This window comes from Manis pentadactyla, chromosome 2 (assembly GCF_030020395.1).
Source record: "Manis pentadactyla isolate mManPen7 chromosome 2, mManPen7.hap1, whole genome shotgun sequence".
Classification (NCBI taxonomy): domain Eukaryota; kingdom Metazoa; phylum Chordata; class Mammalia; order Pholidota; family Manidae; genus Manis; species Manis pentadactyla.
Window position 1 is genome coordinate 93,530,162 of NC_080020.1, and position 576,716 is coordinate 94,106,877.

Consider the following 576,716-nt stretch of genomic DNA (forward strand, 5'->3'; position numbering starts at 1 on the left):
TCACCCACACCTCACCGTAACCCAGAACCTCAATCTTGCCATTGTCCTCACCTCAGAGACAGACACAAACTGAAACTGTAAACATATCCTCCCCATAAACATTACAGAACACCTAACCCTAACCCTATCCCTGGCAGCTGGACATTAACACTCACCATCACCATCGATATGACACACACCTCACCATAACCCTGAACCTCAATTTCACCCTCCTGCTCACATCACAGATAGTACCAAACCTACTCATAACCCTATCCTCCCCATACACAATACTGAACACTTTACCATTACACAAGCCCTGACCCTGGAAATGACTGCTGACCATCAACTCCATCATCACCCATGCTGAAACCATAACCCTGAACCTCAGTCTCAGGCTTGCCCTCACATCAGAGCTGGGCCCAATCTCTAACCTTAACGATATACTCACCATACACCTTACCAAACACAAAAACCTAACCCTAGTTGTGGCCTCTGTCCCTGATGCAAAACCATAATCATTGACGTCACCCACCCATCACGGGAACCTTGAACCTCAATCTCACACTTGCCCACACATCAGAGCAGGACCTGATCTATAACCTTAAACATATCTTCCCCATTCACCTTACAGAACACATAACACAAACCCTAGCCTGGGCCCCTGGACCTAACACCTCACTGTCACCATTGACTTCACCCACGCCTCACCAAAACCCAGAACCTCAATCTGGCCCTTGTAATCACATCAGAGATGGACCCTAATACTAAACACAACCCTATACTCCCCGTACAACTTACAGAATACCTAACCCTAAACCTAGCACTGAACCCTGGACTTGACTTTCCACCATCACCATTGACGTCACCTATGCCTCACCATTACCCTGAAACTCTATCTCGCCGACCCCTCACATCAGGGCAAGACCCTAATTCTAACCATAACCCTATCCTCCCTGTAATCCTTACACAACACCTAACACAAACCCTAGCCCTAGCCCTGGACCTGACACCTCACTGCCAGTATCAACATCACCCCTCACTCACCATAATCATGAACCTCAATCTCAAACTTGCCCTAATATCAGAGGTGGACCCTATCTATGACAATAATCCTATCCTTCCCTTACACCCTACTGAACACCTAACCCTAACCCTAGCCTTGGCCCCTGGACATGACCCCTTACTGTCATCATCAATGTCACCCACGTCTCACTTCTAACTTGAACCACAATCTCTTTTCCAACCTCACATAAGAGCCGGACCCTAACTACAACTGTAACCTGATCTTCCCTGTACTCCTTACAGAACACCTAACCATAAATTAAGCCCTGCCTCTGGACCTGAGACCTCACATTCAGCATCGACATAACCCCAGCCTCACGATAAACCTGAACCTGAATCTCACCCTCACATCAGAGGTCGATCCTAACTATGACCATAAGCATATCCTCCCTGTACACCTTACAGAAAACCTAATCCTAACCCTAGCACTGGTCCCTGGAAATGACCCCTCACCATCACCTGCGATGTCACCCACTCTTCATGATTAACTTGAAGTTCAAACTCACCCATGCCCTCACATCTGAGACAGACCCCAAATCTAATCATAATACTATCCACCATGAACATTACCAAACACATATTCCTAACCCTATCCTTTGCCACTGGACCTGACCCCTCACCATTATAATCAATGTCAACCACGCCTCACCATAACACTGAAGTGCAATCTCGCATTGGCCCTCACATCAGAGATGGACACTAACTCTAACCGTAAACCTAACTTCCCCATACACCTTAACAAACACCTAACTCTAACCCTAGCCATGGCCCCAGTACCTGACCCCTCATGGTCTCCATCAACATCACCCCCACCTCATTGTAACCGTGAAACTCAGTATCACCATCGCTCTCACATTAGAACTGAACAATAACCCAAACCATAACCCTATCCTACTCGTACACCTTAAGGAACATATAACCCTAACACTAGCCCAGGTACAAGGACCTGACCCCTCACAGTCTCCATCAATATCACCCTGGCCTCACCATAACCGTGAAACTCAATCTCGCCATCGCTCTCTCATTAGAGCCGAACCCTAACTCAAACTGTAACCCTATCCTCCCCGTACATCTTATCGAACATGGAACCTTATCCTTAGCCCTGGCCCCTGGACCTGAACCCTCATTGTCACCATCAACCTCACCCAAGCTTCACTGAAAACCTGACATTCAAACTGACCCTCACCCTCATATCACAGCTAGTCCCTAACTCTAACCATAACCTGAACCTCCCCATACACCATACAGAACACGTAACCCTAACCCTAGCCCTGGCCCCTGGACTTGAATCCTCACCATCACCGATGCTTCACCATAACCCTGATAATCAGTCTCGCAACTGTTCTCATATCAGAGCTGGATCCAAACACTAACCATAAAAATATCATCATCATACACTTACAGAACACATAAGTCTAATGCACGACCTGGCCCTTGGGCCTGACCAGTCACCATCACCATTGACATCACCCATGCTTCACAATAAACCTGAAGTTCAAATTCGCCCATGCCCTTACATCAGAGCTAAATCCTAAATCTAAACACAATCACATCCACACGTGAACATTACTGAACACCTAACCCTAACCATATCCTTGGCCACTGGACCTGACCTCTCACCATTATAATCGACATGTCCTATGCCGCACCATGACACTGAAGCACAATCTCGCCTTGGCCATCACATTGGAGATGGACACTAACTCTAACCGTAAATCAAACCTCCCCATACATCTTAACAAACTCGTAACCCTAACCCTAGTCCTGGCCCCAGGATGAGACCCCTCACGGTCTCCATCAACATCACTACCACCTCACCATAACCATGAAACTCAATCTTGCCATCGCACTCACATTAGAGCCAAAACTGAACTCTAACTGTAACCCTATCCTCCCTGTACACCTTAACGAACATGTAACCCTAACCCTAGCCATGGCACCTGGACCTGAACCCTCATTATCACCATCAACCTCACCCAAGCTTCACCATATACCTGACGTTGAAACTCATACACACCCTCACATCACAGCTGGTCCCTAACTTTAACCATAAACAGAAACCTCATACACATTACAGAATACATAACCCTAACCCAAGCGCTGGACCCTGGACTTGAACCCCCACCATCATTCACGCTTCACCATAACCCTGAAATTCAAACTCACAACTGCCCTCACATCACAGGTGGACCCTAACACTAACCCTAACCCTATCCTCAACATACACTTTACAGAACACATAAGTCTAAACCTAGGCCAGGCCAATAGGCTTGAACCATCACCGTCACCATCAAAGTCACCCACACTTCACAATAAACCTGAATTTCAAATTCGCCCATGCCCTCACATCAGAGCTGGATCCAAAATCTAATCATAATCCTATCCACTCGTGAATATTACAGAACACCTAACCCAAACCCTTTCCTTGGCCACTGGACATGATTCCTCACCATTATAATCAATGTCATGCACACCTCACCATAACACTGAAAGACAATCTCGCCATAGGCCTCACATCAGAGACAAACACTAACTCTAACAGTAAACCTAACCTCACCACACACCTTAACAAACACCTAACCCTAACTCTAGACCTGGCCCCAGAAGCTGACCCTGATCAGTCTCCATATACATTACCCCTGCCTAACTGTACCTGTGAAACTCAATCTCCCCATTGCCCTCACATTGGAGCTGAACCCTAACTCTAACATAACCTTATCTTCCCGTACACCTTACCAAACATGTAACCTTAACCATAGCCTGGATCCTGGACTTGAACCTTCACCATCATCCCCAATTCACCATAACCCTGAAATTCAATCTCACAACTGCCCTCACATGAGAGCTGTTCCCTAACTCTTACTGTAAACCTATCCTAACCATACACCTTGAAACCTGGGCCTGACCAGTCACCATCACCATCGATGTCACCCACTCTTCACAATAAACATGAAGTTCAAACTCGCCCAAGCCCTCACATCAGAGCCAGATCATAAATCTAATCATAATCCTATCCACCCATGAACATTACCAGACGTCTAACCCTAACCGTTTCCTTGGCCCCTGGACCTGACCTCTCATCGATATAATCGACATCACCCATGCCTCACCATAAAACTGCAGCGCACTCTCACCTTGGTCTTCACATCAGAGAAGGACACTAACTCTAACCATAAACCTAACCTCCCCATTCACCTTAATAAACACTTAACCATAACCCTAGCCATGTCCCAAGGTCCTGACCCCTCACAGTATCCAGCGGCATCACCCCCACCTCACCGTAATCGTGAAACTCAATCTCACCATCGCCTTCACATTGAGCCAAATCATAAAACTAAACATAACCCTATCCTCTCCGTACATCATTCACATTCAAACATACACTGGCCCTCACATCACAGCCAGTCCATAACTCTAACCATAACTGGAACCTCCCCATACACCTTACAGATCTTCAAACCCTAACCCTAGCCCGGTCCCTAGGATGAGACTCTTCATGGTATCCATCGACATCACCCCCACCTCATTGTAACATTGAAACTCAATTACGCCATCGCACTCACATTAGAGTGGAACCCTTATTTTAACCTTAACCCAATTTGTCCCAAACACCATGCAGAACATGTAACCCTTACCCAAGCCCTGGTCTCTGGACCTGAACCCTCTTAGTCACCATCAAACTCACCCAAGCTTCACCATAAATCTGACTTGAAAACTCAAGCTCTCCCTTACATCACAGCAGGTCCCTAACTCTAACCATAACCTGAACTTCCCTGTACAACTTTGAGATCTCGTAACCCTAACCCAAGCCCTGGCCCTTGGACTTGAACCCTCACCGTGATCCACGCTTCACAATAAACCAGAAATTCAATCTCGCAACTGCCATCACATCAGTGCTGGACTCTAACTCCAACTGTAATCCTATCCTCACCATACACCTTACAGAACACATATCTCTAACCCTAGTCCTGCCCCTGGGCCTGACCTGTCACCGTCAACATCGATGTCACCCACACTTCACAATAAACCTGAGAGTTCAAACTCGTGTATGGCCCCACATCAGAGCCATATCCTAATTCTAATCATCATCATATCCACACATGAACATTGCAGAAGACCTAAACCTTACCCTATTCTTGGCCACTGGACCTGACCCCTCACCAATATAATCAATGTCACCCATGCCTCATCATAACACTGAAGTGCATCTCGCCTTGGCCCTCATATCAGAGGACACTGACTCTAACCATAAATCTAAACTCCCAATATACCTTAACAAACAGCTAAACCTAACCCTTGCCCTGGCCCCAGGACGTGAACCCTCACCGTCTCCATAAACATCACCCTCAATTCATCGTAACTGTGAAATTCAATCTCGCCATAGCCCACACATTAGAGCCGAACACTAACTCTAACCGTAGTACAATCCATCCACAAACCTTGCTGAACATGTATCACCTACCCTAACCTTGGTCCCTTGACCTGAACCCTCAAAGTCACCATCAACCTCAAGCAAGCTTCAGCATAAACTTGACGTTGAAACTCACAATCAACCTTACATCACAGCAGGTCCCTAACTATAACTGTAACCTGAAACTCCCCGTACAGTTTAAGGAACTTGTAACCCTAACCCCAGCCCTGGCCCCTGGACTAGAAACCTCACCATCATCCACGATTAACCGTAACCCTGAAATTCAATCCCGCAACCACAGTCACATCAGAGCTTGACCCAAACACAAACCATAATCCTATACTCACAATACAACTTAAAGAACACCTAACTCTAACCCTAGACTTGGCCCCTGGGACTGACCCTTCACCATCACAATCAAAGTCAGCTAAGCTTCACTGTAAACCTGAAGTACAAACTCACATACACCCGCACATCAGAGTCAGATCCTAAATCTAATCTTAATCCTATCCACTCATGAGCATTACCGAACACCTAACCCTAACCATTTTCTTGGCCCCTGGATGCAACCCCTCACCAATATAATCAATCTCACCCACACTTCACCATAACACTGAAGTGCAATCTGGTTATTGCCCTCACATCAGACAAGGACACTGACTCTAACCGTAAACCTAACCCATAAATACACCTTAACAAACACCTGAACTTAATGCCAGGCATGGCCCAAGGATGTGACCCCGCATGGTCTCCATCAGCATCACCCCCAATACATCGTAACCATGAAATTCAAGGTCGCCATCACCCTCACATTAGAGCCATACCCTAAATCTAACCATAACCCTATCCTCGTGGTACACCTTACAGAATATGTAACCCTAACCCTAGTCCTGGCCCCAAGATCTTAACCCTCATCATCACAAACAATCTCAACCAAGCTTCAACATAAACCTGATGTTCAAACTCACTGTTGCTCTCACATCACAGCCAGTCCCTAACTCTAACCGTAACCTGAACCTCCCCGTACACCTTACACATCTCGTAAACCTAACCCTAGCAATGGACCCGGTACTTGAACCCTCACTATGATGCAAGCTTCACCATAACTCTGAAATTCAATCTTGCAACTGCCCTCACTTCGGAGCTGGACCCTAACTCTAACTGTAACCCTATACTCAACATACATCTTACAAAACACATAACTCTAACCCTAGTCCTGGCCCCTAGGCCTGATGCATCACCATCACCATCGACGTCACCCACACTTCACAATAAAACAGTAGTTCAAATTAGTCCATGCCCTCCCATAAGATCCATATCCTAATTCTAATCATCATCCTATCCACCCATGAACATTACAGAACACCTAACATAACCCTATCCTTGGCCACTGGACCTGACCCTTCAGCAATATAATCGACGTCACCCACGCCACACCATAATACTAATGCACAATCTTGCCTTGGCCCTCAGATCAGAGAAGGACACTAACTCTAACCATAAACCTAATCTCTCCATACACCTTAATGAACACCTAACCCTAACCCTAGCTAAGGCCCCAGGGCTTGACCCCTCATGGTATCCATCGACATCACCCCCACCTCACCATAACCATGAAACTCAATCTCACCATCACCAGCACATTAGAACTGAACCATTACTCTAACCATAACCCTCTCCTCCCCATACACCTTGCTGAACATGTAACACTTACCCTAGCACTGTTCCCTTGACCTGAAACCTCATAGTCACCATCAACCTTACCCAAGCTTCACTGTAAACCTGACGTTAAAACTCATCCTCGCCCTTACATCACAGCAGGTCCCTAACTCTAACCATAACTTGAAATTCCCCATACACCTTACAGAACATGCAACCCAAACCTTAGCCCTGGCCCTGGACTTGAACCCTCACCAACATCCACGATTCACAGTAACCCTTAAATTCAATCTCGCAACCGACCTCACATCAGAGCTTGACCCTAAATCTAACCATAAACCTATCTTCACCATACACCTTAAAGAACACATAATTCTAACCCTAGGCCAACCCTGGGCCTTAACCTTCACTGCCACCATCGATATCACACACACTTCACAATAAACCTGAAGATCTAACTCATCCACGCCCCCACATCAGAGCCTTATCCTAACTCTAATCATCATCCTACCCACCTGTGAACATTACAGAACACCTAACCCTAACCCTATTCTGGGCCACTGGACCTGAAAACTCACCATTATAATCGACATCATACATGCCTCCTCATAACACTGAAGCAAAATCTCATCTTGGCTCCCACATCAGAGATAGACACTAACTCTAACTGTAAACCTAAACTACCCATACACCTTAACAAACACCTAACCATAACCCTAGACATGGCTCCAGGGCCTGACCCCTAACAGTATCCACTTACATCACCCCATCTCACCGTAACCATGAAACTCAATCTCACCATTGCCCTCACGTTAGAGCCGAACCCTAACTCTAACCATAACCCTATCCTCCCCGTACACCTTAAGGAACATGTATACCTAACTCCAGCTCTGGCCACTGGACATGAACCCTCATTGTCACCATCAACCTCACCCAAGCTTCACCATAAACCTGATGCTCAAACACACACTCGCCCTCACATCATAGCCAGTCCCTAACTCTAACTGAAACCTGAACTTCCCCATACACCTTACAGATCTCATAACCCTAAACCAAGCCCTAGCCCCAGTATGAGACCCCTCATGGGCTGCATCAACATCACCCCCACCTCATCGTTACCAAGAAACTCAATCTCTTCATCACCCTAACATTAGAGCAGCACCCAAACTCTAATCATAACACAAATTTTCCAGTATACCTTGAAGAACATGTAACCCTATACCTAGCCCTGGTCCATGTACCTGAATACTCATCATCACCATCAACCTCACGCAAGCTTCACTGCATACCTGTCATTCAAACACACACTCACCCTCACATCACAAACTGTCCCTAACTTTAACCATAACCTGTACCTACCCATACACATTACAGATCTCCTATCCCTAACCCTAGCCCTGGCCTCAGGACAAGGCCCCTCATGGTCTATGTCGACATCACCCCCACCTCATTGTAACCATGAAACACAATCTCACCATTGCCCTCACATTAGAGTGGAACCGTTACTCTAACCATAACCAAATTTGTCCTATACACCTTGGAGAACATGTAACCCTAAACCTAGCCATGGTCCATGTAACAGAAACCTCATGATCACCATCAACCTCACCCAAGAGTCACTGTAAACCTGAAGTGAAAACTCACCCAGGACCTTACATCACAGCAGGTACCTAACTCTAAGCATACCCTGAACCTCTGCATACACCTTACAGATCTTGTAACCCTAAGCAAGGCCTGGCCCCTGTACTTGAACCCTCACCATCATCCATGCTTCACCATAACCATGAAATTCAATCTCGCAACTGCCCACACATCAGAGCTGGACACTAACTCTAACTGTAAACCTAACTTCCCAATACACCATAACAAACACATAACCCTAACCCTATCCCTGGCACCAGGACAAGACCCCTCACAATCCCCATTGACATCAGCTGCACTGCATCATAACCTTGAAACTCAACCTCACAATCGCCCTCACATTAGAGAGGAACCCTTACTCTAACTGTAACCCAGTAAGCACTGTACACCTTGTCAAACATGTAACCCTATCCCTTGCCATGGTTCTGGACCTGAACTCTCATCATCACCATCAACCTCACCCAAGCTTCACTATAAACCTGAGGTTCAAACACACACTCACCCTCACATCACAGCAAGTCCCTAACTCTAACCAGAACTGGAACCTCCCCATACACCTTACAGATCTCGTAACCCTAACCCTAGCCCTGGCCCCAGTACAAGACTCCTCACGGACTCCATCGAAATCAGTCCCACCGCATCACAATCAAGAAACTCAATATCGCCATTGCCCTAACATTAGAGCAGAACCCTTACTATAATCATAACCAAATTTGTCCCGTACACCTTGTAGAACATGTAACCCTAACCTTAGCCCTGGACCCTGTACATGAACCCTCATAGTCACCATCAATTTCATCCATGTTTCACTGTAAACCTGACATGAAAACTCACACTCACCCTTACATCACAGCAGGTCTCTAAATCTAACCATAACCTGAACCCCCTGTAACATTTACAGATCTTATAACCCTAAACCTAGCCCTGGCCCCTGTACTTGAAACCTCACCATGATCCATGCTTCACCATAACCCTGAAATTCAATTTTGCAATCGCCCTCACATCAGAGCTGGACCCTAACTTTAACCATAACCCTATCCTCACCATAAACCTTAAAGAACACATAAATCTAACCCCAGACTTGGCATCTGGGCCTGATACTTCACTGTAATCATCGACATCAACCACTCTTCACAGTAAACCTGAATTTCAAATTCGCTTATGCCCTCACATCAGAGCAGATCCTAAATCTTATCATAATCCTATCCATTCATGAACATTAAAGAACACCTAACCCTAACCCTTTCCTTGGCCCCTGGACCTGCCCCCTCACCAATATAATCAACGTCACCCATCTCTCACCGTAACACCATAGAGCACTATCGCCTTGTCCCTCACATCAGAGGAGGACACCAACTCTAACCATAAACCTTACCTCTCAATACACCTAAGGATACACCTAAACCAAGCCCTGGCCCCAGGAAGAGAACCCTCACGGTCACCATTGTCATCAACCCGACCTCATCATAAACATGAATCTCAATATCACCATCATCCTTATATTTGAGCCGAACCCTAACTCTAACCATAACCCAATCCACCCCAAAAAATTTGCCGAACATGTATCCCTAACCCTAGCCATGGTCCCTGGACCTGAAAACTCATAGTCTCAATCAACCTCACCCAAATCTTCAACGAAAACCTGACGTTGAAACTCACCCTCACCCTTACATCACAGCAGGTCCCTAACTCTAACCGCAACCTGAAACTCCTCATACAACTCACAGAACGTGAAACCCTAACCCTAGCCCTGGTCCCTGGACCTGAACCCTCATAGTCCCCAACAACCTCACTTAAGCTTCAACACAAACCTGACATGAAAACTCACACTCACCCTTACATCACAGCACATCCCTAAATCCAACAATAATCTTAATGCCCCCGTACCACTTACAGATCTTGTAACCCTAACCCTAGCACTGGCCCCTGTACTTAAACCCTCACCATGATCTACACTTCACTGTAACCCTGAAATTTAATCTTGCAACCACCCTCACATCAGAGCTGGACCCTAACTTTAACTGTAACCCTATCCTCACCATACACCTTAAAGAACACATAACTCCAGCCCTACACTTGGCGGCTGGGCCTGACCCATAACCGTCACCATCGATGTCAACCATGCTTCAGAGTAAACCTGAAGTTCAAACTGGCTCTCATCCTCACATTAGAGCAGATCCTAAATCTTAACATAATCCTATCCATTCATGAACATTAAAGAACAACTAACAGATACCCTTTCCATGGCCCATGGACCTGACCCCTAACCGATATAATTGTCACCCACACCTCACCATAACACTGTAGCAAAATCTCGCCTTGGCCCTCACATCACAGAAGGACACTAACTCTAACCGAAAACCTTACCTCCCAATACACCTAACCCTAAACCTAGCCCTAGCCACTGGTCTTGAACCCTCAACATCATCCACAATTTACCATAAATCTGAAATTTAATATTGCAACTGCCCTCACATCACAGCTTGACCCTAACTCTAACTGTAACCGTTTCCTCAACATACACCTCAAAGAACACATAAATCTAACCCTAGACTTGGTCCATGGGCCTGACCTGTCACCATCACCATCGACATCACCCACACTTCACGATAAACCTGTAGTTCAAATTAGTCCATGCCCTCCCATAAGATCCATATCTTAATTCTACTCATTATTCTATCCACCCATGAACATTACAGTACACCTATCACTAACCCTTTCCTTGGCCGCTGAACCTGACACTTCACTGATATAATCGATGTCACCCATGCCTCACCATAACACTAATGCGCAATCTCGCCATGTCCCTCTGATCAGAGAAGGACACTAACTCTATCCTTAAACATAACCTCTCCATACACTTTAATGAACACCTAACCCTAACCCTAGCTATGGCCCCAGGGCCTGACACTTCACGGTACCCATTGGCATCACCCCTGCCCCACTGTAAACATAAAACTCAATCTCACCATCACACTCACGTTAGAGTCGAATCCTAAATCTAACTGTAACCATATCCTCCCCATTCACCTTACCGTATATGTAACACTAACCCTAGCCCTTGCCCCTGGACCTGTACCTTCATCGTCACCATTTACCTCACCCAAGCTTCACCAGAAACCTGATGTTCAAGCACACATTCGCCCTCACATCACAGCCCATCCTTAACTCTAACCATAACCTGAACCACCTCATACACCTTAGAGATCTCATAATCCTAACCCTAGCCCTGGCCCCAGTACGAGACCTCTCATGGTCTCCATCGACATCACCCCCACCTCATCATAATCAAGAAACTCAATCTCACCATCACCCTCACATTAGAGCAGAACCCATACTCTAACTGTAACCCAATTTGTCCGGTACACCTTGCAGAACATGTAAACCTAACCCTAGCCCTGGTCCCTGGACATGAAACCTCATAGTCACCATCAACCTCACCTAAGCTTCACCATAAACCTGACGTGAAAACTCACACTCACTCTTACATCACAGTAAGTTCCAAAATATAACCATAACCCGAATCCCCCCATACAACTTACATATCTCGTAATCCCATCCCTAGCCTTGGCCCCTGTACTTGAACCCTCACCATGATCTACGCCTCACCATAATCCTGAAATTCCATCTGACAACCGCCCTCACATCAGAGCTGGACCTGAACTTTAACTGTAACCCTATCCTCACCATACACCTTAAAGAACACATACCTCTAACCCTAGACTTGGCATCTGGGCCTGACCCATCACTCTCACCATCAACGTCAACCTTGCTTCCCAGTAAACCTGAAGTTCAAATTCGCTCACACCTTCACATCAGAGCAGATCCTAAATCTTATCATTAACCTATCCATTCATGAACATTAAAGAACACTGAACCCATACCTTTTCCTTGGCCCCTGGAACTGAAATGTAACCGATATAACCAACGTCACCCATGCCTCACCATAACACCGTAACGCAATCTCGCATTGCCCCTCACATCACAGAAGGACACTAACTCTAACCATAAACCTTACCTCCCAATACACCTAAGGATAGACCTAACCCTAACCCTAGCCCTGGCCCCAGGACGGGAACCCTCACGGACACCATCGACATCACCCTGAACTCATCATAATCATGAATCTCAAAATCGCCATCATACTTACATTTGAGCTGAAACCTAACTCTAATCATAACCCAGTCAGCCCCATACAACTTGCCGAATATGTATCCCTAATCATAGCCCTGGTCCCTGGACCTGAACACTCATAGTCTCAATCAACCTCACCCTAAACTTCAACGTAAACCTGACATTGAAACTCATCCTCACCCTTACATCACAGCAGGTCCCTAACTCTAACCATAACCTGAAACTCCTCATACAACTCACAGAACATGTAACCATAACCCTAGCCCTGGTCCCTGGTCCCTGGACCTGAATCCTCATAGTCTCCATCAACCTCACTTAAGCTTCAACATAAACCTGACATGAAAACTCACACTCACCCTTACATCATAGCATGTCCCTAAATCTAACCATAACCTGAATGCCCCCGTACCACTTACAGATCTTGTAACCCTAACCCTAGCACTGGCCCCTGTACTTAAAATCTCACTGTGATCCACGCTTCACCATAACCCTGAAATTTAATCTTCTAACCGTATTCACATCAGAACTGGACCCTAATTTTACCTGTAACCCTATCATCACCATACACCTTAAAGAACACATAACTCTAACCCTACACTTGGTGTCTGGGCCTGACTCATCACCGTCACGATCGATGTCAACCACACTTAACAGTAAACCTGAAGTTCAAATTGGCTCACATCCTCACATCAGAGCAGATCCTAAATCTTATCATAAACTTATCCATTCATGAACATTAAAGAAGTCCTAACCCTAACCCTTTCCTTGGCCCCTGGACCTGACCCCTCACCAATATAATCAACCTCACCCATGCCTCACCATAACACTGTACTACAATCTCACTTTACCCTCACATCAGAGAAGGTCACTAAATCTAACCATAAACCTTTCCTCCCAGTACACCTAAGGAAACACCTAAAGCTATCCCTAGCCACGGCCCCAGGATAGGAATGCTCACGGTCTCCATCGACATCACCCTGAACTCATCATAACCATGAATCTCAATATCACCATCGCCCTCACATTAGAGCGGAACCCTTACTCTAATCGTAACCTAATCAACCCCGTACAACTTGCCTGAACATGTATCCCTTACCCTAGACCTGGTCCCCTGACCTGAATGCTCATAGTCTCCATCATCCTCACCATAAACCTGACATTGAATCTCACCCTCACCCTTATATCACAGCAGGTTCCTAACTCTAACAGTAACCTGAAACTCCTTGTATAATTTACAGAACATGTAACTCTAATCCTAGCACTCGCCCCTGGACTTGAACCCTCACCATCATCCACAATTCACCATAAACCTGATATTCAATCTTGCAACTGCCCTCACATCAGAGCTGGACCCTAACGCTAACTTTAACCCTTTCTGCACCATACATCTTACAGAAATCATAACACTAACTCTAGTCCTGGCCTCAGGGCCTGACCCGTCCCCTTCACCATCAACATCATCCACACTTCACGATAAAATTGTAATTCTAATTAGTCCATGCCCTCGCATAAGATCCATATCCCAACTCTAATCATCTACCTATACACCCATGAAAATTACAGAACACTTAACACAAACACTATACTTGGCCACTGGACCTGACCCTTCAACGATATAATAGACATCTCCCATGCCTCACCATAACACTAATGCACAATCTTGCCTTGGCCCTCAGATCAGAGAAGGACACTAACTCTACCAGTAAACCTAACCTCTCCATACACCTTAATGAATATGTTACCCTAACCCTAGCTAAGGTCCAAGGGCCTGACACCTCACGGTATCCGGCAGTATCACCCATGCCTCACCGTAAACATTAAACCCAATCTCACTATCAAACACACATCAGACTCTAATGCTAAATCTAAACATAAACCTATCCACCCCATTCACCTTAACAAACATGCAACCCTAACCCTAGCCTTGGCCCCTGGACCTGAACCCTCATCATCACCATCAACCTCAACCAGGCTTCACCATAAACCTGATGTTCAAACAAACTCACCCTTACCTCACAGCCAGTCCCTAACTCTAACCATAACCTGAACCTCCCTGTACACCTTACAGATCTTGTAACCCTAACTCTAGCCCTGGCCCCAGTATGAGATGCCTCACGGTCTGCATCAACTCACTCCCACCTCATCGAAATCAAGAAATTCAATCTCACTGTTGCCCTCACATTAGAGTGGAAACCTTACTCTAATCATAACCCAATTTGTCCCATACACCTTGCGGAACATGTAACCCTAACCCTAGCCCTGGTCTCTGGACATGAACTCTCATAGTCTCCACAACCTCACTTAAGCTTCACTGTAAACCTGATGTGAAAACTCACACTCACCCTTACATCACAGCATATCCTAAATCTAACCATTACCTGAACGCCAGGGTACAACTTACAGATCTTGCAACATTAACCCTAGCCCTGCCCTTGTACTTGAACCCTCACAGTGATCCACACTTCAATAACCCTGAAGTTCAACCTCACAACTGCCCTCACAACAGAGCTGGACCTTAACTTTAACTGTAACCCTATCCTCACCATACACCTTAAAAAACACATAACTCTAACCCTAGACTTGGCATATGGGCCTGATCCATCACCGTTATCATTGATGTCAACCATGCTTCACACTAAACCTGAAGATCAAATTCTCTTGCACCTCCACATTAGAGCAGATCCTAAGTCTTATCATAATCCTATCCATTCGTGAACATTAAAGAACACCTAACACTAACCCTATCCTTGGCCACAGAACCTGACCCTTCACTGATTTAATCAACATCACCCACACCTCACCATAACACTAATGCGCAATCTCGCCTTGGCCCTCAGATCAGAGAAGGACACTAATTCTATCTGTAAACCTTACCTCTCCATACACCTTAATGAACACCTAACCCTAATCCTAGCTATGGCCCCTGGGCCTGACACTTCATGGTATCCATCGGCATCACCCCTGCCTCACCATAAACATAAAACTCAATCTCACCATTACAATCACGTTATAGTTGAATCCTAAATCAAACCGTAACCATATCCTACCCATTCACCTTACTGAACATGTAACCCTAACCCTAGCTCTTGTCCCTGGACCTGAACTTTCATCGTCACCATCAACCTCACCCAAGCTTCACCATAAATCTGACGTTCAAACATGCACTCGACCTCCCATCACAGCCTGTCCCTAACTCTAACCATAACCTGAACGTCCCTGTACACCTTACAGATCTCGTAACCCAATCCCTAGCCCTGGACACAGTACAAGACCCCTCACAGTCTCCATCGACATCAGCTCCAACTCATCGTAATCAAGAAATTCAATCTCGCAATCACCCTCATATTAGAGCGGAACCCTTACACTAAACATGACCCAGTTTGTCCTGTACACCTTGCAAAACATGTAACCCTAACCCTAGCCCTGGTCACTGGACCTGAATCCTCATAGTCACCAACAACCACATCCAAGCTTCACCGAAAATCTGACGTGAAAACTCACACTTGCTCCTAATTCACAGCAGATTCCAAAATCTAAGCAAAGCCTGTACCTCCCCATACCACTTACAGATCTTGTGATCATATCCCTAGCCATGGCCCCTGTACTTGAAACCACACCGTGATCCACACTTCACCATAACCCTGAAATTCAATCTCACAACCGACCTCACATTGGAGCTGGACCCAAACTTTAACTGTAACCCTATCCTCACCATACACCTTAAACAACACATAACTCTAACCGTAGACTTGGAGTCTGGGCCTGACCCATCACCATCACCATCACCATCAACGTCAACCACACTTCACTGTAAACCTGACGTTCAAATTCACTCACGCCCTCACTTCAGAGCAGATCCTAAATCTTATCATAAACCTATCCATTCATGAACATTAAAGAACACCTAACCCTAACCCTTTCCTTGGACCCTGGAGCTGACCCCTAACCGATATAATCAACATCACCCACGCCTCACCATAACACAGTAGTGCAATCTCGCCTGAACAATCACATCAGGGAAGGACACCAACTCTAACCATAAACCTTGCCTTCCAATAGACCTTAGGAAACACCTTACCCTAACCCTAGCCCTGGAGCCAGGACGAGAACCCTCACGGTCTCCATCGACATTACCCCAAAATCATCATAAACATGAATCTCAATATCACCATCGCTCTCACATTAGAGCCGAACCCTAACTCTAACAGTAACTCAATCTGTCCCGTACAATTTGCCGAACATGTAACCTTAACACTAGCCCTAAACCTGATGCTGAAACTCAAACTCATGCATACATCACAGCAGGTCCATAACTCTAACCGTAACCTGAAATACCTCGTACAACTTACAGAACATGTAACCCTAATCCTAGCCCTGGCGCCTTGACTTGAACCCTCACCATCATTCACAATTCACCATAAACCTGAAATTCAATTTTTCAACCTCCCTCACATCAGAGCTTGATCCTAACTCTAACTGTAACCGTTTCCTCACCATACAACTTAATGAACACATAACTCTAACCCTAGTCCTGGCCCCTGGGCCTGACCATTCACCATCACCATCGACGTCACCCACACTTCACAATAAAACTGTAGTTCAATTTAGTCCATGCCCTCCCATAAGATTAATATCCTAATTCTAATCATCATCCTATCCACCATGAAAATTACAGAACACCTAACACAAACCCTATCTTTGACCATTGCACCTGAACCTACACAGATATAATCGACATCACCCACGCCTCACCATAACACTAATGCACAATCTCTCCTTGGCCCTCAGATCAGAGAAGGACCCTAACTCTATCCATAAACCTAACCTCTCCATACATCTTAACGAATACGTAACCCTAACCCTAGCTAAGGTCTAAGGACCTAACACCTCAAGGTATCCATTGGCATCACCCCCACCTCATCGTAATCAAGAAACTCAATCTCACCATCACCCTCACATTAGAGCAGAACCCTTACTCTAATCACAACCCAATTTGTCCCGTTCACCTTGTAGAACATGTAACCCTAACCCTAGCCCTGGTCCCTGGATCTGAACTCTCATAGTCTCCATCAACCTCACTTAGGCTACACTGTAAACCTGATGAGAAAACTCACACTCGCCCTTACATCACAGCACGTCCATAAATCTAAACAGAACCTGAACACCCCCGTACTACTTACAGATCTTGTAACCCTAACCCTAGCCCTGGCCCCTGTACTTGAACCCTCACTGTGATCTACGCTTCACCATAACCCTGAAATTCAATCTTGCAACTGCCCTCACATCAGAGCTGTACCCTAACTTTAACCATAACCCTATCCTTTCCATACACCTTAAAGAACACATATCTCTAACCCAGACTTGGCATCTGGGCCTGACCTGTCACCATCACCATCGACTTTAACCACACTTCACAGTAAACCTGAAGTTAAAATTCACTCACACCCTCACATCAGAGAACATCCTAAATCTTATCATAATCCTATCCATTCGTGAACATTAAAGAACACGTAACCCATACCCATTCCTTGGCCCCTGGACCTGACCCCTAACCGATATAATCAACGTCACACATGCCTCAACATAACGCCATAGCCCAATCTCACCTTGTCCCTCACATCAGAGAAGGACACTAACTAACCGTAAAGCTTACCTCGCAATACACCTAAGGATACACCTAACCCTAACCCTAGCCCTGGCCCCAGGATGAGAACCCTCACGGTCACCATCAACATCACCCCGAACTCATCACAAACATAAATCTCAATATAGCCATCACCCTTACATTTGAGCTGAACCCTACCTAGAACCGTAACCCAATCTGCCCCATACAACGTGCCAAACATGTATCCCTAACCCTAGCACTCGTCCTTGGACCTGAACACTCATAGTCTACATAAACCTCACCCAAAACTTCAACATAAACCTGACGTTGAAACTCACCCTCACCCTTACATCACAGCAGGTCCCTAACTCTAACAATAACATGAAACTCCTCGTACAACTCACAGAACATGTAACCCTAACCCTAGCCCTGGTCCCTGGACCTGAAACCTCACCATCATCCACAATTCACCATAAACCTGAAATTCAGTCTTGCAACCGCCCTCACATCAGAGCTTGACCCTAACTATAACTGTAACCCTTTCCTCACCATACACCTTATAGAACATATAAGGTGTGTTCTGGCCCCTGGGCCTGACCCGTCAGCATCACCATCGACATCACCCACACTTCACGCTAAAACTGTAGTTCAAATTAGTCCATGCCCTCCCATAAGATCCATATCCTAATTCTAATCAACATCCTAACCACCCATGAACATTACACAACACTTAACACTAACCCTATCCTTGACCACTGGACATGAACCTTCACCGATATAATCAACGTCACCCATGCCTCACCATAACACTAATGCACAATATCACTTTGGCCATCAGATCAGAGAAGGACAATAAATCTATCCATAAAAGTAACCTCTCAATACAGCTTTACGAATATGTAACCCTAACCCTGGCTAAGGCCCAAGGAGCTGACACATCACATTATCCATTGGCATTACCCCCTCCTCACTGTAAACATTAAACTCAATCTCACTATCACACTCACATTAGAGTCAAATCCTAAATCTAATCGTAACCCTATCCTCCCCATTCACCTTACCGAACATGTAACCCTAAACCTAGCCCTGGCCCCTGGACCTGAACCCTCATTATCACCTGCAGCCTCACCCAGGCTTCACCATAAACCAGACATTGAAAGACACACTTGCCCTCACATCAAAGCCAGTCCCTACCTCTAACAGCAACCTGAACCTCCACATACACCTTACAGATCTCATATCCCTAACCCAAGCCCTGGCCCCAGTATGAGACCCCTCACATTCTCCATTGACATAACCCCCAACTCATCGTAATCAAGAAACTCAATCTCACCATTGCCCTCATATTAGAGCAGACCTTTACTCTAATTGTAACCCAATTGGTCCCAATCACTTTGCAGAACATGTAACCCTAATCCTAGCCATGGTTCCTGGACCTGAACCCTCATAGTCACCAACAACCTCACCTAAGCTTCACCGTAAACTTGACGTGAAAACTCACACTCACCCTTACATCACAGCACATCCCTAAATCTAACCATAACCTGAACTGCACCATACCACTTACATATCTTATAACCAAAACCCTAGCACTGGCCCCTGTACTTGAACCCTCACCGTTATACACGCTTCACCATAACTCTGAAACTCAAACTCACAACCACCCTCACACCAGAGCTGGACCCTATCTTTGACCATAACCCTATCCTCACCATACACCTAAAAGAGCACATAACTCTCACCACAGACTTGGCGTCTGGGTCTGACCCGTCACCATCAACATCGAAGTCAACCACACTTCACAGTAAACCTGAAGTTCAAATTCGCTCATGCCCTCACATCAGAGCAGATCCTAAATCTTACCATAATCCTATCCATTCGTGAACATTAAAGAACACCTAACCCTAACCCTTTCCTTGGTCCCTGGACCTGACCCTTCACCGATATAATCGACATCATCCATGCCTCACCATAACACTAATGCTCAATCTCACCTTGGCCCTCAGATCAGAGAAGGATACTAACTCTATCAGTAAACCTTACCTCTCCATACACCTTAACGAACACCTAACCCTAACCCTAGCTATGTCCCCAGGGCCTGACACCTCACGGTATCCATCGGCATCACCTCTGCCTCACCGTAATCATAAAATTCAATCTCATCATCAACTCACATTAGAGTCAAATCCTAAATCTAATCGTAACCCTCTCCTCCCCATTCACCTTACGGAACATGTAACCCTAATCCTAGCCCTTGCCCCTGGACCTGAACCCTCATCGTCACCATCAACCTCACCCAAGTTTCACCATAAACCTGACGTTCAAACACACACTTGCCTTCACATCACAGCCAGTCCCTAACTCTAATCATAACCTGAACCTCACCATACACCTTACAGTTCTCCTAACCCTAACCCTAGGACGGGCCCCAGTACGAGACCCCTCACGGTCTCCATCGACATCACTCCCACCTCATCATAATCAAGAAAATCAATCTCACCATCACCCTCACATTAGAGCAGAACCCTTACTCTAATCATAACCCAATTTGTCCCATACACCTTATGGATCATGTAACCTTAACCTTAGCCCTGGTCTCTGGACCTGAACTCTCATAGTCACCATCAACCTCACCCAAGCTTCACCGTAAACCTGTCGTGAAAACTCACACTTGCCCTTCCATCACAGCAAGTCCCAAAATCTAATCATAACCTGAACCCCCATACCACTTACAGATTTCGTTTCACTAACCCTAGTCTTGGCCACTGTACTTGAACCTTATCTGTGATCCGTGCTTCACTATAACCCTGAAATTCAATCTCGCAACCGCCCTCACATCAGAGCTGGACCCGAACTTTAAATGTAACCCTATCCTCACCATACACCTTAAAGAACACATAACTCTAACCGTAGACTTGGCATCTGGGCCTGACCTGTCACCGTCACCATCAACATCAACCACGCTTCACAGTAAACCTGAAGTTCAAATTCACTCATGCCCTCACATCAGAGCAGATCCTTAATCTTGTCGCAATCCTATCCATTCATGAACATTAAAGAATACCTAACCCTAACCCTTTCCTTGGTCTCTGGACATGAGCCCTCACAAATATAATCAATGTCACCCACGCCTCACCATAACACTGTAGCGCCATCTCGTCTTATCCCTCACATCAGAGAAGGACACTAACTCTAACCATAAACCTTACCTCCCAATACACCTTTAGAAAACCTAACCCTAACCCTATCCCTGGCCCCAGGATGAGACCCCTCACAGTCTCCTTCGACATCTCCCCCAACTCTTCATAACCGTGAATCTCAATATCACCATCACCCTCAATTATAGCCAGACCCTAACTCTAACCATAAACCAACCCACCCCGTACAACTCGCCGAACATGTATCCCTAACCCTAGCTCTGGTCCTTTGACCTGAACCCTCATAGTCACCATCAACCTCACCCAAAACTTCACCATAAACCTGATGTTGAAACTCACCAGGCAGGTACATAGCCTGAGCTTCCAGCACAGCCAAGAGGGCCTAGAGAATATAAACTCACTCTCTGGAGACTTACCTGCTGAAACTGCTAGAGTGACTGGCAGTGCAATCACCAAAATAGAAGCTGGACTTTCAACCCATTCTCTGAAACTCTAAAGTAATAGAGAGTAAAAGTCCATTCAGAATGGACCACTCCATGGCTGTGCATTGTGGGGCTTCCTGTTACCCAACCTTGCTTTACTGTCATCATAAGTGACTCTCTTCTCTATCTACCTTCTGGTCATGCTTTACTCAGTGGTGAGAGATGAAGGAAGGGTCATGGAGACCTACACCCAATTACAAAGTGCAGGCCACCATGCAGCTTCCTGGTTAAAGGTGTTGACTCCATGTAGGGGACTGAGCTGTCCTGAGGAGGGCCACCTTGGCAAGTACATAACTGATGGATAACGTGATGGCATAAATTCACATTTCTCTGCACAATATGTCAGAAAATAAAATATGAGGAAAAGAAAAATCTCTTTCCACATCAAGGCTAAGCTGCTCAATGTTGACTGAGAGGTCTTTGCCATCAGCTGCCATTTGTATTATCTTCAATCATTCAATCTGGAATTCCTTTCATAATCACCAACAGATAAAACCCCAAATGCATGGACATTATCTCTAGAAGGCCCAAAATAAACTATATATATATATGTCTTAAGATTGCTTCTATTCCGCTAGAATAGTATGAGCTAAATAAGTCTGTATATTGAGTAGATGGATGGTTGAATGAATGAACTGAAGAACAAAGAGATAAACAAAGAATATACATATTCAAATCAGGGCAAACCTAGAGCAAGGCTGTGTTGGGTGGGGGTGGGGTCCAAGGGAGCGGAAAAAGGGAAAAGACACCATCAGGAAAAGAGATCTAGAAGCAAAATTTACATCATAATTTTGCCCAGAATGATGTTATTAGTAATTATGTAATTATTGAAGCACAGTTAGGTGTTATCCCTTTAAACTGAGTACATTTCAACAGTCTCTTTGCTTAATGATCCAAAGTTTAAATAGTCCTGGTTTAGCCTTGAAAGGTGACCTAGACTTGATCTTCCTATTTAAAACTGTCAGGCATTTTTTTCCTCAGTCTACAGCTGGCAAATTGCAGAGTTTCAATATTTCAACCAGACATGAATGACTTTACACATAATGAAATTTCAACTAAGCAAGTTCTCTGAATTCAAAGATTTCTCACAAATTAGGCATATCCTATGAATCCACTTTTGGTAAAGTTAATGTTGAGTTGCCTTAGACAGCCAAGCTTGTGCATTTGAGGGTTTTGACAATGCTGAATGCTAAATTTTCTATTTTAAATATGAGTTCTTGTTAAGAAAACAAATCCTACCATTTGCAATAACATGGATGGAGCTAGAGAGTATTATGCTCAGTGGAATAAGCCAGGCAGAGAAAGACAAGTATCAAATGATTTCATTCATCTGTGGAGTATAAGAACAAAGCAAAAACTGAAGGAACAAAACAGCAGTAGACTCACAGAACCCAAGAACGGACTGACAGTTACCAAAGGGAAAGGGACTGGGGAAGATGGGTTGAAAGGGAGGTATAAAGGGGAAAAGGGGCATTACAATTAGCACACATAATGTAGGTGACAGTGGGGGACACAGGGAAGTCAGTATATTTCAGAGAAGACAAGTAGTGATTCTATAGCATCTTACTATGCTGATGGACAGTGACTGTAATGGGGTATGTGGTGGGGACTTGACATAGGGGGAGTCTAGTAACCATATGTTGCAAAAAAATATGAGTTCTGGATATTTTAAGCTGTTGATGTCTCCTTGATGGCACTGTAGTGAAAATCTCTTTAAGGTGTTTGTATTCTTTCATTAAGTATTTCTAGTAAACAACAGCAACATAAATAACTCATTTTATTTGTAGAAATTTTCCGTTACTCACTAAATGTATCCATCCTCCAAAAAGGGTCTGTTAATAAGAGTATTCATGATACATACAGAGTGAAAGTCAACTATCCCACTTACATCCTCATTCATCAAAAGCTAGGTTTTCCAGTTTCCCAAGAAATCAACATACAATTCATCTGTTGCTGGATGCATGGCCACAAACCATTATCATCATACTCATGAATTTCTGTGATCAGGTAAGATGCCATCAATGGGAAAGGCCATTCTAACTGGGTGTCTGCAGGTACTGGGGTCCTAGCTGGATGACTTAAATAGCTCCCCCAAAAGCCAAGATCTCAAAATATGTACTTTGCTAGTTTGAAATACTACATTCAAGCCATTCCTTTGGATTAAGTTAAAGCTTTGAAAACAAAGAGAATTGGAATCTACACTGTTGGAAATTTTCCCCCAGTGCTCATAAGGAGGGATTTCCTTAAAATGATACACCTATTTCACCCCTGACTCTAATTAGCTCCTCGCAATGGGAGAGTTTGGAAGAAGGAACAGGCCTTACCACTCTCTCCTACCCTTGTCTACTTGCATTTCAGCAATTAACCCTCTGAATGATAGACATAGACCACCATGAACCCTAATTATATTTTTTACATCATTTAAGTAAAATTTTTTAGAGCATAACATATTCAGAAGAGTACACAGGAATACAGTTCCATGAATTTGCATTGAGTAAACAAACTCATGAAACCAACACCCAGATCAAGAAATTAAACATTACAAACTCCCCCCAAAAATCTGTGTCCTCTTCTCAGTCATCTTCCCAAAAGTGACTTTAAAAACCAAAGATTAATTTTGCCTGTTATTAAACTTTAAATAGTCTGCATCTAGTTTCTCTTGCTTTGCATGATGTCTGTGAGAGGATGCAAGTTGTTGCTTGTCTTTATTTAGTCTCTGCTTTGTAAGATTCCCTTGTGTGAATATACCATAACTCATCTATCAGACTGTAGAAGAAGGTTTGAGATGTTTTGAGTTTGAGGCTATCACAAATAATGCTACTATGAATGTGCATGTACATGTTTTTGTGCACATACACACTAATTTCTGTTGGCTGTATACCTGGTTGCATTTTGACTACTGTAAAGATGAATCAATGGAGTTCCCTGTCGGAGGACTGTTTATTTGTTTAGCTCATTCTACTGAATGATACACTGCAGCATCTTTTATTCCTATTGATTAGCTCCAGAGTGGAATGAGAAGACATTACTGCTCACAGAGAACTTGATCATAACTGGGCTCAGCTAGAAAAAGAATGACATGGCCATCTCTAGAGGCTCATTTAGCTAAGTGGCATTTTGTAAAAGAGAACAGCACCTATTATAAATAGGAATGCGCTGTATAATGAGGCTAGATTTGATGGAAGAGACCAGACATTTCCAAGGTACACCTACAGCGTGAAAGTGTGGGTCCCACCTGCTATTTGCCCAGCTAAACAAAGAACCTGGGGACTAGGGTAAAATGCCAGAAGCTTACATAAGACAGAAACACTGGTCATACTGTTTCGTATTGTTGTGTTGTGTTGTTTCACTGCTGAACTTTTGGTTTCAATGACCAGTGTGAAAGGGGGACACTACCTCAAGATGTGCCAAGGGACACAGGGTCACTCTCTGCAAGAACTGCCTGCAGAGTTGTCAAGGAGCCACCCCACACAGGAGGCTGGATTGAGGACAGACTACCACAGCAGAAGGCCTTGTGTGGGTGTCAACGGCAGGTCACAGTGACACAGGAAACTTGCAGGAGAGAAAACAGAGGTCCTCCCTTCCATTTAAATATTCTCCCATGGGACCACTTCACTGTGCGTCCACTTTTGACAAGGAGGAGATACTAGTGCCGACTTTCTTTCACAGGCCCCTTGGCAGGACTCTGACCCACTTCCTCTGAACTGACTCAGTTCCTGCTGCAAACATCAAACTCACTACTGCAGCTGGCCATGAACTTTTCTAAGGATTACACTGTGAATAACTTAAAACAACAAAATTAATAATTCTGAAGTATTTATGAAAATGGTTTTCAAGGTTAGATGGAGAATTACCATTTATAAAGTAAGAGTGTATAGACACACATACACACCCCAACTATACCACCAAAATGGGGCCCAGTGCCTTCTCACAAACTGAGAAACCAGTCCTGATTCCTGGGTCCAGATGAGGCCTAAACTCCAGATACTTTCAAACACAGATTCATTCTAACATATATACTGAGCACCTAATACATGCCAAGCAATTATGAGATTACAAATAACAGAGAAGCAATTTATCAGATTAAAGTTTTCTCCTCTGCATAACTGAACTGAACCTCACTTCTCAGAGAGTATCCTAGAATTCTTGTCCTTCAAGGTATTCTATGAAAATTGGTTATGGGGTCAAGAATGTTTTGGGAACCCTGCCTATTGTGTCCGTTCTTGGAGAATCACAATGTATGTTAATTATTAAAGGTTCTGAAAATTTCTGCAACAAAATAAACTAGTTTGATTTTAACTAAACATTTGCCAGACTGATTTGATCTTAGAATCCTTTTTCATATAACACTGTATTCCTGGACCACAATTAGAGAAATGATGTTATGAACAGCCATTCATTAATAAGACTATATTAGCTCATCCATGTGGCTTGTATTGTACTGTCTTCACTACAACTAAATAAATGAAACAGAGGCTTAGGTTGGGAGTTATTTCCAAGGACTCATTGGGCAGTCTTTGCCTCATTTGTACATAAGCAAGTATGTTCCATAAAACTCATCCCAACTGGTGCAGTTACTATCTGTCAACATAGGAAGATGTTACAGAATCATTGTCTATATTCTCCACTTTTTGCCTCATCTGTAAATAAGCAAGGTATGTTCCATAAAACTCTGTTCATCTGTAAGATGTAGAGTACACTATACCTAATGTGAAGAGTCATTGCATTAGAGAATATATGCTAAGTCCCTAAAATAAATTCTCTCTCTCACACACACACACACACACACACACTGAATGACATCAGTATTACCAAATTTACATAACTGTAATCTCCCTTCATAAGAACTAATCCTCTAGAATGAAAGTCCATCATAATGACATCTGTCTACTAGCAAGTGAAAGAGATCTTGTGCTGGAAGGTAGAACTAGATTCTTGGAAAGAATCATGTTCCATTCAGCAATGTCCTCCTCACTTTCTAGGTGGGCAGTGTTCAACAAAACTTTATGCAACAATGGATATTTGGCTACTGGAATCTATATGGAACAGTGTAGTTCTAGATACTTCCCGCTGCCATAAAATCTTTCTTCCTTCCCAAACTTGGGTCCTCCAGAGATCACACAAAGTCCTGGCTCACCCATACCATGCATGTCAATTTGAAAGGCTGCTTTGTAATTAGGGTTGATGTTAAGCTTTGGTGAAGGAGAAAGTTGTCTGTTCAGTTGATCTGAAGAGTGCTGAGGTTATCATGAAGGTAAAACCCTTGTACAGTCATAGTGCCCCATTTTCTCATCGTTATTAACTTTTTTGGATTTATCCCTGAAGGCAGCTGCTAAAATGTAAATATGTTATGGATGAGATGATACAGTAAGACATTATCAGTGAAGCTTTCATTTCATTTCACTAATTCATCAACTGCATGGCAGAGAAAGGGTCATAAGGTAATGAGACATAAAATAGAATCATATTTTCATGGGTATCGGGAATTTATTATGCAGAGAGAATGGCTGTGCAGCTAGTCAAGGACAGAGGTGCTGAAGGCTTAGTCTGAAGCTATTTGGAAAACAAAATACTGAGAGGAGATAAAAGGTTCTGGGGACACTTTTGAGCCACTTTTTGTGTGTGTGACAGGATATATATTTTTGTTTTATATATAAGTAGAGAGGTCCACTAAATAAGCCCTTGAGTTTGGGAAATCTCATTATTCTGTTTCTCTTTATTCTTTCATCCAAAACCCTTAGTGTAGGACACTACTTCCTGTCAAACAGAAGGCCATTAAGTTAAGACATTCCCAGAAGGCTTCTGAGTTAACATCCTCTGTATCAGGTGAGAACATAACTTTTCAGCAAAAGAAGATAGTTTCAACTTGCTTAAAATTTTGTGCAGTTCCAAATTAAAACCACCATGAGATATGACCTCACACTGGTTAGAATGGTGACTATCCAAAAGATAAGAAACAACAAATGTTAGCAAAGATATGGAGAACCCTCCTACACTGTTGGTGAGAATGTAAATTGGTGCAACTGCTCTGAAAAGCAGAATGGAGGTTCCTCAGAAAGCTAAAACTAGAAATACCATTTGACCCAGTAATTCCACTCCTGGAAATTTACCTGAAGAAAACAAAATCTCTGACTCGAATAGATATAGACACCCCTATGTTTATCACTACATTGTTTGCAATAGCCAAGATACAGAAGCAACCTAAGTGTCCATCAGTAGATGAATGGATAAAGAAGATGTGGTACATATACACAATGGAATATTATTCAGCCATAAAAAGAAAAGAAATCCTCTCATTTGCAACAACATAGCTGGAACTAGAGGATATTATGCTCAGTGAACTTTTCAGGTGGAGAAAGACAAAGACCAAATGAGAGTCAATGTTAAGTAATAGCTGCATCTCAAGCCCTCCAGTCAGCCAGCTCTGTGTTGGGTCTCTGTTCCTTTTCACTGTGTAGATTTATTAGAAGCAGGCTCCCAAGACATAGAAGCTTGACATTCCTTTTGACCCCCTCAACTTGCACCTGTAATTTTTTTTCAAAGTTTTCTTTAATCAAAGTATCACTGATACACAATCTTATATTGGTTTGAAGTATACAAGCAATTCAACTGTGACCTACATTACTAAATCCTCACCCCAACTGGTGCAGTTACTTTCAACATAGGAAGATATAATAGAATCATTGTTTATATTTCCATGCTGTACCATCCCTGTTACCAATTTATGATTGAGAAATTTTTATCCCACTCACCATCCCCACCCATCCACCCCAACCCTTCTGCCATGGTAAACACTAGTTACTTCTCAGTGTCTGTGAGTCTACTGCTATTTTGTTCATTTTGCTTAGTTTTGTTTTTAGATTCCACAAATAAGGGAAATCATACAGTATTTGTCTTTCTCCACCTGGCTTATTTCATTGAGCATAATACCCTCTAGATCTATCCAAGTTGTTGCAAATGGCAGGATTTGTTTGCTTTTTCAATGGCTAAATGATAGTCCATTGTGTATGTGTACCACATATTCTTTATCCACTCATCTATTAATGGAACCTTAGGTTGCTTCCATATCTTGGCTAATGTAAATAATGAGGCAATAAGCATATGGGTGCATATATCTTTTCAAATCAGGGATTTTGTTTTCTTTGGGAAAATTCCTAAAAGTGGAATTATTGGGTCAAATGATATTCCTATTTTTTTGTTTATTGAGGAAACTCCATACTGCTTTCCACAGCAGTTGTACCAATTTACATGCCCACCAACAGTGTAGGAGTGTTCCTCTTTCTCCACATTTTTGCCAGCACTTGTTATTTCCTGTCTTTTGGAAAATAGCCATTCTAACTGGTGTGAGGTGTGATGGATCACTTTTATACTAAACAGCTGAAAAATAAAAGTCAATATATGCCAATTAATAGCACTTTAGAAAGAATCCTGGTTTCTCAACTTTGTTTGACTTCAAAAGTACATTTTTAGGCCATAAGAAAATTTCCCAAGTAGAAAGACTAATAATGTAGAAGCTAAATTTCCACTGAACCAAAGTCACTGCCAACTGGTCTTACCTCAAAGCAGAGTGATCCAGGTATTCCCCTGGAGTTCTGTGTCTTCTAATTCAACATAATGAAGTTCCTGAGGAAGGGCAGCCAGAGTGCGTGACCCACCCTACAACAATGCTCATGGCTGAAAGAAATTTGCAACTCAAATCATATGGTCTCTGCCCCTCCACCTATTTTATTCCTGTTGTGGGATATGCCAGGGGGCATTTGGATCCAAGGAGCACCTTGGGAGGGAGTCCCATGTTGTTCTGATTTGAAGGGCATGGCTAGCAGATGGCCTGACCAGAAACATCCTCTCCTGACTCTAACCATCACAGAGATGGAAACTCCCCATTTTGAGCCCTTTATTGAGATAAGTCCTAGAAAACTTCTTTTTGAAAACAGGAAGTAGGAATTGTATGATATATACTATTAGCAGATATTGACAAATAGCAGGGCCACATAAATCAGGTTAGCTGTCTCTGTACCTAAGAGCATCCCTCAAGGGAAGGATAAAGTTTGACATGGGGAGGGGAGCAGGAAGTTAAGACAGTAAAGTCCCAAAGCAAAAAACAGTTCACCTTGGAGCACCCCTGCATTCATCTTCTGGGAATGACAATCCAGAATTAAGCTTTACCTTTGAGCTCTCATGACAGCCACTGCCTCCTGACCAATTCTCCCTAGGCATTAGGCTACACAGGAAGGGTAGGAAAATGACAAGTCTTTATTATGTAATTATGTTATGACAAGTTCTTATCAACGCTGCTAAACATCCAGAGGGAAACATTGTTTATAAAAGTTAAGATCCATGCTATCTCTATAGGCATCAATGGTAAAAACCATTTCGCTTAAGTATAAGCCAAGGAATCTATTCCCATCCTTAAAACTTTTTCTAGAGCTACAAAGATACTCCTAGTTCTAACCTATGATAGCCTAGGTTCTCACATTTGTGTAGTTATTTGGCCCACTAATAACTCTGCCTAAACTTGGATAGAGTTGTCTGTCACATTGAAAAGGTAAAAAGAAATAAGATTAATTTTAATAACATATTTTATTTAGCCAAATATATCCAGACATCAACATGTAATCAAGATAAGAAAATTATTGAGATATTTTATATTATTCCATTAACTCTTTGGAATACAGCATATATTTCATATTTACACATATCTCAATTTGGATGCTTATATTTTCATTTGAAGTATTTGATCTGTATCTAGGTTGCATGAATTTGTAGCGGAAAAGTAGATTCACGCAAGCTGTTCCGAAGACTTGAGTTTTCCAATAACTAAGTCAATATCCACTTTTAAATTTAACTGAAAGTTAAAAATTCAGTTCTATCTGTAGCCATCCTAATGAGAGTTTGCTCCTTTTCCTATGCTCCATGTAAATTCAGAATCAAGTGGTAGGGTTGCATTTCTCTTTGTCCATCAGTGCACTTCCCCACACACTTATAAAATACCCTTCCTGCCATCTCCATGTCATCATCCCCTACTGAGCTCCTCATTGTTCCCCGACAACCAGGAGACTCTGGCATCTGGGTCCCTCTCTTCTTCTCCACCTCAAGCCCTCTGTCTCTGGATAATCCCAGTGCCGCATGATGTCCCGGCCAACACCAGGCCTCAGAGTTTGCCAGTCCTTGAATTTTAGAGGCCTTCAATTCATCTCCATTTTAGCTATACACATCCATGACTACCTTCTAGATTTTGCCATAACACCAAACTGCTGAAATCAAGCGCTCCAAATGAAGTAGGGCAGGGACATGGGACAAACATCATGAGTAATTTTTCCTGCCTATGATGAAAAATGCCAACATAAAAACAGTATAGTAAGAAAAGGAGAGACTCTATCTTAAGGCTAAGATTCCATTTTAAAAACCAGAGAGTTAGGGGAGAGATACAAGATGGTGGCATGAGAGGTGAGACAGAGAATTCCTCCCCAAACCACATATAGTGTGACAATATACTTATTACAACTAGCCCTAAAATAGCAACAGGAAAGAAGGCTGCACCAGACTGTGTACAGACCTCACAAATAGAGCAGACCTCACGAAACAGGGTAATGTATGAAAGCCCTGATCCAGCGGAACCCAAGCCCTTCTCAGACCTCAGGTCACTGGCAGGAGAAAGAGAAATGGAGTAGGGAGGGGGTGGAAGCCTAAGACTGCTGAACACCCAGCCCTGGAGGTCTGTTTTGGAGTACAAACCTATACTGTGTGGTACTCTGGAGGTTGGTGGGGTTGGGGAGCTGGGACAGGTGGAGTGCTGGAGAGACTGAGATTCTGGCCATTTGTAGAGGATGGGGATCCACATCCAGCCGCTCTGGGACAAAAGAAAGGCAGGCAGTCGGAAAGGCTTCCAAGCAGTGAGAGGGCTGCTGAAGGGGCAGGGTTTTTATGGAGCTTCCTACGCAGGAGAAGGGATAGGTGGACAAGGTTGTCTGGGTGTGCTCTGCCCAGCAGGTTGGGAACTTTGATGAGCTTCAGGTATTCCATACCCCTGGCTGCCAAATCAGCTCCAAAGCCCCCACTGTGACACACAGCATGCTGCACTTTCCTCCTGGCCTGCCAGAACCTACTCACAAACCTGCAGCCACTGTGCTGGTGTCAGGCCAGAGGGAGGCCCTGCCTACAACAGCTAGAGATGCCAAGCACAGAGGTTTACACCTCTGTGCTCAGCCCACTGGCTCTGATACTGGAGACAGGCACTGCAGCCAGGAATCAGGAAAGAGCTCTTTCCTCCCCCCAGGCACCAGCGTCATGCCACTACAATCGCCAACCTCATTCTAGGGGCTAAGAAGCTCCAGAGACTAGACCTTCTGGGCACTAGAGGGCACCACAAATAATTATGAAACATCAAAGGAACCTGGTTCAGACCAAAATCTCACAAACCCCAGGAAAAGGATCAAATGAAACTGAACTCACCAATTTTCCAGAATGAGAGTTTAAAATAAAAATTATAAACATGCTCATGTAGGTACACAAAAATATTCAAGAACTCAGGGACGAATTAATCATGAAGAAATTTCATATCTGAAATGAAACATACAATGGAGGGATTTAAAAGCAGATTAGATGTAGTACAAGAGATGGTAAATGGAATATAAATTAGAGAAGAGGAATACAAAGAAACTGAGGCACAGAGAGAAAAAAGGATCTCTAAGAATGAATGAATATTGAGAGAACTGTGTGACCAATCCAAATCGAACAATATCTGCATTACAAGGGTACCAAAAGAAGAGAGAGAAAAGGGGATAGAAAGTGTTATTGAGGAGGTAATTGCTGAAAACTTCCCCAATCTGGGGAAGGAGATCGTCTCTCAAGCCATGGATGTGCACAGATCTCCGAACACAAGGAACCCAAGGAAGACAACATCAAGACATATAATAATTAAAAGGGCAAAGATCAAGGATAAATACAGACTTTTTTAAAACTTTTTTTTGGTATCATTAATGTACAATTACTTGAACAACATTATGGTTTCAAGACTCCCCCTATTGTCAACTCCCCACCACATACCCCATTACAGTCACTGACCATCAGCATAGTAAGATTCTATAGACTCATTACTTGTCTTTTCTGTGTGATACTGCCTTTCTCTTGTAAACACAGACTTTTAAAAGCAGCTATACAGTGAAAAAAGATCACATACAAAGGAAAACCCATCAGGCTATCATCAGATTTCTCAACAGAAACCTTACAAGCCAGAAGGGAGGGGAATGATATATTTAATGCAATGAAGCAGAACAGCCTCAAACCAAGAATACTCTACCCAGCAAGGTTGTCATTTAAATTTGAAGGAAGGATTAGACAATTTTCAGATAAGCAAAAGCCAAGAGAATTTACCTCCCACAAACCACCTTTACAGGGCATTTTGGATGGACTGCTAAAGATAGTGGTATTCCTAAGGCTAAATAGATGTCACCAGGAGAAATACAACCATAGCAAAGTAGAAAAATTAATTACTAAGCAGATACAAAACCAAATCAACTACCCCCAAAGTCAATCAAGGGATAGACAAAGAGTGCAGAATATGATACCAAACATATAAAGCATGGAGGAGGAAGAAAAAGAAGGAAAAAAATAACCTTTAGGTTGTGTTTGTAATAGCACATGAAGTGAGTTTAATTAGACTATTAGATAGTAAGGGAATTACCCTTGAACCTGTGGTAACCACGAATCTAAAGCCTGCAATGGCAAAAAAGTACATACCTATCAATAATCGCCCTAAATATAAATAGTATGAATGCACCAACAAAAAGACATAGAGTCACTAAATGGATAAGAAAACAAGACCCAACTATATGCTGCCTACAAGAAACTCACTTCAAACCCAAAGACATACACAGACTGAAAGTAAAGTGATGGAAAAAGATACTTCATGCAACTAATAGGGAGAAAAAAGCAGGAGTTGCAGTACTTATATCAGACAAATTAGACTTTAAAACAAAGAAAGTCACAAGAGACAAAGAAGGACATTACATAATAATAAAGGAGTCAGTCCAAAAAGAGAATATAACTATTATAAATACCATGAACCCAACACTGGAGCACCTACATATGTGAAACAAATACTAACAGAATTAAAGGGGGAGATAGAATGCAATGCATTCATTCTCAGAGACTTCAACACATCACTCATTCCAAAAGACAGATCAACCAGACAGAAAATAACAAAGAGGCAGAGGCACTGAACAACTTATTAGAACAGATGGACCTAATGGACATCTACAGAACACTTCATCCAAAAGCAGCAGGATACACATTCTTCTCAAGTGCACATGGAACATTTTCAAGAATAGATCATATAGAAGTGGAGCCAAGATGGCGGGGTGAGTAGAGCAGCAGAAAAATCCCCCCAAAACCATATATATTTTTGAAAATACAACAAATACAACTCTTCCTAAAAGAGAGACCAGAAGACACAGGACAACAGCCAGACTACATCCACACCTGCAAGAACCCAGCGCCTCATGAAGGGGGTAAGATACAAGCTGCGGCCCCGCAGGACCTGAGTGCCCTTCAGTCCATCGCCTGATGGGAGGAGAGGAGTCAGAGAGGGGAAGAGGAGGGAGAGGGAGCCCAGGACTGTTAAACAGCCAGCCCTAGCCTTCCACACCAGAGCACACACACACAATGCATGGTGTACTGAATACTAGGGAAACTGGGCAGTAAGACCTGTGAGTGGGTCCCTGCAGCCAGCACCCCTGGGACAAAGAGAAGCGAGTGCTTTTTGAAAGTCTTAAAGGGACAGGGACCCCACAGCTGGACTGAAGCATCCCAGGGCACTTAGCCCAGGAGCTGAGAATCCTGGGGTACTCAGGGCACCCTAACCCCAAGGGCAGCAGTGCAGCTTGGAGGCCCCTCACAGAGATAAACAGCCTCCTGGCCGTTTCCCCTCCAATGCGGCTCCGCCATATTGGAGCAGCAGCCTGAGGCAGGCCACACCCACAGCAATAACGGAGATAAACTCCATAGCGGCTGAGCAAGAATCAGAGGCCCTGTCTGCACACAGCTGCCCAGTACAAGCCACTAGAGGTCGCTGTTCTCCCAGGAGAGGAAGGCCACAAACCAGCAAGAAGGGACATTCTCCCAGCTGACATATGTGCGAGCTCCGCACAACTATCTCTATCACCATGAAAAGGCAGAAGAATTTGACAGAGACCAAAATCACAGAGTCAACCCCTGAGAAGGAGATAGACCTAATCAATCTTCCTGAAAAAAATAATTCAAAATAAAGGTCATAACCATGTTGACGGACCTTCAGACAAATATGCAAGAGCTAAGGGATGACGTCCAGAGAGAGATTACAGAAATGAAACAATCTTGGGAAGGATTTATAAGCAGAATGGATAAGACGCAAGAGGCCATTGATGGAATAAAAATCAGAGAACAGGAACGCATAGAAGCTGACACAGAGAGAGATAAAAGGATCTCCAAAAATGAAACAATATTAAGAGAACTGTGTGACCAATCCAAAAGGAACAATATCCACATTATAGGGGTACCAGAAGAAGAAGAGAGAGAAAAAGGGATATAAAGTGTCTTTGAAGAAATAATTGCTGAAAACTTCCCCAAACTGGGGGGAGGAAATAATCGATCAGACCACGGAAATACACAGAACCCCCAACAGAAGGGACCCAAGGAGGACAACACCAAGACACATAATAATTAAAATGGCAAAGATCAAGGAAAAGGACAGAGTTTTAAAGGCAACTAGAGAGAGAAAAAAGGTCACCTACAAAGGAAAACCCTTCAGGCTATGATCAGACTTCTCAACAGAAACCTTACAGGCCAGAAGAGAATGGCATGATATACTTAATGCAATGAAACAGAAGGGCCTTGAACCAAGAATAGTGTATCCAGCACGATTATCATTTAAATATGAAGGAGGGATTAAATAATTCCCAGACAAGCAAAAGTTGAGGAATTTGCCTCCCACAAACCACCTCTACAGGGTATTTTACAGGGACAGCTCTAGATGGGAGCACTCCTAAGACTAAATAGATGTCACCAGAGAAAATAAAATCACAGCAAAGAAAGCAGACCAACCAAATACTAACTAAAGGCAAAAAATAAAATCAACTACCCACAAAATCATTTAAAGGAAACACAAAAGAGCACAGAAAAAAACAACCAACATATAAAGAATGGAGGAGGAGGAATGAGAAGGGACAGAAATAAAGAATCACTAGACAGTGTTTATAAAAGCTCAATAAGCAAGTTAAGTTAGACAGTAAAATACTAAAGAAGCTAACCTTGAACCTTTGGTAACCACTAATCTAAAGCCTGCAATGGCAATAAGTACATATATTTCAATATTCACCCTAAATGTAAATGGACTCAATGCACCAATCAAAAGACACAGAGTAATAGAATGGATAAAAAAGCAACACCCAGGATTAAAGATGGTGGCGTGAGAGGAGAGACAGAGGCTTCCTCCTAAAACTGGAAATAATTAGAAAATTTAATTGGCGCAACTAATCCTGAGAGAGCAACAGGAAAGAGGACGGCATCAGACTGCAAACACCTGGAGAAAACAGCAGACCTCACTGAACGGAGTAACATACCAGAGCTGTGGCTCTGGGGCACCCGAGCCCCTCCTCCACACCAGCTCACTGGCAGGAGGAAGACAAACGGAGCAGGGAGGGAGTGGAAGGCCTGGGACTGCTGAATACCTAGCTCCGGAGATCTGCACTGGGAGCACAAACCTACATTTCATGGTGCTTTCATGAGACACGCATGACTACCAGGTTGGAAAGTTAATATAGGCAGAGTTCCTGGGGAGACTGGGATTCCAGCTGCTTGTGGAAAGCAGGGATCCATATCTGGCTGCTCTGGGGCAAAAACTTACACCTGTGTGACCAGCCCACTGGCTCAGGCAGTGGAGACAGGCACAGCAGCCAGGAGGCAGGAAACAGCTCTTTCCTACCCCCAGGCACCAGTACCACTCCCTTGCGACCCCCAACATTGCTTCAGGGGCTCAGCAGCTCCAGAATAGAGGTTCTGGACACTAGAGGGTGCCATATACAAACATGAAACGCCAAAGGAATCTTGTCCAGAGAAAAATTGTTAATACAACTCCCGAGAAAGATTTAAATGATATGGACCTCATGACTCTTCCTGAAAGGGAGTTCAAAATAAAAATCATCAACATCCTAATGGAGATATGGAAAGACATCCAAGAACACAGGAATGAATTCAGGTCAAAGATACAATCATTAAAGAACACGATGGAGGGTATTAAAACCAGGTTAGATACGGTAGAGGAGACAATAAATGAAATGGAAACTAGAGAAGAGGAATACAAAGAAACTGAGGCACAGAGAGAAAAAAGGATCTCTAAAAATGAAAGAATATTGAGAGAACTGTGTGACCAATCCAAGTGGAACAATATTCACATTATAGGGATACCAGAAGAAGAAGAAGAAGAGAGAGAAAGAGATAGAAAGTGTCCTTGAGGAGGTAGTTGCTGAAAACTTCCCCAATCTGGGGAAGGAGATAGTCTCTCAGGCCATGGAGATCCACAGATCCCCCTACACAAGGGACCCAAGGAAGACAACAGCAAGACACATAGTAATTAAAATGGGAAAGATCAAGGATAAGGACAGACTGTTAAAATCAGCCAGAGGCAGAAATAAGATCACATAAAAAGGAAAGCCCATCAGACTAACATCACACTTCTCAGCAGAAACCTTACAGGACAGAAGGGAGTGGCATGATGTATTTAATGCAAGGAAGCAGAAGGGCCTGGAATCAAGATTACTTTATCCAGCAAGATTATCATTTAAATTTGAAGGAGGGATTAAACTATTTCCAGATAAGCAAAAGCTGAGAGAGTTTACCTCCCACAAACCATCTCTGCAGTCTATTTTGGAGGGACTGCTATAGATGCAAGTGTTCCTAGGGTTGGATAGCTGTCACCAGAGGTAGTAAAATCATGGTAGGGAGGGTGGAGCAGCTGAAGCAGCTGATTGCGAGGCAAATGCAAAATTAAATTGACTATCCCCAAAGTCAACCAAGGGACAGACAAAAAGTACAGAATATGATACCTAATATATAAAGAATGAAGGAGGAAGAAAAAGGAGGAGAGATAGAAAAGAACCTTTAGAATGTGTTTGTAACAGCATTCTAAGTGAGTTAAGTTAGACTCTTTGAGAGTAAGGAAAGTAACCTGGAACCTTCGGTAACCACGAATCTAAAGCCTGAAATGGCAATAAGTACATACCTATTGATAATCACCCTAAATGTAAATGGGCTGAATGCACCAATCAAAAGACAATAAAGTCACTGAATGGATAAAAAAAACAAGACCCATCTATATGCTGCTTACAACAGACTCAACTCAAACCCAAAGACATGCACAGACTAAAAGTCAAGGGATGGAAAAAGATATTTCATGCAAACAATAGAGAGAAAAAAGCAGGTGTTGCAGTACTAGTATCAGACAAAATAGACTTCAAAACAAAGAAAGTAACAAGAGATAAAGGACATTACATAATGATAAAGGGCTCAGTCCAACAAGAGGATATAACCATTATAAATATATATGCACCCAATACAGGAGCACCAGCATATGTGAAACAAATCCTAACAGAACTAAAGGAGGAAATAGACTGCAATGCATTCATTTTAGGAGACTTCAAAACACTGTTCACTCCAAAGGACAGATCCACCAGACACAAAATAAGTAAGGACACAGAGGCACTGAACAACACACTAGAACAGATGGACCTAATAGACATCTATAGAACTCTACACCCAAAAGCAACAGGATACACATTCTTCTCAAGTGCACATGGAACATTCTCCAGAATAGACCACATACTAGGCCACAAAAAGAGCCTCAGTAAATTAAAAAAGATTGAAATCCTACCAATCAACTTTTCAGACCACAAACGTATAAAACTAGAAATAAATTGTACCAAGAAATCAAAAAGGCTCACAAACATATGGAGGCTTAACAACACACTTCTAAACAGTCAACAGATCAACGACCAAATTAAAATGGAGATCCAGCAATATATGGAAATAAATGAAAACAACAACACAAAGCCCCAACTTCTGTGGGACGCAGCGAAAGCAGTCTTAAGAGGAAAGTATATAGCAATCCAGGCATATTTAAAGAAGGAAGAACAAACCCAAATGAATAGTCTAATGTCACAATTATCAAAATTGGGAAAAGAAGAACAAATGAGGCCTAAAGTCAGTAGAAGGAGGGACATAATAAAGATCAGAGAAGAAATAAACAAAATTGAGAAGAATAAAACAATAGAAAAAATCAATGAAACCAAGAGCTGGTTCTTTGAGAAAATAAACAAAATAGACAAGCCTCTAGCCAGACTTATTAAGAGAAAAAGAGAATCAACATACATCAACAGAATTAGAAATGAGAAAGGAAACATCAGAACGGACCCAAGAGAAATACAAAGAATTATTAGAGACTACTATGAAAACCTATATGCTAAGAAGCTGGAAAACTTAGAAGAAATGGACAACTTCCTAGAAAAATACAACCTTCCAAAACCGACCAAGGAAGAAACACAAAATCTAAACAAACCAATTACCAGCAAAGAAATTGAAGCAGTAATCAAAAAACTACCCAAGAAAAAAACACCCGGGCCAGATGGATTTACCTTGGAATTTTATCAGAAATACAGAGAAGATAAAATACCAACTCTCCTTAAAATTTTCCAAAAAAACAGAAGAGGAGGGAATACTCCCAAATTCATTCTATGAAGCCAACATCACCCTAATACCAAAACCAGGCAAGCACCCCACCAAAAAAGAAAATTACAGACCAATATAACTGATGAATGTAGATACAAAAATACTCAATAAAATATTAGCAAACTGAATTCAAAAATATATCAAAAGGATCATACACCACGACCAAGTGGGATTCATCCCAGGGATGCAAGGATGGTACAACATTCAAAAATCCATCCATATCATCCACCACATAAACAAAAAGAAGGACAAAAACCACATGATCATCTCCATAGATGCTGAAAAAGCATTTGACAAAATTCAACATCCATTCATGATAAAAACTCTCAGCAAAATGGGCACAGAGGGCAAGTAACTCAACATAATAAAGGCCATATATGATAAACCCACAGCCAACATTATATTGAACATCGAGAAGCTGAAAGCTTTTCTTCTGAGATCAGGAACAAGACAGGGATGCCCACTCTCCCCACTGTTATTTAACATAGTACTGGAGGTCCTACCCACGGCAATTAGACAAAACCAAGAAATACAAGGAATCCAGATTGGTAAAGAAGAAGTTAAACTGTCACTATTTGCAGACGACATGATATTGTACATAAAAAACTGTAAAGACTCCAATCCAATACTACTAGAACTGATATTGGAATACAGTAAAGTTGCAGAATACAAAATTAATACACAGAAATCTGTGGCTTTCCTTTACACTAAAAATGAGCCAATAGAAAGAGAAATAAGGAAAACAATTCCATTCACAATAGCATCAAAAAGAATAAAATACTTAGGAATAAACCTAACCAAAGAAGTGAAAGACCTATACACTGAAAACTATAAGACACACTTAAGAGAAATTAAAGAGGACACTAACAAATGGAAACTCATCCCATGCTCTTGGCTAGGAAGAATTAATATTGTCAAAATGGCCATCCTGCCCAAAGCAATACACAGATTTGATGCAATCCCTATCAAATTACCAACAACATTCTTCAATGAACTGGAACAAATAGTTCAAAAATTCATATGGAAATGCCAAAGATCCTGAATAGCCAAAGCAATCCTGAGAAGGAAGAATAAAGTGGGGGGAGATCTCATTCCCCAACTTCAAGCTCTACTACAAACCCATAGTAATCAAGACAATTTGATACTGGCACAAGAACAGACCCACAGACCAGTGGAACAGAATAGAGACTCCAGATATTAACCCAAACATATATGGTCAATTAATATATGATAAAGGAGCCATGGACATACAATGGGGAAATGACAGCCTCTTCAACAGATGGTGCTGGCAAAACTGGACAACTACATGTAAGAGAATGAAACTGGATCACTGTTTAATCCCATACACAAAAGTAAATTCTAAATGGATCAAAGACCTGAATGTAAGTCATGAAACCATAAAACTCTTAGAAAAAAATATAGGCAAAAATCTCTTGGACATAAACATGAGTGACTTCTTCATGAATATATCTCCCTGGGCAAGGAAAACAAAAGCAAAAATGAACAAGTGGGACTATATCAAGCTGAAAATCTTCTGTACAGCAAAGGACACCAGCAATAGAACAAAAAGGTATCCTACAGTATGGGAGAATATATTCGTAAATGACAGATCCAATAAAGGCTTGACATCCAAAATATATAAAGAGCTCACACACCTCAACAAACAAAAAGCATATAATCCAATTAAAAAATGGGCAGAGGAGCTGAACAGACAGTTCTCCAAAGAAGAAATTCAGATGGCCAACAGACACATGAAAAGATGCTCCACATCGCTAGTTATCAGAGAAATGCAAATTAAAACCACAATGAGATATCACCTCACACCAGTAAGGATGGCTACCATCCAAAAGACAAACAACAAGAAATGTTGGCAAGGTTGTGGAGAAAGGGGAACCCTCCTACACTGCTGGTGGGAATGTAAATTGGTTCAACCATTGTGGAAAGCAATATGGAGGTTCCTCAAAATGCTCAAAATAGATTTACCATTTGACCCAGGAATTCCACTTCTAGGAATTTACCCTAAGGATGCAGCACTCCAATTTGAAAAAGACAGATGCGCCCCTATGTTTATCGCAGCACTATTTACAATAGCCAAGAAATGGAAGCAACCTAAGTGTCCATCAGTAGATGAATGGATAAAGAAGAGGTGGTACATATACACAATGGAATATTATTCAGCCATAAGAATAAAACAAATCCTACCATTTGCAACAACATGGATGGAGCTAGAGGGTATTATGCTCAGTGAAATAAGCCAAGCAGAGAAAGACAAATACCAAATGATTTCACTCATCTGTGGAGTATAAGAACAAAAGAAAAACGGTAGGAACAAAACAGCAGCAGAATCACAGAACCCAAGAATGGACTAACAGTTATCAAAGAGAAAGAGACTGGGGAGAATGGGAGTGTAGGGAGGGATAATGGCAGGGAAGAAGAAAGGAGGTATTATGATTAGCATGTATAATGTGGTGGGTGGGGGAAAGGGGAGGGCTTTGCAACACAGAGAAGACAAGTAGTGATTCTACAACATCTTACTATGCTGATGGACAGTGACTGTGTGATTTTAATAGGGTTTGTGGGGGGGGACTTGGGGTAGGGGAGAGCCTAGTAAACATAATGTTCTTCATGTAATTGTAGATTAATGATAACAAAATTAAGAAAATAAAAGTGGATAAAAAAAGCAACACCCATCTATATGCTGCTTACAAGAAACTCACCTCAAACCCAAAGACATGCACAGACTAAAAGTCAAAGGATGGAAAAAGGTATTTCATGCAACAACAGTGAGACAAAAGCAGGTGTTGCAGTACTAGTATCAGACAAAATAGACTTCAAAACAAAGAAAGTAACAAGAGATAAAGAAGGACATTACATAATGATAAAGGGCTCAGTCCAACAAGAGGATATAACCATTATAAATATATATGCACCCAACACAGAAGCACCAGCATATGTGAAACAAATACTAACAAAACTAAAGGATGAAATAGACTGCAATGCATTCATTCTAGGAGACTTCAACATGCCACTCACTCCAAAGGATAGATCCACCAGACAGAAAATAAGTAAGGACACAGAGGCACTGAACAACACACTAGAACAGATGGACCTAATAGACATCTATAGAATTCTACACCCAAAAGCAACAGGATACACATTCTTCTCAAGTGCACATGGAACATTCCCCAGAATAGATCACATACTAGGCCACAAAAAGAGCCTCAGTAAATTCAAAAAGATTGAAATCCTACCAACCAACTTTTCAGACCACAAAGGTATAAAACTGGAAATAAATTGTACAAGGAAAACAAAAAGGCTCACAAACACATGGAGGCTTAACAACAATCAATGGATCAATGAACAAATTAAAATAGAGATCAAGGAATATATGGAAACAATCCTAAATAATCAATGGATCAATGAACAAATTAAAATAGAGATCAAGGCATATATGGAAACAAATGACAACAACAACACACTGACCCAACTTCTGTGGGATGCAGTGAAAGCAGTCTTAAGAGGAAAGTATATAGCAATCCAAGCATACTTAAAGAAGGAAGAACAGTCCCAAATGAATAGCCTAACATCACAATTATCGAAACTGGAAAAAGAAGAACAAAAGAGACCTAAAGTCAGCAGAAGGAGGGACATAATAAAGATTAGAGAAGAAATACACAAAATGGAGAACAATAAAACAATTGAAAAAAATCAATGAAACCAAGAGCTGGTTCTTTGAGAAAATAAACAAAATACATAAGCATCTAGCCAAACTTATTTAGAGAAAAAGAATCAACACACATCAACAGAATCAGAAACGAGAATTGAAAAATCATGACAGACTCCACAGAAATACAAAGAATTATTAAAAACTACTATAAAAACCTATATGCTAACAAGCTGGAAAACCTAGAAGAAATGGACAACTTCCTAGAAAAATACAACCTTCCAAGATTGACCCAGAAAGAAACAGAAAAGTTAAACAAACCAATTACGAGCAAAGAAATTGAAGTGGTAATCAAAAAACTACCCATGAACAAAACCCTGGGGACAGATGGATTTACCTCGAAATTTTATCAGACATACAGAGAAGACATAATACCCATTCTCCTTAAAGTTTTCCAAAAAATAGAAGAGGAGGGGATACTCCCAAACTCATTCTATGAAGCTAACATCACCCTAATACCAAAACCAGGCAAAGATCCCATCAAAAAAGAAAATTACAGACCAATATAACTGATGAACGTAGATGCAAAAATACTCAATAAAATATTAGCAAACTGAATTCAAAAATATATCAAAAGGATCATACACCACGACCAAGTGGGATTCATCCCAGGAATACAAGGATGGTACATTTGAAAATCCATCAACATCATCCACCACATAAACAAAAAGGACAAAAACCACATGATTATCTCCATAGATGCTGAAAAAGCATTCGACAAAATTCAACAGCCATTCATGATAAAAACTCTCAGCAAAATGGGTATAGAGGGCAAGTACTTCAACATAATAAAGGCCATATATGATAAACCCACAGCCAACATCATACTGAACAGTGAGAAGCTGAAAGCTTTTCCTCTGAGACCAGGAACAAGACAGGGATGCCCACTCTCCCCACTGTTATTTAACATAGTACTGGAAGTCCTACCCACGGCAATTAGACAAAACCAAGAAATACAAGGAATCCAGATTGGTAAAGAAGAAGTTAAACTGTCACTATTTGCAGATGACATGATATTGTACATAAAAAACCCTAAAGACTCCTCTCCAAAACTACTAGAACTGATATCGGAATACAGCAAAGTTGCAGAATACAAAATTAACACACAGAAATCTGTGGCTTTCCTATACACTAAAAATGAACCAATAGAAAGAGAAATCAGGAAAACAATTCCATTCACAACTGCATCAAAAAGAATAAAATACTTAGGAATAAACCCAACCAAAGAAGTGAAAGACTTATTCCCTGAAAACTATCCAACACTCTTAAGAGAAATTAAAGAGGACACTAACAAATGGAAACTCATCCCATGCTCTTGGCTAGGAAGAATTAATATTGTCAAAATGGCCATCCTGCCCAAAGCAATATACAGATTTGATGCAATCCCTATCAAATTACCAACAACATTCTTCAATGAACTGGAACAAATAGTTCAAAAATTCATATGGAAATACCAAAGACCCCAAATAGCCAAAGCAATCCTAAGAAAGAAGAATAAAGTGGGGGGAGATCTCATTCCCCAACTTCAAGCTCTACTACAAAGCCATAGTAATCAAGACAATTTGGTACTGGCACAAGAGCAGAGCCACAGACCAATGGAACAGACTAGAGAATCCAGACATTAACCCAGACATATATGGTCAATTAATATTTGATAAAGGAGCCATGGACATACAATGGGGAATGACAGTCTCTTCAACAGATGGTGCTGGCAAATCTGGACAGCTACATGTAAGAGAATGAAACTGGATCACTGTCTAACCCCATACACAAAAGTAAATTTAAAATGGATCAAAGACCTGAATGTAAGTCATGAATCCATAAAACTCATAGAAAAAACTTAGGCAAAAATCTCTTGAACATAAACATTAGTGACTTCTTCATGAACATATCTCCCTGGGCAAGGAAAACAAAAGCTAAAATGAACAAGTGGGACTGCATCAAGCTGAAGGGATAAGGGCAGTGAAGAATAAAGGGGGTATTATGATTAGCATGTATAATGTGGGGGGTGGGGTAAAGGGTAGGGGTGTGCAACACAGAGAAGACAAGTAGTGATTCTACATCTTGCTACACTGATGGACAGTGAATGTAATGGGGTTTGTGGGGGGTACTTGGTGAAGGGGAGAGCCTAGTAAACATAATGTTCTTCATGTAATTGTAGATTAATGATAACATAAAAAAAGAATAGATCATATACTAGGCCACAAAAAGAGCCTCAGTAAATTTTAAAAGATTGCAATTGTACCAATCAGCTTCCCAGATCACAAAGGTATAAAAGAAGAAATAAATTACACAAAGAAAATGAAAAAGCCCACAAATACATGGAGTCCTAATAACATGCTCCTAAATAATCAATGGATCAATTACCAAATATAAACAGAGATCAAGCAATATATGGAGACAAATGACAACAATGATTCAACACTGCAAAATCTGTGGGATACAGGGAAGGCTAAGAGGGAAGTGTATTGCAATACAGGCCTATTCCCGGAAAGAGGAACAATCCCAAATGAACAGTCTAAACTCACATTTAACAAAACTAGAAAAGGAACAACAAATGTGGCCCAAAGTCACTGGAAGGAGGGACATAATAAAGATTAAAGCAGAAATAAATAAAATCGAAAAGAATAAAATAGAAAGGATCAATGAAAGCAGGAGCTGGTTCTTTGAGAAAATAAACAAATAGATAAACCCCTAGCCAGACTTATCAAGAAAAAAAAGAGTCTACACACATAAACAGAATCAGAAATGAGAAAGGAGAAATCACTATGGACACCACAGAAATACAAATAATTATGAGAGAATACTATGAAAAAGTATATGGTAACAAACTGGATAACCTAGAAGAAATGGACAACTTTCTAGAAAAATACAACCTTCCAAGTCTGACCCAGGAAGAAAAAGAAAATCTGAATAGAACAATTACCAACAAGAAAATTGAATTGGTAATCAAAAAGCTACCTAAGAACAAAAGTCCTGGACCAGGTGGTCTCACTGCTGAGTTTTATCAAGCATTTACTTAAGACCTAATACCCATCCTGCTTAAAGTTTTCCAAAAAAAGAAGAGGAGGGAATACTCCCAAACTCATTCTACGAGGCCAACTTCACTTTAATACTAAACTAGGCAAGGACAGAACACAAAAAGAAAATTAGAGACCAATATCCCTGATGAGCATAGATGCAAATATACTCAACAAAATATTAGCAAACCGAATTCAGAAATACATCAAAAAGATCATCCATCATGATAAAGTGGGATTCATCCCACAGATGCAATGGTACAACATTCAAAAATCCATCATCATTGTCCACCACATCAAAAAAAAGGACAAAAACCACGATTATCTACATAGATGCTGAAAAAGCATTTGAAAAATTCAACATCTGTTATTGATTAAAATGCTTAACAAAATGGGTATAAAAGGCAAGTACAATAAAGGCCATATATGACAAACCCACAGCCAATATTATACTTAACAGCGAGAAGCTGAAAGCTTTTCCTTTAAGTTCCAGAACAAGACAAGGATGCCCACTCTCCCCACTTTTATTCAACATCATTCTGGAGGTCCTAGCCACAGCAATCAGACAACACAAAGAAGTAAAAGGCATCCAGATTGGTAAGGAAGAAGTCAAACTGTCCCTGTTTGCAGATGACATGATACTGTTCATAAAAAGCCCTAAAGTATCCCTGGTAAGGAAGAAGTCAAACTGTCCCTGTTTGCAGATGACATGATACTGTTCATAAAAAGCTCCAAAACTACTAGATCTAATATCTGAATTCAGCAATGTTGCAGAATACAAAATGAATACACAGAAATCTGTTGTATTCCTATACACTAACAATGAACTGGCAGAAAGAGAAATCAGGAAAACAACTGCATCAAAAAGAATAATATACCTAGGAACAAAACCTAACCAAGGAAGTGAAAGACCTATACTCTGATAACTACAAGACACTCAAGAGAGAAATTAAAGAAGATACCAATAAATGGAAACACATCCTGTGCTCATGTATAGGAAGAATTAATATTGTCAAAATGGCCATCCTGCCTAAAGCAATATACAGGTTCAATGTAAATCTCTATCAAAATACCAACAGCATTCTTCAACGAACTAGAGAAAAGAGTTCTAAAATTCATATGGAACCACAAAAGACCCCAAATAGCCAAAGCAATCTGGAGAAGGAAGAATAAAGCAGGGGGAATTATTCTCATTGACTTCAAGCTCTACTACAAAGCCACAGTAATCAAGACAATTTGGTACTGGCACAAGAGCAGACCCATAGACCAATGGAACAGATTAAAGAGCTAAGATATAAACCCAAGCATATATGACCAATTAATATACAATAAAGGAGCCATGGATATACAATGGGGAAATGACAGCCTCTTTAACAGCTGGTGTTGGCAAAACTGGACAGTTACATATAAGAGAATGAAACTGGATTATTGTCTAACCCCATACACAAAAGTAAACTCAAAATGGATCTAAGACCTGAATGTAAGTCATGAAACTATAAAACTTTTAGAAAAAAAACATAGGCAAAAATCTCTTGGACATAAACATGAGCAACTTTTTCATGAACGTATCTCCCTGGGCAAGGGAAACAAAAGCAAAAATGAACAAGTGGGACTGTATCAAATGAAAAAGCTTCTGCACAGCAAAGGACACCATCAGTAGAACAAAAAGGCATCCTACAGCATGGGAGAATATATTCATAAATGACATTTGATAAGGGGTTGACATCCAAATTATATAAAGAGCTCATGCACCTCAACAAACAAAAAGCAGATAAACCAATTAAAAAATGGGCAGAGGAACTGAACAGACACTTCTCCAAAGAAGAAATTCTGATGACCAACAGGCACATGAAAAGATGCTCCACATTGCTAATCATCAGAGAAATGCAAATTAAAACTACAATGAGATATCTCCTCACACCAGTTAGGATGGTCACCATCCAAAAGACAAACAACAACAAATGCTGGTGAGGATGTGGAGAAAGGGGAACCCTCCTACACTGCTGGTTGGAATGTAAACTAGTTCAACCATTGTGGAAAGCAGTATGGAGGTTCCTCATAAAACTAAATAGAAATACCATTTGACTCAGGAATTCCACTCCTAGGAATTTACCCTAAGAATGCAGGAGCCCAGTTTTAAAAAGATATATGCACCTCTATGTTTATCACAGCACTATTTACAATAGCCCAGTAATGGAAGCAACCTAAATGTCCATCAGTAGATGAATGGATAAAGAAGAGGTGGTACATATACACAATGGAATATTATTCAGCCATAAGAAGAAAACAAATCCTACCATTTGCAACAACATGGATGGAGCTAGAGGGTATTATGCTCAGTGAAATAAAGCCAGGCAGAGAAAGACAAGTATCAAATGATTTCACTCATCTGTGGAGTATAACAACAAAGGAAAAACTGAAGGAACAAAACATCAGCAGACTCACAGAACCCAAGAATGGACTAACAGTTACCAAAGGGAAAGGGATTAGGGAGGATGGATGGGAAGGGAGGGATAAGGGGGAGAAAGGGGCATTACTTTTAGCACATATGATGTAGGTGGGGTAGGTATACGTGGAAGGTGGTATAACAGAGAAGACAAGCAGTGACTGTAATGGGGTATGTGGTGGGGACTTGATAATAGGGGGAGTCTAGTAACCATAATGTTGTTCATGTAATTGTACATTAATGATAGCAAAATTTTTTAAAAAGACAAGAACCAGGGATTTAAGAGGTAATATTCCTAACATATTCTTTGGTCATCAGCCAACAACCTATCTTAAGGCTGGGCAAGCTGCCCTAACTGATAAGTTCCCCATGCTTGAGGGTAACCACTATTTTGGAGAACAGGATCAATACCTTCCTTATGTTAAGTTTATCTTACAAAATATTTAGAGGACTGACTGTGGACATTTTGAGACCACATGTCATGCTTACGTCCCCACCCCTTTGTCCCATTCCTGAAAGCCTTACAAGATAGAATCCACCAACACTCACCCGCTCCGTGTCCAACCTCCTCTCTGAGGTTGCCTGCACTTCCCTTTCTTTGAATGTGTACTTTTTGCCTTAAATAAAGACTTCTCACTGCTCAACTTAATGCATTTTGTCTCTACACTGTTAAATGTGCCTTTTTTGCTATTTCATTCTATTTTCTAGACTTAAGCACAAGTCTTCATTCTCTCTGTCCTGCTTCAGAGGGCTACTAGGAGCTCTGATTTGGACTTGTGAGTTCCTGTTACCTAGGTGACCTGGGCAGGGTTGCATCTGTAAGATCATTTTGGTAGCCCACTGGAAAATTGCCTTTCATTGCCTTTGGGAAGTTCCCAGAACATAATCTCATGCCATCCAGTACTCTATGGCATTCCCAAGTCCTAGGGTTGTAGGGGCTTAGTTCCCACACTGTGCAGATTCAAACCGATACTGGATGCCAGGTTATCCTGCTTTAGGAGTTGGCAAGGGATCTGCCCTATGCTGAGCAGGAGTTCAATGAGCTTCCCTTCCTCCCTCTGGTCTTCCTTACTCTCTGCTGCCTACAAAGCAGCTGCCATTCACTGCTACTCTAGCTTTAATGAATTCCTTCCTTACCTACACTTGTCCAACCTATTCAAGAATTCTTTCTCATCCAGAATCAAGAACCCTCCCACATAAACCTACTGCTTCACCTAGTGCACAGGGAAAGACCTCCCCAGACACAGCTGTCCAGCAGCACCAACACTCACCCCACTCCGTGTCTACTCTCCCCTAACCTCTTGGTCCTTTCATTCCACTGACTTTATGAAAACACTCAGCCCCAGAGACTTCCCCTCCCTCCCAATCTGCCTCCCTAACTTCTGTTCTCAAAGCACAGTGAGAAGCTCCTGAAACCAGAATCCCTCAGGCTGTACCTAGCCTCTGCCACTTACAAAGGGCATATTATTCAACCTCTATGCGCTTCACTTTCCCCCTACCTACAACAAGGTTAACAACCTCATCAAGTAGTTCTATGAGAATATTAAACAGTACCGTGTCATCATTATATAAATTTGTTAAATAAAGTTTTCTTTGTCTTTTTGCCCCACCCACTAGGCACAACCATACCCAGGTCAATGCTGCTGTCTGCCTTCTTATTATCTATACCCAGGCATTAAGTCCTACTGAAGAAAATGACAGAATCATGCAGATTGGTGCTACCACAAATGCTAAGTCTCCCACGTCAGCATTCCTGCAGAAGCAATTTACTTGTCTTCAGTCAGCTCTTTCTCCCATTCCCCACACCTAATAGCCTTTCCCCAGTCAGGACTGAAGGCTATAAAGGCCAGGGTAAGCACTAGAAAATCTCTAATGAGAAATTTTTGGAGAAAAGAATACTATGATATCAAACTAATGGGTTTTTTTTCCTTTTGCTTGACTTCAAACTGTGGTAACTGTGATGTTGTAGAAAAACATAAATGGCCTCTGCCCAGCCTAACCCATCTCTAGGAGGTCAGTTTGCCCACAGACTCAAGGAGCAGTGGGAGAGCAAAAGCAAATTAAAGACATGGAAATGAAGCTGAAGGAAGAAACAAATTCTCTTAAGAAAGTGAGGCAGTTAGAAGCCAGACTATGCAAACTCAAAAGAGATGTGCTATTCCTGCTTTTCAACATTGGTTTAAAAGGCTGACTGATAGCCCCCAAAGGTGTCCAGATCCAGAGCCCAAGAACCTGACTATTACCTTAGAAGACAAAAGAGAATTCACAGCTGTGATTAAATCAAGGACACTGAGATGGGGAGAATATCCTGCACTGTCTGGTGGGCCTCAAACATAATCACAAGGGACAGTATAAGAGGGAGGCAGAGGAAGAGCTGACACTGAACTAGGAGTTATCACCACAGAAACGAGAGATTAGAATGATGTGAGAAAGGAGTTGTGGGCCAGAGAATATCAAGGCAGCCTCCAGAAGCTAGGGAAGGCAAGGAAACAGATTCTTCCCCAGGGCCTATAGAAAGAACAAGCCCTGCCCTACCTTGGCTTTAGCTCAGGGTAACTAATTTTGGACTTCTGAGCTGCAGAACTACTGAGAATGAATTTCTGTTGTTTCAAGCCATCAAGTTGTGGTAATTTGTTACAACAGCAGTAAGAAGCTAATACATACACACAGGGGTAGTGTAGAAAAGCTCAAGTGCTATAGAAACATTTCAAGGTGACAGAACTGGCCTGAGCCATGAGGGAACATGCTGAGATTTGGTTATTAGGGCCTCAGCCCTGATGCTGAGATGAGTCCACAAAGAAGAGTCATCAGGACAGCCCTGGATCAGTGCAGGCCTGGAATCAACATTGCTCTAACAGATGGCACCTTCTGGAGGGAAACAGCCTGCTCAGAGTGGGTAGTGAATAGGATTTTTTTAAAAACAGAAGTTTCAAGTGCTCCCATAATTAAATAACTTACATATATTTTAACTATCGGGACTTCACAGGACTGAATTGGATGGAGTATGGTAGGAAAAACCATCTACAAAGATCTGTTATGCACTGAAGTGTGTTTTCCTCCAATTCATGTTGTACTCCAATTCATGAAGTACTAATGCCCAGTACTTCAGAATGTGACGTTGTTTGGAAATAAAGTTGTTGCAGACATAATCAGTCAAGATGAGATCTTACTGGAGTAGGTAAACACCTAGTATCCAGTAAACACCAATATAACCAGTGTCCCCATAAAAATTTAGGGAAATTTGGATATGGACACAAATGAAAACATCAGCAAAGACTGGAGTTACACTGTCATAAGCCAAGGAACTACCGGAAGCCAGAAGAGAGGCCTGGAGGAGATCCTTGCCCAGTGCCTTCTCAGGGAGTATGGTCCTGCCTACACCTTGATCTTAGACTTGGAGCTCCAGAACTGTGAGACAACAAATTGCTGTTGTTTAAGCCACTCAGTTTGTAGTGCTTTGCTTATGGTATCCCCAGCACACTAATACAAAACCCTGAAAGGAAGGAAAAACAAACAAAACCCCCCTGATTCAAGAGACAGCCCTGACCTGGTGCAGGGTGAAGAAAGAACAGGCCCAAAGGGAGGAGCTAGACAGAAGTGCTACAGCTCAGCTGGGTCTGCTCCAGAGGGAGGAGAGGAGAGAGAAAAATGCAACCCTGTCTGCACCACCCCAGCCACAGATAGAAACTGGCAGAAGGGGTGTTTCTGCTGCCTGATGAAGCCAGGTACCCAGGTTTGAAAGTATCAGCAGCTAAGAAAGTCTGGGGATCATGGGGTGCTCACCAGATCCTGGAGCACAAGCTGTCAAAGTACCCACCTGAGCTTCAATTCAGGAAAATGAGGGTGATTCTCTGGCTCAAGCAACTGTGGGCACACAGCAGCTCACGCGTCCAAGGCTGACAAGGCTGGAGGCACGCTTTGGGACATGCGCTTTTCCCTCCCATCTCGCTGGGGACAGGGGCCACAGCTAAGAACATCTTGGGGGGGGTCTCCAGGATAAAGACATCTAGAAAGGCTGGGCCAGTGGAGACTGTGAGGAAATCATTCACATCTTCACTTTATTGATAAATTCCTTGCAAAACACCTCACTTCCTATCACAGCATATCCAGTTTTTGCCCACCTCTGCTGAGAAACTGCTTTTATAAATTGCAGGAAACTTGTTTCTGTAAATTAATTGTAGGTTTACAACCATATCTCTAACAAAGGTGGGGTGGAGGAGGAGGAGTTTATATTGAGAATTAGAAAATAATTTTATCTGAATGAAAAGAATGCTGACTTGCCAGTCAGATTAGAGGCACCTTGAAGGAGGGATAGGCTTCAACATGTGGAACCTCCCCTGCGGCACTGGGATTTCACCCCAAGTCCCTTCTAGTAGTGTGGACAGACGCCTGTGGACTGCTGAGGCCCTGCCATCTCTGCTTATGGCCATGCCCTCCTATGCTCACAGGCTCATGGACAGGAGTCTGGTCCCCACAGATTCCCCATTACTTAGGAACACAATTAGGAATGTAAGCTATACCAACTTGCAATCTTTAGCCCAGAGCTACCAGTCTTTAGAGGGCCAGATACAAGCAATAACCCTGATTACTGTCAACTCAGATCAAGGCTGTGGCTTCCACCCAAAGGCATTATTAATCCAGTCCCTGATGGATGCAGGTGATGGAAATCAGGGAAATGGACGTTTGGTCCCTTTTTCTTAAAAAGAGACTATTTTAATACTCTGGCTTTGTTTTGGTCATTGTTTAATTCACAGGCCAGAAGACATTATCCTGTCCATTGATATTTAAAACATTAATTCAGGTCCTCTCTCCCACACATCCCCCACCCTCCAAGGGGCTGCATGCCCAAGGTCATCACCAACCCTCGAGTTTTGTTCCCTGGAGACTCTCACCTAGTACAGGCCTTTCTCTCATGGCTGTTTTCCTGAAAATTAGTTGTTTTCCCTTGAATTTCCCAGCAATTTTGACACTGCCACCACCAAAACCAAAATGAACAAAGAACACTGCCCATCCCAGTCATTAGCACACGTGCCAAAGGTCGCAGGGGTTCAGAGGGTTTTGCATCTGGCAAAGCAAACAACAGATAATTTTAAAGTGAAATTAAAAACCCCTTTTCCTTAAAAGGCATGCTCACTCCTCCACTGGGAAAACTGCTTGGTCCAGCCCTTCCCAGGCTCCAGGCTCTGCCACACACCCTACACTCACACACAAGTAGGTGTGTCCTATGAAGAGACGACTTCCGCCAGTCCACACCACCAGGCGCCTCTTTCCTTCCCTAAGTGGCTTGCAAAGGTTTTCCTAAGTTAAGACAATGCCCTCCCTAAGATATTTCTAGTACCAATTACGAGGCTGACAAGTTTTCCATCCCAATATTCAGATCTGGTTTAAACTGGCTCATTAGATTTCTTTTTTTTAATTCTGCCTGTTTCTCCTTATTTTTCAAAACCAATTAAAGTGATTTGTTCCATTTTTTTTTAGTTTACTGCTGCATTTGGTTCAAGTTCCTGCTTATAAATAAACCTACTCTGCTTCACCTGCTGGATGCATTTTTACTTTATATGTTTTGACAAATTCTGACAGTGAAAGGAATATGAAGCAACCAACTGCCTCCACTGCAAACTTATCTTAAGAAGTTAGATTTTTTCTAACTAATAACAACCCAGGAAAGGAGTACTTAAAATTTTTTTTAATCTTTTTTTTCTAAATACAATATTTTCACTTCTATTCAAAAGTAAGTATACTAACGAAGTACAAGTAGAGGTTATATTGAGTTATGAAATTAGTAACAAATTTTTCTTTTAATCCAGAAATAACATTGGTAACTATAAATGGTTTCACATATACTTAGACTCACACTGTGCCTTTAAAGATATTTCATCTCATGGATAATTTAAAAAAGCAAGGGAGGAAAGAGGAAATAAGTTCTTGCTAATGGTAGACAGATTGGCAACCCTATGTGTTCTGGAAATTCTGAAGTTGGTTCATTTTTTTAAACTCTTTCCTGCTCCCTCACCTCCCTCAAAGGAGACCAAAGTTATTTGTACTCTAATCATCTCCTTAAAGAGTGAATTCTATTTGAGTGAAGGTAACAGATTTCATGAAAAGAACATGAATGCATGGGTATTTCAATTCTGAGATACGCCATTTGTAGTCAAATAACTCTGCATAAAACTTTCCTTCTTTGAGACTCAATTTCCCTATTCATAGCTTGGAGCTATTAGAAAATCTATCCAAAATTTTGAAATAGGCAAAAAGGATTACTGAATGTTCTTTCAGTGTAGGACTGATTGGCCTTTCTATTGTCTGGGACATTTTTCTGCTCTGTAATGACAGAGTTTAACTTGCAAACTTTTGTTCAGTAGGAATTTATGGGGTTCTGGACATGCTAGCCCAAAATATGGCACTTTGGCACATTGAACAGCTTAAGGCAAAGTAATCTGAGAAAAACAGCAAAAGCAGGAAGTTCACTGTGCCCTCCTCTCTGCACCCCTTCTTCCCTGAGACTGGTCATAAAACCTGGCATTACCACCAGAGAAAAGGAATTAAAGCCTGGGAAATCTGTATAAACAAACCTTGTTTAACTAACACTTATCTTTCTGGTTACTTCTGTCATGTCAACTCTTATCAACCCCTTTGTCTTATCAATTCTTCACAAATTTATTGTTTGTCTAAAATGTATCAAAGCTTTCTGCTCTGGTCCTTCTTTGCATTTTCATTCCCTTGGGAAGCTCCCAGGTACATGTAAAAATTCCACAAAATTGTAAAATTTTCTCCTGTTAATTTGTCTTTGTCAATTTAATTTTCAGATCCAGCCAGGCACTCCAATAAGGCCAAGGAAAACTTTTTCTTCCTCTCCAGGATGCAAATAATTTCTGTCCAATGGAAGATATAACAGCGAAGAGTACAGATTTTGGCCCTGTTGGATTATTCAGTTTTGTATCTTATCCTAACATTGCCTACAGAATACACAGCTTCTCAACTGCTCTTTGAACTAGTTTTAACATCTTACTGCTTCTTCCATTATTTAATGGGCTAAATAAAATTTTTAATAAAATTTGTTCTATTTATGTTTACGTGAGAGTCATGATTTTATTCATGTGAAATTATGCCTTAACAGAGGTAAATAGTTCTCTCTCTTAGGGTTATAAGACATATAATGAAGTGGAATTAATAACAATAGTAATGAGTTTATATTTTATTGATCATTTATTCTGCACCAGTTCTGTCCCTAAACACATACTTTACATGTACTAACCCATTTAATCCTCACCACCCTGTAAGTAAATATAATCCCATTTTATAGACAAATCTGTGGCATAAAATGGTTGAGTTACCCAAATCACAGGGCTAGTAAGTGTCAGAGCTGGTGTACACACCCTTTAGGAAAAGTAGGGGCCCTAAGTGCCTACTACAGTGTAGAAGACTTTTCTTCCTTTTCTACAACCTCAGAAGCACCAGGACTCAGCCGTCCTTAACACATGGCCTATGAAGACAAGTGGTGGACAATAATTTCTTGCCAGACAAGCATTTACTAAGGAGTCAGATTATCTGAGCAGAGCCACCTTCCCTCTAGCTATCCTTACAGCCTGGCTATCCCCTTATCCATCCATCCTTTATGCTCAACTCCAGATCACCTGTTCCAGGTTTTACCCCAGTCTCTAGGGATGCTCTTTCCTCTGAATTCTTAGACTAGTCTTTAAGAAGTTAAGTAGACTGATGTAAATGAGCAACTATTTTGGCCAGTACCATGATTACCCCTGAAACAGTCTTGTTCTTTGGGGACTGCATGTAACTTAAAAGATGACAAAAGGTCGATTAAGAGAGTAAAGATGGCGGCATAAGAAGTGAGACAGAGACCTCCTCCTAAAACCATATACAATATAAAAATATAATTAAAACAACTAATCCTGAAAGAGCAACAGGAAAGAAGGCTGAGCCTAATAGCATACACAGGGAGAAAAGAACAGACCTCAGGGAACAGGGTAATGTACCAAAGCCATGACCCAGCAGAACTCAAGCCCTTCCCCAACCCCAGCTCACAGGCAGGAGGAAGAGAAATGGAGTGGGAAGGGAGTGGAGGCCTGGAACTGCTGAACACCTAGCTCTGGAGATCTGCTATGGGAGCATGAACCTTCATTGCATGGTGCTTTGGTGATTAGTGGGGTTGGAAAGCTAAAACAGGTGGAATACCTGGAGAGACTGAGATTCCAGCTGTTTGTGGAAAATAGGGATCCATATCTGGCTGTTCTGGATGGGCAGTCTGAGAGACTTCCTAACAGTGAGAGGACTGCTAAAGAGGCAAAGATTGCACAGAGCTTACTGCTCAGGAGAAAGGACAGGTAGACAAAATTGGGAGCACTCTGCCCAACAGGTTGGGAACTTTCATGAGCTTCAGGCACTCCATCCTCCTGGCTGGCTATGCAGCTCCAAGGCCCCCCACTGTGATATGCAGCCTGCTGCACCTTCCTCCCAGGTACCCTGCTCCTGGCTCGCAAACCAGCAACCCCTGCCCTGGCGTCGGGTGAGCCAGAGGAGAGCCCCGCCTACAGCAGCTACAAATGCAAATCATAGGGGCCTACAGCAGCTACAAACGCAAAGCATAGAGGCTTACAACTGTGGTTTCTGCCCACTGGTTCTGGCAGTGGAGACAGGCATAGCATCCAGGAAGCAGGAAACAGCTCTTGCCTCCCCCCAGGCACCAGCACAACTCCCCTGTGACTCCGACATTGCTCCAGGGGCTGAGCAGCTCCAGAGAGTAGAGCTTCTGGACACTAGAGGACGCCACATAGAAATATGAAAGGTCAAAGGAACCTGGTATAAACAGAATCTCAATACCAGAGGAAGGACTGAGTGACACTGAATTAATAAATCTTCCAGAAAGAGATTTCAAAATGAAAATCATAAACATGTTCATGGAGGTACAGAAAAATATTCAAGAACACAGAAACAAATTTAGGATGGAGATCCAATCACTGAAGGGCACAATGGAGGGTATTAAAAGCAGATTAGATATGGTGGAGGAGATGATAAATCAAATGGAAATTAGGGAAGAGGAATACAAAGAAGCTGAGGCACAAAGAGAAAAAAGGATCTCTAGGACTGAAAGAATACTGAGAGAACTGTGTGACCAATCCAAATGCAACAATATTTGTATTATAGGGGTACCAGAAGTAGAAGAGAGAGACAAAGGGATAGAAAGTGTATTTGAAGAATAATTGCTGAAAATGTCCCCAATCTGGGGAAGGAAATAGTCTCTCAGGCCATGGTGGTGTACAGATCTCCCAACACAAGGGACCCAAGGAGGACAACACCAAGACATATAATAATTAAAATGGCAAAGATCAAGGATAAGGACAGACTATTAAAAGCAGCCAGAGAGAAAAATAAGATCACATACAAAGGAAAACCCATCAGGCTGTCGTCGGACTTCTCACTAGAAACCTTACAGGCCAGAAGGGAGTGGCATGATATACTTAATGCAATGAGACAGAAGGGCCTCAAACCAACAATACTGTATGTGGCAAGACTATCATTTAAATTTGAAGGAGGGAGTAAACAATTTTCAGATAAGCAAAAGCTGAGAGAATTTACTTCCCACAAACCGTCTCTACAGTGTATTTTGCAGGGACTGCTAAGATGGAAGTGTTCCTAAGGTTGAATAGCTGTCACCAGAGGTAATAAAACCACAGTAAAGAAAGTAGAACAGTTAATTACTATGCTAATGCAAAATTAAATCAACTACACCCAAAGTCAGTCAAGTGATACACAGAGAAGCCAGAATATGATACCTAATATATAAAGAATGGAAGAGGAAGAAAAAAGAGGAGGGAAAAAAAGAAACTTTAGATTGCATTTGTAATAGCATACTAAGTGAGTTAAGTTAGATTCTTATATAGTAAGGAATTTACCATTGAACACTTGGTAACCATAAATGTAAAGCCTGCAATGGCCATAAGTACATACTTATCAATAATCACACTAAATGTAAATGGTCTGAATGCACCAATCAAAAGACAGAGAACTGCTGAACACCTAGCCCTGGAGATTTTTATTGTGGATAAAAAAAAAAACAAGACCCAACTATATGCTGCCTACAATAGACTCACTTCAAACCCAAAGACATACATAGACTAAAAGTAAAGGGATGTTAAAAGATATTTCACACAACTAATAGGAAGAGAAAAGCAGGAGTTGCAGTACTTATATCAGACAAAATAAACTTCAAAACAAAGAAAGTCACAAGAGACAAAGAAGGACATTACGAAATGATAAAGGGGTCAATCCAACAAGAGGATATAACTATTATAAATATCTATGAACCCAACACAGGAGCACCTACATATGTAAAACAAATACTAAATGAATTAAAAGGGAAAACAGAATGCAATGCATTCATTCTCAGAGACTTCAACACTCCACTCCAAAGGACAGACCAACCAGACACAAAATAAGTAAGGACACAAAGGCATTGAACAACACATTAGAACAGATGAACCTAACAGACATCTACAGAACTCTCTACCCAAAAGCAGCAGGATACACATTCTTCTCAAGTGCACATGGAACATTTTCAAGAATAGATCATATACTAGGCCACAAAAAGAGTCTCAGTAAATTCAAAAAGATTGAAATTGTACCAATCAACTTCTCAGACCACAAAGGTATGAAACAAGAAATAAAATATGCAAAGAAAATGAAAAAGCCCACAAACACATGGAGGCTTCACAACATGCTCCTAAATAACAAATGGATCAATGACCAAATAAAAACAGAGATCAAGCAATATATAGAGACAAATAACAACAATGATTCAACACCACAAAATCTGTGGGACACAGGGAAGGCCATGTTAAGAGGGAAGTGTATTGCAATACAGGCCTACCTCAGCAAAGAAGAACAATCCCAAATGAACAGTCGAAACTCACAATTAACAAAACAAGGAAAAGATGAACAAATGAGGCCCAAAGACAGTAGAATGAGGGACATAATAAAGATTAGAGCAGAAATAAATAAAATTGAGAAGAATAAAACAATAAAAAGAATCAATGAAAGCAGGAGCTGGTTCTTTGAGAAAATAAACAAAATAGATAAACCCCTGGCCTGACTTATCAAGAAAAAAAGAGAGTCTACTCATATAAACAGAAACAGAAATGAGAAAGGAAAATCACCACAGACACCACAGAAATACAAAGAATTATGAGAGAATACTACAAAAAATTATATGGTAACAAACTTGATAACCTAGAAGAAATGGACAGCTTCCTAGAAAAATACAACCTTCCAAGTCTGACCCAGGAAGAAACAGAAAATCTGAATAGAACAATTATCAGCAAGGAAATCTAATTGGTAATGAAAAAACTACCTAAGAACAAAACTCCTGGACCAGATGGCTTCACTGCTGAATTTTTTCAAAAACTTAGTGAAGACCTGATTCCCATGTTCCTTAAAGTTTCCCAAAAGGTGGAAGAGGAGGGAATACTTCCAAACTCATTCTATGAGGCCAGCATCACCCTAATATCAAAACCAGGCAAAGACAACACAAAAAAGAAAATTCCACAAAAATATCCCTGATGAACATAGATGCAAAAATACTCAACAAAATATTAGCAAACCAAATTCAAAAATACATAAAAAAGATCATCCATCATGATCAAGGAGGATTTATTCCAGGGATGCAGGGAAGGTACAATATTAGAAAATCCATCATCATCATCATCCACTACATCAACAAAAAGGACAAAAACCACATGATCATCCCCATAGATGTCAAAAAAGCATTCAACAAAATTCAACATCCATTCATAATAAAAACTCTCAACAAAATGGGTATAGAGGGCAAGTACCTCAATATAATAAAGGCCATATATGACAAACCCACAGCCAACATCATACCTAACAGAGAGAAGCTGAAAGCCTTTCCTTTATGATTGGGAACAAGACAAGGATGCCTACTCTCCCCACTTTCATTCAGCATAGTTCTGGCCTCACAATGGCAATCAGACAACACAAAGAAATAAAAGGCATCCGGATTGGTAAAGTAGTACTTAAACTGTCACTGTTTGCAGATGACATGATATTGTACATAAAAAACTCTAAAGAATCCACTCAAAAACTACTAGATCTAATGTCTGAATTCAGCAATGTTGTGGGATACAAAATTAATAAAGAGAAATCTGTTGCATTCCTATACACTAATGATGAACTAGCAGAAAGAGAAATCAGGAAAACAATTCCATTCACAACTGCATCAAAAAGAATAAAATACCCAGGAATAAACCTAACCAAGGAAGTGAAAGACCTATACTCTGAAAACTACAAGATACCAATGAGAGAAATTAAAGAAGACACCAATAAATGAAACATATCCTGCGCTCGTGGATAGGAAGAATTAATATTGTCAAAATGGCCATCCTGCCTGAAGCAATATACAAATTCAATGCAATCCCTATCAAAATACCAGCAGCATTTGTCAATGAACTAAAGCAAATACTTCTAAAATTCATATGGAACCACAGAAGACCTCAAATAGCTTAAAGCATTCCTGAGAAGGAAGAATAAATCCTGGGAGATTATGCTCCCCAACTTCAAGCTCTACTACAAAGCCACAGTAATCAAGATAATTTGGTACTGGCACAAGAACAGACCCATAGACCAATAGAGCAGACGAGAGAGCCCAGATATAAACCCAAGCATATATGGTTAATTAATATACAATAAAGGAGCCATGGACATACAATGGAGAAATGACAGCCTCTTCAGCAACTGGTGTTGGCAAAACTGGACAGGTATCTGCAAGAGAATGAAACTGGATTATTGTCTAACTCCATACACAAAAGTAAACTTGAAATGGATCAAAGACCTGAATGTAAGTTATGAAATGATAAAACTCTTAGAAGACAACATAGGCAAAAATCTCTGAATATAAACATGAGCAACTTTTTTCTGAATGCATCTCCTTGAGCCAGGGAAACAAAAGCAAAAATGAACTCATGGGACTACATCAAACTAAAAAGCTTCTGTACAGCAAAGGACACCATCAACAGAACAAAAAGGCATCCTACAGTATGGGAGAATATATTCATAAATGAAATATCTGACAAGGAGTTAACATCCAAAATATATAAAGAACTCACACACCTCAACAACCAAAAAGGAAATAACCCGATTAAAAAATCGATGGAGGATACACTGCTGGTGGGAATGTAAATTAGTTCAACCATTGTGGAAAGCAGTATGGAGGTTCCTCAAAAAACTCAAAATAGAAATACCATTTGACCCAGGTATTTCACTCCTAGGAATTTACCCAGCATCAAAAGGCCTGAGAGACAACCATGATTATAACGTTTTTGCATGCCATCTGAGGGAGAGCAAACATGCCAAGTCAAGGGTTTTCAAAGTATAGCCCAGAACCTCCAGAGCTCTTTGCGACCCTGTCAGGTGGCCCTTGAGGCTAAAATTGTTTTTGTAATAATATTAAGACATCATTTGCCTTCTTCACTGTTTCTGACATTTGCAAAAGCAATGCTGGGTAAAACTGCTGGCATTTTACCAGAAATCAACACAGTGGCACCAAACTGTACTAGTGCTTATTGTATTCTTCACCAGCATGCACTCCCACTTAAGAAAAAAATGTCAGTTTCACTTAAAAATCTCCTGAGTCAGTTAAAAAAAGCAATTTTATTAAATCTCAACCGAGTACATGTATTTTTCATAAGTGTGTCAAAATAGGAAGTGTGCACCAAGTCCTTCTCCAATCTGCAGGTTGTCTCAAGGACAAGCATTTGTATGCCTGAGTATGACTACAGTATGAGTCTATAGCTGAACTAGTTGCTTTCTTCATGCAACACCACCTTTACGTGAGTGACTGACAAACTAGCTCACAGATATTTTCTTAACAGCAGATCAAGCAAATGTGTCATTTCAAGGAACACTGACAGTATATGTTACCAACAATGAAAATTGGAGCTTTCAAGCAAAAATTAGAATTTTGGACAACTTCAATCCACCACAAAGATGCTGACAACTTTACAATACCTAAAGACTTTCCTGATGGGATAGAAGGTGATGTATCAACAATTGTGATTTTTTGATGTTATACAATAAACTGTTTCAACATTTGAAAGAGCTATATAATTTAGTTCCCTAGTATTTTCAGATGATCAATGAATGATACTGCAAAATTATGCATGGATAAAAGATCCATTCGAAGAGCAAGATAGACCAATGGATTTTAAATACAGAGGACAAAAATTCATTGATGTGTTCTTAGAGTCGAAATTGCAACTTTAAGAAACTACCTCTTGTTCAATTATGGCTTAGTATCAAAGAAGAATATTCACTATTATCTAAAAAGACTAATGAAATAGCTGTCCCTTTCCAGCTAGATATCTGGTTGAGCTGAGATTTCTTCATATGCTTCAGGCAACATAACAGGTTGCAACAGATTGAGTACAGAAGCAGAAAAATCCAGTTACCTTCTTTAAGCCAGATGTTAGAGATTTGCAAAAATGTAAAACAATGCCACTCTCACTAAATATTTTGTTTAGATATTATCGCAATTTTTCATAAAATGTTATTTATGTTAATATGAGTTTATTATTGTTATTCTTACATATGAATATTTATAAATGTCTGTTTTAATTTCTAATATGGTAAAGACTGACAGGTAAAAGCTCTTTGAAATCTGCAATATTTAATAGTACATAAGGGAATGAGACCAAAAAAGCATGAGAACTGTTCTCTGCATAGAGGGGTTAGGTTATGAACCGATGGCTTTAATATGTAAGGAAGGACCAAAGGTTAGAAGACTACTACAGGCATATTCTGGAACCTGCCTATCTGCTGGCCTTTGTCCTTAAGGGCGGGAATTAAAATACTTCCCATTCCTATCAGAAACTGCCCTCACGCAATGCCTTTACATATCTACATCATGTCCTTTCCTGCAATGAAGCATAAGCATCCTTGTGAATAAGAACCATAATTTCTATTCTTTACCTTACAAATGGTAAATATATTATAGATTGATTTTCATCAAGAAACTGTTATCTCCCAAGAAGCTATGTTCTCCTGAAGGTGGATTCAATTTGTTTTCACAGTAGCACTTACACCGCCTGGGATGAACTACACTCTGCCTCGTTTGGTAAGGATCTTTCTCTAAAACCAAAGAGTATGAGGAAAGGAGAAGATTCCTAACTAGTCAGCCAGACCAACCCAACTTGAAGATTGAAAAACCAGATCCCCGACATCCTGAGGGCAATTAGTTGTCAGTCCACAGCACAGGGAAACAAATTAATACATGCATAGCAAATAGGGAGGAAGCAATTGGGTTTTAATAACCTCTCTCTGAATTCTCACAACACTACTGTGAGAGTGGCCATTAGTACTTACCATTAACCAATGAGCAAACCGGCAAAGAGAGAAGAAATCACCCCCTGAAGTCCATAAAACAGCTTGGGGCACAAAGCCAGGTATCTGAGGCCCACAGGCTCCTGGCACAGTGCAAGTTTCCTCTTCCCTGTGGGAAATCTTGGCTCTTGCTGGCATTTTGGTTTTGAAAAGAGGAAGAAGGCAGCCAGCAGCCATCTTTGTTCTCACATTCATTATTTCTTGGGGGCTCTAATTCTTTGATTAAGATGCAAGAATACTTCATTTTTAAATAAACTGCAACCACACTTGTAACATTTTCATCTTAAGAAATCTCCAATATGTCTGTGAGATTCCTTATTAACACTCCCCTAAATCACAGCTCAAAACAACTTGGCCAGGAATGAGTACAATTTGCTCTGTGGAATAGTAATTACCTGCTTTCTTTCTTATGTCTTGCCCAGTACTATGTGTCAAAGTGCTAAAGTTGTAACATACAGACACATATAAATTCTGGAGCACATTTTCCCCTATTTCCAAATGGTTAGATACAGAGCAAGTCTGGAGAGCTCTTTTGAAAAATACTCGGCTGTTAGAAAAGCCAAAAAAGAGAAAACCAAAATACCCTGGAATTTCAGAGCTTTCGGGTTCATATCACTGTTTCAGGTATCTAGAATAACAGCTGGGGGAAGAAAAGATGAGTACTATAGAACACAGGTAGAAAGCCATATTAGGTTCTAAGAATAAGACCAGTATTTATACACAGCTCACTTGTTTTTACTCTCAGGCTATAACTACACAGGGTATCTTTTAAAGAAATCACAGTCTGAATGCAAATTTTCAAAGATATCATGGATTTTAAGTAGGCTCAGATTTGTACTCAGATCCAACAGGATACTCTCATGTATGAGATATTCAAGTTATGACTATTTTACCTCCGCCCATGTCAAGCCATGGGGAGCAGAGTTTGCAGAATGCACTCACCTGACATCAGCTCGCATTTCAGACCTCAGGCCTTCCAGAGCCACGCACCTAGAAGAGGTCCTCCAACATTTGTGATTCAGTCACTCCCTGAGTATTAATAAAACAAGGAAGGCTGGACTTGCGTGGATGCCCGTCAGATCCCAAGGAGACCAGAGTTCAAGGTGATCTATGGGGGCGATCCCTTGTATTCTTCACCCCTTATTTCTTCCCCCTGCTGTCGGTTTTCTCTTCTGCCAAGGCTGCAGATCCATGAGGGCCTTCAATGATGCGGAGGCCGGGCACAGCCCACCACCCCGAGCTCCCCTCATTAGTGACTCTCAGCTCAGACGCTGATAGGCCTGAGGGGGCCACACCCTAATCACGCAGCTGATTCTATTCCACTTCCCAGCTGTTAGAAGCAGAGGCCTGCTTGTAAAGTCCTCTTAAAGTTTTCCCGGTGGCTTTTAGATGCCCATGCTAAACTTTGCCAGAGTATGTGTGTTCTGAGACTAGACTTTTGGCGTCAGACAGGTCAGGTTCAAATCGCAACTATATTCTCTATCGGACCCTTGAGCAAACTACTTAACTCCTCTGAGCCTCAGCTTTTTCATCTGTAAATGGGGGACAAAAAATATCCAACTGTAAAGATTAAGAAAGGTATGTTATGTACAGATCCCAGAACAAAGCATAGTACATAAATGCAGTTCTTTGCCTTCCAGACCTTATCAAAAATAAGGAGAGAAAGTCCAGTCAGTCAATACAGAAGAGCAATAGCTCTTTTTAACCCTGTGTCGTGTCCTTTTGCTATGGGCACACACATTACATTCACTTACCCAGCAGAAGCTAGTACACAGGGCCTCCTGAGAATTAAGCAGTATAGCCCAAGTACACCCCTTTCCTTGGGAAGGGGGAGGACACCAACAGAAATATGGAAAGATTAGGTCTCCCAACCACAGGTTGAACCAGTGGCTCTCAGGCTAGCTGCACAATGGAATCACCTGGAGAGCAATGGGAAAATATCAAGGTGGCTCCTAACACCAGAGATTCTGATTTTTTTGGTAGAGGGCAAGGCCTGGCCAGCTGTATTTTATTTATTTTTATTTTTATTTATTTTTTCCAGCTGTATTTTAAAGGCTCCACAGTGACTAAAGTGTGCAGAGGTCTGAGGGCCACTGGGTTCGGGTTGAAAGCACCTAGGTTACCCCAGAGGGAACTTTGACTTTCATCCCTTCTCCGTGGATGCCCGTCAGATGTTGATTCATGACATTAATGTGTTTGTTTCCTTGGGTAGCAATAACCCTAGCTAGAAATTATTAGAGGGAAAGTTTTCTCTAGTCACTTACATTTTGAATTTTAAATTCAGCACCCAAAGCCTCAACCACTTTGTGATCTTGTGTTAAGCAAATACAGCTTCCTCTCTGTGGGTGTCAGACGGATGCAGGGATACATCTGACTCTTGCTGTTATGCTTCTCTTGGGATATTTTGTGTTTCTAATACGTGTTCCTAGTTCTATGTATAATTTATTTTAGAGGTACCTATACCTATCATTACTGATTCCAAACAACCCAACAACAATATCAGTTAAACTCAAAACATTCATGCAAAGAAAGCATCTTTTATACTCCTCTCCAGTAAGAATTAGGTTGCATAAGAAAGTATAAAGAATCTCCCATTTTATTCTCTAGACGTGTGTTCAGGGATCCAAGCCATGCAAATAGGGAGAAGGGGTAGAAGGGGGCTTGGAGGAACCTAAAGGAGTAGAGCTCATTAGGGAAGAGTTTTCAGACAGGCATGGTCTACAGTTATGCTACCAAAGCCCTGGTGGGAACACCAACCTCTGAGCAAGAAGTGAGGAAGTGCCAGTCAGGAGACTGTCCTGGCTTCTTCCAGACTTTCCTCAAGGGACCCTAGTTATATGAAAATAGCTGGTGGCTGTGAGTTCTCATGTGTGCTGTCACCTTCACACATTTATTTCACCCCCACCTCACTCCTTTGTAGAGCAGATATCACAATCTAATTTATTGATGAGGAAACAGCCTCTGAGAAGCAAGTCACTCAACTTTAAGACAGGTCAGGCTGAAATCCAGGTCTTCCGAGTCCACTGTCTTTTCCAGGACCTCACACATGATTAAGATTATGATTTTTTTTTTCTTGAAAGCACAAACCTCACTCACAGTAGGATCACACAAAAGTAAATTAAAATGGCTGCTCTGAAACCACAGTAGAGGGCTGGCCCAGCATCCTTGGCTAGATTTCCAGGTCACACTGAGTTCTCTGAGTAACTGACAGTCTAGCTAATCTGACTGAGCTTTAATCAACTTCCAACCTCAGTGAAAAAGAGTCATTGTTTGTTCTCAGATACAGTTGATGGAGCCCTGCTGCATGGGCTTTCTCCTTCAGGCCCAGCTCAAATCTCTTACCCTCAGATTAAACATCTTGCCAGGTGGGTCTGGCGGCACCTAGGCCGCTCTTCACAGTTTGTCCTTTTTTCTCCTTCAACTGGCTTGCCCCACTTCTCTGCTTCTGACAGCCGGCAATGCTATGTCTCCTCCTGACAGAGGTGAGAAGCACGCCCACTTCTCCCCACACCCTCTGTCAGATGTTCCTGGTCTAAACATTAAATTATACAAAATATTGGCCCTTAATCTTCTTCAAGAGAAATACAAATTTAAAATATATAAGTGAAATCATGTCCTTTGTACATACAGCTCTTTAGAGAAGGGACTCTAAAAACTTGACAATTATTCTCCTCCAAAGATATCAGAAATGGCTCTCCATGATAGTTGACTCTGAGAGATACTAAAGCAAGTCTCTGAAATTTTTCTGAAGTTTTTCTATGAGCCTCAAAATCACTAGAACCTTGTTTTCTATTTGTATAAAATGAAAAGCTCTAGCCATTGAAAGGGTTGGAGCAATTTCAGAGGTGGAAGTCAATAACTTTTTTTTCTAACCATTTCATATAGGTGTCAGTGAGCTAGTCTTCACTGAGCACCTACTATATACATATGGTGTTTCTCTTTACCCACAATTCAGCACTTAGCTCATATTATCTCCCAGATAAGATTAAATTCTTTGAGAAGACCTGTTTTTCTTATATTTCTTTCTGACTTTCCAAAGCTCAATAGTCATATGATATGTGTTCATGTATTGAGTCCTTTCCAAGCATTAAAATAAAAAGCACTGATTTCCCAACTGATAATTCACCCACAAGATAGCAAGACCAGAGGATATTAATCATATATACCTGCACATATCATTAAAACATCTCTGGGAGTCTGACTTTCAGTCAAATTAGACAAAACCTTGGTAAAGTAAGTCAGGAGAAGCTGAATGATGTGATCCCCCCAGTGGTTATATTTCAAATCAGTTATCACCCACTAGGACCTGCTAGATGCCAAGTACACAGCTTGAGGTCTGAAGTGAGAAATATAAGAAATAATTTTAAAACACTGTAGAAAGGGCTATTAAAGTAGTCTGTGCAAGGGCTAGAAGAGGCCAAAAGAGAGAGACTCAGGGATCCTGAAAGAGCTGAGGCTTCATAGAGGAGCTCACATCCAAGCTGGGTGTTGGAATGCAACACTTACCAGGGAAGATGCAAGTGAGGGGGACACATATGTCAGCGAGAGGAGTGTGGGGCTCCTCCAGGCATGTAAGATGTTCCCAGCAACTGGAGTAGGGAGTGTGGTGAGAATGAGGCCTTCCTACATTTGGAATGCATCCTACAGGCAGCAGGGGAGGGAGCCTATGAAGCTTTAAGACAATGTATCTGATAATAAGATTTGGTACCTAGAAAGATCTGGCAGAAGTGTGGAGAATGAATGGAAGAGGGAACAAATGTGAAGAAAAGGGGCAGGCACAGCTCTCTTCCTTCCTTCCTCAGAAGATGTGCAAATCATTCCCATAGGTGTCACAGTGTTACCAGGAAGCAGCACTGATGCAGGCTGGGAAAGACGGATCCCACTTCTAAAGTCTGCACTTCAACACCCACCACATGGAACTTGATTTAGGACAACTGTTACTGCAGAGGCATTTGTCCCATTTCCATACTAGACATTATTTGTGCCCCAGATATTTTCAAACAAAATGGGATGGTTCTGTTGGCGATTAGAACCATTGAATTTTCCAGTTTATCAACACCTGAAGTTCCAATATCTCCCTTGATTATTTTAAAGTGACAATTTCTGTGGCAGCTATTCTCATACTGTCTGACAAGTTAAGAATTCAACTTATGGGATAAACATCATGATTAACTTTTCCTGTCTATGATGAAAAATGTTGAGATATAAACAGTATCATAAGAAGAGGAGGGACCCCACCTTAAGGTGCCATTTTAAAAAAGAAAGACTTAAAAAAACTACAGATCAATATCCCTGATGAACACAGATGCAAAAATACTCAACAAAATATTAGCAAAATGAATTCAAAAATACATAACAACGATCATCCATCATGATCAAGTAGGATTCATCCCAGGGATGAAAGGATGGTGCAACATTTGAAAATCCATCAACATCGTCCACTACATCAACAAAAAGAAGGACAAAAACCACATGATCATCTCCATATATGCTGAAAAAGCATTCGACAAAATTCAACATCCATTCATGATAAAAACTCTCAACAAAATGGGTATAGAGGGCAAGTACCTCAACATAATACAGGCCATATATGACAAACCCACAGCCAACATTATACTTAACAGCGAGAAGCTGAAAGCTTTTCCTTTAAGTTCCAGAACAAGACAAGGATGCCCACTCACCCCACTTTTATTCAAATAGTCCTGAAAGTTCTAGCCATGGCAATCACACAACACAAAGAAATAAAACGCATCCAGATTGGTAAGGAAGAAGTTAAACTGTCCCTGTTTGCAGATGACATGATACTGTACATAAAAAAACCCTAAAGAATCCACTCCCAAACTACTAGATCTAATATCTGAATTCAGCAAAGTTGCAGAATACAAAATTAATACACAGAAATCTGTCGCATTCCTATACACTAATGATGAACTAGCAGAAAGAGAAATCAGGAAAATTCCGATCACAATTGTATCAAAAAGAATAAAATACCTAGAAATAAACCTGACCAAGGAAGTGAAAGACCTATACGCTGAAAACTACAAGACACTTATGAGAGAAATTAAAGAAGATACCAATAAATGGAAACACAACCCGTGCTCACAGATAGGAAGAATTGATATTGTCAAAATGGCCATTCTGCCTAAAGCAGTCTATAGATTCAATGCAATCTCTATCAAAATACCAACAGCATTCTTCAATGAACTAGAGAAAATAGTTCTAAAATTCATATAGAACCACAAAAGACCCCGAATAGCCAAAGCAATCCTGAGAAGGAAGAATAAAGTGGGAGAATTACTCTCCCTGACTTCAAGCTCTACTACAAAGCCACAGTAATTAAGACAATTTGGTACTGGCACAAGAACAGGCTCATAGACCAATGGAACAGACTAGAGAGCCCAGATATAAACGCAAGTATATATGGTTAATTAATATACAATAAAGGAGCCATGGATATACAATGGGGAAATGAAAGCCTCTTCAACAGCTGGTGTTGGCAAAACTGGACAGCTACATATAAGAGAATGAAACTGGATTATTGTCTAACCCCATACACAAAAGTAAACTCAAAATGGATCAAAGACCTGAATGTAAGTCATGAAACCATAAAACTCTTAGGAAAAAACTTAGGCAAAAATCTCATGGACATAAACATGAGCAACTTCTTCATGAACATATGTCCCAGGGCAAGGGAAACAAAAGCAAAAATGAACAAACTAAAAAGCTTCTGTACAGCAAAGGATACCATCAGTAGAACAAAAAGACATCCTACAGCATGGGAGAATATATTCATAAATGACATATCTGATAAGGGGTTAACATCCAAATTATATAAAGAGCTCATGCACCTCAACAAACAAAAAGCAAATAAGCCATTTAAAAAAATGGGCAGAGGAGCAGACACTTCCAAAGAAGAAATTCAGATGGCCAACAGGCACATGAAAAGATGCTGCACATTGCTAATCATCAGAGAAATGTAAATTAAAACCACAATGAGATATCACCTCACACCAGTTAGGATGGCCACCATCCAAAAGACAAACAACAGCAAATGTTGGTGAGGATGTGAAGAAAGAGGAACCCTCCTACACTGCTGGTGGGAATGTAAATTAGTTCAACCATTGTGGAAAGCAGTATGTAGGTTCCTCAAAAAACTAAAGATAGAAATACCATTTGACCCAGCAATTCCACTCCTAGGAATTTACCTTAAGAATGCAGGAGCCCAGTTTTAAAAAGACATATGTACCCCTATGTTTATCACATCACTCTTTACACTAGTCAAGAAATGGAAGCAACTTAAGTGTCCATCAGTAGATGAATGGATAAAGAAGAGGTGGTACATATACACAATGGAATATTATTCAGCCATAAGAATAAAACAAATCCTACCATTTGCAACAACATGGATGGAGCTAGAGGGTATTATGCTCAGTGAAATAAGCCAGGCAGAGAAAGAACATAAAAAAACTGAAGGAACAAAACAGCAGCAGACTCACAGAACCCAAGAATGGACTAACAGTTACCAAAGGGAAAGGGACTGGGGAGGATGGATGGGAAGGGAGGGCTAAGGGGGAAAAGGGGGCATTAGGATTAGCACACATAATGTAGCAGGGGGTGGGGATACGGGAAAGGCAGTATAACACAGAGAAGACAAGTAATTACTCTACTGCATCTTACTATGCTGATGGGCAGTGACTGCAATGGGGTATGTGGTGGGAACTTGATAATAGGGGGAGTCTAGTAACCATAATGTTGTTCAAGTAATTGTACATAAACGATACCAAAATTTAAAAAAATAAAAAAGAAAGAAAGAGTTGATGTCTTGCCAATGGGTTTCAGCCCCAGGCAAGTTTGCTATGGATTCAGTGTGACCACAGAAAATGATAGTGGAATGTTCTTGCGGCAAAGGGTTTATTACCTGGCTTGTTCTCCCGGCAGTAGGTCGAACATCTGCAACCAACAGTGTACAGGTCTGTAATCCTCCATCATCTCTGCGTCTGCCTAGGGTACTGGGCCTAACTATTTATATAGTGACTCAGTCAGTAATAGCTTATTGTCTACAGGTGTGGAAGAAGTAGCCTAGCAACAGGCCAGTTACATCATAAAGCAGTTTAGGTTCAGTGAGGATCCTGGCCATAGGAACCCCAACTTTCCCCACAGTTGAGAAGTAAGATTCCTAACACTCTTCAGTAATCAGCCAACAGCCTACCTTAAGGCAGGGCAGGCAGTCTTAACTGATACGTCTCCACTCTGAGGGTAACCACTATCTTGGAAAAGAACAGGATAAATAAATTTCTTGTGTTGGGTTTACTTAGCAGAATCAGCTGGAGGATAAAGGAGAGAAGACATGGTGTCTCTTACCAGAGATAAGCAGCTTGAGACCACAAGTCAAGTCTGTACTCAACAACCCTCCCTCTGCCTTTTGCCCCTTTCTTGAAAGTCTAAAAAGACAGAATCCCCAACCTTTCAGTGCACCTCCTCTCTGAGGACACCCACACTTTCCTCTAAGTGCGTATTTTCAAATAAAGCTTTCTCACTATTGCTCAAATTATTGTGGTTTGTCTCTTTGCTATCTCATTTTATTTCCAAGTCTTCACTCTGTCTCCACTTTACTCCTAATTAGTAGGAAGGGGCTGATAAGAACTCAGATTTGGGCCTGCATGTTTCTGTCGCCTGGGTGACCTGGAGGAAACTGCAGCTGTGCCATCTGCTCTTAGTAGCCTACGTGAAAATCTCCTTTCTTTGGGAAGTTCTCAGAATATAACCTTATTCCATCCTGTGCTCCATGGGTCCCCCAAATCCTGGAGTGGTGGGGTCTAGTCCCCACACCGTGCAGATCCAAGCGGACACAGGATGCCAGGTGACCCTGGCTTCAGGAGTTGGCAAGGGAATCTGCCCTAGGCCAAGAACTTTTCCTCTGCACTTTCCTGTTCTTTCCTGCCTGCAAATCTACCGCCATTCCCTGCTGCTCTTGCCTTAATGAATTCCCTCCTTACCTAACACTCAACTGACCTATTTGAGAATTCTTTCTCTTCCAGAGTCAAGAATCCTCCCCTGTCCAGGTTGAGGTTTCTCCTCATATTTCACCTGGTACACAGGGAGAGACCTCCCAAGACACAGATACCTGGCAACACAATGACAGAAAACACATCTGAAAGCATTTGTCTCTGATCCTATAAAATGTGGCCATAGAGTTTTGGGTTCAATTTTTGAAGCTCTGGGCATCAAGCCCACGTTGGACCGAGATGAAATACAGTGACCAAAGCGGTTCCTTTGAAGTGAATTTCAGAAGAGTTAGAACTCTGCCCCATTCCTTTCTGGGAAATTGTTTCTTTATCTTTTCTTTTTCCTCTCTTTTTTTTCCAAGAAGAATGATTGAATTGATCTGCAGTTTCTCCTTACTCCCTCCAGAAAGACCAATTGCTCTGAAGGCATTCTGAAACCTTTCCTATTTTAAATGATATCTCCCTGTAAAGCCAAAATGGACCCATCTGGTCTTTCAATTTAACCCCATAGGTAGGGAAACAAATGAATCATTATCAAACCTTTTGGAGAAAGGACTGCTAAGTTTTCTATTGATACATGCTGGAAAAGAAGAGATGATCTCCTGCCAGACAATGAGAACACATCCAAGAAAGCAGAGTGTCCCTTAATTACACAGCAATGGGAGCCTCTGTGCTGGGGGCTGGCTCCTCATGGACCCATCAGGCCTGCTGTCATCACCGGTTTTCTTGTCTGTCTTTCCCTCTACATCTCAAGCAGAGTCTGAGTCTTGCTCATGTCTGCATTGGCACTGCCTGTCACACTGGATGGCACTCTAGCATAAGGATAACTTCAATTAAATGGGAGCCTACTCCACACTGTGCCACTGTGCCAGCTGCTTCAGATAAACATGACATTGCTTAATCTAATCAATAACCCAATTTTACATATGGAAAGGTTATGATCCCCAATTTATGTATGGAAAACTGAATCTCACAAGGTTCATTCAACTTACTCAAAGTTACATATCTAGGAAGAGTCAACAGAGATTTGATCTCAGTCCTCATGACCCCAAACCCAAATCCTTTCCACTCACTGCACTACCTCGAAAGGGGAGAAGTGGACTAAGCAAGGGCTTCAGCTCTGGAGCTAATTCTATAAAGTCCAAGTAGTGTGTGTGGACTGCAACTGCATTGCAAAGCAAATGTCCAAAAGCAAATTCAAATTTCCATTTAACCTGTACCATAAAATGACATATATATATATATATATATATATATATATATATATATATATATATATGTACCATAAAATAACATATATATATGTACTTTTTCATACAACAAATACAAGACTCCTAGACCATGTTACCCAAAGGATGGTGCACAGACCAGCAGCAGCAGAAGCAGCTGGGAGTTTTTTAAAACTGCCGAATCTTAAACCTCACCCTATTGGATGAGAATCTGCATTTTAATAAAATCAGGTGATTCATATGCACATTACAGTTTGAGAAGCACTGCTCTAGGCTTTTTAAACCTTGATAGTATGTACCCCAGTTGTCCCCGATGTTGTTTATCTTACCATCTCACCTGCTTACCTAGACTCCAGGCAGTGTTTCTATGCACAGGATTTCATAACTTCACCCTCTCCATTGGTGTGGATAGATTACATGGTGCCATGCCTGTGGTAGGTCTCCCTAAACATGATTGACAGAACAAACACTATAACCAAGCTCAGAGCCATGATGAACTTCACTAAATTGGTTTCCACAATTGAATCAATAATTTATCCAGTAGTTCTAAACCCTGCATGCACATTAGAGCCACCTGGGGAACACTTAGAAAATGTTGATACCCAGATTCAACCTAGCCCAATTGAATCAGATCTAATGTGCAAGAGTTGAGGGCATGGCCTAGCCTATCAATTGTAGTGTCTTGTGCATAGTAGATGCTCAGTAAGTGTTTGTTAAAATAATGAATGGTGAAAAAAAGAATTCAGGGTGACCAATCTGAATTTCTTTAAGGTCAATTTAATGGTAAATTTGAATTCCCATTATTTACTTACAGTGACATTTAATCTCACTGAGAATCCAGGGTTTTCATTCAAGTCACTTATCCAACTGGAATTTTGTTCTCCTAACTTAATCATAAAATAAATCCTCTTGTCTCTTACTGCAATACTGTGCATCTAAGTAAGCAAATATGGACTGCCAGGCATCCTACATACAAGCAACTCATGACAGTGTCTAACCTACAACAGCAGTAGGAACTGGAAACAGACAAGAGACCAGGATGGGGGGCTCTCAGATTGGATTCTAGTAGTGACTGCATTTGTGGTTTGAACGCCTCCGTGCTCCCTATCACTCTGTAACACAATGTGGCAGGAAAAGAGTTTCTGTTTGGGGAATATAGTAAGTTGATTGCATTGATGGTCCAATTAATGCTCGCTGAGTCTCCATGCTCTTTGCAATGTGACTTTATAGCTCCTCCCATGAAGAGATAAGAGTTTCTTTCCTACTTTTTACATCTGAGCTCTGACTCATATAATGCAATATATGCAATGGTTCACTAGGTGTTCCATGCCTAGCCTTGGAAGCTTTGTACATTCCCACCCTTTTCTTTTGGAATCCTCCATAACCATGTGAACAGATTTGGGCTGGCCTGCTGGAGGATGGGGGGGCCACATAGAGGAGACACTAGCTGTTCCAACAAAGCCTCTGGGTGACCAGCCTGAATCAGCAGAGCTGCACATCTAACACACAGCTGACTGACATCACATCAGTCAGCCAAGCTAAGACCAGGTGAATCAGCCAGTTGATGTGTAGACCCACAAGCAATAAGAAATGCTTATTGTTTTAAGCTGAATTTTAGGGTAGTTTGTTATGCAATAGCCAACTGAGGCAAAGCAAATGACTGATGGGCCAATTTCTTTAAGGTCAAAATGGTTTGACTTGGTGATAGAGGCTAAGTGTCATCTTTCTGGTTCTACTCCAGGAGAACATCCAGCTCTATAAAAACTAGCACTTCCTTCTTCCCATTTGTGAGATGTATGGACCTTGAGGGCATTATGCTAATTAAATGAGTCAGACAGAGAAAGACAAATACCATATGATCTCACTTATATGTGGAATCTAAAACAAAACAAAAACAACCAAATCCATAGATGCAGAGAAAAGATTAGTGGTTGCCAGAGGTAGGGGAGGGTGGGTGTGTATGAAATGGTTGAAGGGGATCAAAAGGTACAAACTTCCAGTTATAAATAAGTAAATCATGAAGATATAATGTACAGCATGTTGACTATAGTTAATAATACTGTGCTGCATATTCGAAAGTTGCTAAGAGAATAAATCTTAAAAGTTATCACAAGAAAGATACTTTCTATAACTTTGGTAATGGATGTTAACTAGACTTATTGTGGTGATCATTTCACAATACAAATATCAAAACTTTATGTTGCACACTTGAAACTAATAAAAATGTGTGATACACACACAGATATATATAAAATATGTACATATATATATAATTAGTTTTTTATTTATTCTCCCAAGAAACACTAGTACTATGAATGAATAAATGGGTAAATGCATTGTTTACAGTTAATATATGTTTTTTTTTCCTCATTACCCTGCCAGTTGAGCACAAAGCAATGAACAGCCAGTCTGTCTTGTTACTAACCACATGTCATATTAACTACTGAGTTGAATTAACAGTGTTCTGATCACTTTTCAGCCTGCCTGACATACCAAACTCAAAAACTCTATCAACAGCATCTTCATGGTGCTTTTCAAATATATGCAAAGAAGCCAGTTCTTCCCAACTGATATGCAAGTACTGAGAAGAATTTCACTGGCTAGGCAAAGGCCATCAGCCCCAGATCGTCCCTCAGTTCAAGAACTAGATATTTCCATTCTAGCTCTGAGCAAAATCCTAGAGGATCTTCACTGGAACACTTTGTAGATCCCCACGAGATTAAGTACACATAGCACACAGCAGCTCTTTGATCTTTTTTGGTAAAGACTCTTGTTTTTTGAGTTAACATTATTTGCCATTTATTTAATTTCAACAATGTGCTGAGCACATTCAGGGAGCAAGGGCTGGGCACAAATTCTGACAAGAGAGCTGGTCATATTACTAAGGCAAGCTTTTGAGAAATGTTACTTTACCAAGAACTCAGAAGGAATAGAACAGAACTCCCTTTGCAGTTAAGTAATGGCCCTAGCACTTGCTCCCTCTGGTAGCAGAGACACAAGATGTGATACAGAAGTTTTGACTAAAGCACCAGAACTAAAAATGCCACATTTGAAAGCAGGTATGAGACTATTATGATATAGGATTTATATTAGAGTTGATTGAAATCCATTGTGACTCGTACCCTTGAACCCCTCTCATATCTCGTACCCAGCCTTCTCTCACATGAAAAGATGAGGGTTAGAGTTAGAAGAACCATTTATGAGGGACCTCTTGGTATGCTGAGTCCAGATACCCCTTCCCGTCTCTCATTTAAAGCCTAAAGAAAGGGGCCACAACAAGAACACTTGGAAAGCCTGATATATGTTTTCTGGCTTGGGGGACATTGTGACCCCACATGGAAAATCTGGCTGGCTGCTTCAGTGGCAGAGCAAAGGATGAGGGCTTGTTAGGCTACTGCAAGGGTGCCTGAGCACATCCTTATGGACTACATGCAGGTCACTCATGTGAAGGAGACAAAGGGAGTCCTGCCCAGAGGCATATAGAGTCCTGCACAGAAAGATGCCAGACGTACCACCAGAGGAAGCGGCCATAGCAGGAGCTTCACCCTAATGAAGAAAAACTGCAGGTGAGAGATCAACAGCCACTGGGATGAATGGAGGCCTGTAGGGGAGAGAAGGTCTCTAAAGAACCTTCAAAAGTGCAGGTAGGGAAACACCTGCCAGACTCAAGCACAAAATGCCAGCTCCTGCCTCTGTGAGTCCTGTTTCCTGGCCTTTTCTCTTCTATCCCCTGCTGCCCTGGAGGGTCAGACCTTGAGGTTAGAGAGATGGAGGCGAGGCTGGGAAGAGTGAAAGGGTTACCCAAAGAAGTAACTAGGCTTCGGTGGGTCTTAGGAGGAAAATAACCAAAATTTATTCTGTCACAGTTGTGGAGGTCAAAAGTCCGAAATCTGTTTCACTGCACTGAAAGGCAGGGGTCGGCAAGGCCCTGCTCCCTCTGGAGGATCAGGAGAGAGGCTGCTCCTCCCTCTTCCCGCTTCTAGGGGCTGTTGGTGCTCCCTGTCTGTGGCCGCCTCCCTCCAGCGTCCACCTCCCTGGTCACACGGCCCTCTCTTCTTCTGTCTGTGTAATAAAACCTCCCTCTGATTCCCTCTTATAAGGATACATGTGATCAATTTAGGGCCCACCCTGATTGTGCAACATAATCTCCACAATCCTTCATTTTAATCACATCTTTTACCCTATAAGGAAATTCATCCTTTTGCCACATAAGGCAGTATTCAGTTTCCAAGGATTAGGCCATCTTCCGAGGGATATTATTCAGCCTATCATGGAGCGCTGAGGAAATTAAATAATGTGTGTAAGGTGCAGTTAACACCTAATGAATAATCTAAGGCATGGAGAGGTCAACTAAATTTAAGGTCACACAGCTAAATGGTGGATAAGTCAGGTCTTGAAGAAGCTAAGCCTCTTGACTTCTAGTAAAAAGCTTTGTCTTCTGCTATACACAGTGACAAATGGCACCGGCATCCTTTACAAGCTATAGATGCTTTCAAGTTTTATTCCAGGGTCCTATAATAGTTTCCTCAAAAAAAATTTCCATTTGGAGGCTTTTAGGAAAATATGAAAGGAGAGTCTATCAAATTCAGCCACTGAAGTTCTCCCCATTTCTACTCCAGCACTGTTTACAGATCTCACAGGCCAAAAAAATAAAACATGAGATTTCTGGGAGGAAAAGAGCTGGGGATACAATGAACCACCACCAAACAATGGCTGTGGAGTCTGACTGTTCCAGAAAAGCTTGATGAATGCCTGTTTTGAGCAGAACTACATCCAACCACTTAACATGAAATTACAGAGTAGATGGGTCAGCAGACACTTGCTTCTAACCTTCTTTACTACTAAAATGTAGACAAGACAGTGCTTACTATGGGTCCTTATACCTTGGACATGTGAGTCATAGTTTGGACTGAAAGAAGCAGGAGGGACTTTCCCAGAGCTAGTGGATAAGGGCAATCATCAATCTTTGGAGAAGTCCCCAAAAAACTCCTTCAACAAAACCTCTACTGGGCAGAAAGTCACCATCTATGTATCTCCACAAGCCCTGTGTTGACATTAGCCATGCTGCCAGGGAGCCATCTATAATACAGCGATCCAACAGTAACACAGGAATCCAAGAGCCCAAGAAAAGAGAATGTAAGAATCAGGTAGTTATTGTTGACAGAGGGACAGAGAGAGGAAGATGGGAAGAGACAAGTGGGGCCACAGGGAGCCACAAGGTGAGGGATGGCCCCTGCTGGGCCACCTCTCTGGAGACCAGGTGACAGTGTGGGAAAATAGATGACCTGGGCTGGAATGAGATTCACAGAATGTTGCAGGGATTTGTGCATGAGATGAGTGGAAAGCTTAATTTCCTTACAGTTTTTCATAGAGTAGCCCTAAGGAAAAGCCAAAGCCTGTTTATATAACTATGAAAGCTCTTGTCTTAGACATCATGAAACCAGTGGGCTTTGCAATCTGTACTTTTTTTAAATTCAGTGGCTGTCAACACACTAAGTGCTAAAAATAAGTCCATTTCCCCTTCTCCATTTTATAGACCTGAAAATATTGAAGTTCTAAGGGTGTTTCCACCTTTGCCACCCACTTAGTGTCAATTCAAAGGTGAAACTGTTAAAATTAGTCCTTTTCATATGATGCTGACTTTCTTCTGTCGTCTTCCAAAGTCAGGAATACAAAATCTGTTGAAGGGGAACTTGCCTCTCTCCGAAAATCTCGTCAGCTAATTATATCCTTGAGTTGAGCAGATCTTGGTTGCTTTCTTCTGGAAATAAGAAAAAACCACTCCTTGCCTTCCCAGGGTGCAGATGGAGGTAATCACTCTTCCTGGTTTTCCACTCCAACCTGACCTCTGAGGTCTCCAGACTGACTCTCTAACAAAAAAGGGGAACTTTTGCTTTTATTGATTTTGTTATGGTCTCAGCCCAGCGCTGAAAGCAGACACAAAGGGTCTGACCTATGCACATGAGCAACATGTGTGTCTGGCACTAGCAGTAGAAGATGTCTAAGCTGACTCGGACCAGCGACAGCTCTCACCTCAGGCCTGCACACACTCCTTTTATAGCTGCAAGGTACTGCTCATTAGGTCCCCTGGCTCCTTTGCTGACCTCTCGCATATTATCCTATGTCCCATGTCAGTTTAAAGTGTTTAGATAACTACCAAAGGTCAGAATGTTACCTTTTAACAGCCACACTGGGACTTCAATGAAGACACTTCAGGCAGAAGACAAGGCCTGCTTAGCTTTTTAGTCCAATCTCTGGATCATAAATGGCAAGGTTCTCCAATCTTGCCAACAGTTATAGAAATGATGTTTTGTAGAGCCCTGCTAGGGGTGGATTCTGAGGCTACAAACTAGCTCAATGGAAAAAAATGTCATAATCAGTTAGCAAGGGCCTGGCAGCATCCGAGGCCATATTTTCCAATCCCATCCAGGATCCATCCTAAAGTCAGTATCACCTGATCACGTGTATGTTGGCCTGGTGTGCCGACTTCTAGATGCTCATCCCAGATCTGTGCTTGACCTCAGAAATTTCAGACAATTTCTCCTTGCTTCACTTCCTCTTGTAGGAAAACATTCTGTTGACAGTAATCCCTCTCAGGGATGCTTGAAAATAAATGGGTTAATTTAAAAGCACTTAGGGCTCTTTGAAGGAAAAGCACTACATAAATCCCCAGTAGTACTACCGTTATTGTCTGGATTCCCTATATAAAGAAATAGTCTCTTAGGTCATTAGATTTCTTTGACTGGGTTTTAGTCTCTGTGAGGTATAGATTGCTATCACATGCAGCTAAGACAAATTGACCGATGAGAACACTATATAGGGTGAATCGGTAATCAAAGAGTTTGACAAGCTCTGTTAACATCACCCAGTCTAATCGCTGGTATGCTGACAAACAGAACACAGTCATGGTAGATGTGATCCTTGAAAGCTCAGACAAGAGACAGCCTCTTACTGCCATGCTATGAGGTGAGTGGAGCCGGGAGCTCCACCACATGCACCGACATTCCTGTGGCCATCGTTGTTTCCAGACACCTGAATCAGCCCAGCATCCAATGAACAGGGTAAATGGCTCACCAAAAAAGTAATCCCAGGTCTCAGAATTAGCCTCAAAGCAGCAGCAGATATAGGAACTTATGCAGCTGGCACTCTGGTCAGGAACCAAATACCTGCAGTGGCCGAACACATGTATGGATAACAGGCTTAAGGGATGATAAGGACTAAGAACAAACCTGTCACAAAATGCTGTGTTATTTAACACAGTGACAATGGAAAGAAAATATATACAATGTAGCACTGGCTGGCTAATGATTGTAGATCCTGGAACTGGAGAGAGGAGACCAGGTTGTTGTTCTTGCTCTGCTCCGTACCGGCGAGGCAGCCTGGAATGCATCACTTTACCTCTCCATTTCCTCATTTGTACAGCAAGAAATTTAAACTAGTTGGTCTATAAGGTTCTTTCAGTTCTAACTTTCTGTGAATCCATGATTCTAGTTTTAGGACTAGGCAAGGTGGTAAGCCCCATAAGCACAACCTTGTGCTTTCTGAAATCCATAATACCTTCCCACCCTGAAAGTATTCAGCCACAGTAGTTGGGCATTTTTGGGGCAGGGCCACCTGGGAAAAAAGCATCAGTGTAGCTCCTTCAGAAGGCAGGGGTCTTCTCTGTCCTTGCTGTCAGCACTGCGACCAGTAAAGCAGGAGGGCAAACCCATTCAGATACTGTCAAGGATAAGGGTAAACAAATGGGTCAACCTTTGTACCTTCCGATGGCACTATGAACCGAAGAGGCCAAGACACCAAGAGATTTACAAACATGTAAGAAATTTTGGGACTAAGTATACTAGAGCTGCTTAGAAGTGAGAGGGCCCTCTATATACATCTTCTGTTAGTCAAAATGAATTAAATAGCAGAGTTTCCCTGACCACTCCTCCAATGGACTTCTGCTCACAAGGCCTGGAGCTTCAGGAGGAGGAGGGCAACCTCTCTAAGTGGGCAGAGGGATGCCGGAAGGGTACGAAGAGACACCAGAGAAGACTTCTTTCTGAGGCAAGTATCCCCTTATGCAACTTTTGGGGTTAGGACACCAGGCCTGGAACACAGCACTAGATTTGGCCTTGCACAGGTTAAGCTTCTGATAAAAGGCAGTTTAAATAAATTGTAATATAACTTCCTGAAGCCTCTGTGTAGCACTCACATGAGTGGCCTCCAAAAAGTGAAGCCACTATTATATAAAACCCTCTAATGAAAGCCTTGAGTCAGCTGACCTACTTCAAAGTGTAGAGAATTGGAGTGGCTCTTTGCCATTCTTTGTTATTCTGAAGAGCTCTCCTGAACTTTGTTTTCAAGAACTGAAGCCCTTTCTCACTGCTTCAGCATTTAGATTTTTTAAAGTACATTTTTAAGTGTTTTCACATTCGATTTTGGAAAAAACCCTTCCCCATGGTCTTCCAAAGGACTTTCACCTAATAACATGGCTGCACAGGGATGTGGACACTCTCTCCCATTATCCCAGGTTATAAATGCAGCTCCCTCTGTGAGAGTGGGTGGCCTGACCCAGCCCCCTGAATCTTATTTTGCTCTAAGGTTACTGTCTTGATAATGGGTTTCAGCCCAGGCAAGTTCGCTATGGATTCAGTGTGACCAAAGAAATTGACTACAAAATGCTCTTTGGGGTGAAAGGGTCTTACAAAACTGCCATCCGGCCCATCTCTCTCTCCTGCTCAAGCAGCAACAACACCGGCCCTCCCCCTCACCTCTCAGGTACAGATAAGCCCTCTGTTGCCCAGGTAATCACCCATTGATATGGAGATGAACTTCTCCACCCCTGAGGAATGATGCAAATGCACTAAAGTCATACTTCTTTCCACCTCTGAATACCTATTGATATGCAGATGAGCTAAAGCCAGGTGAGATATTCTGGAAATGTTACAATTTTACCCACAATCCACCCTTCCAGAAATCTCACCTTACAATTTACTCAATCCCCCTCTTCCGACCAATCTAGTAACATGCAATAGCAACAGCAATAAAGTCTTGATAATCCTCAAACCAGAGGATTCAGCCTATGCAGATTAAGTAAACGTACTTTACAGCACAATCTCTCACTAAGCACAAAACCTTTCTGCACTTGTTTACTCACTCCTAACAATCATGCTATATTGCTCACAAAACTTTCACCAAACATTAGACAAAGTCAAGCCTCTCTTTAAACATTATTTTCTTGACAACAGCAACACAATTATAATTCTCAAACCAGAGGATTCAGCTAGGTTCAAAGTCCCATGCAGATTAAGCCCAAAGCTCGTCCATTCCAGTCATCAAGCAGCAGCTGCAGCCAGGGGGGAGCATCCAAGACACAAAGACCGTAGAAGCAAATAACCATGATTGTCGGGGGCCAATTTGCTGTAATTACAGGAATACACAGAAGGCCAGCCTACAGGCCTTTTCCCCAAGGTGCCAGAAGAGCCAGCCATTTCTGATCCATGTGTTGAAATGTCCAGGGCCACATCCATTTTACTCCTAATTGCTGCACCCATCCTTGCAACACATGTCCAATAAAGTGGGCACCTCGATCGCTCTCAGTAACCGGTGACCAACCATAGGCTACAGAGACATGCTCTAGGCCCCTCTTGGTGGTTTACTGATCTGCACAATGTGCAGGGCACTCCTTCTGGGCTCGGCTGACTTCTTCAAAGGTGAAAGACAAGCCACACTGATGGGCCCACATTGTCTTTTGAGGTGTCTGTGCCATGCCACTCTGTGGCCTTTGGGCCCAGTCTCGCACCCACTCCGCGATGGGATAGGAGGTTATTACCTTGGTCAGAGCTGTTCAGTGATGGGCTCTTTAGCCAGCAAGGTGTGGTACACAACAGCCAGTTGCTTCTCTACCAAGGTGACCTGGACCTCTGATCCTTTCCATGGTTGTGGCCAGGCTCCAGCCGGCAGCAAGAGCAGCAGCCATGGCAGAGGCAGTAGCCTTAGGCTCAGGCCATGGGCTGGGTTGGCATGGCCAGCAGTGGTGGTGGCGCCTCCATGACCACACGAGTGTAGGGACCGGGGTCAGTGTGGCCAGCAGCGGTGGTGTCGCCTCCATGACCACGTGAGTGTAGACACATGTCCCTCGGCATGAGCGCCGCTTCTCCCCATCATTTCTAGGAGTGGTCCTCCCAAAGGTCGCACCCATTATGACAGATTTCGGGTTCAGAGGAACCCTGCCGACTGCGCCAATTGTTAGTCTGGGGAGAGGAAATCTCGGACGGAGCAAAACACTTCTAAAAACCAAAATCAGTCAAAGGGAGAAATAAAGTTTAAAACGCGTTTATTGTTTACAAAACTTCCATCCGGCCCATCTCTCTCTCCTGCTCAAGAAGCAACAACACCGGCTCTCCCCATCACATCTCAGGTACAGATAAGCCCTCTGTTGCCCACGTAATCATCCATTGATATGGAGATGAACTTCTTCACCCCTGAGGAGAGATGCAAATGCACTAAAGCCATACTTCTCTCCACGTCTGAACACCTATTGATATGCAGATATACTAAAGCCAGGCAAGATATTTTGGAAATGTTACAATTTTACCCACAGTTACCTTTGCAGGACTTCCATCTTCTTCCAGTCACCTGAGGAAATCCTGGGATGGCTTTGCCAAAAAGTCTCATACCAGCATTTATTATACTTATTTCTGGGAGTTACAGATGGAGAAGGAAGAGCTGCATTTACATCAATTTCCTTTTTGAAATTTGAATAAACCTGATACAAGCTCATGATAATAACATGGACTTGACTGGCTAAACACATTACTGTAACTGTTTTCTGAAGAAGGATGGAGAAAAAGCACAAGTTAGCAGAACCTCTTGAAACTTCTGTTTTGTGGGTTGGTTAGGCCAGCTCTCAACCAACCTGCCAGCATCAATGCCCCTAACCAGTCTTCTGTCTCATAACTCTCATCCCTCCCCTCCTGCCCACTGAGGCCTATTTTGAACTCTCTTTCAGGAAGATTGGTGAGTTCAGTTTCATTTGGCCCTTTTTCTGAGGTTTGTGAGATTTTGGTCTGCACCAGGTTCCTGCTGGGCAGAGCACACCCAGACAACCTTGTCTACCTCTCCCTTCTCCCGCACAGCAAGCTCCATGCAAACCCCACCCCTTCAGCAGCCCTCTAGCTAATAGGAAGCCTCTCAGACCACCCACCTTTCCTTTGTCCCAGAGCTCCCCCCTATTTCACCACAATCCGAAAAGGAACTGCAAAAATCTGCTGGTGTGAACATGTTGCTTACCTTCTTACCTCTCCTGAGTGTGTTTTATAGTTAAACTTATTTCTAATATTGAGTGAAAGGAGGACATTTTCTGTTGTTAAAAAATTATAGGCATTGGAAAGAGCTGGAGTATTTGGAGGGGTCAGAAAAAGGGACAAAGAAGCTTCCCAGGACCCATGAAGTGATTCTTGTCTAAGATATGTGTCCCAATGCACACATTCTGCCTCGGTCCCAAAGTTGAATGGGAGTCCAGGTTGGGGTGATACCCAAAAAGAACAATATGAAGTCATCCCAGTTACTAAGATTACTGACTTTAGTGTTCCATTCTTCAAATTTTGCCTTGTCAAGGATTTCTTGATGTGTAAAAGCACAAGTCTGAGTATGTGTATGTGTGGGTACATGTGTGCATTGGAGAAGTAGACCTTTGCAATGGGTAAAACTTCAGCTAAATTATTGCTGGGAACAATAATCACTCACAGGTGAAGACACTGAGAGGCAAGGAGGGCAAAGTGGCATGGTTAAACCTTGAGAACAGGGCCTTGTGAAATGAGGTGGGTCACCAATCCAGAGCCCCCAGTGCCTGTTTGCACTCCATCCACTCCTGGCATCTGCCCTTTAAGCTCAGTGTTTCTCCGAGTTTCACCAGTACACTTTAATCTTTTTCACAGTTGTGGCGCATTATTATTCTATTGTAGATTGATAGACTAGCAAATCATTAAGTTTGCTCAGTTGTGTTGCTTTTCATCAGTATCTAAGGAAGAACCAAAGAAAACATTCAGACCTTGTGAGGACTTGCTCAGGCTCCTTTTCCATCCTAGACCTCATTGCAGGCCCAGTGTGATACTTTTTTGATGTGTCAACTTGACTGGGTTACAGTCCCAGTTATTCAACCAAACATTAATCTAGATGTATTAGATATAACTGAAGTCTCTAATCAATTGACTTTCAGTAAGGGAGATTATGCTGAAGAATGTGGGTGGGTCTGATCAACCAGCTGAAAGGCCTTCAAAGCAAGGCTGGGACTTCCCCAAAAAGAGAAGAAAGCTTCCTGTGTACACCAGCCTCAGCCCTTTAGATTTCAGACTTGCTTTGCCATCCCCCATTACACAGTCCAGTTACTTGTAGTAAATCAGTGAGTGGCAGTCTCTGCGATCTGGCAGATAAAGAGATGGACGACTGAGGGTCCCTGCCTCCTTGCACCACCCTTCCCATTGCAACTCCGACTCTACGGCCCTCCTGTCACATGCTGTCAGGGCAAGAGTCTGGTTTATATCTTCGTGGTTCTCCCTCTCCATTCCCATAAAGAGGACCAAATCCACTCTGCTGGAAGTCATTCAGCTAACAGATTTTTCCTGACACTCTATTCAGGCACTACTCTAGCTGCTGAAGATAAGCCATTATCTTTGTGGTTGGAGAAACATTTTTTTTTACTTTTACATTTTTTACTTTGCTTCCTTTTTTTATTTAACATACAAATAAGGAAGAAAGGAAATCATTTCAGAATCTAGTTAAGGATTATAACAAAAACAACTGGATCATGGGGTGGAAGTGATGACAGGAGGCAAGAAGCACAGGCTGGACTCTGAGGAGCAAAGACCTGGAGGGTCAACTGGAAGGAGCTGAGCACAGATCTGGTGTGTGAAAGATTAGAAACTAGCCACAGAGCTGTCCCTTCCTCAAGAGGTGGAGTTTATCTCCCCACCCTTGAGTCTGGCCATACCATCCGTTTTTGCCAGTGGTGCATGTTAGCAGACGTGATGCAGAGACTCTAAAAGCGCACACACATGAGGCTTCCTCCTCTTGCTGCTTCCGGGAACCCTGTGACTGCATGTGAAGACGCCTGGGCCAGCATGCTGGATGACAGGAGACGCTTAGCCAGTGGCCCCTCCTGTCCTGGTTGGCAGTCTGACAACCACCAGAACCAGGAGCACATGCGTGCATGAGCCCAGCTCAGACTTGAACCAGCCAGGCCCAGGAGAGCCACTCAGCCCATCCACAGACTCAGGAGCTAAACACCGGTTATTGCTTTAAACCATTAAGTTGTGGAGTGTTTGTGGTGAAGGGATACTCACTGATGCATGGAGGAACTGGGTACAGACTTGTTACATCTGAGGGAGTCTAGGGAACTTCATAAAGCCCCCCTACTTCCCTCAGCACTCTATTTTGCTGAGCCCCCACGAGCCTTCCACATCAGTCCTCACTCGCGTCGGCTGGTGGTTCTCTACAGGTGGCTCGTGTTCCTCTGTGTCTTGCAAACAGAGGCACTGACTTGTTCCGGAGTACGTTTCCAAAGATTTTTGTTTAGTGAATAGCCCTGAAAGATAAGAGTGTGGCCCTTCAGAGCACAGGGTAAGCGTGCTTAGTGCCCACTGAGAAAGCTCCGAGGTCCTCTCCTTAACATATGCTACTGCACCCTGGGAGAACTGGAGCTTGGTGAATGGAGACAAGAAACGGCTGACATTCTGGCCACTGCTAATGCTGTGAGTTCTAAAGTCTGTCTCTCACTCAAGAGCCTCAAGTCTTCTGCCAGCATCCATGAAACCGTGGCCAGCCAACTTGTTTAACTGCAAGAGGGTAAAACTGCTGGCCTCTCACAGTTCTTGACACCAATTAATCAAAACTCCTGTATTTAAAGCTATCAGCCAAGCTCACACAGGGAATGCTTAGTTAGTGTCTGAAAAGGTCCATTCTCTGCAAATTACCCTGGAAAAGCACATTATGTACCTGCTCCCAGGAACTCCAGGGCAGACACATCTGTACACATCCTTTTTTTTTCTTTTAAAAGACACAGGATAAATGCCTGAGGCCAAATCCATTTTGTATATTATTAAAGAAAAAGGAAATGGTAGGCTAGATATACTGAGAACACAGAGCTTTAAAAGGAAAATAAAAATATGGCTGGTCTATCCTCTTCTTGCTTTCTCTCCCCTCTCCACCAGCCCACCAGGTACTCAGTGGAATGGAAACTGACCTGAACAGTCTTATGCACAAACTCCATCATAGGACACAGAGATACAGAAATCAGTGAAGCCGGAAAACTTGAAGTTTTTATTACAACAGCTCAAGAAAAACATAGTTCTTGCTCCATTGACTATATACAGAACTTCTCAGGCATCCTAGCATTTTAATACAATTCAAAACTCCATTTTCAGGGCAAGAGAGACTTACATATTTGTTCCTAACCCCAGTGTCTTCATCATTTCCACCTGAAAGCTGTGTATATGCACTTAACTCATTCTCAGGTTTGTCAGACAAGCTGTTGCTCTTACTAGAACATTCCGTGGAGAAAGCTGAGGCAGAAAGAGGTTGAGGATCCCAGAGCAATTCCTTCAGGCATCAGTTAAATGTCTGCTTAGATGTCCTACACATGAGCAGTTACTTACCAAGAGCACCTTAGCAAAGCTGAGCCTCTGAGCTGAGCTTCTAGAAAATGTCCTTGCGTTCTGTTTCTGGGGCCAGTATCTTTTTCCCACAAGTCCCAGATTCTGTAGGACATGACCCACCAGCATGCTCCATCAGCTATATGGTACCAGTTCCTCCAGGTATATGCAAAATGGGGGTTCTCAGCCCTGGCTGCTCAGTAGAAACTCCTAAGGACCTTTTTGAAAAAAAATACTCAATTCTATAGGCCCACACCAGACCAATTAATTTAGAATCTCAGGAGAGGACAAGAAGGGAAACCTTGTTAGCATGTAACATTAAACTACAGCTCTCAGCACATAAACATCAAAGCAAATGGCTTTGCTCCCAAATCCACTCCATTCTACAGAGGGGATTAAGGTGAGTTTTGATATATTCATTTACTTGCCCTGAATTGAAGATCAGAACTCTAATTCATTCTTTCATTCATTTAATAAATATTTGTTGATCACCTGGCAAATGTCAGGCTCTACCCTCAAAGAGTCAAAGACAAACAAGGCAATAGGCAACTTTAATGCCCTGGACAGGGAAGTGCAGAATTTTCTAAGAACACAGCAGAGGGACACCGAACCTTCATTTTGAGAACTCAGTTCAGCCTCATACCTGCACCCCAATCATGAAGCACTTGTGCCTCCAGGGTCTGGATCCTAAGGGTCCTTCATCATTTGCAATAGTTTACCAAAGCCAGATGGTGCTTTTAATAAATCTTGTGAGCACCTGAATAGCTTTTTCCTCTCTTATTTAAAACAAAGACTTCCAGAATGAACAGGAAAAAACAACTGACATTCCTAAACCCAAGGTTACATGGGAATTCGGAAGTGACAGCTTCTGAGTGGGTTTCAAGCTAGAAAACAGGCTGACGAAACAGGCCCCTGGCGTCATCTACACGGAGCAGCAAGGACCACAACAGAGCCTCCCATGGAAAAATCTCTGCCCGAGCAGAGCTGTCAAAGAGCACATGTAAAAATTTGCACTACAAAATGTGGGGGGATGTGTTTCTTGTTGCTAGGAGATGGGTAGCAACTTTTGTTGGATACATTATGAGAGAGCATAATTTGCCTTGTTTTTTCTTGTGCTAACATCTGCAAAATAAGCCAGACAGACAGACATCTCTTCTGGGAATGCTGGATCCTATAGTGTACCTTTTTTGATTTTCTGGAACAAACATTGCTTATTTTTGCCCTTCATCCTGTGCTGTGACTAAGAGAGGAAAACTGGACTTATAATAGCTCCATGACCTGAGAGCTGGATGATTTTAGGAAAGTCATTTAACTGCTCTGGAAACTTACCTCCCCAGCCTGTAAACTGGAGCTGATGATCACAGTATTGTTGCAGAGATTGAACGAAACAATACAATTAAAGATTCTAGTTGAATGTCTGGCACACAGTAGGTATTCAGAAAGAGGAGCCACAGTATTTCCACAATCCAAACCCACACTTGGAAAGAAGGGGATATAATATAGCAACTTTGATTTCCTGGCTTCCTGCAGCTGTGCCATATGTGTTTCTCCTTATCTAATAAATGAAAAAGAAAAAGTCCTGCATTTAATAAACAGTATCTCCCAGATCAGCCTGTGTGGCTGGTCCTGAGCAGATATGGGACAGTATCAGGAAGCTGACACATTGAAACCCAGCTCTCTAACACATTGGCAAAGTGTAAAATGTCTGTAATATCCTGTTGCTGCATATCTATTTAGATTCTTCAACATTATCACTTTTAAGCCAAGTTTTCAGAAAACTCTGGTAGAAAAGTAGGAAAAAATGTGACTTTCTCTCAAGTTAGACAGTGTTCTTGTATTTCACATCCATTTTCCACCCACGTCAGGTCCACTCAGGTGAGCTGAGGGAAATAAGCAGGGACATGACATGATGCAGCTAAGGATTCTTTAAGAAACATCAAAGATGAAGAGAAGAAGGTTGGACGCACCTGAATGAGCCCATCTGGGGCCTGAGTATACAGTGCTAAGGCGACAAGTCAAGGAGAGCTGCCTCAAACTGTGGGTGTTTTACACAGCACGCACTCACCTCCAGGGCCATATCCATTTCCTCAAATCTTCAGAACGGCTCTTCTTGGTGCACAAGGACCAACTTGGGCCATTACTGAGAGCAGCTCCGATAGGGCCCCGCAGCGGTTCACTGTGTTGCCAGAAATCCTGTCCTCACTTCCCAAGAAAAATGCACTCATTTCAACTTGCGTAGCAGGCATCGTGCAGCAGCAAAACTGTGCATGGGAAGCACCTTCTCACCATCTTTAATCTTAACCTTTTCTTCTTTCAGCACTGACTAGCGAGTGGGTAGATGTAGATACTACTTTTTTTGTGACTTATCCTAGTCAGTTGGCCACATCTCAAGCATCAAGCTAACCATATTTTCTTTTGAAATCAGGAGGCTACATCAGAAATGTATGTCCCTTCAAGATGACATATAGGCACTCAACCAATCTGCCATATTCTTGATACTTCAAAAATGAAAACAAAAGGGAAAGTATTATAGAGAGATACTGGAGAATCAAGAGAAAGAAACCAAGTCCTCACGTCTCTCATAAGCAGGGCCATTGTAACTGGCCAGTTCATTTTAGGAAATCAAGGCTATAAGTCAGGAAAACAGATACATCCCACAATAAACATGTTATTTTGACTTAAAATACAGAAATGCACATCAACTCACCAAGGCCTTCTCATTGGGTGTTGGTATATGAATTCAAGCTTCCCATTGGCCTTCTTGCAAAAAACATACTTAGGACGCATGGCTCTGGTGGAGACAGTTGGCTTTTCATGCAAATCCACCCTGTTCTTCACTATAATAAAAGGATGGCAGCTCAGCGTGTTTCTGCCCCCATACCATACTTTTTATTGTCTCTTTTGCAGTGATCCACAATCATGTGAGGGACTTTTTGTCAATAGAGTATTTGCAGAAGTGATGGTTTTGCAACGGAGCATTTGCAAAGGGCACCTGGGCTGATGCCTTAAGAAGGGTTATGCCTTCTCGTGCTCACTTTCCTTTTCTGATTCCAGACCCTGTAACAGGCTTTCAACCATTTAGATAACAGGCTGTAAGGGTCCACAGGTCCAAATGATGAAAAGGCCTGGATTCCTGAATAATTGCACAGACTTCCCTCTGGCCTGGAATGCTAGAATGCTCACCAAGGATTACTAGAGAAAAACAAACAAGCAATTAAAATTTGTTCCTCTTTAAGCCATCAAATTATTGTGCAGCCCCTTTGTTCAGCAGCCTTAGTTTTCTTCTTACAACCCAATCACCCATGATGTTCAGTTTCAATCCATTAGAATGGACTAAAAATTTAAGATATAAATATATATGCAACATCCTGAGGGTAGACTGTCACATTTTTATGACTTTCCCTCTTTTTTTTATAGATTCTCACCACCTTCTTTGAAATTTTAAAAGGTAGTTTCTTCTAACAAGTCTTTACAAGCAATTTAGTTTTCATAGAAATAATTTTATTCCTTTTCACACTCACATTTCATCTTTTTTTTTTTAAGGCCCCATATTGTATGATTATATTAGTATAAAATATGAAGTGCAGGCAACTCCATAGACAGAAAGCAGATTGGTGGTTTCCAAGGGCTGAGGGACAGGGGAATGGGGAGTGACTGCTTAATGGCTACAGGGTTTCCTGTTGGGATGATAAAAATGTTCTGGAATTAGATAGTGGTGATGGTTGCACAATCTTGTGAGTGTTCTTTTTTGTTTGTTTGTTTGTTTTGTTTTTGTTTTTTTTGAGGTGATATGATCTGACTTACATTTTATTTTATTTAATTTTTTTTTTGAGGGCATCTCTCATATTTATTGATCAAATGGTTGTTAACAACAATGAGATTCTGTATAGGGGGGTCAATGCTCAATGCACAACCATTAATCCACCCCAAGCCTAATTTTCGTCAGTCTCCAATCTTCTGAAGCATAACGAACAAGTTCTTACATGGAGTACAAATTCTTACATAGTGAATAAGTTACACGGTGAACATTACAAGGGCAGTCATCACAGAACCTTTCGGTTTTGCTCATGCATTATGAACCATAAACAGTCAGTTCAAATATGAATATTCATTTGATTTTTATACTTGATTTATATGTGGATACCACATTTCTCTCTTTATTATTATTATTTTTAATAAAATGCTGAAGTGGTAGGTAGATAAGAGATAAAGGTAGAAAACATAGTTTAGTGTTGTAAGAGAGCAAATGTAGTTGATCAGGTGTGTGCCTGTAGACTATGTGTTAATCCAAGGTAGACCAGGGCAATAAAACATCCACGGATGCAGAAGATTTCTCTCAGAACGGGGGGGTGAGGTTCTAAGCCTCACCTCTGTTGATCCCCAATTTCTCACCTGATGGCCCCCCTGCGACTGTGCCTGTCTTAGGTTGTTCCTCCCTTGAGGAATCTTACCTGTCTCTGGCTAACCAGTCATCTTCCGGGGCCATACAGGGAAATGTTAAGTTGGTAAGTGAGAGAGAAGCCTTATTGTTTGAAAAGGTTAGCTTTTTACTTCTTTGCATATTTATACCCTGTGGCTTCTATGCCCAGCATTTGTCTTGAGGTGTCTTTACCACTTGGAAGAATTATGGTACTCAGTAAATTCGATATGTGGCACGAATTCTATTTAAGGGTTGTAATTAGGTAGGAAGAAGAAAAGCTATAGAAGTAGCAGGCAGAAGAAAACCTGGGATGATTGATTATTCCTTTGACATATCTTCTTGTAGAGTAACTTCAGCATGTATAGGTTTTATACTACTAATTAAATTGTGCACACATATTAACATAATAGGAGTACAGTTATGTAACCAAAGCATACCTGTAATTACCAGCCATCTCCAGTGAAACCAAGAAAACCAGTTAGGCACCTTAGGCATTTGTGAAAACTTATCTATGATATGGTGGATATTGTCCAACTGAACTTGAACAGTCTGAGAGAATTCAGATAAATTAAAACAACCCATTCCTGGGGACTGTTCACATCCCATATGTTCTTTTAACAGTAAATAGTCTGTAGTTGTAAGATTTTGGAGTGCTACAATTTGCACTTCTCCTAATTCTTGATTGAGTTCCAACAGTATAGATCCAGTCAAATTTGTTGTTTTACTGTATGCACAGGCCAGCTTAGATAACTCCTCCTTCATTCCCATGGCAAGTCCAGGAACTGGTGGGATGAGTGCATCTACACCTGTAGCAGTGCGTGGATCTTTGTTGGGGTTTTTTTGATGATCATCTTCTGGCATGAGTCTTCCCGAGAGTGCTGATGATGGAAGTTCTTTTTCATATCGTATCTTAGTTCATTTTCAGGGTAGCCAAATTAGGCTTTGATCCTCTGTATAAACACAAACAGACCCTTTGCCTATACTTTTATATGCCCTTTATATCATTGTGTTGAACTCATTGGAGGTCACCACACAGGTACTGCTTTTTTTTAAAATTTTTATCATTAATCTACACTTACATGATGAATACCTTGTTTACTAGGCTCACCCCTATACCAGGTCCCCCCTATATACCCCTTTACAGTCACTGTTCATCAGCGCAGCAAAATGTTGTAGATTCACTACTTGTCTTCTCTGTGTTGTACAGCCCTCCCCTTTCTCCCACCCTCCTATGGATGCTAATATTAATACCCCCCTTTTTCTCCACCCCACTTATCCCTCCCTACCCACCCATCCTCCCCAGTCCCTTTCCCTTTGGTACCTGTTAGTCCATTCTTGAGTTCTGTGATTCTGCTGCTGTTTTGTTCCTTCAGTTTTTCCTTTGTTCTTATAGTCCACAGATTAGTGAAATCATTTGGTATTTCTCTTTCTCCGCTTGGCTTGTTTCACTGAGCATAATACCCTCCAGCTCCATCCATGTTGCTGCAAATGGTAGGATTTGCCCTTTTCTTATGGCTGAGTAGTATTCCATTGTGTATATGTATCACATCTTCTTTATCCATTCATCTATCGATGGACATTTAGGTTGCTTCCAATTCTTGGCTATTGTAAATAGTGCTGCAATAAACATAGGGGTGCATTGGTCTTCCTCATACTTGATTGCTGCATTCTTAGGGTAAATTTCTAGGAGTGCAATTCCTGGGTCAAATGGCATGTCTGTTTTGAGCATTTTGATGTATCTCCATACTGCTTTCCACAATGGTTGAACTAATTTACATTCCTAGCAGCAGTGTAGAAGTGTTCCCCTTTCTCCACAGCCTCGCCAACATTTGTTGTTGTTTGTCTTTTGGATGGCAGCCATCCTTACTGGTGTGAGGTGATACCTCATTGTAGTTTTAATTTGCATTTCTCTGATAATTAGCGACGTGGAGCATCTTTTCATGTGTCTGTTGGCCATCTGTATTTCTTTTTTGGAGAACTGTCTGTTCAGTTCCTCTGCCCATTTTTTAATTGGGTTATTTGTTTTTTGTTTGTTGAGGCGTGTGAGCTCTTTATATATTCTGGACGTCAAGCCTTTATCGGATGTGTCATTTTCAAATATATTCTCCCATACTGTAGGGTTCCTTTTTGTTCTATTGATGGTGTCTTTTGCTGTACAGAAGCTTTTCAGCTTAATATAGTCCCACTTGTTCATTTTTGCTGTTGTTTTCCTTGCCCGGGGAGATATGTTCAAGAAGAGGTCACTCATGTTTATGTCTAAGAGGTTTTTGCCTATGTTTTTTTCCAAGAGTTTAATGGTTTTGTGACTTACATTCAGGTCTTTGATCCATTTTGAGTTTACTTTGGTATATGGGGTTAGACAATGGTCCAGTTTCATTCTCCTACATGTAGCTGTCCAGTTTTGCCAGCACCATCTGCTGAAGAGACTGTCATTTCACCATTGTATGGCCATGGCTCCTTTATCAAATATTAATTGACCATATATGTCTGCGTTAATGTCTGGATTATCTAGTCTGTTCCATTGGTCTGTGGCTCTGCTCTTGTGCCAGTACCAAATTGTCTTGATTACTATGGCTTTATAGTAGAGCTTGAAGTTGGGGAGTGAGATCCCCCCTACTTTATTCTTCTTTCTCAGGATTGCTTTGGCTATTCGGGGTCTTTGGTGGTTCCATATGAATTTTAGAAATATTTGTTCCAGTTCATTGAAGAATGTTGCTGGTAGTTTCATAGGGATTGCATCAAATATGTATATTGCTTTGGGCAGGATGTCCATTTTGACAATATTAATTCTTCCTAGCCATGAGCATGGGATGAGTTTCCATCTGTTAGTGTCCCCTTTAATTTCTCTTAAGAGTGACTTGTAGTTTTCAGAGTATAAGTCTTTCACTTCCTTGGTTAGGTGTATTCCTAGGTATTTTATTTTTTTTGATGCAATTGTAAGTGGAGTTGTTTTCCTGATTTCTCTTTCTTCTGGTTCATTGTTAGTGTATAGGGAAGCCACAGATTTCTGTGTGTTGATTTTGTATCCTGCAACTTTGCTGTATTCCAATATCAGTTCTAGTAGTTTTGGGGTGGAGTCTTTAGGGTTTTTTATGTACAGTATCATGTCATCTGCAAATAGTGACAGTTTAACTTCTTCTTTACCAATCTGGATTCCTTGTATTTTTTTGTTTTGTCTGATTGCCGTGGCTAGGAAATCCAGTACTATGTTAAATAACAGTGGGGAGAGTGGGCATCCCGATCTAGTTTCCAATCTCAGAGGAAAAGCTTTCAACTTCTCGCTGTTCAATATAATGTTGGCTGTGGGTTTTTCATAGATGGCCTTTATTATGTTGAGGTACTTGCCCTCTATTCCCATTTTGCTGAGAGTTTTTATCATGAATGGATGTTGAACTTTGTCAAATGCTTTTTCAGCATCTATGGAGATGATCATGTGGTTTTTGTCTTTCTTTTTGTTGATGTGGTGGATGATGTTGATGGACTTTCGAATGTTGTGCCATCCTTGCATCCCTGGGATGAATCCCACTTGGTCACAGTGTACAATCCTTTTGATGTATTTCTGAATTAGGTTTGCTAATATTTTGTTGAGTATTTTTGCATCTACGTTCATCAGGGATATTGGTCTGTAGTTTTCTTTTTTGGTGGGGTCTTTGCCTGGTTTTGGTATTAGGGTGATGTTAGCTTCATAGAATGAGTTTGGGATATCCCCTCCTCTTCTATTTTTTGGAAAACTTTAAGGAGAATGGGTATTATGTCTTTCCTGTATGTCTGATAAAATTCTGAGGTAAATCCATCTGGCCCGGGGGTTTTGTTCTATGGTAGTTTTTTGATTACCGCTTCAATTTCGTTGCTGGTAATTGGTCTGTTTAGATTTTCTGTTTCTTTCTGGGTCAGACTTGGAAGGTTGTATTTTTCTAGGAAGTTGTCCATTTCTCCTAGGTTTCCCAGCTTGTTAGCATATCCGTTTTCATAGTATTCTCTAATAATTCTTTGTATTTCTATGGGTTCCGTCGTGATTTTTCCTTTCTCGTTTCTGATACTGTTGATTTGTGTTGACTCTCTTTTCTTCTTAATAAGTCTGGCTAGAGGCTTATCTATTTTGTTTGTTTTCTCAAAGAACCAGCTCTTGGTTTCATTGATTTTTGCTATTGTTTTATTCTTCTCAATTTTATTTATTTCTTCTCTGATCTTTATTATGTCCCTCCTTCTGCTGACTTTGGCCTCATTTGTTCTTCTTTTTCCAATTTCAATAATTGTGACATTAGACCATTCATTTGGGATTGCTCTTACTTTTTAAAATATGCTTGGATTGCTATATACTTTCCTCTTAAGACTGCTTTTGCTGTGTCCCACAGAAGTTGGGGCTTAGTGTTGTTGTTGTCATTTGTTTCCATATATTGCTGGATCTCCATTTTGATTTGGTCATTGATCCATTGATTATTTAGGAGCGTGTTGTTAAGCCTCCATGTGTTTGTGAGCCTTTTTGCTTTCTTTGATCAGTTTATTTCTAGTTTAATGCCTTTGTGGTCTGAAAAGTTGGTTGGTAGGATTTCAATCTTTTGGAATTTACTGAGGCTCTTTTTGTGGCCTAGTATGTGGTCTATTCTGGAGAATGTTCCATGCGCACTTGAGAAGAATGTGTATCCTGTTGCTTTTGGATGTAGAGTTCTGTAGATGTCTATTAGGTCCATCTGTTCTAGTGTGTTGTTCAGTGCCTCTGTGTCCTTACTTATTTTCTGTCTGGTGGATCTGTCCTTTGGAGTGAGTGGTGTGTTGAAGTCTCCTAGAATGAATGCATTGCATTCTATTTTCTCCTTTAGTTCTGTTAATATTTGTTTCAGGTATGTTGGTGCTCCTGTATTGGGTGCATGTATATTTATAATGGTTATATCCTCTTGATGGACTGAGCCCTTTATCATTATGTAATGTCCTTCTTTGTCTTTTGTTACTTTCTTTATTTTGAAGTCTGTTTTGTCTGATACCAGAATTGCAACACCTGCTTTCTTCTCTCTGTTGTTTGCATGATATATCTTTTTCCATCCTTTGATTTTAAATCTGTGCATGTCTTTGGGTTTGATGTGAGTCTCTTCTAAGCAGTATATGGATGGATCTTGCTTTTTTATCCATTCTATTACTCTGTATCTTTTGATTGGTTCATTCAGTCCATTTACATTTAGGGTGATTATTGAAAGGTATGAATTTATTGCCATTGCAGGCTCTAAGTTTTTGGTTACCAAAGGTTCAAGGTTAGCTTCTTTACTATCTTACTAACTTCACTCGCTTGCTGAGCTATTCTAAATGCGGTCTGATGATTCTTTATTTCTCTCTCTTCTTATTCCTCCTCCTCCCTTCTTCATATGTTGGGTGTTTTGTTCTGTGCTCTTTTTAGGAGTGCTCCCATCTAGAGCAGTCCCTGTAGGATGCCCTGAAGAGGTAGTTTGCGGGAGGCAAATTCCCTCAACTTTTGTTTGTCTGGGAATTATTTAATCCCTCCTTCATATTTAAATGATATTCGTGCTGGATACAGTAGTCTTGGTTCGAGGCCCTTCTGTTTCATTGCATTAAGTATATCATGCCATTCTCTTCTGGCCTGTAGGGTTTCTGTTGAGAAGTCTGATGATCGCCTGATGGGTTTTCCTTTGTAGGTAACCTTTTTTTTCTCTCTGGCTGCCTTTAATACTTTGTCCTAGTCTTTGATCTTTGCCATTTTAATTATTATGTGTCTTGGTGTTGCCCTCCTTGGATCCCTTGTCATGGGACTTCTGTGTACCTCTGTGGTCTGAGAGGCCATTTCTTCCCCTAGTTTGGGGAAGTTTTCGGCAATTATTTCTTCAAAGACCCTTTCTATCCCTTTTTCTGTCTCTTCTCCTTCTGGTATTCCTATAATGCGTATATTATTCCTTTTTGATTGGTGACTCAGCTCTCTTAAAATTCTTTCATTCCTGGAGATCCTTTTATCTCTCTCTGCATCAGCTTCTCTGCGTTCCTGTTCTCTGTTTTCTAGTCCATTAATGGTCTCTTGCATCTCGTCCATTCTGTTTTGAAGTCCTTCCAGAGCTTGTTTTATTTCTGTATTCTCCTTCCTTAGTTCTTGCATATTTCTCTGCAAGTCCATCAGCATGGTTATGACTTTTGTTTTGAATTCTTTTTCAGGAAGACTGGCTAAATCTATCTCTCCAGGTTCCTTCTCAGGGAAGATGTAGCAGATGCCGAAGCTGTCTGGGTTAGTCTTGTCTGGATCATAATTTTTTGCCTTTTCATGTCGACAGGTGCTATTGACTGTCAGCTGGGAGGGCCAACCTTTTCACTTGCTACTGGCCTTTCTTTACTGGGACAACTGCGACCCCTAGTGGCTTGTGTTGGGTAATTGCGTGTAGAGTGGGTCTTTGTGTCTTGCCTGGCCGGAATGGAGGAATTTCCCTTTCTGTGGGCGTGGTCTGCTTTAGGCTGCTTCTCTGCTTTCGCAGCGCCCGGAGGGGTAATGGACGGGGCGGCTGTTTGGCTGTTTACCTCCGTGAGGGGTCTCAGAGCTGTTGCCCAGGGGGTTAGTGTGCCCGGTTTTCCCTGTAATTTCCAGCTGCTGGACTGTGACCTATGTTGTTTCCATCTAGCTGTTAAGTCACTGTCCCTTTAAGACTTTCAAAAAGCCCCCGCTTTTCTTTGTCACAGGGGCATCAGCTTCGGAACCCGCTCAGAGGTCTTGCTGTCCTGTTTCCCTAGTATCCAGGGCCCCCTGCGCACGCACTGTGTCTGCGTTCTGGTGTGGGTGGCTGGGGCTGGGTGTTCAGCAGTCTTGGGCTCCGTCTCCCTCCCGCTCTGCCTATTCTTCTCCCGCTGGGAGCTGGGGGGAGGGGTGCTCGGGTCCCGCCGGGCAGGGGCTTGTATCTTACCCCTTTCAGCAGGCGCTGGGTTCTCGCTGGTGTAGTAGTCTGGCTGTTGTCCTGTATCTTCTGGTCTCTCTTTTAGGATTAGTTTTATTTGTTGTATTTTCAAAAATATATATGTTTTTGGGAGGAGATTCCCACTGTCCTACTCATGCCGCCATGTTGGCTCCGCCTCCACATTTCATCTTTTTAAAGTAGTATTTAATCAGATTCTTCACTGCAAAACAATGAGCTTGGCAAAAACACATGGTGGAACACCCTGACCCCTGGTGTATCAGTTCAAGCCATTACTTGAACTCACAGTTCTGTCCAACAGCAGTTTAAGGTGGGCTCTGCGGAGCAACTTCCTGTGTCAGCTGCAGGTCAGCTGGACAGCTCTGCTTCTGGGGGTTGGCACAGTGTTGCTTGAGGCAAAGGGGACAACGGGGCCGTCATTCATCAGGCTACCCAGGCTTGTTCAGGGAGTAAGCCACAGCTTTCAAAGTCCCTTGAGGGCACCTGTCACTTCGGCCACATTCTCTGGTTCAAAGCAAGTCCTAAGGTCAGCCAAAGTCCAAGGGTAGGAGAATGGACTCCACCTCGATGGGAGAAGCTGCAAACTCACATTGCAGGTCACAGTTCTGAGGAGAGCCTCCGGAAGGCTGGCTGCTCATGAGTGCAAGCGGGCTCTACTCCTTGGGTTGCCTTTTTGTCTCTGTAGGGGGTGAGGATGAGCATCATTTCATTACCACAATAATCAGAATTGGAAAAAGCAGCAGATAAATGTGTCTGTCCTTATTGTGTCACAATAATACAGCAATTGCAAGGATTCTGAAACACTCTTTTAGAAACATTGAAAAGTCCCCCCAGGTTTGCGCTTCTTTCTCCAACAAGACATCACTTAGGATGGCATCCCTCTAAAGCTGTAATGTGCCCCCAGCCTGGTAAATCTGGTGAAAATGGTGAAAGGATCAACTATAATGTACATCAGTTAACAGAGCTCTGCAATGCAAGGAAGGGAAATAGTTGAGGAGGCTTGGGTTGGCTCAGAGGGGTAAGCAGAGAAGATAAAAACAACTGAAGAGATGATACAGATGATCCAGTTCTCATCCACTGAGATTCTGCAGTCTGCAATCTTTCTACACCTGCACTTTCCTTAGATTACAAGACAGGCCAGTGTCCCTTTTTTCCAGGGATAATAATCAAGATATCTGAGACAGCCTGTGGTGAACAAGCACAAGCAAAGATCAACAAGGCACAGACATGGACCAGTCTGAAGGCACATGAGCCTCAAACCTCCAGGCAGCCCCCGGGGGGGCTGCTTTCCTCCACACACCTGGGCTCCACACTGGTGGCCCTGTACTGCCTCACCCAGTTCAAGCACACTCATTTTTCAAAAATTTGGTTTCACCCCACTAAAGAAGGAAATATCAAAACCATCTTCTAAATTAAGAGGGAAATAACCAGGTATGTTGTTTAACATTTTGCATGCCTTCTGGCATGTACAGCTCCCTGGAGTACGTGGATTGCTGACAGAAGCCATAAGGGCTTGGAGAGCACTGAGGATCCCGGGAAGCTGGGACAGTGTCACATATAGGTCCACATCCTTCCCATTCTTCATGATGTGGTCGTGATGCCACTTATGTAGCATCTTCTCAATGGAAGAAACCTCCCAGAGAACCTCCTCTGAAGCTTTCCTGTGGCATTTATCACATTCCGCCTTCTACAGGTGCCTCTCTCTCCTCTCAGACTTCAAACCCCGGGAAAGCAGGGCTCACACACGTTTAATTTCTGGGTCCTCCATGATGCTGAGGTTAGTGCCGTACACCTGACCAATCTGTGCAGGCAGTGAGCACAAGTCCAGCCCGCGGGAAAGGCGGGGGACTAGAGGGGAAGCCGAGGGAGGAGTGATGCAGGGGTGGAGGCAGAGAGGGGAAGACAAGGAGGTTCAGGAGGGGTCAGGAGTAGACGTGGACAGACTCAGTAATGCCTAAGGCACCAGGAAAGGGGACTGTGACCCTGACTTTGGGGAGATGCCCCTCATTTCCCCTACTCATAAATCCGACAGTGTCTCCTTCACATTTTCCCACCTCTCCACCTCCCTGGGATACACGGATATAATGAGTCAAAAGAATACACATTCAGTCATTCATATAACCAAATATATATTTCCCAGGTGTATTTGGTCTTCATCCACAGTTCCTGAAAACACTGCAGAGTCTTAAAGGTGAAATGCATGTTTTGTCATGTTAATGAGAGACTTTTAGACTTCCGTCCAAGGGCAGGGGCTGGAGGCTGAATCAACCAGTGGCCAATAATTTAGTCAATCATGACTATGCAGTGAAGCCCCCGCAAAAAGCCCGGGAATATGCTTGTTGCTCTCTGCTCTCTTGGATCCTGCTTCTCAGTTGGAGAGAGCGAGAGCTTCTATGCTTGGGGAAACAGAACACCTCCAGGTGCTACCAAGCCAGGCCCCAGGCTCCACAAGGATAGAAGCTCCTTTATTTGGGACCTTGCCCTATATATGTCTTCATCTGGCTGTTAGCTTGTGTCCTTTACGGTATCCTTTATTAAACTGGTAAGCATAAGTGTCTTCTTGAGTTCTGTGAACGGCTCTAGCAAATTAATCGAACCTCAGGGGGAGGTTGTAGGAATCTCCAACCTAAAGCCAGTAGGTCAGAAGCTCAGGGAGCTGCCAGGGGCTTAAGACCAGCATCTGCAGTGCGGGTTGGAGCCCTTAACCTGGGTAATATGGCACTGTCTCCAGGCCGATAGCATCAGAATTGAGTTGAGTTCTTGGACACCCTGCTGGTGTTCAAGAATTGCTTGGTGTTAGTATGTGTGGGAAGACCCCCCTACACATGCTTACATACATGGGATTCAGGTCCGGGAACCACTGTTACTGCTGTGTATAATATTGTTATTGTTATATTGTAACTCCAGGGAAAAATCCCAGAATCAGTCTTTGAAACCAAAATCAGTCAAAGGGAGAAATAAAGTTTAAGAAACCCATTTATTTCTTACAAGCAGTCGTCCCGTCTCTCTCTTGACGGGGCTGCAGCAGAAGAGCGAGCTCCACCCACCCTCTCCGGTCTAGATAAGCCCTCCTTACCCATGTAATTACCTATTAACATGGAGATGGACTACTTCTCTCCATGCCTTAGAAACACCTACTGATATGGAGATGTACTAAAGCAGGTGAGAGATTCTGGAAATATTACAATTTTACCCATATATATATGTAGGAAAACACACCCTAGCACTACCCCTTTTACTTTCCTCTTCCCTACTGTGCAGCACCATGGTAACTGCATGATATGACTTGTAGAGGCAAGCATCTTATAAGACATAACATTAAATCAGTAGGTTTCTGGATACCAACAATTTCAGACACTATTATGGAACTAAAAGTCATGGAGCTTATAGATTTTACTAATTGAGTGTGAAACAGGGAAATTTTCCAACCTGGAAAACATCAAATTCAATCCACATGACAGAGATAACTAGTCATCACTTCAATGAACATTTTCCTGGTACAAATGCATGTTTTTGTGAGTAAAAAATGTTAGATGTTCAGTGTTGATAAGAGGAAGATGAAGGTGGTATGCCATACACTGTGGATGGCATTCTCACTGGAAAAAATACCCTGCAATATATCTTTTGGCTATAAAAATATTCATACATTTGACCACAAAATCCCAATCCTGAGACTATGCCTTTTGGCAATTAAGTCAACAGAAAAAATATATCTATATTATAGAACTATATTCAATGCCCTAAAATGGAAGCAACCCAAATATCAGTAATAGAGAAATTATTTTATGGCTTTGTGATTAGTTTCATTATAATGTATTAGATATCCAGAATAATGGAAATTTGTGGATACATAAAACAAATAATGTTAGATGAGAAAAGCAGACTTTAAATTTTTATGAATACTATGGATATAACTGTGCAAAAATTATGTGCCTATGGACAAGAACAGAAAGAGAATACTCAAAGACAAAACTAGACATGTTAGGGTAGTGGGACATTTTTAACTTAATGCAATTAAAACAGGAGTGCTATTTGGCCCCATTCCACAGGCATGGAAGGAGAGAAGTGAGAAAGTAAATGAGAGACTAAAGTGGGAAGACTTTATTGGCCCAAGACAAAATTCACCACCAACACAGTTCACATGTTTAGAGCTGCAATTTATGTTTAGCTTTGAGTATTTTCAATAAGGAAAATGATTTGAGGATTTGCAATATGAAAGCATCCTAATGAATGGAATCTATTTATTCAGAAAGAGGGTTATTCATGAATTCTTTCCTCTTACCAAATTATATGCATGCTTATCTATATTAGATAGTTATGAAGAGGAAAATAGAATTTCAAGTTAATGTAACAAACTGTGTTTGGAATAAGTGCTCTGACTGAGGCCCTGCCATAAACCTGAGCAAATGACCAAGGCCCCCTAGGTCTTAGTTTCTCTGTGTATAAAATGAAAGGACTGAATTGCAGCTCTGAGGATCTCTCAGCTGGAACAGCTCATGAAACTAGGACATCTTATCCTGACTCAGGGAACTTGAGGCAGTGCACAGGTACAGCTCTGCATTCAGTTTAGCAATGACCAGAGACTCCTGAGAGGAAGCATAGAGGACCAGCCTTTGGGGGTCTTGACCTCATTTGGTTACAGATTATCACCACTCACAGTTACTTACCAAATTACACCTACACACCTGTTAAGAACTATTGACTTAATTCATTTAATCTGCATAACCACCCCAGGATGTAAGAAATATTATGTACTTATTGTACAGATAAAGAAGCTGAGGTGCTGAGAGGCTAATAATTTCCCAAGGTCATTCAGCTGGTAAATGACAGTCAGGACTCAATTCCAAGCAGTCTGTACCAAAGTTCATGCTCTTAACCATGATGGGATTGGTTGGGCTGCTGTTCGGTTAATCTGACACACACATCCTCCTTATACCCACAACTCCATAGCCAGGAGTTTACAATTACATAGGAGGGAAGAAAGGCTCAAATACAGAACTGCCAAGAGCATCCTGCCTACGGAATGGCTCAGATAATGCCAACCTTTATCATTAACCTTGGTGTTAGAAAAGCCCTGATGGATCCTTGTGGATTAACTAGATTTACCACTGCCTTCTGTAATTCCAGCATTAAGAGTAGATCTCATGGATTTGGAAGACAAGGAAAGGGCAGATAAGGAAGATCAAGGGCCTTCCAGTGTGGGCCACCTCAGATCACATGCTCCAATAGGTAAATCCTCCCCAGCATCCGAGAGCCAGCCCTGATCCCGGCAAGGTCCCAGAGTTTCCCCTATCATTCGTAGTCCTCGGTAATGATTCCCCCCTCAGAACCCAGAGGGAGGGGTTCAGCAAACATTTGTAATAATAATAAGAACCACAGAACAACAGATTCTATGAAGACTAAATTTGGTAAAGTATCTGTTTAGCTGGTTTTACTCAATCTAGGCAACAGAATCTTCTTGAAAAATAATCTTTCCTTTTCTAATTATAATAGCAATACATGTTCATTATAGATATTTTAAATGATACAAGAAAGTATATAAAGAAGAATATAAACACCCTCAATAGAACTACTCACTGTTAACTTTATGGTGTTATCTGCTGATCTTTTTTCTATGCATCTTTGGGTATTTTTAATACCAAATTGGGATGTTATTCAATAGCCTTTTAACAATATAGCATCAGGCTTACTGGTTGTATGGAATTTGTACATGGAGAGCAGGAAGGAAAAATAAATATATAAAAAACAAAACTGGAAGTGGGTGTTTTTGCCTTCTAAGTATGGGGGACTACATAATTTCTGTAAGTGGAGGAAACTGTATACTGTGTTATGCCATTTGCAGAGAGTGGTTGGACAGTAGTCAAATCTAACCCTCCCAATCTTTACACATTAACAAAGAGCATGAACTGAGAGGAGACAAGAGACAATTCCTTTGTGAGTTTTTGGACCTACAAGCAGAAGGCTAACGTCATGCAGAGGGAGAGAAGTAGAACAACATGGTGGGGCCTGCAGTAAGTAAAAGAAGTTTTCAGGAGCCTACAATTTCTGCTAACATAGCAGTAACACCCATTCCTAACCTTCAGCACAGGCTGCTGTCTATCCAGATACCTCATGAGAGTGATTTGAGCAAATTCCAGGAGAACCAGCAACGAATCTAGGCCGCCTTGAAGCCTGGGAAATGGACGGTCGACAGAGCCACAACTCAGCACTGAAAAGGCCCATAAGAACTCAGCCCCTGGAAATTCACAAAAGTCCTAGGGAGGATATTAAATTCTCCGTAGACTATCAGATTGAGAGCTTGAGCCAATTTCATTTCGATCTCAGTGGATAGGGAAGCTCGAATGACATGTAGGTTATACTAATGTCATATTATTTATTTATCCAATCTCCAACTTAGCTGGCACTGCATTAATAGCCTATCTTAACCAGACAAACATCTTTAACATAAATGCTTGCATACCTATCAGATATTAGGATAGTCACTAATTCATGTTCAAGTTTGGAACATTTTAAGGAATTTGATAAAATACTGCCAAACTAAACCCAGAATTTTGACTCTCATAACCATTTGAGGTCTATTCAATTCCCATAACTATAAAACAATGTATAAAATGGTTCTTCAACTTACCCCTTTACAGAGAAATAAAAGTATTTGTTAAGAATGACTGGACCCTCCCTCTGTACTGAGCATGCCACACAATTTACTACATACATTTAACCAAGAGACTGACATATACTATTAGCTTTAATTTCTCCTCATTAGCAACCACTTGGCAGCCCTAATCCATGTGGCACATGCTCACCCTCTTGTGCCCATCTCACTTTGTTCTAACCCAGCACCATCCTGTCTGACCTGGAATGCCTGCTCCTGGCTTCAGATCCCTTGTTATTCAGACACAATTTCTGTATAATTGTTTATTTCAAGTGATTTTTTTTAAGTACTTTTAAGTATTATTTGTATAGGAACTGCATTACAGAAAAAGGATGTTTTGTGGAGTCTTATATGCACATGGGTCGTTAGGTTCTAAAACCAACCCTTAAAAGCAAAATCTGCATATGTTCCTATCCTCAGAAATCTTATTAGCCACCTACAAAGGAAAATGTAAGACTTGGCATATTCAATCCTTACAGAATGTGTATGTAAAAATGTATATTGTACACAAAAACATATGGCATATGAGGACTATGTAAGTAACATGTAATTTTCTCAATTTTTGTTATTTTTCACTTCTTTTATGCAGAGTTAGGGGTTTATTTTTCTAAGACTGATCCTCTGAAGGTGACCTCCCAGAAACAGAGTTGCTCTTCTGTAAGGCTCCAAGGAAACTGGTGAAGGCCCACTGCTTGCAGCAATGTATCCTGGTCAAGCACAAGGTTTAGACTTCAGTTCCCCACCTTGCCAAGATGGAGCTGAGGTGGTAATACTGCTATTAGCTGGACATGAACATTCCAAGGGCTGGGCCTTCATCCTCCTTCCCTACTGCATCATGAGAAGAGCCACTGATTCCCTAGTCACACCTAAAAGCCCCACAGTCCACTGGTGCCTATCTGGAGTCTGGTGCCTGGTCCTGCCCAATCACAGGCCTAACTAGATGGTCAGGAGACAACAGACACACCTTCACTGCTCCTACCTCGGTGGTTTCTCCCTAGTGACCACTGCTCTGCATGTGCCGCTTGGTCATTTGCCTGGGTTCGAGTGGAAAACATGCCCTTGAATTTTTCTAAGCTATGGCTCTACTGTCCTTGATTTCCTTTCTCACCTCTGCTCCAAGTTTGTTAATGGAGTGAATGACATTAATCAATGTGCTAGTGCCCAACCATCTTTGCATTGTGAGATAAATCAAACCAGAGCATTAAAGCTCTAACTATAAAAATGGGTATGTACATCATACATTGCTTGATTTTTATTTCTATCTTACTTTTCTAGCTTGGATCCTAGGATTATATTACCTTTATAAGACACATCAAAGAACATATACTCTTTTATGTTCTCTTGAAGAATCAGTTCAAAATAAGAATTATGTTCCATGAATATTTGGTAGAATTTACCTATGATGTAAGTTATTTGGGAGGATTGTAGATCTGTCACTATGGATTCTTTCTTTTAAGTGTGTAGCTATTTCCAGGGCACTCCAGGAAGCCTTGGGACAGGGGATAGTTTCTGTTCTCATCATTACCTGCTACTACTTGCTGCCCTAACATAACGTGAGCTCCACAGGGGAAGCCACTGATGGTCACACTGACCACTGTGTTTCCACCTCATAGTACCAGCTTTAATTAATTTGTTATTTAATTATATTTATTGAGTGAATGCATTGTTAAATAAAACATCAAGAGGATCTACTTAAAAGCTATCAGAAACGCTTAAAATATTTAATAATTATAATAAGGAAGCCAGTTACAAAATAATAATGTAAAGCCCTCCTAAATATCAGTACTAGTTTGAAAATATACTGGAGTCAAAATTTCCATTAATATTAGCAACAACAACAAAGGGCCTAACACAAAATTAAGAAGAAATATATAGAAATCATAAGAAAAACTAAAAGCATAGTTGAAGGACACAAAATATTTGAGGAAATGAGGAGATGCATATATTCTCCATTTCTTGTAAAGAGGTCAATGCTCTACAAATTAATCGACATGTTCAATTTAATTTCAAGTAAAATATTATAAAGAAAAGGAGACAAATTATAAAGCTTTATGAGCTAAAATAGTATAACATCATAAGATTAAGTAAATGGATAAACGCAAAAAAAGAGAAAGCTCAATATATATACAATGGTGACAAGAGCAGTCAGAGCTAATTCTTATATTGCACTTACTATATACAAGACACCATTCTACATGTGTATATACTTTAGCCTTAAAACAACATTGAAAGGTAAAGTACTATTATTATTTTATCCCCATTTTTACAGATAGAAAAACTAAGGCCAAGAGACTAGAATGGAGGAAGAGGCCAGGGTCAGCATGCAGAATTACATATAATCTCTGTTTTTATACATTATGCCCATAATTTCAATTCAGCCTAATACCTCAAGACAGCAGCCTCTTTGATATCAAACCTCTCATCATCTGGCAAGGGTGGCCACCTGGGGCGACTGGGCGGTCTGGCTTCTTACACAGACTCCCTCTCAAGCAGCCCTGCTCTCACTCCCCACACACTTTGAGGATATGTGGTAACTTCAATTCCTAAACCTTTCAGGGTTTCTAGGGCTGATTGGCCTCCCCTTCTGTAGGCTCCCTGGATTTCAATGTTCTTCTCTTTGGTCTATTAACATTTATCTTAACATTTTTTAATCTTCTAAAATTTTATGAAAGTCTCATCCACTACTATTTCTAGGATGAAGTTTGTAGATTTTTGACTTTGCTGATTTCTTCACATTTTTTTAGTGACTTTTGAGAAATAACTCAGAAAAACACATATTTTCATCTTTAACCAGAAGTTCACATATGAATTTACCCTAGGAAAATTTTCAACAAAGAACACAAAGATTTATGCTAAAGAATCTTTACTGCTTCATAATTTATAATGGCAAGGAATAAGAATGGTCAAAATAGCTAGCAGTAAAAGATGAATGAAATAACTATGGTACCTCTGTGGAGACCAGGGAGCTGTGCCATTCATATCTCCTTCAACAGAACCTTCCATAGGGGGAGTGTAGTGGACTGGAGCCTCCAGCTGTCACCACTTTGGATCCACATCGGTGTTCATGTTGAGGCCATGCTTCCTCCCTGCTCTCCCCAACCACTGACTAAGCATGGTGGGGGTGCTAGAGCTAGGCCTCTCTTGTCCTATAGGAACTACCCCAGGAACAAGCTCCGAGCAGGGACTGACTCCCACCAGCCAAGGCAGGCCGCCCTTCCTACCCATTCCTTCCCACTACTGTCCTCTCACAGGTGTCAGACCTGCATCGTCCCAGTGACCTAGTCCTGCTCCCTCTCCCTTTGTCCTTCACAGGAATTTCTCCTGATATGTTTCTTATTCAGTTAATCCTTTCTTAGTACCTGCTTCTTGGAGAACCTGAACTGACAGAACACCAAATATCAAGTCAGTTTTCAAATATGGTATTCACAAGAAATACATAAGGATAGAAAAAACAGGATATAAAGCTATCAAAAATGCTAGTATTCTAAATACATATACAACAGAATCCTCATTTTGTTTTGTTTAAAAGGCATAGAGTAACAAATGTGTGTGTGTGTGTGTGCATACATATAAACCCTTCACACATACACATCACAATGTTACTAGTGATCATTTCTCAATGAATGGATTATAAGTGTTGCTGCTTCTTTACCATTTTCTCCAATTTCCAATGTCTCAGTAATGAACATCACTACCTTTATAATCAGAAACAAATTAAGTGCACATACACAGACAAAGCTCCATAAGGACCCTGAAGTCCCTCTGAGGCTGGGTGCTGTCTGAATGGAGCGTACTGGAGGCCTCCTCTTCTGAGGCTGATGTATGGTAGGCAGGCACAGCTAAGCAACAAGAAATACAGGTTATAAGGTCAATGCTCAACAGCTTCAAGAATGTGCTTGGCTGAGGGGGAGAAAGACAAGTACCAAATGATTTCCCTCATTTGTGGAGTATAACAATGTAGCAAAACTGAAGGAGCAAAACAGAAACAGACTCACAGACTTCAAGGGACTAGCAGTTATCAAAGGGGAGGGATGGGGGAGGGCGGGAGGGAGAAGGGGATTGAGAGGTATTGATTGGCACTCATGGTGTGTGGGGGGGTCACGGGGAAGACAGTGTAGCACAGAGAAGGCAAATAGTGACTACACTGATGGGTAGTTACTGCACTGGGGTATGGGGGGGGTCCCGATAATATGGATGAATGTAATAACCACATTTTTTCATATGAAACTTTTGTAAGAGTGTATATCAATAATACCTTAATAAGAAAAAAAAAAAAAAAAGAATGTGCTTGGCTGATTCCAGATGTTTTCAAAATCCAAACTGCATTTAGGAATCTTTATGGAGCACCAGAAGGGAACAAAGTAGATGGAGTGCCAACCCTTCTGAGCATTGTTTGTTTTAGTTTCATAGTTTTAAAAGAAATTTCTAACAAGTCAGTATTTACCCACACTACTTTATTTCTCATTTTGTCACTTACCTGATAAAGAAGAATGGTGTTCACTCCTTCTCTTAAAGGACAGATTACTTTCCCAAGTCTGCCAAAAGGATGTCAGTGGACACTAAGCCAGCATGTACTTCTACCTAGCCACCATCAAACCTGCCCTTTGTCCCTCCACCACGGTGCTGCCTCCGTACCTGCTATTCTTGAGGAATTCTCCTGAATCAGAATGTCAGAACAATGTAATACCAACAACAACACAATTGTAAGAACTAACATTTATCGGATGACTGCACTGTGCCAAGCAATGTTCTAAAAACTTTCCACTTATTAAATGACTTGTAATCTCCACAAGAATCCTATAAGGGAAGTACTCACAGCATCCTGTGCAACAGAGGAGGACACAGAAGAGTAGAGAAGTAAAACGACTTTGCCAGAAGTGCATGGCCAGCACTGGGGGAGGCGGAGTGTGAACACGGAAAGAACCAAAGAACAAAGATGGAGAACAAAATGCCCTGTCAGCTCAGGTACACAGTGGCTGTCCTGGGCAGGCAGGCACGTCGGACAATGCCGGGTAAGCAGCAGGGGAAGTGCGGGGTCATTGGGAGCACCTTGGTCAAAGCCGGCAAGATAAAGACTTAGAAATCAAGGGAGGAAGTCAAATAAAGGCCACTAAATACACACAAACAGGGAGTGATGCAGACGTGCATGAGGTGACGGTGCTGGGGACAGAGTTGAACAAGTCGAGAAGCCACTTCATGGCTAAAGCGTCATGGGAGGAAGGGCAGTAACCCTGTGATGATCGGAGATAAAGGATGTGAAATAAACAGAGAGATCAGTGACAGAGAGAAGGGCCTGTCAGACAAGAGGAAGGGATGGAAATGCAGAGAAGGGCCTGTCAGACAAGAGGAAGGGATGGAAATGCAGGGGTAGAGATAGCTCCTCTCTGAAAAAAAACAGAGGTAAGGAAGGGGAAGCAACCAATTTGAGAGGGAATTGTATCATTTCCTTTTCACTGTTATTTTAACCCTTGCAGGATGTTGTCCTCAGCTAGTGAGCCAAACAAACTGAGAAAAGTACACTCCTCCCTTAGGACATCACATTTCATAGAATGAATGTCAACAAGCCAGCTTCCACTGTCCCACGGGCACTAAGTTAGTTTGGATAGTTGGATTTCTGTGTGTCCTCTGTGTTTTTAGGGGTTCTTGCCAAGAATGAGAGGTGATTTCAGGTAAGTAGATACCACTTGAAAAGGGAATCCTCCTCTTGGATAATTACTGTGGTCATGAAATAAGATCACGTGTGTAAAGGACATATGTACAGAGCTTGACACTTAGTATGTGCTCAATGAATGGTAGCCATGAGGAGGAGGGTGTTTCTCTCCTAATCAAAAATATTCGATGGCTCCACCACTGTCAACAGGACCCTGGCCTAGCACTGAAAGCCCTCCGCTAGCTAGCCCCCTACTTGTATTTCTATAACTTTAGTCACAGAATTGATTCACTACATTTAGATCTTGGCAATGTCAGTCCTACTCAATAAAATGCCTATGTGAGAGGACTTAAAAATTAAATGACATGGGTCCCCTTCATCACAGAGCTCAGTCATGGATCACAGAAGACTCTCAGGTCCAGGTGGTGAAGTGAGGAAACATTAGAAGCTGCATCCTGAAATACTGGCCATGTTTGGATGAGGTGAGATGACAGTGCTGGGCCACTGGAGAATGGCTTTCTGTTCAGGCAAGAGGCAGAATGGGAGGCAGACCCTGGTGAATTCAAGATCCAAGGAACAAGAAAGGAGAGCAATAGTCATATAATTTCAATTGTAAAAATGAAGCTGGAATAATGTGTTTTAAGATAGATGGCCACAAGTGGTCAGGCTTAAAAATAAGCAAACCATATGTGTATAGGGCCCACTTGGCAAAGTCTAAGGTAATCCTAGAGCAAAGAAGAATAAAGCCACAGCAGACATTGCTCTCCAGCATACCTAAGACTAAAAGTTACTTGGGTCTATACTCCAGACACACAAATCTCATTTTTACTAGTCACTCTGTTGGCTCAGTGCAAAGAGCTATTTTTACTTTATTTTGTTGTTACTGTCATTGATGTTTTTTTGCCCTTCTCATGGCAGTTTCCTTCCCTGTGCTCAGTCCACATCCTTATGATCTTATCCCAAGTTCCAGACATAGGCATGTGACTCAGAACTGCCATCAGAACATCATGTTCTTTTGGCCACAGTGATTGGTTCAGAGTTGGGTCTCTGGCCCAAAAGAACTGAGATGCCATAAGACTTTGTTGGGGCAGCAGGGGAGAAGGAACTTACTTTTTTGTACTGAAAATAAGTGAGATGACATATACCTGGAGCTACCCAGGAAGCCAACACTCTGGAATACAGCCAAAAAATGGGAAAAGAAACTGGGTCCTCACAGCACTGTTGGAGCACCTGGATCAGACTGCACTTGAAGTCTATGTCTCTAAAGTCAATTGAGCAAGCCATTAAATTCCCATTTTTTGTTCAGCCAGGATGAATTGGTTCTGTCCTCATGACTGAGTCACAACTAATGGAGAAATGGAAGCTGAGGCTAAGTGAAATAAACTCCTGTCTGTCAGAGGGGTGGGATGGTCCCTGAACCAGATGTGCTCTTCTGCACGGCCCCTGCCCAGCATGCAAGAGCCCCGGTCAGACGCTGCGCCACACTGGAGCGTGTGCTGAGGCAGACTCCCTATGCTATGAAAATATCCGTACCTGCATGGGTACAGAGAGGCTCAGGCAACCCGAGGGAAAGTCAGCTGCAGGAGGCCCTCTATAGGGTTTCTGCCCCATGATCTTTGCCTCTGCAGTTCCTCTAGCCCCGTCCTCCCACGCAGTCTGTGCCCCCCAGCGGAGCTGTGTTTGCGCCTGCCCCCTCACCACACCAGCGTCCTCCTGACTCCACGTGTTGGCTCCTCCCCACCCGGCTTCCGCTGCCGCCTACTCTTTGCCCATCCACTTTGCACATATTCCATGACCTGGCTCAACTCTTTCCAATTTTCTCTGGCCACAACAACCCACATTTGAACTCAGTTTCCTTATATCCATATAGTAGGGCAATAACCTGTTAGGGAGTTCACTCCTGAAACATCGGTAATCATTATAATCATAACAGCCAACAATTAGGCATTTTTCTGTATGTCAGGCACTACTTTAAGCACCCTACATGTGTTACCTCATAACCGCCACACCCTGCGACAGAGGCATTGCTCTAACAGAGAAGCTGAGTAACTTGGCCAACGGCATACACCTAACAGGTGCCAGAGGCATATTTCAAACCAAGCAGTTTGGGGCCAGAGTTTTCATGATCTTCAGGGCCACCCACCACTGCTCTGAGTGGTGTCAGGATGGTGTTAGAGCACGGGACGTGGGTGTGTCAGAGCCCTGCCCCAACCACTTCTGTCCCACACTGTCAGTCCCCTCGGAGAAGTGACAATGGCAAGATGTCTCTTTTCCAAATTACTACTTTGTTACTTGATACCTAGGTGTGAAGCCAAAGTCTCTTCTTCCCTCTAACCCAAATATAGTCCAGTCATCAGCAAGCTGCCCACGCCTGGAGCACTGATAAGTGTGCCCAGGGGCACTTCTGAGGAAAGAAGTAGTAGAATTAGAATCATTTATCACTCAAACCAGGAGCTGAACTAAGATAACCAACATTCCAATTTGCCCTGACACTCCTGGTTCTGACAATAACTTACATATTAATATCTGGATAGATATTAATCATTCTAATAACTAACAACTTTGGTTTGAGCTATAAATTGGCCGGTCATCCTAGGCTTACCTATATGCCAACTAAGGGGGAAGAATACCAGACATTTTTTTCTTTTTCCACCTATGACTACCTGTCTGATTCATGTTACTGCTTCATGTACTTTCCTGAAACTGGGGAGATGGCATCCCAATCTGTGGGGACAGCTTCTTGAGCTTATATCAGAAGTTCTGAAATGGGTAAGGGCAGACATTAACTCAACAAGACAAAAATCAAACTATATTAGTGAGCCCAGGCTGCTGGGACAGAATATCAGAGACCAGAGGGGTTCAGCAACAGACATTTAGTTCTCTGTCTGGAAGCTGTGAAGTCCTAGATCAAAGGGCCGGCTTGTTTAATCTGGTTCCTGGAGAGTGACTACTTTCTGCCTTGCAGACAGGTGCCTTCTTGCTGGGTCCCCATACAACAGAGAGAAAAACAAAGGACTCCAGTGTCTCTTTTTTTGTTTGTTTGTTATTGTTAATGCACAATTACTTGAACATTATGGTTACTAGACTCCCCCTATTATCGAGTCCCCACCACATACCCCATTACAGTCACTGTCCATCAGCATTAGTAAGATGCTATAGAATCACTACTTGCATTCTCTGTGTTATACTGCCTTCCCCAGGTCCCCACCCCCTACATTATACATGCTAATCATAATGTCCCCTATTCCCCCTTATCTCTCCCTTCCCATCCATCCTCCCCAATCCCTTTCCCTTTCGTAACTGTTAGTCCATTCTTGGGTTCTGTGAGTCTGCTGCTGTTTTGTTCCTTCAGTTTTTGCTTGGTTCTTATACTCCACATATGAGTGAAATCATATGATACTTGTCTTTCCCCACCTGGCTTATTTCACTGAGCATAATACCCTCTAATTCCATGCATGTTGTTGCAAATGGTATAACGTGTTTTCTTCCTATGGCTGAATAATATTCCATTGTGTATATGTACCACATCTTCTTTATCCATTCATCTACTGATGGACACTTAGGTTGCTTCCATTTCTTGGCTATTGTAAATAGTGCTGCGATAAACATAGGGGTGCATACGTCTTTTTCAAACTGGGCTCCTGCATTCTTATGGTAAATTCCTAGGAGTGGAATTCCTGGGTCAAATGGTATTTCTATTTTGAGTTTTTTGAGGAACCTCCATACTGCTTTCCACAATGGTTGAACTAATTTACATTCCCACTAGCAGTGTAGGAGGGTTCCCCTTTCTCCACATTCTCGCCAACATTTGTTGTTGTTTGTCTTTTGGATGTTGGGCATCCTAACTGCTGTGAGGTGATATCTCATTGTGGTTTTAATTTACATTTCTCTGATGATTAGGGATGTGGAGCATCTTTTCATGTGCCTGTTGGCCATCTGAATTTCTTCTTTGGAGAAGTGTCTGTTCAGCTCCTCTGCCCATTTTTTAAATTGGCTTATTTGCTTTTTGTTTGTTGAGGTGCATGAGCTCTTTATATAATTTGGATGTCAACCCCTTATCAGATATGTCATTTATTAATATATTCTCCCATACTGTAGGATGTCTTTTTGTTCTACTGATGGTATCCTTTGCTGTACAGAAGCTTTTTAGTTTGACATAGTCCTACTTGTTCATTTTTGTTTTTGTTTTTCTTCCTATGGCTGAATAATATTCCATTTGAATATGTACCACCTCTTCTTTATCCATTCATCTACTGATGGACACTTAAGTTGCTTCCATTTCTTGGCTATTGTAAATAGTGCTGCGATAAACATAGGGGTGCATACGTCTTTTTCAAACTGGGCTCCTGCATTCTTATGTTCTGGAGGTCTAAGCCAGATATGTTCATGAAGAAGTTGCTCATGTTTATGTCCAAGAGATTTTTGCCTAGGTTTTTTTCTAAGAGTTTTATAGTTTCATGACTTACATTCAGGTCTTTGATCCATTTTGAGTTTACTTTGCTGTATGGGGTTAGACAGTGATCCAGTTTCATTCTCTTACATGTAGCTGTCCAGTTTTGCCAATACCAGCTCTTGAAGTGGCTGACATTTCCCCTTTGTATATCCATAGCTCCTTTATTGTATATTAATTGACAATTAAATTGGGTTAAATTTGGGCTCTCTAGTCTGTTCCATTGGTCTATGGATCTGTTCTTGTGCCAGTACCACACAAGATTGTGTGTACTGTGATTACTGTGTCTTTGTAGTAGAACTTGAAGTCAGGGAGAGTAATTCCCCCCACTTTATTCTTCCTTCTCCAGACTGCTTTGGCTATTCAGGGTCTTTTCTGGTTACATATGAACATTAGAACTATTTGCTCTAGTTCATTGAAGAATGCTGTTGGAATTTTGATAGGGATTGCATTGAATCTGTAGATTGCTTTAGGCAGGGTGGCCATTTTGACAATATTAATTCTTTCTATCCATGAGCACAGGATGTGTTTCCATTTATTGGTGTCTTCTTTAATTTCTCTCATACTCATGAGACTTGTAGTTCTCAAACTCTTGTAGTTTTCAGCATATAGGTCTTTCACTCTCTTGGTTAGGTTTATTCCTAGGTGTTTTATTCTTTTGGATGCAATAGTGACTGGAATTGTTTTCCTGATTTTTCTTTCTACTTTTTCATCATTAGTGTATAGCAATGCAACAGATTTCTGTGCTTTAAGTTTCGTATCCCGCAACTTTGCTGAATTCAGATATTAGATCTAGTAGTTTGGGAGTGGATTCTTTAGGTTTTTTTTATGTACAGTATCATGTCATTTGCAAGGAGTGACAGTTTAACTTCTTCCTACCAATCTGGATGCCTTTTATTTCTTTGTGTTGTCTAATTGCCATGGCTTAGACCTCCAGAACTATGTTGAATAAAAGTGGGGAGAGTGGGCATCTCTGTCTTTTTCCTGATCTTAAAGAAAAAGCTTTCAGCTTCTCGCTGTTAAGTATCATGTTGGCTGTGGGTTTGTCATATATGGCCTTTATTATGTAAAGGTACTTGCCCTCTATACCCATTTTGTTGAGAGTTTTTATCATGAATGGTTGTTGAATTTTTTCAAATGCTTTTTCTGCATCTATGGAGATGATTGTGTGGTTTTTCTCCTTCTTTTTGTTGATGTAGTAGATGATGTTGATGGATTTTCGAATGTTGTACCATCCTTGCATGGCTGGGATGAATCCTACTTGATCATGATGGATGATCTGTTTGATGTATTTTTGAATTCAGTTTGCTAATATTTTGTTGAGTATTTTTGCATCAATGTTCATCAGGGATATTGTTCTGTAATTTTCTTTTTTTGTGGTGTCTTTGCCTGGTTTTGGTATTAGGGTTATGTTGGCCTCATAGAATGAGTTTGGGAGTAGTCCTTCCTCTTCCACTGTTTGGAAAACTCAACTGATGATGGGTATTAGGTCTTCACTAAATGTTTGATAAAATTCAGCAGTGAAACCATCTGGTCCAGGAATTTTGTTCTTAGGTGGTTTTTTGATTACCAATTCAATTTCTTTGCTGGTAATTGGTCTATTTAGATTTTCTGTTTCTTCCTGGGTCAGCCTTGGAAGGTTGTATTTTTCTAGAAAGTTGTCTATTTCTTCTAGGTTATCCAGTTTGTTACCATATAATTTTTCATAGTATTCTCTCATAATTCCTTGTATTTCTGTGGTGTCCTTAGTGATTTTTCCTTTCTCATTTCTGATTCTGTTTGTGTGTAGACTGTCTTTTTTTCTTGATAAGTTTAGCTAGGGGTTTATCTATTTGTTTATTTCCTCAAAGAACTATAGGTCCTGCTCTCATTGATTCTTTCTATTGTTTTATTCTTCTCAGTTTTATTTCTGCTCTAATCTTTATAATGTCCCTCCTTCTACTGTCCCTGGGTCTCATTTGTTCTTCCTTTTATAGTTTCGTTAATTGTGCATTTAGACTGTTCATTTGGGATTGTTCTTTTTTCCTGAGGTAGACCTGTATTGCAAATATATTTTTCTCTTAGCACTGCCTTCGCTGCATCCAAAAGATTTTGCGGTGTTGAATTATTATTGTCATGTGTCTCCATATATTGCTTGATCTCTGTTTTTATTTGGTCATTGTTCCATTGATTATTTAGGAGCATGTTATTAAGCCTCCATGTTTTCTTTGTGTAAATTATTTCTACTTTCATACGTTTGTGATCTGAGAAGCTATTTGGTACATTTTCAATCTTTTTGAGTTTACTGAGGTTCTTTTTGTGGCCTAGTATATGATCTATTCTTGAAAATGATCCATGTACATTGGACAAGAATGTGTATCCTGTTCTTTTGGATTGTTTGTAGATGTCCATTAGGTCCATCTGTTCTAATACATTGTTCAGTGCCTCTGTCTCTTTCCTTATTTTCTGTCTGTTTGATCTGTCCTTTGGAGTGGTGTGTTGAAGTCTCCTAAAATGAATGCATTGCATTCTATTTCCCCCTTAAATTTTGTTAGTATTTGTTTCACATATGTAGGTGATTGTGTGTTGGGTGCATAGATATATATAATGGTTATATCCTCTTGTTGGACTGACCCCTTTATCATTATGTAATGTTCTTTGCTGTCTCTTTTTACTCTCTTTGTTTTGAAGTCTATTTTGTCTGATACAAGTACTGGAACTCCTGATTTTTCTCCCTATTAGTTGCATGAAATATCTTTTTCCATCCCTTTACTTTCAGTCTGTGTATGTCTTTGGGTTCAAAGTGGGTCTCTTGTAGGCAGCATATAGACGGGTCTGTTTTTTTATCCATTCAGTGACTCTATGTCTTGACTGGTGAATTCAGACATTTACATTTAGGGTGATTATCAATAGGTATATACTTATTGCCATTGTAGGCTTTAGATTCGTGGCTACTAAAGATTCAAGGATAATTCCCTATCTAACAGTCTAATTTAACTCACTTCATTTGCTATCACAAATAAAACCTAAAGGTTCTTTTTCTTTTTCCCTAATTTTCTTTCTCCTCCATTCTTTGTATGTTATGAATCATATTCTATACTCTTTGTCTATCCCTTGGGTGACATCTATTTAGCTTTAGGAATATTTCCATCTATAGGAGTCCTTCCAAAATGTACTACAGAGGTGGTTTGTGGGAGGTAAATTCTCTCAGCTTTTGCTTATCTGAAAATTGTTTAATCCCTCCTTCAAATTTAAATGATAACTTTGCCGGGTAGAGTTTTCTTGGTTTGAGGCCCTTCTGCTTCATTGCATTAGTATCATGCCCCTCCCTTCTGGCCTGTAAGGTTTCTGTTGAGAAATCTGATGATCACCTGTTGGGTTTTTCTTTGTATATGATCCTTTTTCTCTCTTTTGCTGCTTTTAAAAGTCTGTCTTTATCCTTGATCTTTGTCATTTTAATCATTATATGTGTTGAAGTTGTCTTCCTTGGGTCTCTTGTGTTGGGAGATCTGTGGATCTCCATGGCCTGAGAGACTATCTCCTTCCCCAGTTTTCAGCAATTACCTTGTCAATGACACTTTCTTTCCCTTTTTCTCTCTTCTTCTTCTGGTACCACTATAATGCCAATATTGTTCCATTTCAATGTGGTCACACAGTTCTCTTAATATTCTTTCATTCTTAGAAATCCTTTGTTCCCTCTGTGCCTCAGCTTCTTTGTATTCCTCTTCTCTAATTTCTATGCCATTTACCATCTCTTCTATTCAATCTAATCTGCTTTTAAATCCCTCCATTGTATGTTTCATTTCAGATACAGAGTTTCTTAATTATTGAATCTACGTCTTAAATTCGTTCCTGAGTTCTTGAATATTTTTCTGTACCTCCATAAGCATGTTTATGATTTTTATTTTGAACTCTCTTTCAGGAAGATTGGTAAGTTCAGTTTCATTTGGCCCTTTTTCTGGGTTTTGTGAGATTTTGGTCTGAACCAGGTTCTTTCGACGTTTCATATTTCTATGTGGTGCCTGGTAGTGCTCAGAAGCTCTAGTCTCTGGAGCTGCTCAACCCCTGGGTGAGGTTGGGGATTGTAGGGGAGCAGCGCTGGTGCCTTGGGGGAGGAAAGAGCTGTTTTCTGCTTTCTGGCTGCAGTGCCTGTCTCTAGTGTCAGAGCCAGTGGGCTGAGCACACAGGTGTAAGCCTCTGTGCTTTGTGTCTCTAGCTGTTGTAGGCGGGTCCTCCCTCTGACTGGCCTGACACCAGCGCAGTGACAGCCGGTTTGTGAGCCAGTGCCAGCAGGCTAGGAGGTAGGCGCTGCAGGCTGCATATCACAGTGGGGGACCTCGGAGATGAGTAGCCAGCCAGGGGGATGGAGCTCCTGAAGCTCCTCAAAGTTCCCAACCTGCTGGGCAGAGCATGCCCAGACAACCTTGTCCAGCTCTCCCTTCTCCCCTGCAGCAAGCTCCATGGGAACCCCACCCCTTCAAAAGTCCCCTCACTGCTAGGAAGCCTCTCTGACCGCCTGCCTTTCCTCTGTCCCAGAGTGGCTGGATGTGGATCCCGTCCTTCACAAACAGCCAGAATCTCAGTCCCTCAAGCACTCCACCTGTCCCAGCTCCCCAACCTCCAGAGCATCACACAGTGTAGGTTTCTGCTCGCAAAGCAGATCTCCAGGGGTAGGTGTTCAGCAGTCTTAGGCTTCCACCCCCTCCCCACTCCATTTCTCTTCCTCCCGCCAGTGAGCTGGGGTAGGGGAAGGGCTTGGGTCCTGCCTATCAAGGCATTCATACATTACCCTGTTCTGTGAGGTCTGTTCTGTTCATGAGGTCTGTATGCAGTCCGGTGCAGCCTTTCCTCCTGTTGCTATTTTAGGGTTAGTTGTATTAACTGTATTTTCATACTCTGTGTGGTTTTGGGAGGAGTTCTCTGTCTCACCTGTCATGCCGCCATCTTAAATCTCTCAGTCAGTATCCACCTGTGTCTCCTGGGCTTCTGGGAAAATTTCTTTAGTCCTGGCCCAGGTGGGTGGTGAGGGTCCCTCCTAGACACTCGATCTCTGCTCTCCAGGAAGGCTCACTTCTCCATCCTGCTCATGGCCAGCAGGGCTGCAGCAGGAAGGGACTGTGAGCTAGCCACAAGCTGGGCCAGCTTCTTGGGTCTGCTCGGTTGTTTCATCCACTCCCACCCAACGGGCAGGGTGCCTCCCATCATGACGTATGGGGCAGGGGTGGTCTTTGTTCTCTGTGATCCACAGGGGCTGGTCATGAAGGAAGGAGAGCACACTGCACACTCTTTCTCAAGTATGGCCACAAGAAAAGACTTTCTATCCAGCTCCATTCCCCACCCATAAGTGCTCCATAACACACAAAGTTCCCCATGCCTGTGAATGATTGTTGGTGCCTGGTTCCAATCATTCTCCTGCCTTATCTTAATAATATTTTAATCTGGAGTGTTTAATCTTGAACTCTGCAGAGATGACAAAGCAGGAAGCATATGCATCCTGATTTTATCTGGATCTGGACGGATGGTGTTGCTGGAAGCCCAGCTTCAAAGCTTTGCTGTGCCACTTGCTCACCATGTGACCTTGAGCAGATCTACCCTGGCATATCTCAATGTCTTCTCTTTAAAGAGGGTAATAGTGTGAAAAGCAAATAAGTCACTACATGTAAAGCACTTTAGTATCATTCCCAACACTACAGTAAATGCTCAGTGAACAAAGCTAGTCTCTGAGGTCAGGGCTGCTGCTGTGTCCACAGTGGGTTCAGATGATTCAGCTGATGTGCCTCTCATCCTCCTTGCCTCTGCTGTGGGCTGTTCCTGTGTGCTCAAGTGGGATGACATTAGTGGCCTTTGGCAGGCCAGGAGCCCAGTGATCTCAGAAGAGACCATTTGATTCAGGTCCTGGGATGCTGGCAAAGATGATTTTTAAAAATTTGGCTTTGCAATTTTTTACTGTTTCGTCTTGGTTTTTCTGGTCCAAAGAACAGAGTCTCCTGCCCTCATACCCCTCCTGAGAGCAGTCCTCTGCCTTGACAAGAAAAGGCGCTCCTTCTCTCTGGGGGTTTCTCTTTATATATGAACATCTGCTTCCAACACCACAGGCAGGTCATTTGCATAAATCATGAAGACCTGGAAATTGCAAAGGAGGATTGAACAGGATTCTTTACATGTTTAAAGGAAGCAAAATTCTTTTCGGCTTTTGCCTAGATAGTGGTGAGGTGCAGAGAATCTCCATGAACAGACACAAGCTGGGCAGCCTTCCAGAGCCCAGGCCCCTCTGGCAGCGTGCACACTGCTCAGCGTGGGCATACGCAATGGCAGATGGCCTGATCAGCCGGAGGAAGAAGCACCTCTCTTTGTAGCAGGAAGTTTTGGCTTGACCCATGATACAGCCTCTGATAGGTCTTATTTTCTTTCAGACAATCTGCGATCATGCAAATCCCTAAGAGAACCTGTGCACATGTGTGCAGGGATGTGTGTAGGGTTAGGGCACCCTGGGAGAGGCAGGGCATGCATGGGAAGGCTGGTTGAAAGCCAGAGCAGGGCAGAGTCTGGGAAGGATACATGGCAGAGGGAGGGAAGGAGGGATAGTGGCCTGGTGGCTATGAGTCCCAGGTGGGGAAGGAAGATGGTGTATGGATGGCAAGGGGGCCATGCAGTGAAGTGATGAGGAGCACAACCTGATGTCAGGCAGCCCAGGGAACACCAGTGACCTGACATATGACCCAGGGATGACTACCTGGCCTTTCTAAGCCTATTTTCATATCTAGAAAATAGAGTAAATATTATGAGGATATTGCAGGCATATTTGACTCACATTTTTTATTTTAAATAGTGCCAGCACCATAATTATTTTTGTCATTACCATTTGCTAGGTTATAATTATGGGTGGAGTGAAGAAAGGTATTCTTTGAGGAACAGGACCATTCAGTGAGTGGTGTTCAAACTTAAGACTCTTTTATATGATTTCCAATGAAAGTCAAGTGCCAATATATTAGTATAAAAGGAGAAATACAACTTCAGAGGAGACCAGACCCTTGGGATCCACCAACACACAACTGTCCCTGAAGGTGTCTAGGGTTCTGGAAGCCCAGGAGAGCTGGCCCAAGGCTCTCTCTCCCTGGATTCTACACCACAGACAACCCCCACGGCTGGGGAGTCTGATGTTTTGGAATGGCATGTTGGAATCACACTGGAAATTACAGAGTGCTGGGGTATAATTTGCTATGAATTAATGGTGTTAGGCACCAGTGGTTTGGGACTCTGTGTGAGAGAATGAGAAGACAGGGGAAAGTAAAGCAGGAGGGAGGGACAAGGAAAAGGAGAGAGAGGAGTAAGAAAAATACCCAACACCTAGTCACCAGCTTAAGGCACTAGTGTTAAGCCAGTCAGGTAGCAGAGGATAAAATTCAGTCAAGTGTCCTGCAGCATCTGTGGAAAACCAGATTATACCTATTTTACACCATCTGGGGTTTGCCTAATGTCATTTTAAGTGGTTTATTGTGGCAGAGGGAAACCTTAATGAAAGAATAGCTTTCATATTCCTATTTCAGGGCTCTGAAGAAGTGTAGGAGGAGGTATGTCTTGTTATTTTTTTCTAACAATGGAAAATTGCAATTTCTGATAATAAAAAGTTTGTCAGCAGACTCACAGACTCCAAGGGACTAGCAGCTACTAAAGGGGAGGGGTGGGAGAGGGTGGGTGGGGAGGGAGGGAGAAGGGGATTGAGGGATACTATGATTAGTACACATGGTGTATGTGGACAGTTCACAGGGAAGAGACAGTGTAGCACAAAGAAGACAAATAGTGACTCTGTGGCATCTTACTACACTGATGGACAGTGACTGCAATGGGGTATGGGGGGGGATCTTGATAATATGGGTGAATGTAGTAACCACAATGTTTTTCATGTGAAACCTTCCTAAGAGTGTGTATCAATGATACCTTAATAAAAAAATAAACAACAACAACAACAAAAGTTTGTTAAAGGGTTTTATGTTCACTGAGGTGGACAGCCTAGAATGGCCAGCCCAGGCCTGTATTTCTAGACCCTAGAGAAGATGCTTGCCTGTGGGCACAGCCGTTAGGCACTAAGTCAATGAGCTGGGCTTGGTGGGACCTCAGGGGACCATTTCTACAGCTAAGAGAGCCTGGAGAGAGTGTGGTTGCCAGTGGCCCTTCTCGGAATGCCGAGCCCTCACTGTCTCTAACAGAAAGTTTTCCCTAGACGCCTCTTGGTTGGGCCTAGGTCCCAGTTCACTCTGCTCTTCATAGCAGAAGCTTTGAGGATAGTGTTCATCTCCATCCTTCCCTTCAAGGCAGACCAGTGCACCTGTTTCACGTCCTTGCTGCAGAATAAAGAAGAGCCACAGGTTCCTTCAAAGCTGGTTGTGGCAACTGTCCAGGAGCTGTAACACGAACCTGCTGCCCTTCTGCCCTGGCATGTGCTCAGCAACTCGCTCTCGATTTTGGCTCCTGTCTATAGCCCTTATCCAGCTGTTTGGGCTTCTTGTTCCTGTTAAGAGTCTGAATCTGAGCACTCTCCCAGACTCTGGATCTTCTGCTCTGCACATGCTGGAGAGAAGTCATGTTAGTTTTAATTCTTGGAATTCAACTCTGGGTCATGGCCCAGAGGAAGTGTGTGGGCTGCCCTAATTAAAATCGTTGAGCCCTCTCTTAATGCTTCTATCTGTAGAGGAAGGGATGTGGTACTTCTAGGGCAGGGAAGACTTTCCAGAAACTCGTCTTCTGAAAATTGTAATAAGCAATTAGATCTCTCCTGCTAAAGAGAAAAGAGGAGCTTTGAATGCCAATGTTCCACAGCACCGCGCTATGCATGAAGTAACTGCTTCTTAGTGAAGCAAAGCTGGCCGTGTCTCATGAAGAAGTTTCATCAAGAACAAATGACAAACCAGAATAGGAATCACAACAGTGAAGAACCAGTGAGAAAGTGTCTCTGCTGTTCCTTGATGTTTATTCCTTCATGTACCTTTCTAAATGTAGCACTTAGTAATACTTACATAGCAAAGCTGTTTTCCTTAGATAAAAAGGTATTAATTGAAAATTGCACAATTCTGATTTGAATGTCATAAAGTGAATTTCTAAGTGTTTATTCTAGTGTTTTTAATCCTCTGTGCATTAGAAATAACTGGGAAGCACATTAAAAATACAGTTGTTGAGCCCCACTGTCTTGCCAATGGATTTCAGCCCCAGGCAAGTTTGTTATGGATTCAGTGTGACCAAAGAAAATGACAGCAGAATGCTCTTTGGGGTGAAAGAGTTATACCCAACTTTATTTCCAGGTGGCAGGTCAGTCACTAGAATCCCATTCACTCAGAGCGAGTCTGTATGTAGCAAGCTACTCTCTGCCTCTGGGCCCCTATGTCTGCACAGCTAGACCCTGGGCTTTCCTGCACAGCTGTCCTCTGGGCCTCTCTGCACAGTTGTCCCACACAGCCATCCTCTGGGCCTGTCCTCAGCCCTGCCACCACTCCAGCCTCTGCTCTGCTCTCCTGCAGCCTTGCAGCCCTGCCACTGTGTCGCGTGCAGAGCACTGGGTGGAGCTCTTTCATATATAGAATCAAATTGCCCATAGGTGTGCAGTGAGCTAGTCAACCAGGACCAGGTGAGAATTCTGGCCACAGGAACTCTCATTTTATCCACACCCACACTCATGAATTCTAGGCCCAGGTATATGTTCTGTTAGCGTCTATGATATTAGAGAACCACAAGTCTAGTGTCTCTCAAATTTTAAAGTGTATATGAATCACCTAGGGATCTTGTTAAAAATTACAGATTCTGGGGGTAAAAAACAGGATTCTCTGAGTATCCTACTCAGTGGATCAGAGATGAGGTCTGAGGTTTGGTGATTCTAACAAGCTCCCTGGGAGGCTGATGCTGCTGGTCCACATGTCACACTTTGAACAGGAGGAATGGACCACAGAACTAGATGCAACCACTCAGCTAATGGCAGCTGTGCCCAAACTGGAGGTTAGCACCTGGGAGGAAAGAATCAGTCTCTTCAGGACTGGACTCCGGATACTAAGTCATGAAGTGATTACAATGGATTGTACATACGCCATCTCAGTAAATCATAAACTACACAAGATCAGCATTTTATATTATTTTTTATGAATGAGAAAACCAAGACTCAGAAAGTCATATAGCTAGTAAGTGGGTACATTGGTTTTCCCATTGCTGCTCTACGAATGACCACAAACTCAGTGGCTTAAAACATGACTTTATTATCTGTCAGTTCTAGAGGTCAAAAGTCCTGATATCAAGGCATTGGCAGGGCTGTATTCCTTGGAGAATCTAAGACAGAATCTATTTTCTTTCTTTGGAGCTTCCAGAGGCCACCCTCATTCCTTGGCCCATGGTCCATCTTCAAAGTCAACAATATATCCAGCCCCTTTTCCTTCATTACATCTCCAACCACAGCTGGGAAAGCAGCTCTGTTTTTAAGGACTCATGTAATTAGATAGGGCCCATCTGAACAATACGGCACATTCTCCCATCTCAAGGTCTGTACCTTAATTAAATCTGCAAAGTTCCTTTGTCATGTGAGGTAACATATTCACAGTTTCCAGAGATTATTGTATAGACATCTTTGGGGGAGGCCATTACTTTGCCTACCATGGTGGAAAAACCAACATTTGGAGTCTAGAATCAAATTCATATCTGATTTCAGAGCCAATACTCCTTCAGCTAAATTGAATGTTGCTGTTATTGTTGTGTTTCCTGGAGGCCAAAAAGAGTGAAGTGTAAGTTTGGTGCAGCTGTAGACAGCCTGAATCCATTATCATTTTTAATTGAACTAAAGTCGAGTTTTGTTTATTGCAATTCACTTTGCATTCTCCTAACACTCAGCAAAATGCAGCCCTTCTGTGCAACTGCAACACCTTGTAAATAATGCACGAGTATCTGATTGTGCTTCCTGGTAGATATTTAACTTAACTAAAAAATAAGATGGAAGCCAAGGAATATCTCTAAGATTTGGCAATGAATTACTTACACTTTCAAGAAATCATTTTGAAGCAAGACTAGCAAATGAGCCTTAACCTGTTCACCAAATCCCTCAGACTCCCACCACCACAGTAGCCAGGTGCTCCTGTCTGTAGAGACTTAGTCCTTAAACCAAGGCAAAACTCATCCCACACTTTATGAGTGCATTTAGAACTAGGTTTTACTTTTAGAGTAGCAATTCTATCCACAGAATGGGGATTACAGCTGTTAGATACATTTTCATCAGGACAATGTGAACAGAGAAATATTTAGCATGGATTCTTTTAAACCCATTGTTATGGGCTGAACTGTGTACCCTTAAAAAAGAATTGTTGGGAACCCTCCTACACTGCTGGTGGGAATGTAAACTAGTTCAACCATTGTGGAAAGCAGTATGGAGGTTCCTCAAAAAAAACTCAAAATATAAATACCATTTGACCCAGGAATTCCACTCCTAGGAATTTACCCTAAGAATGCAGGAGCCCAGTTTGAAAAAGACATATGTACCCCTATGTTTATCGCAGCACTATTTACAATAGCCAAGAAACAGAAGCAACCTAAGTGTCCATCATTAGATGAATGGATAAAGAAGAGGTGGTACATATACACAATGAAATATTATTCAGCCATAAGCAGAAAACAAATCCTACTTTTTGCAACAACATGAATGGAGCTAGAGGGTATTATGCTCAGCGAAATAAGCCAGGTGGAGAAAGACAAGTATCAAATGATTTCATTCATCTGCGGAGCATAAGAACAAAGCAAAAACTGAAGGAACAAAATAGCAGCAGATTCACAGAACCCAAGAATGGACTAACAGTTACCAAAGGGAAAGGGACTGGGGAGGATGGGTGGGGAGGGAGGGATAAGGGGGAAAACGGGGCATTACGATTAGCACACATAATGTAGTGGGGGTTGGGGGGAACATGGGAAAGGCAGTATATACAGAGAAGACAAGTAATGACTCTATAGCATCTTACTACGCTGATGGACAGTGACTGTAATGGGGTATGTGGGGAGGACTTGATAATAGGGGGAGTCTAGTGACCATAATGTTCAAGTAATTATACATTAATGACATTGAAATAAACAAATCAACAAACAAATAAATAAATTTTTAAAAAATTGTTGAAGTTCTAATCCCCAGTACCTCAGAATACGGCCTTATTTGGAAATGAAGTCACTGCAGATGTACTTAGTTAAGATGACTGGTGTCTTCATAAAACGAAAGATGCACTTGGGGAGAAGCTGCCCATGTACAACAGAGGCAGAGGTTGGAGCAATACATCTTCAATCCAAAAGAATGCTAAGGAATGCAGCAAACAATAGAAGGGAGAGAGGCAAGGAATGATTCTCACAGGTTTTGGAAGGAACCCTGACAAGACCTCCGTTTTGGACTTCTAGCCTAGATAACTGTGAGAGAATAAATTTCTGTTGTTTTAAGCTACCTAGTTTGCAGTGCTTTGCTACGGCAACCTTAGCACACAGATGTATCATCTTTAAGGATGCTGTTGTAACTCACACTTCTCATATGGATGTATTTCTGAAAAAGGTGGATAAAAAGAGACCCAATAATGTGAATATGACTTAAATACCAAGGATGTACTTTCAGAGAATGATTTTTGATTATATTACTTAACCTATACAACAGAAATCTTGCCAAAACACTCTGAATTTGATTCCTACTTGTACTACCTCTTAAATATTTCTCAAAGTACTTATTTCTTTCCATTTTGACTATTACCACTGTTAAAAATGACTTTTAAGGAAAATTTAGGAGACAAACTTTGTTTAACATGAAGCATTAAAGTTCATGAAGTAGTCATTCTCCATTCCTGAGGGTCCAGAGACTTCAAAATGGCACAAAAGGCAGGAAACTTTCATAGGATAAAGAGTAAAGAACAAGCATGAGAAAATAAGAGGAAGTAAGGATAAAGCCCCAAGTTGTTTTGGTGTCTGGGGATTAGCAGAGTGGATAGAGTGCATTTCTGGTCAAGTGGAACATTTACAGGGACAAGAAAGTTATCAAAGACATGACATTCCAGACAGGAGCAGCTCCATCTTGAGTCTAAAACTTTATTTCAACTCCACTTTAATCCAAGCGACCATCATCTCTGTCCTAGACATTTAATAGCTTCTGCAGGCTGGCCCACAGTCACTGCTGTCTCCCTCCCAGCCCACCCTCCCCACCATGATGCATTCTGACTGCATTCAGGATTGACTTTAAGATGCAAATCTGTTCCTGTTACCCTTCCACTCACCTCCACTTCCTGTTGTTCTTTGGATAATGCCTAAAACTTAACTTGGCCAACAAGACTCTATGATTGGCAGAGACCATGAGTGCTACCCAACTCTTCCCACTCCAGCCCTCTCTGCCTCTCAGGGATTCTCTATGTGCCATGGAGCTGTTCTGTCATGTTGCTCCTTCTGATGAGAGTACTAACCATCCTCCCCTCCACACCCAGTCACCTCCTCATTCTTCACATATCCCCTCCATCATCACCTCCATGGAGCCACCTAGTTTTCTCTAACCCTGAGGTCTGATCTGCCTATCAGATGCTCTCAGAGCTCAAGGCCACCGTTTCATTTTTACACTTATTTGAGCACTTATTTGTGGACGTCTTTCCTGGTCAATGGAAAGCTCAAAACAGAACAAAACAGTCTTGTGTGCCTTTGTTTATCATTGTATCCTTAGCACCCAGCACAATGCCTGTCATTCACAGGCAAGCAAATTAATTTGTTCAATGAAAGTTGAATGAACATTTAATTTTCACAACCACCTGGAAAGGAAGTGACTGTTTCCATTTTACAAATGAAGAAAATGAAGAAGCTCAGTTAAGTTCAATTATGTAAATGGCAGATAATCAGAGGTTTACGCAGAGTGAGTCTGGGTCTGATTATAAAGGTCACATTCCTTCCAGTGTAGTCTATTTTTCATAATATGGTACTCAAATGTCACAAAATTTTCTGTGCAAACACTACAAAAGGTGGGGTCATAAGTAGCATCCCTGTGGTAAATGCCAATGAGAGGAAGTTGAATCTGTGGGATGCCTTCAGATAGCACCTCATGCACCTCTACTAAGAAAACCTTCCCTACCTCCAAAAAAACTGTCCAGTATCAAACGCATAAGAATATCAGTATCTTCTCAGTATTATATGAATAACTCTTCACCCACTGATTGCTTCTGGTAATTTTAAGGAAATTTTAAGAGATGTACACAAGAGTTTGTGAACAAGGATGTTCACCACAGTAACACAAACAGGTAACAGTTAAATTATGACGTTGTAATGAATTTTTAATGTAGATACTAAATACATATTTTCAAACAATATTTAAATGACATGAGAAACTGGTTAAATATAACACTCAGTGAATTAAAGGGGCAGTAGAGTAACAAAAAAGTCTAGTATGATCCCAATTTTGGTGGCATGTGTTTCTATCTATACACAGAGAAGAAAATGAAAAAGCAGCAAAATATCAACTGTTACCTCTGAGGAGTAAGATTATGGGCAATTTATATTTCCTTCCACATACCTAATTGTATGTTTACCATGAACATACATTGCTTTTGTAATGAGAAAAGGTTATTAAAAAGCATCTGACCACGTTAATTTGCTCAAAAGGTTTTTCTTGTGTTTTATCAGTTTTTCAGCTGCCATTTCTAAATTACGTCAGAAACAAAATTCTTAAGTCTTTTGAGGAATGTTCCTTCGCCTAATACTCATCCTTTAGAGTAATTATATGATGGAAGGCCATATATAGAACTCATTGGGCTAATTGCTCTGGCTCTAAAATACAGAGCTTGGAAGTAGTCACTCCAATCCTTAAAGGAAAAAAATGTACAAACTGAAAACCAATGATTTTTCTCAGACTCATCAAAGAATTGAGTTTGCAGGGCAAATCCAGTGACAGCCAAGATCTACTTACCTGGAACAGAACTGCTAGCCATAAACTGGTGGGATCACTAGCAGGGACCAGAGTCTTAGGGTCTTAGGGCTCTTCTGCTCTGGTGAGCACTACCTCCAGGCAACCCACCAATTTTTCATGGTGAAGACCAGAGAGATTCCCCCATAGCTCTGGCGGCTGCAGGGGAAGATTAATGCTTGTGAAAATATGCCCAGAGCTTTCTCTTAACAGAGGCCTACTCCCCAGGGGGAAGACTTTACTAGAGCCTTTTCCTAAAACCATGGGAGAAGGCCATTCCTCATTCCAGCCCCTTCTACATCTCCCTTCCTCACACGAGAGGGATGGGAACGCTATCCAAGAAGAAACACGTGACTCAAGCCCACTAGGAGAGTGCTCCCCCTCACACTTGCACCTCACCAGCAGGGCTCCAGAATTAACAGTGGATAGCCGAAAGAGCTACAAGACGCAGGCTCTGTCTGAGGAAGGAGTACTTAAGGAAGCTCAAAGAGGGGAAATAAAACAAAGACCCTAGAAGAATTTGAAACCTCTGTCACCAATAGCCACAACAAACATTAAACACAGTCTAACTCCTAGCCAGGTTAGCAAAAATGCTCACACTAGAAAACTGTTTATCTTAGTTTCATTGCCCAGAGGAGGGATGTTCACCTTTCGACAAAAAATCACAAGGCATGGAAAAAGGCAAGAGAAACACACAGATCAAGATTCGTGATCAAAAAAGAAATCAGAAATCTCAAGCAAGCATCAGAATGAGACTTATATATGATACAGATGTTAGAATTATCAAGACAGGGAATTTGAAAGATCATTAAAATGTCAAGGACTCTAATAATGGAAAAAGTGGATAATATGCAAGAACAGATGGGTAATATAAGCAGAGAGATGGAAATCCTAAGAATCAAAGGTAAACATTAGAAATCAAAAACACTGTAACAAAAATAAAACAAAAAACAATTCCTGGGTATATCATATATGACCTGCAGAAAAACAAAAACAAAGAGAAGATCTTGGAAGAAGTTAGAGGAGGGATGGAAAACCATTTTACTTATAGAGGAATAAGGATAAGAAAAATAGTGGGCTTCTCTTTAGAAACCATGCAAGTGAAATGAAATATTTAAAGTGTTGAAAGAATAAAGACTACTAACCTAGAATTCTATATCCAGAAAAAGTATCCTTCAAAAGTGAAGGGTAAATAAAGACATTCACAAACAAAAAGTGAGGGAATTAATTACCAGAAGACCTGTCCTGCAAAGAAATGTTAAAAGGAAAATTACTTAGGTCAGAAATTTGGAACTACATAAAGTGATGACAAATGGAGAAAAGAAAAATTAAAGAAAAGAAAAAAACATTAAATCTTTGATTTTTTAAATTAATTGATGTAAAGGTAACTTTAAAATAATAGTAATAATGTACTGGGTTATTAAAGCATCTGGATGAAATGAGTGCAACATCATAAGGGATGGGACAGAGGGATTGGGAATACTCTGTTACAAAGTACCTACACTACAAATGAAGACTAGCGTTACTTGAAGGTGTATTTAGATTTACTTAAAATGTATATTGTAGATCTAGGCAACCAATAACACTTTTAAAAGAGAAATATAATTGAAAGTGCATTGGAGAAAGTACCAGGGATCCAAGACTGTAGACCTTCCCTTTCTGGGCCCCATTTCCTCATCTGTGAAATGGTAAGGTTAGAATAGATCATTTCTCTCTGGTTCCCTTCCTGCTCCGAAATTTCATGACTAAAAAAATTATAATAAAATAAAAAAATAAGAAGCCTACCTCTTCCTTTAAATATGTCTTCAAGGAGTGATATCTATAAGGAGGAACCTTTTGAAAGGAATAAGGAGCCTTTAAAAATAACTAATTCCCTAATCTATTACTTTAGTCAGTCTGTGTTTCCTTATTTCCACACTGTGAGCTGCCTTTGGCAGGTTTATTCAGTAAATCTAATAAAATACTAGATTTGCTCACCTGGTTCACTGTTTCTCAATGCATTGTGCTGTGGGTAAAGAACATACAGGCTGGACGGAAAAGGCCATTTCACAGTACTGATCTCAGTACCAGAAACAGCACAAGAAATGTGCCTTCCAATCCAAAATAAAAAGAAACCGAGCTGCCTTCCTTGCCTAAATAGAGCTCATAATCAGTTTGTGATTAACTCCAGATCTGTCAATAGACTTTCCTTCCCTGGCTGGCTGTCAATACACTTGTGAGCTCAGTGTACACATTTATGGGCTACAACTGCCCTGTCAATCAGAAACTGTTGCTCTTCTAGATTACTGTGTAAGTTGCAGTGCTCATTTAAAAAGAAAATACAAAAACTTTGAGGCTAGCCTAGAGAGCACTGTGGAAATGACCTGCACCTTTTGGAATGAGATACTGATCTTGCTTCAGGTAAAAGCTACTGAGAAAAACAAAAAGCTCACTTGCAAGTGGACTCATGGTCTCATCTCTAGACTTCTTCGCTTTAACCCCTTGCAATAAAAATCCCCAACAAGCAGAATTCTAGTCATAAGGCCAATTTCCTACTTTAAAACCACTGGCCCAGTGGCAGACAGATATAAATGCTTTTAGGCCTCAGGGAACTCATACCTGTTCAGTTATGTGAATTCTATTTCTGCCCTACTGAGAAATTAAAGTGGCATGAAAATTAATGTTTCACTTGAAGCGAGAAAGGGTTGGATGCCCAGACAGTGATACATTCCTTCCTGGATTAGACAGTTGTTCAAAACACAGTCAGCTAAATAAATGCCAACGTGCCCAAATGAACTGGCTGTGGGCATTGGCTGGGACAAGAAGCAAATCTTGCTTGCTAAGATCTTTGGCTAATCAGAGATCTCCCCTTGTTATAGTTAGAAAGAATTCAAGAGAAAATATAATGAGTCTCAGTTCTGAATTTTATCCAAGTCCTTCAGACAATAAGGAGTCCCTCAGGCCAGGAGTTCAACGGCCTTTTCAGGGCATTAGGGTATTCACCCCAAGAGCTCTAAAACTTTGACTTCACACAATAGCCTGAGGTTAAAGAAAAAGTTCAAGCTCTACAGTAGCCAGATGGATTGGTGTGCACCACTTCATGGGACATCATATAATGTGGATGTGTTTGGGACAGAATGCAGCTCCTTCTTAAGGGAAAAAAATGTAACTCTTCTGCTTCAGATGTCATACTATAGTAATACCAAGATCAAAGCTGCACATTTAAGGAGAGGATTTTTCTTTTTCCCACTTTGCCAGCTGATAACATAGCACCTTCTCATCCTAAACCATACTAAAAACTAAAAACTAAAGCCTCGCACAATTCTGCCTTTTAAGCTCTACCCAAAAGTGATAAAGTATCTGTAAACAAAACACATATTGCTGCACATTTGCCTCTTGGCCGAGTTACAAACCCAAGTGGTGTTCGGGAAATGAAAGCTGAAGAAAGCAGTGCCTGCCTTCATTTCTTCATTTTCAGTGGTGTGAGCGTGCAGGTTGAATTGTTTTTCACAGACAGCTGCATACCTGTTAGAAATTCGAGCGGGTGATGAGAGAAAGAAGGAAAGAGAAATGATCTTGGCTAAGAGGTGTGCCACAACCATAATGGATTGTCAAAATTAAAAAGGTTGATGAAACCAGCACCAGGTTCAACATACCTTTTCCACAGCTCAGTCACATGACCTTTCTAAGTTAAAACTGAAGTACTTTTTGTAAATGCAAAGGTGAGTTAGTAATGGTTAAGCGATCTAAGGTAAAAAAAAAAAAAAACAGAAACACCACTGGAAATGTCTACAATCATAAGGGTCTTTGAAAACTTATCCTTCTAATGGAGAGGTCTGGCTATCATGACCTGACCCACAGGCGCCATCAGCAGGGAGGCAGCCTGCCACTGCGTGCTTCCTGCCATGTTACCACAGCAGGTATACCACAGCAGGTATACAACATCAGCAGCGGCACCCTGTTGCCAGAAATGTGAGCCTGCATCCAGTCATGAGGAAACAATTAGAACACTGCACACCGGACAACTGTCTTGGATTCTTCAAAGAAAAGCCAATGACATGAGAAAAGGACATTATAAATTTAAAAATTGAGCAGGCAAATGCAGTGTATAAACATTCAATGGGTTCTGGATCATAAAACAAGTGGGTGTCATATAAAAGACATCTTTGAGGCATTTGAGAACTGCTCATTAGATATTATTGCATTAATATTAATTTTCCTAGGTATATAATGGTATTAGTAGGTATGTAAAGAAATATCATTCTTAGAGGTATGCTGAAGTACTTGGGGGTGAGTTACTTTCATGATTTAGCAAAAGTACATATATACTATATATATATGTATTTTTGTATGTATGTATGTGTGTATATATGTATGAAAAGAATAAATGTGGCAAATGAAACAATTAGGTGAATCCAGACAAAGGGCATACTGGTGTTCATTATGTTACTTTTTCAATGCTTCTGTAGATTAAACATTTTTTCCCAAAGTTGGGGAGGAAAAGTATTCTTATTATTCAGAACATGCATCTTGTCTTCCTTTAATCAGCTCACAGACAACTTTTAAACATCCACTCATCTGGTATTTATAAGTTTTTTAGATGTAGAACAGAAGATCACTACCCTTACTAGGTGAGACCTATGTTTTAAATTCATGGAATTAGGAATTAGTTGTGTGGCTAGACTGCTAATATTTTCAAATTCTCACTTTTGTATGTCAGAGTAAAACCAGACAGCTCTGAGTCTGGAATCATAGAGAGCTGCCCAGTTCCAGCAGCATGTCATTTACTTTTAAACAACCTCACCAAACTATGATGACTGAGAGCAGTTTTTAAATGGGTATCAAATTATAGGGCACCTTTTGTACTCAAACTCCTTCCCCTGCACACCCACTGCTCCTGCACATACACTTCCATTAGAACCACTATTTTCTCATATCTTGTTGCAAGTGTGTGTTTCCACTGAATTGTAAAACTTCAGGAGTTACCCCACTCTAGGCCCAGATTTTAGCATAGCACTAAGGCACAAAATGGGAACTCAACAAATACTAGAGGAATAAAAGAACAGGTAAAATAAAGATCTAAGGTGAAGTTTTCAAGTGAAACTATAAACCTGAGTATTTTAACATGTAATGATATGGCTGGCCTCTCTAATACGAGAATAGGAGAAAGAGGGAGGAGAGACTCTTGAAAATAAAAACTTTAAAGTGTTACTGTTGGCCACATGTTGGCATTTGTCAAGGGTTGGAAGAAGTCTCTGGAATATAAAATAAACAGGAGTATGTGTATGCAATAGAAATTATCATTATCTTGTACTGGGGCCTCAGTTCAACCAGAGGTCTGAGTTCTTTGTCCAAAACTTAGTATGTTTGCTATAAGACTGAATTAATGAACAAAATTCTGTAAATCAATAATTACATTTTATGTCTTATTTTAACACTTAAAATTTGAAGTAACATGAACTTTTTCTTCTAAACTATTTACAAATTAACCTTTGAGTTTAGAAAAGTGAACCCAACTCTTGCCCTGAGATAAATTTTTTACTTTTTTAAATAAGGTAGCCATTTTAGTAATATTTGCTATAACACTATAATGAAATATGTCAGGAATTGGAAAGATGAGTATTTTACTATAACTGAGAAACTAGAACATGTTTGAGAATTGCTGATAAGACCAATGGGAATAATGCCTCAAATGAAAGTAATTAAGTCAACAAAAGAAATTATTCTTTTTAGATCAGTCTTGAGGACTGGGTAATAATGATAAAGAAGTAACATACTAAAGAAACTTTAAGTCTTGTAAATGAAAAGAGAAACTGAAAGGGCAACTAGGATTTGCTCCGTGCAACACTGCCATCTACTAGGACACAGCTAACAGCAGAGTATGACAGGAACATTTCCTTTAAGTCACTGGGCAATTTTTATTAACTCACTTTTTGTGGAGCAGGACAAATAATCAGACAAATCAAAGGTGAGGTATCTTTGGAAAATTTAATTTGGACCATATTTTCTCTCTCTTACTGAAAAAGTCTAATATTTCCATACAGTTGAGGTTCCACAGCTCACAAAGGGGCAGTGGGTTTACTGCAATTATATACTGTACCCAACTTTCTAGAGAAAGATCAGACATTTTCCAACCTTGCTTTCCATTTCTTTAAAAATGCTTTAAAGGTTCCTTACAATAAATGGCAAGTAAAACAAAGTAAGGCTTATATTCTCCTTTTCCCCCTTTTCTGGTACTGCATGTTGGAGGAATAAGGAAGGAAGACTTGTCACATCAGTGTTGGTACTCAGGGGATCGCTACTGAGTCCTCCAAGGTCCCCGCATCATCGAGGCTCTGATGCACCCCTGCACAGAGGCACCTGACTTCCTCGGGAAAATGCCAAACAGCCTGTCACAGACTGTCACAGCACAGTGGGTCTGTGGGCTGCCTAGTTCTCCGTGCTCACAGGGCTCCTGGCCTTTTGGGGGTAACAAAGGAAGAAGGACCAAATCATGACCAGAGGTCTCCACCTGATACTGCAGTACCACAGGTTCACTTCTGCAGGCCTTACAATATGCTCTTAAATACTAACTGCAATTACTGAAAGAAAAATGAGAAAAAAATCCCTTTACTAATTCCCATATCAGATGACTAGAATGAAAATAAAAGCATGTATCTGATAAAGCAGGTTTTCCAAGTCAGATGAAAGCAACTCCCTTGTACTGAGAGCACCTCAGTAATGTGTATCTATCACTATTTATGTCTTTGCTCTAGGCACTAATTTCTTTAATTGCATCATCTGAGCATCTCCATCATTTTTCAAGCTTGCAGTTTTGTTAGCTTAAAAAAGGGATACGGCAACCAAATTGAACTAATTTTGGTTGCAGAAAAACATCTCAGATATTAACCTTCGTCTTCTCAAGTGTTAAGAGCACACGATTAAAAGGTTATCAAACAGTTTCTTAACAGGAAACTAAGCAGCTATTGTCATAAAGTCTATCTCTAGTAAACACAGGGCCCCTCATAAATATAAAATTAAATTCTTTTCAGGAATAGGATTGTGATTTTAGTTATGCAGGATTTACATTTATTTGAATTCTGTAGTAAAAAAATGTGTGGTCTTTGCTTCTTTATACTCATACACAGAGATTTATTTCTTCATCATCTCAGCAGGCTCTCACACACAGATGGCAGGCTGGGTCCTTGGTCTGCTTCTGAAAGGGAAGGCAGCCACATGGCATGTGTTCTCAGAATCCCTGCAGAAACTCCTGTAGCTGGGTGACAATCTCTGTGTCCACCGTTTCCATGAGGGACTGGAAGCCCTGCTCTCCCAGTAGCTCCTGCTGTACCTTGAGCTTCTCATAGATGAACTGCTGCAGTGACACTGTGTGCACCGGGTCCTTCAGGGCCAGCTGGGGACAGAGAGGAGCCACACTGTGTCAGAGAGGCAAAGGAAGCCCATCTTACCTGTGACTGACAAAAATGATTTGTAATCTCTTCTGTAGTGACAAAACTGCCTCTGCATCCCTTATGAGGGATTCTAAAAGAGCCTCATTGTGGGAAGTCTGTTAAACAAAATTTCATGCACTTACTCTACCCTCAGTTCCCTAGGCCTCTGATTAGTCCAGTTTCTCAACAGCTGTGTCCATCCATGTTAAGAATCAAAACCAGATAAAACTATTGGGAAAGGAACAGAACATTGAAAAGACCAGTTAAGCAAAATTGTCTGGGGTCCCTCTTAAGAAGCTCGAGTACTCTACTGTAGCAGCTTAGTGAGGCCCTCGGGACTGACAGAGCAAGCACTGCCCTGCCCTGACTGCTAGGCTATTCAGGTGCATGTATATGCTTCTGGTTTAAAAAAAAAAGAGGAAGAAAAATAATGAATAAACAGAGATTAAAAAAAACAAACAAATGCTCCTCCATTCAAACTGGAATATTTGGAAAATGAAAGAAATACAGTTAAATTAAAAATAACCTATCACACAGTGATTGCAATGGGGTTGGGGCAGGGGGACTTGATAATATGGGCGAATGTTGAAACCACAATGTTGCTCATGTGAAATCTTCATAAGATTGTATATTAAGGATACCTTAGTTAAAAAAAAAACATCATTCCACTTCCTAAAGATAACAATCACCACAGAAACCACTCTGACCTCTGTCTGTACTGTGTCTGTGGCATGCACATACATACACATACATAAATACACAATTAGTAGCGCTCTTTGCATTTATATTAACACATAAAAAATTCTACTCTATCACATTCTAAGAATTCTTAATCTATTAATGTCATAATTTTCTTTTGTTACAGTATGTTGAAGTAATCATGGTATAGTTTAAGTACCTTTAACTATGTGCTGAATAATCTATCACAAGCACTGTTCCATGTTACCACATACACAGCTCTTCCTCCACATTTCAGATTATCTCCAAACCATATCTATCTCTATCTAGAAGAATTAACAGATTAAAGGGCATAGACAACGTTATGAGTCCTACACATACTATCAAGTTGTTTTCCCTACAGCTTGTATGAACTGAAAAGGTATAGGAGTTTTCAGCTCAAGACACTGTTTTTACCACAGGTATTACCATTACTTAAATTCCTTATAATTTAAGAATTGAAAAGTAACACACCATTGCTTGAAATTGTACATTTCTCTCATTATCAATAAAGCTGAAGGTCTTAAGTAAAGTGCATGCCTTTTTGTGCCCAATATGGCTGAGGAGAAATTCTTCTCTTTTCTTACTGATACTCAATGTTATTCTAGGTGGTGAAAGAGCTGCATCTGCTGTTTGGGCAATGTAAACAGATTTTAAAATAATGACCACAAATTGAAAATATAACTGAGAGGCAGACACACAGGTGGCATTAATTTGAGATTAAACCCCCCATGTGACCATCCAGAGTTTCATGGTAAGTCCAAGGCAAGGGCAGTTTTAACACTCATTTTCCTGTTGGTCAGACAGGAGAAGAAACACCAGGAAGTCGTGCATTCACAGCCTGAAGGTGTCATGCTACAGAAGGTACAGAACTGGAGACCAACATTTAAAAATACTTATTCTTTTTAGCAACATGCAGTAATGTTCAATATTATTTTGATTACTAAGAAACACATCTCTTGCTAAACAAGATGTGGACTTTGCTAAAATATGAAATATCTGTAAGAACTGTCTGCTACAATACGAGTAAAAAGCAGCTGAGCTTGAAATTCATGTTCAACACATCACTCCAATTACTGAAATAAAGCTAAGGAGTGTGGTTTTAAATGCTGTTTTTCAAGAAACTGTAACCAGTTAACTTCTCACATCTCTACACTTTATTTTCCAACAGATTAATAAAAAGGAACACTATCACCATGCTAAAACCTACCAGATGACATAACACTATATATGTACAACATTTTTTGAAGTGTATTGGTCAAAGATTAAAAGCACTAAACTCTTTTGGAAGGAGAGTTATAGTGGGAAAAGGAAGAAAAAAAGGCATATACAGAATCTTCAACTACATAACTTAAAAGAAATTAAAAAATTTTTTTAATTGAAACCAACATAAGATTGTATATCAATGATACTTCAATAAAAAAATTGTTTTAGTTAAAAAAAACATGTTAGCAAATAAACATCTATTTTGGCTTGTGGTAGGCATTCATTAATTATAGTTATTCTTTCTTTTGAAGAAATATCATATAAAATAGATTGATAAAATGATTCTCTAGAGAAATCATTGCTGTACATCCACTAAAACTCCAGATATTTCTTTGAATGAAGTAGTGCATTTTCAAAACTATTTTTATTTTTTTTACAAATAATGCCCACCTAACAAAATGAACTTAATTATCTGATTTAATGTTAAAAAATACAGAATGCCTACCATGTTTATCAAGTGTGTGTTGAGAAAATAATTCATTTTCTAATGTAGTAAGTAAATTATAATCAGGAAGATAAACCTGCTATTGGAAAAACTATACTGCAAAAGTAGATGTGACATAGCCTTCTACTTCCAAAATAATAAAATACTCTAATTCTTCCAATAAGTAGTAAAACCCTGGACATTATATATAAAAAAAACATGAGACGACTTTAAAAGATGGAGAGAAGGCAGCCTGAGCGGGGCCCCTGTCCCCAAGGAACACCGTGGTGGTGAGTGCCCTGGCTTTATTTCTGCCTCCTGTATCCCAGCTTTGGGGCTGAAGAAGCTGGCAACCTGGGAACAACGATGACCACAGACAACAGAACCTCCAACAAAAAGCTGCTCTCTAGCCAAAGACCAGTAAAGGGACCACACAGCTAGACAGAAAACTTTTAGAGAGTAACTGGTTGTGATATAATGAGTTATAAGAAATACATATTTGGTCATTCATATGACCAAATATGTATTTCCCAGGTATATTTTGTCTTCCACAGTTCCTGAAAACACTGCAGTCTTAAAGGTGAAAGAGGTGTTTTGTCATGTTAATGAGACTTTTGGACCCCATCCAAGAGCAGGAGCTGGAGGTTGGATCAGCCAACGGCCAGTGGTTTAGTCAATGGTCATCTCTGCGCTCTCTCTCTGCTCTGCTCTGCTCGGTTGGATCTTGCTTCTTGGTCCGAGAGCTTCTATGCTTGGGGAAACCGGAACGCCTCCACGAGCCATCAAGCCAGTTCCACCAGGACAGAAGCTCCTTTATTTGGGACCTTGCCCTGATGTCTCTCTTCATCTGGCTGTTAACTTGTATCCTTTACGTATCCTTTACTAAACTGGTAAGTAAGTGCTTTCCTGAGTTCTGTGAGCCGCTCTAGCAAATTACTTGAATCTAAGGTCTTGGGAACCTCCAATCTGTAGGCGGTAGGTCAGAAGCACAGGGAACTGCCTGGGGCTTGAAAACCGTGTCTGGAGTTGGGGGTGGAGAGCAGTCTTGGAGGACTGAGCCCTTAACCTGAGAATCTGGTGCTGTTTCAGGGGAGACAGCATCAGAATTGAGTTCTCTAACACCCTGCTGGTGTTAGAGAATTGCCTGGTGTAAATATGTGTGGGAAGAGCCCCCTCCCACATATTCACACACTGAAATCAGGTTCAGGAACCCAAATGGAGCTACCCTACTATTACTGCTGTGTATGATATTGTTACTGTCATACATATATGTAAGGAAAAAATAGACCATCTCACTGGTCTACTTTAGCTAAATACCACAGAATAAACTGTGGCCTCACCCCCACTCATGCCAGGGTGTCTTGCCAGGGTGTTATTCGACCAACCCATCCCCCAACAGTGTCTGTGGAAACCCCTGGGGAGCCTGGACTATCCCCCCTTCCTCACCCTACTGTCAGGAACAGAGTGACACACCCAATTCTCCTGCCAGGGCAGTGTCAAAAGAAGCTGGCTAAAAGGTTTCAGTAAGATTCAGAGTCTCATAACATGACACCAAAACTGCCCAGGTTTCAATAGAAAATCACTCATAATAACAAAAGGAAGGGGCAGGGCAGGAGGAAAGTGTGTCTAATTTTAAAAGGACAACAGGGGTCTTTGTGGTGATGGGAATGTTCTGTGTCTTGATTCTGGTTGTGTTGTTACAATTCTGCAAGATGTTTTCATTGGTAAACACCAACACTGGGTGGCAAGGAATCATCTCCCAAAGGTGAATGATCAAGAGTCTGCACCTATATGCCAGAATTCAAACAAAGTATTCAGAGCAGAATCTTACAAAGTCAGAAATTGTTTATTCTTCTTTTCCACACATTTCTAACAAGTATGATGATCTTTGTTTAGATGGAAATTTGCTTAAATGCACTAACCTGAGGATATAAAAACCTGCTAAAAGTAGAAACAAATAGCAATATGGAGGCTCAGTTGACAATATGGGAAAAATACTGGGAGTAATGGGAAGACACAGAAAACAATTAAAAATGGATCTATGTGAAATGCAATGTAAGGTTTTCTGGACTGAACCCTGCAACTAACAGAATTAGTGAAAAACTGATGAAATCTAAATAAAGTCTGGAGCTTAGTTAGTAGTAATATACCAATGTTGCTTTCTCAGCTTTGCTAAATGTACTATGGTAGTATAAGATGTCAATATTAGGGGAAACTGGGTGAGGAGCACAGGAAAATGTTATGTTAGCTACCTTTCTTTAAACCTAAAATTCTTAAAACCTTAACAATATTAAGTCTCCCAATCCATGAACACAGTATTTTTCTATTTGTTTGGACTGTTTTGTATCCTGCAAGTTTATTGTATTCCTTTATTAGTTTCAGCAGTATTTTTAAATAGGGTCTTTAGAATTTTTTATATATAAGATGTCATCTGCAAACAGGGACAATTTTATTTCTTTCTCATTCAGATGACTTTGTATTTCTTTTTCGGCCTAAATGCTGTTGCTAGGATTTCCAGTACTATGCTAAATATATACAGCAACAAAACAGAAAAGAACCCCAAAATAAATCCACACATAGAGTCAAGTAATCTTCAGCAGAGGTGCCAAGAATAAACAATGGAGAAAGGGAAGTCTCTTCAACAAATGGTGCTGAGAAAACTAGATATCCACATGCAAAAGAATGAAATCCCTATCTTAAGCTACAAACAAAAATCAACTAAAATTGAATTAGAGTTAAACATAACACATTAGACTATAAAAGACTTACAAGAAAACAGGGAGGAAAACTTTATGACATTGGCCTTGGTAATAATTTCATATGACACCAAAATAAAAGCAACCAAAGCAAAAATAGACAAGAGAGACAGTATCAAACATAATTGCAAAAGCTATTTAAAAACATGGATGCAGAAACCACCACATTCCTCTAAGGCAACTTGGTGTGGGGACAAGCAGTTCTAGACACCTCAGTTAGCTTATATAAATGTTCAATTACAGAACATCTAAATACCGATGCTGGCAGGTTCATTTCTGAAATGAGAAAAACTATGCCTAGGCTTTGAGTGGCATCCAAGGCTGACTTTCCTCAAGTTAATGATAAAGAGATGGTCTATTTTTTCCTTACATATATGTATGACAGTAACAATATCATACACAGCAGTAATAGTAGGATAGCTCCATTTGGGTTCCTGAACCTGATTTCAGTGTGTGAATATGTGGGAGGGGGCTCTTCCCACACATATTTACACCAGAACTAGAGGTTAAAACAGAACTAGAGTAAAAGCAGAACTAGAACATAAACTTCCAAATCTTGGTTTTGCTCTTTCACTGAATTCCACATGCCTAACTCCCATTCTCACTCCCTGAGGAAGTACACAATCATTTAAGAAATATTTCCATTAAATTGTTAAACTAAAATTAACAAACTTATAATAGGTTTCAGTTATTACCAGAATACAATTACCAAGAATTCCTGACTCCAGGACAATGTCAGATAACTTAAGTGGTAATAGCTTGACTCACTTCAAAAGTAGAAAACTGGATTTATTATTCTTTTACTTATTTATTTACTTTTATTTTGGTATCATTAACATACACTTACATGAACATTATGGTTACTAGACTCCCCCTATTATCAAGTCCCCACCACATACCCCATTACAGTCACTGTCCATCAGTGTAGTAAGATGCAACAGAATCACTACTTGTCCTCACTGTGTTATACTGCCTTCCGTGTGTCCCCCCTCCTACATTATACGTGCTAATCGTAATGCCCCGTTTTCCCCCTTATCCCTCCCTTCCCACCCATCCTCCCCAGTCCCTTTCCCTTTGGTAACTGTTAGTCCATTCTTGGGTTCTGTGAGTCTGCTGATGTTTTGCTCCATCAGTTTTTGCTTTGTTCTTATGCTCCACAGATGAGTGAAATCATTTGATACTTGTCTTTCTCCACCTGGCTTATTTCACTGAGCATAATGCCCCCTAGCTCCAACCATGTTGTTGCAAATGACAGGATTTGTTTTCTCCTTATGGCTGAATAATATTCCATTGTGTATATGTACCACATCTTCTTTATCCATTCATCTACTGATGAACACTTAAGTTGCTTCCATTTCTTGGCTATTGTAAACAGTGCTGCAATAAACATAGGGGTGCATATGTCTTTTTCAAACTGGGCTCCTGCATTCTTAGGGTAAATTCCTGAGTGGAATTCCTGGGTCAAATGGTATTTCTATTTTTAGTTTTTTGAGGAACCTCCATACTGCTTTACACAATGGTTGAACTAATTTACATTCCCACCAGCAATGTAGGAGGGTTCCCCTTTCTCCACATCGTTGCCAACACTTGCTGTTGTTTGTCTTTTGGATGGTGGCCATCCTAACTGGTGTGAGGTGATATCTCACTGTGGTTTTAATTTGCATTTCTCTGATGATTAGGGATGTGGAACATCTTTTCATGTGCCTGTTGGCCATCTGAATTTCTTCTTTGGAGAAGTGTCTGCTCCTCTGCCCATTTTTTAATTGGCTTATTTGCTTTTTGTTTGTTGAGATGTGTGAGCTCTTCATATAATTTGGATGTCAACCCCTTATCAGATATGTCATTTATGAATATATTCTCCCATACTGTAGGATGTCTTTTTGTTCTACTGATGGTGTCCTTTGCTGTACAGAAGCTTTGTCATTTGATATAGTCCCACTTATTCATTTTTGCTTTTGTTTCCCTTGCCCAGGGAGATGCGTTCATGAAAAAGTTGCTCATGTTTATGTCCAAGAGATTTTTGCCTAAGTTTTTGTCTAAGAGTTTTATGGTTTCATGACTTACATTCAGGTCTTTGATCCATTTTGAGTTTACTTTTGTGTATGGGGTTAGACAATAATCCAGTTTCATTCTCTTACATGTAGCTGTCCAGTTTGCCAACACCAGCTGTTGAATAGTCTTTCATTTCCCCATTGTATAATCCATGGCTCCTTTATCATATATTAATTGACCATATTTGCTTGGGTTTATATGTGGGCTTTCTAGTCTGTTCCATTGGTCTATGGGTCTGTTCTTGTGCCAGTACCAAACTGTCTGGATTACTGTGGCTTTGTATCAGAGCTTGAAGTCAGGGAGCATAATTCCTCCCGCTTTATTCTTCCTTCTTAGGATTGCTTTGGCTATTCAGGGTCTTTTGTGGTTCCATATGAATTTTAGAATGATTTGCTCTAGTTCATTGAAGAATGCTGTTGGAATTTTGATAGGGATTGCACTGAATCTGTAGTTTGCATTAGGCAGGATGGCCATTTTGACAATATTAATTCTTGCTATCCATAAGCACGGGATGTGTTTCCATTTGTTGGTATCTTCTTTAATTTCTCTCATGAGTATCTAGTAGTTTTCCAAGTATAAGTCTTTCACTTCCTTGGTTAAGTTTATTCCTAGGTATTTTATTCTTTTTGGTGCAATTGTGAATGGAATTGTCTTCCTTATTTCTCTTTCAGCTAGTTCATTGTTAGTGTATAGGAATGCAACAGATTTCTGTGTATTAATTTTGTATCCCACAAATTTGCTGAATTCAGTTATTAGATCTAGTAGTTTTGGAGTGGATTATGTAGGGCTTTTTATATACAATATCATGTCATCTGCAAACAGGGACAGTTTAACTTCTTCCTTGCCAATCTGGATGCCTTTTATTTCTTTATGTTGTCTAATAGCCATAGCTAGGACCTCAAGAATTATGTTGAATAAAAGTGGGGAGAGTGGGCATCCCTGTCTTGTTCCCGATCGCAGAGGAAAAGCTTTCAGCTTCTCACTGTTAAGTATGATGTTGCCTGTGGGTTTGTCATATATGGCCTTTATTATGTTGAGGTACTTGCCCTCTATACCCATTTTGTTGAGAGTTTTCATCATGAATGGATGTTGAATTTTGTCGAATGCTTTTTCCGCTTCTATGGAGATGATTGTGTGGTTTTTTTCCTTCTTTTTGTTGATGTGGTTGATGCATTTTCGAATGTTGTACCATCCTTGCATCTCTGGGATGAATCCCACTTGTCATGATGGATGATCTTTTTGATGTAGTTTTGAATTTGGTTTGCTAATACTCTGTTGAGTATTTTTGCATCTATGTTCATCAGGGATACTGGTCTGTAATTTTCTTTTTTTGTGGTATCTTTGCCTGGTCTTGGTATTAGAGTGATGCTGGCCTTGTCAAATGTGTTTGGGAGTACTGCCTCCTCTTCTACTTTTTAGAAAACTTTGAGGATGGGTATTAGGTCTTCACTAAATGTTTGACAATATGCAGCAGTGAAAACATCTGGTCCAGGGGTTCTGTTCTTAGGCAGTTTTTGATTATCAATTCAATTTCCTTGCTGGTAACTGGTCTATTCAGATTTCCTGTTTCTTCCTGGGTAAGCCTTGGAAGGTTGTATTTTTCTAGAAAGCTGTCCATTTCTTCTAGGTTATCCAGTTTGTTAGCATATAGTTTTTCATAGTATTCCCTCATAATTCTTTGTATTTCTGTGGTGTCTGTAGTGATTGTAGACTCTCTTTTTTTCTTGATAAGTCTATCTAGGGCCAAAACTGGATTTTAATAAGCAAGTAGTTCAGTATTTCTTGGCTTTCAAATTATTGCTCTAAAACAGAATATTTCTGGTTGAACTGTGTATCAGGTCCTTCTGTTGGTAAGTATAGCCTTCTGATATGCTTTGACATATAATGTGGTTAGTCTTTAAAGCTGGTACAAGATTTTAGCTCCTCTGGTGCTACTTACTGGATGTGTATATTTGTTCTTTGAGATTTTTATTCCTTAAAACCAAAAAATATTTTAGTACATTAATCAGCAATTCCACCCAACATGGATTTGGTTGAAGCTGAATCTTTCATTTTTCTTAGGTCATATGGTGTATCATATCATCTTTTATTTTTTAAGCCTCCATATACCTTGTGATAATTTTTTAGAAATTATTGACTGTAAAATTATTTCAGATATAGTTTTGCTAGAGAGAAAAAGTTCCATACCTAGAAAACTACAGATCTTTTTAAGAATAATAGTATACTTTCCATGAAACTGAGATTATACATAAACACATTAGCTATGCAACAGACCAAAAATCTTAAAGGAAAACTTACCTACAACAATGTATTTAACCATGTGGTCTTCAAAAATTCCTTAGTTTGGAATTCTCCTCCAAATACGTTTGGTTTAAAATTCCCTTCTTTTTCACCTGTAGTTGTTTCACTGCAGGTAACTGCCAAGTTCTAAAATATATCTAAAACAACTAAATTTCTAAAATCAGTTGGATATAAATTCTCCTCACTTGGTGGCTTCAGAAAGTGTTTGAGTCCTGTAGATGCTAAGCAGAACCCACCTCATCACTAGTGCTTGGCAATGCAGATTCAGTCACAAATTACACCCAGTGTGAAACTCAAACTCCAAGACAGCCACCTGAGATTTTTATCATCACTATTGCTTTGTAGCTGTGCTGTGAGGAATTTAGACTATGGTTTCTATCTGTCAAGCCTGTAAGTAGAACTATTTTACACTGTTATGTCTAGAAAGACTGGGACTCAAGACCCAGACCTCATGACGTAAAAATGACAGCACATACATGTCTCGGTGACAAAACCTGAAATTTCAATTTAGCAATTAGCTTGTAACCTAGGTTTTCTGACATAACTAATCTTTCCCTCCATCAGTGCCAGACCATTACTGCTTGGATATTTTTACTCTACTTTCAGTTTTATTGTGGTTATGCCTTTCACTAAGGTGCTTTGCAAAGTAAACTGGAGAGAAATGCATAATTTAAGCAATGAGCCAGAGTAATTATTTCAAGCCCAGATCTGAGCAAAAGAACATCTTCTTATGTCTTCATACTTATTTCACTGTGGAATGTTCTTTATCAGAACAATTAAATAGGAATCAAAATATTATATCTACATTTACTAAATTCCAACCAAAAGCACAGGCTAGGCTCTTCACATATATTATTTCATTTAAAACTCACAATAAGAAATCCTAAGGAGGACAGGGAACTCTCAGCAATATAAAAACAAGTCCTTACAGATGGTTCTCACCCTTGGTGGCACACTGGGAACTGTCTGAAGAATTTTTTAAAATGTTGATATCTAAGTCCTACTTGTAGAGATTCTGATTTAACTGGTTTCAGGAACCAGGATTTTTTTAAAGCTCCCCAAGTGATCCAAAAGTGAGAACTGCTACAGTAAAATTTGGAAAAACCACTTTTGAGGGCTAAGATCTCAAGTAAACCCAACAAAAATTTCTATAGATATTTCCAAATTCATTGATAGTAAACTTAAAACAAAAATCCTTTAGCTAGTAATTCTAAGACCTATAATTTAATTCCCACTTACCACCACCTACTTGTAGAAACTCTTCAGGAATTCCTTTCTCCTTTAGTTTCAGTGGGGCATTTGTGAGTTCCTTTTCACTTTACTATATGCATACTAGGCAATGATAGTCCTTTTTTCTTCATTGACTCTTCCACCATGTAAAAGTTTAAAGCCCTTTTGATTTTGGTTTTTGACTCTAAAATGCCAGAAGATTCCCCAAATCACAGGGTAAATAAAATCCAAATCTGTATAGGACCTTTATTTTTGCCTGCTTTTTTAAGTGGTTATTACTGATACATAACAGCAGCCTTTGTCATTTAATTGGTCACCTTTCTTCATAGTTGATTTTCTTGGACTTTTCTGGTTTAAATGATCATTTCAACAACTAATGACTTTAGTCTCTTCACTGACAATTCTTAAGCTTGCACTCACTAGCTGGCATTCTTCTGTCTTCTCAACACACTGCTAGAAAGTCCATGTGACAGACCATCACCAAACTTCTGCTTCGTAGTACACAGACAGGCTGCATTGCCCAGACAATGGAATGTGAGCAGGAATGATATGTGACATTACCCAGTCTGATTCATGAATCACTACTTCTCATTCTCACCCTGCTCCACCTTCCAGCCAGATAGATACCAAGAAGGCAGCATCTAAAAATACATCTGGATCATCCCTGAATGGCCATGTGAATTATGCACTCACTTATAAAAAATATATACACACTTAATCCTCTCCTTTTTGTGCTTTTCCTGAGTAAGAAACAAACTATTACATTAGCTGATATCCAGGATCTGTTATAGCAAATGGCATTCTCTGGTGTTTAGACCATTCACTACCCAGTGGCATGTTTTTGCTTTGTTTCAAATAGCTTTTTTCAAAATAATGTTAAAGGTGTATCATTCCATTCTTATTTCAGTAAGAAATCCATGAATAAATGGTGACTTTAATGCTGGATTAAATTTGCTAATGGTAATTTATATTTTCTGCATCTACTTTTACAAATTAAAAAGTTTACTATCTGCTTTTTTTCTATTTTATTCTTTTTCTTACAATTCTCACAGTTTTCTAGGTTTTGGAATAGCTGAACTAGCATACCATTATCTATTCCATAAAATTCGATAGAACAAAAGAAAGGAAAGGAGAAGTGAAGGAAAAGCAAAAAAAAAAAAGGGAAAGGGAGAGATGGAGAGAAGACAAGTTGCTGCCAAAGTATGTCAGTTTTAGAATCCTAAAAAATTATGCTGCCTTTTGAAATGACTCTTTGTGTTATGAAAGCATTTTTACTATGAAACAATTTTAGCAGTAATTAAGGACTATCTCGATTCAACTGCCAGCAATGGAGTTCTCTCTCTACAGTAAAAAAAAAAAATCAACTCTCATACGTAACTAATTAATAAATAATAGAAAGTAGTTTTCCTTACATTCATCTTATCATCATCAAAGTAAAATGACTACATAACAAAGTATAGCAGAATATTTATTTAGGGATATGCTATCAGTGTTGTTAAATTAGAAAACAATGGCCTACTAGATATTTAAACATGTTAATACCCAGCAGTACCTCTGATTCTTCTACCTTCTTTTCAGAAATATTATTAATATTCAGGTTTGTCCATTTTGTGAGAAAATACTATAAAACCAAATAAGTCCCATAATACACTTATTCCATTATTTGTAGTTTCCAGGTGATATAGAAAATGGCAAGAAGATAAAGAGGAACAATGAGGGAAAATCAGATCAGATGTCATCTTTGGCTGTGTTATCTAAGCTTTCTGAATAGCAATTATTTCTGCCTATAACCTTTTTAAGGGGAGAGAGAAATATGAACATCCCAAGTGTAAGCCATCTACAGGAAACACCTGCTTCTTTATATCTCCTTATTACTCCCATTGTCTCTGTGGCTCAATGAAGTGAGCTCACAGACCAAATCTTACGAGAATCTTAAGGTTTTTGATAAAATGGTTCATAAGGTCAAGCTATCAGGTGAAGGAATGAAAAGTAAATGCTATAAATAGGAAATGCCCAGAGAGAACCCATAAAGGCAAGAAAGTTTAATAATAATTCAATCAGTGCCCTTAATCTCTTTCAAAAACTGGGATTATCATTTCATCAGATTGTAAACCATCAGTAATTTATAAAAGTGAAAAAATATGAAGGGAATGAAAACATTGCATCTTGACCATCTGCTGACAGAGCAAAACTGTTAAAGAAATTGTAATATTTCAGAACTTGCATTAATGGACTACTTCTGGGAAGGAATATACTATTCTATGGTTGTTTAACTTAAATTTGCTGCAGTATTTGAAACAATCTCATGCACTATATAAATTACATTATATATTTATTTTAGTCATCAGGTTTGGCACAAAACAAAGGAACAACTCTAGAGCAGTCACTCCTGAATTATAAGTGGAAGTCAAATGGAAAACTCTCAAAAAATAATAGCACTGTGGTTAAAAAAGATGTAACACCATGACAAGTATTTAGAAAACAACACAATTCAAGTTATTTCAAAATATCTGTCCCACTATATACCTTTTAATGTTGGCGTTTTCTTAAGTCTTGGAGAACCAAGTCTATCAACATTTAGTTCACATAAAAATGCAGTAAACACAATCTGAATACATACAATACTCTTGGGATTTAAGACCATAAATGCATTTGTACCAATCTCTGAGAATTACACTTGTTTTTTGTTCAAGGAATGAATTCATAGTGAAATGAGAACAAGCACAGTTTTAGAACCAATTATAGAGTGTTAGTCAACAAACACTCAGTTACCAAAGTCCAGGTATTTCCTGAACAAAGGTCACCCAAATTTCCAGTAGATAACTCCTGTTGACTGCTGATTGTGGATTTAACAAATTTGTTGCCACCAACATCGAATTCACTGGGAAGTTATTGAGAACCCACTTTGTACTCTTCTAAGTGCAGGGATTCAAAGATAAATCATGGCCTTTGTAAGATAAAATCCTTTTTTAAATGGGGTGGGGTTAAGGTAAGGTAACATAAAAATTAGTGATGTAGTAAAATTTTTTATATTAATCGGTAAAAAGCTGCTGTATCAAATGCTCTTTGGAATGAAGCAGACTTGTGTGGGTGTATGTGGTAAGTGGAGGAGATAAAAGGAGAACACAGAGGGAGAAGATAGGGGAAAGTAAAAGGGGGGATAGGACAGACAACAAACAGAAGATGTTTCTCTCAGTTACTCAAGTCTGAGGAATGCTACATGGATGTATGGACATACCTAATGAATCAGTATTCACTTCATGTAAGCAGTTACTCTGCAGTTAAGAGAATGGTTAAGTGGAAGGGGTTAGGATCTTGCAGTAGGAAAATGTTAAGAGGTTCACTCACATAGCAGTCATTAGCAATATGGAAAGCTCTTTCCCCACCACAGGCAGTATGAGCTAAACACAATCTCAAACTTTTTCTTGTCAAAAGTTTTCTGTTCTATTTTTCCATTTATTGAGGAATTTGTTAAAAAGCAATCAAACAGAAAACTTTTTAAATATATATACATCTGGTCTACAATGAAAATGAATGAGAACAGAATTTCCATTAGAAAAAATGGCTTTATAACCATAATTAGTTAGAATGTAGTTATTCTACAAAGTAACGAATAACTGATTTTTTTCTAAAACACAGCAAAAGAGGAAAAAGGCTTAAAGATGGCAGCATGAGAAGTGAGAAAGAAACCTCTTCCCAAAATTACATATAATACAAAACTACAGCAAATACAATAAATCCTGAAAGAGTGACCAGAAAGAAGACTGCAACAGACTGCCTACATCTGGGGAAAAGAAGAGACATCACAGAAAAGGGTAAAGTAGCAAAGCCACAATCCACCAGGACGCAAGACCTCTCCCTACCCCAGCTCACGAGCAGGAGGTAGAGAAACAGAACAGAAAGGTGGTAGAAGCCTAGGACTGCTGAACACCCAGCGCTGGAGATCTGCTCAGGGGGCACGAACTTACATTACATGGTGCTCAGGAGATTACTGGGACTGGAAAGCAAAGAAAGTTGGAATACTCAGACTGAGATTCCAGCTGCTTTTGGAGAACAGGTACCCACAACTGGCTGCTCCAGGACAAAAGATAGGCAGGCACATTGGAAGACTTCCCAAAAGTGAGAGGGCTGCTAAAGGGGCAAGGATTACACAGAGCTTGCTGCTCAGGAGAAAGGACAGGTGGACAAAATCATCCCAGTACACCCAGCACAGCAGGTTGGAAACTTTCAGAAGCTTCAGGAGCTCCACCTCCCTGGCTGGTGACACGTGATACCTCACTGCAATACACAGCCTGCCGCTCCTTCCTCTCAGCCAGCACCAGTTTGCAAACCTGCTGCCCTGGCAACTGCACTAGGCCAGCCAAGGGTGGCCCCGTCTATGGCAGATACAGGAGCATAATGCATAGGCTTCTCCCTGGGTGCTCCACCCAAAAGACCTGGCAGAGGAGGCAGGCACTGAGACCGGGAAGCAGGAAAGAGCTCTTTCCTCATGGAAGGCACCGGTGCTGCTCCCCTGCAACCCACCTCAATGCTCCAGGGGCTGGGCAGCTCGAGAGAGCACAGTTTCTGGGCACTAGAGGGAGCTGCCTACACAAAGTTATTGTTCCATATTATTCATTACAAATATGAAATGGCAAAAGAACCTGGTACAAACCAAAATTCTCACAAACACCACAAAGAGGGCTGAGTGAAACTGAAATCACTAATCTTCTTGATAAAGATTTCAAAATAAAAATCATAAACATACTCATGGAGCTACAGAAAAATATCCAAGACCTCTCGGGGAGGACTTCAAGAAAGAGACTGAAACTTGAAAAATACAGTATCTGAAATGGAACATATACTGGAGGAATTTAAAAGCAGATTAGATGAGGTAGGGGAGATGGTAAATGAAACAGAAATTAGAAAACAGAAGCTGAGGCAAAGAGAGAAAAAAGAATTTCTAGGAATGAAAGAATATTGAGAGAACTGGGTGACCAAACCAAAGGGAACAATATTTGCATTATAGAGGTACCAGAAAAAGAAGAAGAGAAAAAAAGGGAAAGTCCCTTTGAGAAAAATAATTGCTGAGAACTTCCCCAGTATGGGAAAGAGTCTCTCAAGCTATGCAAGTGCACAGATCTCCCAACACAAGGGACCAAAGGAAGACAAAACCAAGATATATAATAATTAAAATGGCAAAGATCAAGAACAAGGACAGAGAATTAGAAGCACCCAGAGAGAGAGAAAAGATCACATGCAAAGGAAAATCCATTAGGCTATCATTAGACTTCTCAGCAGAAACCTTACAGGCCAGAAGGGAGTGGCATGATATATTTAATGCAATGAAACAGAAGGACTCAAAACAAGAATACTCAAACTGGCAAGATTATCATTTAAATCTGAAGCAAGGATTAAATAATTTCCAGATAAGTAAAAGTTGAGGGAATTAACCTCTCAAAAACTGTCTCTACAGTGTATTTTGGAGGGACTGCTATAGATGGAAGTGCTCTAAAAGGCTAAATAGCTGTCACCAGAGAAAATAACAGTAAAGGAAGTACAACAAGTAATTACTAAGCAAATATAAAATTAAATTAACTACCCACAAACTCAGTCAAGAGATACACAAAGAAAACAGAATATAACAACTAATATATAAAGAGTGGAGGAGGAAGAAAAATAAGGGAGGAAGAAAAAAAGAACCATTAGATTGTGTTAGAAATCGCATACTAAGTGAGTTAAGTTAGACTCTTAGATAGTAAAGAAATTACCCTTGAACCTTTGGTAACCACAAATCTAAAGCCTACAATGGCAGTAAGTACATATCTAACAATAATCACCATAAACATAAATGGACTGAAAGCACCAATCAAAAGACACAGAGTTACAGAATGGATAAAAAAACAAGACTTATCTACATGCTGCCGACAAGAGACTCACTTCAAACCCAAAGACATACACAAACTTAAAGTGAAGGGATGGAAAAACATATTTCATGCAAATAATAGGGAGAAAAAGCAGGAGTTGAAGTATTTATATCAGACAAAATAGACTTTAAAACAAAGACAGTAATAAGAGACAAAGAAGGACATTACATAATGATAAAGAATAAAGAGGTCTGTCCAACAAGAGGATATAACCATTATAAATATCTATGCATACAACATTGGAGCACCTATATAAATGAAATAAAGACTAACAGAATTAAGGGGGGAAATAGAAGGCAATGCATTCATTTTAGGAGACTTCAACACACCATTCACTCCAAAGGACAAATCAACCAGACAGAAAATAAGTAAGGACACAGAGGCACTGAACAACACACTAGAACAGATGGACCTAACAGACAACTACAGAACACTCCACCAGAAAACAAAAGGATATACACTCTTTTCAAGCATACATGGAACATCTTCCAGAATAGATCACATACTAGGCCACAAAAAGAACCTCAATAAATTCAGACAGACTGAAATTCTGCCACCCAGCTTCTCAGACCACAAAGTTATGAAAGTAGAAATAATTTATGCAAAGAAAACAAAAAAGCCCCCCCACACACACACATGGAGACTTAACAACATGCTTCTAAATAATCAATGGATCAATGACCAAATAAAAACAGAGATCAAGCAATATATGGAGACAAATGACAACAACAACTCAACTCCCCAACTTCTGTGGGATGCAGGAAAGGCAGTTCTAAGAAGAAAGTATATAGCAATACAGGCTTACCTCGAGAAACAAGAACAATCCCAAATGAACAGTCTAAACTCACAATTAATGAAACTAGAGAAAGAAGAACAAATGAGGCCAAAGTCAGTAGAAGGTGGGACTGAATAAAGATTAAAGCAGAAATAAATAAAATTGAGAATAAAACAATAGAAAGAATCAATGAACCAGGAGCTGGTTCTTTGAGAAAATAAACAAAATAGATAAACTCTTGGCCAGACTTATAAAGAAAAAAGAGACTCTACACACATAAAGAGAATCAGTAATGAGAATGGAAAAATCACTACTGACACCAAAGAAATACAAAGAATTATCAAAGAATATTATGAAAAAATACATGCTAACAAATTGGATAACCTGGAAGAAATGGACAACTTTCTAGAAAAATATAACCTTCCAAGACTCACCCAGGAAGAAACAGAAAACATGAACAGACCAACTACCAGCAATGAAATTAAATTTGTAATCAAAGAACTACCTAAAAACAAAAGTACTGTTCCAGATGGCTTCACTGCTGAAATTTATCAAACATTTAGTGAAGACCTAATACCCATCCTCCTTAAAGTTTTCCAAAAATACAAGAGGAGGGAATACTTCCAAAGTCATTCTATGAGGCCAGCATCACTCTAATACCAAAACTAGGCAAAGACACCACAAAAAAAGAAATTACAGACCAATATCCCTGATGAACATAGACGCAGAAATACTGAATAAAATGTTAGCAAACCAAATTCAAAAACACATAAAAAATATCATCCATCCTGATCAAGCAGAATTTATTCCAGGGATGCAAGGATGGTACAATATTCAAAAATCTATTAACATCTTACATAACATCAACAAAAAGAAGGACAAAAACCACACATCATCTCCATAGATGCTGAAAAAGCATTCAACAAAATTCAACATCCATTCACGATAAAAACTCTCAACAAAATGGGTGTAGAGGGCAAGTACTGCAACATAATAAAAGCTGTATATGACAAACCCACACCCAACACCATACTTAACAGTGAGAAGCTGAAAGCTTTTCCTCTAAGATTGGGAATGAGACAAGTATGCCCACTCTCCCCACTTTTATTCAACATAGTTCTGGAGGTCATAGCTGCGGCAATCAGACAACACAAAGGAATAAAAGGCACCCAGATTGGTACGAAAGAACTTAAACTGTCGCCGTTTAAAGATGACTGTTGCACATAAAAAACCCTGAAAAATCTACTCCAAAACTACTAGTTCTAATATCTGAATTCAGAAAAGTTGCAGGATAAAAAATTAATACACAGAAATCTGTTGCATTCCTATATAGTAATGATGAATTAGCAGAAAGAAAAATCAGGAAAACAATTCCATTTACAATAGCATCAAAAAGAATAAAATACCTAGGAATAAACCTAACAAAAGACGTGAAAAACCTATACCCTGAAAATTAAAGACACTCATGAGATAAATTAAAGAAGATACCAATAAATGGAAACACATCCCATGCTCATGGATAGGAAGAATATTGTTAAAATCATCATCCCACGTAAAGGAATCTACAGATTCAATGCAATCCCTACCAAAATACCAACAGCATTCTTACACAAAATAGAACAAATAGTTCTAAAATTCATATGGAACCACAAAAGACCCCAAATGGCCAAAGCAATCCTGAGAAGGAAGAATAAAGCTGAGGGAATTTGCTCCAACTTCAAGCTCTACTACAAAGCCACAGTAATCAAGACAATTTGTCACTGGCATGAGAACAGACCCATAGATCAATGAAATATAATAGAAAGCCCAGATATAAACCCAAGCATATATGGTGAATTAATATACTATAAAGGTGGCATGGAAATACAATGGGGATATGACAGTCTCTTCAACAACTGGTGTTGGCAAAACTTGTAAGAGAATGAAACTGAATCATTGTCTAACTCTGTATACAAAAGTAAACTCAAAATTGATAAAAAAAAAAAAAACCCTGAATGTTTCAGTCATGAAACCATAAAACTCATAGAAGAAAATATAGGCAAAAATCTCTTGAATATAAGCACAAGCAACCTTTTTTCGGAACACATTCCCTTGGGTAAGAGAAACAAAAGCAAAAATGAACAAATGAGACTACATCAAATTAAAAAGCTTCTGTACAACAAAGGACACCATCAGCAGAACAAAAAGGCATCTACAGTATGGGAGAATATATTTGTAATCGACATATCCAACAAGCATTTAACATCCAAAATATATAAAGAACTCACATGCCTCAACACCCAAACAGCAAATAACCAGATTAAAAAATGGGTGGAGGATCTGAACAGATGCTTCTCCAAAGAAGAAATTCAGATGGCCAACAGGCACATGAAAAGATGCTCCACATCACTAATCATCAGGGAAATGTAAATTAAATACAAATATTACCTCACACCAGTTAGGATGGCCAATATCCAAAAGACAAGGAATAAGAAATGCTGGTGAGGATGCAGAGAAAGGGGAACCCTCCTACACGACTGGTGGAAATGTAAGCTAGTTCAACCATCGTGGAAAACAGTATGGAGGTTCCTCAAAAAACTAAAAATAGAAATACCATTTGACCCAGGAATTCCACTCCTAGGAATTTACCTGAAGAAAAGAAGATCCCAGATTCAAAAAGACATATGTACCCCTATGTTTATCGCAGCACTATTTATAATAGTCAAGATATGGAAGCAACCTAAGTGTCCATCAGTAAATGAATGGATAAAGAAGATATGATACATATACACAATGGAATATTATTCAGCCATAAGAAGAAAACAAATTTTACCATTTGGAACATAGATGGAGCTAGAGGGTATTATACTCAGTGAAATAAGCCCTGTGGAGAAAGGCAAGTACCAAATGATTTCCCTCATTTGTGGAGTATAACAACAAAGCAAAACTGAAGGAACAAAACAGCAGCAGACTCACAGACTCCAAGAAGAGACCAGAGGTTACCAAAGGGGAGGGATAGGAGAGGGTGTGGCGGGAGGGAGGGAGAATTGGATTGAGGGGCATTAAGATTAGTACACATGGTGTATGTGTGGGGTCACTGGGAAGACAGTGCATCACAGAGAAGATAAGTAGTGACTGTGGCGTCTTGCTACACTGATGGACAGTGACTGTGGTGGCGTGTGTGGGGACTTGATAATATGAGTGAATGTAGTAACCACAATGTTGCTCATGTGAAACCTTCAATAAGATTGTATATCAATGATAACTTAATAAAAACAAAAACATAACAAAAGAAATGATAAAGTGAAAAAATTTCGCTTTAGGTAGAGAAACTCTCACAGGATACATTACATTTTTTTTTAAGGGAACATAGTTTTGTCGCAAATGAGAAAACAATTTATAACATGCATCTATAGCTTTTTACTTAAAAAGAAAATCTGTGGAGATTTTTCATGTACTGGGACCCACAGGACAGCCTGTCAGGGATGATAAACTCTAAGGACTAATGAAGAGGCTTCATGGTTTTCCACATACAGAGGAAAGAAGAGAGCCTACACTGTAACAATCAGTTGCATTACATAATAGCTATTTTCTTAAAGAGAAAAAGAATCGACATCTATAAAATTCATATGTAAAGTATGGTAAGGAATTTTTAACAAAGAGCTATATAGATAACTATTTTGAAGGAAAAAGAAGAATGTTGTTTAGTAAACAAAAGACTTCTACCCATGAAATGTGGATATAACTATGAAAATGTAGATGGACATAATAATTCTGGAATTTATATAAAATTCAGTTTCAAATGGTACCTGAAGATTTATGTTCTATTGTCATTTATACAATCATAGCAGATGTTTAAGCAAATCTATGGTAGAATATGGATGTCAACAATCTTTCAGTAACAAAAATCTGACCATATCACTCCTGTGATGACAACTTTTTGATGGCTCCCTATTCCTACCAAATAAAATCCACATTCCTAGCTTTCTATTGCAGCTGTAACTACCACAAATTTTTCATCTTACAGTTATATAGATCAGAAGTCTAAAACAGTCTCACTGGGATAAAATCAAGGAAGAGTCTAGGGAATAATCAGTTTTCTTACCTTTTCCATCTTCCTCCATCTTCAAAGCAACCATAGTTGAGTCCTCCTGACATTGTATCATTCTGACCCTCTTTTCTGCCTCTCTCATCCATCTTAAGGTCTTTTGTGATTAATGTGGCCTACCTGGATAATCTCCCTTATAACCAGCTGATTAGTGACCTTAATTCCACCTTGCCATGTAACAAAACATATTCATAAGATTCAGGGACTGGATATGAACATCTTTGGGGGGGTGAAAGGGATTACTCTGCTAACCACACTTAACATATGGCATATCAGGCCCTATACAACCTGGCTATTTTGGCACACGGCAGGCACCTAAATGTTTCTAGAGAGTCATTCTTGCAACTACCTTTTGTTCAGTGAAATAAAACAAACAACTATTTGCCCTGAGTACTGTAGTATGTTTAGCAGCATCCGTGGCTCCTGCAACCAAATGCCAGAAGTACTTCTCAGCCTTGTGACAAAGAACAATGTCTTCAGGCAATGCTGTAAGCCTCAGGCAGGGCAAAATAACATTCAGTTGAGAGCTACTATTAAACAAGGATCTATTGTTTGTATGTAAAAGTAAATGTAAATCTACTTAATTCACACAATGACATAAAGCCATTTTGACTAGGATTAAAAAACTCATCAGTTTCTTCACTGTGGTTTCTTTCAGCTCAGTAAGGAAGTGGAGGAGAAAAAACTAATTCTGCTTTAAGCTGAACAAAAGTTATGAATAACACCCAGATAGTTTCTATAACAAAAGCTTTCCTCTTTTATATCCATTTTAAAGTACATTATGTCAGAGGGGTAGTTCCAGAAAAATAAGATGACTTATTACTATGATTTCCACACATACTACCATCACATGAGATAGAAAATAAGTATAAAACTGCAAAATTCTTATAAAAATACAATTAGTGTTACTAGTAGTTTATCAGGAAGAGTTTAGTAACTTAGCCACTGTTCACTTGGAAACTTTGGCAACGTGGTCACAACTCAAGCACAAAAGTACTTCTCAAGACAACCAGCAGAGCATACTCCCATTTGACACAAAAATTATTTAAAAGGTATGTACTCAAGAGTGGAGATTTAATAAAATTGATAATTTGTAGTACTTCATTAAGGACATTCTTAAATGAAACTGGCTTTAAAATCAAAACATTGAATGTGTGGTAGTGAAGCCTATGAGGACTGCTAGTAGAGTTCGCTGCCCTTGCCTCAACTGATGCTCACATGCCAGCAGCTGAACCCACAGTTGGTACCAAACACCACGTACCACCAGTGCAAAATGCTCAGACAATATAAAGGGAAATAATATCTTAAGATTAATATAAATAATAATCCTTTTGAAAGGGTTTCACGAACCTCCAGTTATTTGCAGACTACATTAAGAACTGCTGCTCAAGAGATACATGGGATGGAAATCGGTTCAATGGAATGTTATCAAATACAACTATTAAAAGAAATGATGTAAATCTAAATTTATGCACATGGAAATATGCTCATATATTTATCACATATAAGAAAAAACAAGCAGTAAAACAATGTACACTATTTCTAATTTGTGAACCATATGTAGACATTTATTTATGTAAAGAAGATGTTTGCAAAGATTATATATATATATATATATATATATCTACATCTATATCATAATGTTAATAAAGGCTACATTGGTGAAAGGGTATTTCATATCATACAATTAATTTTGTGGCTTTTAAATTACTACAGGTTACTCTTATACTTAAAAAAAATATCTTCAAGATAGGAATTTTCTTAGGTAGTGTAATTCCTTGGAAGACTCCCTAATTTCCCCTCCCTGAAAAGATAGACTCCTTATAAAAATACAATTAGTGTTCCTGGTAGTTTATTGAGAAAAAGAAGCAGAAGAGAAAGGCTGGAATTAAAGTTGGAAAAATTGCTAAGAAAACTCGAATGCTCTGGAATGCTATTACCTAAATTACTGAAAATTATGGTCTTCCAAACTAGGCCATATTCTTCCTCTATATATGAAGTTTTTACACTGAGTCAATACCACATTGCCAAAGTTTCCAAGTGAACAATGGCAAAGTTACTAAACTCTTCCTGATTAAAGCTTTTGGTAACAATTTTAGTAAATTCAATTCAAGAAATAATGAGGTTGCTCAAGAACAATCCTGATGTCTGCAGGCAATTAATCTGAAACTCAACTAAAAACAAATACTCAGAAGCCATCACTTTATTTAGTACCAAGGGCATTTTCAACAGAATTTTCTTTTCCAATGTCTTTTGATTACTATTATGCAGCCTACTGTGAAAGATCTTAACTTCTGGATCTCAAACAATTTTTTGATTAACATTTTAGCTCTATCACAGGAAGAACTGCTATCTCAGGAGGATGCCTGCTTATCAATTTGTGTCTTTATTACATCTCAGTTGGACTATTTCATTATTTCCTATCCCTTGTTTTAATGTCACTTGCAACTCTGCAGTTTATAAATGCTGAATTAACCATTGCAACAGTCTATTTACAAGATTTTGGCTAAATTTAACGTTGATTTTGAGGGTCTCACAACTTTGAAATATGTACTATTTTTTATATAGCTAGATTAAGTAGTTATGTGTCCTAGAACAGCCTTTTGTTACATTTCAGCAGCATCACTTGGAAATGAATATAAGGATGTTTTAGTAGCAGTATAATAGTCAGCTGAACTTAGAGAAGGCAGCGGAATCTGAGCAAAGCACAGATAAAAAAGAAGTAAATCTTCCCATTTAAGAAACTGGCTTTATAATAAGGCAATGGTATTGAATATTTTTAAAGAATATGTTGTATTACTGACCAACAATGCTCCACAAAATAGGTTATGTGGGTATACATATACTCCAGCAGAGAAATAATGGTTATAAAGATCACTGCTTTGAATATGGTAAGCATTCAAAAATGTGAAAAGAAAAATTCGTTTTGAAGATGCTACTCTACTGCCATAACTTAGAGGTCAAGAGAAGCAGTCATGTAACCACACAGGTAGGAATCTGGTACTTGACTAAGAGTAAACAGAGAACTGCTTACGAGAAGGGAAGAGTATGAGGATTTGCACACATTTTAAATAAACTGGCCCTTAACATCGTCAGATTTGGCTGAAAATATGTAAATGACAACCAACATATAAGTAACAGCAAATAAATGATATGGTTAAAAATTACTTTATCAGCACAATTGCTTTCTTTGCAAAATGAGAAGCAATAATTTATAATCACTATTCGCCAAACTGTTACTTAATATTAAAGTTTAAAAATTAAGTTTTAAAGATTTCTAGGAGGCAGAAGAACAAAGACAAAGTCCATCTATTTGTAATGGTTTTATCAGACATCAACAAAACATTCATAATGAACAACTAGGATCTACCTGATTTTCTTGTTAAAAAACCAGCTTCTGAATAGGCTGCCTTTTCCCTATTATCTATCTACAAACTTTAAAAATCACTGTGTATCAAAGGCTGAAGAAAAAAATGAAATCTCAGCAATTTTGAAGGGGGAAAAAAAAGAATCAGATGGCAAGATATAAAGTAACAACTGTTGAGTACTTTCTATGTTAATGATTGTAAAGTATTCAAACCTACACTTTTGTAGTTTCATTCAAGCAGTAACATAAAAAATATCTAGTAATATTTTAAGTAAGATAAATGTGATAGTGTAATAGATTTCCAGAGGTCATCTATGATAGTTATGGGTTATGGGAATACTCTGTAAATATTTCACATTGTTGTTAAGTAAAGAAAAATCAGAAAACAGGATATCTTCTACTGACATCAAAGAAAATTTGAAAACTTATAAAGCAAGGATTAAATTTCTTTTTAATTTATTTCGATATTAAAATTTTATTCCAAAAGATTATTTTAGTAATGTGAAAATAAGATAAACAGGTTTTTTCTTTCAATACCTTAAGATGCTGCTCTGTCAGCTTGCCTGCATTGTTTCTGACGGCAAGTTTGTTACCATTCTTACCTCTTTTCTTCTCTATATGATGCCTCATTTTTTCCCCTGCTGACTGCTTTTAAGCTTTTCTCTTTAACACTAGATTTAAGTATCAATTTTATTATGATGTGCCTTGATGTAGTTGTTTACTGTGTTTGGGGTTCTCCAAACTTCTTGGAGCTGTGAGTTCACAGTTTTCATTAAATCTAAAAAAATCTTCACCATTACTTCTCCAAATATTTCTTCTGTCCTCACTTTTCTCAACTGGGGACTTCAACTACTTAGCAGGCTGCCTAAAGATACCCTACAGTTCATTCTTCCCCCAGGCTCTTTTTCTGTTTCACTGTGGATGGTTCCTATTGCTGGGTCTTGAAGTTCACTAATCTTTACTTCACAATACCTACTCTATATTAATCCCACGAGATACTGTAGTTTTCAATCCCTAGAAACTTCAGTCTTTGTAAAAGTATCTTCCATGTTTCTACTTAACATGATCAATCTTTAGTTTCTTAACATAGAGAACACAGTTTAAAGAACTCTTTTAATGACCTTTTCTACCAAGTCCACCGTATATATCTTTTCTTGGATAGTTTCAATTAATTGATTTCTTTCCCCTTCAGCATGGCTCATATTATCCTGCTTCTTTGCATACCTGTAGTATTTTATTAGATACCAAGCACTGTAAATTTTGCCTTGTTGGGTATTGGAAATCTTTGCATTTCCATAGTTGTTTGTTCTAGAATATGGTATGTTGCTTAGAAACAGTTTGACTGATCCTAAGTGACCCTTGGGCCCTAGGCCCAATTTTACCATTTCTCTCTATATCCTACATTTCATTTGGTTGGTGGCACTGAACCACTGTCTATGTATATAATCAATTGGCCAGACTTAGAGGTTTGGCTATAAGGTTTTCAATGTTCACTCACTATACGTAACACTGATGGGCCAAATAAAACCAAATGAACGAAAATTAGTAAGGAGGAGGAGGCAGTAGATAGTGGGTGTGTGAAAAATCAAAGATATACATCTAACTCCTCCGGGAGAAAGTCAAGAGAATAGTCAAGGGACTACTTTGAATTAATCTTTAGTGAACCCTTAAAAAACCTCCTAAGAAGGATATACAACCTCTTCTCCAAAAATGTACATCTTACCCCCAAATCTGCATACAGCCTCAACGTGTTTATAAACCTTCCTCAGATGTCAATGAATCCCAGATTAATAATTTCTGCCTAAATAAATGCAACGCTAATTTAATGCTTCTGAAATTAGGGTCGTTGGATGTCCCCAAGCCAAATATACACTTCACATTTTCTCAAGTCTTCATTTACACATTGTTATTAAGTAGAAACTTGTTTTTAGGCAGGCACTGATACTTTTTACATGAAACTTTCTTTTTTAGAATAGATATGATATAAATATACCTAATGTCTTAAACATCTCTAGTTTCTATGCAGCATGTAATTTTTAGCAGGCTTATACTAATTACTTAACCTAATTAATGCTACATACTGCCATTCACTCAAAATATTGTTTAAAGATTTAAGGTAAACTTTTACAAAAAAGATGTACTATAGGCTGCATTGTTAAAACAAGAAGTCTGGAAACAAACTGAACTCCACATATAACTTCACTTAATTCTCAGGTGAATGGTAACCATCTTGAGTGTTTCCTTGATTTTTACATAAAGACCACCAACATAACTGACAATGAGAAGCAGGATAGTCCCTGCCAAGACTAATCCACTACAAAGTCAGTAAGGCAAATTATGGCTGTGTGGTGCCATTTCTACTTCCCCACTGGTACTATAAAGCTTCAAGATGAGGAAAGACATAGTGGGTTGTAGATCCTGATTTGAGGATGAAAACAGGAAAGAACTCTGTCACCTTAGTGCAGAGAACAGATCTAACACATCACAGTTGTACCTCCTGGAGTGAAACTCCAATTGAAAACAAAGAAGAAATGTTCAGTTTGTCTGCTTACATCTACTACTGGCTAACAAACTTTATAAGGGTGCCTCAAAATTTATAAATGAAAGAGAATATCCATATTTAAAGAAACATTAATATAATAAATTTTTATTCAACAAAATACTGAGTCCTACTCACATATCATTGTCTGAAGCTCTATTTAGCTACATACACAAAGATAAATGAGACATGGCTCCTAATCTCAAAGAGATTGCAGTAGATTTGAGTTGTTAGGTTACATAAAATAGAAGGTGATATAAGCAGTTCATAAAACACACAAAGATTCTACCTAAGTCCAGAAGAGGAAGAGATGACTGCTGTAACTGGGCATGGATGGGAAGGGTGATCAAGTGACGGAAGAGGACACCGCATGAGGAAAATGGCAAATGAGGTAGTTGAGAGGAAAGGAGGACGATGAAGAACTTACTCCACACAGAAGCCTAATAGGAGCTCCATAACAGAGGTAAAAAATATATACGTTTAGAGACAAGTTGTTTGCTTTAGGAGACAGAGTGGGGAAAAATCAGATGGCAGAAGTTTGTAAAAGATTGTCAAGTTTAATATTTACTGCAGTAGTCTCAACCCTGGCTGTACACCAAAATAATACATATTTAAGAAATATGTATGTCTGATTCCCAGGACCAGAAACTTAGTAGGTTTGACATGGGGAGGCAAAGGCTATGGTTTGTCCAAAGGGAAAAACAACAGAAAAACAAGAAAATCTATATTAAAAGATGGAAAAGCAATTGTGAAAATACGCACAAATTACGGGGCTCCAGATGAAAGTATGAAATGGATTTACCAGGGGAAAAGGAATGGTGAATAGGGAAAAAGAAGAGGTTGTGATGAGGAAGAAATATTAAGAGTTCAGCATTTTGGGTGAGAATGAGTCAAGACACAGCATGAGGGTAGTAGTGAAAAATGTAAGGGAACTGGGCAAGTTGAGAAAAAAACAAAAAGAAAGCTCTCTAAACTCATAATTAGTGTGACACTGCACACAAGTTGAATACTAGAATACTAGCAACGATTCTGTAATTCACCTTGATTACTGAATGCAATATGGCAAGGATTCTCGAAACCACTATTAAGATGATGCGTTAATCTCATATTATTATTTGTAAAATAAAAATGCCTTCAATGCATGAATTACAGAAGTATTGATATTTAAGAAAAACAGAGCAATTTAAAACAAACTGCAATTCTGTCTTTCTACTAGTCTTAGTTTTTCTGAAGGCAAATGGAAGCAGGCAAAAGAATCATTCTGCTGGTGCTCAGTGATCAGAATCATTCAAAAAGAGTTTATAACCTCCCACCCCAAACCACTGCCAACTAGGTGCCCTACTGACATTACATTTGAACTAAAAATTTACAGAACAACATTATGGAATATTTTCAACTGATAGTAAGATAACTTTTCCTCTGACAATGTATTCTAAACTCTACTAAGTAAAAGTATGAGAAAAAACATGTGTTGGCAGGATGTGGAGAAAAGGGAACTGTCCTACACTAGGAATGTGAATTGGTCCAGTCACTATGGAAAACAATATGGAGGCTCCTCAAAAAACCAAAAATAAAAATACCTATATGACCCAACAATGCCACTTCTGGGAATTTACCTGAAGAAAACAAAAATCACTAATTCAAAAAGATACACGCACACCTATGTTCACTGCAGTATTACTTAAAAGAGCAAAGATAGGGAAGCAACCCAAGTGCCTATCAATAGATGAATGAATAAAGAAGATGTAGTGTATATATATATATATATATATATATATATACACACACACACACACAAGGGAATATTACTCATTCATTAAAAAGAAAATCTTGCCATTTGAGACAAAATGGATGGATCTAGTGGGTATTATGCTAAGTGAAATAAACCAGGCAGAGAAAGACAAATACTGTGTTATTTTACTTATATGTGGAACCTAAAAAACAAAAGAAAACAAAAAAAAAGAGACACACAAATATAGACAAAAAGCTACTGGTTACCATAGGGAAGGACTGGGAAGGATGGAGAAATAAGTGAAAGGGATACAAAGGTACAAACTACAAACTGTAAAATAAGTTAGACATAGGAATGGAAGTACAACATAGAGAATATAACCAATAATATTGTAGTATCTTGGTATGATAATATCTTGCAACTACACTTATTGTGGCAAGCATCTAGTAATGTATATAATTATCAAGTTACTATGTTGTACATCTGAGAACAATCCTCTATATCAACTTCATTCCAATTTTTAAAAAACAAAATAAATTTATTTAAAAAATAAATAAAAGTTTGAGGAAGACTGCTGCATTTAATAGGTAAACAGAAGTTGATGAGAGGAGGGAATGTGAGATGGGGAGGAGGGAGGCAGAGACAGAGATGCTCTGTCTGCCCTCAGAAAGGGAAGATATTAGCTATCTATAGGTTCTGATTTTCAGACAATTCCATTCCAGTACTTCCAGTACAGAACTTCTGTCCCTCCCTGACCCAGTGCTTTATTTAGAAAGAGCAGCACAAGAGACAAAGTCACTGTAAGGCAATATGTAACGTGTACTCAGGATTTACTGTATTTGCCATGAGACTTAGGATCTGGTTGTGAATTTATCAAAAAAAATGACACCCAATCTAACATACAACCAATTTGCTTATAGATGTGCTACAGCCAAAGCAGGAGACTGTGATGCCCATTTTACCAGTGCCACAGCCTATGCATTCTTGGTAGCATTCAAAATCTAGCTCAGTTAGGCTGCAGATTCTGTTTGCCCTATGTAAAGTACAAAATGTAAAACTCTGATAGCCATATAAATATTTGAGCCAATCAAAAGCTGAAAACTTATTACAAACCAGTGAAAATTCACCTGCAGAGCTCATTTGGCAAACAGCAACTTAAAAATAAAATACAACATGTTAAAATGATATTTTCATTGGTTTGCAATATGTTTTCTACTCTAACGTACCTCTTGAGATAGACGTTGAAAAAACATTAGTTCATATTCTTGAACCAGATGTAACACGATAGTTCTAAATTTTTCTTTAAAAATACATTAAGATATATAGGTGGAAAACTGATCAAATTCATTCCAAGTACAGACAATCTTGTGAAAACTATTTGTTAAAAATAGTTTCCAAAGTGATATTTCTACTGAAAAAAAAATAAATCAAATTCAAGGCTTACAAAGATGTTTAACATAGAAAAAGAGGAAAAACAAAGTTACCACCAATGAATTGGGAGGGAGAAAACTTCAGCTATATTCTTTAATTGATTTCTTAAATGCAATAAAAGGTATTTCTAGGAAAACTATATATAAAAACTTGCAAATTTCATGAATATGCTACAATCTTAGAAAACTATTGTGATGTTTATTACATCATCTCAATCTTCATAAATCTGACATTGTTATATATAAGTGTATCATTTCCTTATACTGTGAGCTTCATTACAACAAGACTTTATCTGTCTTGTTTACTCCCATATCCTCAGTACTAAGAATGGTGTCTGGCAGGTAGCAGGTACTCAGTAAATAATAAAATAGTTAAAATAATACTTAAATATAATAAATACTCAATGTTATTCACCAGAGGATTACCATCTTTGTGAATTATCATTAACTAATGTTCTCCCTGGAATTGATCTCTCCCTGTCATTGAACATTCTTGAAAGTCATTTCTCTCCAGATTTCAGTTATAGTTTGTTCCATAACTTTAAATACTAAGGTAAAGCAAACACATAAATTAATAAGCTACCTGTTTCCTAGCCATGCCTATCACAAGAACATGACAAACTACACTTCCTCTGCTGATCTAATTCCAATTACACTGACCTTGTGGTAGCTGAGTTGCATGTTAAGCTGGTTTGAGTTTCCACCAAAACATGTAGTTCCATACATTCTGCAGTTTCAGCAAAATAGTGTATGACATTCCTCAAAACACTTTAGAGAAGCTACAGGAATTTTAGAAATTAAAATTGTAGAGAGTCCATCAGGCTAGACAGAAGTGAAAAAAGCACAGCTCTTATCTTGGCCTTTACCTAAATCTGTAACTAAGCTACCACAAGAGGTACCTTCTCTGTGCCTTGGTTTCCCCCTCTGTATCTGACCATAAAACTGTTATGGGGTAAGTAAGATAAGACCCTAAAAAATGTTTTCGAAAAGAGGCCAATGCTATATAGATATAATATTACTATTATTTCAAAGGCCCATAGGTTTACATAGACCGTTATTTGTGCTGTTGCTCTACCAGTACAGCGAATGTGGTTTTAATCATGTTCAGACTTATTTATACTGACATTATCAATTAAAATATCTGGTAAGTATACACAAAACTAGATTACTATTTACAGAAGTAGATTATCAAAATATTTCTGGGGCTTAAAATGTGGAATACAAAACAAAAAAAAATGATCAGAAATACCTCATTAACAGAGCTTTACTTAATACATCAAGTGTTTCATTAGTAATGGTTTTTTAGCAGGTACCCTAAAATTGCCAGAAAGCATCAGTATGCTCAAAAACTTTTATTTAGGGAGAGGAGCCAAGATGGTAGCATGAGTAGGGCAGCGGAAATCTCCTCCCAAAACCATATATATTTTTGAAAATACAACAAATACAACTATTCCTAAAAGAGAGGCCAGAAGATACAGTACAACGGTCAGGCTACATCTACATCTGCGAGAACTCAGCGCCTCACGAAGGGGATAAGATACAAGCCGCGGCCTGGCGGGACCCAAGCGTGCCCCCGACCCCAGCACCCTAGCAGATGGAGACGAGTTGGAGCGGGGAGGGAGTGGGAATCCAGGACTGCTAAATACCCAGCCCTAGTCATCCACACCGGGAGCACAGGCACACAGTGCACAGTGTGCTGGATATTAAGGAAACGGAACAGTAAAACGTGCAAGCGGGTCCCCGCAGCCAGCGGCCCTGGGACAAAAGGAAAGCGAGTGCTCTTTGAAAGTCTTAAAGGGACAGGGACCCCAAAGCTAGACGGAATGGTCCTGGCACACTCAGCCCAGCAGCTGGGAATCCCAGGAAATTTCAGGCGCCCTAACCTCCTGGGTGGCAGCGCAGCTCTGAAGCCCCTCACAGCGATAAAGAGCCTCCAGTCTATTCCCCCTCCCATGCGGCCCCACTACAGGAGGGGAGTAGCCTGAGAGAAGTGGAGCAAACAGCAGCCACCCAGACCCTCCTCTGCAGCCACCCGGGCCAGACTCAAAGGACCCACCAGCACATGGCAGCCCAGCACAGAGGAAGCCAGGACAAGGTCGCCAAGAAGGGTCACCATTCTCTCAGGAGAGCACACCTGGTGCTCCTGCCTCTCCCCGCAGTGCACTGGGCTGCTCTGACGGCTGCCCCGCCCCCGGCAGCTAAGAAAATAAAACCGGAAGCTGCTCCCAGTGTGTGCATAAGCGGCACAGGCAGCTGAGAAGGGCAAGGTGCAAGAAGGGACATTGTTCCCCCAGCTGACACATGCGCCAACTACCTACGACTACCTCTATCACCATGAAAAGGCAGAAGAATTTGATCCAGTCCAGAATTACCCAGACAAACCCTGAGAGGGAGCCTTGGAGATAGATTTAACCAATCTTCCTGAAAAAGAACTCAAAATAAAGGTCAAAACCATGATGATGGACATGCAGAGAAATATGCAAGAGGTAAAGGATCAAGTTAGGAGGGAGAATAGAGAAATAAAAGAATCTCTGGAAGGATTTAAGAGCAGACTGGATGAGGTGCAAGAGGCCGTTAATGGAATAGAGATCAGAAAACAGGAACACAGAGAAGATGAAGCAGAGAGAGATAAAAGGATCTCTAGGAATGAAAGAATATTAAGAGAACTGTGTGACCAATCCAAAAGGAAGAGTATCTGCATCATAGGGGTACCAGAAGAAGAAGAGAGAGAAAAAGGGATAGAAAGTGTCTTTGAAAAAATAATTGCTGAAAACTTCCCCAAACTGGGGGAGGAAATAGTCTCTCAGACCACGGAAGTACACAGAACTCCCAACACAAGGGACCCAAGGAGGTCAACACCAAGACACATAATAATTAAAATGGCAAATATCAAAGACAAGGACACAGTATTAAAGGCAGCCAGAGAGAGAAAAAAGGTCACCTACAAAGGAAAATCCATCAACTATCATCAGACTTCTCAACAGAAACCCTACAGGCCAGAAGAGAATGGTATGATATATTTAATGCAATGAAACAGAAGGGCCTTGAACCAAGAATACTGCATCCAGCATGATTATCATTTAAATTTGAAAGAGGGAATAAACAATTCCCAGACAAGCAAAAGTTGAGGGAATTTGCCTCCCACAAACCACCTCTATACGATATTTTAAAGGAACTGCTATAGATGGAAGCACTCCTAAGGCTAAATAAATGTCACCACAGAAAATAAAATCACAGCAAAGAAAGCAGAACAATCAAATAATAAATAAAGGCTAAAAATAAAATCAACTACTCACAAAAGCAGTCAAAAGAAACACAAAAGAGTACAGAATAAAACACTTAACATATAAAGAATGGAGCAGGAGGAATAAGAAGGGAGAGAAATAAAGAATCATCAGACTGTGTTCATAATAGCATAATAAGTAGTTAAGTTAGACAGTTAGATATTAAAGAAGCTACCCTTGAATCTTTGGTAACCACGAATCTAAAGCCTGCAATGGCAATAAGTACATATCTTTCAATAATCACTCTAAATGTAAATGGGCTGAATGCACCAATCAAAAGACACAGAGTAATAGAATGGATAAAAAAGCAAGATGCAACTATATGCTGCTTACAAGAGGCGACCTCAAAAACAAAGACATACACAAATTAAAAGTCAAGGGAGGAAAAAGATATTTCATGCAAACAATAGGAAGGAAAAAGCAGATGTTGCAGTACTTGTAGCGACAATACAGATTTCAAAACAAAGAAAGTAACAAGAGACAAAGAAGGACATTACATAATGATAAAGGGGTCAGACGAACAAGAGGATATAACCATTATAAATATATATGCACCCAATACAGGAGCACCAACATATGTGAAACAAATACTAACAGAATTAAAGGAGGAAATAGAATTGCAATGCATTCATTTTAGGAGACTTCAACACACCAGTCACTCCAAAGGACAGATCCACCAAACAGAAAATAAGTAAGGATACAGAGGCACTGAACAACAGAGTAGAAAAGATGGACATAACAGACATCTACAGAACTCTACACCCAAAAGCAGCAGAATACACATTCTCCTCAAGTGCACATGGAACATTTTCAAGAACAGATCATATACTAGGCCACAGAAAGAGCCTCAGTAATTTCAAAAAGATTGAAATTCTACCAACCAACTTCTCAGACCACAAAGGTATAAAACTAGAAATAAATCGTACAAAGAAAACAAAAAGGTTCACAAACACATGGAAGCATAACAACACGCTCTAAATAATCAATGGATCAATGACTAAATTAAAAGAGATCAAGCAGTATATGGAGACAAATGACAACAATAGCACAAAGCACTAACTTCTGTGGGACACAGCGAAGGCAGTTCTGAGAGGAAAGTATATAGCAATCCAGGCATATTTAAAGAAGGAAGAACAATCCCAAATGAATAGTCAAAAGTCACAATTATAGAAATGGGAAAAAGAAGAAAAATGAGGTCCAAAGTCAGCAGTAGGAGGGACAGAATAAAGATCAGAGAAGAAATCAATAAAATTGAGAAGAATAAAACAATAGAAAAAAGTCAATGAAACCAAGAGCTGGTTCTTTGAGAAAATAAACAAAACAGATAAGCCCCTACCCAGATTAATTAAGAGAAAAAGAGAATCAACACACATCAACAGAATCAGAAACGAGAAAGGAAAAATCACGATGGACCCCACATAAATACAAAGAATCATTAGAGAATACTATGAGAATCTATATGCTAAAAAGCTGGAAAACCTAGGAGAAATGGACAACTTCCTAGAAAAATACAACCTTCCAAGACTGACCAAGAAGAAACAGAAAATCTGAACAGACCAAGTGCCACCAACGGAATTGAAGCGGTAATCAAAAAATTACCCAAGAGCAAAACTCCCGGGCGAGATGGATTTACCGTGGAGTTTTATCAGACATACAGAGAAGACATAATAACCATTCTCCTTAAAGTTTTCCAAAAAACAGAAGAGGAGGAAATACTTCCAAACTCACTGTATGAAGCCAGCATCATTCTAATACCAAACCAGGCAAAGACACCACAAAAAAAGAAAATTATAGACCAATATCCCTGATGAACATAGACGCAAAAATACTCAACAAAATATTAGCAAACTGAATTCAAAAATACATCAAGAGGATCATACACCATGACCAAATGGGATTCATCGCAGGGCTGCAAGGATGGTACAACATTTGAAAATCCATCAACATCATCCACCACATAAACAAAAAGAAGGACAAAAACCACATGATCATCTCCAAAGATCTCGAAAAAGCATTCGACAAAATTCAACATCCATTCATGATAAAAACTCTCAACAAAATGGGTATAGAGGGCAAGTACCTCAACATAATAAAGGTAATATATGAAAAACCCACAGCCAACATCATACTGAACAGCAAGAAGCTGAAAGCTTTTCCTTTAAGATCAGGAACAAGACAGGGATGCCCACTCTCCGCACTGTTATTCAACATAGTACTGGAGATCCTAGCCCCGGCAATCAGACGAAACAATGAAATACAAAGCATCTAGATTGGTAAAGAAGAAGTCAAACTGTCACTATTTACAGATGACATGATACTGCACATAAAAAACCCTAAAGACTCCACCCCAAAACTACTAGAACTGATATCGGAATACAGCAAAGTTGCAGGATACAAAATCAACACACAGAAATCTGTGGCTTTCCTATACACTAACAATGAACCAACAGAAAGAGAAATCAGGAAAACAACTCCATTCACAATTGCATCAAAAAGAACAAAATACCTAGGAATAAACCTAGCCAAGGAAGTGAAAGACCTATACCCTGAAAACTTTAAAAGATACTCTTAAGAGAAATTAAAGAGGACACTAACAAATGGAAACTCATCCCATGCTTTTGGCTAGGAAGAATTAATATTGTCAAAATGGCCATCCTGACTAAAGCAATCTACAAATTCAATGCAATCCCTATCAAAATACCAAGAGCATTCTTCAACGAACTGGAACAAATAGTTCTAAAATTCATATGAAACTACGAAATACCCCAAAGAGCCAAAGCGATCCTGAGAAGGAAGAATAAAGTTGGGGGGGATCTCGCTTCCCAACTTCAAGCTCTACTACAAAGCCACAGTAATCAAGACAATTTGGTACTGGCACAAGAACAGACCCATAGACCACTGGAACAGGATAGAGAGTCCAGATATTAACCCAAACATATATGGTCAATTAATATAAGATAAAGGAGCCATGGACATACAATGGGGAAATGACAGTCTCTTCAACAGATGGTGCTGGCAAAACTGGACAGCTACATGTAAGAGAATGAAACTGGATTATTGTCTAGCCCCATACACAAAAGTAAACTCCAAATGGATCAAAGACCTGAATGTAAGTCATGAAACCATAAAACTCTTAGGAAAAAACATAGGCAAAAATCTCTTGGACACAAACATGAGCAACTTCTTCATGAACATATCTCCCCAGGCAAGGGAAACAAAAGCAAAAATGAACAAGTGGGACTATATCAAGCTGAAAAGCTTCTGTACAGCAAAGCACACTACCAACAGAACAAAAAGGTATCCTACAGTATGGGAGAATATGTTCATAAATGAAAGATCCGATAAAGGGTTGACATTCAAAATATATAAAGAGCTCACACACCTCAACGAAGAAAAAGCAAATAATCCAATTAAAAAATGGGCAGATGTGCTGAACAGACAGTTCTCCAAAGAAGAAATTCAGATGGCCAACAGACACATGAAAAGATGCTCCACATCGCTAATCATCAGAGAAATGCAAATTAAAACCACAGTGAGTTATCACCTCACACCAGTAAGGACAGCCACCATCCAAAAAACAAACAACAACAAATGCTGGTGAGGTTGTGTAGAAAGGGGAACCCTCCTACACTGCTGGTGGGAATGTAAACTAGTTCAACCATTGTGGAAAGCTGTACGGAGGTTCCTCAAAAAGCTCAAAATAGAAATACCGTTTGACCCAGGAATTCCACTTCTAGAAATTTACCTTAAGAATGCAGCAGCCCAGTTTGAAAAAGACATATGCACCCCTATGTTTATCACAGCACTATTTACAATAGCCAAGAGATGGAAGCAACCTAAGTGTCCATCAGCAGATGAATGGATAAAGAAGAGGTGGTACATATACACAATGGAATATTATTCCGCCATAAGAAGAAAACAAATCCTACCATTTGCAACAACATGGATGGAGCTAGAGGGTACTATGCTCAGTGAATAAGCCAGGTGGAGAAAGACAAGTACCAAATGATTTCACTCATATGTGGAGTATAAGAACAAAGAAAAAAGTGAAGGAACAAAACAGCAGCAGACTCACAGAACCCAAGAATGGACTAACAGTTACCAAAAGGAAAGGGACTGTGGAGGATGGGTAGGAAGGGAGGGATAAGGGAGGGAAGGAAAGTAAGGGAGCATTATGATTAGCATGTATAAAGTGGAGGGGGGCACGGGGAGGGCTGTGCAATACAGAGAAGAGAAGTAGTGATTCTACAGCATCTTACTATGCTGATGGACAGTGACTGTAATGGAGTTTGTCGGGGAGGGCTTGGTGATGGGGGGAGTCTAGTAAACATAATGTTCCTCATCTAATTGTAGATTAATGATACCAAAAGAAAAAAGAAAAAAAACACTTTTATTTAGGAAGTGCAAATTTTAAATTACTAGCAAGTCACATGCCACAAAAAAAAAATGATAAGCAACCTAAAATGTTAATGTATTAGCTTAATTCTTTACAGAAGAGGTCATGAAATTATTGTTCTACTAATGCAGTATACTGGACAGAAAAAGAACTTAGAAATAAAATGAAATGTTTGAGCTGCATTTGGTCTTCTAAGTATTAGTACTCCCAAAACGGACAGTAGAGAGAGAAGCTGGATAAAAGGGAACAAGATCAAATTCTGGACAGCTTAATGACTTTCCTGAAAGGAAACTTCATCCTTATTTAAGACACTATAATATAGAGAATTTTCATAAATGTATGGAAATTCATTCGGCATGTGATAGAATATTAATCATCCCTATTCCTGAATTGCAGTTGCTACTGCTATCCTCTCTACCAGAGCAGTGGCTGAAATGCAGACACCACATTTTAAGGACTTTCAGACAACTTGATAATAAATCAGTCAAACTTTCAGTTAGGTAATCTTGGAACCAAGCAGCTATACTTTTTCTTCCTAGTAAATAAACAATTTTATTATAAAATGAAAAACCCTTCTGATGCTAGAATCGTTTTTCTTTTAAATATTGATTCATAATCATTTACCAGCAAACACTTCCCTTTAAAATTACAATCAAGACATATGTAAATAGTTCTTGAAAAACTTCTAATGTTAAAGACATCACAGTATAAGAGTGATGATAAAATTACTGAAATATATAATTTATACTTGTAACTCCGAAGATCCAGTAAAACTAATTTTGTTTGTTATTGCAAAGTTATTGAAAAATAAGCATGGTGCTCATAATTAGATTTTTTCAAGGCTGAGACACATAATCCCAGCCTTAATCTTAAATACTGTGGTATCCTCAGCATAAGACCAAGACTCAAGTCTATGGCATTAGATATCCTAATAGAAATGATAATATAAATCTACACCAAATAGCTATTGTGATGACTAACTTCAAATAAAATCAGCTGCTTTAAAAAATAATGGTTGTTCTACAAATCAATATTACCTGTAATTAAAACAATAATGATAAAATAACCAGCTCTCAAAATTTAGGATCACGAACTGAATCAAGGAATTTTAAGTGTTATTTCTAAAACTATGTTCTTACACACCTCTTTGAAACAGTATTTCACTTACCTTCAAGACAAGTTAGAATTATAATTACTATATATGATGTTATTGAAAATTTTATACAGAATGAAAAACCAATTTAGGTAGATTAATTTGCTAAGTATAGATCAATTATTTTAAAAAGTTTAAGTAAGCACATACATGTTAATAAATGTGTGCAAAATTTAATGACTGAATAGAAACAGAACGCTTATTATTCATTTACAAGTCCAAAATCTTATGGAGAAAAATGTTATCATATTTTTCTGTAACACCAATGATACATTCAATACTTAAAAAAAGTAGAGTTGACAGAGCAGCAAAGACAAACTGTTCAGTTATACCAAAAGGCTATCATTACTCTAGGTGAAGAAAATACATCTTCAGTGTATTTAGGATACAAACTAGCAGTCTCATTTCACAGAAGAAATACTTCCAGAGGCATAATCACAATTGAATACCTCACTAGAACACTGTATGATGGGGGAAGAAGAATGGTATTAAGAGTTAAAAAAAAAAATTGAATCATTTTTTAGCTCACAGGCCCTGGGAATCTGCTAATTTCCCAAATGAGGAAACAGTTCTTCAAGAAACAAGGCAACTTGCTTAAAATCACAGTTAACAGCATAAACAGGACTAGAATTCAGGTCTTATGAATTCTTGTATATTGTCCTTTCCTCTATAAAAACTGCTAAGGAGATGATGTCTCACATAAAAGCAAAGTAAAATGGATTAAACTCAACAGTTTTATAAAGGCTGTCGGAGCAGTGCAGTGTTAGCTGTATGCTGTGGATGAAGCCCTTGAGGGTTAATGTGGGATGATCCAAGGAGGGAGTATCAGGAGCAGACTAAAATAGTGATAGCTAACACATACACAGTAGTAATTACTAGTTGTTCAGCATTATCTGGTGGACCATTTTATATATTAATTTATTCATTCTACTTTTGAAGTAGATATTATTGTTCTCATTTGAAAATGAGGGAAGAAGGGACAATGAAATTAATTAACCGGTACGGTCAGGAGACTAGAAGAGATTCCAAGAGAAAAATGGGAAAATGTTTATGTATGTACCTACTTAATATTCATGTGTCAAAGTCTACATATTTAAAAATTCAAGACCATAAATAATTTTAAAGGCAAGATATTCTAGATGCTTTCTATTTATTGTTCCTTTTTCTTATCATATTCCTTGTGAGAATGAATATTTTCAAAATATTTCCAGTTTTCAAAACAATTTCCAGTTATTTTAAAGGCATTTTTATAAAGGCCTGTGATGTATCTCAGAAAAAAGTTCATTACAAAGATCCATGAAATAACAAGGAGTGAAACAATTTTAGTAAATCTCAAAACAGAAGAATTAGCATTACAGCTTAAGTAAGGTTTGAGGATCACATGCTTCCTACATGTAAAAGAATAAACCCTCTGGTCTGTTAAGACAAGAAACGATTATTTCAGATGAAGAGTTAAATTCAGCCTCCTGTACTAGGAACACAATTCATCTGTTTTAGGAGTATACTCCAAATTTCCAAATTCAGCTTACATTAATTCTACTATAAGGAATGGATGGATGGATGGATGGATGGATGGATGGATGGATGGACGGACCAACTGGTATTTTCTAACCTACAGAATATAATGATGATATGGTTCTCCCAAATTTTTAGAAGCTGTGTTTGTAACACTTACCATCTTTTTCCTTTTATCCTGTTCTGTGGGTGGTTCTTCATCTTCTGTTACTTTTGGTTCTTCAAGATGAGTCATCAACATACAGCTACAGTTAAAAAAAAGTTTAAAAAAAATGTAACAACACTAAAAACAAACCTTCAAAATCGCTGGAACATTAATTCTTCTATGTACCAAAATGTGAGAAATAACTAGATAAATCAAATTTTTAATTTTTAAAACTTTTTTTAATTATGAAAAGATATCTCACTTTAAAAAGGGCCACACCAAAAAATGTTGGAGCATTTTACTTGAGCAAAGTAGTAAATTACAAGAAACCTATTTATAGGCAACATTTTTTTTCTATTAAACTATCATCAATGGTGAATATTTACTACAAAGCTCAGTTTTGTCTTTATAGCTGACAAAAGACTCTAAGGGCAATAATAGTGAATGTGAGGAAGATGAATATTTAGTGTCCATGTTCGCATATGTTGGTGACAAATGAACACTTTTAACCTTTAGGTACTTCAGATACTCACTGGCATTGACACAAATGTAAACATGATCCTAATGCTTATGTAGTGCCCAAATACAAGATGATCATCTAGACAAATGTTAAATTGCTTATGTTATTCACATAATGATCTTGAGATGGGAACTAGTGTTATGCCCATTCTACAGATGCAGAAATTGAGAAGTTAAATGACTGCCCTAGATCACACAGCCAGTTAAGTGGTGGAGCCAGTATTCAGGCTCTAGACATCTCACTAGTAGCAGTGTTCTTAATCATTGGAAGAGACAACTGAGAAAACAGTAATGTCAACATAACTACATTCATTAGTTGCTTAGATACACATGGTTATTTTTACTGGCAACTTTTGAGCCATATATCACTTGACAGAGTAAGGTATACCCTAAAGGGCAGATATATCTCTAGAAAGATATAAATATCTTTATAACCAATGATACTTTTCAACTTAAAATTAATACTTCTTTTACCATATATCTTCATATGTCCATAGATTATTATACATGTTTCATAACAACAGTAATAATTTAAACAGCAGCATCATCAAAACACTATTATATAACTATCTACTTTCTGCTGCAAATGACTTGCTATGAGGAACTTGTCCCTGATGGCACTTGTACCTGCAGGACAGTTATAAATCATTTTATTTTGATTATGTGCACCACTGCTCTTCACCTTTAGTAGAGAAAATAGAATAGTTTCCTATTCAGTCAATACCAGTTTCAGGGATATATGAATATTGTTTAGTGAATCAAGTTGATGGAATAAACTTACTGTTTCTTAATTTAGAACAGCACAATTCAGTAATTTATTAGAGTCATAGGTTCCTAACCAATAAACTGGCAAAAAACACTTGCCTTCTCTTACGTTTTGTAGCAAGTACAGGGGAAGGACAATTCCTGACTCAGCTGTCTGTGTAAATGACTTTTAATTCAGGGTGAAGGACAGGTACTGATGCCAGAAATGTGATTAGGCTCACTCTTGCAGGAGACATGAGTGTCCTTTTTCCCTATTTGCCACTCAAAAAAACAATTTTTGAAACAACTGCTTCTGACCCAGTCAATGCACACTGGTGAGATCAAACAGTAAGAACCTTAAACTGGAAATCAGAAACCCTGAGAAACAGCAAGAGCTCAATTCCACACTCACTGCATGGTTTTAACTTCTTGGAGTTGAAATGCTTTCATCCACCTGATATAATATGGTGTAGCACAGTTATTTGGCCAAGGGACTCTGGCACAAAGTAAGAAAATTATGACATTACTATCTCAACCCAAAAGCTATTTAATACAGAGAAATGTCTAGACAAAGTCTAGATTCCAGTTTGTATTTTACAACTGAATAATAAGATGGGGTTCCTTCCACTAGCAATGTTATGCCTACTACAGATCTGAATTCTAAATGTAATGAATCTGGCTCTCTATAGAAGTATGCTTTATACTGCTTCAAATTCTTTTACTGCCTTCCAAATTCTTTTTGGAAGTTACTTTTTGGAACTTACTTCTATATAGTAAAAGTTTTCTGTTCTCCTTTCTGTAAGTTAAAAGATTTATCACATTAATAAAGGAGTATATTCTGAATATAAATATACATGTACACATATATATTTTTCCAGTGACCAAAAATTATCCAGAGGGCAAAATATTTCTGCTTTGCAACTCAGCAGATTGCATTCACTTGGATCTCTGAAAGATGAAAAATGAGGGGAATAAAATTGAATTGAAAAACCCAAAGCTGAAATTCTGTCCTATAGGAAAACCTCCAATTAAAAGTCATATCTTATTCTGTTAACAAATATTAAAGATAGGCAATCACATTCTGCATAAAAGGGAAGGTGAGAATGAACAGATTTCTAATAAGCTAAAATGTGTGGGTTATGAATGTAATAATAGTAATAGTAATAAAACAGTAATGACAACAGTTTAAAATACAGACAACTAACAACCTATATATGAGCACAAGCAGCCACCCCTCACATCCTACACTCCCACTGAAGAGCCCCAGCCACTCAAGCCTGCTAAATCAAAATCTTTCCCAACAAGAAACCTGAACCAGCCAAACACAACCTACAGAGTCAACATGCAACATGAAACCTTTACAATGACTCCTGTTTTAAAAGGTACTTCCTGTAATACCTTTCATTAGTCTAAACAAACACACTTCTGACATAATAATAAACGTAGAACTGACAACATTACTCAGGTGGTCTCTGTAGCGGGCACTTTGATTGCCTATTATTCATCCTCCTTCCTAACAGAACCCAGAGTGTCTAGTTAATCCTCCTCTTTCATGAACTGCATGCTTCAGAAAAAGCTGATTCCAGCCCCAGGCCAGTGGCTCACATAAGCAGTCCTGGCAACCCTACTTCCCTGATCATGACTGCTTCCAACAGGAGCATGTTTAGGAAATTCTAGCCAATTAGACATGAAGGTTTCAGTCTGATGAAATGATTTCTAGGAAAGGTTTCCTTAGATGTTAAAAAAGTCCTAAGATGACTTGTCTGGTGCATGGTTAGCCTAGCACTACTCTGTGACAATGAGGGAAAGAAGGCTGCAAATAAAGTGACTGTGCTGAGGCGATGGAGCAGAAAGAGCCCTGCCTGGGTCTCGGAAGATGTGAGGTTGCAAACAGCTAATGCTGGAGTCACTTACCTATGATTTTTTTGTTGTTAGGGATAACTCTTTATTGTTAAACTAGTTGACGAAGGGTTTCTCTTACTTGCAGCTGAAAATACTTGTATAGTATCTTGTGTAAATACCTTAACAAAAATTCATTTCTGGGCTCAAGCCAAGAAACAGTTTCCCTTTCCTGATTAACCCACTTTCTTCTACTTGAAATAGGATCTAAGTAATTCCTAGTGTTTCTCTTTTTGCCTGGTAGTTAATAAGCTCAGACCTAAGTTTTACATCCAGATGTCACAGGTTTCCCCAATCAAGGTTTCTTATTTAAATTCCTTCAGTGCTGTGTTGATAATTTTCAGTCATAAAGAGCTCGTGCTTTTCTTTGACACTGCATCAAATCATCTCATGGACAGTAGATTGAATATAAGCAACTAACTAAATGTTGTATATTAGCAGTACAAAAAAGATTCCATGAAAGAACAGAGAAGAATGCAATGATTTTTTCCTCAGAGTCTGGAAAGGAACTCTTAGAGTAAGGTAACGTCAAGCAGGGCAGGCTGAGAGCATGACATGCTGAGAAGACATGTTACGAGTCAAGCTATGTACATAAAAGGGAATGGCTTATTTGGGCAATGATGAGGGACCCAGGGAGGCAGGAAAAAAGGTCAGTAATGTAAATTGAGGGTAAGCATAGAATAGTGCCCATTTCTTTATTCTGTAAGAAACTGGGCTTTTAAGAAGTGGGATAGAATGGATCAGAAGGGGGCAATTGGAGAAAGTGGGGCCCCCAAGGAGGTCAGTGGGACCTACATACATGAGTGTGATATACAGGTAATAATGTCAGAATCAGGGACCAAGGTTTCTTCTGGTATTCTCTATTCCAATCTGAAGAGCCATCTAGTGGGTCAATGTATCAGATGAAGGAGAAAAAAATCCATAAAAAAGCCAAAATTTTACTTTTGTTTTAAATGAAGTTACTTCCTTTACTGTTATGTTTTACACTCTCCGGCTATAAAAGCCACAATTTATGAGTCTTTTTCTAAAAAATCTTAGTGCCTCTAAGCTTCCTAAAATGCTGGCTAAATTCTTTACTTCCCACACTTTGTGGCAGAGGGTTGTCAATCTCATTCCCCAATATGTACACATAAAATATTAAGGAAAAAATGGGAAACCATACTAATCAAAGACAAGCAGAGGCAAACTTCATGTCAAATTAATATATTTTCCTTGTTTAATGAAATAAAACCCCTAACTAAAATACAAAAATAAAAACAAAAGAATGAAACTAGACTGCCATCTTAGACCATATGCAAAAATTAACTCAAAACGGATTAAATACTTGAACGTAAGCCCTACCTGAAACCATAACACTCCAAGAAGAAAACAAACACAGTGCACACAGTAAATTCCCTGATATTGGTCTGCACAATGAATTTTTGGATCTGACTCTAAAAGTAAAGGCAACAAAAGCAAAAATAAACAAGTGGGACTACATTAAACTGAAAAACTCTGCACAGCAAAGGAAATCATCCACAAAATAAAGAGGTAACTACTGAATGGGAGAAAATTTCTGCAAATAAAGTATCTGATAAGGTGTTAATAATAGAAAAATATAAAGGACTCAAAAACAAAAAAAAAACACAAACAATCCTATTAAAACACAGGCAGAAGATGTGAATCGACATTTTTTTCCAAAGAAAACATACAGATAGCTAACAGGTACACAAAAAGATGCTCAACATCACTAATCAGCAGAATTTCCACTTAGAACACAAAATAGTCCAAAATCCTCTGCGATTTCACCAAATTATTAGCTGACTCCAATCCACTACATATTTTCAGTAGTTGTTCTCAGTTTCCCCAGAATCCTTCCTCTCCTGTGGCTGGTAGTGCTCCACTGATCTCAATTTCCCCTGCTAGGTTGTGAGCTCTTTTGGAACAAAGCCTCAGCTGCTTCCTCAGGCAGCACAATGCCTGGCATAAACAAGTCTGTTATTTAAGTCTCTTAACAAAGATGACTTGTCAACAAGGCTGTCTTATTGTGGTTAACTGTGTCACCTTAGATGGTCCATACATTTGGTTAAATACTATTCTGGATGTTTCTGTGAGGTTACTGGTGGATGAGATTAACATCTGAACCCCCACAATGAATAAAGAAGATTGCCCTCCCCATTGTGAGTGGGCCTCAATTAGTTGAATGCCCGAATAGAGTAAGAAATCTAAGTAAAGGTGAATTCACTCTCTCTGCTTGACTGTCTTCCAGCTGGAACACTGTCTTCTCCCACCTTCTGACTCAGCTGGAACTTACACCACCAGCTCTCCTACTTTTCAGGCCTCTCTGGATTTGGACTGGAATTACACGATTAGCTTTCCTAGGTCTCAAGCTTGCCTCCTTTAGATCTTGGGACTTTTCAGCTTCCATAATCACATTAGCCAATTCTTTACAATAAATCATGTGTATATACATATATATATGTCCTATTGGCTCTGTTTCTCTAAAAAACCCTGACTAATACACTACTTACATAAGTGATAAAAACAGGGTTTTCTTCCTTCGTCTTAATTCATTCTATACTGAGAATACAATAGGAATTCAACAAAACTGCAAAGATCAATTTTGAATAAACTGTTTCAACAAACCAGAAGGGGAAGTTAGAGGCTGTCAGCTACATTAAGTATTTTATGTTTATGATGTGGACTTTTCTGAAAGTCTATTATATTCTATAGTCTCACTAATTTACAGAACTCTACGTAAATCATAGAATTACAGAATAGGAAGATGTGTGAGACATCTAGGCTAACCCCTCTCAGAAACTGGGACTCAGAAAAAGGTAAATCGTTTCTCCACCTTGCCAAACACTACGCTAGGGCAAAAAGCAATTACCAAACAATTTTGGAAAAGAAAACAGTGGTCGTATGTTCCAGTAGCCATGCACCCTAACCCTCAAGTCAGGGCCTTTCTAGTCTAGATCTCTATAATGGTCTGTCTCCTAGTCAGTTTGTTTTCCTTACATTTCCAACATTTTCTTCTTCCAAAACAAACTTTCTTCATAGCTAAGGTTGGCATATTAAGCTAGAAGACCATGGTTCTAAGTCTTGATCTTCTACTAACTTGCTGTGTCACTGCACTTTTCTAAGCCTTTGTACCCTGGTCTTTAAAATAATCTTTAAAATAATAAAACTACCAAACAACTTTACGACTCTTGTCCCTTCCAGTTAAACCATGCTATAATTACGTTCTTCCTTCTACATCCTAATTCTTATCCCTCTCTGAAGACTGTAACACACAGTTATAGTCCCTGTTAAAGCACAATGTGGAATTCAACTATTTTGTGCGCTTCCATGACTCATTACTAGTGTTTTTGTTGAGCTATTAGACATATATTAGCTATTATGTCTAATACGACAACTAAATCATATACTCTAAAGACAAGGAACATAAGACTATATCTAAATATTTCACAAATAGTTGTAAATTGTCACATATTATGTACAAAAAATCACAATATTTACAGTCATGTGCCACAAAACCCATGTTAACTTTTTAAAAATTGCCTGCATGCATGAATGGCTTCTTATTTTTGATTTGTAATCACCGGAGTTTGAGGTTTCTACTTCATCTGAACTCCTATGTTCTCGATAGCTAAGTTACATGCCAAACACATTTTCCCTACATATGTTTAATAAAGTTCAACAACATATATATATATCTGCTTTCCATATTTTCCAACAAAATATGATTTGAATGGCAATCTTTCCCGTTTGCTATAATGGTTTTATAAAGAAGCAAAGAAAACAAGCTCAACATATTATTGAGAAGTCAAACAATCTGCAATCTCATGAAGCCTTGCTTATATGAAGCATGTCCTTTATTAATAGTAATAAAAGGAAATGTGTGGCAATTCCACTAACTACAAAGAGACACAATGATTAAAAAAAGAAAATTTCACGTTAATATTTAAAGTAATTTGAGATTATCAGCATTTCTAATAAGATTTTAACTACTCTTCTCAAGAATGTAATTTTAACTATTCTCTTTTGGAATTTGTTGAGTACCACATGACCCTCCAATATTTTAAAGGTGCCAGTGATGCTTCAACCAGGCAAATACAAACACAGGATGATGCACTACTTGGCTGCAGGACAAGGGAACTTTGTTTAAAGATAAAAAGAACATACTGAAAACATCTTTAAGAAGGAATTTCTTTTTAACTGTGCTAAACAGCTGTATCTTTTTTTTATTAAAGTATCATTGATATACAATCTTATGTTGGGTTCAAATAAACAACACAGTGATTCAACAGTTGCCCATATTATTAAGTCCTCACCCCCTCTAGTGAGGTTACTATCTATCAACACAGTAAGATGTTACAGAATCATTAACTGTATTCTCCATGCTGTAATACCAAACCTGGGACTAACTTACATTGTGATTTTGAATTACTCTGTCCCTTTACCCGCCTCACCCTCTGCTGCCTACTAGGACAATCCCCAACCCCTTGGTGTCCTTCTCAGTGTCTGTGGGTAAAATTGTAACATGTCCAGAATATCTCATCTGGCTTTAGCATGTCTGCTTATCAATAAGCATTCAGTGGTGGAAAGAAGTATGGCTTTAGTTCATTTGCATCTTTCCTCAGGGGTGGAGAGAAGTTCATCTCCATATCAATGGATAATTTACCTGGGCAATGGAGCGTTTATCTGTACCTGAGAGGTGAGGGGGAGGGCCGGCTTTTGGCTTCTGCTGGAGCAGGAAGGAGAGAAAGGGTCCCAGACTGCAGCTTGTGAGCAATAAACGGATCTTAAACTTTATCTCTCCCTTTGACTGATTTTGGTTTTTAGAGGTATTTTGCCCCAGGATTTCCTCTCCCCAGACTTATAGCTGGCGCACTTGGCAGGGTTCCTCTGAACGTGAAATCTGTTATAACGGGTGAGCCCTTTGGGAGGGCCACCCCTAGAAATGATGGGGAGAAGTGGTGCTCGCGCCGAGGGACATGTGCCTACACTAGTGTGGTTTTGGAGGTACCATCACCACTGCTGGTCACACCGACCCCAGCCCATGGCCCGAGCCTAAGGTTACTGCTTCTATGACTGCTGCTGTTTCTGCTTTTGGCTGAAGCCTGGTCACAACTATAGGAAGGTACAGAGGTCGGTACATCTTAATAGAGAAGCAACTGGCTGGTGTGTACCATGCCTTGCTGGCTACAGAGCCCATCGCCAGGAAAGTTCTGACCAAGGTAATAACCACCTATCCCATCGGGGGGTGGGTGAGAGACCGGAACCAAAGGCCATGGAATGGTGTGGCACAGACATCTACTGTATATTATGTGACTGGCCATTTGCCTTTGGCATCACAGGGAATAATGAAGCAGACACATTGGCCCAGGTGCGCTGGCTAAAAGGAAAGCCTGCCTCTGATGTGGCCCAATGGCTATATCAGCATTTGGTGCACGCAGGGCAAAAGACAATGTGGGCTGTAGCCAGTCAGTGGGGCTTGCCACTGATCTTTGAAGAAGTCAGCCGAGCCTGGAAGGAGTTCCCTGCACATTGTGCACATCAGCAAACCACCAAGAGGGGCACAGAGAATCTCTTTGCAGCCTATGGCCAGTCACCAGTGATTGAGAGCGATCAAGGTACCCACTTGACTGGACACGTGTTGCAAGGATGGATGCAGCAATTAGGAGTAAAATGGACATGGTCTGGACATTTCAACACATGGATAGGCAATGGCTAGCTCTTCTGTCACCTTGGGGGAAAGGCCTGGGACTGGCCTCCTGTTATTCCTGTAATAACAGCAAAGTGGCCCCCCACAATCACGATTACTTGCCTGTGTCCTGGATGTGCCCCTTGGCTGCAGCTGCCATGTGATGATGGCTGGAATTGACAAGCTTTGGACTTAAAGCTGCCTGGGACTTTGAACCTAGCTGAATCCTCTGACTTGAGAATTACCATGATTGTGTTGCTGTTGTCAAGAAAAAAATGCTTAAAGAGAGGCTTGACTTTGTCTAATGTTTGGTAAAAGTTTTATGAGCAATCTAGCATAGTTGTTAGGAATAAATAAACAAGTATAGAAACATATTTTGTGCATAGTGAGAGATTGTGCTGTAAAGTATATTTGTAATCTGTATAGGCTGAATCCTCTGGCTTGAGGATTATCAAGATTTTATTGCTGTTGCTATTGTATGTTATTAGATAGGTTGGAAGAAGGGGAATGAGTAAATTTTAAGGCAAGATTTCTGGAGGAGTGGCCTGTGGGTAAAATTGTAACATTTCCAGAATATCTCGCCTGGCTTTAGCACATCTGCTTATCATTAGGCATTAAGTGGTGGAAAGAAGTGTGGCTTTAGTGGATTTGCATCATTCTTCAGGGGTGGAGAGAAGTTCATCTCCATATCAATGGGTAATTACCTGGGCAATGGAGGGCTTATCTGTACCTGAGAGGTGAGAGGGAGGGCCAGTTTTTGGCTTCTGCTGGAGCAGGAAGGAGAGAAACAGCCCCAGACTGCAGCTTGTGGGCAATAAACAGATCTTAAACTTTATCTCTCCCTTTGACTGATTTTGGTTTTTAGAGGTATTTTGCCCCAGGATTTCCTCTCCCCTGACTTACAGTGTCTTATAAGTCTACTACTATTTTGTTCCTTCTGTTTTGCTTTGTTTAAAAAAGGAATTTATATGCTAACATACATTTGGATTTATTTTATTTTTTTACAAACCTAATGTCAAATCATAAAATGATGATTAGACCAAAGAAGCCCAATTCAGAATTTCACTACAACATGAGGCTGACCTCAAGATCAATAGTCAATACTATATGCAAAACAAACAAACAAACAAAATTTATAGAAGATAAAATTAAAAAGTTGCCACACAGTGCTTAGATGGTAACAGTGAACAACAATCATGGAAAATATAATTAATTAACCCGAAGTCCAAGTGCAATTAATTAAATGACCGACTTACTCCTTGTAAGTTCCTGTTTCAGGATCTTCTGTCATGACATCATGTAGGCCCTCCACTGAGATGTTTATAATCCCACAGAATTTATCTTGGATAACACTAGGGTAAAAGAGCAAAACGGGTCAAACTAGAGCATTTCAGCAGGTAATCCTCTTGTTGCCGTTGTTGCTGTTTTTCTAATAACCCTCTTGGACATGAAATGTTAGTTCTAAAATACAGAAGAAACTTTCTAAATATATTCTTAAAGGATAAATTTTATCTTTCCATATAACATTAAAATTTTCTCTTTCACGAGATTATTAGTGTGTTTAAACACTGAAAGGTACATTATTCTTTATCATAATAGTCTTACATTACTTTTATAACTAAAAAGATAAAGATACAAAAATGTTACAAATTTAAAATCTCTACTCTTCTAAAGATACTGTCAAGAAAAAGAAAAGACAAGCCAGAAACTGTGAGGAAAGAGACATACATCTTTCAAAGACCATTATCTTTTGATAAGGGACTTGGATTCAGAGACTATATAAAGGACTGAAAACTCAGTAAGACAAGTAACTTAAAATGGGTAAAAATTTGGACAAGATGCTTAATACCATTGCTCATGAGAGAAATGCAAATTAACACCACAATGCGATTGTAATTAAAAGTAAAATTAAGAAGATTGACAATATTCCATACTGGCAACAATGAGAAACAATAGGACTTCTCATACATTGTTGGTAAGAATAAAAAATGGTACATCCATACTGGAAAACATATTGGCAGTTTTTACAAGGTAGAATACACTCCACACAGTTAAGCAATCCTATTCCTTGGTATTCACCCAAGACCAAAACAAGTACCCTTGGATCTGTATGTGAATATTTATGTTAGCTTCATTCATAATACTCCAAAACTGCAAATGACCCTAAATGCAAATGAAACTAAAATACCTATTAACTAGCGTTAAGATAAAACTATAGGACATTTATTCAATGAAAGGGAATGAACCACAAACACATGTAACTAGGATTGATCTTAAAACAGCATGCTTAGAGGAATAGAACACATTAAATAGGCTCCATTTGTGTGCCTTTCTAGAAAGGCAGAATTATTTGGTAAGTGGTTACAGGTTACTTGATTAAGCAAAGGGAAACAATGGAACATTCGGGGGTGACGTAGATGTTCTATATCTTGAGTGTGGTAGTGGTTACACACTGTGTACATTTGCCAAAACTTTATGCTTAAAAGAAGTTTTACAGTATGTAAGCTATACCTTAATAAACCTCACTTTAAAAACATGGAGGTATGTAACTATCTACTGGCACAATGTATTACGCTACTTGAATTTAAAACTAACTGAATAAATGATAACTTGTCTCCAGAGAACTTACAATGTCATTTCTACAAAGGACACACTCTGTTTCTCATACTGTGCTAATATGCATACTAATTTTGTAAATGTTCAGTAGGGTAAGTAGTTCCTAGGTCTGCACACTTTGGTCATGTCACATTCCCACCTCTGTAAAGTCAAAACCTTTTGTCTGTACATTCAAATGTGATCAGATTTTAGAGAACTAAATCACAAGATGGGCAAAATAATAACTGGTCAATATCATTCTGATGTATGTTAATCTGCATCTAACACCCTATTTCAGGAGAATATATTTTTTATGTCATTATGTTTCCTTAATATTTGAACTAAAAAAGTCTCTAAGGAAAGAAACACAAATTGTCTATGTGGCTCAGTGAAAAATACCCTAGAAACAAGAATGGGAAAACCAAGATGTTGTACTAATAGTTCAGGCACTCCCTGTGCTAGCCATGCTAGCTGACTGAAATTCATTCATTTCTCTAGATGTTGGTCTCCTTGTCTGTAAAATAAAGTTTGTACTCTGGAACAGCAGATGCATGGGTGAATATAGTCCTATATAGCCAGAATACTTACTGCAGAGTAATTCACCACTAATCATCACAGCATTCTAAGGCAGGCAGGACCTGAGATTCCTTTTTAACATAGCAGCATTCTAGACAGCTATCAACTGATTTGAATTAGCTGAAAAAGACAAAAAATAAAACCCCTACACTTCAAAGGCTCTTTACCAGGCCTTTATGCCAATATTATTTAGGGACCACACTGCCTCCAAGTAACAATCCCACTCTGTGTAGGAAAACCTGAAATTTCAAAAGAAATCATTGGAATTTCTCAGTACTGTGCATTTTCTCAAGACTGATTATGAATTTTCCTAACTGATATCTGGCAACCTGATTGTGACCATGTTTTACTACATGGATGAATGTTTTACAAGGAAGTACAGAAGAGAGATGAAAATGCCATAATTGGACAACCAGCTCATTTGATTATTGGTTTTACTTCAAATTATCACACTGGTCAATGTTGGTGCTACCAGCACAGGCACATGTCTCTGAAAAGAAGGTAAAAAGTTATACTTCTGTCATAACTGGAAAAAATGAACAATATGCCAAATAAATGATACAGTTCTAGAGCATCGGCCTCCATTCAGGAAGCACACTCATCAGACTGAGCCTCCCAGGCTGAGAGAGATTTTGATAATCAAACTGCAGCATGGATAGGATAAACTTTTGACTGCACAAATCTTGCCGAAAGCAGCAAGTTCATCCCTTTCTCATAAATGATGAGATCGTTTCAATGACACTTCTGGAAGCAGAATAAACATTTGAAAAGTCCTGAGAAAAATATAATGAGCTCAGGAACCCAAGATACATAGAAAGCCAAAAGATAAAATTAGTGAGTGATTGACAAAAAGAAGTGTTTTTAAAAATTACAATAAAGAGTGCCTAATGATATTCACAGAGGCAGACTGGACCCAGGCCAGAGGCTATAGGTCCAACATCTGCTCAGCCTGTGTCTGCTATTTAGGAAGAGAGACTTCTGACTGGCCCATGCTTATTCAGGCCTGGAGAAGTCAGTCATGTCATCAGTGGAGGTCACCCTCCCCTGTCTCTGCCCGGCCACCAGCTGGATTTCTAGCTTTACCAACGGAAAGGCTTGGACAGAGGACTATCTAGTAGAGACAAAATAACGGAGGGGAGGCAACCTCAGTCAGTTGGTCAGTCATTTTTTTCATTGGACCATGATCCATGCTGCACAGAAAAAAGGGCTCAAGAGGCAGAAATTTACTTGTGTGAGGCAGAGGGGGAGATATTCCAGCAAACATAGAAAACTATGCTTACCCTAGAGTACCTACTCAGTGTCAGAGGAGTGAGGTACAGACTTCAAGATCAGAAAAGGGGAAAATGACTATGGCTCAGAATAGAAAATTATGCAACCTGCCTTTGAAGGGGAAGAAGCGACTCATGAAAAGGACTGAAGAAAAAAAAAAAGTGAAGAGAGATTATCCATGCCACATTCTGGAATCAGTTAAAGAAGTTATATAATAATTATCTTAAAAGTATTCAAGTTCAAGGGATTCAAGATGGTGGCGTGAGAGGTTAGACAGAGAACTCCTCCCCAAACTACAAATAGTATGAAAATATAGTTAATACAACTAACCCTAGGGCAGCAACAGGAAAGAAGGCTGCACCAGACTGAATACAGACCTCAGGAACAGAGCAGATCTCTAGAAACAGGGTAACGTACCAAAGCCTTGATCCGGTGGGACCCAAGCCCTTCCCCCACCCCAGCTCACCGGCAAGAGGAGGAGAACGGAGCCGGGAGTGGGTGGAAGCCTGGGACTGCTGAACACCTAGCTCTGGAGATCTGCTTTGCCAGCGGAAACTTGCACTGTGTGGTGTTCTGGAGGTTGTGGAGCTGGGATGGGCAGAGTGCTTGAGAGACTGAGACTCTGGCCATTTGTGGAGGATGGAGATCCACACCCAGTGGCTCTGGGACAAAGGAAAGGCGGGCAGTCTGAGAAGCTTCCTAGCAGCGAGAAGGCTGCTGAAGGGGTGGGGTTTGCATGGAGCTTGCTGTGCGGGGGAAGGGAGAGACAACAAGGTTGTCTGGGCACGCTCTGCCCAGCAGGTTGGGAGCTTCATGAGCCCAAAATTCCTGGCTGGCTGCTCAGCTCTATGGCCCCCACTATAATACACAGCCTTCAGAGCCTTCCTCCTGGCCTGATGGCACTGGCTCGCAAACCGGTAGTCACTGCGCTGGCGTCAGGCCAGCCAGAGGGAGGCCCCGCCTAAAACACCTAGAGACGCAAAGCACAGAGGCTTACACCTGTGTGCTTGGCCCACTGGCTCTGATAATGCAGACAGGCATGGCAGACAGGAATCAGGAAACACATCTTTCCTCCCCGCAGGCACAGCTCCACTTCCCTACAACCCCCAACCTCACACTAGGGGTTAGCAGCTAAAGAGAGTGGAGCTTCTGGGCACTAGAGGGCACCACATAAAAATATGAAACAATAAAAGAAGCTGGTTCAGACTAAAATCTCACATACCCCAGAAAAAGGGCCAAATGAAATGGATTTCACTAATCTTCCTGAAAGAGAGTTCAAAATAAAAATCATAAACATGCTTATGGAGGTACAGAAAAATATTCAAGAACTCAGGAACGAATTTAAGATGGAGATTCAATCATTAAGAAATTCCATATCTGAAATGAAACACACAATGGAGAGATTTAAGATTAGATGTAGTAGAAGAGACAGTAAATGGAACAGAAATTAAAGAGGAATACGAAGAAGTTAAGGCACAAAGAGAAAAAAGGACCTCTAAGAATGAAACAATATTGAGAGAACTGGGTGACCAATCAAAATGGAACAATATCCGCATTATAGGGGTACCAGAAGAAGAGAGAGAAAAAGGGATAGAAAGTGTCACTGAGGAGGTAATTGCTGAAAACTTCCCCAATCTGAGGAAGGAGGTAAGTCTCTCAGGCCATAGAGGTACACAGATCTCCCAACACAAGGGACCCAAGGTAGACAACATCAATAATATAATAATTTAAATGGCAAAGATCAAGGATAAAGACAGACTTTTAAAAGCACCCAGAGAGAGAAATCAGATCACATACAAAGGAAAACCAATCAGGCTATCATCAGATTTCTCAACAGAAACCTTACAGGCCAGAAGGGAGAGGCATGACATATTTAATGCAATGAAGCAGAAGGGCCTTGAAGCAAGAATACTCTACGCGGCAAGGTTACCATTTAAATTTGAAGGAGGGATTAAACAATTTTCAGATAAGCAAAAACTGAATTTACCTCTCACAAGCCACCTCTACAGTGCATTTTGGAGGGACAACTACAGATGGAAGTATTCATAAGGCTAAATAGATGTCACCAGGGGAAATAAAACCACAGCAAAGTCGAACAATTGATTACTAAGCAGATACAAAATCAAATCTACTACACCCAAAGTCAATTAAGGGAAAGACCAAGAGTAAAGAATATGATACTTAACATATAAAGAATGGAGGAGGAAGAAAAAAAAAAGAACTTTTAGGTTGTGTTTGCAATAGCATGCAAAGTGAGTTAAATTAGACTGTTAGATAGCAAGGGAATTACTCTTGAACCTTTGTAACCACGAATCTAAAGCCTGCAATGGCAATAAGTACATACCTATTGATAATCACCCTAAAAGCAAACGGTCTGAATGCACCAATCAAAAGACACAGAGTCACTGAATGGATAAAAAAAAAAGACCCATGTATATGCTGCCTAGAAGAGACTTACTTCAAACCCAAAAAGACATACACAGACTGAAAGTAAAGGGACGGAAAAAGATATTCCATGCAATGAATAGGAAGACAAAAGCAGGAGTTGCAGTATTTACTCGGACAAATTAGACTTCAAAACAAAGAAAGTAACAAGGGTCAAAGAAGGACATTAAATAATGATAAAGGGATAGTCCAACAAGAGGATATAACTATTATAAATGTCAGTGCAATGCACCCAACACAGGATCACCTACATATGTGAAACAAAATCCTAACAGAATTAAAGGGGGAAATAGAATGTTATGCATTCATTCTAGGACATTTCAACACACCACTCACTCCAAAGGACAGATGAACCAGACAGAAAATAAGTAAACAGACAGAGGCACTGAACAACATATTAGAACAGATGGACCTAACAGACATCTACAGAACATTGCATCCAAAAGCAACAGAATACATATTCTTCTCTTCTAAGTGCACATGGAACATTTTCAAGAATAGATCATATAATAGTCCATAAAAAGAGCCTCAGTAAATTCAAAAGGATTCAAATTGTACCAACCAGCTTCTCAGATCACAAACGTATGAAACTAGATATAAATTACACAAAGAAAATGAAAAAGACTGCAAACACATGGAGGTTTAATAACATGCTCCTAAATAATAAAAGAGTCAATGACCAAATAAAAACAAAGATCAAACAAAATATGGAGACAAATGAGAACAATAATTCAACACTGCAAAAATCTGTGGGACGCAGTGAAGACCATGTTTAGAGGGAAGTATATTGTAATACAGGCCTACCTCAGGAAAGAAGAACAATCCCAAATGAACAGTCTAAACTCAAAATTAATGAAACTAGAACAGGAAGAAGAAATGAGGCCCAAAGTCAGTAGAAGGACAGACATAATAAAGATGAGAGCAGAAATAAATAAAATTGAGAAGAATAAAACAATAGCAAAAATCAATGAAAGCAGAACCTGGTTTTTTGAGAAAATAAACAAAATAGATAAACCCCTAGCCAGACTTATCAAGAGAAAAAGAGAGTCTACCCATATAAACAGAATCTAAAATGAGAAAGGAAAATCACTACGGACACCACAGAAATACAAAGAATTATGAGAGAATATAATGAAAAATTATACGCTAACAAACTGGATAACCTAGAAGAAATGGACAACTTCCTAGAAAAAATACAACCATTCAAGGCAGACCAAGGAAGAAACAGAAAATCTGAATAAACCAATTACCAGGAAAGAAATTGAATTGGTAATCAAAAAAACACCTAAGAACAAAATCCCTGGCAGACAGTTTCACGGCTGAATTTTATCAAACGTTTAGTGAAGACCTAATACCCATCCTCCTTAAAGTTTTCCAAAAAGTAGAAGAGGCGGCAATACTCCCAAACTCATTCGACGAGGCCAACAAAAACTCTAATACCAAAACCAAGCAAAGACCCCACAAAAACAGAAAATTACAGACCAATATCCCTGATGAACATAGACGCAAAAATACTCAAAATATTAGCAAACCAAATTCAAAAATACATCAAAAAGATCATCCATTATGATCAAGTAGGATTTATTCCAGGGATGCAAGAATGGTACAACATTTGAAAATCCATCAACATCATCCACCACATCTACAAAAAGAATGACAAAAACCACATGATCATCGCCATAGATGCCGAAAACACAGTCGACAAAATTCAACATCCATTGATGATAAAAATTCTCAACAAAAAGGGTATAGAGAGCAAGTACCTCAACATAATAAAGGCCATATATGAGAAACAGCCAACATTATATTTAACAGCGAGAAGCTGAAAGCTTTTCCTCTAAGATCAGGAACAAGACAGGGATGCCCACTCTGCCCACTTTTATTCAACATAGTTTTGGTGGTACTACCCACAGCAATCAGACAACACAAAGAAATAAAAGACATCCAGATTGGCAAGGAAGAAGTCAAACTGTCCATTTGCAGATGACATGATATTGTACATAAAAAACCCTGAAGAATCCACCCCAAAACTACTAGATCTAATATCTTGAATTCAGCAAAGCTGCAGGATACAAAATTAATACATAGAAATCTCTTGCATTCTTATATACTAACGACGAACTAGCAGAAAGAGAAATCATGAAAACAATTAATTTCACAATTCCATCAAAAAGAATAAAATACTTAGGAATAAACCTAACCAAGGAAGTAAAAGACCTATACTCTGAAAACTAGAAGATACTCATGAGAGAAATTAGAGAAGATACCAATAAATGGAGACACATCCCGTGTTCATGGACAGGAAGAATTAATAGTGTCAAAATGGCCATCCTGCCTAAAGCAATCTACAGATTCAATGCAGTCCCTATCAAATACCAACAGCATTCTTTAACGAACTAGAAAAACTAGTTCTAAAATTCATATGGAACCACAAAAGACTCCAAATAGCCAAAGCAGTCCTGTGAAGGAAGCATGAAGCTCCTCGACTTCAAGCTCTATACAAAGCCACAGTAATCAGGAAAATTTGGTACTGGCACAAAAACAGACCTATAGACCAATGGAACAGACTGGAGAGCCAAGATATAAACCTAAGCATACATGGTTAATTAATATATGATAAAGGAGCCATGGATATACAATAGGGAAATGACAGCCTCTTCAACAACTAGTGTTGGCAAAACTGGACAGCTACATGCAAGAGAATGAAACTGGATTATTGTCTAAGTCCACACACAAAAGTCAACTCAAAATAGATCAAAGACCTGAATGTACATCATAAAACCATAAAACTCTTAGAAGAAAACACAGGCAAAATCTCTTGGATATAAACATGAACAACTTTTTCCTGAATGCATCTCCTTGGGCTAGGGAAACAAAGTAAGAAATGAGCAAATGGGACTACATCAAATTAAAAAGCTTCTGTACAGCAAAGGACACCATCAGCAGAAAAAGGCATCCTATAGTATGGGAGAATATATTTGTAAATGACATATCCAACAAGGGGTTAACATCCAAAATATATAAAGAACTCCCATGCCTCAGCACCCAAAAAGCAAATAACCCAATTAAAAAATGGGTGTAGGTTATGAACAGACACTTCTCCAAAGAAGAAGTTCAGATGGCCAACAGGCCCATGAAAAGATCCTCCACATGGCTAATTATCAGGGAAATACAAATTAAAACCACAATGAGATATCATCTCATGCCAGTTAGGATGGCCAACATTGAAAAGACTAGGAACAACAAATGCTGGTGAGGATGAGGAGTAAGGGGAACCCTTCTCCACTGCTGGTGGGAATGTAAACTAGTTGAAGCACTGTGGAAAGCAATATGGAGGTTCCTCAAAAAATTAAAAATAGAAATACCATTTGACCTGGGAACTCTAATTCTAAGAATTTACCCAAAGAAAAAAACTTCTCAGATTCAAAAAGACTTATGCACTCTTATGTTTATCGCAGCACTATTTACAATAGTCAAGATATGGAAGCAATCTAAATTTCCATCAGTAGATGAATGGATAAAGAAGAGGTGGTACATATACACAATGGAATACTATTCAACCATAAGAAAGAAACAAATCCTACCATTTGCAACAACATGGATGGAGCTAGAGGATATTATACTCAGTGAAATACGTCAGGCAGAGAAAGAGAAATACCAAATGATTTCCCTCATTTGTGGAGTATAACAATGAAGCAAAACTGAAGGAACAAAACAGCAGCAGACTCAGAGACTCCAAGAAGGGACTAGCAGTTACCAAAGGGGAGGAGGGGTGGGGGAGGGCAGATGGGGAGGGAGGGAGAAGGGGGTTGTGGGGTATCATGATTGGTGCACATGGTATGTGTGGGGTCATGGGGAAGACAGTATAGCTCACAGAAGACAAATAGGGACTCAGTGGCATCTTACTACACTGACGGACAGTGACTACAATGCGGTATCAGGGGGACTCGATAATAAGGGTGTATGTAATAACCACATTGTTTTTCTTGTGAAACCTTAACAAAAGAAAATTCATATGAAAAAAAATCTTATGGGAATATTTGCCCTAGAAATAAAGACTATATGATTACATCTTTGAAAAAAAAAAGATGATCAATCATCAGTACAGAACTGTTTAGAAAAGAGATTAGACTGAAAAAAACCATCAATGCTTGTTTTGGATGCCTACAGGAGTTATTTGACAGATTGGTTCATGTTTTTTAAAAAGGGATATAAAAAAATTTAATAGGGATTTGGTAATTGTGGGGTTGAGGGTTTGACCTCACCATTGTAAATGTTGGACATTGTTAATACAAAGCTATACAATAAACAATTACAAAGTAATGATGAATACATACTTTCAGGACAAATGAAGAGTCAACTGTTCTAATGTTATTCAAGTTAAATGAAAAAGTACTTGTAATTTGGAGTTAAATTCCTGGGGAAGTGCTGAATATCACACAGTTGAGACCAAAATGAAGACAATGTGCTCCAAAAAACATGATTTACATGACCAAAAGGGGACTTTTATTAACAGAAAATAAATAAAGTAGTAGGATCCTAACTTCTGTAGGCTTTTTCTCCCATTTTTACAATACTTAAAAGCAAAGACAAAGGATAGACTTTACTGGTATTGTCGTGGTACAGATAAAAGAATTGAGTAAAAATACCCAATTACATGGGGATCTTCCTCCACCTCATAGCTTTGACACTTGAGTGTTTATATAATTCTTAAGTTTAAGAAATGTCTACATATACATGTTACACATTCGAATGTTCTATTTCTTGACCTGAGTGGTAGTTATGCAGGCGTGTCCACTGCTGTATGTGGTTTATATGATCAGTGAACATTTTTAAAGATATGTGTGTATAGTCCAAGGGCAAATATTTGTTATGTATTAACATTAGTACAGGTGAGATTTGATTTGACTCTACCACTGCTTGGAGGATCCCTAAAATACAAGGCAACTGGAAGGAATACACTACTTCCCACTGTTGCTTACTTCAGACACAGGTGGCCATGAGGCAGAGTGAATCAACAAATGCTGAAACTCTATGCATGAGGAAGTCAAGAGCTCCCCTCAGAGTAAAAAGAAGTTGATGGAAAACAAAGAGGTATCCAGAGATCCTCTTTCCTTGCTTCTTACAGGTTCTATACAATTCCTTCACTCTCCCCCAAGGCCCATCACATGTGACCTTCTATTTCCTGCTCACTCCTGTTGAAGTCTCTATCCAATACCACAGAAGCCCTCCCCCAAAATCTGATACCAAATGTCTCAATTCCATTGCTGGAAGAGGATTAAGAGTAAGTTTCCAGTTATCCCAGATATGAGATACCTGTTTCTGAAATTCCACGTTGGAATTCTCAATGTATCTAAAAGTTTTGATGTTATAAATAAATGGTGGTTGAGTTCCAGACTTCTCATTTGTTATAGAAAGTAGTGGGGATGGGGGTGGGGGCTTTTTTGGTAGCCCTGGAACCTTAACCACCTTTAATAAAATATAATGGAAAAAAATGGGATGTGTATCTAAAACTATCCTCTGAAACACAACCATTTAAGGGTGGAGTCTATGTTGAGTGTTCTAACCAAGAACTTTTACTAAACGGTAGAGAAATACAGAAATCTTAATTAGAGTAAACTTCTTTAGCTATATTAACTTATGAAATAAGTTAATAAAGAAATACAGAAATTTTAGCCAGAAACATCTATTCACATATCACTTCAAATTGGTTTTACCTTAAGTACTTAAAACTGTACAAATGTCAAACAACAGTAAAATGTGAATTTGGTAACATTTTTCAAAGGAACAGCTGATAAAAGCTGGAATGAACACTTAATTTCACTGTGTTCAACCACAGTTACATATAAAAATTGATATTAATAAGATTAGTTTTCTAGTTGAGCCTGATTTCAATTAGAAACTAGATATAAAAAAACTGATAGAATTTCTAAATTACCTTCTATGAATGGGGAAAATTTTAATATCAAGATACTCTGTTAAATGGAATTTTCCTAACTTTAAAAAGTCACTTATGCTGCTCCTAGATACCTTTAAGAGGACGGAGTTTAGGTGCTGGGGAATGGTGACATGGAGGGGTTTTTACCTTTAAATATTTTAGTTATTGCTTGAATTCTTTTTTCCAGTGAATATGTACTTTCAATAATTAAAAACTTAATTGGAGTTGCAGGAGTTGGGAAGAAACAGTAAAAAAAGAAGTGTTATTATTAAAAATATCTTTTCAGGTGAAACAAATACAACATAGTTTTCCACAATGAAATAAGTAATTTATGTAAGAACAAACTTATTTAAAATATACTCGTGTTTTCTGCTAAAATCACAATCAAGGACAAAGCTAGGTTGGGAAAAGGAATACACTGAAAAATCTTAGGGGCAGGGGTGGGTAAACTGCAGCTTTAATTTCTCTGCAATTTCTAGTATATCCCAAAAGCACTTCTCAGCTCCTTTCTGCTTTTCTCTCAAATCAAATATCTTAAGGCAGTGGTTCTCAAAGCATGATCCCCAGACCAGCAGCATCAGCCAGCTTGTTAAACTGCAAACTCACAAGCCCCACTCCAGACCTGGTGAATCTGGAACTCTGGGAGGGGTAGGGAGCAGTACCCTGTGTTTTAACAAGACTTTCCAGTGATTCTGAGTTTGAGAAGCACTGTCTTAAGTTTTAATGGACAACATAGAACACCTGTTTATAATTATTTTGGTTTCACAGTGCAAATTCAATAATTACCAATTGACTTAGAGACTACCAGACTGTTTCAAGCTAATTTCATATATGGATACTATTAACTCTAAGTAATAAAAATAGAAATTTGGGACAAGAGGAAGAATAGCATAAACATGAAATATATAATGCTTAGGAGGAAATTTTTAATATGTATATATGGCTCGAGTCACTGTTAACAGATTGGGCATGGGCACTTACTATATATATGCCTAATATTCTGCAGAGTGCTATACCAATATAAATATATGCTAATGGGAAAAACATCACATCACTTTCATGACTTCAATTACCATCTGTCTATATTAAAGATTTTCAGTCAAGGCTACTAACATCTCTTGGTGGGGCTCTTTCATCTTATTCACTTAATTGTCTACCAAAATCATGGCCCAAATGGTTGTTTTCACTGTTAAGAATGTATCATATACTTCTAGTGTACTTGACAGATGAAAGGTTAAAAATTACTGACATTTACTAGGTAAGACCTCTTTCCTAATCATCTGCTTGCTGGGTATTTCCACTTGGAGATCTGATATGAACCTCAATTTCAATATATCTAAAATTGAACACATAATTTTGCCCCACCCATATCTCCACTCCTTTAGCTTCCTTTGCACAGTGAATGAAGCACAAAGTTGCCTAAGCCAAAAACCTAACATCTTTAACTTCTCCCTCACCCACCACCCCTTGGCCAGTCACCAAGGCAGTTCATCTTACTTCCAAAGTAGCTCTAGAATCTACCTATGCTCTCTGCTTCATTGGACTGTGGCCCAGGCCTCCGTCATCTCTGCCTGGATTAGTCATTCAGATTCCTACCCAAATGATCCTGCCCCTAGTCTTCCTGCTCCTTCCAGAAAGAGTGTACTTTTTAAAGAGTAAATCTGATTATGTCACCCATTGTTTAAAATCCTTCCATGGCTCCTTGTTGCCCTGGGGAAAAAAAATGAAATTATAATATCCTTCTTCATCTGATAGTTCCCTTTAGCTACAAATCTCACAATACCACCTACAACTCCAGTTGTAATGAAATTTTAGCACCTAAAAAGTAGTATTCTTTCTCCTTTCTTCAACCCTTCTGATAAGATGTTACCACCACCTATTTTTCAGTTCTTCACTGGGCTAATTTCTATATACCCTTCATGACCCAGTGTCACTGTCACCTTTTCCATTCAGCCATCTCTCAACCCCACATACAACAGATAGTGGTACTCCAATAGTGGTACTTACCATACTGTACAAAAGCCATGTGTCTCCTCCTCTAGATTTCAAGCTCTACTGAGATTAGGAACTGTGTCCATGTTGTTCACGATTATAACACTAGCAAGTAGTTAGCAGAGTAGTGTGAAATTAAAAGCATGGGCTCTGGAGTCAGATAGACCTAAAAAGTATCCCAAATTGAGAATATGGGACAGTTCTCAAATTCACTCTGCCTAGATTTCCTTAAAATGTAAATAGTACAACTTTACAAGGCTTTTTAAAGATTAAATATATGTGAAGTGTTTAGAATAGTACTTGGTACACAGAAATGTTAACTATTATTACTACTTAACATAGTACCTATCAAAAAAAATATCCACTGAATGAATACAGTATTCACAAGTTATTAAAAATATATTTATTAAGGCTAAGCTCATATAATTCATATTTCAAAAAAAAGTTCATAATTCTATAAGGAGCTTTAATTTTATTCACGTCAATGGCACTCAAGTTTCCTTACAGTCAGTATCTAGAATTATAAAGCAGAATGTTCAAAGAGAATGACCTGTGCCTCACTTTCAGGAACAATTTGTTTATGAAGTCTAATCTGCTCCAAACCAGGGCTTCCTAGAGAATTTGGGGAAGTGTTACAAATTGAGGCAGTTACATTATACCTTGCTGACTCATAAAAGCTGTAGTATTCAAGTCTATTTTCCCCTGAGTTTTCTGGTGCCTTCAGTTTTTGTTTAAATTGAACAACTTTGTAGATCAAAAAAATGATTAAAACACAAGCTAAAATGAAAAAAGCCAGCAAAATGTCAAAAGCCTCATTCAACTTTTCAACTTCTTGTGTACAAATTAGAGCTGTTTTCCCTGATACTGAAGCAGCATCAATAGGTAAAGCACTGTTTTCTTCCAAGTTCAAGTTAGTGGAAGAAGTAAACTGCATTTGCACAGGTAACACTGCAGTAGTCTCTAGTGGATTAGCAAAGGTATTCTCTTGAAAAAATCTACTGGCAGGAGAAGTTCGAATTCGTTCCCAGAAAGTAACGCTTTCGGTATTTTCCAAATGTTTCCCGTTTGTGGTTACTTTATGCCAGGCCATCATTAATGCAGTGGTCTTGTGATGAATATGAAGAGATTTTATAGCCCAAGCGCTGGATACATTTGTAGAAGATGTAATACAATTTGTAAAGTCAGTCCACTTAATATAATGCAGTGCTCTGCCACGCATGGATGGGGGATTCTGACAATAGGTGTTTAGGGTAATGGCGGAAGATGCTAGTCGCGAAGGCCCAATAGTTTGCAGTTACATTCCCAAGGATTAGAATTTGCCTGAAGATGAGTCAGTGAAGACAATGGCTTAAGGACCCTTGGATGTACATCTGTAAGATTATTAAATGACAGATTAAGGATCTTCAAAGATGCTCCCATGTTTTCAAATGTATCATTATCAATGCTGATAATTCTGTTTCTCTCTAACTTAAGGTAAATAAATTCTTTAACAAGCTAAATGTGTCAGAATTTAAATTTTCTAAATCATTATGATTTAAGATCAAATGCTTTAAATTATTAGTTCCAGGAAACCCATCCCTAGTAACATTTTTAATTCTAGAATTTTTCAGGAAGAGATACTCCAAGTTTTCAACTCCTTTAAATGCAAAGGGCTGTATTGCTTCCATATGGTTATAAGACAAAGTCTCTTAATACTCTTAAGTACTTCAAAAGCATTTGATGGTACTTTTGTTAAATTATTACCTTCTAGATACAAACAATCCAGGTTTCCAAGATGTTGAAAGCCTGAGTCTGTTATCCTCAAAATGTTATTGTTTGATAAATCAAGTATCCGAAGAGCAGTCATACCAACAAAGGCACCACTCCCGAGGACAGTCAGGCGATTCCCTTGCAGATTTAAGTAGTGAACTGAAACTAGATCATTAAATACTCCTCTTGGAACAAAAGATACTTGATTAGACTGTAAATATAAATTACAAAGATTGGAAAGTCCTTCAAATATTCCAGGATCCAAGCGTTTTATAAAATTATTATTTAGATACAGAAAATATAGATGCCTCAACTGAACAAAGGCTTTTGGATATACATACACAATGCTAGAATTATCCAAATACAAGGCTACAGGAGAATGAAGTCCTGTTAACTCATTTTCATTTATATGAGATACATTATTTCCAGTCAGATATAGAAAAACTGTACTTTCAGGAAAATTCTTAGGAATACTTGAAAGGTCTAAATTACAGCATTTAATTTGTCTCCCAGTGCACAGCTGGCAAACAGATGAACATCCAAGTATCTTTTTATGGAATAATAATACAAGATAACAGATAACAAGTAGAAACAGTCGAAGGCAAGGCAGAGAAAAACATAATCCACACATAGCCCTTGGTTTTTCTGTTCATATCAGAATTGGCTATAAAAAAAGAAGGTAAAACTTTAAATCATCAAAATGTCTTAAAATGAAACATTTTATAATACTAGAAATCCTGCGTCCTATTTTTTTTTTTGTTAGGATCAACCAGTAACACTAAATAAATCATAATTATGGTGATAGCATAAAATGATGAATTTGGAATATGCTCTAGAATTATCAACATCTCCAGATCATTAACCTGTTTGACAAAATGACAATTCAAATTTAACGAACTGCAAAATAAATAATTTGCTAAGTTAACTTAAAATATTGTACCTGACTATAATAAAAGTGACAAATGATGGTGTAAGGATGACAGTCTGTGGATATAATGTATCCCTGTATCTTAAAGTCTAATATCAATTAAAAAACATTACAATACATGAAAATACAAATCCATTAACAGAACCAAACTCTATTTTAACTACAGTTTTTCACAAAACCAAAGCTTTCTTTGTTTCAGCTATAAGTTCACATTTAAATAAATAATCTTACCAAGAACAGGAAATTCACATTATTAACACTCGGCTGATTCAAGTAAAGGTTTTCTTTCTAAGTCTGAAGAGCGACATTTCTAAACTCCATTTCTTTCTGTGCCACTGTTGACCTCTACCCCTCCACCTTCTTTTCTTTCTTTTTTTTTTAAGTCACAGTTTGCTCAGGAAACACCACTCTTCACATTGGTTCCTCCACAGTCAGTGTATAAAACAGGGGTTACCATGGATACAGGAAACTGAGAGACAGGAAGTAATTTTATCTGTGTTTTCAAAGGTATTGTTAAAGGAAATATCAGGAACTTACTTTTTCAGAATGCAGTAAATTTGAGTTTTCCTCATGCGCATGCCTAAATATCTCATAATTTTATAAGTAACTATTTTTTTAAAAAAAGAAACCGGAAAATTTAAAATATTCGAACTAACAATATGCCTCAACAACAGATAGTTATGGAGTGGAAAAAGCAAGCTGAAATAAGATATAAGTAGAGTAATATAGTTTTTTGTGAATTATTTAAATGAAAAAGATATTTATATTGTTTTGAATACATATTAGAGAGTTCAACTTTTATTCCTTAAAAAAATAGGTAGCAAAAATAAGCAATTTAGAATGGTGAACACTATCTTCTGTGTTTTCTATTAATTTTTCAAAATAAATTCTGAGGATATAATATTAAATACTAGCAATTAGTACGTTAGTATATTAAGATACATGCCTTGGGTTGTATGCAGTTGCATAACAAATTACTGACAAATGCTATCTTTGGCAAAAAAAAGTTGGAGAGAGTGAAAGGGTCCTGCAGTGACTTTTCACTATACAACTGAATTATTTTTGATCTTTTAGAATAAAAAGTATCTGTGTATAATGTAACATTTTAAGGTAAGTATTTATAAAGAATTGACTACAAATTGTTACATCTTATTTAACCATTAATTTTTCAAAAAACTGATTGCTTAGGCTAATTCTGACTTTCATTAATATAATTCTCTTGACAGTACACTTAAAATATCAGTAGCATTATGTACATAATTGTATACTATAACTCCCTTTTGATATTAAAACACCTTTATTTCCTGAGAATTTCAAGAGAATCAAAATTTGAACTGAGGCATACAATGGAAAATAGCCCAATAACAATAAAAAACATTTTGCTTAATATAGGCAGAAATTTTAATGAGGAGCAGTTTCTCAATATAGTTTGCTTATTGGTTGCAAGGAAAAAAAGGGAAACCAGTGGAGACAACACCTCGACCAGAACGAACATGGTTAATGAAATGCAGCATGACCCCACATGCTGCTGGATGTAGTATTTCTAGGACACAACATCATTTATGTGTTCCATTACATGCTCAATCTGACCATGCTGACCATCTAATCATGATCAGACAAACTCCAAACGAGGAACAATCTATTCTGTTGAAAGAGAGGGAAAGAGGGGGTGAGAGAGAAAAGTACTATATTCCTCAAAAATGTCAGTGAGAGAAAGACTAGGGAAATGTCAATACAGAGTGAAAGAGACTATAAAGATATGACAACTAAATGCAATACCTGATCCTAGACTAAAGGAGTAAAAGGCCATGATTTACCCAACTTACATGCAAATGGTTCTGAAAATTAAGTACCATGTGTATGTAATGTATGTGCATGATGTATTGAGTGAAGAAAGAGAGACGGGAACACATGCAAAAAAATTCCAGGCTCTGACGTTCATGGAACTAGATATTAGTGGGGGGGGGGGGAGTCATTTAAAAAATACTGGACACCCAAATGCCCTTTGATGGTTGAAGGTGATACATCCACGCAATGGAATACTACTCAGCAATAACCAAACAACATTCTAATGACACATGCAACAGCTTGGACGAATTTAAAAGACATAATGCTACATGAGAAAGCTGATCTCAAATGGCAATCATCCTCTGATCTGTAGGCCTCACCATATGTGAATAAAAACAAAATTTACATTTCAAAGCACTCACAGCCCACTACTGAGGTGTGCATATTTAATAATGTTCTACTGAACAAATAAATGAGGAAATTAGTAAAGAATGAATGCTGGCAGCAAACAAGCAAACACTAGATAAAAAATTAATTAAAAGATATGAATCCTAGCATGTTCCCTATGTGACAACCTGGGCACCAGAAAAATGGATTTTAAAAATTTCCACAGAAAGAAATGAGTAAAATGATCTGTAACAGTTTTGTTAAGATAGAAACTAGTAATTGCATAATTCATCTCAGAGAATAAAACCAACCATTCCTTGAAGGCTCTGCCTTCCAAGGATCTATGCTCTATTCTGGGCCCAGCTTTCCATCTTTATTGCCCTCACTCCACTTGCCCTAATGGCTGCCACACTGGCCTTCTCGCAGTTTCCCAAAGGTGCCCTGACCCCTCCAGCCACAAAGCCTTTGCCCAGGTTGTTCCATCTTCTCGGATACTGACCTGCTTTCAACATGTTCACCAGAGTTAATTTCTCCCCTTCAGATCTCAGTTATTTCCTCAGGCACCCCCAAATCAGCACAGAGTTATCAGTCAACTAATAGTCAAAAGCCTTTGTGTCAAGTGAGCTTCCCAAAGGTGAGCAATGCAGAGAAGAACCATTTAAAAGACACTCTACCCCACCTGAAACCGGGCAGATAACCCTCTCCTCAAAGCCCTGTTCACTATGGGCTGACCTGAGCCCTCCTAGCCAGAATGTGGGAATTGGACTCACAGTTAAGGATGATTAGGGCAATGGATACATGCAGGAGGAGAGGATAAGAAAGTCAAGCAGGTGAAATAATAGCTTAGCCTTGATGTAAACCATTGTCATAGGACTTCAGTTCTATGATAATTCAGAGATAATGTCTTGACGTATGTCCTTGAGTTGGCTTACAGGAGCTGAGACCCCCACAGGATGGACCCCACGCTCACTATAACCACAAAGACCCTAGAAAGTTGGAGCCAGAAGACTGATGATTAAGATTCCCAAAACATCTCCTGCTGACCTAATCCTCAACCACTCAGAAGTTGTCTGTGAGCTAAGCTAATCGTGCATCCTGAGACCCTCACATATAACTTTGTCTTTAAAAATCCTTGCTTGTCAACCTAAGTGTCCATCAGTAGATGAATGGATAAAGATGTGGTACATACACAACGGAATATTATTCAGCCACAGGAAGAAAACAAACCCTACCATTTGCAACAACATGGATGGAGCTAGAGGGTATTATGCTCAGTGAAATAAGCCAGGCAGAGAAAGACAAGTACCAAATGATTTCCCTCATTTGGGTAGTATAACAAGAAAGCAAAACTGAAGAAACAGAACAGCAGCAGACTCACAGACTCCAAGAAGGAACTAGCGGTTAACAAAGGGAAGGGGCTGGGGAGGGTGGTTGGAGAGGCAGGGAGATGGGGATCAAGGGGCATTATAATCAGCACTTACAATATAGGTAGGTCATGGGGAAGGCAGTATAGCATGGAGAAGACAAGTAGTGACCCGGTAGCATCTTACTACGCTGATGGACGGTGATTGCAGTGGGGTGGCAGGGGGACTTGATAATATGGGTGAATGTAGTAACTACAATGTTGCTCATGTGAAAGCTTCATAAGATTGTATATCAATGATACCTTAATTTTTTTTTAAAGTCCTTGCTTGTAAGCCAACTGGGAGTTTGGGACTTTGAGCATTAGCTACCATTCTCCTTGGTCAGTGCCTTTTAGTACACACCTATTTGCATTCACTACACAGTGGTGTCAGTGTTAGGCTTGCTGCAAGTTGGGTCAGTAGAACTAGGTTTGAATGGTTCTGTAACACAATGAGATACCACTTCATGCCCAACTAGCATGGCTGTAATCAAAAAGATACAGGTGTTGCTAAGGATGTGAAGAAACTGTATGGAACCCTCATACACTGCTGGAAGGAATGTAAAATGGTATAGCTACTTTGAAAATAGTCTGGCAGTTCCTCAAAAGGTTAATCACGGAGTCACTGAATGACCCAGCCATACTCAACAGAAATGAAAACACCTATCTACACACAACCTTGTACATGAGTGATAGCAGCATCATTAAGAACAGCCACCTCCCACTCCCCCCAAAAAAATCAAAAACTAGAAATAGTTTAAATGTCATCATCTGTTGAATGTATAAACAAAATGTGGTATATCCATACAATAGGATATTATTCAGTAATAATACAAAATAAAATACTGATATATGCTACAATATGGGTCAACCTTGAAAACATGCTAATTTTAAAAAGCCAGCCACAAATGATCACATATCATCTACTTCTATTTATCAGAAATGTTTGGAATAGGCAAATCTATAGAGCAGAAAGTAGATAAGTGACTGCCATGGGCTAAGGAATGATGAGACAATAAGGATGTTAAAGAGAGCAAGATTTCTTTTGGGGATGAGGAAAACATTCTAAAATTGACTGCACAACTCTGTGGATATAATAAAAGCTACTGAATTGTACACTTTAAATGGGTACTTCCATGGTCTGCTTTAAAGGATGAAAATAAAATCCTACCATGTTAAATACTCACTTAGGAACAGATGTTTAAACCAAGTATAATTCAGGTAAAACAACCTGTCCACAACTTAAAAATTGTAACTGCCTTTTATTTAACTATATTTAAACTATACCAAAATACTGCTCTTTGGAACCTACCTTGATTTTACTAGTCTGATGTTTTAAAAGTTGTAAAGTGACTCAGAAAATTATCTGAGAAAATTCTTAAATAATAGTAAATTTCCAAATGCTGGTATATATATTATTCTTGAGATAAATGAGAATTATGGAGACATTTAGTAAATCTTACACCCTGAGGACTTTATTATAGGCTATTTCTCCTAAAAAGCAAACCTTCATACCTAAAAACCCACTGTTTTATCAATCACTTTCAATTGTTCAACTAGTTCATGTTAAATAGTCCCCACTGGTATATTCCTTAAATCTAACAAAAAAAAGAAGTGAAATTCAAAATTCTTAAAACACTTGATCTCAAAGAACTCATCTAAAATTCTTGGAACTACATCATAAAAATGGGTCTTTGAAATTGGAGGATGAACTATTTTAAACAACAGAGTCAAAGGAAAATTTGATTATTCTCATTGTCATCTACAAGTAATAGTTTTTGTTTAATCTGTGCCTTTGGAAAAAAACTCTTTGGATAACATTAAAAGAGGTAGATGTAAATGCTATTTTCAAATAAACATTAGCTGAAAAAACATTACTCTCTCTATGTATAAATTATAGATCCAATGAGAGAAAATATAAACGGATATAAACTTGGAATTATACCAGCTAAAGAAATAATAAAACAAAAAGGACACAAAACAGTGGTAGCACACAATTAAAAAAAAAAATCACTTTATGTTCATAAGGTTACCAAGAAGATACACCAAGAATGTAGAGAGCAGACAGAAACAGTATCATGTATCCATAAGTTGATGATGATGTAGACTACTACAGAAGAACTTCAAGCAGGTGACATTCCTTAGAACATATGTGGTTAACACATCTTTTTAATGAACAATATACAGATACTCGGTATACCTGAATATGTACTGAATTAAAAACAAATGCATGTACACACAAAGACTTAGCTTTTAGAACTTTGTACTACAGTAAATGGATGGATGAAGAAAGGGTGGAAATAAAAACAACTAGCGTCACCTATCCAGACAGTCTGACCTTGCATACATAAACTTATTGAATCTATACAATACTTTCATGAGGAAGATACTATTAACATCCCAATTTTAAAAACCAGAAAACAAAGGCACAGGGAAGTTAAATAACTTGGCCATGGTCATTAGCAAGTGACTGGTGGCGTTCACTGAATTTGAGTGTAGGTCTAAAGTCTATAGTCTTTACCAAATTAATCAGAAGTAGTGGATTAGGGTAAAAGAGTTTAACAGTTTTCCAAATGATCACCCTAAAGATAGTGATTCTAAACTGAAGGTGGGAGGTTCTACTGGCACCCAGTGGGTAGAGGCTGGGGATGTTGCTAAATAGCCTACAATACAAAGGAGAAACCCCATGACAAATAGTCATCTGGCCACACATGTCACTAGTACTATGGTTGAGAAATCCTACTTTAGAAGAGCATAGTTCTGCATTTGAAAATCCATTATAATGAAAGGAGAAGAAAATAACATTTACCAATTTAACCTGTTTCAAAAAATCATTATCAACATTATTCTTAAGACCTGTTTATTTCAGGCAAGAGAAATGTTATACCACAAAGTCTAAAACAAATGTAGGAACAGGACATTACTTTATATGGAAGATTAACCAGGAAATATCACTGGGGATTCAGAAGGGGAGGAAATTTCTTCAAACTCCAACAACTTTGTAGTTGTAAGTAGAAGAAAGGTTAAAATGGGAAGCGATAAAACTGCTGACTTAATACATCAACATTCTTCCACTAGGGTACGTGAAAACAAATCTTTCTAAATTATGTCATTGGCCAATAAACTATGTCCCAAATTTCTACAGCAATTAAGTTTTTTGTTTGGTTTTCAGATCATTACATTTTCTGTATCACTGTTTCTTTAGTCAGTAATCCATTATGAGGTCACATCATTACTCTTTAAAATTCTATTACCACATTAGTCAAGAGTTTCTTGGTACCCTTAAAATGACATGAATTCACTACTGTCCAATGGATTTTTCAATACGTACTTAATTTTAAAAACAAAAATCTTACCTCCTTATCAAAAAGCTATCTCCTCACAACTTCCAAATTTGAAATTTTTATGTTTAAGAGAATTTTAACTCTTAATAAAGTTATGTCCTTTAATTTATATATAGACTGACATGGCACCCAGCCTAAGAATTCCTTAAACTTACAGAAGCTTTGTATTTTCCTAAGAGATGCCAACTATTTCCACAACTTATATATCAACAATATTTCTGAGCCATGCACTCATATAAAATTAAATATTGAAGCAAATAAATAGTATTCTGATTTTTAAAAATGTAAAACAAATATGCTTTGGATATAATTATCTATCTTTCTACACCTAACCTATGTCATTTCTAGTTTCTCCTCAATAATCTCAGTATTTCACGTTCAAGAAAACATAATGACTTCATCTACATAAGGAGAAAAAAACAACTTGCAAACTTCTTTAGATAATTCAAATAATAAAATTATATAACATATTTTTTAATTACTAGAAGGATAATATATTTTATGAAGTGCCACTGACACTGAAATATTATTTATTTAATATATCTATGCATAAAGAAAGAACCTAAAATAAGTCTAATAAAATCTTTTATTTAAAAAACTGGAAAATCAGACAGGAATAAAATTAACTGGTGAAATGAATATGACCAAGTTGAACTGCAGTGTTCTCCACTCCCATTCATACCTTTTAAGATCTAGACCAACACTGGCCATGTCATTATCTACTAACAAAATTAGCATATGTATGTTTAAAACAACACTGCCCCACAACACACAGCAGTAACAATGACCAAAAACAGTGCTGATACTTTGATTTTTAAAGAAATAAACTTTAAGAAAACATTTCCTCACCTATTATCAGATGGCAGAAGAGAAAGCAAAGCCAAAGCTGAAAGTTTCCTTCTTTCAGGCTGGGTAATGTTGTCCATGCGATCAACCCACATTTCAATCATGTTTCCCAAAAGCTGGTCCATCTGAAAAAAGACCAGGAGGCGTCTCAAAATATTTGAAATGTTTACTTGTGTGTAAGTGTTGATAAAGGCTAAGACCTCATAAGGCACGGGCAAGCCTTGAGCTGGAAAGGAATAATTTGAGCAAAGCCAGAAAATTACTCCAATTAATCTTCAGAGCCAACTAATTCTGAGAGCTAAACAGATATGCTCAAAACCAGTATGCAGCCAGTAAACGCTTTTAGTAATTTCACCTAATAAATCCCCAATCCAATACACTCCTCCTGGAACACTAAAAAAGTAAGTATGTTTTTCAGAACTGTCAACGTGTACTTAGGCTACAGTGGTTTTCCCAGGATTAGCGCTCGGTGTTGACGATTTGCTGGCCAGGTCTGTTGCCGCTTTCTGGGTAAAGGACAGGTCACAACCTCAACTTGCATAATTTCAAAGGAAAACAAGTCATTTCCCATGACATTTATATGCTACATTAAAAGTAAATCTACACAACACAGAATTGGTTAGTCTGACAATTAATTTAACCCACCAGCTCAGGCAGGCTAAGGTGTCCAGCTACTCTGGTGGCTAAGATGGTCAGCTGCCTGGCTCCTGGCCTAGATGCTGCAGATGTGACGCACAAGTGTAATGTGCTAACTTCAAGTAAAGGAGATTATTCTAGATATTTCAGTTCGGCTTTGATCAGTTGAAAGCCTTAAGAGCAAAACGAGTTCCCCAGAAAAGAAATTTTGCCTCAAGATTGTGACATAGAAATCCTGCCTTAGTTTTCAGCCTCCCCTCCAAAATTAGAACTTACCCGTCCTTACAATCATGTGAGACAATTCTTTAAAATCTCACCTCCCTTCTCTCTCTTTGACATGAGTATACACATTCTCTCTTTTGAGCTCTCTGCCTCTCTACACATGCATGCGCGCGCACACACACACACACACACACACACACACACACACACACACTCACACTTCTACTTTCCTGGAGATCTCTGCCTGATTCAGTTACAATCTGTAAAGTAAGACATCAACCAACTGTAACTGATCATGTAGACTGAAAGTGGATCTCAGGGTTTACTTATAAACACTTATCCACTTCTCGTGTCTTTTTAAAAATGCATTTAATGTCAAAATCTCTACCTCATGGATTTTTGTAACATAAAATCAACCTTAAGTTCTCATGCTTTTTTTACTTTCATGCTTCTACATTTTTTCCAAGAAATGCTTGAACACATTTAAAAAAAAGTTAAGACAATCATTCATATCTGAGTTCTCCAAACTGTGTACTGCATCCTAACATGTCACAGTGAATTCACAGAATGCTTAAAATTACTGAGAAAAACAGAGACATTTCTCAGATGCTGTTAAAAACTATCAGCTCAAGGTATTTCCCAGTTTCAACATTATACTCCTTTGATGACTTCATATCTTTACAAAGTACTATCCCAAAATGAAGGTAGAACAGAAAATGAAGGTGGAGGTGTCCAATCTGATTCCAGTTTGAAAATCTGGGTAGTGTCCAATAGACATACATATACTCTTAGTCAGTAATTGTGGTAATGAAATGAAAATTTTATTCTTTCTTTAAATTTTTGTGTTTTTCAATAGCTACTATGTTATTAGCACATAAATAGACACTAAGTTGACTGGACCTAACCACTGAATAATAGGAATTGTTAGACATTTCTATTTCTTTCGGCCTACGAGCACTGTGAAAATCTTATTCGCACATCAAGGGCACCATAAACCAAGACAGAGTGGTAACTTCTAATTTATACCATGGTGTCTTCAATTCATATTTTATTTGGAAACAAATGGTATAGATGCTCTACAGATTTATTGCAATTAATACCTAGTGAGCAAGACTTTAAAAGGTCACAAAATACAAACAGGACAACTTTAATATATGTTGATGACCACTGATAGTAAATCATAAAGCAGCAAAAGAAATTAACCATATTTTCGGAGAACTAATTTCTAAAATCAAAATACTTCTTAAGCAATATAATAAAGTAAAAGATGAGAATTCTCTACTTTGATAATGTTTGACAAGCTCTAGCCTCACAAATGCAGATATAAACTAATCTGTTGATGATTATCACTTAAATAAATCTCTATTGCAGGAAAAAAGACCTCTATTTCCGAATGGTTCCATAGTTTTAACCTTTTAGAATGTAAGCTATAAATAAATCTTTAGAAAAAGGAATTGCGAGGGGGCGGAAGATGGCGGTGTGAGTAGAGCAGCGGAAACCTCCTCCCAAAACCACATATATCTATGAAAATATAACAAAGACAACCTTTTCTAGAATAAAGACCAGAGGACACAGGACAATATCCAGACCACGTCCGCACCTGAGAGAACCCAGCGCCTCGAGATACGGGTAAGATACAAGTCCCAGCCTGGTGGGAGCCGAGCGCCCATCCCCCCAACTCCTGGAGGGAGAAGAATAGGCAGAGCGGGAGGGAGATGGAGCCCAGGAATGCCGAACACCCAGCCCCAGCCATCCGGGACAGAGTGCAGGGCCCTGGATACTAGGAAAACAGGGCAGCAAGAACAGTGAGCGGGCACTGGTGGCCAGGCGCTGGAAGACACCAGAAAAGCGGGCGCACATTTTTTTTTCTTTTTTTCTGTTTTGTTTTGGCAAGCACTTTTTGGAAGCCTTAAAGGGATAGGGACCCCAATACTAGGGAAACAGGGCAGCAAGAACAGTGAGCGGGCACCAGACGCCTGGCACCACAGGACACCAGAAAACGAGCTGTTTTGTTTTGGCGAGCGTTTTTTGGAAGTCTTAAAGGGATAGGGGCCCCAATACTAGGGAAACAGGGCAGCAAGACTGGTGAGCAGAAGCCTGAGGCTGGCGCCGGAGAATAAAGAAAAATGAGCGACCACTTTTTTTTTTTTTTTTTTTTTTTTTTGGAGGTCGTCGTTTTGTTTTGGCGGGTGTTTTTTGGAAGTCTTAAAGGGGCAGGGCGGGACACTTAATACAGAGGTAGGGAATTCGGGGATCTCTGGGCACCCTAACCCCTGGGCTGCAGGGAGCAGGGAGGCCCCTTACGGAGATAAATAGCCTCCCAGCTGCTCCCGCTACAAAGCGACTCCACCACTTTGGAGTAGCTGCCCGAGCCAGGCCACGCCCACAGCAACAGCGGAGATAAACTCCATATCAGCCGGGCAGGAACCAGAACCCTGTCTGCGTGCAGCTGCGCAGCACAAGCCACTAGAGGTCGCTGTTCTCCCAGGAGAGGAGGGCCACAAACCAACAGGAAAGGAAGTTCTTCCAGCCGTCACTCATCCCAGATCTGCAAACTATTCCTACCACCATGAAAAGGCAAAGCTACAGGCAGACAAAGATCACAGAGACAACACCAGAGAAGGAGACAGACCTAACCAGTCTTCCTGAAAAAGAATTCAAAATAAAAATCATAAACATGCTGAAAGAGATGCAGAGAAATACGCAAGAGAAATGGGATGAAGTCCGCAGGGAGATCACAGATGCCAGAAAGGAGATCGCAGAACTGAAACAAACTCTGGAAGGGTATATAAGCAGAATGGATAGAATGCAAGAGGCCATTGATGGAATTGAAATCAGAGAAAAGGAACGCATAGAAGCTGACATAGAAAGAGACAAAAGGATCTCCAGGAATGAAACAATATTAAGAGAACTGTGTGACCAATCCAAAAGGAACAATATCCGTATTATAGTGGTCGCAGAAGAAGAAGAGAGAGGAAAAGAGATGGAAAGTATCTTAGAAGAAATAATTGCTGAAAACTTCCCCAAACTGAGGGAGGAAATAATCGAACAGACCACGGAAATACACAGAACCCCCAACAGAAAGGATCCAAGGAGGACAACACCAAGACACACAATACTTAAAATGGCAGAGATCAAAGACAAGGAAAGAGTTTTAAAGGTACCTAGAGAGAAAAAGGTCACCTATAAAGGAAAACCCATAAGGCTAACATCACATTTCTCAACAGAAACCCTACAGGCCAGAAGATAATGGCATGAAATATTTAATACAATGAAACAGAAGGGCCTTGAACCAAGGATACTGTATCCAGCACGACTATCATTCAAATATGACAGTGGGATTAAACAATTCCCAGACAAACAAAAGCTGAGGGAATTTGCTTCCCACAAACCACCTACCTCTACAGGGCATCTTACAGGGACTGCTCAAGATGGGAGCACTCCTAGAAAGAGCACAGCACAAAACACCCAACATATGAAGAATCGAGGAGGAGGAATAAGAAGGGAGAGAAGAAAAGAATCTCCAGACAGTGTATATAACAGCTCAATAAGTGAGCTAACTTAGGCAGTAAGATACTAAAGAGGCTAACCTTGAACCTTTGGTAACCATGAATTTAAAGCCTGAAATGGCAATAACTACATATCTTTCAATAGTCACCCTAAATGTTAATGGGCTGAATGCACCAATCAAAAGACACACAGTAATAGAATGGATAAAAAAGCAAGACCCATCTATATGCTGCTTACAAGAAACTCACCTCAAACCAAAAGATATGTACAGACTAAAAGTCAAGGGATGGAAAAACATATTTCAAGCAAACAGCAGCGAGAAGAAAGCAGGGGTTGCAGTACTAATATCAGACAAAATAGACTTCAAAACAAAGAAACTAACAAGAGATAAAGAAGGACACTACAAAATGATAAAGGGCTCAGTCCAACAAGAGGATATAACCATTCTAAATATATATGCACCCAACACAGGAGCACCAGAATATGTGAAACAAATACTAACAGAACTAAAGGGGGAAATAGACTGCAATGCATTCATTCTAGGAGACTTCAACACACCACTCACCCCAAAAGACAGATTCAACGGGCAGAAAATAAGTAAGGACACGGAAGCACTGAACAACAGAGTAGAGCAGATGGACCTAATAGACATCTATAGAACTCTACATCCAAAAGCAACAGGATATACATTTTTCTCAAGTGCACATGGAACATTCACCAGAATAGACCACATACTAGGCCACAAAAAGAGCCTCAGAAAATTCCAAAAGATTGAAATCCTACCAACCAACTTTTCAAACCATAAAGGCATAAAACTAGAAATAAACTGTACAAAGAAAGCAAAGAGGCTCACAAACACATGGAGGCTTAACAACACGCTCCTAAATAATCAATGGATCAATGACCAAATCAAAATGGACATCCAGCAATATATGGAAACAAATGACAACAACAACACTAAGCCCCAACTTCTGTGGGATGCAGCAAAAACAGTCTTAAGAGGAAAGTATATAGCAATCCAAGCATATTTAAAAAAGGAAGACCAAGCCCAAATGAATGGTCTAATGTCACAATTATTGAAATTGGAAAAAGAAGAACAAATGAGGCCTAAGGTCAGCAGAAGGAGGGATATTAAAAAAGAGCAGAGAAGAAATAAATAAAATTGAGAAGAATAAAACAATAGCAAAAATCAATGAAACCAAGAGTTGGTTCTTTGAGAAAATAAACAAAATAGATAAGCCTCAGGCCAGACTTATCAAGAGGAAAAGAGAGTCAACACAAATCAACAGTATCAGAAACGAGAAAGGAAAAATCACGAAGGACCCCACAGAAATACAAAGAATTATTAGAGAATACTATGAAAACCTATATGCGAACAAGCTGGAAAACCTAGGAGAAATGGACAACTTCCTTGAAAAATACCTTACATGATTGATCCAGAAAGCAACAAAAAATCTAAACAGACCAATTACCAGCAACGAAATTGAAGCGGTAATCAAAAAACTACCAAAGAACAAAACCCCCGGGCCAGATGGATTTACCTCGGAATTTTATCAGACATACAGAGAAGACATAATACCCATTCTCCTTAGAGTTTTCCAAAAAATAGAAGAGGAGGGGATACTCCCAAACTCATTCTAAGAAGTTAACATCACCCTAATACCAAAACCGGGCAAAGAACCCACCAAAAAAGAAAACTACAGACCAATATCCCTGATGAACGTAGATGCAAAAATACTCAACAAAATATTAGCAAACCGAATTCAAAAATACATCAAAAGGATCATACACCATGACCAAGTGGGATTCATCCCAGGGATGCAAGGATGGTACAACATTCGAAAGTCCATCAACATCATCCACCACATCAACAAAAAGAAAGACAAAAACCACATGATCATCTCCATAGATGCTGAAAAAGCATTTGACAAAGTTCAACATCCATTCATGATAAAACTCTCAGCAAAATGGGAATAGAGGGCAAGTACCTCAACAGAATAAAGGCCATCTATGATAAACCCACAGCCAATATTATATTGAACAGCGAGAAGCTGAAAGCATTTCCTCTGAGATTGGGAACTAGACAGGGATGCCCACTCTCCCCACTGTTATTTAACATAGTACTGGATTTCCTAGCCACGGCAATCAGACAAAACAAAAAAATACAAGGAATCCAGATTGGTAAAGAAGAAGTTAAACTGTCACTATTTGCAGATGACATGATACTGTACATAAAAAACCCTAAAGACTCCACCCCAAAACTACTAGAACTGATATCGTAATACAGCAAAGTTGCAGGATACAAAATCAACACACAGAAATCTGTGGCTTTCCTATATACTAACAATGAACCAACAGAAAGAGGAATCAGGAAAACAACTCCACTTACAATTGCATCAAAAAAATTAAATACCTAGGAATAAACCTAACCAAAGAAGTGAAAGACTTATACTCTGAAAACTACAAGTCACTCTTAAGAGAAATTAAAGGGGACACTAACAGATGGAAACTCATCCCATGCTCGTGGCTAGGAAGAATTAATATCGTCAAAATGGCCATCCTGCCCAAAGCAATATACAGAATTGATGCAATCCCTATCAAACTACCAGCAACATTCTTCAATGAACTGGAACAAATAATTCAAAAATTCATATGGAACCACCAAAGACCCCGAATAGCCAAAGCAATCCTGAGAAAGAAGAATAAAGCAGGGGGGAACTCACTCCCCAACTTCCAGCTCTACTATGAAGCCATAGTAATCAAGACAATTTGGTACTGGCACAAGAGCAGAGCCACAGACCAATGGAACAGACTAGAGAATCCAGACATTAACCCAGACATATATGGTCAATTAATATTTGATAAAGGAGCCATGGACATACAATGGTGAAATGACAGTCTCTTCAACAGATGGTGCTGGCAAAACTGGACAGCTACATGTAGGAGAATGAAACTGGACCATTGTCTAACCCCATATACAAAAGTAAACTCAAAATGGATCAAAGACCTGAATGTAAGTCATGAAACCATTAAACTCTTGGAAGAAAACATAGGCAAAAACCTCTTAGACATAAACATGAGGGACCTCTTCTTGAACATATCTCCCCGGGCAAGGAAAACAACAGCAAAAATGAACAAGTGGGACTATATTAAGCTGAAAAGCTTCTGTACAGCAAAAGACACCATCAACAGAACAAAAAGGAACCCTACAGTATGGGAGAATATCTTTGAAAATGACACATCCGATAAAGGCTTGACGTCCAGAATATATAAAGAGCTCACACGTCTCAACAAACAAAAAACAAATAACCCAATTAAAAAATGGGCAGAGGAACTGAACAGACAGTTCTCCAAAAAAGAAATACAGATGGCCAACAGACACATGAAAAGATGCTCCACATCGCTAATTATCAGAGAAATGCAAATTTAAACTACAATGAGGTATCACCTCACACCAGTAAGGATGGCTGCCATCCAAAAGACAGAGAACAACAAATGTTGGCGAGGCTGTGGAGAAAGGGGAACCCTCCTACACTGCTGGTGGGAATGTAAGTTAGTTCAACCATTGTGGAAAGCAGTATGGAGGTACATCAAAATGTTCAAAACAGACCTACCATTTGACCCAGGAATTGCACTCCTAGGAATTTACCCTAAGAATGCAGCAATCAAGTATGAGAAAGATCAGTGCACCCCTGTGTTTATCGCAGCACTATTTACAATAGCCAAGAATTGGAAGCAACCTAAATGTCCATCGATAGATGAATGGATAAAGAAGATGTGGTACATATACACAATGGAATACTACTCAGCCATAACAAAAGGGCAAATCCTACCATTTGCAGCAACATGGATGGAGCTGGAGGGTATTATGCTCAGTGAAACAAGCCAAGCGGAGAAAGAGAAATACCAAATGATTTCACTTATCTGTGGAATATAAGAACAAAGGAAAAACTGAAGGAACAAAACAGCAGCAGAATCACAGAACTCAAGAATGGACTAACAGGTACCAAAGAGAAAGGGACTGGGGAGGATGGGTGGGTAGGGAGGGATAAGGGCGGGGAGAAGTAGGGGGATATTAAGATTAGCATGCATGGGGGGGTAGGAGAAAAGGGAGGGCTGTACAACACAGAGAAGGCAAGTAGGGATTCTACAACATTTTGCTATGCTGATGGACAGTGACTGTAAAGGGGTCTATAGGGGGGACCTGGTATAGGGGAGAGTCTAGTAAACATAATATTCGTCATGTAAGTGTAGATTAGTGATACCAAAAAAAAAAAGAAAAGGGCAGTTCCTGTGTGGTAACCTCCAATGAGTTCTACACAAGGGTATAAAGGGCATATAAAAGTGTAGGCAAAGGGTCTGTTTCCGTTTATACAGAAGATCAAAGCTTAATTGGGCTACCCCGAAAATGAACTAAGATACGATATGAAGAAGAACTTCCAACATCAGCACTCTCTGGAAGACTCATGCCAGAAGATGATCATCAAAAAACCCCAACAAAGATCCACGCACTCCTACAGGTGTAGATGCACTCATCCCACCAGTTCCTGGTCTTGTCATGGGAATGAAGAAGGAGATATCTAAGCTGGCCTGTTCATACAGTAAAACAACAAATTTGACTGGATCTATACTGTTGGAACTCAACCAAGAATTAGGAGAAGTGCAAATTGTAGCACTCCAAAATCTTACAACTACAGACTATTTACTGCTAAAAGAATACATGGGATGTGAACAGTCCCCAGGAATGTGTTGTTTTAATTTCTCTGATTTCTCTCAGACTGTTCAAGTTCAGTTGGACAATATCCACCATATCATAGATAAGTTTTCACAAATGCCTAAGGTGCCTAACTGGTTTTCTTGGTTTCAATGGAGATGGCTCGTAATTACAGGTATGCTTTGGTTACGTAACTGTACTCCAATTATGTTAATGTGTATGCGCAATTTAATTAGTAGTTTGAAACCTATACACGCTGAAGTTACTCAACAAGAAGATATGTCAAAGAAATAATCAATCTTCCCATGTTTTCTTCCGCCTGCTACTTCTATAGCTTTTCTTCTTCCTACCTAATTACAACCCTTGAATAGAATTCATGCCACAGGTCGAATTTACCAAGTATCATAATTCTTCCAAGTGGTAAAGACACCTCAAGACAAATGCTGGGCATAGAAGCCACAGGGCATAAATATGCAAAGAAGTAAAAAGCTAACCTTTTCAAACGATAAGGTTTCTCTCTCACTTACCAACTTAACATTTCCCTGTATGGCCCGGAAGATGACTGGTTAGCCAGAGACGGGTAAGATTCCTCAAGGGAGGAACAACCTAAGACAGGCACAGTCGCAGGGGGGCCATCTGGTGAGAAAATGGGGAGCAGCAGAGGTGAGGCTTAGAACCTCCCCCCTCATGTTCTGAGAGAAATCTTCTGCATACATGGATGTTTATTGCCCTCGTCTAGCGCGGATTAACACATAGTCTACAGGCACACACCTGATCATCTACATTTGCTCTCTTACAACACTCAACTCTGTTTTCTACCTTTATCTCGTATCTACCTACCACTTCAGCATTTTATTAAAAATAATAATAATAGAGAAATGTGGTTTCCACATATAAATCAGGTTTAAAAATCAAATGAATATTCATATTTGAACTGACTGTGTATAGTTCATAATGCATTAACAAAACCGAAAGCTTCTGTGATGACTGCCCTTTTACTGTTCACCATGTAACTTATTCACTATGTAAGTATTTGTACTCCATGTAAGAATTTGTTCGTTATGCATCAGAAGATTGGAGACTGACGAAAATTGGGCTTGGGGTGGATTAATGATTGTGCATTGAGTATTGACCCCCCTATACAGAGATTTGTTGTGGTTAACAACTATTTGAAATATGAGAGATGCCCTCACAATATATATATGTATATATATATATAAACACACTTCCAATTATAAAATAAATAAGTAACCGGGATGCAATGTATAGCATAAGGAATATAGTCAAAATATTGTAACAACTTGGTATGGTGATACCTGGTACCTAGAAATATCATGTATATAAATGTTGAGTCGCTGTGTTGTACACCTGAAACTAATGTAATGCAATGCTGTTGTCAACTACCCTTCAATAAAAAAAATAATAAAAAAAAAAAAAAAAAATAAGACTTCTCTCTCACTTACCAACTTTACATTTCCCTGTATGGCCCCGGAAGATGACTGGTTAGCCAGAGACGGGTAAGATTCCTCAAGGGAGGAACAACCTAAGACAGGCACAGTCGCAGGGGGGCCATCAGGTGAGAATTTGGGGATCAACAGAGGTGAGGCTTAGAACCTCACCCCCCCTGTTCTGAGAGAAATCTTCTGCATACGTGGATGTTTTATTGCCCTTGTCTAGCTTGGATTAACACATAGTCTACAGGCACACACCTGATCATCTACATTTGCTCTCTTACAACACTAAAGTATGTTTTCTACCTTAATCTTGTATCTACCTACCACTTCAGCATTTTATTAAAAATAATAATAATAAAGAGAGAAATGTGGTATCCGCATATAAATCAAGTATAAAAATCAAATGAGTATTCATATTTGAACTGACTGTTTATAGTTCATAATGCATGAGCAAAACCAAAAGTTTCTGTGATGACTACCCTTGTACTGCTCACCATGTAACTTATTCAATATGTAAGAATTTGTTCTCCATGTAAGAACTTGTTTGTTATGCTTCAGAAGATTGGAGACTGACGAAAATTAGGCTTGGGGTGGATTAATGATTGTGCATTGAGCATTGACTCCCCTATACAGAATTTTATTGTTGCTAACAACCATTTGATCAATAAATATGAGAGATGCCCTCAGAACAACAACAACAACAAAAAAAAAAAAAGTACACACTTCCAATTGTAAAATAAATAAGTAACCGGGATATAATGTATAGCATAAGGAATATAGTCAAAATATGGTAACAACTTGGTATGGTGATAGCTGGTACCCAGAATTATCATGTATATAAATGTTGAATCACTGTGTTGTACACCTGAAACTAATGTAATATAATACTGTGTGTCAACTACCCTTCAATAAAAAATAATTATCTACAAAAAAAATGATAAATACTGTATGATTCCACTTAAATTAGGTCCCTGGAGTAGTCAAAATCATAGACTATGTACAATATTATGAATGTATTTAATACGACTAACCCATACACTTAAAAATGATTATGATAGTAAATTCTGTTATGTGTACTTTAATATAATAAGATAAATTAGGGGAAAAATTTTAAACATAAAAGATAGCTTTTCTTTCTCTTCCCACAGCACACTGTTCATATCTCTAATGTAGATTTTATAATACAATTATAAAATTATAAAAATACTCTCTCCTTAAAAGAGTATTTATAAACTTGTCTAATTGTCTCCAATGTCTAGTGGAGAAGTACCTGTTCTGGCATGGGTAGGAAGCAGCAGAATGTCTCCATAAGAGGCAGGCTCTGAAGTCAGGTTGCGGAGGTTTGTATACCAACTCCATCCATCATTTACTAGCTGTGCAAACTTGCAAATTCACTAAATCTTTCTAAGCCCCCGATTTCTCAAATGTGAGATAGAAATAAAAATACTATTATCTCACTGGGTTGCTGTGACAATTTAAATAGTACACTAAATTTGTTATTATGAAATATATTGTTATTAAAATAGCTCAACAAATTTTGCTAGACTCAACTCAATAAACTCTTGTAACTATTTAACATTATGCCATCACAATTAAATTTAATGAAGCTAATGAAAAGTCTCTCCTACCTACTCATCCAAACAAAGATTAGGATCTCTACTTTAGTCTAATTCTAGAAAAACTACATACATTCTAAAATTTGCACTTCCTTACTTTGGATTTCCATGAAGTGTTAATAGGTATATTTATTTCCAACACAAACAAAAGATTTTGCAACCTGCCTCCATTCTAAAGATATCAGTCAAATACATTTCACCTTCTACATTTTATAATTCTTAACAGATTAATGACTTAAAACATAAAAACCACCTTTTAATATAATACATACAGTCTCAAGTAACCAACTCATTTAAGAAACTATTCCGTACTCCAATGGCTGGTTTCAGTTACTGTAGTTTATTGATAAGTCTTTACTGAAAAGATTACAAAATAATTATGATGGAAACTCATTGCATGGCATTAAGAACAAGTTCATTAAAGGAATGAAACAAAGACAGCAAGTGATTATATGGAAAGTACTCCTGTTTCACTTTATGTATGAGTAAATGAAAACTGCAACCATAAACAAATCAAAATTTTATCCTATGCTATCCTATAGCCAAACAGAATAAATCATTTTGAGAGAACAAATTCCATCCAGATTCCTTTCTTTTTCTTCTCCAAATTACAGGTACAGGTACATCTAAGTTATTAAAGATTTAAAATATTAAAGTTAAAATATTACAAGACTTCTATTGACTTATTATTTTACCAAATTATTTCCAATGTTAATTTGGATAAAGATTTCTTCAATTTAAGAGAACTGATTCTTACCTCCTGATTAAATTTATGTGCCATCTCATTAAGAAGTGAAGAAAAGAAACTAGTGTTTTGTAGCAAGACTCGACCCATAACTCCAAGATATGTTGACATCACTACAGGATACCTCTGTACAATTAAAATACAGCACATGTAAAATTATTTTAAGGTACAAGTATAAATAATTACAACCACTCACTGATACAGTAACAAACAACAGGGACATGAAATAACAACATTCTCTTTCATTTTGCTTCTTTAGAATGAACTGCCAATATTGCCTGAATGCTAACTAATACATATATCATATTGGGTGATATGTATTAAATATATATTTACATGGATTACATATGAACATATATAATAATGAGAGAAGAACAGAGAAAGAGTATTTCCGTTAGCATATTTATCTATTTGTGTTACTTTAAATATTCCTAACATGCGTAGTTACCTGGATCTATCTATATATAAGCCTGACAGAAAATAACTGGTATTTTCATATCTTCAGTATGTAACAAAAGTAACACTACTTTTTTTCCGTTCCTGTTTCAAATCTTTGTGTGTGAATGCACATGCACAAGAGTGACAGAGATGAGACATCAAAGAAAATCTGTATTTTGCTATGTGGAAAAAGAAAAGGCAAAGCTGTACAACTACACTGAAATTTAACTAAATTTACTTCAGAATGATCCAATATTAAGCTACCTAACAATATAGAAAAAATGTTCCAACCAAGAAGGAAAATAATTAAAACTAGAACCCTAGAGTCCAATTACTACCCTTAGAAGCTTAAGAAAAATCTTACCTCCCCTTCTATAATACCTCTGAAAACACAGGGTAGTATCGGTTGAAACATCTGTGGGCCTAATACTGGGTTCACTTTAAGGGCATTTTCCACAACCTAAAAACCAGAAAGAAATATTGGTAATACTTAATAACGCAACTAATTTCTTCATGCACAGATGCACAACACAGGTAAAGATAACAATGTATTAAATATCACACACTAAATTTGAGAATACATAAAATACATGAGGTATTCAATATTCTGGCATTAGACACTCTTGCATAAGATAATCCATTAAAAACTGTAATTTGATGTAAAGTGTATATTTAGACAGTTATACATCCTGAATAGAAGTATAATTAAGCACATTCTTGTAACATAGCTATCGTGTTACTATAATTATTATATTTGCATTTTAAACAAATAACCCTTCCAAATGTTTCACTAATAGAGGCAACAAAAGGCATTTAAAGTGTTGACTTTTAATAGTGAAAAGAGACATTGGTTAACAACTATATTCATTGTCCAAAAATAAATCTACATTTAACTGTATCAATAAATTAAACAGAAAAGGGTGTGTTGCACATTTACTGCACGCTTATTAAATGAGAAATCATTTCACTTATAATTATACAGATTATCAATCATGAGTACTGATTGTTATGAGTAAAATATTAAAATATAAATTACTTTTAATTGAGTGAAATGGGTTCCCTCTACAAAAATAGGTATAACATGAAATTTCAAGTGAGGTGAGATATTTAATTTTTGTTTTACTTTTTCGGGAGAGACAAAGGCAGTGGTCAGGAGGCAGCATTGTGATCAAGGAGGACTCTTCACAGGTCCAGCCCCACTAGCTGAGAGACAGGAATGAAAACAGATGCCATTTGAGAGGGCTATGGGCAAAGACCTATCTTGAGGCACTGCCAGGTTTTCCTACAGCAATGTTTCTGAAGATCAACACTGGCATTCTGAGTGGGACAAGTGTGTACTGTGCAGGACTATTTCATGCACCAAAGGGCTTTTAGCATCTCCAGTCTCTATTCACTATGTGCCAATAGCATGCATGCTCCACACACGATGACAGTCTAATACAACTCCATGCATTTCAATACATTCTCAAAGTAAGCAAATATAGTACCTATGGATAACAACATTCTCTCATTTTGAGCAAGAAGGGAATGTTCAAACAGAAGTTTAAATGTACAAAAACTTTTACTGTGAGCCAAGCACTATGCTATCTTCTAAGAGAAACAGGATAAAAGATATCACGGGTCCTGATTAAAAGCAACAGGAGATGAGATTCAAAACACAATTCAGAACAATCTCAAAGCTTTTTTTTTTAAATTAGATTTGGAAAAAAGATGGGGAAGGTGTAGATAAGCTAGTAGATTGAGAGTCTCAGAGGCGATGTCACCAGTCTTTTTTTGATCTATGAATGGAAAGCAAGACCATCTGCTGACTGTTAGACACATATAACTTCATTGTCTCCTGAAACCCCACAAAAATTATAGTAAAAGGATTGTAAAGGGAGGGGAGAATAATTTTAAAAGGACAAAGGGAATCAAAGATGAGTACTGGAAGCTACAATGAAGACATTCAAGAGGTAACTGATTCATCAGATCAGAGAGAGCTGAAACCTGCAAAGCTGAGAAGCAACTTGATTTACATCATGTATTTTCTCCCTACTTCTCCCCACCAAAGAACACAGAACTCAGCAGACCCATATACTTTTGGAAAGGAGGGTTAAAAAAACTTAAAAAGAGACTGAGTGAATGTTTATTGAGAAAAAAATGTTTGTTAGATATTCCGAAATTTACATACCTGGACAACTGCCTCGGCCCTCCCCCAGAGAAGATAGTTTATTTTTTAAAAAGGGTCTCAAACAGTAACCAAATTAAAGGGGCCCATCAGTACCCAGTACAATGAATTAAAATAAACCTACATCAAGGCATATCAAATTTCCGGACACTAGGAACAAGAAAAAAAAAAGCTACAAGCTTAAAGAGAAGAATAAGGAGGGGGAGATAGCATGGCTCTGGACCCAGATGTGGGTTGCTTTGATAAAGAGTTAGCACCTCTCTCTCCAGCAGATGCCTAGAAGAGACTTCATCAAGAAAATTAAAGTAATAAAACAATCGATGTGTTGATGTGTCTGAATATGGTGAACAGAGACAAGTGGCAGAGAATTAAGTGCACATGAAAAATTACACCAAAAAATTATTAACTCCAAAGATTACAAAAGTTTGTCCAGAAAAGGAAAAGCAATCAATATATTTAACATCATTCTGAATTTTAAAATATAATTTCACTTAAGTGTTACCATTCAATACAAACCAGCTCTCTGTCATTGTGCATTTTCTTTATATATAAAAGTATGGTTACTATTGTGTAAAAGATCTACATATATTTCAGAACTAAAATGGAGTCTTTGTATTCAAAAATGTTAGGAACCACAGATGAGATCATTTCTGAAAAATTACTTGGGTGTGGGGTAAATGACAGAATTTCCAGTATCTCCCACCTAGCCTTAGGTAATTTACATTATCAATAGGTGTTTACTGCTGCAGAGTCTCATGTCAATCTGGGGCAAGGAAGGGGTGGAGAGAATTACATTCCTGGTATGTACTTGGTCTGGTGTCTGCCAGTCACCAAAGACCTGCCAATGGAGTTCCTCCTGGAAGGGGTGGGTGGAAAGCGGAGAGCAGGCTGTGGCAGCAGTCAGAGCTGCAGCTGGAGGAGACGGTTGGTGCCAAGCCTGACTAGCGACTGTAAGAAATGAAGGCTTTTCTCCCAACATAACCTTTCCCTTGACTTACTTCGGTTTCATCGGTTTCATAGGGGGGGACTCACCCCGGACAGGGAGCACCCTACCACCTCAGAGCTACACCTGGTGTGAGTCAGGAGGATCGGGCAAACCTCAATCTGTCTTCATGGGTGCGACGTTTGGGCAGGTTGCTCCTATAGATGGTGGGGAAATACCCTTGGACCTGCCTGTGGGTTGTGGGGAGACATCCGGGAACCCCCCTATGGGTGGTGGGTCTTCACCCAGGTATCCCCCTTTGAGAGGTGCGGATTCACCCAGAGCTTCTCCAGTGGGGATTTTGTCTGGGGTAAAGTACCTCCTGGAGGAGTGGGCCCCTCCTCAGAATTGTGGAAGGATGGAAACACTGGAGGCAGTGGAGTTGCCCTCTGCAAAATGGGGGACTCCTTAGGGGAACTAAATGGCCATGGGGTGGCTGGATATGTGAGGGGTGGCTGTTTCTTGTGGCACTGGAAAGGGTTACCAAGGAGAGATGCACTTCAGCATCAAGTGGACTGGGAGATGAGTTGTGGGATGCTCTGAAAAAGGAATGAAAACTATTGAGAACTGAGATCATGGTACTAAGAGGCATACTAGCGGCGAGGGAAGCAGCAGCAGAAAAATGTGAGCTGTAAGAGGCCATGGGGGAGGTGAAGGAAGGTGCAGCCCCAGAGATGGTAGAGATGTCAGGGGGAGGATGAGTGGAGTAGAACAGAGGGCAGAACTGTTGCCAAAGCCACTGCCTGAGGCCCCAGCTCCTCCCGTATTGAAAGCCCACTTGGCTGTGGTTAAGAAAATACAGATTCAACAACCACGGGTTCCTTAAGGAGAGGAGCAGCCCCCTTCCCAGGTTGTGGAGCACTCCATGCTCTGCCCTTATAACCAGACCAAGCTGGTGGATTTGGGCACCCAGTTTTGACAGAAGCCCTCAGAGCCTCTGCCTATATTGCTTTTGCGTCTTTGGGATTTAGGAGTAGAGGACATTGCTCTGTCTGGGTCAGAAATGCGTAAATTGGCTTCCCTGACAACTCACTTCTCTCTCCAGCAGATGTTACAAAATGCCCATCAGACCTAGGAATCATGCATTTTAAGACTGGCTGGAACAGCCCACAGGGCAATCTGGCCTAATCAGGGTGATTTACCATACTTACCCACTACCTGGCAAATGTACACAGAGCTCCAGCAGGTTTAAAGGGAATTGGGCATGAAAAATATCATTGACAATATGGACCCTTAGGGCCCTGATGAGGGGTTGTGTACCGTGGGGATAAGAAATCTGGTGCTCCATGCAGCTCCCCAATCCCTCTTTGGGTCCCTACTGACTATTCTTACCCCCCACATGGGGCAACCCATAACTGAGGTTACTCATACTATAGCAGATATGGGAGAGGTTGAAATAGTAAGAGCACAGAAGGAAATATGGTCTGCGACTGAAAGAAGAGGTTCAAAGGACCCCATGAAGATCTCAAGGACCCAGATGTGGGTTGCTCTGATAAAGACAAAGGCAGTGAAGGAAAAACTTGATGGGCAGCCCAACAGGATCTAGCTAGAGCTGTGGCTTCAATGAAAGCCAGAGCAGCAGTTCCAGCTATTGAGGTACAAGACATAGAAGCTGGAGGCAAAGCCCCAGGTCCAGCCTGTGTACTTGCAGGACTTCCTGGGAGTGAGTACCCAGACCCCACCTGGGCCCCCATTCCCCAGGAGAGCACTGGGAGTACTGGTTTGATGAAGGGGAGGGGATCAAGGCCCCCAACTTAGGGGATGTGGTGGGGACCAGAGGCCACATGTAGAATTAGCAATTCACTGGTCCCCAGTGAATGTATAACGTGTTCTGGTGCCAGTGGACACAGGAGCTGAATGTTCTCTGATTTATGGCAACCCTGAGTGGTTTCCTGGGACCCCCACTGTGAAAGAGGGCTATGGGGGTAAGGCAATTAGAGTGAGAAAACCCAAATCTCATTGGGAATAGGGCACTTACCCCCAAAGGCGTATTTTTTCCCATCCCTGAATATATTTTGGAGGTGGATATCCTGCAGGACCTGTCATTACAGACCACTGCAGGTGATTTCGGACTAAGGATATGTGTGGTAAAGGCAGTTATGAGGGGACATGCTAAGCAACTGCCTGTAGCTCTCCTGTACCTCAGCAGGTGATGAATACTAAGAAATATAAAATGCCTGGGGGGCACAAAGAAATTGGAGAAACTACAGGAGCTGGAGAAGGTGGGCATCATAAAGCCCACTCATAGTCCTTTTAATTCCCCAGTGTGGCCAGTGAAAAAGCCAGACAGCTGCTGGTGCATGACCATGAACTACAGGGAACTGAATAAAGTCACACCACCTCTGCATGCTGCTGTCCCCTCTACAGCAGCCCTTAAGGACACTCTGTCATGAACTAGGGACATATCATTATGTTGTGGACCTTGCTAATGCTTTCTTCTCTATTGACATAGCACAGGAAAGTCAGGAACAGTTTGCCTTAAGATGAGAAGGCCAGCAGTGGACATCCACTATCCTTCCACAGTCCCACCACTTGTCACTGCTCTGCTTGTAGCCCAGGACTTGGCGGCATGGGAAAAACCGCCAACAGTGTGGCTGTATCATTATATTGATGAAATTATGCTCACATCTGATTCTCTTGCAGATCTAGAAGGTGTAGCACCTAGACTGCTGCAACATCTACAGGAGAAAGAATGGGCTGTGAACAGCAACAAGGTTCAGGAACTTAGTTTGTCAGTAAAGTTCTTGGTTTGTCTGGTTAGGTAAGACTAAAGTTATCCTGGAAGCAGTCATAGACAAGGTCCAGGCTTTCCCTACCCCTACCACTGTGGCAGTATTACAAGAATTTTTGGGTCTTTTGGGCTACTGCAGAGTGTTTCTCCCACACTTGCCACAAATTCTGAAGACTTTATACCAGCTGGTATGAAAAGGCATCAGGTGGGGCTGGGATGAAACATGTGCATCTGCCTTTACTGATGAGCGAGCAGGCCTTGCAGGCCTTGCAGGCCTTGAGATAATAGACCCATCAAAGCACTGTGAGGTAGATGTTCATGTAACTGACGATGGTTATGGATGGGGCCTTTGGCAGTGGCTTGAATGGACCCACCAACCTAATAGATTCTGGTCAGAACTCTGGAAAGGAGCAGAGGTCCAGCACACTTCAATAGAGAAACAACTGGCTGCTCTATACCATGCCTTGCTGGCTACAGAGCCCATCACCAGAACAGGTCCGACCAAGGTAATAACCACCTATCCCATCAGTGGGTGGGTGCAAGACTGGACCCAAAGGCCATGGAGCGGCATGGCACATTTACAACAGCATACTGCCCTCTCCAATAGCCCCTTAAGTGGAGAACTCCAACACTTACTGGGGCCAGTGACATACACCAGTGGAAAGCAGGAAGAACATGCTTTGGGGCCATTAGTAACAGAGAGCCCTTATTGGGAGGGAAGAGCCCTTATTACTGAAGATGCTTGTTATACAGATGGCTCCAGTTGTAGGCCACTCCCAAAGTGGAGGGCTGTGGCTTTCCACCCTAAGACTGAGGCAATATGGATGGAAGATGAGGAGGGGAAGAACAGTCAATGAACAGAATTGCAGGCAGCGTGGCTCAGGATCACCCAGGAGCCCTCCCCAGTAATTGTTTGCACACCCAGCTGGTCCATCTATTGGGGCTTGACCCTATGGCTACCCACATGATACAATGCTAACTGGATGCTTGGTCACTGGCTCCTTTGGGGGCAAGAGCTGTGGCAAGACTTATGGGCATCTGGTAAGACTAAGACAGTTACTGTACATCATGTGACTAGCCGTTTGCCTTTAGCATCCCCAGGGAATGATGAAGCAGACACATTGGTCCAGGTGCACTGGCTATGAGGAGAGCCTGGCTCTGATGTAGCCCAATGGTTACATAAACGTTTGTTGCATGTGGGGCAAAAGACAATGTGGGCTGTAGCCCATTGCTGGAGATTGCCATTAACCTTTGAAGAAGTCAGTAGAGCCTGGCGGGAGTGCCTTGGGTGCTCTAAGGACTTACATTGAGTCCCACAGCAATGTAGTTAAGGGGCTGGTACCCCTTGTCAGGTGGCAGGTGATTGACAGCAATCAAGGCATCCACTTTACTGGAACAAGAATGGGTACAACAATTAGGGGTAAGATGGAATTTTCATGTACCACATATCCCCATCTGGGCAGGCATGATAAAGAGGTACAATGTTTTGTTGAAATCTGACTTGAAGTCAGACACCAACAATCTACAGGGCTGGTCAGTCCACTTGTGGACAGTGATACGACATATGAATGAGAAGCCCCAGATGGGGACGTTGAGCCCTGTGGACATGCTAACACATTGCTGCCTTTCCTGTACAACTGTACATGCAAACTACAGAGGAGTTACTGAAGCCAGAATATAGCCAGCAGAGCAACATCCTGCTGCCAGCCACAACTGCATTAAACCCTGGAGACTCTGTTCAGTGGATGTGGCCCTGGACATTTCGACACATGGACCAGTGATGGTTGGCCCTTCTGGTTGCTTAGGGATAAGGCCTGGAAGCTGGCCTCCTGTGTGTTCCTGCAGTAACAGCAGAGTGGCCCCCAAAGTTCACAGGAGTGTACCCAAAACAGCTTGGATGTAAGAGCATCTTATGGGGAAGTTTTGATTGTCTTTACGTCCAGTGCGTATGCCTTCCATAGCCCTACATATTGACCCATCCATAACTCCCACAGGGAGAGGGGTAAAGGTCTCATATGCTAGACCAGGACAAGACCCCATTCCTGCCACTATACTATCACAGGACCACTCTCTTGCACGCATCCTATCTAAGGGACAGGGTTTGCCTGTACTGGTATCATTAGAACTTGTATCTTACCACCACTGGATTGACACTATTTCTAGGTCTTTACTTAACATTAGGAAATCTATTTTTCTCTTCCTAAAAACTATATAACATAATTTCACACCAAATCCAATCTGAGAGTACAGAATTTTACATAAATTCTTTGATTTTTCCATCTTCTCTTATATTGAAAAATCCAATTCTCATAATCTTATTTGCTCCTAAGTACTTTTTACATATGCATCTCCACATATACACGAGTTTCAAAATAACAATACCAATATTACTAATAACAGTGACACTACCAAATGAAATTTGTCATTTCCTTGTGTTGCTTTATGTTCTAATGTATCCTGCCAGGATGTACATGTAAAAAACCATATATTAAAGCTACTTAAAATATTCTTCTCAGATGGCTATGCCACTAACATAATAATAGCTCGGTTCAAATGTTTCAACTTTTTTTTATCTTAAGAACATATTTTACTTTTATTATTTTAAAACATGTACATGGCTACAAAACCAAGAGTACAAAACAGATATACATCCTGAAAGACCTAGCTTCAATACTTTCTCCCTCTTCCCCCTCCATTGCTACTTTTATAGCAATGTTGCACTCTTTAAACACAAGAAACCTCAAAAGATATTGTTCTTTGCTTACAGTCTCAAAATCACTCTAAAACTATATATAGAGGTCACTACCATTACAAATTAAACTTCTGCACTTTAGTTCTAATCCATCCCTTTTCTGAATATACCTGGAACAGACTGTCTTTAAAATCCCTGCCTAAATTCAGGCTTTTAGTTTGTGCCTTGCACTCAAGCAATTTTCTTGATTTATGCTTATACTGCATACAAAGTGGTTAAGAGCATGGATCCTAAAGTTAGAATGCCTACATTTGTATCAGGGCTCCAATACTTAGTATCTGTGTGACCTTGGACAAGATATTTACCTCTTTATGATTTACTTTCTCATCTGTAAAAATGGGGAGAAGACAGTACTATCATCATAGGTTTATGTGAGGATTAAATGGACTCTATGTTATGTGCTTAGAAAAGTATAGCATATTACAGTAAATACTAGTATTAGCTATTACTATTATTACAGAATAAATTATACCTTAAGAATATTTGTGCCATCTTAAATAAGCCTTATCACAGGGAATAAAAGCAGCCTGGCTTATTACTGTTTGGTAAGAGCATGACAGAAAGGAGAATTTCTGAACTCTAAGTGGTATGTATACATATAGACAAATCTCAAATTAATGTTAACTTCAGTATTTTTAGAATGTAATTGTATTCATCTAGACAACTTGTTCTGGGTCACAGAATATAGTACAGCCTAATTTTGTTCTTAAACATTTCCTCCTAAAGCAGGCATACTTGTCTATCTAATTTTCATAACATTGTAATGTTCTGCTTCAAAGAACAAAGAGGTTAGTTCCAGATACTGTCAGAAATTAGTATAAAAGTGACACTCAGTCAAAAATGTTATAAATGTTATACGGCATACTATATTAAGAAACAGTATCTAAAAGGTAATAAATATGAAAATAATGAGCTAATATTAAAAGTACTATTATAGCTTTATTGAAACTCTGAGAATAAGAAAATGTCAAAAATTCTGGGAGTTCTCAGCTTTCAATTACAGGTACAAAAGCATCCTAAAATTGTCCTTTATTAGAAACAAAAATTATTCATTCATGAAAGTTAGTATATCCCTAATATTTATCATACACTTTAAATAATAAAATCCAGTTTCTGAGATTTCAAATCAAATATACAAATTCGGTAGTTATAGCAATATTTACATAAAAATACAGTCTGGGAGGGGCGGAAGATGGCAGCGTCAGTAGAGCAGCGGAAATCTCCTCCAAAAACAACATACATCTATGAAAATATAACAAAGACAGCCCTTCCTAGAATAAAGACCAGAGGACACAGGACAATATCCAGACCACATTCACACCTGAGAGAACCCAGCGCCTCGCGAAGGGGGTAAGATACAAGCCCGGCCTGGCGGGAGCCGAGAGCCCCTCCCCCAGCTCCCGGCGGGAGAAGAGCAGGCAGAGCGGGAGGGAGACGGAGCACAGGGCTGCCAAACACCCAGCACCAGCCATCCGGGCCAGAGTGCAGGGCCCTCGATACTAGGAAAACAGGGCAGCAAGAACAGTGAGAGGGCACTGGAGGCCGGGTGTCGGAGGACATAAGTAAAGCGCGGGAACATTTTTTTTTTTTTTTGCTTTTTTGCTGCTTTGTTTTGGCGAGCGCTTATTGGAAGTCTTAAAGGGATAGGGAACCCAATACTAGGGAAACAGGGGAGCATGACCGGTGAGCAGAGGCCTGAGGCTGGCACCAGAGAAAAAAGAAAAATGAGCAAACAACTTTTTTTTTTAATTAATTTAAAAAAAATTTTTTTTTTTTAATTAAAAAATTTTTTTCTTGTTTTTTTTTTTTTTTTTGGTGGTCATTGTTTTGTTTTGGCGGGTGCTTTTTGGAAGTCTTAAAGGGGCAGGGCGGGACACTTAATACAGAGGTAGGGAATCCGGGGATCTCTGGGCACCCTAACCCCTGGGCTGCATGGTGCAGGGAGTCCCCTTACGGAGATAAATAGCCTCCCAGCCGCTCCTGCTCCAACGCAACTCCACCACTTTGGAGTAGCTGCCCGAGCCAGGCCAGGCCCACAGCAACAATGGAGATAAACTCCATAGCAGCCGGGCAGGAAGCAGAAACCCTATCTGCGCGCAGCTGCGCAGCACAAGCCACTACAGGTCGCTGTTCTCCCAGGAGAGGAGGGCCACAAACCAACAAGAAAGGAAGTCCTTCCAGCCGTCATTCGTCCCAGCTCTGCAAACTATTCCTACCACCATGAAAAGGCAAAGCTACAGGCAGACAAAGATCACAGAGACAACACCAGAGAAGGAGACAGACCTAATCAGTCTTCCTGAAAAAGAATTCAAAATAAAAATCATAAACATGCTGACAGAGATGCAGAGAAATACGCAAGAGAAATGGGATGAAGTCCGCCGGGAGATCACAGATGCCAGAAAGGAGATCGCAGAAATGAAACAAACTCTGGAAGGGTTTATAAGCAGAATGGATAGAATGCAAGAGGCCATTGATGGAATTGAAATCAGAGAACAGGAACGCATAGAAGCTGACATAGAGAGAGACAAAAGGATCTCCAGGAATGAAACAATATTAAGAGAACTGTGTGACCAATCCAAAAGGAACAATATCCATATTATAGGGGTCCCAGAAGAAGAAGAGAGAGGAAAAGAGATGGAAAGTATCTGAGAAGAAATAATTGCTGAAAACTTCCCCAAACTGAGGGAGGAAATAATCGAACAAACCACGGAAATACACAGAACCCCCAACAGAAAGGATCCAAGAAGGACAACACCAAGACACATAATAATGAAAATGGCAAAGATCAAGGACAAGGAAAGAGTGCTAAAGCAGCTAGAGAGAAAAAGGTCACCTATAAAGGGAAACCCATCAGGCTAACATCAGACTTCTCAACAGAAACCCTAAAGGCCAGAAGATATATTTAATAAAATGAAACAGAAGGGCCTTGAACCAAGGATACTGTATCCAGCACGACTATCATTCAAATATGACGGTGGGATTAAACAATTCCCAGACAAACAAAAGCTGAGGGAATTTGCTTTCCACAAACCACCTCTACAGAACATCTTACAGGGACTGCTCTAGATGGGAGCACTCCTAGAAAGAGCACAGCACAAAACACCCAACATATGAAGAATCGAGGAGGAGGAGGAACAAGAAGGGAGAGAAGGAAAGAATCTCCAGACAGTGTATATAACAGCTCAATAAGCGAGCTAAGAAAGGCAGTAAGACACTAAAGAGGCTAACCTTGAACCTTTGGTAACCATGAATTTAAAGCCTGCAATGGCAATAAGTACATATCTTTCAATAGTCACCCAAAATGTTAATGGGTTGAATGCACCAATCAAAAGACACAGAGTAACAGAATGGATAAAAAAGCAAGACCCATCTATATGCTGCTTACAAGAAACTCACCTCAAACCCAAAGACATCTAAAGACTAAAAGTCAAGGGATGGAAAAACAAATTTCAGGCAAACAACAGCGAGAAGAAAGCAGGGGTTGCAGTACTAATATCAGACAAAATAGAATTCAAAACAAAGAAAGTAACAAGAGATAAAGAAGGACACTACATAATGATAAAGGGCTCAGTCCAACAAGAGGATATAACCATTCTAAATATATATGCACCCAACACAGGAGCACCAGAATATGTGAAACAAATACTAACAGAATTAAAGGGGGAAATAGACTGCAATGCATTCATTCTAGGAGACTTCAACACTCCACTCACCCCAAAGGATAGATCCACCGGGCAGAAAATAAGTAAGGACACGGAAGCACTGAACAACACAGTAGAGCAGATGGACCTAATAGACATCTATAGAACTCTACATCCAAAAGCAACAGGATACACATTCTTCTCAAGTGCACATGGAACATTCTCCAGAATAGACCACATACTAGGATACAAAAAGAGCCTCAGTAAATTCCAAAAGATTCAAATCCTACCAACCAACTTTTAAGACCACAAAGGCATAAAACTAGAAATAAACTGTACAAAGAAGGCAAAAAGGCCCACAAACACATGGAGGCTTAACAACACGCTCCTAAGTAATCAATGGGTCAATGACCAAATCAAAACGGAGATCCAGCAATATATGGAAACAAACGACAACAACAACACTAAGCCTCAACTTCTGAGGGACACAGTAAAAGCAGTCTTAAGAGGAAAGTATATAGCAATCCAAGCATATTTAATAAAGGAAGAACAATCCCAAATGAATGGTCTAATGTCACAATTATCAAAATTGGAAAAAGAAGAACAAATGAGGCCTAAGGTGAGCAGAAGGAGGGACATAATAAAGATCAGAGAAGAAATAAATAAAATTGAGAAGAATAAAACAATAGCAAAAATCAATGAAACCAAGAGCTGGTTCTTCAAGAAAATAAACAAAATAGATAAGCCTCTAGCCAGACTTATTAAGAAGAAAAGAGAGTCAACACAAATCAACAGTATCAGAAACGAGAAAGGAAAAATCACGACGGACCCCACAGAAATACAAAGAATTATTAGAGAATACTATGAAAACCTATATGCTAACAAGCTGGGAAACCTAGGAGAAATGGACAACTTCCTAGAAAAATACAACCTTCCAAGATTGACCCAGAAAGAAACAGAAAATCTAAACAGACCAATTACCAGCAACGAAATTGAAGTGGTAATCAAAAAACTACCAAAGAACAAAACCCCCGGGCCAGATGGATTTACTTCGGAATTTTATCAGACATACAGGGAAGACATAATACCCATTCTCCTTAAAGTTTTCCAAAAAATAGAGGAGGAGGGGATACTCCCAAACTCATTCTATGAAGCTAACATCACCCTAATAACAAAAACAGGCAAAGACCCCACCAAAAAAGAAAACTACAAACCAATATCCCTGATGAACATAGATGCAAAACTACTCAACAAAATATTAGCAAACCGAATTCAAAAATACATCAAAAGGATCATACACCATGACCAAGTGGGATTCATCCCAGGGATGCAAGGATGGTACAACATTCGAAAGTCCATCCACATCATCCACCACTTCAACAAAAAGAAAGACAAAAACCACATGATCATCTCCATAGATGCTGAAAAAGCATTTGACAGAGTTCAACATCCATTCATGATAAAACTCTCAGCAAAATGGGAATAGAGGGCAAGTACCTCAACAGAATAAAGGCCATCTATGATAAACCCACAGCCAACATTATATTGAACAGCGAGAAGCTGAAAGCATTTCCTCTGAGATTGGGAACTAGACAGGGATGCCCACTCTCCCCACTGTTATTTAACATAGTACTGGATTTCCTAGCCACGGCAATCAGACAAAACAAAAAAATACAAGGAATCCAGATTGGTAAAGAAGAAGTTAATCTGTCACTATTTGCAGATGACATGATACTGTACATAAAAAACCCTAAAGACTCCACCCCAAAACTACTAGAACTGATATCGGAATACAGCAAAGTTGCAGGATACAAAATCAACACACAGAAATCTGTGGCTTTCCTATACACTAACAATGAACCAACAGAAAGAGAAATCAGGAAAACAACTCCACTTACAATTGCATCAAAAAAAATAAAATACCTAGGAATAAACCTAACCAAAGAAATGAAAGACTTATACTCTGAAAACTACAAGTCACTCTTAAGAGAAATTAAAGGGGACACTAACAGATGGAAACTCATCCCATGCTCGTGGCTAGGAAGAATTAATATCGTCAAAATGGCCATCCTGCCCAAAGCAATATACAGATTTGATGTAATCCCTATGAAACTACCAGCAACATCCTTCAATGAACTGGAACAAATAATTCAAAAATTCATATGGAAATACCAAAGACCCCGAATAGCCAAAGCAATCCTGAGAAAGAAGAATAAAGTAGGGGGGATCTCGCTCCCCAACTTCAAGCTCTACTATGAAGCCATAGTAATCAAGACAATTTGGTACTGGCACAAGAACAGAGCCACAGACCAATGGAACAGACTAGACAATCCAGACATTAACCCAGACATATATGGTCAATTCATATTTGATAAAGGAGCCATGGACATACAATGGCGAAATGACAGTCTCTTCAACAGGTGGTGCTGGCAAAACTGGACAGCTACATGTAGGAGAATGAAACTGGACCATTGTTTAACCCCATATACAAAATTAAACTCAAAATGGATCAAAGACCTGAATGTAAGTCATGAAACCATTAAACTCTTGGAAGAAAACATAGGCAAAAACCTCTTAGACATAAACATGAGGGACCTCTTCTTGGACATATCTCCCCGGGCAAGGAAAACAACAGCAAAAATGAACAAGTGGGACTATATTAAGCTGAAAAGCTTCTGTACAGCAAAAGACACCATCAATAGAACAAAAAGGATCCCTACAGTATGGGAGAATATCTTTGAAAATGACACATCCGATAAAGGCTTGACGTCCAGAATATATAAAGAGCTCACACGTCTCAACAAACAAAAAACAAATAACCCAATTAAAAAATGGGCAGAGGAACTGAACAGACAGTTCCCCAAAAAAGAAATACAGATGGCCAACAGACACATGAAAAGATGCTCCACATCGCTAATTATCAGAGAAATGCAAATTTAAACTACAATGAGGTATCACCTCACACCAGTAAGGATGGCTGCCATCCAAAAGACAGAGAACAACAAATGTTGGCGAGGCTGTGGAGAAAGGGGAACCCTCCTACACTGCTGGTAGGAATGTAAGTTAGTTCAACCATTGTGGAAAGCAGTATGGAGGTACATCAAAATGCTCAAAACAGACTTACCATTTGACCCAGGAATTGCACTCCTAGGAATTTACCCTAAGAATGCAGCAATCAAGTATGAGAAAGATCAGTGCACCCCTATGTTTATCGCAGCACTATTTACAATAGCCAAGAATTGGATGCAACCTAAATGTCCATCGATAGATGAATGGATAAAGAAGATGTGGTACATATACACAATGGAAAACTACTCAGCCATAAGAAAAGGACAAATCCAATCATTTGCAGCAACATGGATGGAGCTGGAGGGTATTATGCTCAGTGAAACAAGCCAAGCGGAGAAAGAGAAATACCAAATGATTTCACTTATCTGTGGAGTATAAGAACAAAGGAAAAACTGAAGGAACAAAACAGCACCAGAATCACAGAACTCAAGAATGGACTAACAGGTACCAAAGGGAAAGGGACTGGGGAGGATGGGTGGGTAGGGAGGGATAAGGTGGGGGGGAGAAGTAGGGGGTTATTAAGATTAACATGCATGGGGGGGTAGGAGAAAAGGGAGGGCTGTACAACACAGAGAAGGCAAGCAGTGATTCTACAACATTTTGCTATGCTGATGGACAGTGACTGTAAAGGGGTTTATAGGGGAGACCTGGTATAGGGGAGAGCCTAGTAAACATAATATTCGTCATGTAAGTGTAGACTAGTGATACCAAAAACAAAAAAAAACAAAAAAAAAAAAAAAAGAAAAGGGCAGTTCCTGTGTGGTAACCTCCAATGAGTTCTACACAAGGGTATAAAGGGCATATAAAAGTGTAGGCAAAGGGTCTGTTTCCGTTTATACAGAAGATCAAAGCTTAATTGGGCTACCCCGAAAATGAACTAAGATACGATATGAAGAAGAACTTCCAACATCAGCACTCTCTGGAAGACTCATGCCAGAAGTTGATCATCAAAAACCCCAACAAAGATCCACGCACTGCTACAGCTGTAGATGCACTCATCCCACCAGCTCCTCGACTTGCCATGGGAATGAAAGAGATATCTAAGCTGGCCTGTGCATACAGTAAAACAACAAATTTGACTGGATCTATACTATTGGAACTCAACCACGAATTAGGAGAAGTGCAAATTGTAGCACTCCAAAATCTTACCACTACAGACTATTTACTGTTAAAAGAACATAAGGGATGTGAACATTCCCCAGGAATGGGTTGTTTTAATTTGTCTGATTTCTCTCAGACTGTTCAAGTTCAGTTGGACAATATCCACCATATCATAGGTAAGTTTTCACAAATGCCTAAGGTGCCTAACTGGTTTTCTTGGTTTCACTGGAGATGGCTGGTAATTACAGATATGCTTTAGTTATGTAACTATACTCCTATTATGTTAATGTGTGTACGCAATTTAAGTAGTAGCTTAAAACCTATACATGCTGAAGTTACTCTACAAGAAGATATGTCAAAGAAATAATCAATCTTCCCATGTTTTCTTCCGCCTGCTACTTCTATAGCTTTTCTTCTTCCTTCCTAATTACAACCCTTAAATAGAATTCGTGCCTCATATCAAATTTACCGAGTATCATAATTCTTCCAAGTGGTAAAGATACCTCAAGACAAATGCTGGGCATAGAAGCTACAGGGCATTAATATGCAAAGAAATAAAAAGCTAACCATTTCAAACAATAAGGCTTCTCTCTCACTTACCAACTTTACATTTCCCTGTATGGCCCCGGAAGATGACTGGTTAGCCAGAGACGGGTAAGATTCCTCAAGGGAGGAACAACCTAAGACAGGCACAGTCGCAGGGGGGTCATCAGGTTAGAAATTGGGGATCAACAGAGTTGAGGCTTGGAACCTCACTCCCCCGTTCTGAGAGAGGTCTTCTGCATACGTGGACGTTTTATTGCCCTTGTCTAGCTTGGATTAACACATAGTCTACAGGCACACACCTGATCATCTACATTTGCTCTCTTACAACACTAAACTATGTTTTCTACGTTTATCTTGTATCTACCTACCACTTCAGCATTTTATTAAAAATAATAATAATAAAGAGAGAAATGTGGTATCCGCATATAAATCAAGTATAAAAACCAAATGAGTATTCATATTTGAACTGACTGTTTATAGTTCATAATGCATGAGCAAAACCGAAAGTTTCTGTGATGACTGCCCTTGTACTGTTCTCTATGTAACTTACTCATTATGTAAGAATTTGTTCTCCATGTAAGAACTTCTTTGTTATGCCTCAGAAGATTGGAGACTGACGAAAATTAGGCTTGGGGTGGATTAATGATTGTGCATTGAGCATTGACTCCCCTATACAGAATTTTATTGTCGTTAATGACCATTTGATCAATAAATATGAGAGATGCCCTCACAAAAAAAAAAAAAAAAGAAAGAAAAGTACAGACTTCCAATGGTAAAATAAATAAGTTACCAGGATGTAATGTATAGCATAAGGAATATAATCAAGATATTGTAACAGCTTGGTAGGGTGATAGCTGGAACCTAGAATTATGTATATAAATGTTTTATCACTGTGTTGTACACTTGAAACTAATGTAATGTAATACTGTGCGTCGACTACCCTTCAATAAAAAATAATTATCTAAAAAAAAAAATACAGTCTGAACACATTATTAGATGATCAATTTTCAATTCAAGTATTTATATCCCATTAATGACCTCTTGTTGGCATACTGAGAGAAACTGGTTCAATCTGTAACTTATGTCAAACATTACAAATATTTTAACATATATTTTGAAAGTAACTGATTTGTGCTGAATCAACAAAAAAATGTCAGGTACAACCGAGGGCCAAATACTGATACTATCTTTTTACTTCAGAAGAAAAAGGAGAAGCAAATTTTTGTTTTTATAGTATTGTCAGGGTAGTGTTGTACATCATGTGAATTTGGAATTCTCCGTAATAAACAATTTTTAAATGATTGTGCTATTCTGGAAAGAAAAAAATACAATTAATTTTGTATTTAATTTTAGAATGTTCTATCATTATAAAAATCACCTGCCTTTCAAAATTTTAACTAATGTACTATTTAAACATTTATTTAGAAGAAATGGTCTAAAAATAGAAAAATTTGTTTTGTTTTTCTTACAGCCAAAGATCTTAGCAACCAAATAAATTACTTGTCTTACAAGAATAGCAGCCTATTTTTCCCTAATGGGAGATTATATAATTAAACAACTAAATTATATTACATAATTAGATAAAAATAGCCAATACTATATTAGCTGATTACATGCTAGGCACTGTAGTAAGTGCTTTGTAACACATAAAGCCCATGTGTTCCTTACCTCAACCCTAGGAAAAAGGTAAAGTTTCACTCCCATTTTACAGATGAAAGTAAGGAACACAGATTAACTTGCTCACCTCATACAGTTGTGAAGCAGCAGGGCCAATATTCTAATCCTGGCAGCCTCACTGCAGTCCCCAGTATTATTTGCTCTACTAAACTGTTATACTGCCTCTAATTATATTATTTTGCAAGAATATAATTAAAAACAAATAGAAGGAAGAAAGTAAACAGTCTCCTTAGGGTATTTAATAAAAGCTTGCCTCCCTTTCCAAATGAATTTCACGATGTCCACTCCATATGGCTCAGAACAATTAATCTTTCAACAATTAATTTAATAATACTGCAAAAAAGCAGGAGGAAAAAACACACTACTGATTCAATTTTTTTCTCATTATCCCTCAACAGACAATCCTCACAGTATTTTCTCTCTTCTTAGTCTTGTTCACTTACTGGCAGTATTTAAAACTGTATTAGCCTAATCCACCCTATTAAGGTTGCCAGAATTAGCAAATAAAAATATATCATAAGCATCAACCCTACCCTTACTCAACTTTTAAGACAGTTTCTATCTCAGCTCCTCCCTGAAAAATGTTCTCTGCAAAATGCTGGTAGAATGACTACATCTATACTCCCAGAGCAACATGAGCAAATAGATATCAATGGTTGCCAATATGAAGTATTAATGAAAAAAACATGGGGAACTTCTTAAAAAGAAATAATAATGGAGGGGGAAAAGATGGAGGCTTTAGAACTGAGGCAAAAACCTCCTCCCAAAATCACATAGAACATGAAAATACAGTAAATACAACGAATCCTGAAAGAGCAACCTGAAGACTACAGAACAGACTGCCTACATCTGGGGAAAAAAAGAAGATCTCACAGTAAAGGGTAAAGTAGAAAAGCCACAATCTGGCAGGACCCAAGCCCTCCCCCCACTCCAGATCACAGGTGGGAGGAAGAGAACAGAGTGCGATGGAGTAGAAGCCCAGGACTGCTGAACACCCAGTCCTGGAGATCTGCTCCAGGAGCCCAAACCCACATTACATGGTGCTTTGGACATTAGTGGGGTTGGAAAGCAAAGACAGGCAGAAAACTCAGAAAGACTGAGATTCCAGCTGCTTGTGGAGAGCAGGTATGCACAAATGGCCCCCCACTAGGAAAAAGAAAGGCAGGCACTTTGAAGGACTTCCAAGCAGCAAGGGCACTAAAAGGGCAAGAATTACACAGAGCTCACTGCTCAGGAGAAAGGGCAGGTGGACAAAACCTTCCCGGCATGCTCAGCCCAGCAGGCTACGATTGAGCTTAAGCCAAAGAGGGCTTAGTGAAACTGAAATCACCAATCTTCTTTAATAAAGATTTCAAAATAAAAGTCATAAACATGCTCAGGGAGCTACAGAAAAATATTCAAGACCTCAGAGAGGGCATCAACAATGAGAGAAGAACTTTGAAAAATACAATATCTGAAATGAAACATACAATGGAGCGATTTAAAAGTAGATTAGATGAGGTAGAGAAGATGGTAAATGAAGTAGAAATTAGAGAACAGGGAAATAAAGAAGCTGAGGCACAGAGAGAAAAAAGGATCATTAGGAATTAAATAATAATAAGAAAGCTGTGCAACCAATTCAAATGGAACACTATTCACATTACACTGGTACCAGAAGAAGAGAGACATAGCGTTAGAAAGTCCATTTGAGGAAATAACTGTTGAAAACTTCCCCAATGTGGGAAAGGGAATAATCAGTTAGGTCAGGAAGTGCAGAGATCACCCAAAACAAGGAACCCTAGGAACACAATACAAAGACATATAATAATTAAAAAGGGGAAAATCAAGGACAATAGAAGAGTTTTAAAAGCAGCCAGAGAGAGATAAAAAACCACTTATAAAGGAAACCCCATCAGGCTATCAGCGGACTTCCCAGCAGAAAGCTTACAGGACAGAAGGGAGTGACATGATATATTTAATGAAATGAAACAGATGGGCCTGAACTAACACTCAAGATTATCATTTAAATTTGAAGCAGGAATTAAACAATTTCCAGAGAAACAAAAGTTGAGGGACTTCACCAAGATCAAATCATTTCTACAAGATATTTTCAAGGGACTACTCTAGACGGAAATGCTCTTAGGCCAAAAAGGTGTCACCAGAGAAAATAAAACCATAGTAAAGGTAGCAGACCAACTAATTACTAAGCAAATGAAAAATTAGGTCAACTACTCAGAAAGTTAGTCAAGAAATAAAAAGTACAGAATATGATACCTAATTGATAAAGAATGAAGGAGGAGGAAGAAGAGGGGAGGAAAAAAAACAACCTTTACACTGTATTTGAGATAAAGTAGTAAGTGTTTTAAGGTAGACTGTTAGAGAGTAAGGAAGCTATCCTTGAACCTTTGTTGACACAAAAATAAACACTACAATGGCAATAAGTACATACCTATCATTAACAACCCTAAATATAAATAGACTGAATATACCAATCAAAAGACACAGAATTGCAGAATGGATAAAAAAACAAGATCCATCTATATGCTGCTTACAAGAGACACACACTTCAAACCCAAAGACATACACAGACGAAAAGTGAAGGGAGGGAAAAAGATATGTCATGCAAATTACAGGGAGAAAAAGCAGGAGTTGCAGTACTTATATCACACAAAATAGATTTCAAAACAAAGAAAGCAACAAGAGACAAAGAAGGACATTACATAATGATAAGGGGTCAGTACAACAAGAGAATATAACCATTATAAATATCTATGGACCAATACTGAAGCATTTAAATATGTGAAACAAATACCAACAATTAAAGGAGAAAATAGAATGCAACACATTCATCTTAGGAGATTTCAACACACCACTCACTCCAAAAGACAGATCAACCAGACAGAAAATAAGTAAGGAGACAGAGGCACTGAACAATACATTAGAACAGATGGACCTAATAGATATCTACAGAACACTCCATCCAGAAGAAGCAGGATACACATTCTTCTCAAGTATACACAGAGCATTTTCCAGAATAGATCACATACTAGGCCACAAAAAAGAGCCTCAAGAAATTTAAAAATACTGAAATTATGCCAACCAGCTACTCATATCACAAAAGTATGAAACTAGAAATAAATTATGCAAAGAAAAAAGAAATCCAACAAACACATGAAGGCTTAACAACACGCTCCTAAATAATCAATGGATCAATGACAAAATTAAAACAGAAATCAAGCAGTACATGGATACAAATGAAAATAACAACTCAATAAACCAAAACCTGTGGGAAACAGCAAAGGCAGTTCTAAGAGGAATGTATATAGCAATACAGGCTTACCTCATGAAATAAGAACAACCCCAAATGAACAGTAAACTCACAATTAATGAAATTAGAAAAAGAAGAACAAATGAGGCCAAAAGTCAGTAGAAGGAGGGACATAATAAATATCAGAGCATAAATAAATAAAATTGAAAAGAATAAAACAATAGAAAGAATCAATGAAAGCAGGAGCTGGTTCTTCAAGAAAATAAACAAAATAGATAAACCCCTAGCCAGACTTATCAAGAAAAAAAGAGAGTCTACACACATAAACAGAATCAGAAATGAGAAAGGAAAAATCACTATGGACATCATAGAAATACAAAGAATTATGAGAGAATACTATGAAAAAGTATATGCTAACAAACTGGATAACCTAGAAGAAATGGACAACTTTCTAGAAAAAAACAACCTTCCAAGGCTGACCCAGGAAGAAACAGAAAATCTGAACAGACCAATTACCAGAAATGAAACGAAATTGGTAATCAAAAAAGTACCTAAGAAATATCTGAAACAAAATCCCTGATTCAGCTGGCTTCCTGAGTGAATTTTATCAAACATTCAAAGAAGAGCTAATACCCATCCTCCTTAAGTTTTCCAAAAAGTAGAAGAGGAGGCAAACACCCCACCAAAAAAGAAAATTACAGACCAATATCCCTGATGAACATAGATGCAAAAACACTCAACAAAATATTAGCAAACCAAATTCAAAAATACATCAAAAAGATCATCCATCATGATCAAGGGGGATTTATTCCAGGGATGAAAGGATGGTACAATATTAGAAAATCCACCAACATCATCCATCACATCAACAAAAAGAAAGACAAAAAACAACCCAATCACCTCCATAGATTCAACAAAATTCAACATCCATTCATGATAAAAACTCTCAACAAAATTGGTACAGAGGGCAAGTACCTCAACATAATAAAGGCCATATATGACAAACCCACAGCCAACATCATACTTAACAGTGAGAAGCTGAAAGCCTTTCCTTTAAATTCAGGAACAAGACAAGGATGCCCACTCTCTCCACTTTTATTCAACATAGTTCTGGAGGTCCTTGCCAGGCAATCAGACAACACAAAGAAATAAAAGTCATCCAGATTGGTAAAGAAGTTGTTATACTGTCACTGTTTGCAGATGACATGATATTGTATATAAAAAACCCTAAAGAATCCACTCCAAAACTACTAGATCTAATAACTGAATTCAGCAAAGTTGCAGGATACAAAATTAATACACAGAAATCTGTTGCATTCCTATACACTAACAATGAACTAGCAGAAAGAGAAATCAGGAAAACAATTCCATTCACAATTGCATCAAAAAGAATACAATACCTAGGAATAAACCTAACAAAGGAAGTGAAAGACCTACACTCTAAAAACTACAAGACACTTATGACAGAAATTAAAGAAGATAACAATAAATGGAAACACATATACTGTGCTCATGGATAGGAAGAATTGTCAAAATGGCCATCCTGCCTAAAGCAATCTACAGATTCAATACAATCCCTATCAAAATACCAACAGCATTCTTCAACGAATTAGAGCAAATAGTTCTAAAATTCATATGGAACCACAAAAGACACCGAATAGCAATGCAATCCTGAGAAGAAAGAATAAAGTGGGGGGGATTACGCTCCCCGAATTCAAGCTCAACTACAAAGCCACAAGTAATCAAGACAATTTGGTACTGGCACAAGAAAAGACCCATGGACCAGTGGGACAGAGAGTCCAGATATAAACCCAAGCATATATGGTCACTTAATATATGATAATGGAGCCATGGATATACAATGGGGAAATGACAGCGTCTTCTACAACTAGTGCTGGCAAAACTGGACAGCTACATATAAGAGAATGAAACTGGATTATTGTCTAAATCCAGACACAAAAGTCAACTCGAAATAGATAAAAGACCTGAATGTAAGTCATAAAACCATAAAACTCTTATTAGAAAACACAGGCAAAAATCTCTTGAATACAAGCATGAGCAACTTTTTTCTGATCACACCCCCTAAAGAAAGGAAAACAAAAGTAAAAATGAACAAATGGGACTACATCAAACTAAAAAGCTTCTGTACAGCAAAGGACACCATCAGTAAACCAAAAAGGCATCCTAAGGTATGGGAGAATATATTCAGAAATGATATTTCCGACAAGGGGCTAACATTCAAAATATATTAACTCATGTGCCTCAACACCCAAAATCTAATAACCCGATTAAAAAATGGACAGAGGATCTGAACAGACACTTCTCCAAAGATGATATTCGAATGGTCAACAGGCACATGAAAAGATCCTCTACATCGCTAATCATCAGGGTAAGGCAAATTAAAACCACAAGATATATTACCTCACACCAGTTAGGAGGCTAAAATCCAAAAGACAAGAAACAACAAATGCTGACAAGGATGTGGAGAAAGGGGAACCCTCATACACTGTTGGTGGAAATGTAAATCAGTTCAACCATTGTAGAAATCAATATGGAGGTTCCTCACAAAACTAAAAATAGAAATACCATTTGACCTAGGAATTCCACTCCTAGGAATTTACCCGAAGAAAACAAGATCCCTGATTCAAAAAGACCTGTGCATCCATTATGTTCATCGCAGCACTATTTGCAATAGTAATAGTCAACATTTGGAAGCCACCTAAGTTTCCATCAGTAGATGAGTGGATAAAGAAGATGTGGTACATGTACACAATGGAATATTATTCAGCCATATAAAGAAATCCTGCCATTTGCAACAACATGGATGGAGCTAGAGAGTGTTATGCTCTGAAATAAGCCAGGCAGAGAAAGACGATTACCAAATGATTTCACTCATTTGTTTTGTGTAACAATAAAGCAAAACTTAAGGAACAAAACAGCAGCAGACTCACAGATGCTAAGAAGGGACTAGCGGTTACCAAAGGGAAGGGGTTGCGGAAGTTGGGAGAAGGGAATTAAGGGACACTATAATTAGTAATCACAATATAGGTAGGTCACAGTGATAGCAGTACAGCATGGAGAACACAAGAAATGACTCTATAGCATCTTACTACACTGATAGCCAGTGACTGAAATAGGTGGTGAGGACTTGATAACATGGGTGAGTGTTGAAACCGCAATGTTGTTCATGTGAATTGTTCATAAACTTGTATATCAATGATACTTTAATAAAAACAAAAAAAAGATAAGAAATAATAATGGTCTTATATCCTACTTGAATTTTCAAAAAGTTCACCAACTTATTTTGAGATATCTCTAATCCAAAACCAGTATTTACATAACACCGAATATGGACTGGTTGTTTACTTGCTTCCTCTCCCTTCCAAGAGAATGAGTTACTTAACAGAAAGGGTGGTTTTCCTATCACCTATGCCTGATAGAAGAAAGCATTGAATACCAGTACAATGGGTTAGCAAACTATTCCCACAGCTTATGATTTTGTAATTAAGCATTAATGGAATATAGTCACACTCATTTATTTACATGACACCTATGATTGCTTTCAATTTACAACAGTAGATATAAATAGTTGAGACAAAAACTGTATGGCCCATAAAGCTAAAATATTAAGTTGGCTTACTCCGGACCTATATGGTGAATAACTGAATAATCAGCAATGATACTGAAGGATGTAACCAATTTAAAAGTCAAATTGACTTATTCACATGGATATCTGGGGTATTATATGTGCACATACACAGTGTATAATAAATGTCTGAAGAACAGCACATTAAATATAATACTGCAAAGTTCAAGCTGATGATTACTCTTACTAGATGCAAAGCAACTATCATACTGGTTATGAAATAGACTTTACCATCTGCAGAAACTTTTAGCGACTTAGTACTCCAAATACACTGTGGATTACTGCAATGATTATTGAGATTAGTTAAATACATTTCTTACAATGAACCTATTGGTCAAACACTTTTTCATTTCACTGAGATGAAATCAGATTTTTTTTTTTAAGGATCTAAAGCAATACCAGGATTTTCACATAATAAATACTACTTTATGATATAAATATTTCATCTAACCAGTTCACAAATCTGACTCAGTACTTAGCAAAGAAATTAGAAAAGAAAAACAAAAAGAGAGATACTTTTAACAGCCACACCTCACAGTCCATACATAAAACACATACATATACACACACATATATGTGTAGAGACATTATATATTTATATATACTTATGTTTATATGTACACATATACATTTTACTGATACTACTTATATATTTAATATAGATATATAAAGAATATATACAATGCAGTCTGTTAGTTCCTAATTATATACAATTATATACAATATATAAAGTTAGTATATACCTTTAATCTGTAAAGATATAATTCATAATGATTAACTCAAGTATATTGTTTTTAATAGTATATATCTTTAATCTGTAAAGATATAATTCATAAAGATTAACTCAGCCTACTGGTGTTTTCTTATAACTGACATATAACATGTTAGTTTCAGGGATTCAACATAATGATTTGATACTGGTCCTTAATTATGCACAATCCACACAAACTTGTACCTTCTTAAGTTTGTAACCAACCCAACTTTAAAGTATCCAATTAAAATGGAAAAATTTTGTACCAAAAGTAGGCTAACTGGAGGGCTGAGAAGTACTATATGTCACCAGCCTTTAGATAATTTATAAAAGTTTCTAAAGCTTTGCTACATGAAGATAGGTCTCAGGATTTGGAAAACCTAGACTGGGTCCCCGTGTTGGAAATGAGGATTCTGTATTTTAACATCCTCAGGTGATCTGTATGGGCATTCAAATTTCAGACCTGTTGTCCAGACCAACTGAATACTACTAAAAGAAAATACCTAGAATTACTCTTCCCTTTCTTACCAATCATCAAAACCCAAATGAAAGCCCAATTTTTAAAAATACAGATGGAAAACTTATAATAATCATCATTTAAAAGATGGCAATACCTTAAGCACTTGAACTTGACCTTCTGTAGTAATTTCCTTTAGCAGCTCACAAAAGGACTGACAAAGACCTACTGCATATGTCTGAAATTCAATCAAAAGTCAAAATATATAATCTGAATATATCTGCAATATCAAAAAAGGCATAAAATTCAATTTGGGACTCAGAATCTAGTTGAGAATTATATCCTAAAGGTCTAAGAATTTAAAGTTTCTATTAGAACTCAGGAAAAGTAAAGAAAATAAAAATACAGTTTATTGCTATAATGATTTTTTTGTAGAAATATAAGAATATAGCTTATTTACATAGCATATTTTCCGAGTTAAATAAAAATTCATGCAAATGCATCACATATGCCCTGCAGGGGGCAATGCATATAGAATATTCCCCACCACCTTAAAGTGATAGATCAATCTTTTAAATTTTGAAAAAGTCCTTCCTACCAAATGAGACAATCAAAATAGTAACTACATAAATTTTTACAAAGCAAAAACTGTACTGCAGAAACAACATACCTGTAAAAATTCTGTTGATGATAAAAAGATATAGCCATTGATGATCTTAAAACAGGTTCTGAGATTTTCTGAACTTAGTTCTGTCAATAAATTTATTTTAAAAAGGACAAATTAAAAAATTGTTTGAAATTGGTTTAAATAAAGTGATTTATTTAAAACTAAGTTATATATCTGTCTTTATAAATCTTTTCTGAGTGCTACGCAGACTTTGGTATACAGATAACTGTAAAAACTGGCATCGGCCTATAACATAATGGTTTCCCATACACTTCCCACGAGTTAAAACAATTCAGAAAAGTATTTTAGGCTCCTTTTTCTTCCTTTGACAAAAGAACTACATAACCATTTGAACCCACATTTCATTTCAAACTAAATTTCTAGTGCATGGCAAACACCATGCAATTGAACCATTTTACTATCATATTTTGATATCTGCCTTAAATGGTTTCTGCTCAGTAAGCATTTATTGAGTGTCTAACTCTGCTGGCACTACAAATGCTACCTACCTACTTATGAAAAGAGTCTCTGTTATACTTCAATAATTAGATATTTTCAATTCTTGGGCTTTGTTCTTCAAATGTGCTTCCCTATAAAAACTGTTTACACATGAAAAATGTTCTTAAAAATGTAATTACCAGAAAACCATAGAAAAAGGATATTGTTTTTAGCTATTTCTTTTCAAATGCAAAGTAGAAAACTATATTTTGTTAAAATCAACTCTGATCAAGTATTCATACCATGTTATTTTACATGGCTCACCACATCTAATAGTTATACAATAAATATAGATTGTATGTACAGAACTATATAGATTGAAACATGATTCCAAAATATCATCTCTATCTGAAATATGCCATTCTTTCTTGCTAATACTTTAGAAATTATTTTCACTTGCAAAAGACAGATTAAAAAAAAAATTTCTGGAAAAACCTTGGTCTAGACCCTGGGTTCTTAACTCACATCCTAGCAAAGTGAGAAGACATTCTATTTAGATGTAAATTTCCCATATACTTTCAAAAGAAAATGACAACACTACCCCTAGTTCAAAAATGTCTTTTAAAGGCATAAGTATACTTTAGGATTTAACAGATTAGTTTAAAAAACAGACATGGATGGCACAGAGACTGACCAACTTACTACCATGCTAATGAAAGACATAAAAAGAAATGGTAAAGGCTATCATTCAGGTATTTTTCATAACAGGGGTAAGACAAATCACAGGATAAAGGGATAGGCCTTATGAAAAATTCATTGTCCTTTCACAAGGAGAATGTGCACTCAAGTCTGGACTTGTGTACACTGTTTATCAGACCAACACTGAAGAGCACACTGTTCAGCAGCACTGTGATAAATAAAGCAGAAAGGCCTATATTTAAGTGAAAACTCAAAATGACTATACTTCAAGCATGTCAGGGACTGTAATTTCTAAATCATTGTCATCTAAAATTTTATCAAGATCCATGATGAAGGAAATAATATTTAAGAAGGATCAATTTTTAAAACCATAGTATTGATCTCTTCTTACAGATACTTTTGAAAACTGTTTCTGGACTAAACTATACAAAGCAAATACTCAAGTGATTAGATCCTTCATACTGCTTTCCATGACTCTACCAAACCAAAGATAGCTTTTACTAAACTTTCTAGGGCATGCTATCACCAGCAAATATTAAATACTGATACTAAAACCGTCCTAAAATTAGTAAACTTACTTATTTTATGATGTACTAAATAGTGTTCATTATACCCAAGAGCTCCTAATGAGACTCTGAAGAAAAATTATTGTCTGGTCTTAGTATAAAATGGAGCTATACTTCAACCATGCAGTAGATCTGTATTCATATTCAGACTGAATAATTTAAGTCAAATGTTCTCAACCAGGGGCAATTATGCCCCCTAGGGGACATCTGGCAGTGTCTGGAAACTTTGGTCATTACAACTGACATTATGTGGGTTGAGACAAAGGATGATGCACTAAACTTCCTTAATGCATAGGACAGCCCCTCACAACAAAGAATTACCTGGCCCAAAATGTCAACAGTGTTCAGACTGAAAACCCCTAATTTAAAAGATCAAGCTTTTCTTTCAGGCTGTGAGAGCACTCTGAGGCAAAGCTGTGCCCATCAAAGTATCGAGTTACACTGTTGTGCATTTATCATTTATATCTATTAGCCTAATTATAATTTATACTCTGATCCTCTTTGTTTTCCCTATTTTTTTAATCCTATTTCTGAGTTGTACTTTCATGTCACATTTTATTTATTCTTTTAAGTTTCTGTAAAGGTGACAAAGAGAATGAATTACTGAATTACGTTATACAGACTCAGTAGGAATCTATGTTTAACCTTACTATTTAATGTTTATGTTTGGAAATGGAACTGTCATAGTTTCTTCTTTTATTTCAAATTCTGATAAAATATGAAAAATAAAATGTATAAGATAGCCTACATCACCATGAGGGTAGGTGGGAAAATGTTCCTTTCAAATTAGATAGGAAGTTACCGGCAGAAAAATTTTACTGGTTGAGGAACATTAGTCTGGCATTTACAATAACATGGACAAGAGCCAGTTGTGTGTTTATCTTTTAAGTAATGAGAACACTAAGTAAATTAACACTCTAAAAGATTTAAAGGATTTTTAAAACAATCCCTTAGAACTAAATTATTAGAATTACTTTCAGCTACAGCCTCTGAATCTACTTAAAATTTCTCCAGTTGTACTTACCTTTAGGGAAAAAGATACAAGAATTTTTGCCTTGGATTTATTCATGCTTAATTAACATATCCTAAAAATTATTAACTTAAACATCTTAAAGTATGCAGTATTGTTGGTTTTATATATTTTAAACAAAAATGAGAAACTTCAGCCAGAAGCTTTATTTCTACTTAGGAAAAGAAAAAACTATCATACTTAGTAAATAAATATTTTTAAATCACTGATCTAATAAGAAAGAATATGTTTTCACTGATTAAAAAAGTGAGTATTCATTCTGAATTACATTCTTAATAGATTAAAATAACTATCTGGTTATATTTCAAAATAAATTGTAAAGCTCACCTGAAAGAATGTATATGTAAAAGGCTACATGTCAGTATTAGTTTTGTAATACTCAAGAAAAAATAAAGGTAATGCTGATGTTAAGGTATACTAAACATGCACAAATAAAATTTATGAACAGAATTTCTTCATATTATTGAAGCAAATATACCCAACACAATGCAAAAGACACATTGCAGGCTTTTTATTTTGTAAGAGAAAAGCAGAGAATAAGTAAATCAATACTATCCTTATCATCTTTATTCACTGATGTTATTTATAAAATATGCAATTTTTTAAATCTTTGAAAATTAAAGAAGTTTAAATAAAGTATCGATTATCACAAGGATGAAATTTCACTAGTTCCTGATTCAGTTCAGTAACAGAGCAAGTCACTGGGTACTTTTCCTTTGAAAATTGCAGCAATGTTAATAGTAATAGTAGTAATAAATACAATTATTAAACACTTCAATGTGCTTACTAAGAGCCAGACATTGTTCTAAACACATAAAAGTCCTTGTTGCTTTGCAAGGACTATCGATCGACAACAAAGCTTATATGATAAAACTGTGCTATAGCACTTACTATGTCTACACTCAATGTAATGTCATTAGGTTATAGCAGAGTTAGTCAAATGCTTTTTGTTTGTTCCTTTCTTGTTGCCTATAGATCCTTTCTCCCACTACATTGTAAAAGCCAGGCATGCTGGATGTGGAGTGGAATATACAGGTGAAGTGAAACCACTGTGTGAAGTCAACCACATGTGAAAATGGCCCAATTCTGTTCATGATAAAGTTGATAATGACTGGCTGAGATTTCCATTCTTAGGTTAAGTATAAAGAAGCACCGTGGCTTACCCAGAATAGCACTGTATATGATCTCCAAGTTAGGTATTAGATAGGACGCAACTTAAATGCCTTCACCAGAGAGTATAGGGATGTGAAAAGGAAATTTCCTATTCTCTTTACCTATGGCATCCCGCAGACAACAAAACTTTTCCTAGGAGACTGGTAATAAGCAAGTGGTCTACTGTCACTGCCTTCATTTTTGGGAAATTTTTCCATTATTTTATGAGTATCTAGATGAAAACTGCAAATGGATCCTTATTAGAAAATAAATGGCATTTTGGTATTATTTGAGATCTCATTTATTCTGAGGAATAGGGTAGAAGAAAAGAAAGACTCAGAAAATAGCTAATTACATAGTCTAGCCACCACAATCATCCAGCAAATACGTTTTTTAATCAGTTTTAGTCCACATTCTGGTGCACCATTATACCTCTGAAATATTTTTGCCTCTAAAAAAACTGCTCACTATAAATACGTTCTCAGAAAAAATAGTCCAGATATTGCCACAATAAGTGTGACTTTTTTCCTAGTGTTTTGCTATTTAAAACACCATCTCCTGACAATATTAACTTCAGTTAGTACATCCAAAGTTATAATGAAAGAATTAAAGATGCTTCATGGATAAGTCTTGAAAATGGGGGTTCTCAATGGAAAAACTGTAAATAATTTTATTTCATAAATGAGTGATTTTAAAAATAGCAGTTATGCAAATTGAAAAATAATCAAAGGGCCAGGAAATAGCACAGTATACAATTCTTAAATACTCTGAGTAAATGTGAATCGGCACTGGTAAAAATCCCTCACGAAACAACAACTCGATGAACAAATTTTTTTTTAAATTTAAGGTTATTACATACTTGTGAATGGTAGCTGATTTGTAACAGAAAGTACTGATTTTTCTATTACTAATTATCATAATACATGTTCAGAACTAGCAAAAAAATAATCTAATTAGATTTCACCTAAGGCAGCTAAAAGCAACTACAAGCCTACTCCTAGCACAGTATCCAGTTATTTTCATGTGCCGAAAGTGTTGCTTCAAAAACATTAAGTTTCATGATTTCACAACTCATGCATAAGTTAACACTTCAACAAACAATAAATATGATTTTCTAAACCTATTTAATACTCTTCATTTTGGTGATTAAGCCTTGGCTTAATCAGAAATATGTACAGAGGTCATCTATGAACAACTGATACCACAAAATCACTCTGTAAAAGAAGATGGATAAAACCACAATACACAGAAATAGTTTTACACTGTAGTTTTTCAAATGTTCTTTAAATATAGAACTGCTAACAAACATAGAAATTTAGCCAAAGTTCAAGCTTAATCTGTAATTAGTTTCCTAAGAACATTTTTTGTTTTAATTTAGTAGTTCAGTAAATTTAGTTAGCATTTTCTCCTTAATAAAGCAGAAATGGTTCTAAAAAGTTACACAGAAAAATTCTAGAAACTATTAAAACACTATTGAATTTTTCTGTCAAAATCAGGAACTTTAGTAAAAATGGAAGGTTTAAAGTCACCTATAATGCTTAAAACTATGGCTGTATTCAAAAATACTAGTAAGTTTATGCTGTAATACATACCAAGAAGTGGTGACATATTTTGAAAAATACGAAGCAACTCTGGTGTAATACTTGGGCTGTTCTCCAAAGTCACTAACCTAGAAAAGAGATACTGATAATTACATCACTTTCCATAACCATTAAAGCCATTAACAACACAACTTAAATATAAAAACGCTGCCCCTTCTAAAGGAAGAAAGAAAAATGGACAATGCAGAAAATTATAAAAACTATCTTTCAGGAAAAGAATTACAAATGCATCAAAATTAAATATCAACAAATCAATATTATTTCTATATACATAACAAAAGTAGTAAGGAAAGTAACTACATACTAAAATATTTATAATACAGTTAAATGATAAAGCAAAAACATGATAATTATGGACTGGTCAAAGAGACATAACTTTGACATATTCCATTCTTCTGTCACACATAATTGATGAATTCCTTAAATGAAATGCTGAGCTAGTTAATTAATAAAACAACTTTATGCTAAATTTTTAATAAATATGCACTTGGTAAAACTTTGTAAATATGAGTAAATGTCAATTATAAGCCAATATCATTCACAGCATAAGCAATCTGAAACAATCAATGTATATATATGTATGCTGTGTTTATCACAGAAGTGTGCATTTAGTTTACCTCCTCATTCTCCCCCAACTCCCCACCCCACCTGCCAAAAGAAATTAAAGGAGAAAAAATATAATTGTCACAAGAGCTGCAAGAAAAGGGAGGGCAGATTTTATTCAAAATCTAACATTACCTATTTCTGATTAGAAATAGAAAGGAACTTCCTTAACCTGATGAGAAATAAGAGAGTACCTACCCAACACTCACCAGAAAACACATCTAAGGCCTATATTTTGAAATCATTCCCTGGAAAAACAGAAAGATACCTCAAAGAACATCCTCTATTACCTTGTCTACCTTCATATCTATTCAGTTTTATGTATAAAGTGCTTCTCACATGAAATGCCAAGTAAGTTAAAAAAAAGATACAAGGGTGTTAGAAAAAAGATGGTGGTGTGAGAAGTGAGACAGGAACCTCCTCCCAAGACTACATATAACACGAAAATACAGCAACTAAACTAATATTGAAAGAGTGTCCCAAAAGAAGACTGTAACATACGGCCTACATTTGGGGAAAAGACAAGACCTCACAGAAATGGGTTAAGTAGCAAAGCCATGATCCAATGGACCCAAGCCTTCCCCCTACCCTAGCTCACAGGTGGGAGGAACAGAAATGGAGCAGGGAGGGAGTAGAAACCCAGGACTGCAAAAGCCCCAGCCCTGGAAATCTGCGATGGGAGTATGAACCAACATTACATGATGCTCTGGAGATTAGAGGAGTTGGAAAGCAAAGACAAGCAGAAAACTCGGAAAGACTTGAGATTCCAGATTGTGGAGAACAGGTATGCACAAACAGCCATTCTGTGACAAAAGAAATGTGGGCACCCTGAATGACTTTCCAAGAGTGAGAGGGCTGCTAAAGGGGCAAGGACTGCACAGAGCTTGCTGCTCAGGAGAAAGGACAGGTGGAAAAAATTACCCAGCACACTCATCTCAGCAGGATGGAAACATTCAGGAGCTTCAGGAACTCCATCTCCCTGCCTGGCAACTGGCAGAACCAAGGCACCCACCCTGGCAATATGCAGCCTGGCCCTCCTGCCTCCCAACTACCACCAGTTCACAAACCTGGAAACCCCATCACTGTGCCAGGCAAGTCGGAGGTGAGCCCTGTCTACAGCAGCTAACGGGGTACAACACAGAGGCTTCCCCCTGTGCACTCAGCCCACTGGCCCTGGCAGTGGAGGCAGGCTCTGCAGCCAGGAAGCAGGAACAATTTTCCTCCCTGCAGGCATGGCACTGCTCGCCTATGACCCCCACCATCACTCCAGGTACTGGGCAGGTCCAGAGAGTAGAGTTTCTGGGCACTAGAGGGTGCGGCCTACACAAAGTTATTATTCCATATTATTCATCAGAAATATGAAGCAGAAAAAGAACCTTGTGCAAACCAAAATCTCTCAAACACCTAAAAGAGGACTCAGGGAAACTGAAACCACCAATCTTCTTGCAAAAGATTTCAAAATAAAAATCATAAACATGCTCATGGAGCTTCAGAAAAATATTCCAGATCTCAAGTTACAACTTCAAGAAAGACACAGAAACTTTGAAAAATACAGTATCTGAAATGAAACATACAATGGAGGGCTTTAAATGCAGAACAGAAGAGGTAGAGGAGATGGTAAGAAGAATAAAAATTAGAGAACAGGAAAAGAAGCTGATGCACAGAGACAAAAAAGGATCTCTAGGAATGAAAGAATAATAAGACAACCCTGCGACACATCCAAACAGAAGAATATTCTCATTATAGGAGTACAAGAAGAAGAAGAGAGATAAAAAGGGATAGAAAGTCTCTTTGAGGAAATAATTGCTGAAAATGTTCCCAATTGGGCAAGGAAAAAGTCTCCCAGGCTATGGAAGCGCATAGATCTCCCAACACAATGGACCCAAGGAAAACAACACTAAGACATACAATAATTGAAATGGCAAAAATCAAGGAAAAGGAATGAGTATTAAAAGCAGCCAGAGAGAAAAAAGATCACATACAAAGGAAAACCCTGCAGATGATCATCAGACTTCTCAGCAGAAAACTTACAAGCCAGGAGGAAGTGGCATGATATATTTAATGCAATGAAACAGAAGGGCCTCAAGCCAAGAATACTCTATCCAGCAAGATTATCATTTAAATTTGAAGCAGGGAAGCACCAATTTCCAGAAAACCAAAGTTGAGGGACTTTAACTCCCACAAACCGTCTCTATAGTGTATTTTATCCTTCAGAGTGAGTGGAGTGTTGAAGTCTCCTAGAATGAATGCATTGCATTCTATTTCCCCTTTTAATTCTGCTAGTATTTGTTTCACATATATGGGTGCTCCTGTGTTGGGAGCATAGATATTTATAATGGTTATATCTTCTTGTTGGATTGACCCCTTTATCATTATGTAATGTCTTTCTTTGTCTCTTGTTACTTTCTGTGTTTTGAAGTCTATTTTGTCTGATACAGGTACTACAGCTCCTGCTTTTTTCTTTCTGTTAGTTGCATGAAATATCTTTTTCCATCTCTTCACTTTCAGTCTGTGTATGTCTTTGGGTTTAAAGTGAGTCTCTTGCAGGCAGCGTATAGATGGGTCTTGTTTTTTTATCCATTCAGTGACTCTATGTCTTTTGATTGGTGCACTCAGTCCATTTACATTTAGGGTGATTATCGGTAGGTATGTACTTATTGCCATTGCAGGCTTTAGATTCGTGGTTACAAAAGGTTCAAGGTTAATTTCCTTACTATCTAAGAGTCTGACTTCACTCACTTAATATGCTGTTACAAACACAATCTAAAGGTTTTTTTCTTTTTCTCCTCCTTTTTCTTCCTCCTCCATTCTTTATATATTAGGTATCATATTCTGTATTATTTGTCTATCCCTTGATTGACTTTGGGGATAGTTAATTTAATTTTGCATGTGCTTAGTAATTAGCTGTTCTAGTTTCTTTACTGTGGTTTTATTTCCTCTGTTGATAGCTATTAAACCTTAGGAACACTTCCATCTATAGCAGTCCCTCCAAAATAGACTGTAGAGATGGTTTGTGGGAGGTAAATTCTCTCAGATTTTGCTTATCTTGAAATTGTTTAATCCCTCCTTCAAATTTAAATGATAATCTTGCCAGATAAAGTAAACTTGATTCCAGGTTCTTCTGCTTCATTGCATTAAATACATTATGCCACACCCTTCTGGCCTGTAAGGCTTCTGCTGAGAAGTCTGATGTTAGCCTGATGGGCTTTCCTTTGTATGTGATCTTATTTCTCTCTCTGGCTGCTTTTAATAGTCTGTCCTTATCCTTGATCTTTGCCAATTTTATTACTATATGTCTTGGTGTTTGTTGTCTTCCTTGGGTCCCTTGTGTAGGGGGATCTGTGGATCTCCATGGCCTGAGAGACTATCTCCTTCCCCAGATCGGGGGAAGTTTTCAGCAACTACCTGCTCAAAGACACTTTATATCCCTTTCTCTCTCTCTTCTTCTTCTAGTATTCCTATAATTTGAATATTGTTCCATTTGGATTGGTCACACAGTCCTCTCAATTTTCTTTCATTCTTAGAGATCCTTTTTTCTCTCTGTGTCTCAGCTTCTTTGTATTCCTCTTCTCTTGTTTCTATTTCATTTATCATCTCCTCCACCTTATCCAACCTGCTTTTAATACCCTCCATCATGCTCTTCAACGATTGGATCTCCGACCTAAATTCATTCCTGAGTTCTTGGATATCTTTCCGTACCTCCATTAGCATGTTGATGATTTTTATTTTGAACTCCCTTTCAGGAAGAGTCATAAGGTCCATGTCATTTAAATCTTTCTCCGGAGTTATATTAATTTTACTCTGGACCAGGTTCCTTTAGTGTTTCATATTTGTATATGGCGCCATCTAGAGTCCAGAAGCTCTACTCTGGAGCTGCTCAGCCCCTGAAGCAATGTTGGGGGTCACAGGGGAGTGGTATTGGTGCCTGGGGGGAGAAAAGAGCTGTTTCCTGCTTCCCGGCTCCTATGCCTGTCTCCACTACCTGAACCAGTGGGCCAAGCACACAGGTATAAGCTTTTGTCCCAGAGCAGCCGGATATGGATCCCTGCTTTCCACAAGCGGCTGGAATCTCAGTCTCTCCAGGAATTCTACCTGTCCTAGATTTCCAACCCCATAATCACGCGAGTATCATGAAAGCACCAGGAAATGTAGGTTTGTGCTCCCAGAGCAGATCTCCAGAGCTAGGTATTCAGCAGACCCAGGCCTTGCACTCCCTCCCTGTTCCGTTTCTCTTCCTCCCAAAGGTGAGGTGGGGTGGGGGAAGGGTTGGGTCCCACCAGGCAACAGCTTTGGTATGTTACCCTGTTCCATGAGATCTGCTCTTTTCTCCAGGTGTATGCAGTCTGGCACCATCCTCTTTCCTGTTGCTCTTTCAGGATTAGTTGCACCAACTATATTTTCTAATTGTATACGGTTTTAGGAGGAAGCCTCTGTCTCTCTTCTCACGCCACCATCTCTAATCCTCCTCTATAGTGTATTTTAAAGGGACAGCTCTAGATGGAAGTGCTCCTAAGGCTAAATAGCTGTCACCAGAGAAACTAAAGTCATGGTAATGGAAGTAGACCAATTAATCACTAAGCAGATGTAAAATTAAATCAAATACCCATAAAGTCAGCCAAGGGATACACAAACAGTACAGAATATGACACCTAACACATAAAGAGTGGAGGAAGAAGAAAAGAAGTGAGAAAAAAAAAGGAAACTTTATATTGTGTTTATAAAGGCACAGTAAGGGAAAGTTAGACTGTAGGTAGTAAAGAAGCTGCTGTTGAACCTTTGGTAAAGTGAAGCTAAAGCCTGCAATGGCAATAGGTACATAACTTTCAATAGTCACTGAATGCATCAATCAAAAGACAGAGAATTAATGAAAGGATTTTTTTAAAACCCATCTATGTGCTGCCTACAATAGACTCACTTCAAACCCAAAGACATATACAGACTAAAAGTGAAGGGATGGAAAAAGATATTTCATACAATAGGGAGAAAAAAACAGGAGCTGCAGGACTTGTATCACACAAAATGGATTTCAAAACAAAGGAACTAACAAGAGACAAAAAAAAGTAACAAGAGACATTACATAATGATGAAGGGGTCAGTCTAACAAGAGGATATAACCATTATAAATATCTATGCACCCAACATAGGAGCACTCAAACATGTAAAACAAATACTAACAAAATTCAAGGGGAAATAGAATGCAATAAACTCATTTTAGGAGATTTCAACACACCACTCACTCCAAAGGACAGAACAAGAAGACAGAAATTAAGTAAGGAGACAAAGGCACTGAACAATACATGAGAAGAGATGGACCTAACAGACATCTACAGAACACTCCAACCAAAAACAGCAGGATACACGTTCTTCACAATTGCAGGTGGAATATCTTCTGGAATACATCACATACTATGTCACAAAAAAGAGCCTCAGTAAATTCAGAAGGATTGGATTGTACCAAGCAGCTTCTCAGACCACAAAGGTATGAAAGTAGAAATAAATTATGCAAAGAAAAGAAAAAGCCCACAAACACATGAAGGCTTAACAACATGCTCCTAAATAATCAATGAATCAACGACCAAATAAAAACAAAAATCAAGCAAAATATGGAGACATGACCACAATACAATAACTCAACACCGCAAAATCTGTGGCATGCAGTGAAGGCCATGTTAAGAGGGAAGTATATTGCGATACAAGCTTACCTTAGGAAAGATGAACAATCCCATATGAACAGTCTAAACACACAATTAATGAAACTAGAAAAAAGAAGAATGAATGAGGCCCAAAGGAAGTAGAGGGTGGGACATAATAAAGGTCAGAGCAGAAACAAGTGAACTGGAGAAGAATAAAACAACAGAAAGAATAAATAGAAAGCAGAGAAAAAAAATCAATGAAAGGAGAAGTTGGTTCTTCTAGAAAATAAACAGATAAACCCTTGGCCAGACTTATAAAGAAAAAAAAGAGTCTACACACATAAACAGAATCAGAAATGAGAAAGGAAAAATCACTAAGGACATCACAGAACTACAAAGAATTATTAGAGAATATTATGAAAATTTTATGCTAACAAACCAGATAACCTAGAAGAAATGGACAACTTTCTAGAAAAATACAACCTTCCAAGGCTGAACCAAGAAGAAACAGAAAATCTGCACACACCAATTACCAACAACAAAACTGAACTGGTAATCAGAAAACTACCTATTAACAAAACCCCTGGTCCAGATGGCTTCATGACTGAATTTTATCAAACATTTAGTGAAGACCTAATACCCATCCTCCTTAAAATTTTTCAGAAAATACAAGAGGAAGGAATACCTCCAAAGTCATTCAATGGGACTGGTATCACTATAATATCAAAACCACACAAAGATACCACAAAAAAAGAAAATTACAGACTGATATCCCTGATGAACATGGATGCAAAAATCCTCAACAAAATATTAGCAAACAGAATTCAAAAATACGTAAAAAAGATCATCCATCATGATCAAGCAGGATTCATCCCAGGGATGCAAGGATGGTACAATATTCAAAACTCCATCATCATCATCCACCACATTAACAAAAAGAAGGACAAAAACCACATGATAATCTCCATAGATGCTGAAAATCATTTGACAAAATTCAACATCCATTCATGATAAAATGTCCAACAAAATGGGTATAGAGGGCAAGTACCTCAATATAATAAAGGCCATACAAGCCCACAGCCAACATCATACTTGACAGCGAGAATCTAAAGGCTTTTCCTTTAAGATCGGGAACAAGACAAGGATGCCCACTCTCATCACTTTATTCAGCTTAGTTCTAGAGGTCCTAGCCATGGCAATCAGACAACACCAAGAAATAAAAGGGATCCAGATTGGTAAAGAAGAAGTCAAACTGTCACTATTTGCAGATGACATGATATTGTACATAAAAAAACATTAAAAAACCACCTCAAAACTACTAGAACTATTAACTGGATTACGCAAAGTTGCAGGATACAAAACTAATACACAGAAATCTGTTGTATTCCCACATACTAACGATGAACTGGCAGAAAGAGAAATCAAGGAAATAACTCCATTCACAATTGCATCAAAAAGAATAAAATATCTGTGAGTAAATGTAACCAAGGAAATGAAAGACCTATACCTTGAAGACTACAAGACACTAATGAGAATAATTTTAAAAGATATCAATAAATGGAAATATATCCCGTGCTCATGGATAGGAAGAATTAATATTGTCAAAATGGCCATCCTGCCTAAAGCAATTGACAGATTCAGTGCAATCCCTATCAGAATACCAACAGCATTCTTCAACAAACTAGTGCAAATAATTCTAAAATTCATATTGAACCACAAAAGACCTCAAATAGCCAAAGCAATCCTGAGAAAGAAGACTAAAGCAGGGGGCATTACACTCCCCAACTTCAAGTTCCACTACAAAGCCACAGTAATCAGGATAATTTTGTACTGGCACAAGAATAGACCCATAGACCAATGGAACAGACTAAAGAGTCAGATATAAACCCAAGCATATATGGTCAATTAATATATGATAAAGGAGCCATGTAGATACAATGGGGAAATGACAGCATCTTCAACAGTTGCTGTTGGCAAAACTGGACAGCTACATGTAAGAGAATGAAACTGGATGACTGTCTAACTCCATACACAAAAGTAAACTTGAAATGGATCAAAGACCTGAATGTAAGTCATGAAACCATAAAACTCTTAGAAGAAAACATAGGCAAAAATCTCCTGAATATAAACACGAGCAACTTCTTCCTGAATGCATCTCCTGGATCAAGGGGAAACAAAAGCAAAAGTGAACACATGGGACTACATCAAACTAAAAACTTTTTGTATGGCAAAGGACACCATCAACCGAACAAAAAGGCATCCTACAGTATGAGAGAATATATTTGTAAATGATACATCCAACAAGGGGTTAACATCCAAAACATATAAAGAACTTACACACCTCAACACCCAAAAAGCAAATAACTTGATTAAAAAATTGTCAGAGGATATGAAGAGACAGTTCTCCAAAGAAGAAATTCAGATGGCAAACAGACACATGAAAATATGCTCCACATCACTAATCTTCAGGGAAATGCAAATTAAAAACACAATGAGATATCACCTCACACCAGTAAGGATGGCCAGCATCAAAAAGACTAAGAACAACAAATGCTGGCAAGGATGCAGAGAAAGGGGAACCCCTCCTACACTGCTGGTCGGAATGTAAACTAGATGAACATTGTGGAAAGCAATATGGAGGTTCCTCAAAAAACTAAAAATAGAAATACCATTTCATCCAGGAATCCCATTCCTTGGAATCTACCCAAAGAATACAACTTCTCAGACTCAAAAAGACACATGCACCCCAATGTTTACTGCAGCACTATTTACAATAGCCAAGATATGGAAGCAACTTAAGTGTCCATCAGTAGATGAACGGATAAAGAAGATGTGGTACATATATACAATGGAATACTATTCAGCCATAAGAAAAAAAACAATTCTACCATTTGCAACAACATGGATGGAGCTGGAGGACATTATGCTCAGTGAAATAAGCCAGGTGGAGAAAGACAAGTGCCAAATGATTTCCCTCATTTGTGGAGTATAACAATGAAGCAAAACTGAAGGAACAAAATAGCAGCAGACTCACAGACTCCAAGATGGGACCAGTGGTTACTAAAGGGGAGGGGTGTGGGAGGGCAGATCGGGAAGGAGGCAGATGGGAATTGAGGGGTATTATGTTTAGTACACATGGTGTGAGGGGTCACAGGGAAGACAGTGTAGCACAGAGAAGGCTAACAGTGAATTTGCAGCATTTTACTACACTGATGGACAGTGACTGCATTGGGTTATGGTGGGGACTTGGTAATATGGGTAAATGTAGTAACCACATTGTTTTTTCATGTGAAACCTTCATAAGAGTATATATCAATAATTCCTTAACAAAAAAAATTTTTTAAAGCAAGAGAAAAAAAAAAGGAAGATGTCAGTTCTCTCTAAATTATCAGACAAAATCAATAAAACTTCAATTCAAAACCCCATAGGGTTTTTCTTGGAAGTTAGACAAGCTGATGGGATAATGATATGGAAAGCAAATGAACAAGAACTGACAAGAAATTTCTCAAGAAAACCAAACATATGGGGGTGGAGAGATAACTTACTTTACCAGACATTATGACTTAATAGAAAACCACTGTTAAGTAATATCACAAATGGACTAGAAAGCTCAAGAAACAGAGTTTTTTCATATGTGACAGAATAGGCTCCAAGAGTTACTAAGAAAACATTGGACCCTTAGTCTTTGGTGGCAAAATACTGGACCTCACACAAAATAATTAACTTAATTTCAGAAATTACATGAGAAGGGCAAGACTTCACAAGATGTCAGAAGAGCATTCTTATGGCTTTAGCTTAGAAACACATTTTTTTGAAATACAGGTAAATATGATTATATTAAAGTTAACAATCACTGTGTATCAGAAGATGTCTCAAAAAAAACTAAAGACCAAGTCACACACTGGTAGAAGATTGTTTAAAAATATAAAAAGTTATCTAACTTGACTAGTAATCAAAAATGCAAATTATAACCAAAACAAGATACAATTTTACCCCTACCAGATCAGCAAAAATTTTAAAGTCTGACAATCCACATGTTAGCTAATCTATACAACAGTGAGAATTCTCTCTTACACATTGCTGACAGGAGTACAAGTTGGTATAATCAATTTGGAAAATCTCTGGTAAAGTTGAATACATATATATGTATATACCTAAGACCTAGCAATTCTATTTCTAGGCAGAAATGTACATACAGTGCTTTGAGTCACATATATTTATTTGCACTAGGTGTCATATTAAAGAATGATGAAAGTCACATTAATTTGCATCAAACAAAATGGCAAATGAGTAAATGAGTTCTCTTACATTCACACCACTGAAGTCGTAAAATGGATTAATCTCAAAACAGCAAAGAAAGCAACTCAATTCAAATCCCCATAGGGTTTTCCCTTAGACCCATAGAACACATATGATTTACACAAAGTTAAAATATATTGTTTAGAGATATATACCAATACATGATTTTTAAAACATTAAAATACAAGAAAGAAAACCAAGAAATGAGAACAAAAAATTGGTACACTGGGTTATCCCTGGATGCAAACAGGATGATTCAACAAATATGCCACACCATGGGCTTCAAAGACATTCTGTTTCCTACTTACTACTGCATTTCTTAACCAGGGTACTGAAAATGGATTTCCATTTTATGTTAGCTAAAAATAATTACCAACAATATGAGCTCCAGATTATTTTGTTTCTATGAACTACTTCATAAATTTCAAATAACACAATAAGGGCATGGGAGGATAGAAACCAGCCTCCCCCAAAATGAAGTATGTCCCATGTACAGAATATCTTTAGACACCTTACTCCAATCAACAATAACAGGACTTGATTTCATTTTTAAAGAATAAAAAGTACAGGAAATATTTTTAAATGTTTATTCTATTCACCATTAAAATAACTCTGAAACCAACAGGAAACGTACAATTCAGTCATGGATTTCATTGAAAAAAAGAACTGAAGGGTATATTCTAAATTCCAGAAGATGTCTAAAAAACTGTTTTTGTCAATGGGTCCAGACTGATTCTATCTGAAGCTTACTCATTCCTCCCACTGTCATCACCTTAGTAAAAAAGGATAATCAGGTCATTGGCACTCTAATTTCCTATGCTAGTTTCCACAGTATAAACCATGCTATTTTAAAAATGAAAACAGAAAAAAAAAAAAACCTCCCAAAGAACAAAAGTCCAGGACTAGATGGCTTCAAATGTGAATTCTACCAAACATTTAAAGAGTTAATACATATCCTCAATCTACTCCAAAAAACTCATGAGGAAAAAAGGCTTCAAATTTTCCAAATTCATTCCACAAGGCCACTTACAGATCAATATCCCCAATGAACACAGAGGCAAAAATCCTCAAAAAAACACTGGCAAGTCAAATTTAAAAATACATTAAAAGGATCATTCACCACAACAAAATGGCATTTATTCCAGAGAAGCAAGGATAGTCAATATTTGCTAATCAATCCATGTAATTGATTAGAATCACAAAGAATAGAAACCATACAATAATCTCAATAGATGCTAAAAAAGCCATTTGACAAAATTAAACACTCACTCATGATAAAAACTCTCAACAAAACAGGCATAGAGGGAATCTCAACATAATAAAGGCCATACATGACAAACCCATTGTTAACATCACAGCAGTGAAAGCTGAAAGCTTTTCCTCTAAGATCAGGAAAAAGACAAGGATAGCGACTCTCACTATTTTTATTCAACACAGCACTGGAGGTCCTAGCCACAGCAATCAGACAAGACAAAGAGGTAAAAGGCATCCAAACTGGTCAGGAAGGAAGAAGTAAAATTGTCACTATTTGCAGATGACATGATACTATGTATAGAAACCTCTAAAGACTCCACCAAAAAACTATTCAAATAAATGGATTCAGTAAAGTCACAGGATACAAAATCAATAAATAGAAATCTGTGTATTTCTGTATCCAAATAACAAACTAGTAGAAGAGAAATTTTTTTAATTCCATTTACAACTGCATCAAAAATAATAAAATACCTGGGAGTAAATCTAACCAAGGATGTGAAAAACTAGTATTCTGAAAACTATAAGAGATAAATGAAAGAAACTGAAGATGACATGTAAATGGAAAGATATTCCATGCTCAGGGGTAGGAACAAGTAATATTGTTAAAATGGCTGTACTACCCAAAGCTATCTACAAATTCAATGCAACCCCTATCAAAATACCAATGGCATTTTCACAGAACTAGAGCAAATAATCCTGTAATTTGTATGGAACCACAAGACACCAAATAGCCAAAGCACTCTCAAGAAAGAACAAAGCTGGGGGTATTACACTCTCTGACTTCAAGTTATACTACAAAGCTACAGCAATCAAAGCAGTATGGTACTGGCACAAAAGTAGACACATAGATCAATGGAACAGAACAGAGAGCCTAGAAATTAAACCCACACTTTTATGGCCAACTACGCTTTTATGGCCATGCTTATATGACAAACTAGGCAAGACTATACAATGAGAAAAAGACCATCTCTTCAATAAATGATGGACAGCTATACACAAAGGAATAAAACCGGACCACACAAAAATAAATTCAAAATAGATTATAGATCTAAATAGCAGACTGGAACCATAAAACTCCAAGAAGAAAACATAGGCAGTAAACTCTTGAACATCAACATTACAATTTTTTTCTGGACATATCTCCCCAGCCAAGGGAAACAAAAGCAAAAAATAAACAAGCAGGCCTACACCAAACTAAAAAGCTTCTGCACAGTAAAGGAAACCATCAACAAAATAAAAAGGCAACTCACTAAATGGGAGAAGACACTTACAAATGATATGTCCATTTATAAATATATTTATATCAAATTTGGGTATTTGGAATGATATGGGTGAATATCCAAAGTACACAGAGAACTCAGACAACTAACACCAAAAAAACAAATAATCTGATTTAAAAAGGGGCAGAGAACCTCAACTGTTTTCCAAAGAAGACAGAGAGATGACCAACAGACACATAAAAAGACACTCAACATCACTAATTATCAGGCAAATGCAAATGAAAACCACAATGAGCTATCACCTCACACATCAGAATGGCTACCATCAAAAAGACAAGAGATAATAAGTGTTTGCCAGTATGTGGAGAAAAGGGAACCCTCATGCTTTGTTGGTGGAATGTAAACCGCTACAGACACTATGGGAAATAGTATGGAGGTTCCTCATATAATTAGAAATATCAAACAACCCAGTAATTCCACTTCTGGAATTCACTTAAGAAAACAAAATCACTAATTTAAAGATACAGACAACCCTATGATTATGGCAAGATTATTTACAATTGCACAATATGGAAGCAACCTAAGTGTCCATCAGTAGATGAATGGATAAAGAAGACATGATACATATATACGGTGGAATATTACTCAGCCACAAAAAGGAATGAAATCTTTTTATTTGAGACAACATGGATGGATCGAGAGGGTATTATACTAAGCGAAATAACTCTGAGAGAGATAAATACCATATGATTTCACTAATATGTGAAATCTAAAAAATAAAACAAATGAACAAACAAAACAGAAATAGACTCATAAACATGGAAAACAAATTGCTGGTTGCCATAGGAAAGAGACTTGAGGGTGGGTGGGGGAAGCAATAGGTGAAGGGATTAAAGAGGGACAAACAGTTACAAAATAAGTCATAGGAAGAAAAGTACAACATAGAGAATATAGTCAATAATATTGTAACATCTTTGCATGGTAACAGCTGGTAGCTACACTTATCCTAGTGAGCATTTCATAATGTGTATAATTGCTGAATCACTATGTTGTACTCCTGAACACAATATAATATTGTATATGAACTATATATACTTCAATTTTTTAAAATGTGCTTCAAAAAAGAAATAAATAAAAGAGGAAAACATCTTGAAGAATTTAAACTACTTAAAAATAAAATGACATGGTATATAACTGCAGATTAAACAAATTAAGACTTGGAAAGGAGAGGAGTTGAGGCAAACAGTCAAAACACTAAATTCTTTACCATCAATGAAAGGGAAAGTCACTATTTTGATGAATAATTAGACAAAGGCATACATACCAACATCTTTAAAGAAATGAAAATTTTAATGTTACCCTTCCACAAAAAATATAGAATAGAGAGAGCTTAAACTAAAAAGACAGACAAATCACTTCAGCAATTAAATGTTAAGAACTTAAAATTCTTTTGAAGTAAAGCATCTTTGGTTAGGTCTTAAAATGCAAAATATAAAAATTTGTTCTATATAGGAGACATAACTAAATTTCAAGCAGAAAAGCTAAAATGTAAAAGATGAGCAAAGAAAATTAACTCAAATGTAAACAAAATATACCATATGACAATATTAACAGATGTAATTTAAATGCAAAAGAAATAAAAGGTGGAAAATTAATTGGTACATATTCATAACATCACATGACACTTCATAAAAATACTAAAAATTTTAAATGCTTTATTAAATCTTTTAACAGTGTACAAAAGTACCAAAATTCTGTGTAGTGAAGAATACTTTTTAAAACTTACAGATCAAAAATGTCAGAAATAAAAAGGGATACTGACACTAAGAAAACTGAATGATATATTTTAACAAATCAATGTCAAGATTAAAAATCAAAATAGAAAGATAACTATAAGACCTACATGTTAAAAAGAGTAGTTTTTAAGGTCTGTGTCTTTGATACCATCATTACTATTTATGTGAATATACAACAAATTAGAACATATAAAAAGTCATTAAAATTCACATAAACTTCTTAAAAATTGTACAAGCAACATGTTCTATTAACAGTGCAACAAATCCAGACCTGAATCCTATACTTTAATATGGAAAAATAAACACAGAGCAAAAGAAGTCATCATTAAATTGTAATGCCATCATTAAATTTGTAAAACCACAAAATTTTAAAAAAGGACATTATATGTATCAAGACTTCAGGGAAGGCAATTAAACTCCAAGACGTTCACAGACTAAAGTTTTTTTAAGTAAAAAAAAATCTGAAGCAAAAAATCCAGAAGTGAAATAAAGTAATGAAAGGATAGAAACAGAATTCATATATCTAACATATCTAACATATATCTAACATGTAATTTATCTTTCATATTAATAGAAGGATCACTAATAAATGTACCTTAAATACAGATAAGACAAAAATAAAACTAAAGGAACAGAGATAAAGCAAATAAACTCATAAAATGCTTTATTAGTATCTTAAGGGACTAAGAGCCAAAACTAACAGACATTTAAAATCAAAATTAAAATAAACAAGTATAAACTAATAACTAAGAAACAATTTGAAAATGTTATTAAAACTGTGATTGATTTCCTAGCCCCTGCCAAGAGTCCATATATAGTCCTCTTTACTACTGAATTTTCAAGTGATCCAAGGAATAGTTACCATATTACAGAGACTGTTCCAGTATGAAAAAAATGATTTTTAAAAATTGGTAAACTGGCAAAACAAACATAACCATTACATAAAATTAGGCAGTACCACATGTGCATTATATATATACAACTTATTTGTAAGCAGAGGAAAAAAAATCAGATAAAATATTAGAAAACAGATTTGTATAATATATTAATAGTACAAGTCACCCTAGCAACTAAAGTTTATCTTAGGAAGTCAGTCTTTTGAAGAGAGTTTTTTTAAAAAGATGATGTAATCTCCTCAGTAGATGGCAAAAAGCAATCAAATTAGCTTTTTTTTAATGTTGAAAAGCATATTATAGTTAATGGCATATAGTTGATGCTGGTTGTTTACCAGTATCCATGACCCCACCCTATTTCCTTTAAAAAAGAAAAAGCTGTTCCTGCAAGGTCTTTCGTTCAACTGCTGTTTATAAATACTTTACAGTATTACATGTTTATATTAGGAAAGAAGATTAAAGATTGCTGAGTTAAATCTTACTATGTAGGTCAAATGACAAAGACAAAAAAAACCTAAAGCAAGTAGAAAGAGGAAATCATAAATGTAAGAGCAGAAACTAATAAATAGAAAACAAATACAACAAATAGAATCAATCCAAAGGTTGGTTCTTTGAGGATACTAATAATATTGATAAGTCTCTAGCAAGATGGATCAAGAAAGCAAGCAAGCCATGGGAAAGAAAAAAACAAAAACAAAACATAATCAGTGTGAAGAGTTACACTTTATATACATAACCACGAACATCAATTGGTATTGGTTATACCTAATAAATTCAAATTCCCATTCTCCAAGATAACAATCTTATACCTTTGCTCCCCACAAACCTCTCGTATCTTATATACATTTCCACTCCAGCCCATAACACTCACCTGATGGCTATACTTCTTATTTTCTTGAGAAAATGGAAGCTTTCAGATGAAACACTTTCCTCTCATCCCACTATGATACAACAATCCATATTTCTGCCTCCAGGTAAAATGGTTGAGGTATACCTGCAGCTATTTAAAAACAAACCCTCAACTTTAACTAACTCCCATCCCTTCTGGCCTTCAATTATCACATTCTTCCTCTGGGCCTAATTCAGCCTTGTAGACCTTGCATTTCCCACACCAGCACATGCTGCCCAATTTCTACACTCCTCTCCAGAGTAAAAGTTCTCAAACACATTGCTAATGGTCACAACCTATACTTAACTCTAACTCATTTTCAGTCTATTCCAATTCTAACTTCTGTTCTTAGTACCCCACTGAAGCCTGTCCTATCATCTCCATGTAGACAAATTCACCTCTTTGTACTCTTCTTACTAGAATAATCAGCAACATCTGACATAGCTGACCACCCCTCTTTAAGGAAATAATCTCCTCTCTTGGCTTGGTTTTCCTCCTATGTCAGTAGACAGCTCTTCTCTGTCATCTCTGATGGCTCCTTGTGTGACCTCAAAATGTAACTTCTTTAGTATTCTATCCTGAGAAGAATGTTCTCTATTTGCCCCTTTCCTAGGCAATCTGACCAATTCTCAGGCTTTAAATGTACACAGACAAGTGCTAAGCACTTTACAAACATACCTCATCTTTACAACAGAAATGTTAGGTAGGAATTATTTCTCTTCATTTTACAGATACGGAAACTGAGGCCTGTGGAAGATGACTACAAACCTAATGCAGTGGTATAACTGGGATTGGTTGGCACCCATAACTGAGTTTTAATCCGCTAGGAAAAATATATGTAGAAATATGTACGTTGATTCTTTAAACAATCTTAGCTATTAATAAATTTGGCAAACTGAAAAAAAAAGTATTCTAAAGACTTAATTTTATTTATATACAACTAAGGGCTAGGAAAAAAGGGATTACCATTAAAAGAACAATGAACTTTTATAATTATTTATTCATGCAATCTTTTAAAAATGCATAGACCTTAACTATATTAATATACTGTCTACAATACTGATAAGTATCTTAGTCTGTCTCTTTACTATGACTAACATTTAAAATTTTTCTAATAGTCAACATCATATAGTACCTACATGTTTCCAGGAAAGTATTTTTATGCCAGAGATTAGTGTTTTGTGTTCTAGAATGGGAATCACAAACTATAGCTCATGGGGCCAATCCAACCCACATCCTATTTTGGTAAACAATATTTTACTGGAACAGAGCCATGTCCATTGTTCACTTATTATCTATGGCTGTTTTGGCACTTAAAACAATGGAGCTGAATAGTTTGGAAAAAGACTGCATAGCCTGGGAAGCCTAAAATATCTACCATCTGTTCCTTTACAGAAAGTTTGCCCACCTCTGATCTAGAGTAATTCATCCTATAGAAATAAAAATATATGAATATAAAAGTTTCAACACATGCTAATTTATAATCAAACCATCCAGAAATCATTTAAGTCCAAGCATAACCTAGAAAAGAATGAGAAACCCAAACTGCAAATTAATAAGTATCTAGCTAGTTCTGTTTTAAAACTGTTCATCTATGATAATACAGGTAAATGCAGTAACTACATTGTTTTTTCATGTGAAACCTTCATAAGAGTGTATATCAATAATACCTTAATAAAAAATTTTTAAAAAGACTGTTCACCTAGTATTCTGAAACAGATCACTGACTTATAATCTGCAACAAAGATACTTTCTAGGAATAAAAAAAAAACTTTTCATTCCTAGACATCTAAGCAAAACTTAGGAAGAAAGAGAGGAAGGGAACCACAAATGTTAAATTTTTCTATGGTTAATTTCTGTGATTTGCTTTTTAATTCCAGTAGTCAGTGTATACATGGAATTTTTAAACCTTTCCTGTATTATAAACTATATCTTGAATAAAGACTGGCCCTGCAGGAAAGTTGCTGCTATCAGTAAGATAAGCTTACAAGGGCAAAAGGATTTTCTAGCACAGTTTCTTACAGAGTGGGCAGTCAGTAATGGTCTGTAGCACCAAGTTGCCACAGAAATAGAGTTTTACCTCTTAATGCTACATACTACTCACTCAATACAACAGCAAGTCAAGTCAAGACTAATAAGCACTAATATTTGGGGCTGAGGTATAGTATCTCAGTACTTACTGGGTAAGGTAGTAAGGCCCCAAAGCCCTCACATCCCCCACAGCATCTCATTTAACAAAGTTTGAAGTCCAATTTGAGTTTTGAAAATTTACCAAGATCTCCATTTTATATTCCAAATCCAAGAGACTAAATGCAGCTGAGTCCTCACTGAAATTTCTGCTTTAACTTGACTATTATAGCCTATACTAAGCAACAGCTGCTAAGAAAAGATGGGCCCGTTTTGTTATCCAGTCTGGAGAAACTGATTTTATGCTTCTGTTTTTAGATGCTGAGTTTTTAAGCCCTGTAACATGACCTCTGCTTTAATGGCATGAGAATAGGTAAGGCCAGGAAAAAAAAATATCCATGGTATCAAGTTTTTCCTCTTACCATAATTCTAAACCATCTTCCAGAAGATAAACATGTGGAGGCTGGGAAACATCTGTACTCAGTTGAATAACTGGGAGCAGGAAAGGGTACAGGTTCTTGCTGTCTGCTCCTAATCCCTATGGGAAGTATAAATAAAACTTAACATAAAACACTCTAAGATACCACTCACCCCCAAAAAATAGTCTATATAAAAAATTCTAAAACCAATGTACAAAAATAAATCAATCAGACCTTTCTAGGATGGTCCTAATTATAAGCACTACTAAAACAAAGTTAGTTTTGTTTACAATGGAAAAGCAAGTAGCAAAAAATACTCTTTAATTGCCTTATGATAGTAAAACCATATACACCAAGGCTACAAACATCTGTTCTTTTTAAGAGATTCCACATTATAAATATTTATTTTCCCCTCTCTGAGTACTAAAGAGTTATTAACATTGATATATTAAATTCTATAAATTATCTCTCCCAAATAACTAATCTAAAATGAATCCAACCTAAATGGTTATCAGTAAGAAAACTAAACTATGGTAAATTCATATTCTAAATACTGAGTAGCCAATGAAAAAGGATTAGGCATGGAATGAAAATAATCTTAAAAATAATTACAAATTGGATATAAAAAATGCAGAAGAATGTATAACAATTTCACCTGCCAAAGAATTTTTTTTAATATCTACATATCTATATATGCAGATACATGCATAAATGTTTCCTGTGAGCAAATAGAAAAAAAAGTTAACCCTAGTTAAATACGGGAAAGATGTTGAAAGGGGGTAAAAGGAGGTTTTCTTTGTCAGCTTTTTAAAACATATACAGACTTGTTATTTTTTTTGAATGAAGAATATTTGTAATATTTTTAATGAGCCAAGAACACAAAGTTGGAGGAAGAAGAAGTGGTTTTATCTAAAATTCTAGTTTACCTAATTACTGTCTTATGGAGGTTAACTTGGTATATCACACTAAATCTAAGCACTTTGAAAGAAAACAAAAATGATAACAAGTCAATTTCTAGTCCATAATAATCTCCATAATTTTATAAACACAGAAAGGAAACCAAGTAAACTATCAAATAATTCAAATGTCAATATAGTTTATAGCAAATTACTATGCAACAAAACACATATGTATTCCCCTTTGGATGTCTGGCATAAATTATATATATATAAAATATATGTATGTATGCATATATATATGTATGTGTGTATATATGTGTGCGTGTGTATACAAAGTTCAATCTTTATCAGTGGGGCATAGATAGTTCAGTAGAAATATATAAAGCTTATCCTTAAATATGTTAAGTATAAATTTGGCCCTTTCTACAAGTAAAAATCACTTGAAACACCTTATTTAAAGATTCTTCCAGGGGGAGAGAATTAAAATTTCTGATTTAATAAACTAGTATATCAGGATTTAAAATTCAGTTAAATTTTACTCTCTAACAATATTTAACGGAACAAAAAAGAACATTAAGATAAAGTAGTCAAGTTCATTTTAATTATCAAATAGACTTAACATTTCCTAGGAAAATTAGAATCTCTTTACTTAGTGAACACCCCAATTAGCACAACACACTAGCATTAGCAAAACTAAAATAAGTGACTGCTCAACTTGAAGACTCTCCTGACCAAACCTGAAGAGATTCACCTTTGTGGTGACGTAGTGGTCTAAAGAATGTGTCCAATTGCAGATATGCAGCTTTAAGTAAATTTGAACATTCCTTCATCCCACAGTTATAACTACAAGTCACTGTCTACAATACTATGAAAGCTCAAAAATAAATTAATCATTTATTAATAAAACTATCAGAAATGCTTAAAGTGGGGGGAATCAGTTGTAGTATAATTACATAAGACATAAGGGGAAATTAGGTGAAGGGCACAAGGAATCTCTCTGTAGTATCTTTGCACTTCCTGTACATTTCTAGCTACTATTTTTTTCAGTTAAGGAGAAAAAAAAAGTCCTATCATATCGGCATTTTTCAGGATATTGTCTTTGGCTCTCTTCTCATTTCCCAAATAAAAGCTGAAAATGTCAAAATCTATTATCTCCGACCCTAATCTCCAATCCAAATACTGCAAATGACAATAGGACATTATCACCCAGAAGACATTTCAAACTCTTAAGTCCACCACTGAACCAACTCATTGTCTTTCTAAAACACAGTCCCTCTTCCTGTATTTTCTAACTCAAGTGACATGAGCCACTCTCAATGTAGTGATAAATTATATCACAACCACCTCCTAGTTCCTCTTCCTCCTCACCCCACTATCTAAACAATCCTTAATTCTATCTCTCTAATATCTTTTTAACCTTTCCCTTTCTTTCTATGGCTTTACTTCAGGTCCTCATCATCTTTTTCATGGTTAACAGAAAGACGCTCCCAACTACTTTACTTGATTTTAGTTTTATTCCCTTCTAAACCTTATCTCCACTACCTTTTGTAAAATAAAAATAACACTCCTTCCTCTGAACTTCAAGAGATGTTCTTTTTGCCTTCCTGACCAGAACCCCTGCATCCAAACTCTGTACTCTATGTTCCAGCTACACCAAACAATCCAGTATTGGAAGTCACTATGTTAACATCTGGAGAAAGCTGGCACATTTAACACATGCATTTACTACTGTTCCTAAAAGGATATAAAAGTGAGTTTTTAAAGACCTAAAAAGATAGCATAAGTAAAGCAACTCATTTTTGGAAGCTAAGTGATAACTAACTTAGCAGACTCAGAAAACCAAAGCTCAAAACCAGTAGTGAAAAAAAGGGCAAGAAGAAACCTGATTCACATTACAGAAACTCCAAAAGACTCAGGAACTGGTAGCACTAGTTACTTTGGGAAAGGTGAGGTTTAAGGGGAGGTATTAAAAATAAAAGGACCCTCTCTAAACTGTTTGAAAAGCAATGTGATGTCCAATATAGGCAGGTCACAGGGAAGGCAGTACAGCATGAAGACAAGTAGTGACTCTACAGCATCTTACTACAGCGACAGACAGTGACTGCAATGGGAACTGTAATATTGGTGAATGTTAAAACCACAGTCCTGTTCATGTGAAACCTTCATAAGCTTGTATATCAATGATACTTTAATTTAAAAAAATGTAGAAAAAGAAAAGCAACATGATTTCAAGATCTCATCCACATCCACAGTCTAATATCTGGCCCTCCTCTGAACCAGCATAAAACTGGCCATTTATTGTCTGGTAAGGTAAAACAAATGGTCTCAAGAAAAAGAGGTAATCAAGAGCAGACTTACTATATAAAATAGGGACAGGTAACATGAAACAGGAGACTGAAGGATCTTTCACTGAAGAAAGACCTCAAAAACATGGAACATTCTCCCACCAATAATCCATCTAGATCATTCTAAAGGAAAAAACTACAATCAGCAAGATTCCCATACATACCCAACCCTTGCAATCAGCTTTTTAGGGCCCAATTCTGAATTTATATAGAAAAAATATTGGTAATTCTTAAAGCTGGATGACAGTTATCTATAAAGATTCATTATACTGTTCTTCCTGTTTTTGTGTATGCTCCAAAATTTTTTACAATTAAAAGAAACGAAAAAGGCAATCAAGGATCAACAGATAAGATTAAAATACCCAATACGAAAAAGAATGAAACAAATACAGAACAGCATCTTGAAGGAAACAGAGACCACACATTGAGATAAGAGCTTGGAAAAACATATCATTAATATCCTTGGTAGAATAAAAGGAAACACTGCATCCATAAAATGTAAGTGAAATGCTGTTAAATTATTATTCAGCAAAACAAAAGATTTATAACATTAACAACATTATAGCAAGAAATAAAATCTCAATAGAAAGGTCGAAAGAAAGATAAGGATATTCTCCAGAAAGTACAACAAAAGGACAAATAGAAGAAAAAGCAGCAAAGGATAGTAAGAATAGTAATGGAAAGTTCAGAAAGAGACAAAAGAAAAACATGAAGGGGAAGAAATAATCAATAAAATACAGTAATGTTATCTAGGTCTCAACAATGTGAGTTACCATATTACGTTACTTAGAGCTAGAGAGATAAAAAGCCTAAGAGGCCAGGCTCTAAGTGTTGAAATCCCTCCACCAAATAGGAAATGGAGATACTGATCCTTTTCATAAAAAATCTTCAAGAGCTGACTCCTTAATGCCCACCAAGGGTCCAGAACAATGTAATGGAAATACACCCACAACATAGTAAAACTGAAAACAGGAACACAGAGATCATACAAGCTACCAGAGAGAGAGAAAGGAGGAATGATACATCTAAGAATGATGAATTAAAATGGCTCAGGGTTCCTAAGAGCAATTCTGGAAGCTAGAAGACAAAGGAAAAATGCCTCTAAAATTTTGAAGGGATTTTATACCCAGCCAAAAGACAAATCAACATGAAAACAAAGATACTGTCACACATGCAAAATCTAAAAAAAATTTACCTTCCTTGTACTTTTTGAAGAATGCCACTGGCATTCATGGGCTCCATCAGGAAGAAGTAAAACAAGGAAGATGAAATGAGGGACAGAAAGGATAGGCAAGAATTCTTTTGATGGACACTGAAGGAGCCATGTTTTAAATGCTGTGCACAATTATAGAATAAAACCAGCTGACTAATGCACATAAGAATGTTCCAGATTTCAAGATAGATGATTGAAGTAAATTTACCTCATGTGTTTGGAAATACTGAGGAAATGTTTAGATAATAGAAGAAGAGTATGGGTTCAATTACATAGACAACTAAGTGTAGAAGGCAGAATTCCAAGATGATCATCTAAGATTGTTGACCCCAGTGTACATACACAATGGTGTGTACCATTCCTCATTACCCAATCAAATACTGATCCAGATATTACTGTGGAAGAATCTTACAGATGTGTTTAAGTTCCCAAATCAAGTGACCTTAAGATAGGAAAAGTATACAGGCAGGCCTGACCTAATCACATGAGCCCTTTAAGCCTCAGTAATTTGACATGTGAGAACTTCTCCACCACTGACATTGAAGATGGAGGGGGCCATGAATCAAGGAATGGTCTGGACTCTAGGGACTGAGAGGGATCCCAGCTGACAGCCAGCAAGTAAACCGGGACCTCAGTCCTACAGATCACGGAACTGAATTCTGCCAACAAGCTGAGTGAGTGTGGAAACTGATTCTTTCCCAAAGTTCTCTGAGAGAGAACTTAGCCTAGCAGACACTTCAATTTCAGCCTGTCAGACACTGCTCAGAGAGTACAGATGTGGTGTGCTGGAACTCTGACCTACAGAACTCTAAGCTAATAGGTAGATGTTTTTTTTAAGCCACTAAGTTTATGGTAATTGTTAGACGGCAATAGAAAACTTATAAACTAGGCAAACAAAATTGTTAATATAGGAGTGGAGATGAAGAGAATGATGTACAAGAAAACTAGTCATAATATAATGATATATGTCTTTAAGAGTCTTTATATATAGATATGCAAATAAAAATACTAAATAGTGACTAACTTAAATTACAATATAACTGTATTGGAGGATGGGGGATAGAAGACACATACAGGAGAATGAAAGAATTAAATCTTCATCTTCTATATGTGGAAGTCTAGAGATAAAGCCTACAATTAAATCAAGAATGAATATTATGTTACTTAGAGCTAGAAAGATAAAAAGCCTAAGAGGCCAGGCTCTAAGTGTTGAAATCCCTCGACCAAATAGGAAATGGAGATACTGATCCTTTTCATAAAAAGTCTTCAAGAGCTGACTCCTTAACTTATCTACATGTAAAACTGATCAGTATATAAACATAAAAGAAGGAACCAAAAATGATCACATTCTTTTATGCCTAGGGGTTTTTATATATGCTGGCCCATGTTTAAAATATCCTTACACTCTCATCCCTGAACCACCATTTCACTGACACCTCTTTCTTAACACTACTTAACACCAACACTATTTCAGTACCACCTCTGTCAGGAAGCCTTCCCTGATGTCCCACCTCACTCTCTAGTCTGAGAGAGGTAATAAGACACCATGTGCCCCCACAGCACTATTGCTAAAAGAGCACTTAACTGTTTAGTCTTCCCTTAGACAGCTAAATTCACAAAGAGACTGCCCTATTCACTTCTGTACCCCAGTACCTCATTCCATATATTATACACTGCAGGTGTTCAAGAACTGTTTATTATATGAACGAATGCTTACTTCTACTGAGGTCAACTATTGCAGACTAGATATTGTCAGCCATTTTTACTCTCCCCAGTCAGAGATGACCTGTTTGGGTTCTCAGAATTAAAAAAAACAAAATGAAAACAAAAACACAGAAATACTTAACACTACTATCTGCCTCAATTTTAAGCTACAGTCTCAATTTTAATATTAAATATTACATGCTTTCTTCAACGAGGGTAGATGACTACTCAGCTAGAAGCTTACAGCCTTGGCCTATACAAATATAGGGGTTACTTAAATGTCATATTAAAGGAAAAGGCCCTATACACACAGGTTAACTCTGACCTCCTAAGATTTCCTGAGGTAACCTTGCCGAGAAGACATACAAGCTGTTTTTTTAATAACCCCCTCACAAAACTCTCAAAATTTGAGTCTAATAACATTTTGGCAGAGATATAATGCAAAAAATTGGGATCACTCTTCATTCTGTTACTTACAAGGGCAGTCTCAAAACTAATGTTCTCTCAGACTTTGTATCCTCATCTTTACAGGAAAATCATAAGAATTAAAGAGTACATAAGAAAAGAAGAGATACTAAGCCAAACACTTATTAAAAAGAACATGCTTTAAAAAATTTTTTTTCACTATTCATCTACCTAAACTGCCCTAGGTAAAATTCATTAATAAATACTTACAGAAAGAATGAGTTTACATTTCAAAGAATGTCAGGGTACCTAAGAAAGACTTTTTGAAACTAATATTAGGAAGTTTTCTTTTCCCCCAAATTTTAGCTTATTAGAAAATTCTGGAGTATAATTTGTAATTTAGAGAGCAAACTCCCTGGAAAAAATCTATCAAACTTCAGGGTAAGGCCAGCAAAATTCACATGGGCATCCCCATCCTCAATAACTCTAAAACTTTGCATTAAGCTCTTGCCTCTCTATATTCTCACAGTCAGACTATTTAATTCACTTGAACAGTTCAAATGAAAACTAGTCTCATTATCTCTCTGAGATTTCAGGGTTCCTTTCTACTTGCTGCACAACCCTAACACCTCAAAGTCAAAATGTCTAAAATCAAATTCACTCCTCCCCTCAAAAGCAACTCACCTGTTTTCCTACCTTCTCAAATTGCAAGGGAAAAGGTTTATTTTAAATCAGGAAAATGAGTGAAAATAGAGAGTAAATGCATGCAGGGAAGCAATGAATACCAAGGATACTGCACACAAGGTACAATGAACTACACAAATCATGAGTCTATGATCACTGGAAACTACTACATCTCATCAAAGAAATAGTCTTTAAAAAGCAGAGTATTTTTCAGATGTGAAATATATGTCCATATAAAAGTTCTCCTTAAAACTGTTTACATCATATGTGAAAAACACATAAAATGTGAGGCCTTTCACTACTATTAACACAAACCACTGTGTGAAAACAATGAAAACATCTTAAAAAGAAAAAAAATGCTAAGTTTTGAAACTGGAGAAGTGACTTACCTGTACAAGATGAATAAGCGTTGTCAGAATAGCACATCTCAACATATTGTGTTCTTCACTTTGCTTCCAAAGAAGAGGCAAATACTGTACCAAACAGCCTACATATGGTCGTATCTGTCACAACAGAAGTAGGGGAAGCAAAATAATTTTATTAGGAAAGAAGGCAATTTACTTTAAGAAACACTGACAGAACTCTATTAAATCTCAGGCAGCAAATATTTCATATTAAATAGATATATTATGGATATAACCATTTAAAGATAAATCAGACATTACAAAGAGACACAGAGCTCTATGGTAATTATTTTTAAACAATTTTAAACAAGTACCAAATTTACTGCATGAAATGAAATTTAGGAATATAAAACAACACACTGAAGCCAGTTATCTAGGATTTAATAGAAAATGCTGTTATATCCTAGTTATATAAAATAGCTTACCTACCTAGAAATTACAGTGTTTTATAGAGTCAGTTTTATTTACTCATTCATTCAGCAAGTATCTGATGGCATCTTCCAACTATGGCTCTGAGGACAAGGCATCAGAAAGAAAAGGATGTAAAGGTAGACACTCACTCACAATGAGAGGATAAGTGCAACAGTGAAGATGCATATGAGGTGTAGCAGAAACACAGAAGAAAATCCTTTTCAAAAGATAAAACTGTTAAGATCTCTTTGGATTAAGTTAACTAGTTTTGAAAATATACCCTGAAGCACAGCACAGTTTGACAGTGAGTTTCTAGAAAAATAAAATGGACCTACACTAAAAGTGGACAGCACTACAGCTCTAGGCTTAAGGTCACAGTACCTGGGAATGCTCCAATAAGAATGCCTTTGATGATGAAACAGCTTTACCAGACCTTAACAGCTTCAGTACTATGTATGTCAATCCCATGGATAAAAATAAAAATTGCTCCAAGAAAGAGTGACTTTCTTTATTCTACTTATAAAATATCATACACTAAAAAGATAGTGAAATACTAGGATTTATTCCTCCTGAGGGGGGAAGGGGGATTACAAAAGATAAGAAGTATTTGAACAAATATTTCAATAAGATAAAACTGAATAAATATTATATGAGGTTCTTTATTTGTATTATTTTCAAATTTTGAATCACTCTATTTTAACAGTTAATATTTACTGAGCACTTAATTTTGCTCTGTGCTCTATTGCAAAGATCACACTAATTAGCTTGTAAAACCAAGCCAAAATTAGTATGTAAAAACACAGGTTTCAAGGTACACAACTCATTCATATTTAACTAAAAAGAGGATATATATGTATAGCATGTTCTACTGATAAGGAAAATAAATCAATTTTGATTCTGATATATAGAGAAAACTTTCCAAGGAAGGGTACTAAGGGAGTATATGCTATGAATTACACATAGGGTAAGGTAATAAAACCAAAGTACCCAAGTACATTTGAAAGTCATAAAATATTTCTATCCCAATCTTACTGTTCATTAAAATACATGATGTTCCAGACAGAGAAACAAGATGGCGGCATGAGTAGAGCAGCAGAAATCTCCTCCCAAAATCATATATATTTTTGAAAATATAACAAATACAACTATTCCTAAGAGAGAGACCAGAAGACACAGGACAACATCCAGACTACATCTACACCTGCAAGAACCCAGTGCATCCCGAAGGGGGTAAGATACAACCCACGGCTCAGCAGGACCCGGGCGCCCCTCACCCCAGCTCCCGGTGGGAGGACAGGAGTCAGAGCCAGGAGAGAGAGGGAGCCCAGGACTGCTAAACACCCATCCCTAGCCATCCGCACTGAGAATGCAGACACACAGTGTGTGAGGTGCTAGAAACTAGGGAAACAGGACTGTAAAACCTGTGAGTAGGTCCCCACAGCTGGCGCCCCTGGGACAAAGAAAAGCAAGTGCTTTTTGAAAGTCTTAAAGGGACAGGGACCCCACAGCTGGATGGAAACGTCCTGGGACACTTAACCCAGCAGCTGGGAATCCCAGGGAACTCTGGGGGCCCTAACCCCCTGGGTGGCAGCGCAGCTCAGAGGCCCCTCACGCCTATAAACAGCCTCCCACCTGTTTCCCCTCCGACACGGCACCGCCATAGTGGAGAAGCAGCTTGAGGCCGGCCACGCCTACAGCAACCGCGGAGCTCTACAGCGGCTGGGCAAGAATTAGAAACCCCGCCTGCACGCAGCTACCCAGCACAAGCAGCTAGGGGTCGCTGTTCTCCCAAGAGAGGAAGGCCACAAACCAACAAGAAGGGACTTTCTCTTACCAACACACGCGACACCTCCCAACAAATACCTCTATCACCATGAAAAGGCAGAAGAATTTGACACAGACCAAGATCACAGAGGCAAACCCTGAGAAGGAGATAGACCTAAACAATCTCCCTGAAAAATAATTTAAAATAAAGCTCATAACCATGCTGATGGAGCTGCAGAGAAATATGCAAGAGCTAACGGATAATGTCCAGAAGGAGATTACAGAAAAGAAACAATCTCTGGAAGGATTTATAAGCAGAATGGATAAGATGTAAGAGGCCATTGATGGAATAGAAACCAGAGAACAGGAACGCATAGAAGCTGACACAGAGAGAGATAAAAGGATATCCAGGAATGAAACAATATTAAGAGAATTGTGTGACCAATCCAAAAGGAAAAATATCTGCATTACAGGGGTACAGGAAGAAGAAGAGAGAGAGAAAGGGATAGAAAGTGTATTTGAAGAAATAATTGCTGAAAACTTCCCCAAACTGGGGAAGAAAATAATCGATCAGACCACGGAAGTGCACAGAACTCCCAACAGAAGGGACCCAAGATGGACAACACCAAGACACATAATAATTAAAATGACAAAGATCAAGGACAAGGCAGAGTTTTAAAGGCAGCTAGAGAGGAAAAAAGTCACCTACAAAGGAAAACCCATCAGACTATCATCAGACTTCTCAACAGAAACCTTACAGACCAGAAGAGAATGGCACGATATATTTAATGCAATGAAACAGAAGGGCCTTGAACCAAGAATAGTGTATCCAGCACGATTATCATTTAAATATGAAGGAGGTATTAAACAATTCCCAGACAAGCAAAAGTTGAGGGAATTTGCCTCCCACAAACCACCTGTACAGGGTATTTTAGAGGAACTGCTCTAGGTGGGAGCACTCCTAAGACTAAACAGATGTCACCAGAGAAAATAAAATCACAGGAAAGAAAGCAGACCAACCAAATACTAACTAAAGTCATAAAATAAAATCAACTACCCACAAAAGCAGTTAAAAGAAACACAAAAGAGCACAGAATAAAACAACCAACATATAAAGAACGGACAAGGAGGAATGAGAAGGGAGAAAAATAAAGAATCACCAGTGTTTAAAATAGCTCAATAAGCGAGTTAAGTTAGACAGTAAGATACTAAAGAAGCTAACCTTGAACCTTTGGGAACCACGAATCTAAAGCCTGCAATGGCAGTAAATACACATCTTTCAATAATCACCCTAAATGTAAATGGACTGAATGCACCAATCAAAAGACACAGAGTAATAGAATGGATAAAAAAGCAAGACCCATCTATATGCTGCTTACAAGAGACTCACCTCAAACACAAAGATATGCACAGACTAAAAGTCAAGGGATGGAAAAAGATATTTCATGCAAACAAAATGAGAAAAAAGCAGGTATTGCAGTACTAATATCAGACAAAATAGACTTCAAAACAAAGAAAGTAACAAGAGATAAACAAGGACATTACATAATGATAAAGGGCTCAGTCCAACAAGAGGATATAACCATTATAAATATATATGCACCCAACGCAGGAACACCAACATATGTGAAACAAATACTAACAGAACTAAAGGAGGAAAGAGAATGCAATGCATTCATTTTAGGAGACTTCAATATGCCACTCACTCCAAAGGATAGATCCACCGGACAGAAAATAAGTAAGGACACAGAAGCACTGAACAACACACTAGAACAGATGGACCTAACAGACATCTATAAAACTCCATATCCAAAAGCCACTATTTAAAATAGCCAAGAAATGGAAGCAACCTAAGTGTCCATCAGTAGATGAATGGATAAAGAAGATGTGGCACATATACACAGTGGAATATTATTCAGCCATAAGAAGAAAACAAATCCTACCATTTGCAACAACATGGATGGAGCTAGAGGGTGTAAATAAGCCAGGCAGAGAAAGACAAACACCAAATGATTTCACTCATATGTGGAGTATAGGAACAAAGAAAGACTGAAGGAACAGAACAGCAGCAGAATCACAGAACCTAAGAATGGACTAACAGTTACCAAAGGGAAAGGGACTGGGGAGAATGGGACAGATAAGGGTGGGGAAAAAGAAAGGCGATATTACGATTAGCATGTATAATGTGGCGGGGGGGGCATGGGGAGGGCTGTGCAACACAGAGAAGATGAGTAGTGATTCTACAGCATCTTACTACGCTGATGGACAGTACTGTAATGGGGTTTGTTGGGGGGACTTGGTGAAGGGGGGACCCTGGTAAACATAATGTTCTTCATGTAACTGTAGATTAATGACAACAAAATTTTTTAAAATGCTAAAAAAAAAATACATGATGTTCTAAATTAAAACTAATACTTCAAAAGAAGTATTTCAAAAATTACCCATAGAGTCACTGACACAAAAGACCCAAAAGTGGATGTAGGGATCAGCAGGCAGAGTGATGACATGAGAGCCTAACATGTTCCTTAGATTAACAGGTAGGAAGTTAAAAAGTACATTATTGGGGCAATGAAGGAAATCTGACATGGGTTTAATATTATTTAATAGTATTCCATCAGTGTTAAATTCCTTGAATCTATGGACCTGAACTCAGTTATCTTTCTCTAATACATCACATATTTTCGTCAGTGCTTTTCCAACAAGAATATGCAGTAGTGAACTAAAATATTAGGAATTATGGAATAATTATAGTGTGACTTCCTGGATTATCAATTTTCACAAAGATTAGGAGTGACAAAGGAGGCTGAATAATCTAAAGCTTAAATTATTATTTAACTGTTAAGAACTTTACACATCATTTGTATATTAAGCCAAACAAGACATAGTATAGACTAGATTAAAAAACACACTTAATTTTGAAGGTAAAAATAACAGACTTCTGTGAATATTTGCATTTGCTAACAGATACTGTGACTATGCTCTCAAACATCCTGAATTTTAAGCAATACAATTAAGTATAAACTGGATTTAAGAGATACAAAATTCTGCCTTCTAGATACCTCTATATTGCTGATTCAATTTTTTATTTTTATTTTGTTGTTTTTAAAAAAAGTCACATACACATGTCAATTTTGAATAATGCATTACTGAAATCAACCTGTAGGTTAGAAGCATTATAATGAATGTTTTAACTTTTAAACAATGTAGATAATGAATTCTACATATACTCTACCTCACTGACATTTATTTTCATGTTTTACAACAAAATTACCTGCATGTTGACTCTTTCAATCACACAAGAAAGGACATGCAAAACATGCATCTTTGTGTCACATTCTGTAACTTGCTGAAGTAACTGAAAAAGTAGTGTGAACATCGTTTCCAAATACTGCAGGTAAAAAGAAAAGAAAAGGGCTCAGAAAAAATGTAAAGATCTTCACATATAGACAAACAGAAGTAAGTAAAATCAAATCATATTGTCAAAGCAATAAATGACAGCGAAAGCCTCAGAATTACCTAAGCAACCTCAACAGTTACCAACATTTAGGGTACTGATTTATTTTATTGCTAATAAATGTGTCTGTTTTAGAACTTAATTAATCCACAAACTAATGTTTTCAGAAGAAAATACTGTTTAAACTTTGTGTGTTTAAATTTCATACTGCTAACTATACTCTCAACAGTGAATTGTCATACTCTTCCATTTATGCCTGTCACCAATCACAAAATGCTTTGTTTTGCAAAGTCTACTCATTAGAGCAAAAGGAACACCAATTACTATACTCACATACCAGCTGTCTGATGTGGCCCTTAACATGTGCTTTGTGGAGATATAAATTTCTGAAGATATATACTGCTTATTCAAAGAATGACAGAATAGTTCTTACTAGGAAAAATAAAACAAATACCCTATGTCTATTAATCCCTACATTATAAAAATCAGAGTAGGAATTAACAAGTCACAGGATCCCAGATAACTATCTAAAACAAGCATTTGCTCTTTCAGATATTTCGTTACTTTTATACAGACTTCTAAAACATATTTCTTTTTTCCAAAAATATCTAGTGATTCTTTAATTGAAAAAAAATCTCTGCTCTACAAGTTCCCCCATCTATGACTCACACAAGAAATACAAATAGACATTTTGTAAGTTTCCTCTTGCACAGCCCCCTTTAGACTAATAAACTTTTACCACCCCAATCTTACTGACATAGTTAAAAGTACTAATTATGTGAAAACACCATACTAGATGCTAGGGGTTGAGTAAAGAATAAAAAGATAAGTTAACACTTGGTATTCTGACCTTCAAGTAATTTGCAATCTAGTGTAGGTTACAAACATAAATATAGGAACAAGAGAGGAGGGAGGCTAACCTAAGGAGTAAAAGTAACAGACACATATAAAATCACTACATGTTTTATAATTATGAGAAAAGTTTAGCAGGTAACTAGAAAATAGATTAAGAATATAGCTAAACATAAACAAGGAGAATAAAAGTGAACTATTACAAATAAAAATTATCAATAAAAGCAATTACGTACAAAAGAATCTGCTTTTAAATATGGTTTTATTAAACAGCATATATATTTAATGTTACCTATAAATAACACATAATATTAAAATACATAAGCAGAAATTGCTATAAATCCTAGAAATATTCTTACCGGTAGAAACTGATCTGTTCTAAACTCAAAATCATCAACAGCTGAAGAGCAGTTAAGGAATTCTAAGAATATATGAGATTTATCAGGATAAAATATATATATAAATTAAGTATAATAAATCAAAAACTACATTTTTAACTATCTTATAAATCAATTTTTTTAAATTAACAGTTAAAAAGCATTGTTAAAATTCTTTGCAATTAACTATTTCATAATTACTTAAAGGATATTTAACTTCAGAGTTGTAGCTGTTTCAATACGGACCTAAAAGAAAATTCATCATCAGTTTTCAATCATTCTAGAACTACTACACGTTATTAATACCCAAGGTCAAAAAATTTACCTGAAAGCATTTTTCTAACCCTTCTTTTGTTAATATTAAAGTAAAAAAATACATTAACATCTAAAAATAAAAGGGATAGCTGCAACCAAGATGGCGGCATGAGTAGGGCAGCAGAAATCTCCTTCTAAAACCATATATATTTTTAAAAGTACAACAAATACAACTATTCCTAAAAAAGAGGCCAGAAGATACAGTAAAACGGTCAGGCTACATCTACATCTGCGAGAAATCAGCACCTGATGAAGGGGGTAAGATACAAGCCACAGCCTGGCGGGACCCAACTGCTCCCCTCACCCCAGACCACCAGCAGGAGGAGACAAGTCAGAACGCAGATGGAGTGGGAGCCCAGGACAGCTAAATACCCAGCCCTAGTCATCCACACCAGGAGTGCAGACACACAGTACATGGTATGCTGGATATTAGGGAAACAGAAGCATAAAACCTACAAGCGGGTCGCAGCAGCTGGCGCCCCTGAGTCAAAAGAAAAGCAAGTGCTTTTTGAAACTCTTAAACGGACAGGGACTCCACAGCTGGAGGGAACCGTCCCAGCACACTCAGCCCAGCAGTTGGGAATCCCGGGGAATTTCAGGCGCCTCAGGCCCCTGGGAGGAAATGCAGCTCAGAAGCCCCTCAGGGCAATGAACAGCCTCCTGTCCATTCTCCATCCCGCGCGGCCCCACCATAGCAGCAGAGCAGCCTGGGAGCGGACATGCTCATAGTGGCGGCCCAGAGCCTCCTCTGCAGCCACACGGACCAGACTCAGAGGACCCGCCAGCACGCAGCTGCCTGGCACAGACAGAGAAAGCCAGGACAGGGCACGAAGGGTTGCCATTTTCGCAGGAGAGCACACCTGGCGCACCTGCGACTTTGTGCAGGGCACTGGGCTGCCACGACGGCTGCCTCACCCACAGCAGCTCAGGAAATAAAACTGGAAGCAGCTCCCCATGTGCAGATAACTGGCACAGGCAGCGGAGGAGGGAAAGGTGCAGGAAGGTATGTAGTTCTCTCAGCTGACACATGCACCAACTGCCTATGACTACCTCTATCAATATGAAAAGGAAGAATTTGAGACAGTCTAGAATTACCCAGACAACCTCTGAGAGGGAGCCTGGGGAGATAGATTTAACCAATTTCCGGAAAAAGAATTCAAAATTAAGGTCATAACTATGTTGAAGGATCTGCAAAGAAATATGCAAGAGTGAAAGGAACAAGTTAGGAAGGAGAATACAGAAATAAAACAATCTCTGGAAGGACTTAAGAGCAGACTGAACAAGATGCAAGATGCCGTTAATGGAATAGATATCAGAGAACAGGAACACAGAGAAGCTGACGCAAAGAGAGAGAGGATATCCAGGAATGAAAGATTCTTAACAGAACTGTGTGACCAAGCCAAATGGAACAATATTCTCATTACAGGGGTACCAGAAGAAGAAGAGAGAGAAAAAGGGATAGACAGTGTCTTTGAAGAAATAATTGATGAAAACTCCCCCAAACTGGGGGAGGAAATAGTCTCTCAGACCATGAAAGCCCACAGATCTCACAACACACAGGACCGAAGGAGGACAACACCAAGACACATAATAATTAAAATGCAAAGATCAAGGACAAGGACAGAGTATAAAGGGCAGCCAGAGAGAGAAAAAAGGTCACCTACAAAGGAAAAGCCATCAGGCTATAATCAGAGTTCTCAACAAAAACCCTACAGGCCAGAAGAGAATGGCATGATACAATTAATGCAATTAAACAGAAGGGCCTTGAACCACGAATACTGTATACAGCACAATTATCATTTAAATATGAAGGAGGTATTAAACAATTTCCAGACAAGGAAAAGTTGATGGAATTTACACCAACAAACCACCTCTACAGGATAATTTAAAGGGACTGCTCTAGATGGAAGCACTCCTAAGACTAGACGTCACACAGAAAATAAAATCACAGCAAAGAAAGCAGACCAAGCAAATATTAAGTATAGGCAAAAAATAAAATCAACTACTCACAAAAGCAGTCAAGGGGAACAAAAAACAGTACAGAATAAAACACCTAACATATAAAGAATGGAAGAAGAGGAATAAGAAGGGAGAGAAATAAAGAATCATTAGACTGTGTCTATAATAACTTAATAAGTGAGTTAAGTCATACAGTTAGATAGTAAAGAAGCTACCCTTGAATCTTTGGTAACCACGAATCTAAAGCCTGCAATGGCAATAAGTACATATCTTTCAATAATCACCCTAAATGTAAATGGACTGAATGCAACAATCAAAAGACACAGAGTAATAGAATGGATAAAAAAGCAAGTCCCATCTATATGCTGCTCACAAGATACTCACCTCAAACCCAAACACATACACAGACTGAAAGTGAACCAATGGAAAAAGATATTTCATGCAAACAATAGGGAGAAAAAAGTAGGTGTTGCAATATTTGTATCAGACAAAACAGACTTTCAAAACAAAGAAAGTAACAAGAGATAAAGAAGCACATTAAATAATGATAAAGGGGTCAGTCAAACAAGAGGATATAACCATTATAAATATATATGCACCCAATACAGGAGCACCAACATATGTGAAACAAATACTAACAGAATTAAAGGAGGAAATAGAATGCAATGCATCCATTTTAGGAGACTTCAACACACCACTCATTCCAAAGGACAGATCCACCAGAGAAAAAATAAGTAAGGACACAGAGGCACTGAACAACATACTAGAACAGATGGACCTAACAGACATTTACAGAACTCTACACCCAAAAGCAGCAGGATACGCATTCTTCTCAAGTGTACATGGAACAGTTTCCTGAATAGACGACATACTAGGCCACAAAAGAGCCTCAGTAAATTTAAAAAGATTGAAATCCTACCAACCAACTTTTCAGACCACAAAGGTATAAAACTAGAAATAAATTGTACAAAGAAAACAAAAGGGCTCACAAACACATGGAGGCTTAACAACATGCTCCTAAATAATGAATGGATCAATGACCAAATTAAAATAGCAATCAAGCAATATATGAAGACAAATGACAAAAACAGCACAATGCCCCAACTTCTGTGGGATGCAGCAAAGGCAGTTCTAAAAGCAAAGTATATAGCAATCCAGGCCTATTTAAAGAAGGAAGAACAATCCCAAAAGAATAGTCTAAAGTCACATTTATTGAAATTGGAAAAAGAAGAACAAATGAGGCCTGAAGTCAGCAGTAGGAGGGACATAACAAAGGTCAGAGAACAAATAAATAAAATTGAGAAGAATAAAACAATAGAAAAAAATCAGTGAAACCAAGAGCTGGTTCTTTGAGAAAATAAACAAAATAGATAAACCCCTAGCCAGACTTATTAAGAGGAAAAGAGAATCAACACACATCAACAGAATCAGAAATGAGAAAGGAAAAATCATGACAGACACCACAAAAATACAAAGAATCATTAGAGAATACTCTTGAGAATATATATGCTAACAAGCTGGAAAACCTACAAGAAATGGACAACTTCCTAGAAAAATAAAACCTTCCAAGACTGACCAAGGAAGAAACAGAAAATATAAACAGACCAATTACGAGCAACAAAATTGAAGCGATAATCAAAAAACTACCCAAGAGCAAAATCCTGGAGCCAGATGGATTTACTGCAGAATTTTATCAGACATACAGAGAAGACATAATACCCATTCTCCTTAAAGTTTTCCAAAAAACAGAAGAGTAGGGAATACTCCCATACTCATTCTATGAAGCCAGCATCACCATAATACCAAAACCAGGCAAAGACCCCACCAAAAAAGAAAATTACAGACCAATATCCCTGATGAACATAGATGCAAAAATACTCAACAAAATATTAGCAAACAGAATTCAAAAATACATCAAGAGGATCATATACCATGACCAACTGGGATTCATCTCAGGGATGCAAGGATGGTACAACATTAGAAAAACCCATCAACATCATCCACCACATCAACAAAAAGAAGGACAAAAATCACATGATCTTCTCCATAAACGCTGAAAAAGCATTCAACAAAATTCAACATCCATTCATGATAAAAACTCTCAACAAAATGGGTATAGAGGGCAAGTACCTCAACATAATAAAGGTCATATATGACAAACCCACAGCCAATATCATGCTGAAAGCTTTTCCTCTAAGATCGGGAACAAGGCAGGGATGCCCACTCTATCCACTGTTATTCAACATAGTACTGGAGGTCCTAGCCATGGCAATCAGACAAAACAATGAAATATAAAGCATCCAGATTGGTAAAGAAGAAGTCAAACTGTCACTATTTGCAGATGACATGATATTGTACATAAAACACCCTAAAGACTCCACTCCAAAACTACTAGAACTAATATCGGAATTCAGCAAAGTTGTAGGATACAAAATTAATACACAGGAATCTGTTGCTTTCCTATACACGAATGATGAACTAGCATAAAAAGATCTCAGGAAAACAATTCCATTCACAATTGCATCAAAAAGAATAAAATACCTAGAAATAAACCTAACCAAGGAAGTGAAAAACCTATACCCTGAAAACTATAAGACACTCTTAAGAAAAATTAGAGAGGACACTAACAAATGGAAACTCATCCCATGCTCTTTGCTAGGAAGAACTAATATTGTCAAAATGGCCATCCTGCCTAAAGCAACCAACAAATTCAATGAAATCCCTATCAAAATACCAACAGCATTCTTCAACGAACTGGAACAAATAGTTCTAAAATTCATATGTAACCACCAAAGACCCCAAATAGCCAAAGCAAACCTGAGAAGGAAGAATAAAGCAGGGGGGATCTCGCTTCCCAACTTCAAGCTCTACTAGAAAGCCACAGTAATCAAGACAATTTGGTACTGGCACAAGAACAGACCAACAGACCAATGGAACAGAATAGAGAGTCCAGATATTAACCCAAACATATATGGTCAATTAATATATGATAAACGATACACAGACATATAATGGGGAAATGACAGACTCTTCAACAGCTGGTGTTGGCAAAACTGGGCAGCTCCATGTAAGAGAATGAAACTGGATCATTGTCTAACCCCATACACAAAAGTAAATTTGAAATGGATCAAAGACCTGAAGGTAGGTCATGAAAGCATAAAACTGTTAGAAAAAAACATAGGCAAAAATCTCTTGGACATAAACATGAGCGACCTATTCATGAACATATATCCCCAGGCAAGGGAAACAAAAGCAAAAATGAACAAGTGGGACTATGTAAAGCTGAAAAGCTTCTGTACAGCAAAGGACACCACCCACAGAACAAAAAGGCATCCTACAGTATGGGAGAATATATTCATAAATGACATATCCGATAAAGGGTTGACATCCAAAATATATAAAGAGCTCGTGTGCCTCAACAAACAAAAAGCAAATCATCGAATAAAAAACTGGGCAGAAGAGCTGAACAGATAGTTCTCCAAAGAAGAAAGTCAGATGGCCAACAGACACATGAAAGGATGCTCCACATCACTAGTCATCAGAGAAATGCAAATTAATACCACAATGAGTTATCACTCACACCAGTAAGGATCGCCACCACCCAAAAGACAAAGAACAACAAATGTTGGCGAGGTGGTGCAGAAAGGGGAACCCTACACTGCCAGTAGGAATGTAAACTAGTTCAACCACTGTGGAAAGCGGTATGGAGGTTCCTCAAAAAGCCAAAATAAAAATATCATTTGACCCAGGAATTCCACTTCTACGAATTTACCTTAAGAATGCAGCAGCCCAGTTTGAAAAAGACACATGCATCCCTGCTTATCGCATCACTATTTATAATTCCCAAGAAATGGAAGCAACCTAAGTGTCCTTCAGTAGATGAATGCATAAAGAAGAGCTGGTACATAGACACAATGGAATATTATTCAGTCATAAGAAGAAAACAAATCCTACCATTTGCAACAACATGGATGGAGCTAGAGGGTATTATGCTCCGTGAAACAAGCCAGGTGGAGAAAGACAAGTACCAAATGATTTCACTCATGTGGAGTATAAGAACAAAGAAAAAAGTGAAAGAACAAAACAGCAGCAGACTCACAGAACCCAAGAATGGACTAACAGTTACCAAAGGGAAAGAGGCTGGGGAGGATGGGTGGGGAGGGATAAGGGGGGGAAATTAAAAGAAAGGGGGCATTATGATTAGCATGTATAATGTGGGGGTTGGGAGCAAAGGGAGGGCTGTGCAACACAGAGAAGACACATAGTGATTCTACAGCATCTTACTAAGCTGATGGACAGTGACGGTAATGGGATGTGGGGGGGGGGGGTACTTTGTGATAGGGGGAGTCTAGTAAACACAATGTTCCTCATGTAATTGTATATTAATGATACCAAAATAAAAATAAATAAAAGGTAACTTTGATCACTTAAAGGGTGTCAGATGATCGGCTACGGAAGTACACTTTTCTGATAATATCCTTTTCTCTTAAAAAAAAAAAAGAAAAAGCAGTTCCTGTGTGGTGACCTCCAATGAGTTCTACACAATGGTATAAAGGGCAGATCAAAGTGTGGGCAAAGGGTCTGTTTGTATGTACACAGAGGATCAAAGCCTAATTTGGCTACCCAGAAAATGAACTAAGATACGATATGAAGAAGAACTTCCAACATCAGCACTCTCTGGAAGACTCATGCCAGAAGATGATCATCAAAAAACCCCAAAAAAGATCCACGCACTGCTACAGCTGTAGATGCACTCATCCCACCAGTTCCTGGACTTGCCATGGGAATGAAGAAGGAGATGTCTAAGCTGGCCTGTGCATACAGTAAAACAACAAATTTGACTGGATCTATACTGTTGGAACTCAACCAAGAATTAGGAGAAGTGCAAGTTGTAGCGCTCCAAAATCTTACAACTACAGACTATCTACTGTTAAAAGAACATATGGGATGTGAATAGTTCCCAGGAATGGGCTGTTTTAATTTGTCTGATTTCTCTCAGGCTGTTCAAGTACAGATGGACAATATCCATCATATCATAGACAAATTTTCACAAATGCCTAGGGTGCCTAACTAGTTTTCTTGGCCTCACGGGAGATGGCTGGTAATTATAGATCTGCTTTGGTTATGTAACTGTATTCCTATTATGTTAATGTGTGTGTGCAATTTAATTAGTAGTTTAAAACCTATACATGCTTAAATTACTCTACAAGAAGATATGTCAAAGAAATAATCAATCTCCCCATGTTTTCTTCCGTCTGCTACCTCTGTAGCTTTTCTTCTTCCTTCCTGATAACAACCCTTATATAGAATTCGTGCCTCATATCGAATTTACCGAGTATCATAATTCCTCCAAGTGGTAAAGGTACCTCAAGACAAATGCTGGGCATAGAAGCCACAGGGCATAAATCTGCATAGAAGTAAAAAGCTAACCTTTTCAAACAATATGGCTTCTCTCTCACTTACCAACTTTACATTTCCCTGTATGGCCCCGGAAGATGACTGGTTAGCCAGAGACGGGTAAGATTCCTCAAGGGAGGAACAACCTAAGACAGGCACAGTCGCAGGGGGGCCATCAGGTGAGAAATTGGGGCTCAACAGAGGTGAGGCTTAGAACCTCTCCCCCCCTGTTTTGAGAGAAATCTTCTGCATACGTTGATGTTTTATTGCCCTTGTCTAGCTTGGATTAACACATAGTCTACAGGCACACACCTGATCATCTACATTTGCTCTCTTATAACACTAAACTAAGTTTTCTACCTTTATCTTACATCTACCTACCACTTCAGCATTTTATTAAAAATAATAATAATAATAATAATAATAATAATAAAGGGAGAAATGTGGGATCCACATATAAATCAAGTATAAAAATCAAACAAATATTCATATTTGACCTGATTGTTTATGGTTCATAATGCATGATCAAAACCTAAAGTTTCTGTGATGACTGCCCTTGCACTGTTCACCATGTAAGAACTTATTCACTATGTAATAATTTGTTCACCATGTAAGAACTTGTTCATTATACTTCAGAAGATTGGAGACTGTTGAGAATTAGGCTTGGGGTTGATTAATGATTGTACACTGAGTCCCCTATATAGAATTTTATTGTTATTAACAACCATTTGATCAATAAATATAAGATATGCCCTCTCAAAAAAAAAAAAAAAAGATATATACAAAAATAATAAATAAATAAATAAAAGGATACTCCCCTTATTTTGCAGCCAGAGTTAAAAAAGAAAAAGTAGAGTCTACTCCCATCCTTTTCAGTTTCCCATAATTTGCTGAGGAGCCTTTAATCCACTGGAGTGGAAAAGAGCTGGCTGTTAAGTGTATAGAGAGTGTGGGACTGAGAGAACTGTGTCATTCCACAGCAAAGACTGAAAAGCTAAGTGGAGAGGCAGAAAACAGGTGGGCTTGGGGAAACTGGAAGATGCGCACATAAATTAATCTGAAACTCAGACAATTGGATTCACTTTTTTCTTAAAGTTTATGCTGGAGTCAAACCTAAGCCCAACACAAACTAAATGCATATTAAGTCATGAATATATTCAATCAGGCATACAGTAAAGCTCAAGTAGGGGGAAAAAAATCTATTCTACATGTTGAACTCCTTAAAAAAAACCTCCTTAAGTGATCTATTTAATACAGCAGCAAAAGCTCCTGCTTTGAAGGGGAATAAAGAAACAAAGAAGCCATTATCAAGTTTTCAGCAACATAAAATCAATCTTATGTGGACACTATAAAGAAAAGGTCCTAAAAGAAACAATTTCAAAGGTTTAAAAAGAAAAACTCAAAAATGAGACACAAAGAAAGAAATAACAGTAAGGATGAAATAGATTATGGTCTTATTTCAAACGTAAGAATGACAAATTTCTCCCAGAGTGAAAAAAAATAAACAATGTAAGCTATAAAATGATCTTTTAAAAATGTCTTCTTTTACTCTTAATAAACAATTTACAAGTTATTTTAGAATAGTAGAGTTTGGTTAAATCCTTTATCAATGACTAATGATGGCAAAGGCAAATATAATCAAAGGGCTTTCTTCCCTCAAATCAAACTGCTCACCAAGGAGCAAGTTAAGCAGTGAAAGGCCACCAACATTCTAAATAAAGATAAAACTGTTCCTGAATTTGAAGTTCAACTTATAACTCTTTTAAGACATTTAAAAAACATACCACTAAATCTTGATCTTGAAGCAAGTTACAAATCGCCTCATACAACATGGGTCTGAAGTCAGACTTGAATTTCACAGAAATCCACTGACCAATAAGCCAAATCACCCTACGTCGCAAGGGCTTATACCTAAATAGAGGAAAATGATGAAATTAAAATATTAAATATTTTAAGAAGTCTATTTCACTTGGCATATTTCATCATTTAAATCTAAAATACAGTAAGAAAGCAACCTGTATTTTTATATAAAAAGTAAAAAGATACTTCTAAACATACAGCAGTATAAATAATAATAAAGTTATGATCTAAAAAATTGAAAACTTAGGCAGACATATTATATATCTAATTATTTTATGTTAAAATGTTACATAGATATGTACATAAAAACCAAGTCCATTTCTTTTCCTCAAGTAACCAAAACCAGTTATTCCAACAGGATAGCTAATGTCCCAAACCCTAAGGTTGAAGAGACCCCAAAAAGTAGTGATATAGGAGCTCCTATATTCAATTTTCCAATTCCAATTCTGTTAATCTTCTAAAGATTATTTTCAGAACATTGTGAGAGATTTTCAAACTCATATAAAATATTCATACATATTTATATTGATTTCATCTAAATTCTCTAATTTTTTCAGAAGTGCCCTTACAGAATGTAGCTCAGATTATAAAAAAAAATTTACATTTTAAAAGTTGTAGAACAGATGCGTGTAGTAACATGTACATACATTTCTCTATGGTCACATGTGCTAAAGGAAATAAAGATTCTTTAAGCAAGGAGAAAAAGCACAAAGCCACAAAAAATTGTATCCAAGAATTCTACCCATAAAGTCTCTTCTTGAAATTACATAAATTTTAGTGCCAAGATGATATTTATTCCTGGATGTAAACAGAATAAGCTAATGAATATACCACATTCTTTACAAAATTAGAGTCTCATAGGATGATTAAGCACATAGAGAAAATTGACCATTGAATCTTAAAAAATATAAGTATTCCCTGTCCTCAAAATGTTTATAACAACACACCTTAAAGAAATGCAGAATGCAATGATATACTCTAGGACTTCAAAAAGAGAAGAGAAAAGAGTGGGCAGAGGGGGACGGCATTTGAATAGCCTTTATGATAAATAGTATTTGGGGCAGAGAACAAAAAAATGCCATCTCAAGGAATAGGGGCTGATTGTAAAACAGAGTCCCAGTAGTGAAAGCAAACAAAACTTGAATAGAATACAAAGAAGGAACCACAGAACCACCAATTTTGGACTATCATCTTTGGAATTACCAGAGTCAACATTCTATTCCAAATCAAGAAAATGAAGTTGAGAAAGGTCAAATCCCAAAATCACAGTCACTTCTGGGCAGAGTTAAGATCAGTTTGTTCCTCAAAGAGTGGTCTCTGGACCAGTAGCATCATCTCCCGGAAGCATGACAGAATCACATAATCTGACCCAGACCTAGACCTAAAACCTAAATTAGAACCTGCATTTTAACAAAATCACCAATGTGATTCATATGCACATTAAAATTTGAGAAACATGGTCTAGATCAAATCTGTCCAAAAGAAATTTAATGCAAGACAAAAATGCAAATTTATATTTGTCAGTATCCATGTAATGTTAAGTAAAAAGAAAGAGGTGAAATTTTAATAATATTTTTATTTATCTCAATACATCCAGAATACTATTTCAACATGTAATCAATACATATTTTACACTGCTTTAGTTTTTAAACTTAAATTTTAGTTAATTAAAGTCATTTCTTCAGTTGCATTAAGTACATTTCAAGTGCTCAAGAGCCATATGTACTACCTACTATACTGGAAAGTACAGGTCTAGACTACATAGCCTCTAGGATTTAAAGACAATTAAGCCACACATCTGTCTCCCCATGGAAGACTTTCCCTAAAAGGCTCACCTGCACCAAGGGCAGAGTCATAGTTCATCCTATTCACCACTGACTCCACAGGATGTGGCAAATTCCTACTTTGAAAATGTTTGCTGATTGACTAAATGACTGAGTAACTGAATAGATACACAGTTCATTACTAGTCAAAATTACTTTTGAAGCATCTTCAGCTTTACAATTGTATGACTCTAAATATTTATAAAATGATTCATATACGGATGGCCTTCTATTTATTCATTAATGTAGTCATGAAATACTACTATGCTATATGCTAGGCATCATATGTACAGAAATAAATCAACAGAACTATACAATTCAAAACAAGAAAAAAGTTTCTTGGAATTTTTTGAAGTCTCTAATTGTAAACCGTAAGAAACTAAAAGAAAAAAATCTAGAAAACTCTTGAAAATGCACATGAAACATAAGAATTGGACAAAAGTCCTATTAAATGTCAGACAGATCTGTACTATTGAATTAAGGCACCTCAATTTGAGCCTAACATGTGTCCAGATGCTTTTTGCCATAGTGTCTCTATATGCTACTCTATACTCTACTCTTTCCCAAAAGACTTGCAGTACACTTTGTGTGACCCCAGGGAAATCACATTTCATGGATATTACTTTTATTAAACTACTTCTGACACCATGTCCACCCCCTGCTAAGCCTCCAATTGGTTTCCTTTTTCACACATTATCATTCTAGAATTTAATGATCTCCATCTTCCCTTAATTTGCATAAAACTTTCTCCTGCAAAATATTTTATCTAACATGAAATACTTCACACATGTCATAACTCACATTTGAAGTAAAATAAGAACAGTTTTGCTTATTTTTCAATTACAAGATTCAAAAGTCTTACTTTTTTCTCCGCTAGACACTCTCGACTAAGTCATACCAAGACTTTAAAATTTTAAACAATTGTAATGATAGCTTCACCTGAAAATCAAAAAAGTAAAATAGGTGTATAATAAATACAAAGTTTTATACTTGCCTATTGTGAATGACTTGTAATTCTGGAAGAAGTTGGTTTTTAAACCACTGATCAAAATCAACACTGTCAAACAGTTCATAAGCCGCTAATCCAACAGCATTATACACTAAGAAGAAGATTTGAGAAAAAAAAATCAGTCATTTCAGATACTGGGCCAAATGCTAAATATTCTTATATAAGAAACTAAGCCTGAGGGACTACTTTGAAACACAGTATTTTAATAAACAGAAACATGTAATATGCTAATAAGACAAATTATTTAGACATTATTTAGGTAACTTTATACTGCTTTCTCTAAATACTCCTTAGTGCTTTCAAACAGAAAATTGCATTTAAAAATATTCAAGTCAAATTATAAAAATTACAAAATAATATCTATTTCCAAATGGATGCAGTATTTTATAATCTGGTCCCTACTTCCTCTTTCCACCTCCATCACTTATTACAAACCCTTATCCTTTACATTACAGTTAAACCAAAACACTCCCAGTTCAAAACTTAACTGTGTTTGCTCTTCTTCCCTTTAAATTTTTGTACATACTGCTCTTTCTGTCTGGAACCCTCTTCCCATACTGTTCCTCCCCTTGCTAACTCCCACGTATCTTGGTGTTCTCATATTACACCTCTTTAGGAGCCTTGCCATAGGCACAACAAAAAAAACTTTGTGGTTTTCCACAGTACTACCCTATTACCATCTATTTTAGCATGAATCAACTGGTACTTGTTATAATCAGTTGCCTGCTTACTTGGTTATCTATCTCCCCAGCCAGAAAATTCCTGTATTTTAGACACCCTTGTAAATATATCCTCTCTCACAGCGTACACCTGCCCCAAAACAAACACACCACCTAATGAAGAAATAAATATTTCCAAATCACTTTAGTTAACATACCAGCATCTTTGATTAAGACTGCATTCATATCTTCCACATTAGTGGGCCCTGAAAAATAAGTATCAATAAATAAAATTCATTTTTAAAAAATATTTTATTTAAACCCAATTTGTTAGTTTCTTGATTCAGTTAAGGACAGTAAATTTTGTGATATTAAATATACATATAGATGTACAAGGTAAGTCTAAGTTTTGTTATCATCACCATTAGAGAACACAAGTAAAAAATGTAAAAGCCGTATTATAATTTTAAAAATCATTATAACATATTTGGAAAATGTTATGTCAAGCAATATTCTAGGAAATATATGCCACAAACTGCTAAGTACTGCATTAGATCCTGATTAGAAAAGAAAATTCTTAAAAGAAAGACTAGATAAATCTTACAAGAAAAAAGAAAAAAAAAGTAGAATGGGGCAATCCACACAAGAAGCTCTAAGCATAATAAATAAACCATGTTATAGGCAGTACAATAAAGAGTGACAACAAAATGAAAAGTACAGACAGAAAGGTGATAGCCATTATGTAATGTGGAAGCTTTAGAATAAAAAGTTGGCCATCTCTGTTATCTAGAAAGGAGAATACAATGGTTAAGACATGAAAAAAACAATTTACTTAATAAGTGTATTCCTGTAGAATAGAAAGATTTCTAGCAGGTTTATCAAAGCACTCTTCTGCTGTTAAATAAGAATTCTTAAGCTCACTATTAGGTATAATAAGTGAGAGCAAGTATCGCCCTAAATAAGCAAACTGCTCCAAAACTAGAAAGAAAACTGAACTATGAAATCAATGAAAACCTTACCAGCATACAGCAACTTATCAGAGAATAATCTAAAAATAGCATATCCACTTTCCTGTCATGGTTTTAAAAAAAAAATGAATGGAAGAGAGAAAACAGCAACATTCTAAACTCAACCAAAAAAGTAACTTAAGTATAAATATATCAAATTTAACAACTTGTAATCCTGCATTAAGAAATCAGTAAATAACTACATTATAAATCAATCCATATGAAAATAACAATCAATGCTCAAATTATCTTTAAAAATAAGCACAGTAGAACTTGACTGAGCTCATTTTTCACCTTGATTTATAATGTAAGCAGAAACTATTAGGTTTTTAAGAGAAAAAAAAGCCTAAAAAAGTGAGCTACCCTCTAACTACTACAAATATAACCAGAAATCTCCTTCCCTACAGGAGATCTTCTGGCTGTTGTTTCCTTACAATGACACCTACTCAGTCCCAATTCCTTACAATGCAGTCCCTGTCCAATCATATTACCTGTTGTCTCAGAAGATGCTCCTGCTTTTTGCCTCTTACAGCACTGTACCCTACTGGACAACATGCTGCTCTCCAGGATTCATCCCCATACTTCTCCTCATACCTCTAGGATAGTTTCGAGAGGCCTTCACCTCCTCATATCCCCAAAGAAGAAAGTCTCAGGTTCTGTCCTTGAACCTCTTTTCCTCTCCCAAAGCTGTTTATACACACACCACAAAAGTAAAGCTCTATCTCTAACCACTACTACTAACCATTTTCCCTGTCATTAAGCTCTAAGGGTCAGTCTCATCTGATCACTTCCCCTTGTTCAACACAATTATTTGCCAAAAGTCAATCAATCAATCAACAGTTACTGAGTGCCAAGGTGCTAGAAATAATGTGAACAAAACAGATGTGATCACTGCCCCTGCTCTGAAATTTATAGTATACCAGAGAAGTCAGAAATGATCAATCATTGTTAAGAGTAAAATAATTACATGTGTGCAAAGTGCAAAATGTCAGAAAGTTCACTTCACATTCTCTCTTAAATCCACTACCTTCTTTTCATTCTCAGTGCCACCATTCTGAAGCTAACACTTATTATTTTAACCTTTTCTCCCAGTATTTCGCACAATGTGCTCCAGGATAGACTATTTCCCCAAGCAATATACTTGACTGCTTGCTATTTTACTTATGCTGCTAGTATATTATGATAGCAAAATCTAACTATCACATTTAAGGCCTATCTCATGGCCTTCTATTGTGAACTGGCCATTCTTATTTTCTATCCTGACAGCCACCCCTTCTGGAAAGAACATACTCAATCTTTCTCCAATTCTTATTGATTATATGATCTGGGAAACAGTGCACTTTATATAACAGGCACTCAAATTATTTTAACTGAATATTAATTGATAGATAAATCAAAGTATTACAAAATATACCTCACCTTGAAGTGTCTGCATCATTTCTAGAAGTACAGGAGTAAGAGTCTGATTATATTCATGGAATATATCTATAAATAGTACTTCAGTGCAAGGCTGGAGGGGGAAAAGCACATAAATTTCTAATGAAAACAACGTTACATTGTACTAATTAATTATATAATAAAGCAAAAAACACTCGTTCTTGAAATCCTAAGACTGAAAATGTTCCCAATTCTTAACGTTTTTAAAGTAGATTACTACTTTTTATAATCATAGTGGGAAATAAAATCAAATTATAATAATTTAGTTCATAACATAGAGAAAGTTATTTCAGTATTTCAATCATTTGGTACTACTATGTACTTAAAAATGTTAAACTACAAAGAGGAAACACTTTACATTTTTAATTAATAATTATTTAAATTAAAAATGCAATCAGGAGCCACATTCATTTATAGAACTGTAAGTGACTGTCAAGGAATCAATATGCTAAAGATTATATGTATTCTTAGCAGTGACATAATAAGTAACAATAGCAACTCATGAATTCAATTCACCACAGAGAGTAGTGTTTCTTTCAACAGACACAAACAGTAACAGAAAACAGTGCCAGCTACATATAAAGATGATTCATTTTGGTTCTTAAAAGCACTGAATCAATAGCTGTTTCATAATATAAAGGGATTATAATTAAATTTTGAGGTTCTGTGATTCTGTTTACAAAGAAATCTTACAGATATACATACTGAAGTATGTACAGATAAAATGATATTCCATCTCAGATACACACTTCAAAATAATCCCAGATTGGGGGGGGGGGGGGGGGTTTGAAATTTTCCCTAAGAGAAAGTTTTAAAAACACCAAAACCTTGACTCTTTTCCTTAATTTTAAAACACCAATAATTTCTGCTTTACAATCTCTCATTTTCTGCGTAAACTTATTAAACTAAAAACATTAACATACATTTTTAGAGAAATAATGGCAACTTATACAAATTATGTAAACACAAATTACCACAAAAAAAAAAAAATAGTTCAAGACTATATCTGAGAAACCTTCCTCAAAAGCTGGTGGCAAAATGTATGTTCAAAAAGCATTGTATAAATAAAAGCAATGGGCTGGTCTCTGAGAACGATACTAGGTATAAGAGAAATAAAGTTATCAAAAGGAGCTGTATAATTAATTTAATTCTTAGGAGAGAAAAAATCATTCTAGCAAAAAGAGGAAGCTTTCCCTTTAAATAACATTTCCTATTTTTGAAACGATAATCAGTTTAACTGCAAAATAAAGAAAATTGCTTGCAAACCCCTAACTTAACAACAACAAAAAACCCTTTCAGATTAAAGTTCAAAATTTAATTAAGTAGTTCCCTCTCAAATATAGATTCTGGCAATTATAAATAGCTTTCTGTCTGTCTGAATTAATGCTTAGAATTTTTTTTTCGTTTTCAAGTGTATTTTTTTTAATTGAAGTATAGTTGATATACAATATTATAATGGTTTCAAGTATACAACACAGTGGTTCAACAGTTACCCACATTATTGAATCCTCAACCTAACTAATGCAGTTACTATCTGTCAACATAGAAAGATGTTACAGAACCACTGACTATATTCTCCATGCTGTACTTCCATGCCGGTGGCCAGCTTACATGACTGAGATTTTTGTGCCTCTTTATCCCCCTCACCTACCCCACCCGGAGTTTCAGTAGAGTTCAATTTTTTACACGAGTTATAAAACCATTAAGCTTGTCCCCTATCAATTTTTCTTTCAATCAAGCAATAAAATCAACTTACCCTCAAACTGTATTTCCAAGAATCTCCTCCTGTTTCTTCCACTGCTGCAATTAAAAACATGACAAATGATGCTCTCTAGAAATGCAATCATGTTTCCAAAACCTCAGCTTGAAAAACAAAGATTTTAACTAATATCAGTGTATTTCTGTGAATTATTTTAACATAACACTGAAGGCAAATTATTGGGAACACAAGGCCTTACACAGATTTCTTTACTGTGAGCTACAGATCATATTTGTGTGTATCTCAGTCACCTGTCAAGTATTTACATCTATAAGCATTCTCACTTTCATGTATGGAAGAAAACTCACAGTACTCTTCACTTCCAGAGTATCTGATGTCACCTGATACACTAACTAGCACTACTATCCTGAGATTCATTTCAATTCCTGTTTTACAAGTTAAAATGATTAGTCACATTTTCTACGAATTTCCTATATTTAAAGTAAGATACTTCAGGCACTTCAAACAATCTAGGGATTCTGTGTTTCATGTTACAATTTTACATATACTGCAAAAGAAAGCAACATAAGATTTTAGCTAAGAGAAAAGGCAAAAAACAAAGGAGGATGCACTGCACAGTGCACTGCAATATTTTCTAAATGAACTAAAATTACTTTTAAATGACAAAAAGAGGACAAAGATAAGACTTCCAAAATGTTTAAGGCATTCTGAAAATATCAGGAAATACAAAGGCACCCAGCCAAAGGGATTAAACAAAGACTAAAGTCTGGCCTGTTTCTGACCATGTCAAAAGTAATTAACACACAAGAACTTTTTTCACACACAGGTACTTTATTAGACACACAATTCCTTGTTTTTGTGTAGGAAGAGCCCTGTTATATTTATCCTATCTACTAACAAAATTCCGACAGATAAAAAGATCTCTAGAAACATTTTAACCATCAAAAAATTAATTTTAGTTTAAAATTTAAAAAGATAACCTATTCAGAAATTCAGAAATTTTCACCTCTAAACTTCTTTCTGAAATAAACATTTCCACAAATAAACAATTATAAGGAATGAATCACAAAGTAGAAACTGACCTCATAATACAGTTAATTTTATACTTTTCTTTTAAATTATATGATATTTTCATAAGAACATCTAAAACTTTAAGTTTTCTTTCCAGAGAAAATTCTGTATTTAAAGAGTCATTCATTTTCTGCTTCTCAATTTGTGCTGAGGATAATAATTTTTAAAAACCATAATTCTCAGACTAAAAATGCTATACTAAAACACAATATTATTATATGTATTCAAATAGATGATACATATTTATGGAAGGGGAGAAAAGCCATGCAAAAACTGAAAAATCAATTCTTACTAAAGCCTTCTGGGTCTTCTTCCCACATTGTCAGTTCTTCTTCAGTTAATAGAAAATAATGAGACACTAATCTTCTACATATCTCTGTCAAAGTGGGATATGTGAAGAATGCCATCTTAATCTTATGAGCTTCAAGAGTTTCAGGGCTGCTATCTAGAAAAATAAAATTTCCAAGTCAGTTGTACAAACATTCTGCCCAAGTTGGATTATATAACTTAAATAAATTTAAAAATACACTCTTGGGGGAAAAGACATCATCGCATACTCACAGACACTCTCCTTTATTCATACCACACACATCAGTCTTGCTTCTGGTTTTACCACTACAGCTTGGACATTACCATGCTACAGTATTACACCATACTGAAGTGATTTATATACATCATACTTATTTATGTCTCTCTCTCTTCCACAAAATCTTCTCATTCATCTCAGTACACATGCACACGAATGATATTCAAATAGTATCACAATTTAACTTGTCCAGAAACTTCACTTTGTGTAAAGTCAGAGAAAACTTTTAATTGTACAAATAAATACAGCCTACAACATGAGCTGCAGTGGTTACTGTATACTCAATGTTTAAAATCTCTAGGTTTCAATCTTCCATTGTGCTACAAAAGATAGTTTACTAAATGCACTGTATGGTTTTTAAAAGCTTAGTTTCACATATTAAAGAATCTAATCCTTATCTGTATTTCATGTCCCAGCAACAATTTATTTTTCAAACTTAAAATAAGTGAACTTCAAAAAATCTACATAAAAATAGCAATTACTTCACACTTAGAGTGAAATAAGGAAGTTGAAATAAAAAAAGTAAAACTACCAGTAAGCATTACCTTCAAAATTTTTGGATGGCTTGTAAGCATAATTTTTAACAATCATCTTAATAAGATTCATGCATTGGACAATGAATCGTTCAAATGTAACACCTTCACCAACTTCCGTAAATACATAGCTTACAGAAAATTCCAGTGATCTTTGAATTAGAGGAGTAAATGAAAAGGGATGCTGATCCAAGAAGTCCAAAAGCTATAAAGAAAAAAATTAAAATGTATATTCCCCAAATTCATATAGAAATATAATCATACATAAATAAATCTTATAACTTTGATAATAAATGTTCATCAAGTTTTTAATCTTGGCAGCAAGTCTGTGTATATGCAGTTCCACATGTAATGTACATGTAATATGCTTCTTAGGGTACATGATACAATATGGATTATACCTCATAAGAACTTTTTATTATTTCTAGTGGAGGACTCAAAATAGACCCACTTCATACTTAATTTGATAACAATAGATAAATATGATTTTAAAAATGTAAGTATATAAAAGATAGGCCTTTAAAAAGTGATAAAGGCAAAGAATCAAAAAATTATCCTGCCTTGACTGCATTAACTGTATTTCAATGCATCAAATAGTTGACTGAGGGAGATTTCTTCTTTATAGAAGAATTCCAGTTAATAAATGTGAAAGGAATAATAAAAATTAGAATGCCATCATTTTGTAACCCCCAATCAAGGATACAGGCAATGGTCTTCAACAGATCCTTAAGGGGAAAAGCTGTTGAGGAACTTTATAATGGAGAGCTCACTCATCATTTTCAAAAATCAGACATTGTGTATCTCCTGTCTGTGCAGCAATAGGAAATACACACCACCACCTATATTCTTGCCATCACTACCCTCTCTCCTCCACAAAAAAAAAAGCTTGAGTGTGATCAAGCCTATCTAACTACACATTAACCCTATTAATAAACCTTCAATTAAAAAAGGGAAAGTAGGCTACAGATTTAATGTTGCAACTGTCTTCAACTGTTTTAGTACAATATGATCTTCAAACTAGGTCTCCCTTATTGCTCTAACCCCATTCTTTGCCCTTTTCCCAACCCAAGCCCAAAAGTTCATAAAGTGTACACATATAATTCTATTCAAAAGGTGTTTATATTGATGATGACCATCTGTCATTATGAATATACTGACTTCCTGAAATTATACTGCCTACTACATATGATCTACTTTCTACTGTGCTGCACTGGTATCTTCTTTAGCTCTGCTTCTTTCAGTGGGTATGAGAATAATGAGCTTTAGAGAAACCAACTTCTCTAATATTTACTAGGATAGATTTTTTTCTATCAAGGTGATGTATAAAATATGGTATGTTATGTAAAGATAATTTTGATATACATTCTGAAGGCTTCAAGATGCAGTTTTTTTGTTTTCCTATGAACAGTCATAAAATAAGTTACTTTACACTAAAATGAAAACATGTGCCTACAAAAATATCATTTTCCTTACTAAATTTGAGTATGTGTCTTTTATTTGAGGAAATACACTTAAGATAAAAAGAAAACTTACCACTTTTGTAAAAAGAATGATGGTCTTTTCCAGTCTGTCTCTACATACATTTTCTGTACCTATACATCTACCTGTTAAAAATACATTCAGATGTACTTATAATACTCTATAAATTCAAAACCAAGACAATGACAAACTTTTTACAAAAATACTGTCAGATATTTTTTGTACATTTTGCATTATGAATTCATCAGTGGGTATTTCCAAATCTAAACAAATAAACCATAAAAATAGTTTTTATAAAGCAATACCAAGATTTGCACTTAATAGACAGTAATCCTCCATGCCGTATTTCATAAAATTAATCCTAAAATACAAACAGTCCATTTTAAAGTAAAAGGGTAACAATTTTATCCACGAATCCTACTTTAAAAATCTAAATTAGTCACAGTTGAAATACTTTTCAAGCAACATAAGTAAAAGCAAAGCATTCCAAGATTAACATGCTCATTTTTCTTATCTTCTGACAATTTCTTCCTGGTAATTTCCCTGGCATAATTAATTTTTTTACATTCAGAAAAATGCCAATAGGCCCATTAACTACTCTGCTCTTATCATACTCTTCATATTGTTTCATTATTTATCTTATTCTCTCCGGGAAGGACTGCTATTCTTCCTTCTGCTTCTCCCATGAGGAATACCAGAGAAAAAATGACCATTTTTAGAAAAATAAACTTTATGAGCTCTTATTCATCTTTGCATGCACAGTGCCCAGAACAGTTGATAATAGACTCAACAATATTTTTACTACACTGAAAATAACTAACATAAAATAATCAGCAGCTCCCTAAAAGTGAGGACACTAAGATATCTTTCAGAGTAGCAAATTTGGGGAAATACAGACACACATAAAAAAACACATGTATACAGAATATACATGTGTGCGTGCATGCATGCATGCACATCTTTGTATCCTGTGTGTGTATCCTAAGCAAAGGTGTTTATGATCATAAAGAAGGAAAAAAGATAAGAAAGAGACCACCAGTACAGATCAACACAAATGTAAATGCTGAATTCTCTTAGGTGGGGTGGTGGATTAGAAAGGGTCCTAAAGGTAAGCCAGTGAATGTTAATGAACAAGAGATTCACAAAATAAAAGTTGCACTTAAGGAAACTGTTATTATACAAATATGTAAAAGGTACTAAAAAAACAGAATCTATACAAAGTCTAAAGAACATCTGGCATAGGATCTACACTTAATGAGTATTTGTTAAACATATGACTGCTGTGGATGTCTACATGGAAAAGACTAGTAGCACTACAAATATAGATGAAGGAATGGACACAACATTGACTCTTAAGAGAGTTTCCTCAGTACTCAGGAAAAGATAGGTATATGAAGACAAAGCTGAGCTTCCAATTTAACTTTAGAGAATTAACTATGAAGATAAAAGATTTTAGCCTCTCTTCAGATTTGCAAGTGCAGAGCAGAAGCTATTAATGATTAAGGATTCTACAATAAAAACTACATTATGGAAGTACTTACTGCATTCCAGAAACTGTTTTAGACGGTCAAATATTCCGTGTAAAAATCCCTAGAAAAGAATATTTTTTTAAAAGTCTCAATCTCTTCTATTATAAGCATTTGCCTTACACTTTTTGGGTGATACTAAAACGTATCTATCACATCATTTAAAAAGTTCAAATTAGATAAGGGAAAAAAATTCCACTATTATAAGTAAGTCTCCCACAAAAAAATAATTATAGTATTTCATCTCTTCAATGTCATTTCAGTGATCTTAATCACTCTGCAAAAAATAAAAAATTATTCATGAAGCATTTTATTGCACTAAATACTCTATTCTCCTTATGGGTTTTTTTTTTCTTCACAGCCCTTATAACCCCTGACATACTGTTTGTCTATTATTTCTCTGCCCACTATAACATAAGCTCCTTGGGAGCCAGAACTTTATTTTACGTTATTTATTGCTCTACCACAGAATCCAGGAATAAGCATTCAATATATGAATAAATGGTACGAATTATCTAAAGCGAAGGTTCTTAATCTCAAGTATTAAACACTATCCTTCAGATACCAGAGGAGACCATCATCACCACTTGGTTATGGACCCTTATCTTTTAATATATGTTTTAAAACACATTATGAACATTTTATACAAATATATAATGTAAAGGGATAGTGAAAAACAATTTTATTAAAATTTTTAAGAATTTAAACATTGCAGACATCTTTGTATCAATAAATTGTGGTGTAAAAACATATAAAAGATGTCATATGTACTTTTAGCAAATTGGATGATCCAGGTTTTTGCCTCAAAATAACTATACACCATGATCGCCTTCTTGATGAAGGACTAACTATAACAGAATGCTGTATCTCCTTTGTCCTTAGAAATATATTGTTCACTAATCAGTTCTTGAGTTTAAGACAGTTCAATTAGGATATTATCATTTGAAGACTTAGAGACTATTTCACTTAGACAATTTCACCATCACCATTAGGGTCTAGAGTGCTACTCTGGGTGTCTTTGAGAACATCCATCTTCACATTCATCTAAAATTTACAAAACATCTTACTCTGTCAATTTTCTTCTTCCTGCCATTGTGGGAAAAAGATGAAAAATTCTGAATTCTCAACTGTGTTAAACAAAAGGTAAGAGTAAAGAGTTTTCCAATATTCTTTTATACCTTCTTGAAAGATGATGCAATACAGTGGGCAACACAAGAAGAAAACTGCAGGATGACCATTTCACTACTGCTTCCCTTTCTGACAATTCCATCACTCTTTCATTTTCATACTATTTCAGTCTTTTTATGCATTAGTTGAGAATAAATGATAAATAACAAAATAATTCCTAGGGTGATGAAATAGCAAAATGTTTTGATATAGGAAGAATAAGATCACTGAGATCCCATATGTAGTTTAAATTTATACAAGGGTCTAATGGTCCCATATATTAATGTGGGTTAAATTGCAGTATTTCTAGAATCTCTCGCCTGGCCTTAGTCCATTTACATATACCACTACAGCTCCGGGCAGCCTCTGGGCAACAGGTGGAGAGAGGCTCTTCTCTCCTCCCTCTGTTGCATAACTGGTCTGGCGCCTGTCAGTCGCTGTGGAGTTTCTCCAAGAAGGGGTGGGTGGAGAAGTTAGTGTGCATTGGAACAGGGGAAGACAGGGAGGGAGAGTGACAAATGATGCCGGGCCTCATTGTGGGCAATAAAAGGGTTTCTCCCAGTCTAGCCTTCTCTGAGACTGACTTTCTGTCACACTGGTTTATTTGCCCCAGGCCAGGAAAACCGCTTCCCCCTAGAGCTACAATTAACTGCAAGAAAGAGGAATCATATTTTTTTCTAAATAAAATTAGTGTATCAGTCAGGGTTCTCCAAAATAAGTAGAAAATTATAAAGGCTATCAATTTTAGTAAGCTCATCAAGAGAATCAGGAATTTTTAGAATTACAGGCAGCTGACTAATCTGTAGTCCAAATAAACTAAGTAACTTGACTAATGTTAAATCATTAACAGTAAGAAACCAAATTAAAATAACCATTAAGTGGTAATTTACAGAGCACATTAGTTGCTGAACAACTTACAAACATCATTATCTCCCCTAATCCTCACAACATCCAATGAGTTAGGTACTATTACTTCATCTCAATATTACAAAAAAGGAAACAGTATCAGGGAAGATAAATAAATAGCCAGAAACCATGATATCAGGAAAACGCTAAGAATCAAATCCAAATCTGCCTCCAGAAACCAAAATCTCACTATCGTATGTTTCTTAAACATCTTTTAAGTTCCATGTTATTTTTATGATCTTTATTTGAAAAGTTGTCATTAAATTGTTAAAAATTCTACTCCCTTTCTAACCAGTCACTATATCTTAAATGCTACAAGACAGCATTTAAAACTTAGTAACGGTTGACATACAGTTTCTGTAGAAAGAAGACTCTGAAAGGAAAGCCAAAGGCTCACAAAAATACTGACAGTATCTACTGAAAACCACTATTCCAGTTTATAAAAATATGACTCAAATCAATTCATTTTCAAAGAAAAAAAACTGATGAACATAATGTTCTAGTCAATATAATTTTATGATACTCAGAATAATATTGCATATAAAGATAACTACTGAGCCTTTTGACATAATGTTTCCTCCATATCATATATTCATCCATTTAACAAATAATTACTGAGTATTTACTATATTGGTAGAAACTACTCCAAGCTCTGGAGTGAACAGTGAATTAAAACCAAGTCTTTACCTTCACCAAACTTGCATTCATTACAGTGAGGGGGGCTGTTAGCAAATTGGTTTTCTGGAAAATGTTTTTTGGCCAAAAGGCAATAAATATAAATATTTTAAGTGTGTCAGTGTTTAAAATTGTGGTTGGTTTTTTGTATATATTCTGGCATGGAATATATATAAATACTATAAATGTGTAAACACTTTAACTCAACAATTCCATTTCTAGGAATTCATCCTAAACAAATCATTAAAAAGATGTACAATGATAGAATGTACCCAAATGTTAATTCTAACATCTTTTATCAATAATCAAAGGCTGGAAACAACCCATATGTCCACCAACAGACAACTAGGCAAGTAAATGATAGGAACCCTATGCTAATTTCATCATTTTTAAAAAACCTGGTCTGCAGGCAGTAATCATACGGATTTACCATACAATCGTTAAAAATATGACCTCTAACAATATTACTGACATGAGAAAAATATCTGTACTACATTGAGCTTAAGAAAAGGCAAATAAGGAAACAACATGTAGGTCCCATTTATATAAACTTGAGGAAGAAAGTACATCTGAAAGACTATGCGTAGATGTCTTAAAGATACTTATATATTTGATAGTAAGTTTTTAAATGATTTATTTTCTGTTTCCTTCTGTTTTTTTAATTTAAAAATAAGCATGTAACACTTTTATAGAACAAAATAGCCATCACATTATACTGATGTATATTAGTTTTTAAATTCTCTTAACAAAAAAAGACTATTTCAATCAAAATCTTACCAACATACACAATATAATAAAGATTAAAAAAAAAAAAGACAGTAGCTCTGTTCAAATCCAGTAAAGCAGACCCAAAAACCCAATTAGATGTACTTTTTCTACAATTTCTATTCAGTCCCCAAGGCAGTCTAGAGAAAGCAACATTTTAGCTGACCTAAATTCACTGTGAAAACTAACATAGATTTGAGTAAGTATAAAACAATCCCATTTTCTTCAGGGATAAAACATATGCAACTATGTATTTTTGCACATAGAAAAAGTAGATGATTCTATACCAATAATGAATATATATCACAACTTGTTGGGTTTACTGATGGGATTTTCCACTCTTGTATACAATTTTTTTAATAGACTTCAAAGAGTATATATAAATGTCATGATCACTGGGAAAGAAATTAATTTTAAACATATGAAAACAAAGGGAAATATCAAGGATATAAATAACTATCTATAATGCACCTGATAATGTTATAGTAAGATTCAAATTTACAGGAGTTCACTTGAATTTAAATTCAAATTAACACTTTCAACGTACCATGACATCTTGAGAACTATCCTAGGCCTATTTCCTCTCCTTCACATACTAACGCCTTTGATGTACTGAAAACAGACCACAGTCTAAAAATATAGTTTAACAAACATAAAGTGATAAAAAAAAACCTAGATGATCATTTAATAAAAACATCTGAAAAATGTTAAGTAAAAAGAATAAGCTTTATATTATTAGGAAAATATCAAACACTAATCATAGAGAATCAATTACTTTTTTCACTTACCATCACCTCCATATTCTTATGAGGTTCCACAAATCCATTAACTGTTAACTTACGCAGCACTGAAAAGTAAAAGCAAGTTTTATTTGCATCTTTTTCATATTTTATCCTATTAAAATCATAATTATAATAAAGACTGAGAATAACAAAGCCTCATAGAGCCCAAAGGGTGATTTAGCTAAATTCTTTCATTTAATAAATAAAGAAAAAGTAACCTCTGGTCACTGGTTGATTACTAAGTGGAAAGACAAAACTAAAACCAAGTTCTTGTAACTCAAAAGCAGTGTTCTTCTCACCTATCCTAACTACTCATGTTTCTAAAACTGTACTGCAAAATTTGGTCTAATTTCTGTAATTGTTAGTACTTCTCAACTGCAGTAACTCCTACAGATTGAAATTGAGAATGGTACCTACATTCCAAAAGCTTTAAACTATACTTAAAAAGTGATCAGAAAGCTCCATTCAGTTCTAGGCTACATTAATGAAAATATGTATCTTCTAAAAGGGATAGAAAGATATAAAAATTAAACTCTATTTCCAAATCTGGAACAGACTATAGTGTTCAATTGTAAACATCACATTTTATATACTGGTATACACAGGGAACAAGCAGGCTAACAGATGTGAAGTCAGACCTAGATTTAAATCTTGTAGCTCCAATGTCTATTAATGTATAATTCTCAGCAACTTCTAGATCTCACATTCTTCATCTGCAAAATGTGGTTAATAAGTCACACTTCAGAGGGTTACTGAAGGATTCAATAGTGTTATATATGTAAAACACTTTAGCAAGTATGTTCGCTGTGAAAACTAACACAGATTTGAGTAAGTATAAAACAATCCCATTTGCGTATAAACACATTAAATAACAGCTAGTATGAAGACAGCCTAAGAGAGAACAAAATTCAAAGCTACTTTGTTTTAACACAACAACTTTATAGATAACATTGCTATCTCCATAACTAAAGAGTTAGTGTTCATGACTCAAGTCTAGAGACAGTGTATTAAAAATTAAAAATTGATTTAGAATGCAACTGTCTACAAAGACCATCATTTCATACCATCAATTATATATAACTAAAAGTTACTGCATCGTAATAGGAGAAAACAGGATTCATGTATCCTTTCATCTAGATAGATTCTTTGCCACCAACAGACCATGGTCCACACTACCTAGGAGAGTCCCTTCTTTCTCCCTTCATTGTCTCATTAACTTCCACTTATCCTTTAAGATTTTGGTTCAAACATCACTTTCTCAGCAAAGTCTTTTCTGACCATATTATCAGTTATCACATCACAGGCCCATCACAGATGTCATTTTACATGTATTTGCATAATCATTTTATTATGTCTGTCTCCCCTGTGCCAACTTGTCTACCTATAAGTTTGATAAATGAATAATGAATATATGCATATCGAAAAGACACTAAATGCACATAGGTGTAATATCAGAGATTACATATAACAAAAACTCTAATTCTAAGTATTTCTTAGTTCATAACAGGATAGATATTTATAGCTGGACAGAATAGTTATCTCAAAGGAAAATGCTGTGGGATTTTTCCAGGTCAGTATGCCTTAGAAATGTTAATGAGCATCTAAGACCTTGAGATGAGTAATATTAAAAAGCTTAAAGCAGACTAACCGAGTAGGACTCTTACAGTAGGTAGATAGCCAGACATTTGCAGGGAGGGGGAGGAAGACTTCAGCTGGTGTTTACATTCGGCTAAATGTTGCTTACATTCTACACATTCTGTGTAAACAGTTTTCCAGGGATGAGGGCAGTGAAAATACAGGTAACAGACTGCCCAAAACCTGCTAGTTCCACCATGTAAGAGAAGTTGACCCAAATTTTACCCCACAGTATATTATATACTCATTAACATAGTAAAAATCATACATCCCACGCCATGACAGTTCTGACGGAAAACAAATATAGTACAAAATCCCTCTGCCTGACATGAGAGTGAAGCAAGCCCAAACTCCAAAAACACTCCATCTGTTCCCCTTAAAACCTAACCCCACTTAGTGAATAATCATCTTCCTTACATAAAAAAGGATCCCTATTGCTTACTAAGAATGACTCCTTCTGGGGTAGTCTGCGCCCCAACTTTAAGACATGTACTCAACTTTCCCTGATCTTTTATTCTCCAAATAAACTTTTAAAGCTCAAATGCTTCTGAGTCCGTTCTTCAATTGATTCATCCAACAAGACCTTACCTATCTCCGGTAACAGAGCTGCACCCTTTTTATTAGGAGGTAGGCTTTGAACTCAGGAAGGCAGTAAAACTATACCATCAAAAGAACTCATGAAAATTCCTTTATTACCAAATATAGCACTTACACACAGTTTTCTGTATATAACCTTATACCAGTTTTTCTAAAATCTTTCTGGGTAAACGTTTAAGGCTTCCTAATTTTCCTTCTTCAAGGATTTTGACAAAACCATCTCCACTCACTTGTATAACCCACCTGTACAATGAATTTTACTTGTCAACAGTCCTTTCAAATCATTCACACTTTTGTCTGCAAGGTTCACCAAAATGTGCTGGCAGTTTGGGTTTGTGCATCCGGTCTACAATTAACGTAAGTGATGCATTATAGTAGCGCAAAAGCATATGATAGCATCGTAAGGTACTAGGGCAAGCGTGATAAAACCACTTATGAATCAAACAAAAGGATGTAAATGAGCTGCAGTAAGAGAGAGCTAAAGGCCATCTGAGATCAAATAGAGGACAAAGTAGAAGAGCCTCAGCAACCAAAACAAAGAGACAAGAAGACAGAGAATGAGCTGAGCCAGCATTTTCAAAAGGAAAGGAACCACGGAACATCAGGATAAACAACTCGGTGCAGGGAAGGCAGAATGGAGAATATGTTAAGGATTACCGGCAAGCAAAGCATAAGAAAATACAAACCAAGATGGCACCTCATCAAGCACCTTCTAAAATCCAAGTAAGACTGAGGTACAAATAAAGGCAGAACCTGGCACTCAAGATGGTGGTGTTAGTACAGTGGCGGAAATCTCCTCCCAAAACCATACATGTTTTGAAAATACAGCAAATACAACTATTCCCAAAAGAGAGACCAGAAGATACAGTACAACAGCCTGGCTACATTTACATCTGTGAGAACTCAGCATCTCACAAAAAGGGTAAGATAGAAAGCCGTGAACCGGCGGGACCCGAGTACTCTGCTGACCCCAGTTCACCAGCAGGAGGAAAAGAATCAGACTGGGAGGGAGTGGAAGCACAGGACTGCTAAACAACAAGACCTAGTAATCTGCACTGGGAGCAAAGACACACATTGCATGGTGTACTGGATATTAGGCAAACAGAAGAGTAAAATCAGCCCCCACAGCTGGCTCCCATGGGACAAAAGAAAAGCAGGTGCTTTAAAATCTTAAAGGGACAAGGAATTAACAGGCGGACAAAATTGTCCTGGCACACTCAGCCCAGCAGGCTGGAATCTTAAGGAACTTCAGGAGCCCTAACACCAAGGGCGGCAATGCAGCTTGAAAGCCCCTCACAGCAATAAGCAGCCTGCCGTTCATTCGCACTGACCAGCACCACAAGCAAGCAGGCTGATCCGCCACTGCTGCAGACCAGCCGGGTAGCAGGCCCACCCATAGCAACCATGCAGAGTCTTCTCCCAGCACACAGCTAACCGGGCCAGACCCAGACACTCCTACCTAGACGAGCTGTCCAGCACAGGCAGAGGAACCCGGCGCAAAGTCCAGAAGGCACAAAGGGGCGCCGTTCTCGCAGGAGAACACACCCAGTGCGTCTACAACCCACTGCAGTGCCACAGGCTAACCCAAGGGCTGCCCCACCCAAGGCAGCTCACGGGATTAACCCAGAGAATTCTCCCTGTGTGCGGGTAACCGGCACAGGCTGCGGAGAAGGGCATGGCAACCAGCAAACAGGAAGGTACTTTGCTCTCCCAGCTGACACACACGCCAATTGCCGGTGGTCACTTCTATCGCCATGAAAAGGCAGAAAAACCTGGTCCAGTTCAAAATCACTCAAACAACACCAGAGAGAGGGCCTGGCAACACAGATATAAACAATCTTCCTGAGAAAGAATTCAAAACAAAAGTCATTACCATGCTGACAGAGCTGCAGAGAAATAGGTAAGAGCTAAGGGATGAAGTCTGGAGGGAGGTAACAGAAATGAAGCAATCAATAGAAGGACTTTACAGCAGACTAGAAGAGGTGCAAGAGACTATTAATGGAATAGAAATCAGAGAACAAGAATATAGAGAAGCTATGGCAGAGAGAGATAAAAGGATCTTCACGAATGAAAGAATATTAAGAGAACTCTGTGACCAATCCAAAAGGAATAATCTCTGCATTATAGGGGTAACAGAAGAAGAAGAAAGAGAAAAAGGGATAGAAAGTGTCTTTGAAGAAATAATTGATGAAAAATTCCCCAAGCTGGGGAGGAAATAGTCTCTCAGACAATGGAAGCCCACAGATCTCCCAACACAAGGGACCCAAGTTGGACAACACCAAGATAGATGATAATTAAAATGGCAAAGATCAAAGACAAGGACAGGATATTAAAGGCAGCCAGAGAGAGAGAAAAGATCACCTACAAAGGAAAAAACCCATCAGGCTATCATCAGACTTTTCAACAGAAACCTTACAGGCCAGAAGAGAATGGCATGATACATTTAATGCAATGAAACAGAAGGGCCTTGAACCAAGAATACTGCATCCAGCAAGATTATCATTTAAATATGAAGGAAGGATTAAACAATTTCCAGACAAGCAAAAGTTGAGGGAATTTGCCTCCCACAAACCACTTCTACAAGGTATTTGAAAAGGACTGCTCTAGATGGAATCACTCCTAAGGCTAAACAGATGTCACCAGAGAAAACAAAATCACAGCAAAGAAAGCAGACCAACCAAATACCAAGTAAAGACAAAAAATAAAATCAGCTATCCACAAAAGCAGTCAAGGGAAACACAAAAGAGCAAAGAATAAAACACCTAACATATAAAGAATGGAGAAGGAAGAATAAGAAGGGAGAGAAATAAAGAATCACCAGACAGTGTTTATCATAGCATATAAGTGAATTAAAGTTAGACGGTTAGATAGTAAAGAAGCAACCCTTGAACCCTGGGTAACCAAGAATCCAAAGCCTGCGATGGCAATAAGTACGTATCTATCAATAATCACCCTAAACGTAAATGGACTGAATGCACCAATCAAAGGACACAGAGTAATAGAATGGACAAAAAAGAAGACCCATCTATATGCTGCTTACAAGAGACTCACCTCAAACCCAAAGACATACACAGACTAAAAGTGAAGGAATGGAAAAAGAAGTTTCATGCAAACCAGAGGGAGAAAAAAGCAGGTGTTGCAGTACTTGTATCAGACAAAATAGACTTCAAAACAAAGAAACTAACAAGACATAAAGAATATTACATAATGATAAAGGGGGGCAGTCCAACAAGAAGATATTACCATTCTAAATATCTATGCACCCAACACAGGAGCACCAACATATGTGAAACAAATACTAACAGAATTAAAGGAGGAAATAGAATGCAATGCATTGATTTTAGGAGACTTCAACACACCACTCACTCCAAAGGACAGATCAACCAGAGAGTAGCTAAGTAAAGAGAAGAGGAACTGAACAACACACCAGAACAGATGGACCTAACAGATATCTACAGAACTCTACAACCAAAAGCAGCAGGATACACATTCTTCTCAAGTACACATGGAATATTTTCCAGAATAGACCACATGCTAGGCCACAAAAAGAGCCTCAGTAAATTCAAAAAGATCCAAATTCTACCAACCAACTTCTCAGATCACAAAGGTATAAAACTAGAAATAAACTGTACAAAGAAAACAAAAAGGCTCACAAACACATGGAGGCTTAACAACATGCCCCTAAATAATCAATGCATCAATGACCAAATTAAAACAGAGATACAGCAATATATGGAGACAAATGACAACAACAGCACAAGGCCCCAAGTTCTGTGGGATGCAGCAAAGGCAGTTCTAAGAGGAAAGTATATAGCAATCCAGGCCTATTTAAAGAAGGAAGAACAATCCCAAATGAATAGTCTAAAGTCACAATTATTGAAAATGGAAAAAGAAGAACAAATGAGGTCCAAAGTCAGCAGTAGGAGGGACAGAATAAAGATCAAAGAAATAAAATTGAGAAGAAGAAAACAACAGAAAAAAAATCAATGAAACCAAGACCTGGTCCTTTGAGAAAATAAACAAATTAGATAAACCCCTAGCCAGACTTATTAAGAGAAAAGAGAATCTACACACATAAACAGAATCTGAAATGAGAAAGGAAAAATCACTTTGGACACCACAGAAATACAAAAGATTTATGAGAGAATACTATGAAAATCTACATGCTAACAAGCTGCAAAACCTAGAAGAAATGGACAACTCCCTAGAAAAATACAACCTTCCAAGACTGACCAAGGAAGAAACAGAAAATATAAACAGACCAATTACCAATGAAATTAAATCAGTAATCAAAAAACAGCCCAAAAACAAAACCCCCTTACCAGATGGATTTACTGCTGAATTTTATCAAACATTAGGAAAGACATAATACCCATTTTCCTTAAAGTTTTCCAAAAAATAGAAGAGGAGGGAATACTTCCAAACTCATTCTATGAAACCAGCTTCACTCTAATACCAAAACCAGGCAAAGACACCACAAAAAAGGAAATGACACACCTATATCCCTGATGAACATAGATGCAAAAATACTCAACAAAATATTAGCAAACTGAATTCAAAAATACTTCAAGAGAATCATACATCATGATCAAGTCGGGTTCATCTCAGGGATGCAAGGATGGTACAACATTATTCAAAAATCCATCAACATCATCCACAACATCAGTAAAAAGGAGGACAAAAACCACAGGAGCACCTCCATAGAGGCTGAAAAAGCATTCAACAAAATTCAACATCCATTCATGATGAAAACCCTCAACAAAATGGGTATAGAGGGCAAGGACCTCAACATAATAAACACCAATACGACAAACACACAGCCAACAACATACTAAACAGAGAGAAGCTGAAAGCTTTTTACCTAAGATTGGGAACAAGACAGGGATGCCCACTCTCCCCACTTTTATTCAACACAGTACTGGAGGTCCTAGGCGCGGCAATCAGACAAAACAAGGAAATAAAAGGCATCAAGATTGGAAAGGAAAAAGTCACTATTTGCAGATGACATGATATTGTACATAAAAAACCCTAAAGACTCCATTCCAAAACTACTAGATCTAATACCTGAATTCAGGGAAGTTGCAGGATACAAAATTAATACACAGAAATCTGTCGCTTTCCTATATGCGAACGATGAACTAGCATAAAGAGAAATCAGGAAAACAATTTCATTCACAATTGCATCAAAAAGAATAAAATACCTAGGAAAAAACCTAACCATGGAAGTGAAAGATCTATACCCTGAAGACCACAAGACACTCTTAAGAGAAATTAAAGAGGACATTAACAAATGGAAACTCATCCCATGCTCTTGGCTAGGAATAATTAATATTGTCAAAATGGCCATCCTGACTAAAGCAATCTACAAATTCAATGCAATCCCTATCAAAATACCAACAGCATTCTTCAATGAACTGGAATAAATAGTTCTAAAATTCATATGGAACCACAACAGACCCCGAACAGCCAAAGCAATCCTGAGAAGGAAGAATAAAGCAGGGGGGGATCTCACATCCCACCTTTAAGTTCTACTACAAAGCCACAGTAATCAAGACAATTTGGTACTGGAACAAGAACAGACCCATAGACCAGTAGAACAGAATAGAGTCCAGATATTAACCCAAACATATATGGTCAATTAATATATGATAAAGGAGCCATGGATATACAATGGGGAAATGACAGCCTCTTCAACACCTAGTGTTGGCAAAATTAGACAGCTACATGAAGAGAATGAAACTGGATCATTGTCTAACCCTATACACAAAAGTAAACTCAAAATGGATAAAAGACCTGAATGCAAGTCATGGAACCATTAAGCTCTTAGGAAAAAACATAGGCAACAATCTCTTGGACATAAACATGAGCAACTTCTTCATGAACATATCTCCCTGGGCAAGGGAAACAAAAACAAGAAAGAACAAGTGGGACTATATCAAACTAAAAAGCATCTGTACAGCAAAGGACACCATCAATAGAACAAAAAGGTATCCTACAGTATGGAAGAATATATTCATAAATGACATATCCAATAAGGGGTTGATATCCAAATCATATAAAGAACACAAGCACATCAACAAACAAAAAGCAAATAAACCAATTAAAAAATGGGCAGAGAAACTGAACAGACACTTCTCCAAAGAAAAAATTCAGATGGCCAACAGGCACATGAAAAGATGCTCTATATTGCTAATCATCAGAGAAATGCAAATTAAAACCACAATTAGGTATCACCGCACACCAGTCCAGATGGCCACCGTCCAAAAGACAAACAACAACAAATGCTGGCAAGGATGTGGAGAAAGGGGAACCCTCCTACACTGCTGGTGGGAATGTAAATTTCCACCATGTGGAAAGCAGTATGGCGGTTCCTCAAAAAGCTCAAAATAGACATACCATTTGACCCAGAAATTCCACTCCTAGGAATTTACCCTAAGAATGCAGCAGCCCAGTTTGTAAAAGACATATGCCCCCCTGTTTATCACAGCACTATTTACAATAGCCAAGAAATGGAAGCAACCTAAGTGTCCATCAGTAGATGAATGGATAAAGAATACATGTTACATATACACAATATTATTCAGCCATAGGAAGAAAAAAATCCTACCATTTGCAACAACATGGATGGAGCTAGAGGGCATTATGCCCAGTGACATAAGCAAGGTGGAAAAAAGACAAGCATCAAATGATTTCACTCATCTGTGGAGTATAAGAACAAAGAAACAACTGAAGGAACAAAACAGGAGCAGACTCACAGAACCCAAGAATGGACTAACAGTTACCAAAGGGAAAGGGACTGGGGAGAATCGGTGGGTAGGGAGGGATAAGGGGGAGAAAGGGGCAGTATGATTAGCACACATAATGTAATGGGGGGTGGGGCATGGGGAAGGCTGTACAACACAGAGAAGACAAGTAGTGAGTCTATAGCATCTTACTACGCTGATGGACAGTGACTCTAATGGGGTATGTGGTGGGGACTTGATGATGGGGGGAGTCTAGAAACCATAAAGTGTGCTCATGTAATTGTACATTAATTATACCAAAATAAAAATGAATGAATGAATGAACAAACAAACAAACAAACAATAAATAAATAAATGTGGGACCTGAGTTCTCAGAGAAAAGGCTGGGAGACAGAGCTCAAGCAACCTTGGGGACAGAAGTTTAGGGAAGTTATTTAGCATGGCAACAATGATAAGGGTAGGAGTCCAGAATGAAAAACAGAGTAGCAAAAACAAGGAAGTATTTGAAAGGAATGTATTAAGAGCCATGAGACCCCAGTAATGTGAATTTAACATAAAACTTATTGCACACTTTCATAAATTAAGGTAGAGGAAGAACTGTTCTCATAAAAGAAAGAAAAAAAAAAAGCCCTTGTCTCCAAGAGAGATATTAACCCCTTATAGTCCCAGTATAACCGGGAACAGAAAATCTGCCCAGAGGAACAATTTGGTTACTATTCTGCGACATACTATTTCAAAAACAAACATACCAAGTTTAACCATACCTTTCAGTGATAGTAGAGTTCGTTCTAGTGAACTTAGAACTGCAGCTTCATTGCCAGAAGAAACTTGTTGAAGGAATGTGTCTGTATGGTCATTCCAGAGAGAGCAGGCAAAATTATAAATTCCAGAAGCTAACTGCAAAGAAGTTATCAACAAATTTGTTCATAACGTATCATAGATTTCAGTAATTAATTTAGACCTACATTGTAATACATTTTGGTTTTAAAATTCTGCACACATTTTCTTTTTCAGCACACTGCTTTCCACAAAAAGATGGGATTTGAAAATCAAGTCATTTATCACAACAATTTGAACTTTTTAAGCCAAAATGCACATTAGTTAAGTACACACTGGCTGCTGCTATGAACACACACACCTAAAATATTAGTTTGTTGAAATGATACTTAGTCTATTGCCTGCATTGCAATCAGATATTCTCTATTTATACTCTTTCTTTTCCACTAATGTATTGCAACACTCGGGTTTTAAAACACTAACTTATGGACTGTCACTGAGTATACTAAATAAAAAAATAAGTATAAAGCAGTGAAATTTCTGTGTTCTGCTAGTTCTACCCATATAATTTTTGGGCATTTAAAGCCAGGAACATACAAGCCACATCACCTGTCAGTCTGTTTTCCTAATATGTACTGGTATTTAAAAACCTGACCCTCACACTGAGATGCAATTGGCTTCTGCCTTCCAGGTTGAGGTAGAACCATCTTACAGTGCTATCTTCAGTTTTTTTTCCAGAAGCTCTAAGAGCAATCCAGCTGAGCCTACATGGCCACTTACTTTAAATAAATATTATAGGAAAGTGAATATGACTAGTTATCATTAGCATATTTAGCATTTTTTCTTATTCAGCATAGGATATCATCTCAACTAATTAACCACTGTATTTATAATAAGTTAAGCATCAGAAACCAGTCAGAAATGCAATCCTATGAATATAATAATATTTCTTTAGAAAAATCATATCCTATTTCTATTATTTTAATTTCAGGACCTTTAATGACCTATGCTTACAGGTGTCCCCTGATGACTGCACGTATCTACCTAGGCTACAAAGGCAAAGGCTTGAACCTCAGCTTATCTGAATATTGGCCGAACATCTTGCAATCCTCCTGGAACACAAGAGGACAGAAGACTTTAAGGAATGGCTACAAACCATCTCCTGCTCACTTCCCTACCTCCTCTTTTAGGCTATCATGAGACAGCTTCTGCTTGCCTCCTAAGTTCTGTTAAGGTTTAAGGATTTCTGTCCTACACTCAACACCCCCTCAGAATAGAGCTGCAGAAAATACAACCACTTAGTTACAGTCTAGAATTGGATCCTCAGTAATAGGGTATCCCACAATTTGTATTGAAGTTATCTAGCCCTTGTTATGTTACTTTGGTCCTTCTTTTTGGTGGGACAAGGACCACACAGAGTCAGCACCAATAGCTAACTTCTTTTCTCTGTTCAAAATAAGTAATAAACTGTCTGAATCTGACAGTGGCTCTATCTCCACCAACTGATCAATGAAGGGGGAGCCTCGGCCCTCCCTTATCTTGTGTGCATGCTTGACAACTTGTAAGTACAATGACTAGTTATTAGGCCACTTTGGCATAATCTCAGGTACACATCAATATTTCAGAAAGTAAAATCAAATTATTTAATCCTAATGTTTCATTATAGCCAAGATATTGTATTGATAATTATCTTAATATAGTATTATAGCACAAGCAGCAGTAACATAAAAACTTAAGGGTCTAAAACTGACATTATCCCATGAAATACTGTTCTAACAGAGAAGCAAAATAATCTAATTAGAAGGGATATAAGTTGAAGGAAAAAAGCAGCAGCTTTACCTAAAAAATTTGTAAGCTTTATTTAAAACTTCAATAAACTTAATACTTTTCTTAGTAAGTCAAGTCCTTTATGAAAATAAGAGGCTAAAACATATATAATCAGAAAATCCATCATTCTAATTTTTATTACACTTACGTGTAATTTTAGGTTAAAGCATCTTATACTTTTCAAACTTATAAATCTTAAAAATATTTGATAGCCATTATAAAGCAAAAGAATAGAAATATAAAGATTTAGAGGAAGAAAAGGCATGTAAATTATACATAAGATCTAAAAGTTAAGTTTTAAACTGTAATTTCTTATTGTAGCAAATATTTCAACCAAAAAAAAGTGAAATCTATAGCCTTGGCTGTAATTTTTAGATCCATTTTGTACTCTATGTTTATGTCATAAATAACGAAAAAACCAAAGGGTATCATATCCAAACTTAAGTAAGAACAGAAAGCTATTATGCTCTGAACCAGTCACCTACAAAAAACAAAATAACAATTTGATTATTTTATAGCCCTTCTTCTTTCCATCTCTTCCATAAAACTACTTAACATTAATTTCTACATACAGAGTCTATAAAATTGTTCAGGAGGTTTGTCTATTAGAAACTTTTTGTGTCACCATTAAGTCACTTGAACTCTTTTACAAGGTATTTTCAGGATACATGTATTTATGCAGATAAAAATCATTTACATGATACAAATAATATTAGTAACAGAATAACAGACATTTAATGAACCCTCTTCTGCACTAAGCACTGCTCTCAGCACTTTATCTATATCAACTTATTTAACCATCATGATCTAAAAAGCAGACATTATTATTCCCCATTTACAGTAAGAAAACTGAGGCACAGAAAGATAAGGAAGTTGCCCAACAGCAAACCACATGAGGAAGAGATGATATTTAAACCAGGGAAGTGCTCAGAGCCTGCATTTTTAACCTCTATGTTCTACTGCCCCTTAACATAGTAAACAACAGTTAACTACATAGTAACTTAGTAAAAGAAACAAGCATTATTTGTATAAATAAACTGTATTTAAACTTGGTAGTATCAAAATATAAACCAACACTAAGTAGATATTATCCCATACATTCAAAATCAATAGTAAATCCTGCTCTCCAACTTAAATAATAATAATGGTAGAATTTGCTTTTCATTACTACAAAAAGGAAAATTTTCCCCCACATTCACTAAGGTCAATGACGCTGCTAATATGGATGCAATAAATGGTCTGAATCACAATCTCATCTGAGAAGTTCTTTAACAAGTCCCATCTCTTCTTTACATCACTCAACAGAAAAAGTTTTGTTCTATTATTTTCATAAAGTACCTACAAGATACAGCTAATGTAAGTCGAATGTTAAATAAATAAATAAAATTTGGAGTATATCCCATTCATTAGTCAGAACAGCCACAGGACTTTTTATCTAATTACCAATACCCTCCTTTACCATTACATGCCAGACTCAATAAAAAAAAACAATGGTAACCATTCCCTAGTTCCTCAATTAAAAAGTAAGGTTATTACAAAGCTATAGTAATCAAAACAATTTGGTACTGGCACAAGAACAGACCCATAGATCAATAGACTAGAGAGGCCAGATATAAACCCACATATATATGGTCAATTAATACACAATAAAGGAGCCATGAATATACAGTGGGGGAAATTCTCTTCAACAACTGAGGTTGGGAAAATTGGACAGCTACATGTAAGAGAATGAAACTGGATTATTGTCTAATTTCATACACAAAAGTAAACTCAAAATGGATCAAAGACCTGAATGTAAGACATGAAACCATGAAACTCATAGAAGAAAACATAAGCAAAAATTTCTTGGATATAAGTATGAGCAATTTTTTCCTGGACACATCTCCTCGGGCAAGGTAAACAAAAGCAAAAATGAACAAGTGGGACTACATCAAACTAAAAAGCTTCTGTACAGCAAAGGACACCATCTGCAGAATGAAACGGCATCCCACAGTATGGGAGAATATATTCATAAATCACTCATCTGATAAGAGATTAACATCCAAAATATATAAAGAAATCATACATCTCAACACACAAAAAATAAGTAACATGATTAAAAAATGGGTGGAGGACCAGAACACACACTTCTCCAAAGAAGAAATTCAGATGACCAACACGTACATGAAAAGATGTTCCACACTGCTAAGTATCAGGGAAATGCAAATTAAAACCACAATGAGATTATTGCCTCACACCAGTTAGGATGGCCAACATCCAAAAAGCAAGAAATAACAAATGCTAGAGGGAATGCAGAAAAAGGGGAAACCTCCTACACTGTTGGTAGGAATGTAAATTGGTGTAACCGCTCTGAAAAGCAGTATGGAGATTCCTCAAAAAACTAAAAATAGAAATACCATATGACCCAGTAATCCTACTTCTAGGAATTTACCCAAAGAAAACAAAATCCCTGATTCAAAAAGACATATGCACCCCTGTTTATCACTGCACTTTTTGCAATAGCCAAGATATGGAAGCAACCTAAGTGTCTATGAGTAGATGAATGGATAAAAAAGATGTTGTACATATATACACAATGAAATTATTTTTCAGCTATAAAAAGAAAAGAAATCCTCCCATTTGCAACAACATGGATGGATCTAGAGGATAATACGCTCAGTGAAATAAGCCAGGCAGAGAAAGACAAATACCATATGATTCCACTTATTTGTGGAATATAAAAACAAAGCAAAACAGAAGGAATGAAACAGCAGTAGACTCCTAAGACACTGAGAAGGGTCTAGTGGTTACCAAGGGAAGGAAGGGGTTTGGGATGGGTGGGAAGGGATAGATAAAAGGGACACAATAATTTGCAATCACAATATAAGTTTGTCCTAGGGATGGTGGTACAGCATGGAGAATATAGTCAATGATTCCATAACATCTTATTATGTTGATAGACAGTACCTGTACTAGATAGGGTGAGGATTTAATAATATGAGTAACTGGTGAACCACTGTTGTATATTTGAAACAAATATAAGATTGTATATGAACAATACTTTAATTAAAAAAGTAAGATTGAGCTTGAGAAAAAGAGTTTACCAAATGGACTCTGGCACCAGCTCAAGAAGGAAAACATTAAAGGAGAATTTCCAACCCTAAGTCACCAGCTTATGCTGGTGATCATTATTATTTTGAAATCATGTAAGATTTATTTTAAAGGTATTTTATAATAATGGTAGCAAAAGGGCAAAACTACTTCAACTGTTACAATTTTTTCAGGTACTACTTCTATTATCAGGAGAACATTCCTTTTCAGAATTTCACCACCTTGCATATGCACAATGTAAATAATAGTATTCATATTAATATAAAACCCTTCTCAATCACTCTCAATACAAAAAGCAAATATATACCACAAAGCATCACTGAATACTATACAACAGGTTATTATTGTCACAAGATTTGGATGAAAGGAAGTATTTCATTGTGGTGGAATCAAAGCTACTAAAATAAAATTCTATTTTGCTCCATAAAGCCATCCTTTTTTCCATTTATAATTTGACTCTAAACTATGAGAAAGCTGGATAATTCAGATAATCAAAGTTTCTACTCCATTTTACCTCAAGCAACTTTCATCAACATCAGAAACTGTTATCACCATTTCTTAAGAAAATAAATAATGCAGTAACATTTATAGATATTAATGGCAAAGTTAGATCTTTATTAATTATTCCCTCTTTCTCACCCTGAAGAGTTATGACAGTTTAAATTAGAATAAGATAGGAAAAGCACATAACTAGCTTGGCATACAGCAGGTATTGCTGAATGAATAAAAGCATATGGCATTATTTCAGACAGAAACCAAGAATCAGCAATATGGAAAAAATTTTAATTATTATTTTCCTTGTTTGATATTCCAGTTCTGGAGCTAAACACTTAGTTAGGGACATTAAGCATCTAATAAAGCTCCAATTCAAGATTCTTTGTAGCTGGCCTACAAAAGGCCTCTACACAAACAGGGATGGTTGGAATAAAGAAGTAACAGTGCTTTCCTTTCAGCTCAACAGTGAAGGGAGGGAGACAGATAAGGAAGAACCCAAAGGAATTTGGGGAGAAACACTGGCAATTATCCTACATACACAAGGCCTGCACAAGTTTCTATCTGTCTCCAGAAAACAAAAGCTTATAGAAGGCTCATCTGGAAAAGAGAAAAGTAATGAAGCAAGTGGAAGGAATAAAAATATATCTTCACATTTTCTCTTCAAAAATGTAGAGAAGGAAGGGAATATTCAGTGAGACAATATGGAATAATCTATTTAATGAAACATTTCAAGTACTGATTAGCAAAAACCCCAAATACTTCCATTTTATTTTTCTAAACCAGAAGAAACACTGCCACCTACTGACTGCTTAGTGACTTTAACTGAGAGGTTCAGACTAACTCTTTGAATATCAAAAGGGAACCATTACAGGAAGTTTTATTTCTTTTAGTGGTTCAAAAACTCACACACTTTTTAACCTCAGGACCACTGTCCTCACAATTTTCCCCTAAGAAAAGTCAGCACCAAAAAACTTTTAAATCAGTCTTGTAATTATCACTGATAATGGAGCAATAAATATTACCCATAAGCAGTAGTTGTCAAAACGTGCTAGCCCTGAACCTAGAACTGAATGATTTCTTCAGTAAGTCAATGGTTTTAAAAAAGGGGGGGGAAGGAAGGTTTGTGGGGAATGAGAAATAAAAACTACTATAAATTAAATAGTATCTAAGACATATGATTATGTACACAAATGTACACAACTTACTCATTTTTCTGCCTGAAACCACTTGTAAAAACATTGGAGAACAATGTAGAAGATTGGCTAAAGTATTAAATATTCAGTCACTATTTCTACTTTCTTAGGTTTGAAAGAAGTTAAATGATTATATTAAAAAATCTATCTTTTGCAGATGAATGCTGAAGTGCTTAGTAATAAAATAACAAGAAATCTTTAAATTTCTTTAAAATACCTGAGAGAAAATGTTAGTAACGTAAAAAATAGCCACATGCTAACCGCTAAGTCTAGGTGATGGGCATTTGGCAGATTCTTTCTTTAGTTTTTCTATGTTTTTAAAATTTTGTAACAAGAAATTTAAAACAACCATACATTCTTAACAAAAAAATGATAGTTATTTATTAGTGTTCAGTTTTTTTCTTTGCTACAAGGCTTAAATAAAAATTTGCTTACTTAACCAGAACATATACAGTTGACCCTTGAACAAATAAGGTTTGAACTGTGCAGGTCCAATTATACACAGATTGTTTTCAATAAATACTATATCAAATTGCCAAAGTGTGTCAGGCCAAAAGCTTTGGGAGAGAAGATCTATCTCAAAAACAATTTCCAATCAAACTGCCAAGGTCTCTCAACTAACATTTATTTATTTTCAACAAAGGACATTCGTTAAGACTTGAAATATCTGTTAATGTACATATTTTTTTGTAGTAAAACCTAATTGTTGTTCTCAACCCTGCCACTGGTACAGCTCAGGAACAGGAAAGTCACTGTGGCCCATTTTCCAGATCCCTAAAGTCCTCTAATACTAGCAACAGCCAAAGACCTGTCTTCCACCACTGGTGCCTAACCAATATTTTCATGTATCCAAAATATCGGTGCACAAATGGGAGGTGGAGGTGAAACTGCCCTCCTTGCCATTTGCAACCCTACTGTTGTTCACAGCTGTATCTCAGGCAACCAGTAAAGAGCCTGGCACAGAGTAGGAAACTAAATACTTGTGGATGGGCATACAAATAGGTAAAAGAACAAAGCATAAGAGACAGGAAAAAGATGGCAGGGTGAGAAGTGAGGCAGGTATCTTCACCCAAACCCACATATAACACAAAAATACAGCAAATACAACTAATCGTGAAAGAGTGACCCGAAGACTGCAGAACAGACTGCCTACAACAGGGAAAAAGAGAAGACCTCATAAAAAAGGGTAAACTAGCAAAGCCATGATCAGGCAAGACCCAAGCCTTCCCCCAACCCCAGCCCACAGGAAGGAGGAAGAGAAATGGAGCATGGGGGAAGCAGAAGCCCAGGACCGCTGAACATCCAGCCCTGGAGATCTGTTCTGGGAGCACGAACCTACATTACATGGTGCTCTGAAGATTAGTGGGGTTGGAATGCAAAGACAGGCAGAACATTCGCAGAGAATGAGATTCCAGCTGCTTCTGGAGAACAGGTACACACAACCGCCCACTCCAGGACAAAAGAAAGATGGGCACTTTGAAAGACTTCCAAACAGAAAGAGGGGTGCTAGAGGGGCAAAGATTACACAGAGTTTGCTCCTCAAGAGAAAGGGCAGGTGGACAAAATCGTCCTGACACTCTCAGCCAAACAGGTTGGGAACTTTCAGGACCTTCAGGCACTCCATACCCCAGACAACACAGCCCCAAGGCCCCCCATTCTAATACGTAACATGCCTCTCCTACCACCCTGGCAGACCCAGGTCCACAACCCTGCTGCCCGTGCCATAATGCCAGGCCAGCCCCGTCTACAGCAGCTACACGGGGATAGCACAGAGGTTCCTCCCTGCACTCTCGGCACACTAGCCCCGACGGTGGAAGCAGGGACTGCAAGCTGGAAAGCAGGAAAGAACTCTTTGCTCCCAGCAGGCACCGGTCCAACACACCTGCGACCCCCACCATTGCCCTAGGTGCTGGGCAGCCCCAGAGAGTAGACTAGTTTCTGGGTATTAAAGGGTGCCACTCATGAAAGTTATTATTCCATAGGAATCACTAGAAAGATGAAATGGCAAAAAAAAAATTTTGTATGAAAAAAAATTTAGCAGAAGATGCCAGAAAGAGAGCTAAGTGAAACTGAAATCACCGATCTTCTTGATAAAGACTTCAAAATAAAAATCATAGGGGATTAGAGATGGCGGCGTGAGAGGTGAGACAGAGGCTCCCTCCTAAAACCACATATAATATGAAAATATAATTAATACAACTAATCCTGAAAGAGCAACAGGAAAGAGGACTGCACCAGACTGCATACACCTGGAGAAAAGAACAGACCTCAGGGAACAGAGTAACATACCAAAGCCATGAACCGGTGGGACCCAAGCCCTTCCCCCATACCAGCTCACCGGTGGGAGAAAGAGAAATGGAGCTGGGAGGGAGTAGAGGCCTGGGACTGCTGAACACCTAGCTCTGGTGATCTACTCTGGGAATACAAACCTACATAGCAAGGTGCACTGGTGATTGGTGGGCTGGAAGCTAACACAGGCGGAATACCTGGAGAGACTGAGATTGCACCCACTTGTGGAAAACAGGGATCAACATCCAGCTGCTCTGGGACAAAGGAAAGGTGGGCAGTCTGAGAGACTTCCTAAAAGCGAGAGGCCTACTAAATGGGGAAGCATTGCTCAGAGGTTACTGCTCAGGAGAAAGGACAGGCAGACAAAACTGTCTGGGTGCAATCTGCCCAGCAGGTTGGGAACTTGCATGATCTTCAGGCGCTCCATCCCTGACAGGCTATGCAGCTCGAAGGCCCCCCACCATGATATGCAGCTTGCTGCGCCTTCCTCCCAGCCAGCCCACACTAGGTTCGCAAACTGGCAAATCCTTCCCTGACATCATGACAGCCAGAGGGAAGCCCCACCTACAGCAGCTACAAACACAAAGCGTAGAGGCATACAACTGTGTGTTCGACCCACTGGTTCTAGCAATAGAGACAGGAATAGCATCTGGGAAGCAGGAAACATCTCTTACCTCCTCTCAGGCACCAGCACTACTATCCTGCGACTCCTGACATTGCTCCAGGGGCTGAGGAGCTCCACAGAGTAGAGGTTCTGGGCACCAGAGGGCGCCACATACAAATATGAAATGTCAAAGAAACCTGGTTCAAAGCAAAATCTCAACAACTCCAGAAAAAGGATCAAGTGAGACTAAACTAACTAATCTTCCTGAAAGAGATTTCAAAATAAAAATAATAAACATACTCCTGGAGGTACAGAAAAATACTCAAGAACTCAGGAATGAATTCCAGTCGGAGATCCAATCGTTGAAAAACACAACGGAGGGTATTAAAAGCAGATCAGATATGGTGGAGGAGACAATAAATGAGAGAAGAGGAATACAAAGAAGCTGAGGCACAGAGAGAAAAAAGGAAATCTAGGAATGAAAGAATACTGAGAAAACTGTGTGATCAATCCAAACAGAACAGTATTCATATGATAGAAAGTGTTTTTGAGGAGCTAACTGCTGAGAACTTCCCAAGTTTGGGGAAGGAGACAGTCTCTCAGGTCATGGAGGTGCACAGATCTCTCAACACAAGGGATCCAAGGAGGACAACACCAAGACATATAATAAATAAAATGGCATAGATGAAGGACAAGGACAGACTATTAAAAGCAGCCAGAGAAAAAAGATCACATACAAAGGAAAACCCATCAAGCTATCATCAGACTTCTCAGTAGAAACTTTACAGGCCAGAAGGGAGTGGCATATTAATGCAGTGAAGGAGAAGGGCCTCAAACCTAGAATACTTTATCCAGCAAGAGTATCATTTAAATTTGAAGGAGGAATTAAACAATTTCCAGATAAGCAAAAGCTGAGAGAATTTAGCTTCCACAAAACATCTCTACAGTGTAGTTTGGAAGGACTGCTATAGATGGAAGTGCTCCTAAGGTTAAATAGCTGTCACCAGAGGTAATAAAAAGATAAACAAAGATAAATAAAAAGAGGATAAACAAAGAGTGCAGAATATGATACCTAATATATACAGAATGGAGGAGGAAGAAAAGGAGGGGGAAAAAAGAACCTTTACATTGTGTTTGGCATAGCATACTGAGTTAAGTTAGACTCTTAGATAGTAAGGAAGTTACCCTTGAACCTTTCTTTGCCAACCACACATCTAAAGCTTGCAATGGCAATAAGTACGTACCTATTGATAATCACCCTAAATATAAATGGTTTGAATGCACCAAGCAAAAGACACAGAGTCACTGAATGAATGAAAAAACAAGACCCAAATATATGCTGCCTACAAGAGACTTCCTTCAAACACAAAGACATACACAGACTAAAAGAAAAGGGATGGAAAAAGATATTTCATGCAAATAACAAGGAGAAAAAAGCAGTTGTTGCAGTACTCGTATCAGAGAAAATACACTTTGAAACAAAGTTACAAGAGACAAAGAAGCACATTACATAATGATAAAGGGGTCAATCCAACAAGAGGATATAACCATTATAAATATATATGCATCCAACACAGGATCACCTACATGTGAAACAAATACTAACGGAATTAAAAGGGGATATAGAATGCAATGCATTCATTCTAGACTTCAATACTTCACTCACTCCAAAGGACAGATCAAACAGACAGAAAATAAGTAGCTAAGGAGACAGAGGCATTGAACAACATATTAGAACAGATGGACCTAACAGACATCTACAGAACTCTATACCCAAAAGCAGCAGCATACACATTCTTCTCAAGTGCACATGGAACATTGTCAAGAATACAGCATATACTAGGCCACAAAAAGAGCGTCAGTAAATTCAAAAGACTGAAACTGTACCAACCAGCTACTCAGTTCACAAAGGTATAAAACTAGAAACAAATTATGCATAGAAAACAAAAAAGCCCACAAACACATGAGGCTTAATAACATGCTCCTAAATAACCGATTTTATGATCAATGACCAAATAAAAACAGAGATCAAGCAATATATAGAGACAAATGACAACAATAATTCAGAACCTCAATATCTTTGGGATGCAGCGAAGGCAGTGCTCAGAGGGAAGTATAATGCAATACAGGCCTACCTCAGGAAAGAACAATCCCATATGAAATGTCTAAACTCACAATTAATGAAATGAGAAAAAGAAGAACAAATGAGAACTAAAGTCAGTAGAAGGAGGGACATAATAAAGATTAGAGCAGAAATAAATAAAATTGAGAAGAATAAAACAATAGAATCAATGAAAGGAGCTGGTTCTTTGAAAAAACAAACAAAATAGATAAACCCCTAGACACATTTATCAAGAAAAAAAGAGTCTACACACATAAACAGCATCAGAAATGAGAAAGGAAAGATCACTACAGACACTACAGAAATACAAAGAATTATGAGAGAATACTATGAAAAATTATATGCTAACAAACTGGATAACCTAGAATGGACAACTTTCTAGAAAAATATAACCTTCCAAGGATGAACCAGAAAGAAACAAAAAACCTGAATAGACCAATTACTAGCAACAAAATTGAATTGGTAATCAAAAAACTACCTAAGAACAAAACATCTGGACCAGATGGCTTCACCACTGAATTCTTTCAAACATTTAGTGAAGACCTAAAAGTTTTCCAAAAAGTAGAAGAGGACGGAATACTTTCAAACTCATTTAATGAGGCCAGTATTAACCTAATACAAAAACCATGCAAAGACACCACCAAAAAAGAAAATAGCAGACCAATATCCCCAATGAAAATAGATGCAAAAATACTCAACAAAATATGAGCAAACCGAATTCAAAAATACAGCAAGAAGATCATCCATCATGATCAAGTAGGATTTATTCCAGGGATGCAAGGGTGGTTCAATATTAGAAAATCCATCAACATCATCTACCACATCAACAAAAGAAGGACAAAAACCACATGATCATCTCTGTAGATCCCGAAAAAGCATTTGACAAAATTCAACATCCATTCATGATAAAAACGCTCAATAAAATGGGTATAGAGGGCAAGTACCTCAAGACAACACAGGCCATATATGACAAACCCACAGCCAACATTATACTTAACAGTGAGAAGCTGAAAGCTTTTCCTTTAAGATCAAGAACAAGACAAGGATGTCCACTCTCCCCACTTTTATTCAGCATAGTTCTGGAGGTCCTAGCCATGGCAATCAGACAACACAAAGAAATAAAAGGCATCCAGATTGGTAAAGAAGTTACATAGTCACTGTTTGCAGATGACATGATATTGTACATAAAAAAACCCTAAAGAATCCACCCCAAAACTACTAGATCTAATATATGAATTCATCAAAGTTGCAGGATACAAAATTAATACACAGAAATCTGTTGTGTTCCTATACACTAATGATGAACTAGCAGAAAGAGAAATCACGAAAACAATTCCATTCACAATTTCATCAAAAAGAATAAAATACCTAGGAATAAACCTAACGAAGGAAATGAAAGCACTACACTCTGAAAACTGTAAGACACTCATGACAGAAATTAAAGATACCACTAAATGGAAACCCATCCCATCCTCATGGATAGGAAGAATTAATAGTGTCAAAATGGCCATCCTGCCTAAAGCAATCTACAGACTCAATGCAATCCCTATCAAAATACCAACAGCATTCTTCAACGAACTAAAGCAAATACTTCTAAAATTCATATGGAACCACAAAAGACCCTGAATAGCCAAAGCAATCCTGAGAATGAAGAATAAAACTGGGGAGATAACTCTCCCTGACTTCATGCTCTATAACGAAGCCACGGTAATCAAGATAATTTGGTACTGGCACAAACAGAGACTCACAGACCAATGGAACAGACTAGAGAGCCCTGATATAAACCCAAGCATGAAGGTCAATTAATATATGATAAAGGAGCCATGGACATACAATGGGGAAATGACAGCCTCTTCAGCAACTGGTGTTGGCAAAACTGGATGGCTACATGCAAGAGAAGAAACTGGATTATTGTCTATCCCCATACACAAAAGTAAACTCGAAATGGATCAAAAACCTGAATGTAAGTCATGAAACCATAAAACTCTTAGAAGATAACATAGGCAAAAATATTTTGGACATAAACATGAGCAACTTTTTCATGAACATATCCGCCCAGGCAAGGGAAACAAAAGCAAAAATGAACAAGTGGGACTATATCAAGCTGAAAAGCTTCTGTACAGCAAAGGACACCATCAGCAGAACAAAAAGGCATCCTACAGTATAGGAGAATATATTTGTAAACGACATATCCGACAAGGGGTTAACATCCAGAATATATAAAGAACTCACACACCTCAACACCCAAAAAGTAAATAACCTGATTAAAAAATGGGCAGAGGATATAAATAGACAATCCTCCAAAGAAGAAATTCAGATGGCCAACAGGCACATGAAAAGATGCTCCACATCACTAATTATCAGGGAAATGCAAATAAAAAACACAATGAGGATATTAGAGGCCAAGTTAGGATGGCCAGTATTGAACAGACTAAGAACAACAAATGCTGACGAGGATGTGGAGAAAGGGGAACCCTTACACACTGCTTGTGGGAATGTAATCTAGTTCAACTATTGTGGAAAGAAATATGGAGGTTCCTCAAAAAACTAAAAATAGAAATACCATTTGACCCAGGAATTCCACTCCTTGGAATTTACCCAAAGAATATAATTTCTCAGATTCAAAAAGACATATGCACCCCTATGTTTACTGCAGCACTATTTACAATGGCAAAGATATGAAAGCAACCTAAGTGTCTATCAGTAGAGGAATAGATACAGAAGATGTGGTACATATACACAATGGAATACTATTCAGCCCTAAGAAAGAAACAAATTCTATCATTTGAAACAACATGGATGATGCTGGAGCATATTATGCTCAATGAAATAAGCCTGGTGGAGAAAGACAAGTACCAAATGATTTCTCTCATCTGTGGAGTATAACAATGAAGCAAAACTGAAGGAACAAAACAACAGATTCACAGACTCCAAGAAGGGACTAGTGGTTACCAAAGGGGAGGGGTGGGAGAGGGCAGGTGGGGAGGGAGGGAGTAGGGGACTGAGGAGTATTATGTTTAGTACACATGGTGTGGGCGATCACAGGGAGAACAGTGTAGTACAGAGAAGGAAAACAGTGGATCTGTGGCATCTTGCAGCCTTGATGGACAGTGACTGTATTGGAGTATATGGGTGGGGACTTGATAATATGGGTGAATGTAGTAGCCACATTGTTTTTTCATGTGAAACCTTCATAAGAGTGTATATTAATCATACCTTAATAAAAAAATTTTTTTAAAAGTGGGGTCAATAGGCAGATCCATAGAAACACAAAGTAAATTAGTAGTTGTCAGGGAATGAGGAGAGGGGTGAATGAGGAAGCAACTGCTCATGGGTGTGGGATTTCTTTTTGGGGAAATGTTCTGGAATTAGACAGTGGTGAGGTGCACAACATTCTGAATGTACTAAATGCTATTGAATCATATGCTTTAAAATGGCGAATTTTATGTAATGTGAATTATCTCACATAATTTGTTGTATTATGTGAATTATATATCAGTTAAAAAACTGCAAAAAAAAAGAAATGGTTACAGGTTTAATTTATTCTGAAGCTTGCATTTTTAAAAACAATAAAAAGCAATGGTACTTTAAAAAAAAATTACTGGGATACACTAAACTGCAGGAAGAAGTTTTAAGTACACACTGCACTACTCTGCCATAGCAACTAGCTCAACTATGAGCTTACCTTTTTTTATGTTTGAAACCAGATCAGTAAATGGAGACAGACCATCTTGGCATTACAATAAACATATTATAAAAAGGAAGATTTTCTTACACTTCAAGCTATCAAAATAATACAGGCCACTTTATTAAATAGCAAAACTGCTTTTAATAATACTACCTTCCCATATACACATTCTTCAATTAACTTCATCAGACTAGATTCCCCTACTAGTCCACATTACGTGCCACATTTCCAGTTCAGCTATTGCATTCCAAAATGAAAAGGGGTAACCTGAATATTTTTCCAGGTGTCTTCAGTTTTATGTATCCTCTCAAAACTGCTTTTTGAAGTTTTACACTATACCAGTTTGAAATTTAGCAAGTTATCTCAGAACAAGTCTATTCTTTATTTTTTATTCATTTAACAAGTTATTGAGCACCACCCTATTCTTCTGGACTTAATAAAAGAACCATAATAATAAAAGCTGCAGTCCTCCCTCATAAAACTCATAGTGTAGTGTATCTCAGAAAGTTAACAATTATAACTCAGCACAATTTGGTAAATACAATGTTACAAGTCAGAACAATATGCTAGGTTGACCTATACTTCACTCTAAATGGGAAGAAAGCAGCCTCCCACTGTAAGAAAACCAAGCAAGAGAGTGGAAATGATCAGGAAATTAACTGAAAGAAGCTGTCCAGAATAAGGCCCCTGTTTTGTGAAGGCTGCCTAGGCTAAATGTAATTATATCTGAAAACCAAGGTAACATATTAGGAGTGTACAACTTGAGAGCACTAACCTAAGAACTAAGACACCTATAAAAGGGTACTCTTTAATAAAGACTAACTATAATCCAATATCTCTTAAACATTTGACTTTGGAAAACTTCCAATATAAAAGTAAGTGGGAAGGTATGAGGCAGGGACAAAGGTGAGAAAAATCAAGAATTTCACAGGAAGACTTGAGAAGATAAACTGTCCATTTATTTAGTCCCAATTAAGTGTCAAGCAAAAGTGACAAGGATTTAAAAAGCAACCTTTAACAAAAAGAATTCCTCTTATACTCAACATCCTCAGAAAAACATTAAACCCAGTGGTTTAAAGATAAAGAGGATATGATATGGTTCTGGCTCAAACTTTGGTGTATATAACAATCACCTGGGAAATGTAGATTCCTAAGCTAGGTCCTCAAAATTAGGATTCCAAAGGTAAACAAGAACATTGTTAAAAATACTTTGAAACTCATCAGTATTATATAGTGCAGTCCAAAATGTTAGGTAGAACAATATGAAAATCGCTGTTTTGGTAGGTCAGTCAAATACAAAAGTGCCAAAGCAACTGAATAGAGAAAGGAAAGTCTTTTCAACAATCAATACTCAAATGCCTAACAAAGGGCTATCGTCCTGTAGTTTTATCAGACTCCTTCCTGTATCTAACCTACATTCACCAATTACCCAAGAATGTCAATTTTAACTTTCTAAATATCAACTCTATACCCTCCTAAAAATCTTCCCTTTACCACTGCTTCTACTTTTTATCTGCACTACTTCAACAGACTCAAACCAGTGACTGCTTTCAGACTGTTCTGTTCTAACCAATCCCTCACTGGCAACTAAGTACTAGCTACATCAGTACCTGTATAACTTCCTGACTATATCATTATCCGGCTTAAAAACCTTTGTGAAGTTATTACTTGGAATTATCTCAGGTCAATTAGAAACAATTCATAATATTTTAATTTAGAGAGGGAAAATAACATTTTTATACAAGTCAAATTTATACATATATATATATATATTACATTTTTAAACATAGTCAAATTTAACCATATTAAATCACTTACATCATAAAACAGTTTTCTGTCAGCAGCCAGACGTTTAGACGCCAGGGTCTTGGTAACATGATAGAAGGTAAGTAATGCTCTGTGCTGTCGAAGATCATCTTGGACTTTCACAGATTCTATAAGAGTAGGAATCAGTTCAGGCCACTGTCTGGGGCAGTCCAATCGAGCAACTTTTGCAATCAGCACTGCAATCTGAGTTGCAATCTAGAGGGAAAACGTTAATCACTGGAAATAAACGTATGTAATCAAAGAAATGGATAAGAATGCATTTATAGTTGAAAATTACCTTTCTGGTTAATTATACATTTGACAAAAGTGGATAAAATTTCACTCAAACAACTGCTAACTGAAAATAGTGGTTCTCAAACTGTGGTCTAAGGATCCCAGGGGCGAAGGAGGAACTAAGACCCTTTCAGTGGTCTGTGAGGTCTTCCCTTTCCCAATAACTTATCAGTGTGAAACTTGATTTTCTTCACATAACTTATACTGAAATAATATTTTCCAACACAGTAAATGAAGCAGCAGATAGGAAAATCTACGTTTTCTTTTAAATAACCAGACACTAAAGAGAGATGCAAAAGTGCGGAACAATGACACTCTTCTCATTAAATATTCATTGTTCAGGGAAACAGCTACTGTTCATTTTTTGAAATTCCTTTTACATTAACATGTTGGTTTTATTATTTTTAATTAATAAATATTTTTTAATTTATCAGTTTGGGGTTTTATTTTAGCAGTATAAAGAAGTTCAAAGGCCACAAAGTTTGAGAACCACTGGCCTAAGAGTAGAAATGAATATCAAATATTAGGTATTTATATATTTGTACAGATCAGTATTTCCCAAATGCTGGTTGACAGAAAATCTATGCAATGGTTTACCCTTCAATCAGCCAAACCCCTCCCAACCACCTCCTGCCCCAGTGAGAGCTAGTCCATTCATCTCCATCTTCCCCCATCTCCTTAGTCAAGGAACTACAAAGCAGAGAACTGAGATCATTTAAATACACTGGGATAAAACTGCATTGGATATACCACCAAATATGGTATGCTTTAATATTTAACTTAAATAATCAAGTATAATAAATAGTAGTGACTTGTAAAAATTTCAAGAATATTTTTATACATAAACAAAGCTTATTTTATTCTAAGAAGAGAAAAATCTCACTATAAGGTAAGGAAAAAATAAAACTATGGAATCTACTCTTTATTCCCTATGGAGTTTGAGGAATTGAAAATGTGATGGATGAAATACACAAAAACTTGAAGTTATCCTGTAGTCAACCCTAAATCATTAAAATTGATTAAAAATATATGGAGATTTGATTCCAATGTTGGTTCAAAATCGGAGGAAGTTTAAAAAGTATAGAAGTATATCCTAAAATGACTTCTGAGTTTTAAGCAATAGCCATATCTAACAAAAATTCTTAACAATTAGAACTGGATCTCAACATTTTCAAACCAACAGAGAAGTATGTACATACATCCTAAATGAACATTACGTAATAAGATAATCTTTAACACCAAGATGCAAAATTAGTGTGGAAAATAAAAAGTAACAGAAGAGAAAAAATAGTTAGCATTCATTTCCTCACTAACCTGGTTTATTGGTTCATTGAAGTTGGTGATTAGCCCTGCACGCAATGTAGATTTTTCTTCCTCTGAGAGAGCACTGCAAAAAAATATTATTTATCACACAAGGGAAGGCTACCTAACAACTAATGCAGGAAAGCACTAGTGTGAAGTTTAATAATAAAAAAAGTCATTCAAACAAGGTGTCCTTGGTGGTTGTTGGTAAGTAAATATAATTATTTCCATTACTTGTATATTGGCACATAAAATAATTCAAAAGCATAAAATTCCTTAAAAATTAAATAGGAAGCACAAAATAGTGAACAATAGGAAATTAGATAAATCCAGAATAATGAATGTGGTATTTTGATGTTTGCTTTTATTGAAATAAAAATAGTTGCATACATCACAATATAGGTAGGTCATGGGGAAGGTGGTACAGCACAGAGAAGACAAGTAATGACTCTACAGCATCTTACTATGCTGATGGACAGTGACTGCAATGGGGTGGGGGTGAGGACTTGACAATATGGGTGAATGTTGAAACCACAATATTTTTCATACGAAATCTTTGTAAGATTGTGTATCAATGATACTTTAATTAAAAAGTTGCATACAAAAAAATTAATGGCTAAATAAATCTTTGAGTAAATATTAGTTTTCACCGACTTCTACTATATAATCTGAATGAGGTTACTCTATAGGGAAAGGCAGCAGGAATCAGAGAATATTTGGGATGAAGACATGTAGAAACCAAGTGGTTAAAAAACTTTCATTTTACATCTCTGGAAACGATAAACAATACTGATACTTCTGACTGCAAATGAGGAAGGAAACTAGATAGTAAAAGGACAGAGAGGTGAACATTCACTACATACATTTTGATTCCGAACTATGAGAATATGTTATTAAGAATTAAGTTCTAAAACCCTCATTTTTAAGTTTTGCAGCCTGGTTATGATGTATTTGGTATCAGATGAATCAAACCAACAATATCAGCTAGTTGCATACAATTTAAAGAACAGTTTTAAGGCAGCTACCAAGTTGAACTGGGTCTTCCCAAAAAGATGTGCTCAAGTCCTAGTTCAGAGTACCTGTGAATGTGACATTTGGAAACTGGGGCTTTGCAGATGTTATTGAGTTAAATGAGGTCATACTAGATTAGGGTGGTCCCTAATACAATGAATGGTAACCTTTATAAGGACAGGAAAATTTGGACAGAGAGAGACACAGAGGAGACATGTGAAAAGAAGGCCATGTGACAATGGAAGCTGAAACTGGAGTGATGCAGCTGCAAGTCAAGGAGAAAAGGAATGGCAACTACCATTACAAGCTAAAGAGACAAAAGAATTATTCCCTAGAGACTTCAGAATGAGTAAGGCCCTGCCAAGCATGCCAATTTTAGTCTCCTAGCCTCCTGAACTGTGCGAAAATACACTTCCACTATTGTGTTAAGCTCCCCACTTGACAATCCTAGAAAACTAGCACAGCATTAAAAATGTCAGTAGCCAAGACAGGGGTCTTACACAGAAGGAAAAGGAACAGTGATGAACTAGTACATTTCCCCTTGAAGTATGTGCTCACAAGAAATTGAAAAGTAGCAGCTAAGAGACTAAAGAGCTAGGAAGAGATTTCAGCAGTTCTCACAGTGTTGGTAAGACAAAAATGGAAGTTCAGGGCCCACAAGAAGGCAATACTTTGGTAAACACCAAAGGCTTGCAGTTGAAACCCTAGTAGGGCCAAAACTTGGGATTAGGGGTAAACCAGAAATAGACCACCCTCAAAGAGAATAAGGTTGAAGTCGGAGGGTGGAGCCAAGATGACGGCGTGAGTAGAGCAGCGGAAATATCCTCCCAAAACCACATATATTTATGAAAATATAACAAAGACAACTCTTCCTAGATTAGAGACCAGAGGACACAGGACAACATCCAGACCACATCCACACCTGTGAGAAGCCAGCGCCTCGCGAAGGGGGAAAGATACAAGCCCCAGCCCCGCAGGGCTGTAGAGGTGGTTTGTGGGGGGCAAATTCCCTCAACTTTTGCATGTCTGGGAATTGTTTCATCCCTCCATCATATTTAAATGATAATCGTGCTGGATACAGTATCCTTGGTTCAAGGCCCTTCTGTTTCATTGTATTAAATACATCATGCCATTCTCTTCTGGCTTGTAAGGTTTCTGTCGAGAAGTCTGATGATAGCCTGATGGGTTTTCCTTTATAGGTGACCTTTTTCTCTCTAGCTGCCTTTAAAACTCTTTCCTTGTCCTTGATCTTTGCCATTTTAATTATTACACTGTCTGGAGATTCTTTTCTTCTCTCCCTCATTATTCCTCCTCCTCCATTCTTCATATGTTGGGTGTTTTGTTCTGTGCTCTTTTTAGGAGTGCTCCATCTATTTGCAGATGACAATGATATTGTACATAAAAGTCCCCAAAGACTCCACTCCAAAACTACTAGAACTGATATCAGAATACAGCAAAGTTGCAGGATACAAAATTAATAGACATAACATCACATGCTCATGGCTAGGAAGAATTAATATCGTTAAAATGGCCATCCTGCCCAAAACAATATACAGATTTGATGCAATCCCTATCAAATTACCAGCAACATTCTTCAACGAACTGGAACAAATAGTTCAAAATTCATATGGAAACACCAAAGACCCCGAATAGCCAAAGCAATCCTGAGAAAGAAGAATAAAGTAGGGGGGATCTCACTCCCCAACTTCAAGCTCTACTACAAAGCCACAGTAATCAAGACAATTTGGTACTGGAACAAGAACAGAGCCACAGACTAGTGGAACAGATTAGAGACTCCAGACATTAACCCAAACATATATGGTTAATTAATATTTGATAAAGGAGCCATGGACATACAATGGCGAAATGATAGTCTCTTCAACAGATGGTGCTGGCAAAACTGGACAGCTACATGTAGGAGAATGAAACTGGACCATTGTCTAACCCCATACACAAAAGTAAATTCAAAATGGATCAAAGACCTGAATGTAAGTCATGAAACCATAAAACTCTGAGAAAAAAACATAGGGGAAAACCTCTTAGACATAAACATGAGTGACCTCTTCTTGAACATATCTCCCCGGGCAAGGAAACCAACAGCAAAAATGAACAAGTGGGACTATATTAAGCTGAAAAGCTTCTGTACAGCAAAAGACACCATCAATAGAACAAAAAGGTATCCTACAGTATGGGAGAATATATTTGTAAATGAAAGATCCAATAAAGGCTTGACGTCCAAAATACATAAAGAGCTCACTCACCTCAACAAACAAAAAACAAATAATCCAATTAAAAAATGGGCAGAGGAATTGAACAGACAGTTCTCCAAAAAAGAAATACAGATGGCCAACAGACACATGAAAAGATGCTCCACATCGCTAATTATCAGAGAAATGGAAATTAAAACCACAATGAGGTATCACCTCACACCAGTAAGGATGGCTACCATCCAAAAGACAAACAACAACAAATGCTGGCGAGGTTGTGGAGAAAGGGAAACCCTCCTACACTGCTGGTGGGAATGTAAATTAGTTCAACCATTGTAGAAAGCAGTATGGAGGTTCCTCAAAATGCTCAAAATAGAAATACCATTTGACCCAGGAATTCCACTCCTAGGAATTTACCCTAAGAACGCAGCACTCAAGTTTGAAAAAGACAGATGCACCCCTATGTTTATCGCAGCACTATTTACAATAGCCAAGAACTGGAAGCAACCAAAGTGTCCATCAGTAGATGAATGGATAAAGAAGATGTGGTACATTTACACAATGGAATATTACTCAGCCATAAGAAGAAAACGAATCCTACCATTTGCAACAACATGGATGGAGCCAGAGGGTATTATGCTCAGTGAAATAAGCCAAGCGGAGAAAGAGAAATACCAAATGATTTCACTCATCTGTGGAGTATAAGAACAAAGGAAAAACTGAAGGAACAAAACAGCAGCAGAATCACAGAACCCAAAAATGGACTAACAGGTACCAAAGGGAAAGGGACTGGGGAGGATGGGTGGGTAGGGAGGGATAACGGGGGGGGAAGAAGAAAGGGGGTATTATGATTAGCATGCATAATGTGGGGGTGGGAGAAAGGGGAGGGCTGTACAACACAGAGAAGACAAGTAGTGATTCTAAAACATTTTGCTATGCTGATGGACAGTGACTGTAAAGGGGTTTCTGGGGGGGGCCTGGTATAGGGGAGAGCCTAGTAAACATAATATTCTTCATGCAATTGTAGATTAATGATAACAAAAAAAAAAAAAAAGCAGTTCCTGTGTGGTGATCTCCAATAAGTTCTTCACAATGGTATAAAGGGCATATCAAAGTGTGGGCAAAGGGTTTGTTTGTGTTTATACAGAGGATCAAAGCCTAATTTGGCTACCCAGAAAATGAATTAAGATACAATATGAAGAAGAACTTCCAACATCAGCACTCTCTGGAAGACTCATGCCAGAAGATGATCATCAAAAAACTGCAACAAAGATCCTGGTTCTGTTGCAGTTGTAGCTGCATTCATCCCATCGGTTCCTGGACTTGCCATGGGAATGAAGGAGATATCTAAGCTGGCCTGTGCATACAGTAAAACAACAAATTTGACTGGATCTATACTGTCGGAACTCAACCAAGAATTAGGAGAAGTGCAAGTTGCGGCACTCCAAAATCTTGCGACTATAGACTATCTACTGTTAAAAGAACATATGGGATGTGAACAGTTCCCAGGAATGTGTTGTTTTAATTTGTCTGATTTTTCTCAAACTATTCAAATTCAGTTAGACAATATCCATCATATCATTGATAAGTTTTCACAAATGCCTAGGGTGCCTAACTGGTATTTTTGGTTTCACTGGAGATGGCTGGTAAATGTAGGTCTGCTTTGGTTATGTAGCTGTGTTCCTATTATGTTAATGTATGTACGCAATTTAATTAGTAGTTTAAAACCTATACATGCTGAAGTTACTCTACAAGAAGATATGTCAAAGAAATAGTCAATCTTCCCATGTTTTCTTCCGTCTGCTACTTCTATAGCTTTTCTTCTTCCTTCCTAATTACAACCCTTATGTAGAATTCATGCCTCATATTGAAATTACTGAGTATCATAATTCTTCCAAGTGGCAAAGATACCTCAAGACAAATGCTGGGCATAGAAGACACAGGGCATAAATATGCAAAGAAGTAAAAAGCTAACCTTTTCAAACAATAAGGCTTCTCCTTCACTTACCAACTTTACATTTCCCTGTATGGCCCCGGAAGATGACTGGTTAGCCAGAGACGGGTAAGATTCCTCAAGGGAGGAACAACCTAAGACAGGCACAGTCACAGGGGGGCCATCAGGTGAGAAATTGGGGATCAACAGAGGTGAGGCATAGAACACCCCCGTTTTGAGAGAAATCTTCTGCATCCATGGATGTTTTGTTGCCCTTGTCTAGCTTGGATTAATACTTGGTCTATAGGCATACACCTGATAATCTCTTAGAGCACTAAACTATGTTTTCTACCTTTATCTTGCATCTACCTACCACTTCAGCATTTTATTAAAAATGATAACAATAATAATACTAAGGGAGAAATGTGGGATTCACATATAAATCAAGTATAAAAATCAAACGAATATTCATATTTGACCTGATTGTTTATAGTTCATAATGCGTGATCAAGACCGAAAGTTTCTGTGATGACTGCCCTTGCACTGTTCACCATGTAAGAACTTATTCACTATGTAAGAATTTGTTCACCATGTAAAAACTTGTTCGTTATGCTTCAGAAGATTGGAGACTGTTGAGAACTAGGCTTGGGGTTGATTAATGATTGTGCATTGAGTCCCCTATAAAGAATTTTATTGTTGTTAACAACCATTTGATCAATAAATATGAGAGATGCCCTCTCAAAAAAAAAAGAATAAGGTTGAAGTCATATATTCTATTTGCTTGCCCAGAGAAATCTAAACTCTCTGAAGAAAGATAACAAAATTGAAAGCCTCTCCAATTTCTCCTATACAGTGTTCACCACTCAATCAAAACATATCAGGCACATGAAAAACAGAAAAAATGACTGAAATCAAACACAAATAGAAACAGGATATATAGACATTGTAATAATCAAATCACACCTAAAGTATTTATAATTATTATGATTAAAAAAATAGGTAAAACATGGGAGAATTTCACCACAGAAATGGAATCTCTTTCTTAAGAAATACCAGAAGAAAATCCTACAACTATAAACATAATAAGTAAAATAAAGATAACAAACTAGAAGATAGGGCAGTAGAAAATATCCAGATTGAAACATGAGAAAAAAAGGACTTCTGCTTTTGAGAGTTCACCGACAGATATACACACTAAGGCAGGTCTTTAGGAGAAGACAAATGGATCCAGATGGAAACCCAGTAACAGTGAAAGGAATGAAGAACACTAGAAAGGTAAATTTTAATGAATACTGCTGGCAAAATTAACATAAAATAATACTTTGTGGAGTTTAAAAATATATGTAGAATTAAAGTACTCAACACCAACATAAAATACAGAAAGGTATAAACAGCATTAAAATATTGTATATTTTGTGCATTATCTGAAAAAAGTAAAGTACCAATCTAAGGATAGTCTAATAAGTCAAGGATGCATGTTGTACTCTTGGAAAATCACTTGAGGAATAAAAGTGCCCTAATATCCTTATAATGGGAAAAACTGAGTAACATAAAATTTCTTGAATAATCCAAAGGCAGGCAAGAAAAAAAGAAAAAAGGGGGAGGGGACAAAGATCAGACATTAACAAACAGAAAACAAAGAGATGGTAGATTTAACCCTAACTTTGTCAGTAATTCTATTAAATGTAAATGGATGCAATACTAAAATTAAAAGACAAAGTTTATCAGATTGGATAAAAAACAAGACCCAACTATTTGCTGCTTATATGAGAAATTGTTTTAATTGAGGTTATAGTTGATATGCAATACTATATTGGTTTCAAGTACACAACACAATGATTCAACAGTTACCTACATTATGAAATGCTCATGACAATAAATGTAGTTAAGAGAAACATTTCATATAGAACAAAGAAATACTGAAAGAAAAAAGCAGAAAAAAATACACCAGCCACCATAAGATGGCTGGTTGGCTCTATTAAAATCATAAAAACTAGACTAAGCCAAAACAAAGAATATTAAGGATAAAGAGAAACATTTCCTAATCAGGACAAGGTCAATTCTATAGGAATATAATAACCTTGAACTTATATGATCTTAAAGATATAGCCTCAATATACTAACAGCAAACAGAATGAAAAGAATAGGCAAGTCTGGAGATTAATATACCTCTCTCAGTAAATGATGGAAAAGATTGCACAAAATCAATAATAAGGATACAGAAGATTTGAATAGCATAAAAAATTTGACCTGAGTGACATAGAACATTATAATCCATGACAGCAATTACACATTTCTTTGACATGCACATAAAACATTTACCAAAATACCATATGCTAGGAATCATAAAATGTAACAGCACACTCCAAACAATGAAATCAATAACAAAAAGTAAGTAAAAACCTCCACATATTTGGAAATTAGGCAACTTCTAATTAACCCATGGGTCTAAAAAGAAATCACAAGAGAAATTCTTAAGTATTTTTAACTGAATGGTAATAAAAACACTACATATCAAAGCTTGTGAAACAGTACTAAAGCCATGATTATAAGAAAAGCTTTAATATTTTAAATGCATATACAAGAAGAAAAACTGAAAATCAGTTATCCTAAGTTTCCATCTCAAAAAGCTGGAAAAATAGCAACTTAAATACAAAAAAGCAATAGAAAGTACAACAAGCTTTACAAAGTACAATAACTAAAGCAAGGAGAGACAGGCCAAATATGGACAAAGGACAGAATCCAAAAACAGTTTCATTCAAGGGAACGACTGAAATGTGGTAAGAAACAAATACATAGCGCTGCCCCTACTTCAGAAATGCACATTAAACAGAAATCACTTCTGGATACATCATATACCTAAATGTGAAAACTAAAATAAAGCCTCTTTGAAAACAGAGTAAGTTCATAACCTTGGGTTGAGCAAAAATGTGGAAATAGGCCCCAAAAGAATTAAATAAAAGGTAACTAAATTGAACTTCATTAAAATCAGTAACTTCACTTCATAAAAAACATTATTAAGAAAGTGAAAAGGAAAGTCACAAAGTCAAATATATATTTTTTTGTTTTAGTATCATTAATATACAATTACATGAGCAACACTGTGGTTATTAGATTCCCCCTATCATCAAGTCCCACCACATATGCCATTACAGTCACGGTCCATCAGCATAGCAAGATGCTACAGAATCAGTACTTGTCTTCTCTGTGCTATACTGCCCTCCCCGTGCCACCACCACCACCACATTATGTGTGCTAATTGTAATGCCCCTTTTTCCCCTTATCCTTCCCTTCTCACCCATTCTCCCCAGTCCCTTTCCCTTTGGTAACTGTTAGTCCATTCTTGGGTTCTGTGATTCTGCTGCTGTTTTGTTCCTTCAGGTTTTCTTTGTTCTTATACTCCACATATGAGTGAAATCATTTGGTATTTGTCTTTCTCCGCCTGGCTTTTTTCACTGAGCATAATACCCTCTAGCTCCATCCATGTTGGTAGGATTTGTTTTCTTCTTACCGCTGAATAATATTCCATTGTGTATATGTACCACCTCTTCTTTATCAATTCATCTACTAAAGGCCATTTAGGTTGCTTCCATTTCTTGGCTATTGTAAATAGTGCTGCAATACACATAGGAGTGCATCTGTCTTTTTCAAACTGGGCTGCTTCATTCTTAGGGTAAATTCCTAAAAGTGGAATTCCTGGGTCAAATGGTATTTCTCTTTTGAGCTTTTTGAGGAACCTCCATACTACTTTCCATAGTGGTTGAACTAATTTACACCAGCAGTGTAGGAGAGTTCCCCTTTCTCCACAACCTCACCAATATTTGTTGTTGTTTGTCTTTTGGATGGTAGCCATCCTTACTGGTGTGAGGTGATATCTCATTCTGGTTTTAATTTACATTTCTCTGATAACTTGCAATGTGGAGCACCTTTTCATGTGTCTGTTGGCCATCTGAATTTCTTCTTTGGAGAACTGTCTGTTCAGCAGCTCTGCCCATTTTTTAATTGGATTATTTGCTCTTTGTTTGTTGAGGTGCGTGAGCTCTTTATATATTTTGGATTTCAAGCCTTTATCGGATCTGTCATTTATGAATATATTCTACCATACTGTAGGATACCTTTGTGTTCTATTGATGGTGTCCTTTGCTGTACTTTTCAGCTTGATGTAGTCCCACTTGCTCATTTTTGCTTTTGTTTCCCTTGCCCGGGGAGATATGTTCATGAAGAAGTCGCTCATGTTTTTGTCCAAGAGATTTTTGCCTATTTTTTTTTCTAAGAGTTTTATGGTTTCATGACTTACATTCAGGTCTTTGATCCATTTAGAATTTACTTTTGTGTATGGGGTTAAACAGTGATCCAGTTTCATTCTCTTACATGTAGCTGTCCAGTTTTGCCAGCACCATCTGTTGAAGAGGCTGTCATTTCTCCATTGTATGTCCATGGCTCCTTTATCATATATTGACCATATATGTTTGGGTTAATGTCTGGAGTCTCTATTCTGTTCCACTCGTCTGTGGGTCTGTTCTTGTGCCAGTATCAAATTGTCTTGATTACTATGGCTTTGTAGTAGAGCTTGAAGTTGGGGAACGAGATCCCCCCCACTTTATTCTTCCTTCTCAGGATTGCTTTGGCTATTTGGGTTGTTACTGTTTCCACATGAATTTTTGAACTATTTGTTCCAGTTCGTTAAAGAATGCTGTTGATAATTTGATAGGGATTGCATCAAATCTGTAGATTGCTTTGGGTAGGATAGCTATTTTGACGATAATAATTCTTCCTAGCCAAGAGCATGGGATGAGTTTCCATTTGTTAGTGTCCTCTTTAATTTCTCTTAAGAGTGTCTTATAGTTTGCAGGGTATAGGTCTTTCACTTCCTTTGTTAGGTTTATTCCTAGGTATTTTATTCTTTTTGGTGCAATTGTGAATGGAATTGTTTTCCTGATTTCTCTATCTATTGGTTCATTGTTAGTGTATAGGAAAGCCACAAATTTGTGTGTGTTAATTTTGTATCCTGAAACTTTGCTGTATTCCGATATCAGTTCTCATCAGTTGCTAATTCTTTATGTGAAAGTACAATCTGAAATAATACTTTACTCTCCTTTCTAAAACAGTTATTTATACCCATATTCTTCATACAACCAGTAAAACAAAATGAATTTTAGGAGGCATCCAAAATTTAATTGGACATGGCAGTGAAAAAATATGTTTTCACATAGAAAAAGTATTGCACTGTTTCTGATAACTCAGTATACAGTTTGTCATCATTACTCATTTATCTCAAAATTATTAATTCTACAAGTAAGAGAGGGATTTGCTTTAGACTACATTATACTAACTGCAGCCTTAAAATATTCCAGTTTCTTCCAGTATTATTCAAGGGCATATTTTATATGCACTTAGAAATACTCAAAAAAAATGTTTAAGGCCTTATAAATATAATAATGTAAAGAGTTACAGTGCCATCTACTGGAAAAAAAGACTGTTACTTTAGCAAAGTTTACTTTTCTATCGAATGAATTCCAGGGTCATGTCTACATTGTCTTTCCATCAATAATATAATGTGTAATTAACTACTAACAGAAATCTGATCACTTAACCTTCAGAGAAGTTACAACTGAATCTGATGAGATTACAAACGTATACCCCATTCCCACCACAAAGGAAATTATGCCAAAGACTGGGAAAAAGGCTGGCTCAGAAATGACCTGAAATGTTCTTCTCAATGACTTTTTTTCAAAATACTAACCTCATACTTCTTTAAAAAAAAATTTTCTTAAAACTTTTTTCAACATGACTTATTCCCTCAGCATTAATTTTGTGCCCATATAAAATTAGACATCCTTGAAAGCAGAAGGCCAACAAGAAATCTACATATCCTTATATCCCTAAATAAAAAACTCATTGAGTAAAGCAATAATATGGATATTGACTTGTAATTAGCTACACAGAACACTTTTCTTCTTTAATAGTGATAAAAGAGGGACAGAGCAATGGAAAACTTACTGAGGTGCTACTCGTCTCCAGTAACGATCAATTCCATTTTTAAAATATAGTACAGCAAGCCACCTCACATTTATATCCAGAGTGTGGTTTGTGAAAATATTCTGTAAATAAAAACATAGTATTAGAATGACATGTAACAAGGTGAAAGTATAATATACCCATAATAGAGTATGGATAGATTTTTTTAAATTAACTGTTTCATTTAACTTTCATCACTACATATATCACATTATTTTCTAAGTATTTATAGCTCTACAATTCATGTAAGAAAGCACACATGCTCAATAGCATGTTAACTGTTTAAGCTGAGTAATGGATATGTGGAGATTCATTATACTACTCTTTCAGACATGCTTAAAATTTTCCTAATAAAAAATTGAACACAAAAGCAAACCCAGTTATATATTACAACCTATACAAAACTAAAACTCCTGATAAGTTAAAAAAGAAAAAGGAGACTCACCACAACATAGTTCATGATTCTAAGGAGTCAAAGCCCTTGGGTTATTAATACATACTATGAAATAAATTATTTCAAAGTATCCTCATCAAAACAATTAGGCTTACAAATAAGCTTGACAGCAGAATATTTTCAAATGATATATAAAGGCAGATGTGATGTGAATAATTTCAATTCAAAATTAACCAATATTCAAAAATGTTATTCACTGTGCTTATCCAAATACAGGCAGTCCTTGTTTCACACCATAGTGGGACACCATAAAAAGGACTGTGCAGTCCAAACCATGCAGCATGATCTTAGTAATCAAGGAGAAAATTACTATTGTTCTGAAACATTTAAACATTTTTATCAAAAAATTTATTTAAATTGTCAAAGATGTGTAACTGACAGTTGTATAAGGAAATAAAAAGAACAGTAAGGCTAATATTTACACTGTAATTTAAAACATCATGAAGACTAAGAATTAAGGTGTTTTACTTATTTATTTGTAAAAAACTTATCTAGAATAGTGGGTACATAGAACAAATGTAGCAATGTTTTAAGAAATGCATTAACTAAAGCTGCACTACACCTCAGACCAAAAGCAACTCAAATCCCCAGAATTTGATCTCTTCAACACAATCTTGTGTGGTAAAACTTCAACCCCAAAAACAATTATGTGGCAGTTGTTCTCTAGTGTAGGAAATATTTTATGTTGAGTATTAAAAACAGGTATGTATAACATAATCCCATTTCTAGAAATCATGTGTATACAAAAAAAAAAAAAAAAAGCTTACAAAAATAGTTATGTAACACTCATTTGTTCCTTAATACCCCTGACAACTGAGTTAGAGTCCCTCTTCTGGGTTTCCTCTGCAAAAGAATGGACTTCTTATCACATTAATCACATCTGATTTTAACACTACCACACCACAGGTCTTAACACAGGCCACCAGTCAGGAAAATTTTCTGCTTTCCTGGAATATTTTCTACTTTCCACACGATATTGAGTTGTGTTTATGCCCATAGTGTAGCACAGGGCCCAGCATAGGAGAATTTCATAAATATCTACTCAGCAACTGAGTGAATGAATGGAAGCAATTTGGGAATAATGTAGAATTTGGTGGATCATAGCCTGTCTCAGCTACACTTAGGGAACCAAGAAAAGTCAAGTTGCAAATTTCAACTGTAGTAGAAACAGTCCGTTTAAGTATTTTTAATAATAGGACTGCAATACAAGCCTGAGATCAGGGATACAAATTTAGGAACCTTCAGACTAGAATGAAGAGCTAAAGCAAAAATACACTAAATATGCCAGGACAATGAGTACAGGGAAAAAGAATTAACTCGGCAGACTTTTAACCTATTATAAATATAATCTATTTCATGTAAAAAGAAATTTTACCAACCTGTCTAAGAAGAAAAAATTTTAAAAATGGTTTAGGCACTTAATATTATAAATAATTCACAATTATTAATTACACACAAAGTGAACAGTTAAGCAAGCTCCTACTGCTTTTTTTTAAGGTCCAGCACTAACTAAAATAAGGAATTCCAAAAGTGTTTCACATTTTGGCCTGAAAAAAACACAGAGCACATTCATTTAAATAAACATGAAAAGTAACAATAGAGATTTTCTAGATTTATACTGTGCCCAAAACTTACAAACATCATGCTCAGATTACCTAAACAAGAATATGTATTTTCTTCAGTATTTTTAAAAAGCAATCTGTTTTGTACCTTTTTGATACTGAGCCAAAGAGCCAACTTTCATATTATATTCAAAATATCATATATGGCTCCAGACATTTAATTTCCCTAACAGGCATGACCAGTATCTTGTTAAATTTAACAAACAACTCCAACTTTTTAGACATGAAGTCAAAATCTATGTCAATTGCTTTTTCTATTTTACAAGATCTGATAAACAGTTGTGCTCTGAATGTGTGACCCCGTCACAAATATTGGATCAGTTTTTGATCCAATTGGTGGTAGCCTGATTGCCCTGGCCAGAAACTAAATCTCAAGTTCTAATCAAGAGTTCTCAATTTTTCAAAAGAAGAATAAAGTACGCCCTCAATACAAGACATTCTGGTATTGAGAAAACAATGTTGTTAATTAGCCAAAAACTTTAAGTTCTCAGATAGGTTTAATTAAAGCATATATTGTTAATTACTATACTATTTCCCATAATACCTATAAAAGATCAGATATGTTAAGAAAATGAAATTTTAGATGGCGGAAAGGAAACAATGTTTTAAAGTGACACTGAACAAAGCAGACCTGGGTGCAGTGCTGGCATGGGGAAACCTGACCGACTCTGACAACCTAAGTTAACTGGGAAAAGGATAAAGACAAAACATGAAAGTGTACGACCTATAATCTTGAGGACAGAGTAACATGCTAAAATGGAGTATCAGCACAGTGTTGCCTTCTCAGCAGATACTACCAATACCCTGCTGAGCTGTTAACCAACAACAAACATATCTTAAACACCCTCAAAGAGCCATGCCCTGAATTAATAAACAGCAGTAGTAAAGCAGGCAGCCAAACACTTGGATCAGTTTCACTAAAGTAAACCAAGTACAAGTAGGTTTTCAGAACAATTAAATGATGTCTCATTTTATTAAAAATAATAGTTAACTACTGTAGATCAACTTACCAGCAACACTGAATAGAAACCTGGCTGTGTCTCCCACTGTTTCAACTGCTCCTCAGCTGGTTTTAACACAGCAGTATCCTGACTGGTGGCCTGTGTTAAGACCTGAAGAACAACAGTGCTGGCACTATTGAGATCCATGGAAACCTGGGAAAGATAGGTTATCACACTTGAATGTACATTATACATTAAAAAAAATAATAATAACAGTAACATAGAGAAAAACCTTCAGTGTTTTGCATTACTCTTATACTTTAATAGGTCACCTACTCCTTCCTGTTTCTACTGGGTTTTTATCTTTTCTACGTCCCACCCACACTTAACATAAAATTCCCATAATTCAAATCAATTTGCCTAAATCAATTTAGTTCTACAGGAAACTACCTTCCACTGTACCATAAATAGAAAAAAATTGGGGAAGGAGAAAAAAAACCCATAGACACAGAAACCAAAGTTACGAAATTCTGGTTAATACTGTTGCCTGCCCAAGATTCTACATATAACGCCTTCTTAGTTTTTAAAAGATTAATAAACATTATAAAAGCATTAACCACTTTATCTCCGACAAAATCAGAAGGAAGAGCATTGAAAAAAGAATTATTTGACTCATTGCTAAGTACCTCATAACATTACTTCATGTGCCACCAATAACACACATCTGAAATGTTTTTCAAAATACAATATACCCAAGAAATATTGGGAGCAGGAGCAGAATAAACTGAACCAGCAAACAAAATATAAAGTCTACATTAGAAAGGATCTTAAGGTTGGATAATCTAATCCTACACTAAATATATGAAGCCATTCTAAAAATACATGAGCAATTTATTGAATTCACTAGGAATTCTGTTTCTAATCATCCCCCAAATTATATGCAATTGTGTACTTAGCAAAGTATGTATAAGTGTTCATAATATACATGTATGAAGTGTGTAAGATTAAAACTAAAAGCTAAAAATTGATAGAAATCTAAATTCTCAGTGCAGAGGTGACTGGGAATAAATATACTTTGTGACAGTAATTATATTTAAAACTGAAAAATGTTCTAGATAGTAAAAGTCTGAAAGTCATTAATCCATAAAGAAATAACCAAAGCAAGTAACTTCCTTTGTTAAAGAGTTGTAATTAAATTGCAATGACTAATGAAAAGGGAAGGTCCCAAATGTTGATTCAATAAGAAATTTGACCCAAAATATTACAACTTTTAAGAAATATTACCAATTTTGAAGCCTAGGTGAGTAAAGTAGAGCTAGAGCAAAATAACCAGAATTAGACAAAATGCCATCAATTAACAATGGAGTTTGCTAAGATTTTAAACTAGTAGTCTGTTCTTGTCTCTTTTAGAACTGACTAGGGTTCCTTATAGATACATACTCCTTCTCCTACTAATTGGGAGTTCCTTGAACAATGTAAGTTCCTGTGTTCATTATCACTTGAAAACAAGTGAACACATTTTCACTCAATTTAGGCTTATTGGTGAGGTATGATTTCAAAAATAGGCTATGTAAGAGAAATTCACTTTATGGAGACCTTAGAAGATACATTAAAGAGACTTTATTTTTTTCTGTCCAGTAGAAATATAATGGAAGCCACAAAAGCAACCCATATATGTAATTTTATATTTTCTAGTAGCCACATTAAGTAAAAGGAAACATGAAATTAGTTTTAATATTATATCCTTTAACTCAACATATTCAAAATGTTATCATTTTAACATGTTATCAATATTTTGTTATATGTTTTTGTTTTTTATAGTCTTTAAAATTCTGCATATATTTTACACTTAAAGCACACCTTATTTTAAGCTCCCCACATTCCAAGTACTCAATAGCGACAGGTGGTTAGTAGCTACCCTGTTACATATCAGCACAACCCCCAGAAAAAGTCCTACTCCAAGTGTGGTCCAAAGACTGGTAACACCAGCACCATCTCATGGAAATACAAATTCTCACTCTTCCCTCCTAACTTACCAAATGGAACAGGAGTTGGAGGAGGGAAGCAGTGGGGCAAAAACCTACACCTTATTAAGTTCTCTTGTCACTATTTTAGAACTGTAAATTGCCAAAGCTGAGAAGCTTAACTTTAGAGCATCTCAAACTGAGATACATCTGAAAACCCAGTGCCACCGCTAGTGCAGCAGATGACAACATGTACAGCAGCTCCAATTACATACTCCTATGAAAGGGTAGACCAGCGCTATTTGCAGTCCTCACAAGGGAACTGTCTAAGGTATGAAATGCAGGAATTCACTGATTCTCCCCCAACACTATAAAAGCAGCCAGCCAAAATAAAAATAAAAGGTTTTCCTTTAAAAAAGCCAATATCTAAGCATATGTTATATGTCAAGCATTGAACTAAGTGCTTTATTCATTTTTTATTCTTCCTAATAATAATTCTGTGCAGAATATATTATTACCCCATTTTTTCAGTAGAAAACTAAAGAATCAAAGATCTTACCTTGTCACAATCTAAGTGGCAGTGCTTGGACTTGAACACCAAAGCCACTAATCTTAATCAGTATTTAATACTCTCCTCAAGTGACACCTCTCTTGCCTTAAGGCATCTCTGAAGTCCCAGGAGCCCAATAAGATACACAATATATGCTTATTAAATAGTTGCTGAATAAAGTGATGAATTTTGAATAAAGTATTCACACTGAACTATTCAGCCTCTAATTAAATTATTAAGTAAAATTGCTGAAAGCCTGCTAGGTACCAGGCACTGTTCTAGGTGCTGAGAACAGAGCAGTGTACAAAACAGTATCTCTGATTTCATGCATCTTACATTCTAGTGGGAGAAGCTAGATCTGTTAGGAAGGAAGGAAGGGATGAAGAGAGGGAAGGAGGAAGCAAGGAAGAAAACAGGTTATGATATGAAGAAAATAAGATATTATTAAAGACTGGCTACAGATGAATTTGTTACTTTACATTGGGTGTTCCGGGAAGGCTTCTTATGAGGTGACATTTACAAGACACATGAATGACTAGAGAGACACAGCCATGCAAAGATCGGAAAGCAGAGCTTCACATAGGGGAAACAACTGAAAACAAGGCTTTAATGGTAGAAACGAAGTTAACAAGGGCAGTATGATTGACACTTAATGAGAAAAGGGGGAAATGGTACACAGTGAGGCTGGAGAAATAGGCAGGAACAGATCATGTACAACCTTGTAGAGGAAAATAAACTGTCTAGACTTTTATGTATGTACCAAAAAAATGCCACTGGAAGACAGGAAGAATATATGGATATATTAATATGAATATAATTATAGAAAAGGGCTCCATCAGAATTCATTCAGACCCAAAACTTCACCTCCCAAAAAGAAAGAAAAAAAGCCATGTCCCTCTTTTGGGCTACTACTTGAAAAATAAAATCACTGAATATTACCAACATGAGAGAAATTTTTACTAAAACATTGTGCAGAGTGCGTACGCGCACACACACGCACACACACACACACACACACACCACTTTATAGCAAGACAATCTTTAAGTCTACATACTCTTACCCATAAGCCCACTTACCCTCATCATTCAACTGTTCTAGTGGAAGCTGCTAGACTTCCCCAGCCTAACCTCTCCCTCCAGACCCTGCTCCAACGAGGTCCTTCCCAGAAGTATATGCTCTGTACCCCACCCACCCCCACCACCCACCCACTCCCGCTCCTTGCTTCCAAGAAGCTCATCCAGTCTGGGAGGGAGAGCTCTGTTCAAATACTTTGGAAAATCAATTTTGTGTCAAGCACTGCAATACCTATTAAAATGGTAAGAATCAGAAAGAGTCTTTTTCCTCTGCCCAAATTCTGCAGGATAATGAGGTGGGAGGCAGAAGGAACTATTCTTATCATGAAAATAAGCTGTGAAAAAGTAAGTTTCTAGAATAACAACTGGAATCCAGAGTTTATTCCCCCCAGAGAAACAATATTATGAGTGTTTTAAGCAATGGGTAAAAAGGTTTTGAGGTCTAAAAAAACAAACCACCACTCACAAACTCCACTGTAAAGATTTCTAAATATTAGTTAACTTATAAGGGAAATTTCAGCAACAATCAGTTCCTAAATTGCAGATTAAATAATGCATCATCAAAAATAACAATTCAGGAATGAGAGACCTATAATGGATTATTAAAAAATAACTCATAACTAATTCTGTAACACCCTCCTGTGTTGACAGATAGTAGCTGCACTGGAGTATTTAATAATATGGATAACTGTTGAACCACTGTGTTGTATACTTGAAACTAATATAAAACTGTATGTCAATTTTAAAAAATACATATATACATATATAAGTAAATAACACATAACTAAAGCATATTAACTTTTTAAAGATCGTATAACCTATAAACCTATAAGAAGGAAAACTATAAACCTATAAAAAGGAATGTGGACTAACATCACTCTTTTATAGAAGAAAAACTTACAATGATCAAGAGAGTTGATAACCAGGTCTCTGGAATCCCAGCTCTTCTTCATACAACATAAAAAGGCCTACCCACACCACTCTACTCATACAAACACATACAAACACACCCGGTTCTCCTTTACTAGGCTGCTTGAGAAACTATCAAAAAGATTCCTAAATCCATCAAAAATCTCAAAAGATCACATTTTCTATATACTAAATATTCACACAGTATTCAATTGTGGAATTATCCTGAAAGGACAGTGGTGGCAGCAAAAAACAAGGAGAGAAATGTACTGCATCAATACAACTGGGGATATAAACTTCATTTGGTATAAAAGAGATGACTGCTGCCTACTGGTAGTCAGTTTGGGGGGTGGAACACCTAGAAAACTAAGCTTCTGTACACTTTTTTTGGAATTAACATGCAGAAATACAATGCAGTTGCCACTATCATTTGCCCCTAGTAGTGAAACAGACACACAACCAGTCTCCCCAAAAAATGGAGACCTGAGAGTGACAGGGAAAAAGGTGACAGGAGGATGGGTGGAGGGAGAGAAGGAAGAATGAGAGGAGGAAGAGAAGGAAGGAGAAAAGAAAGGAGGCAGGAAGAAGGTAGAAGGTTGAAGGGAATGGAAAGACAGACACCAATGTGTGGGAATGGCTAAAGGTATTTCTCAAAGAACTTTACAGGATCTTCACAGAGGTCATCACCAGGTAGGCTGAAGGCCAGCGAAGCTAGTCTGTGACACTAGAAAAGCTGTTTATGTCTCCTGTGTGCAGAGGTCTATGAGTAACCAAAGAAATTCTCAACCTAGGTTAGTAGAATGTATCCTTTGCCTTTCTCTGTTACTATCAATTACTACGGTGCTTGAGACATTCAAGCAAAACAATTAAATTTACCTAGGTTTTCTAATTAATAATGTATACACTGAGGTTGCTTTTCATTAATCTGTATAGTTTCAAAATTGTAAGAAAGAGGAAATACTGCTTATGACTATTTTATTAGCTCTCAACTACACTATAGAAGAGAATTATTCAAAATCTAAGTATATAGCCTTTTTTCCCTAATAACAATAGGAAAGGAAAAAGGTGAAAATTTAAAAAGCAGGCATTTCACCTTTCCCACTTTTTCACATTTTAGCAGTTCAATTTATTACTGGGCTTACTGTAGTCTTTGATTCTGAACAATCCAGCAATTTGTGACCAAGAGCCTAAAAATACTCGTATCCTATAAAAATGACTTTCGAGGCTTGTTTCGGTAAGATACTTTCCCAATTCTAGAAAAATCCAAAGTCCAAAGATATACAGGCACGCCTATAGTTGGAAACTTACTAATTTTCATTAAAAGAAACAAATAGACAAGGGAAAAACAGCACCTCTGCCTTGCCAATAACAGAAAGACTTCTCAGGCCTTCAGTGAATTTAATTTCAGTCATGATAATTCTGTTTAGACTACTAGATTATCTGTTTGTGCTTAGTTTTAGGACATTCTACACAAACAATAACTCCACCCCATTACTAAATGTTAAAGCAACTAGTAAGTGAACTTACTTAAAAATGAAAGTGTAAGATTACAATAAAAACTACAGAAAAAAGAACTTCAAAATCAAAGAAGTATCTCCCAGTGAAACAATTTAATCACACATGGATCAACAGTGGATTTATTCACGCATGGATCAATGATGGATGCTAAACCAATAACTGAAAGAACAGCTCTTGGGAAATAGAATATTCCCACGGTGTTCAAATATCACCCCACAGATTACTAAATGCAATGAAGAAACAGAAAAAACTTTAAAATATAGGAGGCTCAAGATGGCGGCGGAAATCTCCCAAAACCATATATATTTTTGAAAATACAACAAATACAGCTATTCCTAAAAGAGAGACCAGAAGATACAGAACAACAGTCAGGCTACATCTACATCTGCATGAACTCAGCATCTCACGAAGGGGGCAAGATACAAAGCCATGACCTGGCGGGACCCGAGCACTCCCCCCACCCCAGCTCCCAGCGGGAGGAAAAGAATGAGTGGGGACAGAGTTGAAGCACAGGAATGCTAAATAACCAGCCCTAGTAATCTGCACTGGGAGCAAAGACACACATTGCATGGTGTACTGGATATGAGAGAAACAGAAAAGTAAAATCCGAGACAGAGACTGTGAGCGGGTCCCCACAGCCAGCTGCCCTGGGACAAAAGAAAAGTAGGAGCTTTTTAAAAGTCTTAAAGGGACAAAGGCTCAACAGCTGGACAAAATCGTCCCAGCACACTCAGCCCAGCAGGCTGGGAATCTTGAGGAACTTCAGGCCCCCTAACCCCCTGGGGGATAAAGCAGCTCCGAAGCCCCTCATGGCATAAGCAGCCTGCCATTCATTCCCCCCAGCTGGGGTTGCAAGCAAACCAGCTGACCCGCCACAGCGGCAGAGCAGTCGGAGAGCAGCCCTGCCCACAGCAACCACACAGAGCCTCCTCCCAGTGAGCAGCTGCCCACCAGAGAGAGGAAGCCAGACCAAGGCACAAAAGGGTGCCATTCTCGCAGGAGACCACACCTGGCGTGCATGCCACCCCCCGCAGTGTGCTAGGGTAGCCTAAGGGCCACCCCACCCACAGCAGCTCAGGAGATTATCCCAGAGACTGACTCCTGGTGTGCAGGTAACTGGCACAAGCAGAGGAAGACAGAGCAAGGTTCGGAAGGCAGGAAGGGGCACCGTCCTGGCAGGAGAACACACCCGGCATGTCTGCCACCCTGTGCAGTGCGCTAGGCTAGCCCAAGGGCCACCCCACCCACAGTAGCTCAGGAGATTATCCGAGACTGCGTCCCAGTGTGCTGGTAACCGGCACAGGCAGCGGAAGCCAGAGAACGGTCCAGAAGGCACAAACGAATGCTGTCCTCACAGGAGAACACACCCAGCATGTCTGTCAACCTCCGCAGTGCACTAGGCAAGCCCAAGGGGTAACACGCCCTCGGTAACTCAGGAGATTATCCCAGAGAATGCACCCAGTGTGCAGGTAGATGGCATAGGCAGCAGAGAAGGGCAAGGCGACCACCAAACAGGAAGGGACTTTGTTCTCCCAGGTGACACAAGCGCCACCTGCCTATGACCACTTCTATCACCATGAAAAGGAGAAGAATCTGGTCCAGTCAAAAATCACTCAGACAACCTCAGAGAGAGGGCCTGGTGAGATAGATATAACCAATCTTCCTGAGAAAGAATTCAAAATAAAAGTTATAATCATGGTGATGGACCTGCAGAGAAATATGCAGGAGCTAAGGGATGAAATCCGGAGGGAGATAACAGAAATGAAACAGTCTTAAGAGCAGACTGGACGAGGTGCAAGAGACTGCTAATAGAATAGAAATCAGAGAACAGAAATACGGAGAAGCTGAGGTAGAGAGAGATAAAAGGATCTCTAGGAATGAAAGAATATTAAGACAACTGTGTGACCAATAAAAAAGGAACAATATTTGCATTATAGGGGTCCCAGAAGAAAAAGAGAGAAAAAGAGATGGAAAGTGACTTTGAAGAAATAACTGCTGAAAATTTCCCCAGGCTGGGGAAGGAAACAGTCTCTCAGACCATGGAAGCCCACAGACCTCCCAACACAAGGGACCCAAGGAGGACAACACCAAGACATGTAATAAATAAAACGGCAAAGATCAAAGACAAGGACAGGATATTAAAGGCAGCCAGAAAGAGAAAAAAGATCACCTATAAAGGAAAACCCATCAGGCAATAATCAGATTTCTAAACAGAAACCTTACAGGCCAGAAGAGAATGGCATGATATATTTAATGCAATGAAACAGAAGAGCCTTGAACCAAGAATACTGTATCCAGCACAATTATCATTTAAATTTGAAGGAGGGATTAAACAATCTCCAGACAAGCAAAAGTTGAGGGAATTTGCCTCCCACAAACCAACTCTACAGGATATTTTAAAAGGACTGCTCTAGATGGAAGCACTCCTAAGGCTAAACAGATATCACCAGAGAAAACAAAAATCACAGCAAAGAAAGCCGACCAACTAAATACTAACTACAGGGCAAACATAAAATCAACTATCCACAAAAGCAGTCAAAGGAAACACAAAAGATTACAGAATAAAACACCTAACATATAAAGAATGGAGGAGGAGGAATAAGAAGGGAGAGAAATAAAGAATCATCAGACTGTGTTTATAATAGCTTAAAAAGAGACTTAAGTTAGACAGTAAGATAGTAAAGTTATCTTTGAATCTTTGGTAACCATGAATCCAAAGCATGCAATGGTAATAAGTACATGTCTGTCAATAATCACCCTAAACGCAAATGGACTGAATGCACCAATCAAAAGACACAGAGTAATAGAACGGATAAAAAAGCAAGACCCATCTATATGCTGCTTGCAAAAGACTCACCTCAAACCCAAAGACATACACAGACTAAAAGTCAAGGGATGGAAAAAGATATTTCATGCAAACAATAGGGAGAAAAAATCAGGTGTTACAGTACTTGTATCAGACAAAATAGACTCCAAAACAGAGAGAGTAACAAGGGATAAAGAAGGGCATTATAATAATAAAGGGGTCAGTCCAACAAGAGGATATAACCATTATAAATATATATGCACCCAATACAGGAGCACCAACATATGTGAAACAAATACTAACAGAATTAAAGGAGAAAACAGAATGCAATGCACTCATTTTAGGAGACTTCAACACACCACTCACTCCAAAGGAAAGATCAACAAGACAGAAAATGAGTAAAGACAGAGGCACTGGAAAACACACTAGAACAGATGGACCTAATAGACATCCACAGAACTCTACAACGAAAAGCAGCAAGATATACATTCTTCTCAATTGCACATGGAACATTTTCCAGAATAAACCACATACGAGGCCACAAAAAGAACCTCATTGAATTCAAAAAGATTCAAATACTACCAACCAACTTCTCTGATCACAAAGGTATAAAACTAGAAATAAATTGTACAAAGAAAAAAAAAAAGGCTTAACAACATGCTCCTAAATAATTAATGCATCAATGACCAAATTAAAACAGATACAGCAATATATGGCAACAAATGACAACAACACCACAAAGCCCCAACTTCTGTGGGATGCAGTGAAGGCAGTGATAAGAGGAAAGTATATATAGCAATCCAGCCCTATTTAAAGAAGGAAGAACAATCCCAAATGAATAGTCTAAAGTCACAATTACTGAAACTAGAAAAGAAGAACAAATGAAACCCAAAGTCAGCAGAAGGAGGAACATAATAAAGATCAGAGAAGAAATAAAATTGAGAAGAATAAAATAATAGAAAAAATCAATGAAACCACGAACAGGTTCCTTAAAAAAATAAACAAAATAGATAAATTCCTAGCCATACTTGCATCAGGGATGCAAGGATGGTACAACATTCAAAAATCCATCGACATCATCCACCACATCAATAAAAAGAAGGACAAAAACCACATGATCATCTCCATAGAAGCTCAAAAATCATTTGACAAAATTCAACATCCATTCATGATAGAAACACTCAACAATATGGGTATAGAGGGTAAGTATACCTCAACATAATACAGGCCATACATGACAAACCCACAGCCAACATTATACTTAACAATGACAAGCTGAAACTTTCCCTTTAAGATGAGGAACAAGACAGGGATGCCTACTCTCCCCACTTCTATTAAACATAGTACTGGAGGTCCTAGCTACAGCAATCAGACAACACAAAGAAATAAAAGTCATCCAGACTGGCAAGGAAGAAGTTAAACTGTCCCTGTTTGCAGATGACATGATATTGTAGATTAAAAACCCAGAAGAATCCACTCCAAAACTACTAGAACTAGTATCAGAATTCAGCAAAGATGCAGGATAGAAAATTACTATGTAGAAATCTGGGGCACTCTTATACACTAACAATGAACTAGCAGAGACAGAAATCAGGAAACAATTCCATTCAAAGTTGAATCAAAAAGAATAAAATATCTAGGAATAAACCTAACAAAGGAACTGAAAGACCTATACTCTAAAAACTTTAAGACACTCATGAGAGAAATTAAAGAACATATCCAAAAATGGAAACATATGCCATGCTCTTAAGAATTAATATTGTCAAAATGGCCATCCTGCCTAAAACAACCTACAGATTCAATGCAATCCCTATCAAAATACCAACAGCATTCTTCAACGAACTGGAACAAATAGTTCTAAAACTCATATAGAACCACAAAAGACCCCAAATAGCCAAAACAATACTGAGAAGGAAGAATAAAGCAGGGGGGAATCTCGCTCCCCAACTTCAAGCTCTACTACAAAGCCAGTGTTAATCAAGACAATTTGGTACTGGCACAAAAACTGAGCTACAGACCAGTAGAACAGACTAGAGAGGTCAGATATAAACCTAACCACATATGGTCAAATAATATAAGATAAAGGAGCCATGTAGATACAATGGGGAAATGACAGTCTCTTCAACAATTGGTATTGGCAAAACTGGACAGCTACATGCAAGAGAATGAAACTGAATTATTGTCTAACCCCATACACAAAAGTAAACTCAAAATGGATCAAAGACCTGAATGTAAGTCATGAAACAATAAAACTCTTACAAGACAACATAGACAAAAATCTCCTGAATATAAGCATGAGCAACTTCTTCCTGAACACATCTCCTTGAGAAAGAAACAAAAGCAAAAATGAACTCATGGGACTACATCAAACTAAAAAGCTTCTGTACAGCAAAAGACACCATCAACAGAACAAAATGGCATCCTACAGTATGGGAGAATATATTTGTAAATGACACATCTGACAAGGGGTTAACATCCAAAATATAAAGAAGTTACATGCCTCAACACCCAAAAACCAAATAACCCAATTAAAAAATGGGCAGAGGATATTAAGAGACAGTTCTCCAAAGAAGAAATTCAGATGGCAAACAGACACATGAAAAGATGCTCCACATCACTAATCATCAGGGAAATGCAAATTTAAAACACAATGAGTTATCACCTCACACCAGCAAGCATGGCCAGCATCAAAAAGACTAAGAACAACAAATGCTGGCAAAGATGCGGAGAAAGGGGAACCTCCTACACTGCTGGGGTGAATGTAAGCTAGTTCAACCATTGTGAAAAGCAATATGGAGGTTCCTCAAAATACTAAAAATAGAAATGCCATTCGACCCGGGAATCCCACTCCTTGGAATTTACCCAAAGAATACAACTTCTCAGATTCAAAAAGACATATGCACCCTTACATTTATCGCAGCACTTTTTAAAATAGCCAAGCTATGGAAGCAACCTAAGTGTCCATCAGTAGATGAATGGATAAAGAAGATATGGTACATATACACAATGGAATACTATTCAGCCATATAAGAAACAAACAAATCCTACCACTTGCAACAACATGGATGGAGCTGGAGGACATTATGCTCAGTGAAATAAGCCAGGTGGAGAAAGACAAGTGCCAAATGATTTCCCTCATTTGTGGAGTATAACAATGAAGCAAAACTGAAGGAGCAAAATGGCAGCAGACTCACAGACTCCGAGAATGAGCTAGTGGTTACCAAAGGGGACGGATGTGCGAGGGCGGGCGGGGAAGGAGGGAGAAGGGGATTGAGAGGTTTTATGTTTAGTACACACGGGGTAGGGGTTCATGGAGAAAACAGTGTAGCACAGAGAAGGCAAATAGTGAATCTGTGGCATTTTATTCCACTGATGGACAGTGACTGCACTGGGGTATGGGTGGGGACATGATAATATGGGTAAATGTAGTAACCACATTGTTTTTTCATGTGAAACCTTCATAAGAGTGTATATCAATAATACCTGAATAAAAAAAACTATACAAATATTAATTCTTAAGAATAAAAGACAAGAGGAAACATGCCAGATTGTAAACAGTAGTTGTGCAAAGGTAACCCAAGAGGTTACAAAGTTTCTGACAGTCTAAACATCTTACCTTTATGATGAAACAAACATTTTTTTAAAAGGCCAAGATTTCTCACTTTTTACCTACTCTATATTTTCCAAGGGAATATTTGCTTGATTTCCCTTCTCTTTTCCTGAAATATCCCAACTTCTCAAGATGTTCAAATCATCATGTATTTCTCTTGTCAATCACTTATCAAGAAATCATGTCAATATATTAAATATACGATATTTACATAGGTAATGGTCAATCATTGCACTCACATCATAAAAGTTCAGGAGAGAAAGCTGACAAACTTGGTCTTTGGTAGCAAGAGTAGATAAGGAACAGTTATGGCGTATTAGCTGTTTTATGACAAAAGACAATCTTCCTCAGGGGACTCTGAGTCTTATAATCAAATAGCAGTTTTAACTGCAAACAGTCATCTCTACAAGGGATTTAATATTCTTATTATTTGGTGTTTTTTATAAAGATAGTATTTTTAAATATTTAACAGTTTGATAAAAATAAAATTAATCCAAAAATTCCGTATTATTTAAACTTCACATATTATACACAGTACATATCCAACACATAAAAGGAATATAAATCTATATTTGTTATCAATAGTGTCTTTAATTTCATTTCTAGGTCTTCTCCATCAGTTTCCACATCAACTCATTTCTTTACCAGATCACGCACTATAAAGCCTACCATTCCTAACCATCTAAAAACAAATAAAGCAAGGAGAGTGGAGCCAAGATGGCGGCGTGAGTAGGACAGTGGGAATCTCCTCCAAAAACATATATATTTTTGAAAATACAACAAATATAACTAATCCTAAAAGAGAGACCAGAAGACACAGGACAATAGCCAGACTACATCCACACCTGTGAGAACCCAGCGACTGGTGAAAGGGGTAAGATACAAGCCCCGGCCCGGCGGAACCCGAGCGCCCCTCCCCCCAGCACCCGGTGGGAGGAGAGGAGTCGGAGCGGGGAGGGAGAGGGAGCCCAGGAATGCTGAACACCCAGCCCCAGCCATCCAAACCAAAGCGCAGACACAATGCATGGGTGGAGGGCTGGAAACTAGGGTAAGAGGGCAGCAAGACCTCTGAGCGGGTCCCGAAGCCGATGCCACTGTGACAAAGAAAAGCGAGTGCTTTTTGAAAGTCTTAAAGGGACAGGGATGCCACAACTGGATGGAAACCACCCAGGTCACAGTCCAGCGGCTGGAAATTCCAGGGAAATCCGGGCACACGAACCCCCTGTGCAACAGCTCTGAGACCCCTCACAGAGGTAAACAGCCAAACAGCCCCCCGTCCATTACCCTCCGGGGCCCTGCCATAGCAGAACAGCAGCCTGAGGCTGGCCACGCCCACAGCAAGGGAGGTTCCTCCATACCAGCCTAGCAAGATACAAAGACCCAGTCTACACGCAATTGCCCAACAAAAGCCACTAGGGGTCGCAGTTGTCCCAGTAAAGAAAGGCCAGGAACCAAGTGGAAAGCTGATAAACACGTCAATAGCACTCAAGTGGACCTATCAAAATGAAATGGCAAAAAAATTTGATCCAGACAAGACTAACCCAGACAACTTTGGCATCTGCTACATCTTCCCCTGAGAAGGAACCTAAGGAGATAGATTTAACCAGTCTTCCTGAAAAAGAATTCAAAACAAAAGTCATAACCATGCTGATGGACTTGCAGAGAAATATGCAAGAACTAAGGAAGGAGAATACAGAAATAAAACAAGCTCTGGAAGGACTTCAAAACAGAATGGACGAGATGCAAGAGACCATTAATGGACTAGAAAACAGAGAACAGGAACGCAGAGAAGCTGATGCAGAGAGAGATAAAAGGATCTCCAGGAATGAAAGAACTCTAAGAGAGCTGAGTGACCAATCAAAACGGAACAATATCCGCATTATAGGGGTACCAGAAGAAGAAGAGAGAGAAAAACGGATAGAAAGTGTCTTTGAAGAAATAATTGCCGAGAACTTCCCCAAGCTAGGGGAGGAAATGGCCTCAGACCACAGAGGTACACAGAATTCCCAAGACAACGGATTCAAGGAGGGAAACACCAAGACACATGATAATTAAAATGGAAAAGATCAAAGACAAAGACAAAGTATTAAAGGCAGCAAGAGAGAAAAAAAAGGTCACCTACAAAGGAAAACACATCAGGATATCATCGACTTCTCAACAGAAACCCTACAGGCCAGAAGAGAATGGCATTATATACTTAATACAACTAAACAAAAGGGCCTCGAACCAAGACTACTGTATCCGGCACGATTATCATTTAAATACAAAGGAGGGATTAAACAATTCCCAGACAACCAAAAGTTGAGGGAATTTGCCTCACACAAACCACCTCTACAGGGCAGCTTATAGGGACTGCTTCAGATGGGAGCACTCCTAAAAAGAGCACAGAACAAAACACCCAACATATGAAGAAGGGAGGAGGAGGAAAAAGAAGGGAGAGAAATAAAGAATCATCAGACCGTGTTTATAATAGCTCAACAAGCGAGTTAAGTTAGACGGTAAGATAGTAAAGAAGCTAACCCTGAACCTTTGGTAACCACAAACTTAAAGCCTGCAATGGCAATAAGTACATACCTATCAATAATCACCCAAAATGTAAATGAACTGAATGCACCAATCAAAAGACACACAGTAATAGAATGGATAAAAAAGCAAGACCCATCCATATGCTGCTTACAAGAGACTCACCTCAAACCCAAAGACATGCACAGACTTAAAGGCAAGGGATGGAAAAAGATATTTCATGCAAACAACAGAGAGAAAAAAGCAGGTGTTGCAATACTAGTATCAGACAAAACAGACTTCAAAATAAAGAAAGGAACAAAAGATAAAGAAGGACATTACATAATGATAAAGGGCTCAGACCAAAAAGAGTATATAACCATTATAAATATATATGCACCCAATACAGGAGCACCAACATACCTGAAACAAATACTAACAGAACTAAAGGAGGAAATAGAATGCAATGCATTCATTCTGGGAGACTTCAACACACCACTCACTCCAAAGGACAGATCCACCAGACAGAAAATAAGTAAGGACACAGAGGCACTGAACAACACACTAGAACAGATGGACCTAATAGACATCTACAGAACTCTACATCAAAAAGCAACAGGATACACATTCTTCTCAAGTGCACATGGAACATTCTGCAGAATAGACCACATACTAGGCCACAAAAAGAGCCTCAGTAAATTCCAAAAGATTGAAATCCTACCAACCAACTTTTCAGACCACAAAGGCATTAAACTAGAAATAAACTGTTCAAAGAAAGCAAAAAGGCTCACAAACACATGGAGGATAAACAACACGCTCCTAAATAATCAATGGCTCAATGACCAAATCAAAATGGAGATCCAGCAATATATGGAAACAAATGACAACAACAACACTAAGCCCCAACTTCTATGGGGCACAGCAAAAGCAGTCTTAAGAAGAAAGTATACAGCAATCCAAGCATATTTAAAAAAGGAAGAACAAGACCAAATGAATGGTCTAATGTCACAATTATCGAAATTGGAAAAAGAAGAACAAATGAGGCCTAAGGTCAGCAGAAGGAGGGACATAATAAAGATCAGAGAAGAAATAAATAAAATTGAGAAGAATAAAACAATAGCAAAAATCAATGAAACCAAGAGCTGGTTCTTCGAGAAAATAAACAAAATAGACAAGCCTCTAGCCAGACTTATTAAGAGGAAAAGAGAGTCAACATAAATCAACAGTATCAGAAGGGAAAAAGGAAAAATCACGACGGACCCGCAGAAATACAAAGAATTATTAGAGCATACTATGAAAACCTATATGCTAACAAGCTGGAAAACCTAGGAGAAATGGACAACTTCCGAGAAAAATACAACCTTCCAAGACTGAACCAAAAAGAAACATAAAATCTAAACAGACCAATTACCAGCAACGAAATTGAAGCGGTAATCAAAAAACTACCAAAGAACAAAACCCCCGGGCCAGATGGATTTACCTCGGAATTTTATCAGACATACAGGGAAGACATAAAACCCATTCTCCTTAAAGTTTTCCAAAAAATTGAGGAGGAGGGGATACTCCCAAACTCATTCTATGAAGCTAACATCACTCTAATACCAAAACCAGGAAAAGACACCACCAAAAAAGAAAACTACAGACCAATATCCCTGATGAACGTAGATGCAAAAATACTCAACAAAATTTTAGCAAACCAAATTCAAAAATACATCAAAAGGATCGTACACCATGACCAAGTGGGATTCATCCCAGGGATGCAAGGATGGTACAACATTCGAAAGTCCATCCACATCATCCACCACATCAACAAAGACAAAAACCACATGATCATTTCCATAGATGCTGAGAAAGCATTTGACAAAGTTCAACATTCATTCATGATAAAAACTCTCAGCAAAATGGGAATAGAGGGCAAGTACCTCAACATAATAAAGGCCATCTATCATAAACCCACAGCCAACATTATATTGAACAGCGAGAAGCTGAAAGCATTTCCTCTGAGATCGGGAACTAGACAGGGATGCCCACTCTCCCCACTGTTATTTAACATAGTACTGGAGGGCCTAGCCACGGAAATCAGACAAAACAAAAAAATACAAGGAAGCCAGATTGGGAAAGAAGAAGTTAAACTATCACTATTTGCAGATGACATGATACTGCACATAAAAGACCCTAAAGACTCCACCCCAAAACTACTAGAACTGATATCGGAATACAGCAAAGTTGTAGGATACAAAATCAACACACAGAAATCTGTGGCTTTCCTATACACTAACAATGAACCAACAGAAAGAGAAATCAGGAAAACAACTCCACTTACAATTGCATCAAAAAAAATAAAATACCTAGGAATAAACCTAACCAAAGAAGTGAAAGACTTATACTCTGAAAACTACAAGTCACTCTTAAGAGAAATTAAACGGGACACTAACAGATGGAAACGCATCCCATGCTCATGGCTAGGAAGAATTAATATCGTCAAAAAGGCCATCCTGCCAAAAGCAATATACAGATTTGATGCAATCCCTATGAAACTACCAGCAACATTCTTCAATGAACTGGAACAAATAATTCAAAAATTCATATGGAACCACCAAAGTCCCCGAATAGCCAAAGCAATCCTGAGAAAGAAGAATAAAGTAGGGGAGATCTCACTCCCCAACTTCAAGCTCTATTATAAAGCCACAGTAATCAAGACAATTTGGTACTGGCACAAGAACAGAGCCACAGACCAATGGAACAGACTAGACAATCCAGACATTAACCCAGACATATATGGTCAATTAATATTTGATAAAGCAGCCATGGACATACAATGGCGAAATGACAGTCTCTTCCACAGATGGTACTGGCAAAACTGGACAGCTACATGTAGGAGAATGAAACTGAACCATTGTCTACACCCATATACAAAAGTAAACTCAAAATGGATCAAAGACCTGAATGTAAGTCACGAAACCATTAAACTCTTGGAAAAAAACATAGGCAAAAACCTCTTAGACATAAACATGAGTGATCGCTTCTTGAACATATCTCCCCGGGCAAAGAAAACAACAGCAAAAATGAACAAGTGGGACTATATTAAGCTGAAAAGCTTCTGTACAGCAAAAGACACCATCAATAGAACAAAAAGGAACCCTACAGTATGGGAGAATATATTTGAAAATGACACATCCGATAAAGGTTTAACGTCCAGAATATATAAAGAGCTCATACACCTCAATGAACAAAAAACAAATAACCCAATTAAAAAATGGGCAGAGGAACTGAACAGACGGTTCTCCAAAAAAGAAATACAGATGGCCAACAGACACATGAAAAGATGCTCCACATCGCTAATTATCAGAGAAATGCAAATTAAAACTACAATGAGGTATCACCTCACACCAGTAAGGATGGCTGCCATCCTAAAGACAAACAACAACAAATGTTGGCGAGGCTGTGGAGAAAGGGGAACTCTCCTACACTGCTGGTGGGAATGTAAATTAGTTCAACCATAGTGGAAAGCAGTATGGAGGTACATCAAAATGCTCAAAACAGACATACCATTTGACCCAGGAATTGCACTCCTAGGAATTTACCCTAAGAATGCAGCAATCAAGTATGAGAAAGACCAATGCACCCCTATGTTTATCGCACCACTATTTACAATAGCCAAGAATTGGAAGCAACCTAAATGTCCATCTATAAATGAATGGATAAAGAAGATGTGGTACATATACACAATGGAATACTACTCAGCCATTAGAAAAGGGCAAATCCTGCCATTTGCAGCAACATGGATGGAGCTGGAGGGTATTATGCTCAGTGAAACAAGCCAAGCAGAGAAAGAGAAATACCAAATGATTACACTCATCTGTGGAGTATAAGAACAAAGGAAAAACTGAAGGAAAAAAACAGCAGCAGAATCACAGAACTCAAGAATGGACTAACAGGTACCAAAGGGAAAGGGACTGGGGAGGATGGGTGGGTAGGGAGGGATGGGGGGGAGAAAAAGGGGGGTATTAAGATTAGCATCCATAGGGGGGGTGGGAGAAAGGGGAGGGCTGTACAACACAGAGAAGACAAGTAGTGATTCTACAAAGTTTTGCTAAGCTGATGGACAGTGACTGTAAAGGGGCATATAGGGGGGACCTGGTATAGGGGAGAACCTAGTAAACAAAGTATTCATCATGTAAGTGTAGATTAATGATAAGAAAAAAAAAAAAGCAGTTCCTGTGTGGTGACCTCCAGTGAGTTCTACACAATAATATAAAGGGCATATAAAAGTGTAGGCAAAGGGTCTGTTTGTGTTTATACAGAGGATCAAAGCCTAATTTGGCTACCCCGAAAATGAACTAAGATACGATATGAAAAAGAACTTCCAACATCAGCACTCTCGGGAAGACTCATGCCAGAAGATGATCAGCAAAAAAAACCCCAACAAAGATCCACGCACTGCCACAGGTGTAGGTGCACTCATCCCACCAGTTCCTGGACTTGCCATGGGAATGATGAAGGAGATATCTAAGCTGGCCTGTGCATACAGTAAAACAACAAATTTGACTGGATCTATACTGTTGGAACTCAACCAAGAATTAGGAGAAGTGCAAATTGTAGCACTCCAAAATCTTACAACTACAGACTATTTACTGTTAAAAGAACATATGGGATGTGAACAGTCCCCAGGAATGTGTTGTTTTAATTTCTCTGATTTCTCTCAGACTGTTCAAGTTCATTTGGACAATATCCACCATATCATAGATAAGTTTTCACAAATGCCTAAGGTGCCTAACTGGTTTTCTTGGTTTCACTGGAGATGGCTGGTAATTACAGGTATGCTTTGGTTACATAACTGTACTCCTATTATGTTAATGTGTGTGCGCAATTTAATTAGTAGTTTGAAACCTATACATGCTGAAGTTACTCAACAAGAAGATATGTCAAAGAAATAATCAGTCTTCCCAGGTTTTCTTCTGCCTGCTACTTCTATAGCTTTTCTTCTTCCTTCCTAATTACAACCCTTAAATAGAATTCGTGCCACATATCGAATTTACCAAGTATCATAATTCTTCCAAGTGGTAAAGATACCTCAAGACAAATGCTGGGCATAGAAGACACAGGGCATAAATATGCAAAGAAGTAAAAAGCTAACCTTTTCAAACAATAAGGCTTCTCTCTCACTTACCAACTTAACATTTCCCTGTATGGCCCCGGAAGATGACTGGTTAGCCAGAGATGGGTAAGATTCCTCAAGGGAGGAACAATCTAAGACAGGCACAGTCACAGGGGGGCCATCAGGTGAGAAAATGGGGATCAAGAGAGGTGAGGCTTAGAACCTCCCCCCTCCCTGTTCTGAGAGAAATCTTCTGCATACGTGGATGTTTTATTGCCCGTGTCTAGCTTGGATTAACACATAGTCTACAGGCACACACCTGATCATCTACATTTGCTCTCTTACAACACTAAACTATGTTTTCTACCTTTATCTCATATCTACCTACCACTTCAGCATTTTATTAAAAATAATAATAAAGAGAGAAATGTGGTATCCACATATAAATCAAATATAAAAATCAAATGAATATTCATATTTGAACTGACTGTTTATAGTTCATAATGCATGAACAAAACCGAAAGCTTCTGTGATGACTGCCCTTGTAATGTTCACCATGTAACTTATTCACTATGTAAGAATTTGTACTCCATGTAAGAACTTGTTCGTTATGCATCAGAAGATTGGAGACTGACGAAAATTAACCTTGGAGTGGATTAATGATTGTGCATTGAGCATTCACCCCCCTACACAGAATTTTATTGTTGTTAACAACCATTTGATCAATCAATATGAGAGATGCCCTCACAAAATATATATATATATATAAACACACTTCCAATTGTAAAATAAATAAGTAACTGGGATGTAATGCATAGCATAAGGAATATAGTCAAAATATTGTAACAACTTGGTATGGTGATAGCTGGTACCTAGAATTATCATGTATATAAATGTTGAATCACTGTGTTATACACCTGAAACTAATGTAATACTGTGTGTCAAATACCCTTCAATAAAAAATAATTATCCAGGAAAAAAAAAAAAAGAGAGGAAAAGAGAGTCAACACAAATCAACAGAATCAGAAACGAGAAAGGAAAAATCACGACGGACCCCACAGAAATACAAAGAATTATTAGAGAATACTATGAAAACCTATATGCTAACAAGCTGGGAAACCTAGGAGAAATGGACAACTTCCTAGAAAAATACAACCTTCCAAGACTGACCCAGAAAGAAACAGAAAATCTAAACAGACCAATTACCAGCAACGAAATTGAAGCAGTAATCAAAAAACTACCAAAGAACAAAACCCCCGGGCCAGATGGATTTACCTTGGAATTTTATCAGACATACAGGGAAGGCATAATACCCATTCTCCTTAAAGTTTCAAAAAATAGAAGGGGAGGGAATACTCCCAAACTCATTCTATGAACCCAACATCACCCTAATACCAAAACCAGGCAAAGACCCCACCAAAAAAGAAAACTACAGAACAATATCCCTGATGAACGTAGATGCAAAAATACTCAACAAAATATTAGCAAACCGAATTCAAAAATACATCAAAAGGATCATACACCATGACCAAGTGGGATTCATCCCAGGGATGCAAGGATGGTACAACATTCGAAAGTCCATCAACATCATCCACCACATCAACAAAAAGAAAGACAAAAACCACATGATCATCTCCATAGATGCTGAAAAAGCATTTGACAAAGTTCAACATCCATTCATGATAAAGACTCTCAGCAAAATGGGAATAGAGGGCAAGTACCTCAACATAATAAAGGCCGTATGTGATAAGCCCACAGCCAACATCCTACTGAACAGCAAGAAGCTGAAAGCTTTTCTTCTAAGATCGGGACAAGACAGGGATGCCCACTCTCCCCACTGTTATTCAACATAGTGCTGGAGGTCCTAGCCATGGCAATTAGACAAAACAAAGAAATACAAGGAATCCAGATTGGTAAAGAAGAAGTCAAACTGTCACTACTTGCAGATGACATGATATTGTACATAAAACACCCTAAAGACTCCACTCCAAAACTACTAGAACTAATATCGGAATTCAGCAAAGTTGCAGGATACAAAATTAATACACAGAAATCAATGGCTTTCCTATACTTAACAATGAGCTAATAGAAAGAGAAATCAGGAAAACAATTCCATTCTCAATAGCATCAAAAAGAATAAAATACCTAGGAATAAAACTAACCAAGGAAGTGAAAGACCTGTACCCTGAAAACTACAAAACACACTTAAGAGAAATTAAAGAGGACACTAACAAATGGAAACTCATCCCATGCTCTTGGCTAGGAAGAATTAATATCATCAAAATGGCCATCCTGCCCAAAACAATCTACAGATTTGATGCAATCTCTATCAAATTAACAACAGCATTCTTCAACAAACTGGAACAAATAGTTCAAAAATTCATAAGGAACCACCAAAGACCCCGAATAACCAAAGCAATCCTGAGAAGGAAGAATACAGTTGGGGGGATCTCACTCCCCAACTTCAAGCTCTACTACAAAGCCACAGTAATCAAGACAATTTGGTACTGGTACAACAACAGACCCACAGACCAGTGGAACAGAATAGAGACTTCAGACATTAACCCAAACACATATGGTCAATCAATATATGATAAAGGAGCCATGGACATACAATGGGGAAATGACAGCCTTTTTATCAGCTGGTGTTGGCAAAACTGGACAGCTACATGTAACAGAATGAAACTGGATCACTGTCTAACCCCATATACATAAGTAAATTCTAAATGGATCAAAGACCTGAATGTAAGTCATGAAACCATAAAACTCATAGAAAAAAACATAGGCAAAAATCTCTTGGACATAAACATGAGCGACTTCTTAATGAACATATCTCCCCGGGCAAGGGAAACAAAAGCAAAAATGAACAAGTGGGACTACGTCAAGCTGAAAAGCTTCTGTACAGCAAAGGACACCATCAATAGAACAAAAAGGTACCTTACAGTATGGGAGAATATATTCATAAATGACAGATTCGATAAAGGGTTGACATCCAAAATACATAAAGAACTCACAGACCTCAACAAACAAAAAGCTAATGATCCAATTAAAAAATGGGCAGAGTAACTGAACAGACACTTCTCCAAAGAGGAAATTCAGATGGCCAACAGACACATGAAAAGATGCTCCACATCACTAGTCATCAGAGAAATGCAAATTAAAACCACAATGAGATATCACCTCACACCAGTAAGGATTGCCACCATCCAAAAGACAAACAACAGCAAATGTTGGTGAGGTTGTGGAGAAAGGGAACCCTCCTACACTGCTGGTGGGAATGTAAATTAGTTCAGCCATTATGGAAAGCAATATGGAGGTTCCTCAAAAAGCTCAAAATAGAAATACCATTTGACCCAAGAATTCCACTCTTAGGAATTTACCCTAAGAATACAGCAGCCCAGTTTGAAGAAGACAGATGCACCCCTATGTTTATCGCAGCACTGTTTACAATAGCCAAGAAATGGAAGCAACCTAAGTGTCCATCAGTAGATGAATGGATAAAGAAGATGTGGTACATATACACAATGGAATATTATTCAGCCATAAGAAGAAAACAAATCCTACCATTTGCAACAACATGGATGGAGCTAGAGGGTATTATGCTCAGTGAAATAAGCCAGGCGGAGAAAGACATGTACCAAATGATTTCACTCATATGTGGAGTATAAGAACAAAGAAAATACTGAAAGAACTAAACAGCAGCAGAATCACAGAACCCAAGAATGGACTAACAATTACCAAAGGAAAAAGGACTTGGGGGGGATTGGTGGGAAGGGAAGGGATGAGGACGGGGCATTACGATTAGCATGTATTAATGTGGGGGGGGCACGGGGAGGGATGTGCAACACAGAGAAGACAAGTAGTGATTCTACAGCATCTTACTACACTGATGGACAGTGACTGTAATGGGGCTTGTGCAGGGGACTTGGTGAAGCGGGGAGCCTAGTAAATATAATGTTCCTCATGTTATTGTAGATTAATGGTACCAAAATAAAAAAGTAAAAAAATAAAAACCTAATGGCAATAAGCATACCAGTAAAAAAAAGAATACATACCAGTAACATGGTTACCAATGGACATTTTGAAATACTGCAGACAACCTGGGTGGCTCTATCCATATCTTTGATCTCCCAGGAACCCCTGCTGGAGGCCCAGGTTCAATAAAAATTAAAAAAAAATATGCTGAGAAGAGAGGTCCTAAGGGAAATAAATTAATGTAGGCCTAAAGAGTAATACAATGCAAGAAAGATGTGATTCAAAACATGAAAATGGAAACCTCACCTGAAAGGCAAAACATGAACAACCGAAGAACTTCCTTATAGCATTGTCTCTACTACCGCAGTTAACTATTGTATTCTTAAAAGTACTCTCTATGAAAAGAAAATGTGGTATGATGACATGAATGTGTTTTGAGCTTTACATAAAATAAGTATGACAGAATTTAAGAAAATATAATAACAGAAGCAATATTTTAGCATAAAGGAGAGCGAGAAACTGTGGAACAAGAACAGGCAGACTCAGGCAGAGAAAGACAAATACCCTATGATTTCACATATCTGTGGAATCTAAAAACGAAACAAAACCAAATGAACAGAACAGCAGTAGCCCCACAGACATTGAGGAGTGACTGGTAGTTACCATCAGGGAGCGGTCAGGGTGGGTGGGAGGGGTGCGTGAGGGAGATAAAGGGGCACAAAAATCTCTATCATGATATAAATTGGTCACAGAGATGGAAGTGCAGCATGGAGAATATAACCAATGGTTCTGTAACAACCTCCTGTGTTGACAGAAAATAACTGCACTAGTGGGGCTGAGGATTTAATAATGAGTAACTGTTGGAACACTGTGTTGTATACTTGAAATCAATATAATAATCAATATACTACTGGGTATCAACTATGCTTTAATAAAAAAATACACTTGAAAAAAACAGAACAGGCAGAGTGATATGAACACAGGGATGAATCGCCCAGTGAGAAAAACACTGCAATATTTCACATTTAAATGAAGGATACATATTCAGAAACAGGAAAAACAATGGCCAGATACAAGCCCTTGAGAAAAATGACATTAGTAAGTTGAAAGCTAGTTTCCTCCTAGAAGAACAGAAATTGGGCAAATAAAAACTTGGAAAGTAGCCTTTTGATGCAATGTATAAGCAATATAGTATTTACCATGTATTACTGGAGTATTTCATAAACACGGTAAGACAAAGTGATTTTTTTTTTCAAAGAGTTAAATTCCTGCAAGTCCAGTCTGATCTACAGCCCAAGTCTACAAAAAGAAAAGGAGGTAGAAAATATTCTTGGGGCATGATGTATAGAAAATATTACAAAATTGCAGAACTGCCCAAAGTCAAAAGCAAAGTAGAGAAAAACAATGTGTCAAAGACAAAAAAGAAATGAATCTTTTGTGAAGAGCAGTGAAGAATTCAAAGATAATCACTAAGAAAAGTTCGCATATTAGAAGATTAAAGAAAGGGACTGTTTTATTATTTCAAGAAACCAAAATCTCAAATTACAAGAAAACAGTTTGCCAAAAAAAAGTTGAACCCAAATCTGACCAAGTTTCTAGACCTTACTACCAATGTAGTTAGAAAGGAATTACATAGAGGTAAGATGAAATAAGGTTAACTATTAACTCCACTTCTAGAATTTACCCAAATAAAACAAAATCCCTGATTCGAAAAGATATACACACCCCTATGTTTATTGCCGTATTATTTACAATAGCCAAGAAATGCAAGAAACCAAAGTGTCCACCACGATGGATAAAGTAGATGTGGTATATACATAGTACAACACTCCTTCCTCCAAGCTCCTGTTTTACATGGTACATACTTCCATTATTACCCCCTACTTCCTTGTTTACTTGCATCTACTACTCAAAATTCTGAGCTGCTTAAAGGCAAGAACTGTGCTTATTCATTTATCTGTGTCAGCACTTAGTACAGTGTCAAGGATATACAGCAAATGCTCAGTATGTGTCTGATTAACTGAACAAGGCAATAATGTGCCTGTAATTTCTGAGAGTAGAAGGCAGACTTTTAGAAAAGATGAAACAGAAAGTTGTCAAAGAAACAATAATCTTTCTGGAAAAAGCAGTAATTGTATCAGAGTAACTAGAGATATACCTAGAAAAGATACAAGAGTAAACAGCATGTTATATGGTTGAGGTTGAGGAAAATGAATGAAGGAATAAATGAATGCATGAACAGTCCATTCAGTATCTTCCTTTACTGAAATAGGCACATCAAACCAACAAAATTTAACAATACCTTTCACTGGGGATATCTAACACCCTTTGTTCTAATCTTGTGCTCTCCAGTCAACTTTCTGATATTTATTTTATCATTAGACTTTTCTACATTCATTTATTCAACAAATATTCATTGAACACCAATAAATGCCAGACATTACTCTAGACACTTGAGATACAATTAACTAAAAAGACAAAAACTCCAGCCCTTGAGAGTATATACACTCAAGACTGAGAGACAAAGAAATAGTTGTGTAAACTACATACTATTTAAGAAGGCAGTACAGAGCAACAGGAGGCAGCTTTGAGAGAAATCCGGTCTAACAAACCAGAGTATTTGCATCTTACTGGGAGTTTTTAGTAAAATGGCATTGATAAACTGCAGTAAGTCTCTTGCCTGTTTGGTATCTGAGAGTATCCCCAGCAACTGAATACCTCCTAACAGGAAAAGCTAGGGAGTTTGTCCCAAACACTAGTGACCCCACAAGGGCAGTAGCAGTTGTGAGTCCCCAACTAATGTCACCAGTAGCCTCTGACATGTCTTTAGCTGACACAAAAAAATAAAAACATCTGTATGGAAACTACTGAAGAACAGCAATTATGTGTACCAGTTTTAGAGTTCCTTCCCTGAAGTAACATAAAGAAGGAAGAGCAGTAAGCTTGATTCTGAAGCAAGGTACTATTCTTTGAATAACAGCAATAGCATAGCCTACATTTAAGACTGTAACTGATCAAATTTAAGTTTAGTCAAATCTTTTGCTAAGTGTTAAAGGATCATCAGCCCTCTCCAAATATACACACCTTTGATTAGTAGTTTCCAGTTACTGGTCCAAGACATCACTACAATACTGTCTTAGAAGAATCTCATTTTTGTTGTGAGAGTTTAGCCTAAGGAGTCATTGCAATTATAAAAATTCATTCATTAAAAAATGTAGGGCTGTCAAAAGAAAGAAACAAATCCTACCATTTGCAATAACATGGATGGAGCTGGAGGACATTATGCTCAGTGAAATAAGTCAGGCAGAGAAAGACAAATGCCAAATGATTTCGCTCATTTGTGGAGTATAACAGTGAAGCAAAACTGAAGGAACAAAATGGCAGCAGACTCACAGACTCCAAGAATGAACTAGTGGTTACCAAAGGGGAGGGGTGTGGGAGGGCAGGTGGGGAGGGAGGGAGAAGGGGACTGAGGGATATTATGTTTAGTACACATGGTGTGGGGGATCACAGGGAGAACAGTGTATCACACAGAAGGCACATAGTGGATCTCTGGCAACTTGCTGCACTCATGAACAGTGACTGCATTGGGGTATGGGTGGGGACTTGATAATATGCGTAAATGTAGTAACCACATTGTTTTTTCATGTGAAACCTTCATAAGAGTGTATATCAATCATACCTTAATAAAAAAATTTTTTTTTAAATGTAGGGCTGTATGTCAAGCCATGTCCCACAATTAAAAACTATTCTACTTTTATCATTAAAATGTTTTAAATCATTAAAATAATTTTTCTATCTCACCTTTGAACCACCCATATCAGTTATCTAAACAGTAAGTATATCTAATTTAAGCATTTTGTTTTACTAACCAAGAAACTATCCCAAAGAGGCTAAGGAGATAAACTATGACTACTCTATGGTCATAGCCTCATTAATCACATTCCTGAACCTAGAACTCAAGTCTCCTATCCCAACTCAAGACTCTTCTGGCTATCCCAACTTTCCTTTTGATTACAAGTGCCGTCCATTGATACCTCAAGTGAAATTAACTTTTTTTTTTGCTTTAGGCCTCAGAACCAAAATACAACATCAAGACTATAGCTTATCTTCCTGATAAACTATATTACATCAAAATTGAAGACCAAAATTAATGGAGCCAATGAAAACACCATATGTAAACTTTAACAAGGCAGAAATTAGAAACTTAAATGACTAAAACAGAGAAAGGATTACTATAAAGAATATGCATGAAACCCTTGTGGATCAACAAAACAAGAAATACACAAGAAAACCGGACAAAGGGTATAAGTAGACAATCCACAGATGGGAAAAGCCAAATTGTTAATAAATATTAGAAGAGATGCTTCCTCACAGGTTACCAGGATTTTGTTTAATCAAAAGATTACTTCATAATCATCAAACTGGCAAAAATTACAAGGTCTAAAAATATTCACTGCTGGTAAGAATCGAAATAGAAACTGTTATGCATTGCCAGTAGGAGTACACCTCGGTACAAGCACTCAGGAAAGCATCTTGCCTTCTCTAATGAAATTGTGTGTATGTGTATACATGATACAACCAGGTTATATCCTATGACCAGATTACATCCTATGCCACAACAGTTCCATACTTGGTGCTATAACCAAAGTAACTCCTGCACAAGCATACAGGAAGGAAACAGGATAAAGGGTCCATAAGGAGCAGTCTGTGAGTTAAGAGAGACTTGGAGACAGCACATGTCCATCTTTAGTGGACAAAATACACAAAATGTACCACATCCTTCCCTTGTAGAATTTGTTCCCTCTGGCTGGAAAATTCTTGCTCCTAGTTAGCTGCACATGTTGCACTTAACTTGAACCAAGTCTCTGCTCAAGCTGCCAATTAATCAAATAGGTCTTCTCTGACCACCCAATCTAAATTGCTCACCCTTCAACCCATATCTCTATGTTCTGGATATCCTTCTTAGTTTGTCTGCATAACACTTTTAACTATCTGACATTCTAATATATATGTGTTTATTGTCCAGACTCCTTCCATTAGAACTTAAGGTCCAGAGATAAGGGACTTCAATTGTTTGAAGGTCTATCACCAGAATCCAGAATCGTACCTGGCACATATAAAAGTGATGAATAAATATTTAAGTAAATTAATTCAATTACTAAATCCCAATCTCTGCTTATAGTTGTGTAAAGTCACAAAAATGAACTCAAATCTCTGATTTTTCAAGCCCTCCCAGTCTAACCTCCTACCTTTTCTCAACTATCTGGTAATTCAACTTGCATTCACAGTATTCAACAATGAAGTAGCGTGTACTGGCCAGGCACTCACTATTCTGAGAAAAAAAATGAGTCTTTGCATTCAAGTTTAGAGAGGAAAAAAGACAAATGCAGTATAGTGTAAGTGATAACCTGTTATGCAACAACATAAGAGGAAGCCCTAAGTCACCCCACAGAGGTTGGGGAAGGCTTCCCAGGGAGTGGAACAAAGCAGTGTCTGTGCTAGGCCCTGGAAGTTGAATAGGAGTTATTGAATGAGTATGATATAGGTATTTGTCAGGTGGTGAGACTAACCATTCTAGGCAGAAGACACACAACATAAAACTCTGTTTTTAAAAACATCCTAATATAAAAACAAAGCAAAACAAAATGAACAAAACAGCAGCAAACTCACAGACACTGAGAAGTGACTGGTGGTTACCATGGGGGAGGAGTTGAGGTGGGTAAGTGGGGAGGATGAGGAGGATAAAGGGGCACACAAATTCTCAATCATAATATAAGTTGGTCACAGAGATAGTAGTACAGTAGGGAGAATATAGCCAATGATTCTGTAACAGCTTCCCAAGTTGACAGAAAGTAACTACACTAGTGGGGGTGAGGTTTTAATAGTACAGATAACTGTTGAACCACTGTGCTGTATATTTGAAACCAATATAAGTTGTGTATCAATGATACTTCAATAAATAAGTAAATAATAAATAAAAACATCCTAACACTTCTGAAGAATTATAAATAGTTCAGCATGACAGAAGAACATGGGGAAGGAAATTGAAGGCAAAAGCAAAAAGCAAGCAAAATCCAAATCACTAAGGTCCTTATTTCCAAGGCTTAGTAGTTTGGATTTTCATCTGCAAATCTGCATGGAAGGATTGCAGAATAACACTATAATCTGCCTACAGTAAAAGGAAGGGTAAAGAAGAACAGTAGCCATTCTTAGAAGCAAGAAAATTACTTAGAATGTTTACACAAAACTCCAAATAATAATGAAAATCTGAACTAAGGTGGTAGCCACAGGGGAAAACTAGATGAAAGAGGTAGAACAAGTGCTGGAAATATTTAGATAGCTTGAGAGGCCACAGGGGGAGAACAGTATATAAGGGCAACCAAGAGGGAAGAATTAAGATTTGGGGTGTCTCCAACTGGCTGGTGCAAGCAAGGACCATAAGAAGAGAAGCAACTTCAGAAAGGGTTAAATATATAATTTTTTTTTTACATCAGTGTAAGGTATCTTAAGACAATCACAATGCGTCAGAGTTGTAGAGTATCTATGCTAAAGAGAGAGAAATGGAGGAGTCATCAAAATCAAGACAGTAGCAGAAGTCATCAGACCATTCCAGGAGAGTAGGCAGAGGCATAACAGAACAGAAGAGCCCCAGAATGAAACAATAACTGAAGTCATCAGAGAAGAGGGAAAATACACCAAGGAAAAATTGGCCAAGACATAGGAGGGAATTAAGGAGAACAGTGTTACAGAAGCATCAGAGAATGAATCTCAAGGAGGACAACTAGTCAAAATGTCAAGTGATTTAAACACTGACTGGTAAGTTAGTGCCAACTGAGAGAAAAAAGGGAGAACCAAGTGTTATGGACTAAACTGTATTCCCCCAAAATTCGTACATTGGAGCCCTAACCTCTAATAACCTCAGACAAGAGATAAGATTTTTGAAGAGGTGACTAGTTAAACTGAGGCACTAGTCCAATGCAATTGGCATTCTAATCAGAAGCAGAGATACCAGAGGTTCTAGTGCACTGCAATACAACCATATAAAGAAGGCAGAAAGCAGGCAGTCACCTGTAAGTCAAGGAGAAAGACCTCAGAGAAAACCAGTCCTGCCAGAACCTTATCTTGGACTTAGAGCCTCCAGAACTGTGAGAAAATTAATTTCTGTTGTTTAAGCCACGTAGTCTGTGGTATTTTTTTATGGCAGCCCCAGCAAATGAATCCACCAAGGAACATTATCACTGAAGAAAAAAAACTCAGAGCACAATTAAAGATGAACAGATAGAGGTAGACATGTTCACAGGTGAAAAGAGGATAAAAAGCAGTGCTTCCTTTCCACTGTGAAGTACAAAGCAACACCATCCAAGAAAGAGTAAGAAGGGAATGTGGTGGGTTAACCACCACCATGAGAACCAATTACTAGAGACACCCGGGATTACTGGGCTTTTGTTCCCATTATGTAATAAATGTTTGTTGTTGAATGAATACCTATCTGTTATTCATGAATGCTTTACTTAAGCTTAATATGGTGAACTCTGCCAATAACTAGTAAAAGAAAAGCACTAAAATAAACCAGAACCTTAGTTATGAATCTAGATATAACTGACTTTATCCAAGTCACTTACCATTGCTAGCCCTTAGTTTCTTCAATCAGATGAATCAGACTAGCTAATCAGCATAAGATCACCTCAGGTTAAAAATAAATGATGCTAAAAATGAACAAGTGGGACTATATCAAGCTGAGAAGCTTCTGTACAGCAAAGGACACCATCAGTAGAACAAAAAGGCATCCTACAGTATGGGAGAATATATTCATAAATAACAGATCCGATAAAGGGTTGACATCCAAAATATATAAAGAACTCACAGACCTCAACAAACAAAAAGCAAATAATCCAATTAAAAAATGGGCAGAGGAGATGAACAGACAGTTCTCCAAAGAAGAAATTCAGATGGCCAACAGACACATGAAAAGATGCTCCACATCACTAGTCATCAGAGAAATGCAAATTAAAACCACAATGGGGTATCACCTCACACCAGTAAGGATCGCCACCATCCAAAAGACAAACAACAACAAATGTTGGTGAGGTTGTGGAGAAAGGGGAACCCTCCTACACTGCTGGTGGGAATGTAAGCTAGTTCAAGCTTTGTGGAAAGCAATATGGAGGTTCCTCAAAAAGCTCAAAAGAGAAATACCATTTGACCCAGGAATTCCACTCCTAGGAATTTACCCTAAGAATGCAGCAGCCCAGTTTGAAAAAGACAGATACACCCCTATGTTTATCGCAGCACTGTTTACAATAGCCAAGAAATGGAAGCAACCTAAGTGTCCATCAGTAGATGAATGGATAAAGAAGATGTGGTACATATACACAATGGAATATTATTCAGCCCTACGAAGAAAACAAATCCTACCATTTGCAACAACATGGATGGAGCTAGAGGGTATTATACTCAGTGAAATAAGCCAGGCAGAGAAAGACATGTACCAAATGATTTCATTCATATGTGGAGTATAAGAACAAAGAAAAAACTGAAGGAACCAAACAGCAGTAGACTCACAGAACCCAAGAATGGACTAACAGTTACCAAAGAAAAAGGGACTGGGGAGGATGGGTGGGAAGGGAGGGATAAGGAGGGGGAAAAAGAAAGGGGGCATTACAATTAGCATGTATAATGTTGGGGAGGCACAGGGAGGGCTGTGCAACACAGAGAAGACAAGTAGTGATTCTACAGCATCTTACTATGCTGATGGACAGTGACTGAAATGGGGTTTGTGGGGGGGACTCGGTGAAGGGGGGAGCCTAGTAAACATAATGTTCCTCGTGTAATGGTAGATTAATGATACCAAAATAAAAAAATAAATAATAAATAAAATAAAAAATAAATGATGCTACAATTTTCACACAAGTTTATGCATGCTCGATCTTTAACTTTTACCAACCAAAGTATTATGTCAAGCTTTAATGTGCATTCATATCATCTGGAGAGTTTTTTTTTAATACTGATTCTGATTCAGACTAAGCTGGAGATGTGTACTTCTAGCAAACTCTCACGTGATGCCATATACCACATTTTGAGTAGCAAGAGTATAACACTGATCTAGCTCAAGCCCTACAAAACTTATAATTGTGGGCTTATCTAATTTTCAGAAATTTCCAGATATTTAGAAAACCAAAAAAGACTCACACCTGCACTAAGTGTGTCTTGCCATTCTCTAAAATACTCTGAAATTAATTGATAGTCCCCATTTGGTGCAAATGGGAAAAAAAAAAAGAAATTAATATTGCCATTGATAACACTAAATTAGGAATAGCAAGATTAAATACACACACACACATACAAACAACACAAAGGTTAAAATCCATCTAATCAAAGATATTACCTTTCTCAAATATGAGTATTTTTACTTCTGGAAAAACATATATTTATCTCTGGAAAAATCTTCAGTATATTTTAAATGCCACACGCCTACAAGGGTTCTGTTGCATTCTGGCTTGATCCTGAATGCAAACACATTCTTGGGGTCACAAAATCTAAAGATTTCTTACTAATTACCAAATAATCTTCACATAATTGTTTAGAACCTCCAATCATATTACCACAACTAAATTAGTTTGTGGTGAGAATTCTTTTCTGCTTTAAGCATAAGTAGGGCAGAGACAGATCAGCTACCCTAGGGCTATAATAAATGGCCACAAAGCATGGCTATAATTAAACTGTTTCTACTATTCCCTGTGCTAGGTTATTGGAGAAAAAATTCCACAATCCTGTCACATCCAACAAGGCGGGATTTTATTTCACAGAACTCTTCCTCAGCGATGAAAGGCGTTAAGAAAAGGTATCATGTGATGGATGTCTTATATTGGAGGGTCACTCTGACCTTAATCTGAAGCCTCTGTACTGAAAGGAGAAGTTTGAAATAACATGAAAATGGAGGAGTGAACTCCCTATCCAAGAAAAGAACAACTATGATTGCAAACTACTCGTCCTTACTCCCTGCAGAAGAATAACCAAATCTCAAGGACACTCCCAACACTACAACTGAGCTCTTTTAAACGGGGATGGGGAGGGAGGTGTATGTCAGTTGCAATCTTGGCACCAGTAGGCAATTTACCAGCCCTAGCTGTTTAGTCAAATCACTTTGAAATAATAATACTCCCCCCGACTCACCATTATGTCACTAAAGAATAAAGAAAAATTACAAATGCAATGGGCGTCGAAACGTTTTGCTGAATCACAAATACTCCCTAAATATAAAACTGCCTAAGTCGCTGAGCTTGAGCACTGGCGGCCATACCTCAGCAAGCAGCTCCTCTGAAAGCGTGTAACTTCCTTCACTTGTTCATGAAAGGCAAGGACAGGTCTAATGCTTAATTAAAGCTTTCACAGTACTGCTATCAGCAACTGTTGTGTGTGCAATACCTAAATAACAGTGATTTCATACTAAAGTTGACCACATTCTCTCAAAATTTATACCACCTATCCCCCAAGGGCAAATGCACCACCCTGGCCCGCAACCGCAGCCACAATGGGGGCACCCTAACGCTCTCATCTTGGCCCCCAGCCCCTGCCTCCCTGCACCCTGTTTCCTCCTCCACCATCCTCTCCCCTCCTGGGCTGACTCGGCCAGCCCCCAGTTCCCACGGGTTCCTAGAGTCACGCGGAGAGCCAAGGCTGCAGGCCGCCCTCGCAGCGCTTCTACTATCCTCGTCTCCCGGTAGCCCCACGTTCTTCCTCGCCTCTCGGGTCTCTCCTTCCAACCCACTCCTCCCCTCCACTCGCGCGCACTCTGCGGCTCTAAGGCCGGGGCCTCACTGTTTGGTTCGGTCCGTAATAGCCCGGCTCTCCTGCTTCCACTCCCCGACAGGAAGCGGCGTCCGTTGGTCCCACGCCCCACGCTTCCAGTCCACACGCCGCCGCCTACTGATGCCGAAAGCGGCTTCTAGGAACGCGCCATGTTCAGCGTCGCCGCTCCAAGTGACGCGGACGCGCAAATACTGCGTCACACATCCAGAGCGCGTGGACTAGGCAAAGGAGGAAGACGATAGGAGTACGGTGGGAGAGAAAGGAGGCGCTTCCCCTTTGAAATTGAACGCGCCGGGCGTCTAAATCGGCTGTGTGCGCTTGCGCAGTATAGCGCGCGGTGAGCTCAGACTCGAGTGCGATCTGTAACCATGGAGACCGTAGGTCTGCGTTACCCTACTCCCGGGAAAATCCATTGTCTCCTGGGTTGATTGAAGCTTAAATGAGAACCGTTTTCCCTTCCGGGCCTAGATAGCTGCTCTAAATGCATTGTTTTTAGGGTCCGTCTCAGCAGAGAAGAGTTATTAAAATAATCCTATTTCCATCAGTTAACCCGCCCACGAGTATTTATTTTTTCAAGGTCCTAAACTTGGGCGCTCTACTCCAGAATGATAGCAAGGTTGGAAAGATTAAAAAGGAAACAAGTCCAGTTTTGCCTGCATCAGCTACTAGATAGTTTAGTGACCTTAGTTTTCTTATCTTTAAAAAGAAAAACTGTAAGGAAATAGTTTTGTGTTCATAAAGATTAACAATAATAATAATAAATGACATTTACTGAGCATTAGAATGTGCCAGAAACATTTCTAAGACCTTTACATGAATCATGTATTTCAGTCCTCAAAACAACCCATGAGATGCTTTTATTATGCCATATTTACCATAGAGAAGTCGATCTGCGTAAGGTCACACAGCTAATAAATGGCATTGTTAGGATTTAAACTAAACAATCACAAGCCATGCATTACAAGGATTTCATCATACAAGGGCTGTTTTTAAAAGTAAAAATACAGAAATTATCTAAATGACCACCAAGAAAGGAATGTTTAAATCATGATAGCAGCATATGCAAGACAACACAAATTGGCCATTAAAAATTATGCTGACATGTATTTGTTGACATATTAACACACAATGCATTGATAAAAGAGTGGGTTACAGTGGCATCTTACTACACTAATGGACAGTGACTGCAATGGGGTATGGGGGGGACTCGATAATAAGGGTGAATGTAATAACCACATTGTTTTTCTTGTGAAACCCTCATAAGAGTATATCAATGATACCTTAATAAAAATTTTTTAATTTACATAATAAAAATTAGGAAAAATACTATTACAGTAATAGTTAACATTTATGAAGTACTTAGCATGTGCAGGGTACTACACTAAGATTTAAATGCTTTATTACTTAAAGCCTACAATAACTTTTTAGTTAAATATTATGTTATCTTCATCTTACAAATGTAATTAGGGTACAGAGAAGTGATATTAGGTACCCAAGGTCACAAAGCTAAAAACCAGTAGAGCTTAAATTCAAATAAGACAATCTAGTTCAAGAGGCTAAACTCCTAACTAGTCATCTGAGAAGTATCTACTTGGCAGATACTAAATTGCTATTTCAGTAATTTGTAAGATTTCTTGCATCTTCTCATGTCTACCTCCCTAAAGTTATCAGTAGAGACCCAACAAAGGATTTTTGTTTTGTTTGTTTCTTAGCTAAGGAGAAGCTACTTCTGATTTTCAGTCTTGCCTAGGGTATAAGAGATTCATCAAAGAGCATACAGTGGCAGTGAAAGAGCCATGCTAAATTCTTTGGACAGAAGAAAAAAAAAGGGTGGGTTACAAAACAATATGTTCTGTTTGGTTCCATTTTTGGAAATCCATTTATGTCAAAATAGTAATAGGGTTTGTCACTAGTTGGATGGTATTGTGGGCGTTTCATTTATTTATTTATTTTTGCTTGATTATATTTTCTGGCTTTAATGAAAGGCAATACTTCTCAAATGTTACGTGTGCATAGAATCACATGGGAATCTTGTTAAAATACAGACCCTGATTCAGTTGGCCTGAGATTCTTCATTTCCAACCAGTTTCCAGTTAATCATAATGCTGTTGGTCCATAGATCACACACTGAATAATAAGTCTAAGTTTCTATTAGGAATATTCAATAAAGAAAAAAAAACACCTACCTGATTTGAATTAAAATGAAACAGTTGGTTTAGAAGAATAGATCTTTTCTATTTAGGATAATGGATTCTTTGGAAATCTAAGGAAAGAAGAAACTTAGAAAAATCCACATACATAAATCTTGACTACAATTTCAGGAGCCCAAATTAAGATGCACTTGGAAATCCTAGCTTTAGCTATTATGAATGTAAAATCTAGTCACATAGTATGTACAAAATGAATATGTATAGTTAGATAAATAATCTCATATTACTGTATTTCATTGGTATATTCTCATATTTTCAGGTTCTTTGAAGGAAAATAGTTAAATTAAATTATATCATTGGGTCTATTCACAATATATTTGTAATATAAATATTAAGTCAGTGATTTTCTCCAAAAAAAGTTGATAACTGAAAAGAATAAGCAGACAATTGATGAAGCAAATGCTAAATGAAAGAAACATTGGCTTGCATATCCATCAATAGATGAATGGATAAAGAGTTGGTACATATATGCAATGGGATATTATTCAGCCATAAAAAAGAAAGAAATCTTGCCATTTGCAGCAACATGGATGGACATAGAGGGTATTGTGCTAAATGAAATAAGCCAGACAGAGAAAGACAAATGCCATAGGATGTCACTTAGATGTGGGCTCTAAAGCAAAACAAAACAAATGAGCAATACAGACATAGATTCATAGACACTGAAAGAGACTGGTTGTTACCATGGGGGAGGGGTTGGGGTGAGTGGGTGAGATAGATGAAGGGAATAGAGACACAAAATCACAATTATACTATAAATTAGTCACAGGGAGAAAAGTACAGCATAGAGAATATCATCAATACTGTAATATCTTTATATGTTGACATTAACTACAGTAACTGGGGGGAGCATTTGATAATGTAGATAACTGTTGAATCACTATGTTATGCACTTGAAACCAATATAATATTGTATATCAACTAAACTTTAATACAAAAATAAAACAAAATAAAAGAAAGAAACATTGTCTCCCCTCTTGCCTCAGTCACAAGTAGTTTCCAAGAAACAAACAAGCATAAAGATGCAATTTTGCTTCAATAATTGTAACTGTGTATTAAATATTTCCTATGTGCAAATTACTGTTCTGTTTTTTAAAATGCCTGGCATTGAATTGTAGGCATTTCATATAATTTATTCTATTAATCCTCATTGTCACTTTATATGTAGGATATCATTTTCCTCATTTTATAGATTAGATGATGCTCATAAAAATTAGGTCATTTGTCTAAATTCAAATTCTTAAGTGGAGGAGCACAGACTCAAATTTAGGTATAAGCTTTGTGGTAGGTAGAATAAAAGATATTCACATCCCTGAAACTTGCGAATATACTATTTTTCATGGCAAAAAGGATTTTGCCCATGTGTTTAAGGAAGGATCTTCAGATGGGAAGATTATCATGGATTATCCTGTAGGCCCAATGTAATCATGAGGGTCTTTATGAGAGGGAGGTAGGAGCGTCAGAGAAAGAGAGATCTGACTATGGAACCAGAGGATGGAGCCATGTGGGGACATGAGTCAAGGAATGAAAGCAGCCTAGAGAAGCTGAAAAGTCAAGGAAATAGATTCTCCAGTACAGCCTCCGGAAGAAATTAAGTCCTGCATATGATTTTAGACTTCTGACCTTCAGAACTCTACAATTCTAAGACAAATTTATGTTGCTTTAAACTATCGTTGGTGGTAATTTTTTACAGCAGCAATAGAAAACACATGTTCCAAAGTCACAGACTTCCTTATTTTGTTACATTTCATTTAATATTGCAAATTGCGCAAAATTGGGTCTTGAACAACTCTATATTATAATATAGCTCATTAGATGCTTAAAAATTAACTCATTAAATGGTTTCCAGGTTAGGAAAATAAGTCTATGAGAAATAAATTGATCTGCTCTTGGTAATCTAATTTGTAGTATTATCTGTAGTAAAATCTGTAGTAATATAATCAGTATAACATAACTAATTCGGTTTTGTTTATGATTTTCAAAAAAACTTGAAATAACAAATGTCTTTCAGTAAGGATTGATTACATATATTATGGTATATTCATACAATAGAACTCTATTCACCTCTTAAAATGGTGATGTAAACTTATATTAATTAACATTAAAAGATTCATAAGTACAAGAGGTTAAAAGAGTTTCATATATTCAAAAAAGTCATGGACAATACCAATATGTTAATGAAAGTTAACTCTGGGCAGCGTGTTTCACTTTCTAAAATTTTTTTGTTACCTATACTTTATTGCAGTGTTTAAGTATTATTTAATGACCAACAAAAAATAATAAATAAAACCATTTATAGTCTGGAAAAGGGAATATAATATCTTGCATCTATGTATTTTTAAAGATAAAATTGGCATTTTCTCATATTCTACTGATGAGAATGAAAATTGATTCAACTGTTTTAGAAATAATTTGTTAATATATATACAGGGACTAAAATGTTCATACAGTTTGACTAAATAATTACTTTCTTGGAAATCTGTGCTAGTGAAGTTTATTAAGTATAAAAATATTTATCAGGTGTGCACCAAAATGTGTATGGCTCAATTTTTTATAACAATGGTATAGGGATGATTTAGTAAACTCACAAAATGACATCTTCTGCAGCAGCTTTCAATATAATCAAGAATATATAATAAAGTGGAAAAGTGCCTTAGTGTTATTGTATTTTTTTTATTAAGGTATCATTGATATACACTCTTAAGAAGGTTTCACAAGAAAAACAAGGTGGTTATTACATTCAACCTTATTATGGAGTCCTGCCCCCCATACCCCATTGCACTCATTGTCCATCAGTGTAGTAAGATGCCACAGAGTCCCTATTTGTCTTCTCTGAGCTACACTGTCTTCCCCGTGAACCCCCACACACACCATGTGCACCAGTCATGATACCCCATAATCCCCTTCTCCCTCCCTCCCCATCCGCCCTACCCCACCCCTCCCCTTTGGTAACCACTAGTCTCTTCTTGGAGTCTGTGAGTCTGCTATTATTTAATTCCTTCAGTTGTGCTTCGTTGTTATACTCCACAAATGAGGGAAATCATTTGATATTTATCTTTCTCTGCCTGACTTATTTCACTGAGCATAATACCCTCTAGTTCCATCCATGTTGTTGCAAATGGTAGGATTTGTTTCTTTCTTATGACTGAATAGTATTCCATTGTGTATATGTATCACATCTTCTTTATACATTCATGTACTGACGGACACTTAGGTTGCTTACATATCTTGGCTATTGTAAATAGTGCTGCGATAAACATAGGAGTGCATATGTCTTTTTGAATCTGAGAATTTGTTTTCTTTGGGTAAATTCTTAGGAGTGGAGTTCCCAGGGCAAATGGTATTTCTATTTTTAGTTTTTTGAGGAACTTCCATATTGCTTTCCACAATGGTTGAACTAGTTTACATTCTCACCAGCAGTGTAGGAGAGTTTCCCTTTCTCCACATCCTCAGCAGCATTTGTTGTTCCTAGTCTTTTCGATGTTGGTCATCCTAACTGGTGTGAGCTGATATCTCATTGTGGTTTTAATTTGCATTTTTCTGATAATTAGCGATGTGGAGCATCTTTTCATGTGTCTGTTGGCCATCTGAGTTTTTCCTTCAGAGAAGTGTCTCTTCATATACTCTGCCCATTTATAAATTGGATTAGTTGCTTTTTGGGTGTTGAGGCGTGTAAGTTCTTTATATATTTTGGGTGTTAACCCCTTGTTGTATATGTCACTTACAAATATATTCTCCCATACTGTAGGATGCCTTTTTGTTCTGCTAATAGTGTCCTTTACATGCTTTTTAGCATGATGTAGTCCCATGAGTTCATTTTTGCTTTTGTTTCCCTTGCCCAAGGAGATGTGTTCAGGAAAAAGTTGCTCATGTTTATATTCAAGAGATTTTTGCCTGTGTTTTCTCCTAATAGTTTTATGGTTTCATGACTTATATTCAGGTCTTCGATCCAGTTTGAGTTTACTTTTTGTGTATGGGGTTAGACAATAATCCAGTTTCATTCTCTTGCATGTAGCTGTCCAGTTTTGCCAGCAACCAGCTGTTGAAGAGGCTGTCATTTCCCCGTTGTATGCCCATGGCTCCTTTATCATTTATTAATTACCATATATGCCTGAGTTTATTGTGCCAGTACCAAATTGTCTTGATTACTGTGGTTTTGTAGTAGAGCTTGAAGTTGGGGAGCGTAATCCCCCTCACTTTATTTTTCCATCTCAGGATTGCTTTGGCGATTCGGGGTCTTTTGTGGTTCCATATGAATTTTAGAATGATTTGCTCTAGTTCATTGAAGAATGCTGTTGGTATTTTTATAGGGATTGCATTGAATCTGTAGATTGCTTTAGGCAGGATGGCCATTTTGACAATATTAATTCTTCCTATCCATGAGCACGGGATGTGTTTCCATTTATTGGTATCTTCTTTAATTTCTCTCGTGAGTGTCTTACAGTTTTAAAGTATAGGTCTTCCACTTCCTTGGTTAGATTTATTCCTAGGTATTTTATTCTTTTTGATGGGGTTGTGAATGGAATTGTTTTCCTGATTTCTCTTTTTGCTAGTTCATCGTCAGTGTGTATAGGAATGCAACAGATTTCTGTGTATTAATTTTGTATCCTGCAACTTTGCTGAATTCAGTTATTAGATCTAGTAGTTTGGGAGTGGATTCTTTAGGGTTTTTTATGTACAATATCATGTCATCTGCAAATAGTGACAGTTTGACTTCTTTCTTACCAATCTGGATGCACTTTATTTCTTTGTATTGTCTGATTGCGGTGGCTAGGACTTTCAGAGCTATGTTGAATAAAAGTGGGGAGAGTGGGCATCCTTGTCTTGTTCCTGATCTCAAATGAAAAGCTTTCAGCTTCTCGCTGTTAAGTATAATGTTGGCTGTGAGTTTGTCATATATGGCCTTCATTACGTTAAGGTACTTGCCCTCTGTACCTATTTTGTTGAGAGTTTTTATCATGAATGGATGTTGAATTTTGTCGAATGCTTTTTCAGCATATATGGAGATGATCATGTGGCTTTTGTCCTTCTTTTTATGGTGGATGATGCTGATAGATTTTTGAATGTTGTACCATCCTTGCATCCCTGGAATAAATCCTTCTTGATCATGATGGATGATCTTTTTGATGTATTTTTGAATTCGGTTTGCTAATATTTGTTGAGAATTTCTGCATGTATGTTCATCAGGGATATCAGACTGTAATTTTCTTTTGTTGTGGTGTCTTTGCCTGGTTTTGGTATTAGAGTGATGCTAGCCTTGTAGAATGAGTTTGGGAATATTCCCTCCTCTTCTACTTCTTGGAAAACTTTAAATAGAATGGGTATTAGGTCTTCACTAAATGTTTGATAAAATTCAGCAGTGAAACCATCTGGTCCTGAAGTTTTGTTCTTAGGTAGATTTTGATGACTAATTCAATTTTCTTGCTGGTACTTGGTCTATTCAGATTTTCTGTTTCTTCCTGGGTCAGCCTTGGATGGTTGTATTTTTCTAGAAAGTTGTCCATTTCTTCTAGGTTATCCAGTTTGTTAACATATACTTTTTCATAGTATTCTCTCATAATTCTTTGTATTTCTGTGGTGTCTGATGTGGTTTTTCCTTTCTCATTTTTGATTCTGATTATGTGTGTAGACTCTCTTTTTTTTTCTTGATAAGTCTGGCTAGTGGTTTATCTATTTTGTTTATTTTCTTGAAGAACCAGCTCCTGCTTTCATTCATTCTTTCTATTCTTTTATTCTTCTCAATTTTATTTATTTCTGCTCTAATCTTTATTGTGTCCTTCCTTCTAAATGACTTCTAAAAGGGCCTCATTTGTTTCTCTTTTTCTAGTTTCATTAATTGTGAGTTTAGACTGTTCGTATGAGATTGTTCATCTTTCCTGAGGTAGGTCTGTATTGCAATTTACTTCCCTCTTAGCACAGCCATGTTATTGTATTTTATGGGGAAAAAATGTTAATTCTATGACCTCAGTTATGTAAAAATATGTGTTGCTGAAGCAATAGAAGAAAACAATGCATGTCGAAATGTTCACAGTAGTTACCCCAGCATAGTGAGATTATAGGTAAATTTTTCATCTTCTTTTTCTTTATGTATTTCCAAGATTTTTGAAAGCTAAGTTTTTGGTTTTGTTATTTTGTTTACCATCTAGTTGTCCTATCTTTGGCACTCAAGAAACACATACAATGGGAAATAAAATTGGTTTTACTTACTATATTTCTGTCATTAATTGTTACTTTGAACACAAAGTATTCTTAATTTCATAGTAACAAAAGATTTAATTAATTCCATACTTTAGAATTCACCTGAATCTTACATTAGATTGTTATCAGAAAGTAAAATTGATTTAAATTAAATTTAGGATGACTCGCTAGTATCTTTTTCTTCCCTGTCATTCCATCAGTGATGAGAGTAATTAACTCTAATGCCAACATTCAGCTAGAAGTAGAGACCAACAGAGCCCATAGAAGGCAGGATGGTGTTCTGTTGTGTCCAGATCACAGATTTCCACCCTCACCTCAGCTGCTTACTACCTAAAGGATGCTGAACAAGTACCTATAATCTCCATGAGACCCAATTTCCTCATATGTATAATAGGGTAATCATGCTTGCCCTACTAATTTCACAGGGTTTTCATTTAAAATCAGATTGTGTGGAAAGTGCTTTGAAATCCATAAAATGCAACATCAAAATATAACACATATAAATACAAATATTAAAATATAAAATAGGCTCTAGTACAATCCACAAATGGAATTCTCATTACAATAACTTATCTTTTTGTGTGTTTGGAAAGCTTCAAAAAGCTACATTTTGCAACATGATATATATTATTTTATGGTAATGATATGAAAACATTTATTTGACAGTCACTTTTGGGAGGTATCACTTATTAGATATTAGATACTGACAAACTTATAATCATGAGGCTATTAAACAGAGACTAATCTTCTTTCTTAATTTATCAACTTAAAATAGCATTCATAGTGATCTAGAACAGAGTTAGAACATATTTGTAGGAGAATCTTGCTCATAGTACTCAAAGTATAATACTTCTTTCAGCCAAATTTCATCACATTTTTCTGTTAGGATTTAGCACAGTAGAAATTAAGTCTGTAGGTGCTCTAAAATTATCCAGCTCTTTAAAGCAGCACTTTATTTTAGCATTCAGGTTTGGATATTGTCACAATAACAATCATGTTTCATTGTTTAAATCCAATTGAACAGCTTGATATCAATTAGATCTCAATTTGATTTGTTTTTATCTTGCTCAGTTTAATTATAGTCCTTTTTCATAGGAACATAGTGTTTCATTGTCAATGAAACAGTTAAAAGCATAAAATTCAAACATTCTTAATGGTTTTATGACTTTTGAATACATTAAAATTCTGTAAGGAACTATGTTTTATACAATAAAATGCTCATAACATTCTACCTTTATTTTTTATTACATTTCCTGGTACATTTAAAATGTTTATTTCAAGGCTGCTACAAATTTAAACAAGCCTCTTCTCACACCAAAGCAAATGCTACTGTAATTTCTTTTCAACTTTTATTTTCTTATGAACAAAAACTATAGAAATGGCAACACATCAATTGTGCATGTCCAAATTGAAAAACAATTTTTTTATTAATAAAGGAAATAAATATAACCAGACACCCATAAAATTATTATTTTTAATGACTTAGCCATGCACAGCTGAAAGAATAACTCAAGTACATTCCAGCATAAATTACCACGGCTCGTTTCTTTAATGCAGACCCTATCACAGCATCACAAAGTTCCCTAGGACTCATGGATCCATGGGATACCCCATATTGTCTTGCTTCTGAATGTTGCCTTGATACTAACAGGAAATAAAAGGATGAAATCTGGCCGTAAAAATAAGGGATCCGAATTATCAGAACAAGTCCCCTGTACTGATGATGGTAGTTCTCCCCATCTTCCTTATTTTTTATTTTTTATTTTGGTATCATTAATGTACAATTACATGAGCAACATTATGGTTACTTGACTCACTCTATTATCAAGTCCCCACCACATACCCCATTACAGTCACTGTCCATTAGCATAGTAAGATGCTATAGAATCACTACTTGTCTTCTCTGTGTTGTACTGCCTTCCCCATGTCCTCCCCACCCAGTACATTACGCATGCTAGTCATAATGCCCCTTTTTTCCCCTTATCCCTCCCTTCCCACCCATTCTCCCCAGTCTCTTTCCCTTTGGTAACTGTTAGTCCATTCTTGGGTTCTGTGAGTCTGCTGCTGTTTTGTTCCTTCAGTTTTTTTCTTTGTTCTTATACTCCACAGATGAGTGAAATCATTTAATACTTATCTTTTTCTGCCTGGCTTATTTCACTGAGCATAATACCCTCTAGCTCCATCCATGTTGTTGCAAATGGTAGGATTTTCTTCTTATGGCTGAATAATATTCCATTGTGTATATGTACCACATCTTCTTTATCCATTCATCTACTGATGGACACTTAGGTTGCTTCCATTTCTTGGCTATTGTAAACAGTGCTGTGATAAACACAGGGGTGCACATGTCTTTTTCAAACTGGACTCCTGCATTCTTAGGGTAAATTCCTAAGAGTGGAACTACTGGGTCAAATGGTATTTCTATTTTGAGTTTTTGAAGTTACTTCCATACTGCTTTCCACAATGGTTGAACTAATTTACATTCTCACCAGTAGTGTAGGAGAGTTCCCCTTTCTCCACAGCCTCGCCAACATTTGTTGTGGTTTGTCTTTTGGATGGTGGTGATCCTTACTGGTTTGAGGTGATATCTCATTGTGGTTTTAATTTGCAGTTTTTTGATGATTAGCGATGTGGAGCATCTTTTCATGTGCCTGTTGGCCATCTGAATTTCTTCTTTGGAGAAGTGTCTGTTCAGTTACTCTGCCCATTTTTTAATTGGGTTATTTTCTTTTTGTTTGTTGAGGTGCATGGACTCTTTGTATATTTTGGATGTCAACCCTTTATCAGATGTCATTTATGAATATATTCTCCCATGCTGTAGGATGTCTTTTTGTTCTACTGATACTGTTCTTTGCTGTACAGAAGCTTTTTAGTTTGATATAGTTCCACTTTTTCATTTTTGCTTTTCTTTTCCTTGCCCAGGGAGATATGTTCATGAAGAAGTTGCTCATGTTTATGTCCAAGAGATTTTTGCCTATGTTTTTTTCTAAAAGTTTTATGGTTTCATGACTTCCATTCACATTTTTGATCCATTTTGAGTTTACTTTTGTGTATGGGGTTAAACAATAATCCGGTTTCATTCTCTAACATGTAGCTGTCCAGTTTTGACAACACCAGCTGTTGAAGAGCTTTCATTTCCCCATTGTATATCCATGACTCCTTTATCATATATTAATTGCCCATATATGTTTGGGTTTATATCTGGACTCTCTATTCTGTTCCACTGTCCTATGGGTCTGTTCTTGTGCCAGTACCGAATTGTCTTGATTACTGTGGCTTTGTAGTAGAACTTGAAGTTGGGAAGAGAGACCCCCTCCTTTATTCTTTCTTCTCAGGATTGCTTTGGCTGTTCGGGGTCTGTTGTGGTTCCATATGAATTTTAGAACTATTTGTTCCAGTTCGTTGAAGAAGGCTGTTAGTATTTTGATAGGGATTGCATTGAATCTGTAGACTGCTTTAGGCAGGATGGCCATTTTGACAATATTACTTCTTCCTATCCATGAGCATGAGATGTGTTTCCATTTGCCAGTGTTCTCTTTAATTTCTCTTAAGAGTGTCTTGCAGTTTTCAGGGTATAGGTCTTTCACTTCCTTGGTTAGGTTTATTCCTAGGTATTTTATTCTTTTTGATGCAGTTGTGAATGGAATTGTTTTCCTGATTTCTCTTTTTGCTAGTTCATCATTAGTGTATAGGAATGTAACAGATTTCTATGTATTAATTTTGTATCCCACAACTTTGTTGAGATTCAGATATTAGATCTAGTAGTTTTGGAGTGGATTCTTTAGGGTTTTTTATGTACAATATCATGTCATCTGCAAATAGTGACAATTTGACTTCTTCCTTACCAATCTGGATGCCTTTTCTTTCTTTGTGTTGTCTGAGTGCCGTGGCTAGGACCTCCAGAAATATGTTGAATAAAAGTGGGGAGAGTGGCCGTCCTTGTCTTGTTCCCGATCTTAGGTCTCCCCACCCTCTTTCATTTCTGTAGAAGTTCCTCAACTGACTATGCTCCTTTAGTGCAGAAAGTAGTAATTCCCTACCTTCAGTGTGCATCAGAATCTCCTAGAGGGTTAATAAAAAATGTATTTTGGGGGGCCCAATCCTATTCTAATCCAGAATGTTTAGGGTGGGGCTTGGGAATGTGAATTTTCATTATCAGCTAAGTTAGTCTGGTTGGACTACTGTAAGAAAATATCCCAGACTGGGTGGCTTAGACCACAGAAATTTATTTTCTTACAGTTCTGGTGGCTGGAAGTACAAGACCAAGGTGTCAGCAGTGTTGGTTTCTCCTGAGGCTTCCCTCCTTGGCTGGCAGATGGCTGCCCTCTTGCTGTGTCCTCACAAGGTCTTCCTCTGTGCACACCTATCTCTGGAGTCTCTGCGTATACAAATGTCCTCTTTTTATAAGGACACCAGTCATTGCATTAGAGCCCACCCTAGTGATTTCATTTCTACTTAATCACCTTTTTAAAGGCCCTATCTCCAAATGATGTCATATTTTGAGGTACTAGGGATTAGGGATTCAACATATGCATTTTGGGGATCAGGAGGGATACAATTCAGCCCATAACATGTACCATAGTATTTCTGATGCAAGTGGCTCAAGGTTCATACTTACACAAATACCAGTTTAGTCTGTAAAGTAAGCTAGATAAGCACACTCACCACAGTCATTTAGTTTTATGTGGTTTAGAACATGTGAACTCTTCCAGGAAGGTCTTGCTATTTTACTCCTAAAGAAAATTATAATTTGGTTACCATCCTTGTTGTCTAACGTATTTGTCCTCTAAGCAAGGGGTGACTTACTTTTTTGCAGTACAATAGACTATTGAAAGAATGATTGTATCTAGGACACAGATTCACCTATGAGTTTATTGTTAATACATTTTCCTCCCCAACTAGTAGAACTACCTCCTCATTCCCAAACTTCAAGTTTTCCCTGGATTATCCATATGAATTTCCCTAACAAAAACTGCAACCTCTTTCCTTCTGTTGTACCACTGGCCTTGCAGGCACAACTCCTTCATGCTTTCCTCACTTGCTATAGAGTCCAATTGGTTATTGTAGCAGAAACTGTGAGAATGTGAGCCGGCGTGATGTGAGTCACTCCCAGTTTTGTGCCTCCAGGTCTTTGATCAAATCATGCCACTCAGGGGAGCCTTTCTAGATTAGGCTACATAAAATAGCCTTTCCCACCCACACCATTGATCCCTATTTCCTCTGCATCATTTTTTTCTTCACACTTATCACCGTCTGACATAATGTCTCTTTCTCCCCACTAGAATGTAAGCTCCCCTTTGCTTTGTTCACCACTGTATCTCCAGTGTGTAGGAACAGATGAGTGTCTTAAGGTGATCTTGCATTTCTTCTGTGAAACAAAAGGCAAGGTCTTCTGCTGAGAGGGGAGGTGAGAAGGGCAGAGGACGTAAAAAGATTTAAGATTTCATTTTTTATGGAAAACGGAACAAGATCAGAGGAAATTCAAGAAGAGCTGGCTAGGCAGGGTTCAGAACCCAGTTAAATGTGGAGTCCATGTATGTCTCCTACCTGCACGATTGTGGGATGTCTGGCAATTCTTACTGCCTGGAGAGGAGTAGAGAGCAAAATGGTAATTTTGGTTCCTCAGTGACCACATTGCTCCTTAGTGTAACATTTTAGGTCCTTCACAGTGCGACAGGGACTGTGGGCTTAGACAGAATAGGGCGAGGGCCTCCAGAAAGAGCAAGGCGGGATATTTACAGTCAGAGTAGTGAAACTACATGCAAGTGATGCCGGGGTTCTTGTTCACGAAGCCGAAGAATGAGCTTCACAAACACTCAAGGTAGGAGAGCAAGGTACAGGCTTTTATTTAGAAATAAAGTGAGAGGACAGAGCTCCCAGCTCAAGCCAGGAGGGGACAAGAGAGTCCATGGTTGGCTCATTGTCTAGGGGTTTTATGCGCGGTTGAGGATTTTCAGGAATGAGGGTAAAGGGTTAGGGGTGCAGACTTGTTGAGTGGTCCCAGAATGCTCATTCTTGATGAGTAACAGAAGAGATTTTCAGCTCTGATTCTTTCTCAAGATAGCAGTTTTCCTCTGGGAACATGTCAATTAAGACTGCCTACCCTGCCCTCAAGGTGGGCTGGGTTGTTGCCTGTTTGCTGAAGTAAGTTAAGAATCTTACTTCTTAACTTCTTGGGCTGCTTATAATTGGGCTTGCTTACTAAATTAGTCTTTTACCTAGGTTGCAGATTACTTGGTTAGGATCAGACAAGGAAATATAGCACATAGGTATGGTTAAAATAAGCTGGGCCTTTTAGCAGGCTAAGGTAAATTTTATAGTGAAGTCACGGGTTATGCTTAGACACTTTTCTCTATCTGCAGAACACTCAAACATTCCAGGTTAAGTTGTTGCTGGCCTTTTGAGTTTTAACTGATCTCACTGAAGATGTCTATATTCCTAGTCTGGTATCTTTACCCTAGAGAATTAGTGTGACTCTGACTTTGCTTAATGCTTATCACAGAGTTTCAATAGGGACTTCTTTGCACATTGCTACATTGTTCTGACTGTAATTATCTTGCTCTGCTTTTTCTCAGGAGGCCCTCACTACTCTGCCTGATCCCACCGTCCCTGTCTCACAAGGAAACCCTCTACCAAAACTCTGTGTTAAGCATTAAGCTCTAAAGTCATTCTTCAGTGAGATCAGTTAATGCTCCCCAGATAAAGAAGAGTAGCACATGTTTTTATTATGCTAATCATTTGTAATCATGTGTAAGATTCACCTTAGCATGTTAAAGGCCCAGGCCTATGTGCTGTCTTTCCTTCTTAGGATCTGATGAAGTGATTTGCAAACTGGGCAACTAATTTAGCATGCAGGCCTAGTTATAAACAAATAGTAGAAGGCAGGAAGGATTCCACCTTAAAGATAAGATTGCATTTTAACACCCAGGAAGTTTAAGAAGATTCTTAACTTACTCGTTAGTAAACAAACAATAACTCAGCGCACCTTGGGGGTGGGGCAGGTGGCCTTGTTTGATATGTTCCTAGACCAAAACGCAGGTATCTTGGGGAGAAATCAGAGCAGGAAATTTAAGTTAATTCTAAATATTCAGAGACAATTCAATAAGTCCACACCCCTAAGCCTTTACCTGGTTCCCCAAAATGCTCAACTGCCTATAAAACCCTTAGATAATGCACCACGACAGACTCTCTTGTCCCGTCCTGGCATGAGCCAGGAACTTTATTCTCTCACTGTATCTCTAAATAAAAGCCTCTCCCTGGCTCTCCTACCTTGACTGTTTTCTAAGTTCATTCTTCGACTCTGCAAACAAGAACCTGGGCATCAGCAGTAGTGTCTATTTACCTTTCCTCTTGACTCCTCAGCTATACCAAGTTCCTTTTTCTTCCTTAATTTTCTTTGTGTCTTGGCTTTGTGAGTACTGTTTCCTCTGAATTCCCAAACTTCCCTTGACCAACGTTTGTTTATCCTTTAAAGACTTGGCTCAGACATTGTATTTTGGAAATATTCACCAATTTTCTCAAATATTAGCCATAGTGCTATGATCATACTTCTTTTAAAGCACAGTCTTTGGAATACAAAGTTTCAAGACACACCTCTTATTTACTGTATGATCTTGAGAAAAATGTTAAACATTTTGGTCTTTCAGCCTCCTCATCTATAAAATAGGTATAATGATAAGACCTATCTGTTCAAACGTGTTAAATGAGATAATGTACCTTCCTAAACTACCTGGCATATTTATCAGCAAATGGTGCTGTTATAATAGCTTGCATGTCTCCCTCTCTCGACAGAAAGTTCTTTAAAGCAGGGATCATGTCATGTTAATCTTTTTATCCCTAACATTTGACACTGTGCCTGGGACACTGTAAATTCCCCAGAATTGTGGAATAAATTAATGATTAATGGCATGACATAGATAAAGATGCTACTAGGGCATAGGAAATTTTCCCCGAATTAGAATTACAGTAAAGAAAGACCAAGCCTTAGGAACGCACATACTTAATTGCATAGAAGGGCCGGCCTTGGTAACGACAAAACAAATTGTTTTTTTCCAGGAAATAGAGTACACACAAAACAATTAAAAACCGAGAGCCGCTACACCGTCAGCCAAAACAGATGTGGAAACTGTATTCATGGAGCTTTCTGTCGGATACATTGTCCTGTCACAGTACCCCAATACAGACCTATTAACATATCTGCAGCGTCGCGGATTTTTTGGCTTTCTCAACGGAATAAACTTTCAGGAGAGCAATTTCCTATTTCACTTTGAATCTCCGGCAACCAGCAGTGTTTAATACACACAGCTGGAACTCAATAAATGTTTAGGGAACGAATGAATGGCACAAAAGGAAGTGAGGAACTAAGAACCTTTGGGAACTACTACATTCACGGAATTCCTTTGCACAGCCCAAGCAGTGAACTCACTGCCCCAAGGGAGCAAGTTCCTCACCCAAGATCCTGAGTTTCGCACCGTAAATCGTCTGGGGAACAGGAGCGAGGTGCATGACAAAAGGAAACCTTTGGATTTCAGTGATCCCAGACCGTTGCCTGACAGAGCATCAACAGACCTGAAAGCTTTACGCAACTTAAACCTCTTTCACTACGTGCAGAGCTCAAGACCAAAACGCACTCGCAACCAGCTCCGAGAGGACTGGGCGAGAGGCCCCGCCCCAGCTCCATACCAGCCAATTCCACCTGCCAGCTCGGTGGCGCGGTGCCCTCTGGGACCTGTAGTTTCTGGGCCGTGGGCCCGCCCCAGCCCTGGACTACACTTCCCGGTGGTCCCGGGCCACGCGCCCTGCGTCCGGGCCGAGCGCAAAGCCGGTTGGGCAGAGGCGACCTCACCGGCCTGGCGTGGCGCCTGCTGGGCGCGTTAGTAGTATCCGCGCGGCTCGGTGACTCCGCGAGCCGGTTTCGGGCGTTCGTGATCTCACGGGCCCGTGGGTCCGCGTCTGCTGAGATGCCGAAGAACAAGTCGCGAGCTAGCGGCCGCCGCCGCGAGCGGCCGAGGCCCAGCCGGGAGCTGAGGAGCGCCGGAGGTGGGACAGTGGCGGAGGGCTGTGCGGGGCGGCGGGGGCAGTGAGGCCGGTCGGGGCGCGCGTCCGTCCCGCGGAAGGGCTGCCTGGAGCGGGTGTTAGCCCTGCTCCGCGTGCGACGCCGGCGACTCAGCGCGGTCCGCCCCACCACCCCGCTTCTCTGGGACCGTCTCGTGGCTAATTTTATTGGGGAATTTAGGATGTTTTTGTGTTGTCTTCCAGGACTCATGTTCAACACGGGGATTGGGCAGCACATTTTGAAAAACCCTCTCATTGTTAACAGCATTATCGATAAGGTGGGTATGGACGAGCAAAAGGAGAGAATTGTTGGGTTATTGATTTTATCGATTCCTTAACGGCGGAGAGGATGCTTGACGCAAAATAAATGTTCTATAAATACTTGCTAAGTGAATGGAATAATTGTCTGGAATTCATAGGCTGTCTTTGGCGTGATTTATTTTGTGAGTGGATTTCTCCTGACTCCAAATTTTTGTCTTTTCTGTAGGTCATTTACTTCATAGTTGGACATTTGTACTTATTCAACCTATTTCCAATAACTTTTTCTAGACATCATCTATCGCCATTAGTTTTTATTTATTCCAGAGCCCGAAAATATGTCTAAGCCACATGTTAGGAAGTTTGTTGCCCAGAGAAAAAGATTAAATGGTACAATCCAGTGCCACATATAAACTCTCTGCAGTATTCCTCCTATATGGGGTTATGGGTGTTCTCTTATTATAATGGATGGGTTTCATGCTAGGACATGAAATACAGGTGGTGTAAATTACTTTAATGGTTACAAAGGGAGCCTCCTCGAACTGTAGAAAGAACTGTTATATTACATAAAGGATCACATCCTGACCTCACATTGCAAAGTGAGGATTGACCTAGCTCTTTAACCATTTTGACTAGTGCACTTGTAGCATCTGATGAAAGCTATATACCCAGGATACTGCAGCTTTGTGTATACAAATACCCAGTTTTGTGTACAATCTCTTGGTACTCTGCATTCCTGAAACCATACATGAGTTGAGAATTGAGAAATCCTGGTATACTCTCTGTGATTCTCAGACAAGGTCATCTTATGTAGTACTTTCTGGTTTGGACTTAACTGATAATCGAATTGATAACAAGAAGCTATTGGAATCATTTCCAAGGTAGAAAGCAGAATCCCAATCCCAGAAAGAACTGTTCTTGCTGTTTTTCTTACAACTAAGTATTGTTCCAAGGTATGGAGAGGTGTTAGATTTTCACTCACATCTAATGTCAATGACAAGATTTCATTAAGCACATAGATCATAAAAGAATATCCTAAAAATGGAGTCAGAATAAAATCTCTTAACTGAGGACTTTTAGGTAAAGATATTCAGTGATAAGTTAAATGATGTGTTCAGATGTGCCAGTAGCTGAGGTGGTGTGCTTGCTTGCAGGCTGCTTTAAGACCAACTGATGTGGTGCTGGAAGTTGGACCTGGAACTGGCAATATGACTGTAAAGCTGCTAGAAAAGGCAAAAAAGGTAAAAAAGAGGGTTTAGTGTTCTGGTATCAGAAATGACTATGTGAACAAGCTTAGCTGATTTGCAAATATAAATCTATTTTAATTAATCGCTATTATTTTAACAGTGACTCTTGATCCTTTGCTGGAAACTTTTAGAAGATAAGGGAAGGCCAAATGGGTGAAGGTGGCCAAAAGATACAAGCTTCCAGTTATAAAATAACTAAGCCCTGGGGATGTAATGTATAGCATGGCAACTATATTTAATAATAACATATTATATATTTGAGAGTTGCTAAGAGAGTAGATTTTAAAAGTTCTAATAAAGAATTTTGCAAATATGTATGGTAACATGTTAACTACTTAGAGATATATACATATATCATGTACAACTGAAACTAATACAATGTTATATGTGAACTATATCTCAATTTTAAAAAATGGTTTAAAAAAGGAAAAGATGGGATATGTCAGGAAAACAAACCACATTAGATATTTCAATACAGGGAATGGTTATTAGAGGACTGAAAGAGTAAAATGGGAACACTGAGGTATCCTGAAAAATGATAATTACAAAGAGCAGCTACCACTGCTAGGCTGGGGGTGGGAGGTGTACAAAGTAAGGCAATTGGAGTTCCTGGAGTCTAGAACTTTGGAGAAGTAGTTCTGAAATGCTGGAGCATAGGCCTTTGAGATTGGGGTGCTGCCTGGCCGCTGCTGGTACCCGGTGTCCAATTAAATGGATCTATACAGTGCCCTCTGGTGGAAGTAGACAGCATATCTTAAAAGAACTTACCTGAAGAGAGTTTAATGATGAGTCATTAACTAAATGTGGGACTGGGGTTAAGGGAAGCAGTAAGCATTAGTGAAACACCTAGGGACTGGTAACAACAGGGAACAGTTACCATCCAAAGGCCTCAAGGGGGAAAATGAGGGAACTGTGTTTCTGGAGCAGAGAAAGGACAAGAGCCACTTAACAGGGGCCACTCAGCAGAACATGGCCATTGCCAGAACTTCTGCAGGGTAGGCAGCAGGTATTAGGAAATACTCAACCTCTCCCTTGTGCCCTATAATGTTGGTGCCTTTCACTGGCCAGTGCCAACTCAAGTGGAAAGGGCAAGGTGATACAAGGTGATATAGGGTGATACAAGGCTATATCACCCTGCAAGGCCCAGAGAAAGCTAGAGAATGGATCTGGCAGCTGAATAGAGTGAGCACATATATATCTGTTGTAGACGTGGTCCTGGCAGTCAGTAAAACCTCATTTGATACTGAATTAAATTAAGGTTTAGCCTTATCTGGTATCCCTTTTCATTTACATGAGAAATTATTTATGCTCTGTGTTCTGGATCTTAGTAGATGAGAGAAGTGATATACTCATTCTAGGAATAGTTGCTTTGTATGTTTCTAAGAACATTTAGTACACAGACATGTTTATTTTTTTCATCTGTTGAATTACAAAGCATGGATCCAGAAGAGCATGATAATTCTGTCAGTTATTTGGGTGGAACTCTCACATAGTCTGGTTGTCTGCTTTTCTGTGTATTTTGTTTGAAATGATATAGTACAGTTGAAGGAATATATATTTTTTCCTTGCAAGTTTCTATTCAGGGCTAAATCAGTCTGTCTTTCCAACTTGGCCCAGCCCTCTGGCCCAGGCTCAGCAATCCCGGCTTAACTCATCGGGCTGAGCAGCTGCTCAGCTGTCTCTGAAGCAGTGGTGAGCTTGCAGAGGGCTTGCAGGGCTGGGCTGGGCAGACCCAGCAGGGGCTGGATGCTGCTCTTCCTGGGTAGAGCAGCTTACCCGGGTCAGAGTGTAGAAGTGGGAGGAGAAGCTCATGTAAATAAAGGAAGAGTTACTATTGAGGTAATAAGAAAGGACACATTCCATAATTAACCCCCAAAACCTTTCTTTTTTGTTTTTAATTTAGGTAATCGCCTGTGAACTTGACCCAAGGCTAGTAGCTGAACTTCACAAAAGAGTTCAGGGCACGTGAGTATGCATAGTAGAATTAAAGTGCATTTTAATCTCATGAAACACTATTCTTTTTTAACTGCTTTTTCCTTATCAGGCCTCTGGCCAGTAAACTTCAAGTAATGGTGGGTGATGTGCTGAAAACAGATTTGCCATTCTTTGATGCTTGTGTGGCAAATTTGCCATATCAGGTATGTTTTCAAATTGTTGGGAACATTATTTGAAAGGTTTCTCTGGTGTGTATTCCCCAGAAATAACTAGTTAATTCTCTTACAGATCTCTTCTCCTTTTGTCTTCAAGCTGTTGCTTCACCGACCTTTTTTCAGGTTTGTGACAAAAGACCAAAGTTACTGACCAGTCTTAAAAAGACAGAAAGGTTAGGCCATGAACAGAGACAGCCAAAGATGAAAGTTAATTCAGTTGCAGAACTACTAGAGAATTAAGTTTTTAGAAAATAACGATTTGTGTGGAAATCTTTCTCTCCTTATACAGTTGACAGTTATCTGAGGTAGGTGTGGTGTAAGTCCTGCTTCTGAGACCAGACAGCCTTTCCCCATTGTCTAATCCTCTTGCCATTAGCCCAGGTCAGACTTTTTATTGCCTTATGTCCAGACAATTGCCGGAACCTCTTAACTGATCTCTAGCACAATCTATACCAGTGGTTTTCAAAGTGCAAGCCAAAAACTTGGTTATAAAATAGATTTAGTGAGTCATGACCGTCATGTTTTGTAATGACATGGAATAAAATATATGAGGACATTCATTGTATATGGTCCGATGATTATAGTTTAATGAAACTTTTGTTTGAGCTACATATACACATACAGATACAGGTATTTGTGTCCTGGGTTGAAGTGTCAAATGTATTTCTTAGTGTGACTCGTCAAAAACGTTTGAAACTTGAAACCCAGCTTTTCCTCTCCTGTTCAAGAACTTCCAGAAAGTCTCCCAGTGCTTGCTAAATAAGTCCACATTATTTAAACTGTTCAGTCAGGAGGACGCTATGTCACAACCTCCCTCTCCTGCTTCAGCTCTTCCAAAAGGGTGTTTGCCACCCCACGAATAGTTCTGCCGCTGAGCCAATTATGTTTGTTTTTTTTTCCTAGAAGGGGTGATGGACTAGTGCTGATATGAATTACTTAAAATCATCTAATCACTGAGGGCTTAGATTTGCAGGGGGTTAGAGATGCAGCCATTATAAAATGAAAAACAAAGCCAACTTGATCATTTCTAAGGCTGAAAGTGTTCTACCTCTAACCAGCTGGACTAATTATCATTAACCACAGATGTTCCTTTTCTCTATCACCTAAGAAAATTCATTGATGTTAAAACATTTATAGTTTAATCCCTATTCCTTTCTGTTGTCTTTTCAGATGTGCTGTACTTATGTTTCAAAGAGAATTTGCCCTCCGACTAGTTGCAAAACCTGGAGATAAACTGTACTGTAGACTTTCAATTAATGCACAGCTGTTAGCACGTGTGGACCATCTAATGAAAGTGAGTGTTACTGAAATAATGCAGCTTAATTCATCCTTGAGCATTTTGCTGTGCCTTCTGTGAGGAGAGCATATTTGATTTCTAATTTAAAGTTGTTTTTGAGAAAACAGCTTGAACATTTTCTGATGAACAGGTTGGGAAAAATAACTTCAGACCACCACCCAAGGTGGAATCCAGTGTTGTGAGAATAGAACCTAAGAATCCACCACCACCCATCAATTTTCAGGTAAGGTTAAAATACGAGGTCACTCAATGAAGGGAGAAAAAAAGTCCAAGCTGGAAGACATGTGTCTATAGCAGCAGAAAAATACTGAGCCAAAATGTCCAAACAAGAAAACATTATTTATGATACATCCCTGTGAAGTAGATGGAATATAATAATTTGATGCAAAGTAGTTGTGGAAGACCACAAAAGATGATGCAAAATGTTTGCAAAAGGTATAAAGATGAGAATGCTGTTGCATTTTGCTGAAGATTATAGCTATGGAAAACATGTATCTATTTGAATAAGACTTGCAAAACAAGATAAATTGAAAATAGTTGTGTTAGAGTGATATTATGAGTAACACTTTTTACTTAAAATTCTTGTTTTTTCAAATTAAAGGGAAGCAAGCCAGATCACTTGATGTAAAACCTTCCTGCAGCCACTTTGGATAAAACATATTGACTTGTATGGTCAACAGCTAGTGGCAAATGGGGTGGTTTGTCCATTACTCCTTCAAGGAAGGATAGATGTGTTGCACAGGATATATTAAAAAATCATGTCTGTTTTGAATCATATTTTTTGAAAATGATGCTGTCTTGCCAGTGGGCTTCAGCCCCAGGCAAGTTCACTGTGGATTCAATGTGACCAAAGAAATGACAGTAAAACGTTCTTGGGGTGAAAGGGTTACACCCAACTTTATTTCCACAGTGCCAGGTCAGTCACTAAAATCCCCTTCACTCAGAGCAAGTCTGCATGCAGCAAGCCGGTCTCTGACTCTGGGCCTCTCGGCCCGCACAGCCATCCTCTGGGCTTCTGTCCTCGGCGCTGCCACCATTCCAGCCTCTGCTCTCCTGCAGCCTTGCAGCTGTGCCACCATGTCACCCAGAGCACTGGGCAGGCCTCCTTATAAAGAGTCAATAGTGAAGTATTGCCCACACGTGTGTAGTGAGCTAGCCAACCAGGGCCAGGTGAGAATCCTGGCCACAGGAACCTTCACTTTATCCACAGATACTTATATTTAAATAAATGCCATGTTTTTTGTTCAGATGTGAAACATATATATATTTTTTCTAGTTTTTAAAATTGAGAATAAAGTATTTAGTGAGTGGAAAAACCAAGTATACATTTCAGTTTTACATGTGTGTCAGCCAGATCAAGATACAGAAATATGTTCATCACTCCAGAAGGTTCCTTTCATTTTTGTATATTAAAAGACAATAAGCTGGCATAGGCAAGGTTTGATATTTTTTAAGAAAACATCCATTTTCTATTTCAGGAATGGGATGGTCTAGTAAGAATTACCTTTGTTAGGAAAAACAAGACACTGTCTGCAGCATTTAAGTAAGTATTTCACTCATTTATAATGTTTGAAGGACCAGTGCTCTAGGAACTGTGCTAAGTGCTAAAATTTGGTCCTTTGCCTAAACACATACCCTAAAGCGTTAAGGTTATCCATGTCCAAACACATTCTCCCTTTTCAACTTTGTACTTTGGGAGGCAGGAGAATTTAATGAAGGCTAGAGTTGGGAATTGGATCTAGTTTTCTGCAAAACAGGAAAAAATACCAAAAACTGACCACACATCTGCCTAGTTTTCCTTTGGAAAAATGGGGTGATGATGGACCCCTTCTACAGTTGTGAAAGATTCATGCAGTTTTAACTTGGAAAAATGTAACAGCAATGTGGGGGCCCAATGGCAAAACAGAGATCAAAGCCTTAATTTTAGGTTTTTTTTTTTTTTAGGTATTTTGTGGAGAGTCTAGAACTTCTTTAAGAATTTAAGAGATGTTTATGAGGACTTTACTTTTTAAATATAATTAGTGGTTGTTTTATAAGTTTAAATATTCAAAAATTTTTAAATTCCTTAAATTCAACCATATGGAATATAGATTTAATCTTAAAGGAAATTACTTATAGTCTCTGGTGTGGGAATAGTAGTTGTAATATCATTTTTTTTAATGCTATAGGTCAAGCGCAGTGCAACAGTTGTTGGAAAAAAACTACAGAATTCACTGTTCTGTCCATAATATTGTAAGCAAAAAATGTTCCTGTGGTTTTGATTTGTTTTGTTTTAAAATGTCTTCTTTTTCAACTATCACTCATAAGATTCTTAATTTCGTACATTCTAAGGGATCCTTAAAAAGACAGTATGTCATGTCTAACTAGCACAACTTGAACAAGTCAGGGCTGTTGTATATTCTGTGGAGCAGATCAGAAGAACCTTGATTACTCCATTCGCTCCTCTGATAGTAACTAATAGTTGTTTTTAGCCAAGAGATTTAGTTGAGTCATAATTTTCTCAAAGCTTTAGTTAGACATGTGTGGATTGCTCAGCTCAAAATAATTGAATACCATCTGAATTGGAAACATCCCTTCTTGTTGCTCATTTCGCAATTAAATTTCAAGTTACCATTTTCTCATTTTTTTTAATTCCCAGAAATTGAAATAAAATATAGGCTGAATAGCAATTTCTCGTTCTGAGCCTCCTGTCTCTTATTTTCATCTGTGCAACATTTTTTTGACCAATTTTGTGTAAGCACACACATATCCATGTAAAATGAATTTGTGATGTTTGGTAACTTTTTCTTTCAAATTAGAACAGAGAGGTAAGAGCAATTTTTTTTTTTACTCAGATCTGTGGTTTAATGTATCACATTGCTACTTCCATTTTCTCTTTTATGGATAAAGTCATTAAACTTCTGCCTAAGTAGGAAAATATGAAACTTGATTAAGAAAAATCTTTGTGTGAAAGATATAATATTTTCAAGGGTGGAAAGGTCATCTCTTTGTGGAAAACTTGCTAAAATGAAATTTGTACCAAGAAAATGTGAGTTGTTTTGAAAGGAATTACAATTGCTTTAAATTTAGTTGACAGCTTTTTGTGAAGCCTCAAACTTACATAACTATTTCAGAATTTTAAAGGAAAGGGCAGTAATATACATGATTAACTCAGGATCCTCTTGAGTATTTGGTGTATGCTTAAGAACAACTGCTTAACTAATGAGATCAAAGTCTTACCTGCACAAATAGGTTCTCCAGACTGTCACAGATAAAGGTGATTGTTTTGATTTACTGAACTAAAAAAAAGAGTCAAGGTGACTTCATTAAAGATTTATTCTGAATCTTACATTGATAGATAATACCAGAAGATTTCAGCATAGCAGATAAAATACAGCAAATCCTAAACAACACAGGTTTTAGTGACAAGCGTGCCCGTTCCATGGACATCGATGACTTCATTAGGTAATTACATTGTTTATATTTCTCTACTGTGACACCTTCAGATTAGAGATTTATTAAAGGCTTTTAAGTGGTATATAACTACCTGCAAGTTATTGCATAGCACTTCCATGGCATGGAATAGTATTTGGTGTAGAAGACGAGGCTAGGTAGCTGCAGCAGAGTAAGTATTTTCTTTAAGCACAGTAGTAAAGAACAGTCTGAGCCTGGAGATGGCCTCCATGTCAGTGTATTGTGGTGTGTATGTACTCCTCCCCATCAGCCCCCTCCCCCAACTTCCATTCAGCTAGTTTTAATAGTTTGTTTCTTCATAGTAGCCTGTAATGTAGAAGAATCATACATGTAGTTGGATCTCATTCTTTTATTAGGAATAGCTCTTGTTAAACAGATCCTCAGCTGGAATGTCAGTTATAAACATGTCTGATTTTCCTTTCTAACTGATATAGTGATAAAGTTAACTTGTGTAGACTGAGACAAGTTCTAGCTTCCTAAAGTAAGATAAGAGTGTCTTAATTATCTGGGCAATGTAGACCAAAATTTGTTTTCCTTGGATTAAGCAAGTAAGCTATCTAAAAGCAGAGTAAGGCTTTGATTACTCAGATAATTACTAACCTTGTGCTCGCTGGTTTTTGTCCCTAACACTTTCATTTCCTAGTAAGTTGTCTGCAGTTTTTGCCTGCTTTGCCAGTTCATTTTTAAAGCTTCCATGTTCTAGGTGCTGAATGAAAAATGAGGGTAGATTGCTCCAGAAGTCATTGGTTTGACTTAAACAGTACCTACAAGAAATTGGGTTTATATTTTATATTGGCAGACTAGCAGTACTATGGAGTCTTTATTAAATGTTAATAAAGAACTTCAACATTATTCATAAGTACCTATGTTCCTTTTTCAGACATTTTAACCCATCTAGATCTGCACTGTGGGCCATCCTGAAAAATATTTCAGGTCTAAATAGTTAAACATTTTCCTTCATCCTCACTAAACTGCCTCAAGGATATGAAATATACACAGTTTACTAACTAGGATATGCTAATTACATAGGTATCCAGAGAAAAGCTATTTATTTGTATTTAATTTGAATCTCTTAAACAGTGAGCTCTGCAAGATAGAAAGGACATGTAAGATTGGCCTTTATTACTGTAATTCCAAATAGCTTCTTGTTCACTCACCATGCTGAAATGGAACAAGTGATCAATGAGCTCTTAGGCCTAGGATAGTGGAGGTCTAAGATCATTTTAGTCAAATTCATCATAATACATATAGGTTATGATAAAAGAGGCACCAAATGATATGGTTTTAACCTGTCTTATAAATTTAGTTGAATAATAAAGTTTCTTTGATGACTGGTGTTAGGAGTGGGTGGGCTTTGTAGATATGCTGATAAGTTTGTTTTAGAATTCATGGTATAGGAGCTATGAACTGTTATGTGCTACTTAGCTTTTCAATAATTTCTCACTTTGGTTTCGTTTTTCAGATTGCTACATGGATTCAATGCAGAAGGTGTACATTTTTCTTAGGCATCTGGAAAAGAATTTTTTAGACTTAAGAAACGAATTTTATATTTTTAATAATTTTGAGAAGGTGAACAATACTTTTGCTCCACTGGGGCACTATGTGCTTGACTGTTTTTAATACTATTGTCACCACTTATTACTCTGAATTTTTAAGGTGGTTAAGTCAGTCAATTCTTCTAAGTACTCAGAAGTTTTTTTTTTTTTCATGTAGAATAGGGCAGGGTCCAATCCATACATGATGATCTTCGAGAGCCACAGACACAACTTTGCACTTCTAACAGTTTATTGTGTGAAGATGTTACTCTTCTGTTACCTCTTACTGTGAGGACCTCTTTGGGCCTTCATTAGGCCTTTGTCCCTCAAGTAGTAAAAATGTTAAAATATATTTAACTCAGTCACATACCCCCCATACATACCATTTCTTCTTTGTATTCATGTGTATAGTAAAAAGTTATTTTTAAAATGTCTTTATTTTGCTTCTTATTTTGTCTGTTTATTCTGTACAACCCCTTCAGCTATCCCTATAGCATCACAAGCTACCATCAGGGTCCTGGGCAAGTCTAAGTCCACTACTGTCACTGTGCGGTGCAAGTGTATTATTTTGGGGCACTATTCTTCACCTGGGAAATGAGGATGCTCAACCAGAATCAAGTGAACTATGAGACTTTTTTTCTAGGGGAGAGTCATACATTTAAGAGAATTTCAAAGGGTTTTATAAATCCAAAATGGGCTTTAAAGTTAAAATGTCTGCTCTTCAATTTCAAAATAAACCAAAACCCAACCAGCTTTTTCCCCACAGCTATAGGCTCCTGATATTCAAATGACTTCTGCATAATTAAAATTTCCAGTATTTTCATATACCTGATGCTTAGTTTTAAGCTGTTTTTAAAATGTCAGGTTGAGAATTTCAATAGATGTCAATAGTAGCTACTATGTTTAAATCAATATAACAGTAGGTGTTAATGTCCCTTAAAGAATTATAGTAGCTGATTATTTTACTTATATAAAGAAATTAAAAAAATATTGATATTTGGCTTTCTTTATATCTAACTTAATAAAAGGAGTATTTCCAAATTAATTAGTACACTGAATGAACCCAGAAGGGAAGTTGTTCAAAGAGATTTGTTTGATATCTGGCTTCAGTGATATAGTAAAACATTCCTATATAATTAAAACAATGTATGTTCATAGTTATTAATAGGGCTATCAGCTTTCAAGTCTGAGAAAGTAAAGCATGTTTACAGATCCAAAAAAGTAGTTATTCTTTAACAACATATCAAGCCACTTTTGTTAAATAATATTAAATATACTTAAAAGTATGTTTTCAGCATCACAAAACTACTTACTCTGCAAAGTTCAGTTGTATTCTTTCCTTTATAAGAAAGTTTTAAGATTTAATTCAGCACTCTTTCCCTGTTCCTTTATGAACTGCTGAGTTTGTCCCTTTTCTGGCCTTCAGTTTTCCCTATCTGTAAAATTGACAGACTACATTATAGAGCCAAGATCTTTTCTGATACTAATGTTTTACATACCTTGATTACTGATCAGAATGAAGCCACTAAGCATAAGGCAGCATATTTGGATATAAGGAAACCTTCCAGAGATAGTACCCATTTAACTTAAATAATTAACACTAATCTGTTGTGCTTTAAAACGAGCAAATACACATCTCTTTATTGCCTTTTGAAGGTTGATTAGCCTCAAAAACTACCTTTTTAAACAGCTCTGCAAGGTTCATAGTAACAGTTCTCCATTCTTCCTTTTCTTTGAAATAAACACAAATAGAACCTATCTTACAGTTTTAAAACCTGAGTCCCTTCCAAAAACAAAGGTGAAGTAAATTATCTCTAAAACTCAATCCATAGATTTCATTTATTAATAAGCACATCATGAAAAATCTACACTTGTTCTAGACTTCAAGTTTACAGAGGAGCATTTCACCATGGTGTTAGGGTTTCCCACAATGACACTCTTTTGAGTTCTATGAACAGTGAAGTAGGGAATCTGGCTCATGTGACTATTCACAGCTTCCCTTTGGCCCCTATGAATGAGCTATTATTTCCCTAGAGAAATCAAAACAAGTTATCCTTGGGAGATGTTTTGTTATTAATCTACTCCTGGACTCTCCAGGGAACTGAGGGAAAACTAGAGAGAGCTATATAAATCCTTTAACAATATTTACATGAGAAGTGGCCAGTTTTCTTCCTCGGAGTAGCAATCTGTAAAAATAAGTGCCACCACTTAAAAAGTAGCATACTCTAGACCAATTTATTGGTGAGAATCACCAAATAATGGTGAAACATAACACATTAGGTAATGGATGGAACTTGGGTTAGATCTGCCTTTTAAGGCAGAGTTGACTCATTGTTACCTTAGTTCCTTTTCAAGGGAGTTATGTACTGCTTGCACTTGGCTTAAACTAACAGTTCTATTATGGACTGCTTTCAATGTACATATTCATGCATTAAAAGCCAATTTCCTTTATCAGTACATTTAAGTTATATTTTGGGTTGCTAATGGACACTTCAACTTAAGTCATAGTATTGGTAAGGATCAAGTTGCACTATTAGTCTTGTTAATAATACCACACTGGAACACACACTGCATATATATGTATTATCCTAAGATAAAACTCTTCTCAGAATTTCATTACTTTTTATTATACACCAACTAGTTTATATTTTACTTCTTTACAAAGAAAATGCTAAAAAAATTATAACCACATGTTACATGGTTTTAAGATCAAAATTCCAGATTTCTTTACATATATGATGGAGTGGTCCAGCAGCTATGTCCACTGTCACAGACTTTAGTTCCATTCAATGATATGGCACATCCTGCAAAAACAACTAGTCACACACAAAAAATGTCTCAAATACAATAAAAATTTACACACAATAAAGGTAATTTACACTGACAAATAAGGAATGTAATTTTTCTTGGCTGTGCTTCAGAAATTTAGGGTGATAGCCTTAGTCAAGGCACAAAGCAGGGAGAGGTGAGCACAGCTATCTCTAGGAGTGGGCAAGGTATGTACAATCACTGATGAGGTATGCATGCATGCAAAGGATTTAAAACCGCTGTCTTGCTATGAAAATTGAACCAAGTTAAAAGGAAATGCTGTGGCTTCCTCTTACTAGTCACCTCTCGATCAAGTCCACAATCTTACTTTGTCATATAGAAAATAAAATTGGCAAGGATCTCCAAAAGTAAATCACTGTTTGGGTAAATGAAACAAAATGCTTCATTATTCCCAAACCTTGGTTGTGCCTCCTGGACCAGAAGCATTTTGTAGACAAAGGAGAGTTTCACAAAATTGAAATGTCATTGAGGTGAAGGGACAAGACATTTTCCACAGACACTTAAAATTTTAAACTTTCAAATGGCCCTGACAGCTGAACCATTGTATGTTACACTAGTGAGGGCCTCTGGGGATCCTTTAGCAGCAAATGCCATTTTAAAGGGCACGGGGTCTCTTCGGGTTGATTTGCTTGCTGGCCTGTTCTTCTTCTTGTAGAGCTGCACGAAAAGATTTCACTTTATCTTGGAAAAAGAAAAGAATAAGGGAATAAGTAGTGTATTACATGCAATACAATACACAACTTTTTGGCTCCTATTAGTCAGCTGTCTTATTTCATGAAATAAAATCAGGATTTTTCTTTTCATTCTGTGTTGTCCAGAAACTGAGTACTAAATACAATGCTCAACTATAGTAACAGTTTAATTACAGATTCATGGAAATTTTTTATCTTCAACAGGTTTCTGTTGTGTTTTGGCACATTTTAGAGTGTTCAACCTTATTTGAATTCCTGTTGGAGTGTAGACAGGCTATGTTTGTGTGTAAAATATGATTAGTCATGTCCAAAAGGAGTATTATGAATCTTTTTAAACTGTAAACATAGAAATTTCTTCTCTCAATATCAGGAAATTTCTACTCCTAGTTCCTATGTTACCTTTTTGTAAGCTATGAAATTTCAGAAGATTCTTCAATTTGTAATAAAAAATGTCATTTTCCCCTTTATCATGGACTGTAAAAGGGGGTGGGGAGGAAGGATTACAGAATTATACATTTCTTGGTCTTAAAATCCTGTCTTACCACTTATCATATACTAATTCAGAGTCACATAAGAATAAGAAATAGGTAAGCAAATGGGCAGAGGCAAGTAACAAATCTTGTGAAGATGAGAAAGTTTTCCACAACAATGGTTTTTAACTAGGGGTGATTTCTGACTCCCCCCTAGGAGACATCTGGTAATATCTAGTCAATAGAAAGTAAGGATTCTGGTAAACATTGTATAATGCACAGTACAGTACCTCTTAACAAGAAATTACCCAACTTAAAATGTGCTAGTAATGCAAAGGTAATGGCCTTTAGAAGTAAAGATAAAAAGTTGGAATGTCAGTACAATGATGTTTGAAATGCTGATTTTTCTGAAATTTAGAAAGGAATTTTAGGATTTCTTCATTTGGTGCCTGCTAATATAATAACTCTCAAACTTCTTAAATTACTACGGGCATACCTCATTTTATTACATTTCACTTTCTGGTGCTTCACAGATATTGCAGTTTTTACAAACTGAAGGTTTAAAGCAACCTTCCATCAAGCAAGTCTTTGGGTGCCATTATTCCAATAGCATTTGCTTACTTTGAATGTCTGTTACATTTTGGTAATTCTTGCAATATTTCAAACTTTTTCATTATATTTGTGATGGTGATATATGATCAGTGATTACAACCTGCTGGAGGCTCAGATGATGGTTAACATTTAACAAGTATTTTAATTTAAGGTATGTACTTTTTTTTTAGATATAGTGTTACTGCACTTAGTAGACTAAATTATAGTGTAAATATAATGTTTATATGCACTGGGAAATCAAAAAATTCATTTGGCTCTCTTTAGTGTGACATTTGCTTTATTGCAGTGGTCTGGAACCAAACCTACAGCATCTCCAAGGTATGCCGGTACCAAAATTATCTCTGGATGGTAAAAACAATTTTTTCCCTAAGATCTAAATAATATAATATATAGGTAGTTAATTTCTTCAAAGTTATGGATGTGCTTCATATACATGAATCCTGAGAAAATTAGGGAAAGAAGTCAAATAAGTTGAATGCTACATATTACAGAGGAAAAAAAAGAATGCATTATGATCTGTTTTCTGAACAAAATACACAGAAAAACTCCTTGTGAGTTATGGCAGATTAGAAAAATGATCAAAACACTTTAAATGAAGGCTTAAATATGAAAAACATGGAAAACAAGTAAATTTTAGAAATCCTACATCCACACAAACAATTCTCAATTGGGTAAATGGTTAGTGCTGACTCTACTGGATATGATTTCAAACAACCAACTTCACAAAGCTGCTAGTTTAAAAATTAAGCAGCTTGTTTGGTGCCAAAAACTAGCAATTTCAATCTGGTTTCACGTTGCATTGCGCACACACACATACAGATGCCCACTTGCATATAAATGGAGACAGCTAATTTGCCAATGCCTATAAAATTAGCATATACAATAAATATTAATCTAACGCTACACAGATAAGCTAATTAAAAAGCCAAGAAAACATGGCATGTGGTTAAGCCACATGCATCCCTCTAAAAGCAAAGTAGAAAGGGTAATTGTCTTGAAACCTTCTCCTTAACTTTTTTACAAACAAGTGTTCAAAGGAAAAACATGACCCAAGATGCACAGAAGGTTGATGTAGATAGGAGAGTTACAGAAAGATGACCTTGATAGACCTAATCTAGAGAAAATAATTCTGAAAAGCACTGGTCTACCAAACTGAAAACCTGAGAAAGTATATAGATATACATGGTTGTTAAAATATATTTTCTCTCTTTAATCATAAGGTATCTTTACCTTTGCAAGAGACTAAAAGAAAACAGATGACTAGAGAGTACTTGAAATGACACTCCATGTTTTTTTCTTCTTTTTCTTTTACGAAAAATACAGAAGAATGCTGGGTTTGTCATTATACCTCTAGAAAGATGTTAAAGGGTACCCTTTTCACTTGAGATGTCCTCTTTCTTAAATACAAATATTAAGTAGATTTCAAACAGTAAATGAAGAAAGAATTACCCCGCAGCTCAGTTAAAATGTCTATTTTTTGCTCAAGAATAGCTTCAAGTTGTGTAGCGTATGAATCTACATCATAGTCTACTTCTTCAGTCATCTCTAGGAGGGCCTTTTCATCTTCTAACCATCGAATTGATTCCTAATAAGACAAAAATAATCCAATAAACCTTTGTGTAAGACAGAAACCGATTTATAAATTTTATATAATCAAATACTCAACAGGGTATTCTCTAAAATATTAATAACCATACATTTATTTACAAAACAGTATCAAGACATATTTCCTTAAATAGAAGTATGAAAGGCCAAGCAAAATGACTTTGTTTTTCTACTTTTACTCTACCTTGGTTGGAGTTTTGGGGAGGGAATGAATCAAACATCAATGAGCATACTTACTCTCAAAACTTTAATAGCTATCTCTAAAACAGGGAAAGAATGTGTATAAAAAGCTACTGAGCAATTTGATGAGGTCTTTGGTAGCCTAGAACCTGTAAATCATCTGGAAAGAACATACCCATTTGGAGCTTCACAGTGCCTGGGTCAAGAGCTAACCCTAAATTCTGAATACTAGCTCTACAAAATTACTGTGACTGTAAGGCTTCAATGAAACCCTTCATTCTTAACTGATTTTAGATATGTAGGTTTCATTTACTAGCAACACTATGACCTATATGGATGATTAACAAGGCCATTCTGAATTAGACATTTTGGATATAAAACCGGGCAACTCCTAGTTTTCTGAGATATTCAATTTTCCAAACATCAATTCAATTTAATGGCTAATTACAACTGGACTGTGTATCACCAGGTAGGATTGGTTAATATAGGTAGAAACATCTATCAGAAAACTATACATGTTATTGATTAAAACACATACACCTACCCCAGTATTTTTTCTGTTCCTTCAGCTATATTCTTAATTTTTTAAAAACAAAACCCTATTTTGAGAAATGGCAGACCGCAGTAAGGAGCAGTAATTAATGGAATTGTAAAGAGAATACTGGATTGAAAGACAGAACACCCATTTCTGCCAATAAATAAATAAATAAATGACTTTAAGAATGCATCATAAAATGGCAGAGTGGGAAATGATGGTTTTTATATAACATATTATTTCCAAAGGGTGCAGAAAACAATTTTTCTAAATTACAAATGTCCCTTGATTTAATCTAAACACTTAGGCCTTAAAGCAATTCTCATAAGGGTTTGACTAACAATTTTAATGAATGTACATTCTATCCTAACATGATAAAATAGTTCTATTTTTAAGCCCTGAATTCAGCTAAGTGCTTGAATGACCTACACACACACACACACATAATCATACACTTTTTTTTTTTTTTTTTTACAAATAAAGATTTCTTCAACATCAGAAAAGGAATATAGGTCAGTAGGGAGACTGGGTTATTGTTTTATTTTTTCTCAAAAGGTATTTAACTATAGTACTACAGGAATGGGGAGGAAAGAGGCAAGTCAACCAGATGGTCTCTATAATAATGTCATGTTTTCTTCACTTCCTCAGAGGTACCATCCTTCAGGATATTATCTTATTAAAAGGGGTTGGGGGTGGGAAGAAGGATCACACAGTAAAAGTGCTTTCAATAGGTTGAACGCCAATAGGATGAATACCTAAGGAGCTCCATAGAGAGGAATATAATACTCTTCACTCATCTGCCACTGATGGCTCTGTAAGAACAGATCTCTGCTCCTGAAGCAGTCTAACTGTTCTGTAAAGACTGATACTTCCTTAACTGTTTGGATACCCTTTAGGAAATTTTCTTACTGCTGGCAAATGAACTGGCCTAAAATGAAGAAAGGGATAGTGGAGGGGAGATTCAACTTCTCGAAAAATGTATGGCTAACAAAAGCAGAGTTCTAGAGTTCAAGAACAGTTGGAACAACAGTACATAGATAGGTTGTAGCCATCATTCATTCTATTCAAAATGTGTCAGGTCATACGCCCTACAAAAACACACATGCATAGACTTCAAGAGAGAGATTAAAGATGGTGGCATGAGAGGTGAGACAGAGGCTTCTTCCTAAAACTGCATATAATACGAAAATATAATTAATAAACCTAATCTTGAAAGAGCAACAGGAAAGATGGCTGCGCCAGATGGCATACAACTGGAGAAAAGAATAAACGGAACATGGTAACGAACCAAAGCCATGGCCCGTGGGACCGAAGCCCTTCCCCCACCCCAGCTCACTGGTGGGAGGAATAGAAACAGAGCGGGGAGGGAGTGGAGGCCTGGGACTGCTGAACACCTAGCTATGGAGATCTGCTCTGGGAGCACAAACCTACATTACATGGTTCTCTTGTGATTAGGGGGGTTGGAAAGCTAAGACAGGCAGAATACCTGGAGAGACTGAGATTCCAACTGCTCGTGGAAAACAGGGATCCATATCTGGCTCCTCTGGGACAAAAGAAAGGCAGGAAGCCTGAGAGAATTCCTAACAGCGAGAGGGCTGCTAAAGGGGCAAGGATTGCACACAGCTTACTGCTCAGGAGAAAGGACAGGTAGACAAAATGTTCCGGGTACTCTGCCCAGCAGGTTGGGAACTTTCATGATCTTCAGGTGCTCCAGCCCACTGGCTGGCTACACAGCTCCAAGGCCCCCCTCTGTGATACGTAGCCTGCTGCGCCTTCCTCCTGGCCAGCCCACATCTGGCTCACAAATCTGCAAACCCTGCCCTGGTGTCAGGCCAGCCAGAGGGAAGCCCCAGTTACAGCAGCAACAAATGCAAAGCATAGAGGCTTGTACCTGTGTGCTCAGCCCACTGGTTCTGGCAGTGGAGACAGGTATAGCACCTGGGAAGCAGGAAATAGCCCTTTTCTCCTCTCAGGCACTAACACCAGTCCCCTGCGACACCTGACATTGCTCCAGGGGCTGAGAAGTTCCAGAGAGTACAGGTCTGAGCACTAGAGGGTGCCACATAGAAACATGAAACATCAAAGGAACCCCATTCAAAGCAAAATTATAAATACACCAGAGAGAGTCAAATGAAATCAACCTCATGAGTCTTCCTGAAAGAGATTTCAAAATAAAAATCATAAGCATGCTTATGAAGGTAAAGAAAAATATTCAAGAACTCAGGAATGAATTCTGGGCGGAGATCCAATCATTATGGAACACAGTAAAATGGAAGATTTTAAAAGCAGATTAGATACAGTGGAGATGATAAATGAAATAGAAATTGGAGAAGAAGAATATAAAGAAGCTGAGGCACAGAGAGAAAGAAGGATCTCTAAGAAGAATATTGATAGAACTGTGTGACCAATCCAAATGGAACAATATTCGCATTATAGGTGTACCAGGAGAAGAAGAGAGAGAAAAAGGGATAGAAAGTGTCTTTGAGGAGGTAATTGCTGAAAACTTCCCCAATCTGGGGAAGGAGACAGTCTCTCAGGCCATGGAGGTGCACAAATCTCCCAACACAAGGGACCCAAGGAAGACAACACCAAGACATATAATAATTAAAATGGCAAAGATCAAGGATAAGGACAGACTATTAAAAGCAGCCAGTGAGAAAAATAAGATCACACACAAAGGAAAGCCCATCAGATTATCATCAGACTTCTTAACAGAAACCTTACAGGCCATAAGAGAATGGAATGATATATTTAATGCAATGAAACAGAAGGGCATTGAACCAAGAATACTGTATCTGGCAAGATTATCATTTAAATTTGAAGGAGGGATTAAACAATTTCCAGATAAGCAAAAGCTGAGAAAATTTACCTCCCACAAACCATCTCTAAAGTCTATTTTGGAGGGACTGCCACAGAGGGAAGTGTTCTTAAGGTTTAATAGCTATCACCAGAGGTATAAAACCACAGTAAAGAAAGTAGAACAGTTAATTACTAAGCAAATGCAAAATTAAATCAACTACCCCCAAAGTCAATCACGGGATAGACAATGAGTACAGAATATGATACCTAATATATACAGATGGAGGAGGAAGAAAAAGGAGGAGAAAAAAAGAACCTTTAGATTATGTTTGTAATAGCATACTAAGTGAGTTATATTAGATTCTTAGATAGTAAAGCAGTTACCCTTGAACCTTTGGTAAGCACGAATCTAAAGCCTGCAATGGCAATAAGTACATACCTATCGATAATCACCCTAAATGTAAATGGTCTGAAAAAATGCACCAATCAAAAGACACAGAGTCAGTGAATGGATAAAAAAACAAGACCTAACTATATGCTACCTACAAGAGATGCACTTCAAACCCAAAGACATACACAGACTAAAAGTGAAGGGATGGAAAAAGATATTTCATGCAACTAATAGGGAGAAAAAAGCAGGAGTTGCAGTACTTCTATCAGATAAAATAGACTTCAAAACAAAAAGTCACAAGAGACAAAGAAGGACATTACATAATGATAAAGGGGTAAATCCAACAAGAAGATATAACCCTTATAAATATCTATGCACCCAACACAGGAGCACCTACATATGAGAAACAAATAGTAACAGAATTAAAAGGGGAAATAGGATGCAATGCATTCATTCTAGGAGATTTCAACACACCACTCACTCCAAAGGACAGATCAACCAGAAAGAAAATAAGGAAGGACAAAGAGGCACTGAACAACACATTAGAACAGATGGACCAAACAGACATCTACAGAACTCAAAACCCAAAAGCAGCAGGATATACGTTCTTCTCAAGGGCACATGGAGCATTTTCAAGAATAGATCATATACTAGGCCACAAAAAGTCTCAGTAAATTGAAAAATATTGAAATTGTACCAATCAACTTCTCAGACCACAAAAATGAAACTAGAAATAAATTACATAAAGAAAAGGAAAAAGCCCACCAACACATGGAGGCTTAACAACATGCTCCTAAATAATCAATGGATCAATAACCAAATAAAAACAGAGATTAAGAAATATATGGAGACAAATGACAACGGTAATTCAACATCGCAAAATCTGTGGGACACAGTGAAGGCCGTACTAGGAGGGAAGTATATTGTAATACAGGCCTACCTCAGGAAAGAACAATCTCATATGAACAGTCTAAACTCGCAATTAACGAAAGTAGAAAAAGAAGAATGAGGCCCAAAGTCAGTAGGAAGGACAAAATAAAGATTAGAGCATAAATAAATAAAATTGAAAAGAATAAAAGAATAGAAAGAATGAATGAAAGCAGGAGCTGGTTCTTCAAGAAAATAAACAAAATAGATAAACCACTAGCCAGACTTATCAAGAAAAAAAGAGAGTCTACACACATAAACAGAATCAAAAATGAGAAAGGAAAAATCACTTCGGACACCACAGAAATACAAAGAATTATGAGAGAATACTATGAAAAATTATATGCTAACAAACTGGATAACCTAGAGGAAATGGACAATTTTCTAGAAAAATATAACCTTCCAAGGCTGACCCAGAAAGAAACAGAAAATCTGAACAAATTAATTACCAGCAACGAAATTGAGCTGGTAATTAAAAGCCTACTAAGAATAAAACTCCTGGACCAGATTGCTTCACCAGTGAATTTTATCAAACATTTATGAAGACCAAAAACCCATCCTCCTTAAAGTTTTCCACAAAGTAGAAGAAGAGGGAATACTTCCAAATTCATTCTATGAGGCCAGCATCACTCTAATACCAAAATAGGGCAAAGACACCACAAAAGAAAATTACAGACCCAAATTCCTGATGAACAGATTCACCAGGATGAACATAGATGCAAAAATACTCAACAAAATATTAGCAAACTGAATTCAAAAATACATCAAAAAGATCATCCACCATGATCAAGTAGGATTTATTCCAGGGATGTAAAGATGGTACAATATTAGAAAATCTATCAACATCATCCACCACATCAAGAAGAAGAAGGACAAAAACCATATGATCATCTACATAAACGCTGAAAAAGCATCTGACAAAATTCAACATCTATTCATGATAAAAACTCAACAAAATGGGTATAGAGGGCAAGTACCACAACATAATAAAGGCCATATATGACAAACCCACAGCCAACATCATACTTAACAGCGAGAAGCTGAAAGCCTTTCCTTTAAGGTCGGGAACAAGACAAGAATGCCCAACCTCTCTACTTTTCTTCAATATAGTTCTGGAGGTCCTCACCACAGCAATTAGACAACACAAAGTAATAAAAGGCATCCAGATTGGTAAGATGACATGATATTGTACATAAAAAACCCTAAAGAATCCAGTCCAAGACTACTAGATCTAGTATCTGAATTCAGCAAAGTTGCAGGATACAAAATTAATACACAGCTATCTGTTGCATTCCTATACACTAACACTGAACTAGCAGAGGGAGAAATCAGTAAAACAATTTCATTCACAATTGCATCAAAAAGAATAAACCTAACCAAGGAAGTGAAAGACCTATACTCTGAAAACTACAACTCTCATGAGAGAAATTAAAGAAGATACCAATAAATGGAAACACATCTTGCGCTCATGGATAGGAAGAATTAATATTGTCAATATGGCCATCTTGCCTAAAACAATCTACAGAGTCAATGCAATCCCTATCAAAATACCAACAGCATTCTTCAATGAACTAGAGCAAATTGTTCTAAAATTCATATGGAACACCAGAAGACCCTGAATACCCAAAGCAATCCTGAGAAGGAAAAATAAAGCCTGGGGGATTATGCTCCCCGAATTCAAACTCTACTACAAAGCCACAGTAACCAAGACAATTTGGTACTGGCACAAGAACTGAACAACAGACTAATGGAACAGACTAGATAGCCCAGACTTAAACCCAACTATATATGGTCAATTAATATACGATAAAGCAGCCAATGGACATACAAGGGGGAAATGACAGCCTCTTCAACAACTGGTATTGGCAAAACTGGATAGCTACATGCAAGAGAATGAAACTGGACTATTGTTTAATCCCATACACAAAAGTAAACTCGAAATGGATCAAAGGTCTGAATGTAAGTCATGAAACCATAAAACTCTTAGGAAAACACATAGGCAATAATCTCCTGAATATAAACATGAACAACTTCTTCCTGAACGCATCTCAAGCAAGGGAAACAAAAGCAAAAATGAACTCATGGGACTACATCAAACTAAAAAGCTCCTGTATGGCAAACAGAACACCATCAACAGAACAAAAAGGCATCCTACAGTATGGGAGAATGTATTTGTAAATAATGTATCAGACAAGGGGTTAACATCCAAAATATATAAAGAACTCACACGCCTCAACACCCAAAAAGCAAATAACCTGATTAAAAAATGGGTGGAGGATATGAAGAGACAATTCTCCAAAGAAAGTCAGATGGCCAACAGACACATGAAAAGATGCTTCACATCACTAATCATCAGGGAAATGCAGATTACAAACACAAGGAGATATTACTTCACACCAGTAAGGATGGCCAGCATCGAAAAGACTAAGAACAACAAATGCTGGTGAAGATGCGGAGAAAGGGGAACCCCTCCTACACTGCTGGTGGGAATGTAAGCTAGTTCAACCACTGTGGAAAGCCATATGGAGGTTCCTCAAAACACTAAAAACAGAAATACCATTTGACCCGAGAATCCCACTCCTTGGAATTTACCTAAAGAATACAAATTTCCAGATTCAAAAAGACATATGCACTCCTATGTTTATTGCAGCACTATTTATAATAACCAAGATATGAAAGCAACCTAAGTGTGCTTCAATAGATGAATGGATAAAGAAGTTGTGGTACATATACACAATGGAATACTCTTCAGCCATAAGAAAGAAACAAATCCTACCATTTGCAACAACATGGATGGAGCTGGAGGATATTATGCTCAGTGAAAAAGGCAGGCAGAGAAAGACAAGCACCAAATGATTTCCCCCATTTGTGGAGTATAACAACAAAGCAAAACTGAAGGAACAACTGAAGGAACAACAAAAACTGAAGGAGCAATAGACTCACAGACTCCAAGAAGGAACCAGTGGTTACCAAAGAGGAGGGAGGGAGAAGGGGATTGAGGGGTATTCTGTTTAGTACACATTGTGTGAGGCTTCATGGGGAAAACAGTGTAGCACAGAAAAGGCAAATAGTGAATCTGTGGCATCTTACTATACTGATGAACAGTGACTGCGATGGGGTATGAGTGAGAACTTGATAATATGGGTAAATGTAGTAACAACATTGTTTTTCATGTGAAACCTTCATGAGAGTGTATATCAATAATACCTTAATAAAAAAACATATGCATAGCACACATTTGTTTTTAGATTAGTGTGATATTCACAGAATCATTTAAGTTTTTAATTTCTTTAGTTATCCTAAAGAAACATTTTGATGAAAGGTCCTGTCTTACTTTACCTGGAACACTGCTCTGTGATCTTCTACAACTTGTTCTTCCATTTCTACCATTTGTGAGACAGCTTCATGGAAAGTAAACAATTGTGGAGAAACCTCTTCTTCCTTAAAAATAGTTTTAAAATTATGATGTAAAGTTAATATTTAATCATTATATGTGTTAATCTTTCACCAGAATATAGATGTAAAGACAATGTCCTCATGACTGTGACTATCATATTAGTGCTCTAAAGGTCTCAACTCTTACTAAATCTTAATTTCTGAATTGCACTGAACAATCTGCTCACTAGTTTTTACATAAATCTAATTGACAGTTCACAACTTTACTTCAACAAAAACCCCATATACATAAACATAATCCATATTTTGGTCCTATATCCAGTTAAAACTTGTCTGGCCTTGCTTTCTTTTTTGAGCTTCCTTTCCATCTCCAATGTCTAATGATTTGTTTCCTCAAAATGCAGCTTTAGTGACAAAGTTTATAAAGTTGTTTTGTAATATTTGAGTAGGGAAAAAACCCTTTTTCAAATAAAATACAGAATTCTAAATATTCGTGCAAACTTTGATTTAATACTGTAAGTAGACATCTGACTCTTTCATCAACAAGCCACCATCTCTATATAATCAAGTTGGGCCAAGAACTTTTTATCTTCTCTTGGGAAAACAGGCATCTGCTTTTTACCATGACATGCAGACATTACCATCTCTTTCTCTCTCTGACAAATACATACTCAACCACCTTTATTCATTTTTACCTGCCCACCTCCCCACCAAGCCCAGAATCGTTTTTCATTTGCTTCAGTATGCTATGTAAGTTCCTATTACTTCCATGCAGTGTAATCAGAATACTTTTTTGTCTAAACAAGTTCTTATGGAATTATAATGCATTTAATCATCTTCTAGTTTGTTTACCTAGTTTATCTTCCATATTAGTTTTATCTTTAGGGCATGTCTTAGACACTATTCCATTTCAATCTACCACGTTAAAACTTAATACAGCAATAAGAATATGAATACGTGCATCAATACTAAAGGCTAATGCTAAACTACCTCAAGATAGTTCCCTGGGGATGGCAAAGTTGAAAGAAATCCATTCTCTCAAATATGGAGCAGGCTGCAAGAACTCATGATGTCATTCATGCCTAAAGCCACTGGATTAGTTCTCATCCTCTGGCCAACCTTTCCAAATTAAGAGACCCAATAGATGCAAGAATAAAATGGAGAAAGATCTGCTACAGAAGTACATATTTTGTTCTGTTTTTCCAGTCTTTGGTAGGCACCATAGCTATGTGCAATGTAGACTTTGTTTTAAAGATTCTAAAAGCAAGTACATTCTCCTCAACTTTGGGGATGGGGGTAGACCAAGGCGAGAACCTTCTTTTTAGTTCTTTATTTTCTATGGTTCAAAGTTTGAAACTCTTATGAGCTGCATTTCTCACCTTCAGCACTACTGACATTCTGTTGGTGGTGGCGGTGGGGGAGCCACCCTGGGTACTGTAGGATGTTTAGTAGCATCCCTGGCCTCTACTCACTAGATGCTAGCAGCCAGCACCCCGGCTATGATAATCAAAAATGTCTCCATAAATTTTCCCCAAGTCACTCCTGGCTGAGACTGCTACAGTAAGCCTTGCTTTATTCATAGAGAGGAATTTGGAACATGATTTTAATAGTAGTATGTCCCGGCAGAACAGCCCAGAGAATACAGTTAATGACTCTGTAACATCTTACTATGTTCATGGACAGTGACCACACTGGAGAGGGTGGGCGCTTCATAATATAGGTGAATATTGAACCACTGTGCTGTGTATCTGAAACCATCATAAGACTGTGTATCAATGACGCTTAAAAAAAAAAAGTGGTATGTCCATTTATTACTAGAATATTTTGGACTTTAATACCAGCTAGAAAGTATAAAAACATTATATTGTTTCCAAAGAATATTTTACTGCAGCTAGCAATAAATTTAGTTGACTTAAGATTTGGCTCTGGAATAAGAAAGATTCACATCTTAATTCTGACTTCAGCACTTACTACTTGTGTTATCTTAGAGAACTTCCTTAACCTTTCAGAAAATCAGTTAAAAAGTAGGGGTAATTACAGTACTTATCACATTCTGTCATTAGGATTACATTAGACAGTATGTAAAGTGCTTAGCAAATGTATGCCATGTATTAAACAATTAATAAATACCTTTATCATTACAAGAAAATGCTACTATAGCATTCTTAATGGGAAAATGATACAAAACTATATAGACTGTACATTTAAAAATGAAGTTAAATAATATAGAAACTTTCATATTTCACATACAGAAAGGAATCCTGTCAATATATCAAAGTGATTATGTGAAAATGCATATGTGCTTTTGTTATTTCTTTATATCTCTTTGTCCTTATACAATTGGCACATATTTATTTTTTGACTAAGGTATCAAATTTCTAAATCATAAAATGTCACTACACATTTCAAAGATACAGATGCAATCATATTTAACAAATGTTACAATTTTGCCATGTTTCACTTTTTAATATAGTTCCTGCATTCCTCTAATACATATTCATGTGTCATAGTCAATTTTGTTTTTAAACTACATTTATGATATATTGTATGATTTTACACTTATTTCCTTATATACCTTAAAAAAAAATCTCCAAATTTTAATATTGCTATAAACTCCGAAAGAAAAAAGAGGGAAAAAAGAAAGAATAGTTCAGATAGCGGCCAGCAAACTTTCTTAAAGGGCCAAATAGTATGTATGCTGTCGGGCTTGTGACCCATAGTCTTTGTCACTGCTGTTGTGGTAAGAAAGTAGGCAGACAACCAACCTATAAATGAATGAGTATGGCCATATTTCAATAAAACTTTATTTGTGTAAATAGATGACTGGCTCATAGACTGTACTTTGCTGATTCCAAATTTAGACAATAGTTTTTCAATTACTAAGTTTTGTACTGATGAACTAAAACTAGATAATTACATCTATATTAAATCACTCACGTTTTGCTCACAAAGAAGTTTTAGGTCATCTCTCTGAGGGGAACTGCCCACACCCCATTGTGCCTCTAAGTCATCAATTTGGTTTGATGGATGGTGCATTATCGGACGGACATCACCAGCAGCAGTTGGATCCACAGTCAGTTCTTTCACCCTATAAATACATAAGATGTATTCTAAAGTTAACAGACTTGTGCACAGGAACAAAAAAAATACCAATGTATTCTATAAAAAGGCAATTCAAATAATGTATTAAGGTTGATGATGTCAACTTTCCAGATCAAATTTACCTGAAATCTGGAAACACTTTAGGAATGCTTAGCTGTTTAACTTTAGGAATGTATTTAGGTAACTTTACAATTACTTCAAATATAATTATTGTGCATATTAAATGATAATTAGCAAAGTATGTAGATTCAGTATTTTAAAGATATAAGAAACTTGTAGCACTTAAATTATATGAACAGAAAAATACTAATGAAGGCTCTTAAGCCAGTAAATAGCTCACTGCCAAAATCAGTATGTTTAATACACTTTGCAAATAAAACAGCTACATGTAAAATAATCTTATTTCTTATGTATAAAAATTATAAGACATAAAGTTCAATTATTTAAAAAGTGTTTACCCTTTCTTTTTAAATCTACAACTGGGTGAAGGTGTACTTTCTAAGTCAAGAGGATACTTGTTATTTCCCTCCAGAAAAGGAAACTTTTAAGAACATAAAGGTAAACTTCATTTTAAACAAAGACAGTTTATCTTTCAATGGTAAATATGCAAAGATGACATCATCATTAAAACTGTGAGGGAAAAGAGGAAGCCTGAATTCTAAATGAACAGTTTAAAGCAAATAAATTAATAAAGTACATAAAAATGAAGATCATGCAGTACAACCACCATCCGCCAAACCAAATGAAAATGAAAAATAAAATAGCTCAAGACAAAAGTAGAAATGAAATACTTATATACATAGCACACTTCAAAAGAAACTATTAAAATTAACATCTTATGTATGTATAGAATGAAGTAGACCTGGTAATCGAAGGAGAAAAGTCGTCATATTCATAAGAAGGAGAGAGATCAGGGCGACTGCCACTACCCTGTGAGAAGGGAATGTCTGATGGACTAATTCCAAACTCCTTTACTCTGCAGCACCAAAACAGCAACAAATTAAGAGAAAATGCTCTTGTAAAGACAGCAGATGCACATTTTAAGATTTCATTTAGTATTCAGTTTGTTTAGAAAAAGACATCAACATTGTTGTGACTTAATATATTTAGAATATTAAAAAAATAATTTAAGGTTTTTGAACCTTTCTGTACTAGTAATTCTCTACTTCATACTCTTTACTTTCTGTTGTATTTTTCTTTCCCTTTCTCATGATCCTTCCTAGAAGATTAATGAGAGCGTCACCTAAATTTGAAATTTTCCTTATATAACTCTATGACCACACAATCTAATTTCCTCAGATATTTAATACCATGAATGTTTTGTTTATTAGCATCAGTGAGTCCTCAGAACTCTTGTATTGTAGTCTTTTCAAATAGGATACGAGAGAATTAAATCCCAATGGCATCCATGGTTTGTAATTACTTCTTTCCTATGCATCTGGAATGGTATTAGCTTGAAACATCATTGGCACAAATTGAGAAAACAGTCATTCAAATAATTTTCTGTGTTTGCTTCACATGAAGAACTCTGGTTGAGGAAAGCCTTTAGCAATGGAATTAAATTGCTTCTGATAATGTCTCTAATCGTTAGGATTAACCACATTATGTATGGCTTTTCTGACTCCATCTTTCTGATTCTCTATGTCCCTTCTGGACCAATCCCATTTCATAACAGTAATACTTCCTGTTTGTCAGGTCCTTACAGCAATCTTGTGATATTATTACTGCCATCTTACAGACGAGAAGTTGGCTCAGAGCAATGAAGTATCTCACCCAAGGTCATTTAATGAAAATGTGACATAACTGAGGTTCAAACCTAGCTTTGAGTACAAACATTATTTAAACACTTCAGTATACTAACCATATTCTTTTTCTCATTACTTCTCTTAGGTTTGAACTAAATCAAATTACTGTTTTTATAGGTCAAAAATAGACATATTGATCAAACCAATAATTTCAAGTAGAACCAATTAATAAATTTCTTCTACTTACAATCTTTCTTTGACCTATTAGTAATATTTACTGTCAATGTTCAATACTGAATTCATTTGCCCTTCATCGTTTTTAGTCACTTTGGAAAACTTATTTACCACACATGCTGACAAACTTAAATTTCTAATACTGCCTTAACTCTTTTTATACCCAACACCATTTCTTATCTTAGTCTTTTTTCTTCCTAATTTAGATACCCTATTATCCCCTAACTACACATCTTTATTCTATTCAAAGCCCTCTAGTCCAACCCAAACAGTATATACTATACATAAGAATTATATTCCTCAAATGAGCTATCAGGGGAGGCTGAAAATCTTTATTCTTAGCAATTTGAAAATAAAAGACTAAATTATGTGTCCTAGATGGTTAATCATGTTGTACATTATATAGTAATAAATTAAAACATTTACTTGAACCTAAACAAACTAGAGGAATGCCAGCCAGATAAAGCATTTTCACAGTAGGGTGAATTCCTTTGCTGTCAGAAATCTGAAGACACGGAGGGTTTTTATTTGTTTTAATTCTGCAACATGGCAATATTCTGCTACCCTAAGACATTTCTCATCTCCCCCATGAACAATTTTGAAATAAGCATGTAAAATTGATGATAAAAACCCCATGTCAAAAATGTTCATTACAAACATCAAACATAAGTACTATAAATGTTTGCAGCTCAGAGCTTTTAATTCAAAGTTTAAAAGGGACTAAATTTAGAAATAAAGTTACACTATATATTTAAATAAGTTATGTTTTATTTAAAAAAAAGCTCAATTGAAAAGCAAGAGTAACTTATTCACTATGTAAGAATTTGTTCTCCATGTAAGAACTTGTTCGTTATGCTTCAGAAGATTGGAGACTGTCGAAAATTAGGCTTGGGGTGGATTAATGATTGTGCATTGAGCATTGACCCCCCTATACAGAATTTTATTGTTGTTAACAACCATTTGATCAATAAATATGAGAGAGGCCCTCACACACACACAAAATATATATATATATACATATATATATATATATATATGTATGTATATATATGTATATATACACACTTCCAATTGTAAAATAAATAAGTAACCGGGATGTAATGTATAGCATAAGGAATATAGTCAAAATATGGTAACAACTTGGTATGGTGATAGCTGGTACCTAGAATTATCATGTATATAAATGTTGAATCACTGTGTTGTACACCTGAAACTAATGTAATGTAATACGTAATACTGTGTGTCAACTACCCTTCAATAAAAAATAATTATCTAAAAAATAAAAAAAGCTCAATTGAAAAGCAAGAGTAACTTATTCACTATGTAAGAATTTGTTCTCCATGTAAGAACTTGTTCATTATGCTTCAGAAGATTGGAGACTGACGAAAATTAGGCTTGGGGTGGATTAATGATTGTGCATTGAGCATTGACCCCCCTATACAGAATTTTATTGTTGTCAACAACCATTTGATCAATAAATATGAGAGATGCCCTCACACACACACACAAAAATATATATATATATACATGCACTTCCAATTGTAAAATAAGTAAGTAACCGGGATGTAATGTATAGCATAAGGAATATAGTCAAAATATTGTAACAACTTGGTATGGTGATAGCTGGTACCTAGAATTATCATGTATATAAATGTTGAATCACTGTGTTGTACACCTGAAACTAATGTAATACTGTGTGTCAACTACCCTTCAATAAAAAATAATTATCTAAAAAAAAAAAAGAAAAGCAAGATACAAAAGAACAAAGGGTATGACCTAATTCACTTAGGTAAAGTTTCAGTACAGCTACCTATGTTGTTCAGGGAACATTCATAGGCGGTAAAAATATTTTTAAAAGAGGGAAAAAAAGGAAAACAAGAAAATTATTGCATGGGGGTCAGGTCAATGGCTACCTGAAGGAAAAATTAATGGATTTGGACATTTAAGATTTGTGATCAGAAAGGGGCACATGGGGAAATTTTTCTGTGGGGCTGGAAATATCCTATTACTGATCTGAGGATAGGAATTTTCACTTTATAAGTATTTATTGAATTAGTCATTTACGTTTTGGGGAATCTCCTATAGACATGTATATCACATTTTAGCAGAAGATTACAAATAAGATTTCCATCATTAACACAAAAAAGAACAAATGATTGTGTTTAGCAAAATTAAGAGAATCTCCACACTAAAAATGTAATACAAAAGGGAATTTTATATCCAAGTTAAAGTCACAAATGCAGTATGTGACAACAGACATTTAAAACTATATAGTCATTCAAAACAGGAGTAAACATGTAAAACTATATAGTCATTCAGAACAGGAGTAAAGGGAACAATTTATAGAACAAATATAAATATATATCACAATCTGAAGTTCCAAGGATATTTTATGGCCATAAGGAATACACTGCTTTAACAGGCTATAATGCCTTTTGTACTTCCATTTGTAGTAATTCAGTTGTCCATTAAAGTTTTAACACTACTGAAATAATAAAATATAATCTATTTGAAAACCAGAAAGAACTCTGGTATCACTTCTAAAGCAAACCCTTGATTCCCTACATATAACATGTAATATCAGAAACGATTTTCAGCAGAGAGAAAAATAATGTAAGAAATATAGACTGGCCCCTGCTGAAGCTCACTTACTTTAGAGTCTTAATATGACAGGAATAATTTGCAGGAATATGACAGGAATATATTTAAGTGTAGTGAAATATTATGAAATACAACTTGGTGAAAGGGAAGAATATAATCTGGGATAGAAAGACCAATGACACTATAAAGATATAAATAAATCTCTTCACAAATCACACATTTCCAACTTTTTTTAGAACTTGACAAAATGATTCTAAATATCATCTTAATGAATAACATGCAAATTTTTTTTGAAAATTTAAAGAACAATGTTATAAAATATGCTATCAGATATTAAATTAAGTACTATTTTTATTCCCTCAATTTTCAAAACGGATAATCATTTATCATACCTATTTGCATATCTTAATGTATTAAGAGTGTTTTCACATGATGCCATTCCTGGAGAGATTGTGGCAATCTATGGGAGAAAATGCAAAGGTAAAGAAAATGTTATAAATGATGAAGACAGTAATACTGATATACAGCTCATTGAGGTCTAATCGTAAAATGATTATCTAAAAAAAAGATTTACTAATGATATCTGAACTCCAAAAAATTTGCTATCTCATACCCATAATCTGATTAATAATTACAAACTCAGATTAAAATATAAACAACTCTCTGAAGGCAACAGAAAATGACCAAAATTGGGCAGGAAATGGAAGTTAACAGCTGCAAGAGGGGAATAGATAGCCCTGAGTGACTGCTTCCACCCCTCCCCAATAGCTTTTTTGTCAAGGGGCAAGCCCTTGCTGCTGTCACACAGGACAACTAAAACTTCATAAAACCTGAGACTCACTGGTTAAGGAAGGACAGGGTTTGGAGGTGGGGATCATAGGAGCTAGAAAATGAAGTTTGTTCCAGAAGACAACTACAGGAGGATATTTTGACAACCAATAATTCTACATATAAAGTGCCTAACTAGCTGACATAAGAAGAAAACAAATCCTACCATTTGCAACAACATGAATGGAGCTAGAGGGTATTATGCTCAGTGAAATAAGCCAGGCAGAGAAAGACAAGTACCAAATGATTTCCCTCATTTGTGGAGTGTAACAATGAAGCAAAACTGAAGGAACAAAGCAGCAGCAGACTCACAGACTCCAAGAAGGGACTAGCAGTTACCAAAGGGGACTGGTGGGAGAAGGTGGGTAGGGAGGGAGGGAGAAGTGGACTGAGGGGTGTTGATTAGTACACATGGTGTGTGTGGGGTCACAGGGAAGGTAGAGCAGCACAGAGAAGACAAGTAGTGACTCTGTGGCATCTTACTACACTAATGGACAGTGACTTCAAGGGGTATGGGGTAGACTTGATAATATGGGTGAATGTAGTAACCACAATGTTTTTCATGTGAAACCTTCATAAGACTGTATATCAATGACACCTAAATAAATAAATAAAATTTAAAATTCACTGTCCAAAAAAAAAATTTAACTGGCTGACCTCTGAACCAGGCATACACAAAGCTTACTCTAAGCAACACAGCTAAATTTAAAAGAACTAAACAGAGATTTCAATTTCAGTTGCTGCCCACAGTAGGGGAGACTAGAGTTTGAAGTAAATTCAGCTAGGTTTACTTCCTGTTAAAGCAACAAAAAGCAGTAATCTTTAGAAGAATGTAACAGAATTCAGAGTGTCTAAAAGGTACTCATTCATAACGGAAATTATATAATCCAAAATTACTATATGTATGAAGGAATAGAAAAGTGTGAAGCATATTCAAGGAAAATAGAAAACAATGGAATCCAACCTCAAGAAGACTCAAATGTTGGAATTAGTAGAATGCATTTTAACTGTAATTAATCCTCTGTATCAGACTGGCAGGGACTACATCTTAAGTATCACTGTATCTTTTAAAAAGAAGGATTTAAATGATTGCCATTAATGTATATTTTCATTTTTCCATATATATTATGTAGTTATTCAGGACTAAAACACAGCAAATAAACAGACAAAAATCAAACATTAACTTACCATGCAAGTACGAGAGTTTTCACCTATAAATGAATCTCTTAACACCTGAGTAAGTTTACTTGCTCGGAAAGGAGTGTGAGGTTTATTTCTACCTAAGGCTCTGATGCACTCCTGAAAATTAACAAAGAAAGTTTTACAGATTAGGCTTTTTATAAAGAGTGTCTTAATTACCATACTTAAAAATTTCTTAGTGTAACCCTAACATCTATGATCAAATCAGCTCTGAAAATTCTAGTAGGTTTATAGCACAGTAAAGATGCTTCTATAAATCCTAATTCAAGAAAAAAACGAGAAAAAAAGCCAACAAACTACTTTATTATTCCAAAAGATTCTTCTGGACACTGTGATTAGTGTTATGAGTGACAGGCAGTAGTAGGATAACAATAAAAAGTTAAAATTTCAAAATGGTACTACAAAAGAAAAACAGAACACTCACACTCTCCTGCAATCCTGCCAATGTTTGCTTTTCTAGTCAAGGAAGAGATACAATACTTGACTTTTTGAAAGCCATTCCACATTTTCTGAGAAACTATTTCTTATCTCAGTTTTGTGGTTCCTTGCCTTCTTCCAAGAAAATAGGACTGAGTGAGGCCCTCTGGAATGTAAGTAGCCTCAGAATTATGTGTATAAAAAAAATTTGTGGGTACAATATAAATCTATAACTGCAAATACAAACAACTAAATTTTGATAACCTCTTAGTAGTCACAACAAATACTATCATTTTGCAGCCAAGTAAACAAAATTAAAGTAAAAAGTAAAAGACTTTTCACAATCAAATACAATTTACCTTGAGTGCTAAAAGGCTTTTATTTATTTCAGCACCTTCAAGCCTAGTTTGTCTGTCTGCACTGGAAGTATCAGCTCCTCTTTCATTTCCAGCCAAATCGATAAGAGAAAATTTTCCATGTAGTTTTCCTTTTCTTCGCAGAATTATCTGAAACACTGCATGACTCCGAGATGAATGCGCATTTGCAGATGTCTGACCGGATGTTCTACAATGTGATATGAAGGCATTTTGATACACAAGAACTTCAATTTATATGGTCAAACTACAGTATTTGCATGAAGACAAACAAAACTCCCCAAACTATCCAGTTTTCACGTTTAAATACAAGAGACATTCTGAGTTAAGAACACTGAAACATTACCAGATTCATACAATTTAATTTGGCATATTTCTGGTATATTTGCAGTAGATAGTAGATATCCCTCAAATTACATGTAACAACAGAAGTTTTTATAAACAATTTTTACTTCCAAGATGTAATGATAAGATCCTTGCTTTGTTTTTATGTTATACCCAAAGCATCTAAAATTAGGAAATTAAGTTTCCCTTTCTTAATTAAAATTTACCTGCAACTGTTGCCTATGTCAATGAGTTTCAGCACATCTTCAACACATTTGACCTCCCGTTCCTGTAATCCCACAACTTGAACCTGCTGTTTTCCATCTTCTAGCACTCTTAATTTTGTTTTCCTGTTTAGCAAGTCAAATACCTATTAAAAAATAGTTCAAATTAGAAAACTAATGAATTCTATGAAAATGAGTCATTTACAGTCTGGCAACTATAATGATAATGCTCAATATTGATGCTGAGAGTTTAAAAGGGAATTTTTAAATATCTTTTAACACAAAATTCTAACAGTTAACCTAAATATACAAAAATTATGTTGGCAATGGTTACACAACAATGTGAATGTACTTAAGGCCACTGAACTTGTATACTTTAAATAGTTAAAATGGTAAAAAATGGTAAATTTTATGGTATGTATATTTTAACCACAATTTAAAAACCTAAAAAAAAAAAAAAGGTAAGTTTCCACTTACCTTTCCACTATAAATTTCAAAAAAGGTTGCATATACTTGAAGCTCTAACTTCTTATAGTTTGGCTTCTTTAACATTAAAAAGACATCTCGAGCTGTCAATTTTATATGGAGAGAATGTGTTAAGATGCAACATACAGTATTTTTAAAAAGCAATTCAAATTTTCTATCCTTAGACTAATCAGTTAATCTTTATCTACAATGATAGAATCAATAATATAAATGAAGACAAAAGTGAACATTAACTTTACAAAAAATAGTAATAGTATTTTTACACTTAAGGTTTAGATACCACTCAATAAAAGAATTCAATAAAAAATGCTATTACTTATCCTTAAAAATTGCATAAAATTGTAAGTAGCTATAATAGTTACTCTCATAACCATACCAATCAGAATGTTTTCACAAATCAGTTACTCAACAACAAATACTAAGCTCCAACAATGTGCTTGATTCCAATGACATAATCAAGATTTCTTTCCCAAAAGCTTAACCTCACAATTCTTTTCTAAAAACCTAAAAATTGACATAAAATACAGTAAGTATATTACAGTTACCCTTGAAGTCCTGGACAGTACCTCCAAGTCTTATTTCATTGCCATCTGAATAACATTCAAGAACAATACAGTTGGGCCTTGAAGACCATGTTTGAACTGCATGAGTCCACTTACATGCAGATTTTTTTCAATAAATATATTATTAAATTTTTTTGAGATAAGCGACAAAAAAAATTTCTTTTCTCTAGCTTATTTTATTGTAAGAATACAGTGTATAACATATATAACATACAAAACAAATGTTAATGCACTGTTTTTATTATTGGTAAGGCTTCTGTTTAATAGCTATTAAAGGCTATTAGTAGTTATAAGTTTTTGGGGAGTCAAAAATAAATTTGTGGATTTTTTACTGCATGGGAGGGTTGGTGCCCCTAGCCCCCATGTTGTTCAAGGGTCAAATGATACATAAAAAGCATTACAAATGATACATAAAAGCATTACAAATGATACATAAAAAGCAGTTACCTGCTAATGCATAAATTCCTTTAGAACAATCTTGGTTCTTCCCCGAAAAGTCACCTCCCATAGTCTATATATTAAAAAAAAAAGAAGAATAGACATTATTTAAGTGTTGGAATTAAGCTAATAAGGAAAGTAAATTAGCATAGTTAAATGTAGCTGTAATGAATTGCTTACATGAGTTTTTCCACTTCCAGTCTGCCCATAAGCAAAGCATGTAGCCATCCCCCTTTCAAATATAGTTTCCACCAGTGGTCTAGCTGTAAACCTTAAATAAAAATCAAATGCACCAGTCAGAGTATGCTGTCAATATTTAAATTAAACAAATAAATAATAAAAGTAATATCAAGTCTTATTAATAAACAAAACTTATACCAAGATTTTTAACAAATCAATGAATGGGCTTAACTGTGAAATCACAACTGAGCCCATTGATTTGTTAAAAATTTTAAATAACCACATCCAAGAATTGCTTAAAGTTTTAAAACATAATTTTCAGCAATAATTCTATAATAAACAATGGTCAGAATAATTATAGACAGAAAAATATTGATAGTAACTGAGCTAAGACATATAGAAGACAACAGGGAAGTTTTAAAAAATATTAATAAAAGATGGTAACATTAGCCAGATAAATAAGACATGTAATAAAAAGAAAAGTATCAAAAGTTTCAACAGAAACAGAATCAAAATAATGGTAATCATAACAGAAAAGCTAAGGTTGAAAAAACTATAAAACAATAACTTAGATGATCTAAGAAGTAGAAAAGTGGTAAGATTTATTTGAATGTGAATAAATGCAGATTATGCCTATAAGACAATGAGTTAGAGTTTAAAGTCTTGATTCAGGAAAGTATGCCAAAGTATTCTGGTTTGGATTATTTTTTAAATGTACTGGTGTAATCACCACTAGCATTAAAATAAAAAGGTAAGGAGGGACATGAAAAACTCACTGAGCACAACACTAGGAAATCTGATAGAAAACAATCTACTTTTTAATATACGTGTCAAAAGAGTGTATGTGGAACAGTTTAAACAGCTCTGATTTTTTCTTTAAAGGCACAACCAGAAAAGGTAAAAAAACAAAAGCAGCAGAAAAAAGTTCTGGCCAAACAAAACTAGAAATGAGTCTGCAGAGTGATTAAAAAAAAAAAGGTCCAATTCCTCAATTCACAGAAGTTAAAAATAAGAGAACGGGGATAGGATCAGTATCAGTAAAGTCAAGAAGCATACATATACGGTGAAACACAGAATGTTTACTTAGTCTGTCACATACACACACACAGAAACATACCTTTATTTATAATGATTTCTTGAAAATGATTATAAAAGTCAAACAGACACATTTTATGAGGCAGGAGTGGAAGCAGAGAAGGGTGTGAGGGGGAGGAGGGCTCTGTTCTCAGAAAGGTAAAAAATAAATAATTTATAACTGCCTTTTAAAACAAGTTCTTTTTTCTATTTCTATCACTCACTCACATGTTCTTTAATTTTGTTCTCTTTCTTTATGAACTCCCATACTGGCTTAAGATGAACAAAGTTGGTTTCAACAGTATTTCATTTATAATAGCTTCAATTCTTAGGACTCCATTAAGTTCTTTAATTTTCTGTTTTCCAGTCATATTTATAAAAAAGGCAATGAAACATAGCATTGAAGTAACTGCCAAGACAGTTCTACATAGACTGGAAGAGCAATGTGGCTAAAACTGACTGGTTAAAATAATTAGAAGTGAAGGCTTTACAAACTATATATGAAAATTAAATTTGGCATAATAATTTGGGGTATCAATGTGTAATACATGTAAGTTTGAGTTGTTCATTAAGTTCAGTATGTGAGCATATAAGAATTTCATGTACTAAAGCTATTCTAAAGCTTAAAGATGACAAAAATTAGGCAAATTCAAGTAGATTTACACAACTTTTTCCCCCTTAAGTGGTAGTACATGTTAAATAAATATTCAGACAAATTAATGACTGACGTATAACTGTTATTTCCAATTTCTTCACTAGTACAGAGATTAAAAAGCTGAAAATAGAGTACTCTTCTAAGCATATCCCATTCTTAGAGGTATAGAAAATGTCAGCATTTTCCAGAAACTTCCTATCCATCTCTGTATCTACCTACCTACCTACCTACCTACTTACCTACCTATGTGTACAGTGTGTGAGATATGTATATAATGATTAACAATTAAAATTGTGATTTTGGGGGAGCATTAAAGAGAACAAGTGCTAAGAGTCATTATAGTACTTATTACATATTCTTCTTTGTTTAAACTCAGAAAAAAGTATATTACACCTTTGGAGAGACAAGCTAAGATCATGTAGATTCAGGGTGGTTATGAACACACAGCATAACAAAATTCTGATTAAAAACAAATTTACCTACCTGTAAACCATTTCATTAGGAGCTGAGTCATCAAAGGCATAATCAAAACGAAAAGTTTGGTTTTCTAGGTACCTTGTCAAATCTACTTTTTGTTTTGGTTCGTGTACCATCACAACATCTTTACTAGGGATTGTGATTACATCAAGATCTTTCATTTGAGTTTCTAAAGGAATAAATGAAAATCAGTGCCCAGTAAATTTACACAGCATTTGAATTAATGTACAAAAATTATTTTAAGTAGTAAGAATTTAGGTAACAGTAGTAAGTTGTGTAAATATAAATACCATATGTATGTCATTCAATAAGACAAAATATTTCAACAATGAAGTAAAAAAACAAGATTTCTGAAGCACAAACTAGGAATGGCAATGATTCATAGAGTAAAGAAACAGATCTGGCCATAGAAATATACAAAATGGTTATGTACAGATGAAATGATTTACACTGAACTCTTTCAAACTCTTCTGTTATTATCAAAATAAATTAGAAACTGGATAAAATCAACCTTTTATTAGAGTTCAAAAGGCATCATACCTTTTTTATTGAGTGGTCGTTTTCTTACACAAACACATATCCTATGTTCATCAATCTAGAAATAAAATTTATTTCAGTGATTATCAGTGGTATGTAAAACACCAAAAAGTCAATTATGCAATACTTCCTTCAGAGTTTTTAGAAATTTGTGCACACCATAAAAAACAAATTAGCTTTCAGAAATTTAAACGTTATTAGACATGATTATTTCTAAATTTTGAGTATAATGGAAACTTGTTTTGTTATTTGGTAAAACATTAGGAAATAACTTTGTAGAGGGTACTACTGTTCTTAGCAGCATTAGGTTCATGTTAAGAAGCTGCCTTATTCATTTCAAGATGTGATGTATATAAACAAATTGAATTTCCTAGCAAATAGTATATTTTCAGGTTGATTATAGAAGAAGTTGTTGGCAAAGGTAACTATGGACAACAACAAAATTCTCAGACTATTGAGCAAAAATAACTTCGTTTTTAATATGCCAGTTTTTACAAATATTTTTTCATAAAATTTACATTCCAAATACTTGCCTTTTAATAACTGACATAATGCAGGGATTGGCAAGGTATAGCCTGCAGGCCTAATCCAGCCTACAACCTGTTTTTTGTAAAGTTTTACTGAGGATTGCACCCATTCGTTTACATATTGTCTATGGTTGCTTTCATACTGTAAAGGCAGAATTGAGTAGTTGTGACAAAGACCGTAAGGTTTACAAAGCCAAAAACATTTATGATCAGGCCCTTGTCAGAAAAAGTTTGCCAATCCGTGTCCTAAAGTATGTGGCAAGTTAAATACACGGAGGGGTAACAACGACTTAAATACATGCGATTCAAGTGTTACAAACAACAATTCTATTATATGAAACCCTACATAATACATCTGCCTACTGCAAATTTATTTTGTGTACCCAGTACAGTCTCTATATGCTAGGTCAGATGGATTATTTTTCATAAGTGACAGTTACAAAAGTATTCCCTATTCAATAAATTCTCATTCTTCAACATTTTTCAAGCACTAGATTTCTGGCCTACTGCATGCAGTCCCTAACAACGATCACTTATTGTTATGAAAGAGAAACTGAGATCAAAGCATAAGTGATTGTCATAAAGGAAACTTATCTACTGACATTACTCCTTTAACTGTTGCTCTGCCCTACCAGACAGGAGGCTTTCCTTTGAAAAGAGCACCTCTGTGAGAAGCATGTCTGACAACATCAAATTATGGCAGATAAAAATAAATGCAGATGATTTCTTGGTTTTCTTCTTAAAACATGAGGACAAGCACCCATAAGGAGAGGAAAAGCTATATAACTAAATCCAATATTAATTTAGGGGGTGTCAAACACATTTTTATTTACAGCATAAAAAGTTCCAGAGCAATGGTTTATAAAAAATCTTACAGGATCTGCTGTTGTTAATGGTCTATAATCCAAACTTCCTCTAAAGTCTCTGATCATACACATTATTTCATAATTTGGGTTTGTAGCATCAACATCCTATAAGAAGACAGAGAGAATTCATTTACTTATTATAATCACAATAATGGGATATATGTTTATTTGTTATATGTGATTTGAAAATTAAAATAATAGCTTGTGTCATTTGTCACAGGTAAGTCCACACTCAAATTGGAGATGTACTACAATTTAGTTTTAGAGTTCAGGATTAATAATATGCCCAGGAATCACTTCCATACTAAAAGCACAATTCTGTTAATCTACATGAATTCGGTTAACTCCAAACCAAACACTTCTCATCAACACCACCTTTGAACTTTAAAAATTCACTTGTTAAACATATACCTTAACTGTCCTAGAAAATAGAACCGAAGAGAAAAAATGCTCATTTTAAACTTCACTAAAGAACTCTATAACAGCTGAAATTCTAGAAAAGTTCATTTAATCAGATTCTTCTTGCCAATTCTTAATCCAGTGTTTCAGGGAAGTAGAAATATGGATTCATTTTTATTGCATTTCTTAAAAAAGAAAAATTAAGGCATGGTAAAGCAACTCTAAATGAGTAAGACACAGAATTTAAAGGAATCAAGTCAAGATAATTTTTAAAAATCTTTAAAATTCAAATTATCAAATGCTGACTGTAATTTTTTTGCTTCAAAACTGAGAAAGTTCAGATAATGATAAAAATAGCAAAGTTACATGGCCTTTCCTAGCTGTAATAAATTATTGAACATTCTAAGTCAGATTTTTTTTTTCTTTTTTCCAAACATTTAAAAAAAGTTGAAGTATCACACAATTATATATTGGTTTCAAGTTTACAACACAGTGGTTCAACAGTTTCAACAGTTACCCATATTATTAAGTACTCACCCCACAAGTGCGGTTACTATCTGTTCACACAGGAGGATGTTACAGAATCATTAACTGTATATTCTCCATGCTGCACTACCATCCTCATGACCAACTTATATTATGACTGAGAATTTTTGTGCCCCTTTCTTCCCCTCCCCTCCTTCCCATCCCCTCCCCCATGGTAACCACTAGGCACTTCTCAGTGTCTGGGTCTACTGCTGTTTTGTTCATTCTGTTTTTGCTTTGTATTTGTATTAAACAAGTAAGCGAAATCATAGGTATTTGAGAAGTCAGATTTTTTCATATACCATGTACAGATTTGCTTTGACTATGATTAAATTTTAAAACTGTTAATGAAACTTACTTCCAATCTACCTCCTCCTAGTAATTAAACCAACTGTGTCAATTGAGAAGCAGAATGTAAAGTGAGAATTAAGAGACCACAAAGAGATGTGAAAATATTATGAAGTCCCTATAGAAAACACCAGGTGGCATCTGTGTTACATTATCAGTAGATCCGTTTTGTGTATTTCATTTTAACCCAACTTGGTCATTCTCAGGTCACTTTCAGATATAAGCTGTTCTATTCAGGTTGAATATTACACTAGTTCCACAATTCCACAACACATTTATAATTATTGACATTTGAACATACTCCTAAAAAAAAAATCCTGATGTTTTATTTCAGGAAAGAAAAACAAATTCTAAGAAATTATAATAGGAACAATACAAGCACAACAGAGAAGTTATATGTAGTAACAACTTCTAATACATAAAGACATGTAGAGAAGGGAGATAAAAAGCCAGTCCTCTATGCAATTTTTCTGTTGCTAGTAAACAGTTTGCTACCATCTAAAAGGAACATGAGAGGGAGAGGCACAATACAGATCTAGTCTTAACACCTATTATAAATCAAAACACAAGTAATTTCCCAACTCTTTACATTGTGATGTGATGAATTTATTAACGATGGAAAAACAATAATAAAAGTTATAGTATAACCATGTACCATAACTGGATATTCTTCTGAATATATTTTTAGATGTTTTTAAAAAGTCAAAATCCTATTATTCTTAAAAGTTATAATACATGCATTAGTATTCTGTAACATAGTGGCTTATTATCCAAAATGGAACAAACTGTTGGGCTAACACATACCCACTCAAACATGGAAAGTATATGGAGTAAGAAAAATCTGCTATGATAACTTACTTTCAAAGAGTTTACACTATTCTTCAAAATCAATATAAGGGAAAGTATATGGAAATTTTAAATGAATGCCTCAACTACTTTTTCACAAGCTGACCACTTTCACTGACATGGCCTAAACCTTCAGGTGGTATATTAAAAAAAAAAAAAAAAGTGTTGGTTACAAACCTGGGCTCTTTTTTCTCTAAGTTCTTGCTGTTGTAGTCTCCTTTTTTCTCGTTTTTCTTGGAGCTTTTCTACTTCTTTCACACAGTTAGATTTTCTACGTGCTGGAAGAAAAAGAAGAGCTATAGAAGTACAGTTTAATATTTAGAGTACTGTACTTATAAACAAAGATTTTACGTATAATTTCATCACATACACCAAAAAAAGGTACACAGTGACAAAGCATGCCTGCAACAACTATGTGAACTCTACGAGCTGCCTTAACAAGCTAGGACAATATACAAACAGGAGTCAAGAAAAGGGACTCTTAACATTGATACATGTTATCTCTTGGTTTAGAATCACATATCTTTGAATGGGAAAAGATAAACAAGCATATAAGAATTTCTTCTGTAACATTTGTCAAATCATCATCTGGCCAGAATTTTAAATTCAAAGCAAATGAGACACTTTTATTTTTATTTATAAATTTTTTCCCTTCAATATATATTAAAAACCCAATTAACAGACTATACTAACAAGAAAAGAAAAACTTTCCACAGTGGTAAAACAAAATCTACAATGAAGTTTGCAATTACACTGTTTATTGTTTGGGGACTTATAAGGATAACCAAGAGAAAATACATGTATGCCTAAAATGATTGAATCCTGATACACGATTTACATACAAGGGGGTCCAAATTCCTTTTTTGCAGCTTGAACTGGAGATATATCTGAAATACTACCATTCTGTTGTGCAGAGGAAGACTGTTCAGGAAGTTGACTAGGCCGTGCACGTGCAGAACCAACCACTGTAAGTGAAACAAATTTTTTAATTCAGGACAGACAATTAGTGAAGGTCAACCTTAACAGAAGGAACAGAGATACCTCAAAACAACTGATAACTTTAAAGTTGCATTAGCAAATTGCCAAGTTTTCTACTTATGGGTATATGAAGATAATGTATAATAATCAATTCTGTTCAATAAACTGACAAGCTAAGAGATCTCAAAATAATACTAATGTGCAATGTAATTTTAGCTTATAAAACTCAATCTGGATTTATATAAAAACCAAAGTAAAGCTTGATCTTTAATAATCATTTAAAAAATGTGTGTGCAAAGTAAGAACTTTAAATTAATATACATACTCATATTGAAAAATTTACACTATGTTTACAGTATTTGGAAGCACAGAAAGTAAAAAAAAGTCCTTTAACCCTCCCTGTATTCCAAATCCCACTCTTTGCTCTTCAGATATACAAATCTTTAGCAGAGATTTTCCACTGTGGAAATTGTAAAAGTGGAAAAAGGAATATAAAGTTAAATATAAACATCACCTACAAAGAAATATAAATGTTCACAAGACTCAAAAGGTAGTGTTTAAAGTGCAAGACTTTCCCTCTACCTCCATTCTTTCCTCTAATACCTATGCTTATTCTGCCCTACATCTACACATATAGAGAAACATCACTACTAGAAAGGACACCTCTGAATTGCTAAAGAGTAAAAAAGAAATTAACTATTGTTTTACATTTCATGGCTGAAACTAACTGCAATTAACTACAACTTATATCTGCCTAACTTTTCTTTAGCTGACTCCAAAGTAAGGCATGATACTTTTTAGAATCCTGTTAGCCAGAAAAATCACTTAAAACATCATGATAATTAAAATGTTACCCATGTCATATCCATTAACTGACTACTTCATCATTCCTTTTTTTCTTATAATCTCCTTCCACCTGAAAAACTATTGGGTAAATGTGATGAATCAAAAATTGCACATACTATGGAGTTTCATAGTCAACATGTTCCTTTATAAATCATTTTTTTCTATTATCAACATTGTTTCAAAGAAATCAAGAAGATACCAGTCTTAAAATTAGCCATGAATGGTTTAAATGAAGAATGATGTCAAGGATAATATTTACGTTTGATTTACCTTGTTGAGTCATATTGAGAAGTCAATAGGCAAAAAGTTAATAAATTTTTACTTTACCTCTATTATCTCTTGGCGGAGGGTCATTCTTAATAGAAGCCACAGTCCGTCGATTCTATAAAGGAAAATGACCACTTTACTCTCTCTTTTACTCCTCATATATATATAATAACTTCACCTTCCTTTAATTAAACAAAAGTAGGTGGACTTTTAATAAAACAATAAAGAAATAGAAAAATGATAAATCTTTTAATGAATTAGTACAAATGCTATCAATATTCGAGTTTCTTTATATAAGTATTATACCTCCCACATACAAAAAGTATTCAGGAATTAATATGAGTAAGGCACTGTTCTAAGAACTTTACATGTATTAATTCATTTGATCTTCATAACAACCCTATGAGGTCATTATTATTGCTATTCTGATTTCATAGATAAGGTAGCTGAAGCAGAGAGTGGTTAAGTATTTTCACTAAAGGGTGTGCTTTTAATCATCATGCTATCCTGCCATAATTATATATTTCATCTTTGGATGTCAGGGTGATCAATAAAATACTAATTTCAGATGACTTATTAATTTTAGATAATACTATCAAGTGTGCACTGCCAGTTATACCAACAGTGGTCCCATTATTTATTTAGCAAGACTTCATTTTATGCACCTGAAAAAAGATATCAAATGATGCAGTGGTTCTCAATGCTTGCTGTACATTCAAATAAAATGAGTACTAGTGAAAGGATTTTGATGTGAGGGCCTCCCTTTAGATAAAATAAAACTGAATTTCTGGGAGTGAATAATGATTAAAAATAAGAATTAGAATAAGAATTTTTAAAAAGAGCATTAAAAAAAAAAACTCCAGGTGATTCTATGTACAGCAAAGGCTGCTAATGGCATACCAAGAAGGAAAAAAAAAACTATGAACACCCTTCAAGGTTGTGAAAAACAGTTGATTTACAAGTGGTAGCTAATGCCCTCAAAGCAGTGACACTTAAAATGTTGAAATTACATGAACTGAAAATCTACCTTGAGTTCATATGAATGGTTTAAAATGCAAAATATTTTTCTGATACTGTTAAGCTTTGATCATATTTGGATGCTTATATATGTCTTCCCTGCAAGACAGCAAGTTCCTATAGAGTTAAAATCAGTTCGTATTTATCTTAGTGGGTGATAAAGTCAACAATGTAGAAAAATCCAACACATGCTTGTTGAATTGAACACAAAGAATTGCAGATCCAACAACTCTGAGGGACTAGCTGGTATAAAAAGAGTTATATTTTGATACAAAGTTTTAACAATGAGAAGTTCCAAAAGGAAGGAAGAGGAATTATCTTAATGAAAACGCCTTTTATTTCAGTAAAAAAACTGGAAGATATAGCATAGTTTTTTTTTAATTTTCTTAACCTTAATCTACAATTACATGAAGAACATTATGTTTACTAGGCTCCCCCCTTCACCAAGTCCCCCCAACACACCCCATTACAGTCACTGTACATCAGCATAGTAAGATGCTGTAGAATCACGTTTCTTCACTGTGTTGCACAGCCCTCCCCATGCTCCCGCCTACATGCTAATTATACATGCTAATCGTAATACCCCCTGTCTTTTCCCCCCATTTATCCCTCCCTTCCCACCCATCCTCCCTAGTCCCTTTCCCTTTGGTAACTGTTAGTCCAGTCTTGGGTTCTGTGATTGTGCTGCTGTTTTGTTCCTTCAGTTTTCCTTTATTCTTATACTCCACATATGAGTGAAATCATTTGATACTTGTCTTTCTCTGCCTGGCTTATTTCACTGAGCAAAATACACTCTAGCTCCATCCATGTCGTTGTAAATGGTAGGATTTGTTTTCTTCTTATGGCTGAATAATATTCCATTTGTATATGTACCACATCTTCTTTATCCATTCATCTACTGATGGACACTTAGGTTGCTTCCATTTCTTGGCTATTGTAAACAGTGCCGCGATAAACATAGGGGTACATCTCTTTTTCAAACTGGGCTCAAATGGTATTTCTATTTTGAGCTTTTTGAGGAACCTCCATACTGCTTTCCACAATGACTGAATTAATTTACATTCCCACCAGCAGAGTAGGAGGGTTCCGCTTTCTCCACAACCTCGCCAACATGTGTTGTTGTTTGTCTTCTGTATGGTGGCGATCCTTAGTGGTGTGAGGTGATATCTCATTGTGGTTTTAATTTGCATTTCTCTGATGACTAGCGATGTGGAGCATCTTTTCATGTGTCTGTTGGCCATCTGAATTTCTTCTTTGGAGAACTGTCTGTTCAGCTCCTCTGCCCATTTTTTAACTGGATTATTTGCTCTTTGTTGAGGTGCGTGAGTTTTTTATATATTTTGAATGTCAACCTTTTATCGGATCTGTCATTTATGAACATATTCTCCCATACTGTAGGGTAACTTTTTGTTCTATTGATGGTGTCCTTTGCTGTACAGAAGCTTTTCAGCTTGATAAAGTCCCACTTGTTCATTTTTGCTTTTGTTTCCCTTGCCCAGGGAGATATGTTCATGAAGAAGTCGCTCATGTTTTTGTCCAAGAGATTTTTGCCTATGTTTTTTTCTAGGAGTTTTATGGTTTCATGACTTACATTCAGGTCTTTGATCCATTTTGAATTTACTTTTGTATATGGGGTTAGACAGTGATCCAGTTTCATTCTCTTACATGTAGCTGTCCAGTTTTGCCAGCACCATCTCTTGAAGAGGCTGTCATTTCCCCATTGTATGTCCATGGCTCCTTTATCATATATTAATTGACCATATATGAAAGAGTTAATGTCTGGAGTCTCTATTCTGTTCCACTGGTCTGTGGGTCTGTTGTTGTACCAGTACCAAATTGTCTTGATTACTGTGGCTTTGTAGTAGAGCTTGAAGTTGGGGAGCGAGATCCCCCCAACTGTAGTCTTCCTTATGAATTTTTTGAACATTTGTTCCAGTTCGTTGAACAATGCTGTTGTTAATTCGATAGGGATTGCATCAAATCTGTATATTTCTTTGGGCAGGATGGCCATTTTAACAATATTAATGCTTCCTAGCCAAGAGCATGGGATGAGTTTCCATTTACTAGTGTCCTCTTTAATTTCTCTTAAGAGTGTCTTATAGTTTTCAGGGCATAGGTCTTTCACTTCCTTGGTTAGGTTTATTCCTAGGTATTTTATTCCTTTTGATGCAGTTGTGAATGGAATTGTTTTCCTGATTTCTCTTTCTATTAGTTCATTGTTAGTGTATAGGAAAGCCACAGATTTCTGTGTGTTAATTTTGTATCCTGTAACTTTGCTGTATTCCAATATTAGTTCTAGTAGTTTTGGAGTGGATTCTTTAGGGTTTTTTATGTACAGTATCATGTCATCTGCAAATAATGACAGTTTAATTTCTTCTTTACCAATTTGGATTGGTTGTATTTCTTTGTTTTGTCTAATTGCCATGGCTAGGACCTCCAGTACTCTGTTGAATAACAGTGGGGAAAGTGGGCATCCCCGTCTTGTTGCCAATCTCAGAGGAAAATCTTTCAGCTTTTCACTGTTCAGTATGATGTTGGCTGTGGGCTTATCATATATGGCCTTTATTACATTGAGGTACTTGCCCTGTATACCCATTTTGCCGAGAGTTTTTATCATGAATGGATGTTGAATTTTGCCGAATGCTTTTTCAGCATCTATGGAGATGATCATGTGGTTTTTGTCTTTCTTTTTGTTTATGTGGTGGATGATGTTGATGGATTTTCGAATGTTGTACCATCCTTGCATCCCTGGGATGAATGCCACATGGTCATGGTGTAAGATGCTTCTGATGTATTTTTGAATTTGGTTTGCTAATATACTGTTGAGTATTTTTGCATCTACGTTCATTCATCAAGGATATTGGTCTGTAATTTTCTTTTTTGGTGGTGTCTTTGCCTGGTTTTGGTATTAGAGTGATGCTGGCTTCATAGAATGAGTCTGGAAGTATTCCCTCCTCTTCTATTTTTTGGAAAACTTTAAGGAAAGTGGGTATTATGTCTTCTCTGTATGTCTGATAAAATTCCGAGGTAAATCCATCCGGCCTGGAGGTTTTGTTCCTGGGACGTTTTTTGATTTCTGCTTCAATTCGTTGCTAGTTATTGGTTTGCTTAAATTTTCTGTTTCTTGCTTGGTCAGTCTTGGAAGGTTGTATTTTTGTAGGAAGTTGTCCATTTCTCCTAGGTTTTCCAGCTTGTTTGCATATAGGTTTTCAGAGTATTCTCCAATAATTCTTTGTATTTCTGTGGGGTCTGTAGTGATTTTTCCTTTCTCGTTTCTGATTCTGTTGATGTGTGTTGATACTCTTTTTCTCTTTATAAGTCTGGCTAGAGGCTTATCTATTTTGTTTATTTTCTCGAAGAACCAGCTCTTGGTTTCATTGATTTTTTTCTATCGTTTTATTCTTCTCAATTTTATTTATTTCTTCTCTGATCTTTATTATGTCCCTCCTTCTGCTGACTTTAGGCCTCATTTGTTCTTTTTTTTCCAATTTTGATAATTGTGACTTTAGACTATTCATTTGGGATTGTTCTTCCTTCTTTAAATATGCCTGGATTGCTATATACTTTCCTCTTAAGACTGCTTTCGCTGTGTCCCACAGACATTGGGGCTTTGTGTTGTCATTAGTTTCCATCTATTGCTGGATCTCCATTTTAATTTGGTCATTGATCCATTGATTATTTAGGAGTGTGTTGTTAAGCCTCCATGTGTTTATGAGCCTTTTTGCTTTCTTTGTACAATTTATTTCTAGTTTTATACCTTTGTGGTCTGAAAAGTTGGTTGGTAAAATTTCAATCTCTTTGAATATACTGAGGCTTTTTTTGTGGCCTAGTATGTGGTCTATTTTGGAGAATGTTCCATGTGCACTTGAGAAGAATGTGTATCCTGTTGCTTTTGGATGTAGAGTTCTATAGATGTATGTTAGGTCCATCTGCTCTAGTGTGTTGTTCAGTGCCTCTGTGTCCTTACTTATTTTCTGTCTGGTGGATCTATCCTTTGGAGAGAGTGGTGTGCTGAAGTCTCGTAAAATGAATGCATTGCATTCTATTTCTCCTTTAGTTCTGTTAGTATTTGTTTCACATATGCTGGTGCTCCTGTGTTGGGTGCATTTATATTTATAATGGTTATATTCTCTTATTGGACTAAGCCCTTTATCATTATGTAATGTCCTTCTTTTTCTCTTGTTACTTTCTTTGTTTTGAAGTCTATTTTGTCTGACACAAGTCCTGCAACACCTGCTTTTTTCTCCGTGTGGTTTGTATGAAATATCTTTTTCCATCCCTTGACTTTTAGTCTGTGCATGTCTTTGGGTTTGAGGTGGGTCTCTTGTAAGCAGCAAATAGATGGGTCTTGCTTCTTTATCCATTCTACTACTGTGTGTCTTTTGATTGGTGCATTCAGTCCACTTACATTTAGGGTGATTATTGAAAGATATGTGCTTATTGCCATTGCAATCTTTAGATTCGTGGTTACCACAAGTTCAAGGTTAGCTTCTTTACTATCTTACTGCCTAACTTAACTCACTTACTGAGCTATTATAGACACTGTCTGGTCATTCTTTATTTCTCCCCCTTCTTATTCCTCCTCCTCCATTCATTATATGTTGGGTGTTTTATTCTGTGCTCTTTTGTGTTTCCTTTAACTGCTTTTATGGGTAGTTGCATTTTATTTTTTGCCATTAGTTAGTATTTAGTTGGTCTGCTTTCTTTGCTGTGATTTTACTTTCTCTGGTGACATCTGTTTAGCCTTAGGAGTGCTTGCATCTAGAGCAGTCCAGCTAAAATACAATGTAGAGGTGGTTTGTGGGAGGCAAATTCCCTCAACTTTTGCTTGTCTGGGAATTGTTTAATCCCTCCTTCATATTTAAATGATAATTGTGCTGGATACAATATTCTTGGTTCAAGGCCCTTCTGTTTCAGTGCATTAAATAGATCATGTCATTCTCATCTGGCCTGTAAGGTTTCTATTGAGAAATCTGATGATAACCTGATGGGTTTTCTTTTGTAGGTGACCTTTTTCCTCTCTCTAGCAGCCTTTTAACTCTGTCCTTGTCCTTGATCTTTGCCATTTTAATTATTATGCGTCTTGGGGTTGTCCTCCTTGGTCCCTTTTGTTGGGAGTTCTGTGTACTTTCGTGGTCTGATCGATTATTTCCTTCCCCAGTTTGGGGAAGTTTTCAGCAATTATTGTTCAAATACACTTTCTATCCCTTTTTTTCTTTTCTTCTTCTGGTACCCCTATAATGCGAATATTGTTCCGTTTGGATTGGTCACACAGTTCTCTTAGTGGAGACTGTCTGGGTTAGTCTGGTCTGTGTCAAATTCTTCTGCTTTTTCATGGCGATAGAGGTAGTTGTGGGGAGCTGGCTCATGTGTTGGCTGGGAGAATGTCCCTTCTTGCTAGTTGTGGACTTCCTTTCCTGGGAGAACAGCGAACCCTAGCAGCTTGTGCTGGGCAGCTGCATGCAGACGGGGTTTTTAATTCTTGCCCAGCGGCTGTGAAAGAAGCTCTGGTCTGCTGCCTCAGGCTGTTGCTCCACTATGGTGGAGAGGTGTCAGTGGGGAAATGGGCGGGAGGCTGTTGATCTCCGTGAGGGGCCTCCAAGTTGTGCTGCCGCCCAGGGGCTTAGGGCGCCCGGAGTTCCCCAGGTCCCAGCTGCTGGGCTAAGTGTCCCGGAACGTTTCCGTCCAGCTGTGGGGTCCCTGTCCCTTTAAGTCTTTCAAAAAGCACTCGCTTTTTTTTGTCCCAGGGGTGCCGGCTGCGGGGACCCACTCGCAGGTTTTACTGTTCTGTTTCCCTAGTATACAGCACCCCACGCACTGTGTGTCCGTGCTCTGATGCGGATGGCTAGGGCTGGATGTTTAGCAGTTCTGGGGTCCCTCTCCCTCCCCACTCCAACTCCTCTCCTCCCGCCAGGAGTTGGGGTATGGGGCGCTCAGGTCCCGTTGGGCCGGGGCTTGTATCTTACCCCCTTCACGAGGCGCTGGGTTCTTGCAGGTGTAGATGTAGCCTGGCTGTTATCCTGTATATTCTGGTCTCTCTTTTAGGGATAGTTGTATTTGTTGAATTTTCAAAAATATATATGGTTTTGGAGGAGATTTCCATTGCTCTACTCATGCCACCATCTTGGCTCCGCACCCCCGTAGCATAGTTTTAATTAAAGTTTATCTTCACATATAATACAGAAATAGTTAAACTACAGCATCTTCCTTTAAGAAACATTAAGTAGAATTATTTTCTCAAGACTACTGGAGTGGGAATTTATTATGAATAATAAAGTCATTCCTTATCAAAACCTTACTTATTCAGTCAACAGATGCTGACAAGAAGCAACTGGTTTTGACCCATGTGTCCTGAGAAATTATTACTCTTAGGGAGAAAATCCTAATCAGGGAAAGAAATTCTAGGATCTTATCTAATGCTTGTCATAACTGTGAATTAGACACCCTCACTCCTTTCAAGTATGTGTGTATATACATACATGTGGATGGTGGAAAGAATTAAGTTTTTTTATTTAAAGCAAACTAATACTTAAAATGTGCTCTTAACATCCTGCCAATTTGAAACCAGAACATATCACACACACACACACACACACACACGCACGCACCCGTGCTCTGAATTTTTATACTAACCTTTACAATTTTGTTTACTTTGGCTGAGGATGTTGGAGGTGGAGGTGTTTCTGGACTGGGTTCAATTTCTTCATCAGGTACAAGGTCAGGGTTAAGTGAAAAGATGCTCTCCAGGTCAATCTGTTTTAAGAACCACATATATTTTGAGAATTATTTTAACAATTAAGTTTTTATTTTTCAAATAAATTTCCACAGATAATAAATGTTAAATGATTTCAGTCTAAGTGAATGGTGGTGACTTGAAAACCAGATTATTTAGCATTATATAACCCACATATATTTAAAGAATCTCAGGATTAATATTTTGTGGTCTTGATTACATGTCCAGTTATGTAAGACAAGCAGGAAGAATCTACCTTTCTTTGAGCAAAAGCTTTTTAATCCTTTCAAAGTTTTGCAAGGAATACACGCACTATGTAAAAACTGCATACTTTTCTGTTTTATTTTATATTCAGAATCTTCACTGCAGTACTAGAAATAAAATTTAACCCAGTGATGATTGTACCTCTTTGCCTTTTGTATCTCCATTTTCTATCCACTCAACAGTTACACTTTCATTGTCTTCATTTAAAGATGTTACCATTGCTTGATGTATTCGCCCTAAACAGGAATAAAATATACATTTTTAAAATGCCACGAATTATAGTATTCCTAAACACTGTCAAATAAAATTCTACATTTTACAAACCTTTCAAAGACTATATTAGCTGCCTTACACAGGATTTCCAGAGAGTCTCGGGATTAGGGAATGAACTTTGTCCATGGGACTATAAACCAGCTGCTACTTGTCAAGACAAGGAACTCAAGAAATTGAATTAGACTAAAGGTTTATTTTCAGCATACATGGTAAAACATGGCAAGGAATGCCTGAAATTTTATGCTGTGAAACAATTCTAATCATTTGAAACTTTTCTTACTATAAGCCAACAACTCTGCAGAACACAGAAAATTCATAAAGGAATTTTTAACGCTATATTGATGTGAAATACTTTTTACTTAAAAGTCACTATTATATATTGTACAAATTGGTATTTTAAAATTATGAGGAGGAGCCAAGATGGCAGCATAAGTAGGACAATGGAAATCTCCTCCCCCAAAAACATATTTTTGAAAATACAACAAATACAACTATTGCTAAAAGAGAGACCAGAAGATACAGAACAACAGCCGGGCTACAGCTACATCTGCGACAACCCAGCGCCTCACAAAGGGGGTAAGATACAAGCCATGGCCCAATGGGACCCGAGTGACACCCCAACCCCAGCTCCTGGCGGGAGGAGAGGAGTCGGAGTGGGGAGGAAGAGGGAGCCCAAAACTGCTAAATACCCAGCCCTAGTCCTCTGCACTGGGAGCGAAGACATACAGTGTGCAGTGTGCTGGATACTAGGGAAACAGAACAGTAAAACCTGTGAGCGGGTTCCCACAGCTGCGCCCCTGGGACAAAAGAAAAGTGAGTGCTTTTTGAAAGTCTTAGAGGGACAGGAGCCTCACAACTGGACGGCAGCATCCTGGCACACTCAGCCCAGTGGCTGGGAATCCCGGGGAACTCTGGGCACCCTAACCCCTGGGCAGCAGCACAGCTCTGAGGCCCTTCACGGCGATAAACAGCCTCCTGCCCAATCCACCTCTGGCGCGGCCCCGCCATAGCAGAGCAGGAGCCTGAAAGCAGTCACGCCCACAGCAACCAGGCGGAGCTTACTCCACAGCAGCCCCACCAAGAATCAGAGACCCCGACTGCACACAGCTGCCCAGCATAAGCTGCTAGGGGATGCCATTTTCCCAGGAAAGGAAGGCCAGGGGCAAGTGGAAAGGGACTTGGTTCTCCCAGCTGACACACGCACCAACTGCTCATGACTACCTCTATCGCCATGAAAAGGCAGAAGAATTTGATCCAGACCAGAATAACCCAGACATCCTCCACTAAGAGGGAACCTGGGGATAGATTTAACCAATTCTACTGAAAAAGAATTCAAAATAAAGGTCATAACCATGCTGATGGACTTGCAGAGAAGTATGCAAGAGCTAAGGAGGAAGAATACAGAAATAAAACAATCACTGGAAGCAGAATGGACGAGATGCAGGAGGCCATTAATGGAATAGAAACCAGAGAACAGGAACACATAGAAGCTGACGCACAGAGAGAGAAAAGGATCTCCAGGAATGAAAGAATATTCAGAGAACTGTGTGACCTATCGAAATGAAACAATATCCGCATTATAGGGGTACCAGAAGAAGAGAGAGAAAAAGGGATAGAAAGTGTCTTTGAAGAAATAATTGCTGAAAACTTCCCCAAACTAGGGGAGGAAATAATCGTTCAGACCACGGAAGTACACAGAACTCCCAACAGAAGGGACCCAAGGAGGACAACACCAAGACACTTAATAATCAAAATGGCAAAGATCAAAGACAAGGACAGAGTATTAAAGGCAGTCAGGGAGAGAAACAAGGTCACCTACAAAGGAAAACCCATCAGGCTATCATCAGACTTCTCAACAGACACCTTACAGGTCACAAGAGAATGGCATGCTATATTTAATAAAATGAAACAAAAGGGCCTTGAACCAAGGATACTGTATCCAGTATGATTATCATTTACATACGAAGGAGGGATTAAACAATTCCCAGACAAGCAAAAGTTGAGGGAATTTGCCTCCCACAAACCACCTCTACAGGTTATTTTGGAGGGACTGGTAAAACATGGCATACATGGTAAAACATGGCAAGGAAGCACTCCTAAGGCTAAATAGATGTCACCAGAGAAAATAAAATCACAGCAAAGAAAGCGGAACAATCAAATCACAGCAAAGAAAGTGAAACAATCAAATACTAACTAAAGGCAAAAAATAAAATCAACTACCCACAAAAGCAGTCAAAGGAAACACAAAAGAGCACAAAATAAAACACCTAACATACAAAAAATGGAGGAGGAGGAATAAGAAGGGAGAGAAATAAAGAATCATCAAACTGTGTTTATAATAGCTGAATAAATGAGTTAAGTTAGACAGTAAGATAGTAAAGAAGCTAACCTTGAACCTGTGGTAACCACGAACCTAAAGCCTGCAATGGCAATAAGTACATATCTTTCAATAATCACCCTAAATGTAAATGGACTGAATGCACCAATCAAAAGACACAGAGTAATAGAATGGATAAAGAAGCAAGACCCATTCATATATTGCTTATAAAAGACTCACCTCAAACCCAAAGACACGCACAGACTAAAAGTCAAGGGATGGAAAAAGATATTTCATGCAAACAACAAGGAGAAAAAAGCAGGTGTTGCAGTACTAGTATCAGACAAAATAGACTTCAAAACAAAGTCATAAGAGATAAAGAATGACATTATATAATGATAAAGGGGTCAATCCAACAAGAGGATATAACCATTATAAATATATATGCACCCAATACAGAAGCACCAACATATATGAAACAAGCACTAACAGAATTAAAAGGACGAAATAGAATTCGATGCATTTATTTTAAGAGACTTCAGCACACCACTCACCAAAGGACAGATCAACCACACAGAAAATAAGTAAGGATGCAGAGGCACTAAACAATACACTAGAACAGATGGACCTAATAGACATCTATAGAACTCTACACCCAAAAGCAACAGGATACACATTCTTCTCAAGTGCACATGGAATATTCTCCAAAATAGACCACATACTAGGCCACAAAAAGAGCCTCATTAAATTAAAAAAGACTGAAATTCTACCAACCAACTTCTCAGACCACAAAGGTATAAAACTAGAAATAAATTGTAAAAAGAAAGCAAAAAGGCTCACAAACACATGGAGGCTTAACAACATGCTCCTAAATAATCTATGGATCAATGAACAAATCAAAATAGAGATCAAGCAATATAAGGAAACAAATGACAACAACAACACAAAGCCCCAACTTCTGTGGGACGCAGCAAAAGCAGTTTTAAGAGGAACGTATATAGCAATCCAGGCATATTTAAAGAAGAACAATTCCAAATGAATAGTCTAAAGTCACAATTATCGAAATTAGAAAAAGAATAAAATGAGGCCTAAAGTCAGGAGAAGGAGGGACATAATAAAGATCAGAGAAGAAATAAATAAAATTGAGGATAATAAAACAATAGAAAAAATCAGTGAAACCAAGAGCTGCTTCTTTGAGAAAATAAACAAAATAGATAAGTCCCTAGCCAAACTTGTAAAAAGAAAAAGAGAATCAACACACATCAACAGAATCAGAAACGAGAAAGGAAAAATCACTATAGACCCCACAGAAATACAAAGAATTATTAGAGAATACTACAAAAAACTATATGCTAACAAGCGGGAAAACCTAGAAGAAACGGAGAACTTCCTAGAAAAATACAACCTTCCAAGACTGACCAAGCAAGAAACAGAAAATCGAAACAAACCAATTACCAGCAATGAAATTGAAGTGGTAATAAAAAAACTACCCAGGAACAAAACCCCTGGCCAGATGGATTCACTGGGGAGTTTTATCAGACATACAGAGAAGACATAATACCCATTCTCCTTAAAGTTTTCCAAAAATAGAAGAGGAGGGAATACTTCCAGACTCATTCTATGAAGCCAGCATCACTCTAATACCAAAACCAGGCAAAGACACCACCAAAAAAGAAAATTACAGACCAATATCCCTGATGAACATAGATGCAAAAATACTCAACAAAATATTAGCAAACCGAATTCAAAAATACATCAAGAGGATCATACACCATGATCAAGTGGGATTCATCTCAGGGATGCAAGGATGGTACAACATTTGAAAATCCATCAACATCATCCACCACATAAACAAAAAGGACAAAAATCACATGATCATCTCCATAGATGCTGAAAAAGCATTTGACAAAGTTCAACATCCATTCATGATAAAAACTCTCAGCAAAATGGGTATAGATGGCATGTACCTCAACATAATAAAGATCATATATGAAAACCCCACAGCCAACATCATACTGAACAGCAAGAAGCTGACAGCATTTTCTCTAGGATCGGGAACAAGACAGGGATGCCCACTCTCCCCACTTTTATTCAATATAGTAGTGGAGGTCCTAGCCACAGCAATTAGACAAAACAAAGAAATACAAGGAATCCATCAACACACACATCAACAAAAAGGACAAAAATCACGTCATCTACATAGATGCTAAGAAAGCATCTGACAATATTCAACATCCATTCAAGATAAAAACTCTTAAAGAAATAAGTATAGAGGGCAAGTGCCTTACCATAACAAAGGTCATATATGACAAACCCACAGACAATATCATACTTAACAGCAAAAAGCTGAAAGCTTTTTCTCTAAGATCGGGAAAAAGACAAGGATGCCCACTCTCCCCACTCTAATTCAACACAGTACTGCAGGTCCTAGCCATGGCTATCAGACAACACAAAGACATAAAAGGCATTCAGATTGGTAAGGAAAAAGTTAAACTGTCTCTATTTGCAGATGACATGATATTGTACATAAAACACCCTAAAGAATCCACCCCAAAACTACTAGAACTAATAGCTGAACTCAGCAAAGTTGCAGGATACCAAATACACAGAAATCTGTTGCATTCCTATATACTAACAATGAACTAGCAGAAAGAGAAACCAAGAAAATTCCATTTACAATTGCAATCAAACAGAATACCTAAGAATAAACCTAACCAAGGAAGTGAAAGACCTGTACTCTGAAAACTGTAAGACACTCATGAGAGAAATTAAAAAAGACACAAACAACTATAAATCCATCCCATGCTCAGGGATAGAAAGAATTAATATTACTAAAATGGCCATTCTGCCCAAAGCAACTTATTGATTCAATACAATCTCTATTAAAATACCAACATCATTTTTCACTGAACTAGAAGAAACAGTTCTAAAATTTATATGGAACCACTAAACAGCTGAACAGCCAAAGCTGCCATGAGAAAGAAGAAAAACGCTGGGGGTATTATGCTCCCTGACTTTAAGTTATACTACAAAGCTACAGTAATCAAAAAGTATGGTACTGGCCCAAGAACAGAACAATAGATTAATGGGACAGAATAGAGAGCCCAGATAAAAACCCATGCATATATGGTCAAAAAATACATGATAAAGGAGCCATATATATTATGAATATACTATATATTATAATATATATAATATAAAATATATAGTGTGAATATACTATGTGGAAAAGACAGCCTCTTCAATAACTGGTGGTGGGAAAACTGAACAGCTACATGCAAGATAATGAAACTAGATTACCATCTAAGTCCATATACAAAAGTAAACTCTAAATGGATCAAAGATCTGAATGTAAGACATGAAACTCTAAGAATGTAAACCATGAACTCTTGAAGAAAATATAGGTAAAAATGTCTTGAATGTAAGTATGAGCAATTTTTTCCTGGACACATCTCATTGGGTAAGGGAAACAATAAAAAATGAACAAGTGGGACTATATCTAACTAAAAAGTTTCTGTAAGCAAAGGACACCATCAGCAGAATAAAAAGGTATATTACAGTATGGGAGAATATATTCATAAATGAATCATCCGATAGGGGGTTAACATCCAAAATATACAAAGAACTCATATGCCTCAATACCAAAAGAAAAAATACACCCTGATTAGAAAATGGTTTAAGACATTTTTCCGATGTTGTCATGGCCAACAGGCTCATGAAAAGATGCTCCACATCACTAATCATCAGGGAGATACAAATAAAAGCCACAATGAGGCATCACCTCACACTGGTTAAAATGGCTACTATTCAAAAAACAAGAAATAACAAGGGTTGGAGAGGATTTGGAGAACCAGGAACCCTCTCACACTGTTGGTGGCAATGTAAACTGGTACAGCCACTGTGGAAAGCAGTAAGGAGGTTCCTCAAGAAACTAAAAACAGAAATACCAAATGACCCCCCCAGTAATTCCACTCCTAGGAATTTACCCAAAGAAAACATACTCCCTGATTCAAAAATATTGTGCACCCCTCTGTTTACAGCCACATTATTTCCAATAGGCAAGATATGGAAGCAACCTAAGTGTCCACCAACAGAAGAATGGATAAAGAACCTGTGGTAAATGTACAGAATGTGGTATTATTCAGCCATAAAAAGAAAATTCTGCCATTCGCAACAAAATGGACCAATGTAGAAGGTATTTTGCTAAGTGAAATAAACCAGGTGAAGACAGACAAATACCATTAGATTTCAATTATTTGTGGGACATAAAAACAAAGCAAAACAGAATGAACAAAACAGCAGTAGACTAAAAGACACTGAGAAGTGCTGGTGGTTACCATGAGGGAGGGGTTGATGTGGGTGGGTGGGGAGGGTGAGGGGGCTAAAGGGGCACAAAAATTCTCAAGCATAATATAAGTTGGTCACTGGGATGATAGTACAGCATGGAGAATATGTGAACGATTCTGTAACATTTTTCTATGCCGACAGGTAGCAACCACACTAGTAGGGGTAAGGATTTATTAATACTGGTAACTGTTAAACCACTGTGTTGTACCTTTGAGATCAACAGAAGATTGTGTATCAACAATACTTCAATAAAAATAATAGGATTACTGTAGTTTCCTATTCTTGACTGTTTCAATTGTATTTTTCTAGAATTATGGTTTTTTGGGTATAAAGTTGTTCATAAGTATATGAATGCCTGTGGTATCTGTAACAAGTCACTTTTTCATTCCTAACTTTCCAACTCATTTTTCCTTGATAAATCTCACATGAGATTTGTCAATTTTGTCTTTTCCAAGAACACCACTTGGTTTTGTTGAGCCCTTTTATTATGTTATTAAATACTTAATTACTGCTTTTATTATTTTTATTCCTTTCCTTCAACTTATTTTGTGAATACTCTGCTGGGTTATTTTTTTTCTTAAATTCTTAAGATGGATGTTTAGTTTACTTATCTTTATCCTTTTCTTTTTTCCAGATAAGAAATTAAAGTTATACAGTTCTCTACAAGACTGCTTTGGCAGAACCTTACAAATTTTCATATGCAGTGTTTTTGTTACTCAAATTATTTTCTGGTTTTCTTTATTGATTCTTTGACTCACAGTTACCTAGAGGTGTTTTTCAAATTCCAAACACACATGGGAGTTTTCTAGGTATCCTGTTAATAACTTTCTAAAGGTGAGATGCCTGACCAATCAGGAACAAATAAAGCCACAAACGACTGGTATGACTTCCCCACTGCACAATGGCTGAGTACGACCCAAGTAATTACCTTAATTGCATGGAACTACTTCTCTTGGAGGAAAATTTCCTTTTATAGGAAAATTTAAACCTAGCTCCAGAGAACAAATCTGCAGTAATTCTTTATTAGTATATTTAAAGACAAAGGTCTTTGTCTTCAAATAATGAACCTGACTCTGATTCTTTTTTAGGTTCCTCTCATCCTACAGGAGTCAAAACTTTTTAACCATCCTTGCCTGCTCAGCCCAACCCATCCCTTAGTATTTCTGCTCCATGGTGTTATCTTCTTGAGCTTAACTGAGTCTTTTTAGTTTTCTGTTAGGTTTACAGAGTAGGATGCCAATCCATGAATTGTGACCAGAAATCTAATCCATTTTAAGTCGCTTGTCATATTCATAGAAAATGAGAGCCAGACTTGAAAACTCTTAAGTTATTATATAAAACCAACCCTAAACTATTAGTTTCAAATTTCTAGAGAAGTATTTAAAAGTTTTCAGCTTTATTTCAACTTACTTGTAAAGATAAAGTAGTGTAAAAATGTCCTCTCTTGAGAGTGAAAAAAGTACTTGCAAAGACTTTTGGGAAGTATAGGCAAATCCTGTCAAATGTCTCCCACTATCATTTTCCCCAGAACACCTCTTGATTTTTAATCCCCAACTTCCTAAAATGTACTTATTTCTCAATGCAAGATATTCTGATCAATGTTTGTATGAGAGGATTTGTATTTGTATAAGCCAAAACTCAATCTGCATTTTAAACAAGACTATCCAAGGTAAGTTCTGCATCACATTCCAAATATAATTGACAGAATCATTAAAAAAAAGCAGGCCAAGTGTAACATAATGAGTTATAAGTAACACGTATTTGGGCATTCAGATGACGAAAAATGTGTTTTTCAGGTTTATGTGGTCTTCATCCAGTTCTGAAAACACTTCAGAGCCTTGCGTAAAATGGGTGTATTGTCATGTTAATGAGAGACTTTTGGACAAGGCTGGAGGTGAATCCACCAATGGCCAATGATTTAGTCAATCATGACTATGCAATGAAGCTGTCACCAAAAACTCAGAGCATCTCTCTATCTCTCTACCCTGCATCCTGCTTCTCTGTCAGAGACAGCTTCCATGTGCCAGCAAGCCAGCCCCCAAGGTCCACAAGGATAGAAGCTTTTTTGGGGAACTTGCCCTAAGTATCTCTTCATCTAGCTGTGAACTTGCATCCTTTATTAAACTGCTAAACATAAGTGTTTTCCATAGTTCTGTGAGCAGCTCTAGCAAATTAATCAAACCTAAGGGGTAAGTCTCTGGAACCTCCGGTCTGTAGCTGGTTTATTGGAAGTACAGGTCTTGTAACTGGCATCTGGAGTCGGGGCATGAGGAGTCGTCTTGTAAAACAGTATGGAGACATTAACCTGGAGAATCTGGTGCTTTTGATAGGCAGACAGTGCCAGAATTTAGTTGAGTTCTTGGACACCCTGCTGGTGTTCATGAATTGCTTGGTGGTGTGTGTGGGAATACCTCCTTCCCCACCCCACACCTTGGAACTGGGTCTGGAAACCTGAAAGGAGGTGTCAGAGCAGAGATTTGCTAGAACAGCTCAGACTCATGGAAATAGGTGGTTCTGAAGAGAAAGAATGAAAGGACAGGGGATGAGGAACCTTTGATACCTGGGTGGCTCCCTAATCACCCATGGTATGAAACAGCAGTTGCATTACAATCAGTTACTAAAGGCAAAAGTTACTAATGAAATTAACAAATGGCAGCAGACCCAACTCCTAAGGAGTTGGCATACTGGATATGTAAGAAAATGCAAACTAATAAGCAGCAGGCTAAATATACCCTTCACTGGTTATTGTTACCTGTAATAGCAAAAATGAACATAAAAGAATGTGCTGGGTCAGGCTCTGATGTTGAACCAAGCTTGCATTTCGGTCAATCTGAGCTTTGGCCATTTGGTCTCAAAGCTTCCTAGAAAGGGAAAAATTATGCTGGAGCAACAGGAAATACTTCTAAGGTCACCAATTAGATAGTTAATGTAGAGGGAGGGCAAAAACCAGGAATTGACTAAAACTAGGGTATGTAGTGTGAGGGAAGTGGCTCATTTTGTGCATCAGTAATACAACCTTCCTCAAGAACCTTTACTAAAGTGGACTGTAGGTAACCAATTTAGGGGCTGTGTCTTTGGGTTTTGAATGTTTCAGAGTGGAGGAGCATGTTTGGGCTGATGCAGGAACCATAGCTCACTACTGAACAATCACAGATAGAAAAGCATGTTTGGGCCGATGCAAGACCCACTCTAAACAATCCCGTGATTGAGACACACAGGAGATTATGTCTGAGGGAACAGCCAGCCTGGTAAACTGGGTAAAACCACTGTGAGGTCTGTTTATCCAGAGAAGGGGGCCTGTCCAACTCCCCCTATAAATCCCAAATGAACACCCCAGATGAAGCAGTTGATGTATTTAACATACAAGCCATGTCGGATTGGTTTTATAACGACCAAGATATTCACACACTGAATATCCTTAAACAGGTTATGGTGAATGCTGTGATTAAGGGGGCCCTGTTACGTAGGTACCCCATGTAACTTTACTGCTACAAAATCCAACAGGCTGAGAAGCCTTAACAGATTTACTATTTCAGCTTCCCTATGGGTCTGATACCAAGAACATTAAAGTAATTAAGAAAACCGAGAGAGACAAAGGGGAGAGTTCAGGGACTCAACCCAGTGGAGGTTACTGAAAAATAGGATGAATGAAGTGGACAACTGATGGGTTGAAACAAAGGTGTTAATGCAGCACTATAAGAGATTGGTTGGGCCAATTGGGAACTGCTGTTGCAGCACCTCCTCCTCCCCATCTCCCACCCTCCCACCCTCCCACTCCATACAGAGGCCAAACAAGTCTGCTCTATTTACCTCAGTTTGGAGAATTTAAAAAGCCTGAAGGCCAAGATTACAACTAGAAATCTGACTAGCAATCCCCTGGGGCAATAGTCCGTCAGGTTAATCACTTTAAAGACTGACAGAAGGGCCAGGGTCTTCTGGCCACACTCCCAGCTGGGGGCCTGGAAATATGTGCACATGTGTGGGTAAAATGGCCAAGGGCAGAAGAAACTTTTCTGGGACTCCTTGATACAGGAGCCCAATACACTGTGATTCCAAAACCTGTTGCTGAAAACTTAGTGGGGTATAAAGTTAGGGTGGGACGATATGCAGATACAACTGTTGACTGGATTAAGGTGAAAATCTGGATGAAAATTTGGTTATTTGAGCAGATTTTCTGTAAGGTGGTTTCATCTCCTTTACATGAGTATTTTATTGGGATGGATATTATGTCTGACTGGAGATTGCTTCCCCTACTTAATACAGTAAAACAGAAGGCCTGTAAGCCTGCTCTCAGGCCAGTTTTAATTGGACATGCTAAGTGGGAACCACTAGAACTGCCCAAGCCCACACAGGTGGTTAACCTGATGCAATACAGAATACCTGGTGAACAAAAAAAGACAACCACTTTAATTAATAATATGTTGGAAGCTGGAGTGCTGGCGCCAATGAATTTACTGCTCAACAGCCCTATACAGTCTGTGAAAAAGAGACTGCTTCAATGACTGAGTGACCTAATCTAGAAATTCAAGATACCCATAATGTCTTGGGTGATGTCAGAGAATCACTCTAACAAGGAAGGCAGTGCCCAGAAGAGTTACATAGTAAAATGAAAATGGTTCGTATGGGAACATATTCCAGGGGAATGCAAGGATGCCCCTCCACCAATCCATAAGCCCGTAGCCTCTTTTCCTCTAGGACCAACATTGGAGCCACCCAATAAGCTGCCAGAACCAACTGCTATATGGATGGTGTCCTAGAACAGCTCTCAGATATACTACAAAGACCTGTTTGGTTCACAGATGGCAGCTCCAAGATGAGTGGACAGTATCCTGTTCGGATAACTGCTGCATTGAGACCAGCAGATGGCAAGATTCTGGTTGAAAGAGGTAAGAACAAATCAGCTCAGTAGGCTGAATTACATGCTGTTTTCCTGGCAGTGATGGAAGAACTGAATAGTGATAAAAGCCCCTATGTCTGGATTTTTACTGACTCCTGGGCTGTAGCTAATGACCTGGCCATAAGGTCAGGTAGATGGACAATGGAAAACTGGACTATTAAAGGGATGCCCATGCGAGGCATGGCCCTATAGAAATCACTCGGAATTTAAGGGGTATATTAAAGTAAGACATTTCAATGCTCATCCAAAGATGGACTTTTCCAGGACTGGAAAAAGTGACTGAAACCACCAAGAGGACCTGTTGGTGCTCTCCCTTGAGGTGGCCACCTGGGTCCATGAAATGAGTGGATATGGTGGGGCTGCAGCAATGCAGAGAAGAGCTGAATCTAGACATATTCCTCTTGCACACTATGAGGCAGAGAATGCCAACAAGAACTGTTCTGTCAATGAGCGAGACAAAGACTGCAGCTGGCTATGGGGAAAATTCCCAGGTGGAGTCCTGCACATAGGTGGCAAGTGGATTACCCTGGACCAATGCCAGTAGTCCCTGGGAGCTATAAACGGGTCCTTACCAGAACAGACACTACTCTGGACTGGGCTTTGCATACTTGGTGGTAGATGCAAATGCTCAAAATGCCACTGAAGGATTGAAACAGAAGATACTGTACTGACTTGGACCACCAAGGAACATCTTTTTATTTAATTTAATAGTGACTTGATAATTGTATCCATTACTAGACACTTGCTACAATAGGTATAGATACCCCATTATACTTTTTTAGCACAATAAAGTTGATATACAGTATTACCAAGTCACATCTCTTCAGACAAAGGGACACACTTTAAAACCAGTAATGTCCAAAAGTGGGCCAAGAGACATGACATCAGATGTATGAACAATGCTGCGTATCATCTTCAGAGCATGGTTTAATATAAAATTGGAATGGGCGGTGGAAACATTTGCTATTTAAAACGGGGAGATAAAGGCATGAGGGGTGGGCTTACAGCCTTTAAGAATGTGTGCTCACTCTCAACATGAGGGGGGCTGAGGGAGGATCCCCACTGGATAGACTCCTTGGCTTTTCTGGGGGATTTGCAGAAGAGTGTGGGGGAGGATGCTACTGAGGCTACATAGTTCTTCCCCCACATCATCACAACTCTGTTTTCCTACCTGATGCAGTGGTTTCAGGACCAGGGCTACACGTGCAGGTGCCAGAAGGAGGGAAGATTACTAAGGAAGAAGTCATAACCATATCCTAAGTCTTAATGTCAGAATTCCTAAGGGCCTGATGGGGTGGACCGTGCTTTCACCCCATCTGACAAAGATGGGGTTAACAGTGAATCCAACTATGCTGCCTAGTGGTTGGGACAGTCCTCTGGTTCTCCACCTTTGTAACCCTACCATCTAGGAGTAGGAATGGACTGTGGAGGCAGGGCAATTGCTGCCAGCAATCTGGACCATCACAGTGGCCACACCTAATACCCTTTCCACAGGTGGAAAAGTCTGGGTAAAGATAAATAACAAATGAAGAGAAAGAGAAATTACAGTTGAGGGTAAAGGGATGAATAAGTGGGTTATGCAATAATGGAAATCCAACATTTTATTCATTTTGAGAGAGGCTCAGGGCAAGAGAATAATAGTACCTCTTAGCAAAAGCAGATGCCCAGAAGCAAGAAAGCTGTATGTTTGCTAAAACCACCTCTGCTTTTGGAACCTGAAAAGGTCGAATGGTAACCTGCAAACCTGAATGGCATCACTCTGGGAGACACACTGTTTGTAAGATTTGTTGAACTGGACCAATATAAAAACGTTGGAAATTGTCTCTTGAAATCTGTCCCACTCCACACTGGCTTCTCCAAATGTCAGGCCTACTTGCATTGGTACTATTATTATATCTGTTGTATAAATGCTGTATCAAATAAAAGTGCTCTGACAGGTATGATCGTTTTGCTAAAACGAATCCAAGCTTGACAACCAGGGTGTGGACTGCAATATAATGAGTTGTAAGAAATATATATTTGGTCATTCAGATACTGGAATCAGGTCCAGGAACCTAAAGAAGTTAGTGTGGAATTCACCAAATATCAAAGTAGGCACAAGGTGATGCTTCCATCATCCTGTGAGCTATTTTCTGACATGTGTGTTTATCCTGAATGTATTTCCACAGCCTCTCATATTTATTTAGTCCTTTTTTTGCCTAGTGTTGAAATACTCCCAAAATAGTTAAGAAAATGTTGAACGAAAATACTGGGTGTGGATAAAATGAAGGTTCCTGTGCTCAGGATTCTCAAATGGCCCTGGTTGGCTGGCTCACTTACACATATGTGGGCAATACACGTTACTGACTCTTTATAAAGAGTCCTGCCCAGTGCTCTGGGTGACATGGTGGCACGGTTGGAAGGCTACCGGAGAACAGATCAGAGGCTGGAGTGGTGGCAGCATCAAGGACAGAGACTGAGATGGCTCTAGGGGTAGAGAGGCCCAGAGGCAGAGACCGGCTTGCTGTATGAAGACTTGCTCTAAGTGGACAGGATTCTAGTGACTGACCTGCCACCATGGAAATAAAGTTGGGTATAACCCTTTCACCCCAAGAACATTCTACTGTCATTTCTTTGGTCACACTGAATCCACAGTGAACTTGTCTGAGGCTGAAACCCATTGTTAAGAAACTGGGGATAGGCACAAAGCAAATATAATGGAATATTTTAATGTATATAAAACTGTTTTGTTACCCTTATTTACTGTTAAACATGATAGTTTTCTACATATATATACGTAATTTATAGTGCCAGTGACATTTCTGAAATTGGTTAAAAGTTTGGGTTGATAATTAGCACAGAGATTTTTTTTCCCATTTAAAATGTAAGCAAATTGGTCCCTAGTCAGCATTTTCACATATAAAATCTGATTTTTAGGTCCAGATTACTGACCTTAAGTGGGAGAAGACTGTATATTGTTTAAAAACAGGATCCTCAGAGGTTCCTGTTATTGAGAACAAATAGACTTTCAAATACAATTCGATCATACAAAAACCATAATTTTAAGGAAGTCTGTTTTTGACCATTTTTAACCTCAAAAATGTCAATTGCATATTGTTCAACCTTAGAGATAAGTAAATTTCACCACAAATTTATTGTCTTACAAATCAAATAATACATGAAGTATTTTGAAATAATAACCTTACTTCAAAGCCATTTTATGGTTAGTTCATTTTAAGATCTTTACATCATTTAACTCTCAACTTTTTGTTACCGTGAAATCAAAGGGGAAATAGTTTAAACTGCAGCTTTTTCATGCCTGTTAGTAGATAAAGACAAATGATTTTTTTAAAAGAATAAAAAAAAGAAACCATACAAATGAATGAACAGAAGAACAAACAACTGAATTCAAGCCACCTTTTGCCCCAGTAAACAAAAGTAATAAATACATGAATTCTGTATTTTAGGACTTAAAATCTTTAAAATTAAGATGGTTGTTTAAGATTGCTATTAGTGCTATTTCACTTGCCATAAAATCTCATATATTTATTGAGCTGTCAAAAGTAAGTTTTACATGTTGACAATTACCTTTTGGTCTCTGAAAACAGGATCCTATCATGTTTTACTAGTTCACAGCTGCATTCACAGCAGCTGTGAAGCTAAGAAATGCCAGCAACCAATTAGGCTGGCATAAACCTTGCCTAGCATATAAAGTATAATTTGGTTGCAAATGCAGAAGACAAGAGCCAAAGCAAAACAGCCAAGAATACTAATAAAATATCATTACAAGTATTTAAAAGTCTCAATACTTTAAATGCTAACAAATATATGTACTTTATTAAAAGGATAGTGTTAGAACATCAGGAAAAATATGAAAAGGCAACAATCCTTTTCAGACCCATGCTGTTTTTAAAAAGGTTGCAGCTGTTTCTGACATACGCAGGATTACAAACTCCATATTTTTTTCTATTCCTCATTACTCTAATCAGAGTTGAGGTATACATAAGCACACATATCTTCCCCAAAAGTAAACATTATTTTTATCAGTTCCTCTTGAGCTGTTTCTATGAGTTATCTTTTCATACTTTTCTTAAGACCTTAATAACATATTCAAAACTGAAACATACAAGAATAACAAAAACAAATGATTAGTGAAAATAAAACTTGAAATATACGATTGCTTACAATGGTGATTTTCAAACCCTGTGAAGTTGTTCAAGTTCACTGTTTTTGTTTGAAGTCTGATAAATTTTAAAATGACAAAAATTAATGCTTGTGGATAAAATCAAAGTTCCTGTGGCCAGGATTTTCACCTGGCCCTGGTTGGGTAGCTCACTATACATGTGTGGTCAATACGTTGCTATTGACTCTACATAAGAGCTGGGTGACAGGGTGGCACAGCTGCTAGGGTATAGGAGAGTGGAGCAGAGGCTGGAGTGGTGGCAGCACCGAGGACAGATGCCCAGAGAATGGCTGTGTGGGCAGAGAGGTCCAGAGGCAGAGACTGGCTTGCTGCATGCAGACTTGCTCTAAGTGGAGGAGACTGTTAGTGACTGACCTGGAAATAAAGTTGGGTATAACCCTTTCACCTCAAGAACGTTCTACTGTCATTTCTTTGGTCACACTGAATCCACAGTGAACTTACCCAGGACTGAAACCCATTGGCAAGACAATGCTTTATAAGTATCATTAGCTAATATAACTATTTAAAAACTAGTAGTCACTGGTAACTCATCTGTATATAGCCATATAATGAAAGCTAATACAAAAAACTAGCTAATTTAAATATATAATTCTTTATTGTTATTTCTTTTCTTTTTTAATGTTAACAGTTTATTGCTTTAGACCTGTTTGGATAACAGAAAAATAAGCAAAAATGAGTTTCCATATCCCTTAACCGTAGTGTATTTATTCTTGATAAAACTAGGAGTAACAGCCTCAATTTTCAATCAGAATACCACTGCACAATTTGAAAGGGCTCTTACTCGCTTTTTAAAAAATGGTGGTAAAATCTTTGCAAGCAAGGACAAAGAGAAAAGCAAGCATTACCATCCCTTCTCAGAAGAACAAAGAAATATTACTATGAATTATAAAAATCATACATTCAGAACAAGTGCTTCTAAGAATAATGTTGTTTTGGGGGGGGGTGTATGTAAAATATAAATGGCTTACTCAAAGTAGTTGGTGAATAGATATCTGAAAGAAACACTTTCTTCCAAGTCATTTCCTACCAGATTAGAGTACTGATAAGTTATCTTAAAACATAATGATCTCAAAATTTTTGCAACTTTGTATCATGTGGCTTATTAAAATCTAAAATAGGTTTCTTGTTTAAATAATTAAATTTTGTACAAAACATTAGTTTCAATAAAATAAATTAACTGCATATTTAGTATTTTACCAATAGCGCAAGTGTAGAACGCAAATTAAAAAATTTGAGTGCATCCTTCCGAGTCAGAAAAAAACATATTAGCTTTTGTTGTCTAATGAGGTTTGTTTAAAAAAGTCACATTTCCTTTCTTCAATTTATTAAAAAGACTGAAAGCATGCTCCTTCAGGAACATGAAAATAAACTCTTTACCATGCTTACAATACTATCTTCTGATACCGTAATAGTAAAATGGGGAAAAAATTGGGAAAAATGAAGATTGCCAAAACACCACCTTAAAACAGAAAGACTAAATATGACAATCAAAAGACAGTACTAAAAGACTTACTTAGAAAATGAAAAACACTGTTAAGTATACAAAAATATTCATACATTATTTCTTATCTTGCCAGCAGTTTATTCTCTGAAACAGTAATGTTGACAAAAGATCTGGTGATTTTGTTGGATATCATAACAGATCCAGCAGAGGTCCAACTCCCAAACTCTGATATCCAGGTTGTTAGGTACCTAAGCAGTGTTTATGAAAAGAATCCTTAATGAGGACTATGTAAGCGTCACACCTTCTTCAATAGCTTTGGTGAAACAAGGAGCCATTACAGAAGGACACAAATAATGCCTCAGCTGACACTGGTAACAGTGCCGTTGCTGTTTAGAAAATCCTTGGGGAATGTGACTTTGCCAAACATAGAAACCTTTTTGTTTTGGTTCATCACATTTAAGATGTTAACTGTTTACAACTAAATTAAAAAGTCCTAGCATCTCCCTTCTTAGACTTCAAAGTGGAATTTTTACACTAGAGAAGAAAAATGGGAATGATATACCTAATAATTTTCATGAAGAAAATGCAACTTAAAAATGGGTCAACCTTCACTTACATTGCACATAAACTCTAAGTTTTTATAGTCTTACCTCATTTGTTTTAGAAAAGGATGTGAAATGTTAATACTGCTCAGCATCTTTGGGGTGGCAGGCAAATTTCCGATATTGTTGTTTGTGATGATTGAAACACTGCACACTTAACAATTTGGGTAGAATTATCATTTAGAAGGGCCTATTGTGCAGCTTTTTGAAAAAGTTCCATTCTGAATTTAAACAAGGTTAACAAGAAAAATGTCATAAAGGGGCCATGATCCCATTTAAAAGTATTAAATAATTTCAGTTTCTTGATATTATTCTGCACATTTGGGGTTGGGGGAAGGGAGGGTAAAAAACTACAAAACCACTAGTAAAGAGAACATAAAAACTACATTTCTAAAATCACGATAGGTTATATGATTATGACTCTGGCTGAAACAGTGAAAACGTAAAAAAAAAAAGCACAGAACAGCATTTAAAAAACTTCATGGAAGTTTATTAACTAAAGTTTACTACTTAAGTAAATCTCAACACACTTTAATTAAGCAGCTGCTCTTCATAGTTCTTCATATCTACATTCCCGTGGATGTCAGAATATCCAAGACACATCTTTAATCACCTGTTAAAAAATAAAAGACTCGCTATCTAAAATACCAGTTTTAAAGTGGTGGTGTTAAAATAACACGTCGTGGCTGACAAGCCAAAGATTTGAAGAACTGCCTTTCACAGATGCTCTGCTGGATATACTGAGCAACACTATCTAATTGCTCCCTGGTTTAAATTCTTATTTACTAAAAAGGGAATTCAATACAGCTGCACTATTCTGTGAACTTTTCATAGCTACATGTAGATATCATCATCTCTTATCCTTAAATACAACCTAAGAAGAGAGAGACCTTTTGGAATGTTTTCAACAGCAGTAACCCAGGCAATCTAGATGTATTCATGTATTTATTAACAAAATTTAAACATAATTCAGAAAACTGCCAAAAACATTATAAAATGTTCAGTCATTCCAACTGGTTTTCAGCTACCTCCAACTTTCAGTAAGGAATTTAAGGCCAGAACTCAGGTGACCAAACTTAGTAAAAATTGCAGACATGCTAATGAGGACACCAAGCAGAATGGTAACATCAGAATCTTTCAAAAAACCTCTCACTGCTAAAGAGGCTAAAGCAATCTGAATATTCTACTATGAGATAAATCTTACATTAGCACTTAGAAAAGAAACTTGCTACTGTCTAACAGCAGCATATGCCAACACTAATAAGAAAAAATGGCTAGTATTAAAAAGCTAGCTTGTCTTCCTTTCCTGTTTTTCAAGATAATGGACAGAATATATTCCCTGTAAACCATAAAGAATGTTATAAACACATTATAAGTGATTTCCAAAACCACATATTACAAAAAAGAATTCTGTCACCAGAAAAGGAATATGGGACATGCCTACCAGGTCAAATAATAATGATATTTATATTTAAATGTTAAAATCAACAAAAAACTGCTAGAGACATAGATAAAATCTTAATTGAAAATGCTCAATCTCTGGTCATACTCATATGATGTTAAACCATCCACTGCTGAAAATGAATTAGTTTAATTTTAAAGTAGTTACATTCTTAACCACTATACAGGAGTGCATTCTTTCTACCATGTTAGGACAAAGTAGGGAGGTAGACTTCTCCACGACAGAAAGAGGGCTCTTACCAGGAACCCAGTTAGCCAGCATCTTTATCTTGGTTGGACTCCCCAGCCTTCAGAACTCTGAGAAATAAATGTTTAAATTACCCTGTGGTATTGTGCTATAGCAGCCCAGGCAGACTAAAACATCCTCTTTCAAATGGTAAAGGCCATGATCAGGAAATAAGGATATCAAGATAAGGTCCACTCCCAGCCCTGTGCCAAATATCTCAATCCCTGATTGCAATTTCCCTATTTCTCCTAGGAATTTGTCATCACAATCTCTGCTCCCCTCTAGGTAGGGAAACCTATGATGACAGAGGCTCTGAACCACGGAAGCTTCTACTTTCAATGCCTGGCCCATATGGATAAATGGGTGATCACCCCTTTAAGCCTTTTAGTGCTAGAGTAAGATGTGGAATAGCAAATTAGTGTGGCTAGAACAAAAGGTACACAAAGAAAAGCAGAGCCACAGAAGCTCATTACACAGAAGCTGAAGTCAGATTGAGTTTGGCTTTGTACACATTAAATTTGAGGTATTAGATATCTAGTGGAGGTATCTGTTATGTACATATACATAATATGGACTTGACATACTGAGGATGTTCCAGGCTGAAGATAAAAAAAAAAATGCTTGCCAACTGTCAGAATACCGATCATACATTCTCAACAGGGGTGATAATACCTCCAAGGGGGCAAAAACTGGCTCTTTGGAAGGTGATATCTCAGACATTACAATGGTCTGTGGTACTCTAAAGGGCCACAGCACATAAACAAATACATAATATATGTGGTATTAAAATTTTATAGGAGGGTGTGATAAGGAGAAAAAAAGTCTAAAACATCTATTTGGAGAGAGGCAATAATGAATGAATTTGGAAAACACTGGTAGAGTATTTAAGACAATGAAAGTAAATGTGATCACCAAAAGATGTGAATAAAAGTACTGGTCTTGAATGTACTGAAGTCAGAGAGATAATGAGATACCCACAAAGTAGATCAAGAAGCTGCTTGAGAAAAAAAAAAGAAAAATCAGGAGAGTAGAGCCCTAGAAAGTTAAGATAAGAAGGTATTTTGAGAAAGAGTCAGTCATCAACTGTGGCAAATGGTGTTAACAGAGCAAGTAAAATAAGGGCAATGCCTAAATGTGAGAAGTGAGATAAAAAGTTTTTGTTTTTTTAAGATGAGAGAAGAAACAGCATTCTAATTATACTGATGGAAATGATTCAGTACAAAAGAAAATACTGATTCTGCAGACAAAGTGAACTGATGAAGTGGCAACTTCAGGCAGGTGAAAGCCAATAGGATCTAGTGTAGCAGTGGAGAAAATTTGTCTAAAATAGGAACAAAAAGAATTGATCCATGACAAAGTAAGGAAGGCAGAGTTATGGGTCCAGATACTGGTTTTTGGGTAGATTTGATAGACTAATAGTTCTATTCTGATTGTTCGTATTTCTCAGTAGTGAAATAGCAAGCAAGTTCAAGTGCAGGAAGTGTAGGTGAGGAAATAGCACTTAAGGGCTTTAAGACAAAAGTCAGCTAGGAAAGAGTAAATGGGCTAGAGATAGTATAACTCATTTGAGGAAAGTAGCCATGTATTTAAAACTGACTAATCAGCAAATTTATGATTTTTCCCTCTTCCAGTCAATTCCCGACAGTCAAGAAAGGGCAAGATTTAAAATATACGTAGTAAGGGAGTGATCTGGGCTTTTGCCAATCAAAAGAGGGACAAAGGAGTTGAAGGTATCACGTGAGGCAGTGTTTTTAAGGAAGCAAATAAGGACGTAAGGGGCAGTAAGGAACAATAAAAAGCAGATTTATAAATCTGGGTGGGGTCAAAAGATTAGTGGAGTTAGGATACTAGGAGTATGCTGGAAAGGCAGTGGTGACTGAAAAATAGGATGCTTGAAACTGAGATTATAGAGTTACTACATAGAGATGTCAGGGTAGTGAGCTAAGGCCAAGGGTAAGATCACTGAAAGGGAAAAAGGAAAAGAGACTCAAAGAACTGAGAGGCCAGGGTACTGGAAGGATTATCTATATATGAATGGTGCAATTACCAAGGAGTATGACAGGAAATGGGAGGAAAGTACAACAGTGAGCCAAGGGCAAAAATCTTCAAGGAATTAGGAAAGCTAGTAATGTCTGAGGTTTCTATCTTGGGAAACCAGGTATATGGTGTTTCCATTAACCAAGATAAAGAATACAGGAAATGCAGAAATCTGGAAATACAGGAAATGCAGAAATCTGGAGATAAAGGTAATGGATTCCATTTCTGACGAGAGTTTAATCTGAAATAATGGCAGGAAATCCATGTGGTAGTATCTAGAAGACAGATCTGGAATTCAAGAGAAAGAACAGGTCTAAAGGGTCATTTAAAAACAGTTTTCATTTAAAAAACTTTCAATTCTATTGTGAAAAATTGCAAACATATACAATATATTTTAAATGTCAAATATTCTTCATTCAGTTTAAGTCTTAACACATGGCCAATCCTACTGCTACTCCTCCCACCACAACTAGATTATTTTGAAGCAAATTCCAGATACATCAATTCATCCATATTTACAAGTATGTATGGAGATACATTTTATGGGTTTTTCACATTTTCCTTAAAAAAAAAAAAAGCCCTCTAATTCATTTGTTTTTCCTCTTTTTACAGATGTTTCACTACAACTGGGAGGGTTTTTAATAAATTGAGCTCCATGCCACTGATCTGTTTGAAAATAATAATAAAGATGTGATCATGAAAGAAGCCAAACAAATCATCTTTACCATAGCTCAAGTTTAAACTCCATTTGCCATTATGTCTGGTTTATGCCTGGTTTTATGCTGTGTTTACTATGGTTTCTCTAAATCCCAGACACATTATACCACATATGCACATCCACACACAACATAATATATGATCTCCCCCAAACTTTCAATTCTGGTAATAAAGACAGTCAACTAGAAGAATACAATTTCAATATATTTCAAGACCTCCTCCATCCTGTATCAAAGAACTGCAATGTATTTGCTGACAAATGCTAAATTAATTTGCTCTCTCTGTTAACAAATCAATAATGAGTGTTAGGATAAAAAAAGTACATGGGTAAATATTTTTGATTATCTAGGTCATGTAAAGAATTATAGAAGAGGATAGAAAAGTAGATCACACCCCAGATTAGGCAATAGTGTCTTAGATACAACAACAAAAGACAAGATAAACTAGACATCATCAAAATTAAAAATCTTTTGTGCTTCAAAAGATATTAATCAAGAAAGGGATAAGACAACCATAGAATGGGAGACACTGTTCTAAAGAAGATACACAAATTGCTAATAAGCACATTCACACCCATGAGGATGGCTACAATAAAAAGGAGACAATAGCAAGTTTTTGCAAAGATATAAAGAAACCAGAGCCCTTATACATTAATGGTGAGAATATGAAATGGTGTAGCCACACAAACAGTATGACAGCTTCTCAAAAAGTTAAGCAGTTACCATGTGACCCAACAGTGCCAATCCTAGGTAAATGCCCAAGAAAATTAAAAACTTATGTTCACACAAAACTTTGAACTAAAACTTAAGCAAAAAAATTTTAATTAAGAAAAAAGGAAGAAACAATCCAAATGTTCATCACTTGATAAGTAAAATGGAATATTATTCAGGCCTAAAGAAGAATAAAGTACTGAAACATGGCACCACACTGATGAGCTTTGAGCATGCATTATTGTAAGTGAAATAAGTTAGATATTAAAGGCCACATTTTGTATGGTTCCACTAATAGGAAATGTCCAGAATACGCAAATCCACAAAGACAGAAATTTGATTCACAGATGTCAAGGGCTGGGGTGAGGGGGGAATGCAGAATGGGTATGGGTTTCTTTTGGGATGGTAAAAATGTCCTGAAATTATTTAGTGTTAATAATGACATCATTTCATGAATATACTTAGAATCACTGAATTGCCCACTTTAAAAGCGTGAATTTCTTCCCTTACATGGAATCTTATTTTTTTCCCTTTACTGAGATGTAACTGACATTGTATTTGCTTCAGGTGTATGACATAATGACTCAACATTTGTATACAGTGAAATGATCACAATAAACCTAGTTAACATTCATCACTACACATAATTTTTCCTTGTGATGAGAATTTTTAAAATTTACTCTCAACAACTTTTAAACACACCACACAATACTCACTATTGTCACTATGCAGTGTATCTTATGACTTATTTTCTAACTGGAAGTTACTACCTTTTGACCCTTTACACCCATTTCACCTACCCCTTACCACTCATCCCCTGCCTCTGGCAACCATCAGTTTGTTCTCTGCACTTATGAGTTTGGCTGTTTTTTGTTTTAGATTCCACATACATTGTATATATGTAACATTTAGGAAAATCTACTCATCCATTTATGGACACTGATGTTGTTGCTGTGTCTTGGTTATTGTAAATTACACTGCAGTGAACATAAGGGTGCAGATATCTTTTGAGGTAGGATTTCATTTTCTTCAGATAAATACCCAGAAATGGAATTGCTGGATCATATTTAAGTTCTATTTTTAATTTTTTAAGGAAACTCTATACTGTTTTCCATAATGGATATACCAAAATACATTCCCACCAACAGTGCATCAAGGTTCCCTTTTCTCCACAGCTGTGCCAACACTTGTTTTATTTTGTCTTTTTGGTAATAATAGCTATTCTAACTGATGTAAGGTGATATCTAACCGTGGCCCAATTTGCATTTCCCTCAATTAGTGATGTTGAATATCTTTTCATGTGCCTGTTGGCCATCTGTATATCTTCTGTGAAAAAATGTCTATTCAGACTTCTGCCCACTTTAAAACCAGACTTTTTTTGCTATTGAGTTATTTATATATTTTGAGTATTAACCTCTCAGTAGATATGATGTGCAGATATTTTTACCCATTCAATAGGCTGCCTGTTCATTTAGTCGATAGTTTCTTTTGCTGAACAGAAGCTTCTTAGTTTGATGCAGTCTCACTTCTTTGTTTTTGTTGTCTAAAAGGGATGAATTTTATGATGTGAATTATACCTCAATTAAAAAGAAGTAGGACATAGTAACTAGGGAGAATGCAGGGAAATATAAGAGAAACAACTGTAGAACTCTGGGAAATGCCAACATTCAAGAGGTAGACAAGGTACGAGAACTTAGGAGACTAATAATAATTCAAGAAGTAGGAAGAGAACTCAAATAACATGGTATAATCATGTCTAAGGAACAGTTTTAAAAAGTAGGAGATGGACAAAAAGCACAACTGACCAAAAAAAAAAAAAAAAGTTCACCTTTACTAATTATATGTGAATAAAACACAATTTATTTATTCACCAGTTAATAGACACAAAGGCTGTTTTCACCTTTTGCTATTAAGAATAATGCTATAAACATTTATGTACATGTTGTATGGACATATGTTTTCATTTCTCTTGGGTATATTCCTAAGATGCAGCACTGTATTATTATTTTGACGTTATTTTTTAAGAACAGTTTTGGCCTTAAAGTACACAGCAAAATTGAGCAGAAGGTACAGCGATTTTCCATATACCCCCTGCCCCCAGATATGCACAGCCTTCCCCATTATCAACATCCCCCACCAGGGTTGTACATTTGTTATAACTGATGAACCTACACTGAAATATCATAATTGCCCAAAGCCTTTATGGTTCATTCTTGGTACTGTACATTCTGTGGGTTTGGACAAATGTATGATGACACATATCCACCATTATAGTATCATATACAGCATTTTCCTGCCCTAGAAATCCTCTGTCCACTGCCTAATCATCCCTCCCAAGGCGTCCAATCCCTTGAAAAGATCTTTAAAACCTAAATTGTTGAGGATATGGAGACAAGTGTAATGTATTCACTGCTGGTGGTAAACTCAGACTCATTCAGTCAGTATTCAATGAATGCCTGCTATTGCCAGGTACCACACCAGATGCTAGGTTTATAGTAAAGGACCAAATAAAAATGGCCTATGCCTTAAAACAAAACAAAACAAAAAATAAATGTATACTCACAAAGTATGGCAAAGTTTATTAAGCAAATGTTGAGTGTACTAAGAGATCAAATTTTGATTTGAGAGTCAGGAAAGGACCCAATGAACAAGTGGTGAAATAATATTTAAGCTGAGAAAGAACAGCAAAAATTTAGTCAGGCAGAGTGGGCAAGAAGAAAGTTTAGGTAAAGAGAACAGTTTGTGCAAAAGCTTTAGGGTGGAAAAGTCACTAAAAAAGGGCCAGTGAGGCTTAACACTGAGAGCAAGGGGATAGGTGTCTGAAGTGAGACAGGGAAGGTCTGATCACATAAAGCCTTGAAAGGTCATATTAAGGATCATCTGTTACATGTCCTTCAAAATCCTGACATACTGATAATCTTTCCTTGTTCTCTATTTTCAGTCTTCTCATCCCTTTAACTTTTTCCCTTCAAAAACAAAATGCTAAATATGCAAAGAAGTAAAAAGCTAACTTTTTCAAACAATAAGGCTTCTCTCTCACTTACCAACTTCACATTTCCCTGTATGGCCCCGGAAGATGACTGGTTAGCCAGAGACGGGTAAGATTCCTCAAGGGAGGAACAACCTAAGACAGGCACAGTCGCAGGGGGGCCATCAGGTGAGAAATTGGGGATCAACAGAGGTGAGGCTTAGAACCTCACCCCCCCTGTTCTGAGAGAAATCTTCTGCATACGTGGATGTTTTATTGCCCTGGTCTAGCTTGGATTAACACATAGTCTACAGGCACACACCTGATCATCTAAATGTGCTCTCTTACAACACTAAACTATGTTTTCTACCTTTATCTTGTATCTACCTACCACTTCAGCATTTTATTAAAAATAATAATAATAAAGAGAGAAATGTGGTATCCACATATAAATCAAGTATAAAAACCAAATGAGTATTCATATTTGAACTGACTGTTTAGAGTTCATAATGCATGAGCAAAACCGAAAGTTTCTGTGATGACTGCCCTTGTACTGTTCACTATGTAACTTATTCATTATGTAAGAATTTGTTCTACATGTAAAAACTTGTTTGTTATGCCTCAGAAGATTGGAGACTGACAAAAATTAGGCTTGGGGTGGATTAATGATTGTGCATTGAGCATTGACTCCCCTATACAGAATTTTATTGTCGTTAACAACCATTTGATCAATAAATATGAGAGATGCCCTCACAAAAAAAAAAAAAAAAAAAGGACAGACTTCCAATGGTAAAATAAATTAGTAACCGGGATGTAATGTATAGCATAAGGAATATAGTCAAGATATTGTAACAGCCTGGTAGGGTGATAGCTGGAACCTAGAATTATGTATATAAATGTTCTACCACTGTGTTGTACACTTGAAACTCATGTAATGTAATACTGTGTGTCAACTACCCTTTAATAAAAAATAATTATTTAAAAAAAAAAAAAAAGAGAAACAAAAAAACAAACAAACAAACAAAAAAAACAAAATGCTGATTTTTCTCTCCATTAATAGAAGAACAAATCAGAGAGTGCCATAGCTGTGCAATTTCCACTTCCTCTATAAAATGAAAGCACTGAGTGGACACAGATTTTTGGCCCTCCTGCCAGCCCACTGGTGTCCTAGTAGCTAGTACACTGCCTAATGTTCTCAATACAGATTGGTGGAACAAACACATAAACAATATACACACACTATGGCCCCTTCCAATCAAAGGCTGATGTATGGAAGAATTTCTTGGAATTAAGGAAATACTCATAGAACAGAGAAGTAACTGGCTTTGAGAGATTAGGCTCCTCTGGTTCTTCTAGAAAATAAACAAAATAGATAAACCCCTAGCCAAACTTATCAAGAAAAAAAGAGAGTCTACACACATAAACAGAATCAGAAATGAGAAAGGAAAAATCACTTCAGATACCACAGAAATACAAAGAATTATGAGAGAACACTATGAAAAATTATATGCTAACTGGATAAACTAGAAGAAATGGACAACTTTCTAGAAAAATAGAACCTTCTAAGACTGACCCAGAAGAAACAGAAAATCTGAATTTTCTGCAAAAAAAATTGAACTGGTAATCAAAAAACTACCTAAGAACAAAACTCCTGGACCAGATAGTTTCACTGCTGAATTTTATCAAACATTTAGGGAAGACCTAATACCCATCCTCTTTAAAGTTTTTCCAAAAAGTAGAAGAGGAGGGAAAACTCTCAAACTCATTCAACAAAGCCAACATCACTCTAATACCAAAACCAAGCAAGGACACCACAAAAACAGAAAATTACAGACCAATATCCCTGATAAATATAGATGCAAAAATACTCAACAAAATATTAGCAAACCAAATTCAAAAATCCATCAAAAAGATCATCCATCATGATCAAGTGGGATTCATCCCAGGGACGCAGAAATGGTACAACAGTTGAAAAATCCATCAACATCATCCACTACATTAACACAAAGAAGGACAAAAGCCACACGATCATCTCCATAGATGCTGAAAAAGCATTTGACAAAATTCAACATCCATTCATGATAAAAACTCTCAACAAAATGGGAATAGAAGGCAACTACCTCAACATAATAAAGACTATATATGACAAACCCACAGCCAGCATTATACTTGACAGTGAGCTGAAAGCTTTTCCTTTAAGATCAGAACAAGATAAGGATGCCCACTCTACCCGCTTTATTCAACATAGTACTGGAGGTCCTAGTCACGGCAATCAGACAACACAAAGAAATAAAAGGCATCCAGATTGGCAAGAAAGAAGTTAAACTGTCCCTGTTTGCAGATGACATGATATTGTACATAAAACACCCTAAAGACTCCACTCCAAAACTACTAGATCTAATATCTGAATTCAGGAAAGTTGCAAGATACAAAATTAATACACAGAAATCTGTTACATTCCTATATACTAATGATGAACTAGCAGAAAGAGAAATCAGGAAAACAATTCCATTCACAATTGCATCAAAAAGAATAAAATACCTAGGAATAAACCTAACCAAGGAAGTGAAAGACCTATACTCTGAAAACTAAAAGACACTCTTAAAGAGAGATTAAAGAGGACACTAATAAATGGAAATTCATCCCATGTTCTTGGATAGGAAGAATTAATATTGTCAAAATGGCCATTCTACCTAAAGCAATCTACAGATTCAATGCAATCCCTATCAAAACACCTACAGCATTTTTCAATGAACTGGAGCAAATAGTTCTAAAATTCACATGGAACTACAAAAGAACCCGAATAGCCAAAGCAATCCTGAGAAGGAAGAATGAAGCAGGGGGAATTACACTCCCTGACTTCCAGCTCTACTACAAAGCCACAGTAATCAAGACAATTTGGTACTGGCACAAGAACAGACCCATAGACCAGTGGAATAGAACAGAGAGCCCAGATAGAAATCCAAGCATATATGGTTAATTAATATATGATAAAGGAGTCATGGATATACACTGGGGAAATGTCAGCCTCTTCAACAGCTGGTGTTGGCAAAACTGGACAGCTACATGTAAGAGAATGAAACTGAATTATCATCTAACCCCATACACAAAAGTAAACTCCAAATGGATCAAAGACCTGAATGTAAGTCATGAAACCATAAAACTTTTAGAAAAAAATATAGGCAAAAATCTCTTGGAAATAAACATGAGCAACTTCTTCATGAACATATCTCCCTGGGCAAGGGAAACAAAAGCAAAAATGAACAAGTGGGACTATATCAAACTAAAAAGCTTCTGTACAGCAAAGGACACCATCAGTAGAACAACAAGACATCCTACAGTATAGGAGAATATATTCATAAATGACATATCCGATAAGGGGTTGACATCCAAATTATATAAAGAGCTCATGCACCTCAACAAACAAAAAGCAAATAAACCAATTAAAAAATGGGCAGAGAAGCTGAACAGACACTTCTCCAAAGAAGAAATTCAGATGACCTATGGGCATATGAAAAGATGCTCCATATCCCTAATTATCAGAGAAATGCAAATTAAGACCACAATGAGACATCACCTCACACCAGTAAGGATGGCCAACATCCAAAAGACAAACAACAACAAATGTTGGACAGGATGTGGAGAAAGGGGAACTCTCCTACACTGCTGGTGGGAATGTAAACTAGTTCAACCATTGTGGAAAGCAGTATGGAGGTTCTTCAAAAAACTCAAAATAGGCATACCATTTGACCCAGGAATTCTACTCCTAGGAATTTACCCTAAGAATGCAGGAGATCAGTTTCAAAAAGACATATGCACCCCTATGTTTATCGCAGCACTATTTACAAGAGTTAAGAAATGGAAGCAAAGCAACCTAAGTGTCCATCATTAGATGAATGGATAAAGAAGATGTGGTACTTATACACAATGGAATATTCTTCAGCCATAAGAAGAAAACAAATCCTACCATTTGCAACAACATGGATGGAGCTAGAGGGTATTATGCTCAGTGAAATAAGCCAGGCGGAGAAAGACAAGTATCAAATGATTTCACTCATCTGTGGAGTATAAGAACAAAGAAAAAACTGAAGGAACAAAACAGAGGCAGACTCACAGAACCCAAGAATGGACCAACAGTTACCAAAGGGAAAGGGACTGGGGAGGATGGGTGGGAAGGGAGGGATAAGGGGGAAAAAGGGGCATTACGATTAGCAGAAATAATGTACCGGAAGAGAAGGGAGCATGGGAAAGGCAGTATATATAGAGAAGACAAGTAATGATTCTATAGCATCTTACTATGCTAATGGACAGTGACTGTAATGGGTTATGTGGGGTGGACTTGATAATAGGGGGAGTCTAGTAACCATGTTGTTTAAGTAATTGTATATTAACAATATTAAAAAATAAATCTATATAAAAAAAAAGATTAGGCTCCTCAATTCTGGCCTCAATAAATAGGCAACTAACTCCCTATTTAAGGGAGTTAACCAACTACAGACTGATAGAATATAGGGAAGTAATTTATTAACATAATTTATTTAACTGTTAGAGTTAGAAAAATCCCAGTCTATTAGTCGGTGAGGCTGTTCAAGTTTATTAAGTTAAAAAGTAGGTTTGTTTTTCAAATGTTTCTTAATTTAAAAAAAAAATCACTTCCTTCCCATTATCAAATATAATGCATGCCATCTTGTTTTTCTATACCAGCTAATTTGTTTTTCATTATATGTCATGGTCATAAACACTTAATAAATTAAACATGTTACGTTTTGTGAACCACTTAATTTCAGGGAAAAAAAAAACATTCTACAGGCACAGTCTGAACTCCATAATCCAAACAAATTGTAAAAATCTGTCATGCACTATGTTGACAAGAGTATGAGTAAACTGGTACTTTTTACAGAAAGGAATCACATACTCTTTAGGGAAGCAAAGTGGCAGGATCTATCAAAATTAAAAATATACAATTCTCTGAGGCAGCAATTGTACTTCTAGGTTTTTATCATACAGACACAGCCATGTATGTAAACTTACATACATATTGTCATGTATGTAAACAATGACAGAAGTTCAAAATTATTCAATACAGTATTGGCTGTATAGTAGCTGTAGATTGGGCACAACCTGAATCGTGGTGTATTTAATCAGCAACAAAATGTAGCTATGAGGAAGACTGGGACTATAATTTATGTACTTAAAGATTCTCCAAGATATTAAGTGAAAATAGAATTAAAACCACCAGGGTGTACAATATATATACTATATGAAAGGAAAAATGTATACATTTACACATATATTACATATAGATACACATATACAACATACATTTGCTTGAAAATGCAAAATAAATACTTCTGTAACAATTACACAAGAACCTGGAAATACCAGATCTCACTTGGGAGAAGAACCAGGTGGCTGAGGACAAGGATCAGATAGAGACTAATATATATCTTCTTGAAACTTAATTATTAACAACCGGACTACACTGTTATAGAAAACAGATAATTATATTTTTTAAAAAGGGTTAAAAGTGTACATTAAAAGCAATGATACATACCTTCTCATTGTCATATTCTTGATGCCCAGAGGATGAATACAAATCATTTTCACACTAATTTCAGACAGACAAGAGTAGTGAAAAGAACAGCACAACTAAAAGTTCATTTAATCATTGGTTCAACAAACACATAATTTACTAAGCATGTAGAGGTCCTGTGCTAGGCACTGAGGATACAGTGGAACTTGAATCTGATTAGAGACAGTTAAACAGATAACCCATTCCCATAAATGTTTTGAAAAAGTAGAGGGAACTAGGAGAACATAAAGCAGGTGATCCATCCTACTCTAGGAGGGATGGAATGTTTAACATAGGCAAAAAGGAGGAGTAGCACTCAACTAGGCTAGGTGGAAATGGAATGTTCTAAGAGTTCAGTGTTCTGGAGTGCCCCAAGTAAGTTGCAAGAAATGAGACTGCAGAAGGTCAGATTATTCAGGGTCTAGACTAAGCTATGTTAAAGCTGGGCTTCATCCAAAGGCAACAGAGGTAGATGAAGTGATCAAAAAGTTTTAAGGAGGTGATTGTGGAATCACATTTATTTGTTGGAAAGGTTATTCTGAAAAAGTAATCCAGCAAAGGTAGAGAGAACGATTTTAGGAATTTGTTGCAAATTTGCTGGCCTGACCAAAGTTATAGTAGAGATGTGGAAAAAGTGTATGGATTGAAGAGGTACTTGAACAGTTAAATTAAGAGAACCTCATGATAGCATATGAAGTTAAGAGAGAACAACTCAAAGAAGACTACTTACAGGTTTTCTGTTTGGGCAACAGGGTGAATGAGATATTACTGAAGAAGCAGATTTGGGGAATGGGTTCACTTTTGGACACAATGAATTTGAGGTACTTATGACACAGCCAAGGGGAGATACTCAGCAATTTGTTAAATAGATACACAAACAGTACATGTTTGCAGCCAGTCAGCTAAGCATGTAGTTCAGCCAGAGAGAGAATAATGTGTGAGAAGAACTACATGGTTAGAACAAACCCCTTAAGAACACCACTTTTACAGAATAGAGAGAAAAAGCAGCACCTTCAAAGATTTGAGGTACAAAGGAAAGGTCTGAGAGGTAAGAGGACAACAAGAAGTTTTATTTACTTTCAATTTAGTTAAGGAAAAGCTCTTAATGAAACCTCAAAGAGCATACAAAGAACATAAATATATATTAGGGCCATGTAGTCAACTCTCAATATCAGCTGTAACTGGGGGGAAAATAGTAAAAATGTATTATTCCAAAACAACTTTAAATAACCGTTTTACAAAAATAAAGATCACTGCAACTATACAGGCCCTTCCCAGGAAGTTGCTATAATCTGTTATATTTTCCTGACAATTTAACTGTTAATCTAATAAGAAGCGTTCCTTCACATGACAGCACATGTTCAGGGTTTTTTAAAATTAACTCAATTAGCATTTGCTGCATGACTATTATGTGTCCCTTCATCTGATGCCTTTGAGGGATTAGGCATAGGACTTTTCTGAATGATGTCAGTTACAATACAATATTAAACAGGTATTGCACTCAATGCAAGCACTCTGTGGCTCTACAATTTCTTTTGAAAAAGAATTCTGGTCTTTTCCAGTCTCTGCCATTGCACAGATTTAAGCCCTCCATGTTCACAAGATTTTCAAAAATTTAGGCCTAATTAATTAAAAAAAACCTGACGGCAATATGTAACAAAGAAAAAAAAAGGAAAAGATTACATATTTAATAATCTGACTTCCAATGCCTGCAACATCCATTGTACACAAAGAACTCTAAAAGAATAAGAGTGTAGGGGACTTTAGAGACAGGCAACTTATGTTCTAAACTCGTATCTGCCACTTTATGTACAACCTTGGACAAGTCAATTTCCTCATTGTAAAAATGTAAGCAAGTTTTGACCAACAAACAGTATTTCATCAAAAAAGATGTCTGTGGTTAAATTCTAAGACTTACTTCACTAATTAGGGCCTCTAATTTGTTCTCATTTCCTAAAAATCGTATAGGGAATCACTATAATCATTATATCCATTTCTCTTTAGCAGTCCACAGTAACTTACACTTAAAAATACTACCAAAAAAATGCAGGACAAGATGGCGGCGTGAGTAGAGCAGCGGAAATCTCCTCCCAAAACCACATATATTTATGAAAATATAACAAAGACAACTCGTCCTAGAATAGAGCCCAGAGGACACAGGACAATATCCAGACCACATCCACACCTGTGAGAACCCAGTGTCTCGCTAAGGGGGTAAGATACAAGCCCCGGCCCCGCGGGACCCGAGCACCCCTCCCTCCAGCTCCCGCTGGGAGAAGAGTAGGCAGAGCAGGAGGGAGAAGGAGCCCAGGACTGATGAACACCCAGCCCCAGCCATCCGGGCCAGAGCGCAGACACGGTGCATGTGCGGGAGGCCCTGGATACTAGGGAAACGGGGCAGCAAGAACAGTGAGCGGGTACCGGAGGCCTGGCGCCGGAGGACATAAGAAAAGCAAGCGGCCATTTTTTTTTTTTCTGTTTTGTTTTGGCGAGCGCTTATTGGAAGTCTTAAAGGGATAGGGACCCCAATACTAGGGAAACAGGGCAGCAAGACCGGTGAGCAGATGCCTGAGGCTGGCACCGGAGAATAAAGAAAAACAATCGGCCATTTTTTATTTTTAATTTTATTTTTTTATTTTTTTAATTAAAAAAATTTTTTTTTTTGTGGTCGTTTTGTTTTAGCGGGTGCTTTTTGGAAGTCTTAAAGGGGCAGGGCGGGACACTTAATCCAGAGGTAGAGAATCCGGGGATCTCTGGGCACCCTAATCCCCTGGGCTGCAGGGAGCTCGGAGGCCCCTCACGGAGATAAATAACCTCCAGGCAGCTCTCCCTCCAACGCGACTCCACCATTTTGGAGGTGCAGCCCCAGCCAGGCCACGCCCACAGCAACAGCAGAGATAAACTCCATAGCAGCCGGGCAGGAAGCAGAAACCCTGTCTGCGTGCAGCCACCCAGCACAAGCCACTAGAGGTCGCTGTTCTCCCAGGAGAGGAGGGCCACAAACCAACAAGAAGGGAAGTTCTTCCAGCCGTCACTTGTCCCAGCTCTGCAAACTATTCCTAATACCATGAAAAGGCAAAACTACAGGCAGACAAAGATCACAGAGACAACACCAGAGAAGGAGACAGACCTAACCAGTCTTCCTGACAAAGAATTCAAAATAAGAATCATAAACATGCTGACAGAGATGCAGAGAAATACGCAATGGATATGGGATGAAGTCCGGAGGGAGACCACAGATGCCAGAAAGGACATTACAGAAATGAAACAAACTCTGGAAGGGTTTATAAGCAGAATGGATAGGATGCAAGAGGCCGTTGATGGAACTGAAACCAGAGAACAGGAACGCATAGAAGCTGACATAGAGAGAGAGAAAAGGATCTACAGGAATGAAACAATGTTAAGAGAACTGTGTGACCAATCCAAAAGGAACAATATCCGTATTATAGGGGTACCAGATGAAGAAGAGAGAGGAAAAGGGATGGAAAGTATCTTGGAAGAAATAATTGCTGAGAACTTCAACAAACTGGGGGAGGAAATAATCAAACAGACCACAGAAATACACAGAACCCCCAACAGAAAGGATCCAAGAAGGACAACACCAAGACACATAATAATTAAAATGGTAAAGATCAAGGACAAGGAAAGAGTTTTAAAGGCAGCTAGAGAGAAAAAGGTCACCTATAAAGGAAAACCCATCAGGCTAACATCAGACTTCTCGACACAAACCCTACAGGCCAGAAGAGAAAGGCATGATATATTAAATACAATGAAACAGAAGGGTCTTGAACCAAGGATACTGTATCTAGCACGACTGTCATTCAAATATGATGGTGGGATTAAACAATTCCCAGACAAACAAAAGCTGAGGGAATTTGCTTCCCACAAACCACCTCTACAGGACATCCTACAGGGACTGCTCTAGATGGGAGCACTCCTAGAAAGAGCAAAGCACACAACACCCAACAGATGAAGAATCGAGGAGGAGGAATAAGAAGGGTGAGAAGAAAAGAATCTCCAGACAGTGTATATAACAGCTCAATAAGCGAGCTAAGTTAGGCAGTAAGATACTAAAGAGGCTAACCTTGAACCTTTGGTAACCACGAATTTAAAGCCTGCAATGGCAATAAGTACATATCTTTCAATAGTCACCCTAAATGTTAATGGACTGAATGCACCAATCAAAAGACACAGAGTAATAGAATGGATAAAAAAGCAAGACCCATCTATACGCTGCTTACAAGAAACTCACCTCAAACCCAAAGACATGTACAGACTAAAAGTCAAGGGATGGAAAAACATATTTCAGGCAAACAACAGCGAGAAGAAAGCAGGGGTTGCAGCACTAATATCAGACAAAATAGACTTCAAAACAAAGGAAGTAACAGGAGATAAAGAAGGACACTACATAATGATAAAGGGCTCAGTACAAAATGAGGATATAACCATTCTAAATATATATGCACCCAACACAGGAGCACCAGCATATGTGAAACAAATACTAACAGAACTAAAGGGGGAAATAGACTTCAATGCATTCATTTTAGGAGACTTCAACACACCACTCATCCCAAAGAATAGATACACCGGGCAGAAAATAAGTAAGGACATGGAAGCACTGAACAACACAGTAGAGCAGATGGACCTAATAGACATCTATAGAACTCTACATCCAAAAGCAACAGAATATACATTCTTCTCAAGTACACATGGAACATTCTCCAAAATAGACCACATACTAGGCCACAAAAAGAGCCTCAGTAAATTCCAAAAGATTGAAATCCTATCAACCAACTTTTCAGACCACAAAGGCATAAAACTAGAAATAAACTGTACAAAGAAAGCAAAAAGGCTCACAAACACATGGAGGCTTAACAACATGCTCCTAAATAATCAATGGACCAATGACCAAATCAAAATGGAGATCCAGCAATACATGGAAACAAATGACAACAACAACACTAAGCCCCAACTTCTGTGGGACACAGCAAAAGCAGTCTTAAGAGGAAAGTATACAGCAATCCAAGCATATTTAAAAAAGGAAGAACAATCCCAAATGAATGGTCTAATGTCACAATTATCGAAATTGGAAAAAGAAGAACAAATGAGGGCTAAGGTCAGCAGAAGGAGGGACATAATAAAGATCAGAGAAGAAATAAATAAAATTGAGAAGAATAAAACAATAGCAAAAATCAATGAAACCAAGAGCTGGTTCTTGGAGAAAATAAACAAAATCGATAAGCCTCTAGCCAGACTTATTAAAAGGAAAAGAGAGTCAACACAAATCAACAGTATCAGAAACGAGAAAGGAAATATCATGACGGACCCCACAGAAATACAAAGAATTATTAGAGAATACTATGAAAACCTATATGCTAACAAGCTGGGAAACCTAGGAGAAATGGACAACTTCCTAGAAAAATACAACCTTCCAAGACTGACCCAAAAAGAAACAGAAAATCTAAACAGACCAATTACCAGCAAGGAAATTGAAGCGGTAATCAAAAAACTACCAAAGAACAAAACCCCCGGGCCAGATGGATTTACCTCAGAATTTTATCAGACATACAGGGAAGACATAAAACCCATTCTCCTTAAAGTTTTCCAAAAAATAGAGGAGGAGGGGATACTCCCAAACTCATTCTATGAAGCTAACATCACCCTAATACCAAAACCAGGCAAAGACCCCACCAAAAAAGAAAACTACAGACCAATATCCCTGATGAACGTAGATGCAACAATACTCAACAAAATATTAGCACACCGAATTCAAAAATACATCAAAAGGATCATACACCATGACCAAGTGGGATTCATCCCAGGGATGCAAGGATGGTGCAACATTCAAAAGTCCATCCACATCATCCACCACATCAACAAAAAGAAAGACAAAAACCACATGATCATCTCCATAGATGCTGAAAAAGCATTTGACAAAGTTCAACATTCATTCATGATAAAAACTCTCAGCAAAATGGGAATAGAGGGCAAGTACCTCAACATAATAAAGGCCATCTATGATAAACCCACAGCCAACATTATATTGAACAGCGAGAAGCTGAAAGCATTTCCTCTGAGATCGGGAACTAGACAGGGATGCCCACTATCCCCACTGTTATTTAACATAGTACTGGAGGTCCTAGCCACGGCAATCAGACAAAACAAAAACATACAAGGAATCCAGATTGGTAAAGAAGAAGTTAAATTGTCACTATTTGCAGATGACATGACACTGTACATAAAAAACCCTAAAGACTCCACCCCAAAACTACTAGAACTGATATCGGAATACAGCAAAGTTGCAGGATACAAAATCAACACAGAAATCTGTGGCTTTTCTATACACTAACAATGAACCAACAGAAAGAAAAATCAGGAAAACAACTCCATTCACAATTGCATCAAAAAAAAAAAAATACCTAGGAATAAACCTAACCAAAGAAGTGAAAGACTTATACTCTGAAAACTACAAGTCACTCTTAAGAGAAATTAAAGGGGACACTAACAGATGGAAACTCATCCCACGCTCGTGGCTAGGAAGAATTAATATCATCAAAATGGCCATCCTGCCCAAAGCAATATAAAGATTTGATGCAATCCCTATGAAACTACCAGCAACATTCTTCAATGAACTGGAACAAATAATTCAAAAATTCATATGGAAACACCAAAAACCCCGAATAGCCAAAGCAATCCTGAGAAAGAAGAATAAAGTGGGGGGAATCTCACTCCCCAACTTCAAGCTCTACTATAAAGCCATAGTAATCAAAACAATTTGGTACTGGCACAAGAACAGAGCCACAGACCAATGGAACAGACTAGAGAATCCAGACATTAACCCAAACATATATGGTCAATTAATATTTGATAAAGGAGCCATGGACATACAATGGGGAAATGACAGTCTCTTCCACAGATGGTGCTGGCAAAACTGGACAGCTACATGTAGGAGAATGAAACTGGACCATTGTCTAACCCCATATACAAAAGTAAACTCAAAATGGATCAAAGACCTGAATGTAAGTCATGAAACCATTAAAATCTTGGAAGAAAACATAGGCAAAAACCTCTGAGACATAAACATGAGTGACCTCTTCTTGAACATATCTCCCCGGGCAAGGAAAACAACAGCAAAAATGAACAAGTGGGACTATATTAAGCTGAAAAGCTTCTGTACAGCAAAAGACACCATCAATAGAACAAAAAGGAACCCTACACTATGGGAGAATATATTTGAAAATGACACATCCGATAAAGGCTTGACGTCCAGAATATATAAAGAGCTCACACGCCTCAACAAACAAAAAACAAATAACCCATTAAAAAATGGGCAGAGGAACTTAACAGACAGTTCTCCAAAACAGAAATACAGATGGCCAACAGACACATGAAAAGATGCTCCACATCGCTCATTATCAGAGAAATGCAAATTAAAACTACAATGAGGTATCACCTCACACCAGTAAGGATGGCTGCCATCCAAAAGACAAACAACAACAAATGCTGGCGAGGCTGTGGAGAAAGGGGAACCCTCCTACACGGCTGGTGGGAATGTAAGTTAGTTCAACCATTGTGGAAAGCAGTATGGAGGTACATCAAAATGCTCAAAACAGACTTACCATTTGACCCAGGAATTGCACTCCTAGGAATTTACCCTAAGAATGCAGCAATCAAGTATGAGAAAGACCAGTGCACCCCTATGTTTATCGCAGCAGTATTTACAACAGTCAAGAATTGGAAGCAACCTAAATGTCCATGGATAGATGAATGGATAAAGAAGAAGTGGTACATATACACAATGGAATACTACTCAGCCATAAGAAAAAGGCAAATCCTACCATTTGCAGCAACATGGATGGAGCTGGAGGGTATTATACTCAGTGAAACAAGCCAAGCGGAGAAAGAGAAAAACCAAATGATTTCACTCATCTGTGGAATATAAGAACAAAGGAAGAACTGAAGGAACAAAACAGCAGCAGAATCACAGAACTCAAGAATGGACTAACAGGTACCAAAGGGAAAGGGACTGGGGAGGATGGGTGGGTAGGGAGGGATAAGGGGGGGGGAGAAGGAGGGTATTAAGATTAGCATGCATGGGGGGGTGGGAGAAAGGGGAGGGCTGTACAACACAGAGAAGGCAAGTAGTGATTCTACAACATTTGCTATGCTGATGGACAGTGACTATAAAGGGGTTTATAGGGGGGACCCGGTATAGGGGAGAGCCTAGTAAACATAATATTCGTCATGTAAGTGTAGACTAATGATACCAAAGGAAAAAAAAAAAAAGGCAGTTCCATTGTGGAGACCTCCAATGAGTCCTACACAAGGGTATAAAAGACATATAAAAGTGTAGGCAAAGGTTCTGTTTGTGTTTATACAGAGGATCAAAGCCTAATTTGGCTACCCCGAAAATGAACTAAGATACGATATGAAAAAGAACTTCCAACATCAGCACTCTCGGGAAGACTCATGCCAGAAGATGATCAGGAAAAAACCCCAACAAAGATCCATGCACTGCTACAGCTGTAGATGCACTCATCCAACCAGTTCCTGGACTTGCCATGGGAATGAAGAAGGGGGTATCTAAGCTGGCCTGTGCATACAGTAAAACAACAAATTTGACTGGATCTATATTGTTGGAACTCAATCAAGAATTAGGAGAAGTGCAAATTGTAGCACTCCAAAATCTTACAACTACAGACTATTTACTGTTAAAAGAACATATGGGATGTGAACAGTCCCCAGGAATGGGTTGTTTTAGTTTGTCTGATTTCTCTCAGACTGTTCAAGTTCAGTTGGACAATATCCACCATATCATAGATAAGTTTTCACAAATGCCTAAGGTGCCTAACTGGTTTTCTTGGTTTCACTGGAGATGGCTGGTAATTACAGGTATGCTTAGGTTACGTAACTATACTTCTATGATGTTAATGTGTGTGCGCAATTTAATTAGTAGTTTAAAACCTATACATGCTGAAGTTACTCTACAAGAAGATATGTCGAAGAAATAATCAATCTTCCCATGTTTTCTTCCGTCTGCTACTTCTATAGCTTTTCTTCTTCCTTCCTAACTACAACCCTTAAATAGAATTCGTGCCTCATATCAAATTTACTGAGTATCATAATTCTTCCAAGTGGTAAAGATACCTCAAGACAAATGCTGGGCATAGAAGCCACAGGGCATAAATATGCAAAGAAGTAAAAAGCTAACCTTTTCAAACAATAAAGCTTCTCTCTCACTTACCAACTTTAATTTCCCTGTATGGCCCTGGAAGATGACTGGTTAGCCAGAGACGGGTAAGATTCCTCAAGTGAGGAACAACCTAAGACAGGCACAATCGCACGGGGGCCATCAGGTGAGAAATTGGGGATCAACAGAGGTGAGGCTTAGAACCTCACCACCCCTGTTTTGAGAGAAATCTTCTGCATCCGTGGATGTTTTATTGCCCGTGTCTAGCTTGGATTAACACATAGTCTACAGGCACACACCTGATCATCTACATTTGCTCTCTTACAACACTAAACTATGTTTTCTACCTTTATCTTGTATCTACCTACCACTTCAGCATTTTATTAAAAATAATAATAATAAAGAGAGAAATGTGGTATCCACATATAAATCAAGTATAAAAATCAAATGAGTATTCATATTTGAACTCTTTATAGTTCATAATGCATGAGCAAAACCAAAAGTTTCTGTGATGACTGACTGCCCTTGTACTGTTCACCGTGTAACTTATTCACTATGTAAGAATTTGTTCTCCATGTAAGAACTTGTTCGTTATGCTTCAGAAGATTGGAGACTGACGAAAATTAGGCTTGGGGTGGATTAATGATTGTGCATTGAGCATTGACTCCCCTATACAGAATTTTATTGTTGTTAAGAACCATTTGATCAATAAATATGAGAGATGCCCTCACAACAACAACAACAAAAAAAGTACACACTTCCAATTGTAAAATAAATAAGTAACCGGGATGTAATGTATAGCATAAGGAATATAGTCAAAATATTATAACAACTTGGTATGGTGATAGCTTGTACCTAGAATTATCATGTATATAAATGTTGAATCACTGTGTTGTACACCTGAAACTAATGTAATGTAATACTGTGTGTCAACTACTCTTCAATAAAAAATAAATATCTAAAGAAAAAAAAAATACTACCAAAAAAAATAATTTTAATACTGTTTACATCTCCAACTCACTTTTCATGAGATACAGCAGGTATTTCCTATAGTTTAACTACAACAGGTAAACTGTTATTTAAATTCTCTGCTAGTCTGATCTGAAGGATGTAGTTTCTAGACACATTGTTTGGATAGTGTCATGGCATTTGAACTATGAAACTCAAAATGTGTATGGGCCAAAGTGAAGAAATGGGGCTAAAGTTGCAAAGCGTGTCTGAATCCTTTCACTGCACTACAGCTTATTTTATAAATGTCAGCAAACCCTAAATCTCTCATAAAGGCGAAAATAACAAAAATGAAGAAAATTGACCTTAACTGCAACCATATATAGTTAATCCTCATGTTTAAAAACATTACAAATCTTACAAAATCTTATTTTAAGATATTATAAATCTTATTAATTAGTCCATTAACTTGAGAGTAGCTTTGACTTTTAACACCTTAAGTTTTCATACCTCCCTTTTAAAACACATTTATTTTTTAGAGCCATTCTAGGTTTACAGCAAAACTGATGGTAAAAAGATTTCCCCTATCTTCCCATGCTCCTACAGTACCCAGAGCCTTCCATAATATCAAGAGTCCACACTGGGTACACTTGTCACAATCAACAACCCTACAATGAGACATCATTAACACCCAAAGGCCATAGTTTACATTAGGAGTCACTCTTCTATCTTCTACGGGTTTTGACAAAAATGTAGCATGTATTCACCATATAGAAAATTTTCACTGTTCTAAAAATCTACTGTGCTTTGTCTGGTCGTCCATCCCTCATTCCTTTTAAAGTCCTAAAGTGCAAAGATCAGTTAAGAAATTCTCAATGCTGAAATAACATTCAGAATCTTGAGGATGAAAAAAGAAGGCAAAAGCCAGGGTAGAAAAAATAGGCCAAAAATAAGAGCCATGAAAAAGGACAGCAGCTACATTTCAAGAATCAAATATTTCATCCCTTAAAGCGCTAAGACAGATTCTTAAGTACTGTTTCTCCTTCCCATTCCCTTCCAGGAATTCTGAGGGTTTTGCCTAATACACCATACTGAGTCTTAAGTAGGCAAAGCAGTTTGTTTTTACACCTTAAGTAAATTCCTGATCTACATATAAATATTAGTGACTCATACCTTAAACTCACTTACTTTTAAGATACTGGCAAAAAATTATAAACAGCCTGAGTTGAATGCTCTTTGATACTTCATTGTACACAGGCTCTACAGTCCTCATACTGTATTCATGAAGGATTAGCTTGATCAAACAGAACTGAAGAGATGTTATAACCGACACTCAGCCTTTCTAAATGTTAAGTCCATTCCTTTCAACACATCTGTCCTTTATTCAGCACAAGTGACATACTGCTATATATATAACTTCAATTATTTTTAGTGTTCTGTATCTCATCTGTTCCTTAATTATTGCTCACCTTTCTAGACTGATGCAATCTTATCCTTGCTAGCTCTCATTTTCAGTACTACTCTCCCTCTAATCTAACACTAATCACTAGCTAACTCCTATTACTGCTTTTAGGATATTAAGTCCTACAGTAGTTTCCAAGTGTCCTAGAAATTAATTCCTAGATGCCTTACCTTACCTTTGTTTCCAAGTCTTTAATAAGGTGTCCGAGATTACACCTCCTTCCTTCTTTTCCTCATCCATCACTCTCCCACCTGTCTGTTTTAAAAGCCCTTTTTGCCTGCCAGCTCTCCACTGCCAGCTCTGGGACCTCTCGCATGTTGTACCACATGCCTGGAATGCCTCTTTTCCTCCAAGCAATCTACTGGTTATCTTCCTCCCACCATGTAAACTTCACTCTCCATTAAATCTTGTCAGATCACTGTTAGGAGAGAATACTTTTCTAAAATAATGGATCACAATCCTGCATACACACTGGAATCATGAGCAAGTGTGAAATTAAGTTTCACCAGTGACTGAGGTGTTTTAAAATAAAATACTGATACTTGGGCTCCATATCAGACCAATTAAAACAAAACTTCTACGTAAAGGATGCAGACATTGGTGGACACACGTCTGGGGTTTGATGGGGGGGAGGTTGTTTACATTTCGTTGGGTTTTTTCAAAGCCCCAAAGGTGATTCTAATGAGATGACAGTGTTGTGAACCACTATTCTAACCTTGCCCACTCTAGAAACAGAACCCCCACAAATACATTTACCCGATATGTTCTCAAGATATATCCACATCCCACATCCCTAAAATATACTTACCACACAGCCTTGACCAATGCATATAAAAAGTATCAGAAATGGCCCTTTATATGACTTACATACTTTACCATAGTTAATGTAGTTTGAGCATAGGGTTCCTCTTCTGTAAAATGGGGAAGATGTTGTCTGTCTACCTTATGGGATTATCATGAAAACACCCAAGATACTGGATATTATACATTTAGCAAAGCAACTAAAAGGGCACACATGTTAAATCCTTTCAGATATCAGAAGTTAACACCTGGATTCACTTCTTAAGAAAGAAACAGAACTCAAGTGGCAGTATGGAAGATACAAGCTATCTGGATGAAGCTGAGTATAAAGCTGCTAACCAAGAGTCATAATCAAAGGAGTCATTTTTGCAGTACAGACTGCCAAATTTACCTTAGGTATGTCCCATCCTGATGCTGTCTTTTCTTTAAAAGATTGTATACAGGTGAAATCTGGTTAAAATTAATGCTAAGACCAGTAAAAACCTGGAGAAAGAGTTCTTGAAAGTAAGTAAAATATAGCTCAGGGGGGTGTCTGATTCTTAACAGACCCTTGGCCATGGTTGGGAGGCTGTTCCCAAATTACACAGAAGGACCTGTTTTCACACTCTGCTTCCTTGGTTTGGTCCCTTGGCTGGATCTGTTTTCACACTCTGCTTCCTTGGTTTGGTCCCTGTGTTTGAGCACCCTAACCCAGGATACCCAGAGAGAAACCTGCTGCCGAGGCTGGCCTGCCAGAAACTTGAAATTGAATAAGCTTTATTCCTTTAGATACCAAAACAAAGGTTAAAAGGTATAAAGTTAAAACTTAAATGGGTATTAGAGAATAGAAAATAGACCAATAATGACAAGTCAGTAAATTTAAATTGACTGATAGGGGCTACCAGGACTAATGGGGCTGTATTAAGAATTCTGAGGCTGAATATGAGTTCATCAGGAAAGCCTGCCATGAAGAATAATGACATTGGTCATGGGCAGAGGTTAAAGGGACAGTACATAGGACATGTATTTTCCACCTAGAAAACTCAACTTCAAGAGTTTAACTAAAGAACTGAAGCCAAGAAAGGGAAGTGCTAACGATGTACACAGACTGGCATACTTCTACCAGTACTAATCACCATATATATAGATTATTTTGTTTTTTACTTTTGAGGGCAGGAACTGTTACCTTTTCTTTTCTGTGTGTGCCTTATTATTCTTTTTTTTTTATCTCCAACACCTATCAGAATGCCTGACATATAATACGCTGTTAGTAAAAATGTATTTAATATTTAGTTAAATCTGCAATAAGAAAACCAAAAAATATGAGATCACATTATTCTGTGATATAATCATTTAAAGTCTATATATCAAAACATCTTCACATCTATTCAGTTTGAACTGAAAGCCTCACTGTAGTGGGCAGTGAGAAAAATTAGTAGTACCAAAAGTGAGAAAGCCCTAGGCAATGACTAGATTTAGAAGCACAACTTTTAAAAAAGGACACTCCTCACCTCATATTACTCTAGGGAGTTAGTACAAAAAGTTAACTTAAATTTAAGATTAACCAACAATAAAATAACTCCATTGATTTTATATAAGTTTTCACCAGACAAATCCCAAAAACCATAAACTTGAATTTATTTAGCTCTCTATACTAAGTACATGGCACCATACCCACTGTGTAATCAAGCACTAAATGTTTAATATGGTGAGTTCCAACGTCTATTTTTACTTAGGCATTACAATACCATTATTATTATTACTTTAATTAAAAGAGCTGGTGTGTGATGGAAAGGTAACCAATAGTTGCTCCACAACTGGACCAGAGGATGAAAATTAGTTTACCCAAGGCTTAAAAATTACATCTAATCCTAAATTCAGAACTATGACCTCAAAAAAAAAAAACACTCTAAAAGATTATTTCAGGTTATAGGCCAGAAGTGTTACAAGCAAAGTGGGCAACTGAATAAAAAAATTAAGCTTTGCAAAAGATTAATGTAATATTAATGACAAGTATACCTGTGACTATAAAGAATAGATCCAGATGATCTCCCAAGGAATCCTGTTTTGGATTTTCAACACTCATGCTTCCTGAATTCCCTATTCGATCAGACACAGGCTAAACTGGCTCTTTGCAATTTTCTCTATATTTTTTAAAATTATGACACATAAAACAAGTTAACACACAGTCTTTCCCTAGAGCTCTGAAATTTTTGTCAAAAGAATCAAGTGACAGGGCAACGAAAATAGTTTCCTGGCTTTCTGAGGTCATTCTGGAAGCAAAAAATGACTGACTACAGAAAAGGGCATTAAAGCCTTAGTTTGCTCAGTTTCAATCCTTACATACTTAATAAAACGTTGGACTTCAATTTGATCTCACCAATTTGGAAAATTTAAGTACTGTTACCAATTGCAGGTTTTCTGGGCTTTTTTGGTGGCAGTAGAAAAGAATTTTACTACAGGGGGTTTTATATCTAAAAAAAAAAAAATCAAGGTATACAACTTCATACCATCAACCAGCAAACATCTGCCACAACTTAGAGAGCTAGAAGTGAAAGACTTAGGCTTTAGCCCAGGCTGTAGGCCTTATTAACAATGTAATCTTGGCAAATAATCCAACCTCAGATTCTTCACCTGTAAAATGAGATCTCCCACCTTCTTACCCTAGTTTTATTACTTCATAGGGTTTCTTCTAAGGACACAATTAAATAACCTGTTTGGAAAACTATGAAAGCCTAACATATAAAGAACCATTATCATGCTAGTTGCCATATTAATTCACAAATTCCCCCATTTCACCCACTCTACAATCAGTCACACAACTAACTGTACTAAAGAACAACTATATTGCTATGTGGTTCATTTTTATTACCTAGATTCACTTAATCTGTTCTTCAAAAGCCTAATATGATGACATGTAAAGATGAACTAGCAGAATACATGTGGCAAAGTAAAGAAAGAATCGGGCCATTTAAAATCTTTCCTAAAGGTTGCCTGTCCTAAACCCCAAGATTCCTTCCATGTCCTTTGAAATCTTCAATTTCCTCTGGATTTTAGATGTTTAATTAAAGCACTCTTTTCACAAATGTTTAATTAAGAAACAGAAGTGTTTTCCTCCCCCAGTTTCAGGTTTTGTGACCTTTAGTAACTATACTGTATCACTGTTTACCTGATCATTCCAACTGGGCTCTAACACTGCTCCCTGGTGGCTTTCCCACAAGTGTAAAATAATTTCCTGTATCTTGACTAGGCTGTAGATAGCTGTATGTATATGGTTCCTAAGTAACAAAATTCTCCCTTTGCTGTCAGAGTTCTCACAGTGCAAGACAGGTTCCTGGTTGCCACTAACAAGCTATTCAAATCTAGACAAGTCACTGATAGTGACTTGGGACGTGGTTTCCACATTAACAAAAATGAGAACTAGATTAACTCCAAGGATCTTTCTGGTTGAAACAGTCTATGATTCCCTTCAGATCACCTATATCAATACTGTAACTAAGACACCTCAAAGAAGAATCCCATTATAGTTGCAGCTTCCAAATATTCAAAACATTTCTCATCCTTCCTCTAGCCCCCAAAGGGTAGTCATGATTACTGCAGAACATGTAAGAAATGTCTTTACAGTTTTAAAATTTCCCAATAAAGACTATCTGGCTGCAAAATTGTATGGTTGTAGTTTTTAGAGTAACTGGATTTTGAAAAGGAATTTAATCAGAAAGTAACAGGAAAACATATGCAAGAAATTATGCATGAGCATCCATTTCCAGAAACCAGTCTAATTTCATACCAGGTTATGCCCTGTGGCTGGGAACCACCTCAGGAGTCCAATCTTAACCTCTGTCACTTCTAACCTTAAAAAACCAGAAACGTCAGATTAGCCTTGGCATATCACTCAATTTCAGTCAACTCTGGGAATCTTGAACTAAGAGGCCTGTATGTGGGGTCAGGGGCCAGACCAGAGAGGTGGCAACACAGGATGAGCATAGATGGAAGGCTTTCACTTTCAGGTAAGATTTCATCTGACTTGTTAATTAAAGTTTAAAAAACAAAAATCCAATAATGAATGATTCACTCAAAAAACTATGCAAGGAACTCTGCCAAGCACGTGGGAAGACAGATAGATGAATTCAGGGAATTATTTTATTTTAACCCAGTTAACATCCTGACTCTGGATAGAAGGTATGGGTATCCTGTCATCCCTAAATGGCATTCTCCATACCACCCCTTCTCCATTGTGGTTTGAAAATACAATACTAAGAGAAAGATGTCCAAATATTAATACTTAGGGAAATACGCTGTCTAATGAGTGATACAGAATGACTTAGGAATTCAGAGGCTGACTGGCCATATGATTTTAGTAATCAGTGAAGACTTTCTAGAAATAGTTTTGAGCAGGATCTTGAAAGATAATAAATCTATTTTAGTTTACTGTTTGCCCTTGGAATACATTTTATTAATATATGAGTATCACTGATAGGAGAAGCATGCTCTGAAACAAGGACAAGGATCACCATTAGCAAGCATGCAGAACATCAAGTCACCAGTTAAGAGGTGTCTGGAGCAGCCCTTCTCCACTCATGGTGATTTCCAGTGTCTCAGGCATTACATTAGTGCTCACTCATCCAACTACAAAGTTTATTTTTGTTACAAGAACCACTAGTGTTCTATCCAATTCAGCTCTGCTATAGAAGTGGGGGGAAACAAAACAGCTTCTTTAAAGTGAAAAAGGGAAAGCTTGAGGGGAGTCTCCCAGACACCAATTTCTACTGTGAAACACCACCAGACATGTAAATGGTCACTCTCTTTGCAAGTTATTTTTTTTACCTTCTACCAACTCCATTATGCATCTGGGGCATATAAATATGTATAAGACTATAGGTTAGAATATTACACTTTGTAACAATTTCCATTATTTCTCATGGGCAAACTGCTTTGCAATGTGATTTTAGGTTACCAGCACTTATGTGAGAACACCATACTCACACACGTCTGGGTTTCTGATACAGGCAGAAGGTGAAAACTGAAAAAGAATTAAAAGCCTCTATCTTAGAACCCTAAAAGAACCAAAATTGTTTCAAGTCCAATACGTGTTAAAAAAAAAAAAGATGTTAGTCCAGAAAAAATATAAATACATAAACCTTACAAATGTCATATGATACTGTTTTCTATCCAATAGATTTTACAGTAACACCTAAAATCATACTTAAAGGCTTAGAATGTGAAGAACTTACATTTTATTGCACACCAAAATTTAAAATAATATGCAAATCCTATTTTTGCTCATACACAGTGAACCTGAGTTCATGTAAGAGAAATGACATTAACAGCACTGTTTAAGGAGAGTAATACAAAAATATGTAACTATATATATAAAAGAGAACATATAAAGAAACCCCAACCCAAGTAAAGGAGACACCTCTTTCCCACTAGTGTTATGGGTGACTTCTAAAGCTCTAAGTGGTATAACTTGTCTATTCACATATAGGATAATGATGCTTCCAGTTAACACAGCTGATCTCAAATGTATTATAGGAAAAAAATCACTAGCTATACAGGGTCTTCCAACACACCATACAGATCATACGAATGTGAAACTAGCTTCATATAACTTAGTCACAGTTGTTAGAAACCAAGAGGGTGTGGATGTGATAGCGAGTTACTACTAACTAGGTTATAGGATAACAACTAAGCCATGAATAAAAGGTAAGTATATGAGGAAGATGGAGTCAAAAACACTGCACACCTCCATATATTACACACCCCTAGTTCTTTCAATATTCCGATTTAAAGAAAATTTCACTAATCTCCCTTCATGCACTTTCTCTTTCACGATATGAATTATTTCCAAGCCTGGCTGGCGTCTCACTCCGCACCCCAAAACACTGCCATAAACAGTATTTTCCCCAAAAAGAACCTATAGAAAGAAACATAAGCCTAAGGCTTTTTTTTTTTTTATTTCCCCAAATTAAGCATGTGTCTTTGCCTCACCGTAGAGTTTTTCTCTGTTACCTGTCCGGAGAGTGTGAAAAATACCGACTTCCGGTCCCCTCCCCCCAGCGGAGCCCGCCGTGACTGGGCTCATCCCCTCTCCTTCCCTTTCGGGCTCATCACCTTTGAGAGGCTCACGGAGGACCTCTTCCCACTGCTCCCCCGACCCTTATTGATGGCTGAGCAGGACACTCCGCATCCCTCTAAGGGAGTAGTAATAAAGAAAGAGGCATGCTGAAGAAACGGAAGCCCAAGCAGCCTGACGACAAGACAGCAGTTTTAGCCCACGGGCTGGCCTATTCTCCCCACCTCGGTCTCTGACCAGCAGTCGGTTCTCTAAATACTGAAATCACGGGTCTCCATGCTCTCCCCGCCCCCACTGCCTCAAAGATGAGGCCGGAAGATGAAAAGGCCAGGGTGAAACACGAGGCTGGGTCACCCGAACCCAGTCCGCCGCCCCCGCTCCCGGGAGGATGGAGACCACGGGAGGAGCGAGAGGCCGCCGGCCCGGGCCCTCCCCCGCGCCGCCCGAAGCCCCCCGAGACGATGCCTGCGCCACCAGGGCCCTCCCCGCCGGCCTCCCCCCGGCCCAGCCCCGCAGGGTCCTCCCCGCCTGCGGCACTGCAGCGGCGCCAGGCAGACCCCACGCCGGCCTCACTCGCACACACGCCACACACAAAAGCGCCGCGGCCGCCGCCTTTCCGCCCCCACAGCCCGGCGGAGCAGTCAATGAGGCGGCCGGCGCCCGCCTCCCCTCCATGCACACCCGATGCGGGGCCCAGCCGGCAGGGGCGGCGGCGCGGCTCACCATCGCTCCGCTTGATCTCCACGTAAATCCCGATCTGGATTTTGCCGAAGTTGGCCGTTGCCATCACCTCATCTGGAGCAGCGGCGGCGGCGACGGGCCGAGGGAGGGGGACGGAAGGGCGGAAAAGGCGGGGAGGGGGCGGGGTGGGTGTGGGAGGGGGAGCGGTTGCCCGCGGCCGCGCCGGCCCGGGCGACAGCGTGAACGCGAGCCGGGGCTGCGAGGAGCAGCGGCTGGGAAGCAGGCTGAGGCCCCGGGCCTGCAGGCCAGCGGGAGGACGCGCACGCCGGGCGTCGGGGTGAAGCGAGGGCGGGAGCCTTCAGGCGGCGCGGGTGAGAGTGGGAGGGCCCGCGCCAGCCGCCCGCGAGCCGACGCCAGGGAGGCGGGACGCGGAGCGCCTGCGCAGAGCGCGCCTCCCGCGTTTCTTCCTCCTTCGCCAGCCTTTGCCCGCTGCCTCCAGGCGACCCCGCTCAGCTCCGCGGAGGGGCCGGCGGGCAGCTGTCGCATCCTGGCTGGCGGGGGGTAGTGGAGCACGCGTCACGGCCCCCGAAGAGCCAGAGTGTCGTTTTGAGTTCAGCGCGCTGACTAGAAGAGGCGGGAAACTCTCCCTCCGGTGCCTTCCTGTCTCTAGCTTCCAATGTTTGGCGCTATTAACTGAATGGATTAAGGACCGGTAGTTTCCGGGTTTTCCGAGTGGAGCACAGGACTGAGGGATGCGAATTTAGAAGCACCGCCTGGGCTCAGTGTTTGATCTGAGAATAGCCTCCGTTGCAAATCAGAGGTGGCTGGCCCAAGTAACCGTCCCGAGGTTTCCCATCCAGTTAATGGAAGAAGGGAGGAAACATCTTGAGGGGTTACCCACCCTAAATAGGAATGAAGCTCCGCTTCTTAAAGGCTTTGCCTTTATAGCTCATCGCCGCTAAGAAACCCTGCGGGAGGGCCGCCTTGACTTGTTGCGTTTACGATGCATCCGATGCTGGTGTCCCGTCTCGGCTGTAGGGTTCAAGACTTATTTGCTCTGGCCCATAAAGCCAATAACTATGATTCAAGAACAGAGGGCAGACACATACTGTAGACTAAGGAATGTGCCTTTTCTGCAGAGTCACTTGACTGGTCTGACCCCATCTGCATGTGGATAGCAAGACTCCTCATCCTGGCAGAGCGGGAAGGCTATGTAGACAGGGACCATGGAAACGGTGTTCACAGCACCATGTAAAAACCTCGAAACGTGTGAGTTTTGCTTCTATTATTGGGACTTGAAATGAAGGAGACACTTGTTGTGCCCTATTTTATCCAGTTGTTGTTAATCTCCCTATAATAAAGACCAAAAACATACAGTTAAAAAATTTTTTAATTGGGAACTAGATATACGTGTGTAGGTGCATGTAGGCACATGCCTAGAGTTTTCAACATAACATAATCAAGCCAAGTAGACCCTAAAAAAATTGTTAAATGACTTGGGCTCCATCTGAAACTTGAACGTATGGAAGACATAATTGTCAAAAATATAGGAATCATTTCTATAAAAAAAAAAACACTGGGTAGACAACTTAGAAAATAACTTCTGCTTTTACATTCCGGAAATGACATTACTGTAAATCTCACTTCAGAACCTGTTTCAAAATAAGATTTGACCAAACTGAGATAATTTTTATTTTTTAATAATCTTTAGAGTTTAATCTGAACTCTTTGAGCGCCTATAGAGTAGAACTCATTGTGTGATGTCTCTATGACTGTGGTATAAAGCAACTATTTGCTTGCAAATTAGAGAATGCAAAGAAATCAAGCTATACAGCTATTAAATTTAAAATTGCTCCATAAAATATGTTTTATCATGGTTGCTGACACATACCTTGCACCCTGTGGGTTATGTAATTAAGATGCCTAAACCTTTAATCCATATACAAAGGTATTTTAAAAATGTGTGTATCATCCTGCTCCATAAAAAATATATGAGACATGCTACTTGTCAAACACAAAAGCCTTTCCTTTATAGGTCATATCCAAAAGGCTTCTGTTTTTTTGCTACACTCCAGCATATACATTTACCGAGACTTGCATTTTAGGCTTTGTGTGCAAGCAGCCTCCTGAACAGCTGTCATGTATAAATGCAATGTGGCTATGATTCCATCAACATCCTAAACCAAGAACTCTCATTCTGGCCGAGGCATTAGCAAGATACATAACCCTAACTAGAATAGTGACTGGCACATAGCAGGCACTCAGACATTTGTTCAATGAGCTAACTTGTTAAACTGCTCTAAATCTCTGTTACCTCTTTGAATTGCCTGGGAAAAGAACTTTTATTCTCTCAACTGCAGAAGGCTTTTGTGAGGGTCAACTGAAGTAATAAAACCTGATAGTGCTTTGATATAATACAAGTTAAAAACCACCCTGTAAAAAATAAAACAGCACTCTAATACTCGTATTTTAGAATTTTACATCTAATGCTATAAAATTAAAAACTTTGCAGTTTGGCTCTGGCCCTCATCATCTCACATTTGAGAGAGAGAAAGAGCTTTACAGATCTGTCTATACTCTTTTAACCACTTGAGTCCATTTTAGCTTAACTAACAGAACAATCTTAAGGATTTTTTCTATATTATTAAGAGTGGTTGCTGTTGACCTATCCTATCCTGAGTTGATAAACCATTTTTTAAAAAAATCATAGTTATTGTAATCTATTCAAGCCAATTTTCTTGTTATGCCCAGGTTAATTTTTTTTTCTCTCTCTCTGCTTTGGAGTAATTAGTACATAAACCTTAAGAGATTTTTCTGAGGAAGAGGTGTTAAACTAGTGAGTGAGGTTTGAGGCAAAAGCCAGCACTCAACCAATTACCTGCTTGGATGGGCAAGAACAGAGGCACAACTTGGCTCCAGTTGCAGCTCAGATTATATGTACTTGTCTACATCTTCTTACTTGAAGATTTCTGTTCAGTGATACCATCTATTCTCAATTACTTCCACAAAGACTGTGGATCTAGGATCAAGTGGAGAAAATGGGTAGGGTTGGCAGAAACTTTGACTTTATTGTCCACTTTCTGCCCTGAACTTTTTTGGAGACTTTTCAGTTGTCAGTGATCCCCATTCCCATTAAAATTACTCAGATTTGAATTTTAATTACATGAATGTAATTTCACTGTAATTTATTTTAGTTCTTAAATACATTAAAAACATCTGGGAGATACAAATCCCAATTTTACCAGCTCTAAAATATCTGCTCTTTTCTCCTCCATTGGATTTCTCTCCACTGCCGGCAGACTTGTTGAGGCTTCTTTCTCTTAGGGAAAAAAAAAAATTCTCTTGATTCTTCTCTTCCAGTTTAAATTCCATTTTATTTTCCACTCTCTGTCCATGGCCATATTCTCAAATGAATGCTCTAAATACCCACTGCCTTGATTCCCCATCACTCATTCATTTCCTCACCCCTATATCTGGAGTCAATCCTCTACTGAATTGTATTTTTAAAATAAAAAATTACCTTTTAATTACCTCATTCAGTGGACACTACCATCTTTATTTGCAGAATTCTTTGAAGAATGGTCTACGTATTTTTCTCCCCAACAATATTTTGCCCATTTCTGCCTCAGTTTCTGCTCATATAGTAAATGATTTGCAGTTTTCTTTTTTTCTCTGTTTAAAGCCCCTCCACCTTGCAAGGCACAGCTGAAGTCTCCCTTTATGGAGTGTTCTCCACCAATCTCCTCTTTAATGACTTTCCTATTTGGATGATTCTTCCTCAGCCAAGGTCATCAGGAGCACATAATAAAAATTTTAAACAAATACAGAAGCACAAACTGCGCTCCAGGCCTTACAGTTTAAAAACTCCAAGGGGGAACTTAACATGATCTATTTTTTAAAAACTCATCAGGAGAATCTGTGGAGTATGTGCATCTGGTTGAAATCTGAATTCCCATAATTCAGTATTTTCTGTATATTGGCCTGGGTACTGAATAGAACTAATTGATTATTTTCATATCCACCTTCATTATAATTCTTTCACTTACATTTTTTGATAGTTTACTTATCAAACTTATTTTGACAGTATGCTTATACTTTAGGTAGTGTATTGGATTGTATAGCTGTTGGTAGAAAACTAATATACAAAACCTTAGATCTATATATAAATACCAAGTAATATGGTGTCATATTCAATTATTATCTATATTGAGATATTCCTAATTTTATACTTATTAATGTAGTGTTTGCTTTAATTTTAATTTACATGCTAATTCCTCTCAAGAGGAAGTGTAGCAGTGCTCCTTTATATCAGATTTTTCATTAATTTGATGAGCATGAACTCAGAAATAACAGGAATTGGTCTTTTTACCATTTGTGGTAATATAACCAATTTAAAAATTATTTCTATATCCTTATAATAGTTCTTAATAATTCAGGCACTGAGTAAAATCTTTTATAAAGTTGTTGTGGAGAATCAGTGTTGTGAAACAAAATGATTGATGGTGTGCTACATGTCCTCATTCTTTTGAAAAAAACTAAGATCACTGTTAGTTTCTCATTGTATTCAGTCAAGCACAAATAGAGAAAATGGGTTTCACTGAAGTATTTCTCATTGTTAAAGGATAGCACTTGATTGTGTTGTTGTTATGATTTAAGCAATTTACAGAAGGCAAAATTTCCCATAAGTATTAAGCCCCAAACATACCTTTTTTTTCTAATCTTTGTTAAGTACTTACTTTTTATGGCTGTTTGGATTCCTTGTTTAAATTTAAGATATATGTTATATATCATCAATGGAGCACAGTTAAGGCAGAGTAGATAGATTTTAGAACTGTGAAAATATGTTAGAGATATCACTTTTTACATTATAGGTCTGTCAAAAATTTTTTTAGCTTGACCTCATTTCTTATGCCTATTTTAGTGTGGTGTGTTTTTGTAATCCATATGCTTATCATTTTGAATAGCCATATAATCCATATATTTCTAAATCATTTTTTGCTTACACATTCACTGTATTTTGGGGTTTTCTTCAATATTTTGTCTATAGAAAATTCTCATTATGCATATCTCTGTAAAACATTTTTCTTGTGGAGAAATTCCTCTAGATGAAAATATCAGGTCAAAAGATATGAAAGTAATCACTTAAAATGTAAAAGAGGTAAATCACTTCCTTCTTAAAACCAATCACCAGCTTCCTAGGGTAAGATCTGAATTCTTTATATGACCCAGCTCTGGCTACCTCTCCAACCTCATTGGTACCACCCTTCTGCTCATACCACTCCAGGTTCACTGAGTTTCTTTCTTTCTGTCTGTCAAATATGTCAAGCTCCTGCCCAGATCAGGATTGCGGCTTCTGCTCAACTTTTCATATGACTGGTTCTTCTCATCTTTCAGGTCTCAATCAAAAATCATTTCCTGAAAAAAGCCTTCCCTTATCCCTCACCTGACCCCCACTTTGCTCTCTATCATATCACCCTGTTACTAACAACAGCCTGCAATTATCAATTATCTTGCTCTACTGTATAATTTTCAATTTGTCTGCTTCCTCCCCACTCTAAGCTCCTTGAGGGTAAGAACCTTGCCTAATGTTCTTTGCTCTACCTTTGTTATATAGAACAGTACCTAGAACACAAATACTCAGCAAATATTTGTTGAAGAAATGAAGGAAAATTTGATAACTCTGTTATATAATGTCAAATTTCTAGCCTTTGATTTAATATTTTCTCCTACTGACTAAGATAAATTGGTAATGTATTTTCTCATTTACATGACTAAGAAAATCAATATTTCATGTTTCAGTCTTCTAAACCTCCAAAATCTCTAGTAGATAATTACATATGTAATAAGTGACCGTAATTTTTTTTAATACAGAAGAGTATAAAGTAAATTCAAAGGGAAAGCCCCCTTGCACTTGGAGGAGCCTTGTTAATCCAGGAATCCTCACATTGTCTTAGGCATGAGATTCATGTGGGATGATTGTTTTGCACCAGATTGTGATTCAGGAGATCTAGCATACTAGGTCAGCAGTAGATCAAGTATGTAGTATTAAGATCAAGTATGCTAGTATTAAGTCCAAGAATGTATATTTTTAACATTTATTATAGATGATTTTGATATAAATAGATGACACTTTGAAAAACATGTTTTTAAAAATCCAGTAAGTGTATATACTTATACCTGTGTAATTTATATTTTCAAGGAATCATGCTATATATACTGTTCTGAAATTTTCTTTTAAAATATATTTTGTATCTCTTTCCATGCCAGTGTTCACAGATCTGTCAGTTTTTAATAGCTGGCTGTTATTCTACTATATGTGTGCCTAATAGAGGAAAGTATAAGCAAGCAAACATATACATAGATATTTGGGTTGATTCCATTTTATCCGTTGCTTTTATCAACAATGTTGAGTACATACATTTTGTACAGTTGTGTGAATATTTCTTTAGGACAACTTCCTTGAAGTAGAATTCCTGATCCAAGGGATAGTCACATTTATAATTTTGGTAAAATTGAGCAAATTTTTATGTTGCTTTGATATTATTTTGGTGTTTTTTAAGTTACACATTAATTATGTTTCACACAGTATTTGAACCCTCAGATGCCCATAATACAGTTTCACCCACATCCTTGTCACCTACTCTTACACACATGAAAGATATACTTTCAATAACAAACAATGCACAAAACATGTAGTTAAATGCTAATTATGTGGTACAGGCTCTAAGTAGAGAGGAGAGTCAGTGAGAACTGAGTGGTGCTAAATTTTTTAGTGATGCCCATACCTACTTCCTGGTGCTAAATTTTTTTAATGGTTTTTATGTTTTGTTTATGAACATTAAAGAAGTTCAATTTTAAAAAGGGGAAAAGGGGTCAAGATGTATTACTTCAGCTAGACCCTGAAAAATAACTGAGATCTAAATAGGCAGATAGCAGAAAAGAAGGCAAACAAGCCAAGAAAAACCAGAAGTAAGATATTTTTTACATGCCACTTTGATGCAGCCATTTTGATGCCAGTTAGGACAGCCCAGATAAAATGTAAAAATCATGACTTCTCTTTTGGATTAATGTCTGCAATTAGACATCTATGACCTATATTCTATTCATAATGCTAAGTCTAAATATGGTGGACTTGCATTTTCTACTTTAGTCATTTTTTATTACTTAACCTTTAAGTTGGCATGTATTATTATAATAATCAAGATTTTCTTCCTTAAAAGTGTAGCATAACAAACATAAGCTGATTTATAGGAGAGAGGTTGAAGAGATATATCTGAAGAGAGTTGTGCACATTGAAGTAGCTGGAGAAACCTTTAGGTAGGATATAATCATAGCAGGCTTAAAAGCCATGCACAGATGTTCACTTCTATTGTTTAGGGGCATCAGTAGGTAACTCCTTTCAAAACAGGAGTGTCCTGAAGTCATAGAGCAGCATCCTGGTGTGATGGAAGGAACACAGGCTTTGAAGTATGACTGACATGTTTTCAGATAACCAGTTCTGCTGCTTCTAATGTGTGTGGCCTTGGTCAAGTTACTAACTTTCCTGGGTCTCAACTTTCTCACCTATAAGATGAGAATAATACCTATGTTACAGAGTTTTTGTAATTATTAAATAAAATGAGGTAAGTGTTTTAAAACACCTAGCACAAAGTAAGCCCTTGTAAATAGTTGCTATAATTATTTAAGTAATATTAGTATAAAAGTATTTTGCTGGATAGATTGGAGGGAGGAGAGTTTTTCATCAGGGCAGTCAGCAAGGAGACTCATGAGAAATCCAGGTATGAAATTATTGAAGTTCGAACTAGTGGGTTGGCAAGAAATAAGAGAAAGGACAGACAGACATATGACACATCAAGAATATGAACTTATTACGTATGAAACATGGATGAAGGGGAGTAATATATGTAGTTCTCTGTTTCTCAAGAATGGAAGAGACTGTCATTACTACATGTTGGAATTTACCTAGTCTACAATTATAAAAAGTAGGAAGTAGGTATGGGCATCACTATAAAATGTAGTTTGGAAAACAAGAACCAGGCAAAATGGAAGTCAAAGATGGGAGTCAGTTATAGATAACTGGTAAAGTAAAGAAATCTCTTAAAGAATATGACTTCAGATGATAAATTTGTTGGACTCTTATTCTAGTTTACTAACACCAAGTGGTGGTACCATGAAAATTTTTACAACCACATTTAATACCTAAAAGGAGGAGGTACCTACCAGCAATAAAAACTAAAGTATATCTTCACCTAAAACCTCTTCAGAGTTCAAATTCTTAGAATACAAAGCAAAAACCAAATTGAAGCTATATTTTACTTTATATTGTATTTTGATAGAAAGCCCAAGTCCATGACTTTGGGCTTAATATTGTACTGAACATTTGTTGTTGCTTTCTCAATAATCCTTTCTCTCTTCCTAGCAGTACCTTAAATTTCTCAATCATATAATTTGAGTGGGATTGACCCCTGCACCAGGAGCTCCAAGGGTAGGTCCTGATCAGCTTAAGCCAGTCAATGTATTTCATCCCCCTGACCCAATGACTGGTTCATGGATGAAAACATGCCACAATATAGGGCAATAAGGTACAAAGAGTATCCATTCTCAGAATTCATTTGAATTGTTGGGGAAGCAAACTCTCACTTTTTTGCTAGAAACAAGACCTCAAGAAAGTAGCTCCAAAATTGTAGACAACCATGTTTGTGACCATAAAGAGGGCCTGGTGAAAATGGAGTGAACATTGAAGAGGCAAAGCCAAAAATTTAAGGGAGGGAAACTGGGTACTTGTCCTAATTTTTGAGCTGCTGGGTTGAATGAAAGCTTATCTGAGGTCTGATTTTTGAACTATTCTGCAACATAATCCACAAATTTACTTCAATGTTTCAGATAGTTGAAGCTTGATATTCTGCTACCTGCAACCAAAATCTCAATGAATACAAGTGTCAAGGCACTGACTGATGTCATTATTGTTCTGAACTTTTCAGGACTTGGTATATCATGTGTATTATGTGTCATGCACAATAAATGCATCTCAGGTTGTGCTTTGGCAGTTTATGGCAGAAGCTGAAGTCACTGAGGTGCAAATTTCCATAGGGATATAGAATCTTTAGTAGAGTTTAAGATTGTCTTATATATATATATATATATATATATATATATATATATATATATATATATAGTCAACTTCTAGCAACTTCTAGGAGTATTTTCAGGAATCTATCAAGCTTTATTTTACCATTTCTTTATTTTACCATTTAACCATGTACTGGGATAAATGGGGTTAAAGATGTAAAGTAACTTGGGTGAGTAATTTCTAACCTTTTGATAAGAAACATTTGGGCTGCTTTTAAAAACATAAAAAATGTGGAACTTAAGTTTTCATTTTGAAATCAACTCAGTTTTATATAATACCCCAAGTACAATCTGAAGACATTAGGTGCTATTTGAAACAAGTTATTGAGTAAACATATATGTCCTTATTATTGAACTTGATTTCTTGTAAATCATATTAGTCCTGAGGACAGAGGAGTGGTCTCAAGCATTGTGGCATTTGTAAAAGCTGCTGTGGAAGGGCCAGCCAGTGCCATGGTTAAAAGGCTGATAGCTAAGAAAATGATGAAGACTCTCTATAGAAAAGACAAGAAGTAAACCACCAGCTGGTCTCAGAGGATCCATGAAGATTTAGTTTATGGTTTTGAAAATGGCATCATAGCTATAATTGTGACAAAATCAGAGCACTTCAGAGAAAAGGATTAAGTGGATCCTGCAGAAGTTCTGAGAAGGTTTAGGTGGAACACTGGTATGGCCAATTGCTGGAACTATGACATGGCTCTTAGTAACTGTCAAGGAATTAAGACTGAGCAGAAGGAATAGTTGAACTGTGATGCAGTGACAACAATGGCCTAACAATGGCCTCTGTCAATTCTATGGGTAGCTTTTGGACTGGGATGTTCTTTCAAAGTTGTCTCAAGGTGAGATGATGGGGCAATTGTGTCCCTGCACATGGGGCACTTTTTGCATATGGATACTCCTGGCTGAGGGAAGTGGACCTTTGATGAGGCAGCAGCTTTGGCAGTGAGCAATTCACCTGTGAGCCCTCAGAGCCAACACTCCTGTAACTACAGAAATGTGAGCCTTGGGTCTTAAAGGTGATCTGCACAGTGCAACACACACCCATTTCAGGAATATTCCAGAAACTGGTTTGTGAGTGGCAATGTACTTTCAATGAATAGGCCAAAGAGCTATTTATTGTTCATGAAGAAGTGTACCTACTAAGGCCAAGGAATAAGTAAAGTCTGTATTACATGACAAGGAATTTGAGAAAATGATTAATATCAAGACACCAGAAGATGGTCAAAGGAAGATGCAAGAGGATCATCCCCAAGGTTCTGAGAGAGAGAGAAACCCAGCTAAATATAACTACATGAAATACAATACAGCTTCCAATTGTTACCCTCTACTGGCTTTCTGATTATCCATTTGATGATAATTAAGTTTCATCAAAAACCAGTTGGAGGCTGGTAAAGTAATCAAAATGGGGTTTCACTGAGGCTTTGAATACATGATTCTTAATATATTTTTAAAGAAGGCAATCTTTCTCTTAATGAATCTTTATTTTTTTGCTGCAGAACAATATATTGAAAGGATAGAAAAGTTGCCCCAAGGTAAACTCCATTTGGACCTTAAGTCTAATGTTTTTTATTACATTCTGAACTCTGCTTTGCAGAGCCTGAATGAGTGAGGGGTAGATTGATTGAAGGCAACTTCAGTGTTGGAGTATCTGCCTTTTTCCCTTGAAGTTATTAACATAGCCCCCAAACAAAAAAAGCAATATAATTAACATCTGTACTCCCACCACCCCTTATTAATAACTAAAATGTAGTTAATAAATAATAATAAATATTTTGTTCAAAGTCCAATGATCTGTTTTACTTGCAAATATTTTTAAATTATTATTATTTTTTAAATGGTTTAAATTATAATAATAATCTCATGACTGCCTTTCTAATTACATAATGACATTTAGATAGCCTTTACTAACTCTCAAGACAAATGTTGAAAAAATGGGAACTTAGGAAAGGAAAGCCCTCTGAGAGTTCAAAGTAACAGAAATACATCTTTAGGCCAACTCCATGGAATTGCTCAGCTGGTCTAGTTCATGTTTTAAAGGAAATTTCCTGAAACCTCACAAATACTGCCCTCTTCAGAAGCTGGTAATATGAGGCGAAAGTTTCCACAACTCACTTGCAGCGAATTGTACTTGAGAACAGACAGTTCCTATTAGAAGTAATCATACCCTGTCAAGTAACCCAGCAAGCTGTACTGAATCACCACACTTGAGAATTTCAGATTTGCTTTTTCTACATTTCCTGTTTTAAGGAAAATCATTCTTTTTAATGGCCATCTCCTTGGAACAGAAATCACAGGCCTAACCTGTGAAATAAGGCATCATAATGTTTAGATTTTTTTAATTAATTAATTTTTTTTTTCTGTGTGTGTATGTGTGAGAGAGAGAGAGAGAGAGAGAAAATATGCTAATCAATATAAACTTTAAAAGGAGTGACTTAGGATACTCCATAAAAATACATGACCAATTTTTTCTTATTGGATAATATAGAATGTATAATACTTAATGAATCTGCTGCCACAGAATTCTTTCCAAATTGTTTTTGAAATTGAGGGTCCTGAAAAGTGAATACCTGCAAAATTTTCCTTGAGAATTATTCACTTATTCACCCATTCAGTAAACATTTACTGAATGTCAGCTACATGCCAGCCATTATTGTTGGTGCATGGGATGCATAGTGAACAAAACCAAGACCCCTGTCCTCATGCTATTGGGAACTAACATCCTGTTGGAGGAGAGAGAACATAAATAAAAACATGATAACTAAGTGGTATAGCATATTAGAGAGTGGTAGGTGTACAAAAAAAAGAAAAAATAGAGGAGTAACAGGAGGATCAGGAATGTTGGTGGGGCTGATAGTCTACGGGATGAAATAGGGTAGTCAGGGCAAGGCTCACTGAGATGGTGAGTTTTGAACAAAGACTAGAAGGACATGCAGGAGTTTCACTCTGTGACTCTGTGGGCAAAAAGCATTGCAGCCCAAGGCAGCAGCCATACAAAGACCTGTCTGATTGGTTTGAGGAAGATCAAGATTGAGCAGAGGGAAAAGTCAAGCTGCAATGCAGACTGTGATGCATAGCTTTGACCAGTTCCTCAGAATTGTCTTGAGTTAGGCCAAAATAGACAGGCCTTTTATACTAGGTATAAAAGGTAGCTTTCTGCAGCTGAAGGGGCTGAGATCAGCGAGCTGTGTACTGACCTCACGCCCAGCAGCCTTCATTGAAGGAATTGCAAGGAGGTACATCCCTGCAGTTTCTTCCTTTCCAGGGTCACCTATTTCTATGATGGCTGTTCTGTTTCCATAATCCCAACTAGCTGGAAGAAGGTAAAGGGAATATCCTGGTAGTTACTTGTATTACTTCTGCTCACAGTCTATCACTGGAATCTAATCCATTTGCATGCCTATCTTCAAAGAAAGCTAGGTTATGTAACCTTATTCTTTGTGGCCTGGAACAGAAAACAAACAAACAAAAGGAATATCAAAGTACAGCTAGCAGTGCCTCTGCTACTATCATATTCCCCATTTTCATAGGGAAGAGAATGTGACTTGACTGCATAGAATTAATACAGTCCTTTTTGCTCATTCAGGATTCTGTGCTTTGGGGTACTGGGGAATTGACACAGCAAAGAAACTATTCTCTTGAAAAGCTTCTCAAAAAGACTTTAGGGGCTGAGGTTGACAGCAATTACACAGATGAGAGGTAGAGTCTGTGATGTTTGGGAATTAATGTGATCAGATTTGTATCCATAGGCTGGTGGGGCTTGGGATCAGCATAAATTACTGTAGAACCCCATCCTTCTTGAATGCCTCCCTTGGCTTGCCTCTTCTGATTTTTCAGTCTTTACTAGCTCTTCTTCCCATTCTTGACCCTTTCATGTTGGTATACCCCTGGGTTCTGCCCTTAGTCCTCTTCTCTTCTCACAGTGGATCACAATGCATCATTTTCCTTAATTGGGTCATATAACTCTTTGAGCATACAATGACTTTCAACCCCAGAAAAAAGGCCCTCTGAACATCTGAACCAATTTATCAAACAGAATAAACTTGATGGAGTACAGACATTAAAGATGTTATTTTTCTCCCATCTCTGTCCTCAGTTGTGCTGCATCAGCTCTCCCTTACTAGGCATGATCAAGAAGATCCCACAGCTTGCTGGAACCTTTTAGTTGTTCAAAAGTCAGTCTAGTTCACTTATAACTCTAATCATATCTCTACTTTTTCACCAGCTGAAACTTGACCCATGGTCCAAGGACCTTCAAGATCAGCTCTTTCATGCTGCCTCTTCTTTCCTGATTCATCAGTTTGAAGATCACTAGGAAGGAAGGTAGGACTGACTTTTGTAACTGGTCTGCTCTCTGGCTTTGTGTGGCTGTCTGTCGATGGACTCTGCCAAGGTGATGGCCTCTGCCTTGTAGGTGGTGAGTCAGATTTTCTCTGGGTACTTCTCAGGTCACCTTGGTCCCTTCTTATGCTAAGGACCTCTTTCAGCCTCTATTTCTGTTATGGACTAAATATTCATGTCCTTCCCCAAATTCATATGTTGAAATCCTGACCCCTAGTGTGTTGGTATTTGGGGGGTGGGCCTTTGTGAGGATCAGGTCATAAAAGTGGAGCCCTCATGAATGGTCTTAGTGCCATTATAAAAGACAGTCCAGAGAGCTCCCTCACCCCTTCACTATGTGAGGATGCAGTATGAAGACAGCTGACTCTGAGCCAGGAAGCAGGCCATCACCAGACACAGAATCTGCCAGCACCTTGATCTTGGACTTCCTACTCTCCAGAAACATGAGAAATAAATTTCTGGTTTTCTATGAGCCACCCAGACCGTAGCATTCTGTTAAAGCAGGCTGAACAGACTAAGACAACTTCTAAGACCTTCTCTGAAAGAACATGACCTGTTTTCACTGGTGGCTGCCTGGACAGCCTTACAGCTTCTGCTTTGTCCTCTGTCCTCTAGGCTCTTCAGTATTCTGTTTTCTACATGTAATTGCACATACATACAATATTTACATTCTACAGGCAGGCAGATCTCAAAGAAAGAGGAAAGAATGGGTTGAGATGTACATGCCTCAATTCTTTAATCCAAATTCACCAGTAAGGTGCCTTGCTCCTCCCTGAAAAGCAGCGAGTGAAGAGGAAAATGGAGGACTGAAGTGTTACTGTAATGGAAGTCCCACAGCATGGAAACATCAGGTGTGGGGGGAAAATCTTCCTGATTAATAGTGTACATGTAACTATCTACTATACATCTACACTATACTACTACACATGAGTATGTTACACAGGCATGTTGAACTTACTCTATCATACCAAACTCATTAATTTTAAATACATTCCAACCACAGAATCTGTGTTTTCATCTGTATTTTCTATCTAATCATCCAACTAATTACTCAGGGGAAAAATCTGGGAATCATCTGAGATCCTCCTAACCTCCCTCCCATCCCAATCATTAGATTTTATCTCTTAAATTTTATTTCCCTCCCTCATAATCTCATTGCTATTTCTGCTGCCTTAGTTGGGGCTATTTGGATTATCATAACAACTTTCTGATAAATCTCTCTATGTTCAGATATACCTTCTTCAAATCTGTTATGCCATACTGCATCTAGAGTAATTTTTCTAAATTCAGATCTCATCAAATGATACTCCTGGCTAAGACCCTCCAGTGGATCCCCATTGTACTGTGATGGTTATCAAGTGTAGTCCTTAGATCTTTGACTAGAATCATTTAGATGGCATATTAAAATCCAAATTCCTATCACAGACTTAAGTAATCAGAATCTTTGGGGATGGGAACCTGGAGTCTGCATTTTTCACATATGTTTTTAGAAAGTGGTTTTTATGCACAAAAATTTTTGTGAAAACTTATCTGTAAAATAGGTCTAAACTCTATTTTGGAGTATTGAGGCTCTTCAATATATGGCTTTTATTACTTTAATTTTTCATCCTACCACTACCTCTGCAATTTGCATTCTAGGAAAAACATGTTTCCTAATGAGCCATTTCATACTTTTTTGTCTTTGAATATGCTGGTTCCTTAGCCTGGAGCATTTTTGTCCCCAGTACTCTTTCTTCTATCTTATGGAAATCTATTTATCCTTCAAAAACTTATTAGACTTTTCTGATATATATATATTTATGTGTCTATAAATCGATATATTTATGTATCTGTAATTCTATGTCTGTCTATCTATCTATCTATCTTCTATCTATCTATCTATCTATCTATCTAATCTATCTATCTCTATTTATTTGGCCTTACACAATGGTAGGAACTAGATAAAGAGTCTCTATAAGGCTTTGTTTCTGTGTCTGCTAATACTAGGAGGGAAAATGGATGGGAAGTGGGAAAGATAACTAGGGGCAGGCTGGAATCCATAAGCTTGAGATGTAACCTCCAAGGATAGATGGAATCCTGTGTTCATTCTTGTTGCTTCTGACCTTGGTGATGAGGGTATCCTGCAGAGGCTGGGGCTCCTTAATACAGAGCTAAACATATATTACACCAGAAGTTGGAGTAGCTGAAGGAGAATCCAGGGTAAGATAAAGCAGTTGCAGTCCCAGCTGCTGCTTCCATATCACCCTCCAAGTCACTCAAAATATTCCTTGTGGCCCACTCTAACTAGAAACATATAAGAAAGCAAATTCTAGGAAACGTTCCATGTAGTCAAGTTGATAAATTAAAAAGCCACCACACATTGGATGATCTATTTCAGGCATGATGGTCTCATTGGTTAAATGACATTCGCACAGAAACTATAGTGAAGGATTGGGCCAACAGATGAGAGATGACCAAGATATGCAAAAGTCTTAAGGTAATAATATCTGGGTGGTAGACTCTGGAGCAGAGTCAAATACATAAGCCAAAGAAAGGGCATGGTCCAGCCAAGTGTCAGGAATAATTGGAATAGAACCCTAATACCATTATGTCTTTCTCCATGCCATTCTGTTTCTGTGTCAACTTCATCCTTTTTCACTTAAGACTGGTTTTCTTCACCTGGTGGAAACATGGTTACTGATAGCATTTAAGTTTTACATCATATAAATGTGATATTGTCAAAATATCATGGGGTGGGAGGAATCACTCATTGGCCTGACTTGGGTGAGGGCTGCAGGGTCTCTGATGAAGATTCAGTCAAGATGTCAGTCAGAACTTTAGTTATCTGAAGGCTTGGCTTGGCTGAAGGACTTACTTCCACTTCCAACAACTTAACTCAGCTAAGTTAATGCTGGCTGTTGTCTGGAGGCTTTAGTTCCATGCTGTGTGGCATCTTCATAGGGCTGCTTGAGTGTTCTCAAGACATGACTTCCCCCAGAATGAGTGATCCAAAGGAGCAAGACAAAAGCTGTAATATTTTCTTGTTTTTAAATTTATTTTTATTTAAAAATTTTTTATTTTTTATGAAGGTATAATTATCATGCATTATAAATCTGTAATATTTTCTATGACCTAGACATAGAAGTCATAGTCTGTTTTTCCTTAGTAGTCTAATAGTTAAGCAGATCACCCTCATTCAGTATAGGAGGGGACCACACAAGTATGTCAATAACAGGAGGTGAGACTCATTGGGGATAATTTGTGGGGCTGAATACAGGGTACAGTAATTTGCCCAGCTTGCATTAGGTTTCTAGTGTTTGTGGCCAGAATTGAGTTGGAATATAAGATCATATAAGAGCATTCAGCTTCTTTGGGAGAAGAGAAGAAGCACTAGATGGATGGAGAAGGTGAAGGAGAAGTTTCTAGAAAAATTGAGGGATGGCAAGCTGGGGAAAAAATTAATGTCTATTACTAGTCAGAGTGTTAGTTACTCCCTTGTTCATATCTTGAATGCACCTTTATGGCACTTTTTGGCACATTACATCTCCATTATTTATTTACAAATATTTTTCTTTTATTAGATTATGAGATCTCTTCCTTCATTATTATCTCTTTCTACTAAATTAGTATCTCTTCCTTCATCTTTGAATCTATATCACCACATACCTTGTCTGGCACAAAGTAGACTACCAAAAATGCATAAACTGAACAGTACTAAAGAGACCGTGGATATGAGCAAAGTTCTTAAATAATTAAGGATATGGTTAGGGTGAACACAAAATTAACATAAAATCTGAGATTAGAAAGCATTTCTTGACACTTGAAAGACATGCCCTTTAGATGATATGAGTTAAAAAGCTTGTGAAATTTATATCTTCAAAAGGTAGCACAGGCCAAAATATAAATAATTTATATAAAGTATTAAATAAATAAATTATTGAGTAATTGAATAGGAGGACTTTTATTTGTTGGTGAAAGGAATAGAAGCCCAATCAAATTAGCTTAACAAAAAGACAGAGGATTTGTTGAAAACTAACTGGAATGATTAATGGAATCTAAGATGCAGCAGAACCTCAAGAAGAGAACCACCAACTAGAACACAGCAGGAAACCCAGAAATTCTCCATTTGACCCTTATCTCTACCCCTCTCACATTTGATTTATTTTCTCAATGCAGACCAGCTTTCTTGTTTGCAATCCACATGTCAATAGGAACAGCTCTCAAGTTAATATTTGTAGTGTAGCCATTTAGAGAGAGATGATCTGTTCCTCTCAGTTCCGGTTTTTAATCCCCGAGGAAGGGACTGATAGACCTGTTTAAGGTCAGATGGCCACCTAAAGACAACTTGGTCATGGCTGGGGACAGTGTCCCATTGCAGGAATACTGCTAACCCTGCTGTTTCCTTTGTGAGTGGACAATGGGGTGGGGGCAATTCCTAGAAAATAGTTGCTGGGTAGGGAAAACAATATGGTATATTTTTAATTGTGAGAAACAATTGGTTGGAATCTTGGTGTGACAAAAGGTAATATCTCTCATGTTCTAGTTATGTTATCACATCATCTTGGCTGGGGTGAAAGCACTGTCTTCATTGCTACATCTGATGAAATGGGTTTAATTAAAATTTTAATTTCCTTTGCTGACATGTTGAGGAAGGTTTCAGAAGAGATAAACTATAAATTACACCTTTAACTATATTATTTAGCCAAAGAGGAGGACTCAGATGGCTCTTATAACACCTACCTCCTTCTAAGATTTTCATGACAACAGTAGTAGGTTTCTAATAACTGACTTGAGCATCTGGGAGTTTAATGTCTATGTTTAAACTCAGATTTTTTTTTTTTGATGCTACCTACTCTTTTTTGTATCATCTATTTTGGCAAAAAAAAAAAGAGTGTTCTCTAAAAGATGAAAAGACTGCCGTTACAAATGTTCTTATTGTAAAACACAAAACATGAAACCATTGAATATAAAAGTATGGAAGAATATATTCCTGAACTAGTTTTTAAAAGGAAGAAAAATGATCAGAGTGAAGTTATCTCTGTAAAATATTACTGTCTTATTCTTGTCAGTCTGCTATAACAAAATACCAGAGACTGGGGGCTTAAAACAACAGAAATTTATTTCTTACCTTCTGAAGCCTGGAAAGTACAGGATCAAGGCACTGGCTGATTTGGCTTCTTAGATGGTTATCTTTTTACTATACCCTCACAGAGCAGAAGGGGCAAGGGAGTTTTCTTGGGCCTCTTTCTAAGACCACTACTTCCATTTAGAGATCTTGGCCTGCATGATCTAATCACTTCCTAGTGGCCCCACCTTTTAGTGCCTTCACCCTGGAGGCGAAGATTTCAAATGAATTTTGGGGGAATACAAACATTCAAACCATAACTGTTACCATCATGTGAACATCTTCTAATCAACAGAGACATTGTGTGTGTGTGTCTTGAGGTGGGGAGACTAGGAAAAATTTAGATCTTCAATGCCCCTAAATCCAAAAATTCCATTTTATTTACTACATTCACCCCTTTTAAAAAGTACCACTGAAGTCAGGGTTTTAACCAGGAAAACATGATTTCAGCAACACCAGTATTCACTGCTCTGCATTTGTCTGGGCTGAGGGAGGAAGAAGCATATACCAACCTCCTCCACTGCCTGTTAGGTTGTCTTGCTCATTTTTTCCTCTGGGCTTCTGTATTTTCTGGCTTCTGGCCTTCTCCCATTGCTGGGACTATGATTTATGCCATTAGCTCTTTCCATCAATACCTAGTCTTCATCTGGAGTCTTGTCGTTCATTAAGTTGGTTTCTACTTTGAGGTTCAAATTTTGATAATGATTTCTCAATCAAACGTATCAATCCCAACATTTACTGTCCATTATAATTATGATTTTATTTCCTTTAAATAATCAATGGTCTCTAAAAATAGATTCTATTAATTTGGCAGATTTATATTTTTTCTACTGTTTCTTTTCTCTGTGACTTCTCTCTACTTGTGAATATAATTTTTAGAAATGAATGATAGACAAAGTAAATGTGCTCTAAGCTTCTGGGTAATTATTCCATCCAGTGTCTGTAGTCTAGATGAGAAAAATTATAAAGTCATACTTTTGTCAGTCATACAGAGGGACAGATGACCCAAAGGGAGGTAGTACCATTAAATTCCATAAGACTCTGCACAAAGATGGGGAGACAGATTCCCAAACAAAACTAGAATTCACTTGTTTGGACCTGCACAGTATTAGTCATTTGTCAGCCTGATTATATAGTAATCACAAGTTGAGCAGTAACAAATTACATAGTACTAAGAAATCCTTCAAATGGATTTGTCCCTAAATTCATGGCTTTTGTGGTGTCATTGTTTTTGTAGCATTTATGTTGTAGTTTAAATTAATACTTTACTATGTTTCCTTTTTAAAGTTGTTCCCTCACATTCCTCCAAACCACTTTTTTAGCTAGGAGTTTGAGCTGTGCATGGAACAAAGTAAGTTCTAATAAACATTTATTAACTGAGTGAGTATAAATAGAACAGAATAATAGGTTCCTTTATCCAAGGGTTGTTAATTATTTTTATTGAAGTATAGTTAATACCCAATATTATACTGGCTTCAAGTATATGACATAGTGGTTCAACAGTTACACATATTCTTAAATCCTCACCCCAACGAGTGCAGTTTCTATCTGTCAACATAGAAAGATGTTACAGAACCATTGGCTGTATTCTCCGTGCTGTACTTCCTTTCCCATGACCAATTTATATTATGATTGAGATTTTTGTGCAAAGGGTTATTAACTTTTTTTGTGCCTGGACCCCTTTGACAGTCTAATGAAGTCTTTGGGCCCTTCTCAGAATAATGTTTTTAATGTATAAAATAAAACATATAAGATTATAAGGAAATCAAATATATTGAAGAAATATTCTTCAAAACTGAGGTTAAATAGTATATGGGTTTCTTTATGAATCCATTACATTAAGTGGTCATTTCCAGAGACTACAATCATTTTAAAGTAGTGAAGAATATAATGATATTTTGAGATATCTGAAACAACTGTAATGAGATGTGAGAATATCTGATATTTATTGGTGACAGTGTCTATGCTAAGGTTGCCATCTCCTGATGTTGCTGGCATCTGCTCCAAGACCCTGGGTCTGTGTCTTTTCTTACCTGGACCCCAAACTAACCCAGCTTTGTCCAGAGTCTCTCAAAGTATTTTAGGGGAAAGTTGACCCTTCAGATTTTTGCTCTTTGCTTTCCATTTCCTGTAAGCAATTCTCAAAAGATCCTATTCCCACCCTCACTAGAGGAATAAGTGGTACTTCAGACAAGTCAAGGAATGTTTATTCATGACCCTATCCCTGCCCTCCAAGTTGACAAAAACTTAAAGACATAGTTCTGGTTTTGTCTTTCACTCTATGTAGTTTCAATTCCTTGGATGACACTACCTTAATTATTTGGGACTCATTTCTAGTCATTCTGGTTTTAGGGTTTTGGAATTTATGTTGATCCTGTCTTCCTGTGCTTATTGACATCATAGCCCAGATGGTATGCTGCAGATACACATCAGTCTGTCACCCTCTGGCAAGAATGATGGTTGTAGCCTCTCTTAGACTTCCTGGAAAGCCACCTATATCTTAAGACCAAACGTAGAGGGGTCAGTAGGCTGCAACTACGTTTTACGGTGAAGCTCAAGACAAATCCTTTTATCTAAGACCTGACCCTGCTTAAAATATTATAGGTATTCTCAGGATTCAATCTTGAGTGGTCCTCATGTCTCTCCATCATCGTTAATAATTCCTCGACTTGCTTTCTTTGGGTCCTTCTGTCCATTTCCCTTGCTTCCTTGTCTGAACAGCTCAATCTTGCATTTGGTGTTCTCTTTCTGTTGTTTGAAATCCTGTTATAAACAGACAGTGTGATGGGTAATTTTATGTGTTAACTTGGCTAGGCTATGGTACCCAGTTTTTTGGTTAAACTTCAGGCTAGATGTTACTGTGAAGGTGTTTTCAAGATGTGATAACAAGTAAATCAGTATACTTTGAGTAAAGCAGATTACCTTCCTTAATGTGGTTAGGCCTCAATCCAATTGGTTAGAGGCCTTGAGAGAAAATATGAAAGTCCCCTAAGGAAGAAGGAATCCTGTCTCCAGACTGCCTTATGGACTCTTCTCTGGCCTGCCGCCTTGCCCTGAAGATGTCACACTTGCCAGCCTTCACAATTTCATGAGCCAATTCCTTAAACTTGATTTCTCTCTCTCTCTCTCTCTCTCTCTCTCTCTCTCTCTCTCCATCTTAGTGGTTGTGTTTCTCTGGAGAATCTGACTGATAAGGATTCATTATCCTGAGCTATGATGACTTTATCCATCTGGGTTTTATGTTTTGTTTTTGGGCTTCTCCCTCTGTCATGTGATTTGAAACTGTTCCCACAAATATCTATATCTGCCTATCCCAAACATGATTTTCCTCATTTCTTTAAATACTGAACATTTTATTTTCCAGTGGCCCATGCTGGTACCAGATATGCAGCAGTATCATTTTTTTCCTAACCATCTCGCATTATTTTTGTTCTCCTTTGTCTTCCCCGAAGACTGAGCTAATAAGGTTTCTGAAAGTCTAGTGTCTAAAGACTGGTTATGAAAGGAATCTTGTTCCTTTTAAACATACCTCTAAATGTTCTAACCATATCATTAGTCCTAGTTATTAGAAGGGATATTTTCCCTGGTAAATAAACAGATTCATAATCTGGTTTTCAATTCATTTCTTGTGAATTTAATTAGTGGGAAGTGCTCATCCAGGATCAGTGCAGTTATGTTTGAACCTCAGCAAAGTTGAGGACCATGGTTAATTCAGTAAAGGTGACTTCTTAGGGCAGCTGTAATAAATTACCTCAAATTTGGTGACTTAAAACAACAGAACTTTATTCTATCACAATTCTGGGGACAGAAGTCCAAAATAAAGGACTTCTTTGCAGAAGCTTTAAGGGAGAATCCTTCCTTGCCTCTTCCAGCTTCTGGTGGCTGTTGGCATTCCTTAGCTTCTTTGACCTGTGGTCTATCACTCCAATCTTTGTTTCTGTCTTCACATTGCCTTCTTCTCTGTGCATCTGTGTCAAATTCCCCTTTGTATTTCTCTTATAGGGACATTTGTGTTGGCATTTAGGGGCCACCCATGGTAATCTCATCTCAAGGTAACATTCACAGGCTCTGCAGATTAGAATGTGGACAGATTTTGGGGGAACCATTTTCAACCTTTAGAAAATGTTAGCACAGTATCCTTTGGCAACCACCAAATCCCTCTTGACTTCTCTTAGTTGCAAGAGCAGTTTCTAATGAAAGTTCTACCTGAAAAATGCAATAGAGTTCTTCAAAATGGGCCCCTGTAACAGAAAATACACATTCCACAGAATGGCGGTGGGGAAATACCATATTAAGCCAAAAGTGTTATATCTACATTCTTAGCAGATTTCTTTACAGATTTAGTGATATGAAGCAGAGATTTTGTAAGAAATTGACTTTGATAGAGTTTGCTAAGCAAAATGCATAAAAATAAAAAAAAAGACCCAGGGGCAAAGAGTGTCCATCATTTAGTTTCTGCTGACCCTAATTATTCACAAGATTATTAAATTCAAATATATAATTTGAGGTTTAAGATGAGATAGATGCTCAACTAAAATGGATGTTTGCAATGCTCTTAATATGTTGGCTTGAAGTGCCAGGAACAAGATCCAGTTGTGATTTATGAATAATTGGCAAAAAGACTTTCTGCAACATTTTTTCCTTATACTCTTTTAATAATCAATAAAGCTTTTGCTCAATAAATATTTGCCTGATGAATGACTGGACTTCATAGACTTTGTGATGTTGCTGAAAACTGTGCTGGGGCAGCCTGTGCATTCCCTCCCTGTTACAGGGCAGTAAGCAAAAGTGCTCTAAGAAGGAACTTTTTCACCTAGGAACCTATCTTAGGAATCTAACACCATTCACAGCTTTGATTTCCCCAGGTATTTTCTCCTGAATGGGTAATCTACAAGGGAGAACCAGTGTCATTCGTTTTGGATTTGATCCTTCCATCAATATCCTTAAAACTGAGAAATAGACTTTTTACTCAGTGGATTACTGATGAATTTGAATACTAATATCATGCTTAACCACTGACTTTTACCTAGTGAAAAACACTAGTTGTATCTATATATGATTATATTCAATGAAAGTTATGACTTTGCCTTAAAACATTACTTTAAAATGTTTTATATTTGAAAACCTGATTTCCGTCTGCCCCAATTTTATTGATTGATGCCTATACTAGTGAGTTCTCATTCCTTTGGTTGTCTGTGCTTTCTCTCACTCCAGTTTTTGGGGGAAATTATTTTTCTGTACATATCATTTCTCTAGGACATTACTTTGATTATTAGAAGGTGATGGTCAAGATCCTGAGGAACCACATAAAATTCTTTCTGAGAGTAAAATTACTTGTACTTTAGGAAGTATTACTAGTGTGTCACTGCTCTGACTAAGTCTTCACAGTTGTTTGCCTTCATTTGCTGCTATTTTGGGTTCACACTATCAACAGGAACCAGAAGTGTGGTTCTCTTTCGACCCTTAATTTCAGCAGGAAATGTGCACTGAAGAAGCATATGGATGGGGGAAATAGGATTAGAAAATAGCAGTAATAGCAATAGAATCAACATGTTCAACTAAAGATATTTTCGTATTTTAAAATATCCCTGAGTCTTTATTTTAACACTCCAATAAAATTGCATTCTCAAACCCTTTTTGGTTTAGAGAAGACACAAATGGTAGTCTGTGTTGCACAGGCATTCCCAGGACTCAACATAAAACACTGTGTAGGAGAAATTATACTTTCTTTGCACTAGGGCAAGTGACCTGCTTACTGTCAGGTTTTTAAAGAGTGAGATAAACTATATTTCTCCTTCTTGGATTGATGCAAGTTAAACTTTGTTAGTAAATATGATGGATATCTTTAAACATCTAGCACATGTTTTTTAATATTTTTATTGTCAACTGAATTTGTATTTAAGATAATATTTTCTTATAGTATAACTAATTTTTATAACTCTCACAACACAAACATATTTGAAATGGTAGAAGCAAGGAAATCTATTTTGTTCTCTTAATTTTAGTTCTTTTATGTATTAAAACTCCTTTGAATTTTTCTTTTTCTTGAGTTTATCTGAAGATAATATACACACTCAAGCACTAGGGAGAGTTGTAAAGATGTCCACACTTATAGTTCCAATAAAAACAAAGAAACCTCTAAAAAGGTTATAATATTCTAAATTTTCTTACCAAGAAGAAAAATTTTATGTATTCCAAATTCAATTATCTATTACAAAAGCCTTTTGAAGATAAATATCTTACGAATCTATGTATCTACATCTATTTCCATCTATATCTGTATCTATATAACATTTGGTATATTGACAGACTCTTTTCTTATCTGTTGTATCAGCAATTCAGATTTGTGCTTATAGTTAAGCTACCCAGAGCGCCAACTAAAGGCGCTGCCATTTTAGGTAAATGTACAAGGTGGAGTTAGAGGTTTGAGACAGGGATAGAAGAGTTCAGGGGAGTCTATAGGGTCAGATGGTTATCTCCTTAAAGTAGATTCTGAGTAGCTATTGCAATAGGTTGAAATGATATGTTTATAACATTGTATACCATAATTATGTCATGAATATTCCTAGCTCTCTCTCCAACATAAAAATAAGTCAGTAAGTCAAATGTTTGTGAGCCTCTGTTTTGCCATCTTGAAGTTACAGAGAATATCATCTTTTGTAAATTAAATTTAAAAATGTATGTAAAAAGCTTATTAGAGTATCTGACACATCAGGTCCACTATAAATATTCATATTTTTTTATAGACCTGAATTCTATTACTTTTAGATACAGCCTAATAAAGCAAAAGTCCTTTCTTCACATTATTACAGTTGTTAAACAGATTTCTAAAAGAAACACAATTGGTCTATTAGCAATTAAGTTGGGGGCCCTAAGTAACTTAAACTTTCTCTTTTAATAATAGTATAATATCAATATTTAACATCTTTTGAGCACTGTGGGCCATGTATTTTGTTACATGCACAATTGTCCAATCCTTACAGTTATCTCATGAGGCAAATACTATTATCTCCATTTTAGGAAGATTCAGTAACTTTCTCAAGGTCTTACAATGAGGAGGTGGCAAGGCTGGGAGTTGAACTCAGGTCTATATGACTTAAAGTTGTGCACCTGAATTAAGGTGCAGCAGTAATAATGGGAGGAGGGGATGAACTGACTAGATGTTATGAGTTAAAATGTATTGGACTTCCTGGCTGTTTGGATGGGGGTCTAAGGAAGAGAGTGGAGTGAAGAAAGTAAGCACATCACTAGTGGTGCCCTTCTAGGTAGAATGGTTACATGTAACAAAACATAGCTGCAGATAATGAAAACCCTCATGAGTTAACTTAAGCCCCACAAAAGAATTTATTGTAAGGCTACAGGGGTGACCCACAGAACCCAAGGCTAAGAATGCAGCTGCTGTAGGGACACAGAAAATATTTCTTTCTCTTCTCTGAACATGTATTTCACATGTCCCTGTGCAGAGGGACTTCCTTGGCTCCCAGCACACATGGAACAGTTCATGCCTGGCCCACAGCTTCCAAATTTGCATATTTCAGGTTCAGCTACATAGATAAACATTCTCTCTTTCTCTGTCTCTCCTAATTCTAAGAGAATCAAGCTGACACAGTTGGAGTCAGGTGCCCACAGTCCAAGAAACTGTTGCCAGGGCCGCAGAGTTATATAACACAAACTTGGCTTCTGGGAAACGATCCAGCGCTGAGGACCAATCCTCAGAGGAGGATCCAGGCAGACAACTCCGTGAGCGGCCATCACAGTGCCATTCACTATGAGGCAATGCCCAGGGGTTCCTAGGCAATGGTGCTGTTAGGGAGGCAGTGAAGTAGGGCCTTCACTCTAGGAATGTTTGTACTACTAATGGGGAGAAGTTTGTGGACATTAATGATGAGTTGGAAATAGCTTCATATTTCAAGACTTTTTGTCTTGAAGATGTCCTTTGGTATAAAGCCTAATGTCTGTTCCTGGGTATCAACTCTTCAAGTCATCAAAGATAGATAACATCCACCATGAATTTCCCCTTCTTAAATCCAGATGACTCCAAAAGGCTTTAAGTTCAGGTAACAGGGTGCTGTGGTGTAATGGGTTGCTCAAAACATTAGTTTTGGGAGCGAACAATGAGCCTGGCAGCTATGAAAACGTGCCATATTATAGTTGTATTTTTTACTTTCTAAGGGTTGAACTTAAATTTACTTCTGGAACAGATAGTCCCTTTATTTTGGAAAAGGCTTTACTACAGGGCAAAACCTTTCCCATTGTTCTTAGGAAAAAACTTAATGCAGAGGTGTAATTCAGGAACAGATGTGTCTAACAGATCAGCTCTGTTTAGTAAAATACATTAGGCAGCTGTTGTTTCCACCACTGATACTTCCCTTAGAAGTAGAATTTAGGTCTCCAGTCTGACCCTCTTCTAGCCTACCACTCTCCATATGGTGAGAAGCCCTCAGGGCCAAGTGGACATACCCACTTGGAGCTGGTCCCCTATTTCTTTTTTTTTTTTTTTTATCATTAGTCTACAATTACATGAAGAACATTATTTTTACTAGGCTCCCCCCTTCACCAAGTCCCCCCAACAAACCCCATTACAGTCATTGTCCATCAGCGTGGTAAGATGTTGTAGAATCACTACTTGTCTTCTCTGTGTTACACAGCCCTCCCCTTTCCCCACCCACATTATACATGCTAATCGTAATACCCCCTTTCTTCTCCCCCACCCTTATCCCTCCCTACCCTCCCATTTTCCCCAGTCCCTTTCCCTTTGGTAACTGTTAGTCCATTCTTGGGTTATGTGAGTCTGCTGCTGTTTTGTTCCTTCAGTTTTTCTTTGTTCTTATACTCCACATATGAGTGAAATTATTTGGTATTTGTCTTTCTCCGCCTGGCTTATTTCACTGAGCATAATACCCTCTACCTCCATCCATGTTGTTGCAAATTGTAGGATTTGTTTTCTTCTTATGGCTGAATAATATTCCATTGTGTATATGTCTTTATCCACATCTTCTTAATCCATTCATCTACTGATGGACACTTAGGTTGCTTCCATTTCTTGGCTATTGTAAATAGTGCTGTGATAAACATAGGGGTGCATCTATCTTTTTCAAACTGGGCTGCTGCATTCTTAGGGTAAATTCCTGAAAGTGGAATTCCTGGGTCAAATGGTATGTCTATTTTGAGCATTTTGAGGAACCTCCATACCGCTTTCCACAATGGTTGAACTAATTTACATTCCCACCAGCAGTGTATGAGGGTTCCCCTTTCTGCACAACCTCGCCAGCATTTGTTGTTGTTTGTCTTTTGGATGGTAGCCATCCTTACTGGTGTGAGGTGATATCTCATTCTGGTTTTAATTTGCATTTCTCTGATAGCTAACGATGTGGAGCATCTTTTCATGTGTCTGTTGGCCATCTGAATTTCTTCTTTGGAGAAGTGTCTGTTCAGTTCCTCTGCCCATTTTTTAATTGAATTGTTTGCTTTTTGTTTGTTGAGGTGCATGACCTCTTTATATATTTTGGATGTCAAGCCTTTATCGGATCTGTTATTTATGAATATATTCTCCCATACTGTAGGGTACCTTTTTGTTCTATTGATGGTGTCCTTTGCTGTACAGAAGCTTTTCAGCTTGATGTAGTTCCACTTGTTCATATTTGCTTTTGTTTTCCTTGCCCTAGGAGATATGTTCATAAAGAAGTCACTCATCTTTATGTCCAAGAGATTTTTGCCTATGTTTTTTTCTAAGAGTTTTATGGTTTCATGACTTACATTCAGGTCTTTGATCCATTTCGAATTTACTTTTGTGTATGGGGTTAGATAGCAATCCAGTTTCATTCTCCTACATGTAGCTGTCCAGTTTTGCCAGCACCATCTGTTGAAGAGACTGTCATTTCCCCATTCTATGTCCATGGCTCCATTATCATATATTAATTGCCCATATATGTTTGGGTTAATGTCTGGAGTTTCTAATTTGTTCCACTGGTCTGTGGCTCTGTTCTTGTGCCAGTACCAAACTGTCTTGATTATTATGGCTTTGTAGTACAGCTTGAAGATGGGGAGTGAGATCCCCCCCCGCCACTTTATTCTTCTTTCTCAGGATTGCTTTGGCTATTCGGGGTCTTTGGTGTTTCCATATGAATTTTTGAACTATTTGTTCCAGTTCGTTGAAGAATGTTGTTGGTGATTTGATAGGGATTGTATCGAATCTGTATATTGCTTTGGGCAGGATGGCCATTTTGACAATATTAATTCTTCCTAGCCAAGAGCATGGGATGAGTTTCCATTTGTTAGTGTCCTCTTTAATTTCTCTTAAGAGTGTCTAATAATTTTCAGTGTATAGGTCTTTCACTTCTTTGATTAGGTTTATTCCTAGGTATTTTATTCTTTTTGATGCAATTGTGAATGGAATTGTTTTCCTGATTTCTCTTTGTATTGGTTCATTGTTAGTGTATAGGAAAGCCACAGATTTCTGTGTGTTAATTTTGTATCCTGCAACTTTGCTGTATTCCGATATCAGTTCTCGTAGTTTTGGAGTGGAGTCTTTAGTCTTTTTTATGTACAATATCATGTCATCTGCAAATAGTGACAGTTTAACTTCTTCTTTACAAATCTGGATTCCTTGTATTTCTTTGTTTTGTCTAATTGCCTTGGCTAGGACCTCCAGACCTATGTTAAATAACAGTGGGGAGAGTGGGCATCCCTGTCTTGTTCCCGATCTCGGAGGAAAAGCTTTCAGTTCTGGCTGTTCAGTATGATGTGAGCTCTGGGTTTATCATAGATGGCCTTTATTATGTTGAGATACTTGCCTTCTATACCCATTTGGCTGAGAGTTTTTATCATGAATGGATATTGAATTTTGTCAAATGCTTTTTCAGCATCTATGGAGATGATCATGTGCTTTTTGTCCTTTTTGTTTATGTGGTGGATGATGTTGATGGATTTTCAAATGTTGTACCATCCTTGCATCCCTGGGATGAATCCCACTGGGTCGTGGTGTATGATCCTTTTGATATGTTTTTGAACTCGGTTTGCTAATATTTTGTTGAGTATTTTGCATCTACATTCATCAGGGATATTGGTCTGTAATTTTCTTTTTTGGTGGGGTCTTTGCCTGGTTTTGGTATTAGGGTGATGTTGGCTTCATAGAATGAGTTTGGGAGTATTCCCTCCTCTTCTATTTTTTGGAGAACTTTAAGGAGGATGGATATTATGTCTTCTCTGTATGTCTGATAAAATTCCAAGGTAAATCCATCTGGCCCGGGGGTTTTGTTCTTGGGTAGTTTTTTGATTACCACTTCAATTTCTTTGCTCATAATTGGTTTGTTTGACTTTTGTGTTTCTTCCTTGGTCAGTCTTGGAAGGTTGTATTTTTCTGGGAAGTTGTCCATTTCTCTTAGGTTTTCCAGCTTGTTAGTATATAGGTTTCAATAGTAGTCTTTAATAATTCTTTAAATATCTGTGGAGTCTGTTGAGATTTTTCCATTCTCCTTTATGATTCTGTTGATGTGTGTTGATTCTCTTTTTCTCTTAATAAGTTTGGCTAGAGGCTTATCTATTTTGTTTATTTTCTCAAAGAACCAGCTCTTGGTTTCATTGATTTTTTCTAGTGTTTTATTCTTCTCAATTTTATTTATTTCCTCTCATATTTATTATGTCCCTCCTTCTGCTGACTTTAGGCCTCATTTGTTCTTCTTTTTCCAGTTTTGATAATTGTGATGTTAGACTATTCATTTGGGATTGTTCTTCCTCATTTAAGCATGCCTGGATTGCTATATACTTTCCTCTTAAGACTGCTTTTGCTGTGTCCCAGAGAAGTTGGGGCTTTGTGTTGTTGTTGTTGTCATTTGTTTCCATATATTCCTTGATCTCTATTTTAATTTGTTCATTGATCTATTGATTATTTAGGAGCATGTTGTTAAGCCTCCATGTGTTTGTGAGCCTTTTTGTTTTCTTTGTAAAATTTATTTTTTAGTTTTATACCTTTGAGGTCTGAAAAGTTGGTTGGTAGAATTTCAATCTTTTGGAATTTAATGAGGCTCTTTTTGTGGCCCAGTATGTGGTCTATTCTGGAGAATGTTCCATGCACACTCAAGAAGAATGTGTATCCGGTTGCTTTTGGTTGTAGGATTCTATAGATGTCTATTAGGTCCATCTGTTCTAGTGTGTTGTTCAGTGCCTCCATGTCCTTACTTATTTTCTGTCTGGTGGATCTATCCTTTGGAGTGAGTGGTGTGTTAGTCTCCTAAAATGAATGCATTGCATTCTGTTTCCTCCTTTAGTTCTGTTAGTATTTGTTTCACATATGCTGATGCTCCTGTGTTGGGTGCACATATATATATATAATGGTTATATCCTCTTGTTGGAGTAAGCCCTTTATCATTATGTAATGTTGTTCTTTATCTCTTGTTACTTTCTTTATTTTGAAGTCTATTTTGTCTGATGCTAGTACTGCAATACCTGCTTTTTTCTCCCTGTTGTTTGCATGAAAAATCTTTTTCCATCCCTTGACCTTTAGTCTGTGCATGTCTTTGGGTTTGACGTGAGTCTCTTGTAAGCAGCATATGGATGGTCTTGCTTTTTTATCCATTCTATTACTCTGCGTCTTTTGATTGGTGCATTCAGTCCATTTACATTTAGGGTGACTATTGAAAGATATGCACTTATTGCCATTGCAGGCTTTAGATTCGTGGTTCCCAAAGGTTCAAGGTTAGCTTCTTTAGTATCTTATTGTCTAACTTAACTCACTTATTGAGCTGTTATAAACACTGTCTGGTGACTCTTTATTTCTCTCCCTTCTTATTCCTCCTCCTCCATTCTTTATATGTTGGGTGTTTTATTCTGTGCTCTTTTGTGTTTCCTTTAACTGCTTTTGTTGGTAGTTGATTTTATTTTTTGCCTTTAGTTAGTATTTGGTTGATCTGCTTTCTTTGCTGTGATTTTATTTTCTCTGATGACATCTATTTAACCTTAGGAGTGCTCCCATCTAGAGCAGTCCCTCTAACATATCCTATAGAGGTGGTTTGTGGCAGGCAAATTCTCTCAATTTTTGCTTGTCTGGGAATTGTTTAATCCCTCCTTCATATTTAAATGATAATCGTGCTGGATATAGTATTCTTGGTTCAAGGCCCTTCTGTTTCATTGCATTAAATATATCATGGCATTCTCTTCTGGCCTCTAAGGTTTCTGTTGAGAAGTCTGATGATAGCCTGATGGGTTTTTCGTTGTAGGTGACCTTTTTCCTCTCTCTAGCTGCCTTTAAAACTTTGTCCTTGTCCTTGATCTTTGCCATTTTAATTATTATGTGTCTTGGTGTTGTCCTCCTTGGGTCCCTTCTGTTGGGAGTTCTGTGTACTTCCATGGTCTGATCGATTATTCCCTCCCCCAGTTTGGGGAAGTTTTGAGCAATTATTTCTTTAGAGACATTTTCTATCCCTTTTTCTCTCTTCTTCTTCTGGTACCTTTATAATGCGGATATTGCTCCTTTTGCATTGGTCACACAGTTCTCTTAATATTGTTTCATTCCTTGAGATCCTTTTATCTCTCTCTGTGTCAGCTTCTATGCATTCCTGTTCTCTGGTTTCTATTTCATCAATGGCTTCTTGCATCTTATCCATTCTGCTTATAAATCCTTCCAGAGATTGTTTCATTTCTGTAATCTCCCTCCGGATGTCATCCTTTAGCTCTTGCATATTTATCTGCAGCTCCATCAGCATGGTTATGACCTTTATTTTGATTTCTTTTTCAGGAAGATTGGTTAGGTCTATCTCCTTCTCAGCGGTTGACTCTGTGATTTTGGTCTGTATCAAATTCTTCTGTCTTTTTATGATGATAGAGGTTATTGTGCAGAGCTGGTGCATGTGTCGGCTGGGAGAACATCCCTTCTTTCTGGTTTGTGGCCTTCCTCTCCTGGGAGAACAGCAACCTCTAGCAGCTTGTGCTGGGCAGCTGTGCGCAGATGGGGCCTCTGATTCTTGCCTGGCCACTGTAGAGTTTAGCTCCATGGTTTCTGTGGGCATGGCCTGCCTCAGGCTGCTGCTCTGATATGGCAGAGCTGTGTTGGAGGGGAAACAGCCAGGAGGCTGTTTATCTCCGTGAGGTGCCTCCAAGCTGCGCTGCCACCCAAGGGGTTAGGGCACCTGGAGTTCCCTGGGATTCCTAGCTGCTAGGCTATGTGTCCTGGGATCCTTCCGTCCAACTGTGGGGTCACTGTCCCTTTAAGACTTTCAAAAAGCACTCGCTTTTCTTTGTCCCAGGGGCACCAGCTGTGGGGACCCGCCACAGGTCTTACTGTCCCGTTTCCCTAGTATCCAGCACACCAAGCACTGTGTGTCTGTGCTCTGGTGCAGATGGCTAGGGCTGGGTATTTAGCAGTCCTGGGCTCCCTCTCTCTCCTGGCTCTGACTCCTCTTCTCCTGCTGGGAGCTGGGGTGAGGGGCACTTGGGTCTTGCCAGGCCGCGGCTTGTATCTTATCCCCTTCACAAGGTGCTGGGTTCTCTCAGGTGTGGATGTAGTCTGACTGTTGTCCTGTGTCTTCTGGCCTCTCTTTTAGGAATAGTTGTAACTGTTGTGTTTTCAAACATATATATGGTTTTGGGAGGAGATTTCCACTGCTCTACTCATGCCGCCATCTTGGCTCCTCCTGGTCCCCTACTTCTTGATCCCATTCTGGGTAACAGGGACCCTTTAATTCCCTACTCAAACATTCCTGCCCTTGCCCCTAGAGTCTTTGCAGGCCTCTTCACTGAGTCTGATTTCTTGAGAATGCTCCTATGCTCAGGGATGTATGGATAGATTTTAAGTGAGAAACTTCGGGTGACTTTTTGTGAGGCCCCTTGTGGTATGGGATGGAGCTGGGTGAAAGGAGAAGAGGGGTGAGCCAGGGGTCTCCATTTGTACTCTTGCCCTGGGCACCACAAATGTTAGGGACTGCCCTCAGTGTAGCAATTCTCAAAGCTTGGTGTACAGAGGAATCACTGCAAGAGTTTGTTTAAAATACAGATTCCCTAGACCCTGACTGGGTCTGGCATAGGGTCTAAATATAAGTATTTTAACAAGTCCTCCAGGGACTTAACAATAGGAAAAACTTCTCTTGAAATTTTCATTTTCTTCAGTTTGAGTTTAGAAGCCCTGTGCTTATTTATATTTTCTTGTTGTTGTGGAGATAGTGTGTATATGTGTATGTGTTTTCTTATTCAAGAATTTTCCTTCAGGATTCCAGCAGGAGAACCTCCAAAACTGTAGGGAATATGCTTGGCACTGACATTTTGAATTCTTACTGGGGGAAAGACCTTGGGCAGCCTTGGTGTGGCGCAGCACTGATGCTGTGGCGTTGACTGGAGTATACAGATCATGAGTAATGTGCTGATGGTAGACAATGGTGGTTTGGATGTCTTCTGGAGGCTATGGAATGAGAACAGTGCATCCTTGAAGACAGTGTATTTCTAGGGAAGAAGTCAGCCCACGGCGGAAAGTGAGTGCTTGGGAGGTGAGACTTAGGCTGGAGCAGAAGACAATCTCTTCTCTTTTTTGAACTTGATACTTTGTCCAGGAATCTAAGTTGTGGAAATATTAAGACCACTCTTGGAGGTAGAAGTAAGCTGGCCCCCAAACAGGAAATTGGTGATACACCTTGGGTTGCATCTCCATGATCTCTAATTGCTATTTTGAACGACAGATGCAAGAATTTGCTGGGTTGTTTTCCCCTCTGATGCTATGTAAACTTGGGGAATTAGACAGAGGCAAGGAGGAAATTGGTGTTCTTTTCTTGTGAGGACAGAGTGGTGGTAGGGAGGGCTCATGAGTGCCCAGGGAGATGTCAGCATCAAGAGGCCATTTGCACTGAGATGGTGGCATGGTGGAAAATGAAGAGGTCAAATACAAAGATGTAATGGAGACAGTTTTTGGGAAACTATGAGGCAGATGGGGAACACTTTGAAGAAAGTAATGTTCTAGCAATTAAACTAGAGTGGCCTGTGCTTTTTGCAAATTGGTCTGATCTTATTTAGTAATCACAGGGCCAGGGATTTTTGGGTCACATTCATAACCTTTTTGAATGTTTTTGGCATTTCAATGTTCTGACCACATTTTGATGGGGAAAATATGCTTGTTCTGTGGGGAACTCTGAATAGGACAATTCAGTTCTGCACTAATAATGGTGGTGTAGCCTGACACTTCAGTAACACGCTGTCAATAAAAAGATGTGTTGCAATGGTGCAGTTTGTTGTTGGAAATAGTATGATTAGAAATTCATTCACAGAGATAGAGACACTACAGAAAGCATAGAAAGATTTTAAGCTGTTAGAGGCAGGGAAATAGAAACATAAATTGGTCGTTGATGAGAAAGATAAAAATGAAAGAGGAGAAATTGAAGTCTGAGTAACACGTTCAAAATTTTGTTAATGAAACAATCTATAGTTAATTCAAGGGGAATTAAAACCTCAAGGCCTGGAAAGCCCTCAACATTTTAAGGAATGGGGTTGTCTTGCCAATGGGTTTCAGCCCTGGGCAAGTTCACTATGGATTCAATGTGACCAAAGAAATTGACAGCAAAACACTCTTTGGGGTGAAAGGGTTATACCCAACTTTATTTCCAGGTGGCAGGTCAGTCACTAGAATCCCATTCACTCAGAGCGAGTCTGTATGCAGCAAGCTGGTCTCTGCCTCTGGGCCCCTCTGTCCGCACAGCTGTCCTCTGGGCCTCTCTGCACAGTTGTCCTGCACAGCCGTCCTCTGGGCCTCTGTCCTCGGCGCTGCCACCACTCCAGCCTCTGCTCTCCTCTCCTGCAGCCTTGCAGCCCTGCCACCATGTCGTGCCCAGAGCACTGGGCGGAGCTCTTTTTATAGAGTCAACAGCCATGTATTGTCCACAGGTGTGCAGTGAGCTAGTCAACCAGTCAGGTGAGAATCCTGGCCACAGGAACTCTGATTTTATCCACAGGGGTTTTTTTGAAAGTCACAGAATCACAAGGAATTGAAACTTATGTGGTTATTTAAGCTGGAAGGACAGGTTTAGGAAGCTCAGAAGATATGAAGATGGAATCTGACTATAAACTTTAGGTCATCTAACATTCACTGGCTCAGTCTTTAAAGAGGCTCCATGCCCCTATGACAACTAGTCTTGGAGGGGTAACTTTGTTCTCTTTGCTTGGGTTAATAAATTTGTAACCTCAGAAAGACAGAATTGAAATGATAAAGGAAAGACTGGTAGTTTAATATTCTTATATTAAATTTAAGAACAAATTTAGCAAGTAGGCTTGACATCAAGTCATTTTCATATATTCAATATATATTTTAGGCTTAAGATTTGAGCTTCTAATTGGAAAGATCTGGTTTATTAGATATAAAAAATCACTTATAAGAAAGGTTTTGTTTTTTTAATATTGATTTGTTAGTTGATTTAAGTGTTTGTCATTGTAATTTAGGATATCTTAAGGAAATCTAATTAATTAAAGGTATAAATAGTTAAATATATTTATGAGAGTTTGAGCTGCCAGATGAGTGTTAATCAAAGAAGTACAAGTGATTGTTTTTATTTGGTATAAACATTTATAAAGAAAAAAAGATTTTAGAAGTTATATTTTAATAAACTAAATATTAATCAATATATAAGTAATTGTAAGAATGCTTTTCCATACACAAAAACCCCAAGATAATAAAAGCTTACTTGGTGGTGCAAATCCTGGCTCCACCACTCTTTCACCTGTGACTTGGAGCAAGTTACCCCATCTCTTTGTTTCTCTTTCTTCATTGTGATGTGAAGATCATCATAGTTCTATCTCATGGAGTTGTTTTGGCACTTAAATGAGATAATACAAGCAAAGCATTAGAATGATGTTTGTTATAAATTACATGTCCAATAACTGGATACTATTTGACATTTGAATAACTGAATAACACTTAATGAATTTTAAAATTAAAAAGTCTCAGTGCACAGTAAATAAATACAGCCATACATTACTGTTTTGGCCTTGGAAGGAGTTGCAGTTGAGGGGCCTGAGATGGAGAGGCAGATGACTGATTTGCAGCACTTGAGGCTCCACCTGATTCTTCTCTTCAACAGTTACCTGTCTTTAGAAACTCAACTATTATAAGTTATTATTTTTTTACTTGAATGGTTTAAAATCATCTGTACTATAATAACAAACTTCCTAAAGAAAATTACGGATATGTGGCTCAGTATGGGCATTTGTACATGGGCATTTGGTGGTGGGCTTACCTTAAGCAAACCTGGAAAACATGACTGAAAAAATATTTGTCTTCACAGGTAAAGATTAGGATTGCTGATATGTTCAGAGGATGGCAACAGTTTGGTTAAAGCATGTGATTGCTACAGTAAATATGGAGAAATCAAGTATGGAATCAGATTCTGTTTGTGTAAAAACACAATTCTGTTTTAATGAGAGATGTGGCAAGCTCTATTCATGCCTCATCCTTTCCTATACAAGAGGGATAGAGATTGAGCAGAAGGGACCTTGAGTGATAAAAGAGCCACAGCTTACATTCTACCCACATCAAAAATCTTGGTGCTACCAGAGATTGTAACTACATGGGAGGAGGGAGGTAGGTTACTATCAGATATTAAAAAGCATCTTCAACCTGCTATTTGGGTAATGATGAATACTATATCACAGTTCAGGTAGAAATTTTATTAAACCAGGAGAAGGTGAGAATGTAGATAGCATAAATCTGTGGGAATTAACAACTCTAACAATTGATTGTTGCTTTTTAATTTTAAATTAGTAGTCCATCTGTTGCTACAAAAATCACAGAATCATATGACACGTCATCCATTTCAAGTCTCCTAGCTCTTTCTAATATTGCTTCTCTACAAGACCAACTTGATTTTGCTTTGCATAAAGATTCCCAGGGAAGAGATTTTATGACTTCCCTTGTTAGTGCTTCCATAGCTGTCAGCCCACATCACTGGGAAATCTTTCCCTGTGTCTCTTAGGAAATCCCCTTAAAATTAATGAGTAACTAAATCTTGCTCCTGAGTGAGAGGGAAAGATAATGGAATATGAGTCTGCTAAACCAAAGGTGGATGGGCCTCAGTTCTCTATTTGATGTTTGAGTTTCCAGAAGTGGTGAGGCAACTTCTATAAGTTTCCTAATCACAGACTAGGGAAGATGTGATTGGTTCCTGGCCTACCTCCTCTGTTTTAGGGAGAGTGCAGTGGAACTGTGCCAGAGAACACACTGTAAAACACAATAGAATCTCTGCTCAATTTGGAAACCTTTAGAAATTTGGAGACATCCCTGTATGCAATATTTATCATTAAAAAAAATTTCATTGTGTATTGAAAGAGATCTTAAGGGTATTTCCTTATATATATATATATATATATATATATATATATATATATATATATATATATTTGTGTGTGTGTATGTGTGTATGCGTGTGCAATTTCCAATGACAACTTAAAAATTATAAGATGTAGTTCAAAATAAAATAGCTTATTGAAAAGTCAGGTTGCTGGGTCAGAGTTGGGGGGCAGATGGGACTGTTTTAGAAACAGCTGAGGTGATCTTGTGACATTATATGTCAAGGCCGTTAAGGCAAGGGAAATAAGGAAACAGTGCAATGTATTTTCAAATGGAAGCTACTCAAAGGAAAAAAGGCCAGATATGAATAAAAATTGAAAATTAAGTTAACTCCTGATAACTGTGCTGGCTGCAAAGGGGTGTTAAATAATTGCAGTTTCTAAGCTGGAGCACAGGGAATGATGCAATGGGCCAGACCAGGAAAACTGGGGTGGAGGGGGTGGGTAGAAAATCTGTTCTAGTAAAGAACCTTAGAACAAGGGTTTAGGAATTTCAGCAGCATTAGTCCAAGCAGGGTTTGGGGTGGGTAGAGAACAAAATAGGCAGGATTCAAGTATCATCAGAAAAGCTCTATTTCAAGCTCTAAATTCAGGTTTGAGTACTGGTAGATGCAGAGAAGACCAACAGCTAACAGTTCCAAGTGACAGAAAATCAGCACACCAGACAAGCAGGAGAGGCTACCCAAAGTACCTAGAGTACTTTGGTGCAAATTAGTGAAAGCCACTGGTTCTTCCAGGGAGATGGGGCTCAGTGTGAGGTCTCAAGGGTTGGTAAGTAGATCATAGGCTAGCTGTCAGACCCCATCAACTGGAGCCTATGTGTGAGACAAACTATACAAATGCCCCCAAGAGTGGTTGCAACAGTGCATCATTGATCATTGGTTCTCCAGAACCCCACTCCAGACCCACTGATTCAGAGTTTCTGGGATAAGGGCCCTGGAATCTGTATTTTGTTCCTTAATACTAAAAAAATCGGACATACAAAATATATAAATTATATAATATATACATATGTAACATATGATTATATGTAATTTAAAATATTTTTATTTTTTATTATGTATTTAATATATATAAATACATATATGCATAGGCAAAAGTAGTACCTGCCTTTTGAAATACAAATCAAACAAGAATATGCATGAAGAAAAAGTAAAAGCCTACCTCCTCCTTTCTACCCACCCCCAGCTCCCTGGGATTAACCACTCCATAAAGATTTTCTCTGTGCACATAAAAACATATCAGTATTATCTATATTAATGTGCCATACGGTGTAAAAAAATACAATATAATATTCACAAAGTTCCGCTATACATTTCTCACTCCCTCCACCATGAAGAAAAGAGGCTTTGCCTACTTGGAACTCGGGGCTCTTGGTTGTGGAGATGAAGAAAATGAGTCAAAAGAGATATATAACTTGAAGAAGCCTGAGATGTTTTTATCAATCAGGATCCTAGCAGGAAACGGCACACTCAAGCTGGGTCATTGAGCAGAGCTTAATTAAGAGACTTTACAAAGGGGTGAGCAGGATTTAAAGAAGCTAACAAGAGATTCGGAAGTACCCCAGGGCTAATGACAACTGTAGCCTTACCTCCACTAAACCTTATAGGGCAAGGGGTGGGGATTGCTACTGGAATCCATGCTGACACTCAGCACTAGGGATCCCAGAGGAAAAATAACTTGACCTCATTCTCCTCCTTTCCTTCTACTTCCTTCCAAGGCTCCCAACTGGCCCAACCCAATGGGAAGCCAGAAGGCAAAGATGCCTGGTGATACCATCCATTTAGGTCTGCCTCCCAGGCCACAGAGCAGGATGCTAAATGAGCTTGGAAGGGCAACTGGAGGATCCAGCACAACATGTTTCTAAAAATTTGTATTTTAGGAGGCAGGAGGAGGGATGGAAAAAACCAGTGGAGCCCTGTATACAAAGAAAACGAGCAATTGGAGTATTTAGAGGAAGCAGAAGAGTGACTGCTGATGTGTGTGTGTGTGTGTGTGTGTGTGACAGAGAGAGAGAGAGAGAGAGAGAGAGAGAGAGAGAGAGAGAGAGAGAGAGGAGCAAAAAGAGTTTTGAAAAAATTTGCCACAGATTGCAAATTGAATACTCTTTAATAGTCTACAAAATACTCCCATTTAGAGTGTGTTTCATTTTCAAATACTCTGGGTTGTTGTAACGCTGAGTTTTTTTTCCCTCCCTTCATATATGTAGAGATTTTTATACAAGGAGGTTCATAGTGGCATATTCTCAGATGCAGAGAAAAAAGACTGCAAGGAAATATATAAAAATATTCATAGATTTAATCTCTAAGTAGATGGATTTTAATTGATTGTTACTTCTTATTAGTGCTTCTTAGCTTTTTCCAAAATTTTTGCCATGAAATATGCTTTATTTTGCAGTGACTCAGGCTTGGTGCTAGTCCCTTTTTCTTACCTTATTACACTCTCCTTAGGTAACCTCATCTATTCTCATGGGTTTAAACTTCATCTATGTGCTGAAACCTTACATTTGTTTCTAACCTAGACTTCTCTCTTGAGATCCAGACTTAATATGACCAACAGCTCCCTGGACATCACACTTGGCTGTCTAATAGACATCTCAAAGTCAACAAGTCTAAAACAGAGGTCTGAGTTTACTTCCTTTTTCTCTAATTGCCTGACCTCTCCTTTCCCAGCACTGGGGGTATAAAAAATACATTTTGCTTAGTCAGTACTCATAGTACAAAGGTACCTTTTAAAAGATACAAAAGCTTAATCACTATAAAATATGTGCCTGCCTTAACCCTGGTTTGTTTCCTTGCTCCCTGTCCACAGAGTTTTCCTCCCCTAAAATGATAGGAGTTTTCATCTTCTTTGTGCATATACATATAGGTGAATATACATTTTTATTCATTTTACATAAAAGCCTCTTTTATCCACCGCTCACCATCTTAGGTTTTTCTCTCAATGACCTATCAAAAGAGATATTTCTACATTATTATAAAGAGACTAGTTTATTCTTTTAACACCTGCATAGCATTCCATTATGTGACTAGGGCTAATTTTTAAAAACAAGACCCTATCCTGAGGCTAGACTATTTTCATTCCAATTATACTATATGTAATAAAAGTTGGACCAGGCTTACTATTATATAACTGTGGGGTTTTTTTGTTTTTGTTTTTGTTTGTTTGTTTGTTTCTGTGTGTATTTATTTATTTATTTATTTTGATATCATTAAGGTACAATTGCATGAGCAACATTATGGTTACTAGACTCACTCCATTATCAAGTTGCCACCACATACCCCATTACTGTCACTGTCCATCAGCATAGTAAGATGCCATAGAATCACTTCTTGTCTTCTCTGTGTTGCACAGCCCTCCCCGTGCGCCCCACCCTACACCATGTGTGCTAATCGTAATGCCTGTTTTTCTCCCTTATCACTCCCTTCCCGCCCATCCTCCCCAGTCCCTTTCCCTTTGGTAACTGTTAGTCCATTCTTGGGTTCTGTGATTGTGCTGCTGTTTTGTTCCTTCAGTTTTTTTCTTTGTTCTTATAGTCCACAGATGAGTGAAGTCATTTGATACTTGTCTCTCTCCACCTATTATTTCACTGAGCATAATACCTTCTAGCTCCATCCATGTTATTGTAAATGGTAGGATTCGATTTTTTCTTATGGCTGAATAATATTCCATTGTGTATATGTACCACATCTTCTTTATCCATTCATCTACTGATGGACACTTAGGTTGCTTCCATTTCTTGGCTATTATAAATAGTGCTGTGATAAACATAGGGGTGCATATGTCTTTTTCAAACTGGTCTCCTGCATTCTTAGGGTAAATTCTTAGGAGTGGAATTCCTGGGTCAAATGGTATTCCTATTTTGAGTTTTTTGAGGAACCTCTATACTGCTTTACACAATGGTTGAACTCGGTTACATTCCCACCAGCACTGTAGGAGGGTTCCCCTTTCTCCACATCCTCACCAACACTTGTTGTTGTTTGTCTTTTGGATGTTGGCCATCCTAACTGGTGTGAGGTGATATCTCATTGCAGGTTAAATTTGCATTTCTCTGATGATTAGCAATGTGGAGCATCTTTTCATGTGCCTGTTGGCCATCTGAATTTCTTCTTTGGAGAAGTGTCTGTTCAGCTCCTCTTCCCATTTTTTAATTGGATTATTTGCTTTTTGTTGGTTGAGGTGTGTGAGCTCTTTGTATATTTTGGATGTCAACCCTTTATCGGATCTGTCATTTATGAATATATTCTCCCATACTGTAGGATGTATTTTTGTTCTACTGATGGTGTCCTTTGCTGTTCAGAGGCTTCTCAGCTTGATATAGTCCCACTTGTTAATTTTTGCTTTTGTTTCCTTTGCCCAGGGAGATATGTTCATGAAGAAGTTGCTAATGTTTATGTCCAAGAGATTTTTGCCTATGTTTTTTTCTACTAGTTTTATGGTTTCATGACTTACATTCAGGTCTTTGATCCATTTGGAGTTTACTTTTGTGTATGGGGTTAGACAATGATCCAGTTTCATTCTCTTGCATGTAGCTGTCCAGTTTTGCCAATACCAGCTGTTGAAGAGACTGTTATTTCCCCATTGTATGTCCATGGCTCCTTTATCATATATTAATTGACCATATATGTTTGGGTTAATATCTGGTCTGTCTATTCTGTTCCACTGGTCTGTGGCTCTGTTCTTGTGCCAGTACCAAATTGTCTTGATTACTGTGGCTTTGTAGTATAGCTTGAAGTTGGGAAGTGAGATCCCGCCTGCTTTATTCTTCCTTCTTAGGATTGCTTTGGCTGTTTGGGGTCTTTTGTGGTTCCATATGAATTTTAGAACTATTTTTTCCCATTTGTTGAAGAGTGCTGTTGGTACTTTGATAGGAATTGCATTGAATCTGTAGATTGCTTTAGGCAGAATGGCCATTTTGACAATATTAATTCTTCCCTGCTAAGGGCATGGGATGAATTTCCATTTATTAGTGTCCTCTTTAATTTCTCTAAAGAGTGTCTTTTGTTTTCAGGGTATAGGTCTTTCACTTCCTTGGTTAGGTTTATTCCTAGGTTTTTTAATTCTTTTTGGTGCAATTGTGAATGGAATTGTTTTTCTGATTTCTCTTTCTGCTAGTTCATTGTTCGTGTATAGGAAAGCAACAGATTTCTGTGTATTAATTTTGTATCCTGCAACTTAGCTGAATTCAGATATTAGTTCTAGTAGTTTTGGAGTGGAGTCTTTAGGGTTTTTTATGTACAATATCATATTATCTGCAAACAGGGACAGTTTAGCTTCTTCCTTGCCAATCTGGATGCCTTTTATTTCTTTGTGTTGTCTGATTGCTGTGGAGGACCTCCAGCACTATGTTGAATAACAGTGGGGAGAGTGGGCATCCCTGTCTTGTTCCTGATCTTAGGTGAAAAGCTTTCAGCTTCTCACTGTTAAGTATGATGTTGGCTGTGGCTTTGTCATATATGGCTTTATTATGTTGAGGTAGTTGCCTTCTATACCCATTTTGTGGAGAGTTTTTATCATGAATGGATGTTGAATTTTGTTGAATGCTTTTTCAGTATCTATGGAGATGATCATATGGTTTTTGTCCTTCTTTTTGTTGATATAGTGGATGATGTTGATGGATTTTTTAATGTTGTACCATCCTTACATGCCTGAGATGAATCACACTTGATCATGGTGTATGATCCTCTTGATGTATTTTTGAATTCAGTTTGCTAATATTTTGTTGAGTATTTTTGCAACTATGTTCATCAGGGATATTGGTCTGTAATTTTCTTTCTTTGTGGTGTCTTTGCCTGGTTTTGGTATTAGAGTGATGCTGGCTTCATAGAATGAGTTTGGAAGTATTCCCTCCTCTTCTATTTTATGGAAAACTTTTAGAAGAATGGGTATTATGTCTTCTCTATATGTCTGATAAAATTCAGTGGTCAGTCCATCTGGCACCAGGTGTTTTGTTCTTGGGTAGATTTTTGATTACTGATTCAGTTTCACTGCTGGTAATTGGCCTGTTTAGATTTTCTATTTCTTCCTTAGTCAGTCTTGGAAGGTTGTATTTTTTTAGAAAGTTGTCCATTTCTTCTAGGTTATCCCGCTTGTTAGCATATAGATTTTCATAGTATTCTCTCATAATTCTTTGTATTTCTGTGGTGTCTGCCATGATTTTTCCATTCTCATTTCTGATTCTGTTTATGTGTGTAGATTCCCTTTTTCTCTTAATAAGTCTCCTAGAAGTTTATCTATTTTGTTTATTTTCTCAAAGAACCAGCTCTTGATTTCATTGATTTTTTTCTATTGTTTTATTCTTCTCAATTTTATTTATTTCTTCTCTGATCTTTATTATGTCCCTCATTCTGCTGACTTTGGACCTCATTTGTTCTTCTTTTTCCAGTTTCAATAATTGTGACTTTAGATAATTCATTTGGGATTGCTCTTCCTTCTTGAAATAGGCCTGGATTGCTATATACTTGCCTCTTAGAACTGCCTTAACTGCGTTCCACAGAACTTGGGGCCTTCTGCTATTGTTGTCATTTGTCTCCATATATTGCTTGATCTCTGTTTTAATTTGGTCATTGATCCACTGATTATTTAGGAGCAGGTTGTTAAGCCTCCATGTGTTTGTGAGCCTTTTTGTTTTCTTTGTACAATTTATTTCTAGTTTTATACCTTTGTGATGTGAGAAGTTGGTTGGTAGAATTTCAATCTTTTTAAATTTACTGAGACTCTTTTTGTGGCCTAGTATGTGGTCTATTCTGGAGAATGTTCCATGTGCACTTGAGAAGAATGTGTATTTTGCTGCTTTTGGTTGTAGAGTTCTGTATATGTCTGTTAGGCCATCTGTTCTAGTGTGTTGTTCAGTGCCTCTGTGTCCTTACTTATTTTTTGTGTGGTTGATCTCTCCTTTGGAGTGAGTGGTGTGTTGAAGTCTCCTAAAATGAATGCATTGCATTCTATTTCCTCCTTTAATTCTGTTAGTATTTGTTTCACATATGTAGGTGATCCTCTGTTGGGTGCATAGATATTTATAATGTTTATATCCTCTTGTTGGGCTGCCCCCTTATCATTATGTAATGTCCTTTTTTTAATCTCTTGTTAGTTTCTTTGTGTTGAAGTCTATTTTGTCTGTTACAAGTACTGCAACACCTGCTTTTTTCTCCCTTTTGTTTGCATGAAATATCTTTTTCCATCTCTTGACTTTTATTCTGTGTATATCTTTGGGTTTGAGGTGAGTCTCTTGTAGGCAGCATATAGATGGGTTTTGCTTTTTTTATCCATCCTATTTCCCTGTGTCTTTTGATTGGTGCATTCAGTCCATTTACGTTTAGGGTGATTATCGATAGATATGTACTTATTGCCATTGCAGTCTTTGAATTTGTGGTTTCCAAAGGTTCAAGGGTAGCTTCTTTACTACCTAAACATCTAACTTTAATTCACATATTATGGTATTATAGATACAGTCTGATGATTCTTTATTTCTCTCCCTTCTTATTCTTCCTCCTCCACTCTTTATATGTTAGGGGTTTTATTCTGTGCTCTTTTGTGTTTCCCTTGACTACTTTTGTGGATAGCTGGTTTCATTTTTTGCCTTTAGTTAGTATTTGGTTGGTCTGCTTTCTTTCCTGTGATTTTATTTTCTCTGGTGACATCTATTTAGCCTTAGGAGTACTTCCATCTAGAGCATTCCCTTTAGAATACCCTGAAGAGGTGGTTTGTGGGAGGCAAATTCCCTCAACTTTTGCTCATCTGTAAATTGTTTAATCCCTTCAAATTTAAATGATAATTGTGCTGGATACAGTATTCTTGGTTCTAGGCCCTTCTGTTTCATTGCATTAAATATATCATGCCATTCTCTTCTGGCCTGTAAGGTTTCTGTTGAGAAGGCTGATGATAGCCTGATGGGTTTTCCTTTGTAGGTGATCTTTTTTCTCTCTCTGGCTGCCTTTAATACCCTGTCCTTTTCTTTGATCTTTGCCATTTTAATTATCATATGTCTTCATGTTGTCCTCCTTGCGACCCTTGTGTTGGGAAATCTGTGGGCTTCCATTGTCTGAGAGACTATTTCCTTCCCCAGCCTGGGGATGTTTTCATCAATTATTTCTTCAAAGACACCTTCTATCCCTTTTTCTCTCTCTTCTTTTTCTGGTACCACTATTATGTGATTATTGTTCTGTTTGGATTGGTCACACAGTTCTCTTAATGTTCTTTCATTCCTAGAGATCCTTTTATCTCTCTCGGCCTCAGCTTCTCTGTATTCCTGTTCTCTGATTTCTATTCCATTAACAGTCTCTTGTACCTCATCCAGTCTGCTCTTAAGTCCTTCTATTGATTTTTTCAATTCTGTTATCTCCCTCCTGACTTCATCCCTTAGCTCTTGCATATTTATCTGCAGCTCCATCAGCATGGTTATGAATTTTATTTTGAATTATTTTTCAGGAAGATTGGTTATATCTACCTTGCCAGGCCCTCTCTCTGGCATTGTTGGAGTGATTTTGGACTGGACCAGGTTCTTTTGCCTTTTCACGGTGATAGAAGTGATTGCCAGCAAGTGGTGCATGTGGCAGCTAGGAGAAGAAAGTCCCTTCCTGTTTGCTGGTCACCTTGCCCTTCTCTACTGCCTGTGCCATCTACCCACACACAGGGAGCAGTCTCTGGGTTAATTCCCTGAGCTACCATAGTTGGGGTGGCCTTGAGATGCCATAGGACACTGCTGGGGGTCACAGGCACACCAGCTCTGTTCTCCTGTGAGAATGTCACCCCTTTTTGCCTTCCGGACTTTGTGCCAACTTCTTCTGTCTGTGCCGGACAGCTGCTTACTTGTGGCACCCTCTGGGGCTGGCCTAGTTAGCTGCGAGATGGAAGAAGACTCTGTGGTTGCTGTGGGCGGGCCTGCTCTCTGGCTGGTCCGCAGCAATGGTGGGTCAGCCAGTTTGCTTGCAGTGCCAGTGGGGGGTAATGAACAGCAGGCTGCTTATCACCATGAGGGGCTTCGGAGCTGCATTACTACCCAGGGGGTAGGGTGCCTGAAGTTCCTTAAAATTCAGAGCCTGCTGGGCTGAATGTGTTGGGATGATTTTGTCCACCTGTTATACCCTTGTCCCTTTAAGACTTTTAAAGCACCTGCTTTTTTTTGTCCCAGGGGAGCTGGCTATGGGAACCTGCTCGCAGTCTCCCTCTTGGATTTTACTTTTCCGTTTCTCTAATATCCAGTACACCATGCAGTGTGTGTCTGTGCTCCTGGTGCACTCCTAGGGCTGGTTATTTAGTAGTCTGTGCTTCTGCTCCCTCCCCGCTCTGATTCTTTTCCTCCCACCGGTGAGCTGGGGTGGAGTGAGTGCTCGGGTCCTGCCAGGTCACGGCTTTGTATCTTACCCATTTTGTGGGATGCTGAGTTCTTGCAGATGTAGATGTAGCCTGGCTGTTGTACTGTATCTTCTGTCCTCTCTTTTAGGAATAGTTGTATTTGCTGTATTTTCTAAATATATATGGTTTTGGGAGGAGATTTCTGCTACCCTACTCACGCCGTCGTGTTGAGCGCCTCCCTTAACTTTGGGCTTTTAACAGACAGTGTATTGTGGGTATTCTTCCATATCAGTACATACAGTACCCACTTCATTTTAGTCACATATTTTGTAATATGGATACACTGTAATTCACTCAACCACTCCTTTGTTTTTGAAGACCTAGGTTTTCTCTGGTCTATTGCTTTCATAGGCAATCCTGTGTACATCTCCCTCCAATTCCCCCTGACAGTTTTCACCATACATTTGTTTTCTCCCAAGCACACCACTAGTCTACATTTCTCAGGCTCCCTTCCTTGATAGGGTCTTGTGATCGAGTTCTGGCAAAACAATGTGAATCAAAGTGATGTGTATCACTTCTGGATCTGGTCCATAAAAATCTCTTACATCATCTTCTGTACATTCTCTTCTTTCCCATCTTAGAACTTAGCAGACTCCAAGGACCTAGAGAAGGATGAAGTCACCAGATAGATCTCTGAATGACTGTGAGCAGAGTTCCTCTGCTGACTTGCACTGGACTGTGACACTAGCACAAAATACACATTTATTGTATTGATCCACTGAAATTTTAAAGGTTATTTTTCACTTCAGTTGGTTTACTCTAAATAATATGCACCTTTATGTTATGTGCTTCTGCAAGTATTTTTGTAGGATGGATTTTGAGAATCACTAAGCCTAAATGACTTAAACGTTTTCAATTTGACATTTATTGTCAACTTGTTCTCCAAAAAATGCACATCAGCTTTTACTTCCTCCAATATTGTATGACAATGGTCAAGAAGAATGAAAATATCTCTTGCATTTATTTTATAAAACAGGTATGAAGGAGTAATTAAACTGAAATCTCAAAAAAATTAAAGCTGTTAAGTTGCAGTAACATTCAAAGTTCAAATGGTAAGTATAAAGATGACTATTGTCAAAAAGATGACCGATTTCCAGTGTTGATGGGGGTGATAAGGTATCTGCGTTTGTTAAAAAACTCTCTAAGTGATTCTGGTGCCAAGTTTGGAAACCATTAGCTGATGGATTGTGGACTGCAAGTGGTTAAATGCTGTGTGTTCAGTGGTGCCCCCAGAAAGCATCATCATATGGTCCATATGTACCAAAAGAAGAATCCTTCCCAGTGTGGACTCAATCTGGAAGTTGTACTTCTACTCTTCTTGCCTCTAGCCGACTTGAAAACTCATCCTCCCATCACAGCACAGACAGGACAGTGAGTCAATAGCAGAGAGCCCTCAGAGCACTCAGAACAGTAGGACTGAGTGAACAAAAACAATTCCAGCATAACAGCTCGCTGGTAGCAGACATTTTGCAGAAATGCCCTGGTGACAAGAAAAGTTTCCTTAGAAATCAATTGATGAGTACTTTGTCTGAATTTGTTCAAAAAATACACAACCCTAAACAGGAATTGATTATTCTCAACATCTGGCATTGGCAAGAAAGTAATCATTGCTGCAGAGAATATATAATCAGAAGAAAGTAACCAGTGAATAAAGGGAAAGAGAACTAGACCAGAGCAGACTCCATTCCCTACTCAACACCTGCTGGACAATTTATTAAATCTTAGAAAAAATTGAAAGTTAAAATTATAACACTAGTATATATATATATTTCTAAAATTGACTATATTGCAAATTGTGTATGAGTCTTACTTTTTTATGTGGACTGAATTCTCAATCCTATAGCTATCTTTAAGAAAGTCTACATTAATTCTCACAGATATGTTTGTGAGAGTGGGATTGCATACAATCCTAACTGACAATTGCAGGTATGATTTTGATGCTCAGAGCGGGCTTTCTAGATCACCACATGCCTTCCAAAATGGTGTCTCTATAAGACATGTTCCTGTTGAGGGCATTACATTTTCACATGCTGTCAGCTTTGGGGAGGTCTGGTGGCAGTGTTAACTTCCAGTCATATGCAGGTTGGGATTCAAGGATGTGAAACGAACTTCTTAGTTCTAGGATGCCCAGAAAGGTCTGTGGTATAGGGGAAAAAGCTCTGGCATTAGGGTCATGGAAGAACAATCAGGCTATTTGACATTAAGCTACTGACCTGGGGTTCCTTAATCTCCTATTTTAACAACCTGTTGAACTCCAAGGCTGAGCAAGCAGGACAACAGATAGCTCTAAATGTAAAAGTTAGAGGACTGCAGGGATTGGAGTCCTGCTGGGGTATACCTAGTGTCCTATTATTTGTTTTTTGTTTCATTTCCATCACTTATTTATTCAGCAGATATTTACTCAATATCTTTTATGTGCTGGTCATTGTGCTATGGAGGGTACAATAATGAACAAGGCAGACCTATGCCTTATTCATATGGAAGTTAGAGTTTGTCACATTTGTTTGGGAATAATTATCAAATTGTTTAATGGTTGAAATGGATAATGAGCATTGAAAGAACAGACACCAGCCATGATGCCATATTAACATGTACAACTAAATATCAGCTCTGAGTTTACTAAATTTATTATTTTGTTTATAATGAGCAAATATTTATTTTTTCTATAAAATTAGTGTAGTACTTTCTGGGAGAATGAGAAAAAATACAGGATTTGACTTTCAACCCTAAAATAGCTATGCATATCTGTACTAATACTATAGAAGATAAACATGCACTCCACCTTCCTGTTTTATTACAAAACCTTAATATCTGTAGGTAATCCATCCTCCTCCATTCTTCCATGTGCTTCATGAAGCCAGACATGGTAATTCCATTTCCATGGCTACTGATTGGTTTAGGAATAGCTACATAATTCTGTCTGGTTTCTGAGACTTGAGGAGACACTAACCGGGAGGCTTTGAGATAGGTTTCCTTTGTCTTTAAAAGAGACACAGGAAGAACAGATGTAATTATTCGTACATGGCAGGCATCTTGCAGCCATGAAGGAGTTAGCCTGAATACAAAGTCAGCATGAGGAGCCAGCAGAGCACAAAGCTGGGAAGTACCTGCATCCTTCATTAGAAACCGAATAACTGAATATCGCAGCCCTGAAGCTGCCTATCTGTGAACTTCTTACATGAAAAAATTAAATGTCCACTGTTTAAGGCAGAATAGTCAAGCTTTCTGTACCTTGCAGTTAAAAACCAACTGATACTTTCCTGAGAAGAGTCACTACAAATAATCTGATAGCAGTGACATGATAATAAGTGGTTCTAAAAAGGAGATGAAAGGTCTTCTTCAGAACCTGTCACAAAATCGTAAATAGTAGTGAAAAGAATTTCCATTGCTTGCTAGGAAAAAGTTCAAGAGACTTCTGTAACTTTTAGGAATTCTGAAGACAATTATGAGTGTGTGTGTGTGTGTGTGTGTGTGTGTGTGTGTGTGTGTGTGTGTGTATGTTTTATATCCATGGTTTCAAACTTCATGGAGAGCTCTTTTCACACTGTTGTTTTATCAGTAAATAAATATTTCATAGCCACTGCAATTACTTCTTTGAAAAGGCATTGGATGAGGGAATGAAGACTGTGAACACTTAGTGAGTGTTTACTTAGCCCTGGGCAAGCCACATGTTTTACGTGAGTTATCTTCATTGTTCTTTAAACATGAGTAAGTAGTAAAAGCTAAGGTCTGAACCCCAAGTCTGTGTGACTCCAAACACCACACACTGAAGCTGGGCATAAGGACATATCACCCATTCTCCGAAGTCTTTCTTTGGTTGTTTTCCTTCACAGACCCAGCAGCAATGGCTGGAGTTTCCTTTGTTACTTATGCAAACAGCAGAGCTGGTTACACAGTAAAGGAGAGAAGGGCAATTCTGGCACTAATTTTAGGGCAAACCACAGATGTCTTTGATGTTTTCATTGTTCATGAGAACAGAGCCAGTTATCTGACAGCTGCTGGCAGCCCTGATCCAATATGCAGAATATTAAGGCAGCTTTATCTTAGCACCTAATTGCAGCTGGCACAGAGGAAATTTATTTTGCAAAGGAGATGTCAAGTGGTATAAATACAATATATAACCAAATATGATTGCCTCATTCTATTTTCTCAAGACTGTCCAATTACAGAGTACTTTTTGGAAAAGTGTTCATTAAATGATGTTCCTCTCAACTTATGTAATCCAAACTTAGTTTTAGATATTACTAGAACAGCTCAACTGCTCTATTGTCTTACACTTTATTTTCTTCTCATATAAAATACGTCCAGCACTTAATTCCAAAAGCAAATGTAATTATGACATTCTTTTGTTCAGGTTTTTACACCCACATAACCAATGTGATAGGACCATAATATGATATTATTTTACCATTGAAAATTATTTCATATTTGTAATGACAGCAAAATGGCTTTATAATGCTGATATGAAGCAAAGAACTAGTTAATAGTTGGCTACTTCATCTACATATAATCATAGCTGGATGAGGCTCTGCTTCACACATTTGGCCAAAGACACTGCAATGATATGAGGTTGGAAAAAGTGTGCTGCCCAGCTTTCCTCCAAGGAAGCGCTTGTTGCCCAGCTATGGGAGGGTGCTCCAGCTATTTGCTCCTTCAGGGTCTGCCTCAGCTACAGAGACCACCTCCTGATGCCGTGCCCTTCCAGGGGCAGTCCACATCAGTGACTGAGTGAGGTGGGGCTCCAAAAGCCCCAGCATTGCAGCCTGTTATGGAGCATTCTGAGGGGCAAGTCTTGCTCTAGATCACTCCCTCTGCTCAATCTTCCTTCCTCTCCTGCCTTTCAGCATTGGTCTCTCTTAAACATCGTACACCAGATTCCATCTTGGCATTGCTCGGCATCTGCCTAGAAAACCCAACTTGTGGCAGCATATAAAGTGAATCACTTTAAAGCAGTTCCAATTTTGAGGGGAGGATGATCTTTCATTCATCATTTGAGAGTAGAATATATTTTGAGTTCAAGTTCAGGGATGACATTTAGTGTTAAATTGCTACATAAAAATAGATCAATTAATTAATTGATTTTTCTTAATAAACTTAAATTTTTCTCACCACACTGGAATGCATTGTTAAAGGAAAAAGAATTTATTTTCCTTTTAAAATCTTTATTGATTTCAATATAGCATTTGACACTCTAAGTCCCTCTCTCCTTGAGACCTTTTCACCATTTCAAAGAAAAAATACACTCTGCTTTTGTTTCTAACTTTCTGGCTACTCCTTTATAATCTGTGCTTTTGTTTCTAACTTTCTGGCTACTCCTTTATAATCTGTTGCTTACCTTATGATGGTGTACCCCATGATTCTGTCTTTGGCCCTTGCTCTTCTACCTTTACTTACTTTTCCCAGACAACTTTAGCATATACTTCAGTCTGTGTTCATTTGCTGGTTCTGTGTACTTCTTGAGTTTACAGTTCAGACCTTGTTGTTGAGTTCCAGAGCCATACTGCTTCTCCAAACAATAGCATCCCAAGTAGAATGTTTTATTTCCACATCTGTTCTCTGAAAACACCCCAGAATTAAAATAACCAACAATGGGAACCTGTTCATTTTCCAATAGTCCTGTATCCACTAATAGTGCCACTATTCACCCTGTGATCATAGCCTGGAATCCAGCAGACAACCTTGACTTCTCTCACTAACTCCAAATCCAAGCAGTCCCAAGAACTTAGATTCTCCCTTCTCTACACCTTGAGTCATCTCACCTCTTTCTTTCCTCTCTTATCCCTTCTTCCTTGGGTGGCTTGATGTCTCCAGTATCTTCCCATACCCTTTCTTCTTAAACTCATCCTTTTTTTTCCCCCTATACTATCTGGTCATGCAACATTACTGTTTAAATATTCCCATGGTTGCCAGGTTAGCATGCAAGGTCCTTAAAGACATAGACCTTGTCTGTCTAGTCTCATTGTCAATCATTCTTCAGTGTCTACTCTGAGCCCTGGAAATAAAGGCATCAGGCAGAGCCATGCTCTAGTGCCTTAGAGATATGGTTGTCTCTGTATGACTGCCCTTTCTGTTTCCCCTCAGGCAGAGCCATGCTCTAGTGCCTTAGAGATATGGTTGTCTCTGTATGACTGCCCTTTCTGTTTCCCCTCATTCTCTCTTCAACTAGCTCTTCCTCATCATTTAAAGCTCAGCTCCCACTGGGACCATCTTTGGAGAAGTCTTCCCAGAACCCCTCCCCTGGCACCTGAGCCCGTATCTATCAAGCATTTATCAAATTGTGAAGGTATTTGTTCTCCCAAACAGGTCTACAAAACTCCTGATAACAGGGGTTATACCTTGTTGGAGTTTATATTAGGATATACAGCTTAGTGCCTATCACAAGTAGGCTTCAGACTGTGTTTGTGAGATGAATGGAAATGAAGTTGTATAAAAATGTAATTACTTATCCATGAACCATTGTAATGGTAGATTTCTAAAATGCACACTCACATATTGACATTTTGCCATGTAGATCCTTGTCACATTTTAGAAAAGGTTTTTTCTCAGTGCTATTTATTACACACACACACACACATAGATAAGCAATATATATATATATACACACACACACGGGCTTTTATTTAAAAATTATCTATAACAAAATTATTGATATATAAATGTATATATAATATACAAGTATTTTCATATAATTTTATAATATATAATATTTATTATATATACATGTATATAATATAAACTTATTTATATATAAATAATATAATATGACATTTATATACTAGAGGTTATTTTATATAATTTAATATTTATTATATATTTTTAATGTAAATTTCCATAGCTATATAACATGTTATAATATACATGTTATGTAGCTGTTAGGATTAGTCCAGTGCAAGGTGGGGTTAAAAGGTCCCTCACAGAGATTCAGAAAGAGTCATGTAAGACCAAGACAAACAGGAGAGGAAAGCAGCAAATGGAGATGAAATGTGTTTGTGAGATGAATGGAAATTAGGTACATATGCCTAAATACAGTATTTATATACAAATTATAGAAAACTTCCTATGTAATTATTTTAACATAACTGTTTTATATTAAAATAAATAAAATAATAAAATTATTTTAATATAATTTAAAAAGGAAAAGCCAATGTAGATCTTGCTAATGAGGAGTTTTGAGTAGGTATAGTGTTTTTCCAGGAGTAGCTGACACAGTTTCTGCCTCTTCAACTGATTATCAACATATGGGTAAATAACAATCTGCTGACTTTGAAAAATTAGTTATCATCCATTTCACATAATGTATGCAAAGCACAGCAGGCAATGGCCCATAATTGAAGGATTAGTTTTGGGCCTTAGGGTGGTGTTTGAAAATTCACAGGCTGATAGAATGTTACACTCCATATGGACCCAGAATATTCTCATCAGGGAGTTTCCAGTGCACTCTTTCCTCCTACAGAATACTATGTGTATGGGTACCAGGAAAGAGAGAAGCTTCGCCATCCATCACAGCAGCTGGAGTTCTTCCCTGGTGATACAGTGAGCAGGGAGCTGAAAGTGCCTTAGAAGAATTTCAGTTGGGCTTGAAATAGATTAGATCTGTAGAACCACTTAGGTCAGTTCTAATTTTTCTGCTGTCAAAGGCACACTGCAGCTTTTTCTTGTCTCACCTTGCATCATGCTAAAATTGCTCTATGCCCACGGCTCTCTTCAGATATTAATGGCTAGCCAGCATGGGCTAAGTGGCTGCCCATGTGACTAGTATCTCTTACATCTGTTTGCTGACTTTGTTTCTCTTTTTACTCCCACCTGTCTGCAACAATCTGTACCATTTCCTTTCAACTTCTTCACCTGCTTTTCATCTCCATTTGCTGCTTTCCTCTCCTGTTTGTCTTGGTCTTATATGACTCTTTCTGAATCTCCGTGAGGGACCTTTTAACCCTATTTTGCACTGGATTAATCCTAACCAGCACAGGCTGGTTGGGCAGTGGGAGAAAAGGAACCCTTGCTACTAATCTACAGGGTTCTCTGGGCTCTTGGGTAGAGTTGCGGGTGCTTTTTATAAACTGTCTCATTCATATGAAATGCCTGAACAAAGGGTGATTTGGCAAGCCTGAAGTTACACACTGGGGCTCATAGCAACTTGCTTCTACTAGCAGCATGAGGATTAGACGTACTTCCTTGCCAAGTGGTTTTGAATCAGCTAGAAGTGGGGGAGCAAGGAGTATGTATTCCCTCTGCTGAGAGTGACACAGTTTAGAGTATTTGTTAATTGTTAAGTCCTTTTTTAAGAGGCAAGATATACACGTATGCCTACATTTAAAAAGGTTTGGTTACTCATTGGGCTTTATGCTGTTGTTAGTAAGAATGTATGAGTTTTCAAGTAAAGCTTCTACTTTGCCAAATGAAGCTAAAACATGGTTTAAAGAATAAAAAACAGCATATGTCTACACTGATTTATAGGGAAATCAGGAATGCATTTGATGTTTTTTTTTAAAGGAATAGTTGATTAAAATTTAACCTACTTTCCCTAAAAAGAGCAGTGGAAAGGAATGTTGAGAGTTATGCTGGGTGTGTGTGTGAAGGGTAGAACTGGGGTCTAAACTGGGATGAGATTTCTTGGGGAAAATCTACAAAATGAGCCAAACACACATGGATGGAGTGACTTCATTTAGTTGGAAAAGGACTGCTGAGTAATATGCTGATCTCAGATGTCTTCCCCAAGG

General features: G+C 37.9%; 4 protein-coding genes across 9 annotated transcripts; 1 reads left to right on the forward strand and 3 right to left on the reverse strand.

Moving 5' to 3' along the window:
* Positions 1 to 100,891: 100,891 nt before the first annotated feature.
* On the reverse strand, positions 100,892 to 399,130 carry IPO11 (importin 11). Of its 3 annotated transcripts, none has more exons than XM_036887802.2 (30): positions 398,969 to 399,130; positions 364,211 to 364,354; positions 361,107 to 361,207; positions 349,968 to 350,040; positions 348,372 to 348,575; positions 331,233 to 331,365; positions 321,500 to 321,558; positions 317,214 to 317,262; positions 315,727 to 315,797; positions 314,206 to 314,398; positions 313,367 to 313,519; positions 312,040 to 312,083; positions 310,266 to 310,356; positions 308,058 to 308,105; positions 307,166 to 307,271; positions 304,273 to 304,399; positions 295,030 to 295,063; positions 294,800 to 294,840; positions 293,406 to 293,522; positions 287,945 to 288,058; positions 280,309 to 280,424; positions 261,164 to 261,240; positions 255,690 to 255,769; positions 255,177 to 255,257; positions 228,617 to 228,712; positions 227,827 to 227,940; positions 214,921 to 215,042; positions 190,915 to 191,010; positions 180,826 to 180,910; positions 100,892 to 101,351 (listed from the first exon to the last, which is right to left on the reverse strand). In XM_036887802.2, the coding sequence occupies exons 2-30, from the start codon at positions 364,346 to 364,348 to the stop codon at positions 101,307 to 101,309; spliced, it is 2,808 nt and encodes a 935-aa protein (XP_036743697.2). In that variant the 5' UTR covers positions 364,349 to 364,354; positions 398,969 to 399,130; the 3' UTR covers positions 100,892 to 101,306. The 3 variants fall into 3 exon arrangements, with proteins under 3 accessions (XP_036743697.2, XP_036743696.2, XP_036743698.2); XM_036887801.2 differs by lacking the exon at positions 100,892 to 101,351 and adding an exon at positions 138,280 to 139,698; XM_036887803.2 differs by lacking the exons at positions 100,892 to 101,351; positions 180,826 to 180,910; positions 190,915 to 191,010 and adding an exon at positions 205,717 to 205,843.
* LRRC70 (leucine rich repeat containing 70) lies at positions 204,862 to 207,372 on the reverse strand. Its single transcript, XM_036887804.2, is given in 4 exon segments — positions 204,862 to 205,742; positions 205,745 to 205,954; positions 205,957 to 206,157; positions 206,160 to 207,372. Coding segments are annotated over 4 exon segments (1,854 nt in total). The 5' UTR covers positions 206,854 to 207,372; the 3' UTR covers positions 204,862 to 204,993.
* A 17,056-nt stretch (positions 399,131 to 416,186) lies between the features above and the next one.
* DIMT1 (DIM1 rRNA methyltransferase and ribosome maturation factor) lies at positions 416,187 to 426,791 on the forward strand. The gene is made up of 12 exons (XM_036887714.2): positions 416,187 to 416,406; positions 416,626 to 416,699; positions 417,834 to 417,920; positions 419,830 to 419,891; positions 419,971 to 420,064; positions 420,150 to 420,199; positions 421,247 to 421,370; positions 421,504 to 421,596; positions 422,852 to 422,916; positions 423,542 to 423,605; positions 424,711 to 424,817; positions 426,289 to 426,791. The coding sequence occupies exons 1-12, from the start codon at positions 416,328 to 416,330 to the stop codon at positions 426,329 to 426,331; spliced, it is 942 nt and encodes a 313-aa protein (XP_036743609.2). The 5' UTR covers positions 416,187 to 416,327; the 3' UTR covers positions 426,332 to 426,791.
* Positions 426,792 to 427,546: 755 nt separating this feature from the next.
* KIF2A (kinesin family member 2A) lies at positions 427,547 to 520,937 on the reverse strand. 4 transcript variants are annotated; one of them, XM_036887710.2, is made up of 21 exons: positions 520,803 to 520,937; positions 470,014 to 470,108; positions 469,509 to 469,628; positions 461,919 to 461,973; positions 460,667 to 460,732; positions 459,945 to 460,045; positions 457,659 to 457,754; positions 456,260 to 456,314; positions 455,726 to 455,888; positions 453,514 to 453,604; positions 453,343 to 453,406; positions 452,324 to 452,415; positions 451,850 to 451,992; positions 451,284 to 451,488; positions 450,496 to 450,606; positions 448,872 to 448,939; positions 444,762 to 444,875; positions 443,735 to 443,885; positions 440,741 to 440,842; positions 432,414 to 432,549; positions 427,547 to 429,871 (listed from the first exon to the last, which is right to left on the reverse strand). In XM_036887710.2, the coding sequence occupies exons 1-21, from the start codon at positions 520,864 to 520,866 to the stop codon at positions 429,786 to 429,788; spliced, it is 2,178 nt and encodes a 725-aa protein (XP_036743605.1). In that variant the 5' UTR covers positions 520,867 to 520,937; the 3' UTR covers positions 427,547 to 429,785. The 4 variants fall into 4 exon arrangements, with proteins under 4 accessions (XP_036743605.1, XP_036743604.1, XP_036743608.1 ...); XM_036887709.2 differs by having other exon boundaries at positions 460,610 to 460,732; XM_036887713.2 differs by lacking the exon at positions 444,762 to 444,875.
* Between the last annotated feature and the right edge of the window lie 55,779 nt (positions 520,938 to 576,716).

Coding starts and splice junctions, on each gene's coding strand:
- IPO11 (XM_036887801.2), bottom strand. CDS start 364,348: ATGGATCTCAATAGTGCCAGCACTGTTGTTCTTCAGGTCTTAACACAG. Junction 331,366..348,371: donor ACAGAAAACTGTTTTATGAT/GTAAGTGATTTA, acceptor ACTTCTTTGCAG/TTAGCTTCTGGAATTTATAA. Junction 313,520..314,205: donor GCCATCCAAAAATTTTGAAG/GTAATGCTTACT, acceptor TTATTTTTCTAG/ATAGCAGCCCTGAAACTCTT.
- KIF2A (XM_036887709.2), bottom strand. CDS start 520,866: ATGGCAACGGCCAACTTCGGCAAAATCCAGATCGGGATTTACGTGGAG. Junction 457,755..459,944: donor TTAGAGAAAAAAGAGCCCAG/GTTTGTAACCAA, acceptor GTCTTCTTATAG/GATGTTGATGCTACAAACCC. Junction 432,550..440,740: donor ATCACAGAGCAGTGTTCCAG/GTAAAGTAAGAC, acceptor TTGTCTTATTAG/GAATCAATTCGATGGTTAGA.
- DIMT1 (XM_036887714.2), top strand. CDS start 416,328: ATGCCGAAGAACAAGTCGCGAGCTAGCGGCCGCCGCCGCGAGCGGCCG. Junction 416,407..416,625: donor GGAGCTGAGGAGCGCCGGAG/GTGGGACAGTGG, acceptor GTTGTCTTCCAG/GACTCATGTTCAACACGGGG. Junction 421,597..422,851: donor CACCACCCATCAATTTTCAG/GTAAGGTTAAAA, acceptor TTTCTATTTCAG/GAATGGGATGGTCTAGTAAG.